Raw genomic sequence first — 519,149 nt, forward strand, 5'->3', positions numbered from 1 at the left:
AGTCTGCCTCCTCCAGAAGCCCCGGCCACACTGCGGGTTCCATGTCCACACGTGAATTTGAGGGGACATGAGCATTCAGTCCGTAACAGCGTTCTGAGAGCACAGAGGAAGAGCCCGTTGGGGGCACAGCACGGAGGGGGAAACTAAGGCTGTGGCCAGCACACCCGGGGAGGCCGCCTCAGGCAGGGGGTCTGCGCCTTGTGCACAGCACCCAAGCCCCCACGGCGCGGTCTCCCTGCAGACGGGAGGAGGGCAGTGCTGCCTCCTAAAGACTGGACCAGAGGACCGGGCTACGTGGCTAGCAAACTGCCAGGCACGTCAGGACTCCGTGGATATTTCAAGAAGAGCATCGACGTTATTGCAGTCCCACTGCCCCCTGGAGGATTCCCTTGTTCCTCAAATCTGCAGCCCTCCCCTGCTCCACCGTGCCAGCTTTGGGGTGGGGGGTTGGGGGGCTTTCCCTCCTGCTGGGATGTCCTGTTCCTTTTGCTGGGGTCTCCCCCTTGGGTGGCCGCAGCCTTCTCAGCGCCCTCCCTCATAGACGCATGCACACATTTATTTATTTTAAATATATTTTGATTTTTTTTACAGAGAGGAAAGGAGAGGGATAGAGAGCTAGAAACATCAATGAGAGAGAAACATCGACCAGCTGCCTCCTGCACACCCCCCACTGGGGATGTGCCCACAACCAAGGTACATGCCCCTGACTTGGCATTTAAAGCCGGGCTTTCTCCCTCTGTCAGGGGTGACCGTCCCGACCTTGCACATATTGCCCATGGTCCCCTCATTGCATTGCTCACCTGGTTGTGCCACGTGGCTGCTGCTCTTGCATACTCTCGGGTTTTGCACCCCAAACCTCAAGGCCATTTGTGCAGGTGCAGTCTCCCTAGTGAAGGCCCCGCCACTGCCCGTCCTTGTCTGGGCCGGACCCCCGCGCGGGCGGCTGCCCTCTCGCTCTGCTTGCTTGTAACGGCGCTCTCTGCGGATCAGGGCTGGCACTTTCGTTCCCGCCTGCTTGCTGTACTGTGCGACACATGGCCCTCCACTGGCCTTGGTAGCTGCTTTCTGAATAACCGAGGCGTGGCAATCGTCCGTGCTTTCATTTCAGACTGTTACCTTGCCCATTCTCTGCTGATGAGATTTTTTTTTTTGAATCCTGATTCTGCCATTTAGTATCACCGTTCTTTCTCAGCTTTATAATATACACCACTTTCACAAACCCATCTTTTGCAGCTTCAGTCACGTTATTAATGAAAACGTGGAACAGATGGGGCCAAAGGCAGCTCTGCGCTGGGACAGGAAGTGCTCCTCCAGGTCCTGGCCCGTCCGGTCATTAGCATCCCTCGGGTGGCTGCGCACTCACGACTGCACGAATGTCCAGGTCGAACCGCTCCATAGACCCAGGCTGACTTCACTCCAGGTCAGGGTCAATTCTTGCCATGGCCCACACATTCTGCCCACTCACTGCACTTTTCTAAGGACCTAATCTTACAAAATTGGGAATGAATGCAGGCTGGAATGATTTGTTCTTGGGAAGCCAGGCTGGGTTGCAGTAATTGCTGCTTCCCTTTGTTATTCACTCTAAAATGGTGCCCAGAGTTACACTGAGCTCGCCGGTCTACAACATCCTTAACTCCCTCCCTCCTCCGACAGGCCTGTCTCCAGTATTTCTTGCTGCCTACACGTTTTTCCATTAAAAACAGTGACTAATCAGTCTCAATGGCAAGTCTCAGAGTACTGTGGGACAGAGGACACATTTGTTAAGAGTTGCTAGTTTTTTCATTATAATATCTTAATTTGCTCTGAGTTTCCTCTCATGAATGTTCACTTTTAAAAACAATTTATATGCCCTGGCGGGGTAGTTCATTTGGTTAGAGCTGTGTCCCAATACTCCAACACTGTGGGTTCGATTCCCAGTCAAGGCAAGAATCAACTAATGAATGCATAAATAAGCAGAACAACAAATCAACGTCTCTCTCTCTCTAAAAAAAAAAAAAAGATCCATATAGATCCTTTGGGTCTAATATTGTGTAGCAAACAATAGGATGAGATACACAAAGCTCCTGGCTCCAGAGGACAGACAACTGGACAATGAAGATTCATGTTTTTGTTTTTCAATCTTTTAAAAAATTGCAATGTAATTGACAGATAACATTAGTTCCAGATGTAAAATGATTCAGCATTTGTATAAGAGGATGCGTCTTTCAGATTCACATTCCGAATAGGACCCACCCAGCCCCAGCCATTTTTTTCTTTAAAATTTACATCATCCCAGTTTTGGTCTCTTCCAGGCAGCAGTTTCATTCATGTTTAGGAGGATGTCACCAGCGACCTTACTTCAGAAAAGTCCAAACCTCCAAACATGGAATGCTCAATATTCAGAAGTAAAGTGACCAGGATAGAATTTTTTTGTTCCATTTTCCAAGTCCACAGATGTTACTTTTCCTGTGAAGTGTGGTTATGAGAATGTGTACACACAGGCACCATGCCTCAGTGATGAGCATTTGCGGGCAATAAGGACCCTTTGGTCCCTATGCCTTGGTGAGAAGAATTAGGAGTACAAGGGAATGCAGATGAATTCTTGAAATTACTTCAAAAGGTTTTGTTCCTCCCCTGCTCAAGATCGAGTACCCCCCTTTCCCCCCCAGTGGAGACAGCAGGCTTTTTCAGTCTCACCAACATCCTCACGCAAACATGAATTTTCATGGAAGTCAATAGAGGTGGGTCAGGCTTGGCCATGGTGCTCAGTGGCTGAGTGTTGACTTAGGAACCAGGAGGTCATGGTTCCATTCCAGGTCAGGGCATGTACCCGGGTTGAGGGCACGATCCCTAATGTGGGGCATGCAGGAGGCAGCCGGTCGACGATTCTCTCTCATCAGTGATGTTTCTAACACTTTCTCCCTCTCCCTTCCAATATCTGAAATCAATAAAAGTATGTTTGAAAAGAAACAGGTGAGTCCATTAACAATTTGGCGTTCACACCACCTCCCTCACACACTCTGGCCAAATTGCTCACCGTGGGGCCGCTGCTTTCTTTCCTGCAGGAGAGGGTGTGTTGTGGTGCTTGTTTTGAACTGTAAAGGGATTATTGCAGGTGATTAAAATAAGCAAATGAAGACATTCTGGAAAATGACTGAAATCCGTTGTATTTATTTCTTGCTAGAGTTTGTACATTTACATATATCATATACATACTTTAAATCCTTCACTAGTTCGCATGATTTCTATCACATAAAAACCATTTAAGTGCAATAAACTTTGTTGTTGTGAAACAAGTTAGCCCCAACTTATAAAAACACAGGAACAGCTCTATCCATGAACATTTACACAATAGAGAAATGTACTAATATATATATATATATATATATATCTCACGGCTTCTATACACCGCAGGGACTCACGCGTCTACACGGTTTAGTTTTACTTCAACAACAGTGAAATGTCATATTTATGTACAACCATTTTAATAAAAATAAAGCAATTGTAAAATGTAAACTTAATTTTTTAAAATATCCTTTAAACACTTTAACAATATCCACATACATTACTTGCTCCGTCCCCAGGGCGGCCACCCCAAAATGCCCTCATGTTCTGAGAGATGCGTTTCTCCCGCCCGCCAGGCAGGTGGCGACGGGGAACACGCTTCCAGGACGTGACTCGGTACCGTGAGCTCACCCGTCCGCCAATGTTGATGGTCTGGCCACTGACTACGAGTGGCTGCTACCTGTCACTGATCGCTTTCACAACCTGCAGGGACTGTGGCACCAGCACGGCGATGGGACTGAAATGGTGGGTGGAGAAAACTTTGAAGGTGAGGGAATGTTCCACACTGCCCGTCCCTGCCCACTAGCCTGAGCCACAGGGAGTGCAATCCCGTCAACAGGCTGGCAAGCTAAAAGCCTGCTTTCTATAGTACACACGCTAGTAAAGGTGACTTTTGGACTTTCTTAAAATGCTGCAGGATGCGGGACAAATTGTTAAAAAGCAGGATGTCTGGTCACCTTATTTAAAGACACAAACGGCCTCCCCTGCCCGGCCTGCAGCAGTCAAGGCCGACAGCATTGGTTCTCCACTTGCGTGATTCCTGTTCTAGAAACGGCTCCTGAAACGTGAGGTAGAAGGGAAGGCAGGGAGGCGTCTAGGCCCTCACCCCACAGCTCTCCCCTGGGACTGAGCAGCCGGCTAAGCAGTCAGCTTAGTGTGCTTTGACCCTTCCCCCAGAAATGAAATGTTTTGCATTTCCAGAAATCTGGGTGCCAAAGCCAAGATATCACCCATCCTTGGCTAGAGCTCAGTGTGCCAGCGTGTCGTGGCTTCAGCCATGTCACATTTGGTACCATTATTGTCACATGCCCCCCCCCCCCCCCCACCCCCAGTGCCCGGTCCCTCTCAGAGCGGATATCCTGCCTCAGCAGGGTCAGCCCGTTAGGACACTGGATTCCCAAAGCCGGGGAGAGCCATGTGGAACCCAGGGTGCACTTGCTGCCCAGGGGGAGCCCACGTGGAGTGCAAGGCCTGGTGCGTTCCTCTCTGCGGAAAGAATGCCCCCTCCGTGGGCCCCAGGCCAGGGGCCGGAGCCAGGAGCCTCAGACCTGCCATGCTGCTCTCCGCTCAACTCTGTGGCAGGGACTTCGTGTCTACAGACGGATCAAGGCAGGCTCGCAGGCAAATAGCAAGTGAAACTCCAAAGTTTTCTCCACCGATGAACGTGTTCAGGGATTGAAGTTAAGGTGCGTATGTTATAACACTATTTGTGAGAGCGAGCTCTCTGCCCTGCGGCGGGAAACACGGGCCAGTCCCTCCCCATGGGGCTGATGGAAAGTGCTTAGCGGTTCGGCAGGGCAGCGCAGAGGGGAGGCGGACAAGCACTTCGGTAAGTGCTTTGTGGCTTCTTTCTGGAATCCTCTCCGGAGCCAGCCGCAATGCCGCCTGGGAAACCAGCGCGCCAGGCCTCTGGAGCCACCCCAGGCTGCTGCGGGATGTGGAGAGCAGCTTCTTGGGAATGACCAGCGAGCCTCAGGGGGGTGGCCCGCCAGGAAGGATGTGACTCGGATCCCCTCATTTACTGGCTAAATGCAGCGCATCTCAGAGCCAGACACCCGGCCACAGACACTCCCCGGGCCCCTGGGGAACATCCTGGGATGCCATTCCCACCCCCTTGCCCGTCGCCTCTTTAGAGCCCTCTGGCCCGGGGTGTCTTAAGTATAACTTAAAACATTCACTGTGTGTACATGTGTGCAAGCGTACGTACACAGGTGAGAGGCCCCGATGTGGGGACCTTGCCCCCTACACACCGGACAGGACAGGAAACTGGTTCCCCATCTCTCAGAGCGGAGGACTGGCCGCACGCACGTCCACCCCCCAAGGGAAGGTGGCCGGCTCACGCTCTCCACCCCCAACTTTAATTTGGTCTAATTACTCTTGTTCCTATAGCTTAAAAAAAGTATGTTACTGGCATTAAACATCAATGTGCATACACGCTCTGCAGAGCGGATATTATTATCCACGCCAAAGGTTCCTTGGCTTCCTAACCTACATGGCTTTGTACTGAAAGTCCAAACATGTCAACTAATTAAGGCCCAAAATGAAGCTTTTTAAAAATTTTTTTTTTATTGTTGTGACTCCTTTAGTGTATGATTTCTGCAAAGCACTATAATTCTTAGAAGGAAACACACTCGCGCAGAACAAAGACCTGCCGATCAGTCAGAGCCAGGTCACCGCACATCAAGAACAGATCAGGACTATGGCAGGTTTGCAAAAATAATTCGAGACTAGAGTGAATTAAAAAAAAAAAAAAAGCTCAAGTTCTAACCACCAACACAGGGCTGCAGCCTGGAGCCGAAGGTCGGTCTCTCTCCACCCCAGACTCTGATTCAGGATCAGACACAAGAGCAAGAGGCCTCGACCACGCACTCACACACACTCAGATGCAGCTGGGCACACACCAAACATGCTGGCTGGGAAAACGGAATCTCTTCCTATGTACACGCTGCCAGAGAAGCAGCAGCTCCAACAACTAAGGCCGGTGGCTCTTCTTTGGGGAGAGGCAGAAAGAGACCGAAGTATAAAAATATTCAACTTTTAACCTGGTCCAGAGCCTGCCCTAGAATCCTTCTACCCGTGACACCAGATGCGAGGTGTGCAGCTGCGAGCCTGGACTACAGTACCCGGACCTGGGAAGCCCTGATACACGGCAGCGTGTGGACTATCGCTCTACAGGAGGGAGGAAGGATGCGGCCTGAGGAAGGGTCTGACCCACCACAGCACAGGCGCAGGCACCTGCATGAGGTGGTGGGTCCTTACTGAGCTCTCCTCAAAGCTCTATTTTCCGGGACTAATTACAACGATAAAGAACGCGTGCTTCAAAGCATCGCATTTTGTAAAAAGCCCCAAGCTGTCAGTTTGACATCCTGTTTAAGTGCTCTTAATACTGAAGTTGCTAAGACGGCTTATTTGTTTGTTTTGTTTTGTTTCTTCGCCCCTTTCTGTAATCTCAAATTATGATGAGCGACCCCCCTCGGTAGTGAACACAGGACATTGAAACAGTTTCACAAAGTTAGTTCTGAGTCTTTTTTTTTTTTTTTTTTTTTGCCCTGGTGATTCAAAGCTCAAAGATGAAATTTTCTAGCATAAAATCTTATTATTTCAAAAATTTAATCAAAATATCATTTGACTTTAAGTTGAATAAAACAGTACCACTATATATGTTCTCAATAATAGAATTAAATACTCAATCCTATGAGGTTTTTACTTGCTTTTCATATCGCACTGGTTATTAAGGACAAAAATAAATTGGATGTACATACACCATATACTGATATACATCTACACATGAATAACATATACATACATACATACAGCCATAAATACCCGCAAACACAACATTGGCAGGTGACAGGAAAGCATTTTCTTCGATGCCTGACATACTATCTACATGGATATGTTCCAAAAGCCTGCAATAGTACAGATACACACATACACATCACACAGGGCGAGCCAAAGAGACGGAAGGAAACCTATGGTATATACAATTACATAACTTGCAATATTTTCTTGCTGTTGCATTCAAGTCAACAAGCTGCCATGCAGATTCAAGTATTACCGACATTCTCCCTATGAAGACATTCTCCCCGCATGCACCGTCCTTGCAGCAGGCTGCCCGCTTGCGTTTGATACTCTAGGTGCAAAATGAGAATGGCAATGACTGTGGACTCCGGCCCTCCGGTAGGAGGGAGGCATGGACAGGGTAGCCGAGAGGAGAGGCAGTGACCGAGCACCTCTCTCTCACCTGCTGGGAGCATTTTGTGGTGAACGACTGATCTCTAAGGTCCTCGGGATGACTGGATGGCGAGATGCCAGAGGCTGGTGGGGAGGCGGATGGTGGCCTGCTGGGAGGAGGGACAGCCGGAGAGTTCTGGGGCAAGGTCGGCCCGAAGGCGCCTCTGCCTGCAGAGGGGGCTGATCTTCCTGTCGCAGTGACGTAGATGCTACTAAAACCCCGAATCACACTCTTCCTCACACCAGACTCTACTTTCACAAGCCCTAGGATGCCACCGTGGCTCCGACTTACACCTGGGAACAATTCTGCCACTGGAAGAGCGAAGGGACTGCTCGCTGCTGAGATGAAGGAAGGTGACTACCACCCACTGGACACTGGGCAGGGTCACCAGAGACACACAACGGAGATCTGCCAGTTAACTCCCTATGAATTCAGGCTTAAAAAGCTCAATTGACTGCAAGGAAAAATGCCAACGGAATTCAAATTGCAGAACAACTAACCAAATCCAAGGAAGTCTTCATCATATGACAATGGGGAGACTTCTGTAAGGCCCGTTTTCTCCCAGTTGTCTGACGTGGGATGAAGGCAGAGGAGAGGTGGCGCCTGCCACAGAAGGCCCCGCTTCGCCTAAGCACACCTCCCGGGCTCCTCTCACGACAGAGGAGCAGCGGGCGAGGGCCAGCAGGGAACCCCGTAACTCTGTGCTTCGGCCGCCAAGGACCTCCTTCCCTGCTGCTGGTCTCAGCTCCCCTCCAGCCTCAGGAGTCCTGCGGTGTGGCCACAGGTGAAATACAAACCCAAGAGACCAAGCCCGGCGAAGCCCCGGCAGCCAGCCAACCTTCCTCTCCCAGAATGAATCCCCGCACACCACTTTTCACCAGGAACAGTGCCCGCCTCGGAGAAGCACGGAGGGCCTGGGGCGGCCGCTCTCTGCCCGGGAACTCCAGTTGCACCGGGGGAATCTCCCACACGTTGGTCTTAATGAGATGAGTTAAACTGCGCACAAGTATTGCTCGGCTTACCTAGGCATTGCTAAGAGTTAATGATAGGATGCTTTTTTAAAAAGTGCACTTCACATAGTATCTATGGCCTGGCAATAAAACAAGGCCTCTGCCTGCAAGTAACTCAGTCGTGATTGCTAACAGGCAATTCCTGGCACCTCCCTGTAACAGTCAGCACGCGAGGCAGGAACCAGCCCTGAAACTCGCAGAGATTTAACCCACGGGCCACTGCTAGGCTCAAGGGTGCAGCGGCATGGCCACAGAGTCTTTTGATGACTATCAAGGTTTTCTAGGCTGAAAATCAATAGGAAGTGCATGTGTGTAAAGAGGAATAACGGTTTACCACGTGGAGAGGGACTCGGCTCCATGCTGTCACATGGGAGGGAAGAGCGGGCGGGGGAGGGGGCGTACCGTCGGAAGGAGAGGGGGAGGAGAGTTCCCCTGTACCGTGCATTAGGCAGTGGGCTTGGGTTAGCGGAGAAAGGAATGTCTTTGATTTCTTCTGACTAGATGCCATAGGAAAGAAATTATTGCAAAAGAAAACGTGGTTGGCTATGGTCACGGTTCTCACAATCTCGTCCAACCGGGGCCCGCTTCCTCCTACAGGATAAACTCCTGGCCTGCTACGAGCACTGCCAACAGACTGACACCTGAGAGGCCACAGGGAGGTGTTCGTGGCTCATCCCCTAAAGATGGACAACATCATGGCAGGGCAGGCTGCCCCTGGCTCACCGAATAGCCTTGCGGTTGTTTTTAAAGGTACACTATGCAAAGACAGCACACCGCAGCCTCAGAAGTGCCTTCTCATCCCACTGCTGTCAGCATGTGCAGAAGCCCCTGGAGACACATCAGTGACTCACACAACAGGAGCAACGCCCTGCTGTGCTAACCAGGATTCTGTTAGCAGAACTGTTCTGAACCCCAGGCTCAGCGGCAAGGTACCGTTCTGTTTATTAAATAGGACAAGTGGAACGAACACACAGGGACACTATGCACACAGACTCACGCACACTGTGGGCAGACACATCAAGCCAGCCAGGGAATTTTTTTTCTTTCTTTCTTTAGTTATCAAAGCTCAGAGACAATGTCATCTAGGTACCCGTCTCGCCTCGGCTCAGGATAAAGAACTAGGCAGAAAGCAAGCAGGCCGATCGTTCAGATTCTAGGAAGAAAGATGATTTCCTTGTGGGAATCTTGAACTCAGTCAGAAGCTACAGAAATGAATCAGGTCTATGAGCCATCTTGGTAACTGTCCTATTTGTTTCTTGGTTCTGAAACATAAATTGTCACTGCCTTTATCTACACAAGATAGAAGGTTAGAGTGAGTTTTCCGAAGGTGTGGCAAAGTACTTACCACAAAACAAGCTGCAATAACCTTAGCGAGGGGTCACTCTTTCCTGGGCACCATCAACTACGAACATATATATAGGCAGGAAGTAGATGTGAATAAATAATCCTATGATTAAATGCCACTAGAAACGGCCACGGTGTAAGAGCAGGCTTTCTCTGACTCCCTGGAGCCATCCTACGCATGCGGAGTCTCCGATTCTTTGGTCACAGTACCGTTAACTAATACACTGAGTAGAACTGGAGCAATTTTCTGTGGGAGGGAAAAAGAGCATTCAAAGTGACGCCTCCAGTTCCGAAATTGTGGAGATGACAGCTTTAAGAATCACAAAGTTTCAAAATCAGAAAGTTCTAACTCAATTTTCACTCCAATCTGTTCCTATACAAGAGAATGTTCTTTTTATCGCCCTGAATTCCACAGGGCCCGTCACAGAAACAAGCTTATGACTTCAAGGTCAATAGAACTATTTTGAGTAGACAGAAAGGATTTGAAATAAAGTCTATTCTTAGGAGAAAGTTCAGGAGGAGCAAAGGGAAGTGACCATCAAAGAGACTAAGATAAGAATAAACTAAATTACTCGGTATATGCAACCGGCAGATTCCTCACTTTTCCAACCACAGTCCATTCAGACTATGTATTCCTCTCAGGCTGACTTTAAAGACTCAGGATTCCGATGCTGGAAACCTGCAGCTCCCAGTTCCTCTCTGACTTGTTTTGCTTAAGACCCCGATGTTCTTACAACCAGGACACAACAGCTGCCTACACACGTTTAAACTCCTGGATGACAGAGTGATGACAACAGAGATGGTTCTGGATTCCTGGTCTAGACCTCGTGGGAGCAAGGTAACAGTTCCTGCAGCGTGCACACGTGCCTCCTGCTGCCGCTCCCGAAGTGATCATGGTCATGCTTCTTCAGAGAACAAAATGAACCTGGTGTCATCTCTCCTCAACCTTCAGTAGCAAACAGGTCCCACCTCCTCTTCCCTTGCTTGGCTGGAATGGATTCAACACTCCAGCTTTGTAAGTTCTCCAGTCCTGCGATCTCCATACCCCTCTCCCTGCTTCCGGCAGGGTCAGACCCCAAAGACAAGTGCTGAGGTGCCCGCACAGCTGCATCAGCATGGGCACCGGATTCCCGAACTGGAATTCTGAAGCCAAGTTCGGTGAGTGCTCGATGCCACCTGTGTGACTGGCAAGAATTCACATATGAAGGTTTATGTTAAGTCTGGCTGGAACTGACTAAACTAAGTTTGTCCAGTAAAGTGGTTCACAATGGGTTCAATTTTTTTCACCTTAAAAAAAAAAAAAAGTGTAACAGTTGGTTCGAGAATACATAAAACAACTGAGAGAGTGCAAACGAGAGAAAACCAGAGGAGAAATGATACACAGTTCAACCTGAAATCATGACCCCCTTCCCCTCACAACAAGGTGCATTAGTTATCAAGTGGCAAAAATCGTCAAAGCAAAGAAATCAAGAGCAAAGGGACAACCTGTACAGAAACGAACAAAAATATACAATAGAAAAGGTTACTAATGCACCATTTAGTCACAGACTATTGTTGTTGTTGTTTTTTTTAAATATATTCACGGATTTACCAGAAAGATCTTGAAAAAACTCTTATTTTGCTCCATGACCAGCCCCTTCCTGGCCGCAGATGGATTCTAAGTGACTTTTTGCTTAATGCTGGGTGTTTCGGGTCGGTGGTCTTTCCGCTCTGACACATTGCGCTTGACCTTGGCTGTGACCGGAGAGGAATCTGGGTTCAGCGAGGGGCTGGAATGCGACTTCTTCAGTCCTGGGGCCTCACTGCCGTTGCTGCCCAGGAGCTTCTTGCCTCCCTCTTTCAGAATGCCGATGTATGTTTCGTACCGGGTTTGCTGCAGGGGAAGTCAGAGGAGAACTGCTGTCAACACACTGTTCACAGACGCACGCGTGCAGCGCACCCAGGGCGTTAACTACCCGCAGCGCACGCCTGGCTGCTGAAGCCTTCACTGCCCTGGACGACGGCCCCAGGGGGACCGATGGATTCACTCGTTTAGATGAGAAACGAAGACAGAGCTTTAGTTCAAGTTTGTTCTGTATTCTGTAAGGATGTCGACTGGGAGTTACTGGCTATCAGCTGGAGGAATCATGCTTCCTGAACACTCAGCTACAAGAAGGTGTAAGTGGGAGGAGCTATGACTTCCTGATTTTGGGGGACCGGATGGCTCTGATGGCTCTGTGCTGCCTGTACCCACTTGAACTTCCCTCACATGACCTAGGTGTCGCTTGAACCAGGCTTGGCTATGGTCCCTGTAACTCTACAGACTCACCTGGAGGAGTCTGTCTATGGGGACTCAACTTTCCAGTCCCCTATGAGACCACAACACTTTCCAGAAGCTGCTCTGGGATTCCTGCCCAACTTCAAATCATTTTCTGATACTTTTCTCATTCTGAAAAACTTTTCCATCAATGATTTGCTGAGTACTCGCTACATTTTAAATAGTTCCCAATTCTTTTGTCGCTGGCGTATTTTTGTATGCATAACTGAAAAAAAATATAGCAGAGAATTTTCCCCCCCTCTAACTCTATTTGGTACTTTTATTTATTTATTTTTTAAAAAAATATATTTTATTGATTTTTTACAGAGAAGAAAGGAGAGGGATAGAGAATTAGAAATATCGATGAGAGAGAGACATCGATCAGCTGCCTCCTGCCCACCCCCTACTGGGGATATGCCCTTAACCAAGGTACATGCCCTTGACCAGAATCGAACCTGGGACCTTTCAGTCCGCAGGCCGACGCTCTATCCACTGAGCCAAATAGGTTTCGGCTCTATTTGGTACTTTTAAAAAAGTTTCTATCTGAGTCACTATTTAGAACTATTATCTATATTGCAAATTACAGAAGGATCTCAGATTCTTGACTTGATAGATTCTAGTTAAAATAAGTCGGAGGAGAAGAAAAGGCAAAGCAGAGAAAAGGTGGGAGGGGGCCAGAAAGCGAGCGGTGTGGCCGCTGCTGAGAGAATTAGGGTCAGGGAGACTGCAGTGGGCTCACGAAGGTCCCAGGGGCCGCATTTCTGAGTTACAATGGCCGACAGCGACAGAGGCTCTGAAACCCAGTAACACAGCTTTGCTTTTTACCATTTTCTGAAACCAAACCAAATGCCTCTTCAAAATCCTTTAGCAAAACCTATCGTTGAAAACCAGTCAGTGGATACTGGTTTCAGCCATGGTTTCCTGGATTACAGACCCATCTAAACATGTACATCTCTCTCACCCCCAAATACGGCCTCTGAGGAAAGAAATAGCTTTCATGAAGCCCTGATGAGCAACGGGAATATATTATAGATAGACGTAGAGGGAGATGCTTGATGAGTTCCCAAGTCGGTAATCTCTGGGGACATGTAATCTTCAGTGTACCACCATTCCCATGTTTCCAACAAATTCACCGCAGCCTGACCCTGGGAGGCAGCACTGAGGCTCATGAGCCACCGCTCAGCAAAGGCTTGTCCGTATCCCCCACGTCCACATGCACCTGACCCTGACTGTCCAGACGCCGTGCACGGTTAACCCAGCACTGCTGCCCCGAGTGAGGGGCAGGCTGCTATGATTAAGACTGGGCTCTCTCCGCATGGAAAGAAAAGTAGTTTATGCCATGCTTTTGAGGTTAACAAAACAGATATATGTGTTCTGAGTATCTCTTAGGTAGCAGTAAATAAAAACCAAATATTATTTTCCACGTTCAGCTTAAAAGCAGAGAAACTGGACCACTGCATATGTGCCATGTTGGATCTTCATTTGGACAGTAACTAGATGTCATTCATACTTGAAGCACAGCCTCTAAATTTAACCTTCTAGCAAAGCATTCATTACAGAGAGGAAAATCTGTCAATGGTTATTCATAGCTTAATTCCTTGGCGTGATCATTATTACATGTAATTTACGTGCAATGTACCAGGAGCACTGTAAATACTTCAGCACTAACCTAAGGTTCTAGGCTCCCTGGGTTGGAGAGTAGCAGCCTCATTAGTATTAACACAGAAAGGAACCTGCTGCTGACACTAACAAGAAAACAATAACATTAAAGTTTTGTATTCTTTTCTGACAATATTATGCATAACCGGAAGGTAGAAAGGTAAGAAGAAAACACCTGAATGTCTTAATAAATATAGTTTCCTGCCACAGAGAAATCACACTATGCAAGAATCAGCTCCGGATAAGATTAAAAATGCGATGGGTTATAAAAAGAGTCTGTGCGATGCTGTGGCGGTGAAAGGACTAGCTAGGGGCCAGGTGGCGGGGTTCGGGCACTGCGCTAACTAATGAGGACGGCATCGACTCGCTTTCCTAAATCGTTAGTCTTCATTATGGAGCCCTTTCAAGTGTGTGTTCTTCATTAGGAAGGGCACAGAGGGCTTGAGAATAAGACGTGCCTCAGGGACAGTTTGCTGCCTTTGGTTAGGTTATTAAAGATTCTGTCTTAGTCTCTTGCTGATTCGTTTTCAGATCAATTCTTAAAAATGTCAGAGCTCTATGCTCAGCACCTTCTTCTGGAATTCTCCAACAGTGTGCATAGATTTCTAACAGGATGACGCCCGATCCAATTCCACTATCAGAAAAACCCCCGAGGTGGGCTTTTACCAAATCCCAGTCCAGCAGCTGCACTCTGCAGATAAGTATCTGAATATTGTTTTTGTGATTTTGTCCTCTCAGCAAAACTCTCTGCCTTAATTTCCTTCTGAAGATTTGCTCTTTTCATGAGGCCTTCTGTGACCAAGAGCCAAAGACAACTCCAGTGTTTAATGGCTTCTCTATCAAGATAAAGTCTTTCTCCCCACTGTAACCTCCTTACACTTGTTGCTATATTAATTTATTAAGTTGGTCTTCAATTGTAAAAATACCTCTCAGGTACGTAGAAAAATATATCCTCGGACACTTGTAGCGTAGCTAACTAGGGAGGAATAAAAGATACCGCGACCAAGGCCAAGCAAGCTGCTGCTTAGGTTGAATGTTAATTGTCTGCTTAAAAAAAAAATCACACCTAATGATGCTATTTGAAAAGAAATTTAATCATATCCACACATAAATGTACATGCACCCGACTGAGCAGTTTCTTTTCTCTTGAGCCCTGCATACTATTTTTTATTTGATTTGATGGAATGCTATCTCCTTTTGACCTCTGCTACGAATACGACAGTAACCACCTGAATGAAAATAAAGCAGAGCTGCCACTTGTAACACAGTGCTGTCATCTGCATTCAGACCTCACAGCTCCCCAGTCCCATTCTGAATACATTTCTCCTGACATTTTCCTTTCTCTCCAGGGCAGGGGAAAGGCCATCTTAGAATGAAATGGGAAGAAATGAACAATGTCATGTACATAGTAAAACATCTCTTGCTCCTAGATCTCTGTGCTGAAAAACAAAGAAACAAAACAAAACAAAAAAAATAAAAATAAAAACAAGCAACCCCCCCCCACAAAAAACAAACAAATAAACAAACAAAAAAAACCCAAGAAGGAGCTCTTGAAGTAACTGCTTATTTAAATAAAGCCTGTGTTTGCATTCTATGGGGGATGATGGCAGAATTGATTTGCATAGACTTTCTCCTTGATTACTACCTGCGAACTTAGGAAAATAATTACATTCAAAACAGTTTCCTATAAATTCTTAACTAAAAAAAGTAAAGTTTCCCACCCCCCCCCATTTTCCCTCCTACTTCCATATCAGTCTTCAGCATGCAAAGGTAACCCACTGCCTAAATACAGCAAATACACACATTTTTGGTTCGCCTGCTTTGTATTTGTGGCTTTTTGGAAAACCTTAGGAAGTGTGGATTCAATGCCTTTGTTTCACTCTATCTTTTGGCTCTATTGCTCTCTAAATAAAATTTGTGACTTCAATTAAAAAAAAAACACCTTTAAATAAAAAAAAACTCACTTCTTATAATAATACAAACAGAAGATGTCAAAAAGCTGTGATCCAGACGAAAAGGACTGGGTTTGTAGGAAATGTTTTGAGAGCAGCGGTTCTCAACCTGTGGGTCGCGACCCTTTTGGGGGTCGAACGACCCTTTCACACGGGTCACCTAAGACACCCTGCATATCAGATATTTACATTACGATTCATAACAGTAGCAAAATTACAGTTATGAAGTAGCAATGAAAATAATTTTATGGTTGGGGGTCACCACAACATGAGGAACTGGATTGAAGGGTCACAGATTTAGAAAGGTTGAGAGCCACTGTTTGAGAGCATCAGTGTGTCCATTCTGTTGCCCCTGCCCCTGTCCCTATGGCACCCAATGTTTGCCAGAGGATAACTCAGGCCAATCCACCGCCCCAGAGAGAAAGCAGAGCTCAAAGGCCATGGATGGCCCTCCCCATCCCTGGTCCTGCTACTGCCCTCTGCAGGGTCCACCCGAGAACAGCACGTGGGCTGTTAAGGACAGTCTTCCTGATTCAAGAAGTAATTTTTAACACTGCTACCTCTCATTCTTTTCTTTGTTTCTCTAGCTCTCAAAATCCTTCCGATAAAGCCAGTCTGCTTCAGTACCCAGATATTTTTCTTTTAAAAAAGGAAACCTGAATTCTGAATTTAAAAGTCCACAAGCTCACTTAGGAAAGATACGCATTTTGTTTTCTGGGTGGAAACTTCAAGAAATGAATTGTCTAGTTCAGACCCACCAACTGGGGGCTCCGGTCACCCCAGTTCCCAAGGGCCCACCCAGTGGGAGGGTTTTGATAACAGCCTAGTATAAAACTATCTTTAAAAAAAATCACCGATTGGATTAATGGCATTAAAAAATTTGCTATTCAGTAAAATGGAGGGAAAAAAAAGTCCTTTGAAACACAGGGATATGACGTTAAGTTTCTATACACCCAGAGGGTATTTGAGTAGAGAAACAGTACTTATCTGACGAAAGGCTAACTTGAGCTCTTGTGGGATAAAAGTTGTCTCTCACCGAACTTTTCCTTAGGGACCTCATATCTAAAGCAAAATTTTAGTGCATTTTGACAACATTTTTATACAGGTCATGCTCCTCATATTTCAGTTTCTACTTTATGCTTCTGATTGCATGGGAATTCTCTAAAGTCCTACACACGTCCCTCAGAGGCACGTTCCCGAACTTCTTCCCGGCAGCCTGCCTGTCAGACTCACAGCTCCAGAAAGGTCAACGGCAGGCAGGAGGGACACCGGCAGTCTTTCGAGGGCATCTGTCAAGTAGGATTTCAGGAGGCTCTGAAGGACCTTTGCACTAAGCTGCCTTCCCCACGGATCTCCCAGGGCATTTCATCCCTAAGATGTACTAATTGCTTTTGAGTTTAAAGCACTTTTACACCTGCTGCATTCCCAATTCCAATGCCCCTTCCCGTAGGAGGTCCCATAAGCTAGCATCTTACCCTTTCTGTGTCCAATTGATCCTGTGTGGTAAAGGATCTTCCAACTGTGGAGTCAGGCCCTGAGCAGACTTCCCTCCCTACGGGCCTCCGGTGCCACATGTACAAATGATGGGACGTGGCCACACTCAGCTGTAAACTTTTTGGGATTCTCTAGGTTGGGAGAGCTACTTGGAAGCCAGCTATATGGAAGAGGACACATTACTGATCCCTGGAGGGAATGGTGAACCACGAGGTGAGGATAGGGCACTGAAAGGAAATAGCCCCGATTTACCTATTTTATTTACAATGCTGTCAAAGGCCAGAGCAAGTTGGGGATGCAAGCTACTATGAAAGCGCCCTGCACAGTTCCTAGTGTGTGTGATCAGTATTGTGTCTTTTTCCATGTGTCTTGCTCCCAAATTCATGACTCAAGGAGGAACATAAGTAAACATGTTGTCGAATGCTCCTGCAGAAAGTCTATATGACACAGGGGAATCAATTTCTAGTCTTCCAATGAATGCTCTGCTGGGCGTTCTTATAGCAGACATTGCTTGGCTTGCATAGGATGTTTTCTGGTCTAGTATTTTCAGAGAAAATATTTCTAAAAACATCTTAAGTTTTCATTGTGAGTCTACTCAGTAATTCTGAACTAAAATCTCTAAAGAACCTCAATAGTCTGCTCCCCTCAAAAAGTCTTCATCTCAGATCAGGTACTTAAGCAAACAAAGTTTTTAAAACTCTTAGATCAAAGCATACAGATTCTTTGAGAAAACAATAAGAAGAAATCTAATGTAGTTTAGAGAGAGAGGCATACTTTTGAAAACAACAACAAACAAACAAACAAAAACTCCAACACACCAAAAGGCTACCCCTTCTCATTGTTCCGATTCCAGTTAGTCTAGGAAAGCACTCAGCAGCAGCTGTCGGTAAGCTAACAGGCGGGCGGGTCATGTACCACATAGTCTAAGGGGCTGGGAAGGAGGCTACTTATGGTTACAGGGGAATGCCCTTGGTGAGGGAAATGTAGGTCCTCCTATCTCACAAGTTACTGAGAGGAAGAAGCTACGAGGTTACAGGTGAGCATGTCACTCACTCCAGGTTTGACTCCTCTTTAACTGTATTTCCACCCAGAAGTAATCATCAAAATATTAAACAGCTGGCACAGCATAGGTGCTGCTAAATCAGAGCACAAACCACTGTACAACCTTGTAAGTGCACAACACCGCCCTATCATATCCGCTCAGCTCCTATCCATTAAAACAAGCAGAGAACCTGCCCCCAGACCTCTTCACCGCTGACTGGCTGTTAAGCAGACTGTGTAGGCTGCACACAGGCCGGCTGATACAGCGCCCCCTAGCTTCATTGGTTGCAGAGCATGGGAAATGTGGCCAGTCTGCACTGAGACACACCATGAATGAAAAGTGTTCTCTACATTTGGACAATGTAGGAAAAAGTGAGTGTGAAATATCTTAATATCTTATACTGATTACATATTGAAATGATATTATTTTGGATGCACTGTATTAAATTTCAATGTCTTATATTACAATTAGTTTTACCAGTTTTCTTTAAGTTTTTTAATATATTTTATTGATTTTTTACAGAGAGGAAGAGAGAGGGATAAAGAGTTAGAAATATTGATGAGAGAGAATCATCGATCAGCTGCCTCTTGCACACCCCCTACTGGGGATGTGCCCACAACCAGGGTACATGCCCTTGACCTGAATGGAACCTGGGGCCTTTCAGTCCGCAGGCTCTATCCACTAAGCCAAACTGGTTTCAGAGGTTTTCTTTGTTTTTAAATGTAGCTGCAGGTACTAGAAAATTTAAAAGTATACATGTGGTTTGCATTGTATCTCTGTTGGGTAGTGTTGGCCTAGATCCCCTGACATCTCCCAAACTGAAATATTCTTTGTCTGTGTTTAACACCCTTAGCGTGAGGGGAGGTACTTTAATATTCTAATTGGTGTTAACATGTCACTCTCCTAAAAAATACATATATTGTTGGAAGGGACCTTCTAAGTTAGTTCACCCAATCCCATCTCAATTTGATACCCCCCAATTGAGGTCCAGAGAGGGCAAACACATCAAGGATAAGACGAAAAAGTCCTCCTAAGTCCCAGGTGAGTCATTTCCCGATTTTACTAATTTATTACTCAAGTATTTGCCCTTTGCCTGCAGACAATACCTTAACTCGAAGTGGTAACCCTCCTCAGAGCAGATATTCCAGGCATAAGGAGCGACTTAGGGACAGGGTCATTCCAAGTCACATGACTGGCTGTTTATTCTGCTTCTGGGGTATGGCCCTAGTTCTTTTCAAACATTTATTAAAAATGCGATTCAAAGGGTCCTACTGCTAAGCTTCTCCTCCTTTCAAAAGCACATGTCAGCATTTACAGATTAAAATTCAGAGCTTCTTAGACCTCTTTCATCACATCTTACCAAATGTAATTCCAAATAGCACTGCAAGAATTATGTCTCTATTACTAACTGGACTTGAGCGTGGACAACTGCTGATCTTAGGTCTCTAGCTTTTGACTCATAATTATACTACTTAGCATCCCACTAAAAGAATTTTTAAATATCCCCAAGAATTCTATTAACCTGAAATATCTTAGCTTCTCAGAGCCAGGCATTGAATAACTTTGTGATGTTTTTCCATAAAGGGGATGGCACTGGGTTCCTGGCTTAGACTCAGCTGCTAAGACCGAGTCTTGCTTCTAATCTTCTTTAAGTAAGTTAATGGAATTTTGCCCTTGCTTTCACCAAGGAGGAAGAGGGTAATAGCTTCTATCTCTGTGCTTTTATGATCAAAGCCACTTATAAATTAATAGCGACATCATTTTGTTTCCGAGGCGGATTTGCCTTGTGACAGCTGGCTTTGTATTGAGATAAGCCTTGGAGGGCTCCTGTGAGAGGAAAAGTGGTCCATGGCGTGAAAATCACTCATCTGATGTGGACAAATAACAAATGAGCAATCTGGGGAAGCAGGGCTAAGACCACAACCAGAGAATTTGTTAAAAAAAGAAATATATCAGACCACCCACCCACCCAGCAACAACCCACAATAAAACGGAGGTTTCACAACTAGCAGTGTATGTTATGTGCACTTCTAGAGATGAGCTGTTTTGAGTTTCCCTAATGATGCTGCACAGACGGTGCTCTTATTCTCGAGTATGTCAGTTTCAGAAGGATTCATGCCATTTTACATGCCACCAAAAATTAGAAATTCAGAAAAAGATGCCTTATGCCTCAAGAATGTCCTAGATTTTCTAGATGTAAAATATTCAGCTCTAAGACATTTACATGTTTCATTACAATGGACATTTGTTGTTCCTAAAATTGAGTTTCCTAGCCATGTGGTTGATGTAGGTCCTGTCTTAAGCCATAATAAGCATATACTACTCCAGGTCGCAATTCAGGAGTAGACACAGGTGAATTCTAGCCCTGTAGGCCAGGGGACATCTGAACCAGCAGGGGAGTGAACTCTACTTCCCTTGATAACAAAGCCATTGAAAACATCTTAAATATTACATCAAAAACATCCTGGAGTAAACACCATCTTCACTTTCTAAAGCTGAAGAAACATCTAGCCAAATCCCTGGACAAACTTCAGTGCTATCGCGAGAATTTCTTTAAAGGGGCCGTTTCTCTAAGGGCCCAGGCGTTTCCCAGAGATTTTGCCTCCCATATAAACTGTCCATCCAGCCCACTTCTGGATACATTTCCAAATGCACCAGAAGCATGGAGATCAATTCAAACATCTTCAAGTGAAATTGGAGAGGGATAAAGTAGAAATACATTTATATAATGAAATGAAGCAATTTTTATTTTTTATTTTTTGAAGTTGGGAAATGATGGTGTGTGTACTAGCAGTGTAGACTTGTGATGCCTAACAACTCCTTCAAAAGTGAGATTAGGTTCCAAGTGAACTCTTCCAAAAAAGTAATAGCCATCACTTGAGGGAATCAATTCAGTCAAAAACAAAAGAACCCCCTTCAGTAACAAGGAGGAGGCATGCATTTACATAATTGTAGCCTATTGTTGCTTTTTGACTCTTTACAAAAGGCCTAGTCTAAGAGAAGAAGCCTCCTGGTTCTCTAAAGATTTTTTGTATTCTTAAAAATAAAGCTTAAACCTACCTATTTACCATAATTTCTAATTTTTTTACTGACAGGGTTTATTAATTTATTATTTTTTTTTTTTTTTAGAATTTCTAAGGCATAGAAAAAGCTGTGACTTTGGCCACCACGAAGAACTGTTTGGGAAATAAACAACCGAAATGCAAAAAGTCAGGTGCAACTCCCCGTGTTATTACTAACAGCTTAATGTTCTAAAAAAAAGAAGAGCACTTTTCCCTATCAAGACGTGAAAACTATAAAAACGACTCTGAACCCCCAGGGTGGCCCTGACTGCAGGAATGGGTGAGAGCTCCTTCCTGCCTGGATCCTTCCTCGGTGACAGGGCCACAGACAGGTTAGAGCTCCCCTGCTGTCACTGCCCAGGAGGCTCCCCCTGAACCGCAGGCACTGCTGTCATCCTTCCTGCCCTCAGACCTGCTTTCAGGGGAGCTACTCAGCATGAGAGAACCACTTCAGGCAATGTTATCTGTTACACACAGTGATTCAGTTCCCATCCTCCATTCCACAGCATGCCCTGAGCACTCCCCCCATGCTCTGGAAGAAAATGGTTAGGGAAGGGAGTGGCTGCTCAGGGATGTGGCCTGTACAGCAGCGTGCTTACTGCCAAGCAAAGGGTCTCCACCAGCCAGCACACAGGCAGAATCTGGTGGCTGACATCATAGCAAAGGGGACCCCCACGAGATGCATGACTATTTTATATGAATGAAAAATAACAATGCCGTTTTACAAAGCAATTACTTTTACAAAAACCTTTCCAGGTAACATCTATAAAGTGAGGTACCCTCCCTCCCTCCTGGTACACAGGTTAGGCGCCCTGACAGACAAGCCAACGTGCCCAACACGAGCACAAGAGTCTGATTTAATGAGCCAAGGGCTCTGGAATGCAACACTTTGATGAAAGCAAGACTTGTCCCCACAAAGCGTGGTCTAAGTTCAGGTCAGGAGATGAAAATGCTGGCTCCTGCTGGGTTACCTGCTCAGAGAGCAGATTGCAGAGCAGGAAGTGCTTCCACAGTGGCAACCTTTCCATGGTCTGTGGCCGTCCCCACCTCCTGGGGCAGCTCTCAGCCTTGGTCAAGGGCACCAGGCAAGGTGAGGAGGGCTGGAAGCCAGGGATGGAGGTGTTGGAAAATTTAATTAGCATGTGTGAAACCAGGAGGGCCCCTGAGCTGAAAGACATTCTAGAGGTGTGAAGACTATGATTGCTTTTTGAGAACTCCTTTTCCCAGAAAGGAGCAAGCCCAGGGAAAGATGAGCTGCTTAGAATTTTGCTTATCTTTTTAGAAAATACTTGTTCAAGTGTTTTGTTGGTACGGCTTCCAACAGTGTGTGCGAATAAACTTTTACATTTACTGAAAGGACTTGCCGGCCATGAAGAAAACTAGCACACGGGTCCACGGTGACTCCAAGGGCACATTTTATAACTCAGGAGAAGACTTTTAATCTTCCACGAAATCCTGTTCAATTCAACATGCAAGCACAGAGCAAAGAGGTCCCTGCTCTCGAAAGGCTCACTGGCCTGGGCAGGGGAGGTACAGAACCCACTACAGATGTCAGTGAAATAAATAACTGGAACAGAGGTCAACTGTGGTGGGACTACGACAGAGTAATAAATCCACTTGCAAGCTGGGAGCAGGCTTTTCACAGGAGGGATGTGGCTGCATCTGAAAGATGAAGAGACTTTCTCAAACGGAGATGAGGGGAAGGGCGTTTGGGGCAGAAGGAAGTAGATGAACAAAGGCATAGGAGTGTGCTGGAGAGAGCGGGCAGAAATGTGACTGGTAGACATAGAGGCTGTTGAGGAAAGACCGGATGTTGTGGAAAGACAGAAGGAGCCCAAACCCTCTCAGATTAAGGACTGGGGCTTTGAAATCAATAAACAAGTGTTGGCAAGGATGTGGAGAAGAGGAAACCCTCGTGCACTGCTGGTGGGACTGTACATCAGGGCAGCCACTATGGAAAACAGTATGGAGGTTCCTCAAAAAATTAAAAATGGAACTACCATATGACTCAGCAATTCCCTCCTGGAGGGAATTTGAAGAAACAGAAAACACTAATTTGAAAAGGCATATGCATTCCCTATGTTCACTGCAGCGTTGCTTACAACAGCCAAGATGTGAAATAACCTAAGTGTCCATCAGTAGACAAGTGGATAAAGAAGATGTGGTACATTTAGATAGTGGAATATTACTACTCAGCCATAAAAAAGAAAAGAAGAAAAAAAAAGAATGAAAACTTGCCACTGTGACAACATGATGAACCTAGAGGGTATTATGCTAAGTGAAATAAATCAGAGAAAGACAAATACTGTATAATGGCACTTATATGTGGACTCTAAAAAAAAAAAAAAGCAAACAAAACAGAAACAAACTCATAAATACAAAGAACAAACTGATGGTTACCAGATGGGAGTGAGTCTAGGGAGTAGGCAGAAAAGGCAAAGGGATTAAGGAATATAAATTGCCAGTTATAAAAATAATCACAGGGATCTAAAGCACAGCATAGCAACTATCCTAATATATAAAGAGCCAGGGTCCGTCATGACCTAAACTAATGGACAGATGACCGAACACCAGGCTACGGTCCCGGCCAGCATGGAGGGCGTCAGTCGTGGGTCCCACCGCTCAGCGGTGGAAGGGAGATGTGGGCCCCAGCTGCCCATGGCGCAATGGTGGGAGGGAGCTGTGGGAACAAAGCCATGCTGCCATTGCACTGGCCTCTGGGTACCTACCCCTGCCCACAGGCTCCGGGGAACCAGAACCATGCTGCGATGGGACTGGACCCTGCCCAAGGGGTTGTGGATTATGAGAGCATGCAGGCTGGGCTGAGAGACTCCCCCCCCGCCCCCCCAGAGTGCGCGAATTTTCGTGCACCAGGCCTCTAGTAGTAAATAATATTGTAATAACTATGTATGATGCCAGATGGGTAGTAGACTTATTGTGGTGATCACTTTGTAATTTATGTCAATGTCTAACCACTATGTTGCACACCTGAGACTAATATAATACTGCTTGTCAACTGTAATTGGAAGATAAATTAAAAACAAAAAGGACTGAGACTATATTGAGAAGGCAAATGATAGGGGGAGATCTAGGAGAAAAATCTAGGGCAGCTGTTGACAGAGGAATGCCGTCATGTGGGTTGAGCCTCAGGAAAAAAACAAACCATGAGGTGTATATAGGACGAGCTGCAGAGACACAGGCACAGTGGCCAGGTTCAGGTGCGAAATGAATGACCTAGGACTTGAGCGGAGGATGCACACCAGCAAAGGCGAGGAAATGACACGTAAGATGCTGCCGATGCAGCTGGACCTGGTCCCGATTAGGTCTGGAGGACTGCAAGGGCCCGGACAAGGATGCTCAGGTGAGTCTAAGTTCTAAGACCAAGGAGGAAAAGGCTGGAAATGAAGATGAATGATGGGAAATAAAGTCAACTAGAACTACAGTGAAAATAGTAGCTAAAGATAGATTCAGCACACCCAACAGAAAAAAAAAATAGTGTGTGTGGGGGGAAGACATTGAATGTTGAAAAGTTGCAGCTGAAAGGAGAGCGAAAGGTTGATTCTGTACAACCTGGCACTGGTTAATTTGAGAGAAACTTTAGCCGCAGGTAACATTTACTGTATATACTGCTTTCAACTGGTTTTTAAATGTCCCACCCTCCAGAGTTTATGGATCCTCCCAATCTTTTTAATAACCACACTGCCTATAGCACATGGATATGCAGGGATGAGCCACATTGCCAGTCTCCGTCTGAAGGGCACCGAGTGGGGGAGGAAGAGCACTGGTGCTGCCTGATGGCAGGAGAGAGCTGACGCTTATGCCACCCTGTATCTCAGTTTCCCTACTGTGCTTTCTTTGGACTCAACTCTCTTGAAAGACACAGAGACATAGAGAGCAGCCGCCCACCCCAGCATGCCCATCTACTGCTGCTGCCTCTCCTCACAGCAGGCCCTTCCAACCAGACACAGACTGACAGTTATCCTTGATGTTTGTTTGATGCTTAAATAGAATCATAAACACAAGGAGCCATGAGACCTAGACCATGCCTGAGGCACACGTCCCAGTTACAGTCACTGTGAAAAACAACGCCTCGTGGGAAAATCATAAAACAGCTCAGGCACAGGCTTTTATTACACTCGGGGCCCACACACCTCAAACTCCAGGTAGTGATCTTTCAGCTTGTACTCATCTATCTCCTTGGCCTTCACCTTCTTGTCCGGGGGGTACGAGCGGTGCTCGGCCAGCTCGGTGGTAATCTGCTTCAGCTTGCTCTCATGTGACTTCAGCTGTTCCTCCTGCAGGAAATAGGAAGCCATTTAATGTCTGAACATAAATCAGTAAAGAAATCCCTTCTGATGAATGACTTTAATTCACTGATACCGTCCCGCGAGCCTCGGCTGTAGCATCTTACCGCCTCTCTCAAGCCAGAGGCCGGTTCCCAGGTACCTTTGCCAAAATGGCAACTGAGGCCGGCCTCTCTCCCCAGCCCCTGTCACAGGACAAAAGGCTTTCAGAGCCTTTATCGGAGTAACTGTCACAGAGCTGACACACTGCCTCCTGCGATACTCCAACACGCAAAGCACTGCCAAGCAGGTAGGCGCCTGACCCGAGGGCCACGCAGTGTGGCTTCTCCACTGCAGGCCACTCAGCAATGCTGCTGGTTTCTCCACCTGTCAGTGACCGCGGAACCTATCCGAAATAAGCAAAGCCACTACGAAATAACTCTCTGAGAGCTACCAGATATTCTAAAAAATGCCGCAATCTAAGCCTTTTCTCTCCAAAGTAGTACATGTTCTGATGTCCTTCAATTTTATTGATCCAAAATACTCAATTAAAATGTACCTATAGAATGGTTGCTGCCCGAACAATGCTATTGCAGGCATCATGTGACAATGCAACATGACTGATACTATGTCAAAGACTTTCCATTCTAGGGGGACCATTTATATCACTTTAGGAATAAGCTACCTAGCAAGAGACACTATCAAACCCTCTAGCAGCATTTAAAAAAATAAAACAAATAGATCGGAATTCTCCTGCATTCCTATAATTGCACGATTGCTTTGTTTACTATTCCACTTTCACATATAATGATCCAAATTCTTGTTGAGTATAAATTTCACATTACAGTAAGAAATGGATGAAAGCAAATGAAAGGGAGCTGATGAAACATAATTTCAAAATACAATATAAACATTTTATTCTAGATGAGTAGATTAAAAAGACTGCCAAAAAGGAATAATTATTGACACTAATTAAGATTATATGGCATCATTGTAAATTTAAAAAGATATTAAGAAATTATGAGTCATGTACAATATAATGCCTTCAGGATTTGTTATCATGCACCTTCTAAACGCCAAACAAGGGGAAAAAAAAATCCAAGTTAAAAACCATAAAAATAGAAGAGAACAATGAAGCATTTTAAAAAGCAAAAAATGTCCCGCTGATGTGGCTCAGTGGTTGAGGGTCAACCTATGAACCAGGAGGTCACGGTTTGATTCCTGGTCAGAGCACATGTGGGGTTTCAGGCTCAATCCCTAGAGGAGGGCATGCAGGAGGCAGCCAATCAATGATTCTCTCTCATCATTGATATTTCTATTTCTCTCTCCTCTCTGAAATAAAAATATATTAAAACATGCTACTTAATAATAGAGAAACATGTACACTGACCATATCTCAGCTACACCCACAGCCAATCAGAGTGAGTATGCAAATTAACATAACAAAGATGGAGGTTAATTTGCATACATACCTGGGTCCCGGGAACCTCCTCAGCACCCATGTCACTCTCAGCCAGCCATTGTAGGGACTGGGATGGGGGGCCCAAGCCTGCGATCAGAGGGGCTGGGGGGCCCCCTTCCCAAGCCTAAAGCCTGGTTGGGGAGGCTTTAGGCTTGGGCAGGGGCTGAATCTATGATTGGAGAGAAGGGGAAAAAAAAATCAATGGAAACATATCCTCAGGTGAGGATAAAAAGAAAAATAAAGAAAGGAATGTCATATCCTATGAAAGACATCTTGAAAATGCCTAAAGAAAGTTGTCATTTTTTCATGGTGAAGGGACTGGAGTTCGTGTTGTTGAAAACACCTTGGCGGCTGCAGTGACTGGCAGTGGCTGCAGCAGCGAGGAGATGGGGCTGGCACCTTCCCATGATCAGCCCATGGTCACCTCCCACAAAAAGAGTCCAGACTGCGGCTTAGACTAAGCCATCAGTAGGACATCTCCTGAAGGTTCCCAGTATGTGAGAGGGGGCAGGCTGGGCAGAGGGACACCTCCTCAGTGCACGAATTTAGTGCACTGGGCCCCTCGTAAAAAATAAAAAGCAGAGAACATGATTAGAAAATGAACAGTGGTGGCAGGAATAGCAGAGTGATTCAAAGATGATAAGACTTATTTTTAAATACCAACTAACCCAAACAAGACACCTAGATAAGTTCCAGAAAGAATGTGGGCGGGGGGGGGGGGCGCTATTTTGAGATATTACAAAGGGGTCTATATCTCCAACCCTGTCATTTGTACACTAATAATACAGAACACAAATGAAAAAATGTTTCAGGTAGCTTTTATTTACAACTTCTCATTCATCTTTCTCTTTCTTTCTCCAAAGAGAATACAGACTAGGTAATGGACTGAAGGTTGTGTTCCTCCAAGATTCATATGTTGAAGCCCAGTGTGGCTGTATCTGCAGATGGGGCTTCTGAGGAACTAATTCAGGTAGTTGAGGTCATAAGAGCAGGGCTCTGATGCAATAGAACTAGTGTCCGTGTAAGAACAGACACCACCAATAGCACACTCTCTGGGCCCAGGCACCAAAAAAGGCTACGCGAGGACACAGAACAAAGGGGCGACTGCAGCCCACAGGGAGCTCCCTCACCGCACCCTGTTGGCTCCTTGATGGGGGACTGTGACCAAAATTAAATTCTGTCATTTAAGTCTCCCTGTCTGTGGTACTTTGTTCTGGCAGCCAGAGATGACTAAAAAGGATGCAGTAAGAGCTATCTTATTTCAAAGTAATTTTCCTTAGTATATTTACTGTGACATATAAATTATTTAATAGAATTATTGGCAAAAGGTATTTGGTGACTAGACCATTTTGAAAAAGAAAAAAGTGAGTTATTTTTTGTTTAATAAAATGTCTCAGGTATAAAAAAGTCACATTGAATGACATATGAAGAACACTCACGTATCTAACACCCAGTTTAACAAATAAATTATAAAAATAATTGAAACGTCCTGTATTTATCTACTCACCTTATTCCTTTTCTATGCTAGTCTTATACCATAAAAATAGAGAATATGTTCTTTAGGTTTTTGTATTTAATAAGCTTCATTTTTTAACTTGTTTTTTTCATTGACATGTTTTTGAAATTTGTTCACATATAAGTTTTACTTCCACTGTAGGATTTCACTGAAGGATATTTAGATTGTTTTCCGGTTTCTGAGGCTATTATAAGTGACAGTACATTAAACATGTTGCCTAATAAATACAAGCAAGGATTTTCCTGTAATGTCATCACCAAGAGGTGGCACTTCTGGGGTTCAGAATATGCACATCTTCAAAATGACCCTAACCTGTGTTCCAAGTGTCCCCACCGGTTTCCATTTCCATAGGAAGTTTGAAAGTCCCACTGCTCTACATTCTTGCCAACATTTTATATGACACCTGCACAATTTTTGCTAATTTCCTGAGTATGAAATGATTAGCCATTTTAGCCTGAACTTGCATTTCTCTGATCACAGGGAGGAAGCGCACGGTTCCGTGTTTCCTGGGTTTCCTCTTCGGAGGATGGCTGGTGAAACATCAGACCCATGTTTCTATTGGGTCCAGATTTGTAAAGCAGAGTGATTTATCATTTATTTTAAGAAAATGAATTATTTACTTTTTTGGTTAATAAAATGATTAGAATCCAAATGCCAGCTTTCTTTTCAAATGAGATTTTATATAACTTGTTAAAAGAATTTACAAAATTCTCTGTGGTTTTTAATTTAGCCTCTGTGTAAATATTTTTTAATAAAATCTTTATTGTTGGAAGTTTTATATATGTCCTCACACACGCGGGCTGTACAAAGGTCCTTTCTCCGAATCCACTCAAGAACAGTGCTCCTCCAGATCTCACGCTCCTCCTCGCTACAGCACTTCATGCCTGTACCACATGCACACTGCAAACCAGTCTCTGATTTATGTGTGAATCTTATTTCCTTCAGGGAGTACAGCTCCTTAAAGGCAGGAAAGGTTACTTTTCTCAGATCCCTCTCTCAAATCCTCCAGTGTCTAGTCCACTGCTGGGCAGGGACAGAATATGCAGCACTGTTTTTGGCTTACAGATACTACCTGCCTAACATGAACACATGCCTTGGTAGCTGAGAATCCCGTTCCCTGCCTTAGCTACGTTGATAACGCCGGTGTACCTAAGATGGTACCAATGTGTAGGCCCTCAGTCCACAGTGGCTGAATAAACGGAGCATTTTTAAAAAGGGAAGGAAAAGGCAGGAGGGCTCACACTGTCGCCTCGGCTGGTTTAGAGCAGGCAGATGATTCAGAGGTAATGACATGCCTAGGAGTCTGCTAGGCAGTTTACCAGCCAAATCGCTAAGCACTGCAGCCCCTCAAACCCCCGCTGGATGGAATTTAGAATAAAGAACATTGGCCTCTGAGTCAGTTTGAAGGGGGCTATTGCAAAAGTACCAGCAGAAAGATTTTGTTTCATCGTTTCATGTTTAAAACAGTTTTAAAGACCTTAAACCAGAGGTGGGGAACCTTTTTTCTGCCAATGGCATTTATATATTTATGGCATCCCTCACGGGCCATACAAAATTATCAACTTAAAAATTAGCCTTTTGTATTTGGTCAAACGTTTAATTAACTCACCCCTAATGCCTTGGCAGAGCCAGACCAAATGACACCTAGGGCCTTATACTGCCCTCAGGCCCGATGTTCCTCACCCCTGCAGTTGAACAGGGTTTGGTGAGCTTTTGCATAATTTCAATATATTTAATTGTGTTATTGAATATTTAATATACATTATATACAGACCTCTGAGAAATGAATATCAAATCTATTTTGGAGAACTGAAGTCATGACCCAAGGCCATGACAGAGTTTGGGCTGCATCTTGTTGACATAGTGAGCCAGGGAAGGGTAAGTGACATAATACGAAACTTATTTTAGCCAGAACTGAGGAGAATGGTTTGGAGGGAAGCAAGATTAGAGAGAGAACTCAAGTGGCTACAGGACTAGCTGCCAGAGTTTTCCAGAGTGGGTGTGTTCATCCGAGGGAAAATGATCCTGGGGAAAGAATTTTAAAAATCTCCATTGAGACATGATTCAGTGCCATCCAGTTTACCCATTTAAAGTGCATCAGTCACTGCTTTTAGCATCTTTGCAGGGTTATGCAAATATCACCTCGATTTAATTTTATGGCACTTTAGTTTCCCTAAAAGAGGCTCTTTTTGAATGGAATCTCAGTATGTCTTTTGCAACCAGCTTCTTTTACTTGGCATAATGTTTTCGTGGTCCCTCCATATTGTAGGGTAGATCCCATTTTATTCATCCATTTATCAGCGGATGGCCATTCCCACCTTTGGCTGTTATGAATAATGCTGCCAGGAACGTTTGTGTACGAGTTTTGTGTGGGTGTATGTTTTTATTCTCTTGATTTCTAAGTGGGAGTGAAATTGCTGGGTCACATGCTAACTCTATGTTTAATCATTTGCAGAACTACCAAACTGTTTTCCAAAGTAGCTGCTTCATTTTACATCCCAACCAGCAATGCATGAGAGTTCTAATTTCTCCATATCCATGCCAACACATTATTTTCCTTTTGTAAATAAAAAGATTTAAAACACTCATAGCCACCCCTAATAAATGGTTTTGACTTCCACTTTATTTCCTTAATGACTAATGGGGTTGAGCATTTTTTTCATGCTGTACTGATAATAGGACATGCAATACATTTTATATAAAGAATTGAATATGTACTGTGGGATATCTGTCTACTCAAATACTTAGTACTGATAAGGTGAATGATTTAAAAAGTCGTAAGACCACTGATCTAGGTAAAAGATGACAAAGTCTGAATTAAGGGAAGTGGGTAGGCTCTGAGAGATCTGTGACTGAGAGTGTGAGATTGAATGGTCCGGGAAGAGGGTGTTCTGGCCAGTGAGGGACATGACTCCCAGAATGACTTCCTCTATTGAAATCCCACCCGTCTGCCTGTGAGAGCAGGACCTCAAGAGGCTGTGACCTCTGCTGACCTTGGAGCTGGACCCAGGCAATCAGAGGCTCCTCACCCCCTCTTCTGTGCCTGGAATGTGCTTTCCCCTTACCTTCCACACACTAGAAACCGACAGACATAGCCCTGCGAGAGTAGGTGTTGCTGAGACCATCTGCATGGCACACGCAATGGAGCCCAGCGAAGGTCTCTGTAGAAACTTTTAAGATTCTGGTGGGTAGGTGCAAAGACCTACTTATATCAACCCTGTGCACACTCAAGTCTGCAAATAAGTACTTGGTCCTGATAGGACTGACTGTAAACTACTTGGTCCTGATAGGGCTGTCCTGTCTGGAGTGTTACACCAGCAGGAGAAACGAGACTTACACTTCCAAACTGGGCCCTCCACCCACCCCAGGAGAAGTGCTCTGGCAGCGCTGCCACGGAAAACAGCAGAAGAAGGTGACCTTCCCACACAGCGCAGCTGCTCCGAAGAACCACCCTGCACTGACAATTGCCAGCTTTAATAATGAAGGCTAACATGTTCTGGATCGACGACAAGAATGAATGAAAGAAAAGCTCGCAGATGACAGGGTGATGAACAATGCACCTGTAAAAGCACCAAATAACCTTTTAATGTTATTTGAATGTTTAGTTTTTCCCTAATACTGTTTACCTTTTATCCAGCAGGGCACTCACAGTGCTGTGCGTGTATTTTGTACATTGAAAGCATCCTGGTGTGGTGGCATCTAGGGGAGTCACAGCCAGGCTGGGGCGAATGGAGAAAGGGAAGATGGCTAGGCTGAAGCAGTGGCTCTCTGTGGCAGGGGCTGGATGTTGACCCCCCAGGACATGTGGCAATGTCTGAAGATGTTTTGGATTTCACAGCTCCGGGGAGATACTGGCACCAGTGGGTAGAGGCTGGGATATTGCTAAACATCCCACAATTCACCCTGCAACAGAGAATCCCCCAGGCCAAACTGTCAGCAGAGCCGAGGCTGAGAATGCCGGGGCTGCAGGCGAGGACCCTGTGCGAGGCCCTGAAGGACTAGCTCAGGGGCGTCTGGACACATCCTGGAATTCACTGAAGGTGCAGGACGACTCCAGCAAAGGCCACTGCAGTGGAGGGAGGCCCAAAGGCCCGCATCGGGCTATATGTGACCCGCTTCTTCCCTCCTTCTAACCTGTCCTGGGTCACTGGGAGGCTTTACACATTGGTTTCTAAATTGCCCTTTTGCTCTCAAAAGTAAAACTTTTTTTTTTCCATTTAGTAAATAAACACGATGACATGGGTAAAAAAAATTAAAATGAAATAACAGAGCTAACGATAGAACCTGAAAACCATTCTAGAATGATCTCCGTGTTCTCCAGAGGGAAAACTGAGGCCCGAAAGGTTTGGTGATTTATGTGCAGGGAAGGCAAGCAACTTATTTTACAAAGTAATTAAATTCTTGAAAGGGCTTGGTTATCTTGTATGACGTAACACAGGAGGATACTGCTTTTTGGTTATTGCTTTTCTATTTAAAATCTTGAATTCATCATTGTGGTCACAGTACATAAGATTTATTTAAATTAGAGATTCTGTCTCGATAAAGGTGCTTGCCTACCTGGTCTCACGGTAAAAGCAGACAAGTAGATGAACACATTCATTTTCATGTACAAGTACTAAATGACTTACTAATATATAGCCCACACGGGACAATAGCACATTTTTCAAAGTAGAAAGTAAATAGAAATGCAGATTCTGTAGAAAGAACAAGGAAAAACTCGGATGTTGCTCTATGCTTATTAATGTTCCTCCTTCACTTCAGCTCCCCTTTTGCCATGATCTTTCATAGGAGTAATTGTGAGAAAGACCAATCTGTTGAAATACAACCATTGGGAAATCCCTAATGAAATTAATAGAACTCCACTTCTGAAGGTATTTTTCCCCTCTAGTGGTTCAATTGTCTTTCCTCTTCTGACCTTATGTAATGTGTTTTATTGTTTGTATTAAGTACAATTATGTGAACATTATGTTAAATATAAAAACAGAGTGAGGAACTGCATTTGCTTTAAGGGTCCAGATCTCATTTGGGTAGATGGAGAAATCTGTCAATATATTCTCTGGTCATCAATAAGAGGTAATGCCTTCCTTTTACTTTAAGAGTGTTTATTATCCTTGAAAATTAAATGCCATTCTGCTGTGTAAAGTGAGCTGGCTTCGTCCTTTCTATTCTTACCAGCTTTCTGGGCAGTCTATGCATTGCATCATGCTAGCAATGGCTTACATGGTGAGCAAGCATCCAATTCAAGTTAGTAATAATTGTGAATTTACAAAAACAAAAGAACCTTTCCTGAAACCATGTCTCCCCTCTTCTTGCTGCCAGTCTGTTTTTTTATAAACATAGGGTGAGACTTGGCCCTTCCTCCACTTCCTTACTGCCTTTCATTTCTTCTGCAAAGACCAACATGGCTTCTTCTCTCATCACTCCATTCTGCTGTCACCAACGGACCCAACGACCTCCCCACATCACAGGAGACATTTCTCTCCTATTTTTACTTGACTTTTCTTCTTCCTTTTCTTGGCACAACATTCTCCCTGTTTTGTTGTTGTTGTTGTTTTGTTTTCAACAAACAAAAACATTGCTGAGTGTCTGTCTGATCTGCTTCTGAGCACCAGGCACTACAACGTTTGGAGTTAGAAAGAGGAAAGGACCCAGGCAAGAAGCAACAGGAGGGAACCAGGAGGCACCGCGGTGCTGAAAGCCAGGTCAGACTCCACCCTCCCCAGCTGCTCAAGCTCAGGTGGTGGCCCTGAATCTTGCATTTCACCGAGCCTCAGGATGATCCATTCCGTACCCTGGGGAGCTCTCACCTACTTCCACTTCCATCCATCTCTTCTACAAGTAACTCAGTTACGTTCCCTCTGCATTACCGAAAGTGCCTTTAAAGTAGCCTTCTGCCCTGGCTGGGTGTTCAGTTGCTTAGAGTGTCATTCCAAATCCCAAGGTTGTGCGTGGGTCCCGGCCAGAGCACATGCAAGAATCAACCAATGAATGCATATATAAATAGAACCCCAAATGAATTTCTCTCTCTCTCCAAAATAAATATTTTTTAAAAGTGTAAAATTCCCTTTCTGCTTCTAGAAATTTCCTTCTCTAATAAATCTTTCCTATTGCAACAAGAATGATTTTTTAATCACATTGCTTTGCTGCTTTCACACTGTTATCCCGAGGATGCTGGGGAACTAGTGAAGCATCTGAATCCCTCACATGACCCATAAGACCTTCCATCACCTGGCCTTGCTTCCCTCCAGAAACATTTCCAGCCTTTTCTCAACACTCTGCGCTCAAACCACACGTGATGACTTAGGTGTGGTTCCCGTACCCCAGGGTTTTCTCCTCTGGGCCTTTCAGTCCTCCGCTGGACCAGTCTCTCTTCCCCACACACCTAACTGCTGCTCGTCCTTCCAGGTTCATAACAGACATCACAGGTCCCCCTGCACCGCCGAGGCCAGGAGAGATGCCCCTTTCTTGTACCCCACAGCACTCTGGACTTGGCCTTGCTGAACCTCCCCTCCAGCTGGGTGGCAATGACTTGCTCCTTTGTGTTTGCCAATCCAATCTCAGCATCTGGGCTCCATTTGCCTTTCTATTTCCAGAGACTAAAAGAGTCTCTGAAGTACAACAGACACAGGATACATTTTTATCTAATAAGTGTATCAAGGACAGTTACGATATCAAATGTGTAGAGGGGCCTGTTAATATCAAGACCTGGCTGATTAGAGCCGGATGGGTCCATTTCTATTGGTGCACCAGTAAGAGATTCACAGTAGACATCTAAGTCACTTCCCAAATCCCTGAGTAGGCAAGGACAATAGGGCGCTGCCGCAGGTTTGAAGCTAGAAAACCTGGAGTGCATACGATGTCCCTGCCGCAGAGTGTTAGGTAGGAGAGGGACATGGCATAATGGGGTCTTGAGAGACAGCAGGCTGACACAGGAGAGAAGCCACGTGAGGACATCTGGAAGGAGGTCGAGCACTTTGTCTCGAGGAGCCAGGCAAACCCACGCAGTGCACTTAGCTCTGCCTGAGGGGAGGGAGGCTGCCCGCTCAACTGTGAGCAGTATCCCCGGGAACATTTTTATATACTTAGCATCGAATACAGCTTGGGATATGAGAAAACCCCAATCCAAAAAACCGAGAGAATGTATAAAAGGCTTGTTTCTAAGCCAGGATGTCTAACATTAGCTAGTTAGTTAAAAGGAAAAAAAAAATGAGCTGATAGTACAAACAAACTGAAAAACCCAGGCCTGTCTGACTGAGTAGTAAACTAATATAAATTTCAGAAACTAATTCAAAGTATGTGACCTACTAACCTTGACTCAGTTGTGCCAGCTTCCTATCTGAAGTGTAAAACCCAGTATACTGTATTTTGACCCATTCCAGGGCAAGGTCTCACCGCTGCCCCCCACATGTGGAGCAATATTCACACACAAATATTCCCAAGGCCAAAGCCCTGCCAGAGTGACTTGCCTGAGACAGCTTGGTTATAGTGGCAGGCAGAAGTGGGCGGCTGAACTTCTTCTGAGACCCAATGGCTGCGGGGAACGGTGGTGCGGAGAACACAGCTGCGACACAGTTAATTTTGTTTATCCAGCCTTGCATTTCATCCGGGCTCCTAGGAGAAACAGACGTGCTGACGTCAGGGCATTTCTATACCTAAGGGCATCACACCTTGCCCATTTCTCATCACCGATTTAAAATGGCACATTTTAAATGGCAAAAAAGAAAAAGCATTTCTTCTGCTTGGTACGACTAAGCCCTGACAAAACTTCATTGGAGCTGAACATTTTCAACAGCAATCACCATAGTAACCAAGGGCCCTGGGACCTAAGACCATCGTAGTGTAAGGCTGTGATTACCCCTTAGGGATACAGAGGGGGAAAAGCAAAATCACTTGATAATAAATATTTGATAACCTGTTTTCTGTTTGATACTTAGGCTAGGTAAAAAAAAAAAATTATTAAAACTAACTCATCTTTTACAATCACCTATTTGACTTTAAAATCCAACTGAGGCCGTGGTTGGCAAACTGCGGCTCCCAAGCCACATGCGTCTCTTTGGCAGCTTGAGTGTGGCTCTTCCACCTGGGGGAATCTATTTTGAAGAAGTGGCGTTAGAAAAAGTTTAAGTTTAAAAAATTTGGCTCTCAAAAGAAATTTCAATTGTTGTACTGTTGATATTTGGCTCTGTTGACTAATGATTTTGCTGACCACTGAACTGAGGGATACACTGATGGAAGGGATATGAAGGGCTCCACCCATGTTGGAGGCAGTTTTGAGTTTTTAAAAAAGATATCTACAGCCCTAGGCTGTTTGATTAGTGGTAGACTGTTGGCCAGCGGACTGAAGGGTCTCAGGTTCGGTTCCAGTCAAGGATACATACCTCAGTTGTAGGCTTGATCCCTGGCCCCAGTTGGGGTGTGTTAAAGAGGCAACCAATCAATGGGTCTCTCTCTATCACACAGATGGTTCTCTCTCCCCCTCCCTCCCACTCTCTCTGAAAATAAATGGAAATAATATTCTCGGGTGAGGATTAACAACAAAAGATATCTACAAGTCACCATGTAACCCAGCCATTCGACTCCCAGCTACAATCCAAGAGAAATAAACATACAGAGACACAAAAAGGTTTATCTGTGAACATTCACGGCAGCAACCCTTACAAGATCCATAAGAAAAAAACAACAACAAAAAAACAAACAATAACCCAAATGTCCATCAATTAGTAAATAACTAAACAAAATCTGGCCTACATCCATACAGTAGACCACTACTCAGCAATAAAGTAATGAATTGCTGACACATGCCACATCACAGACTAACCCCAAAACTCTACGCCAAGTGAAAGAAGCCAGACATGAAAGACGGCATACTGTATGACATCACTTATAGGAAACGACCAGAAAAGGCGATACTAGAGAGACAGGAAAGAGATCAGTGGTGTCTGGGGGTGGGGGTGGGGTAAAATGGGAGGTGACTGTAAACTGAGCACTGGGATCTCTTTGGGGAGATGGAGGTGTTCCAAAACAGAACTATGGTGATGGCTGCACAAGTCTGTAAATTGGCTAAAAATCACTGAATTGTACAAATTAACTGTGAAATTAAATGGGTTGTATACATATATATATATGATGTTAAAAAAAAAACCTACATGAGAGGATGTAGATATTATCTGAGATTATCATTTGTCAACTTACATATCACCTATTTGCAGAGTCTAGAACTGACAGCAGTTAATAAATATCTGGGAACTCATACGTGATTGTGAAATAGTACAGATTATCCACCATGTGTATAATCAATAAACAGAAGGTGGCCAAAATGTCATTTCCTGTACCGATGACTTGGAGAGAAACCCCACTAACCTGAGACCACATGAGCATCATCTCCTCATTGCACTGTGCCCTCTAACCTGACTTTGCCGGCTCTTTATTTCAATTAACTAATTCTGGCATCAGTTCTTTCTGAAGGAACTGGGATCTCCTAGTTATTCTATCTGGTATTTTAGGTTGAAAATAATGTTGGGGAATAGAATAACTTGAAGGGCTTTTGTTACTAATAGCTGTAGTTGTACATGTGCCTCTGGATCCCTTTGTGGCGTTAGGCTGTCTTCATCCCACACTACAAAAGTCCTGTGTCACTTGGATGTCCTTGCAACTTCCTCCTCACCGGATGTCAGCAATTTTATACCTTTGCAGGTTTGACATTCACAAATCACTTGAGCACCTGTTCTTGTTCCTATTTCTTTTTTGGGTCTTACAATGTTTTGATCAACAAGTAGGCAGACACTCATGCTTACTATCTTTTTCTTAAAAGATATTTTTTATTTCAGAGAGGGAGAATGGGAGGGAGGGAAGGAAAGAGGGAGGGACAAAGACCTAGAGAGACAGAGAGAGAGAGAGAGAGGGAGGAAGAGAGAGAGAGAGAAAGAGAGAAAAACATCAATGATGAGAGAGAATCACTGATTTGCTCCTCCTGTGCCCTATTGGGAGTGGTGCCTGCCACCTGGGCATGGGCTCTGACCCGGAATCAAACTGTGACCTCCTGGTTCATAGGTCAATGCTCAACCACTGAGCTACACCAGCTGGGCTCATGCTCACTATCTTGATGTCAAATTTGAACCCGAATGCCAGAGGTGGTCCCTCGGCCATGCTGTGTTGAGTGATTCTGCAGTCACGTTCAGGCTGACAATGAACACTGCCTGCCATGAACACACGCCAGGCGAGCTCCTGTTACAATCACTCTGAAAATCCAGTTTCTCACCCCACACCCAGGATTCTCCATGTGGGATGGTCCACTTCTAACCAAAGGCTGGCATGGACCCCTCATTAAACTGGCAATCCATCCTACTTCCTTGCCCACAGTATGACTTCATCTTCTCCTACCTAGTTTAATCATAGAGTTGAGCTTAGGAGGGGAGAAAAGAGAGAGAATGAGTGGAAATCTACACTTATCATTGAACAGTTTCTATGTGCCAGACACTGTGTGAGGTACTTTGTACACCTGATCTCATCCAATTCTCACAAGAACTCTGCAAGATGTACATTGTCATCTACACTAGTGACAAGCTGAGGTCCCAAGAGGTGAAATTACATGGGAGGACAAAGAGCTAGGAAATGGTGATGGCAGCCAGGCTTGCTTCTCTCATTGTGTGACAGGCCTTGTACACTAAAACCCTTGTGTTTTATTCATGAGGATACGAAGTTCTAGAGATGGCAAGTGGCCCACTAAATGTCACAGAGCTACTTTGTAGCAAACAAAACACTTGAGCCCACGGTTTCTATTTCTTATTCTAGTTTTCTTAGGCGGCTGTCTCTCTAATGCAAACAATGGCTTTGACTCCAACTCAAAAAATTTCCCCTGCGGATCCTGATTCTCTTCCAGGTATGAAGTGGTGGTGTGCAAACTAAGAAACAAGAAGAAACCAAACCAGCAAAACTCACTGGGCTTGAAAGAGCAAGACCCGCCAGTCGGCAGTCTTCAGTTTGAACACATTGGGCTTCTTCTCGTAGTCCGTGGCCTTGGACGCCAGCGCGTGGTGCACACTCACTGCGTTTTTCAAGTCCTCTTCGGACAGAGACTTTTCCGGTTTATACTCATCCTGCAGGCGATACAAAAGAAACAAAGAGAAGACCATGCTCAGGGTTCCGCCTCTTTATAAAACACGGAAATACAAGGAAAATATCTGAAACATTCATGATGGTGTGTGAAAAAAGGAAAATGAATGGAAAGTGAATGAAAGGAAAAAGACAACTCTTTGCTACTTCATAAATGTCATAAAACATCCTGTTGTTTGAAAAGGATGCTCAGAATGAGAAAATACGCTTTGCCTAAGGGGCACTTTGTAAAAGCTGACATGGCATACTTAAGGTAAGCAGCTAAAGAAGGCCAAAGATAAAATATCACAGACGTTTTGGTGAAGTGAAGCTGGTTACACAGTTAGGATGATGTGGTTACAGGAATAAATGAACAAAAGCTTTCAGAGACTCATCAACAGAATCACACGGATGGTGAAAACCAGGCCATTGTTTTCCTTGCTCTAAAGACACTATGTGGGGATGGAGTGGGGAGGGGGAGGAGGTCAATGGGGAAAAAAAGGGGGCATCTGTAATACTGCAACAATAAAAACAGATTAAAAAATAAAGTTAAAAAGGGAGAGATTGTGTGAAAAAATAATAAGATACTCCGTTTTCCTGCTACTTTCTTTTGAGGCTAATATTATCAAAAGAAAAGTGAACAGTAAAATGAAATGATTTCTCCAGCTGTTCTCTGGAAGACAAGAGGAAAATCACTTTAATAATCAGGAGAAAGCTTAGTGCTATTATCATAAATTTGAAAAATGGGTAAAATGACATAAAAAGGAAGATGTCATGTACAGATGCAATTTTATCTTTGGGCATGATCTATAAATTAATAGAACTTAGAAAGGTTTCTTGCATGGCTTCCCTCCAAACATAAATTTGAAATCCCAACCAGTAGAATAATAAAAATTTAAAATAAATTAGATGCTATTATTATTATTATTATATCTAATAGTTTTTCTGGATGGAAGTGGTTGTAATTCTTATTTTATACTAGAGGCCAGATGCACGAAATTTGTGCAGGGGAGGAGAGGTTCCTCAGTCTGGCCTGTACCCTCTTGCAATCCGGAACCCCTCAGACATCCTTCTCACATCCGGGGCCTCTCACTTCAAACTGCCTGCCTGCTCCCTCCTAACTGCTTGCCTTCTTGGTCCTTTTTGCTTGGTTTCCAGCTCTTTAGTGCTGCCGTGGAGGTGAGAGAATCCTGCCACTGCCACTGCACTCACCAGTTGTGAAACTGGTTTCTGGCTGAGCAGTGCTCCAGTTGTGGAGTGCACTGACCACCAGGAGGCAGCTCCTGTATTGAGCGTCTGGCCCCTGGTGGTCAGTGCAAGTCATAGCAACTGGTCGTTTTGGTCTTTTGGTCATTCTGCTATAATGGTCACTGGGCTTTTATATATATAGTAGTTTTCCTGGGCCCATTAGAATTAGAAAAGGCCTCAAAACTACTGTAAATATAGTAAACATTGCAAACTGTTATATATGTTTTCTAATGTTTAAAGTCCTTTTTCCCCTCTTCCCATATTTTATCAGATATGATGCTAAGCTTGCACTTCTATAAAGAGCACACACATGTGCATGTACATACAAAGACACACACACACACACACACACACACACACACACTTGCACAGTTCACTTTCTAATTAGTAGTAAAAGCCTAAAGGAAGACATTAACTATTACCACAGAATAATTTTATAAATTTTCTGAAAAATTACAATTAGACTTTCCCATACCTTCTCCCCATTCCCTCCACAAATCAAGCAATAATTCAAATATACTATTATCATTGATTCAAATTGAGTCAGCAATAAACAGCAGGTGTTTATCCTTAATGACAAGCATGTCAAACTCAAAGGCTAACACAGACCAAACAAACAAGGTTTAAGTTTATGTGGGCCAGGAAAAACACAAAAGCTTCAATTTTCATAGCAGCATCAATTATTTCGATGGAGACATACTGCATACAAAGGGCTGAAATAAGTGAGTAATGATTAACATAACATAAGAGAACATTTAAAAAATTAATATATTTTTTGAACATTAACTTACCAGACACTGAATAATTGTACAAATTTTAATAAGCGTAACGCAAATAAACCTATTTTTCTTGTTCTCTGACAGTGAAATATTTCTTGTTGCACCCACCAAGTCAGTACAAGACTAATGAGGTGGCAACTGGCTGTGAAATATTCGCTGCTAGTATTAGTGGAGAGAAATGGTGTACCTGCGTGTAAGGGAAATGAATGCAACACGATTATAGTAATCAGTCATTAGCGAACATTATAGTTCGTTATTAATAATTTATGAATAACAGGATATTGTAAAAATTAAATTACAAAATTTTTATTAAAGCATTTCTTACATATTGTTAATTGGCTGGGCCGCAAAAATATTCGTTGTGAGCCGAAAGTTTGACATGCTTGCTTAATGATCACTGTCAGTGACAGTGCTAAGAGACAGGGATCATCCAAAATACACAGTGCATTTTCTCCTCTGTTCCCCTTTGGGACCACATCCAAATAAAAAGCTTCTGCACAGCAAAAGAAAGCACCAACAAAATGAAAAGGGAGCTCACTGTGTGGGAGAACATATTTGTCAATGATATATCTGATAGGCGATTAATTTCCAAAATATGTAAGGAACTCATACAATTTAACAAAAGGAAGACAAACCAATTAAAAAAAGGGCAAAGGATCTAAGTATACACTTCTCCAAAGTGGATATACAGAAGGCCAAGAAACATGAAAAAAATGCTCAAAGTCATTAATCATCAGAGAGATGCAAATGAAAACAACAATGAAATATTACCTCGCACCTGTCAGAGTGGCTACCATCAACAAATCAACAAATGACAAGTGCTGGGGAGGACATGGGGAAAAGGGTACACTGCTGGTGGGAATGCAGCCACTGTGGAAAATAGTATGGTTTTCTAAAATATTAAAAATGGAACTGCCGTTTGATCCAGTGATTCCACTTCTGGGAACATATCCTAAGAATCCTGAAATGCAAATCAGAAAGAATATATGCACTCTTATGTTCATAGCAGTGCAATTTACAATAGCTAAGATCTGGTAACAGCCTGAGAGCCCATCAGTAATGAGTAGATAAAAAAGCTGCGGTACATTTACAACATGGAATACTATGCAGCTCTATAAAAAAGAAGGATCTCTTCCCCTTTGAGACAGCAGTGACCTCCTAATTGCAAAACTCAATAGATTTTTTTTTTCCAGTTCTCATAGCACCCAAGGGAGTCAACAATATTCTTGAAATTCTTCCTTGGCTTCTTGTTACAATACCCTCTCTTGGACTCTCTCCTATCTCTTTGACCATGACTTTGCTATCTCCTCTTTAGCTTGTCCTTCACTGTTAGTTCTGCCATTGGCTTTCATCCCTTTTCATTCTATTAGTTCCCCATGGGATGATCACAGCCACTGTTATTTAAACTCCCACATGGTTACGATGTCTAACAAAGTGCTAGAGATGATTAAGAAACACAAGACCAATTGATAGCTATTACTACTGGATGCCTTACAGGCGTCTTCAAACTACGGCCCGCGGGCCACATGCGGCCCGCAGAGGAGTCTGATCTGGCCCGCCAGGTTTTTTGGGCAGTGAGCGCAGCCGAGGTGTTACAGTAGGAATTAGTAGTTCAAATAGTCCAGCCCTCCAGCTCTCTGAGGGACCGTGATCTGGCCCCCACTTTAAAAAGTTTGAGGACCCCTGCTTAGACCTTCGCACTTGGAGCACATTCTTTCTGCTGATCTTTTCATTTAAAACCAAGCTGACATTTTCAGACTTCTCAAAAAGTTCCAAATGTAACATTTATGATAGATAGCCTAAGTAAAAGCTGACTGACTTATCAAGTTGAAAGAATTGTACCACTGCTTTTGATTTCAAGGCCGTTTCCTAAAAAGGTTACACTGCCAGCTTACCTTACTGAAGAAGGAAAATATTACACAGGACAGAAAGGGAAGATCTATTTAATTAGGAGGAAACCAAAGTCAAAGAATTTTACATTTAACAAGTGTCTGCTTTTCTAGTTGATAGTAATATGATCTTATTTTAAAGACCAACAAAATAAATTGGAATTCTGAATTCCCTCATGAAAACAAAACTCCAAATCCATAAAAAATGAGCAAAACCCAGGGTAGATTGGAAACATTAGGGTTGGCAATTGTATAAAAAGAAAGGATTTCATTTTACAGAGTTCATTCTTACATCTTTATTTTTCAATGCTTGAAGTAGAAGACAGTGTTTAAATGATAAAACTGGGAAGGGAAAAATAGGGATAAATTATTGCAATCAAACCTAAGATTCTTGGCTGTGCAAACTAACTATGAAACACAGAGCAAGATAAATTCAATCAAGAAATTTTCAAGAAGAACATGCTCCATGACATCTAATTACCCTACATTCTCTCAAACAAATGAAAAGCATGCATCTCTCCCCCGTGTTCACCTCCAATCGACATCTTTTTATCTGGTATGATTCATCAGAGCATTCCACCACCCTAACAAGCACCAAATGTGAGTTCACAATGCTATTTATTTCAAATTCATTTGAAGCATGAAATAAAAAGCTTTCCCCCTGAAATGCTTGTTAATTAAACCTCTTGTGAAACGGAATCATAACACACCAACACAAAAATCCATCTACAGCGGCACAAGCAATTGGCCTCAGTCTGAAACATGTACTCTCAGGTGAATACAAAATCCGATTTGGAAAGTGACCACATTTCAATAGAAATTTGTCAACACCAACTAAGAACATGCTATAATTCCAATTTTCAAAGTATTGCTTACTTTATGTCATATTTAAATAGGTAAAGTTGCTATACCTAATTCAAATGATTTAAAACAAGTTGAAATGGTCTTGATTTGCACTGAGAGAATAGAGAGAGGGGAACTCAGAACACATTCTTGCTTGAAGCTGAGGCTACTTACAAAAATGCCAGCAGTTACAGTACACTGGATCCTAAACTGTCTATTAATTCCTGATTCTTAAAAAGGCATTAAAAGTATTTCCATCATTTGATTTTGTTAAAACACCTTTTAAAGTACTTCTGGTTTAAACTCATTCAGCTTCATTTTTCTTGGCGCTAGGGAGCCCAGAAAGTATTGTATTTCCACAAATCTGAACGCGAGCAGTCAGGCAGATCAAATGAGGGCATGCTTTGCCCATCACTTAATTATATACTCACAAATCATTTACTTACAGAATTTTAAACCTGAAAGGAGCCTAAAGGGTCATTTCATCAAATTTTCTCATATTAGGAAAGCAATTTTAGAGTCAGAAAAGTATGTCCTATATGGCTGTACTAAGGAAAATTAAGAGAGGATAAGTAAATTAAAAATCAAAGGATTCAAAATAATTATATTATTTGTTCAAGTAACAGGCATAGGGTGCCCCCTCCCCTGCTGTGATGAGGTGGGGGCATCAGCGGGGCTTCTGCATTGTGACCTTCCTGGTTCACACAGAGGGCGCCGCGCAGACAGCACACTCCAAGGACTTGACCTGCTTTCTCAGTGAGGCCCCGACTTCAGCGAGGCACAGGACATTTTCCAGGATAAGTCCGGTGATTGAACCAGAAAGTCATGATTTATCTGTTTAATGATTACGCATCCAAAGAGTTCGGGCTGATAACTGGAAGAGAGTTGCAGCTGATAGCTATCAGCAGCCCTTCAGAAAGATGACAGGATTCCTGACTCACTATCCAGTTAGTTATGTCTTAAAGTTTTAAGCAGAAGTCAAACCTCAGCATCCTCCCGTACTTCGTCCATGCTTCTGATGCAGAGGTCGGAGTTTATGGTGAAAGGCTACCCCGGCCGTCCTCTCGGCTGCAGGATCCCCTAGCCTTCTGTGAGAGGCTGCACTTGACACTGCCTGTCACCATGTAGATGTGCCTGTCCACCAGCCAGCCTACCACCACTCTGTTCAGAACCCTGTGAGACCAAATGAAGGTCTAATTCATGTTTCCCTCTGCAACGTTCCCATGACAGCTGTGGGTGTGAGATTTCCTGAAAGGGAGGGAGAAAGCCAGGGATGGAGAGCAAAGCCCTCGGAGATGGGTCCAGAAATCAAGCCTCCTTTCCTGTTTGCTGCAAACAGGAAAGAAGGCTTGATTTCTCACACCTGGAGAAGCCACAAAACACTGCATCATCCCATGTGGGGGCAAAACAATTCTTGAGGAATAAGCCAGTTTGTGCCTGCTAGGCCTCAGAACTGGAATTGTGGTTTTAATCTGAAACCTGCAGAGTAGAGCTCATAAGTCTTAAACCCCAGAGATAAGGTGTGTCTAAGATGCAATGTCTTCTTATAAATTTATAGTTTTTATAAATACGACTATGTCTAAATACCTTTTACATATGGTCACACTCTGCTGGAGTGGGCAACTCATCTATTTTATGACTAACTAGAGGCCCAGTGCACAAAATCATGTGGCCCTGCCCACGCAGTCCTGCCTACTCATGTGTGCCTTGCTGGTGACCCGGTCTTTGGTCATTATGGTGTCACGACCACTGGGCTTTTATTATATAGTTGACAACTTGGCCATGATCATTACTCTCCCAAGAGAACATGGCTTTGAAGCCGTTAACTGTCTTTCAAGCATTTTCCATTGCTGCAGAGAATGAGAGGGTCCACATGGCTTTTTAAGTGTGAAAAAGCACAGAGCCAGCAGTTTCACAAGAGGAAGAAAACATGCCCTGAGCAGGAAGGAAAGCCTTTTCTGACGGGGCCCAGGCCAGGGATCAGCCGGCGTCTTGCACTATGGATATTTGTCACATCAGCCCCAGAATGGCTGCCATCCTCCCAGTCTGGGGGGACCTTGAATCTCCAGTATCTTCATTCTGCCAGCCCAGTTCTGGATGTGGCAAAAACCAAACCAAACCAAACCAAACCCCTCTCTCAATCAGATTTAAAAAGGAAACCATATAGGCAGTTGGAACAAATCTCTCTTCCAACTAATCCAAGAAATGAAGAGATGATTTTGCATAAAAGACAGAGTCCCCAGAATACAGTGACAACAAAATAGATTTTTAGAGAACAAACTGATATTTTACTGTCAAAAGACATAATTACTCTTCAACCATTACACCAATCACCTGACAAAAGCTAACATAGCTCAGTTTTGTCATAAGCAGACCTATAACAAGAATACTATCATAAAGTTTATAATAAAATCGTTTCCAGAAAACTGGAGACTAGCAGGGTGACACAAAACCCACACCAGACACCCACAGAACTTTTCAAGCTAAGTGACAGCAAAGAATCAGCCAAGCATTTGGACAACAGATGACTCACTCTCTGTTGACAAGTAGATATGAAATGAATATCCAGTGTCAATGACAATGGGTCATCAGGACCAACAGGAATTTAATCATCACTTTATTATCAATTCATAGCAATTTCAAAATTGTAAAGTACATATGAACTGTATTATATTAAAATGATTCTATTAGGCTTCTCTGCCACAAACACTTAATCTATACATATAAAAGCCAAGTGACCATTTGACCAGTAGCTATGCATTGACCACTGGGGGCAGATGCTCAACACAGGCATTTAAATACAGAACAGACTGATGAACCTCAGAGAGAAGTGGGGAGTGGGGAAAGTGGGAAGAGATTAACCAAGATCTTACATGCATACTAGAGGCCTGCTGCACATGTACCGGTGGGATCCCTCGGCCTGGACTATGTCCTCTCGCAATCCAAGACCTCTCAGGGGATGTTGGACTGCTGGTTTCAGTCTGATCCCCGCAGGCCAGGACAAAGGACCCATCGGTGCACAAATCCGTGCACTGTGCCTCTAGTATTCCCATAAAAATAGTTATCAATGGGGTATAAATTTCTTAGGCGTGAGCCTGGGGGCTCAGGGAACTATAGGTATTAGGTCCAAGTAAGACTAGGAGTGCATTCTTACTTAGCTGGGGTACAGACAAAACCACTCTATAGTGTTCTACTGAAGAAGGTTCTAGAAACTGGAATCAATTATTCACCCAAATTTATTCAACTCACCATATGCTCTTTCCAGTTCTCACCAATACATTTGGTTTAAATCATGTCATTAACCATTCATCACATAAGGCTGTCTTCTCATCTACACTCCAAACCCAAGCTTGTTTTGGTTGATGCCATATTATTTCCTATATTGCTCCCAATGTGACCTTTTGTACATGGTTCTGACATTACTTTTGTGATACTCTGTAGATTTGCTGTTTGCTTGGAAGTCAAGGTAAATGTGACTAAGTAACATAGCAAGGGGGCCAGAAGGAGAAATGAGGCAATGCTGAGGAAGAGTGCGTGTAACCTGCAGAAGCAAGACAAGAGCTTGGATAGTGTCAGAAACTGTCCAGGGGAAAGGAAGAAACACATCTGTGACCCTCCAGATATGTTTCCACACACTTTTTAGAAAAAAATCATAATAGGAAAGAAAGGAGGTTCAGCCGAAATGAGATAGACCCTAAGGATCTGTCATTTGAAAAAGTCACATAATGGGGGGCAGCAGAAAGGAGGGAGCCGAGAGAAGATCCGAGAGGAAACTAGTCAAGCCTTTTGAAAGCAGTTGTCTGTGTTCTCTGTCTTTAACTCACACCCACCTGACTGCCATGCCTAGCATTTATTGCAGCTGCTTCACAATAATATCCTTGTTGCTGAAAGCAAGAGGCACTTTCCGATTATCTTACTTAAACTTTTTACAGCATGTAACATTCTATCATCTCTTGATATCTGTCATGTCTGTCTGCCCTCTCTTTCCCCCTCTCTTTTTGTCCTGGCTCTGGGCACTCACTGTTCAGGCTCCTTCACTGTCTGTTCCTCTCCTGCCACTGGCTCCTCCACCCCATATTCTACTCACTCCATAAACTGAGTGACATCATCTACTCCATGGCTGAAGTTACCAATGACTTTTTTGTGGATTCTCCATATCTATATTTCTAGACTCCCTCCTCAGGTTCAGATCTGATAACAGTTACTTACTGGACAGATCAATTTATTATTTCACAGACACCTCAAATTCAACAATGCAAACCCAACTCTCCACTTAGACTGTGTTCTCCCTTCCCGCTACCCCTACCAGAGTTCCAGCTGATCTGGTCTCACCCCCCATTAAAGACACGTTGGTAGCCTCACAATGCTCCAAGATAAAACCTCAACTTTTAAACACGGCCTTCTGAGCTCCTCACAGTCCGCTCAGGACGCCCTTCAGCCGCTGAGCTGGCAGCTCCCTGAATGTGCTGTGATGCCACTGTCAGGCACCCACACAGATTTCTCCTGCCTGGGTCCTCTGTACGACTCGCTTCGACCTGTCTTTCCAGTGTAGGTTTAGATATCATTTTCTTCATGGATTCTTCCATGATCTTCCCCGCTTCTCTGAGGCCCAGGTACGTGTCCTTCCCAATGTGTTTCCACAGCACCCTGCCCTCTTTGTAGCACACATCAAACTGCACTGAAATGTCTTTTATTTGTTGAAATCTTTAGGGACTATATCTCACTAACAATCCAATCTCAGGGTGTACATTTTGAAGAACTGGCAGAGTCCTAACCTAATATGCACATTCATTATTGATTTGCTTCCTGTTAGGGCCCTCCATCAGAACAGCAGTTTGTTGGTCAATGTTCAGCTAAGTCACTGTTAAGTCATGAAAAGGTGGGAATGGTAGTGAAACTTAAGTGTTCTAGCGAGACCTTTCCGAACAAATGCTAGGCCTATTATCTCTGTATCTCCACACCTGGCATAGGCTCTACCCATAGTATGCTGACTAAAGACGTTGCCAAACTGAATTAAGCTAGTCTTGGGCTAGAGCAGTGGTCAGCAAACTGCGGCTCTATTGACTAATGAGTTTGCCCACCACTGGGCTAGAGGAACAGTAGGCCCTTTCTCATTACCTCTTATGGGGAAGCATGAGACTTGGTTGGAAAGTTTGTGAGGAGGACATTCTGAGGAAAAGGAAGTATGCGGAAGGCTGCCTGCCCTGTTTATTGGAATTCCAACTTAGGGGAGTGTTGAAGGTGGTACCCCTAATTATTCCGTGACCTTTCCAAACAAGTCTGTGTACAAGCAGACTCCTGGGTGTGTACTGGAACCCTTATGCTTAATCTTTTCCATGTCCTTGCTTAAAGGACATTACAAACACATGTGCTTCTCAATATTATTTACACCGCTGATTGTATCTAAAAGACCAACTTTATCTCAAACTGCTGCTACAATAAAAGCCTAATGAGGCAGGCAATTGAGGCACCTGGTTCTTGTAGCAAGGCAGTCCCTTAGCCCTCTCTTTCACAGCAAACATTGTTGTGTCAGGTAATCCATTCATCCGTCACTCAGGTTTGCTGGTCAGCCCTGGCAAACCCTGACTCAAATAAGAGAGAACCGGTGAAAGTGGGGAAGGAGAGAAAGGTGACTACTTTTTTCTCAGCCATACTTGAATCCCAGAAATGTTACTACTGGCATCGAGAGCACAGAGGGGAGGGCAGTGTGCACTCCTAGGACATGCCTTACCCAGCAGGTTCTGTGGGAGGGGCTGCCTGGCCTGGGAGTATGATGCTGCCTGAATCCTTTGAATACTTGAGTGTCGGTGGGAGCAGCACACAACTCACAGGCAAGGAGTCTGAAATTCCTTGAGGGAATAACACTGTTCCTTTTGTAAAGTGGACACCACCTCTTTTGTCTTCATGATATACTAGTTATTTGAAATGTAATTTTCATGTTTCTAACACTTGCTATTCCCCATTCATCCTATAATCCAAATGTGAAAAGCTGTCTTGCCATTCTTCGATCTGCCATATTCGCTGTCTGCCTCTCTGGCTAAGTGCTTTGGATCACCGTCTGGCAAATGCCTGCTCAGCTCAAGATGTATTCATCTCTCAGGGAGGCATTCTCTGACCTGTGCAAGCTTAATTAGGGAGCCCTATTCAGTAAGACTTTTTCATTCCTCCATTAATTTATCTCATTGTGTGATGAATGTTCAATTTATCCATTTCTCCTCTTGTTTTGTGAGCTCTACATGCAGAGATTGAATTTTAGTAATCTCTGGAAGCCCATGTCAAGCATAGTACTTGACATGTAATGAACTCTGAATGGTTATGTGAGGAAATAAACTCCAAACTGTACAAACCCCAAATCACCTTGCAACACAGCATACATTGCATCCTATAGCTTACCGTGTGTGCAGCAGCTGCCATTGTGTGTTGATGGCAGACTCAGCAAGGTTAAAGAGTAGCCAGCAATGCAACATCAGGAGCCTTTGTAGGACACAACCTGCAGCAATCCTGAGCCTCCTACACACTCAACGGCTCAGAGCTAATTCAAAGGAGAAGTCTAAGTACCGTATTTTTCGGACCATAAGACGCACTTTTTTCCCCCCAGAAGTGGGGGGAAAAAGTCCCTGCGTCTTATGGTCCAAATATAGCCTACACATATACTTTAAAAAAAAAAGTTTTTTTACTTTCCCGGCTCTGTGTGGTCTCTGTGTGCTTGCCCGGCTCTAAAATGGTTCTAAATGCTGCTGTTTACTTTACAGGGTTGATTACATGTGTTTATGACTGTGATGTTGGGTTTTAATGCACATAAAATATTTTAGGACACTATTTGTTTCAGAATCATTTTTTCTTCATTTCCCTTCTCTGAAAACTGGTGCGTCTTATGGTCCGGAGCGTCTTATGGTCCGAAAAATACGGTACCTACGGCTACTGTGTCTGGTGAGTAGCTCAAGATCGCAACGGTCCATTGACAGCAGACAGCACCTGTGACCTTCACAAGTGCTTGGCATTTCCAGACGCATACATCTTCATATCTGTAGTGCCTTTTTGCTTTTTAAATCTTATAGACCAGGAAGAAACTAATTAAAAAATCAGACTAGATATATCCATTCAAGAACCCGGCCTGCTGTGATCAGGCTCTCACTGACTGATGAGCTAGTCTCTAGGATCTGTGTAAAGTTTCTGGGAACACATATTGATTGGTTACTATGATGAGATTTCAAGCACTTGTCACATTTTTTTCAAATTCTCCTTTTCCTTTTTTCTTAACAGGCATTAACAACAACAACAGCAGCAACAGCAGCAGCAACAACAATGGAGGAGACTGGGTCCCAAACAAGACTACCCTTTTCAGACTCATTCTCATCCTTATGGATCCTTTGTAGCAATGTTTACATTCTTAACAGATTCAAAAGGAAATAACAAGCTGGTAGATATTAGGCTATAGCTCTACTTTGCACTCTCCTACACCAGTGTATCATTTCCTTTGTGTCCTATGTCTCACTGTATAAGAGGAATTTCACCCAACTTTCCCCAGATCCACATTTGCCACACTCCAGAGCAGAGGTACCACAGCTATGGAGATGCAATCTGATTTTGGAGCTCTAATCCAAACTGATGCTGAAGCTTCAAGGTTTACAAAGTCTACTTTCTCTTGTCCTTATTTAATTCTTTCTCTTCTATATCTGCATGAGTCCAACTCAACTCCATTCACTTCCTGGGAGAGAGGACAATGAAATAGGAAAACGTGGTGACTTGGAAACAGCATCTCTCTTTACATCTCTTCTGTCAAATGTTGAATGCAAGAGTATTTGTCTCTCTTCCCAGGCTCACCCTGGGATGGAGTGAGTGGAAATCCTGTGACGAGGTATTCATTGAAATGGTTTTGCCAAGGGCAGCCATGTCCCTTATAGAGATTTTAGAGACAATGAAAAAGTAAGCCAAAAGTCCCCATAATGGGGTGTGCAGGAGGCAGCTGATTGATGTTTCTTTCTCTCTCCCTTCCTCTCTGTAAAAAAATCAATAAAATATACTCAAAAAAAAAAAAAAAAAGTAAGCCAAAAGAATAGGACCTATGCAGGGGAAACAGCTATGATATGTGAAAAATAATTACAAAGGGTTGTTCCCTACAGAAACAGAACTAGTTGAAAGGATTAATGCGGACCCAGCATGTACATACATGCTGTTCTGGAGGAGGCCAAAGCAGTTGACTTATAAACTGGCAGCTGTGTTGAATCCATAGGGAAATAAAGATACTACACGACAACTGACCACTAAAAGCATGGGTATCTCCTACTTTCAACAACTACCTGCATATTTCCCATTGTTTTGTCCCTCAAAGTGCAGTGTATAATCTCCAAAATAATTATTTCACTAGAAACAAAACAAAACCCTAAAAATAAATCTAAACATCAATTAAACCGTCTGTTGGATGCTTGTACAAAGTGGGTATCTTTTGGGTAACTTGTCCATCATTTTAGTTTTGATAAATAAATTAATTTTTACCTTTTGCAGGTAAAGAATTGTTCCCTTTAGTACAGCATAAAAGGTTTTCCATCCCCGCTTTCCTCTTGGAGCTAGAAAGGAAAAAAAAACAAAACAAACAGGAAAATTTTATTTGACAGAAATCAGTATTTTGGAAAGAGAACCTAAATGATCAACATGCTCCTGGTTTATTAGCTACCAGAACAAATAATGAGAAGTAAAACATTCTCGAGCTTTACCAGGTAACAGGCAGTATTCTAAAAATGTTTTCCATGAGTGATCGAATTTAGTCATCACAATAATCCGGAGAGGCAGGTACTAAGCCTCTTGCTTTTAGCAAAATTGAAGCACAGAGAAGGAATCTCTAATGATCACACCACAAGGACGAGGAAGCAGGAATCTGAACACAGAGGGCATGGCTCTCCAGTGTGCATACTAGCAGAGAGGACTTAAAAACTGGGACAGCAAAAGAGCACACTGGAAATACATATTAGTTCAAGAGAATGTTCAACGGGCTCATGTGCCACAGCCTTATGGTTTTGGTGAAGTTTCTAGGGAGCATAAGAAAAAAGCCTCAGAATATAAAAGGACTCCTGTTGGCATATTTCCCCACACACTCACCAACCAGATTATAGCTTTAATTATTATTAGTCCTACGCCAACCTGCAATACCTCTGCTGCAGGGTTTGCCGCTCTGTAACATAATTTCTTGTCTAAGTTTCTCTTTCAGGAGACTGTGAATGACCTGAGAGCAGGTATCCTTCATCTTTAGAATTCACAAAAGCTGGCATTCTCATAACATTTCTCCAAATGAAATTTTCTTTCAGAGACCTTTCTATTCCTTTTCCTTCTATTTTCCTGGACTACAAAGTCTGTAGAATTTTTCTATTGAGCTATATAATTCTCTCCCCCTTCCGCCCCCTCCCCCCCAGCTTGTCCCAAAGCAAAAGCACAGATTAGCAAAACGTTTATTTATTCTTAATTTTAATTTGGATAGACATGCCATTTTTCTAAACATGCCTATCCAAACAGGTAGGAAGGGCTACTTATCTTTATTCCTTTATCAACTATTTGGCTGCCTTTAGACTGTTTTTAACTTGGGTGCCTGATTAAATTAGGAGGTACATTATTTTTAAGATTTAAACCCTTTAAATCTCCTTTGACTGAAGACTCAAGAATTCTGAGGTTTGGAAAGTGGGTGAATATCCACCTACGGAACACGGTGCTCTTGCCAACACCATGCTGAGCTAGCCACCTGGAGGCAAAGGGACTCAAAACATCCGCTCTGCAGGTTTCCAGGGGAAATTAAAACATTTTGTCCCATCTGCTTTCCCTATGTAAGGGTTGAAAGTGTGTATTTGAAAATAAATTCTCATGAAATTACCATAACCTCCTTTATAAGGAAAAAACTACCATAAATAGAATCATATATCACAAATACTGGCTATTTTCAATGCATGTCAGTGCTGACATAGCGGACAGTGAAGTACAAGTGACCTTGGGCTGCGGGTGTTGCTGCAGAGCAGAGCCACAGCGTGGCAGAGGCAACTGACTAGAAAGCAGACCAGCTGGGACCTGGGCCTTGCCTTAAGCTTACCCTCTCAGCCACAACCCCTAACTGGGGAACTCTGACCGGTCCCTCAAACTCTTGGGACTTCAGCTGCTTAGACAATCCACATAACTTAAGGCAAAGCACTGGGGCTAATGCTGGAAAGGAATTTAGGAATATACCATTTTTGTTTCCTATAAGAGAAATATAGGACCTCTATTTTAAAGGCTTTCTCCAAAGCACTAAAACTAGTATAGTAGCATTCCTTCAGTTCTAAGACCTATAAGTCTACTTTTCTACTATCCAAGTAGAAATCTCCTCTCTATGAATCCATGCACATGTTCACAAAAATCTGTAACAGCTTTGTCATCCCCACACTAAAACTACTAGAAACAGATCCCAAAGATCTCTTCAACTGAAACATGATTTAAGACACTCAGGGGTGACCAATGCTAATGCAATGACCTTTAATCCTGTACTGCATTCCATCTCCCATAGAAATGTCAAACTTAATCTTGTTTTTGGATAATAATAATTTCGTTGTTTAAACTTAAAGCAAGCAACCAATCCTCCTAACAAGATAACTTAGAAGTGCTCAACAGGATATAGCCAGTGTGCCATAAAAGCACTGCTCTACATGACTTTACATGTATTCACCCCCTGAATCCACACCATAATTCTAAAAGTAAGGTACTATTACTACCTCTATTTTATAGATGAGATGGTGTGGGCATAAATAAGTGGAATTCAGGGAAGAAAGGGACCAGTAAGCATTCGAGCAGGCTGGGGAAGGCTTTCTGGGGACTGGTTCAATTGCCCTGATTTTAAAGCCACACTTACAGACACACAGGTATACACACACACACACACACACACACACACACACACTGCCTCTATGGCCTTTGCTCCCTTGGTGAGGCTCCTTGTGTTAAACACATGGGCTCAACACCAATGAATGAGGGGCATTGTTGCTCACAATGGTGACTGAAGAATGATAAAACTGATTGCATAGCACATATTAAGTATATACAATTGGGGAAAGAGTTGTTAACTGTAGTTACATAATGAACATAATGAGGGAGATTATTTATTAGAATCCCATTGTATCCTATTCAAAGGCTTTATTTATAAGGAGGTAGGAAGTTGGTAGGTAAATGTATTTTTAACAAATCTGGTTGTCTATTTTGAAAAGGTGTTAATGAGCTTAATCAAAAGATCCCATTTTACGCACTAGACCATGCTTTCATGGTCATTTCTAATATGAATACTCAAAGTCCAAAGATAATTGATTGTTTTATTTCTTCTTAAAAATACCAGAATCTTGAAATATTTTAATCATCTGCCTCCAACCTTAGATGATGGCATTTATTACTTTACTTAAGAAAAACAAAAATAAAAACTACTAAAAGGGACATCATTATTTTTCTATAAACTACCATTGTCTGTTTAGATTTACTCTCAATCTTTCTATTAGCTTTATTCATTACTGCTTTCTGTACCTGAGATGGATTTTTGTAGGCCATTTTCAAGTATTTCTTAAAAGCTATACTGAGACCCTTTTTTAGCGAGAATCTTTTGGTAGTATATATTTTCATACTTTTGTTCATATAAAATGTTTTTATTTCATTAAAAATTCTAGGTGGACAACTACTTTTTCTTATGACATTATTTTGCTATCTTTTGGCTCTCGTCATTGTTGGGATATCAATCTTGAGTGCAAATGTAATGTTTAAGTATAGTTTTCTTTTCATTTATCCCACTTGGTCTTTAGGTTTCCTCTGTATCATTTCCCAACACACTAGTCCTTACATCTTTGAATATTGTCTCTCCTCCATTGTGTCCATCATTGTAACCTCAGACACTCTAACATCTCACTCACTCCATGCTCTTTCATACTCTCTATCTTTTTGTCCCTTTGTACTACATAAAAGCTGTAATTATATCTCAGTCCTCCTCCTTGGGCCCCCAAATCCAGAGATGCCTTGAGGGTTTTAGTATCCCCAGAGTTAGCTTACTTCCCTAGATTTAAAAATGTTGTATTACTTTCAGATGTTTTATAATGGAAGAGTTTCAGAATGTGTAGGCCATCATGTTGCCAAAAACAGATTCTCTAGTTCTTTCTTCTTCCTCTTCTTTTTAAAAACAAAACATTTATTCACAAATTTGTAACCTAGTGAGAATTCATTTGGAGTAGGAGAGAGGAGAAATTAGGATAAGGAACACCAGTAAAAAGGTTATTACAATTTTCCAGATGAGAGAAAGAGGCCAAAATATGGATAGAGATGCACAATAAGAGAGGACAAAGAAATGGAAGGTCAGGGGAAGGCAGCAATGCTAACTGAGCACCTGTACAATGGTTTGGTACTCTGACACTGGGCTAGCTTTATAAATGTACCTTCTATTTGAGCCAAACAATTTTTCAGTTAGGGATTATGGCCTCTATTTCACATTAATGTCTGCATTATTAATTACATTTGCAGTTCTAAGAGGCAGAGTAAGCTACTGAGGAGGCTACCTACCTAAGAATTGCAAAGCTACTGTACAGGGCAATTCAGATGAGGAAACATAAGTTCGAAGGACACATTAAGAAGGGAAAACTTTCCAGGTGGCAATCCTTTGCGATGGTGGATGCAGGAAGCAGGGAAAGGAAGAAATGAGATGGGAGGGGAATGCAGGTCAGGTACATACTCTAATCTCGCAGAACTCCAGAGCCTTTAAAGGTCAACCTGCTCAAAGGTGTGGATCTCAGGCTGAGGCCCACTGCCTGTGTCTGCCCTCTCAGATCTCACCGCCCAGCATTTCTGCAGCGTAACAGCAGCAGCCAACAGTTACCAAGCACACACTGTGTAAGCTGCAAAAGCTGATGTGCATTAACTGAAGCCCACCCTTCCACGAGGAAGCCATTATTATAATTATAATAATTATTACAATAATTATAAGCTATTATTAATGTTATAGGTGTGGAATCGAAGACCCCACATAACCTGCAATACTTGGCTCCCCACAACACTGACCACTTTCACTTGGCAGTGTGGGGGTCCAGGGAAGGCTCCCCCCAAATATCCCACAATGGCTCATTGATTACTTTGATTTTAAATTACTTGATAAACAGTCAGTGCAAGAAGGGCACATTGATCCCTTCCTGCCTCTGTGAATGCAGAAATAAACCTCCCCTGTGAAGGTGTCCTTGCTCCAGCAGGGCTGGCGAGACACCCTCATCATCAGAGCTAAGAAATCCAGGCCAAAAAGCCTACACAAACCCTTGTCGCTCCTTTATTAATTTACTACACAAGCCCAAATGTGTAGAGTCCTTACTAATGAGCACCCACACCTAAGTATCATTGTCCTGTCATTTCTTCACAAATTTACTGTCCCTTGGTCTGAAAAGTATGAAAAGCTGGCTGGTACATCATTTCTGAGGGCATCATTTATGATCTGCAGTGCACATGTATTAAACTAATTTTTCTCTTGCTAATCTGGTCCTGTGTCAAGTAGTCCAGCCATAAGGATGCAAGAAGGGTAGAGGGGGAATTTTCCCCTCCCAGAGTAAGGAAAGACCAGTTAAACCAGACTCAGGCTACAATGTCTTGGTTAACTCTGAGATGTAAGGGTAAAATTCAAATTATTTAAGAGCTGATGTGGCATGGAAGCTGATCAGAAAAAAACACAGTCCAATCAGGATTAAAGGGATACTCATGGCAACAGTCTGTACAAATGAACCAGTACCCACTCCCTGCCTATCAGCCCCGGAGTGGGCTGTTTTTTACCCACTAAAGGTAAAAATAAGAAATAAAATAAGCAGGCTTCTGTGATTGTTATTTTATGTTACAAACACACAAACACACACACACACACACACACACACACACACACAGAATTTAATTTCTGCACAATAAAAAAATGCCCGTTGTTCCAAAGATGGGTGATATTGGAAATATTAAATCTTCAACATTAATTTTTAATCTAATTTTTATTATACATTTGAAGACATCTTTTTGGAACTATAGAGAAGAGTGGACAATATTTTGGCTTCAGTTATTATCACTGAACTTTGTAAAATAGTTAAATGCATAACTGGGAATGAAAACACAGGTTGTCAGCCTTCTTTTATAAAGAGAAAGGTATAAAATATTCCCAAGTAATGATACCTTCCAGAAATAAAAATTTTTAGAACTCTACCAAAAGGTATAAATTTTAAGCAAAAGTTTATCTGCATGCTGTACTCTCCCAACGTTAATTTCTTCTGAACTGAACTGTGAACAGCTTGTGTTTAAGATCTTCCTGTTCCAATTTTTATTTTATTCAAAGGGCACATAATTTATTCCTACATGAAAATCTCATCCTGTTTTGACCACTCCTCACTCTGGGTTGCCTAATTATCTACGTTTCCCTTTTCTTCACGTGTAGTAACAGAAAGACTTAATATGCATAGAAAGACAGAGCATTCACATTGCTTATTTTTCTTTTAATACACCAACCTTTCCTGTCTGTTGGATTGAAAAACATTCTTCCCCTGATGAAAATACCATTTCCCCCCTGAAGAGTAGAGAAGGTCAGTAAGCCATAACCACACTAATAAGAAAGAATTCTTGGGTCATGCATGGCCTGCCTACCAAAGCAGGCCCTCATAGGCCAGACAGCAAGGGAAATCAAAGATGTGATAGTTCTATGCAAAATACCTTCAACTTCTTCCTATTAATAAGGAGAGACATTTAAGATGTAATGCAATACCAAGAAGGGCTTTCCAAAATAAATCCAACACCTTGCTATATTGGAAACAAAGACATGCTCAGCAAAGCTCTTCTATGGTAGTACAACTGGGATACATCTATATTAGACCTGTCAAAGGCACAAGACATTTTTATTTTTTACTAGAGGCCCAGTGCATGGATTCATGCACTGGTTGGGTCCCTCAGCCTGGCCTGCAGAGATCAGGCTGAAACAGGCTCTCTGACATCCCCCGAGAGGTCCCAGATTATGAGAGGGCAGTTCTGGGGTGACACACCTAAGAACCGCAACTGCCAAGTCACTGTAATGAGTGTCTGCCCCTGGTGGTCATTGTGTGTCATAGCTACCAGTCAGATGGTTGTTTAGGCATATATATATACACATTATTCAAACCAGCTCTATGACCAGCTATACTTTTAATCCCATATTAATGATTAGTAAACTTGAAATATCTATAGGACTTGAGGTCAGGGAGTAAAAGAACTGAAATTCAAATCTAGGACTGTCCATGTACTGCATGCTCTCACCATAGATAACGCTCCATGAGAACTTTTAGATTGTTTGGTGAGTGTAGAATCATGAATATGGAACATGATGAACTAAATGATAAGTAGTGTCAAAGCAGAAAATTTAGGCAGTTTTTTTATCCCATGTGTAATAAATGGTCGGTCTTGAAGGAAGAGTATTGGACACAACACATCAAGTGTCACAAAGTTAAATGCCTATACAGGCTAGGATGATAATGCTTAACATGGAAGAGATACTGAAATAAACTATCAGCCATTCCCGGAGACTGGAGAGCGTACTCCTCTATCTAAGGAGCAATGCCCCTCAGTCTCACTGGATGACCACACTGGAAAATAAACCTAACCATCTGATTTTTCAGGAGAGGTTAAAAAAAAAACTTTTTTTTTAAATGCTGGTAATGAATTAAAATACTTGTTAAAAGACACTGTGGACCAAATAAGACCTGCCAGCAATGACTTGCCAAAAACATTTTTAAAGTTGCTCTACTTCCCTAGTGAAAATATCCAAAATTTGGGCAAAATTCTTTTTTTTTTTTAAATTTATTTTTAAAAATATATTTTTATTGATTTCAGAGAGAAAGAGAGAGGAAAAGAGAGCAACATTAATGATGAGAATCATTAATTGACTGCCTCCTGCAAAGAGAGCCCACAACCCTGGGCATGTGCCCTTGACTGGAATCGAACCTGGGACCCTTTGGTCTGTAGGCTGACACTCTATCCACTGAGCAAAACCAGCCAGGGTGGGCAGAATTCTTAAAGTATCTCTTTTAAGAGATAATCTACATTGGTAGGAAGCAAGCTCTTAAGTCTACATCACTGAGGCATTAGAAGGTACAACTCAGGCAGGGAGAGTTTGCCTTCTGTGGTTGGTTTGCAAAGGAGTTAGATAAATTAAAAGATGATAACCCTACAAAGCATTAAGTGCAGTTAAGGGTAATCCTTGCATATTTATCCCTAACTTTCTTTCATGAAATATCCTCAGGAGCCATCATAAAGCACTATTAAATCTTAATAGAGTAATTCTCATACTTTCAGATTACTGCTTGAAGTAATGAGTCCAAGCTGTGCACAACAGAAGTTACTGCGGGCGATGAGTCACACCACATTAAACAACTGATAGCATCATCCTAGGGTTATAGCAGAGTGGTAGAAATCAACTAGGACTATTACTCTCTTATTATTATAATAAATAGCACCTCTGAAAGTTAAGGCAATTGACACATTTTTGAAAAATCAGTTAGTCCTTGTAAGGTTTCTCTTTAAGACTGGGTGCTCTAATATGTAGTCAACCCTACTTTATGAAAGGAAAAACTGGGCAGCTTTAAAGGAGTCAGAAGTATAACCAATACCTATTATTTTTCCCAGAAAAAGATTTACTTCTTTTACGTGATAGGAATACATTTATATTGTTGATAGGGAACAGCACATGAAACAAAAGAGACTGGAAAATATCCTACCCCAGAGGACCCCTGGAGGGGAGCTATTCACTCTGGATGTGGTTCTATTTCTTTAAGAAGTGAAGACTTTTACCCCAAATGAACCTTTCTAGAATGGCACAGCATACCCTGGACAGGCAGCCAGGAGACTTGAATTTTATTCACACCCTGATGTCCATCCACTATTTCTCTGATTTTGAACAAGCCACCTAAAATCTCTGTTTATAAACATGCAAAATGAACATGCTATCATCTACCATAATCACTTTACAATGTTGTTAGATAAAGATATTAGGATACAGACTCTACACCTAAAGAGTCCCCAGACAGCAGGAGTCACATTAACGATCTAACTTAACACAACAGGATAAGTTGTAAAACCAAATGGTAGCATAGCACCGACCTAAGGAAAAGCACAATGAATTCTGAAAGAAAGGAAGAAGTCACTAATTCTAGTACTGAGTAAAATTGGGAAGCCAGAGATTTTAAATGAGGATTAAGTTTTCAGCAGGACTTTGAAGGAAAAAAAAGTGGGTTTCTTTTGACCTCCATCATCTCTACCATATATTTAGACTAAGACATTGAATTAAAATAGTAATTCTAATTATGGAAGTCTCACAACATGGCTAATTACCAGCACCTTTTATCAAGATTACTTCTGGACAGAAATGTCAGTATGTATTTTTTACTAGGTGTACCAGTTGATAATGTGGATTTCATAATCAAAGAAAACACAATTTCATTAGAAACATCAAAAGTGCTTTATTCAAAGTAATGTCCATCACTAGCTACACATTTCCCCCATCATTAGGTAATTTGTGGATGCTGACCCAATAGAACTTTTCTTGTTTTGAGGCAAACCATTCAGAGAACCAATTTTCCACTTCTTCATATGTTTTGAAGTGCTTCTCAGAAAGTACATGTGCTATCAATCAGAACAAGTGGTAATCTGAAGGAGCAAGTCTGGTGAATACGGTGGGTGGGTTAATACTTCCCAGGCAAGATCTTTCAATGTGTCTTTAACTGGTTTTGAAGTATGTGATGGTTTGTTATCATGAAGCAAAATTACTTTTTGCTTTGTCTTCTGGCACATTCTGGTCATTTACGATCAAAGTGTGATTCAAATTGATTATTTGTTGTCGGTAGAGATCAGTATTAATGGTTTCACCTGGTTTTAGAAGCTCATAATATACACACCCTTCTGATCCTACCAAACGCAGAGCATTATCTTCTTTCCAAAGTGATTTGGCCTTGCAGTCAATGTTGATGGTTGACCTGGGTCAACCCATGATTTTGTATATTTGGGATTCTCAAAATAAATCCACTTTTCATCGCCAGTCACAATTCAATGCAAAAAACCGTTGAAGCAACATTTTACTGATGACTTTTTGGTTTTCCATTTGTCTTTTGCTCAGTTGATGTGGCACCCATTTCCCTTCCTTTAAATCTTTCCCATTGCTTGTAAATGATCGGAAATTGTTTGCTGAGCAACATTTAATCTTTCTGCAAGTTGTTTTTGAATTTGACATGCATCTTCATCCAATAATGCTTGTAACGTTGTCTTCAAACATTTTCGGTTGACCTGGATGTTCTTTGTCTTACACATCAAAATCATTACTTTTAAAGCGTTTAACCCAGCATTCACAAGTATCTTAAGATGGAGCATGTTCACCATAAGCTTCCTGAAGTACATGATACCTTTTTCTTCAAAATAAAGTAATGAATTAAAACTTCCTGCAAATGCTCCTTTTTTTGGCACGAAATTCGACATTTTGAAGCATAAAAATATCTATGATGTTAACACCTTCAGAAAATTTGACATATGCCATTTAGAAGCTTGCTGTCAATACAACATAATAGCATACATATCAAATCACATATATTTCAACATATGTATAACTCAATCTGTTGGGGGAAAAAACCCTCATTATTAACCGGTACACCTAGTATAGAGAGCATCTGTTTTGAAATTCTGGTTTCACCTGAATGACCTTGGGCATGTCATTCAGCCTCCCCATGTTAACCTTTTTTTCTCTGTAAAATAGTATCTACTTCATAGGGTTACTCTGAAAATTAGATGAGCTAACATACACCTATCCTTAGAAGTGTATTCTTTTTAGGTTAAGGATACTGTCTACTAAAAAAAGAGCATCGAATTTTCATGCTAAGACACAAAGACTTATTTTTAAATTCCATTCATGCATTCTCATTTTTTTTTTCTATATTAAAGTCAATCTTTTGAGAAGAAACCCTCTCCCCCCTGACATTTATTGATGAATTTTTAACAGAAAGGAGGTACACCTTTCACCCTTAATTTAAGGGAGGGTGGAATGCAACATGCAACACATTTATTGTTTCTATTTTGTCCTGGGCCCTGCCTTAACATTGGAGAGGCCAAACGTGAATGTAAGCAATAAAAATAAATAATGGGAGAGGGGACAAAAGCTGACAGAGAACTTTTATAAAAACTTATAACTTATAAGCTACAAAAACATACAGACAACTGATTAACCAGGATCTTTCTCCACCCAGCTGGGAGAAGGTTCCCTGGCGGCCACCACTAGAGGCACAGGGAGAATGTAAATGTCCTGTGCTGAGGTGGGAAGGAGGGGCAGAACATAACGAGGACATAGCATCATAAGTTAAGGACACAGGAAGAAGTGTGAGGGCAGCAAGAAACACAATGACTCTGAGTATATAATCAATTTTCTGGAAACACAGAAGTACTAGTGTCACAAGAGCCTGTTTAGAATTTTGGCAAACGAACTGTACCTCCCATTCTCTCCAGCTAGATTATTCCTTCCCCAAACATCATCATGACCTGCCCTTTCCCTTTAATGAGGCCCCCCAGCCAAATGCTCCCTTGTCCTCCTGAATCACTCTGGGCAACAGGGCGCCGGCCCCCTCCCTTCGCTCTCTCCTGCATGAGTCACACCATCTGCAACATCACATACAGATTTCCCATTGCGCTCCCGCTGCACCAGAATGGAACCTCCAAAGATGTAATTTACTTGGTTTGTTTCTGTGTCCAGAGAGCAGATTAAAAACGTGAAAAAAAAAAAAAAAACAGCCCACAGATATCCTAAGTAGGTATGTAAATCATGTGACGCAGTAAATACTAAGATGTTTTCAAAAAGTGTTTCTCTATCATTTAGGTGAAGCACATTAGAAAACTCAGATCGCTTAAAGAGAAGAGAAAGCAAGATAAAGTTCTGGTACAGATTACTTCAACAAGATGATGTCGGATATGAAAAGAAGGAATTAATGAAAACCTGGGCTCGTAAGGAATATAGCCCAACAACTTAAGGTGGCTTTCCAAGAGTTATTAAAGAATGATTTTCTGTGGTGAGGGAATTCAAAATTCTAGAAAACAAACATGACTGCTCTGTCCATTTTCTTTTAAATTGAGGTATTTTTGATACGTAGTCTTATGTTAGTTTCAGGTGTAACAAAATAATTGGATATTTATACAATTTATCACAATTATATTGTGATATAATTCCCACAGTAAGTCATTAATATCTGTCACCATACTTGATTGCAATTTTTTTTTCTTTTAAGATCTACTCTCAGCAACGTTCAAATATGCAATACAGTATTACTGACTATAGTCACTGTACTTATAATTTAAAGAGAGATGTGGGAGAACTTGCTGTTTTTGAAAAACCATCTTAAAAAATTCAACACAGCAAAATGTTACTGGTGTTCTGTTAGGTTCATTGTATGTGAAAGGTATGAAACTCAACTCCAAGAAAATCAAGTAATTTATAGAGCTCATTATAAAATGTAGAGCAAAGTGCTAACATAAAATGTGAGGTTAAGTCACTACAGCCTAGCTGAGAAGCCCAGGTAACTGCTGAATCAGACATGTTAGCTTATCAAGTGACACCAAATCAGATTTCTTCAATTTCACAAGCACCTTAGGACCTAGGAGGTCAGTCAAAGGCACTGCTGAGCATGCATTCCCACAGAGAGCAATTCAAATAAGCCATCGTAACCAAGAAACAGCCCAGGGCCCATGGGCACCTTTAAAATAGGCTCCTGGGCGAAAGTTACTGCAGGTCAATAGAAATAATCTTGGTGGCAAAGCTTCTCCACACGGAAGCAGCATCTCCCCCGGAACCGCTGTCAGAGCACCACTCAGCACTGCTGCTCTGAGTTGTTCTGAGTCCATGTATTCTTCTAAATTCTCCCAATTGACTATGCCAGGGCTGCTTCTTCCTCAAACCCAGCCCACTGTACTAACTGCTGTGAACTTAGTTCTAGTTCCTGCTTTATTCTCCGCTCTGCCTGGCAGATGGAGAAGCCATGATCGGTTGTGGGTGTATGAGAGTGAGTCCTTATTGCAGAAGCCAGTGGCCATGTAGCCATCAGATAGAACAGTCTTCACATAGGCAGGCAGCTGGACACCGGCTGGTAAATACCTATCTTTCCCATAAAGCAGTATCAGGTGTCTATACCCACTGTTATTATCTGTGCAGTTGCACGCTTCCCCCAGTCTCTCTGTCATACATCATAGTGGTAACCTAAGCGCTCAGCTCCGTCTGAGCTCTCTTGCCTCTCCTGCACACATAGACACTACATTCTCTGTGCCTATCGGCTCTGCTTCTTTGAGCTCTCTTCTGCTCTGCCCAGCTCTCTCTGCTCTGTCCAGCTCTGCTCTCTCAGCTGCTGCTCTCTCTCACAGACTTCACACACACCATCCGACTAGCTGGTTAGTAACCTACTTTTACATTATTTACACAAAGAAGGCTTTGTGCCAGTAGTTACATCAATCACATTGGCTACTGAAGGGCACAATGTACTGTGCGAGTGCTGTGTCGCCTTGTAGTCGCTCATGGGATCTTGGTCTGGTTAGGATTCTCAGGCTCAGAGTCCTGAACATCCCGTTTAGGCACATGCCCAAAGCAGCCTTTGGCCATTCTGGTGTATTGATAACAAGGCCTCTGTGCTCTCATTGGCCTCGACTATCCGGGGACCTGGAGTGATTCCCACAACCGTGTTCCTCACTACAAGGCCGCTCAGCACAAGGGCTGGAAACAGACTACAGCCAGGACTGCACCTGACATTATGCCCTGCATGTTCAACTCTGCTTTTCCAGTTCAGATGGAACTTCTATTTATTTAGCATTCCAGGGAAGTCCTCATGCAAATTACCAAGTGCTGCCAAAACACGAACCCCTGTTTGTTAACTGTCCCACTCAGCCCCACCCCCAATTAAGATATGGTAAGAACAGTACCACACCCATAGATAAGCACATTTTTAAGAGATGAAAAATACCCTCCCATCCTGCCCTAAGTCTTTTTACTGATAATCATGCTATAATAAATGTTTGTTATATTTTTTCTATTTGTTCTTTATTTTGAAAAAAATTTTAGGCATAATTATATTTCATGAGGGCTTTAAAATATCCCATTGCATTAATGTCTATTTTAAATAAAATTTTAACAAAATATTGATTTCCCCTGATAACATCCTATATAATAAAAACGTAGTATGCAAATTATCCCCTCTACGAGTTCTTCTGGGAGTTCTACCAGAGGGCAGGCTGGCAGGGGAAAGGGAAGGAGGCCAGGGGAAGGGAGGGAGGCTCTGGCCAGTGGCAGTGGCAGGGGGAAGGGAGGGAGTACTCGGCTGGCAGCCAGCAGCCAGCAGCCAGCAGCCTCTAGTATGTTGTATTTGTCTAGTGTCAATGGCAAAAATGAATAAAAACCTAATGGAAAATAGCAGGAAAAACACAGAAAAAAAGTATAAAATCACCAGTCTCATCAACAAAGACAACCACGATTAACATTTTGGTATATAACCTCCCAATCATTTTACTATGTACATATCTGCCATACAATTGGGATATTGTCTCTTTTAAAAACACACAACTGAATTACTGCAAATAATGATAATGTGTTGCTTGCCCTACCATACTTTACTCAATGACTCTTTTAGTGGCCAGTAAGCAGTTTCCAAGATGATGACTACGATGAGATGATGATATTCTGTAGCTACAATAGCGATTAGGTTCTTTTTATGGGTCTCTGTATTAAACACCTTAACAGGCATCATTTGATCTTTCTCACCTTAAGGTTTTTGAGTACTGACTCCCTTGCTGGAATAATCTTGTCCACAATCTTTGTATCCAAATATTTTTATGGCCTTCCTTTTGTAATCCAGCTCTGCTCAGGTATAGTCTCTCCCTCCTTTTTCCCCATCAAGAGTGATGTACTGGCATGAAGCTGGTGCTCAAAAGTGTTTTCTAAAACGAACCAATGACCTATCTGATTTCAAAGCTCAAATTCTTAAGTCTATACAATCCAGTGGTAGATATTTTGTACATAAATTTCTATCATTGTCATTATTTCCTTTAGGAAACTAGTATTGTATTTTTAATTTCAAATCTTCATCAGATTACTGTAATAAAACATTATATTACGTTACATAATGATAACAAAGCCATCAAGATTATTTTCTTCTTTCTCCTAAATGTTAACTGAACCGAAATTGTAAACAAAATGAGTCACCAGTACAATAAGAATAATCAGATGCCCTGAAAACAGTGCATTCCTCTTTCAGAAGGAAACGCAACAAAAATTCTGGACACAGATGATTTTTTGGTGCTAAAAAACTGCAGTCTCTATTCCCCGGGTCCTGTCAAAGTAGTACTTCTGAGGAGAAAGGTGGGTGGCCTCATTTAACTACTGCAAGGAAGGGTGGATTTTAAGACATGAGTGAAGGGATTAGTCAAAGAACACATATGCACAACCCATGGACACAGACACACACCAGTATGGTGATGGCCACAGAGGGCAGGGGGGTTTGGACTGGGTATAAGTGGACAAAGGGGGAGAGAGGGAAGATAGGGACATCTGTAATAGTATCAATTATAAAAATGAAGTTAAAAAAAGAAAAAAAAGAAGAAGCCACAATAAGATACAGACTCAGAGCCTGTGAGAATATTATAGTCCTTGAATACAGCCACACTTCTTATTCTCAAACTAGTCTCTCCACTCTACCTTCCAGTATCTTAATTAATAAAATTCTCTTGAGAGGGGGTGGGGGGGGAGGAGAGGGTGTTTAAGATATGGAGAAACACAGAGGAAATATGCATTCTCTTTAGGATCAAGAACAAGGGTGTCTGTCTTAAACTAATATATTGTATGCCACCTATAACTGAAAATGCTAAAAGAAGAACAAGGGTGCCTGCTACTATCACCATTTGTATTTGACACTTAATTGGAGGGTTGCAAATTTCAATAAAAAGAAACAAATGGTAAAAGGCATAGGAGCTGACATCCTATCTAATAAAGAGGAAATATGCTAATTGACTGCCACGCCCTCACAAGATAGTGGTGCCCACAGCCACAAGATGTCTGCACCCAGTCTCCTCAGCCCTGCCTCATCCAGCCTCAGTCCCCCAGACTCCTCAGCCCCACTTCATCCAGCCTGTTCCTAAGTCTCCTCAGCCCCACCTCATCTAGCCTCAGTCCTCCAGTCCCCTCACCACCACAGGGGAAAGTAGTTGGGGGCAATTAGGCTGGCAAAGGAGGGAAGTTAGGGACAATCATGCCAGCAGGGGAGCAGTTAGGCATCAACCAGGCCAGCAGGGGAGTGGTTAAGGAGCTATCAGGCTGGTAGACAGAGTGGTTAGGGGCAATCAGGCAGGCAGGCAGGCCAATGGTTAGGAGCCAGCAGTCCCAGATTTAGAGGGATCCCAGATTGGAGATGGTGCAGGCTGGGCTGAGGGACCACCTGCCCTGCTGTGCATGAATTTCATGCACCAGGCCTCTTGTATGGCAATTAAAAGGTAACAAAAAAAGAAAAAGAAAAAAAGAAAAAGAAAAAAAAGACATGAACTATTAAAATAAAACTTAAAAATCTAAAGCTTATTCTTTTAGTCAAAATGTAGAATTGTGAAGATGTGTTGTCCACTGAAAACAGATAAAATGCCACCAAAACTAGCCCATCAAGGGGAACACCACTTGAGAACTCAAAGGGCTGCCTTCTTGGTGCTGCTCTGTGACCCTGTATCAGTAACTTAAACCGCTTCAGTATAGACCCGTTGCCACAGAACTCAAAGTGGAGAGGAGGGAGGACCTTAGTCTGGTTTTAAAATAACTGCTTTGCCTCCATTTAAAGAGTCTTCCTCTACCAGGATGAGACAACTGTCTTCTGGAGGGAAAAACAAACCTATTTCACTTTTATTATGTCTTAATTATAGTGTCACTGTTCCTAGTGTTACACAACAGCATGGAATTCTGCCTGTATTGCCATTAAAAACTATTTTCAGTATGTGTGACTCAGAACAACATCTACTCCCTCAAATTTGACAAGAGGGCCTAAATTTGTAAAATTTTCACTGACAGGCAAGTCTGTAAACCCCTATAAAATGAGTGAACCTTCCCAACCTTCTCAAGATGCTGCCCAACATGCCTTAGATCCAGATTGAAATATGAACTAGAGATTGAAATATGAACTAGATATGGCTGTCACATCTTCAAAAAGCAATAAACACTTCAATATTTTAAATTAGAAACAAATCCAAGGTGTGGTAAAAATCACTGAAGAATCTATACTGGAAATGTAAGGAGATGAAAATATGTCAAAATTAAAGTGATCTGTCCACACAATTAACTCTCTGATTCACTTCCTCTCAATCCCCCTACTCCCATTTTCCAAAAGAAAGCACTTTAATTTTTGAGCTATTTCTATGGGTAATTTCCATCATATCACTAAACAAGGTACTGTATTAATAGATTGTAAAATCTAGTGATTTTCTATTGCGAGACATGAGGATTTAGCAAGCTTAACCACTCCATTCCATGTTCCCCATAGCTGTATGGCTTTTTATTTGCATCTCTCTTGGTTACCTCAGCAGAGCATGCTAACAACATCTATTTCCTAGGTCAGGCAATCTATACTGTCTTTTTAAGATCAGCAGAATGGCACTCTCTCCCTGCTTTCCTTCATTTCTCCTCACCAGTTTTAACTCCCAATAATTAAATATTTCCCATTTCTAATTGTGAAAAACAACCAAAACTCTACTATTGTCATGAAATTTTAAAATATTATTAGATGATGATTACTAGCTTTCATTTTTTGGGCTTTGTTATTCCTGCACAAATTTCAGAAAAAATATCCTCAATTGTTTCTAAATTTCCCATGCAATCAGGCATCCTATTGTTTCTAGAAGTTTATTATGAAACATTGAGACAGCAAAAAATTATCAAGAGCAATAAAGCAGAAATGCATGTACTATAACATAATTAAAAAAAAAACCCTATCAGTACGTATGTTTGAACACTGGGTACTCCTCACTGAGTGCATGCTCCTCCCTGCCAGAGGTCACCGCCGTTCCACAGTGAAGGCATTCCGACTAAAAGCAGCGTTGCATGCTTTAGAATGTTAGGCATGCACATTCTTCTGCAAGTCGATTTTTTCATTCAGTATTATGCTTGTAAGATTCTTCCATGTAATTGGTTTTAACAATATACTACAATTCGTTAGCTATAACCAGATTTTAGTTTCACTAGATGCCCTGTTATTCTACAGCCTTGGATAAGACATTTAAGATCGATTTCTTCCTCAGTAAACTGGTGGTAATAATAATAACAACTCCTGTTTCATAGGGTGGTAATAAAATGAGTTAGTGTATGAAGTGCTAGGATAAAGCTCTAATATTGAGTAATCACTTAATTATAACTATTATTGTCATCATTCAGAACATTCATATTTTGAGTACCTTGTTTCCTGTCACTATTGATTTCCACAAGTATCTTACATCAGATTGGTGAAACTAAGAGCTTATATTGAATTGTATTTTTCATTCTATCTGACAAAAATCCAGAAGACACGTTTTGTTTGCCAAATTAGACTCTTCAGAATTTTCCCTTAATGTCAGGTCTAATGGGTTTGGTAGGCATGATTTTATGAGAGATAACTACGTTTGCTTTTAATAATAATTTGTCTCCTGGAGGTAGAAATTCTGAACTGAGCATATCTTCAAAAGGCTAAATAAATAAATAAAACAAAGCAAAGAAAACCTCCAAGGTTTTTAAAATTTTGATATGAGAAATTATGGGTGACATCTAACAAACTGAGACTAGAGTTAATTAAAATAATGAAAGATACTAAATCTTAAGTAAGACAAGTGGTTATTTAGAGATAAGTTAGTCAGGTTTTTAATTTCTCCACAGAGTTTTGACCCAAATCATCACTGATTGAAAACTTTTAGTAATATCTGTCATCAGAGAACCTGGCCATGATTACCTGTATGTACAAATGACAATAAGCTCTACCTATACCGAACATGACGAATCCCAATAAATGTCTATAAAATTAGCAGGATAAATATTCCCAAAAGGTTTCATTACACAGACTTCTCAAAATTTACTTGGAACCCATGGTCTACGAAATCTCCACAGTTTTTATTTTTTAATATATTGAATATAAAAGTACTATATTTCAGAGCACATTAGACATGAATAATATAAAATATATTTCAATTTCTTATAGTGACAACCTCTCAAAAGAGAGAGGCAGATGCATTTAGAAGCAGTTCAGGCATTCTGGTACACGGAGATAGACCAGTTCAACCATATAGGACTGAAAGTCCAAAAAACGGCTGGGGGAACAGGGAGAAGATTAGCAGGGAAGGAAACAAATCCCTTTCTGGTTGTCCAAGTACAAATCTAAAGAGTTTGTACTTGAAGCCTTAGAATTCCTTATCACTTTCACAGCTCAGTAAATATTCGGTCTCTTGAGGTCTAAGGCAATTAGAAAGAAATTTCCTAACAAAAGAGATCAGTAACCAGTTTAGTTCTACTTATGCCAATGAAAGATTAACGACTATAAGAACTATTCTCCAATGTAACATCCCAGATATGACAAAGAGAAAATAATTAGAAGAGAAGAACCTTAAAAGAGCTATTGTAAAGGTAACAAATATGCTCAAGGACATTAGGAAAAAGCAAAATAAGCCAGCCAGAGAAAGAAAAGTATCGCATGATTTCACAATGCTCCATCCCCGCAGTCATACAAATCGGAGTCCTGCCCCAGAATATGCTACATTGGAGAAGTGTGGGATGAAAAAGATTATTTCTTTTTCAATAATGGTGACAAAACCAAACACATGCTCTATAGTGCTGCTAATAGTCATGTAGCCAGCCATGTAAGAGAGCTCTGTTTCAAAGAATCAAGCTGATGTGCAAAATAATGTAGAGGCAGAAATGGTTCAAGGGTCCTAATGACAACACTTCATCTTCAGTTGTGTCCTGGCCTTTCCCCCCTAAGCTATTATATATTAAGAAAAAGCGCCCATAGATGAAAACATTGCAGCACTGCGTCTTTGTGTCTGCAGGTGGGGAGGGACACCGTAGAGGTACAGTCTGCTAATTTTAGCATCATTATCAGCTTTTCTTAGCTTGTTTAACTATATCAAATTGCTATTTCACTCTGCAAACATTATTCTAAACATGGAAACACTCCATTTCTCTCAAATCTCAAACACTATCAGGAGATATTTATGTCTCATAGTTCAGAGCCATCAGATGGGACTCCTTCAGTTTCCCAACTATGCCATGTTCGCCTACATTGCACCTGTCCATCTTCCTTAAAGGCCAATTCTTCCACATGTGCTTGGATCTCTTGATTCTCTCCCCTTCCCACTTTGCCTTTAGGATTTTATTTCATTGGTTATTCTTTGTGTTCAACCTTTCCGTTAACCAGCAGAAATATAAATGCCATGGAGAAGGGACCTTGTCCATCCTAATCACTACTATATTTTTTGATGCCTCGCACATAGGAGGTACCCAACATTATTTGTTGGAAGCAAGAATAAATGAACAAAAAGTAGTAAAAGGATAATTTGCAAGAAGTCTTCCACTTCTGAAGTTCTATAATTCTATCTGGAGAAGACCAGTGCCACAGTGGATTTCAGTCTTAGGTTTAGAGGTTTTATCAAACTTTAATAAAAATACTTTTCTAGATCAACATAATTTTCTTTCATCTTTGGCTTTAGTTCATATAAATTCAGTTTAAATTTTGAGCCTAAAGACAAAGTAAATGAAATAGAAAATGACAACAAATGATGCTTACTCTTCTTTCCATCCATATCCGCATGAATTTTCCGAGCCAAGAACCCACTTTTGTACACAGCGGCATTTGGGTCGTGAGGAATGTCCAAGAATGGGTTGGTAGTGCTCCCGACACGACTGATGGTCTTTGGGTGTGTTCCATTAGCCTTCTCCTCAGTACCTTCCGATGAAGACTTTTTTTTCTCTTCATCATCTCTAAAGGGAAAAAAAACACCAAGACTGAGCATCTACCAATATTTCAATGAACAAAGTTATTTAATAGAATAAGTGATTGTGTTTTCTTTTTTAAATATATTTTTATTGATTTCAGAGAGGAAGAGGGAGAGATAGAAATGCCAATGATGAGAGAAGATCATTTATTGGCTGCCTCCTGCATGCCCCACATTGGGGATTAAGCCCACAACCCAGGCATGTACCTTGACTGGGAATCAAACCCTGAACTCCTGGTTCATAGGTTGATGCTCAACCATGAAGCCATGCCGGCTGAGAAATGATTGTGTTTTCTAACGGTTTAGCATGTAATAACAGCTATAATTTACTAAGTGTCTCCTCTGTGCCAGATATTAATGATCATGACAATCTTATAAGACTGACATTAGTAGCTTATACTGAGATAAGGAAACAGACTCAGAATTGAAATAAATACCGAGGGTACAGATCTAGTAATTAATGGAAGAGATAGTGAGGATATAATTGTAAAACCTCTGAAGCCTCTGCTCTTTCCACCCACTACAGTGCCTTCATGTTTGTTTTCTTTCAATTGAGTAGAAGTTCTTTAGCAGAGATCGTGATGTTAATTTTTGGTTACCTGCATGTGGCAGCATAACACCAAGCATGTAGAATACAACATATAATTATAAATCCAATGAATAGCATTTATACCTGACAATAACCAGGTTAACCTCAACTAGCAAAACCCCAGGTAAAGCTACCAGTGGATTAGGATGGTGGCGCCATGCACAGTGAGTTGGCATTTAATACCATGTTTTCCCGAAAATAAGACATCCTCCGAAAATTAGACCTACTTACAGGTTTCCTTCTGAGTGAAATATAAGGCATCCCCCCAAAAATAAGGGCTCCCTAGGCTAAATATGAGAGATTTGGTCCACTGATTCTGAAAGAAATGGAGTCACAAGAAATTCACCAGGAAATTCAGGAATTGGATTGTTATGATGATGTTCCAGAAGATGATGACATGATTGTCACTGAATAAATGAGTAAATTCTTGATACTGTAGGATTCACAGTTTGTCTGATTTGTGTTGACAACTACCATACTACCGTATACAGGTAATAAATTTCCTTTATTTTCATTTAACAATAAATGTGTACCGTATTCTTCTTCATGGAAAAATAAGACATCCCCTGAAAATAAGACCTAGTGCATCTTTGGGAGCAAAAATTAATATAAGACACTGTCTTATTTTCAGGGAAACAGGGTAGCTACTATTTTCAGAACAGTCATGAAAGTGGGGGCACCCTATCAGCCATGCTTGAGATTGTAATCACTCTGTGTAAGGAGAAAATGGATGGCTACATTCACTTTCTACAGAGGAGGAAAGAGCAGAAGAAAGTTAATAAGCTCTGAGATACCGCCGGGAAACAGAGCACAGTAAGAGAGCATTTGTCTCAGCTCCCGTTTTAATTTTCTGAATTATCCTTGGTTTCACTGTTTGTTACACTTCTATTATTGAACCCTTTATTACAATTTCAACCAAAATAACCACCAATAAAATATGTTTAAAATAAATCACAAAATTAATAATCATCAGAAGTGTCTTATTTGGTGATTAGAGAAAAATAGCCTTTTTTTTTTTTTCCTCCACTGGTATTTGATAAATAATTGTGAGATATATAAAAATAACACTAGACTCTAAGACAACTATATTTTACTTTTAATTTTATATTGAGATAATTTTGGATTTACAAATATACTACATAGGGTTCCCATATGCCAATCATCCTGTTCCCCCAATGTTAACATTATATATATCTACAGTAAAAGTTTCAAAACAAAGAAATTAACATTAAAAAATGATGAATTAAACTTGACTTAATCAGATTTCACCAGGTTTTTTTTCATTAATATTTTTCTGTTCTAGGATCCTATCCATTATCCCCCAGTGTGTTCAGTTCTCACGTCTCCTCCAGCCAGGTCTTTCCTTGTTTGTCGTGACCACGACACTTTGAAGGGTACTGGTCAGTTATTTTGTAGAATATCCTCAATTTAGATTTGTTTGATGTTTTCTCATAATGAGATTGAGGATACATATTATTGGGAAGGATGACATAGGTAATGTACCTTCTCAATGCATCAGATGTTTCATTAACCATGATCACTTATTTAAGGTGGTATCCAGCACATTTCTATACTATCAAATTATTATTTTTCTTTATACATGATTTGGGGGAGATATTTTTACCATGAAGATATCTTTCTTTTTAAACTTTTGATCAGTAATTTTAGTGTTTATTAGTGAATCTTGTGTGTGTCAATTACTGTTGTGATAATGGAATGGTGATTTAATTTCCTTCATTTCTCCTACATTACTAATTGAAACTTTTCTGTAAGTATGGACAATAGATATATAAAATTTTCTTTGGTTATAATCAAACAGTATTATTATTTGTTGTTCAAAATTTTCTAGCTTTGGCATTGGGAGTTCTATCAAGTAGGCTAGTCACATTAAGGTTATTGAGAACTTAAATTGTGAATAATCTAGTCCTGGTTGGTGTGGCTCATCCAGTTGGAATAGGGTCCTTATACAGAAAGCTTGTGGGTTCAATTCCTGGTTGGGGCACATGGGTAGGTTGTGAAGACCCCCAGTCACAGAGTGTATGGGAGGCAACCAATGGTTGTTGTCTGTCTGTCTGTTTGTCTATCTCTCTCCCTCTCTCTCTCTCAAGTAAAATCAATGGACATACCCTCAGGTGAGAGTTTAAAATAGTAAAAAAATAAAAACTGCATAGTCCTAATTAAGATGTGTAGTAAGTGAAAAAGTATATACCAGATTTCAAGATTTAATTAAAAAAAATTTTCAGTATTTTTTAAATGATTACATATTGAAATGGTAGTATTTTTTATACTCTGGGTTAAATAAAACTACATACAAAATTAATTTTCCTGTTTCTTTTTACTTTTATAATGTAGCTCCTAAAATTTTTTAATTACATGTGTGGCATGCATTACATTTCTCTTAAAAAGGGTTGTTGCTAGAAATGCTTGTGTATTTATGACATTGGAATATTAAAACCCAAAGACAATAATTTATATATACTGTATATAAAAGGCTAATATGCTATGTGTCCTTCCTACCATCTGACTGGTCCCTATGACGCACAATGACCACCAGGGGGCAAATGCTCGATGCAGGAGCTGCCATAATGTGCATTGTCCGGCACCACAAACCTGGCACTGACAAACCAACACTCGGCTTCCCTCAAGTGGGACACAGGCCCCGCCACCAACCTGGAGTGACACCCCACCAAATCGCAGCCAAAGCTGGGGAGACCCCATGGCACAAAATGTGGCCTATAGCCCAGCCTAGCCCAGAAACGGTCGCTGTGGGCTTCAGGTAATGATGCCACATAGCATTGCCTGGCTTCCACTCCCTAGCAACTAGTCTCCTTGGAGTTTCTTCAGCCCAGGAACACAAGTTGCTTTATAGCCAAGTGGAAACTTTTTACACTGTAACCAAAAGTCTGTCAAGCATTTTTTCCGTGCCTCATCTCATTTGATCCTCACAGAAGTCCTGGAGTAGGTAGATAGGAGACTCGGTGGAATTCTATTTTATTTTCATTAGCCAGAAAATGAAGATTAAGAAAGCTTAGAAACTTGACCCAACTTAAAAGAAGTAATAGACCTTGAAAATGATTTCAGGTTTTCTCACTGCACAGTATATAGACAAACACTGCTACAGTTAAAATATTTTACCCTTTGTTCTCCCTGCGTAATCTACAATAATAATCTGCTTTCTTGTTGATATTTACTGCTGTGTTGCTGACAATTAATTGAAAGAGAAGTTGGGGTGCTTCACTGGGATGGAAAAAGTATAGCTAAATCAGAAAGCAAGTCTAATTAAGCAAATTTATTCTATATATACTAGAGGCCCAGTGCATGAAAATTCATGCACTGGAGGGGGGTCCCTCAGCCCAGCCTGCCCCCTCTCATAGTCTGGGAGCCCTCAGGAGCGGGAGGTGACCCGCAATCAGGAGAAGGTAACATCCCATCACATGGTTGCTGCTGCCACTGCTGGCAGAGCAAACCTCAGCTGGCCCTGATTACCTGAGCTTTGGGAAGTCCTGGGCGGCTGGGCAGCCACCATCTGAGGCTTGCTTATGCCTCAGGGCAGCTCTGGGTGGCTGGGAAGCTGACATCTGAGGCTTGCCCGTGCCTCGGGCTGACCCTGGGTGGCTGGGGGCCTGAGGGGATTGGGGGACTCTGGAGGCAGGCATGCGGAGTGGCCAGGCCTGCCTGGTGTCACATGCCTGCCGCCCTAGCGAGGCTGAGGGTACTGGGCACCACCATCTTATGGCTGTGGGTACCACCATCTTTGAGGGTAGGGCGATCAGTTAGCACACATGTGTCAAACACAAGGCCCGAGGGCCAAATCCGTCCCGCCAGGCTTTGCAATGTGGCCCGCACCCCGCTGTCATCACTGCACTCCGCTGCGTTTCCATCACAATGACAGTTTATGACTGTTCAGTAAACCATTCGGCCCGCGATTTAGGCTGGATTTTAGATTTTGGCCCCTTCTCTGATTGAGTTCGACACCCCTAAATTAGCATATCCCCTCCTTATTGGCTGTGGGCGACTGCCTGAGGGTCAATTAGCATATTCCCCTCTTTATTAGATAGGAAAAAAGGCTAAGTTGACTTGTGTATGCACAATACATATAAAGCTCTCACTGGTGCCTACCACATGCATATGTTTCAATCTGTCATTGTTGATTGTGAATTTGGTTGACCCTTCTATTATAGAGAAAGGACGAATAGCAATATTAAAATATTTCTTTTAATTGATTTTCTTTCAATGTGCATGGATTCGTGACCAGGCCACTAGTAGGATAATAACTGGAGAAATGTTCAACAGAGTACAACTCAGTAACACTCTGACATATAGTGAAAGTATTGACTCCTGCAAAGCAGATATTCTTGATATTGTGAAGGTTAATGAAATGACCTTGTCAGGCTCTGTGAGTAAAAATCTACCCTGGACAGAGATGCAGGTTTGCAACATCTGGTGATGGCTGTCTTTTGGGCTTAAATACACATCCATGTGTGATGGCTGGGACTTCCTGCATGGAAGTGATATCAGAAACAATACTGTGAGGAACTCCTCCTTCCCTGGTTGCAACCCCTGCCCTTCCCTTTTATTCCTGCCCTTCTCCCCGCAACTCCTCAGTCCCCAGAACTTTTGCCTGGCTCCATTTGAGACTTGAAAGTGGCAGAGAATGGGAACCAATCACGTTAAACCTGAATTTTCATTATTCTTGATTGCATCACTATGGGATTTTACTGTTTTTATAGACATCATGAATTCCATGGGGAGACTGTTTCTACTATATATAAAGTCAGATAAAAATTAATACAGCATACTGAAAAAATAATCCCATCGATGAAGATAACTCATTTCTATAAAAATCAGCCCCTTTACTAAGGCTTTCCTGTGTACCCTGCTCCACTGGGGCATTTTCAGAGTGACAATACAAAGCACAACAGAGACCAGCAGAGCTCTCTGTCTTGATTGTGAAAAGAATGACTCATCCACGAATATTCTGTACACTTGAAAAGATTCCTAGTAAAGTCTATTCTACAGAGATATCAGACATCTCACCACCTCACCGCCTACAAAATTCCCCCAAACATTCCTCACACGATTCTGCTCTCTTGGTGATCAAGTGTGTCATTCATTGGAGGGGTCCAAGTCCGCTCCACCACGATGTGGATCCCTTGGAGAATGACAAAGCTCTCATGCTGGCCGTGGGGAATCTTCCCATTTCTGTTCTTTCCAAAGGGCGGCTGTAAATCACGAACTTCCCACATTCTACCTTACTCATGACAGATGCATTTCACTGTCATACGAATCCATTGGAGTCTTACAAATCCATCGGAGTCTTACATTTCACTGTAATTCCATAAAGAATGGAAAGCAGCTGCTCCCGAAAGATACAAAAGCTGAGTATTGTTACAGTGACCCAGCCACTAAGCAGACCATGGAACGCCCCATCTTACAAGTCTCATTACAGTGGGGTTTCAGTCATAACTAAGTTGTTAAGCTAGCACCCTCCAAACTCAAACATTAAGTTAACTTGAAGGGCTGTTACGTGGAATTCAAATACTGAAAATAAATTGTTGGGCTTTTGTGTGGTTTGGGGGTGGGAAATGACAATTAAAAAGAAACATTTTCTAGAGTAGAGCTGAAATTTTACTCAACTTGCAAACTCATCACTAGGAACGTGGTATGAGAGTTGGGCAATCAAGATAAGTTCAAGTTCACCAGGCAGGAAAAGTGAAGAGGGCACTTCCAGCAGTCACACATTTATATATCTTTTTTTTTTTTGTATTGTAGCAAAATATGTAACATAAAAATCTATCATTTTAACCATTTTAAATACATAGCACAGTTCTATGGCATTAAGTACATTCACACTGCTGTGAAACCAAAACTACCATCTATCTCCAGAATTTTTATCATCCCAGACTGAAATTTTATAGCTATTAAATATCAACTTCTCATTCTCTCTTTCCTCAACTACTGCAATGACCATCCCACTCTGTCTCTAAAGATTTGACTATTCTAGGTACTCATATAAGGGAATCATACATTACCTGTGGCTGGCTCATTTCACTTAGCATAATGTCCCAAAGATTCATCCAGGTTGTTTGTTGATTTATTGATGCTAGCCATTCTGACAGGTGTAAGGTGATATCTCATTGTGGTTTTAATTTGCATTTCTCTACTGATTAGTGAAGTTGAGCATCTTTTTATATGTCTATTGACATATTCTTAAGCTCAGAGAGTCTCTTCTCAGATATGTCCAGTCTACTAATGAGCCCATCAAAAGCATTCTTCTCTTCTGTTACAGTGTTTTTGATCTCTAGCATTTTTTTTTATTCTGTCTTAGAATTTCCATTGCCAGCTAGCATCGCCCATCTGTTCTTTCATGCTGTCTACTGTATTCATTAGAGTCCTTGGCATATTAATCATAGCTGCTTTAAATTTCTGGTCTGATAATTCCAAATCCCTGTTATATAGGAGTCTAGTTCTGATGGTCGTCTCTCTTCAGACCATGCCTAGAATCCTTATAATTTCCTCTGGATAGAGACAATGTTCTGAGCAGAAGGATCTGTTATCAATAGACCTTTAGTAAGGTGGTAGTAAGGTGGGGGGAAGGAAAACATCCTATGTAACAAACCAGTGGGTCAGGCTTCTCTCTGCTTCTGTCATTCTGGTTTCTCAGTCCATATGCACGTCAGGTGGGCTGAGCTCAGCAGGCTTGGCAGTCACCCAGATCCCCACCTTATTCTCCATCTAACTTTCCCAGGGCACCTTACACTTTGGGCTATACAACAAATAAATATTTGACTTCATTTGATTCATACTCCTCTAGCCAGAATATTAAGAGTGGGGGTATGAGTCAGATACTACTAGTAAACTCCATCCTGAACCTCCAAACATTATAACCATGAAGACAATAACTTAATTTCCTAAACTTAAAACCACCCTAAAAAGGTAGATGCTACCATCTCAGTGAAAAACCAAGGCTCAGACAGGCGAACCTTACACAGGCAGGACCCATGTGAAGTGGTAGTTAACAGACCGCCTTGGGGTGTTCACAGCTACGCTGAATCACAAGCACAATGAAGCTTTATGGAATAACAGTAATGGGGTGATGGATTGTGGTGATTGTTACGCAAATCTGCAAAATGACCCAAAACTTTAAAATTGGATACTTATATGGGTGAATTTTATAATATGTAAATTAAACCTCAATAAGTCTGTTTTTTAAAAATGACCATAGTGGTTGAGTGTAGGAACAGAACATTAAATTGAATATTCCAAAACTGTGATCAGGTAGAATAAACATATCAAAAAATATGAAGAATAAATGTATTAAAAATGTGTTCACTTGTCATTGGGGTTTTTATATTACATCACATTATGCCACAAAGCACAATGAGTTTAAAATGGATTTTGCCTGGCTGGCATGGCTGAATGGCTAAGCGTTGACTTATGAACCAGGAGGTCATGGTTCGATTCCTAGTCAGGGCACATGCCACATGCCAGGTTGTGGGCTCCATCCCAAGCGGGGGGGAGGGGGAGCGGCGGTGGAGAGGAAGCAGCTGATCAGTGATTCTCTCTCATCACTAATGTTTCTATCTCTCTTCCTCTCTGAAATCAATTATATATATTTCTGTCTTTGATACTTACCAAAAATAAATTTAAAAGTTCTGTTGAAAACAGGAAATACATTTTATTTTCTGAAAATACCTTATTCTGACAAGAAGGCATTTTAACTGTAAGAAACAGGAATATGCTTTTATGAAAAATGCCAAGCTCCATCATTAGTGTTTGATGATGAACACTGTCAGATGCAAGTAAGAAACAGGCTAGTAGCCTGGCTCCTGAAATAAGGCTCTGACTGTATGAGGAATGACTGCAGCATACTTTACAAACCAAGAAAAACTTAACTGTAGATGCTAACAAGCTTTTTTAAAAAGTTGTTGTGAATACACTGGGGTCAAGCCTGATGTTACATGCTTCCAAAAGTCCTTCCAGTATTATTGGTATGAGGCGAAATTTTTCTCACCTCTGAAAATGTATGTATGTGTGTATATCACAATGCACACATACAAAATGCTCAATGAAATCCAAATAACTATTGTCTAAAACAGTGGTCACAGACAGCTGGTGGTCTGTGAGGTCTGATAGGTTGGCGACCACTGGTCTAAAATATTCAAGGTACTATATTAGCCATGCATGTGTTTTATGCTTCATTTAGTATTTATATTACGTTTTCTTCTTGTGTCATTCTCTAACAAAATGACTAAGATATAAAATTCTAAGTCATCAGCAAATTAGGAAACAAAGCCAGTTTTCTTACATCCCAGCCTCATAACGCACCGCACCTCAGTAATTCTAAAACTGCTCTGGGACAAGTAGACTACTAATATAACCGCATTCCATCTGCTCACCAACCTGTCTGCTCTGTATATTTGGAAGTTAAAGATAATAATAATTTTAAATTATATCACTTTCATCATTATCTTTGTGGATATTAAAACTATTATAACAACAAAATCCTTAAAAATTCTAAGTATCCATCTCAATCTCACTCTGATGCCACTCACAGAGAAAGCACACTTTCTTTTTTAAAACTTGCACTTTTAGAGCTAAGAATTGGATGGCAAATTCGTTCTCTCTTCCTGTATACCTGAGTTCAGCATACTTGAGATCGCCAAGAAAACTAGGTACTTAAGTGTGAGCTATGGTTCAGATTCTTAATAAAATGACATTTCATGGATATGTATGAGACAATCTCCCCTAATTCTAAACCCTTAAATCTTTTCTTCCTTTAAACACCAAAACCCAGGCGATTGATCCACATTCAATATCATTTTTAGCTAATGAATTTTTAAGTGATATCATTTCAAAATCTCCAAGTTAATGATAATTTTTCATAACTAGGGAATTTCTCTGTTTTTTTCTCTGTCGAATATTTAATGCATTTCACTGTACTTATAAACAGAACAATCAACTAATAATAATAAGAAACCACTTCTTTACACATCCACTACATATATTTAGATGTACCCTTACTTAATATCCATATAGATTGTCTCCTAAATTTGTGAATTCCATGCAATATTAACACTAGAATTTTACCAAGAGTCCAGCATGATGTAGTATGTTGTCCATGTTAGACATATGAGAATAATCTAATATAGAGAAACGATGGTGGGAATGTTAAATCTTATTATTATTTTTTAGTATTTCCATGAGGCACAATGCATATCTAGAAAATGCTTATTCAGAGATAAAGAGCACCTCAAAAACAGAACTGAGTTTAATTTATTCTTTAAAGTAAAATATCTTAATGTTTTATTATTTTTCTATGGTTAGTTCTCTTTCTACCAATAACTCCCCTAATGCCAATCCTCCTACCTCATTTCCCACACACTCAAATTTTTCTTTATATATTTACTATATCCATTGTATCTGCAAACACCGCCCAACTTTTAGCAATTTCTCATTGTCTCAGTAGTAATTATCAACCTACAAGTGGCTATTTGAAAGTTTAAAATGAGAATTACTTTCGGACTTCTTGAATTAAAATGCCACAAAAATGTCTTATCCCAAAATGACTTAAGTAAGAAAGTTTTCATTGATCTAAATCTGCTATTAAGAAACACTATCCTGCTGAAGCCGGTTTGGCTCAATGGTAGAGCGTCGGTCTGTGGACTGAAAGGTCCCAGGTTCAATTCCAGTCAAGGGCATATACATTGGTTGCGGGCACATCCCCGGTAGGGGGTGTGCAGGAGGCAGCTGTCGATGTTTCTCTCTCATCGACGTTTCTAGCTCTCTATCTCTCTCTCTTCCTCTCTGTAAAAAATCAATAAAATATATTTTTAAAAAAAGAAGAAAAGAAACACTATCCTGAATAACAATTTAATATATCTAAATTCAGTAGGGCATTAGGATAATAAAGCAATTTAACAGAATTAATCACTGTAAAAAATAAATTACCATGATTTATCTTTTTCTATAGAAATAAATATATTTTAAAAATAAGACAAAAAAGCATTCTTTTCTTTAGGATACAAGGTCAAATATAAAAGGTATAGATAGGGAATTTTAATTTTTCTTTCTGGAGGGCTCTGATGTTGGCAAAGAAAAAATCAGGGAGAATTAAAACCAAGAGGAAATGGTAAAGAAAACTTAAATGTAAAGCATATTACACTCATCAGCTAAAGTTGGCTCATATGACTCAATCCTAGTTAAAAGAAAAACTCTTGCTTGTTTTTCTTTTAACTAGGACTGAGTTTTTTTGTTTGTTTGTTTTTTGTTTTTTTAATCTAGGATTTTGAGATGGCCATTCTCTGTAAAGCAACACTTGAGACTACATTTTAATTGATATATATTATCACTTAAAATAAAATTAGAGTCAACAATGAGTTATATCCCAGGCGGCATAAACACAATAATGGTGAAGAGGGAGGAAATACTTGGAGAGCTCTCCCTGCTTCCTACAGTCAGCCAATAAATGGCAGCATTGGTCTCCTGAAAAAAACCAGCCATAACAAAATTTCCTGAACAAGAGGATAAAGAAATCAAACAATGAACTGTTGGCATTTAAAACCACACTTTTTAAAGCTCTGGGCTTTCAGAGCACGTGATCTGAAAGACAAAAGATCCCAAAGTGACACCATCTCACCTAATTAGCCAGGACAGTTTGATATGTGAGGGCAGACAGAAAACAATTTAATTTAGAAGCAAAGGTGATAAAGATTATAAACTGTTCTTGTAAAATGAGTTATAGGGTAATATAAAATAGCAAAGATTATTCCATGATGCAAAGTTATAAAAATACTTATTCAGAGATAAAGAGACTAACTGTGCATAATATAAGCAAAGCCTTAGCGACCCAAAAGTTGAGGGAAGCGGGCAAGAAGGAGGAGCCCAGAAGTACATTATTTAAAACTAGTGCTATTGTGTCTTAATTAAATGAGGCTGGATACATAAATTTTTAATATTAAAAAAAAAAACCACGGGGAGAAAGATTTCTTGCAATTCCTAAATACTAATGTACAATAACAGCAATAAATAAGAGAAGACAGCTAATTTTCCTAGTGAATAATACTGCACTTATTTCCCTTTCCTGTTAATTGTCATATTCCCTGAAGATCCCCATGTAGCTAAATTTAACAATTCTAACAATGCAAGCTCTTATAGTCACTGCCACTCACTTCACCCCATCCCATCCTAATCAGAGAGAAACTACTGCTTACCTTCCTCCCCTCATTTGCATTAAACTATATAACATTTTTAAGGCCAGGGAAAATGCCTTAATGCCTTACATACTTTTGTTCTCTCTGTATTTCCAGCATACTGACTAGTACAGAGTAGTTCAACAAATAGATGCTTTCTGAATAATGAATGACTGAGCAAAGGGCCTGGGGAAGAAATGAGGAAGCTGAGACCTTCCGCAAGGTGGTTTAGCTCACTGCGCTCTTCACTACGGTTCTTAAGTTTTCCTCTTTGTACAGTCCACCCCTTACCACCCACTCTCACACCATGTTCTCATTAGGCAGAGAAGCTGTCTTTTCATATCTGTATCTAGGGCACAGCACGGTCCAGGCGCAGAAGTAGCTGCTTAAAGACTGAAATGAACGAATGAATGAACCAACCTGCCTGGGAGAAGAATACTAGAAATTCTAAGAACATTTAATGAGATCAGAAATTTAATATATACACTGAGTGGACAGATTATTATGATCTCCAAATATATAATAAGAGGCTAATATGCAAATTGTCCCCTTGACCAGGAGTTCGACCAGCAGGCAGGCCGGCCAACAGCCCATGTCCCCTCCCCCTGGAAGGCTGGCCGAACCCCATCCATGCACAAATTCATGCACCAGGCTATACACACACACACACACACACACACACACACACACACACACCCACCCACACTGAGTGGCCAAATTATTATGTGTTCAGAGATCATAATAATCTGACCACTCATTGTAAAATTCTCTTAATTCACCCTGTATCAGAAGCTGGCATAGAGACGTTCAGACATGAACACTGCTTAGTCAAGACATTCCGAGTATGTGGTCAAAGAGAAGCAAGGCAACGTGGTGCTTCCACGGGACCCTGGGCACCTGCAGAACAAATCCTGACTCTGCCATGACACTAAGTTCTGAATGTTCGGGAATGCTTTACTTCATTTCCTTCATACATGAAATGAGAACACTGGACTGAAGTAGTACTTTTCAAAACAAAATTTAGTACAGATATCTTTAAGAAGATATATATATATATAATTGTTTTCAGAGAGGAAGGGAGAGGGAGAGAGATAGAAACATCAATGACGAGAGAGAATCAATGATCGGTTTCCTCCTGCAAGCTCCACTGGGGATTGAGCCTGCAACCAGGGCAGCCTGCAACCGGGCATATGCCTTGACCAGGAATCGAACCCTGACCTCCTGGTTCATAGGTAGATGCTCAACTGCTTAGCCATCCCAGTCGGGTAAGAGGAGAAACAGTAAGTGGAACTCCAAATACATATTTTAACAAGATAACAGTGGAGCTGCTTTGGTCCGTTGAAAGAGGCATGATGCTTGTGGGAGATAGAACTGAGTCCCTGTTCTCTTCCCCCTTCTCCCTCACACATCTCTTATGGAACCACCTGGCCATCTATCTCCTAGGACTCCATGGAACCCAGTTAGAGAACTAGTGAATTAAAAATCTCTGAGGTCCCACCAATTATAACATTCCACGATTTTATAATTCAATTTATTCTAAGGTTCTAAAATCAACATTAAGATACCTCCCATGCAAGTATCTATTAATCTATAAATTTTGTAGCAGGATCTTTGTAGCTGAACTGGAATTCAAACCCGAATCTATCTGGTTCTGAGGTCTGGGCTCCTGAACAGATGCTCTGTTGACTTTGCAAGAAGGCGATAGAAAAATCCAGTTCTATTCCCCACACATGGATCAAGCCTTCTTATACCAAATTGTCACAACACATAAATGTAAATAAGGCCTACTGTAACAAATTCAATATGGCAAAAATCTAGCTTTACAATACAGATTCTCAACCGTATATGTTTGTTTTTAAAAACAACTTTATAAAAAAAAATCCTTAAACTATTCTCTCCTCTAGTGTGAATTTGCTTATAATTATTTAATTTTTATTAATTTTCTTCAGTAGATATTCTGTATAGGTCAGGATATGCCTTTACTATTTCAGCTGAATTTTATATACATCATTTATGAAACTTTTCTAGGAAACCCACTTTATTAAAGAGAGATCACTCTGGATCTCAGACCATGAACTCTTATTAATATTACTAAGTTTTCCCTAAAATGATACATTGCTTTAAGTGAAGCTCATGATATCTATATACACATACAAACATATAAGCTATCACATATATACTAGAGTCTCAACTTATACTTTGAATCTACAATTCAAACAGTACCATATGACCTTACAATTAACGGAAACAGTTCAAGGGGGATTGATATTTTCCATTCTTTCTAGCATATTTCACGGGAGAGGCAGCCAGTTGCTAAGCTACTTTCCCCCAATGTGCATATGAAAGAATAAGAATTACCCCCCACATTATGATTTTGTAAACAAGTTCATTGCAGATTGCTATGTTAGATTGCATGATAGAAAAATATTTGTTCATGCTCAATATGAGTGAAAATAAAAAAACAAAATTCTCACATAGTTCTAATTAAAAATGTATTTGACCTAACTTCTTGACAACTTCACTAAAAATTTAGTAAAGAGACTTCAATAATTTTGTAAAGATTAAATTCTTAACCATTTCCAGGAAAGGGGGCGGGCAGCAGCTGGGTGCAGGTGGGCAAAGGGGGTGGAAATGGAAGATGTCTGTAACATTGTCAACAATAAAAAAATCGTTGACTGCTGCACTGATCAATGAAAATTTAACAAAAGTGGTACTGTTTGTCTACACAGAGGTGTAATTAATCCAGAACAGTATCTCCCAAAAGATGTCAGGAAACATTTCAAATTGTATTTCTCTCTTGGAGATCCACAATATATATTGTCATTGTATAAGCTTCTGGAAGTTCTACAGTTAAACATTTTTTTTTTTAGCTTATTTTAATCTATCATCGATCAAACTTATAAATCAGTATCCTGGTATAACCAATATCACAGGAAATAGGGGTGGAAAGCCTTGATCTATGATGATAGGACAGAGAGAATTAAAGTAAATGCCAAAATCATTTGTACTGGACTTTGGAATGTACATAATTTTATCAGATTTTCTTTTAGAATGCTAGTGTCTTTTAGAATAGAAGCATGCTGGGTACTAAGAAAAAGACAGGGGATACTTAAGGTTTTAAACAAAGTGAGCAAGACACTAGTGTAAAATGAGAACTGCACATGCATATTTAATCCTTTTCTAGGAACCCTCTAAGGCATAAAGGAAGACAATAAGGAAAGAGCAAGCAGCTCATTTACTAAAAGGCTGACAGCCAGCATACTTACACCGCCCATTCAAGCTTCTCATTCTTGATGGAGTTGTAGAGAGCCTGTAAAGACAGAAAACAAGATGGGGTTTTTCTTTTCATTCCATTCCATATTTTGAGTTCAGACAATGACCAAAGCCCTAAAACGCTTGAGGGACTCGGCCAGCAGTTCCCAATCCCCATGGCGGGCCGTCCTGTGCGGAGATGAGGAATGCGCAGGGTAAGAGGCATTTTGTGAGACAGAAACACACGCCACTGAACTGCATTTTCCCACAGTTAAATATTATACATTTAGATCCTATTTAAAAGAGGATATGATTAAATTTTTCTTATGGTCTTGTAGTTTTACTAGTTTAGGTATTGGAGTACTCATACCTTTTTCATTAATGAAATAAAATACAACTATTTCCACAACAATTTAATACATGGAAGGGGGACGAGAGCCAATTATAGAGAATCGTCTACACCAGTGACTGAAGCAGCTGCTATTTGCCTAACTCTGTGATTCTGCTTCCCAGCAGTGTGATGCTGGTGTGTGTGAGGTGGTGGATGGGGAGGCAGACGGCCGCTTTAGAGGCCGGGTAACAATGACAAAGGCAGCTCAGCCTGCCTCCCTAGGCCTCCTCGCTCTGGCATCACATCTATGCTCCTTGGAATCAAGCTGTTCCACTACGACAAGGATCCAAGGAAAGTCTACTCTTCCTCTTGATTCTCTTAACTTTGAGTAAGGTGCTATAAAGAAAACATGAACGCATCTCTAAGATATAAAACCTCCACAGCAAATTCTATGGAAGAAAAGGATAACTTGGGTGAGTAACAACATAGGAATGAAGTTGGAACATTTTCCTTCAAAGAAGGAGGAGGCCCTATTAGATGCAGCAAACACTTCATTTACTTTGAGATGAAAAAAGGGGGGGATCAGTGCCATTCAACCCTCATCTTTCAAAAGAGGAAGTGGGAGGTTCAGACAGTTTCTCAGGTAGCAGAGCGGGGGGAGAAACGCCTCATATTCCTATTGCTGCCTTTCACTCTGTCTTGTCCAAGGGAAGGGCAGTCTACATGTGTGTTAACAGAAGACTGCACACCGATAGTGAATCCTCTTTTCATTCAAAACTCTTCCAAGTTCAGCTCAAATATATTTAGGTTACAGACTTTATATTATTGAATATCCAAGACATGTATCCTTAGCCAGTCTCTTGGCAGACTCTGGAAATTGTTCAGTGTGGCTACAATAGTTAATTTAACTATTGAATAATTATGAGAGCTACTAAAAATCAGGATGCATTTCATCATTATCAGGACATGGTTAAACGTATCCTCAAGTGCGAAAATGATAAAACACCAAATTAGAATAAGGGGTAAGTCAAGGCACAAAGCCCATGCTGTAAATTGGACATTCTTTTGGAAAAACTCATATTTCCTGAAAAACTGCAACCACCTATGACATAGCTAATGTCCATGAGGCTGCACTTAGATAACTGTGGAGAGTAGATGCCTAACTCAAGACCCAAGAGACTCTCACTGCATAAATGCCTTTAATGGATTCTATTACTTATATGAGCCATTTTGAACCCACAAGTAACAATGGACTGAGAAGTTACAATTGAAAAGAGAGAACATTAAAGGTTCTTTATAAACTTTCATACTCAATACTACCCAGAGTAAAAAAAAAAAAAAAAAAAAAATCTACTTAATAAAAGAGTAACATGCTAATTGACTGTATCTATGCAATGCCCACCAGCCAATCAGGAGTATGCAAATTAACCCAACAAAGAGTGTAACCCTCCTGAACCACACAGTCTTCTCTATTTGTATGTGACTAATCCAGCACTAACAGGGAAAATTAAATAACAGCACAAATTACAGCTATGGGAGAGTCATCATCTCAAGCCTCCTTGAACTTTTTGATGTCTTCCCTAAAATGCATCTGCACTGGCATCTCCTTTCTTCCTTTCTGATGGTAAGGGAAGGAGTGTCACATCTCTGCAAGGCTAAGCCCTCACTCGTTCTGCTATCTTCCCTTTCTGCAGTAACATCTCTTTTACTGGCTCCTTCCTAACAGGCTTCAGACAGACACATCGCTCCCAACCCCACTTCTGCAATTCAGTCATCACCTTTGTTCCTCAGCCTCTCTTTGTAAGCCTAATTCCTGAGAGATGTTCCTGCAACTCTTATTTCTACTTAATCTCTTCAATTCAGACAATCTAGTTTTCATCCCTGTTGCTCTATTAAAATTGGTCACAATAGACTCATCAGCTTCCTTCAATGACCAATTCAACGCCACATTCAGTGTTTCTGTATCTTTTCAACTTTCAGCAGCACTGAATACTCTCAAATATTGCCTTCCTTATTTCCTGTGACACAGAGTCTCCTGAATGTCCTCCTCTCTCCTTGGATAATCCGACTCATTATTTCGGTCTCCCTCATCTTATCTCTTAAGTGTGAGTGAATTTATCGGTTATCTGCAGCCCACGTGAACCCTTGTGAAGTTCAGATCCACATGTCAGTTGCACTTGGGTGTTTCCAAAGTGTCACAAACTCAGTAAAGAGGAACTAGGGCATGAAGTCCTAATGGAGAAAGTGTACTCTCAATCTCAGCAAACTGTAGTGGTATAAAATATGTACCGTAGTTGTTTCAGTACAGAGACATGGCATATAGAGCACAAGGTAGTTCATGTTTATAGTAATATAAAAACCTCGTCAGAGTCCTCATATGGAGGCAGGTAGAGAGGCCTGAGCAGAGCAAGGACGGTGGGCCAGGTTCGAAAGGTCACCAGCAAGGAAAGCCCTGGTGCCTAACAATGGACAAAACTGAGAGAACAAGGATCTTGCCCCCAGAGTGACCTTTTCTCCCCTAGTGTATGGCTGGCCATGTAGTTTTGACCTTTTGACCTTACCTATCACTGGTTACGTGGATGGAACCCTGATAAAGTTAATGACCTTGAGACGGGAAGAGTATTTGGGCTAACGTAGTGTCTATATAAGAAGGCAGCAGAGGGAGATTTATGATGGAGAGAAGGCAATGTGAAAAATTAGAGATTAGACACAAGCCAAGGTATGCCAGCAACCACCAGGAGCTGGAACAGGCAGGGAATAGATTCTCTCCTAAATACCTTGATTTCACATGCCTGACCTCCGAAATTATAAATAAATTTTTGTTGTTTTAAGACACTAAGTTTGTGATAATTTTATTACAGCAGCCCTAGGAAAGAATACACCTGGGCATAAATGGAAGACAGATGTCTGAATGAAGAATGATCATACCCACAGGTAAAACGTAGTCTTTTACTATAGTGATCTCAACTAAAGGTCTGCAGGTACGCACCAGAATCAGCCAACAAAGTTTTAAAACTCTGATTAGTGAGCTCTATCCTGGATCTACTGAATCATCAGGGGAGGGAGGGAGGGAGGGAGGGAGGGAGGGAGGGAGGGAGGGAGGGAGGGAGGGAGAGACTGACTGAGATTTGTGGTTACACAATGCATAATGGTGAAAACTTTAGAGACCAAGTGTGGGCTGTCAATGACAGTGCTAAGCTTGAATAAACTGTATTTTATCAGAGGATAACACAGCTTCCAGTTCCCCTCAGTGAGACCGAATGCCCACAATGAGACTTTACCCAGCAAGAATTCTGACACCATCAACGCCCGGCTAGGGCTATATGTTATTTTCTAAACATATAATCTGAAGAACCAGATGAGGAACCTATACACCAATATTTCCAAACACCTACATGAGACTCTGATACAAACCTTGGTTAAAAGTCCCTGCTTTACACGCTTGCCAATTTTTTCTTTAACTGAAGTTCCTGCCACTCAACCAGGAGCTAGACAACAATCAAGTGCCTCCACGGAGACTCAACAGGACACAATGAGTCTTCAAATTCAAAGGAGAAAGCAAAGTAAATGGCTTAAATTACAGAGATCAAGGTATCTTGGTCTAAATTTACTTTTCAGTCTTTGTTCTTCACTTTTGATTGCTCCTCAAGAAGGTAAAATGCAATTTTGTTCAAGGCTTAGCACTGTCATTGACAGCCCACGCCTGGTTCTCTGAAGTTTTTCCCATTACCTGCATTGTATAACCGCAAGTCAGTCAGTTCTCTGCCTCTCTGCCCACCCCCCCCCTCTCTCTCCACATACACACACACACACACACACACACACACACACACACACACACACAAATTTTGCAGTCTATCAAATTCATGTATTTTAGTTCAATCATCCTAAACTCTAATGATTTCCCCCCCTCCTTGCTCCCTGAATTATCATGAAAATATAGAGCATAATGTAGCTTCCAGTTCTCAGCGAGACTGCCAGTGCCCCCAGGGAGAGTTTACCCTGCCAGCATTCTGATACCATCAACACCCGGCTATGGCTATCTTTTCCAAGTGCAACGCTGTTTCACGCAGACGTACAGATCAAGTACTTTCAAATACAGAATTAAATATGCATCACTCTGGGAGGTTATAAGAGAAAGACTGTTTGGAAATGATACTGGTTAAAAATTAATGATGAAACTAGTTATACAAATGAACTGCAAATTGGTTTAAAAAACTCAAAAATAGCTTATAGCAATGGGCCTCAACTTATATTTTCTTCTCTTTGCCTTAAAATAATATTGAAAAACTGCACTGCCCCCTCATTAAAAAAGGGTCCCCTAAAATCAATATTTATAATGGACTTTTCATCTGCCCCCTCTACCCCTAGTTTTATGGCCTGTGCAATATTGAAAAGGTTATGAGTGAGAGTTAAGCTTTTTAAAAAAATGCCATAAGGCAACTGTCAAACAGAAGTAAAAAAGGGTAAATAGCTTGAAGCTTTGACCACAAGAGTATTCACAGATCGATCAGTTTTAGGGAGAAGTACACAATATAGATAAGTTTCTGGAAACTGACTCCTTTTAAGTGACCTGTGTTCCCATATCCGAGGGACAGTTTTCACATACCCAAGTCTAAAGAGGGCACATTAATATATTCACAAGCAACCTCATAGACATTCAACTCTAGCTTTCCTTCAGGGACAGAACATACTCAGTATAAACAAACTTATTTGGAGTCTGTTTTTTCCCCCACATCCATAGTCAGATATACATATATATTTTTTTTTATGAAAACAGTCAAAATTGGTGTCCTGGGTAATTAACTCGGCCTGTGTTGTCAGGTAGTACAGACCCAGCCAGCCATGGCAGAAGCATCTAAGCGGGAAGTGTCTGGCTCCTGAATAGATGCGCCAACACAAATCCATAACAGACTCTCCAAAATTAATCAGAAAGCCCTTACCTTGTTGGAAGGGAATCTGAAGTGTAAGGAGCAGGTAGCATTCATCTCCTAATGAACATTCCCGAGGACATTCCACAGGCCAGAGTGGCATCTGGTGCAGGGGAACCCGCCCTGCCTTCAGGGGCCTCTGATGCCAGGACAGCAAAAGGTGCTGCTTCACCCAAGGGCGCATTAGTCACCAAGAGAATCGCCTCACCTTTTACCCCCTGCTTACAGTGTGCCAGATACTCTCACACACGGTGCCTAATATGTGACATGACATTACATGGATTTAGAGAAAATTAAATAGGAGAACAGACTGAATTTTAGAATTTGAAGGGGGGGAGCATTAAGACAAATTAATTCATTTTACCTAGACTTTATTTTCTAAATATGCAATATGAGAGGGTTACATAAGGCTATCTTCTTAGGCTTCCTTCCAGATCTTATGATTCTATAGGAAAAAGTTCTCAGAATTCCCCTGGTCAAATTCTGAAACCACTACTTTCCCTAATCCCTGCTCCCTTTCCTGTGTCCCTCATTAATTTTTTTGCTATGGCTACTGATTAGTAGGATCACTACCTGCACTTAAATCCCAGGAATGACTCATAAATTAATAAATAAATATTTTAAAGTTGCATATGAACAAGGAAAAAAAAAAAGGAAGAGAGTGAGGGAGGAGAGGGGAGAGAAATCGATTTGATTCTCTACGGGGGAGAAGAGGCAAAGGGACTGGCCTGATTGCCTGCTGGCAAATGCATCTTTGTGAGCTAAGACAGGAACCAACATGCCTTCATTATTACTGAAGAGAAAAGGGCAGCCAAAGATAATACTTAATGGGCACCCCAGCTCTGAAATGCACTAAACTCAACCTGAAAGAGAATACAGATGTATTTGTTACTTATATTGAGGCAACCCTCTAAATTTTCATTGGTTGTGCATATATACTCGTTTTATATAAGGTGTAGGCTGGTCAACAAGGTGTCACGCATATTTATACAGAGCACATGACTCCTAAAGCGACTTTCTATACCTTTCGAGATAGGCTTGATCCTAAGTTCAGAGCTAACCAAACTTATGATCACAGTGTACATGAACCAATGGCTATTGGTTTAATACATCATTGAGGTTTTATAATCTATCTGCTCCAACTGTCTACATGGGATATTTTGCTTAATTAATATTTATTGTATTATTCTAATGTATAATAACCACAACAAATATTTTATCATAACATACTGACATGTGAGGGGAAAGTATTTTTTATAACTGCTAGACAATAATAAGAATGCATTCTTTTATAATAGTATAATATGTATTACACTATAAGTATTTATACAAATAGTATCTTTTTATAACTAGTATAAGACTATAATTCATGTCTGTAACAAGAATAGTGTTAACAGTTGTAACACTTGTAACAGTCTAGTATAAATAAATTTCTTAAAACCATTCACTCTTTCATGCATCTACTCAGCGGACAAGAATTTATTGAGTTTCTACTCTCTGCCAGGCTATTAGGAACTGATGCAGGATATAGGCACTAAGAGTCCAGGGGTGAACAACACAGACAGATGAGACTTAGTAGGAGTGGAACAGACAATAAAGGATTAAGAGACAAGCAGATAAAGATGATTCTGTCATTTTCTGGGAGGCTACCAGATAATTATCATTATTATTATTTTTTAAAGCTACCTTTTTTAAAAAAAATTATATTTTTTATTGATATTTCACAGAGAGGAGGAAGGGAGAGAGATAGAGAGCTAGAAACATCGATGAGAAAGAAACATCGACCTGCTGCCTCTTGCACACCCCTTACCGGGGATGTGCCCGCAACCAATGTACATGCCCTTGACCGGAATCGAGCCTGGGACCTTTCAGTCCACAGACCGACGCTCTACCACTGAGCCAAACTGGCTTCGGCCGGATAATTATTATAAGGTAATTAAAATCAGGTAACTCAAAAGAGTGGCTTTAGACTGGATGGTCTAGGACAGTGGTCGTCAAACTCATTAGTCAACAGAGCCAAAAATCAAGAGTACGATTGAAATTTCTTTTGAGAGCCACATTTTTTAAAACTTAAACTATATAGGTTGGTACATTGTTATTAACTTAATTACGGTATGTGGTATTTTGTGGAAGAGCCACACTCAAGGGGCCAAAGAGCCACAGTTTGCCGACCACGGATCTAGGCTATTTAGGGCTCTAGTGACAAGGAGCAGCCACACACGATAAAGGGAAGAGCAATGAGCGCTCCTGGCATCACTGTGCCTAATGGGCCTGGGTTGTGGTGTGTCTTAAGGGCAAACAGGTAAGCCGGTCAGGCAGGGTTTTTTGACCAGAAAACAAGGGTTTGTCTGTGTGTGCTGGCCAACTACTGGCGGATTTCAAGCAGGAGAGTGACCTGTCCAATTCATGCTCTTGAAGGCCACCCTGGCTGCTGTGTGGAGAAAGGATCGGAAGGAAGAGGGGAAGTGGCAGCAAGACTGGCGGTGTCTGGGTGAGCGGTGAGGTGACCTGCACTAGGCGGCGGTGGTGGCAGATTTGGGGCATATCAGACTATCTTCCCAAATTATAAAAGAAGGGTGGCCCATTTTCACAAAAATCTCAAGCACAAATTAAAAATTGGGTAAGATGGTTTGAACAGTAGCACCAGAATATATTGCTTACTCATTAATATTTAAAGTCCTGTAAGCTAACTATGAGGTAGATACACTAGCTACTGTTAAAAAGAAAAGTAAGGTGCAAAACACTATGTTTGGCATGTTCCTTTGTGTGTGTGTGTGTGTGTGTGTGTGTGTGTGTGTGTGTTTTACTCACCCAGACATTTCTGTAGGAATCAGAACTCATTTACAGCAACTGGGAAACTGGGCTGGGAATGAGAATTTTCAATCTATCATCTCTGTACTGTTTGAATTTCCCCCCTTTTTATTGAATTTATTGGGGTGACACTGGTTAACAAAATTATACAGGTTTCAGGTGCACAATTCCACAGTACATCATGTACACTGCATTTTGTGTACTATTAGAGTGTTTAACACATCTCACATATATTACTTTCTCAACTAAAATTCTAGGTGATACTAGATTTTTAACTCTTTGCACATGCGGTCCATTCTTCTGCTTCTCTTTATTTCCCATAATGCCTCATAAATTGCTTGACCACAGCACGTGTTTTAAAAGAACATTGGCTGAGAAGACAAGGATCTCAGTGATAATTATCCTAATACCACAATTATGATGAGGGGCAGCAAAGGTAGAAAAAAGAACAATGGACTAGAAATCAGTATCAAACCTGCTTCTTCCATCAGCTGAGTGACTTTAGGCCACTAACACTAACCTTTGATTCCTTCATCTGTAAAGATGGTACAACACCACCTACGTTACAGAATCATGAAGATGGAATGAAAGCATCGATATGAAAATATATGTACTCTGTAAAACGAATGTAAATAAAAGGTACTATGTAGTTATATGCAGTCTACTCCTGTCCTCCTCAGACTCTACAGAACACTTGAATTTAAACACCCAGAAACCATCCATTCCATTCACCTCAGCCAATCAAGACCCTAAGCCAGACATAGGCTGGGTGTGGGGAGATTCACTGATTTTGGCAGTTTGGCATCACGGACAAAGAATGCCAACAACTAATATTTGCTGAATAGTTAACATGTGGTGTAATACATGTCCAGCCCTGTTTTTAGGGCTGTACATGTATTACATCACTTACTCTTCACCACAACCCATGGGGATCATTCCCATTTTACAGATGTAGAAAATGGCATGCAGAAAGGTTAAGAAGGGTGTTATTAAGTGGCAGATCTCAAAAAGGAACCAGGGCAGTTTGACTGCAAAGCCTTTACATTGTTTCCTTGACCTATTTTCCTTAAAAACACACACACAAAAACATACCACACCTTTCACCTCCTGTCTCCACTTCCTGGCACACAAGCTAGGCTCTGCTATTAAGTCTCCCTCCAGAAGTTAGAAGGACAAGAGTACACCATCTCTATAGAATAGAGGGGTATACTCTGTATACTTCAATTAGTATGGTATTCTCTCCAGGATCTTAGCATTTGGCACAAAACTCCACCCTGGATATCTGACTCCATCGTATAGCTTGAGCCCTGTCTGTTTTAGGAGACGCCAGGCTGGATGTCTGACAAGTGAAGGACCGCCCTCCACAGCTGACATTTACTGAGTCCTACTGCCTGCTGGGCTCGGGGCTGAGCACCTAGGCGTCTTTTTAAATTTAACCTTCTGCCACCTGTGAAGCATGATTTACTGCCCTCATCTCAGGGCTGGGGGAGAGGCAGACGGGTACTCGCTGCAGGTAGGAGGCTGCCAGATCAATGCAGGATGACGGATTCACGTGTGGAAAGAAGTGACCACAGTGACTCCATGGTGCTGACAAATTGCATCGACCTTGCTGGCTTGCCAAAAGAAGTTGTCGGTTGAGAAAGAACTTTTCAAGGACTGTACAAAATAGATGTGCTTTTCAAGGACTATATCAGAGGGGGGGAAAAAGTATCTTTCCCGGTGATGGCAAGAGATGTCCATGAGAAACCAATGACTTGTAAAAGATAAATTTCCCTCCCGTCACCATTCTTGGTAAACAACTACTGTACCCTGAAGGCTCTTTTTCCCTTATTTTAAAAACTCCTGCACCTAATCCCTGGGAGTGGGGGTTGGGGAGACACTTTTCTGGCTGTTTCAGAATCTGTGTTCCTGAGTTACAGCTCAGTCCCAAATAAATGCTTTTCTTGCCTCGCAGACCTGCCTTTTACTCTCGGTCAACAAATGTGCACCTCAGATAAACAACGAGTAACTTTTTTAAAGCATATGGTATGCCACCAAAGTTTTTAATATACATACTTATGCTAAAAATTATTTATTTATATGAAATCCAAATTTATCTGGGTGGTCTATATTTTTATTTGCTAAATCTAACAAAACTTACCCTGGTGACAGTTATAGTAAGTGGCAAAGTTGGCACTCAAACACAGAGCCCATGTTTTTATTCACTACTTTATACTTTCTTCTTTGCTTTTGTTTTTTAAAATATATTTTATTGATTTTTTACAGAGAGGAAGGGAGAGGGATAGAGAGTTAGAAACATTGATGAGAGAGAAGCATTAATCAGCTGCCTCCTGCAAACTCCCTACTGGGGATGTGCCCGCAACCAAGGTACATGTCCTTGACCAGAATCGAAACTGGGATCCTTCAGTCTGCAGGCTGATGCTCTATCCACTGAGCCAAACCAGTTAGGAATATACTTTCTTCTTTATCCTTCTCAAAAAGTGGACTTGCTATGACAATGTCAAATCCTCCTGGGAAGAGGATATGTACCCTAGATAAAGAGGTATTTTCAGTGACATATAGATGGAAGTATTGAACATTTATCATGCAAGAACGTTCACCTTTAAATCAATGTGGGTATTAAAAACTAGGCAGAGGTGGGAGGTGGAGGGAGACAATGGGGGAAAAAAGGGACTTCTATAATATTTTCAACAATAAGTAAAGATAAATTTAAAAAAATAAACCCGGACAGTGTGGCTCGGTGAATGTCAACACATGCATGAAGAGGTCACTGGTTCGATTCCCAGTTAGGACACATGCCTGGATTGTGGGCTCACTCTCCAGTAGGAGACATGCAGGAGGCAGCTGAGCAATGTTTTTCATTGATGTTTCTCTCTCTCTCCCTTCCTCTCTTTTTAAAAATCAAGACAAACATATTTAAGTAAAGTAACAAAAACCTAGTGTCCAAAACATGTGCGAATGTGATTTAATGTAGCAATCCTCACAGCTGAGAGTGTGGACAGAGTTGATGTAATTAAGGTATTAGTGAATCACCACCATCTTCCATATGAGTGAATATTAATTTCTAAGTACCCTTCTGCCATATAACTCTTTTCTTCACTCTTTTCTGTGAAGGCAAATGACTTTCAAATTCATTGCATTCATACTCATCTCTTGGTTTTGCTTTTAATTCTGGAATCCTGATCCTCTAGCACTGTAATTTACTTATCAAAAACTTGTCTGGCCCGACCAGTGTGGCTCAGTAGGTTAGAACATCTTCCCCTTGCACCAGAAGATGCCTTGGGTTCGATTCCTAGTTAGGGTATGTACCTGGGTTGCAGGTTCGAATCCTGGCCCCAGTAGGAGTGGGTAGGGGTAGGTGTGGGATGCAACCAACCTATGTTTCTCTCCCTCCCTCCCTCCCTCCCCTCCACTCTCCCTGAAATCAATGGAAAAAAATATCCTCGGTGAGGATAAAAATCACACCACAAACAAACAAACAACATCTTGTCTAGACTTGGACAGCTAAGCCTTGCTTTTGAAAAAAAATAAATAAATAACCAATATTTTCAAAGAAGATTCTGGATTGTACTTGCCATAATCTGCTGTTAGACGCTCTTGTTGGTGAACCTGACTTGTTAGGATGTGGCAGGCATGTGCCATAATAAAAGATTCCTCACAGTTTTACAACATAAGGAAAATATAAAATCAAAGTGACCTTGTAAATTACGTGCAGTATTTTTTAAATACTGGGGAAAATTGATCAATTATATTTAATGATCAGGGAGACAGGATGACAAACTGAATGTACACAGTTAGAATCTGTTTGCTGGGCAGCATGCGGAGCTCTTTTTATAGATGGCTGGTAGAAATGACCCCTGGGGGGTTTGACATTTCGAGAGACCTCCAGGCACCGCATTTGTTCTGTCATTTCCATGCATCAGGCAGAGCAATGAAGACAAACCAAATGGAAATAGATTTTATCTAAAGCAATCGATGCAGCCAAATTAAATAATCTAATCCAGTGGCTACCAGGCTTTTGGATGTCATAAAATGGAAAATTTTCCAAAGAGGCATTGGGTATGCACGTAGAATTGTTAGCTTTTCATTTTGCCAAGTGAGAAAATAAATTTAAGCAAAACAATTGCTAGCTACTATCACTATCATTCCATGAGAATAAGCAATGAAAATAATCTCGAATTAAAAGACTTCCCCAACAAAGGACCAGTCTGACCGTAACATTTTCACTAAAGCTGAAATGTAGAAGTGACTCGCAGCAGAGCACAGGCTAGTCCCATAACTACTAGAATACAGGGTTTTGAAAGGATGTAATTTTAAAAAAGATGTCTCTGTTATTTGGTATTTGCTAAACATAAAGTCAATAAAGATACACAAGTCAGTCTAGTCATTCCAGTTTCATATATACCTATGTATGCTATTTTCCTTGCTATTCATTTTTAATTTCTTATCAAGGCAATACATACATGACATTTTATAATAAAACATTACTAAAAGGCTCATAATGAACATAATAATCCCTTGATTTACCTCTGATTCTTGTTGCCTAGAGGTAACATTTTTCTAAATATATATATTTTTAAAGTTCTCACCAGAGAATACATTTTTTTAGCGATTTCTTGACAATGTTTGCACACTGTGTGGGAGCTCAGAAATGGCTGCTTTAGGACACCATCCCTGGGAGAATGTGTTCAACTAGAAAGGCATGGGTGTAGCACAGCAAAAATGCAGTCCTGACATGGGGAGTTATTTAAGAGACACTGAAACCAAGCACATACCACTGGCACTTTAATCAAGTGGAAACTATAATAGTGTGTGGTGAAGATCTGCTTTTAATTACATTCAAGGGTCAACAAGTGTCATCTTATCAGGAGCAGTTTGCTCAACATCCTAAAGAATCATTTGCATATCCTCTTTTTAAAAGGTATTAATTTACAAGAAAATGCTGGCAGGATCTGAGAAATTCAGAAACCCAATAACAAAAACCAGCAACATTTTGTTAACTTCATAATTTAAAAATAAAACCAAAGGTAGTGAAAAAACCAAAGCACTCTATTTTGGGGCAAGGCTGACTTAAGTCTTAAGAGGGTTAACAACTATAGATAATGATAGGTAAATAAGAATTTGAGCTAACTTCCACAAGGGGCCAGATCTCTATTTTAAAGACCTCTTTGGGGTAAAGATTATATGAAATCACGTGAATGTGTTCGTCTAGCAGAATCACACCCAAGGGGAAAGCATAACTTTGATTAAATTATGACATAATCAATCAGAGGGTCTATGGGAGGAGCTAGGTCTCATGGGAAGACCTCTAAGTCAGTGTGAGAACCTACAGGGAGAACACTGTTTACAACAGAGCTTTATGGTTGTTAACAGCCACTCCCCTTAACTTCCTCCTCCATCTGTGTCTGGTTCAGTGTGAGCACGTGGTTCACCATGTCTGCAAGCACCGGATTGCAATCTTTCCTTTTTCCTAAATAATCCCTTTGGTGATGGAATACCTAGTCCAATCTATTTTTCTAGTCAGCGACATCTTGGAACACAAGAAGTAACCCCAGGGGGAAGATAGTAGAATTAATAGAAGAAAATTAGAGTTCTAGAGATAATTGTTTTTATCTTTGCATCACCAGCTTTACTTTGTGAAGGACACCTCCTCCTGCTTCTCTCACATGCCAGGGTTATAACGAGCACAGAGAAGTTCTTGATGTTGGGACCCAATAGTTTAAGTCTACTGTCCTTCTGAAAGTATCCGGCTAACCAGTGAATTTATGAGGGTAACATATTTTGCTTCAATTTAAGAATAAAAAATGCATAAAGGACATTTGCAGGAAATTTTTCACATTAATACTATGGATTTCCCCCATATTAGATGGCATATCCATTTTTGAACAGGCAGATATAAATGATCCATTTGACCCGGATCTCCCGCCCAGACTCTAGACTTAGTCTAAAGAACAAAAGGGACCAAGGAAGGAAACAGCAATCTGCAAGCCTCTCATGGAAAACTTTGGGCTGCAAAAGGGCATGGTAATGATTTCTTAAGGTCCCTTTGTGTATGGATTGATTGGGGTGGGGGAGATGATTAATATTTATCTAACAATGCTAAAGAAATGACAGGCCAAGCCTGTGCAGGATGAAGACAGTCAAGTCAATGCTGCTGTTCAACACAAACTGCAACACGTTTGGCAACGTGATGAATGAGGCCTCCACCCGTTAACGTGTTTATGGTTAGCATCCAGAACAGGAAGAGGGTCATTCAAAATACACATACAGTTCACCTTCCCCAAATCTAGCTCAGTCCTTGGGTTTCTTACACAGAGGAAATAACCCCCACAAAATTTCTAAAATTAATATTGCTCAGAACAAAGATACCGTTTTGTCAACCCCTGCATTTTATGGATGAGTCTCAGGGAGCAGTGACTCATCTAGGTGCCCGCTGCCAATTAGTGAGCAAAACCCAGGCGAGATCACCAGGCCGCGGTTCCACAGTGTGGGAGCAAACAGCCCATGTTTTCATCTCGCAGCACCCAAAGGAGTATCAAGGGATTCACTCTGAGATTTCACTGTGGAAGAGCTTGATTTTTTTGAATAAGTTTACATAACTCATCCTGAATCCAGACGATAATCAATTAGAAAATTCGTGGTGTAATCTCTAGTCTGATACTATTTCTAAAAAATTTCCTCAAGAATTCAACCATACATATTAGGGTCACCTCAACAACATAAAGAAACAAAAGCAATAAGTTGAGATTTCCCCAATGCACAATGTATAATGTAGCTTGGCAAGAGACAGGAAAGGAAAAGGGAATATTATCAACATGAACTTTTGCTGATTTATGTTTCAAACCTACGGTTGACTTACTCAAATTAATAATTCATATTTGAGGAGAAATGCTGAAATGTTTGACAGAATTGAGGCTTAATCACCATCTTCTTATAATACACATACCAGATTCTGGAGTATTCACCTTTTAAGAAATTGATTCCAAAATGTTACTTCTGTCAAAGAGCAATCAGGGGACCTGGCAGCAGGAAGGTCTGCACTGCCCCCTGATGGTCAGGAGCCTCACTGGTAACTCTCCCAATATCAGACCCTTAAACTGATGAATAACTTACACCAAAGTCACACATGCATTCTCTACAAATGCATAAATATTTAATATGAACCACAAAGGACCAGAAAAGTCAATTTTCTGAATTTAAAATGAGAACAAGGAAAATTTTTAAGATATTTTGCTAAAATCAAAGGCAAGAGTATCAATCCTTTCAGAGGTCCTTCAACACTTGCTTCAAATGAAGAACAAAAAAAATTTAATAAATAAATCAGATAAAGAGTGAGGAGTACGATGAATCAAGATGCAAACAAATCATTAGCTTTTAATGAACAATAAAACAAAAATTAGCAATGCAAAAAAATGAAAACTTTCAAGGAATACAAAACATGTTCTGACTCCAACTCTGACAAGAGGCAACAATTATTATACCTATTCTAGAAGGAGCCAGCGTTCCAAAGAGACAACATTAAATCCTAGGAGCGTATCACAAGTTACTGGTCCCATCCCCTTCTTTGAGGGGGTGGGGGGCGAGGGGTAATTACTTCTAATCATTAGATTAGACATCATGCTTTTTGAATGAAGTGTCAGATAAACAAAAGTGTTATTTTCATGATTAGCAGGAATATCGATTTAAGTGCTAAAAAAGTACTACTAAGATGAGTGGGGATTCTGATAATTAACCTCTGGAGTAAAATGTGTACCCTGTGAACAGGAATATGTGATGATACACATCTATAACAGAATTCAGTTCATTGCCTTCAGAGTACAAGCCTATAGCGTTTTTCAGTTTACTTCATTTAGGGAACAAAAATGGCCAGTGACAGATTAAGTTCAATTTACCTAATTTCTAGTCTAATGGGTTTCTATTAGCTACCTCTGGTGTTCAATTTTAAAAGACTACATAACCCTATAAAAATACCTCTTGTGAGATATTGGGAACTTGGGTATATTCTTCAACACACATTCCAGAACTTAGAGACCACACATGCCTCAAAAGTATAATTTAAAAATAATTTGACTATAATCTCCAATGTACCATGTGATGACCAATTAACCACAATTCTACCAGGATTCTATCATCCTGTTCACTCCTGGCAATGTTTGCAATATTCCCAAAAAAAGAGGATACTGGCTTTCTCCTGCGTGATGCATACCAGGAAAGAGCCTGTTCTGTGTAACAGAGGAGATGGCAGGGACTTTTCATGTGGCATCCATGCTAGATTCCAACATTAAAGTGCACAGCCATGATTCTGGGTGAGTAACCTAACATGATGCTTAGATTTCTTTGGGATTGGTTATAGTGGGCGATGGTCTGTTAAATTCCCCAAAGCCTCTGACTGCATACTGTGGGGATTAAACCCTCTGCATAGAAGCCAATTTTAGAGGCATGTTGAGAACCATGTCTGCCTACATCTGATTATTTAACAATAGAATAAGCCACCCTTTTCCATCTCAGCGGGAGACACCGGTCACCACACCACTGGAGATCTCGGAACAGTTTCAGTAGCAACCAACACCTCCCCATGCAGGTCACAGGAATAGGGCTGTGAGGACACGTTTCCCCCTGAAGCGACAGCTTTTACAAAATACTAAGCAGGGAAGAGCTACAGCTGAAGACATTCCAGCTAGGAAGTCTGCTAATGATTGATGGAGTTGGATCCCACTGTGCCATAATCTAAAGGGGTGGACAGAAAGCCAACATGTTTCTTAAAGTCACACTGAGGTATTTTGTCCCCTTCTCCACCTCCCCCCCCAATATTCTGAGGGGCACATGTCATTCCCAAAGTCTTTTAATAATGTAAATGTCACAGCCGGGACCGGGAGGGTAAAAGCCATGTGTCACTCTCAGCGGGTCTCGATATAGAACCCCGAGAAGACTGAAATGACACTGAGCTCCACCCCCCGGAGGCTTTTTCTGTACATCACCCAACCTCTGAGTCTCCATCATAATCCTCTCCGTCTCCGCCAGAGCTCCGTGATCCTATGATGCTATTATTCCATTTTTAAACCTGTGGAGTGGGAGTGTTTCTGAGTACCCGGCTCACACAGATGGTGGTGGGAAGATGCTCAGGAATATGTTGCATGTAGTAAATGCCCATTTCACTACGTAATTACTTCCTTCACATTTCATATGGACAGACTAAAAAAAAAAAAAACACCCCACAAAACCCAGTGACTAACAGCAGCAGCTCAGCAGCAGCACACATACATGTAAGGAAGAACATGAAAGAAGAAACCCTTCCCAATTACATACACCTGAGGCTGAGGCTCTGACCAAGACAAGGATGGGGTGTAACAGGACCAGGTCACTGTACACCAGCTCCACATACTGGGGGGAGTGCAGGAAAGGAAGCAAGGGGAACTCCCTGAAACATAAAATCCTAGAGGATGTCTCTGTGTCCCCCATGCTCTAAAAATACATGGCACTGACAAATCATCTGACAACCTTTGAGAGACTAAAAGCAAGATCAATGTGCCACCCAACACTTTCCCACAACCATCTCATGCTGAGCACTGCTTCAGCCTTCCCTTCCACAAGCTGGCCCTACACAAAACGGACCCAGGCCACAGCAATCCATACATCTGGAGTTCCCATACCCCCTCCCTCCTCATCTCACTCACTATCTTAGAGCCATTTTATACACCTGACTTTCTCAGGCTGTCACTGAACATCAGACACTGGCAAGGACTGCACTGAATTCTGTCATCCGCACATGCAATTGCCCACATGGGGTAACATGCTATTTCTTTACCTTGGTCTCCTTAGCAGAAAAGTCTGAGGAGTTGGAAATTTTCATTGACTTTGACCGGTGGGACTGCCGCCGGATAGAATCCTCCCGGGAGTATTTCACGGAACCCGAGGTCCTCACCCGCACCTTGCTGGCGCTCTGAACACTGTTCACGCCAATCATTTCCAAGGCTGACTGGGGAAGGGGCTTGGAGAAATAAAAAGGCACTTTCCAAACGCTGCACGGCTCTGCTGCCGGAGGAGCTCTGCCGGTGGTGCCTGAGCAGCTCGGAGCGCTGCGATCGCGTTAGCCTAACGCACGCCAGGCTGCCTCCCCCAGCATCTCCAACTACCCCGCTTGCAGCCACTCTGATTGTTCCAGGCACAGCTCACGTCACTGGCTGCGAAGAGGGGAAAAAAAATGCAATCCCACCCCTGCTGCTGGGCTCTCTTACACACACACACACACACACACTCTCTCTCTCTCTCTCTCTCTCTCTCTCTCTCTCTCTCTCTCTCTCTCACACACACACACACACACACACATACACACACATATACATTCTTTCTCTCTCTCTCTCTCTCTCTCTCTCACTCACACACACACACACACACACACACACTCACACACACACACATTCTCTCTCTCACAAACAAGAACACACACACACACATATCTCTCTCTCACACATACACACACACATTCTCTCTCTCTCTCTCTCTCTCTCTCTCTCTCTCTCTCTCTCACACACACACACACACACACACACACACACACACACACACCATATTCACACACTGGAACAAATGGCAACTGGCCAGGCAAGCAATTCATTAACATTACAAATAGCAACACTATTTCTCTGGTGATACTGTGCAGCAAGCTCATTAATGTCAACAGCAAACAGAGATACCACCAATAAAAGTCTCAAGTAATCTGTTAGGCACCCTATGGGTGGGAGCAGCGATAAATTTCCAAAAGGAAAAGAAATACAGATGGACATCAAAAGGCTCCATCAATTCCAGGCTGGTAAATGGATAGCAGCCACAACGGCATCTTAATGACCATTTATCTTCCCCGCTCCCCGATCCAGGCCCTACATTGTTTCACAGTAATTCAGACTGGAGAGCTTGCCGAATTAAACGTTTCTTAGAACCTTAGACTACTACAGTCAGATATTTAAACAGGAATTATGTCAGCTGGTGGGAGAAGTCAAGAATAAAAATGTTCCCTGCCTCCCTGGATACTGAAAAGTGAAAAAGAGGACTGATGGTTAGCACGTGTTAGCTTTAAATCTGGCCGAGGGGGAGACCAATAAAGCTAACGCCGATCAATAAGGAGCAAGGAGCTTTCTCAAGGGCTGCACGTGCTGCCAAGGCACAAGACACGGTCACCTTCGGAGGGAGAATTACAAATTGGAGATTATTAGGACCCAGATGATTCAGCTTCTGACACGTGCAGTTAGCTTGGGGCGTGATGCTCAGGACAGCAATGCCTCTCCTAACATCCCTAGGGTAGCGAGGGTCAGCCAGGTAAAGGAGGGTGTAGTGACTGTATAAATAAAATGTTAATGTGTGCCAATCCCACCCCTCAAATCGGAACTTTTCTTTGATGACTCGGGTCCACAAGTTTTGTGAGCACGTGGCTGAGTCCTGAGCACTCTTTAAGGCAAGTGGGGCTGTCTCCCCGCTGTGGATGGGCCAGGCAAGGAGGCTTGGGGATTGGTTTTCTTTCACCCTCTTCTCACAGCTTCCCCCCACCCTTCTCTAGGCTTCTTCACTTTCCATCTCGTTTAAGCACTTGATGCTTCAATTCTGCAGTCAACAAAACAAAGACATCAACTAATTCCGGTAAAATTCGGTCTAAAATAATGAAAGAGAATAGGTTTTGGAAGATCTTGGGGATGTCATCTTCTTTAAGAGTCCACTGGGCTTAGAGTCTATGACATTATTTTAGCTATTCTGAGGTACACTTTCCTCTCTTGACAGGTAATTTGAAGCAACTGAGTAAATGCCCTTTAAAATAAACTTTAAAAATTACCCTGGTGACTTTATACTTTACAAAGCATTTAACATAAAGAATGGTGTAACTATAACATTACTGTAAAACTGACCATTTAGAATATGCACAGTTCTAACTTTAACATATGATGATCCTGTAGCCAAATAGCTCCATTTAACACAAGTAAGCCTGAGGTGAAATCCTTGAAGGAGCTAACAGCAGAGCCAGATAGAAACTTAAAGAGGATTATGCAAAAGACGTGAGAGAAGCCGCCTCCACGTGGCTATAAACACAGAGCACTGGTTTAAAAGAGACACATCTCGGGGTCCCTTGTCAGTCACCATAATGAGGAGCTAGAATATGTCTCCGATGAAATAAAAACCATGAGCTGGCATGTGCAGAATGGAATCTGACACACAGCTCAACTTCTGAAGAGTTTAGCAGAAATATGCTATCTCTACCCCAATACAACATTTCATTATAATGCTGATGAGATGCCATAGGAATTTATCTTATGTTTATATGAACTGGCCCATGGTAAAATTGGTTCGGTTATATATCATTTTGCTTAAAGTTACAAACCCTATATTGACAACTCTATGTTTGCTTTGCCCAAAGACTGCCCAATTGGCATTATCATTCGGTAATGTCATCCTATATAATAAAGAGGTAATAGGCAAATTGACCCTCATGCCCTCACGAAGATTGGCTGCGTGGGGCGACAAGGCCAGCAGGGGGGTTAGTGAGGGACAATCAAATGATTGAACAACAGGCTGTGTGGGGCAATCAGGCTGATGGGGGGAGGGAGGGCAGCTAGGGGTGACCAGGCTGGCAGAAGGGGGCAGTTGGGGGTGATCAGGCTGGCAGTGAGGGGGCAGTTGGGGGCGACCAGGCAGGCAGGCAGGCGAGCATTAGGAGCCAGCAGTCCAGGATTATGAGAGGGATGTCCCAGATTGGAGAGGGTGCAGGCTGAGCTGAGGTGATCCCCACACCCGACCCCGTGCACAAATTTCATGCACCAGGCCTCTAGTTACTAATAAAAAACTTCCACCCATTTAACCTGCTTTACAGAAGTAACCCACTCTCTCACTGTGATAGTATGGCAGTTTGGCAAGAGGGCAAGTGATGTAACAGTAACAGTCTCCACTTTGCAGAGGACAAGTCAGTTGAGGAGGCGAGGACAGATCGGCATTCAGATCCTCACTGTGAGCCACCCCACAAACCACACTGTCTTCCACATACAATGGCTGTTTGCATTGCCTTTTCCTTTTAAAACCAGAAATGAACCTTATTGCAAGTCAGGGAGATAAGAAGCCTTCCTCCACCCTCCTTCCCTATCTCTGTTCCAATCAAACTTGCACCTGGACAGAGCAAGCCCACAGCTGAACTGCCTCTAATCATCTAAGAACGAGCCACATGTGATGCCCCTACCTTATCCCAGTACGTCCTCACAGGAGGGGCAGGACCCCAGCCCTCGGGGCCTGTGCTGCTCTGGCATCTATCCCACTTTCCAATGGCATTCCCATCACTTTCCTTCGGCCAGGCCGGTTGCTTCATCCCAGGTTAGTACACTGGACTATAGCATCCACGCAATCCGCACGAGAAACACAAGCTCAGGTTCTTTCTGAAGCTTTCTGAATGACTCCCGTCCGCTGTCCTCCCACCTGGAGCTCTGGAGCTCCTCCCTGATCCTCCACATAGCTGGCTGCTCATCATTCGAGGCTCAGCTCAAAGGGTACCTTTTCTGAGGGACCTTCTCCAGCCACCCTTCCTTAAAGAGCCTGCACCATCCACCCATCCTTCTCCATCATCACTGCTACCACCCCATCTGTGCGGCATGCATTGCTGTTGCACTTCACCTGCATCTCCGAGCCTACAGCAGTATCTGGCAGGAGCAGGACCTCAAGGGCTATCTGCGGAATGAATACACTCCTCGGAGATAGTCAGCTTCCTTCCCTTCTCTACTGAATTTCATGCCATTAAACTGGAAAAAAAAATTCAACTGATTTTCCCCCCTGAAAAAATAAACAGTTCATACACAACAGAACAAGACAGTATGCAGTGAAATTTAAGTTTTCTTCCCATACCACCTCCCCAGTCTCTCTGCCCAGCAACAAGCATGGCTGCCAATTTCCTGTGCACCTGCCAGAGATAACCCAGCGATGTACCCTGTGTGAATGAGTGTGCTACTCCTTATGGGCAATAAAAGACATGGCTTCTTGGTTTCTTGCTACTTTCCCCTCATCTGCACACATAAAGCTACCTCACTCTCCTTAGTAGTTGCACGTAGTATTCCAGTGTGTAAATGCAACATGTTATCAGGGTCTTACTATTGGGTACCTAGTTTACAGTCTTTTGCTACTCTCACCAAGGATGCAGTGACTATGCCTTCAATGTATCACATCTTAAATAACATTTGGTTTTCCAATTGTTCTCTGAACAAGTCTTATTTTCCTCCTTTTATTTCACATGGCCCACAGTCGTGGTGTTAGGTACATATGGGTTTGCAACTAGATCTGAAATGAAAACAACCACCACCACACTTCAGAGGCCCGCTAGGTGGCCTGTCCGGCCCCTCCTGCTCGGAGATGGATGACTGTGCTGAGCTGCCCGTTAGCCTGTGCAGAGAGCCCACTTGCTGGGAGACACAGACAGGCCTCCTGGAGTGCAGCAGCTGTTTAAAAGTACAGAAATAACTGTCCGTGGAAACTTTAGCAGAAAATAAAGGTGACTTCCACATCACATAGAAATGGTAGGAGGATTTCATTACGTAAATTAATGAACTGGAAGGCATCACTTGCTGATGCTTTCTCTGACTGAGGACACAATTTAATCCATGAGCCCTAAAAGGCTTTTAAAAAGTGTCCCAGTGAAGAGAAAAACTCTCCAACCCTACCCATAGGCAGGGTCCGGAGAAATCAGCTCAATGTAATACATACATTGTGTGTGTGCCTTCAGGGGATTAGTGCTGGGGATATGTACAATACCCACAGGATGAGGCCTCTCGCTTCAGGCAGCTCAGGCTCAGTCGGGGGCTGGAGGTAGAAAGGACAGGGAATTCTGTCGCTGTAATTATAACAGTGATTGCCTTCAGGATACCAGTGAGCTGGAGACTTGCAGATGAGAAAGACAGGAGGATACCAATGGTATCCAGGCAGATGCTTCCTTCCTCTCAAAAAGAAAATGTCATGGAACCATTAAGCAGAAAACACATTTGAAGACTGGAGAGAAGCCAAGGTGGTAATGAATTCTAACTACCAATTGTCCAGAGGTATAATTAACACCTACATAGAAGGGATAGGGGAGGGGAGAGGTGGGAGGTGGGGAGAAAATCAGCTTCAGTTTATTTTCAAAACAGAATGGTGGAGGTAATATTCACTTAGCTTAAAAGGATTGCATGGCTGGCTCTCGTTCTTTAGTTCACACTGGTTTGAATGAAACAGGGGGAAGTGACAGAACCGCTGACCTGGAGGCCGGAGTCAGGCACTCACTGGGGCTTCCTGGCAATGGCTGTCCCATGGCCCAACGTCCCTTAGAAGTTGATGCTACTGTCACAAAGGCACTAATGAATGGGTTTCTGTCTGGATAGCTCTTTGGACTTAATCTCATCGGTCGAGTTAGAAGCGTCCTTAGAAATAATGGCTTAAATCTCTTCATTTTATAAATGAAGATTCCCCAGGACCTAGAAACATGATCTCATGACTAATAAGTGACAGAACTGACTTGTGTCCAGGTTTCCTAATTCCCAATAGAGGCTGTTCTCCCATGTTCTTTGCTTCTTGAAGATTAAACAGTCCACGGCCACACATCTTATCTGACTGCAATAGGTCTTGGAGTGGTTACCTTGAAATGAAAAATTCAATGTGAAGAGAATGACTCCCGAAGTGAAATGGAGGCCGGACACTCCTATAATAACTGCAGAAAGGAGAGTGAAACAATCCAGTCTACCCAGAGCTCAGGAACTGGTCTCAGGGTCCAGAAGAATGTGTGGCAGCTTCCTGACCCAGACATGGCAAGAGTGATGTATGCATCCTTTTGTTGTCTGGGTGCTATTGCTTCCCATATGACAACGTGATAGAAAAATTAGCCTCTTAGAAAACGATGTTGACTGTAGTCAGTAAGAGAACACAGAAACAACGAATGGCTTTAAGTATGAAAACCAGATAAATCAGCCCTGGCTGGGTAGCTCAGTTGGTTGGAACATCATCCTCATGCTTCAGGTTGCAGGTCTGATCCTCAACTGGGGCACATACAAGAGCCAACCAATGAATGTAAAAATAAATGGAACAACAGATCGATGTTTCTCTCTCTCCCCCCTCACTTCCCCCCTCTCTCTCTAAAACAAATCAATCAATAAAAAAAATAGAAAAATCAGATAAAAACTTACTGCCTGCTTTACTTCTCATGTCTTCTCCCAGGCTTTCCCAGTTGACACTTTTGTAGTCTGGGACTCGTGCTGATCCGCCGCAGATGCTGCCCAGACCCTAGGACTCCATCCTGATCCCCAGTGGTCCATCCACACGAGCCTCATGCAGGCTCCCTGGCTGACATCTGGGTGAAGGAGTCTGAACTGCAACCCTGCTGCCACGTGTCACCAATCTACCACTTTAACGGATTGGGCATGCCTCACGGACTATTTTCTGAAATTGGACTCAGATGACTTTTTCCAGATTAGACACTGGATCTGCTCTCTGGTCTCCTGATCCTCCGATCTCAGCCCAATGAGCACATTTCACAGCCCCTCATTGGACCCTTCCGTAAAGGCCCGATAATCCTCCTCTTTATCCATCTTAGCCTAACACAAAGTGAAAAGTTCTGTCTGGCAGTGAGGCTATGGGTTTCCTTGGTTCATAAATCATTATCCAAAATGTAAACAAAGCCTAATTTTAATGAACAATCACTGTCTCCAGTAATTGGCAGCTGGAAGTCAAAATCCCTATGACATGTTCTACCTATGAGGCTACGTCTCCTCACGCTTCCAGCCCTCAGTCCTGCCTGTACTATCACATGCTTTAGTGCCATCTGTTCCTCCAACATACAAAGCAACAGGATGGGGAAGAAATCTTTAAATAGAACCTTCTTACATTCAAAATTAAATAACATTCTTGAGGAGAAAAACACACCCTGGAAGCGTGAAATAGTCTCAAACTTGAGAAAACATCATTTTCCCTTCATAAACCAAAGCCAGTCATGTAAGATGTTTAGGCAAGGGTCATGTGTTAGATTGCTCTTTAGAAGTACAGGAAAATATCGAAGGAAGACTGCACCTGTGTGCGAGTGTTCATAAGACAATTCTTTATAACTGACACTATCACATTCAGCTCACACCTTTTCAAAATATCACATGGAAAAAAAACCACACAGAACCTTATCTTGAAACTATTAGTCTTTCTGAAGGGGTAGAAAAATCCATCATGAATACCTGAGACACTATAAATTCTCTCAGTGCTGCAAGAAGGTATTCTGCATTCTACCCCCAAATATATACAAAATGCAAACACAGAAATTGTATCATTCCAGAGGCTCAAAAGCTGTCCTTCCAATGAGTACACTAATAATTACAGATGGGATGATAAGTGCCAAGAAGGTATTCTGTTCCATAATTCAATAATCTCTTTACAATATTTAGTGTCAATTCAACAAGTGTTCCCTAAGTGCCTACGGCATGCAAGACACTGTGCCATGGTCAGAGATGGCTGCCACTGAGGAGCTTCACTCCAAAGAGAAATGATTATCCAGGGAAGAAACACTGCCAGTCAAAATACATGACTCTACCCACCATTACCCCATCCCCAAATGTGGCAGAGAGCATGCCACAGTTTGCTGTCTCACTTTCATTTATTAGAAAGTCATCTAAAACCACACAATTTCGTTTTCTATTTCTTTGTTTAGTTCACTTGGTAGTTTGCATCAGTCCTTAATAATTTCAAGTCATATGTAATGTCTCCAAAAAACGGTCACCATTGGTGCCACGTTCAAGTAATTGTAAGCTGCAGAGTGCAGAGGACAAAACACCTGTTCAATCCTGTTCACCCTTGTGATTTCCCTCATTTACTCTGCTAGGCACTAGAAATAGAATAAATAAACCAAACAGACTACTGTTCCCATTGAGCTTACATTGAGAGAGACCTTAATCAAATAATCATTAATTAGTAAATAATCAAATAATCCCACAGCAAGGGTGAAACTGGTCCTGTGTCCCTGCTATGAGCCGCAGCACAAGGTACTCAAGGTTTCCAGAAGGCTTCCCCGAGGAAAGGAAGACATGAAGCTGAGGTGGGACTGAAGAATGTACAGGAAAGAGAGGGAACAATAGTCTAAGCAACTGTAACACAACAGCAGTATCAGTGGCTCTACAGTTATAAAGAAGCTCCAAAACTTGTTAATTTGGGGACATTTTCTGTTTCAAAACTTATCCTTGGCTTTCATTCTCAAGAAGACAGTAAACCAAAGAGGTGGTACTACATGCATGCTATTTTATCTTCTTAATCTGCAAGGTCTCCCCAGAATTCCAATCAGAGAAAAGAAACAGAGAGCTAGAAACAATTTAAATCCCTTTAATATCAACACTGTGCCCTGGGGCTCCAGGTCATTTCTGGGGGTAGATGGTCCAGTTGGGAGTTTGGGCTGATACTCCTGAAAGGTTTAGAAAAATCCTGGAGCAAACTCAGGAGTCTAGTCTTCTGTGAAATAGCTAATGGCTATTCTCTACATGGGCATCGGATGATCAACTTCTCAAACTGAGCCAGACTTTTCAAAGTTTAAAGGATACAGGGCTGTTTCAAATACATTTCCTTCAACCAGCTGGTTACAGTACCGCTACTCCCAAAGGAGTCCTTAACAACACCTGAGGGATTGCTATGGCACCAGACCAACTGGAAATGTGCAACCTTCAAACAAAACAACAGATTTCTATTTAACACTTTCTGCCTCATCTAAATTTCAATGTGGCCAAGACCCTAACTGTGGCTTCTACAATATAAGGTTAATAGCAGTAAAGGGTTCACATCTTGGTTACATCACTGACTGGATGTATCAAGTGGGATAAGTTACTTAAATTAAAAAAATCTGAATGAAAAAGGGAGAAATCTGACTCAATGGACATTTGTGGATTTGGGCCTGCTCACAGGAACAATTTCATACTTTAGTGGAAACTCCCACTGTGTGCCAGAGGTTGAGGGATGAATAGGACATAGGATGGGCCCTGCCCTGTAGGCTAGGAGCAAACCCATGTGACCTAAGCATGGCCCCTTGATGCTCTCAAGAGAGTGGCATGAAGACACAGGCAGTGAAAGAGCATCTCTGTTGTAATAGTGGTGGCAGCTGAAGTCATGACCACATCTTTCCCATGGAAGCAACTTAGCATTTTCCTCTGCTGTCAGCCTTCCTTGGTTGGAACTCATTTTCCTCCTGTGATTCTCAAACAGCATCCCCATCCACCTCATGAGCTACCTAATTACCTTCCAATACATGTCTTTTACTCTTAAGTTATTGAGAGTCAGTTTCCTCCCTCCCTCCCTCCCTCCTTTCTGCCTTCCTTCCTTCCTAGAATCCTGGCCACTACAAATGACATTATGGGAGATGGAGAGGAAACACAGATGAAGCACTTAGCATAGCATCTGACATGTAAGTGCCATGTATGTGGTAACTGGGTAATAAAGCTAGACACAGATGCTCTGAAAGTCTTGTGAGTTTGAGATCTGCATATATTCCTGTCCGAGTTTTATGAGTCAAACAATAAAGTATGCAAAGCCAGAGCTTTACTTCAATAACAAAGATGAAGGAGATCCTGGTACCTATCAATGTCCAAGCCACTAAATAGCAAATATTCATCAATAAAACATTCCTATTCCTGTGCCATAAACACCTACCCACCACTCTCACCCACCCCAACCCTTGCCAGCTAACTCTGCTCATCTGTTCCTAACACTACTTGCTCCCCAAGTCTCTGGAGAAAACATTCAACAGAACTCTAATTAATTAATTAAAAAGTAAGGTGACTTCTCCAGATGAAAGCTTTCTTTACTTCTTATCTAGATAATTGAAATTGTTATTTAAAATAACCAAGACGTGGAAACAATCTAAGTGTCCATTAATTAAGAAATAGATAAAGAAGATGTGGTGCGTATATATAATGGAATATTACTCAGCAGTAAAAAAAAATAATGAAATCTTGCAATCTGTGACACCATAGATGGACCTAAAGAGTGTTATGCTAAATGAAATAAGTCAGACAGACAGAGACAAATGTCACATGGTTTCATATATATGTAAAATCTAAAAAACAAAATAAGCAAATAATACAGAAACTCATAGATACAGAGAATAAATTGATGGCTTGCCAGATGGGAGGGGATTGAGGAATGGATGAAAAAAGGGAAAGGGACTAAGGAACTATTTATATATAAATTGGCACATATAAAAAGTCCAAGAGGATGTAAAGTACAACATATTGAATATGGTCAATAATATTGTGGTAACTATATGATCACTTCCTAAATTATATAAATGTTTAGTCACTAAGTTATACACCTGAAACTAATATATAAGGCGAGCAAAAGTAGATTTACAGTTGTTCCTATGAAAAATAATACAATTAATAAATAATAATACAAGAATAAACTGATTTTTCAAAAGTGTAACCTACTTTTGCCCCACATATTGAATGTCAACTATCATTGAAAAAAAAAATTAAAAAATCATTCTGATAAACATAATGGTTTTCAAGATAGTGGTGATGATCATTCAAGGGATCTAGAGGCCAAGTAAGTGGTAGAAAATTATAGCATTCCCTAACTCTTAGATATTAAACACAATCCAATACACATTTTTATGCATGAGAAACCATCATGTGGAAACAGAGAAGCTAAGGCGAATCGCATGAAGAAGGGACCAGAGCGAGGCTGGGCAATTCTCCAGTTCTCTGGGGACTGAACTGAGAAGACGAATTTCTAGCAGAAGGAGAAAGCCTCTTTACAAAGAACAGCAGAAACAAAGGGCTGATGAGAGCTAACATTACAGTGATCGCGAGATCACAACAGGGGCTGATTAGGTGAAGGCTGACAATGCAAATTAAACCCTAATATCTCTTAGAGGAAGCTGCAGACACAAGTCATTGATACCTGGCAGCTCCAATGAGCCCCGCAGACAGGAAAGTGCAAGCATGAGGTATAAGAGTAACTGGCTGGTAGCATCTTTCACGTCTCCTGTCATAATATGTTATTAACAACTCTAGAAGGCACCAGATACTTTAGAAACATATAATTACTTCCATGTACTTTAGAAGACACCTGAAGGATTTCATGGAACTAGGAACAACTTCTTTCTATTCCCTCTTATGGGGCATTTTTATTATGTAATGATTTTTATACACAAAACAATACATATAATGTTTATGTGAGATACTAAACATAAAAAATAATCACCCTGCCCGAGCCAGTTTTGCTCAGTGGATAGAGCATCAGTCTGTTGACTGATGGGTCCCAAGTTCAATTCCAGTCAAGGGCACATGAAGGCTCAATGCCCAGTAGGGGGTGTACAGAAGGCAGCTAATCAATGATTCTCTCTCATCATTAATATTTCTATCTCCCCCTCTCCCTTCTGCTCTGAAATAAAAATAAAAATAAAATACATTAAAAAATAATTTCCCTTCAAACCGCCCATATTTGATGTAGAATATAACCATCATCATTAAATTTCCTGGGGTTCATCCCACTTGTTTTGCTCTTCCTTTGTACAATACAAACACTCTGGAAAACAATTTCCCATAATCTTATAAAGTTGAATTTGTCTTCTTTATGAGCTGGCAGTTCTTCCCCCAGGACTATCCTCTAGAAAAACTTACACATATGCTTCCAGAGATGAGTTTTAAAATGTCACTGTTTGTAACAGAAAACAGTTCAAATAGTCAAATTGATTCTGCTAACTTCAGACAACACACAGCATACTGTCCTATGATAAGGCAAGCTTTTTAATAGGAGGAGAGGAGAGGGGCATTCCTGCCTGGACCCTGCTGGGCTGCCCAGATGCCCCTTCAGCAAGGAGGGGCACAGCCAGCCTCTCCTGCCAGCTCCCTCTGTGCTGCCCTGAGCCGAGGAAAGCTGCCTGGCCAAGTTCACTGTTCCACGGGAGGGATCATCTGCACCTGATGATGCATCAATGGCTGCCTGGCTCCTCCACCCACAGCAGGACAGCTCTGAGAGCCACCTCTGGTTCAGAGCTCCACAGGGGTCAGCTGGGATCTGTGTTGATACTGCATCACCGTCCAGCTTCTTTTCCTCTCTCTTCCACAGTCTCCACCCCCCAACCCCGGTATGATCTGGAGACTAATCCCTAACCAACTGCCCATAAATTAATCTTTGATCCAGAGTAAGTTTCTCAGGAAGCTTTACATATGCCAGAAACTTCATTTACATTATTATTCCACTTAATTCTTTAATCTTCACAACAAACACTATTTATTAGATAGATATTATTCATCTCATTTTAGAGATGAGTTTCAGAGAAGTTGGCTATGTTGCCTAAAGTTGTTCAGCTAAAATAAGGACGTGAATTCAGTGTTGAATCTAGGATCCCAAAAGCTGTGCTCTTCCTATTACTTTGTGTGGCCTATTTTGCTAAGCAGCACTTTGCTTTGGTTATGTTAGTATACATCCCTCGGAGCAAAGAGAAGTGCATTTCTTTTAAAACATTACTTACCTCATGTACTGATGATCATTCCCTCCAGAATGATCAAGGTTTTACTGCATTATGATAACATAATATCACAATCACTCCTCAAGTAAAGACAAAGTTACTAGTTTGTGCATATAAGTTTAAACAAGACTATATTTAAGTATATTGAGCGAGTTCTAAGAAACCTGGGTCTACCACTTTTACTCATTTTGACAAGGATAAGGGAGAGGTGTTCAGACACAAATCATACTATCATTAATTTTGGGGACAAGTTTAGGGCAGTTCTATTCAATAGAAATATAATGAAAGTCACATATATAATTTAAAATTACAAAGAGTAAAAAAGAAAACAGGTGAAATTAACTTAAATAAACCTGATATATCTAAGCATTATCATTTTAACATATAATCAATATAAAAAATTGAAAGATATTTTGCATCCCTTTTTTCAGCACCAAGTCTTTGATATCTGGTATCTATCTTTCCTCACAGAGCATTTCAATTTCGACTAGCCACATATCAAGTGCTCAATTGCCATATGGGTCCAGTGGCTACCGTGTTGGATGACAGGTAGAGGGGGCAGAGTGATAAACAAAGGACTGATTACAGGATTTGAAAATTTCCAGTATTTCTACTATCCACTCCCTTTCTAGCCAACAATAAAAGTTCTTGACAAGAGATAGGACTCATCATAAAATAATGTTTTCTCAAATATGAAGCATGTCTCCTTGATAATCTATTTAACAAGAGCAGCTTATAGAACACTCTGAAGAAATATTTCTTTTACTTATAGTAACTGAGGTCCATGATGCACTAAAACATCATTTCTTCACTATCAGAACTAGACTTGGAAACATTCTGTCTTCTTAGCATATTCATATTATTTTTTAAAATGCCTTAAATTGAGTTCCAAGAAAGGAACAAGGTACCACCCTCCCTTTATCTTAAAATCCCCAGGTCTTAAGCTCTGTCTCTGATGACACGAATAACCTCTAGCAAAAGTCTCATTTTTTAAGGGGATCTGCCTTCCTTATCTATAAAGTATAAGTGTTGGATGAGATAATCTCTACAGTTTCTTCTAGAATTAATATACTATACTTTCTTAATGTTGAACAAACTGTCTTCTTAAAAGCAACCAAAAATTCATTTCTTTGCTGTATTGCCTTTTCTTGGCTTGTAAAGGGGGGAAAGCATGTGAAGATCCAAGAAGAAACAACACTAACGCCGGCTCATCAGGAAACGGATAAAAAGGTGACCTGGTGTGACACAGACCACCTTTCATCAATCCAAGTCCTCCTCTTCTCCATGGTACAGGGCTGTTGTGGGAATATCCCAGACTGTTTCTCAGCACCACGTGCAGCTGGACGCCTACCAGTGGAAGGTGAGGAGAAGGGACTTGTATCTCTTAGAGAACCAGGGTCCCTCCCACTCTTTCCCCCTTTACAAGCCAGATACATAAAAATGATGTCCCTGGGTATGATGAAGCCAAAATGGAAAGAGGCTGCTCTATTTCTGCACAAAAGGAAGCAACCTGCTCACCAGGAACATCTGCCGTGGACAACTGGATAAGCAATAAACAAACTGTGTTTGAGCCGTTATACTATAGCAATTTAGTTACTCAAATCGATACACCTATTTACAATTAAGAAAGAAGGTCCAACATTTGGTTCTTCTGTTTGCTTCCATGGTGATAATTCATTATGTGTGGTAAAAATTGCAGCTTTAAACATTTAGTGAGTTGACTACTCCCATAGTCACTTGGTCAATTACTCTAAATGAAGAGAGTTTCCTCAGAAAATTTTTGCTGGGATGTTTATAATTCCTAGAAAAGATTTCAGGCAGTGAGGACTACAGGGAAATATATAATAAGAAAAAATAAAAGGAATTGAAATGGTATAAAAGATAAGTTAGTCATAACAATCTTTTGACTGGCATACTGAGATACAGAATGGGTTTGTGGTAAAACAGAACAATGCAATATGTGAAGCTTTTAGTTATTTCCATTCTTTAAACCAAAGTTCATTACAGTTATTCCCAGTATTACACATTGCACATATTGCAACGAGGCCTTAAAAAGGAAAAATCAAGCTATAGCTTCTGCTCTTATTTCTTCCTTTCTTTACTAGGCCCATTGGAAATAGTTAACTTTTTGAACTTATTCCCAAATATAAAATCTTCACTACAGGCAGTTAATAAATAATAAAATTTTTGAAAACCTTTGACAGTGTGAGTCTTTTTCATTTGCAAAGGCATTTGATAGAATTTTTCTTTAGTCAAACCCTGCATCGGTTTTCAAGGCCAAGAATTATTTGAGAACAGGATAGTTCAACGAACTAGAAGAATTCACTTTAACTTCACTGAATACATTATGATATCTAAAATTGACAATCATCCTTTGGGCCTCTAATATTAATATTAAACATAAGGTACATTTTAAAAAGCCTAGAGAGAGAGAAAAACAATGATGGGGTGCACCCCGCCCCAACCAAGCCACACCAGCCAGGGCAACATAATGTACCTTTTAAAAACAAGAATGAGATGGTAATGCAGCAACTCTTCCTGTTTCCCTTTGAAAACAGATTTCTTAATTTAATCATTTAATTAGATATAATTTGAAAGGTACATAAAGTCCATTAATTTATTATATAAGTATGGCTACTTTGGCACTTTGGCGGCTCTTTTTTGGAGCAGGACTGCACCTTTCTTTCCCGTGTCCCCTTTCCCCTCCCCCCTCACCCGGGGGCCCATTTTCCTCTCTGTCCTAAGCTCCAAGGGCCCTTCTATGCCTCTGTAACTTGTTTACTGAGCCCATTTCTTCTACGATCACTTCCTCTACCTCTGTGACTTTAAATAAACTTTCTTCTCTTATAGTCTGAGTCTTGGCTCTGAATTCTTTCTTGTCAGAACTCAAGTACCAAGGTTGCTGAACCGAGGTCTGGCCTGACTCTACAGATCTAACACCTGGTGTTGTTTCACCTCAAATGTACTGATAAATGTTTCAGCACATATTTCTAAAAGATACCAGGACAGGCATCTGGCCTTCCTCTGGCTTCCTTACCATTCTGCCTCTCCCCAAGCCAGTTGGTTACCAAACCCTGTTGACTCCAGGTCCATCCCCTCTCAGGATTCTTCAATGACCACTTCTGCTGGCACTGCCTTATTTTCTCTCTCATCTACACCATGAAAACAGCGGATAAAGCCCTGCCTATCTGCAGATTCGACCAACGCCTTCCTCAGAATGGTCACATGCCCCTAGACAGATCCCAGGGAAGTGGAGGAGAGGAGAGTGACTCCTATCTGGCCACACGTAATCATGGTGGCAGAGTTCCCTGGGCCACTGATGGGTTATGCATGGAGCTGTCACACTGTCTGACCAATGAGACCTTTGTGGAAGCATGGTATAGGCTTCTAATAGTGATTTCTTTCAACGATAAAAGGACGTGTATAATTAAAAAAAGTATGAATACTAGTATAGGTTTTCATGAATGAGCCAAAAGAGGATATATATTTATATTAATAATAGGAAATACGATGTACTTTCTAGAGTATTGTTGTTTCTTTGGATCAAGTTTTTAAAGAAATAAAACACCATTTAAACAGTGTAAACATTGCCTAGAGGCTAATGATTGGGAAAATGAGACATTTTGGGGGGCTAGCAATCTGAATATGTGCCAGTAACCTAATGCACATTCTTGTTAGCCTACAGTCTAGTCACAGCTCCTTCTTTAATTATCTGGTCCTGCAAGACCTATTTACCTAAGTTCTAGAGGCCATAAACCATGAACAATACACAACCCCCAGACCGAGTTACCAGTGCTAGCGCCAGGCCAGGCCTTGAGATGTGGTCTCACTACCCCCATCCCAGCACATGGGGCTTTTTGCAAAGCCTGCAAAAGGTCCGGAAGCCCCATCCCATATTTGGGAGACAAAGAAATCAAAAGGATATAAAGGGAAAGCTTCCTCCATATTGGCTTGCTCGGGATTTGAAGAGGAACAGCCTCCCGAGTCCTGCACTAGTACATAAGGAACATCTGAGAATAAATTTTTTTTTCTGTACTCGTGCGTATTTTTCGGCCATCTGGAAAGTTGTATAACACTACTACAGCCCAACTCTGTCATCTTAAACCTTCCTGCTACGTTTCTAATAACGTGAAAACCATGTTTGAGAAAATCAACTATTTGCTTTGGAGCTAAGAATAAGCAGAAGCACAACCTGGTCATCGAGCAGGTCTCCTGTAGGCCTGCGGAGCAGAATGAAAACAGCTTCTAGGAAGCTATAGGAGAGGCTATAATTTTATTATTAAATATAGTTATCTGTTTATAAATTACCTGAACTCTGGGGAATGAAGACTTAAAGAAACTTCGTTTTATATAAGAATATTTAAAGGTTCATTTCCCCAACAACAAAGACAAACCATCAGGCCAGATACATAGAATGATTCAGAAAAGACAGTTTTCACTTGAAGAAAATGATGCCAAAAACAATTTTCCCAAGACCCCAAAACAAGGACAAAACAGGAACGGAAGCCAAGCTCTAGACCTCCTGACTTCAAAACCAGTGGATTTCACGACCTAACAGTTAAGATCAATCCACAGAATAGTGCACCCTCCTCCTTTCTGCCTTTTCTTCCTTTCCTTCTACGTAGTAGTAAAGACAGAGTAGAATAGAAAGGGTGCTAGACTGAGATTCAAAACACCTGAGTGGAGTTGAAGCAAAGCCATCCTCCCCAAGCTTGGAAGAGTCCCTTCATGCCTCCAGGCCTCAGTTTACTCATTGGTAAAGTACGATCACTGAGGTTCTTGCAGATTTAAAGATCTACAATATTATAAAATAACATTTATAGTATTTAAATACTGTACCTAGAAAGATTCTTTCAGTCATAGGAAATGATATATATATTCTGAGTGGATATAAATAATTTCAATAACAAAATAGTTTCATTTAGCTTGTGACAATTTTTAAATTTGTATATAGAAACTTATTTTAACAAGTCCGTGTGTGGAGACTGGACAACTTAAAACTCAGCATATAGCAAGAACCTTGCATACAGGAAGAAGCAGAATCATACTGATTATTAATAGAGTATAGCTGATCATTGACAGTACAGTCAAGTTAAACCAAATGTATGTAAGCTAATGATATTTGAAGTCCTTCACAGTATAAAGGAAAACAAAGTGGCTTCCTAATGGAGCACAACAAATAAATTGCAAGACGTTTAAAAGAATATACACATATTTGCAAGACGTTTAAAAGAATATACACACATATCTGTCAAGGTGAATTTTCTTCAAGGGCACTGAGTTTATTTCGTGTTTGGTTTTTAAGTGACATTTACTTTTACAATGCAATTATTTGCCCACTGCAAGAGCTTTACGACAGGATAGCCACCCGCTTTCCCAATGGTGTAAAAACTTACTTACAAAGTAGAAACTTATGGATAATATTTCATCTCAATTTTTTTCCATCTGACAAATAAAATCATGAAAATGTCTTTGGTGTGAAATACTGTGCTCACAGGACCATTTACAACGCTTGGCAAAAAATTATGTGAAAGAACTACAAATAAAAGCCCAAAACAAAATTCTTTAAGATCCCATTAGTTTTAACATTTTACTTGTCAACAGGATGTTCCCCAGCACCATGGGGTGATGGTAAATAATCTGCGTGAGTGATTTTTACCGATGTCAGGCCCTATGCTGATAACTCATCCCGCTGTAGAAGAAGGTGAAAATGACCAATTTGAAACCACAGTTCTTTCTCTGGGTGAAGATCATCTTAAAATAGATGGAAGGAACAGTTTGCAACCTTCTCCCCAGTAATGTCAAAACAGGACCTGCTCAGGTAAGTAATTTATACTGAGGCGACAGAGTCCAGAGGGGAGGGAAGATGTGCCGTTGACTTCAGGGGGAAACCTTGGGTACTAAGCTTCAGTTTTCAATTCTATAAAATAGGGGCATGTGACGTGTGAGTATATGTATGTAACTTGCTTACAGGGTATTCTCAGGGCTACAAGCTGGAAGCCACTTAGCGTGTCAGCCGGCTTGTAAAATATGTACATGCAAGTGGCACTCTTGACAAGAGGCCCTTCCTTCATTGTTGCCTGCACTGCTTGCCAGGGCCATTTCATACTCTCCTAAAATCAATCAATCAATCTCTCTCTCTCTCTCTCTCTCTCTCTCTCTCTCTCTCTCTCTCTCATTCTCACTTTCTCCTGACGCTGTCTTGAGTTTTGCACTTTTGTGAGGACTAGAACTATGAGAAATCCTAGGGGGAGAAACTCTTTGTATGTGCCAGTGTCAAGAACCGGATGAAGTGGCCTTTCGTTTTTGCTGCGACGACTACACTAAAAAGAAGGCAATGTCACCAGTAGGGCCTGAGCTTTCTCTCTGTTCTCCGGGTGTGAGGGGCAGGTGGTCTGTTCTCCTTGATGGATTTCTAGTTTGGGAACCACAGCAGAGATGGTTCTCATTTGTGCTCTGTGGCTGAGTAAGAGAGGAAAGCTCCCTGCCCCACCAGGACGGGCTTACCGGAGGGACAGTGAGTTCCTCTGGGCACCCAGTTTCAGGAGTCAGTTTAAAGAAAGTCAACTTTGCTTTCTTTCAATTATCCATTATCATGAGACTATTGGAACTCTGAAGGGGGGTGGGGGTGGGGGGTTTGATGGGGGGAGGCAAGCATTTATTTTTTCAAGGAACAGTTTAAAACAAACTTTAAGAATAAAAACAAACAATGTGCCACTTTTGTTGTGTAAATAATCCCCCACAGAAAACAGACTCCCACATAGAGAATTCCCTTGGAAGTGGAATTTTTAGTTAAAATAAATAACATGGAAATGACTTCCACAGAAGACTGAGTAATTATAGCACAATGGATGCTATTTCTAAAGGGCTGGTTGCTAATTTTCAGGGTTTATTTTTAAAAAAAATAATAAAGTAAAATGAGTTTGTTTCTAATGAGAATAAGTAACACCAAGCCTGAAAATTAGTAAGTAAGCCTGGCATTTGAAAAGTGCATGAATAGAGATGAATGCAACTGTACCTCAAAGCATTCATTTTCAGAATTTGGCTTGAAGTATATAGCAACAAATTTCACTTTAATCTAAATACTTTTAACCCTGAAAATACTGCAACATCACTGGTTTGTTCCTGAAATTGTGGTACTGATTTTAAAAAGCAGTTGATTCATCAAAAAGAAACCTCCTGGCAGGTAAGATATAAAACAAAGATGCCAAAAAGATGATAAAGCAAAAACAAAGGCAAAGCATAATGTACCTAAATATTGCTTCCAACTGAAAACAAATACATTTCTGTCTTCTCTTCTAACATGAACTTTACTGTCACTGAAATAAAGACCATTTGCTTTATTCCCAACATTTTTCTCTTATAAGACCGAAAATGAAGAATTTCCCTGTAAGGAGGAAAATCCAGAGGGCTTTTCTGAGAACACCAGTTCCCAGAGTGGAAAGAAAAGAGAAGTTTGATGCTTCCTGCTCTTTGAGCTTCCAGCCTAGTCCTGCCCAAGAACTGAGAGACCTCCTATCTAGTCCTTGCCTTCATTCTCTCCTCTCTTATATTCAGGATGTCTTTCCCTTGCTTAAGACTTAAAAACTAAAAGTTTAAAAAATAACATGCACACACTTAAAAGACAAGTTAGAAAAAAATATAGGAAGCGTACATAACATAGGAAGCGTACATAACAAGGGTAAAAAATCCCTAAAATACAAATTTTCAAGACCCATTAGAAAAAAGATGCAAGTCCCTGAGGGTAAGAGAGCGACCAAAGGACTTGTATGCACGTATATTAGCATAACCAATGGACACAGACACTGGGGCGGTGGGGGGTGGGGGGCTGCCAATGGGGGGAAAAGGAGACATATGTAAAACTTTAGTGGGGGGGGGGGGGAAAGATGACAGTCCCAGTTTTAAAATACTGGAAAAAAGTAATAAACAGGCATTTCAAAAGTGAAAAAATACTAGTATTCAATAAACATAAAGCTAACTAATACTAGAAAAAATGAGACAATGAGATACTATTCTCATATGTCAAACTGGTTCAGAAATAGTACACAATTTGTAATACAAATAAGAAGCACTAATAATTCCTCAGTAATTCCTAAGGAAAAAACTGAATTTTTTTTAAATGTTTAAACAGTGTATTAAAATAGCAAAAATTAAAAACAATCAAAATGTCTACTAATGGAGTTCTGATTAAAACTTATAGTATCCATAATAAAATACAGTTCAAGCATTAAAATTCTATTGAAATATGTTATGTAACGTTTTAGTATATAATATGAATTGAGGAAAAAGCAGACTTTGACCACTTAAATTTGTGTTCCTTTATAGCAGGGGAGGGGAAGATTTTTTTTCTGCCAACGGCCATTTGGATAAGTATATCATCATTCGCTTAATATAAATTTATGTTGCTATGTAAAAAACTCCCAGATTTATTGAATTTCAAGTCCCGCCTGCAGGTGCCTTGACAGGGCCAGAACCATGATTTTGTGGGCTTTCAATGGCCCGTGGGCTGGACATTCCCCATCCCTGATGTATAGTTATATCATTAAAATTCTAAAGAACACAACATACGCGGCTTGGATGACTCATCTTTGGGGATGGGTGTACTTGTGAATGAAAGTGAGTATTTATAAACAAAAAAGTAGAATATGGTTGTTGTATTATTGTGCACATGTGTATTTTATGTGTGGAGAAGGGGAATATTTGTGACCAAAATGACCCTACACTGCATAATTTTTCACAAATACCTCCTAAGCACTCTACCCCTAAGATTCCTTTTGGGACACCTTCCTACTCCATTAACATTGGCCCCGGCCATGTAACTTGCTTTGCCAACAGAATCTGCGGGGATATGATCCATGCCACATCCCAGTGGGAGCTTTAAGTGCACTGTGTGGCTGAGTACAGGCTCTCCTGCTCTTTCTATCACAAGAGTGGGCGTGTACACAAAGGGGCGGCTCCTTCTGGCTGGATCTACAAATGAGAAGAGTCTTGGAGCAGAGCTGAGCCAGGCCATGGCCACCCCAGAACCACCAATATGTAATCGGAGGGGAAATTAATTCCCGATTTTAGTCATTGAGATCTTGGGGTTGTTTTTCCCATAGCAAAGCTATTTAACCAATACATAATGTAATGCTATTCTGCAAAATGCTATTATGGAAAAATTGTTTTCTCTTGTTTTGCTTATCTGTATTTCCTAATTTTTGTATCACAATTATCTATTACATAGCCACACAATAGTTCAAAGAAACAGGGTAGATCAACGAACTATTATAAAAGGACTCACTTTAACTTCACTGAATGCGTTACAATGGCTAAAGAAATAGTCATTGCCAGCCATGTGTCAGTCAAAGAGGAACAGTGGAAGAGCCCAGGCAGTGCCCCTCATGCTCAGGCTGGGGGAGAAGAGCTCTTAGCTAATGGGCTTGGATATATTTTTGATCCAATTGACCATCTCCTGGCATGGAGATGGATAGAGAAGCTGCAACTAGGGAGCTTGGAGGTTTGCTGTCCACTGGCAAAGTCACCTCACTGGGAACAGTTACTACATCAAATTGCCTTAGCTCAATGACATTAAATATTTGGTTCTTCTAACTCCCTTTGTCCTGTGGCCACACCAGCTAAACAATCTTCTGAGTGCTATATGCTTTCTTAGCAGTTTTACCTATCAGGAAAGAATTTACTAATAAAATGAGTTCACGTAAAATGAATTTAAGTTAATAAATTGGTATTTAGATTTCGCTTTTAAGAGAGAGAGAAAAGAAAAAAAAAAAAGATGAAAACAACAACAACACACACACCTCAAAGCTCACTCTCTTAAACCTCTTTCTCACTCACAACAGCACTGCCAGTTATGTTGCTGTGCTCATGGGTCATGTGCGTGAGACTTTCCCTGCAGAGGACTATATGCTCCCTGATACCTTTTCCTATATTCTCACTGCATCAGGTGGGCAGCAGATCCTCAGAAAATATTTGTGGAACTCATTAATCTGGCAGTTTCAGGGCAGGGAAATTCAGAATTTATGGGCAGCAGCCCCACAGCAAACATATTTACTCCAGAGTCCTGGGCGCTTTTTTAATGAATTATCTCATACAAACAAAAGGCACAAGACATGAGATAGACACTATCATCACTCCCATGTTCCAGATGAGACAGCAAGGCTCAGACGTGTCATAACATTCCCAAGGGCAGAAGAGGTACAGCTGGGTCTTATGTGGACTGCATCTTGCTTATTTTAATTCATTTGTAATAATATAACTCACTGGAGATATCACATTGCTCCCTCAAAGAGTCCCCTGTGAGACTGGAAAGTTTGGGCTGGGAAGTAAAAGTCTCAAGGAGGCTTGAATAAAGACAGGTAGATACCAACCTGCCTTCTGTGGAGGGTGGTGACTGCCTGCAGCTTTTGTCTGGTTGAGTAGGATGAGAAAGTTTGGGGCTCGAGCTGAATTTCTAAGGACAACAGAGGACGGTTGGGGCTTTGCCTCTGATATTCACCTCAGTTCATGGCCCAGGTAACAACCAATCTTCCTGTTGCAATGACCATTCCGTAAGGAATATTCATTACAATCTTGGCAAAGGTGCCCAGCCTCACCCTGGAGGTAGGCAAAGTGAGAGAGAACCAAGACGTCACATCTTACTTACAGTTTAATGGACTCAGATTAGTCCTCAGACTTCCTCTTTCTTCCTCTTTTATACATAGGGCGATAAAAATATTTATAAAATTAGAGTAAGGCTCCTTTTCTCTACTTATGAAACAAGGATGATGATAATAGCAATTCCTCCCAGTTGCACTGTGAAGCCTGCATATGAGATTGTGGTGGAACATTCAGTTCAAGCCGACACGGGTGCCCACTGCTCTCACCTCACTTCCCACCTGTGAGAACACTGAGCAGCTGCAGGTGTCAGCTCCAGGCCCAGGGTTTGGGAAGATGAGATGGAAAGTCTCTCCATGGACTAAGTCCTAACTTAAAAACTACAATAGCAGTACTTCTGGGTAAAGCTGTGGATCAGACAGTTTCCTCTCCATGCTTTTCAAGGAGATTTTATTCTAATCTTTAGTAAGAGATAACATTTTCATCATGACCTAGTACATATAAGACACATGTATTTACATCTGAAACCTGAAACCAAAGTTTCAAAAAGTAATATTTCCCTTTCCTAAGTATACTACATTCTTTTCCATCCCATTTTAATAAAATAAATGCTTGCCCAGCTGGTGTGGATCAGTGGTTGAGAGTTGACCTACAAATTAGGAGGTGACTGTTCGATTCTCTGTCAGGGCATATACCCGGTTTGTGGGCTCAATCCCCAGTAGGGGTTGTACAGAAAGCAGCCAATCAATGATTCTCTCTCATCATTGATGTTTCTCTCTTTCTCCCGCCCCCTTCCTCTCTGAAATAAATGAAAATATATTTAAAAAAATAAAAAAATGCTACTAACATTGATCTAGATTAAGCAGATCTAAAAAAACAAATTTTAAGACACTTATTTTTTAAATTAATATATCTATGTATGTATTTGTTTATTGGCCATCCACAAATTCTAACACTTTAAGGAAAGACAATATTTTGCTATTCTTTGAATTACCTAATTTGGATTGTTCAAGAAAGGTAAATGTTCTTCTAGATACTCTAAATTATCCAGCTTGTAAATTAATAATTTTTAAATGAAATTTATTTCTAGAGACTAGAAACCTTTACACTTAGTCTCATATGCTAAATATAACAATTTTTTAAAAAGGAAAATCACTTGGAAGTAGGTGTGAATGATCTGCCTCAGTTATAATCTGTGGCAGGCATGGCCAATATAGGGCCCTGCTGCTCTACAGCCCAGGACAAATGCCATTTATTATTAATACTATTCTTCTACCGAACCCCATTGCAGCCTTCAGTTTCTATCTTAATTCTCTAGGCAGCCACCCAAAAGCTGGAGTTGGTACATAAGTTCATTCAACAAATATTGACTGAGACCTAGTATATGCCAGGCATTGTTCTGGGTATGAATAAGCACAGTGGAAAAATACAAAGCATCTACCCTCCTCAAGAACACAGATTTTAGTGAGGGAGACAGCAAGTGTATGAAAAGGAAGTACATTAATCACTCCAGGCTGTGTAAGTGCAATGAAGAAGATAAGTAGGGTAACGGACAGAGTGTACTGGCAGGGCTTGAGAAGGGCATGACACGAATATTGGTTAAGGTTATGATTGGAGAGAACAGCTTTTACTTAGCTAGTTTAAGACTGTGATTTACCAGATATTTGGGAAGGCAAGAGAAAAAGTCTATACTGTGTGTTCTGGGAAAACTCCCAAAGCTGTACTGCGGAAGTGACTGCTCCAGGAGCCGTGGTCCTGGCCACGAACGCCTTGAAGCCCCTCATCCTGCCTCTGGGTATGCACATAAGCTACAGACATCGGGACATCTCAATGGAAGCCACAGAAGAAAAAAAAAACTCCAGCGGAAACAGCAGCATTATCACCAGCAGACTGGCCTCCTCCTGGCCCATGTTCACATGGGCACCTGGTGTGTCTGATGGCCAAGCCTGAGTCACAACTGGAACCCTGCAGCAAGGGAAAGGGAAATGTAGTTTTGCCTCCAGGCACTGCACTGCTGTGGAAGAGATGTTTCCCTGAGAATGGAGTATTTGGGCCCCTGAACAACAAGGCAGAGCCAACTAAAGAAAGAATGTGCCTGATGTGTGAAACAAGAAAAGGGCTGACAGTGGGAATGAGGGTGGTGTCTTCACAGAACAGCAACAAGGCCTGCGTGGCCAAGGCTTGGGCAATAAGAGAAAAACTGGCAAGAGATGAGGTAGGGGTGCGGTGTCAGGAGCAGATTGTATAACCCCTTTAAGCAGGGGAGTAACATGATTTGATTAATCTTTATAATAGACCATTCTATTTCTATAAACTATTCTCCATGCCTCATATAAACAATGGCTTAAATACACACCTGGTTTTTAAATGGCTAATTTGATCTTGTATAGAAAGAGAATGTTATAAATCAGAAGGAAGTTCTATAAGGGAACATCTTTCCATTTCTATCTGTAACGGAAACTGTGTGTGTTAGATGATTACCTCCACCTTCTCCAGGACCAGGAAGTAGCCCCATGGTACTGACCCAACCTGGGCACACATTTCCTGCTGAACTCCAAAGAGATGTAGTTGATCAAGGATGCTCCTTCTAAAAATAATTTCAAACTTCTGAACTTAGAAAACCCTAGCTTCTTTAAATGTTAAAAAAAATATTGTTAGAAAAGAAAAATGAAAATTAGCCCGCAGCCCTGAAATCAGCCTTTTAAAAAGGAGTTCCAGTATTAAAGAAATTTGTTTTCTTCTCCAAAATGCAATTCAAAACCAAGACAATAGGATGAAATAAGTCACTGAAGGAAATTATGTTTCTCATTTCCCCCCTAAAGAGTACACATTTAAAGAACACACCTGTGTTCATTGCAGTGTTATTTACAATAGCCACGTGCCCATCAGTAGATGAGTGGTTAAGAAAGCTGTGGTGCCAAAACCGGTTTGGTTCAGTGGATAGAGCATCAGCCTGTGGACTGAAAGGTCCCAGGTTCGATTCTGGTCAAGGGCATGTACCTTGGTTTCGGGCACATCCCAGTAGGGGAGGGGGGTGCAAGAGGCAGCTGATCGATGATTCTTTCTCATCGATGTTTCTAACTCTCTGTCCCTCTCTCTTCCTCTCTGTAAAAAATCAATAAAATATATTAAAAAGAAAGCTGTGGTACCTTTACACAGTGGAATACTAAGCAGCTGTAAAAAAGAAGGAAATCCTACCCTTTGAGACAGCATGGGAGGGATCTGGAGAGCATTATGCTAAGTGGAATAAGCCAGTCAGAGAAAGATAAAGGCCATATGGTTTCACTCATATGTGGAATTTAATGAACAAACTGAACTAACAAGCAAGAGAGAAACAGACTCATAGATAGAGAGCAGGCTGACAGCTGTTGGGAGAAATGGTTGGGGGGCTGGGTGGGAGGTGTGAAGGGATTGAACAAAAGGAGAGAAAAAACTCATGGACACAGACAGCAGTTTGGTGATTGTTGGGGGGGACGTGGGTGGGATGAGGGGAGACTATAGGAGGGATAAATGGTGATGGAAAGAGACTTGGCTTGGGGCGGTGAACACACGATACAGCGCACAGATGATGTGTTGTGGAATTGTGCACCTGAATCTGCATAATTTTGTTAACTAGTGTCACCCCAATAAATTCAATAAAAAAGGGGGAGGAATGTTCCAGAAACAGAGTGAGAGGAAGTTGCCATGAGCGTGTCTTAGTTTGGCAATTGCAGCGCTTCTCCCCAGCAGCACCTATTACTGACTTGAGGTCTTGCATCATAACTGTGGTCTGAATATTTTAAGGTGCTCTTCATTTTACAACATGAATGTTTAAGCTTTTGAGTCTAACCATATTTTACTCCAATTTTAAAAGAAAACATGAAGCAAAACTGCAGTAAGAAAATCACTTTTAAATACATTTAATATATTATCTAGTTTATGTATTTGCATATTAGCTTACCTTTTCCTCCAAAGTGGCCCTAATACTGCCTTCAATGAATTCCTGTTGATAAACCACCATTATTTCCTTTGTTTTCTTGCTGGTTTTTTTTTCACACATAAATAACCCCTGAACCAACACTTTTTCCACTTCATAAAGTTTTGCTGCTCCAACTCCCCTATGTCCACTAAATTAGCCACGGTGTGGCCCATTAGTAAAGGAACACAGAAAATGTCCCTCAGGGTCAGACTGAATGCCAAGGATGACTCAGGATTTGTGAGTGCCAGCCTCCAGGAAATTACCCACGCTCGGGGCATCCCTTCCCACTTGGGTATCAGGGTTTAATAGACTTCTTTCAAGCATGTCTGGTAGGAAGCGGACTGTTTCACATCTGCTACAGGGAGTCCTGGGCACACCTTCCACTGGGATCTGGCTTTGCCGCCTCAGCCCGCCCGCTGCTGCTCCCACGCACGCACCCACCTCCATGCCTAAAAGAGCAGCCTCTCAAGGTCATGGTGTGACGGTCTTTTACCCTCATATTCTTTATGTTATTCATTCAACCATTTGTTCTTCCCTGTTCGTTTCTCCAGACTCACAGAGCAGTCTTTACCTGTTTTCCCACGTCACCCATTACAGCTCACATTACCTTCTCCCCATAAGAAATGGTCAAAGGAGATTTCTAGCTCTAGCTTACTATTGTATACATCAGCGGTCGCCAACGGGTGGTCCGCGGACCACTGGTGGTCTGTGAGGTCTGAAAGGTTGGCAACCGCAGGAATACATACTTTGTTTTTGTTAGGAAGCTGACAGAGGCAGGGATAATAAAGAGGTTCGATCATTTAGCTTCACCGATGAAAAGGAGTAGAAGGGGATATTGAAAAACATTATCTTTGGGCTACAGAAATACTGAAAGCATATTTGACACTTGAAAGATTTTCTATAATAAGTATTTAATTTTATAGTCAGAAAAATTGTTCACATAAAGACAATATGACCATCGCATGTATTCATGTCTTAGCTGTGTTCTTGGGCATTAGCTCTTCTAAGACCTGAAAAAGTCATATGTACAACTGGAAATAAAACTCTAAAAATGCACTTAGGAGATAAAATATGTGGTAAGAAAAGAAAGCAGGAAATGATGGTAGAAAAAAGTAGGAAGTCAGGGAAATTGTCCAAGTTAGAGATATAATGAGTTTGAAAGTAAAGAGGTTTGGTGCAAAAATAAATAACAAAACAAAACAACACCTAAACTAAAATGGGAAAAAACAGGTTTGAGAAAAGAGGAGGCAAGTGCAGAGTTGAGCACAGATGCCTGGACAATGTGCAAAAACAGACAGCACTGGGCTGTAGGCTCCACCCACTGCCCAGGCTAGGGCTGGCAGGCAGCTGGTGCAGAGTGCTTGTGAGAACCACAAATTAAGGAACGAGGTGATAACAGAGTTGTTCTGGATCAGGAGAATGGGGCTACAAGGAAAGAATAAAGAGATTGGATTTGGTGGCTGTGACTTCCGGTAGTCAAGCAACCTGCTTCCGAAGCCCTCTGTCCAATTCTAGCTGATAAACAAGTTTCCAGACAGCAACGTGGAAGAGAGATGAGTGGACTCCACTGAGACTGTCAAAATAACAAGTCCTCTGTGCAGTACAGATAAAGTTCCCTTAACCAGACTATAATGTGGCATTTACCAAAAGACAAAGCCCTTATCAAACTTTTAAAAGTCTGAAATCAAGTAACCGGCCTAAGGAATTACAAATCCAAGCATTTTCGTTACTCGGTGTTTTAGAGGACTCCAAGGAAAAGAACTTTCTCAAGCCAGTAAGCATTGTTGGCAGAAGCTGAGGACATCATCAAAGGCATCTACTCTGCTATGTGCTACCAGTCGTCTTGCTCTAAAAAATTCATCTCTGTATCCAACTGTAACAAAGTACTCACCTTAGAGTCTCATTTGAAGAAGACTTTAAAAGTCACTTAGTCCAAATATTGTTAGTTGAACCCTTTCTTTGTTCAATATCCAGATTAATCCCCAATCTTCTAGTATGCTTGAACATTTCAGGCCAAAGCAGCCACTCTTTGCTGAGGTAGCACATTTTACCTACGGACACTTATAACTCCGAGAAAGACTGATTTGTTGGTTCTAGGATGTTTTACTTTTATTACTAACTTTGCCAACACATACTATTTTATAGTCACGTGGTTTCATTTTAAACAAATAGCTCTTTAGAAATATAGCATCCAAATGTAGGCAGAACTCAGTATTTTATATTGCCAAAGATTTTTGAGGTAGTAAGGAAGAAAGCATTTTGTATACCACAGACTATATACTAACACATAGGATTAACACAAGTACAAATCATCTTTCTTCTCTTCATGGTGTTATAAGAATTATGTTTCTCTTACTGAAACACAGAAAAGTAAACGTGTATAAGTTGTCTTGTCCCTAATTCGCAGGCGGTCATGACTGTGCCATTCTGACCAACCCCATTAGGGACAACTGCCATACCCAATATGGCAGATCCCACATGCACAGAGAACACCTGTTATTCCCTGCCTAGAGGGGCATGCTGGAAAACTCAAAAAAAGTACAAAGCTCTAGTTTTGGATACAAAAACATCACCACATTTTGTTGGATTTGGAAGTAATGTACAAGGCAAATTCCTATCATTGCTACCTGCCAGAACCACCAGATGTTTACTGGATATTTCAGATTTTGGCACAACTGTATTCTATGAACACCCTTTGAATTGACAACATATTTTAATAAAACATCTGGAAAAACAGTGCAATTTTTTAGAAGTGAAGGCCAAGCAATGTATGAAACAAAACATAACACACACACACACACACACACACACACACATACACACCCATAAAAAATCCAAACTATCCATAGTCTCAAACTACCTGAAATTATGTGCGTTTATAGCAATTGACAACTGGCAAAAAGTAGGAAGAATTAGAAGCTTTTAATTGGAATAGAAATATAAAATGTTATGTGTAAACTGACACTCCCTTCTCTCAAAAAAGAAAGAAAAGTAAAAGACTCTTTAAGAAGTACATATTGAATGTGCCAGAAAATGTGAAAGAAAAATCCAGTCTTTAGTACAAAACCCTCCCCTCTCCCGACACCCCCACAGTGCTCTGCAGATGGTGTACCACCCAGAACACAGGGGTGCGATGCATCATGTCTTGTGCTTTAAATACACACGTAATTACAACCCACGTCTTCAAGAAAAGAAGGTTCAAAGGTTACTTTCAAACAGTTATTTATTAGTAGTAGTGGTTTTAATTTTTCACTTGATATCACTCTCCCCTAGAATTTGGGGAAATAAAGCTGAGACTTCACTGAAAAAGAAAGGATGAGAGAATATGCACATTAGGGGGTAAGCCTCATCAGCCAAGGTGAATGGAGATTAAGCCAGAACATCCTCCTGGCTTTCTTGGGGGAAGAAGCCTTGGCCCACTGTCTGTGCCCTGAGAGCAAAGCCCTTCTCGCACCCAGAGCCCTGAACCACATCATTGCCCCCTGATCAGCACCCCCACAGGGCACTCACTCACTCAGCAAACAAAACCATTTCAGATATGGGTTTTCCAAGTCATCTCACTGGTTTCCTTTTAAGGATCAATTATTTCTGAGTAAAATCTGCCAAAGTTCTAATAACGGCTCCCAAGGGGGTGGAGGAGGCAACCGTGCAGTCTGGCATAAGACTCATTTTGAGATGTGCCTACAGTTATCTGGATGAAATCAACAGTGCCCTCGGTTACTAGGACCAAGTACATAAGCCACCTGAGACCCAGGATTTATCCTGTAGTTATCCTTTATGTTCCTCTGAGGTTCTGCAGCATGGCTAGGACCATGAAAATTTCAGATGGTGAAAGACTGACATTTAGTGAGATGCTAATGCAATCTCTCATTTTACACATGAGGAGAGTGAGGCTGTGTGGGACGTGCCCAAGGCCACGGAGCAGTGCACCAGCCTGGCCTGCAGTCTCCTGACGGATGCTCTGGGAATCACTCCGTATAAACAGATGATCACACTGGGAAATGTATTAAACTGCAACCCAGCATTATCTGAACACAGAGCAGAAGGGAGTCATTTAATTATTACACTGTTTACCAAGTGATTCCTTAGGCAAAGATTCCTCACACTTCTTCCCCCAATAAAATCCAGCCCTTAGAGATTCGCAGTCTATATTTACTTAACCTCTTGATGTTCAAAATATGGTTGCAATCAAAAGACAGCTTTAAAAAGGCCTACAGGTCCATCAGTGTGCTGCACACATGCTGTGCCCCCTGCAGGGGCAACCCTTCCGAGCAGGTCAGAAATAGTCAAGCCATGTAACTTAAGAGTGTGATGACTGACAACATATTCTAAAATGAAAGCCTGTTTATCGTTATAATTTTTGAACTAGTGCAGACACAGAGTCTGTGATTTTTGAGGCTTTTAAAAAATAAAACAGTATAAATTATGTTTCAATTCCCCTTTCCCCCAACTGCAGTATTGAACTTAAATGTCTACTAGATCAGTGGGTGGCAGACCAAAGAAAATTTGAAATTTTTTAACTTTACTGCCCACAAGGATGGGGGAGTAATATGTCAGAGGGACGAAAATGTATGTGACAGAGGCAGAGAGAGTTCCCAAATTCGACAAGGAGCACAATGCTCCCTCCTTTAAAGAAGCAATGCACGCCCTTCCTTTGTTTGGCCTACTTTATAGAGCTGATAAACACAACAAAAGAGTTAAAGCAGAATCTAAAAAATGTACATGTTCTGATATGTTATCTCATTGCAGCTGATAATCCAGGATGTCTCTGACCTATAGGGCCTCAGCTGCTAAAAAAGTGATCTGCACTAAGAATAAACTCAATTTAAGACGGGAACAAGAAGGAAATCTCTCTCTCCCCATTTCCTCCCCCTTCATTCCCACTTCAAGGGAGTACAGATGTGAACAAATGTATCTAAATATAATCAGCAGAGAAAGACGTCAATCTCATTTCAAAAAGCCTGCCGCCAGCCAAGGAGGAGGAAGATGCAGCAGCAATGGTGGATGGGGCGAGGACAGCACACCCAGCACCTAGACCTCTCGGGGCCCAGGACACATTCCAGTGTCTCCAACCAGTGTCACACCTCTTCTGCGTCAGGTAGGCCATCTTCACTGCCACCCAGCACTGACACTGCGCTCCCTCCTGTCACCGAATCCCGCTCTTCTCTAACACCAGAATGTCCTTTCCTTCTCACTGCAGGCAACCTTTCCATCTGTCTAAATTCCACCTACCCAGAGAGCCATTCCAATTCCATCCTCCTCACAGAGCATCCTTGGAGGATCATGTAGCAAACAAGCTCTCATTTTCAGAGCTCTCCCATCACTATCTGAACCCCATCATTTGCACCAATTGCAGAATGTGTTCTGTATTTTGCTAGTTGTTGCATATACGTTACCAGTTTGGCTCCTCCATTTCAACTGCAATATTAAAGGCATATACCAGAAGTTATATTTTCAAAATGTTTCCCACAGCACTAGCATGCACGTGGACGCACAGGCGCTTGGGGGGAAATCCTGCTGCATTGAATTCAGTCAGACTCGGACCTCTCGGGAGCGACCCCCACCACTCCTTCCTCTGGCTATGCATGAACTCAGGTGCAGGAGGGAGGTACACATCTGTAAATGACACCAGGGTTCCAGCTCCTTTGAGAAGCTTAGACATGATCACCAACATTGCTGTTGCTGTTCGTCTTCAGAGAAAGCTGAGCGCCATAAGTAATGCTTAACATAACCTTGTCATGCAAATTCCTCAAATGCCTTTGTGCATAAATGAATGCAATTTCCCCTTCAGTTTTGGATTTCATCATGCAGTGTACTTTCTCATTTTATAGCCAGTCATTCAAAGGACAGCTCAGTTGGCTCCTTTAATGTTATCCAAATGAGTTCCACAGGCACTTCTCTACTGAGGATCTATTAAATGACTGGTGCTAAGCAACATCGCTGTAAGAAATACTAAAGACATATGACAGAGTTCCCTTTCTGTTTTATTGATTTTAAAATGTAAAAATCACACACAGACACACCTACACACACACACACACACACACACACACACGCACACACACGCGCACGCGCACACACACACGAACACACAGTTCTTAAGGAAAGGAAAAAAGCCCGTTCCTTCTGCATCTCCAACCCCATTCCTCCCAGTGCTGCACATACAGTAACAGCCCAGTGGCACCGCATTGTTTCTGACATAATGAAATTGGTAGGTATACACACTGCAAAGCACAGCAGCCCTTCGTAAATAAACAATCCTATAAAAGCCAGGTACATAAAAATAAATTAATATATTCTAAGAATATGTCCTTTTCTTCTGACAATTTACAGAAAAACCACTGAAAAACCACTGTCACTGAAAAACCACTCATTGATTTTAAGTCACCTCTCAGTCCCCTGAAGCAGAAATGAATCTGAGAGGCAAGTTCCGTGTCTGCACACTTCACAGCAGCTGAGGGAGCCTGCTATCACAGCCAGGTTAACACAACATAGGACCTTAAACATACACATATAAAGGAAGTTACACAGAAAAGTATCCTTTTGAAAGTTAATGACAATAGACATAAAAAGAATGAATGTACTAGAAAGAAGACAAAGACATGAGCCTAGGGTCTGGGTCACATATCAGCAGGTGAGGGTGGGAGCATCATGTGGATGGGAGATCCTGGCATCAGGACTGTACAGGGGCCATGCCTACTATCAAGGCCTACTCCAGGGGCCAGTTACAGGAAGAAAAATGAGGCAACAACATACCGAGTACCAAAACTAACAGCACTAATATGAAGGCTAGACATCTCTTTATAATTCTCTCTTGGGGAGATATAAAAGTGAGTGTGGGCATGTAATGGTTAATGTGAGAAAGGTAAATACTGCTTAACAAATGATTCTAGAACAAATGAGGATGTGAATAAATGGATGGAGGAATAAATTAATGCAGGAGTAAAATAATGAGTGAGGGGATAATGCAATCTCTAATTAGTAGCATGAGCTCTTCATACAAGGGGGTGTAGATGGACAAAGAACAATCCTAACCATTGGACAATCCTAACCATTAGACAAGAACACTGGAAGATCCGGAGTGGGCAGGTGCATGTGGGTAAAGTCACCAGTTTAGGGAGAAAAAGAAAACATGTAAAAAAGGTTATAAGACAGATAATGTGATCTCCCATGTACAATAGATCACCGAGTAAATCCTAATTTCCTTGTTCTTTTCTGCCAAAGAACCTTTCATTAAGCTTTCAGTGTAGAAAACATGTTCTATTTACTGGCTCCCAATCATGTTATTTCCTTTGTGATTCATGTCTGGAATAACCCACCCCACCCCATCCCTCCACAATCTTATCATTCCTTAAAGGTCTAACAACACAAGCCCCAAAAACTCTGTTTTTAAAAAAACATAGGGAACAGTCAGCTTTGAGAAGAGAAGCTATGAACAGATAAGGGACAGAAATGGTTAAATCTGAAGAAAGATGAAAACTGGTCTCTCAATGACATTGTCCTAAGACAGTGGTTGGCAAACTGCGGCTCGTGAGCCACATGCCCTTTGAGTTTTTAGCAAAGGCCAGCTTAGAAGTACCCCAATTAAGTTAATAACAATGTACCTACCTATATACCCTGTTTCCCCGAAAATAAGACAGTGTCTTATATTAATTTTTTCTCCCAAAGTTGCGCTAGGTCTTATTTTCAGGGGATGTCTTATCTTTCCATGCGCTAGATCTTATTTTTTGGAGGATGTCTTATTTTCGGGGAAACACGGTAGTTTAAGTTTAAAAAATGTGGCTCTCAAAAGAAATTTCAATCGTCGTACCTTTGATATTTGGCTCTGCTGACTAATGAGTTTGCCCACCACTGTCCTAAGAGGGTAAACATCCTTTATACTTCCTTCAAGGAGGCCAGCTTTTCACTTGAGGCCATGGGGTTGATACTCTTTTCTACCATCCCCTAACTTATGTCTCATGTCCTCCTTCTTTTGGTGCTTGAGCGTCTAGTGTACAGGTGACCCTTGAAAAATACTGGTTTGAACTACCGCACAGATCAAATCTGTGTTGTTTTAGGGTCAACTCTGCTATTGGGATCCTAGTATACAGAGGGCCAATGGTAGTTTTATGTGGATTTTCAACATCACAGGAGGTTGGTGCCCCAATCCTTGTGTTCAAGGGCCAGCTGTATGATTGCTTAGGATATATCCCAAAGAATAAAACAGCAGAGAGACAGAGAAAGTCTAAGATCCAGTGAGAGGGACTTTCTCTCACCTTATTTCTTTTAAGAATTCCTCCAGCAGTAACCCTGTATGGTGGGATGAATAATGTCTCCCAGGTTATTGCTTGAGAACACTGCCACGACTCCAAAGAAAATGTAATGCTTTGACACTGAGGTACTCCCCAAAGAAACAGGGTGGGGAAGGAAAGTAAAATCAGTGGTACCAGCAGCAATGACGCAGAGAGAAAGAAAAAGGAAGAAACGCCAAGCCGTAGCCAAGCGATGCAATGCAAGCCATTGCTTCATGTCCCACCCACTTCCACACCCACTTAGAGTGCTGTTCTCAGGGATGGAAAAAAACACACACACAAAAACAGCTTGACAGAGCAACCGAAGAACTGATGCCAAACCATCTTCAGCTCTGAGCCAAGACACTACCCTCACAGTTCATGGCGTTATTGAAAGACAGAAGACAAAGACAACAGAAGGAGCTGTGGGTCTCCCCTCTCTGGCCCACCACTTTCCTAAACCCTGAAAGGCACTGGTGTGAAATCTGTTTAAAAATCTTATGAATTACTGGCCTCTATTTCTTTCATGCTTTTGTTGGAGAGCAGCCAAGAATGGTATGGATGAGCTAGTGCGATATTGCCAAGTAATAAGCAGGCAGAGACATTAAGTGATGGGATTTTAATAAAATGACACCTTAGAATTTAAAGACAAATAAATGTGTGTGTTTTTGTTTCATATTTGGAAAAGGTAAAAAGCTGTTTTAAAGATCCACAGTAATTCCATGATTTTTTTTCTTATCTCTTTATTTTGATATCAGCTGTTATATAACTATTACAATCATTATATCAATCCTTAGATATGACAAGTTAAATAAACTACAGGATTTTCTGCTACATAGATCCAAAGCCCCATCCATTCCCATGACTTCAGTTATAGTTACCAACAGAAGTTTTCCAAACACTGACCTACGATTCCATCCTGAGCTGAGTGTCTGGTATGTAAACTCTGTGATGGCAAAGGTCTCATTTGTCTTGTGTACTTTTCTGACCCCAGAGCATGATAAAGAGAGGGAGCTTAATAAGCATCAAATCAATGAACCTAAGTCCGATGAAATCACAGATTCAAATTATGCAAATTCCTTAATTCTATCCCAAACTACTGCCCTGTCTTTCTCAGTGTTCCTACTGCTTTTCTGGGTTCTAAATTTATGGCTGTAATTTTATCTTCATCTTTCATCTCCTCTATAGGCACTTCACCATTAAGTAAATTTTCTTTAGAAACTATATTGCTGAGTTAAATAAGTCTCTTCCGTTCATCTTCACCCCTCAGCTACCACCCTGTGCCAAACAGGTATTATTAACCCCTATTTTGGCAATCTTGTCTAAGTTGGCCTTTTACTTTCAGTTTCTGCATACTAATTACAGACTAAAATCCTCCTTTGCTCACATGCTATATATACTTCTCATTACCCACCTACTCTCCAAAATAAAATTATGCTCTTAACGGAACCATTCAAAGTCTAACTTTGCAACATACCCTATCCATCAAGTTGGCCTCCTCAATGCCCTACCAGCTGGCTAAGCTAATTTCTACACTCACATTTAAACTCGTTTTTATGCATTAGACCATTGGAATGCAAATCCCTTGAGGGTGGGATTTTTCACTGTTCTATCTTCAGCACCTAGAATAACACTGAAACATATTAGACATCCAAAAATACTTTCGAGTGAATGAATGGTTATAAGCAAAAGAAAAGAGAAAGGAGGAAAGAAGGGAAGTAGGAGAGAGAGCGTGTCAAACTCCTTCCCCGAAGGAGCTTATCATTCAGGTCAACCCCCCATTTTCACTGATCACTTCTATCCTAGCTGGTTTCTCTCTTCATACAATTTAGCACTTAAACTCTCATTAACTAAGCATTCAATGAATAGTTGAGAGCCTGCCATGTGTCAAGCTCTGCATTAGGCACTGGTGATACACGAAGGAACATAACAGACAATGTCTTCTCCTTCTCCAAACTCACAGCCTAGTGTGGACATTAGGGCTAGTTAAAACCAGTGGCAATGACGCAGAGAGAAAGAAAAAGGAAGAAATGCCACGCTGTAGCCAGGCAGTGCAATGATGCGGAGAGAGGATAGTTAACTTGCACTTCAACCAGAGGGAGAACTTCTCAGAGGAAGAGGCATCTATGGGAAGACTTGAAGGATGAGCATGAGTTAGCTAGATAAAAAGCAGAGAGGAGTGTTTGAGGCAGAGGGAACTGCAGGGATGGAGACCTGGAAACAAGAGACAGTGGAAAAGTGTTTAGGAATGAAGGGCAGTTCAGTGGGTCTGGAGTTCAGAGTGTAAACGGGGCAGGAAAAGAGCTGAAGCTGCAGGGTTGGCAGGGGCCAGAGTTTGATGGGTCTTGAAATCACCTTTAGTTGCTCTTTTCCCACCAGAAGAAAGAAAAAAAGTATGAGCTTTCAAAATGAATGTATGAAAAGGAAGCTGGGAAGGGGCAACAGAAAGGGAGAGGCTTTATATGTCAATTCTACCTCTCAGTCGTAGGGGTGTCGAACTCAATCAGAGAAGGGGCCAAAATCTAAAATCCAGCCTAAATCGCGGGCCGAATGGTTTACTGAACAGTCTTAAACTGTCATTGTGATGGAAACGCAGCGGAGTGCAGTGATGACAGCGCGGTGCGGGCCACATTGCAAGGCCTGGAGGGACGGATTTGGCCCGCGGGCCTTGTGTTTGACACATGTGGCAGAGAATAAGTTCCTTATGGTCATATTTTTCTCTCTGCATCTCAAAATGCCTGTTCAAATGGTTGATATGAAACCTTGATTCTTCCTTCCCTCTTTCCCATCCAAGGCGGGAAGGAGATATAAATATTAAAATGTAATTTTAAACAAGGAGACTAACACATTTAAATGCAAGAGATATGAGTGAATGAATCTTAAGTGTCTAATATTTTTTTTCCTTAGACTTTAACTTCCTTGGCTAGTCAGTGGAGATTTCTGAACCTCAAAGTCCATAATTTATATAAATTCTCATAATTACACGCACTTTGCAAAAGCTTAAGCAATGAGCTAAAGAACCAGCTCAAACTGGCTTTGGTTTCATTTTAACTTTTGGTTCAAATTAATTGGTTCCTTTAATCCACAGCAGTTCTTAACATTGGTGCACAGTCAATACAGAGTTCTATCCCAATGTGATACCTTGTTTGGAACTTTCTTCCCCCAAATTATGTCAAGACCAGGGCTGAATCTAGACTCATACAGCACTCCTGAGACAAGGCACATTAGAAGTGTGCGACAAAGATAAAAGGTACAAGCAGGATGCAGAGCACCCAAGTTTTCAAAGTATAGATTAGAAAAGGTATGGATATTACCTGGGCGATTTATAGTATTTAGTGTTAACTATTAAGGAAAGCTGTCCCCCAAAAAACAAACAAACAACAACAAAAAGACAATAGAAAAGCTTCCCAGTATCCATATCATACATCACCTTTAAACATTATTCTTCCTCACAACAGCAAGAACTACTCTGGGTCATGGATGAAACCAGGGCACCATGAAAAACGATCGATGCCTTTCTGGGGGGAAATCCTTCATCCCCCGTCTCCAGTCTCCTACACAGGACAGAGAAATAACTCCCTTGCGAAACCTTCCCACTGAGGAGAGTACGAATGCATTTTCTTCTAGTAATGTCACTACAATGCATTAAATAATGTTTCTATCCAGCAAAAACAACTCTCATTATTTATGACAGTCAGTTTATTTCCTCTTTCATTAAAATAGCAAAGCCGGAATTCCATAGAGACTGGAAAAAAGGCATCATAAAGCAAAAAAGCTTCCCCTTTCCTAAAATAAGGACATCCCGAGGCGTACTAGCTCTTAACTGTCAAAAGCGAGAAATGCACTAAAGTATGGCTTTTTCTCGTTACAGGTAGTATGTGGTGCTTTTCCCAATGCATTGCTTCCTTTGCAATGTTCTTAATATGGAATGCTATTGTGGAACAGCTCTAAAGACAACATTCATTCCATCACCACAAGACAACCAAACAGGGACCTGCTATTGAGGATTGCAAGAACCAGTGGCATGACCACTTGGGCCACCATCATTCTCATCTGTTAATAAGTCTCTGTGGCTAATAAGTGGCAAATCCTCTCCCATATAAACGTGCACACCCACACCCACACAACACTTTATACACAAATTAAAAAGTTACCTAGCTTTGAGTTTTGTCATTGTGTGGAGGAAATGCAAAACCCCTCTCTCTGTGCATATTAATAAGACAGCTAGGGTTATATATGAACTACCGTGTTTCCCCGAAAATAAGACATCCTCCAAAAATAAGACCTAGCACATGGAAAGATAAGACATCCCCTGAAAATAAGACCTAGCACAACTTTGGGAGAAAAAATTAATATAAGACACTGTCTTATTTTCAGGGAAACAGGGTAGCAATCTGACCCTGAGCACAGCCCACCCTCAGCACTTTTGAGGGAAGAGAAAGAAGACACATTATAATACATCCACTGCTGTATTCACCGATCTCTCATCCATCCATCCGATAAGCACTTATCGATCATCCTGTGCGTCTGATATCATGCACTGCAGAATGTGTAGCAGCCTTTTTCACTTCCACTCATTAAACAGGATTGCCCGTACCCTCCCCAAGTTGTAACAACTACCGTAAATATCTCCAAATATTGTCCAGTGGAAACCACTGCCTTAGAGGTTCAGAGTATGAAGCCACCATTTATCTGAAATTTAAAATATAATTGAAAAACAATATATACATACTTGAAATACTCTTGAAAATACTGAAAAATAACACATAACTAGCCTATAATACCACTTTAAGATTGGAGAAATGGTGATAAGTAGAAACTCACACATATGTAGGTAAGGTTAAATATAGTATCTATTTTTAAATGAAATGAAGGAAGGAGAATTTTGTGCCTAAAAACCATTCCCCTCTGTCATCTCTCTTCCCAAGATCCTCCAAAAAACTCTCTTTATCAAAACAGTTGAGAACCATTGACTATGGACCTCATGGAATCAATGTTATTAAATCATCACTGGAAGTATGCGATATAGTGAACAAATCATTCAAATGGGCTAGATATGATTTTGTCAATTAAGAAAGGCAATTCATGCCCAGCAGGTGTGGCTCAGTGGTTGAGCATCGGAGGTCATGGTTTTATTCCCAGTCAGGGCACATGCCTGGGTTTCGGGCCCTGTCCCCAGTGTGAGGCATGTAGGAGGCAGATGATCAATGTTTCTCCCTCAACGATGTTTCTATCTCTCTCTCCCTCTCCCTTAAATTAATAAAAAAAAATATTTTTTAAAAAGGCAACTCATTTTAAAAGATACTCTAAATGCAGCCTTTTCCATCCATTTGTTATGTGAACTTCACTGCCCTGCAACAAACATGATCCCAGTCATTCTTTTTAATCAAATGCTTAGGAGAGTTTGAGAAAATAAACTGTGAGGCAGAAAGACAACAGGAAAAACAATAAATCTTTAATTAAGTACAAAAACCTGATAACAAAATGAGAAAAATAATACCTTGAGCTTCCAAAGGAAATTGCTTATAGAAGCTGATATAAAAACAAGCATTCATTCTACGCAGGAAATTAAAAGTTGTGCTTTTAAAAGTGGTTTCAGTTCCTTCTAAAAATTTAAAATAAAATAAAATCTTCTTAGTTTTCCTGGGAATACTTATAATTTGAACAGAAAATGCACATTGCACTGCCTGGATTTCCTTGGCATTGCTTTAATTTTAAATTCCAGATCCTTCTCTTTTGGTTTTTGTCCACCAATGAGTAAACATTCAGCTATTCACGGAGTTTGAGAGGTGAGTATGGTCTGGTCTAGTAGCAGGAAATACTCTTTAGATAAAATAAGACGTCTTTTTTTTTTTTTCTTCCCCTTTTCCTTTTGTGAGAATTTTTTTCTCTTTCATAAACAACTACAAGGAATTGGTGTCACACCTGGCCAGTGTTGCTCAGTGGTTGAGCACTGCCTATGAACCAGGTAGTCACAGTTCAGATTCCCAGTCTCAGATCCCCAGTGGGGGCCGTGAAGGAGGCAGCCAATCAATGATTCTGATCATTGATGTTTCTATATCTCTCCCCCTCTCCCTTTCTCTATGAAACCAATAAAATATATTTTAAAAAGAAATTGGTATCACTGTGTGCAGACACACGTCTGCTCCCAGCAAAGACAAATAAAAAGCAGGTAAGGAATAAAATGAGAACCAGCTGCTAACAAATGCATAACACATCTTACCACCACAACCCAAATTCTTATCAGTTAGCAGTTCCCTCAGCGAAATAGAATCATAGACTCACTTGATCAAACAATAACCAGACCTGAGAAATGGGAAGGTTTGGGAAATATAAAAATCCTGACTCAGTTATCTACTGCTCTGCAAAAAGCTACCCCAAAAGTCAGTGGCTTATCACATCTATTCTTTTATTTGCTTGCAATTCTGCAGAGGTGCCGTTTGCGACACAGCTCAGAGAGGAATGTTCCTCTCTGTCCACATGTGTGGGCCAGGCTCCCCTGGGGCTGGAGGATCCCAGGGCCGCACAGCGATGTGCGGGATGGTGCTGGCTGCAGATGGCAGAACTTGCACACTCCTACCACCAGCACGTGTCCCTCTCTCCAGCAGGATAGCCTGGGCTTCCTTCCTTACACGGTGGCTCAGAAATTGCCCCTTCTTAAAGTTTGTAATTGTCACAGCATCACTCCTGCCACATTCTGTCACACTAGGCCTGCCCAGACTTCAAGGGAGAAGAAGGGGAGTGCGCTCTTGATGGGTAGAATAGCTTGTGCATACAGGGGCGGGGGAAACTCCAGGTGACCATCTTTGCAAATCATCTTCCACTAGTCCCAAGGCTGGAAACCAGAATCACATAAAAAGAACCAAGAGGAAGGAAATAAAAGATGACCAGAATTAAGTGCCCTTTCTTGCCAATACACCCCCATTTCCTGCCCTTGACTCTTCAGCCAAAAAAAAAATGAACAGATGGAAGATGCAGTACAGAGTATATCTTTGTAGACAGCAACATTGATTACAAGCAACTAATTAGGATTCTTCAGACACACAAAGAGTACAGGAGAATGAGCCTGCAGAACCACCTCCGCGCCTCTTACTACCTTTGGCTAAATGCACATTTTACACAAAAAGATACAAGGGTTTGGTACCAGGTTTTAAAGAATGTATACATCGTTAGAAAAGAAAGACAACGTTCTTTTTAAAGAGTGAGCATTTCTACTTCTTACGGTCATGATTTTAAAGGGTCAATACTCCGAACACCTTTCTAAAAGAAATAAACATCAGAATAGGCACAGTTGAGAAATAAAGCAGATAAATGGAGGTAGTAACATTGCTATTCCTGTGGGCAGGCAGCTGCCTCCTTCCTGCACCAAAATGCATGCTGCAGAGCATCACCCCTTTGGAAATCTCCAAATCTGTGCACAGGAAACAGTGTTCTTACTCATGCGTGACCTTTGTCAAAAAATGGCTGGCAGACGGGTTTACGTACCATAGAGGAGACGTGGTGAGATTATCCTAAGTCCCAAGGAACGAGTCCAGTGGAGCCTGGACAAGGATTTCATTGGGTAAGAGGAGGTTTATAACTTTCAAAGACTATGGTCCATGTGACAGGGCCTCATTTTCATCGCCACATTCCTCTCCTAACACACAAAAAAGCAACGGTCTTTATTCCAGCTAAGTTTTAATACCATTCCATCTCAGGGACATCTGTAATTTAGTAGGAAAGCTATGAAACCTGCAAATCATTTAGGTCCCAAAATGAGGAAATTCAAGTCCAATTATGGGAAAATGAGAAAAAGATAAGAGAGCAGAAAAGCCTTTCAAATTAGTCTGTATAGAAGGCCAAGACGGATCACAGCAGATGAAGGAAATTAGAAAGCAATGCTTCTTTTTCTGCCTTTTAAATACAGACATCGAGGCTAAGCCAGCCCTTACTGAACAAAATTCTCCAAGTATTAAGGTGGGCGCCACATAGGGCATTGGGCTAAATAATTTCAGCTAGTTACTTATGGGCCTGGATCATTCTTCCTATATTGACAAACACTGATCCCCATGTGAAGGGCAAAGTAGAAAGATCATTAAACTTGGAAAAGAAGCAGATTTGAATCCTGGCCCTGACTCTTTATAAATTAATCTTTCAAAGCCCAAGTTTCTTCATCTATATAAAACATAGCTAAAAATACATTCAATCAATGAGTTGGACTTGAGGTTTTGATGAGGTAAGTAGTTTATAGACCTGAAAAATAGTATCCAATGAATGTAAACTGTGATCTTTTTTTAAAAGTATAATTTATTGATTTTTTTACAGAGAGGAAGGGAGAGGGATAGAAAGTTAGAAACATCGATGAGAGAAAAACATCGATCAGCTGCCTCCTGCACCCCGCGCCCCCCTCCCCCCCTTAATGGGGATGTACCCGCAACCAAGGTACATGTCCTCGACCGGAATTGAACCCTGGACATCCTTCAGTCCGCAGGCCGACGCTCTATCCATTGAGCCAAACCGGTCTTGACAAACTGTGATCTTTAATACAGATTAAGGCCCCCAAATAATTTAGACTCCCCAAGTCTTTTTCTTTTTAAATCATGGAAAAGTCACTAAATTTGTAGTCAGAAAATAAAGTTTCTAGGTCAGATTTTGCTACTTACTGGCTGGACAATCTTGGGTAAGTCTTTTCTCTTCCCAAGACCTAGGTTCTTCATTTGCTCAGCAAATCTAAATGAGTACCTAAGGGGGCTCTGGACACATCACTGAACAAGGAAAATCGAGTCCTTGCCTCATGGAGCTTCCCATGTCATGGAGAGACATGTAAGAAACAAATGCATAGTGCTGGGCAGTGCCAGCTATAAAATGAGGTGATTGGGTTCCACTATCGTTAGGCTCCTCCCACCTCCACTGTCTATGAACCTATGACTGTAATAGGAAAGTCAACAAAAAGAAAGGATGATCCCCACTGAGTCTTTAGAAGGTGTTAAATCATTCTTTCTAAAGCTAAGATCAAAAGCTTCTAAAGAACAGCAGCGTCCTTACAAAGCCTTTCTGTGCTATAAAAGCAACAGTCTTTATCTGAGATGAAAACTTAAAATTCTGCTGTTAAAGGGAAAATCAGATCTGCACATCAAAGACTATGATTTTCTTTATGCTCCTGAAACCGATGATTTAGAGGGTGATACTGGCACAGACACACAAATACACCCAAGCCTTAGCATACACAATTGCAATTGAGGGCTGAGATGCTCACAAGTCTAGTTCCGAAAAGTAGACTGAGCCGACACCTGGTATGCAAACTGAACATAAGCAGACCCAGTACCCTCTGGGCTGAGATTCACAGTGAATAGAAATGCTTTATTTGTAGCCTTTTTATACTTTATATTCTGTAATCAGTCATCCAAACAGATTCAGTTTTTCTGAAATGTTTCTATTCCCCATAGCATGGTTTTTATTGGCAAACTCAAATGTATACACCTTACACAGAAAGACTGAGCTTTCAGAATGAATCAGACAAGGACTAAGAAATAATATTCATAAAGAGAATCAATATAAATTTCACAGGCTGGTAAAACCGTGATATCACAAAGGATTATGGGATATCAACAAGGGTTCTTTAAATGATTTTTCAATGATAGAGTCAGAAACTTTCTGTTGGAGTCGATTGAAGAAACACTCATGTGAATAATAATATTATGTTTTAGGAAACTTATTTGGCAAATTGAAGACTGTCTAGCAGAATTCATTAAAAATCGACTCTAAAGAATAATAATAACATAATTAGCATATAAATTATTTTTATGGAAAGTAGCTTCTGGAATACTTGGGAGTTCATTAAAATACATGTAATTATTACAAACTTGGGCACATCTATATCTAGGATGCCTATTTAGGTACAAGCATAAACCTTATACTCTCCATATAACTTCTGTAGCCCCCCATCTTCCACACTTACAAACTAAGGGTAACTGACTTCACGAGTCACAATGCATAATTCTATGAAATATATCAAGGTTCAGCCAAAACCGGTTTGGCTCAGTGGTAGAGCGTCAGCCTGCGGACCGAAAGATCCCAGGTCCGGTTAGGGGCATGTACGTTGGTTGTGGGCACATCCCCGGTAGGGGGTGTGCAAGAGGCAGCTGGTCGGTGTTTCTCTCTCATCGACGTTTTTAGCTCTCTATCTCTCTCCCTTCCTCTCTGTAAAAAATCAATAAAATATATTTTTAAAAAATTATTACAAACTTGGGCACATCTATACCTAGGATGCCTATTTAGGTACAAGCATAAACCTTATACTCTCCATATAACTTCTTTAGACCCCCATCTTCCACACTTACAAACTAAGGATAACTGACTTCATGAGTCACAATGCATAATTCTATGAAATATATCAAGGTTCAGAACAGGCTTGTTCCATACTTTTAGATACTAGATGAATAAACAGAATCTAAATTTCTTTATTTTATGTATGTATGCATATGCACATATATGTATTACTATAGAATGAAGGAAAACCTATTGGCTTTATTCTTACTTAAAGGGCCGAAGATTGTTTGATTTGGAAACGCTATCTTAAATTGAGTGTTATAATCATTCTATCATTATTTTCGTAGAATTCTAAGAACTTGGGAATTGAAAAGTCTTTAGAAACCAATATTATTACATCACAGATGAGGAGACTGTTAAGATTCCTTATATTATTCACATTCCAGCGGTGCCACTTATTATGAAATCAGGGGCAAGGAACTGACCTGCTCTACTCCTTGACTTGTTTCTTCTTTTAATCTAAAACACTGAAAATAATAATAGTACCTATTTATAAGGTTACTGCAAGAACCAATTGTGTAATATATTTAAACACCAGAACCATATCTGGTACATACAAGAATTCAAAACTACTAGGAATTATACCATCTACTGTATTTATCAGTGGCTGTATCTGTAGGCCAGTGATTGTTAGCCATGTAAAAAAGGCTAATCTGCTAACTGTCCATCCGGGTAATGACGTTACATAGCAACGCCTGGCTTCTTCTCCCTAATGTCTAGCCTCCTTGCGTTTCTTCAACCCAGGAACACAATTTGCTTTATAGCCAGGTGCAAACATTTTACACTTTTACCAAATGTCTATGAAGCATTTTCCCATGCCTCATCTCATTTGATCCTCACAGAAGTCCTGGAATAGGTAGATAGGAAACTTGGTGGAATCCTATTTTCTTTTCATTAGCCAAAAAACGGAGATTTAGAAAGTTGAGAAACTTGACCCGACTGAAAAGAAGAAATGGTGAACCTTGAAAATGACTTCAGGTTTTCTCACTGCGAAGAATATAGTCAAACACCGCTACAGTTAAAGATTTTGCCCTTTGTTCTCCCTGCGTGATTTACAATAATCTGCTTCATGTTGATATTTACTGCTGTGTTACTAACAATTACCTGAAAGAGAAGTTGGGGTGTTTCACTGGGCTGGAAAAAAGTTTAGCTAAATCAGGAGGAGATCTAATTAAGCAAGTTTATTCTATATCTATAAAAGGCTAAGTTGACTCACGCATGCATGATACATATAAAGCTCTCGCTAGCACCAATTGCAGGAGTGTGTTTTGATCTGTCATTTCCGATCATGAATTTGGTTGACACTTCTATTGAGAAAGGGTGAGTAGCAATAATAAAATACTTCTTCTAATTAATTTTCTTTCAATATGCACGAATTCATGCACTGGGCCACTAGTTGTTAATAATTAACTATCAATATTTATTAAAACTAGTGACTTTTATTAGCTCTGTGCTCAGAGTTTGAGAAGAGGATGATCACCAAATCCCCTAGGCTCCCTCCTCTGATCATCAAGGGATTATGTTCACCTCTAGGAACACACTCCATGGAAATGATGGCAACCCAGATTTCCTGCAGTGCAGGACAAGCAGGGTGTTGGGATATGGAAATAATATTACATGAACAAGAGATAAAAAATTGGGAATATTCTGCCTTAAGAGCTAAATTTGTGAATCATAAAAGTAACTTTCAACTATAAGAAAGGTCATAAAATAAAAGAGGAATTAGATTTATATCTGTTTCTCCAAAGGCAGATCTGGCTGCTTATCAGAAAAAGGTTTTTAAGAATCTATAATTTCTTGATGGTTTAAGCATCCTTTTAACACGAATGTTAACATCATATCAAGACGCTACCTTTCAAATACTGAGGGCTGATTATGTGTGATTGGGCTAGATGACTGACATGAAACAAATCTCAGATTTGCAGAATATTAGAATTTGAAAGGGACTTCAGAGTCATCTGATCTGGTGGCTTAGTTGTCCATTAGAATCCCCTAGGCAGCTTGCAAAAACAACCCCAATCCCATACCAGACTGATTGAAATCACTGCTCTCTGGGGGTGGAGGCTGGCATTGTTTTGTTTGCTTTGTGCTATCTCTATAATTCTCCCAGATGATTCTTACAAGGAGCCACTGCATGAGAAACACTGGTTCAGTTCACAACTCAGGAAATTAGGGCTCATGTTAGAAAATGATGGAACTATTATTTGAATCCAGGTATTCATCTGTGTTATTTTTCATACGCTACATTATGATACATGTAAGACTATATATAAATCAGTCTTGCAGATATACATTTGAGGAGTAAAAAGGTGTGTACTTTTAAATCCACCCCAACCTCCTCCCCACCCGTTAGATTATTCTCTAGTCCATTATACTTTTTCTAGTTCTATAGCCATGATATCATTATTTAGTAAACACACACACACACACACACACACACACACACACACACAAAAAAAACAACAACGAATCTTATAAAATGGGGTTTCCTTTTACCTCTGTGACCCACTTGATTTTGATACCATTCCCATTGTTTGAATGTTTCCCTGCAGAAATCCTTGTCACAACACTAGAGGCCCGATACACAAAAATTCGTTCAATAGGCCTTCCTTCCCCAGGCTGCCAGCACCAGCTTCCCTCTGGCACCTGGAACCTGGGACCCGGGCTGCCAGCACCAGCTTTAGCTTACCTCTGGCACCCAGGACCTGGGATCCAGGCTTCTCTCTTCTAGCCACTGGCAGGCACCGAGGGCCTGGGCTGCTTCCCTCTGCCTCCAGCTTAATCAGAAAGGAAGTCCGGAATGATGTCTGGAAGATGTCTGTTCTAATTAGCATATTACACTTTTATTATAAATTATTATAGAAGATTGGTACTGGATCCTTCTATTTAATTTGTGACCAAGAGATAGTGTTTGTAAATTCTTTTCTCCTTACAGGTGAAAACTATTAAAACTATCTTGGCTTGACTTTTAAAGTCTTAATTGGCATGAGATTGAAGAAGGGCAATTGAGGGGGAATCAGAAAATCTGAATCCCTGACACAGGTCACTGGCACAGAACAGAAAACTCAGAGCTGCCGAAACCGGTTTGGCTCAGTGGACAGAGTGTCGGCCTGGAGACTGAAAGGTCCCAGGTTCGATTCTGGTCAAGGGCATTTACCTTGGTTGTGGGCACATCCCCAGTGGAGGGTGTGCAGGAGGCAGCCAATCGACGTTTCTCTCTCTCTCATCAATGTTTCTAACTCTCCATCCCTTTCCCTTCCTCTCTGTAAAAAAATCAATAAAATATATTAAAAAAAAGAAAAGAAAAGAAAACCCAGAGCTGAATGTTCACTCCATCCCTCTGTCTGCATCACAGACTGTTACTGACTTTCCAGAAACCAGCTTTGCATGACATTTCAGATCCCAGGCATCCTGGCAGGTGGGAAAGCTATGGCAGTGGGCCGGAGAATTCACTTTTCTCAGCGCTATTCTCTCTCTGCCTCTCCACACTAACTAGGGCCCAGAACCAGTCACAATCTCTCCCTGAGACCCATTTTCTTACTTGTCAAATGCCTGGAGTCAGCAGGATCTCCTCAAGGGTGACTTCCAACTCTAATGATCTATGGTTAGATAGCATCCACGCTGTCAAGATAACAGGGCCAGTCTATTATGTTTTACTGTATATAGTTGCTTTTTCTGGGGACCCTTTCCACCAAATGGTACAACTGAATCCATGTGGGAATCCAGATTATAAAGGGGGGTCTATCATACATATTGCATATTAAATCTTGAAAACTATAATAATTATTGAAAATGTAAACTCCATTATGAGTTAAAACCATAACAAGAGTAGGTGTGAATGCTCAACTGGCCCCTTATTCTCTTTGGGGACGTAGGCTAGTCCCCAGAACAATGGCCCCCGAGAGAGCTATAAATGTCCTACAGGTCCAAGGGCTTATGATACCTTTAGAGAACTGTTTTCCAGAAATGGTCTTCCTGGATTGCTAAAAAACCAACCACCCACCTCCCCTAAAAAGTATTCTATAAAAATTCCTCACCTTTTTTTTTTTTTTTCTGAAATAGAGTCTTTTAATATATTTTTAAGACAAAAACTACCCTAACAATGATGCTTTTCCCTTAGGTACCTAGGTACCACACAGAAGGCTCAGAACTCAGACTAAAGACTGGTTTTAACTAATAATTTAATAAGTTCAATGCTTAAAATAATTACTGTAGAAGGCATATATGGAAAACTAGGAAAAATTCAAATGGACGAAAATGTAGCATAAATATCATTAAGAAAATATTAAGCAACTCAAAAACTTACTTAGGTAGAAAACCATGTTCAGTTATAACTGATAAGAAGGAGACATATAATACTGCCAGAAGAACTAAAGGATTTAGGAAATATAAAACAATCCAGTCTTTGTGGAAGAAAGAAAACTGGGACATATAAGGAAATAAATGGATGTTCTTAATTATTAGCTACAGGCTTGGCGTTGAAACATCATGAGTATTTCATGAAACAAATGGGCTTAGAAAACATCCAATGTAAATATAGTGCATTTGTTTGAACTCTATGTTGACTCATAAAATGTTCTAAAATGTCTGTTTTATTACAGGGTTGGACATGAAAAAGAGGATTATATGCTTCAATTTATTTTTTTTAATTTCCATTTTTCATGTGTCTATAGATAAGAGATCCATTTTATAAATCCAGTGTCTATCACATTAATAAACATGGTTACAAGACTCTAATTTATGCTTTTTAATAGCAAAAATATAAAAAGCAAATATTTTTAAAGAAAATAAGAGATGAAATTAACATAGCTATTTTCAGAACATTGTTCTTTCAAAAAGAAATCTCAAGAGACCCCAAATAATGTAATGAAGTCTGGGATAATAGACTGCTTGGTAACTTTCTTCCTTATGAAAAAGCCCGAGCAGCAAAGGCGAAAAACATCAGGCCAACTGAAGGTAGTGGGGCCTGCACCTGCAGGAGGGCCGTCAGCCCCCCGGACAGCTGCCCTCCGTGGACTGCTCTGGACCAGCCCACATCCACACAGCGTGGCTCTGCTTCCCTGTCTTCTGCTCCCAGCTCTGACCAGGACTGGCCCGCAGACTGGATGCTGCCCAGGCTCTGCGCTGACCGCTCTGCTTGGTGACTCCCCCGGGTCACCCCACACTGCTCTGACCGGCGCTAGTCTTTGGTAACCTACTCACCGTCTCCTCAGAATCGGACGACCTCAGCTCTAGCCTTTTCCCCCCACTTCACTCCTCCTCCTCAATCCTGACAGTTTGCAGTGACCTTCTCAACACAAAGGCAGACATGCCTCGGCATTTCGTGTGTAAAATTCTCGAGGAGGCTCATCAGCAGGCCTTCAGACCAGTTCCTTAGGGCTCCTCTTAAAGCAGGGAGCGTCTGAGTGACTAAGTCTCAGCTCCTCCTTGAGCCTACCCTAGAGTTCCCGTGTCCTCAGCTACAGAGGCAGGGCTAGAGGACTAGAGAGCCTCTCAGATTGCTCTGGCACTGATAAAAATGCTCTTGCATTCCTGATCGCAGTGAGAGGCACCACCAGGCACCCGCATCCCAGGAGTTATCCGGAACTTCTCTCATTCATCCCAATCCAATGCACAAGTTACTCCCTCTATTCCTGCTGTTTGTCTGCTGTTCCTCCTGATGTTGCTTAAACCTCCCTTCAGCCTCCTCTGTGAAGACAGCCTTATCCCTCCCTCACCTCCTGATCGGTGGAGCCCTTCTGCCTCCGGCTCCTGGTTTCCCCTGAGCGGGAGTTAGTTGGAGTGCATCCTCGAGATCGGAGGGCTTCTCTTACCCTCCGGAGAGCGTCCTGGCACTCCGTCCACAATAAGTGAGGAATGAACAGAAGAGAGAAAACTGGTAAGGGTTTTCAGACCCAAGAATAAAAAGGGACTTACATGTTCTTTGTGTGTGTTTTTTAAATCTCAGACAACGAAACACTGAGCCAGAGGTAGATGAGAACAAAGGGGTGGGGAAAGGGCTCACAGGTACTACCGTGTTTCCCCGAAAATAAGACATCCTCTGAAAATAAGACCTACTTACAAGTTTCCTTCTGCGTGAAATATAAGGCATCCCCCCGAAAAATAAGGCCCCTCCTAGGCTAAACATGAGAGATTTGGTCCACTGATTCTGAAAGAAATGGAGTCACAAGAAATTTACCTGGAAATTCAGGAATTGGATTGTTATGATGATGTTCCAGAAGATGATGACATGATTGTCATTGAATAAATGAGTAAATTCTTGATACTGTAGGATTTACAGTTTGTCTGGTTTGTGTTGACAACTACCATACTACCGTACCGTATACAGGTAATAAATTTCCTTTATTTCCATTTAACAATAAATGTGTACCGTATTCTTCTTCATGGAAAAAAATAAGACATCCCCTGAAAATAAGACCTAGCGCATCTTTGGAAGCAAAAATTAATATAAGACACTGTCTTATTTTCGGGAAAACAGGGTAACTATGAGCCAGAGAATGTGCTAAAGATTTTGACATGTGTAATCTAATTCAACCCTTATGACAACTGTTCAAATGAAGTAATGCCCCCTCCCTTTTACAGCTGGAGTAAGGAGCCTTAGAAAGCTGTGTTAATTTGCCCAGTGCCATACAAAGCTGGGAGAGTGGCAGGGTCAGAACTCACTCCACAATGATGTGACTGCAAGAGGACTCGGCTCTTCCCTGAGTCTGTCAGTACCACGATCCCAGCGTCACAGCAGTGCGCACAAAGCAATGCCCACTACAGCTTTCCAACTTTATCTGATAGGAAAATCCTACAATTTGGAAAAAGTGGAATCCTCTACAAACACTGCAGCTGTGTTATTATTCATGTATCAACTCTATAATTATATGTTGGCACGAGGATATAAACCAATACCTTTAGGGATATAATATTCTACAATCCAATCTTGTGCTAAAATTATCTACCAGAATCAGTGGCACATTGCATTTTGGGAATGCCCTCTCTCATCTCCTTCCAGCCCTTCAGAGACTGCAATATAACAACATGGGCTTCAATGCATTGCATCTAATTTTATCATAAAGGAAAAATGCTCTGCCATCCTGTTACCACCAATGAAACTGTGACTGCTGCAAACAGGAGAAAAACACAGGAGGGGTCCCAAAGAAAAGTGGAACCTAAATGAAATGATTTTCAAATAGCAGGTCAATCAGTATTGCCTATTTAATTAAACAAACAAACAAAACAAAACACAGGATGAAAGACATGTACAAATATTACCAAAAGTTAAATGAGGAAAATAAGCTTTTAACATTTATACGTTTTTCCTTGGAAAGCTTTGGAGATTCGAATTTGAGAGGCCGCTCAGAGGGAGGATACAGAAAGGAAAAACAAATGCAAGAGAACAGAAGAGCATTTTACCTTTTATTCTAATTTCTTGGGATGGTCTGCTCATATCCCTGCAATATACTTATTTTTGACATGTCATCCTGTTTCCACCCTGTGATCTCCTTAGAAACTAAGGACAGCCCCAAACCATGAAGACAGGTGGGCTTTCAATCTGCCGCACAGACATGCTCACATCGGAGTGGGCAGGCCGGCATGAGAAAGGACTGCAGAGCGCCACAGGCAACAACCCTTTATAATCATAAAAAGTGAGGCCATGTCCAAAAACATGAATGTAAACACGTTCTATGTACAGTATTTATTTATTTATTTATTTTCATGGATATGCGGTACTTGGTGGCTTTTGTTAAGATACCAATGAATCCTGGGTCCCACTGTAACTCGGGTGGGTCTCCACCACCTGGGAGTCAAAAAGCAATTGATATCTATCCTATTTCTAATGATAGGAGGCCTGGATATGACATCATTTCAGTGCCCTATCCAGGGGTTTAATCATGCTAATGAAAATTACCAGAATTACTAATTTTTGATTACAGTCTACAATTTCGGCCTTTTGGTTCATTTCCCATGCAGACAAGAGCAGGTCACACCCATTCTCAACAATAATCTTTCATAGCCTAAAATTACAGGCCATTTTCATTTTCCAAATTAAGAACCACCTTCCTGGGGATTATAGATACAGACAAGTTTTGAGTTTTACGAGATGGCAGAGGACAAGTCATATGATCTTGGAGACTTGTATAGAAAGACTACCTAATTTCTTTAGCATTGGAGATAGTTTTTGTTTCTTAATAATTGCTATTTAATAATTGCTGACACCTTCTTTTAAAGCTGCTGTGTATACTTCTCTAACTGCATACTTTATGGAAGATAACATTCTAAATTTTAACTTGGTGGAAATTCCTTAACTTCCTGCTCTCCCCCTATCCAAACACCACTACCAAAATGCATTAATAACTAACCTTCAACATTCATACACGAGTTTTTTAAAAACAAAAAAATAGTATCTTTTGACACAATGTTATATTGGGTCCCTCGCCCCCCCATTTATTTCTAGAAAATAATAAAGTACTAATATTTTACAATATTATGTGCTAATTCTGATCCTGAGTACTTTATGTGGATTTTCACATTTAATCCTCACATTCATAAGTAGATTAATATTATTCTTATTCCCTAATTTACAGATGAGGCAAATGATGAACAGGGAGAAGAGGAATACTTGGCCCAAGGTCACAGAATTAGTTTTAAGTAGTGGAAATGGGATGAGAATCCAGGCAGCCTGAATGGAAGCATAATCTCACCACTTTCTCTTCACTATAACAAACATACCCATACAATACACTATGTAATCGCCCCTACCATGGCCCCCTGCTGGCCTGATCATCCCTACTTTGCCCCCCTTGCTGACCTGATCACCCTTGCTTTGCTCCCCTGCCAGCCAAATCGCACCTACCTTGCCCCCCTGTCAGCTTGATTGACCCTAACCACCTCTGCCTCAACCCCAAGCCAGCCCTCCCAGCGGCAGCCACCATCTGAGGCCTGCCTGAACCTCAGGCAACTGCTGCGGCTTTGTCAGGAAGGACATCCGGATGGTCATCTGGAAGATGTCCACCCTAATTAGCATAATAACCTTTTATTAGTATAGATAACAATCCCTGACTGATGGACTATTTTGCAATTTTTGCTACTGTGAATGATGCAGCCATTATTATCCTTGTGCACACATCTCTGTACATTTAAGCATCCAGCATCTTTTTTTCCTTCTGAAATAATTTTAGACTTATAAAAAAGTTGTATAAATAGTACAGAGTTACTGTATACTTTTCACCCAGCCTTCCGTTAATGTTAACATCTTACATAACCACACTATAATTACACAAACCAGGAAATTAACATTGGTATGGTATGATTACCTAAACTACAGACCTTATTTGAATTTCAACAGTTTTTCTATTACTGTTCTTTTCCTATTCCAGGTTCTTCCACCCCATTTAGCAGTTGTTTTCTTGGCCTCCTCCAATCTGTGACTGTTCCTCGTTTTTCATGACCTTGACACTCTGGAAGAGGCCTGGTCAGTGATTCTGTGGTATATCCTCAGTTTGAGTTCGTGTGTTTTCACATGCTTGCACTGAGGTTAAGAATCCGGGGAAGGATATCACAGGAGGGACGTCATGTCCTTCCTGATGCGTCATAACAGAGGCTTTATGACGTCCATCCACCCTATCTCTGGTGATGTTGACCTTGATCACTTGGTTGGGATGGTAGAAGATGGGTGTCTACACAGTAAATTTACTCTCTTTCCCTTTGTAATAAATATCGTGGGAGAGTCGCTTTGAGACTATGCAAAAATCCTGTTTCTCACCAACTTTCAGCCGCTAATTTTAGCACCCATCGATGGATCCTGTGTGCAGCAATCACTGTGGCATTTTCCTCACGGTGGTTTCCTGTTTCCCTCCTGGCTCTTACATTTATTCATTAAAATTCTTCTGCAAGAAGAATCTGTCCCTTCCTTACCATTTTTTACTTATTTAATGGATGTTTATTTTGATCTATGAGGTATCATCTAAATACTATCATTTTCTTCTTCAAACTATTCCAGTGTTAGCCATGAGGAGCTCCTCCCAGTTGGCCAGTTTGGCCTTTGGGCATGTTGCCCCCTTTTTGGAGCACTTCCTTAATTTTCTGGCACCACAAGTTCTAGCCTCCTCTTGTATTTTCCCCGCCCCAGGTCTAGAACCACACACTTTTCTCCAAGGAACCCTGGTTCATTTGATTGGTGAATGGTGGTTAGAAACCAAGGCCTGGATGGATGCTGGATTGGTCACTGCTACTGAGTGTCATTGCTTCTAGATCTTCCCTTACTTTGTTAGGAAATACCGTGTATGTACTGACCCAGAAATACATCCCCAGTTACCTTTCTGTATGTGTCTATACATTAAAAACTGTGAATTCACACTGGTAACTCCAGTTCCAATCTAACACTACAGGATTCACTTTACCTTTCCCCCTTTGCCTAAACTGTATCACCTGCATGTATTTGCTTATCTGTTTAATGCTAGTGCATAAATAATAGTTTCAGAATTGCTGGCTCATAGCCTCCTTTGCTCAGAGGAAATAATGTGAAGTTTAGAAAATCACATTTAGAAATAATGTGATTTTTTTAAGGTTAAAAAGGGTTTCTCAAAAAAATTTTTGACAAATAATTATCTACTCTTAATAATGATAATGTAAAAACACACCGGAAGTCAGAGTTTGGCCTTTTTATAAAAATACACCAATTACTGGAAATTATCCACACTGGATCTTTAATGATTACAAATAAGGAAAACATTAAGAACGTAAGAACCTGAAGAAATTACCTAAGAAAGTTTTTGAAGGTTTGGTTTCATGTATTTTTTATTCAATTTTGCACATAGGAAAAATATGCAACTGATATGGTGGACTGCCAGAAGCACTGTTAAACAGAAAAAATAAGTGAAAGCTACAGCAATCTGTTAGGGCTATAAGAAAACATACCTGTGTATATTAAAGTGGAGAAAGCAATGGTAAAGGCCGAAATCAGAACCAGTTTCCGGTATCTCTGGATATGAAAGCACAGAGCTTTAATAAACCATCGGAGATCCTGGTGGACGGTGACAGGATGGCGACTGCAACACGACGAAGAAAGCAGGGCTTCCCATGCAGGTGCTAACTAGCTGAATTAGCTACCGGATGAATTGCCATACACAGAACACAGAAAAGCAATTCCTAGAAAAAACTAGTTCTCCCCTCAAAGCTCGTAACAAGTGACACAGAAGAATGGGTTCCTTTGGCAAGCCTCTCTAATCGTCATGACCAACACCAGGCGTGGGTGTAAAGTGGGAAGAAAGAGAAAGAAAACACACTGGCAAGGGATAGGAAGAAAGGTGTAGAAAGAATGCTAAGTGTGCTCCAGAAGGTTAGAGAGAAACATGTGAATCACACAAGGAAAAGTGACATGTTTGATCTCTGGCTTTCTGCCACCTTACTTTCCCTTTTGAATTTTATTTCGCAGATCCAGCTTTGCCAACAAACACCAGCTAGCTGTGCTGGCTTCATTCTTTTAGCCCTCCTGGACACATCCTTTAGAAGGCTGCATAAGAATGGCCATGGGCAGTTACAGCCTTTGTATTTGAAAAAGGTTGGCAGGAGATATTCTAAGGCATATGCATGCCTTTCAAAATAAAAAAGGTATACACAAACTTTTTGAAAAGCTTACAAATAAGTAAAAAGAAAACAAAGAAGTATTTTTCCTTTATTTGGATTTTCTAAAAATCACACGCTGTAGTGTGTGTGTGTGTGTGTGTGTGTGTGTGTGTGTGTGTGTGTGTGTTTGGTGTGTGTGTGTTTTTGTTAATCCTTACCTAAAGATATTTTTCCATTGATCTTTTAGAGAGAGTGGAAAAGAGAGGGAAAGACAGAGAGAAACATAAATGTGAGAGAAACACATCGTTGGTTGCCTCCTGCACACCCCCCGACCAGGGCCTGGGCTGGGAGGGTGGGCTGCGGTGTTTTGATTGATGCCCAGGGCCAGGGCATCTCTGTGAAGAAGCTGAGATTGTCCCGGTGTCACCATCCACATAGAACAGGTACAAAGTTCACTAAGAATGGTCAGAGAGTTAAGAGCTGTGGGAAATACAAAAGAGGCGCTAGACGTCTTATGGAAAGCCACATTCCCTGGTTTTCATCGGTAGATTTGGAGTTTTGAAAAGTTTAGGAATATGGAAATACAACTTTTGAGACTTTAATATTATTTCTACCATTAAGTGTGTAACTCTTTGACATTCTTCATATTTTTCTCCTTTGATCTAAATAAAAACCAGCCCTTGACTTTATGCTACAGTGGCCTGAAGGGCTCTGTGTAACAGACAAGGAGAGCATCCGTGGAATAAAGGGCTATTCTAAGTGCAAAAACGTCACCTTTTCTTTCTCCACATGGGCACTTAAACTATTACTATGTATTCTGGCTCCAGAACATCCATCAGATAAGTAAACGCTACTGCTTCAAATGCGGTTTCTCAGATGTTCCCCAGTTGGAAGTCATTTATATTTAATCCGAGAGCCCTCGGTATTTTATATTGACCTCTCTTTTGTAGGCAGAACTCTAAAGATGCTGCCCCCACCTCCGGGATTCTCACCCCTAGTTAATCTAACACTCACCTAGGTGCTGCTGGGAAGGAAATCTAAAGATAAAATGAAGATAAATGCAGAAAGATTATTCTGTGAGTGGGCCCAGTATAAATGTACCCTTCAAAGCACAAGAAGAAGATAAAACTATCACTCAGGGATGCACCAAAAGAGAATAGCTGAGGATAGATGAGGAAGAAGGGAGTCAGAGAGAGATGAGAGATGAAGAGTGAGGACTTGACCCATTATTGCTGGATATGAAGACAGAGGGAGATGGCCTCCCAGCGGAGGAGCCTTAGCTAACAGCTGACAAGGAAATGGGACCTCAGTCCTACAACCACATGGAACTGAATTCTGCGAACAGCCTGAATGAGCTTGGCAGTGGATTCACCCTCAGAGCTTCCAGAAAGAAACATAAGCCTGCCTATACCGTGACTGTCATGTTTGAAACCTGGGGCAGAAAAAAATCCCAGCCAACCTCTGGCCTATAAATGGTGAGGAAATCAATCTGTGTTGTTTCTTGCCCCCAAGTTTGTGGTAATTCGTTACAACAGCAATAAAAAACTAATGCACTTTCTTTTGTACTTTATTCTATTTAATAGTTCAAATCTCAGAGGACATCAGAATCACCTGAGGAGCTTTTCAAAATGCACATGGGCCCCATCCCAGTTTTTGCTTATAGCTCTGTAAGTGACATTTCCCCCAACATTGAAAACTATGAGATGATTTGACTTCGAGTGGTGAGCAAACAATTCAACATACATATATGTATCATGTAATCTTAATGCCACTCTAATAAATTTAATAAAAAATAAAATAAAGGCCAGGTCTGGGCTCCTGGGGTATCAGGGCCAGTGATGGAAGATACATATTAGAATCACCTCCAAAAAGTTCCTACATGCCCATTTCCAGATAATAGCAATCCTCACATCCTCAGAGCAAACCACTGTTGACTTTCTCCTATGCTAGAACTTCATAAAACAAAATCCTCCTTGCAAATATTTGCATATAGTTTCTTCATTCTTGATGTTATGTGCAGGCACTCCATTCCTTTTTATTGAGTACTAGGGGCTCCTTGCAGGAAGATTCCTGCAATAGGACTTCCTGCTGTGGTCCCCACCAGCTTCCCTCTCTTCTCCCCACCACACCTCCCCCTCCCCCCACACCTCACTTGCTTGCTTCTCTGCAGCACTTGGCTTCTTTCTATGCTCTTTAATCTTCGCTCTGGCCTGGATATGCAAAATAATCGCCATCTTGGTTGGGTTAATTTGTATGCTCACCCTAATTGGCTGGTGGGCATGGCTTGTGGGTATAGCAAAGGTACGGTCAGTTTGCATATTTCTCTTTTATTAGAGAGGATTACATGGTCCGAATAGTTTATCCATTCATCTGCTGGTGAACATTTGGGCTATTTCCAGTTGGGGTATACTATAATAAAGCTGTAAGAAATACTCTTGTGACATATGCTTTCATTTTTCTTAAATTGCTGTGTTATAGGGTAAGTATATGTTTAATTTTATAAGAAAATTCAAGACCTTTCTCTGAAGTGTCTATACCATTTTAGCAGTTCCCATCTGAGTGAGAATGTCAGTCGCCTACTTTTTCTCCCCTCGCTGCAAATGATTTTATTGTGTAGCCAGAGAATGACTATACTACATTAAAAATTCCTTCAGGGCAGGATGCATGTGTTACTCATCTTTACATTCCCTAGTATATTTAGCACAATCTTTACCAAAACAGGAATTCATGAATCCTATCTAATTTCATCTTGATCCAGGCTTCTGATTTTTGCCATACATGGCAAATCTATTATGTATGCCTTCTATATCTAATCATAATTAGTACATAATTTTTAATAAATCATTTTATAATCTGTATAATCATGAATCCAACATTTGTTTTCCCTACCAAATTCTGAGCTGAGGGCATGGCCTGTGTCTGTCCTATCAAGGCCTGCACCCAGATCCAGCACTGATTCTGGCTGGCTCACAGCAGGGCCTAAGTGAATAACAATGTGCATTAGTGAAAGAAAAATCCTTTCCCCTAAAGGTTTTTTTATTTTTATTGAAATAACAAGGTACAAGTCTCCACTCTGCGAGAATTCTAGGTTTATAGCTCTCAAAACTTTGAGGAACACAGATACCTCCAAAAATCTGATTAAAGTTATAGATTCCTTCATTCTCTATCAAAAAAATTATATATACAATCACACACATTCACATTTCTATATACAACATCAAACTGTTCACATAAGCTCACAATGCCTATCCATGGGCAAAAATCATTGAACCTTGTTTTATATAAAACTACAATATTTCCCCTCACAAGTATTTATTGAATATCTGATTTGCCCTGGAATCATACTAAGTATAAGGGATACTGTGACCAACAAGACACAGTCACTGACCTTAAGAATAAGGGAAGGGAGGCAATCATGCACAGGTGACAAGTAATATCATTTAATCAAAATTCATATGTTTTCAAAATCCATAATTCTTTTCTTTCTTTCTGAATGCAAGCAATCAGGTATTTAATAAGGGATATGTCTATAAAAACAGGAGGAAAAGGGTTAATGATCAGGCAAATTATAAACTAGTTTCTGATTCTGTAAGGCTGTCAGTTGATATTTCTGGATGTAAGGCTCAAGGTTTCTTTTGCTGGAATGAAGGCAGGCAGTGACTATCTGACAGAGCCTCCCTGTCTGCTGTGTGAATGTCTCTGATGATGTCATCAGGTGCTTTGGTGAATTCTGCACGGCTGACACTGCATCACCACTGAGATGGACTAATAAGTATGAGCTGTTGTGGTGATTCTTCTGAAGTTTATGTTATGTCGTTTAGCTGCAATCTGCAATTGCAACGTTCTCAATAACTCCAAGTCAAAGGATGGGAGAAAAATGAAACATTAGTTCAGAGGGTTATAGACAAATACCTAAGGAAACTAGCATAATTCAGTTTATAGGTGAAAAATAAAATGTGAAAGACAATGATCTGAACTAGAGTTTAATATCCACGAATGTGTTTATAGACTCTATTTAAAAACAAATTATCTCCCTAAAATAGCCCTAATTTTTCTCAAAGATAATGAAATTAAGACTATTTACTGTATAAGCCTAGTTTCAACAAATTCGGTTTGATTATTTGCATAAACACAACAAGAATAGCAATTGATCATACAGAATTTCTTTTTTCTTTTTTTTTAAATATATTTTATTGATTTTTTACAGAGAGGAATAGAGTTAGAAACATCAATGAAAGAGAATCATCGATCAGCTGGCGCTTGCACACCCCCCACTGGGTATGTGCCCACAACCAAGGTACATGCCCTTGACTGGAATCGAACCTGGGACCTTTCAGTCCCCAGGCCAACGCTCTATCCACTGAGCCAAACCGGTTTCAGCCATACAGACTTTCTTAAATCTGTTTTGCTGGAACCTCATAAGAATATCCAGGCTGAAGTTTAATTAGCCACAAAATAGGTGAAGAAGTCAAGCCACATAGCTGCCATCAAGGCTCTGCATGTGACACCACAGATTTGGGTGAATCCTCAAGTTCTCAAGGTTAACTCAAAATGCCTTGAGGTTTTTCCTTTGCCATATCTCAGGAAAGCAACTTTCATTCCCTACCTGGAAAGAAGGTAACTAAGCCATGAACCATGTAAATAAGCAAGGTTCTAGGCAGATTTTCCAAGGGGCTTTTATCAGTTTCCAAAGTTAATCCTAATTCCTTAAAGCTTTCTGGTGACATCCACAGTTTATGCATGTCTCTCAAACATGATATGCCATTCAAAGTCTTGGCTAATAAAACCAGTTTCCAATTGTTATAAGTAGAAAAAATTCTCATTAAATTCATGCAAAAAATGATATTACCATGAAAATTCAGTAATATTCATTAAGAGTTTTCAAATTCTAGAGTGATAAGGTAGGGAGAAAAATATAAATGCTTCAGTATTGTTTACAGAGGTATACTTTACCAAACTGCTGAAAGAAAAGAAAAAACCCAAGTTGCCTTTTATCTAGAAAACAAATTTAAAAAAAATCAGCAATATTTTGAACAGTCATAAAAATAATAATTATCATCACTCAGTTCATTCAGTCCCATACAGTCAATTCTTTATCCAGATCACCTACCAGTATTTCCAGTTATTCTTTAGGTTTCTGTTAAATCTACATCCAGTTTAAAGGTGTGTCTGAAAATTTGTTCTCAGACAACTCTGCTTTAGAATAAGTCAGAGTCCTATCCATTAATCTTTAAGAGAAAACCCATTTGCAAATGCATCAGAATAAAACAATAACTGGAGGTAAATGATGGAACTTAAAATGGCATGGTTATATAGCTGATTATAGTACAACTGACAAAGAACTTTGCTTTTCAGTCTCAATCTGACTTTTTCTTTAAACCCTAGTTGTAGGCCTTCATTCAGCTAGGCTTCAGGTGGTTCTAAATGATGGTTGCTCTGTTGTTTAGTTGTAATTTTGATGTGGCTGTGGGAGGATGCAAGTACTGCATAGCTACCCATCACTCTTCAAAAATGTCCCTTTTGCCTAAATCTACAACATATGACTAGACTGACAACTGGGAATGCAAATAATAACTCTTCGAGGTTATATTTTGGGTGCACAGATTTACCTTTGATTTATGTTTCTGGAAGTGGAAAAAAAAGAGGAAAAGTAGAGTAATGATACATCTATGTTGCATTCTCAAAGAATAATTATTTCTAGAATTAGGCAACCTCCTAGTGAAATGACTTCTACCAGGAGTAAGCACTGAAATCCCTTTGCATTCTTCTTCATATGTCAGTGTTGAAATGAACATAGTTTTGTATTTGGGAAAGAATGTGAAGGTAGAATTCTCAACATGGAGTCTGGTGAGATGAGGAAGAACCACCACAGGAATGTGTCTACACTGACCATGAGGCACAGTTTAAGAGGAAGATTCATGTTCCTGCATCATCCTTGTGAGGTCTGGGAAGATGTGTTTCCCGGTATTTCTGAGAAAGCCACATCCCATATAATAAAAGGCTAATATGCAAGTTGTCCCCTCAACTGGGAATTCCACCAGGAGTTCAATTAGGGGGCAAGTCGGCCAATTGCCCGCAGCCCCTCCCCTGGGCCGGCCCCAACCCAGATCGGTCCCCCCACCCCGATCCAGCCGGACACCACCCATGCATGATTTTGTGCAAGGGGCCTCTAGTTATAGCATAAAACATATGCCACCACTTGTGGAAAGTTTGAGAGGTGGACAAATGTATAAAACCACCAAAAGAAATATAAAGCTCTAAAATAACAACAAAAAACATTGATAGGGAATAGAGTTCAAGACTGTTTGGGGTAGAGAGATGAATTATTCTATATTAGCAGATCTGCTGATTGAAGCTAATTTGTTTAAATGCCAAAAGCTTTATAAAATAGTTTTGTTGGCAATCTTTCCAAATCTATTTCACACTCCCTAGCTCCTTAATCAAACTAAGTAAACATAATGTAACATTTCTGATGACTCATTAAGTACTTCCATTACTCTGCCGCACACCAACACAGCCATTCTGAGAAGCTACTGACTACACAAATTTGCCTGTCCTTTGTCAAAACAACTCCAGCTGCTCGATTCAGTGACCCAGTGTTTTTTAAAGTTCCATTTTCCTTATATCTCATTATGAAATTACTTTGTGCTAACGTCCATAAAGCTGACAAAGAGCACTCCTCCAACTTCATTCTCCGAATTCATGACTAACTGGGAATGTAATTATTTCTTCAAAATAATTGATTTAAAATACTTAAAAAAATTAGTAACAACCTAAACGGTTCTTTTAATTAAATTTTCTTTAGAAAAATCAACTGGATGTGGCTATTGCCCTGTTAGTGAAGACCTGGCTCAGAGCAGTTCAGTGGCAGGTGCCTAGCCCAGGTCCAGTTTTCAGCACTTGCTTGCATATTGGTATTTGCCTGTGTCTTTATGGCCACTTGCTTAGGATACTCCAGGGGGAAAGATTGGGCCAAAATTTTAAGGAAAAAATTGTGGTTATTTTTTTTAAATAGGCCAAACTCTGAGATACCCATTTATTGTGGTTGTTCAGAGTTATTTTTATTTTTTTGTGTTTTCAACTTTTTCAGTCTTCTACTGACCTTTTACATAAGTGAAACATTACTAAAACCACAAAGCATCTCGTTTTCCTTTATAGATTTTTTGTAGTTGTGAATTTGTGTGTGTGTGTGTGTGTGTGTGTGTGTGTGTTGTTGTTGTTGTTGTTGTTGCTGTTGTTGTTTTTACTGCATAGATATATACAAATGCCTGTAAGTTAAAAGTTGTTTCTATGTAACCTTAATGGATAGGTAAACACCATGCTGAGGAAGGAACATCTGCTATGATAGCTCATTTGCCATTGGATTGTCGGCCGGTTAAAAGAAGTGCTTTGCTCCCGAAGAACTGTCCCCCACCCCACCTTCATGATATATCCTACCCAGAAGAAGGATGGTTTAAACTCACTATGTGACCCATGACATTCATGAATGTCACTAGTACATGTTCACGCTTGAGTGATAAGAGCAGCAACCTTGATGAAATATGTTACGACATTTACAAAACAGTTCAAACACGCGTTCTAACTTTTATGGATGCATCTGAATATAAAATTCTGTAGCATCAATTCATGATCCAATTAAAAATAGAACCTATCTAGGAATTCTTAGTATTCCATTACAGTACCCTTAGTGATTACTACCTCCCCATGTCAAACTTTTATTTGGTTAAAAATCTGGGGGAGATAAGAGATCAACCGAAGGACTTGTATACATGCATATAAGTACAACCAATGGACACAAAACTCTGGGGAGGGAGGGTATGTACGGGAGGGGGAGCATTGGTATATGTACAAAAATAATAATTAAAAAAAATTTTTAAAAAGAAAAAAAATCTGTACTCTTTAAGCAGCATCTGTTCTGTCAAAATGTTCTAATCGACTTATTTTTTATAGATTTTTTTTTAAACATATGAACATGATTTGTGGCTCTTCAGCTACTTCACGGTATTATCCTCATCATTACCACCATTTTCAAGGTTGGAACCATACCAAAGGGAGCGTCATTATTCTGGCCATGACGAGCACATCACTGGAAACAACAGCATGGGGCAAGTAGAAGCAGAAACACACCATGAATCTCTGATCACAACTCAGCTTGGTTTATTTCACAGAAAAAAAGCTATTTTCCAAATTTTAAGCCACAACCTTTAAAGCTTTTCTCTTACAAGGCGCTCCTGCTTATATCAGGACAAGAATCCAAGTCCTTTTCCTCCCTGGATACTGTTGCTACCAGGTTTCCATGACCTCCTCTGACAGAGCGCACCTACTCTAGGCAACAGTTGATGCTCTTTTTTTAGCTGCACTTAAATACCACCCATAAGTTCCTATTTTCAACTACATACTCCGAATATAACTCAGATCAAGTATTTTTCAGAATTCACTGAGGCTTTTCATTTATAAGAAGTTCAGACTTGTCCTGGTAAGGTAGCTCAGTCAGTCAGAGCATTGTCCTGATATGCCAAGGTTGTAGGTTCAATCCCAGGTCAGGGCACATAAGAATCAACCAATGAATGCATAAATAAGTGGAACAACAATTGATGTTTCTCTCTCTTTTTTTCTCTACCCCCCCCCCCTCTCAAATCAGTAAAATCTATAAAAATAAAAGCATAATATGCAAATAGACCAAACGGCTGAATAGCAGAACAACCATCCAGACAACCACGCTATCACACGCACGGGTTCCAGGTCAGCCAAGGAGGGGGCGATGCGATTGGTTGGGGACCCTGCCATCACCCCATGATTTCCCCGCAGAGGGAGGCCCAAGCCACCGACCGGTGGGGAGATCGATCTGGGGGGGCTCCACAATCGAAGGCCCCAGAGAGGCCCAGGCCACCAACTGGCAGGCTGTGGTGGGTGGACAGGGCCACCCTCTGCAGGGCGGTTCATCGTGGGCTCCTGGACTTCATGAGGGCACAGGCCAGGTTGAGGAACCCCCTCTGAGTGCACGAATTTTGTGCAGCGGACTCTAGTAATTGTATTAGTACTAAAAAGAATAAAAGTTCACACTGTTTTCAGACTGTGCCTCTTCTTCCTCCTATAATTCTTTAGGAGTAATCTTTTGAGAATGCTGCTACCACCAAGGTAATTTTCTTGGACTTAAATCTGAACTTTTACTATTAAACACACACTTCTTTGTCTAAACTAATATGTGAAATATAAAAGTTAAAGCTTTAAAGATATAAAAATATCTTGAGAGATGATTTGAATTTAAAAAGAAATGTGATGTTAAGAACGTTCCCAGTACTAAGATTGAAAAGATCCTTAGAGACCATGTATAGAGTTTTTGCAACTTCCTTCTTTCCCTTAGGATATTTTGCTTAAATGACATTGCATGAGTAAGTTTGAGTGCAACAGAAAAACAAAACAAGCTCTGGTCCAGGGAAGGGGTGGCCACTGGATACTGTGAACCACAAAAGCCTGAACTGAAAATTATGGGCCCACTCCAACATCTTATTTCACATGGGAACTAAGGCACCCCGAGGTGGAATTATCACCCTGAGGCACTATCACTAGTCACTAGCAGCATTAGGACAGCCTCAGAGCCCAGTCACAGACACTAGAGCAGTGCGAAGAAACAAGCCAACCGTGAGCTCACCTGCGTGCATTCTAGATGACACCATGCCAGTGGTTGAACACAATCACTGTGTTAATCTCCACAGTCACTCTTAGAGGGAGGTCTTATTGCCCATGTTATATATGAGAAAACAGAAACGTGAAGTGGCCGGCCAAGGTAAAATATTGGGGTTGTTTTCAGATCTGCCACTAACCACTTCTCACGGCCATGAAGCTGTCCATTACATTTGGCCTCACAAATCAAAAATTAACTCAGAAGGATCTATAGGGTTACCGTACTTTTTACTGCTCTTACATTCCACATAGTTTAGAATAGAGGTGGATAGAGAAAGGGACAGGGGGGCACCTGAGAAAATAATTTTGCAAATAAAACTTTAACACTAAGCCCAAAAGAATTCTATTGCTAATATATTTCCCTCAGTATGATCATCACTCACATCCAAGACACCATTCCTTTTCCCATGGACAACTGAAACCTTTTTTTTTTTTTTTACTGTTTTTTCTATTTCTAGTCCCACACCCTTCCAAGCAATTCTCCACAACATCCAGAGTAATAGGAATAATTTTTAAATAAATAGATTCATGTGATTTTCCAATTTTCAACTCTTGTGGGAAAAAAAACAACAACAAAAAAACTCCCATTGCCTTTTTCTCAATACACCATTGTCTTTAATGCAGCTACACAGTTTTCTCTCAGCTGTTGATCATGACATTCAGCACTTAGAAAGGCCTAGAGCAATAAAATTTTCATTATGCTAATCTAATTTTTTTAATACATTTTATTGATTTTTTACGGAGAGGAAGGGAGAAAGATAGAGAGCTAGAAACGTCAATGAGAGAGAATCATTGACCAGCTGCCTCTTGCACACCCCCCACCAGGGATGTGCCCGCAACCAATGTACATGCCCCTGACCGGAATGGAACCTGGGACCTTTCAGTCAGCAGACCTACGCTCTACTCCTGAGCCAAACCGGTTTCGGCATGCTAATCTAATTTTTAACTGATATATACCGTATTTTTCAGACCATAAGACGCACCGGACCATAAGACGCACCAGTTTTTAGAGAAGGGAAATGAAGAAAAAAAGATTCTGAAACAAATAGTGTCCTAAAATATTTTATGTGCATTAAAACCCAACATCACAGTCATAAACACAGGTAATCAACCCTGTAAAGTAAACAGCAGCATTTAGAACCATTTAGAACCATTATTAACAAATACAGTCAGCAAAAGACAAAATGTACTGTAAAACACAATAACGAGAGACTTCAGTAATAGATTAGAATAAAGTTGAAGATTTATGGTAAAGGTTCTGCTTGTTTTATGAGAACCCCAAGAACTCCTCATCGCTAGAGTCAGAATATTGCCTGTACCGTATGCAGAGACTTTCTGTGATTTAGCAATAACATTTACGGTACTGTGTAAAACACTTTCCAGCTTCTCACAAGGCTAAAAGCTGTCAGCAAAGTTCAGTGTTACCACTACAATGTGTAAACCCATAAATCATGCAGAGACTTTCTATGCTTTCTTTGCATAGTTTATGGATATCTACACATTGTAGTGGTGAGAGAAGAGGCTGGAGAGTGTTTTACATTATGGTAAATGTTACTGGTTTGGTATCACAGAAAGTCTCTGCATACAATATACCGGTATGAAGTTTGTTGCAGTACAAACATTTTGACAGTTACCGGTATAATAATAGTATGAAGAGAAATTCTGACGTAGCAGCGTTATCAATCAGGGCATCCAGCGGAGGGCGGAGTTTACTGGTGGGCGGAGATCTATAGTATGCCTACCCAGTAGTCAAGCACGGCAACAGAGGGCGGAGAGGAATGATTGGGGGAATAGACGCGGCATTCTTCCGGGCACGGAGTACGGGCCAGCAAGGGGTACAGGGCGCAGGGGTATTCAAACTTTTAAAAGTGGGGGCCAGATCACGGTCCCTCAGAGAGCTGGAGGGCCGGACTATATGAACTACTAATTCCTACTGTAACACCTCGACTGCGCTCACTGCCCAAAAAACCTGGCGGGCCGGATCAGACTCCTCTGTGGGCCGCATGTGGCCCGCGGGCCATAGTTTGAAGACGCCTGGTACAGGCAATGATTACGGTTTGGATTACGCAGTTACCGTACACCGCACCTGGGCTGACATGGAGATATGGCTGCAGCGAGGGCATGGAGGCTGACTACCATACATAGGAACTTCTCTACCACTCGGGGTTTACAGAGCGGGGCAGACACTCTGGGCACGGAGGAATGGACAGTGGCTGCAGCAAGCACACAGAGCCGGGCAAGCACACAGAGACCACACAGAGCCGGGCAAGTAAAAAAACTTTTTTTTAAAGTATATGTGTAGGCTATATTTGGACCATAAGACGCAGGGACTTTTTCCCCCCACTTCTGGGGGGGAAAAAGTGCGTCTTATGGTCCGAAAAATACGGTAAGTCTCTGGCTGAATGGAGAGAAAATGTCCCAATTTGCCTTTTATTTTATTTTTTAAGTTTTATTGAGACAATTGTAGACTCACAGCAAGTTTGTAAGAAATTATAAATTGCTTGCACCTTTTACCCAGTTTACTCCAACAATAACATTTGCAAAATTATAGTGCAATATCATGACCAAAATAATGATATTGATAAAACTTATTCTTGTTTGGATTTCCCATTATATTATACTAGTCCTCCCTAATAATATTGGAAGCAAAGATGAATGGAGAGAGAGCAAACACAAGAGGAGAATATTGTTTAAGGTCCTCCTTTTGGTGGGAAGAAAAGTAGGGTAATTGTCAGTGTTAAATGTCCAGTCTCCTCCCTGGCTGCAAGGGTCCAATCAGAATGGGAAATGGAACTGTTAGAGAGCGGGGCCCGCTTTGGTCTCTCCTTCTTAGAAGAATCACTACAGCTGTTGCTGTCACCATGTAAACAAGTCTTTTTTGGAGTTTGAGCTTATAAAAAATTTCTTATATCTCTAATACATTTAAAAAGACTAATGGTTATGAGCTTGCATAGTATAATGATATATTTCATACTTATGTTTCTTCCTTGTCCAACAAGACCCATTAATCTTTATTTAAAATGTGTTTTTCTTTGTTGATCTTTTGTGTCTATTTAAATGCTACCATCTTGGCTAATTTCTCCATTGTTTTCACAAATTATTTTGCCCTAAAAATAGCAAATGAAATATACTTCATTTAGAACAAAATATATAATGCTTTCAGCCAAGTACATATATTAAGCAATGAACGCAGGTAATTTATATACACTTAGAAATTTCTTTTAAAGAACCTTACCTAAATTCTGTCCTTTGGGGAAGCAAGGACAAACATATGCATTTGAGTAAGAACTTTTGTTGGGATTCTACCCAATAAACTATGTAACAATTTATTTATCATTCCATTAATAGAATGAAGCATGCAAATTTCACTAAGCTGGGCATACTGATTTACATTTTTTCAATTTATCTGCCACTCTCCCCTCCTACCCTGCACCCGAACACTCTCTTCACCGTTAACTACAGACTGAGAGTGAAAAAAAACTTTTGGTTTCCGTTGACTGCAAGCTAATTTCAAAGTTAATAAATTCCCAAGAAAAGGAGAGGCAAGCAATTTCTACCAAAAAATTAAATTTAGAAAGAATATTGCAAAGTCAAACATCTAATCATAAGCCTGAAAGGGTGGCATGTTACTGACTTGCCCAAGCAAGATTTATTTACTTGTTTTTTAATGATTTCTAGTGAGACTGCCTTTAAACTGGAATTATGCTTAAAGCTACTTGTGTACTTAGATTTAGGAGGAGGCATGTTTTAAAAACACTTTGCACATTGCATGCAGTTTGTTTTTTAGTTACATTAGAATCATTTTGAAAGACTTAGGTTTTTGTTTTGTTGTTTCTGTCCTCTCTATCATTAAGAGGATATAAATATTCTTAAATTAGAGATTATTCTAGCTATTTTTTTTATTCCCCTTGGCATCTACTGAATTCAACTGCTGCTGAGGGAAAAAAAGTAAAGACCTAACTACTGAGTAGAATAAAAATTTTAAGGAGAACATTATTTGAGCATGAAATGGTAGGTGGCAATAAGAAAACCAGAATAATAAACAATTAGGGTTTCCATGTTTCACTGCCAAAAGCCACATTCTCCTCAAAATGTAAAATTCTTGTGTAGCCTGTAATTAACCTTCAATCCTGTATGTCCCAATGCCATTTTTCATTGGCTCCTCTTATTTTATACTAGAGGCCTCGTGCACAGATTCATGAACAGGTGGGGTTCCTCAGCCTGGCCTGCAGGGATTGGGCTGAAACCAATCTCCCAAGGGGTGAGAGGGTGGTTCTCGGGTGATGCACACCGGAATTGGGCTTCCCTCTTCTCTGGTTCCAGGTGCATCACCCAAGAAATGCAGCTGCCAAGTCACCGCAGCTCAGCAGCTCCTGCACTGAGTGTCTGTCCCTGGTGGTCAGTGCACATCATAGCTACCAGTTGGACAGTCAAATGGTCAAACGGTCGCCGGTCACTTAAACACACACACACACACACACACACACACACACACACATATATAGTTTCTTCTCTCTTTCATGTAAGGTACCTATATAATGTTAAGACAGACTTTATAAAACAAATGCCTCTTGTGAAAGGATTCTTATGGCTCTTCTTTGGAACCAACTAGTCTTTAGGGGAAAAGGAAGCCTTTAGTAACAAGGATTAAAAATCTTACAACAAAGGGAGGAAATGCTCAAGGTCAAAGTCTCAGTTGGTTCATTTTCAAGAGCAAGAGAATGTGTGTTTAGGCTAAGCAGGGATGGGGGACAGAGTTCTTACCTGTTGACACTAATCACACTTGACCCTAGCAGGTGTAAAACACCTTAAGGTTCAAATACCTTCAGAAAGGGATGGAGTCCCTTTCCAGCACGCTTTGAGCTATGTGACGAATAAAATAATATTATACAAAAGTTTAATGATTAAAACAACTAGATGAGGTGAGAACTAATAAAATCTCCCATTTCACAGATGAGGAAATCAAGAGATAAAGTTTAAATGAATTTGCTCACATCCCTCAGTTAGAAAGAGATGGAAGCTGGGATTAGAACCCAATCAGAATAGCTTCCTAATCCATAATCACAATCATCCATCTTTTGGAAAATTCAGCCTCCAATCCAGAACTGGCCCACATTTTACATTCCCACCCCTCTATAGTCATGTCCTTAAGAGGCTTACTATTTATTAGAGAATCTTATAACCAAACATAGAACCTCCCCTTTGCCTTTCTTCTCTGCCTTGTCCCCAATGATGCTTGAAGGCAAACTACATCAAGTATTGGGATGGGCAGGCCTTATAGACCATGAGACAGGCCAGATGTTTTGGCATACTTTATTGAATGAGTTACTGTCTTGATGTGGTAAGATCACAGGGAGGAGACAGGAGGGAAGGGAAAAGAAAGATAGAAGAGTGAAATAAAACAAAAATGGTTTGAAGAAAACATTTTCTTGCTGAAATCTGCAGTAAAATCCAGATTCCTACTAAAATGAAAAACTCATCTTGGGTCAGTGTGTGGCTGGGCTTTGCTATGAAAGGAAATCAATATTTTACTTGACAACTTCCATGCTAACCACCACTGTCATTTTTCACTGCCATTTCACTGTCATCTTCTCACAGTACATAAAGAATAGTGTAACACACACTTTCTCCCCTGAGGTTTGTGAACATGATCTTGATTGTACAATGGCAACAAATCACCCGGCAAATTCTTGGCAGACTAAATCAACGAACATATGTTTACCCAAGGTGAACAGTAGCCACTGGACTGGATGGTAACTACATTTGCTTTCAGACAGCTCCATCCAACATGCTCTACAGCTGCGCAATAATTTACCCACAGTCGCACGCTACCATAAGGCGGTATACCACTAAAATCTAAAAGCTTCAACATGAAAAATGTTCCTGTCAATTTTCATTTCTGACATAATTGGGCAAAAGCCTTACAAATCCTCCCTCAGAAAGACTTCATTATTTGCCATGCTAATACAGCTAGACTGAAAACAGACTTGTTAACCTGTATCCACACTATAGCTTCAAAGAATGTGCAGAACATATTCATCATGTCACAATGCAACACCTTTTATTTCCCATTCAGGATTGTAGCTTCAGAAATGGCAGCATTTGCTTTGTTAAAAAACAGCTTTAAAAAATACCTTCTTAACAGATAGGTGATTGCCAGTGGCAGGGCTAGAGGAGTGGGGAGTCAAAGGTACAAACTTCCGGTTAGAAAACAAGTCATGGGATGTAATATCCAGCATGGCGAGTGCAGTTAATAATACCATATTGCATATTTAAAGGTTGCTGAGAGAGTATGTCTCAAAAGTTCGCACCACAGGAAAAAAAAATTCTGTAACTATGTATGGTGACGAATGTGTAACTACATTTATTGTGACCATTTTGCAATATATACCAATAGCGAATCGTTCAGTTGTCCACCTGAAACCCGTATAATGTTTGTAAGCCAATTATACCTCAATAAAAAATGCATTCCTTATATAGTAAGATGAAGCTACTTTCCTTCCTGGGTCTTTTTCATAATGTAATTTTTTAAAACGCCGCAACGAGTGGGGAGGGATGGGGGGTTGAGGACAAATATGTGATACCTTAATCAATAAAGTAATTAAAAAAAAAAACTGCAATGAAAGTCAGAAAAACTATCAATAACAATCTCACTGTACCATATTTTTATAACTTCTTTCAGTTCCCACAGTATGTATGTCTTGCAGAACTCTATTCTACACAGATTATATAGTTTAAAAGTCACATAAAACATAATGAAGGACATATTTTAACTGGTACATTTCCATATTACGTGTGATTCAAATGTGTCACCCTTCTTAGCAAATTCATTCAAAGAAACTGATTTCAAATTCATAAAAAAGAAATCTAACAAAGTTTTTTTAAAGGTTAGAAACAAACAGAGCTCTGTAAAAATCACGTTTTCAACATACATTATCTTATCCTGAACTTCTAAAATAGTCACATTCATGATCAATCACTGTGTTGTATTTGATCAAATGCACATTTCATTTATGCTTCTGTAGAATGATATGATTTACAAACTGTCTCCTTGAAAACAGTCTAGTGACACGAAAAATACTCTGACTGCTGCCAATGATAAAACTGAGTGTAAACAATTCAGGCATTCTACGATTGCTCAGACTTAATCTAATCTGTTTCCACAGACAACCTGAGTGCCTTTGGGACTAGGGGCTGAATACAGTCTGAACTGCTTCCAATATAGTCTGCACCTGCTTTTTGTTTCCATAGTGAATGTATCTTTGTGACCACTTTCAAATTCCGACAGTCTGCTTATAAATAAATCAAAAACTGCCCACCAACTATTTATATCACCAATTATTCCAAATCTAGTTATTATGTCTGTATTACTGATTACAATCAATAAGTACAATGTGGACTTTCAGGAGCTATTAATTGAAGGGTACTTTGCATCAAGGACAAGACCCAGTGGAAACATCAACAAAAAACTAAAAGCAAAAAAAACCCAACAACACACAAAACAAAACAAAATAACTATGTGATCCTTAGCCTATCTATTTTGGAGAGAAATATATGCATAAAAAATATAAACGTAAGTAAGCTTAAAAACCAGTAACTCAATGCTTACTTTCAGTAGATCCTTGGAGAAATCACCATCCTCATTGACCCCTTGGAGGTTTGCAATGAACTCTTGGCAAGACATCTTCTTTCCAATATTCTGGAATAGAGGCAAATAATACATCATAATGACATCTATGAAACTGAGATTCTAAAAAATGTGATTAAGTAATGCAAGATTGAGTTGTTGTTTCAAAGCATGAATACACACTTATACCTCAATATACTAGTATGTGTATATATCCATCCATATAAACAATAAAAATTTATATGCTTAAGAAAAGCAGATGGCTTTTATGCTTTTAACATTGTCATTAAAATAGCAAAATTATGCCAAACCTATGTTTTAACCTAAGGAAAACATAATACACGCTACATTTATATAAGTAATATATAATGTTGATTTTAATGAAAAGCATGAATAAAAATGACATTTCTGAGCTGAAATCTGATAGTTTTCCTTTTTATTTGTATTTCCTACATATTGTCAAGAACTGTGAAGGATCTGAGATTTTAGCTAACAAGTTAACAAGTTAGCCCATCACAATCTCATGAGTACTGGCAGAACGAGTAAGACTCCTTGGTGAGAGTCACACAAATTTATTACAATAGGAGTAGCCAGAATATCAGCATATTCTTGCTCCAGAGCAACTTGAGCAGGGCTGGCTGACACCTGCACACGTAGTGCATTGAGATAGGGGAAAGGATCCCTGAGCTTTGGGAACCCAAATCTTTGTAATGGGCAGTAAGTTTCTCCCTTTGCTCTGAAGCTATAAGCAAACCTATCCAATGGCTCTGGAGTCACTCTATCTTCCCCAGCTCTTCACTATAGAAATCATCTTGAAAAACAGACCAGAACAAAGGCAACCAAAGCTTCTGTTCACAAAATAAAAAGACCCCCATGTAGAACTGTCTCCAAACACATTTCCAAGGTGATTTAAGGATACGTTGTTGTTGTCTTTAAAAATCACATAATAAAATGTAATGAGAAAATCTAAACTACAAAAAAAACACACACAGGTAGGCTGGCAGAAGACTAATAAAAATGCTACGATGGAGAGCCACCTCCTATGCCAGCTCTAATCAGCTAGTAAAAGCTGCCAATTGTGGAGGATATGGAGGTTCTATCTGGACACCAAGCGAAACCTGTCTTGAGTGCAGGAGAGGGATGTAGAATACAAATGAGCAGCACAGGCATGGGCTCTTTGCCAAAATGTGGTCCAACTGAACCTGAGTATACCAACATAATAGCATCCCTGCACATAACATGCATACAAATAAAATGCATGCTCTGCAGGCAATTCTATTCATAAAAGACTAAGAGTCAGGTAGAAGATTAGTTTTCAAGTTGGGGCAGCACATTCCTTAAGTTAAAAGATTTTAAAAGGGAGGCAAAGCCATGATGGTTTGAAAGGGAGCACTGGTATGTACATAAAACTTTACCTTCAAAAGCCCCAAAAGCCCAAATCTGCCTGAGAACAGATATACCTGTGTGTCTTAAAAGCAATCACTTGCCTCTTCCTCTTTCACAATTGCTCTTCTAATTTATAAAACAATAATTTGTCCATACCATGCTATCTAATTAATTATAGTGAAAGTGCTAAAACACTGTAGTTTAAAACCTTGCCTCTTCCATCAGCAAAAAGGGCAGCTTCAGACTTCACATGAAAAATGGATGAATGTCTGAACTATGAGAACTGGCTTTGCCAATTAACTTACTTGGTAGCCTTTTCCCATAATTTGGTTAAATCTGCAGTTCTAAATTCTGATGAAAATTCATTCACAGCACAGAAAGGAATTTTAATAAAAATTACTATTTCAAAATATTATATTGGAAAAGACTGTTTCACAAATTATATTTAAAAAGACAATCTCAATTTTCCCAATCCTTAACAGGTGTTTTAGATCTAACAAGGTGCTTCATGGTAGATTGTCTAGGTCGCTTACATTTGCACATGAATTTCAGGATTGGCGAATCAATTTTTTTGGGGGGAGAAAGGCGAGCTTAAATTTTGATAGTGAATGTGTTGAATTTTAAGATCATTTTGAAGAGCGTGCACTTAAGTATTCCAATCCATGACCATGGGATAATTTTTTACTTGTATTTTTCAACAATGTTCTGTAGGTTACAATGTCAATATCCTGACCTAATTTTGTTAAACTTATTCTTAAGTATTTTGGTATTGCTGATGCTACTGTAAATGAAATTAATTTCATTTTCATATTGTCCATTGCTAGTACAAATCTTGTATATTTAACTTTAATTATACAGCCTTGATGAATTTGCTTTTTAGGTTCTGGTAGTGTTTTATTTTATTTTTTTCCTTTTATAAATTCCTTGGCTTTTCTATCTATAAAAATCAGGTCTTCTGCAAACAGAGATCATTTTACTTATTCCTTTCTAATTTTGATACTTTTTTTTTTTTCTGGTCTAATTACACTGGCTAAAATCTTCAATAATTATATCAAAGTGGCCAAGAGCAGACTTTGTTCCTAATCTGGGGAACAGTTTTCTATTTTTCACCATTAAGTATGTTAGTTTAGCTATCAGTTTTTCATACATGCTCATTTTCAGATTAAGGAAATGCCCTTTTATTCCTGGCTTATTGTGTTTTCTTTTTAAATCATAAAATGGTGTTGAATTTTGGCAAATCTTTATCTGTTTACTGAGATGGCCAGGTGGCTTTTCCCTTTTATTCCACTAACCCCATGGTCGGCAAACGGCTGCTCACGAGCCACATACGGCTCTTTGGCCCCCTGAGTGTGGCTCTTTCACAAAATACCACGGCCTGGGCAAGTGTATTCTGAAGAAGTGGTGTTAGAAAAATTTTAAGTTTAAAAAATTTGACTCTCAAAAGAAATTTCAGTCATTGTACTGTTGATATTTGGCTCTGTTGACAATGAGTTTGCTGACCACTGCACTAACCTATAATAATAAAAGTGCAATATGCCAGTTAGACTGGACGTCCTTCCAGACCACCTTCTGGACAAAGCTGCAGCAGCGGGGACCTCTAGGATGGTATATGAATGGCCTGGCACACGGATTTGTGCATATTGAAAGGCAAATAATCAAAAGAATATTGCTATTTTAATATTGCTATTTGCCCTTAGCGCCTGGGAGCTGAGCAGCGGCCTCCTCCCACTGGCCGCTGTCTGTGGGGCAATTGGTGGGGTGATCGGACCCCTGCCTTAGTCTAGTGCCACCTGCTCTGCCATCCCATCAAGGTCCTGCTCTCATTGCAGCCAATCAAGGATGGCAGTGCCTTCACTACCGCCCGCTGCCAGCACTGAGTAGCCAATGCCCCATGGTGGTCAATGCATGTTATAGCGAGCAAACTCCTGGTCTAGGGAACAATTTGTATATTAGGCTTTTATTATAGAGGATTAGATTAATTTTTATTTGTTGAACTATATTCTATCCCTTAATTAATCTCAAATGATTAAAATGTATAATTGTTTATATATGTTGCTATAGTAGGAAGGAATTTTTTTAAAAAGGATTTTATATCTATATTCACAAGAAATATTCATAAAGGATATTAGTTTTGTTACAGCTTTGATTTTTTCAAGATAATATTGTCCTCATAGAATGCTTTGGAGAGTGTTCCCTGCCACCTTTTTTTTCCCCCCTGAATATTCTGAGAAGCATTTATATTAAAATTTCTTTAAATGTTTGAGAGAATTCACAAGTGAAATCTTCTGGTCTTGTGGAGGCTTGGTATCTTTTAAATTAATATTTGTTTTGTGTCTATCTTGGAGGATATTCTATTTGTACCTGGAAAGAATACATATTCTGCTGTCATTGGGTGGGTATACTACAGATGTCTCTATCAGATCAAGCTGCTCTATAGTGTTACTACAGGCCCAGTGCACAAAACTCATGCACTCAGGGGGAGATCCTTCAGCCCGGCCTGCACCCTCTTGATGTCTGGGAGCTCTAAGGGGATGTCTGACTGCCAGCTTAGGCCCACTCCCCAGAATGGGCCAAAGCCAGCAGTTGGACATCCTTAGTGCTGCCACAGAGGAAGAGAGGTTCCCCCCACCACCGCTGTGTTCACCAGCCATGAGGCTGGCTTCTGGATGAATAGTGCTCTCCCTGTGGGAGTGCACTGACCACCAGGGGGCAGCTCCTGCATTGAGCGCCTGCCCCCTGGTGGTCAGTGCACATCATAGTGACCAGTTGTTCTGACGTTTGGTAGATTTGTGTATTAGCCTTTTATTATATAGGATTCAGATCTTCTAATATATTTCTTCGATATTCTGGTAGTTATTCTAAGCATAATTGAAAGTGAGGTACTGAAGTCTAAAACCATTATTGCTAAATTGTCTATTTCTCCCTTCAATTCACAAAAGCTCCAAAATGCCAATTCTAATGAACGCTAGGCTCTGGTTTGCATAGTCACTATATTGTTAGGCTCTTGGTTTGCAAGATCACTGTGGAGCTAAAGAGGGGAAAGGTAACAGAGCAAGTGAAAACAATACAAAGCTTAGAATTCTTAAGGAAATTAAGTTGTTTGGGTGTTTTTTCCCCCTTAAATTAACACTCTTTAAGATTGCTATAAGCCAGATAATGTTGATTTTTTGCCATGTTTTTTACAGCGTTTTCATTCTTTTCTGAAGGAGCAGCTTTTCAAAAGTAGTTACTTTGTCACTTGGAAACTCTCTTCCCTCACTGTGACCTTAAGATTCTAATGAAAGACTATTTTTTAATATTAATAGTTAATGTCCACATCAGAAATTCTTTTTATGTTTTAATCAAACTTACAAGAAAAAATTTAGGTGACAACTAGCGTAATAGCTATTCCAAAATTCTTTTAGAAGAATTAGCAATATGTTTAAACCCCACTGAGTCAAAAATGCTTTTTTAGGACACTATCAATGTCTATGGTAAGGTGTGACTAAAACTTTCATCATTTAATTATGAAGAACTGTTACTTTTTAACATTAAAAAAATGGTAAAATTCCCTAAGTTACTTTGGTATATAACATCATATTTTGTACTGTTACCCCAATAAATTCAATTTAAAAAACTGAAAATATATATAATGAAATGAGAAAATTAGCCCCTTGTTTTCAAAATGTGTATCTCATTGTTGTCCTTATCTAACTGGCTTGACTATAATAACTTTCATCTGTTTTTACCCTGATATTAAAGATATTTAATTTAAAAAGTAAAAATAATAAATTCAGATTTATTTTATTTGAAATTTATTTGGTCTTGCCTTTTGTATACTTTCATAGTCACCACACCATTATCTACATTAGCATAAATTTAACTCAATTGAACTTTGAAACAGCAATAGCAATTGGGTTGGGATTGGGGGGGGGGGGGGTGTGGATGGACGGATATGTAAATCCAGTCCAACAAACAGTCCTTATGGTAAGGAAGCATCAGTGCAATCACCCATTGCATGTGTCCCAACTTGTCTGACCACTGCAGGGAATAAAGATCACAGAAATGCATGACTTCCTACAGGTCAATGATGCCACACAACTTCTGGAATACTTTCCTAATTGAAGCTATTTACATCTGCCATTTATTACCCTCCTCTGACTCACTGGTAACTTTTCTAGGCAAGGTTCAGACACAAAAGAACAAAGAGTCAGATTAGTCCATCTTGTGTCTTACTGACATAGATGTTTTATTGCTCCCTAGGTTTGATACCATTTTTATCAGAGAGTAAAAGTAAGATGAAGTCTTTGTCATTAAGAAGCATTCCTTTTGATAGCTGGATTTTTTTCTGCTGGTTAAACCAAATAACATCAGTTATTATGGAATGCTTTTATTCAAACAAACACTGTCCAGTGAACAAAGCTAACTCACAGACTTTGTATTTCAGTGATTCATAGGTATCACAGAGAAGCTCACAGAGTCATGGTTCTATTCATTCTCTTACTAAACAGATTCATAACTTTGGCAAAAAGTAGGCCTGCTCTGAAATAAATGCTGGCCAGCTGCCTGCCAAGACAGTGCTTTCATAGTACTTTCTTATATTCTGAATTCCTTCCTATTAAAAGAATAAAGCATGGAGATTTGAAAAGGCCTTATGCATTGAGAGGCACAAAAATCATCCCTTCAAATCAATGCAACCTTTCTAATCAAATCTTAGATGCTTAATGAAAATGAATCTCTGGATCATTACCTTTAAAATCAGGAGGAATTTTAAATTAAACCTAAAAAGAAAACATATAAAATGGAAAATCCACAAAACAAATTTTATTTGAAATCCTAAAATACTAGGTAGGCCCAAGTCTTAAATATTTAGCCAACAAGGGACCATCTTTAATGAGAGAAGATATTAACTAAAATGCAAAAAAAATCCCTAGACTGGGAGTTTACAGCCCCAAATTTAAGACTATTCTCCAAAATAATTATATGCCATTATCAAACATATTTTCAATACAAAAGAAAGAGTTGTTTTCTCCATTGGTTTTCTATTAAAGATACATTAAATGTCTTTCAGAAAGTCTTTGAAGAATTTATCATTTCTGAAAAACTCAAGATGTTTTTTAGCACATTCCAATTTAGAATGTTAAGTAAAAGAATCATCCTAAACCATACCCTACCATGTTTGAGGGAAAATAGAAGGTTTCATGGACTAAGGGAAAGAGTCTGAAAGAGACAAATTACATAGATTTCTATATCACCAGATAGGACATCTTTTAGGTTTTATAGGTCATAAGGTTCCTGTTACAGCTACTCAACACTGTCATTTTAGTACGAAGATGTAAACAAACTGGTGTGACTGTGTTCCAATACAACTTCACTTGCTTGATTTTGCCTGTGGGTCCTACTTTACCAACCCCTGGTCTAAAAGAAAAAAACAGAAGGAAGGGCATTGTTAACTGAGGACAACATCATGAGCAAACATGCAAGTGGATTAGGCATCCTGATGTATTCTGTGCCTTAATTTCAGATTTCTCCTTTGCTAAAGTTAAGGCATTGTTTCCCAACCCCAGCAGTTCCCAATAATCAGTTCCCAATGTAAGTGCTAACAGTGAGAGCAAAGGGAGAAATTAAGAAGGAGAGTTTCATTCTGAACAGTGACCCAGAAAGCATACCAGCAACTGTCCAAAACCCAGCAAGTGTGACCAACTCTTTGTGTTGAGCCTGCCTTCCCTGGCAACTAAGGGAATGGAACCTCCTACAGGCTCCAGCCAAGACCTAACCTAAGCCCAGTCCTACGGGAGAGCTACTAGTAGGCCAGCTGTCACGTGCCCACTGGGAAAGCCTGCATTTGACCTAGAGGTTAAAGGATTAGGCAAAATAATCCCAAATTTCCCATTTTTAATAGTATAAAATCCAGGAGCTTTATGGAAAAGATGCCTTAGTAAAAGCTCTCATGATCCATTGGTAAAATCTGGCTTCTTCAGTCTCAGGATATTAAAATCACAGCAGGCATACTCTCCCACATGACAATTCCACCTCCTCCAACATGTCACAATAAATGGTAAAAAAAAAAAAAAGCATACTACCGATTTGGCAATTACTTGTATTCTGAAGCTCTGCTAAAATTCCTCTTCTCCCTTTGTTTTGCAGGCTTCTCTAGCAAACAAGTTTAACTGTGTTATGCTGCCCTCAGGTGTCCATTGCTTTAGAAGCACAATTAGCAGGGAAAGCAGGATCCGTTGTAAATTTCCAATCCCCTTCTTCATCCCTCCCTCCCCAAAACACTTGAAGAAAAGAAGGGAGAGCAAAACTGACTTAATAGAGTTTCACCTGCTTTCCTTAGCTCTTCCTACTAATGAGCTGTGCACATGTGCAAAACTTGAAATGGCCAGAAGGAGAAGGCATGCAGTGACTGAATAATGTATCAGTGAGATACTGGGAGGACCTAATGACCACCACTGACTCACTGATGCAAGCTATCAGTGTTGCAGTTTCCATTATGCATGAACCTATTTATTTATTTATTTATTTATTTATTTATTTATTTATTTATTTTTAAAGCAGAGCTACTGGGGAAAAAATAAAGAACAGATGAAGAAAGAAAAACAGAGCTACAGGGAGTACAGAGAGAGAAGAGAGAAAATGGAGAAAGAGAAGAATGAAGAAAGAGGAGAGAGAGGGAAGAGGAAAAGGGAGGTACATAGAGAGGGAGAAATGGAGAAATGGAGGGAGAGAAAAAGGCATTCATTTGGAGTCACGGAAGCCAAGAAAACCTGGCCGTACATGATGAAGTCCGACATGCTGAATGAGGATTCCTATAAAAATCTAGGGAGTTGCCAATTTGATAGTGAATTGTATTCTAAAGGTCATTTTTAAATTGAAAAATTTGAAACTGTAATGTTTTTCTATAGAAACATTTTCACACCTGAAGGTTAGAGTAAAATTGAACTGCATGTCTCATTAGAAACCCTTAGCAACTCTGAGATCTAGGCCTGATGCTTCAGTGAAATTTCAGTATCACCAGGAAGCTAGCTAGCTGGAGAGCGTGGGAGCCTGGAGGAAGCCACTGTGGCCAGGGAGTTCCCAATCAGGTGAAAGGAAAGACTGAGTACCACTGACGTGGAAAGAAGGCAGCACTGGCTCAATAGCAATTAAGACCAAGGCTGGAATCTACAACAGGATAAAGCCCACGCAGAAAAGAAATGACAACCGGGGGTGGGGGGGGGGGGGGAGAGAAACACATATGTAATATTTCTAATAATAAAGAATTTTAAAAAAGAAAGAAAGAAAGGAAATGAAGCCCAGGGATGGGATGGCTTTACCGGCAGAGGGTGTGGAGGGATCCAGAGAGACGGCTCTGCAGGAGGAAGGGAGACAGCAGGCAAAATGCACTTATGGCAGCTGCCAGTCACAATAATGACAATCACAGACAGATTTCCTGAGGATACTAACCACCTATCTACCTCATGCAGGTTTGTGGGACTTTTGAGGGTAGAACTATAAAGTAGCACAATATGAAAAGTAAAAGAATTAAAATCACTTAATACCAATTCTTCTAATACTCATTTTCCATTTCTGATAATAAACCAAATATTTTACCCATTACTAAAAAGTCTAGGTTCCTTAAGAGAGATAACCTAAGAATTAAAAACTCACAATTATCAATGCAGTTTACAGGTTGAATATAATCCATTTCTATGTTCTATCTGAAACTGAACTACACATATCTTTTAACATTGTTCTGGTGCAAAACCTACACTTTATTCCTTGACTCTTTCATCCTCCTACCAGTATTGTGTACTAGCCTTGGGTTTACTCCTTATCCAACCTATAACCCAAGACACAAAAAGAGCCAGTAAGGTCCAGCCTCCCTACATTAAACTCAGACCCCTAAGGATGCTAAAAGCGCTCTCTAAGTATCCCCAAGGCATAGTATCGGCAGGATGCCTGGCCTGAGGCAGAGAGAGCTACCACTCCAGAAAAACAACACTCCCACCCCCTTACATCCACCGCACAGGGTGGGCTGGCTTCTTGCCTCCGACCATGGCCTGACCTTGGGCAGCCACTGTCTGTGGACATCTTTTGACTTTTAGTTGTGAAATTGGCTAATGGACTATGCACCTCCCTACCCCACTCTTCATTTCAACTCAGTTCTGTACCTAAACCTTCTTGCCACCCCAGAGGCCATCCCTGGTGAGAAATGGCTGCCTATTGTCCTGCCTCTGCCACCTGTCTTCAGCCTCAGCAGTAATCCTGCCAGGAGGGCTGGATCGAGGTACAGAAGAGCCAGTTATTGTCAACAGAGTGAATGCATTTGAAGATTTATCCAGAAAAAGAAATGATTTGAATTTATTCCAACATGACAGGTGGTTCTATTCCTATCATTTCAAATAAAATACAGGCCTAAATGAAAAAAGGTTCAACTCTTTCCTTATTGACAGTTCAAACAAAATTCAATACAATTTGGTTCCATTATAGCAAGAGAAAAATAGACATGTACCTATATTTGCAAGTTTAATTTACATGTATATTTCACAGATGACGAGGCATTTTAAAAGAGATTACTTAGCAAATTAGGCACATGGTCACAATTATAAATTTAATTTAAGAAAATAAATAACGTGCAGACAGTAAAAGCAAATCAATACTATTGCTAACATAATGATAAATCTTTCATATTTTTCAAAAACAGGTACTGAAGGGAATTGCCATTTTTAGTTCCAATGAAACAATTATAACATCTGAGTGAATTGCTCCCCCAAATATTGCATATACTTCAGATTGGAGGTTTTCTACCCGATGTAGAGGTTTAATTATAACTCAATGTATAAATAAAATATCACTCCAGTGCTCTTTTACCACGGCACCTCAGTTACCTGCTAACATTTCTCCAGTTAAACCTGATAAATGGAGATAAGCCTAGCCAACACTACCCCAGGGGAGATCTGACTTCCAGGAGCATGTTCCATTTATTTCTGCCCCTAACTCAAATGGCACAGAACTTGGAATGGAACAGACACACTCTAAGTGTTTGTTGAATGAGAGAATAAATTAGAAAAAGAAAGATAGAAAGGCATTCAACATGTAATGCTGTTAGATTTATTATATGAATATTCATTCTATCATTTTATTAGTAAGAAAGTTAGCAGGAAGAACAAAAGACCCATACCAATGCATTTCCAATGCATCATTCCTTTGAGTGAATGAAACCCTCATGAAAGATTCACAAAGAACAGCCAAAAGACGTTCAATTCCCATGTTATGCCTCCCCCACTGAGAGCATGAAATCAAGCTTGGCTCAGCACTTCCAAGAGAGGACATGCTGTTGTATTCCCATTATGACACGATGTAAGGAAGAAAAGCAAAAATGGTTCATTAGTTCATTCCCCAAGAGAATATTCTGGCATCGGAGTAAGAAACAAGAGATGAGGGCCTAGCCAGTGCAGAGTAAGGAGAAGGTGGATAGGGACAGAAGTTAGAAATAATTCACTTTATATTTCAAATGATTCACTTTTATAGGGTCATGCTAATAAGTCAGACTGACACTATGACAATCAATCAGGCAACCATGATGCAAGAGAAGCTACATCCAGAATTATGGATAAAAACTTACCACCTAGAAGGCAAATTTATTTTTTAAAGGAATCCAGAGGAAGAAGAGAAGAGAAACACATTATCATATAGTTAGTTCTTATGAATACTACTATACATTCAACAGACTTGTAATAATAGGCATTGTAAATAAAGATTAAAGACTCTAATAAACAAAACCTAAATAATAGACAGTCTTAAGTATATAGAACACATTCATGAAAACAAAACTAAGAACTAATAATCACCAAAGACATGATTTTGAAGATACTATAGTGAGGTTTACTTGTATTTATAATTTTCTCCCTCATATATGTAATTCTGCCACTTCAGCCAATTGTTAATTATGCATGATTGGCACAACTTGAGATAATATTAAAATGTCCATTTAAGTAAACTGTCTCTTATATTGTAGTTGCAAAAAGAAGTGTGATGCCTCACTTAATCTCCTTTCAATTACTCACAAGTGGTCTAAAGACAAAACCAGAGCAAATCGAGATCTGTGGTTCTGAACCTGGGGTGCCATGGCTTGTTTGGACATCAAGCATCTGAGTTATCTGAATAAATAATAAACCTCACACCTTTATTTTACTTCTTCAAATTATTGCAATGAATAAGATACATGTTTATATGAAAGTATTATCAAAGTAATCTGCTTTTAATAGAAATAAATCCCCCCAAATTCATGGAAATTCTATTAGATCCTCAACCTTTAAATAAAAGGTTATTGAATTCTTTTTTTCCTCCATCAGCAGACACTAAATACACAATACTGACATGTAGATGAGATCTCAAAATATCCAAGATGAAAAAACTTCCCCCTTCTGGGATTAGTGTTACATGGGGACAGCCTTCTCAAAACTGTCTCCTTTGGCTGAAAGTAAGATTGAGAAATTGAGTGGGAGGAAAGGGAAGGGAAAGAGTTGCAGCTATTATATAGTGGGGAGAGGTAAAAGCACAGAACGCTTGCTTCTCTGTAAGACAGTTCACAACCATACACTTACATGGCCATGAAGATCTGTGTTAAGAAGCATCATCGCACAGGTGAGACAATGAACACCGTCTAAGGAAAGAGACAAGGACAGAAAGCATTAATTCACTATTTCCTAGACTCCTTTTGTCATTAACATAGCATATATTAAGACCACAATATATATGAAAGCATCATACTGTAACTAGACAAAATAATCACATTTGTTTGGGGAGACAGAAATCAGATAAGAATAAATCATTAAAAAGACCTCAGTGCACAATGTTGGACTCTACTGGATAAAGTGAATTATCCCTACCTCTCAGAAGGACAATTTGATAGTACCTATCTTTAAGCTTTGAAACAATGTCCTTTGACACAGCAAACTTACTTCTGGGCTTTACACTAAGGAAATAAAAATGTATACAACATACAAGGATATTAAAAAAAACACTGATTATAATAGGGAGCAAGTAAATATTACGGTACCCTTTTTTGGAAAACATAATTGTTATGTTTAAGTAATTTAAAATGTTGTCCAAGTATACATATTGAAGTGGAAAGATATTTCACAATAAATTAGTGTATGAAAAACACATTATATTGTATATAGTATAATTCCATTTAAATATAAATACATCTGAAATAATATATAAAATGATATTTAAAAGAGATTATTTCTAGAAAATAAAATGGCAATTTTTTAAATTTATATCTTCTCAATTTTAACAACAGATATAAAAATGAATATAAATAGTGTAGTGCTGTTCTTTTTATTAAAAAAAACAAAACACTTTCTGGGACGAAAGTGAATTGGGAAAGAAGCAAAAGTTAAAGAAAGCCACAATTTGAATCTTCCTCAGTTTACTGTTTGGGTATTACTCCTTTGGCTAACAATGTATAAGTAGGAATAGCTATCTTTTTTCTTGCCATTCTTTAAAGAAAAATATAGTTTGAATGGTCCAAGATACTATGAATCCGACAAAAGCAAAATACTAAAATAATCTGTGAAAATTTTAAATTTAAATATTCAGGGAGAAAAGTTGCCCAAGCCGGAAGAATTTCACACTTATATAGAAGCATTACTTTTCTTACTTTATATAAAAAAAAGGAAAAAGCACCGAGTTAAGCTTCTCATTTCCAAGTTTTCTTCTGCTCTCTCTGCAATTCTCAACCCAAGTATAGTAAGATAGCATATTTTTCCAGAGCATGCCTTTAAGTATAGTAGGATATTTCTGTTATTAAAGTCTCTAGGTTGATGCTTTTAAGTACCTAAAAGTATAGTTATCCCAGTCTCAGTTTATGATAAGAAATTCTAAATACATTTAAAACAAATTCCTGAAAGTATCTGTTACACTCAGTTGATAAATAAATATCCTATCAACAGGCAAGTGAATGCACAAATCCACCTTCCTATTACATTCTGGAATGTCATGTTAACATCTTGGGATTTGAAGAAGGTTCTAATAAAAACAACCCTTTCCTCTTAGATCTGGCATTCTCTGCTCAATGCTGACAGTGATAGAGACAGTGAATAAATTACCTAAATATAGTCAAAGAACGGAATAAAGAAAGAAATTTCCATTTCAGAGATAGGGATGTGACTTTATTTTTTTCCAAAACATGTTTTTCTTGATTTTGAGAAAGAGGAAGGGAGAGGAAGAGAGAGAAAACATGCAACCTGGACATGTGCCCTGACCAGGAATCAAACTGGTGACCTTTTGGTAATCAGGACAACACTCAACCAACTGAGCCACACCTGCCAGGTTAACGAGAGCCAGGATTTGCATCCTCCACAGCATCTTTACTATTTGGGTATTAGTTCTCTGGCTAACATAGACAGAAATAGTTATCTTCTTTCTTGCCATTCTTTAAACAAAATATTTAGGTTGAATGGTCCAAGATACTATGAATCAAACAAAATCAGGAATGTGACTTTAATAATCAGTTGTTTATTATATTCTGAAGGATTGGGGTGGGGCAAACAATTACTTTATTCAATATCAAATACACTTTCCTTTAGTTAACTGGTAATAGTGAAGCTGGGAGATAACTACCATTTCTACTGTATCTACTCTCAGCCATTTATTCCAGAATGTGTAACCCTATGGAGGACTCTCCAATGGCAAATAAATGCACTTGAGTTCAAGTCCTGAAAACTTTGCTATATTGTAGGAAATGAAATGGAGAAAGACCACTCTTCATAAGGTACACCAACAGCTAAAGTTGCTTTTTAAAAATAACACAATAAACATAAGCTAAAGTCAGTGGCCAGTGTTGTTTTGACTATTATCAAACAAAAGCACCAGACACACACTATAAACTCTAGTGAGATTTGTAAATATTTCCAAAACTAAGCACGCATGCACCTCATCAAGGAATTAGAGATTAGAAGCTGAGGAAGAGGAAATATGAAAACTGAAAACTGAGATTTCATTTATTACAATCCATTTTGCACATAAAATCTCAGTGACAAAGCATAAGCAATTTAAAAAATATTGTCACACTCTGAAACTGGAAAATAAGAGAAAAATAACTGAGTAAAGAATGTCATGCATCAATAAATATGCTTTTTAGAGAATATTTGATGCCATGAGAAAATGCTCACAATGAAAGAGAACACCAATAGGAAACAACTCCCTAGTGATTCAAATTTGACATCAAATAAATTTTGTATAAATAAACTAGAAAGAAGTAAATCTGACTGTTTATAATAGCTATCCTTAGAAAGAAATATTTAGATGACTTTCACTTCTTTTGTATAATTTTCCACAATCAAATATAACTTTTAAAATGAGGAAAACAATCCCATTATAAAAAAATAAATCCAAGCATTTCCATCAGATTACCTTGTGAAGAAATGGTATCCGGATTACAATAAAAATATCTATTGGAGAAGTGTATTAAAACTCTCTCTCGTTCTTGAGTTTCTCCCACAAGAGAAAATGCTTTAAAGAAATACCTAAAAAAGAGTTGGGGGAGAGGTAAATTTTAGAAAACGTTACACTCTTTATATTTGACAGTTAAAGTTAATTCATATAAGCATAAGAAATTACACACATTAAGATATGCTGCAGTTATTTTTTTTAAATCGCTTAATAAATGGCCATTCAGTAAAAATTCATACTGACATTTCATTTCTTTAAATGACACTGTAAAAGATGACAGGACAATAAGGTGGAGGCCAATACATCAAAAGAGCTTTGCAAAGGCAGGTAATTTCCTCATATGACTAGCGCAGCCCTTTAAAAGGATCAGTTGAGTAAAAAACCAAAGAATACTTAAGACTAAACACAAAACCATGTAGGCTATGTTTTAAAACTCGACATGGATCACAGGGTGTTTTTTTTGCCATTTTGTTCCATGACTATAATTGCCACTGACCCACTGTTAAAATTACAGTTATATTGTTGTGTGCATAATAGATTTCTGTTCACTTTACTTCGCCTATTATTGCCACATAAATAAATTGTTACATGAGGAGGAAATTGAAAAGTAAAACTCTATTTATTCCATAAGTTAGGAATAAATTAATTTGTGTATAAAACTTCTCTGAGCCCTAGCCAGTTTGGCTCAGTGGATAGAGCATTGGCCTGCAGAATGAAGGGTCCCAGGTTCAATTCTGGCCAAGGGCAGATGCCCAGGTTATGGGCTCAATCCCCAGTGGGGGGCACACAGGAGGCAGCCAATCAATGATTCTCTCTCATCAATCATTGATGTTTCTCTCTCTCTCTCTCCCTCTCCCTTCCTCTTGAAATCAATAAAAATATTTTTAAAAAACTTCTTTGAACAATAGAAAATATTTCCAAAACCACACACACAGCCCAAATCAGAGTCACTGAGAGTACTATCTATATATATAAAAGCCTAAGTGTCCATCCAACTGTCCAACCTGTAGCTATAACATGCACTGACCACCAGGAGGCAGAAGCTCAATGCAGGAGCTGCCATGAAGTACACTGGCCATTTAAAAAGAAACAGCACCATGCACCTGGCGCTGACAAACCAACATCCGGCTTTCCTCAAGTGGGACACAGGCTCTACCACTACTGCAGAGTGATTTGCCTCCACCAAATCGCAGCCAATGCTGCGAAGGCTCAAAGGCACAAAATGCAGCCCGCAGCCCACAGCCCAGCCCAGCCCAGCCCAGCCCAGCCCATAAACAGTGGCCATAGGCACAGGGTAAATGAAGTTACGTAGCAATACCCAGCTTCCTCTCCTAGTGACAAGCCTCCTTGGAGTTCAGTCAGGAACATGATTTGCTTTATAGCCAAGTGCAAACATTTTACACTTTAATCAAATGTTAGTGAAGCATTTTCCCGTGCCTCATCTCATTTGATCCTCACAGAAGTTCTGGAGTAGGTAGGTAGGAGACTCAATAGAATCCTATTTTCTTTTCATTAGCAAGATGCAAACAGAGATATTAAAATATTCTAATTAATCTCCTTTCAATGTGCCTGAATCCATGCATCAGGACACTAGCTACAGATAAATCCAGATGTCCCTCACTTGACAAAGTAGATGCATCCCCATGAGATGGGAAAGAAAAAAATCACCTAAAATGCTCTAAGAAATATTATTATTGAAAGAAATATACAATAAATCTTATTTCTATGATAAAAATGTTGTTCTTTATAGTCTGCTAATCTAAACTATACTGATAAAACTTAATTTTTTTCTAACTTTTAAAAAATAAACTACATAAAAAAGTAAAGCAAAAGCAAAACAAAAATATAGATCTCTCCTCCACCCTTACCTGTTTTCATTGCAAAACCAGTGAGTACCCTTGATTCATGCAAAGAGCCATAGGAGAAGTCTCTCTGTGTGTTATCATCCAAACAGCCCCACTTCGCCCCCCAGGTCTCAGTTTCCTGCTTTGTAAAGCTAGAAGGTTACACCCTTGATCTCAAAATTCCTCCAGGCTCTGACATGTTATAAACTTCTTACAAGTAGATGCTGACTGGGTTCTACCTCCAGCTGCTGTTATAGAAATTTATTGTACAATATGGTGTGGGAAAATGAGGGTCAGATTGTGTAATTCATCTTCATATGAACACATGAGCAAAAAGTGTTACTGCCTGACATACTTTTACAGATACTTTCTGCTGATTATGTTGATATTCATTTTTATTCCATTCATGAGTTAATTCCAAAGTACTGTCTTAAAAGATTAATTGGTATTGTAAACAAATGCTTAGGAAAAATACCTAAAATTCTACAGTCTATATGTAAACTGCAATTTTTAAAATTGATCTCATGAAGACCAAATTCCTACAGATTCCATTTCTTCTCGTGACTAATGCTGCCTCCATTCTTTACGATGTCACCTATCAGATGCCGAATGTGAGTTCATATAATTTCATAAAAACAATATATTTTTCTCATTTTCTGAAATATAATATTTATAATCGGAACTAAATTCACAAAGTAACTGTGGATTAAAAAAAACAAACATCAGTCTGGCCAGCATGACTCAGTAGTTGCACGTCAACGTATGAACTAGAAGGTTGTGGTTCGATTCCCTGTCAGGGCACATGCTCGGGTTGTGGGCTCGATCCCCAATGTGGGGAGCACAGGAAGCAGCCAATGAATAATTCTCTTTAATCATAAATGTTTCTAGCTCTCTCTCCACCTCTCTTCCTCTCTGAAATCAAATTTTTAAAAAAATCTAAACAAATAAAAATCAGATTTTAGCATCAGAACAATACTTTCTCTTCTTAGGAGAAATTCTTAGGAGGCAAAAAGAATAGGAATGTAATCTTACCTGAGAGACTGATCCAGCGTCATTCCTGTAAAATCAAAAAACTTCAGATATTCTTCTGCAACTAGTTTGCTAAATTCATTGCTATAAGAAAGCAAAATAGACTTGGTTATTAATATAAAAGCACACACATGTGTATACACACACACACACACACACACACACACACAGCCTTGGGACAGAACGTACTTCTTGCCTAGGTGCTTTGCGACATCCGACCTTTTGAATCTGTCTAGTTGATAAAGGCGTTTGGCCAACCTCTTGGCTGCTTCTACATTGCTGCTAGTACCATTACTGAGACTTTCTGAGGGCTCCTTTTCCAGAATTTCAGTGTTCCCCATTTCAGCATGAGCATCCAGCAGTGCTGTTTTCACCCCAGCATGGCTGCGAGAACTGAAAAGGAAGGGAAAAAAGAAGTCAAGATTTTTCTTGCATGGCAAAAAGGACAATACCTGAAAGAATTATCATGATATTGTGGAACCAACTAAATGAAATAAAAACCACAATTTTAAATGAGACTGTTTTATTCGTAACCATTTGTACACCATAAGTATCCATAGACACAAATGGTGGACCTTTTTTAACTAAATTCAAAATATCATGGCAGTTAACTAATTATTTATAAAATATTGTCAGTTACTATTTCAATGCACTAAAGTGATTGCTTACATCCTGGATAAGCAGTTCTCAAACCTTCTGGTCTCAGGAACTTCACATTTTTTAAAATATGGAGGATTCCAAAGACCTTTGATTATGTGAGTTATATCTATTGATATCAACTGTATTAGTAATTAAAATAGAAATTTTTCAAATATTAATTCATTTAAAAGTAAACCATTTAATGAAAATAAATAATATATTCTTATTAAAGATAACTATATTTTCCAAAACAACAAAGTTTAGAATTACTTTTCCATGCAACCGTAATTCACATTTTTTACACACTTCTTTAATGGCTGGCTTATTAGAAGACAGCTGCATCCTCACAGCCACTTCGACATTCAAGCTGTAATAACATTGATTTGGTGAAATAGATTTAAGAAAATCCAGCGTCAGAGAGATATTTAGTTAATTTTAATAATCCTTTTCAGATCATTGTAGATATTATTTTTGATATGACACCTAAATAAAACAGTAGTAAGTCCTTAAAGTTTAATTGCAATACAGAATCTAAACTAACAGCGAATGTTTTGTAGGAATATTAAAATCTATCTTACATTTTGAATGAATCTTTTACCAGAAATGATTCTGCAACATGCAATGGTCATTTGCAAAATATCTGTTGACATATTTCATTATGCAATATGAAGAAAAGTCATATTCATTAATGTCACCACTAATAATATCTTCAGGAAAGTCTAAGTATTGGGAAGTTGTCAGATTTTTGGTACAGAGATAAGTTTTCTAAACTTCTAATTTTTGATGGAAAGCTCACATTTTATCAATGGCAACAAAAACTGTCACTTGTTTTCCTTAAAGTGATAGACACAATCTTAATTTCCAAGAAAATGTCTGCCAGTAATGTGGTTTTCCAGTCAGACTTTGAGGGGAAAATGGCACTCCATGAAAAAAGGGAGTAGTTTATAGCTCACAACTCTAATTACGTCCAAGTGCTTTTCCTGGAGGGGACCATCAGGAGAAGTGCTTTATGCATATTTTCCATTTAATCCCATGAGAAATGAAAAAGGCATGTAGTCAAGGGTTGAAATATAATTAATGTGTACTGCTTTATCAAGGATATATTTAGGCTAAACTGATCTGTTTTTATTTCAAGTGCCTGGTAGTACAATGCAATACAGCAATTAGAATAGTTTGGTGCTACTCCCTGGGTTAGTGCTAAGACACCCCCTCCCACTGCTTTTGTACCATCAGTGCAAATATCAACACAGTAAAACAGGAAAATGATGCTGTGCTGTTATTACAAAAATAACTTTGATCTCACAAACCAACTGAAGGGTCTTGGTAAGCCCCACAGACCATACTGTGAAACTTCTGCTCTAGAAAGGAGTCTGTGGCTAGCTGTACAATGCTACATCAGGCAGACACAGAAACCAATGAACTGATATGCATATATGCATAACCCATGGACACAGACAACATGTGGTGAAAACCTGGGAAGGGGTGGGAGTGGAGTGGAATGAGTTAATAGGAAACAAGGAGACATCTGTAATACTTTCAATAAAGATAAATTTTAAAATATATATTTTATAAAAAACAACACAATGAAAGGAAATTATCCATCACTTTTTTCTGAGTAGTGAAAATAAATGGGTGATTTTCTTAAAAAAATAATAAAACCAATGAGAATACAGTAATTTCCAAATCTTCATTTTAACTTGTTAATAAAACAAAGCTATTTCATGATGAACTACTGTGAGCAAGTAGCCTTCCAACACATTTACAACAGATGCTAGACAGTCAGAATGTTTCTGTAGCGGACCAGACAGTATATATTTTGGACTTGCAGGCCACATAAGGCCCCTATCACACGTTTCTTTGTTTCTGTTGTTTGTTTGTTTTTACAACCTTTAAAAACTTAAGAGCCATTCCAGGCAAGGCTGAATGAGGTCAATAGGCTAGTTTGTGTGTCCTTGCCTTATCCCATACTTCTTTAACTTGGTCTAAATAGTAAGTAAAATAATAACCAATTATTATCTAAAACAGGACACTCTGAAGAAGGAACAGGGATAACCAGTCATTCAATATGCAATTGTAATTATTACAAGTAAAATAATGCTTAAAATAAGCATTAGAAATTCACTGTAAATTTACATCATGTAATAAATACAAAAATCACATTTGCAAAGATGAGTATTTTAAAAACTGCTCGGTCTCTATTTTGTCACCTATTCTATCTAAATTATAATTTCCCATTTTGCACTAATCCACTGACTACCTGTTAGCCTGGCAGCTTCACCACCACTGAAATGTAGTTGGGCTACTGCACCACCAGCTGACATACCAAGTAGCTCCTAGAGGCAAAGTCCCTGGCTTCCCCCACCCCTGCCAGACCTGAGGGAGTTAACTGTCCCCAGCAGCCCCTCCCCAAGCTCACTTTCCCAGCTCCTTGCTGTCCTGAAGAGGACTATCAGGAAAGGAAAAAAAGAAAGGTTATCCCACAATGTCTCTGAGACTCAATCAACTACAGGAAAATTCTGTTCTATGCACATGCCAATCACACCTTCCAGAAGAGACTTCGGAGAAGCTGGAAATACAAGGTGAGGGTTTATCAAACCCATGATCATGGTATTACTTCATTTTCTTAAAGTCAAAGTCAAATGTGAAAATGTAGTCAATTCCAGGACAACAGACACAAACTAGAGCTGATCCAGGAGAACCAGGATGCCTGGTAACCTCCTTAAACAAGTTTTCAGCAAAAAATACCTTCAAATGACAATAAATTGCTTCATCATGGTGAAACCTTCATGCAAATATATCTAAATATTTTTTTCATTCTAAACCTTCCTTTTTAGAGAATTGACATTACCCAACCAGACTGGTGAAAATTATCTTATCGGAAATTGAATATTTAATTATTACATATGGCAAATCAATAATAAACAAACTCATAGAAGAAATTTCTTTTAAAGAAAACTGTGTTTTCTCTCATAAGTGGTGAAATGTAAAATACTTATTCCAAGAACAATTTTAGTTCAAATCAAGTAATTTTTATAAATAAAAAAAAATATCCCTGGAATTGTGTTCCCATGCCTTCTCTTACTCTATAATTAGCTTTCATGTTGGAGGAAAATGTCAAAGAAAGGATTTTCTTCTCAGTTAAACTGGTACTACTGTTCACCTCTCAGGGAAAATTCATGGCATATACTTAATCACTCCAGGCAAACATGTAGTTTACACATCATTCTGCAAAGATTTTGTTTAAATACAAGATACTTATCCTAATGAGCATATTTTTTAAATGCAGTAGCAAAATTATTCCTATTGTTCATGTTTCTCATTCCTCACATTTGCCTTCTCTTTCTACCAGCTTTCCCAGTCCAGTCTATTTTCTCATCTTCCTCACATTCACCAGGAGGTAATATTAAAACTGGTAGGCATCAGATGTCTCTGGATTTTAGTAAAAAAAAAGAAAATTAAGAATAAAGTGAGGTTAAATACTCCCTTCCTGGATGGCTTCATTCTGTCCCATTTCACAATTCACCAGATTATGTGAATGAGAACAGAGATTGCTCCTTTTAAATCAGAATGTCTGTGAAAACATGGAAAGACAAACTCACCAGCAATAAGACAGACACCAAGAGAAGCTCATCATGGAGCCCAGGTTGCTCATGGGCCATACTTCCTCTGCTCAGCCCCGTCCCATCCAGGACCCATTCGTCCACAAGTCCAGCTCTGCTGCTGGTCCTCTAGGCATTCCAAAGAACTGGCTCCCTGTGAGGTCACATTACTATGACCTCACGTTCTCAGCAGAGTGCTTATTATTGGGGCTTTTGTAATGCTTTCAGAGCCTCCATACAAACAGGAGCCAGAACACAGGGGCCACTGTATAGGAAGAACATAAGCAACAATGGCAGCCCAGCCTTGTTCACATTGGATCAAGCAGAGTGGATGGTCCCTCTCCGAGAGAATGACATCCATGTTACAAGACACTGGCCATCTAGTCTGTTGACTATTAGATGCTTTCAATGGTTTGAATTTCCCCTTTTCTATAGTTCCATTTTTCTTCTTAATAATCTCATAAGGTGAAATCCCTACCAGTGACTTGAATGTAGAAAACATTTCCCAAAAGATTCTCCCTGTGTTCTACCAAATGCTTGTACCTCACACCTCCAAACAAACGTGGTAACGTTAAAAAAAAAAAAAAATCAGATCATTGAGTCTGACCACCAAGTCTTTCATGACCTTTATTTTTGTTTTTGTTTTTATCAAACTAGGATTACAATATTTTTCAAATAAAAATGATAAGACACCCACCTAGATCTGAATTTCAGATAAACAAAAAAAAAGTAATTTTCAGTTCAGTATATTTCAAATATTGTGTGGACATACTGAACACTAAAATATCATTCTTTGATTATCTAGAAATTCAGATTTAAGTGGACTATATCTCCTGAAATGTTTATTCTTATCGGCTTTATTTGAAGAATTCCAATAATGGTGCTCTCTGTGAATTGGTAGCGCTTTCCACAATCACGCTACCTCCCAGGTTTGTGTTTCTTGTTTTGTTGTTGTTGTTGTTTTGTGTTTTTTGTTTGTTTGTTTGTCTTGGTATTCTTTTTTCAGTTTAATTTTGCAAATTTATTTTATTCAACTTGGAAAATGAATACAAATCCCTGGGTATTTTTGTCAGGGGTGGAGGGGGTGGCAGGAAGAAGGGAATAGGAGTCCAGGCAAGGTACGAGCAACACAGTAGTTGTCTCATGCCCACATCCCTGACGGGGAGGGGGTGGAGGCTGGGCAGGGGGCTCAGGAGAAAGACCATGGTAAGGAGCACCAAGTTGTAGGTTGCCACCAAATTTTGTCCCAGGGAGACATGCAGGATTTGGAGCAACTGACTGCCAAGTTCATCCTGGAGCGAGAGCAGCAGGAAGGTCACCAGGATTATGCAAGGAACAGGAGGAAGGAGCTGGTGGCCAGCTGTGAGTGGGATTCTCAGGTAGCCTCTGGTTGTGGGTGGTGCTGTCCAGGAAGGAGGCCCAGGTGGAGCGCTGGATGAGACTGTCCCTAAAGTTCAAGGGGGTAGGCTGTGGTCCTCAAAACAGAGGTGATGCCCTTGCGCCCCAACACTCAGCCCTCAGCTCCCTCCTCAGACAGCTCAATGCATAGCGGTCCTGGACATCACAGTGTCAATGCAGGACTGAGGCTTCACGTATGCTTCTGCGCCAAACACTGTGTATTCGGCAGGTGCAGCACACAGGACTCTGAAGCGAAGTGCGGCTCCCGTGGAGTTACAGAGAGTCAGCATCTGCCGGGGTCCCCTGCGTTGTTCTCCCCTGAATACTAGATTTGGGGAAAGATGAGGACTGGAATGACAGGTCCCGAGGGAGGAGGGGCACCCCGGGACACCTGCCCCGGAGCCCCGGAGCCCCGGGACCCCCCCAGCTCCTGGTTCTGGGGTGCCCCGCGAAGCATGCAGGCTTTAGGCGGTGGGACATCTGATTCTGAGCTTGGGGATAGGGCCTGAAATCTAGCACCTCTGGTCACAACACCTGTCAATCAATTTGTGAGCAGAGGAGGCTGTACTTGCCCCTGAGGCCCTTTGGGCACTTCCGCCACACTTTCAGGTTTGTTTTGACTTGCTTCTGTGATTTAATTTCTATTCCTACTGGTGTTCTATAGTTTTATCAAGACCTTCTTTCTCTCACTTGACTAGGACCCACCAATTCTTCTCTGCATACAAAAGGAAGACCCTTTTCTCTGTCTGTTCAGCCTTTCCCGCCAGCCTGCATACTGTCACCACAGATGTGATCACATCTGTGATCACATGCCTCCTCTTTCAGATTTATCACCTTCCACTGTCCTCACACTTAGGCCACACAGAAATATTACCTGTGCTTTTATACCCCTTTCACATGTTCCCTTTGCCACTCTTGTTACCTCCACCCCCAAATTCTGGGCTACACAAAATTCTGCAAATTCTTCCTAATTCTATGCGAGTCCAGGTGAAATAACTACTTTTCTAAGAATCATACTCCAACTCCCCCTGCTGCATTTTTAGAGCACAAGATATATATTCAATACTTTTATTATAGCTCTGCCTTTAAAAAACCCTATCTCTTAGCTACCAAAACCTTGAATTTCGTTTTGTAACCACATCACAAGAGTATATTGAAGTTATTCAATATCTGTCAAAAAATGCAAGAACTGGGCAATGATCTGTCTCCATGTCCTCTGTGCTCTGCTATCAATGACATGCCGCACAACCTTCTAATTCATTATAACAAACCTGGGGAAAATTCTTGAGACCAACATCAGCAGAAGGCACTAACTATATTATCTTATTTCCCATTTATTTTTAATTTAAATTTTGAAAAAAATCTTAATTTAATTGTGGTACTAAAACTAGAATAAATAAACTAAGCTAAAGTGTCAAAGTTTTTCCTCCTGCATTTATAAAATATGGCCGGGGATATACATACAAAACAACATGCAAAACAACAACAAACATCCCCCTTGTTCAATATTATATATAGGGTGGAACAAAGGTAGGTTTACAATTGGGAATACACTAAATATAGCTTATTCTTATATTATTATTTGTTAATTATTGTATTATTTTCCAGATGAACAAATATAAACTTATGTTGGCCCCACCCTTTATAAGCATGGCAAAAGCAATTCAGAGGAATCCCCAAGAGTGGAAAGAAATGATGCCAACTGCAAGTGGGACAAAACAACCAAAAGGAGCAATATGACCCTGTTGTCATTCTTCAGGCAGAAGATACAGACACAGAGTATGAGACCAACAGACTTGAAAAAGCCAAGTTAAATGCACAGCTTTCGTGGCCAGAATGAAAGTCAAGAAGAGGTCTAAGTAACATCATATGAAAGAAACACTTAAAACCTTGAAGCATAAATTATCACTAAGAAAGGAAATCTTATTGGCTATCTTTATCTATGGCGTTCATTCCTCCGGCATTGCACAGATGTACATAATCCAATGTTGAAGGGCACATCAATGAGAAATGATTCAGAACAAGTACAACACCTCCAGTATTAGCATTCACCTGACAGCATCTAACATAAGTAACTATGTGCCAGCCACCAGACAGGTGTTTCCTAGGGATTGTCTCATTTGATCCTCAACCTTACGAAGCGGTAGATCCATTTCACAGATGGAAGCTGAGGCTCAGGGCTGGACATGGACAGTGGGACTCTGGTACTCAAGCCCTTTAAACCCTCTATTATATTCATTTTACTATTGCTAGTCATTCTCTGGTATGATTCAACAAATATTAAATTCCCTAGCATGTGCCAAGCAATGCTTTAGGTGTTTGGAATACTTCAGTAAACAAAACAAAAGGACAAAACAAAACAGATACTCACAAAACACACACACACACACACACACACACACACACCCTTCTATTGAGGGAGCTAAAAATAAACCACAGACATAATCAATGAGCATATGCTTGAACAAGGGTGGGGAACTTCCGGCCCACAAGTCATATAAGGCCTGTGAAGTCATTTGGTCTGGCCCTGCCAAGGCATTAGGAGTGAGTTAATTAAATATGTGACCAAATATAGCAGGGTAATTTTTAAGTTTATAATTTTATAAGGCCCATTAATGATGTTATAAATATCCAAAAGGCTCTTAGCAAAAAAAGGTCCCCACCCCTGTGCTAGAAGGTGATAAATGATATAGGGGGGAAAAACAGAGCAAAGAAAGAAGAGATCAGAGCTCCCATTTTGGGGTGAGTGACGTTTTTATATATGAAGTGGTCATGGGAGGACTGAAGAAATTGAAAGGCACAGTTTCTATCAACTTAGATGGGGAAGGTCAAAGTTGGCACAAGTTGAGAAAGAAGTTCCATTTAAATATGTTAACTTTGAGATGACAATTAGATATCCAAGTAGACAGCCTGATAGGAGGAAATGTGAACCTTCCAGACAAGACATGTGCCCACTCCAGGGAATTCCCACTCTGCTGGCCTGAAGTGGCCTCAGCACTTTTCATTTCAAGGTCCAAGATGATTCTGAGGTGACTCTGAGTCACCACTGCACGCCATGAGGAACCACTCTAGGCCTACCCTGGGGAAAAGGTAAGGAATCGAACTTGGATTTGGGGAAGATCACTTTTGCTTATATAATAGCATGGAGTAAAAAGAGACGAGAAATCACGTAGGAAAGTTCTCAAAATAGTCTGGTCAAGAGATAAGAAACTAAACTGAAAGTAAGTTCATGCAAATATAAAGAAAAAGCCTGCTCTTATAGATATTTAGAAAGTAAAATGAGAGAACATAATGGGTGATTTGGGATGTGTGTTGATAGTGTTCACAGAGAGGGCAGAGGCTAACTCTGACTTAGAAGCTGGGCAGATTGTGATGCCCCAACCAAGATAATGAATGCAAGAGGAAGAGAGGGGTGTGTAACTGTGTGTGTGTGTGTGTGTGTGTGTGTCCATACCCAGAGGAACAGGAGACAAAAAGAGAAAGGGCCATGAGTTTGGTCAGAAGACATGAGAAGTTTAGTGTGTCCACAGGATGTCCAAGCAAGCTGTCTGGTAGCCAGAGCAACAATCCCCTACCTGTGGGAACTCAGTACGGGAATAGTTGTCACCCCACATTGGGGTGGGATCCCCTGTGAGAGCTCTTGTGCCATATGACTATGGAATTCTGAAATGTGCCAACACAGAAATATCTGCCACTGTAGTCATCTGAACACAATTGCATTATAGCAGAATTAGGTGGTCTCCCACCATTTATTAGTGGACTTCTACTTGCAAGTGTTAAATTTGCCGAGTTACAATTATTAATTTAGAAGATGTTAAAAACAAGTTCTATCCAAGTAAACCGCCAAGGTTCAAACTTGGTTCCATCAGTCACCATTTGTGAGAGTTTGGGTAAGTTAATTCTTCTCTGTGAGTCTTAGTTTTCTCATCCTCAGTATGAAATGGAGATAACAGACCAAACTTCATGCTGTTGTGAAGATTAAGTAAGGCCGAAGCCGATTTGGCTCAGTGGATAGAGCGTCGACTTGCGCACTGAAGGGTCCCAGGTTTGATTCCGGTCAAGGGCATGTACCTTGGTTGTGGGCACATTCCCAACGGGTGCTGTGCAAGAGGCAGCTGATTGATGATTCTCTCTCATCGATGTTTCTAACTCTCTATCCCCTCTCTCTTCCTCTCTGTAAAATAATCTATATGTATCTATCTATCTATCTATCTATATACAAAGATTAAGTGAGAAGTTCCATGTAAATGCTCAGTACACTGTCAGCTCCCATCACTAGATCCATTTTCATCCCTACTCCTACCCCTACATCATTAAGATTCAAATTGCTTGGTTATTTGTATGACTACGTGAGATAATGAAATCTGACAATATTTTATTTAATGTAAACTGCTATTTGTATTGTATTCAAATGTTATCTTCCAGTATAAATTAATACTGACTTAAATTGCCCCAAATGAATCCATTTTTGACGCACAAAAATACATTTTCTCTAGAAGAGACTTCATCTTTCTTATAGTGATTTCAGGGCCTTTCCAAGAAAACCATAAACAATAACTAATGGTCAAAATTCCTAATAGCTATCTCTCTGTTTAGCACAGAGGCCAAAATCCAATCTTTGCCAATGAAGAATTTTAAGAAGTGTAATCCAGAGGTTCTGTCTCCTCAACCTACCTTTTAAAGCACCTTCATTTTGCTCAGCCGTGCATTCCTGATTCCAGAAGAGGGCACCAGCGTGCAGGCTGTGGCCCAGAAACTGACCAACCATACCAGTGAATGAAGTAGGCTGCTTTTGCCTTAGAAACACAGATTTCCAATTAATGAGCGAACTCTTCATTCCAGAGGTTCCTACTCCTCTGGAGGCATGAGTCATGTTTTTGCTTTTTGGGTTGGTTTTGGTTTTTGACACTGAATTGCAGCTTTTCTGAGCCAGCTCTCCTATGAAACTATAATATCTGCATATTACCAAGTCAACTTCAGTGCAGCCACATCATAAACAATTGAGTTGATTCCTTTGCAGAGCAGTTGTTACTGGATGTCCAGTTTGGGAATAAAGAAAAATAATAACGCAAAATCTTGTGCAGGTTCATGATCTGCACAGAAGCTTCTTTGTGCAGACCAGGATCCGTGAATCCCAATTCAGTGGGCAGAAAAGGGAGAATGAATCATTTGCATGGACTAACTTGTTTTCTGAAATGCTCTAAAAATGTCCATGGACACTCTAAGTTTTTATCTTCCATGGAAACAGCCTCTGGCTATGTTACTTCACTGCCTTGATGCAGCATTAAAAATTTCATATCACTCTCCACCCTAGCAAAAGGAAATCAAGCAAAGGCAGCTGCATAGTATTTCCTTGTAAATTAAGGAGTAGACAGCCTGAAATTGACCATGTCTTTTAATGGCGGTGATTGATACACTGCGCACAATACTGGAGACAGGGCGGTCTGGATTTAGACCACGCATTCAGTCTGCATCTTACCCAGAAAAACACTTGCTTATCCAGGCCAAGATATCCCTTCCTGCTTCTCCACATTCAAATGAACTAATTTATAGAAATTAATTTAAAGGGAGGTGTTAACATTATCAATAAAGAAATACATCACAAACTTAAACTTAAGAAGAATATTTACCACACCATAGAGTGAGATCAAAGCTATCCCTCCAAAGAAAATTTATAAAAAAGAAATGTCAAATTGTTACAAGTCAGAATCGCCTGGACTAGTTCCTCTGCTTTTTCTCTAAAATCGTTACCAATTAAAAAGAGAAACACAAAGAGCACAAATAATACTCAGCTATACTTCCTATATATCAAGAAAACTAATGACAATGGCTGTTTGCGAATAATGCTTATCTCATTATTCCCTAGTACATCCCTCCATAGAGGCCCATGCAGTGATACAATCATTAAAGAAGAGTCCATTCAAAAGCAATAAATTCCCAAACAGCCATCTGAAAACCCAATATATGCTTCATTATTACAGTTATAATTATCAAAATTTTTTTTCTAGTTTCTCTTTTCTCATATGCAATTATCTGAAACTTAAAAAAATAATTAGTTTTCTATCACTGATTGGTTACATAGTAAGGAAAAGTTCTAATTGAAAAATAATGGTTTTAAAGTGTCACATTCTGCCCTATCACACCCTGAGGGAAAAGAATGATCAATTTCAATTTTAAAAATGTGAAGTACTGATCTACTTTCAACTAGATCTTAAACCATCTTCTAGTTATTTCTATTAATGGATGTTCCACACATTTTGGAACACAATGAATAATTTTATGGAGAAATTTCTCTGTGGGCCACATGTTTACTGGGTTGGATTAGTATTAGTATACCATATATTCACTGGCCGCCAGAAGCTGGGCAGCAAAAGTAGGAAGAAGGCGGGATTTCATTAAGAATTGGCTTGTGAGGGAATATACAAACGCGGACCAACCTAAAGAGCAATAGGTACGCCACAAATTATATGACCCTTACATGTGACTGCAATTTTAATATTGTACACAGTTTGCTATATAGCTTCCCATCAAGCACTGTCCTGTCAATCTCTATGTCCTGCTGAGCACACAGCGTAACATGCCAGTCAGATGGGACAGCTCTTGACCACCTGGCAGGCAGTGGCCAAAGAGTCTGAACTATTGAGAGGGTTTTTTTTTGTGTGTTTTTTCCAGTCAATCCCTGCTAGAGGTCTCAATGTAGAACGAATTTCTGTTTAATGTAATTTACAACATTAGGGATAAGCAAGTAAAAATTAGCATAAACATAAGTATCCTATCCCTAAACAAAACATTGTAATCACCCAACAATATACTTATTATCAGAATTTCACTTGATCAAATACCAGCCCTTGCATATCGAGGTATTAAATACTATTATCTACCCAGACGATATGAGACTGGTTCCGCTCTCCTCTGTTGTCTCTTCCTTTTCTAACTCTTCCATCTTCTGAAGAACAAGAGGTTTTAGGAGTACTCTGTGGTTACTGTCCACTTTTTACCATCTCTATCAGTGCTCTCTGCCCTCTCTCCAAATTCTTACAAATACCTCTTTTTCCCTGTTTGGTAGTACGGCTCGGTTTCACTGTGGTGCACTCAGAGCTGCACATCTGCCAGAGGGACCCTCTCCTGCAGCCACGCTCACTCCATGGCAATGCAATCTCACCTTGCAAATACCGTCTGCAGTCTGCACGCTCCAGGCAGTTCTTCCTACAGCGGCTGTCAGCATATCCTCCCCATCCTGCGCTGCCCTGAGGTGCTAACTGCAACTGTACTGAAAGCCGCTGTCATCTGATATGGGAGGGTTTCTCAGATTCACTTTAACAAATTTTGTGTGCAATTTTAAAGAGAAAGAATTAACTCTCTGACGGAGTACAGGAAGATCAGTAAAAAGAAGTCAGGAGGATCATCCCCTAAGGAAATAAAATCCTACCTCTGAGGTCTCGTCTTCTTACAAGTACCCAGCTCATCTGGGGACAGATCAAAGGGGCCATCCTCATCTGGAGCTACGGGCATAACCACTCTTTATCGCCTATGATGAGTTAGTTAGCAGGAACATCCATACACATTTTGGCCTTGACAAATTTTATAAACGCATCTACAACAACCCTGTGATATTTTATAAAGGAGATAACACACCTGAGGACATTAAGTAATTTCACATGGCGACAATGCCAGCAAATAGCAAAGCTGGGATTAGAGTTGGAGCCGACAGTTTTACTTGCAGAGTTCAAGCTCATAACCAACACACTGTGTAGCCTTCCTTCTGTGCTCTCTACTCCAGGTTACTCTTCAGGGATAAGGTTGGTATCGAGGAATAAAAATGTCTACTTTTTAAAAGACATCCAGATGACTAATCAAACAGGCTTAATATAATTATATAATTAAGTATACACAAATAAATTTTCATAGATTCTTTCTGCAATTACTTCTTAAAGCACCTACTATGCACCGGACATACTTCTAGGTCCTGGGTGTATAGCAATGGCCATGCAGCCCTGACCTTGTGCAGTTTTACTTTCTAAAAGAGGAGACAGTACACCTTTACCTTCCACAAGTACTTGCTGAATATCTGTTATGAGTCACATATTGTCCTAGGTAAATATTAGATGTTCAGTACATGGAACAGAGAAAGGCCTTGCCTTCGTAGAGCTAACATTTGGACAGTGATAGTGGTAAGAGCCTCAGCCCGATGAAGGAACAGGAAGGTTGGGGTTGCTATTTTATTCATGGCACCAAATACACTAACCCCATATATACCTCTTCTTTCTTCTAAAAAGTACATGTCAGATGACTAAGTTCAGATGTTAATAAGTCTAGAGAACAAGAATATTTGCTTGCCCACCTTTTCCAAGATCCTGGCACACTTAACTCCTATCCTAGCATATAAATGCACTCAAAAGTGATGAATCAACCCAGTCAATCAGCTCTATAGAATTGTTATTTAAGCTTTATTCTTTAATTTTATTTCGGAAATGTAAAATAAGTAATACCTCTCTGGTCTTATAAAGCAGCACGAAAAGGAGGGAGGGGAGAGGAAGAAAGGGCAATGAAAAGAAAACACAAACCAAGCCAATAGCTAGTAAATCACCCAAGAAGCTAAAAAAGAAAAACCCACCAATCTGGGACCTCCACTCAGAGGATACACTCCTTCCTTCGGAGTCTGTAGAAAACAGATTTCACTTTGCTGCCATTCTTAAAATTCATTTTCCAATTTCTCCTTCAACTATAATCAACTCATCTAAGACAGTCTTACTTTCACAATCTGAATTCCTATCTGGAATTAGAGCTAATAAAACCTAAACATACTTTAAGTCAATCTCCTCATTCCTATTAAAAGATCTTTACCCCAACACTTAAAATAAAAAGAAGTACAAGTCAAATAGCTATAATAGCAAAGGTGTGACTTCTCCACACACACACCCTTATCCACCAGAGGTGTTAAAAGTCCTGTCCTCCTGGCTTTGTGGTCCTACTTCATGGCATTCTCAAGTCCACAATTTGCTGCAATGCCACCAGCTCCCCAAGAGATGACTTTTCTGCACCTTGTCACAGTGTTGTCACATGCTAGTCACTTCATAGCAACCAAAATACTTACGGAAATAACTCCCATTAATACCATTTAAAACTTGCCAAAGTTTGGGAAAACTCATTATTATAAACTAGAGGCCCGGTGCATAAAATTCGTGCAAGGTTAAGCCTCTCTCACCCAACTGCTGGAACCGGCTTCTCTCCAGCTACTGGCACCTCGGCTTCCCTCCAGCTGATGGCACTTGGGACCTGGGCTTCTCCCAGCTGCTGGCAGCCAGCCCCATCCTTCTCCTCCCCCCCATCCCCACCCCACCCCCGCCCCCCGTGCCTTAGCCTGACACTGCCCGTGTCCACTGCCACCTTTCCTCTCCCCGCTCGATTGATTACCCTGCCGGCTGGTGGCCTGGGCCTCCCTCTGCAAGGGATTGTGGGGCAATGGCGCCCCCCCCCCCCAAAAAAAAAAATTGCATCGCACTCGCCTTGGCTGGCCTGGTGCCAAGTGTGTGTCATAGCATGGTAGTCTGGAAGGTCATTCTTCTGTTTGGTCATTTGGTCGATTTGCATATTATGCTTTTATTATTATAGATGAGGACACCACTACTTGCTCTCTCCCCTTACAGTTACAGGTAATGCTTTATACTAAATCACACACACACACACTCACAAATGTCTCCTAATACTTGGGATAAGCCCTGAAAAACACTCTAAACTTAATGGAAGAAAAAAGTGAGGCTCAGAAAGACTGATTTTCCAAAGACACAAAGCTATGTAGATACAAAGCTAGAACTAAACTACATCTGTCTTCAATCCTAGAGGGCTTTACATAATAAACAACCCATTGCATTAATAGAGAACATAAATAAAACTGAAAGGTAAAAACTGCTAAGAAAAAAAAAGTATGGGTTAGGAGACAAAAAGATCTAGGCCTAGAGAATAGTGGCGCCCTCCTAGCAGGGGGTTCACCTCACTGTTCCTGTTCTTATCACTGGCTGATCAAGTCTCCAGTCACTTCCACTGCATCTCTCACCACGCAGCCCCATTGCTCAGGCTATTGCTCCCTCGGCCTCACGTGTCCTTCCTTCTTTCCTGCACATGGAAATCCACTCTCTCCTCCAGGCTCATGTCCAACGCCTCTCCACAGCCTACAAACGCCTCTCCACAGCCTACTCAAACACACGGCTGACTTCACTTGCAGCCCCAGAGCACTTCTGTCTCGCCTCTAACGGGATACTTCTTTAGTTCTGTCTGGAAATAAAATAATGCATGTGAGATGAATGAAAGGATGCTCTCAAGTTTGAGAGAAGTTTTTATCATAATTTTAAAACAAGTCTTTAAAAGACTAGCATCTCATAAAACCTGATGGGCAAAAAGCACACCATTTTTTTCCCCTCAAGAAAGCTCTAGAGTAGGGGTGTCGAACTCAATCAGAGAAGGGGCCAAAATCTAAAATCCAGCCTAAATCGCGGGCCGAATGGTTTACTGAACAGTCATAAACTGTCATTGTGATGGAAACGCAGCGGAGTGCAGTGATGACAGCGCGGTGCGGGCCACATTGCAAGGCCTGGCGGGACGGATTTGGCCCGCGGGCCTTGTGTTTGACACATGTGCTCTAGAGACACCAAACATTAGTACTTTTTTATTGATGAATGAGCCCTCTGGACCCTCTGAATCCCAGATTCTACAAGTGGTAAAGATTTAAAAAAAAAAAAAAAGTGTTCAAGTTCTGCTTGGTCTCCCTGATTATAAACTCCAATATCTAAAACATACATTTTGGGCACTACCCAGTTTGCCTCAGTGGATAGAGCATCAGCCTGTGGACTAAAGAGTCCCAGGATCGATTCCAGTCAAGGGCACATACTCAGGTTGCTGTCTCAATCCCCAGTAGGGGGTGTGCAGGAGGCAGCCGATCAATAATATTCTCTCAATATTGATGTTTTCTATCTCTCTCCTTCTCCCTCTCTGAAATCAATAAAAACATATTTTAAAAAAATAAAACATCCATGTTGGGTGAATCTAGCCTTACAGCTCCTGGGCATTTCTTTTAGCTATTTCCCAGGAAGACACAGACAATGCATACTAAAGCTCATTTAAAAAAAATAACAATAAAAATTATCTTCTGTGTCAATACCAGAGAAATAGTTATTTAATAAAAATCTAAGTAGCTTTGGCCATTATAGCATCAGCTAATTTCTTTTGGTGGTTTTTGAGCCAGCTTCAAAAAGAAATCAGTTCTCAACTATAGTTGAGAAAGGAAATAGAAGACTACAGCATAACCCAAACTATAGCCTTGCAGAAGTTGCAGTTGTCTTTGGAGGTAACGACTCCCACTGATTACAGGCCTGCAGATATGTTTCCTGGTTCCTTACAGACTAGATTCATTCAATCTGAGCCATCCCTGAAGCCAGAGCATGTATACTCGGGGAGAGCTAGTACCATGTGCATGTATGGAAAACACCTGCAGAAGCCACATACTAGGGAGGCAGATACTGCAGGTGACGGTACTGTAATGGGCAGAGAACACTGAACTGGGGGAGAAGCAAAACAACTCACTGGTTAAAAGCAAGGACTCAAGACCCAGACCTTGGTTCACATCCTGGCTCTGACATGTGCTAGCTGTCAACTTACTTTTTTGTGCCTCCGTTTCCTCATCTGTAAAACAGGTAAAATTATTACCTATAGCAAGTATATACTATAGTGCAACCATTACCAATAGTCTGGCCCTGAAGCTAAAATGCTGCATGACCTTAGGAAAGTCACTTAACATCTCAGTTCCCCATCTGTAAAGTGGAATCTCCAGAATTGGTCTGCACATACACACAGCACCACCCCAACTCAATCCGCTGAAGCCACCCTGTTTGCCACTAACTGCCCTCCCCTGAAGGCCTGGGTCCCTTTCATTGCCCTTCCCTGCAGACCCAGTCGTCCCCAACTTCCCTCCTCTGCTGGTCTGGTCACCCCCAATTGCCCTCCCTTGCATGCCTGGTCCCTCCCAACTGCCATCCCCTGCTGGCCATCTTGTGGTGGCCATCTTGTGGTGGCCATCTTGTGTCCACATAGAGGCAGACCACATGGGGGCAGCCATCTTGTGTGTTGGAGTGATGATATTATTCTTTTATTAGATAGGATAGAGGCTGGTGCATGGGTGGTGGCCAGCTGCTTTGCCCTGAAGGGTGTCCCAGATCAGGGTGGGGGTTTCCTTGGGGTGTGGGGTGGCCAGGGCGAGGGGCCTGTGGTGGTTTGCAGGCTGGCCATTCCCCGCCAATGAAAGAGCAACTAATACTACTTTTTCGTACAAGCTCCTGTTTTTTTGTTTTGTTTTGTTTTGTTTTCTCCTACTGCCTTTTTCACTCTAGCTTTTAAAAGTGGTGTTTATTGTAGGTGGGGTTCCTGAACTTTAAGAGACAGCCTTCCATTTTGCACCAGTGGCTGCACTGTTGCAACCCAAAGAGCAAGAAATTAAAGGGCAAAGCATAAAGAAAAGGGTTATGTTTTCCTTCGTGCCCGAGGGCGCAGAGTTCATCCACGTAGAAAATGACCCTTCAGATCCCCTAAGACTCTTGGCTCAACTCCAGTGGCAGATTCAGGTTAAAGTCAATGTTTCTGGCACAGGCACACATGTTCCTGCCCCTGTCAGCAATGCAGCTGCCCTCTTGCTAGCTACTATTTTTGCTAATCAAGGCATCTCCCTGCAGTCTCTCCCTCATGCTCACTGATAAACATGCCTAACTCTCCTCCATTCCCCTTTCAGTCATCAGTTTAGGAAACCTTTATTGACTATGTATACGTCAGACAGAAAGGTCAATAAGATGCATATACTCTCTGGCAGTGTGCAGTCTGAGTTTACAGGCGAATAGCTGTGCAGTGCCAGCACGGCCAAGGAGGGGTGGTGAAGGATTGAAGAAAAGACAAACAAGGGAATACAGCTGGGGCCTGGTGGCTCTCCCGTGCCTGGATGAGGACACAAAAGACCCAGCCTGCAAGCCGATGCTTTATTTTATAGTCTGATTAAAACAAGGGTAGATTAACATGTATACAAATGTTCTTATTTTGGCAACACTTGCTGTACCTCCCACAGCCCATTAGCTACTTAGGAAGGAATTAGGGAGGCTACAAGGCCAGGCTTAATTATGCTAGGAGAGCTCTGCCCTCCAGGCTGGGACTTGTCCGTGCCCCTGCCACGGGTCAGCCCAAGGCTTGACCCTAGAGCAGCTCCCTACAAATAGCTATAACAATTTTTAAAAGACAGTTTTAAAAAGCATTATAAGAATATTACTTTAAAGGAAATACAGGGAACATTAGAAGTATGTGAAGGACACACACCTAATCTACGGAAATCAGCCCTCCTAGAGAAAGTTGGGCTGGGGCTCAATGTTAAGAATGGGAAGTTCAGGCCGGGACCGGTTTGGCTCAATGGATAGAGCGTCGGCTTGGGGACTGAAGGGTCCCAGGTTCGATTCCGGTCAAGGGCATGTACCTTGGTTGCGGGCATATCCCCAGTAGGGGGTGTGCAAGAGGCAGCTGATCGATGACTCTCTCTCATCGATGTTTCTCTCTATCCCTTTCTCTTCCTCTCTGTACAAAATCAATAAAATATATTTAAAAAAAAAAAAAAAGAATGGGAAGTTCAACATGGCTGAAGTTTAGGGATGGAGGTGGGAGGCATGCAGAACACAGAGCAGGCAATCAAGTGGCTACATTATGAAGGCTCCTGGTGACATTGCCTTGAAAGCACTTCCTACTCCATTTGTTTAAGGTCCATTTCTCAATTTCCCATAACAATAGATCACTATCAATTACCAGAAAATCACAAGACTAAATCCATGACATGATACAATATCAAGTATGATACAGTATGTTCATGGAACAGATCACATGTGCATTTTTATAGGAACTTCTAAAGGCAATGATTTGACCAGATAGTATAATAAGTGAAATGTTCAGTTTCTAAGACAAGCCTGAAATTACACATTTAGCCAGTGGAGAAAATATTTTCAGTCAAGAATAGTTTCCCCACTAGTTTTGTTTACTAAATGTTCCCAAAGCTTTCTGGCTATCTGATCAGGATAATTATCCCTAATAAAATACATCAGTATAAGATATGACCTATATTTTATTACAATTATCTTCATCCTAAAAGATCTACCACAATAAAATGAGAAGAAATAGATAGAAGAAACTAGAAATAAAATAATTACTTGCAGATGTTGTAACTGCCTCTATGTAAAGCCTAAAAGTATAAAGTTAAGAAAGCTATTAGCCAGTTGCAAACTAAAAATATAAGAACAGCAGCTTTAATAAACCATGAGGGACACTTAGAAAATATAATTGTGGAAAAATTCTACTTATAATCGTATAAAATTTATAAAGTAGATAGGAGTAAACTTTTAAAAAGCATAGAACTAAAATTTTAAAAACTACAAAATTTTGCTGTAAGAAATTAGTACTAAATAAACACTATGCTTCTGGAATGAATATGGCAAATACATTATTTCTCTCTCAAATTCCCCTAAAATTTATCGTAATTCCAGGGGCACATAAAAATAAAACCATAAAGAACTAGAAAAAAATACAGCTGTATGTAAGATTTCCTCACAGAGAAGCTATTTCTAAATTTAATATTAGCAGAAATCCTGGTTTCATTAACAGATTTGATTACATGGTAAAAAAAACATCGAGCAAAATTAAAATGATAAATGAACAGAAAAACACCCATGAGACAAAAGACAACACTAGCCTTCGTATGTGAAGGACTTCTGTGTACCCACACAAGAAAGAGGACTACACTAAATAAAAAAATGGGCAAAAGACACTGTCCTGAGCATTTAGTCACTGTGTCTTTCCTAGAGAGATGCTCCATCCTCAGCCCCGGACAGAGCTGGCGCAGCTGCCTCAGTCCCCAACCTGAGCCCAGCCAGGAGTGACCACCTGATGAAGCCAATTGATTGCTCACTCCTAGACATCTGGGACAGAGACACCCATGGCACAAAGGAAGTGACATTGCAAGCCAAATACGGGTGGGATAAATAGTTATGGAAGAGCAGAGAGACCTCGTGAAAAAGGAAGAAAAGGGAAATTCCGTTTGGAAAAAAAAGCAGGAGAGTGAAGATGATGGAGGAAAACAGACCCTCCAGGTCCAGTCTCTGGGAGGCCTGGCTGCCCTCTGCATTAGGTTGTTGGATATAAACCAGAGTGCCTGTGATATCCTTCCAATAAAACCAGCTCATGTCGTTTTCAGTCCTCTGCAACTGGAGCCCCAGTCCAAAATAAACATGAGCAAGCAAGTCACAAAGGATAAAAAGATCAGAATTAAACATGTGGGGGGGGGGGCGGGAAATGCTCATATATATGTTATCAAAGCAGTACAAGTTAAGGCAATCGGAGAGCATTTTCCAGCCATCAAATGTGCAATATAAAAAGGCACTGAGGCCCTAGGCTCAGTGGATAGAGCAGCGTTTTTCAACCGCTGTTAGTGTGCCGCGAGATGTTGCCTGGTGTGCCGTAGGTGCAGACAAGACAAGAATTTTATAATTTTTTACTATTTTGTTTACTTAATATTTCATAATAAAGTAATTATAAAATACTTTCTTTGTGTTTATTTGATTCCTATTCAAGAGAATTACTTTATATATAGTCAATATAGGCACAGAGTTAAATTTTTTAACATTTTCTAATGGTGGTGTGCCTCGTGATTTTTTTCATGAAACAAGTGTGCCTTTGCCCAAAAAAGGTTGAAAAACACTGGGATAGAGCATCTGTGTGGACTGAATGGTCCCGGGGTTCGATTCCAGGCAAGGGCACATGCCCAGGATGCAGGCTAAAACGTCAGTGTAGTGCATGCAGGAGGCAGCTGATCAATGATTCTCTCTCACGAGACAGTGATGTTTCTATCTCTCTCTCCCTTCCTCTCTGGAATCAATAAAAATATATATTTTTTAAAAGGCACTGAGATAAGCTCTGACCCATGTGGCTCCGTTGGTTGAGCATTGTTCCATGCATCGAAAGGTCACTAGTTGGATTCCTGGCTGGGGCATATGACCAGGTTTCAGTTTGATCCCTAGTCAGGAGGGGTAGGAAGGCAACCAATTGATGTTTCTCTCTCACATGATTGATGTTTCTTTCACACACTGATGGCTCTCTCTCTCTTTCTCTCTTTAATACAAATATTTTTAAAGGCAAATAATGAGGTATGTGAAGAGATACAGGTACTCATATTGGAGAGGAGAGTAAACTGATAAATTTCCTAGCTTCAATGAGTCTGAAAAATGTGTATATCCTAATTGCCAGCAATTATACTTTAAAGCATTTATTTTAAGAAAATCATAAATATATAAAATTATTAAAGAACACTTACTGCAGTTCTATTTATTTATAACATAAAAGAGAAACTCAATTACTTAAATCAGTGTTTATCAAACCTCATTCATCTATCACTTTCATGATTTCTGCATACCCCTGCACCACATGTACTGATTTCCTCAATGTTATTCTTTAAATCAGCTCCTGCATTAATTTAACCTACTTTCCCAGTAAGTTTTTACTGACCCAGTAAGTTTTTACTGAGTGCCTATTAAGTGCCAGAAACTCTTCTAGGTGCTGGAGACTTAACAATGACTAAAAAAGACAGAAATCCCTGCCCTGGTGGGACTTAGAGTTTAGTGGGAGACAAATAATAAGTAAAATGCATAGCACTTTAATGACATGGTGAGGGAGCAAAAATAAAGCAGGCAACGAGAATATGAAGCTTTACAGGGAAAGGAGTCCGAAGGCTAGAGAAGGCAGTCGGTAAATGCTCCCTGAACAGGAGCCTTTAAAGAGATGAAGTGGGGAGCTGGCCGTGGGCCTGTACGGAGACAAGCTTCCAGGAACAGGAAAGAGCAAGGGCAAAGGACCAAGGCGGAAGCTGGCCAGGTGTGTTCAAAGAAAGGCAGAGAGGCCAATGGATCTAGCGCAGAGTGAGCAAGAAGAGTGGGAGGAGATGAGGCCATAGAGGGATGGGGTGTACACGGGGCAGATCGTGCAGGGACCTGCGGGTGATGTAAGACTCCGGCTTTTGCTCTGAGATGGAGAGTGAACACAGATGGAGGAAAGACTGAAGTGGGACACTGGGTAAAAGGCTATTAAAACGATGGTGACTTGGATCATTTGGACAATGGTGGCATCAGGAGTGATGGGAGGGTTGAAATACGAAGACATTTTGAAGGTAGAGCTGTCCAGATTGCTGATGTGCTGGACTCTGAAGTCATATAATGAATCACATAATGAGTGAGGTGTGAAGAGGTCCTGAGGACCCACAGCATCTGAAGGTGTCCCAGAGCGATTGTAGCCATGAATAACTAGGTTGGTTGCACTAGTTATTATTTTATAAAGCACACTAGAGTATATAGCTATTAACTAAACATGCTTAGCCATGGATTTCCTACAATTATCTCATATACCACCAATTATTTCCTTTATCTTGCAACAGACTTTGGGAAGCACTCATTTAAATACATTCTGAGTATATGCACACTCAAATACATACACATGTTGGCAATTCATATACCAAAATGGCAACAGTACTAATTTTTTGGAGGCGGAATAACAGTAGATAATTTTCTTTGTACTTCTCAAATTGTCATCAATGAATATATACTTCACTTTTTTTTTTAATTTTTTAAAATATATTTTATTGATTTTTTACAGAGAGGAAGGGAGAAAGATAGAGAGCTGGAAACATCGATGAGAGAGAAACATCGACCAGGTGCCTCTTGCACACCCCCCACCGGAGATGTGCCCACAACCAACGTACATGCTGACCAAAATCAAACCTGGGACCTTTCAGTCCGCAGACCGACGCTCTACCACTGAGCCAAACCGGTTTCGGCTATACTTCACTTTTTAATATACATGCAAGTCTTGCTCAAATCACATTCTCTATTTCTGGTTTCATATTATGAAAAGGCTTTTAACTACACATTCAGAAGGAGAGAACAAAACTAAGATGGAGACCTACTGGCAGGGGTAGGAAATGCTCTAACTAAAAAAAGAATCCCAGATAGCAGTGACACCGATGGGATATACGAATAATCATAAAAACTCAGTGGATGGGGTACCACAGAGAAAAAAGATCCAGATCCATAGAGTAGAACACAGAGACAAATGTGAGACAGTCTTGAACCAGCCACAAGCAAGCTCTTGGGCCCTCCCTGGACCAGAGGCCAGCAATTCCCTGAGACTTTACTGCTTTGTGGTGAACACGCTTTCTTGTCACATGCGAATATCTTGCCACTGTATTTTAATAAACGCTCAGATGCTTCCCTGTCAATGTCACCTGCGCCATTACCCAGGTAAAATACACATCCGTATGCATACATGGAGCAAGAGGCAGTTCAATGCTGGTAAACGTCAGGTGGGCCCTGAGGAAATGGATTATGTCCCCTCTCCGCCCTGATGGCAGTTTTTATAGGAAACTAGGATTAAATGGAAAGTTTTTAAGTCAAACCACTTAGGTTGTCAGGATGTCCCTGTTCCTGATGCTTCATTACTAACTAACAAAGACCTCAGTGTGCAGGGTAAATGAGAGGAAAGACTAAATTCTAAAAGCACTCTGGTCAGCTCTGAGGTTTTCCAGTAATTGTCTACCTTGCTCAAGGCCTACGATGACCCTTCTAACTCTGACGAGATCAACAGCTTTTTATCTTCAAGAGATCATGCTGTCCATCAGGCAGACAGCTACTGGGCCAGGAGCAGCACTCTGGGAATGAAAAGACAGTGGACTGCACTAAAAGCCTACTGTATAGACCCAGCTCTCCCGGCTCTCTAATAAAGAGCATAATTATGAATGGTTTGAAGTTGTCTCATTTATCAAATGAATCATATGGCTTAACTATTTAATCATGTAATGCCATCTGACAAAGCTCACACCTGAGTTCAACTTGCAGCCCTGACCAGGGCTTTTAGTTCCTAAAACAATCTTCTGCCAGTAATAGATTTTGCATTTTGATTTCATGTCAAGCTAAGGTTTCGTGATATGACCAAGACTCACTAAGTATGAAAAAGTACCAGAAGGTCAGCATGGTCTTACCACTGGATAAGTGGCAGAACATGGGTTTCTTGGAAAAGAAACAGTCTGACTCTCCCTTCCTCATCTCTTCTCCTCTCCAAAAGCTTATTAGTGAGTCATTATTCATTATTAAATGTGTCCTGTCCCCTTTAAAAAAAAATGGAGCTGAGGAAACTTTAAGTACGTGCAAGCCAAAATTCAATGTTTTTGAAATAATAATGTTCCATAAAACAGATGCAAGCCTTCAGTTGCTGACAACCTATTTCAGTTAACTGCGCTTCAAAAATGTTTTGTTAACTATGCCTTGTTTATTTCTCAGTAATCTCAATGGGCCTCTGAATACTCTAAATGAATGACCTGAAGGAAATGGGCTTCCCATACAAACAGACGTGGCAGACAGCTCAAAACCAATGTTAAACAAACAGAAGGGAGAGGTCCTTGAAAAGGAACTAAATCTCAAAACACCACTTCCGGTGCAGCTTTCTCACAAATAGTCAGGCTGCTGCTCATTTAACCAGAAGGAAGAACCACAAAAGTGTGTGTGTGTGTGTGTGTGTGTGTGTGTGTGTGTGTGAGAGAGAGAGAGAGAGAGAGAGAGAGAGAGAGAGAGAGAGAGAGAGAGAGAGGAGAACACAAAAGTGTGCCAGTGTGAAAGAAAGAAAGAAAGAAAGAAAGAAGAAGAAAGGAAAGGAAGAAGGAAGAAAGAAGAAAGAAGAAAGAAGAAAGGAAGAAAGAAGAAAGGAAGAAGAAAGAAAGAAAGAAAGAAAGAAGAAAGAAAGAAAGAAAGAAAGAAAGTGCCAGTGTTCTAACGTGAGGGAAGATCATTGAAAGCGTTCTGATTGGTTAGTTCATCGCTCTGGCATTATTTTATCAGAGCATAGACAGAAAAGAAATCACTAATCTAAACATTTTCTCCACAGAACTTTTAGGCACAAATCGAACTGTACTTTTCAAGGAAAATATTTTCTTAAGCATGAGAGAGGAAAAAGACGACAAACAGCAGAGCAAAGCTTTCCTTTGAAAAGATTCCTTGTCAAGAGGCAAATTCCCCTGGCCACTCTAGCAACACTCCCTCCACCAAAGCACCCTGGGCGTGCTTTTCCTCACACAGCCCTGGTCCTTAAGGTGGAGCAAACAGCAGTGGCCAACCACGGCAGAGGCCTACTTTGAGGAGGAACCAGGATTACTCACCGGGAGAAGAACAAGTTTTCTAGGAAGGGACTGCAGCTCTCAGACTTCTAGGACACACCACACACCCCAGGTATCACCCTGTGAGTCAACGCCACACTGAGCTCAGAGTGGCCTCACGTTAGCCTCCAAGTGTCTGAGCACGCAAAGCCAGGCTCCAGCTTGGCTGTGGCTCGCGCAGGACACAGGGATGACACCACTGGCTCCACACAGTATCTTCCTGCCTCCCACACAGCCTACGGCAGTGGACTGACAGATGTGGCAGTCACTTAGCAATGCTCTGTGGTTATCGCACCCACATTATTCACAGCGACAGACAAAGCAGTGCCATCCTTCCATAAAACTCCCCTCTCCGCCCACCTCCTGCTAAACTCCAAGGTATTACACGGAGGCACAAAATACTGGCTGGTGCTTAGTAGAAAGCAGTCAGCAGAGGGGTCTTTAAGGATCCCTCTGTTCTCTGAATTAAACAAAATTACTCTGCAATATTTCAAAGAAATGAAAATTTCTTCTGCTTGAGACTGCCCCATCACATCATGCTACGCAGCTAAGCCTGGTGCCCCCAATCTCCCCTGGGGAATAGGCGAGGGGCTGGTGTTGGAGGACAGAACTAAGCCAGAATGTCTCAAAACACTTGTGACAAATATGCAGGCCTCCAGAAATGACCTGGGGGTGGCATTTGCTAAGGCTGAGTGAGCTAAACGGTGGGCCCAGGCTGAGGTAAGCACTTCAGTGGGACCCAAAAGGTCTCCACTTCACTTCTCTCCACTGCGATTCACAGTATTCAGACAAAAATGAGGGTTAATATATATTAAGCACTTTCAATGTTCCGGGCACTGTTCTGAGATCTTTATGGACATTAGCACATTTAATCTTCATATAGTATGTCCACTTGACAGATGGGGAAATTGAGGCATGAGGAAGCAGTATGGCAGAGCTGGGATGCATCCCTAGGAAGTCTGCCTTCAGACACCACACTGAGTCCTGCTTATCCACCTCCCTGGGAGAGGTCCGTGGTGCCAGTGGGGCGTGGCAGATCACAGACAGTGAGCAGACATGGCAGGCATGGCAAAGGCATTCTGGAACAGCAGGATGTCTGAGAAAGTCAAGAGAGTTGAATTATTGTTTCAGTTTCATCAACCGTGAGACTTGAGAAAAGTTACACCTCACTTCCTTGGCCTCAGTATATTCATTCATCTGCATAACTCCTGTGCCTGTGCGTGTAGGGGGAACAAGGTGAATTCTCTTCTAAAATTCTATAAAACTGTCCTATGCTTATTTATTAAAGTATTCTGTGCTATTTTAATGGTACTAAACACAAAAACCTAAGTAGGGAATAGAAGGCAAGAGAAGTCTCCTGATTTCTGTTGGATAAAAGTCAAGTTTACAATCTAAAATGCCTGGTGAACCGGACCAGCAGTGACAACTCGTGCCTAAGGTGGTGCCCACACTAATCGGAGGGCTCAGTAGACTCCCACGGTTTGCTAACATGTGTGCCTGTGTCTAGGTATGCTCGTGTGCGGCACGGAAAAGGAGAAATACGTCAGGTATCCTCAGTGAGGACAAGCCACTGAAGCAGCGCCATGGGCGCCAGGGATGCTGGGGAAGAGCTCAGTGTCACCCCACTCAGACTTCAGACAAAGCAGCTCCACTTCCAACCATCTGACAAAACCGAGTTCTTTGTAATACTTTCTTTTTAAAATGTTTGTCTATTCAAACACACACACACACACACACACACACACACACACACACACGTTCTAAAACCCACCAGCACAGAGGAATCGCACTTACTTTCCTGCAGAGAAAGGGCTCCCCGGATCCCATGTGGAAACGGCGAGAGGAAGTGCAAGCATTGTTCAAAGAGGAAGGGTGCTGGTGTGTGGGTGGGCTCTTCTGGGTTGCACCCAGCCAGCTGGTATCAACCAGTCATCCTGGGTGACTCAACTATGGTGAAGACGGCGAAAGTTATTTGGGGTTTTCAAGAAACCCTTGTCTGCTGCTAACAGGACTGAACCACTCTCAGGAAGTCTCTGAAGGGGCAGGGTAGGAAGCGGTTTCTATACCGACCCGCATCACCTAGAGAGAGAGACACCCTGTCTGCCTTAAGATGTGAGGATAACAGAATGAGTTTAGAAGCATAAACTAATAAAGGGTACCTGGTCTCTCCCTTTGTTTAATGAGAACCTACTCTATTTGTAAGCAGAATACTCAAGACCAATGGAGGCCTAGAGAAGGTAGAGCTGGGGGGTGGGGGGGAAACACACACAAAAACGCATCTACTAGCCATAGGAGTAGAAAGATGGCATTAGATGGACTTCCACCTCCTATTTTAGCAGGTATTTCATCAAAATGTCTTAGAATCCCAGGAAGGGAAGTAGCTTCCACTGGACACACAAGGAGACTTGAGTCTGCTGACCGAGGACCACACCAACCAGCATTTAGCCCACAACCAGAGCTCCTTGGACCAAACCACAGCTACTCTGAAATGTCACTGTAAATTCCCATAAGCCCAGAGCGGCTCAAGACCACATGGCTCCAAAGGGTACCGGCCCTTTATAACCCTCCATGGTGCAGAGACTGCTTAGAGGTAGTTCAGTTTTGACATAAAAATGTTCCCACCAGAGGCTTAAGTGGAAACAACTTCTTTCGGTTCTCCTTCACAGCACTCCGGATGTTCGGTTCAGTTTTAAGGTGAGTTAGAGCTCACCAATATTGTATGGTCTTACTAATATTCAATCAATGAGAGCTCTTCGGCCAAGGTTTTAGACATAAATAGGTATCAGAGGTGAGTGCTCTGACTGCAGAAAGCCTGGCATCCTATTCAGGTGCAGAAAGAAAGGAACTTCCCCTGACCTCCCCTTTTGCCATAACACAGGGACCAGGAATGGATTTTTCTTAGGCAGAGACCTGTACATTTTTCTACACTCTAACTTTTGTAAGGAGATAGTTGATTTCCATATTATTTTTTCCACTCACAGTACACCACTCTAGAAGACTGTGTCTCTGCTGTGGTTGTTAATAAAAAATTAAAATAGAATCATCAGAAGGACCATAGGGACCCATTACTAAGAGTTGTTACAGACAGACCAGCCAGAATAAGGAATCGGAATCATCATGACTAAAAATATCAGCACGAGGTCTGACATTATTGGAATTTCTCTCCTCTCCACCCCCACTTTGTGCAATAAAGTAGTAAGAGAGGCCACAGGTCTTCATTCTCCCTGGAAAGATACCTATAAAGAACTCTGTGTCCTGGGTGTGTGGTTCCTTCTGCTCTTCTAATAATAGCTTTCAGATACAACTTCAGTCCTCATCTAGCAATGTCCGGAGGGCACCAAAAATGGCACAGAGAACAGAGGAGAAGTTTGAAAAGATGTGAGTATAGAATACTATCCCTTGAAGCTAATCTGAACTTAATGCTCAATGGAAATAGGAATGTGTGGCGAAATAGGCGGATCCAAGTATATGGAACTCCCCAATAACGATGATGGCAACAAAGACAGTGACAACAGCTGGCATTCCCTGTGCACTTACTAGTTCCAGGCACTGTGTTATCACTCCATAAGCATCATCTCAACTGATGTCGGTACACCTATGGGAAGTAGATGTTACTGGGACCATGTTAGAAGGACAGAAGGGAGGATTTTGCCCAAAGTAATACTGCCAAGAAATAGTCAGGTTGGGCTATGAAGACAAATCCCCTGGTGAAGAACCATGTTCCTAACCCTACACACCGTCCTACCCATGCACAGAGTTCTGGTCCCCAAAGAGGCCCATCAATCAGTGTGATCTGATTACAAATTGTAACATGATTATGAGGAGACATGCATTATTAATCTCTACATCACATCAGTTATCCATAATTATCTAAGAGCTCTATCTCCCCAGAAATAAACTAGAACAGTTTTGATAATCATTCTTTTAAAATGAAGATACCATAGAAAGTTCCCCCTTAATTCCCCTGATAACTCTAAAAAAGGTGGAATTCTCTATAAGTAGCCCTCTTCCTTCTTCTTTTTCATGCACATATAAATAATTTGAGGTAGACACATATAACTTCCATCAGAAACTTGAAAATTCTATTAATGACTCTAAAGGAATAACACATTTCCTCTCTCTAATTCAAGGCCTTATATGCAAACAACTTAAAGTATACTTTATCTTGGCTAAATATAATAATGATCCTCTTCCTTCAACCATATTTATATCGGGTCTAGTAATAATTAATGTCGTTTTTTTACATTCGTTTAAAATCTTGCTTGGCGTTGACTTGTATTGACATAACCTTCAAACACGTGGTATCTACAGAACGTGTGAAGTGCAATTAACAAGTTTTGCTTGAAAAAGTTTGTGTTTGGTTTGGTTTTTGTTGCAAAACTAGGGCTAAGAAGATGGCGGATGAAGAGCATATTCGGCACTGCATGCTTTACGAGTTCCAATTAGGAAGAAAAGCAAGTGAGGCTGCAAAAAACATCTGTAGTGCTCTTGGTCAAGATGCAGTTAGCGCCAGAAAATGCCAGCATTGGTTTGAGAAATTTCGCGAGGGAAATTTTTCGTTACGATGACAAGAGTGGTCGAGGCCGTGTGTCCAATTTTGATCAAGAAGCTCTTCAAGCTCTTTTGGTGCAAAATCCTCAAATTACCCAACAAGAGCTTGCTTGCGACAACTTTAAATTGTTCACAAAAAACAATTTCCAATCAATTGCGTGCACTTGGCAAAGTCCAAAAGTTTGGAAAATGGGTTCCTCATGAGTTGACCGACAACAACCGTAATCAAAGAGTCACAATTTGCAGTTTGCTCCTCTCTCGTCAAAACCGTTTGCTGTTTTTAGAGCAAATTGTTACCGGAGATGAAAAATGGTGCTGTATGTTAATTTGAAAAGGCGGCCTCAATGGTTGGACAAAAATGAGGCTCCGCAGCCCATGCTAAAACCTGACTTGCATGCGAAAAAAGTGATGTTGTGTGTTGGGTGGAATTTTAAAGGAATTCTTCATTATGAACTTTTACCATCTAACCAAACCATTACAAGTGCAGTGTATAGTGCCCAATTGGAAAGGTTAGCCCAAGCTTTAAGAGAAAAAGAACCCGCACTGATTAATCGGAAGGGTGTAATTCTTCACCACGATAACGCACAACCGCATACTGCAAGAATCACTGCTGAAAAACTGCGCCAGTTGGAATGGGAAGTTCTCCCTCAACCTGCATATTCTCCTGATATTGCCCCTTCCGATTACCATTTGTTTCGTTCTTTGCAAAACTTTCTTCTTGGAAAAAAATTTAATAATGAAGAATGCCTCAAAAATGCATTGACCGAATTTTTTGCATCAAAATCACAAGAATTTTACAACAGAGGGATTAAAATGCTTCCTGAGCATTGGGCACAGGTAGTAGAAAACAACGGCAACTATATTGTTGATTAAATTTTGTTGTATTGTTTAAATAAATTCGATTTAAAAAAAGTATTAGAAAACGACATTAATTATTACTAGACCTAATAGTTCTAACTGTTCTGTACTCTTAAACCCAAACCACCACTGAGATTGGATCACTTCCACTAAAAAGACACTCTAAAGCTAGAAAATCGAAATAGGACACACAGGATATTTGTAATTTCAACCACAACCCCTATTCCCCCTTAAAAAGGATGGGCTGTCTTTTCATGGATTTATTACCAGAAAAGTTAGAAGCACAAAAACAATAACTTATAAGGATACTGTTCACTAGCAGGGCTCTTTTGCAACACAAGATTTTAATCAGGAGAAAAACAGCAAATTCCAGAACCATCTAGTCTGCATAGCATTTATGTTGCTTATAAAGAAAATGACGTCATTACAGGGTTGGGATGAGAAACAACTGTTCCACACAAACTGGTTACAATGACCAGTTCTTTCCAAATCAGTGGGAAAAGCTTTGCATTCAAATCTAGGAGTGTACATGGCTCGCAACATGTCATATGAGTTCACAAACTGGCCTAGATTTTTTTTTGTAATAATTTTTTTTAATATATTTTATTGATTTTTTTACAGAGAGGAAGAGAGAAGGATAGCCAGAAACATCAATGAGAGAGAATCATCGATCAGCTGCCTCCTGCACACCCCCTACTGGGGATATGCCTGCAACCACATGCCCTTGACCGGAATCGAACCCAGGGCCCTTCAGTCCACAGGCCGACGCTCTATCCATTGAGCCAAACCGGTTTCGGCTGCCCTAGATTTTTAAAAATATTGTTATCCTATCCTATATACCGTATTTTTCGGACCATAAGACGCACTTTTTTCCCCCCAGAAGTGGGGGGGAAAAGTCCCTGCGTCTTATGGTCCAAATATAGCCTACACATATACTTTAAAAAAAAAAGTTTTTTTACTTGACCGGCTGTGTGGTCTCTGTGTGCTTGCCCGGCTCTAAAATGGTTCTAAATGCTGCTGTTTACTTTACAGGGTTGATTACATGTGTTTATGACTGTGATGTTGGGTTTTAATGCACATAAAATATTTTAGGACACTATTTGTTTCAGAATCTTTTTTTCTTCATTTCCCTTCTCTAAAAACTGGTGCGTCTTATGGTCCGGAGCGTCTTATGGTCCGAAAAATACGGTAATAAAGAGGGAATATGCTATATAACACGCCCTCACAAGATGGCGGCCACCAGTTCGCTCAGCCTCGAGGGGGGGAGGGGAGGGCGGTGGCGGTGGCATTAGTGGCTTTGCATGCATGCCACCAGAGTCCCCCAGTCCCCTCCAATTGGAAACGGTACAGGATGGCTGAGGGACATCCTCGCCCTCCCCCCATGCACGAATTTCATGCACTGGGCCACTGTTTTAAATGGAATACAGTTTTAACTTGAAGGTAAGTTTGTTCTGAGGGGAGAAAAATCATGAGATAAAAATATGACATTTCATAGGTTAAAATATTTCCTCAGAAGTAAACAACATATTTTACTACTACCACTCTGATGTGAGATTATATCACCCATAGAAGCTTGGCCACATCTGCACAGACACTGCCTTGCAGAGGGCGGGGACAAAGAGGCTACCACAGCAGCAGTGAGCCGCGGAGCCGTGCAATCTCCAAGTCCTTTGGCAGCTGCACCACCACACTGACTGATCCTGTTTGTGCCCCCGAGTTAGTGATATCGCAAAGTGGCAACTCTTTCTTCATTCATCACTCCCAGGGGAACAGGACAGGGTTTTAGGAGACAGGTAGCTCCAACAGAGAGTTCTTGGACCTAACACATCCACGCCCAGTCACACAGGAGGTAGGGCTGCTTGAGCCCTCTGCCTCTCTCCTCCCCTCCCTGCTGCCCACAGGTGAGGTTTCCCAGAGCCTATAACTACAGCAATTCTGATATGGCAGGAGAGAGAAACTCAAATAACTCAGACTATCACTGAGTCTAAGAATTCAATACGGAAACTACTGTCAGTAAACTAAGCATATAGAGATGAAATTCTTTATATATCCCTGTTGACCAACATGCAAGATAACTAAATGCAAGTGGAACTATCACTGCATTTATATCCTTCATGTAGGTCAGTGGGATGAGCCTAAACAAAGCCTTCTCCAGCCCCAGTAGAATAGATCCTTCTCTGAGATGGGGTGTATCTTAAACTCAAGGCAATTTGCCAACTGTAAAGTTACCCTGTGCTACGGAAAGAAGCATAGAAAAAGATTTTCAGACCCGCTCCGTACCAGAAAGTATTCTCAATAAACCATTCAATGCATGTGCTGGGGGACTCTGGTGCATGCATGCAGAGTGACTAATGTCACCACCCCCTGTCCCCTACCCCCCAGGGCTGAGGGGACTGCCGCCACCATCTTTGTAAGGGTGTGATGGTCAATTAGCATATTCCCTCTTTATTATATAGAATAAGAAAACAATATTTTTAATATAAAACCATTAAACAAAATAGCCAAGGTGAATAATTCCCTGGTGAGTCCCTGATGGTCCCTGCTAATCCTCCCCTCAAGGTTCAAAAGCACCATCAGGTCCTCCAACCCGAATGCCAACAGACATATCACACAGGCTATTAGGCTGGGGAACCACGGACATCCTTGAGGCTAACGCTGAAGAGACCAAAACTAAAGAAACAGAGAGGGAGATGGATAGAAAAGTTTCCACATCTCCCAGGAGAGAGACATGCTCCTGGTGAAGGTGCAGCCTCTGGTGAAGGTGCAGCCAGCTCAAAAGTTCTACCGCCACCACGGGAAAAATTCAGCCCCTGAAGTTTGTGGGAGGTTGTGCCTTAGACTGCTGGCGCCTGGATAAACAAATACCAAAATCAGTGCAGAGACCACAGGAACAACCAATTTTAAGATGTTTGGAGGTAACCTGGACTTGGGCTGCACAAAAATGAGAGGACAGCGTCTGCCTTCAAGGACACTACAGAATCTACCAGGCATCAGCAGTACCGGCTGCTCTGATCCCTCCTCTGCCCTCACTGGCTCTCCTTTCTCATGGTCTTGCCAACGAAGAGGAAAATCACAGGTTCCCGGTGTGTTGGCCCTGGAAAACACCCTAAATATTGCCTAGCCCAAATCCATATTTTAAAGAGAAGATCAGCCCTAGCTGATTTGGCTCAGTGTACAGAGCATCGGCCTGCAGACCAAAGGGTCCTGGGTTTGATTCTGGCCAGGGGTATGTACCTTGGTTGCAGGCTCCTCCCTGGCCTGGGCCCTGTTTGGGCTCATGCAGGAGGCAACCGATGGATGTGTTTCTCTCACATTGATGTTTCTTTCTGTCTTTCCCTCTTTCTTCCACTCTCCCCAAAAATCAATGGAAAAATATCCTCGAGATTAACCAAAAAATAATAATAAAAATAAAGATAAGATCCGCTCAGAATTTGGTTAGCGACATGCCCAGTTTCAAGGAGTTAGTGTACTATACCCCAGATTGCCAACTCCATACTTCTTCCACTCCAAATGGAGAGAAGTGTTCTCTTGCACACAACACAGGGCCTACAACATCCTTACACTGGACAACTAAGAGGCAAGTGGGAATCACGTGGACTTTCACCTCCTACATCCTGGTTTCATTTCAGCTGCTGTGGCTCCCACTTCTGCTTTGAAGTGAGAAACAAGAAGCCTCTGAAAAGGGATGGAGGAGATGCAGCCCTCAGTCACTTCAGCCAAGAAGAGAATGATAATCTCCTATGTCCCTGAGCTCACCTTCCTAGAAGAGGTGCATTCTGGGTTTCAATGTAAGTATTTCTTATTGGTCAATTCTGAGAAAGAGTAGCCAGTGCAGGCTGCTTCCACGGGAGAACAATACAAAGAGTGAAGCAGTGAAGCCCCCGAGAAAGACAGCGGAAGAATGGAAATGGTCCCTCCCTGTGCGTGCTCTCCGTCTCATCACCGGGCAGGCTACTGGCACTGCTGCCCAGTGTTGGTGCTATTCTGCCTGCTCCAAGTCCACAGGCTCATCGCTGGTTTTCAGGCTGTTCTTGTACAGAAGATCCTAAATGGTCACAAGGCTCTAATCTAAGGAGCCAGAAGGAGTATGATTTCACAGAGTCAGGTAATGGATTTTTGGAATTGGAAATATACGTTGCAAGTTATTTAATCTCATTTCCAGATGAGTGAATGGAGGCTTCAGAGAGAAGCTAAACATTTAGATACAGACAACTGGAGCCCAAGCCCCGGACTCCCAACTCCCACCATCACACGCTTCCTGCAAGACCCTGGTCTCACCAGCTCACCCTGAACTACTGCAGACATCCACCTCCGCAGGAGGCTCCGGGGGCACGCTGGGCTCATCAGAGTCACACTGGCCTGAGATGTGCAATGGCTACAACATCATGGCTTCTAGTCCCAGCCCATCAGTGGCTCCTGAGGCTCCCCGAGACAAAATGTGGACTGGAAAACACAATGATGGGAGGTGCCGGGGGAGGGGGGGGTGATTAAATATTCAGGGAAAGGAAAAGATCCATAACAACTTGAATATCTCTGAAGATGGGGCAGGAAAGGCAGGGAGAGATAAGCAAGAAGGGAGAAAACGTGCCATCAAGAAAACAAGTGGAAAGAACGGCTTCAGAGCACAAAAAGAAGAGCTTGTTTTAAGGGGGGGAGGGAGGGGAACACCCCTAAATCCTGTTACTTCCTTTAATGACAATTTCTCTACAAGTTCTTTTAGGCCTATCTAATTCCATTTTTAGCCAAGTTGGTGTACAGTTCCAGCAGACTGCTGTCTTCAGATATATTTTCTTAGAACTGAGTGCAACACAAGATAAATAGTACTTCTACACTAGCCAGCCATGGGTGGATTTTGATACTTAACATACACTGGGTGGGGCAACTCCACCCTTGGCCCACAGCCTGGCTTCAGCAATGGATCTCTCAGCCTCTTGCCAGTGATGGCCTCATGGCTGCGGGGCTGAGACCTCCCAAGAAGACCTGGGTGCCACAGGAAGAGATGCTGCTGGCTCAGGAGATGGCCGTCTCCCACTCAGGCAGCCAAGTGAAGGGCCATGGAACTGAGAAGCAGCACGGAGCAGCGCTGACATTTCAATTACTTTACTGACTGAGTTCTCTGTCATCTCTCGATGTTTTTGGAAATAGCCTTTTGTGTGTGAGTCCAGTGGCTGTTTTGTTCAACCTAAAGTTCCCAATAAAATACTTTAGTAAGCCGAAACTGGTTTGGCTCAGTGGATAGAGCGTTGGGCTACGGAATGAAAGGTCCCGGGTTCGATTCCAGTCAAGGGCATGTACCTTAGTTGCGGGTACATCCCCAGTAGGGGGTGTGCAAGAGGCAGCTGATCGATGATTCTCTCTCATCTATGTTTCTAACTCTCTATCCCTCTTTCTCCTTCTCTGTAAAAAAAAAAAAAAAAAAAAAAAAAAATCAATAAAATATATTTTAAAAAAATACTTTATTAAAATTTCTCTCTCTCTCCTCCCCTCTCTTTCTTTCTCTCTCTCTCTCTGTTACTCTCACAGATGGGGTTGTGAAATCCATATTGCTTATCAACTGGGGAGCCCCAGAATGACCAGTAACTTTACCAGGACCCTACATAGAAAGTGAGGCCTTCCGATTAGGCAGTTTACTACTACATTAAAAATCATCGATCAGCTGCCTCTTGCACACCCCCTACTGGGGATGTACCCGCAACTAAGGACATTCTGTGACTGTTTCACATAGATACTTTTCGTCCCCTCATTTTTAAGCAGGATAAAATGCTCTGCTATGTGATTTCCACTGTGAATTCAAAGTCATAGCCAAGGATGGGACATACCAGCTTCCAAAGTCAAGATGCCAGAAAATGCAGTCAATTCACAACTTAGATTTACTCTTCATTACCTTCCAAACCAGCCAGCCATATCCCCACCTCCAATTCTGAATGGGCACTTATATACCTGGCATTTTAACAGGTGTTGATGTACTTGATTCACAGTTTATGCAAGGTACATATCTAAGACCTAGCCCTTTGGAATTAGCAAGAATCTCCACTTACACTGCTATTGGAAGAATCTACAACTGAGATAACCCCTACAACACACGATCATACACTTGGGCTATACAGCCAATCCCACACAAATCTGCATTCCTCTTACCAACCATTGCCTTTGACGTCACAAGTCCTGCAATTCTTTTTTTTTTTTAATATATTTTTTGATTTTTTACAGAGAGGAAGACAGAGGGTTAGAGAGTTAGAAACATAGATGAGAGAGAATCATCAATCAGCTGCCTCTTGCACACCCCCTACTGGGGATGTGCCTGCAACCAAGGTACATGCCCTTGACCGGAATTGAACCTGGGACCTTTCAGTCCACAGACCGCCATTCTATCCACTGAGCCAAACCAGTTTCGGCAGTCCTGCAATTCTTTAGGTGAATTATTTCAACGAGAAGGACATCTTCCTTGTCTTTAACAGCTGACCCAACTGATGAGTCCGCCAAGGTACTCACTACACACAAGTTCTAGGAGCCAGACACTGTCTCCCACCATTGGGCCAGTCCTGAGCCTTCTGATTTTCATGCTGCAGAGATTGTTTTTAACCGTCTTTTTGTTTATCTTTTAGCAGCAAATACGGAAGAAATACAAATGTTTCCCTATTATTCTGTCACCTAGAAGCACAGTCACCTGAGAAAGACTGAGGAAAACGTCTACTCAAGACAGATGTGCTCCTGTAATTCAAAGATTTAGATAAAGAACCTGAGAAACCAGGATGGATGACTAGCACCGAGAATCAAACCACAGCACAGCAAACGTCTCCCACACGGCCTGGCAAGAGGCTCCGCCCTGTCCTGAAGGGATTCCAGTCTTGGCTAAAAAAATATTCCTTCTCCATTTCTTCTCAGGATGGCACCTCCATTTCAGCGGCCAGCTGCCACGCCATCCTTTCCTTCCCCTTTCAGGTACTCACAGCTCCCGTTAACAGAGCTGAGACATGAAGCTCTCATCAGAGAGTGATTACTCGTAGATGACTACAAAACAAGGCAATGTCAAAGTCAGGAGGTTATAGGCAGGACAATTTGATACTCACCCTAACATCCTGCCACCCTTAAAAGGTTTTCATTACACTTAAGTCTCATAAGTCAACACCGAGCCCTTGACTGGATGCTGAGCCTCATTACTCACTCGTCTTATTTTATGAAGATAACTGTCCTAAGTTGTTTAAAAGGGGGGAGGAGAAATTGGTCAGTAAGATGATGGATATAGCAAGGTAGAAGGAAGACAGAAAAAGAAAGACAGTCGCCATCTCCACCCAACATGCAAAAAGGCCTGTTAGTCCAGCCCTTGCTTGTACAGATGAGGAAACTGAGGAACCCCAGCAGCAGAGCTGGGCAAATGGGGAGGCACAGGGCTTCGGTCTCAGTGCTTCCCCTGCTGAAAGGCAGAGCCTCAATAAAGGACCAGCTGAGTCAACAAAAGGGCGTGGAGAACATTCTGAGCATGGAAATTATATTGCTCTCCTCCCTTCAAATCCAGGCTGTAGGCATGTTGGGGGCACTCAACAGCAGAGGGGCCAAATGACCTTCGTGGAGAAATGGGATAAAGTTCAATGACACCACATACCAGGCAGCTACACACTTCCTCCTCCTCCTCCAAAGCACAAATATTTCAATATTTCTAAACTAGTTCAGGGGAATGAGCCAGTTCTTTAAGAAAAACATATTTTAAAAGCCCTTAGAGAACTTTGCAGTCTATTTAACACTGTCATGTACGTTATATATATTATCATTAAACTTACTGGAGTAACATTGGTCAAAAACATGTAAATTACAAATTGCAGGTGTACAACTTTATAACGTAACAGCTGTATACTCTATTATATGCTCACAACCCAAAGTCCGTTATTCTCCTTCCGTCACCTTGTATTTGATCCTCTTTTGACTCCCTCCTCCCCCTTCCCCATTCTGCTGTCAATGAGTTTCGTTTTTTGTTTATTCACTTTATTTTACCCTCACAATGGTCCCGTTTCCCAAGTAAAGAAACTGAGGACTGAAGAAGCAGGCTCACAGCTGGTAAACAGCAAGGCTGTGAGTTGAACCCGCATCTTCCAACCCCCTATCCAGTGCACCTCCTTCTACACCTCCTCCGCCCAGTGTTATTAGTGACCAAAAGCCAAACACAACAGCAGGCCAGGCTGACTGAACCACACCCTCAGGCCAGCAAAACAATGACTAAAATCCTCGCTGGAACCCAACCCAGGCTCTACCTCCCCAGAACTCCAGGACTGAGTGTTTTCTGAGCTGGTTCAGCCCCAAGAGTCTGAGAGAAGCCCTGTGCCTCACACTCCTGATCACATGAACCAAACAGTGTGGCTAGAGCTGGACCAACCAGTCAAGCACATTGGGCTAGCGGTGACACACCCAGCTGTGCAGACAGATCCCTTCAAGGGAGCTCCCCGCCTTCCACACACTGTGCTGTGGAACTGGAGAGAGATCAAGCTGCATGGGCGACAGCACTCTCCATACCAATCTGTCCTCTGTGCCAGGGAGGTAGTTTCCAGTTGGTTCCCAATGAGCTGCCCAGACCTCACCTCGCACAGATACACTGGAAACCGTCAGCAGCTTCCTTCTAGGAAGTGACACCAAACGAACTCCTATCTGAATTGTTACCATTGGCATATACTCCTGTCACGGTTCAAATTAAACTTAAAAGCTGTAAGGATTATAGACTGTACTGGGAAGTCATGGAGGCAAACAGAGAAACTGACCCTACATGCAGTCCAGTGATAACACATGCGAATTATGTAAATTACAAGCTTTAGAAGCACTGATCAGACATGAGACTTTTATAAAACAAAACAAGGAGAGACTTACAAATTACAACAACAGAAGAAATGGAGCAATTTTGGGAGAAGCAAAAAGTTTGCTAGCATTTAGTACTTACTCTGTGCCAGGCATTTTCACATATTTTACCCGCTCAATAACCATGGGGAAAAAGATGCTGTCCACAAGTTACAGTCCAGGAAATAGGAACTCAGCAGTTAGTTAGCACAGCTGCTAACTCCTGGGACACAGAGATAGAAAGTGCCGCCCTGGAAACACAGATAACCCCACCGAGAGCAGCCACCGCTGTGTGGCGGAGGGCACCCAGCGCCAGCAGATGGAAAGATCACAGGTCCTGACAACCATGTCACTCTTACTCCCAGCACGGGTCACATGCCACCGATGAGGTACAAGTGTTGCAATGCCATTCTCCATATTCAAAGATAATGAAACCAACACATTATTGACAGGGCAGGACAGGAGCCTAATGATGTTCCCACTAAGTGTCGATGGATTTGCACTAACCGACCCACTTTTCCCTCCCAGCCCTCCTTGCCACCAAAGGCCAAGTTCAAGAGGTGACGGATGGCTAGGAAGAGGGGCCCCCTGTGGGGTACGAGGCACTATAAAGGTGCCACCTGGCACCCTGCCACATGCTTACAGCATAGCCACAACTCTAACTCCTCCTCAGGTGTCTGCGTTAATTAGAAAGAACAATCTTATATAATAAAGATGTAATATGCAAATGGTCATGGCAGCAAGCTGTGAGGGGGTGGGGGGCAGGGGTACAGAGGAAGCTACAGGAAGGCAGGGCAGTGGACAGAGAGCTACTGGAGGGTAACAGCGAGCTACTGGCTACAAGTGGGTGTGGAGAGCTACAGGAGGGGGCAGGGCAGCAAGCTATAAGGAGGGGAGGGAGGAGAGAGGCAGCAGGGACAGAGGGAGCTATAGGAGGGTGGGGCAATGGGTGGAGAGCTACTGGAGCGTGGCAGTGAGCTACTGGCACACGGATTCATGCACAGGGCTACTACCGTGTTTCCCCCGAAAATAAGACATCCTCCAAAAATAAGACCTATTTACAGGTTTCCTTCTGAGTGAAATATAAGGCATCCCCCCGAAAATAAGGCCTATCTCCAGACTCTTGATATTTCAATAAACAAGCCATTCAAAGACAATTTGTGCATGGAAATTAATGACTACATTGAAAATAGAATGGAGAGAAATCAGCGTGGAAACTTTGTGAAACCTAAACTGCAAGAAGTTGTGACTTGGGTGAAGAATTCATGGGAGAAATCACTGACAGTTGCATTGCAAATGCACTGCGAGCAGGCTACCTTGACAAGAAGTACTCATTTAAAGACAGTGCTATTGCTAAGCATGAGAGATTTGTTTAGCAATTGATTCTGAAAGAAATGGAGTCACAAGAAATTCACCAGGAATTGGATTGTTATGATGATGTTCCAGAAGATGATGACATGATTGTCATTGAATAAATGAGTAAATTCTTGATACTGTAGGATTCACAGTTTGTCTGGTTTATGTTGACAACTACCGTACTACCATACTGTATACAGGTAATAAATTTCCTTTATTTCCATTTAACAATAAATGTGTACCGTATTCTTCTTCATGGAAAAATAAGACATCCCCTGAAAATAAGACCTAGCGCATCTTTGGGAGCAAAAATTAATATAAGACACTGTCTTATTTTCGGGGAAACAGGGTAGTTTTAACATAATAGTAGCCAAGGTTATTAATGTTAATCTAGCTTTTATTAATGCAGGAGAAACTTTGCTAAATACTTCCCATGCATTGCACCTCAATTAATCCTCACACCACAGACCCCTCATATTAGCATCTCTACTTTACACGTGAAGAAACCAATCAAGAGGTAGCTTACCAGAGGTCAAACAGTAAGAAGTAGAGGTAAACTTAAACCAATGGGCCTACAATGCCGAGGTCCAGGCTCAAAACCACTATGCATTGTGCCTCTCACAAAATATGTTTCACATCCTTTTTTTCAAGCTCTCTCTTTGTCCTTTATTATTAAAGCTATGAAACAAAATATCCACTTAGAAAAGAGGTAAAAACTTTATATTGATGGGACACCTATGACAAATGATGTAAAATACTGGACATACACAGGAAGAGATCAACCAAAGAACTGGTATGCATATATACATAACCCATGGACACAGACAAACAGGATGTGAAGGCCTGGGGCTGGGGTGGGGACGGCTATATGAGGTCAATAGGAGGAAAAAGGGGACATAAGTAATACTTTCAACAATAAAGATTTTCAAAAATAAAATACTGGAAATATGAACTTAAAAATCTATAGACAAGGCAAAAAATACCAACTTAACCAATACATACCCACAAACACACCGGCTATAATCAGCTGATTGGCCTGTATGTTCAAGCACTGGGGTTCTCACAGGCTCTGGGGTGTTCACAAATCCTTTAACACTAAGCATCTCAAGAACGGACATAGCCGTAGCCAGTTTGCTCAGTGGTTACAGCATTGGCCTGGATCCCTAGCCCTGGTCAGGACGCCCACCAGGACGTGTGCAGGAGGCAACCAATCCAATCGATGTATCCTTCTCAAATTGATGTTTCTCTCTGTGAGTCTCTCCCCCTCCCTCCCACTCTCTCTAAAAAGCAAGAGAAACAGATATCCTCGGGTGAGGATGAACAAAGAAAGGGCTGGAGGTAATGTCAGTGCACTTGGCCAGAGCTCCTTTTTTACCATCGCTGAGGTTACACCCTGCACTTGTCTATCCCTGCGGAGCATGAGCACAGAGAGAGACCCTCCCAGAGATAAACTGTGCAGCTGCAATTCCCTCAACTCCAGAAAAAACACACCAACAGCAACAACCCCTGTGACTTTTTTCTTTAGATGACTGGCTAGCCTTTGAAGTTTCAAACCAAATGCCGAATTCTAAGACAAATCATGTTCTATCCCAACAACACAGTCCCTTGAGCAGCGGTACACAGAAACAAGAATGACGGCCTTGTGCCCTCGGCAGAATGGACCCCACTGAATGGCCAACTCAAATTGGTGACCTTCCAATGCCTGAATGAAGTTCCAGTTTCACAAAAGCTATCTCAAAGCGAACAGTCTGGGAGCACCAGGCTACGTCCCACCGCCAGTCTATGCTGGGAGACGTCTCATCTGGACTAATCATCAGAACCCCCTGACAAATACACCCTTTTCATTTCTGCCACCTAATCTAGGAGAAATAACCTCTAAGAACGATCATTCTCCTAAGTTTCCAAGACTTTCTTACAAAAACAAGAAAGTTTTTCATTTGAAATAAAGCAGCTTAACATAGAGGCGTTTAACAAGTGCAGGGTGTAACTACCATCGTATATATTAGCCAGAAGCCAGGACCAAACAAAGAAAACAAGCGGAATTCCCGTTACCTCCATCGGCAAACTGTCTGCCCATAATTCTGTCACAGATGCAAACGGCATTCTCCTGGTCCATCTGCTCAGCAAGCCTTCATCGTCTGCAAGGGCCCTTTGAATGGACTTCCCCAGCTGCTTCTGTGGTGCGTGTACACGGCTGCACACAGACTCCTCAGTGACATGCTCCCAGAATGCCACGATAGCCCTCGGGGGCTGAGGGGCACGAACTTGAAAAAGTTGAAGGACTTCCCCCTCTGCCCAGCCTCCCCTCCCAACAGGCAGCTTCCCTCCAAGAGCTCTGCTTCAAAAGTCCAGACCCAGTGAGGTCACACATGACCTCACAAACCTCCAGTTAACTCTTTGCAAGCCGGGCAGCAGGCTGACAACGGGGAGAAAGTTCCACCGGCTTAGTGTACAGGGAGCTGTTGCTGCTTCTGGGAAAAAGACAAGGTTGTCCAACACCATTTAAAAAAGCAAGTCAACTCTGCATTTCCTTTTGTGGCATGAAGGTTGTTGAAGTACTATTTTTAAGGACCACACATTCCTGGCCCTAGAGGAATGACTGAAATAGGCAACAAAATTGATCTAATTCGTTAATGATAGACAGTTCAGCTGTGTTAGATTCACACTTAATCTTTTCTGTGATTTGTTTTCCAACTTCCAGTTTTGTGCCTGCCTCTCTGCTATTGTTGATGTGAAAACAGTCATGTGTCCTGTCGTTCAAATCCTGGTGTCAGACAACCAGAAGTGGGCAACACTCCCAGCTGTCGCACCAGCAGCAACTGCCACAGCCCATCTGGGAGCTGGGAGCTGGGAGCTGGGCAATCTGATCCACAGGTCGGCCACCAGGCCTCACCAATGGATAGCAGAGTCCGCACCATGCCCTGACGGGGAAAGGAGCCAGTTTCACTTCATTTTCTTTCCCAGGCATTTTCTTTGGGCTCCTGCTGCTATTTTTGTTTGGGCTATGAGAATTATAAGGATCAGGAGATAAAATAACTAAAAATTACTGTATAGACAGCTGTAGATAAAAATCACACACTCTCAAAGAAAATGCAATATGCGCTTTCAACAATGTCTTGGTTCACCGGGAAAATGATAACTTACAGTCTAGCAATTTTATCCCTAAATATATACCTAGCCTAGAGAAACCCTCCCATGTGTGCACAAGATGCCACGAATGCCAGGCCATGCCATTTGAGATAACAAAAATACAAGACAGTCAAAATGTTCATCAACAGGAGAGTTATAGTGTATATTCATGTAAGGAATTCTAAACAGCAATTCAGAAATTGGGGTTTATGAATCAGTAAGAATGAGTTTGAAATACTGAGCAAAAACAAGCCAGTTACGAAAGGAAACAAGAAGATAGCATCCACGTGAAGTTCACAAGTGTATGAAAGAATGCTGTATATTGTTTGTGGATTCACACCTATAAACGCCCACTGGCAATAGTTGCCTTCAGGGAAAGGACGAGAGGAATGGAACCAGAGAGGCATCCACAGGAGTCTGCTATTCACCCCTGATGTTGTATTTCTGAAACTGGCCGGTAAGGCCACGGGTCTCTGTTGCTTTCTACGCGTCCGGTATGCCTGAAATGTGTCAGAAGCTATAAAGTGGCAACAGCGCCCTGGCTACCTTTCTGAGAACAGCTGCATGTGCTCAGTCCAGCAGATTAACAGAACGGGAGGCAGAGGTGCATTATCCCCTCAGCTCCCAACTTCAAACCCCACCCAAGCAGCTGTTACTCTCTCTGTCTCAGTTTGGTTCCATTGGGAAGTCATTCCGCCCAGCTCCCCTACAGCCATTTACAATGTCCACTCCTCCTTCAGAGCCCACTGCGGAAAGCACGCTAAGTGGCCCCAGCCCGGAGCCCTCCTGTCTGGCTCTCTGGATCCCGCACCAGAGTGATTTGTGAGGTCATCTGATCTGCCTCCTCCCTGGGAGACACCCAGTACCTAGCATAATGCAGCTGCTAATTAAGTTCTTCATTCAACAAGACTGAGTATATGTACTGGACCCTGTAATCGGGTCTCAGTCTCAAGACTAAAGACTTGAGTAGTTCACTGCCTCACAGGACAGGCCCATGCCTGACTAAGTATATAATATCATATAATGGATCTTAAAATAATCGTTAAAGGAATGCTGAGTGTGAATAATGACCTTTTATGATTGTTTCACAATAATAATTATTCAATGTCTCTTATTTTCACTATACTGAAGACAATATATTACCACTCTGGACTAGGAAATGTCAGCTTTCTAGTGTTGGGGAGCTGCTAAGTAGAGTAATTATAACCACAATAAAACTACCATTAAATATCCTCACCTTGAAGAAACCCAAGGCTCTTAGAATTATTTTTGCAGAAATACCACATCCTAAGTCAATCTGACCACAGTCCATTTATACCAGGTGAGTCTGAAAAGTTTTGAAGACAAGAGTTCAAGCAGTGCTATCACTGATAATAAGTTATTATCCTCTTCCCCAGATAAGAACATTGAGGGTTAGAGATTTAATTCACCAAAAGCTGAACCAAAGCAGTCTGACTTAAGAAACCACACTCCTCACTAGAAAAAATGATAGCGGTTCTTCGCAGAAAAATGGATCAAGACCTGTATTTGTAGAGTAGGAATAGAGACCCTATGATCACCAGACCAAAGATGACCTGAGAAACCATTCTGAGACTCACAGCCAGGGCCCCTCAGCTCGCTTGTATAGAAACCTCTCAGGAGATTTCTCCCTGCCACCAGCACAGAGGCCTGGGACAGGCCTGCTCGCCCGAAGGAAGAAATGTCAGCTTTGTATTCTGCATCTAAACAGTTCCCAGTGCTTCTCAAACTTTAAAGTGCTTCTAAGTCACCTGGGATTTTGTTAAAACACACATTTGAGAGAGTAGTCAGGGGTGAGGTCCCTTACACATTTCTAACAAACTCCAGGATGAGGGGTTGGTAACCTAGGCTAATATAAGATTCACCTGTTTAAAGCTATCACTGTACAGGTGACTCTCCGGTGATAAAGTTCAGGGAACCGGAATTTCAAAAAGCTCCCCACACAACTCTAATGTGCAGTCAAGTTCTAAAACTTTAGTACTTTAGATGTGGCCCACGGACCACTGTGCTTCTAGACTGGTGCTTCTCAAACTTCACTGTATTTAAACAGCCTGGGTATCTTCTTAAAAATGCAGATTCTAATTCAGTCGGTCAGGGTGGGGCCTGAGATTTTGCTCTCCTACAAGCTCCCAGGTCCAGGCTGCTGGGGATCAAAACGGTAATTAGAAAGATTGAAAATTTCAGATTAGTGTGTGTGGGCTTTCCTCTAATAATTCCAGGTTTGGAGACCAGCAGATATCTGGGCATCAAGGCTCAAGCACAGACATATGAAGTAGCATATGAGGTGTGGGGATTATGAAGTCAAACTATTTACCTAACATTAGTTTAGATGAAGTTTAATATTACTCCTCATTTGCATTCAGAGAAAGATTACATTCAACTTAACCTTGCACCATGGTCATTCCGGTACTGAATAGTAAGGCTCAATTAGGGGCTTGAGCCAACTTAATATTATAGAAAGCATATATGATCCATCGGGGAAAAAGAAAAGCAAGATTAAAACACAGGAAATGTACCCATTTGGGGTTTTAATAAACTAATATTCCTATGTAAAATGCCTTAAAAAACTATTTATTTAGAGAAGGTCTTCTTTTTTCTCCCTCAAACCATACTCAATGGACAACTTTCTCATCCAGTGTTGCAAATCTTGTGTTAAGTGACCTCTGCTGAGAGGAAATGTTATTGCTTTCTTTGAAAATTAAATAATACACTGATATATGAATAAAATGATTGCTGTATCACCAGTTCAAATATTAACTGCCAGCCCCGTTTTTATGTAAAGCTACGATTCTCCTTGTAATAGCACATAGCGCCAATGTCCTTTACCACTTAAGGTCTTTTAGTAGATTCCTTAATAAAAGATCATCCACTGAACCAGCACTCACAGGCCCCTTCACACCAACACCCACCAATATCCTGGGCATTACTATGTTTGTTTTAAGGCTTAAACTATAGAAGTTTGTGGAAAACCCTATTTCCAATTCAGGAACATTTCCTGATGTCATCCCCAGTTTATAGGAGAGCCACCCAACAAACAGAAAGAACCAAAACCACCAGAGCCAGGACCAGGCCTGCCTGAGAGGAACCAGAAAGCAAAGACCGGAGCACTTAGTTTCCACACTGTTCTCCATGACAACCAAGCCACGGTCAGAGAAGGGAGGCAAGCGCAGAAGAGCTGCCAGGAAACTCACCAGAGAGAGCACATCTTCTCCAGAGGAAACGGGAGAGATGCAACAGACCACTCCTACCTCTCCAGGAGCTCACTGGTACCCACAGCTGCAAGCGTCACCTCTAAGTGGACTCCCAGTCTCTCCAGATGAGCTGCAAGCTCACACTCTCACTCGCATTTGCAAGTGAAGGACTCTCTGCTTTCCTCAAATTTAACTGTTCTAACTGCCCCACTCCAGGGTGCTCTCCTGCAAACTCTGCTGTTCTCACGGACTCCTGAGCTCCTTACTGGATCCAGGCTTGAAATCTCACAATCCTTTTGACTCAGTTTGCATGTCCTGTGTTCAAACATCCACCAAATCCTTCTGGTTTTTCATCTTTACCAGGCTTTTCCTTATGTTTTTTATATTCCTGTTGTTCAGACTATGGTGAAACTTATGAATATCAACAAACCAGAACTTAGCAAATTCTTACAACAAAACTGTAGATTGGATGGTAGCTTATCTCCACTTTTCCAAAAGAAATTAGAGATTCCTTGAAATGAAGCAACTTATCTCAAACCAGGCAGCCAGTAAAGAGGACGACTTGACCTCCTGTTATTTGTATTTATGCTGCCTTCTTGCAACGCACTGTACTCTTATGGTAAAAAGTGATATTTCAGGAAATCCAGATTGGCTTGGAATTTGCTGGTAGCTCAGAGGGTGCTACAAGTCTTGAATACATAGTGGAGTGGCAAGATGATTGCTCTCAGGTGCTACTGTTGTTGGTATTATTATTCATTTTCACTTATTTCTCTCCTACTATGTACCAGGCCTTGTTAAGCTACTTGATCTTCTTTTCTTGATTTTTCCCCCCCACATGATTATAATCTCATCTTTTTCATCCTTCAATACCAGATAGGTTACACTAGGAAAGGATTGTAATTTACTCAAGATCACACACCTAATAAGTAACTGAGGCAGCACTGGAACCTGGATGACTGGCTCTGAAACCTAGTAGAGCACCCACCCTGTTACTGAGCAAGAAATCCTTTATGGTTAAACAAACCAAAACATCACCATTACAACTGCTTCGGGAAGCAAGAAAGAGAAAAATGAGAACCTATTTTCTACAGAACAAATGTGAAAGAATGAAACTGAAAAGACCGGAGAGCCACAGCCACCAATGCTGAATCCTGCGGGAGAGAGCCTCCTGCTCTGAATGAGAGGAGCCGGAGCTGGGAGCCGGGAGCTCCGTGATCAGCCAGCTCTCCAAAGGCAGTTTTACAAGATCAAAATCTGTTCCTCTGCCACCCGCTTCTTAACTAGACCACGTGATGTTAGTATTTACAAAATGCCTGCAGGTTTTAAATTGGGGATGTAAAAATTATAGAAATCATACATCAACAAATGTCTGTATTCATCTTGTCTCATGTGACTTTTTTCCCAGGCAGAAAGACACTAACGAGAGAGACTAGCTGAGGAAGAAAGAGGATCCTTCTAAATGCCAGCATTCCACTTGAGAAGGGGGAAAAACAAGAGGAAGGCGCCAAACCACAACTATCAAATTCAGAGTGGACCAAATTCAGAGCGGAGCGCTCTCCTCAGGCATATCAGTGGCACACAGATGTAATCCACCTCCTCTGCTGCACTGGTCTCCTGAGCATTCGGTATCCTCAGCCATATCCGAGAGAAAAGCTGGGAGGCTGAGACGTAAAATGTATCTATGACACTAAAAAGGTCAGTTTAAAAGGAGGTTTTATATATCTCAGAGAACCAAAAGAGAAGCTTCTGCCAGAGCACTTTATTTGCTACCTCTCTTTTCCTGTCTGTCCGAACCTAAGCTCCACAGTCATGGGCAATATTCCGCTGTCACAATGACAACATCTGTGCCTGACAGCCTCCGGGTCAGAACTTACTGATTGAAGTTGCAGTCATCAGCTGGTGGGCCGACGAGAGAGGAGCACCCAGACACAAAGGAACCCACTGGAACATGTATTACTGTAAGTCTTTAATTATCCTTTCTAATTTTGGAGCCATGTGACTGGACTTCACACAGCACCGCTGACCCACCAGCCTGAGTGCTCTGTAGCTGGACCACAAAGGGAGGGGATGCGACTCTCCGCTCCTTCATTAAAATATTGTGTTACATTCACAGGGCGAGCTACTTCCTGGTGGACATGTGGTTCTCTGGCTCACACTCGGTGCTCAGAGCACCTGAGAGAATTTAATTCTTCCTGTCTAGATTTACTCCAGGATCTTAAAAGACGTTTTCACTTTATGAAGAGTGAACTTGGTGGTATCACAAAGTTATATAATCCTTTAAAAGACAGTGAGCACACGGACTCTTTAAACATTTCTGATATGAGAATATTGCAGATTTGAATATTTCCTTCTGTGACTTGAGTGGAGAGAGTAATCAGGAAGAACATCCCCCTCTAGCTTTTAGCCAGCAAAGCAAGGCCACTCCCAGACTGGAAGGTACTTCCTGAGGGGGAACTAGATGTGCTCAACATCCTTATCACCTTTCCAAACACTCTACCTTTCTTTAAAGCAGCAGCAATGGAGAACAGTGTCTCCTGAGTTCAAGGGAAATCAAATACTACCACTGAAATCATTTTCAGCGATTAACGGCACTTACTGAAACAGAACAGGGTTAAAAAAATAAATACATAAGCAATGCCAAACAAATGTCTTTTCAAGTCCTGGGTATGCCCCTTACTATCTATATGTCTTTGAGCAAGTTGCTCAACTGTTCTGTGCCTCAGTTTCCTGTCTGGAAAATGAAGACATTAATAGTTCCTTTCTCCCAGCTTATAATGAGAATTAAGCACCATGTATTTACTAAATTAGGGGTGTCGAACTCAATCAGAGAAGGGGCCAAAATCTAAAATCCAGCCTAAATCTCGGGCCGAATGGTTTACTGAATAGTCATAAACTGTCATTGTGATGGAAACGCAGTGGAGTGCAGTGATGACAGCGTGGTGCGGGCCACATTGCAAGGCCTGGCGGGAAGGATTTGGCCCGCGGGCCTTGTGTTTGACACATGTGTACTAAATAAATAAAACCTATGGGATGCATATGATATAAAACTGTGTTTAGAGACTTACCTAAAGTATTTTATAATATTTTCTATGGCTGTCAACTAACATTAAAATCAATACCTCAACAGGGATGGGCTTAATTTTCTTGGATCATGTCAAGCTGGAATGACAGAAGCATCACAGAAGGGAGATGGGTATCATCCCCTTTCCTGTTCTCCTTCTTCAGAGTTTACTTTATCCTATTCAGTCAGGTCTCCTCCCCCACCCAGCCCTGCCCAGTCCAGGGCCAAGAAAACAGGAGGGGCTGGCGAATAGATATGGAATGCTAGGCATGTGTCCTTGTTTTGTTTATTATTTTTCTTGGGTAGATGTCACGTTTATTGATACACAGTTAAAATCTGTTTTCCTTGAATCCTATCCCTGTAGCTCTGAGTCTTGGCTGAGGGAAGTCAGTCCTGTTCACTACTGTACAGTCAGCATTTTAGTCCAGATTCCCTTCGTAGGTTCAATACCTCCGTGTCTGCCTCCTTACCTCTGCAGAAGAATGCTTCAATGCAGAAGACATTTTTAAAAGCCGGCTCATTGATTGCTTTAAAATTTATGGAGACATGTTTATTAACGATTTGGTAAATGTTTTCTCCAACTGAAACACACCACCAACAACAAAAAGCGGCTCTGTAATCACCAGCTCAGACTTTTGGCTCTATAAACATAAAGCACTGAGAGAAATTAGATCAAATGAAAGGATAAAGATGAGACCAGGCAGCTAAAATAGTGAATATCCCTGGTCTAGGAGGCAGGCCATTTGAATTCTGGTACAGAATCTATCACCAGGTAAATCCATCCCACCAAACTGGTCCTCAGATTCTTGGCTGTAAAACAAGGCTATCTAAGGCCCCACTTCAAAAGCTGGAAAATGTCATAATCCTTCTACCTACATTACAATTCTTCTGGTGCAGCAACTTCTCCAAGGCACCAAGAGGCAGAGAGGGTTAAAAAAAAACAACTACATGCAAGTTATCACAGTTTCTTTAAAATTCTTAAATCATTGAGACTGCCCTATCTTTTTGAACCCTGAATACAGATATATACATGAGGAAAGGTGCCCAGAGCTGGGTGAGAAGTTCGGCTGACCCTCTCTAAGATGCTTCTCATTCAGTCTTATCGTTGGGCAAGATCTCATGGTCCAACAATGCGCGTGACGCAGCTGAAACCTTACCTCGAGGAGGCTGAAGTACACCACTGTCTCAACCTGAGGTGCTAAAATACTCTAACCTACCCCCACACCTCCTTAACCAACTCTGCCCTGCTAATGATGGCACTTAAGCTGGCCCCAAGGATGATGGCTTCCTAATCCAAGAGAGCAGACCACACTTTAGATACACTTTTCACCCCAGTCCTTCCTGTTCTGCCTCTGAGATTTTTATTTACTTACCCTCCCTGTGGCTTCTGTAAGAAAGTCTACTGGCTTAAGACACTCAGCTCCCCAACCTATCTGGGTCTGTAAGAAAAGTAACTTTCACTTGTCCCAGAGAGTGGGATTGGAATTTCAATGAAAATTTCTGCATCGCCTGTGCTATATAGCGTTGTATCACAATTGTCAGTAGCACCTTCCACTCAGGGATGCCCCATCTCAGAGATACAGGAAGTCTAAATGTGGGCTTATCAGCATCCAGTTGAGTCACACATTTACTCAAATTCTTGTTTTATATCAGGTACTCTGCTGGGTACTTTATTTTTACAATATTTTTTATTAATTTTTATAGATAGATAGATAGATAGATAGATAGGGAGAATAAGAGAGAGAGAAACATTGCTGTGAGAGAAACATCAATCAGTTGCCTCCTGCACGCCTCCCTCCCCCACTGAGAACTGAGCCTGTAACCCGGGCATGTGCCCTGACCAGGAATCAAAATGGCCATCTTTTGGAGCACGGGATAACACTCAACCAACTGAGCCACACCAACCGGGGCTCTGCTGAGTATTTGAATCTCAATTAGCTCTTTAAATTTCACAGTCACACAGAGCACTGGGGATCAATAACCCTATTTTGCAAATACATAAAGCAGGTGTCAGAGAGAAGTGGCTTGCCCAAGTAATTCAGACCAACATTTTCTGCTTTTGAAACCTGTGTTCTTTTCATTATCTCACTGTGACCCAAAAAGACAACCAACATCTGTGGTCCATTTCACATGGAAACGCACAGCTACATGTTATAATGTCCCAGTCTTGAATGTGCTCATCCAACAAACTATAAACCATAAACAAACTGGTGATAGAAAATGTTTAATATAAGATGAATCGCTCATAAAAAGAAGTTCCTTGAAAAACTGTACTATGAATACTGACATTTAATAAAAGCACTGAGCTTTAAAACAATTTATCCCTATTTAACCTCTCTGCCACTTCCACCAACACACACTAACACACTTGAATTTAGGAAAACTATGTCCAAACTAAGTCCATAAAATCTTTGGGAAGTTTAGCATGCTCTGCCCACCAATGGAGATGATAAAGAACAAGTAAACAGCCTGAGGATGATGAGCAAGAGGAAATGAAGTGCTAGGTAACCCTTAAATAAGGATCACTAAATGACAGGTATGGCACACAGAACCCACATAATATCATCTTATCCCCCAGGTAGGCAAATCTTAACATAGAGAGAGTATGTATAGTCTTGACCGAAGTATCAGCTCTCTCCAGAACCCACACAATCAGATCCTTGCCCTGCCGGCCCAGCAATAAAGACCTTCCAGAGCAAAGGGCTGCAAGAGACTTTGGTGACCATCTAATCCACACCTTCAGCTTTCCATTAAGGAATCTCTGGCTGAATCAAACAACCTGCCCAACTCATCAATCGATGTCAGTGTCAGAATGAGAGCCGAGACCTATCCGTGTCCTTTACCAGCACCAGGCTCTGCCTCTAAAGCTGTGTCATCAGAGCTAACATCTACTCCTCCTGCTCAGGGGTGTGGCCGCTGTGTACACGGTTATCCAATAAATGAGGGACCGCAGCTTGCCCATTTGGCAAACCACTAAGGGGTGCTCTACCTGCCCCTCACACCCAAATTATGTCTTACTCACATCATTCATTTATAACCACAGACCAAATGCTTTTCAAATATATCCCACTCTGATTTCCCAAAGAGAAAACGATACAAAAACCACCAGCATGAAAACAGAGATGGGACTAGTACCTTCCCCAGAAGGCAATCTCCGGGGCGCCCTTCGTGTAGATGGATTCCCCAGCGCCGCTGAGCCCGTTGGTGATCTCGCTGGAAGGGCCCATCACGATCCTGCCGTCTGCGGAGACGCTCAGGATGTCTTGCTGTCCCCCCACCGACGTCCTCTCCAGGAACTGGCCGCCTTCCTTAATGCGCTGCTGTATCATGGGGGTGAGGGGCATCTCGAAGCTGAAGTAGCTATCGGGCTCCGAGTATAATGTCTCCAGGGACTCAGCACTGTAATATAAGGAAGTGTTGTCCAAGATGGTTTCAAACTGGGAACTGTACACATCCGTGGAGTCCTCCGTGTACCCGGGCCCAAGGATGTCATCCTCTCCTCCCGCAAAGTGCTCCTCGTGGTCAAGAAGCCTGCAGAGAAACGAGAACGAAGAATTTCCATATCAGGTGAACTTTTCTGTTTTGATTTTTGCCTCCTTCAACCATATAAAAAAATAACATTTTGTAGAGCTAACACTTGTATTCACTGGGCTTATGTCTGAATATATATAGGAAAGAAGATACCATAGAAACAAGTTCAGGTTGAAAAACACAGCCTGCATGTGCTACACTACCCTCAAAATAATTTAACATAGGTTCAAACTAGTTTCCTAGTATGTGAACACATTCATCCAATGAATACTTCAATGAAGTATTTCCATTTTAGCCAACTAAACTCCACATATTCAAATAATTAACAGCTACTGTCATGCTTAATTTTAACAGAAGCAAGTAAATATGTTGTGTACACTTAATGGAGTAAAAATACACTAAGCTTTCATCAGTCTATTAATAGTTTCTGATTTAAAGGCCAAGCACCCACAAGCAGATGACTACATTAGAATCCGAGGGCTGCCCCCTGCTGACAACAAGACAGCACTGCAGAAAGATTCCAAGTCCAAAATTAGACAGTGAATGACCTTAAAAAAAAAAAGCCCACAGACATGTTCACCACAAGGCTAACCAAAACAGTGAAAACCTAGAAAAAACTTGTAAGTTAATATACAGGGGTGTGGGGCATTAATTAATATGTATCAGGTTCTTCAAATATTAAAAATGAACATTAGGATAACTAGGTAAAAAACTCAGTTAAGCACATGAGGTCAAGAATTAGAAAAACCTGGAGCTGGATTCTGGGTGTGCTGAGTGCTAGCTATGTCACCTAGCAACTTAACTTACCCTCTCTGAGCCTCAGATTCCTATAAGTAGAAACAAAATAAAAATAGGAATAAAAATACCTCTTAAGTAATCTACATTCCTCCTAGATATTGCCAGGATTCACCTTCAACAATTGTCTTGGCTGCTTTTAAATGGCTAAAGGCCTACCACGTACCAAGAAGGTTTCTGTCTCTCAAGGCTTCTCACTGTACTTGGAATAAATTAAAAGTTCCCATGATAAAGCTCCTGATTCCTACTGCTCTCCCCAGCTCCTTATGCTCCAGCCGCACTGGTGGAGTGTCGTCTTCAAACTTGTCATAAGGCCCTTGCTTCACACAACTCCAGGCAATCCAGCAGCCTTCTCTGCCCTGTGGGCCCCTCTCCCTGGACTCTTCTCCCTCCATTCTCTGCCTGGCTAACTCTCAGTCATTCCTCGAGGCTCAGCCTAATGGTCATCTCCAAAGAAGGGCCTTGCTCAAGGGCCTTGCTCACCTCCAAAGGAGGGCCTTGCTCAAGTCACCAAATGAATTAGCCTCTCCTGTATCCAAATGATTCTCTCTAGTGTGTTTCCCTCCTTTACAGAACCTAGCACCATTTGTGGTTCTACAATTATTAATGTGTTTATGTGGTCAATGTTTATCTTCAGCAGAAAACTACATGAGGGCAGTGACCATGGGCTGTGTCTATTTTTTGTTTTGGTATTTTTTTTTGCTCATCCTCACCGGAGGATGTTTTTCCATTGATTTTTAGAGAGAGTGGAAAAGAGAGGGAGAGACACAGAGAGAGAAACCTCAATGTAAGAGAGACATATCGATTGGTTGTCTCTGCATGCACTCTCCGAGCAGGGCCAAGGATTAAGCCTACAACCAAGATATGTGCCCTTGATTGGAATCAAACCCAGGATCCTTCAGTCCATAAGCAACTCTCTATTTATTGAGCCAAACCAGACAGGGTGGCGGTGTCTATTTTAAACATTCCTTTATGCCCAGCATCTAGCATTGTCAAGGACATGGAAGACAATCAAAAAAATATTTGTGGGAGAAAAGGAAGGAGGAAAGGAAAAAAAAAAATAATCTGCACAACAGCAAAAGTACATATCCCATGGAAATGTAATTGCTGAGTCATGTGCCACCTATCAAGGCTGCTTCTGAGGGAAGTCTGGATATTTTATGTGTTGAGGGGGTGGGACAGGGGGAGTGGAGAGGAGGAGCCCTGATAGCCATTTCAAAGGAGCCTCACTCTCCTTGTACTTATAATTAATTACAGAGGAAGACATTTTCCTATCCTAACCAACCAAAAAAAGTCCTTCAGCTTTGACACTGATGCTCTCCCATAAGAACAACAAAATGTGGCATCATGAAGACAGGGCAGAAAAGGTGGTGCAAATCTGAAATGGTGCCTCAGGTGACTGCTGAAAGGAGCTCTATATGGCCAGACAACGCACACAGGAAATGGAGAAAGACGAGGCATGTCTCCCATGGACCCAGGCTCTAAGCTGGTGTGGATGTGATGTCAGAAATGAATGGAAAGATCAGGAAATACCATATGATACTGAGTTTACTTAATAGGGACATAATCAAAACATGCTCTTCCTGTGAGAAGGGATTCTCATGTGAATGCCACAGAACAACTGAATTATACAGTCGTATTTCTGGCCTCCTGACTTCCTGACCTCCTCTCTAAACCTCAAACACTGAGCCAACCCCTCACTCAGAACCTCTGTGTTCATATATGTGTGTAGGCTGAATGCAGGCACTGGTGTTGCACCCAGAAAATATGCCTCAGTTAGGATACAATGACTACAGGATATGTCAAAAAGAGTCCAAATCCTTTTTTAATACTAAAGACTAGAGTCCCAGTGCATGGATTCATGCACTGGTGGGGTCCCCTGGCCTGGCCTGGCCTACGCCCTCTTGTAATCTGAGACCACTCGGGGGATGTTGGACTTCCAGTTTCCATCTGATCCCTGCAGGCCAGACTGAGGGACCCCATCAGTACATGAATCTGTGCACCAGACTGTACTATGCATATAAGATCTTTGGTTAATCTCTTCCCACCCTCCCTTCTTCCCCCTTCTCTCTGAGATTCATCAGTCTGCCCCATGTTTCCATGCCTGTGCACTGAGCGTCTGCCCCCTGGTGGTCAGTGTACATCATAGTTACTGGTAGAACAGTCACTTACACTTTTACATATATAGATAATTGTGGGGTGTTGTAGTTACCCTGATGTTGTGAAACTTGAAGCCTGTCAAATATAACAAAATGTCAGAAGTGGATTCACATAGTTTAGCATTCACAGTCTCTCCATCATTCTGCTTTTTCTGGTTTATGCCTAATGGACAACTTGATAACAAGATCACCTGAATATCTAGAAGGAACCTAGCTTACAGTAACTTCTCTTCTGTTGTTTGATAAAAAGGACCCAGAAAATTATGAGCTGAGTTCTCAAAGCCAAGCAATGATAAGTCTCACCAACTATAGGTATCAGGCAGCACAGACGGTAGGACTATGGGAACTCACCTGTCTTTGTCTCTCTCCAGTTCAGGCTTCTCCTCAAGATGGTCTTTGTTTTCCTTCAGGAAGACTTCATCCTCTCCACTCTCAATAAGAGGTGCGGAGGGAAATGTCCCCGAGCTGGTGGCAGGCCTCTCTGAGGCACCTCTCCAGGTGTCGCCCCCAGCACGCTCAGTGAGACCAACGGAATTACACAAACCAGCAGAAGAGATGAGGTGGCTTGGCACTTTGGAAAACCCCTTATTTTCGGGAGAGGTAGTCCTTTCCAAGGATGTCACAAAATCCGCAGGCTGCCGGGTCTCTCTTTTCTTCCCTCCTGTCCACAATATTTCCACCTCTTCAAATTCCACGTGTTTGACCCGGCCAGGCCGTCCCGTGGAGCTGCCTCGATCACATCCCCCTGCGTGCTCTCTCTGCAGGTCAGACCTCCCCTCTCTCAGGAAGCCAGTGCTGCCCGCAGAGCTGTGGGCTGCTGCTGGGCCCCTCAGGGAGGACCCAGGACAAGCTGGCTCCTGCTCTCGGAGACCCCCTTTCCTCCCATTGGCAGTTACCCGGGAAAGCTCCCCCTGAGCTTCTCCACTTAACAGCGCCGTCAGGTCCTCCTGGGCGCGCAAAAGAACACCTTCGGCTGTCGTCACTTCCACTGAAAGAGGTATATCTGGTGGTTTTTCCTGGCCGGCAGGGAACAGGTTGTTGGCTGTCTGTGTTTGATGACCGGCAGCGTCCAGCTCTTTGTCCACCTGCTGAACCGAGAGACTAGAAACGGCATCTTTGTCCAGTACCTTTGTAGCCTGTAACGTTCCAGAAGCTATCCTGGCTTCTGTAGCTTTCAGAGCTGAGATCAAAGAGTCTATGGGTTGTAAACTTTGTTCCTTGAGGTGACTTTGAGAGGAGGGCTCCGCAACAGCTTTTGGTCCTTCTGTAATACTGTTGGGCCCAGGGTGGTGGCCGGCATGAGGCTGGACCCCCGGCTGCCCCTGCGGGCAGCATGGCAGAGACTCTGCATCAAACTCGAGAGAAGTTCTTAGGCCTTCTCCACCGTCCTCCATGGCCCCATATTCTGGAAACTCATTGGTGACGTTCGGTGGGAGTAACGTGCTTCCTCCATGATCACCTATGAAGAGAGCAGAATGGGCATGTGACTGGCTTTGAACAACAGGTTCAATGTGTGTGAATAAATATCCACACCTATCAGGCACATAGTGATCTTTGATTCTTTCACTGTCTCCTTCCCCCTTAACACCTCTCGTAACCTTGCCAGTGGTCGCTGCCACTTACCACACAGGTTTTGGCAGAGAAGGAGACAATCTAATGACACGGGCCATACCTAAACCTACCTGGGATGAAATCCCACACATGCAGCTCAGTTGCTGCATGTGCAAAAAGAGATTAAAACAAGGATACGGATCAGTTTCCAAATACTGCTCATGAAACACCAACTAAAATATTTATATTGGACATAGCAACAATAGCCTTATGATCCAGCCAACAATATTTGTGCGGCACAAGCTCCGAGATAGAGCCTCAGAAAAAAAAAGATGTGAGCTATTTAAAGTCAGTAAATATTTTGTGAGCAGGAAGCCTCCCTGTTTGATTTGTGGGGGGTGGGGAAGGGAATGCTTTCAGAACATCCCTGAGAAATAGGAGTGAAGTCAAAATTGAATAGGAAACTTGATATGTGGAGAAAAATTTCCAGAATCCCAAATGCATAAAATTTAAATGGTATCTTATGCAGAATCCCAATATATGAAGCAGTGAAAACAATAATTGTTATGTATTTAAAATATTAGATCAAATTTACATTTTCTTATTCAAATGGCAGTCAGTGAGAACAAGGAAGATATTCTCATGAACAAAAAATTCAATTGGGGGTGGGGGAGTTATGAATAACAGTTACAGTCATATCAGCCCCAGTTTCCAGTTTCTTCTGAACTTCATTTTGGCTTCTTTATATCAAGAAAACCCTCATCTATACTAGATGTGTATATACTTACATTGACAAAGTTTTGAAAGAGGACATCTACTGTTTTGTGTTTTTTAAATGTATTTTTACTGATTTCAGAGAGAAAAGGAGAGTGATAGAGAGTTAGAAACATCAATGATGAGAGCGAATCATTGATCAATTGCCTCTTGCACGCTCCACACTGGGGATCAAGCCCGCAACTCAGTCAAACGCCCTGATTGGGAATCGAACCGAGACCTCCTACTTCATGGGTCAGTGCTCAATCACTGAGCAACGCCTGTCAGGCACTGTTGTTGTTTTTTTAAAGCACTGATAACTGCACGTGTCCTATCGAATGAAGTATTTGACAAATGTCTGGTACTACACATTGAAATAACATGAAAGACTTGATTCCAAGACATGCACAAAATGAGGTAACTTGAAAACATGAATTAATATGTTATTCAGCTGCTATTCAAATTATGCAAAATTTTACGATCAGTAATACATCTAAGTGTGCAAACTGTTTCATATTCCATGTTTTAAATAATTTGAAATATATTTTTAAAATTTAATTTGCATCAAACGTTGATGGAATCCAAGAAACACTGCTCTGTGATGGCAGGATTTAAAATACCTTCATGAAGCAAAACTAAGACGATGCAACTGCTGCAATGTGAAGAGGAAGCGACTTTTCAAACCCTTATTTTGAAAAGGACAGTGAAAAATAATAAAGGCCCCTCATCCTAGAATGGTATACTGACATACTTAGTTTTTCATTAAAGAATGACACAGAACTTCCAATTTGTCCCCCTTTTATGATTCAGTGGTTTTTAATATACTCCTAACATTGAGCAGCCATCACCACTAATTCCAGAACATTTTTTCACTGCCATTCTCCCCAGTAATACACGTATTCATTAGCTGCCACTCCCCATTGCCCTCTCTCCTCAGACCAACCTACTTTCTGTCTCTGTTGAGTTGCATATTCAGAACATTTCATGTAAATGGAATCATCCAATATAGCACTTTATGTTTGTCTTTTTTCACTGATGCAATGTTTTCAAGATTTATTCGCACTGTAGCATGTATTAGAACTTCATTCCCTGTTATTGCCAAATAATATTCCATTGTATAGATAATATATACCAGTCTCTATAGTCATTCAGCAGCTGATGAATATTTATGTTGTTCCAATTTTTGGATTATGAATAATGAACATTTGTATACAAGTTTTTACAGCTACATTTATTTTCAATACTCTTGGGCAGTGGTCGGCAAACTCATTAATCAAAAGAGTGGCAAACCGTGGCTCGCGAGCCGCAGTTTGCTAACCACTGCTCTTGGTTATATACCTAAGAGTGAAATTTCTGGGTTATGCCTAATGTTTTGAGATACGGACAGTCTTCCAAAGCAACTATACCATTTTATATTCCTACCAGCAACATCTGAGGGGTCTATCTTTTTTATTATAGTCATCCCAGGGGGTCCAAAATGGTATGTCACTGTGGTTTTGTTTGCATTTATTTCCCTAGTGACTACATTTATAAACTGGTTATTGTGTATGGAACTTATATCCTGCAATCTTGCTGAATATATTAGTTCTCAGCTTGTTTGTAGATTCCTTAAGACATAGTTTTTCTTCCTGTCTCTACATGATCAGATTATTTTCACCTTTCAAGTACTAATTAAACTTCCTCTCCTTCAGTAAGCCTTATCATTATCACCTCTCCTCCTTACAAATGTCCAGAGAATTCTAGCTGTATATATCATATAGCACATATGTTTGAAATAAACATGATGTTAGCTCATATTTTAAAGCTTCAAATGGCTACTACAATGTTTTACCTATCATGAAGTGTTTTAACAAAACTGTCCACAGTGACCACTGAAGCCATCTGTGAATCTAACACTGAAATGTACTGTCGTGAAATCCAGTCAACAAAGAGAAGAAAAACTAGAGTTTTTTCTTACAGTTCACACTAATATCTATAAAACAATCACTAAAATAAAAACTAGCCCAAAGAAGAGTGAGCACACAAAAAAAAAAAAAAAAAAAAATCAAGAAAAAGGGCTTCCAAGAAATTAATTTACTGAATATCATTTCATTTACCTTAGTCAAGTCATTTAGCCTCTCAGAACATTTCCTTTCCCCATTTTTAAAAAATGATTCTTTATTGTTGAAAGTATTACATGTGTCCACCTTTTTCCCCCATTGATCCCCTCCAGCCTGCCCAAGCTCCCTCCCAGGCCTTCAGCACCCTATTGTCCATGTCCATGGGTTATACATATATGGTCTCTGGTTGATTACCTCCCCGCCACCCACCCTCCCTCGCCTTCCCTCAGATTCTGCACTCTGTTCTACGCTTCCATGTCTCTGGATCCACTCTGTTCATCAGTTTATTTTGTTACTTAGGTTCCACATATGAATGTGAACCTACGATAGTTATCTTTCTCTGACTGACTTATTTCACTTAGCATGATATTCTCCAGGTCCCTCCACTCTATCTCAAAAGATAAGAGATTCTTTTTTTACTGCTGCATAGTATTCCATGGTATGAATGTACCACAGCTTTTTTATCCACTCATCTATTTTTTGCCCATTTTTAATGATCTTCATTAAAATGTATCTTATAATGGAGACAGCAAATGCATAAATTGTGGGCAAATGCTTGTGATGTCTTTATCTTTTGGAGAGTACATTTATTAAAGCTGGGGAGAACAAAACAAGAAAGGGCTTAGTGAGGAGAGAAGCAGCAACAGAGAAAGCCTAGGTGATGCTGCTGTCAGCTCAGTGGAGAGTCAGAAAAAAGGAAGCCTTGGGGACAGGTTCAGGGCTCAGTCTGGGTCAAGACTAGATGCCACTGCCCATTGCTCCCCTGGTTGCAAGTCTCATGGGGACCCTTAGAACTTGGGGGAGAAAAAGCACACCTGAGAAAGAAAGGGGGAAGAAAGGTGTGAGTGTGCCCCCAGGAGAGAGAGAGAGCTTGTGATGTCTTGATATAACAACTTGGCAACTGGTCAAAGGAAGGAGATGAAAGGGAGAAGGACAAAGGCAGAGCCCTGGGTGACAAACAGCCTGCTTTCCCATTCTAACCAATCCTCCTGCTCTAAGTCCACAGTTCTAGTTAGTACTATTAGAACACGTTTTACTTACTGCTTACCTAAACAAAGACTGGCACAGGCAGGGAAAATGAGTGTTCGGGAGGCTAGCTGACTTGATTAAGGTACATGAAATGATATCCAATAAAGTACCCCATGAAAGTTAGGTCAGGACTACATTCCTAGTCGTTAGTTTCTTAGGAATAAGTTCCTGGGGAAAACTAAGAGGCCTCTGAGTTCTCAGACTTTCATTTCTAAGAGCAGCAATGTTACCAAACACGATAAAGAATGGGAAGGAAAAAAAAATCTTCCAGTTGTAGCTTCTGTGTAGAAATAGCCTTAAACCTCATGAGACAACATCAGATCCTTCCCTCCGAATAAGGCGCCCTTTGTTAGAATGCAAGAGCAGTTTATTTTTGCTGTTTGTGTTTCTTGTCACCTCTTGAACTGTCTTTAACAGCAAACTAACCTTCATAAAATTTTAATCCTGACCTTTTTACTTAGAATTTCTGATTCATTCTTTTATGTTTAAAACTCAGGACTATTTAGGATGTTTTAAATACACACAAATTCCTCTTCTCTTACTTTATGGTTTTCTTTCTGCTCCCTTTTAAAACAGGGTCATACTTTCCATTAAATGTCGGTCATTTCCAAAATCCATTCACTCAACTCAGCAAACGTTGATGAATTGCCTGCCTCGTACTGAACGTAGGGGATTCACAGAGAAATGTTGCCAAGGCATGAAAAGTCTGCTTAGCTCGCCCTGCAGCAGATGAAGGGTGTGCCAGGGAGAAATACAGGCACAAGCAGACACAGGAGTAACACAGGCTGCTGGCAATGGTGCAGGTGCGATGGTGAGTGCCTGAGCCAGGACAAGGCAGATCGATGGTGCAAAGGTGCAAGGGCTGCCCCTTCTCCCTCTCCACTCAGTTTCCACACCGTGATCACCTCCTGCCTCTGTCCCAGAACCTCTCTAATTTCAACACGTATCCACAAAGCCACTGCTCAGCCTGTGCCAAGGACTGATACCTAACGTGTTAATGCTTTGCTTTGCTTTCTGTCAGTCTGCATCTATTACTAATGTAAGAACCCAGCTGAAACTGAAATAGCTGTTACTCCTCCAGAAAGTCTTACTAAATTAGTCCTGCCCAAATTTGGTCTGATATATGTGACAAAGGGATTTGCTAAGTATGAAACAAGGAACTTTAGTGCTTACCTAAATATAACTGCACACTAGTAGAATCTGAATTAATAGGAATTCATAGCTTTACTGCATTTATTTTTCCCCTTTAAGGATAGAAAATGTAGTATAAAATGTCTAGGAGGAAAAGGGGAGAGAGAAGAGCTTTCTACACTCATGAGAAATATATATATACTCTTCAGGATATCTATTTATATTCCTTCAGGAGTCATCCTTTTTTACCAGGAATCTTATCCACAGCTTTCTGTATTTGGTCATATTCCCAACAAATGATTTCCTGTTGTTTAGTGAAAATGCTTTTTTTCTATGAATAACTAAATCCACTTACTTAAAATTTTTCTTTTTGTTTAATATACTGAGAAAGAAATGGTATACTTTTGAACATTAAGAAGATACAATTTCAGGCCCGGCTGGCGTGGCTCGGTGGTTGAGTGTTGATCTATAAACCAGGAGGTTACGATTTGATTCCTGGTCAGGGCACATGCCCGGTTGCAGGCTTGGTCCCCAGTAGGGGGTGTGCGCAGGAGGCAGCCAATTAATGATTCTCTCTCATCATTGAAGTTCCTCTCTCTTTCTCTCCCTCCTCTCTGAAATCAATAAAGATATATATTGTATTTTTAAAAAGTTACAATTTCGGGAGTGCTTAGGTTGTGTATTACATAGTTGTCCATGGCTGGAACATGAGGACAGAATCATAATAAAATAAAATGAAATAGAAAAAAAAGATTTCTTCAATATCAAACTAAAAAGCTAATGAACAGCAAAGAAAATTATCAATAAAATAAAAGGCAACATACTGAATGAAAAAGAAATCTGTAAATTCTGTATCTGATAGGGAGTTAATATCTAAAATATGTAAAGAACTCATACAATTCAATATTAAGAAAAGCAAACAATCTGGTTAAAAATGGGCAGAAGTTCTGAAGAGACACTTTTCCAAAGCAGACATACAGATGGGCAACAAATACAACTGACCCTTGAACAATAAAGGTTTGAACTATATGGTCCATCTATATGCAATAAAAAATACTGTAAATGTGCTCTCCCTTCTTTATGGTTTTCTTAATAACATTTTCTTTCCTCTAGCTTACTTTATTGTAAGATAGAGTATATAATACTTGCAACATAATGCATTAATTGATGTGTTAGTTATCGGTAAGGTTTCTGATCAACAGTAGGCTATTAGTAGTTACGTTTTGGGGGAGTCAAAAACTATACGCAGATTTCGATTGTGCAGGGGTTCAGTGCCTCTAACACCCCCCTCCTCCCACTGTTCAAGGATCAACTATACAAGAAAAAAAAAATGTTGGCCGAAACTGGTTTGGCTCAGTGGTAGAGCGTCGGTCTGCAGACTGAAGGGTCCCGGGTTCAATTCCGGCCATTGCAGGCACATTCCCGGTGGGGGGGGTGCAGGAGGCGGCTGGTCAGTGTTTCTCTCTCATCGACGTTTCAATCTCTCTATCTCTCTCCCTTCCTCTCTGTAAAAAATCAATAAAATATTTTTTTTTTAGAAAAGTGCTCAAAGAAATAACCAATGTTGGCGAGGATGGAGAAAAGGGAACTCTTATATACTGCAATGGAAATGTAAATTAGTGCAGTTATTCTCTCCCTTTTCTCTCTCTAAAATAAATTTTAAAAAGAAAATGTAGTATTGATACAGAATAGAATATTATTTAACCATAAAAAGAAAACCTTACCAATTGTGAGAACCTTGAGGCCATTATGCTAAGTGAAATAAGTCAGAAAAAGACAAATACCATATATGCTCTCAATGTGGAATGATAAAAAAAAAATAAAAGAAAATCAAAACAAGCTCATAGAACAGACTGGTGGTTGTCACAGGCTGCGGGTGGGGATGGGCAAATGGGAAAAGAGTGTCAAAAGGTACAAATTTCCAGATATGAAGTAAATTAAGTCATGGGGAGACAATGTTCAGCATGGTGGCTATCTATCTATATATATAAAAGCCAAGCGACCAGAATGACAGAATGACCAAATGACCAGTAGCTATGATGTACACTGTGGTGCTCAACCTCGCACATCCCCTCCACCGCCTGCCAGTCTAGCCCCTATTGGCCCCCATCAGGGCAGGCCAGCCAGACCCCACACATGCATGAATTTGTGCACCAAGCCTCTAGTAGTTAATAATACCATATTGCATATTTGAAAGTTGCTGAGAGCAGATCTTAAAAGTTCTCATCACAAGAAACAAAATTTTAACTCTATATAGTGACAGATGTTAATTAGACTTATTGTGGTGATCATTTCACAATATAGACAAATATTGAACCATTATGTTGTACATCTGACACTAATATAATGTTGTATGTCAATTATACCTCAATTTTGGAGAAAAAAATGTTCGAATCATGGAGAAATTAACTTGCCCTATAATGTAAGCTTCAGAAAGACTGGGCCTCTTCAAAGAATAATTCCAGTAAATGGAATGGGTTTTCTTCCACTCTGGCTAGCAAACTCCTGAAAAGAAAATGGTTGGAGAAAGTAATAATCCTAATAACAAAAATACATGGCAAGTATTCTGCACACTTGGTCACCGGAAGCTGAAATGCAAAGCAAGTAAAAAAGTTTAGCATGAGAGATTCTGAGCAATGGAATGTAGGTTTCCCAAGGGAATATGACTGACATGTCTATGCCTAGAGCCTTCAAGAGAACCACAATTATGAATTTGCTATATACACATTCCCTAGAAATTGGGGCCCATTGTCTTTAAACAAAAGTGTTGTTGTGCTTTTTGTTGTTTTGTTTTGTTTTGTTTTGTTTTGTTCCCACTATAATATAAACTTAAAAAGCAAGATCTTTGTCTTCTATCTTCACCATTATATCCCCAGAACCCAGAACAACAATACCTAGCAAAATGGATATATTTGTTAAATCAATGAATAAATAAAGAATATCCTATCATCAACCAGCAAAACAGTACATATTGGTGCCACCAAGTTCTGTCACCTACTCCCAAGTATAGGCTTGAACAGAATGCTAGAGACTTGGGGGGGTCTTTCTGAACTTTAGAGCTAGTGCTTCTTTCATGTGCTTAGCCAGCCTTTATTGGGGACCAAATATGTGTTAAGAACTGGAAAACAGATCAACAAGGTCAGCATGGCTCTTGCCATGAGGGAGCTTGCAGGCCAGCAACTCCACCTGTACTACGACAGACAGGTTCAGGCGGTGGTAAAGTTATAGGGAGACAACCTTGACCACAGTTCTATAATTCAACATGATCTTACATGAGCTATTACCATTAAGCATAAATTTTTTCAATTGATCATCTTAGTCTCTGGCTGTGCTATACAAGATGGTAGCCATCACCACAGATGGCTGTGAAATTTTAAATTAATTAAAATGAAAGAAAATTGAAAATCCAGTGCTCAACACCATATGTAGCTAGTAGCTATCATATTGCATCACACAGATATGCAACTTTTTTCCACGATCACAGAACATTCTATTTGAAAGCACTGCCCTGGAGCTTTCCTACTCTAAAGTGTGGCCTTGGGGCAATAGCACAGGTATCACCCAGGAGTTTGTGAAAGTGCAGATTCAGGTACTACCCCAGACCTTTCTCATCAGACTCTGTATTTCTAAAAAGAGGCCTAGGTAATTTATATACACATTCAAGCATGAGAAGCACTTCCCCAGAGATCTAAAACAATATCTGGAAGTTGGTCTGACTACGTTGAAATGACTACGTTTTTATTCTAAAAGATAATCTCAAGAGTTCCTACCTCCTAACTGAAAGGTCCAACTATTTAAATCAAAGAGACATCAACTAAAGAAAGCAGAGTCTCTCATTCCTATCAAGAGAAAGGCTTGCTCACTCTGGTCTGGTTTGCCTTCCAAACACTGGGAGATCCTTCTCAAGAGGGGAAGAGATGGCCCCTGGTGTGATATCACCCCTTCTTTATTTTACAGCTCACAGTTAATCTCCCTCACAATGAATGGCCCCTGACTCTACACTTCTGCATAAATGCAGTAATGCCCTGGGTGCTCTCAGCTCCCTAATAACTATCAGTCAGCAAACTAATTCATTAAAACTTACACAATCAGTTAGGATGATAAAAGAACTATAAATTCTTCAGTTATTTTAACACTGGAAAATCTGCAAAAACATGCTTGAGTTCTCTTAACTTGTCAAGAAGGAATTCAATCCCATATAGACAGAAGGATGACCGCTGTCACCTTTAGCCTGAAATTTCATAAAATTAATCAAAATATGGAACAGAAAGGCCCAATTTACAAAGCTAATATAAAAAGTAAGCTATGTAGAACTAAAAATTCTCAGATGCAGTTTAACCTATAAGTTTCTATCATCTTTAACTCTGAATTATTACATAATGGCCAATGTTTTTATGTCTAATAATCAAGAACCCCATCCAGTAACACAGTGATATATGGTTCAGGTTTGCAATGCAATAGACAAAGTTGTATTCAAACACACACAAAGGAAAATAATTTATTCCATTTTTCTAAGCAACTGGGAATATAGTTAGTATGATAAAAGTAACAGAAGGGTGGCCCACTTTGGGCCCCTTTCTTGCTTCCCTGTTGCAGCAGGAAGTCTGTCTATCCCCCAATCAACTCTGTTTAAAAAAAAAAAAAAAAAAAAAAACAAAACAGAAAATGAGTGGAATAATGAGAATGTACTAAATGAGTAACCTAAGAACATTATATTTTGGTACATGATCTTTACCCTACTAAAGGTCAAATTTTGGAGGCTACAGTATGTAGTCAAGGATACTAGCTATTATCTGGCCACTAATAACTCTCCAAAAGCACAGATATTTAAGGCATTTATACGCAGAGGGGGGAAACAGGAGAAGGCCTGCCAACCACTGCACAAGCTATTAGCATGTGCACACTGACTGTTCCTTTAACTAGACACTCTTTCCCGAGTGAGTCATGGCTAGAGCTGTGCTTACCTACCTCAAAATAAATTTCACATACTAATGATTCAGAACCCATTTTTCTCACTCAATTCTAGTCCCTGGGGAAGTGATAGTAGCTTACATTTCAGTCAAGTTCAGAGGCAGCTCTGGAGGCTGAGGAGCAGCCCCACACACAGCATGGAGAAGGTAAAATCAGTGAGAAGGGACTAGTCCCTGGTTTTAAACCGCAGTCTCTGCAATGTGCACTGCTCCTCATCATCTAGTATAAACATGAAGCTGTTAGAGCTGAATTTGAGGCTGTCTTTAAAATCATTGGGGTTTAAAAAATATTTTTACTGATTTAAGAGAGGAATGGAGAGGGGAAAAGAGATAGAAACATCAATGATGAGAATCATTGACAGGCTGCCTTCAGCATTCCTCCCACTGGGGTTCGAGCACACAACCTGTACATGTGCCCTGTGCATGTGCCCTGACTGGGAATCGAACCGCCACCCCCTGGTTCACAGGTCTATGCTCAGCCACAGAGCCACGGCAGCTGGGCAAAATCATTGGTTTTTAAAGCTGGTTTCCTTTTTTTTCAATCAGTTGTTTTCCCCCCCCACTTTTTTCTGTCATCCACCTTTCAAAATGTTTGTTTCTTCTTATCTCTACACCTGTACTTCTCTTTCCAGCTCTATTGCTTCTGATCAGAGTTGCTCCTCTGATTTTATCCATTTTCTACGACTTCTTCCTATTTTGGAATCCACACTTTGAAAAATCCAATTTATTTTTTTCTAGCTTTATTGAGATATAATTGACATACAACATATAATCGACATATCTGTGTAAGTTTAAGGTGTGCAATGTGTTCATTTTATACTTAGAGATTGCAAAATGATTACCGCTACAGTTTTAGCTAACATCTCCATTACGTTACATAATTACCATTGTGTGTGTGTGTGTGTGTGTGTGTGTGTGTGTGTGTGATGGGAACATTTAAAATTAACTCTCTCAGCAGCTAGGAAGGATATAGTAAAATATTACTCATTATAAGCACTCTGCTGAACATTAGATCCCTAGAACGTGAACTCATCTTATAATTGGAAGTCTGTAGCCTTTAATCAACACCAACATGTCCCTATTTGCTTCACTCCCAACCCCTGGTAACCACCATTCTCCCTGAAAAACCCAATTTTAAAACTTCTCTGCTTCACTGACACTTTGTTTTCATTTTATTTTAAAATGTAGACCTTTAAATAACTCCACAATCTTGTTTATAAGTAGGCTTTCCTGCTACAGTTAACATGGACATAGTAGTAATAACATAAATTCTCATATAAAATTTTATATTTTAAAAAATAAAATTGATGTTTCAAACTACAATCTTTTAAAAATCATGAACGCCAAACAGCTGGAGTTCCTAGCACTGATGCTCACTACAGCTGTGGACTTCTCCCAACTGCTGTGTGTCAAGGCAAACGGGGGCAACAGTAAACAACTGCCTCGCTCCGCCTCCGGCCTGTAATAAGCCTCAGCTGATGCATATTCGCATGCATGTTCACATGTTCAGCAAGACACCCACAGTTTTGCAAAGGATTCAGGCTCTAACGTGACATGAGCAGTAATCCCAAGTATATCTGAAAATGCAAATCTTACAGAAAGTTTATAAAGTCAAGTTCCCTGGTGAGAGAGAAATAAATCTTGGATTACTCTAAAAGTCACCCTTTCAATAGACAGGAAACACATGTCCCATATGGGCACCGAGGAGTTAAAATACTTATCACAAACTTCCAGCAGAAAGGTCCTCAGGCCACAGGCTCAAAGGCATGTTTGGTGCTACCCTTCAGCTACATCCCTGGGGCATGCAGGTGGAAAAGCCTTTGAGCTCTTTAAGAGAAACTCCTCCCCTCGTCCCATCGAGTGAGCGCCACAATCTCATGTTTTTTGTAAAACTATGGAGGTAGCCCATTTTCCTCTTTCAATCTATATAATATCAAAATCAGGGTGCAGAAATAGTATGATAGAACTCCGTGTCACCAGGAAAGCTGATGGGGGGGGTGGGGGGGAGGCACAAAAACTAATGAAAGGAAATATATAAAATTACAGGTAAGAGTAATATTCTGCTTTCTATTTAAAAAATAAAAATTTTGGAAAATCCAATGCCCGGTGCTAAAATAAACGTTCCAGGTTAAGGCGAGGAGAGGTCCTGGGAAGAAGCACTCCGAGGGCTGATGGCATCTTCCTGGGGACTGGGGAGTTAAAAGCACCGTTGGCGTGGGCGCCCAGAATAAATGCAGTATGCTCTTCTCTACGACAGGATTCAGCAAAATCTGGTGTAGCCCCAGGAGTCCCCCACTGGGACGGTCAAAAGACAGGACTAGTAAGCAAAAGCAGTCAATAATACAGACGGATCATTTCACAGCAGCATTTTACAAGAGATCGATAGATTAAAAAGAGAGATTTGCCTGCATAGACCTACAAACAGAGGTTACTCACAGAGATTACTGTAGCTCCAGCAGTTACCCATTGATCATAGAAAATGCCCAGTTCATCAGCTTAACGCTTGAGAAAAGTTAGCTAGGAAAAGCAGCCAGCTAATGCAAAATCTGCTGTTCTAGTCAACTGGAAGCAAATTAGTTTCAGGTTTCCTGGCAGCCCCGCTCGCCCTGCACTGCACAGGGTGATGTCAATGGAAGCACTCCGAGCACGGAGCCCGGAGAGGAGCTGCGCCTCAGCCCCTCTCACAAAGGCTGGGCAGCCCGGGCTCCGGCTCGCTCGCCCTCCTCTGCCTCGGCCGCTCTCTACCTTGGTAGCTTACCGAGGACAACCACCGTAGGGCTTTGCTATATTTCTGAAAACTACTTCCAAGGAGATAATTGAGATGACGGGAGGGAGCTTTAATGTAACCATTTCCCCAGTGCAGCGGCGGGAGCCCCAGCGAGGGCTCCGGGAGGATTGTACCATCCTCGGTGACATCAGAGGTGGGGCTGTCATCGCAGTATTATGCAGCATTTTCTGCGATGCGAGAATGACACAGGGAAAGGAGACAGATGGCCTCCTTTGAAAAGGATTTAACTCTCGGGTTATTTAAGCAGAAAAGGCAAAAGTGAATGTGACGCTGGAAAAGCTGCTGTCGGAGGGGAAACAGCCCGCTTGGCCGGTCCTTATCTCGCTGCTAAATGATGCTGCCATCTAAAGTCACTTTATCGATGATTACATTACCGTTCCTGTTATTAGATTAATATTTAATGGGTGACTGCTGTTACTGGGAAGAATGTGTCATGAAGAGATTCACGGTCATTAACGTCTACTTTGAAATAGGATGGCATAAACTTTTACATCGCTAATAGTGCGGTGGATATATGCAACACAATCTCAATACAATCTCAACACAATCTCAATAAAAATACTTGTAAAAACTAATGGTTTCGTAGATGAGAAAAGTGAGGTAAAAAAATAGCCCAAGATTAGTAGCAAAATGTAATACTGGTCCTTAATCTGGGTAGTAGTGGTTAATACAAACATTAGAAATAACTCACCTTCTATAACCTAGATATTCTAGCCAGTATAAAAAGTAGAGGCCAACAACACAAAACAGTTGATGTTTACTTTCATTTATTCCATATTACATTTACCAAGTGCTTAAGAGGTGCTAGAAAATATATTGTTTAATTTAAAATGCACATTTCTGATAAGTAATATAATCAGAATGAAAAGTATTTGTATTAGGTCTAGTAATAATTAATGTCGTTTTCTAATACTTTTTAAATCGAATTTATTTAAACAATACAACAAAATTTAATCAACAATATAGTTGCCGTTGTTTTCTACTACTTGTGCCCAACGCTCAGGAAGCATTTTAATCCCTCTGTTGTAAAATTCTTGTGATTTTGATGCAAAAAATTCGGTCAATGCATTTTTGAGGCATTCTTCATTATTAAATTTTTTTCCAAGAAGAAAGTTTTGCAAAGAACGAAACAAATGGTAATCGGAAGGGGCAATATCAGGAGAATATGCAGGTTGAGGGAGAACTGCCCATTCCAACTGGCGCAGTTTTTCAGCAGTGATTCTTGCAGTATGCGGTCGTGCGTTATCGTGGTGAAGAATTATGCCCTTCCGATTAATCAGCGCGGGTTCTTTTTCTCTTAAAGCTTGGGCTAACCTTTCCAATTGGGCACTATACACTGCACTTGTAATGGTTTGGTTAGATGGTAAAACTTCATAATGAAGAATTCCTTTAAAATTCCACCAAACACACAGCATCACTTTTTTCGCATGCAAGTCAGGTTTTGGTGTGGGCTGCGGAGCCTCATTTTTGTCCAACCATTGAGGCCACCTTTTCAAATTAACATACAGCACCCATTGTTCATCTCCGGTAACAATTTGCTCTAAAAACAGCAAACGGTTTTGACGAGAGAGGAGCAAACTGCAAATTGTGACTCTTTGATTACAGTTGTTGTCGGTCAACTCATGACTTTTGGACTTTGCCAAGTGCACGCAATTGATTGGAAATTGTTTTTTGTGAACAATTTAAAGTTGTTGCAAGCTCTTGTTGGGTAATTTGAGGATTTTGCACCAAAAGAGCTTGAAGAGCTTCTTGATCAAAATTGGACACACGGCCTCGACCACTCTTGTCATCTAACGAAAAATTTCCCTCGCGAAATTTCTCAAACCAACGCTGGCATTTTCTGGCGCTAACTGCATCTTGACCAAGAGCACTACAGATGTTTTTTGCAGCCTCACTTGCTTTTCTTCCTAATTGGAACTCGTAAAGCATGCAGTGCCGAATATGCTCTTCATCCGCCATCTTCTTAGCCCTAGTTTTGCAACAAAAACCAAACCAAACACAAACTTTTTCAAGCAAAACTTGTTAATTGCACTTCACACGTTATGTAGATACCACGTGTTTGAAGGTTATGTCAATACAAGCCAACGCCAAGCAAGATTTTAAACGAATGTTTAAAAACGACATTAATTATTACTAGATCCAATATAATGATTACTAATTAAGCAATTTTATGGTATTAACTTGCTATTTCTACCTGAGGCCCTCTGAATTGGCATCATAATTAGCCCATTTTATAGGTAAGGCCACTAAATCAATCACAAGAGATATATGACTTGTCTGAGATCACATGGCTAAAACTGGCACAGGCAGGCTTCAAACACAAGCCAAGTCCACGCTCTGGGCACTAAGCTATATTGCCTTTTTGGGCTTTCTTGTCAAGTAAAGAATTCTAAAGGAGCATAACTTTCAGGTCTTAGAACCATAGCAGCCAAAAATAGTCACCTGCGAGAGAGACAGGCCCAGAGAGAAGGGGATAAAGTAGGAAGCGCACCTGGAGAAAGCACAGCAGGGCTGTGGAAATAACACCCGGGGACAGAAGCTGAGTGAGTGCTCACTGCTCGTGTGACCCAGGGCCAATGGCTTAATATCTTTCAGCTTATTTCCTTATTTCTGAGCTACAGATTTTTAAGTTATAAAAATGCAGCAGAAGCACACAATCTAGGCTGGTAATCTGGGCTATATCACTTTCCAATGATGTCACTGTATGCAAGTTATTTAACCTCTGATGAGCTCAATTTCCTCAACTGGAAAAATGAAGATAACTAGGGGAGTGTTATAAGGGTTAAATGAACGATGCATATAAATACATAAAGCACTCAGATAGCAACTAGTATATAACAAAAGCTCAGTAATAATAACATTACTGTTAATATAATCATCCTTACTTTTAGTATTATTGTTACTACCAATATTTAGTATTATTTTTAAACTAAAACTGCCACCTTCCTTCCCGTTCAAAAACCTCTTCAAGTGTGGACTGGAAAAGCAGACAGGACAAGCTCCGTTGGCCTCAGACAATCCCTTACCAATCCATGGTCATCAGTTCCCTATGAGGTGAAGCTGCAGTTGTCGGCATGCCCAAAGGAGCTGGTAACAAGGCGGAAAACAAGGGCTTAGAATGGGCCCTTCGGCCACTCCCAAGCTCTCTCTTCCTCTGCCTGGAACCTGGGCGAGGTTAGAGCTGAAGCAGCCGTCCTTAACTGGAGGCATCGCATTAGCAGGGAGACAAAACAGAAAGAGTCCCCACCCCAACCACAGACCTCCTACCCCCCTATCTTCTCCTGCTGAAGAGAAACAAACAGTTCAAGTATTTAACTCAAGTTTTCTATTATATGCAACTCTTCGTGATCTTGATACATAGATATAAAGACCAACATTTCTCTATTATTCCAAAGGCTAATCTTACAGAAGAGCTATTTAGCACAACTTTTCTGTCAAATCCTCTGTGCCTGCATCCTATCCAATGACAAGTCAAAGTCAATGGATGGCCCCAGGGGAAACAAGAAAAGGCAAAATACAATGCTTCCCAATACTTAGTGGCTATGCTATCTTATTACAAATGAAACGAAGAAGGATGGAATGGGCGATAGGATAGCGTGTATAAAGCTCCTCCCTCCATCTGACTTTCAATCTCTACATGGATTCCTATTCCCAACCTGCATGCTATTAAGCTAATGTTAAAAGGAGGGGGGAAAAACAACCTCAAATACATGAGTCAGGTAGCTTAATAAAATTAGGGTTATATTGGCTATGGAACTAAGATGGTTTCCTAACTGCAACTGCTGGTGACCATGAGTGAATAAGTATGTCTTGACTACATAAATGTCTCATTTCCAAATGTCTAGAATGTCACATTAGGCTTGAGTTAACACTGTCTTTGAATGACACCCTAAAACACCATTTCAAAAAGTGAATCTGGAAAATAAACTTGTTACATGTTTTCTCATCTCTCATGAGCTCTACCTCTGAAGACTATGCACACAGAAACACGTCCTGAGTCCATAAATGGGTTAGCAGTCCCGCCCTGAAGTTCTCCATTAGTTTGTTTCATTTCTGAAATGTGATCTAATAAAGCTGCCACTATCCTTAAAGGATAGATAATATTCAGAGAGAAAAACTATTTTAAAAATTCACAAACCAATATGCTGTTTACTTTTCTGTAAAATACAATAAATTGCTTTTCTAGAATTATCACTGACAGATTGAACTGGAGGAAGGGGGAAGAAGCCAGATTTGTAAAATGTACTTTTCATTAAAATTTAAATAAATATTTCATGAATATATTATATGCACCAAATGCAACCAATATTTTTCAATAAGGAAAGTATGAAATTTAAATTATGTATAAAACATTTTGGGTGTTAACATAGAGTCTGTATGGGCTGTATCTTCTTATATTCCGGGTTGATGCTCTGGTACTTGGGGCCTGATCTCAGAGAAGCAGCCCCTCCCAGGATTAGCTATTTCTTGGGCCAGCTAAGGACTCCCCTGAGCATGCACTGGTGATATACACACCAACCAATCTAGGACCACACCCCGCCATCTCTGTCATCAATCGCTCTCACAGTAAGGTAATATTCCAGGGCTCTCAATCACCCCGGGGATGGGTCCTGGACAACTAGGAGCCCCTGTAGACCAGAACCCATGAAATTATTCAAACTATTCATTCCTAAACTTGCTCTGATATCTCCTTTGTCTTACCCATTCCTTCCCACAAAAACGCCATTGAAGGCTGGGCCTTCTGCCCTACACCCAGTGGCCTTACAGGTGGGCCATGCCTCCTGCCTCCAGGGTTCTGTGGGTATAAACTTCTTCCTTCGTGACAATTACATCTGTATCTGTGGGTCTTACCATACCTGATTAAAACAAATCACAGGTACAAATTTCACAGTTTTAAGAGAAATTACTATTCATTAGGAACAAAATTTCAAATCAGTAATGTATTTCTAGACTTTAGCGTCACTAGCACTGTCCCTTTAGTTTAGAAATGACAAGCTGCAGGTAATTCATTGTTATTTGACTTACCCATATTTTCCGGCATATAAGACGACACTGTGTTCTAGTAAAAAGCCTGCTCAGATTGGCCAGAGTCAGAGAGGCGATCTATTAAAAAAAGAACGGGTGTTGCCTCGGAAGTGGGGGGTAGTCTTATACAGCAAATATAGGCCTAAACCTATGTTTTAACTGTAAAAATTAGGGGGTCGTCTTATATGCTGGAAAATATGGTAATGTGTTATTTTTCAAAAAAGTCAAGAAAGTAATACAAACGGGCAAGCAAACTAACTGTTACTCAATTTAGCATGATATTTTAGACTTGAAAAAATGTTAAATATATACCTTTTGGGGATGTAGGTCAAATAATCGAACAGCTTATAATATTTTCTTTATTATGTTAATCTTATACATACATAAAATCACATACTGCATAAAGCAATACTAATTGCTTGCTTTTATTCATTTACATTTTAGGGAGTTTCCCAAGCTCTTCACATGCAATTTGTTATTAGCATCTTTGCTACCACTGGAGTCTCATTTTCAGTTCTATTGCAAGTTCAGTTGGACTTAAGTTGAGATACAGCAATTTTTAACCTTCATGCTGCTGTAACTGGAAATTCTATCTTCACCCACAGGATCTGTCCACTCAGGTTATCTGCACAATATGACCACTTACTGTATGACCTCTAAAAGTCATCTTTCAAAGACGGTTGACTGCAACGCTAAGATCACTTACAATTCTAGGATCATTTCCCCAGGAATAATGACTAAGTGTGTGCGAAATCTTTTCTCTCTCCCCTTTCTAATCCATCTTAGTAATCTCTAGAAGCATCCCAACTAGCATCATCTGTGGTTATTTCAAGCTAATGTATTTTCTCCAAAAAGTTCTTTGTTATTCAAAATAATCAGCACATCCCTAATACAAAATCAGTAAGAACTTGAACATGCGACCACTCCCCCTTTTCTGATGACTTTTTAAGGAAACCATCCTTAACCTTTTTTGTGGGTAGAGAGGTTATTACCTCCTTTTCACACATGAAGAACAGAGAGTTTAAACCACCAGGCCAATGCACAATTAAAAGAGTAAGTAAGAAACATCCCTCAGACCCAGGTTTAAAAAAAAGAAAGAAGATGGAAGTAATTGGCAGCCCAAATGTGAGTAATACAGAAGAACATAAGGAAACAAACAAAACCAGTATTTCACTGAGCTGTACTTACCCATAGTTTTGAGAACTTAAACTTTTTCCCCTTATTAATTATTTATAGTAACTTGTTTACAAGAGTACTTATTCTTATTAATATGAACTACGTAAACATTATTTTTAACAAATACACAAAATGTGATTTAGTAATATAATTTAGTTACCATTGAATAGTCTGGTTATTTCCAATATTATTCTAGGTAGATTCTTATATTGACAACTAGCTCATTAGAATTATGCAGGATGTAATCACAATAGAAGCCCCACTGAGCCAAATGAAACCTGTAATTTGCATCAGTTTTATTCAGGGCTCAAGCCCAATGTCACTCAGATACCAGGAAGCACAATGTCAAACTACAAGGTCGTTTGAGATGCCATACAAGCCTCAGGTTGCATGTAATGGGCAACGAAATGTTACAGTCAGTGGGGAACTGTTTTCCTCATCTGTGGGACCCAGGATAAAACCAGAACCCATGGGTACCGGCACAGCACAGGAGTTGAAGGAAAGCAGTCTTGGGCTAAGGGGGTGAGCTGAGGGGACCTTCTCCATACCGAAAGGTAAAACTTGAAAGCAAATGCTAGGAAGAACGGAATCTTCCTCAAAGTAGAAAGCCCATCAGAATCAAATGGCATGTCAGTGGGCAACTGAAGTTGGCCCAAGAGGCCCAGAAGCTGCACTCATCGGACGACTCCTGGCTAGACTTTAAATCAGGATTATTCCTCTCTATTCTATAAACCCTTTTATGTATTTGCTGTCCCTTCTTATTTTATTTTGTTTGGAAGAGATTCTGTTCAAAAGCTCTCATCGTGCACCAAGGGCGCCAGAGAAAAGCGCAATGACCCACCTCTCCGGGGGTCCCTGAGGGCATCAGGGCCAGGGGCAGGGAGGCAGGGCCAGAGCCGCCCTAGACCCGGCCCCACAGCACAGCATGAGGAGGACAAAAAGTTTCCTTTGGAAGCTCCCTCTCCCACTGGCTCCTGTGACTATACCTTGTCCGTGTTGTGTGTCCCTCTTCCGCCATTCAGCTGTTTCCTGGGCCTGTGGCACTGCTTTGCCCTTTAATTATAAGCAGCACCAAGTATTGATTAGTTCCCAGCCCACTGCTCTTCTCACTTAGCATTCTCTGCCTTCTAAAATGCACGCTTGGAAGAACTACCTGTCAGCCCACAGACAGGCTGGTAGGTGGCAAACATATTCTAAATGAGTTAGTGCTTAAAATGCTGCTTGGCTTACAGGAAACATCTGCTAAGAACCACCTGATATCACTAGTCCTCCTGGGAATCAGCCTTCACTGCATTACCCACCATGTGTTTTGGGCACGTAATTTTGCCTCTCTGAGCCTAAGCTTTCACCTATTACTTTTAAAATCTCATTAAAAGTCACCTTTTTTCCAGTCTTTAGTACTCACTAAAATAAAAACCTGCAATTAATTTTGATTCATGACGAAAACAATTAATAGCTGCAGGCAAACAAGAGGTTTAGCTCACAGGGTTGTTATACTATTAAAGTTGGAAAGGGCCTGTGAAAAAGTCCCTGAAATCTACAGGATGGTATGTGAAAGTGAGGCTCTACACCACATGTGTCAAACACAAGGCCCGCAGGCCAAATTCGTCCCGCCAGGCCTTGCAATGTGGCCCGCACCGCGCTGTCATCACTGCACTCCGCTGCGTTTCCATCACAATGACAGTTTATGACTGTTCAGTAAACCATTCGGCCCGCGATTTAGGCTGGATTTTAGATTTTGGCCCCTTCTCTGATTGAGTTCGACACCCCTACTCTACACTGACAACTCCAGGTATCCAGACCTGACATCCCCGATTCCAGTCCACCTCACACTTCTGTTGAGTGGGACGTATCCAGGAGGTGGAAACGACAATAAATGAAAAGAAAAGATGTCGATGATATAAATCAGGAGGGAAAACTAGATAACTAGACCAGTTTGCATCCTTTTAATTAAATACAAGAGTGAGAAAGCCAAACACACACAAGAAAATCTTACCAAGTCCAGTTAAAGGTCGCAAGGCCATATTCCTATCTGTCTTGACAAAAGGACCCCTCGATTTATGATTATGACAACTTTCAATAATGACAACATCTGAGAAACTTACGATAATGACAACATAATAAGAAAAAGTAAATAGTAAACCACACCTAGAAGCAGCTCACATACAATGTAGCTAGCTGCACTGGAGCGAGGTCTCAGGAGTCTAGAAAGATGTGTGTCTCGTGCTAAGACTGGAATGGAAGGATCCGAGTTTTCTATGATGGGCTAACTGGAGCCTCTATGACAAGGGTGGGGAACGTCTGGCCCGTGGGTCATATAAGGCCCACAAAACCATTTGGTCTGGCCTTGCAAGGAATTAGGGGTGAGTTCATTAAATATTTGACCAAATATAGCAGGCTACATTTTAAGTTGATAATTCTGTATGGCCCAAGAATGATGTTATAAATATCCAAATGGCCCTTGGCAGAAACAAAGGTTCCCCACCCCTGATCTATGCTTAAGAGAGTCGCTGGATACTCTGCCCCACACTTCTCTCATAGACAGGGATCAAGTCACCGCCAGCAATACCCCGTGAATTACTACCCCTTATTTCACCACGCGGGCCCACTGCCCTCGCCCTGGGAAAGGCACTGCCAGGGGACGAGAGCGTGCACCGAGAACACAGACGCTCTTTCCTGGGATCCTGTCTGAGGCCTGAGCACCTAAGGGCCTCTCTGGACTGTGCCTACCATCCCTGAAAGTTGAGTCTGCCCTGAAAAGCAGAGAAAAGGCAGAATCAGCACTTTCTAACTATCTGACAGATGTCTCGTGTTACACATTCAACATGTCAAACCCACAGCACTTCACTTTGCTGAAAACCAGCTCCTGGGAGAGAATTCCCATTTCATCAACTTCTTTCATCAATTCCAAGATGCATCACCTTCTCCTGTCATGTGAATGCCAAGTTTTAGGGTCTTCCTAATTCACCACACCTTTAGTCTCCAGGGATTACTGTTCTCTTAAAGTCACGCACCTCTCCCTTCATGTGTATTTTTATTTCTCTCTCTTCTGTAGAGCACTCATGTTTTAACATCTTCATAAAACAAACTGTTACATACAAATTAGAAGTCAAAGATCATAAAACAGTGTCACCCCAATAAGTTTAATTTCAAAAAAGCTAGGCTTATAGTTAAGAGCCACTGAGTGGGAGGGGAGAAGAGAAATATCACCAGAGCCTTACAGATTTGAGAGCACTGTTAGTGAGGGAAGCTCAGAGGCCCTCCGTGTGTGACAAGCACGGGTTTTCTATGGGCCACGTTACTGCTAAAGCTCAAACATCAGAAGTAGCAGCTTCATATCCTAAAACAACAACTCAAGCTAAGAACAATCAGCATGAGCAACTAATTGTAAAATCTCTCCTTAAAACTCAAATTTGGAAATAAAAAATATTAAGTTCCTGAGCTAAATACTAGTGGACTAACACACTGTGACTACAACAGCAGATAAATGACAAGCATAATATACATGATACATTTTTGTGGAATTTTAATTTCTTTTCATTGTGTCTTTTTTTATGACTTGTTGAGTTAAATGCATTGCTAAAGAGAATGTAATGTTTATGTCTTTTGTACTCAGCATGAGAATGACAGCAAGATGTCACACAAATCTAAATTTTAAAACTCAACATAAATTGGTTAAAATCAAGCTATCTGCAGAATTAACTCACCCTGAATATAGTAAGTACATTGATAAATGTGGAATTTCAAAAACAGCCAAATTCCAATCCAGGTACTAGGAGTAATCTTGGTCTGATTTAGAGAGGAAAACCTGTAAATAAATGAGTGCCTTTCAGAGTGACTGGTTCAAGGTCCAGTGGGGACCCCTAAGGAAAGAGGTAGCCAATCCAATGGAGAGGGATGAAGTATAGTTTCTCAGGACACACGCTTCAAGTTGCAACTTTCTGAACTGATAGCCAAGGCCTCCCATGTTCCCACCTTAACTCACTTCTCCACTGTCCTCCACAGCACCTCATCATCTTCTCCTAAAAAGGAATATTCTCCCCATCTTTTCCATGCATTCAAATACCCCTATTCCTTCAAGGCACAGCACACCAGGGCATTCCTTTAAGAAGCCTCTGATTGTTCCCACCCTACTTCCCCCGTGCCGTGCCCTCGCCTCCACCTTATATAAGATGATGAGCACAGAGCACAGACTCCCCTGCTGCTCCTGATTGCAACAGTCTGTCTCCTTAGGAGAGAGGATGTGTGTCCATGCAGGACCCTTAACAGGGAATCAGTCATCTGCTCATGACATTTGTACCAATTATCTGGCACTTAATTACACATCATCTTCTGTTTAATGGCTCCTGGTAGGAATGTTGTCTTGCTGTAACTTCATTAGCTTCTTATAAGCAGTCATTAGCAGTATTGGGTACCCAGCAAATACTTATAAATAAATATTTGTAGAATTAAATAAACCAGTGGTTGGCAAACTCATTAGTCAGCAGAGCCAAATATCAACAGTACAATTTCTTTTTCATTTTTTTATTAAGGTATTATATGTGCACATATCTTACCATTGTCGTCGTCGTAGTCGTTCCCCCCCCCCCCCCAGCCGCCACCCAATACATGCCTTCCCTCCCCAGAGTTTTGCGTTCATTGGCTATGCTTATATGCATGCATACAAGTCCTTCGGTTGATCTATTATCTCCCCCATATCTCCCTACCTCCCCGCTGTAATTTGACAGTCTGTTGTTGCTTTACTGTCTCTGTATCTATCGTTTTGTTCATCAGTTTATAATGTTCCTTATTATCCATAAATGAGTGAGATCATGTGGTGTTTTTCTTTCATTGACTGGCTTATTTCACTCAGTAACAGTACAACAATTGATATTTCTTTTGAGAGTCCAATTTTTTAAACTTAAACTTCTTCCACCACTTCTTCAAAATAGACTCGCCCAGACCGTGGTATTTGTGGAAGAGCCACACTCAAGGGGCCAAAGAGCTGCATATGGCTCGAGAGCCGAAGTTTGCTGACCACGGTATTAAACAAAAGAAACTTATTTCCTGACCCTCTTTTTAAATTTTTCCTAATAGTTTTATGACTGTGTGTTGTTGTTTTTAATTAAATGTATTGGGGTGACACTGGTTGATAAGATTATATAAGTTTCAAGTGTACATTTCTGACACAAGATCTGTGCCCACCACCCAAAGTCAAATCATCTCCCATCATCATATATTTGACACCCCTGTACCCTCTTTTTTAAATATACTAGTTAGATGTAAGAACCAAAACTAGACAAAACTTAGTGCCTAGTTCCCCAATAAATTCTGGGGAACCTGCCACCACAAAAAGAATCTCTCATGGTTTTTCCTTTAAATGAAAAATTAAACGAGGTCTCAATCTTCTTTTTTTAATTATATTCATTTTAACTAGGGCTAACTCAAAGTTCACTGCGCCAGCTGCTCCAAGGGCAGCCAAAGGATTGCTAAGTATTTTGGACAGTTAACTCTCGATCATTCAAAAGGTAAGCGCTCTAGATTACTTTCCCAGGGGCAGCTGGGTTTTGCGTTGACCCATCCGGACTCAGTAGCCTGGGCCCTGTTATGTTAACAACAGAAACATCTTGTAAAAAAGTTTGCGAAGTTCCTGATGTACTAACATAAGTTATCTGTACCTTAAGAATTGACCCTGGCCTCATTAACACCACCATCTTACCAAGTGAATGGACAGGGACTGGGTACTTTAATATGCAAACAGATAGACACAACCAGGGCACAGGATTGTGGGAAAGGCACAGTTAACAGTTACAGACTAAAGGGTGTTTGGGTCTTGCTCTCTGTTACTTTGTGTCCTGCTAAGGAATCTTCTCTGATTCTACATGTTAAGACAATTTATGTTTCAGTATTTTGATGTATGCTTTCACTACTATCATATTCCTAGCGTTATAATTTCCCCCTGCTGGGATATGAAGGGTTGGGTGGATGGAAGTTAGACTGTAGGGGAAAAGGACAGGCTGGGTGCTCCAATTAAAAGGATAAGAACTTGGACCTCTCAGAATCCTGAGCCACAGAGGACTGCCCCTCGTGGGCAGACCCCTTTAACTGATGGCCCTGTCTTCATACCCTAATGCCACCAAGGAAAGGGAGATGAACTGACCCAGTGGTGGGCAAACTCATTAGTCAACAGAGCCAAATATCAACAGTACGACGATTGCAATTTCTTTTGAGAGCCAAATTTTTTTCATTTAAACTTCTTCTAACGCCACTTCTTCAAAATAGATTTGCCCAGGCAGTGATATTTTGTGGAAGAGCCACACTCAAGGGGCCACAGAGCCACACGTGGTTTGCGAGCCACGGTTTGCCAACCACTGGACTAACCAATCTGACACCTTCGGACACACTCTCTTCCTTTCCAAAGGAAAGCTCAAGGAGCTGTTGTGCTGCATCGACAACCCTCAGAAACGCGCTAGACGGGACCTAGGAATCATATGGATGAGTTTAAATTTCTTTTTGAATAGACACACCATGCTTTCGCATGATTTCAGACATGCATGATGTCTGACCCAGAAGTCCAAATATAAAGCACAGAAGCGGGGGGCCTTTTGGTCGGAAGTGTTTTGCCATGGACTCATGCCACCATCTCCTCTTCCCCAATGCTCTGGGAGACACAAAGTGAAAGACGAAAGAATCGAAGCCATAAAAATTAAACAGTTTATTCACTATCATACTACCCATTAAGGACAAAGTCAGAATTGCAGCCCACTTCCCAGTGACCTTAGGAGACTGGCAAATGAATAACAAAGCAGGACCTCACTGGGATTCTTTGTGAGACTGTAGGTGGGAAGATTTGGGCTCTGACATGCCAGCTCTGTGTCTTACATGCAATGTGACCTGAGGTTAAGTAATTTAAACCTCAGAGAGTCTCCTCTAGGAAATAAGGAGGTGGGGAGTGGGGGGGGGGGGGAGGAGGGAGAATAGTATTGGAGAATTCTCCTGAGATTTAAAGAATAACTAATATAAGCATTTCCCAGCAGAATACTTGTTACATAAGTGTGTAACAATACTCACTTCTCCTTGCATGATCTGAGAGAATATGGAATCTTTATCCTTGCTTTGCAAGTAGCATTTTAATTATTTTACAATTCACATCTCAAGGATACAGAGAGACAGACACAGAGGAGCAGATATAAGGATACGCACACATAAACATATATATATATATATATGTGTGTGTGTATATCATTAGTCAATATTACAATTAAACAGAGAACTCAAGATTAAACCAACAAATTAAGAAAAATAGCCTACTCAGTTTGTCAGTATACCCCATAATATTTTTTCAGTTTTTTTCATTTTTTAAAATAATATTTTTTTAGCCAAAACCAGTTTGGCTCAGTGGATAGAGTGTCGGTCTGTGGACTGAAAGGTCCTAGGTTCGATTCTGGTCAAGGGCACGTTCAGAGGTAGTGGGCACATCCCTGGCAGGGGGTGTGCAGGAGGCAGCTGGTCAATGTTTCTCTCTCATTGACGTTTCTAGCTCTCTATCCCTCTTCCTTCCTCTCTGTGGAAAATCAATAAAATGGAAGGGAGAGGGAGAGAGAGATAGAAACATCAATGGCAAGAGAGAATCATTTGATCAGCTGCCTCCTGCACACCCCCTATTGGGGATCAAGCCTGCAATCTTATTGCCCCGTTCGGAAATCGAGCTGTGACTTCCTAGTTCATAGGTCAACGATCAAGCACTGAGCCACACCGGTCAGGCTGTACCATGATTTAAGAGCAAAACAACTGCAGCAACTAAAAAGCTATCAGTTAAGAGGCAGCCAATTTAGGACCTTCCACATTAGTCTTTCAGTGATTGTACCTCTAATAATACTGATTTCTTCAGAAGTTTTTGCAAAATTTATAAATGGGAAAAAATGTCCCAGACTGGGTTTCATGTACTATTTTAATGCATCCTGTATTCAAGAATTACTACTATAAGGGGCCCATCAGAATGGCCCTCTAAGAATATCACTAGTTAACATTTCTATTTCAAAAATTTAAGTGTTTTGCCATGAAAATTCCAAATCGTTAATTTCATAACATCATGAGATTAATACACAACAGATTTAGTCATATTTTTATACCACTGGAATTTTTTATAAACTTCCAGATTAGATTAAGTGAAAGAACAAAAGCATATTAACTGACCTCTAAAACAAATTTGAAGGCAGGAAAAGCAAGCAGTACTTACCATTTGAGAAATGCTACTAAAGTGTTATATAATACTCTGCCCACCAGAGGGCAGTATTGTTTAACTATTAACAGTAATGTAGACCTGGAGAGTAAAATTTTGTACTCTTAAAAAATACACACACACAAATAGAAATCTGCCATTAGGTTAAAATATCTGCAATTAGGTTAAAATGTCATAAAATATGGCCCACTTTCCCAAATCATTTTGTGCCTGTGAACGTATCAGACATGCCCCAGGTGGAATAGGTTATCTTCACAGGAAGAAAGATTCCACGTGTCCAGTGTCACCTGACCAAGGCTGCTGTGAACAACCCTCAGCCTCCCTCACGGCCTGATGGTAAAGCTCAAAGAAGGCAGTGAGCAAGGGCAGTTGGGACCCTAATTTTTCAGCACTTATCTTAAAGTGGCTCCAATGATGTTTAGGGCATATAAATACCTACTCCACTGTGTCTGCAAAAACATCTCACTTAGCAGTTAATATATCCCAAATTTTGTTTTATTTTTTTCTTGGTTAATCCTCACTTGAGGATATTTCTCCCACTGATTATTAGAGAATGGGAAAGAGGAAGGGGAGGGAAGGACAGAGGGAGAGAAGAAACAAGGTATGAAAGAGACACAGGGATTGGGGACCTCCTATGTGAGCCCTGACCGGCGCTGGGGAATGAACCTACAACCCAGGTACATGCCCCTGACTGGGAATCAAATCTGTGACCCTTCGGTGCTGGGGCCAACGTTCCAACCAGAGCCACACTAGCCAGGGCAATATATCCCACATCATAGCTTCAACAATTGAGTCACTCTCCTGTCACAGTGACAAAAGCCCCAAATGCCGGGGTGACGGGCGCGGGATGTGCAGATTCCACCCCCAGACATCACTTAGGGAAACAGCAGCCAGCTACCCTGATTTCAGTCATATGATCATCCTTAGGTTTAATCTAAGCAACTTTATCCAAACATACATACACCTGACATATAAAGAAAGATACATGCACACAATATATAGAGATACACACACACACACACACCTCTTTTATTACATTCAATTACTTCCTAATTGCCAGGCGCTTCGGGCTTTATCTTACTGGATTCATCTATTCTAAGGCATGTCTCTACAATTATACCCTTCTTATTAAAATCTTCTCTCTTGTTTCCCAAATATCTTTCTATTCCAGTTTTCCTCCTGCCTCTCCGCTGAGCCTGGATTTCTTTCAGTCACTACTCTTTCGGCCTGCCCTTTAATATTTTTCTCCTTGAGGGAGGGAGGGGCATTAAAAAAATAATAAATATATATATCAATATATATATTTTTTTAATTAATTTTTTTTTTCTCCTTCACGATGCCATCTTCAGTCCTTTTCACTTTGCACATGCTTCCTACCCCACAGCTCCTCCTTCCAGCAGGCACCTTGTGGAAAGGCATCTCCATCCTCCCAGCTGCTCCAGGCAGAAACCACCACCCTCAGGCCCCCTTTCCTTCCTGCCACATCCACTCGCATCTCAGGCTCTGCAGGGTCTGCTCCCTGTCCCCGCCTCAGCCCCATCCTCAGCACCAGGCACTTGCATTCCTCTCGGCAGTAACAGGTGGTTTGGCCGTGCTGCCCGCTCCTCCTCCTCCCGCAGGGCTCACTCCCGATCTCCAGCGGAGCAAGCGGCACCCGGAATAAAGAGGGCATTTCCCGCACGTCCCTTGCAGCTAACTGTGGCCATGGCACCACGTCATCAATGAGCTGTAACTGAACGTGCTCTGCACTAATTCCTGCTAAATAGCCTTAAATTACCAGAGCATAAGCCCCTTTGCTCTTCGTAACCTCCTCTCCCTCCTTCCTGTTCTTAGGAGGAAGGGATTTGTTGATGTTTTGTTATCCTCACCTGAGGGTATTTTTTTAAGAGAGAGAGTGGAAGAGACAGAGAGAGAGAGAAACATTGATGTGAAACACATCGATTGGTTTGCCTCAAGCAAGTGCCCAACTGGGCCAGGGATCAAGCCTGCCACCAAGGTACATGCTGTGCCTTTGACCGGAAATTGAACCCAAGACTCTTCAGTCCTCGGGCTGACACGCTAATCACTGAGCAAACCGGCCATGGCTTTCCTGCTCTCAGGGATTCGGCTGGAGCTCAGGCAAGCACAAGAAGAGATGAAAAATGTTCAAAGGCAGGCAGACCAACCGGCCCAAAGGAGCCAGGAGCACCAGCCCTGGCGCCACCGCCAAGCTCGGAATCGTCTGGATTCCTTTCAGGGAAGAGAAGAGCAAACTTTTATTTTGTTTAAGTCACTGACGTGTGTGTGTGTGTGAGTGTGTGTGTGTGTGTGTGTGTGTGTGTACACCTTCCTAACAAGGCACAGTGCCTCCACTCTCACCTTTCCTTAACGGTAACCCAATCTCTACCCTGTTTCCAGACTGATTTCCTAAATCCCAAATGCAAAGCCAATTAGTCATTTTTATTTATTTATTTTTTTAATTATATTTCACTGATTTTTCACAGAGAGGAAGGGAGAGGGGATAGAGAGCTACAATAGAAACATCGATGAGAGAGAATCATCGACCTGCTGCCTCCTGCACACCCCCTACCAGAGATTTTCCCCGCAACCAATGTACATGCCCTTGAGTGGAATCGAACCTGGGACCTTTCAGTCCACAGACCGACGCTCTATCCACTGAGCCAAACCGGTTTCAGCCGTTATTTTTTTTTTAAATCAGTAAAATGCATGGCACATAGGTCTGCACCCTGGTCCTTGCCTGGCTTGAGCCTTCTCCCTGGCTCCTGCCCGTTGACACCAGCTGCTCAGGACAGTGTTACTCACAGCACCACGTCCACACCTGTCTCTTCCCGGCACTCGGCACCTCACCCTTAAAAACACTGCTTGGCAATCGCTCCTCTAGGAAGCCCCCTCCTGTGGAACGTGGGTGCCTTCCATCGCCTCCCGAAGCTCCCCATCCTCACCCCATCGCAGGCAACGCACTGCGTCGTGATCATCGCTTCACTTGTCCGTTTCCCCAACCAGACTCCAGCCAGACTGCACGCTCTATCTCTCCATCTCCAGCCTGGCAGCTACTGACCTTCCTGGCTCCTGAGAAGGTAAACACCCTCAGGAGTGCCTTCGCTTGTACTGGAGGCGGTTTCTGGCATCTGATAGCTGACACAGTGAAAACCCAAGCTCTTGATTCTTTGCCCAGGCCTGTCCCCAGCTGTATTCCAATAACATCCCTTCGGGGAATGTTCATGATGTTAATAACATGTGGGCTCGCAGCCACCCAGACAACTTCCAGTCCCAGGAACCAGTCAGACTCCCTCCCCTTCCCGTACCCCACTCCCATCCCGCTGCGCATCCTCAACCTCAGCTCAGGGTCCCACCATCCCTCCTTAGGACCCGGTGCCAGCACACACCTGGGGAGGACTCCCTACTCCCCCAACACTTTTAATAACCCCCTAAAACCTGGCTGAACATGTCCTTACACTCACCAGTCTCTAAAGTCCCCTTTCTAAAACTAGGTTTTGCCTCTCAAAATGTTTTAGAGGCAAACATTTTGTCTCTTTCTTCATGGTTTTCAGACTACCTCACCTGGATCTATACCTTCATTGGAAACGTGCTCGGCTTCCTAGGACATAACCACTCAGAGTTCACGTTCATGTACCAGGAGCAGGAGGAGCTCCTGGACATCAGGTTCTCGGAGTGTTGGCTCTACCATTTCCAACCAGTCAGCCCTCTCCGGGAAGCAAACCCAACCGAACAAGGTTCTGAATCTCCACTGTGCCCCGGGAACCCCTTTGCGTTGCCTTGCCCACCCCCAGAAGGAGCCTGGCCTCTCCTTGCTCTGGGTCTCGGTCGGACCCTCGGCTGCTGCACCCACCCTGAGGCACAGGCTGACTACTCACCATGCGGTTCAGGAACCACCGAGCGAATCACATGGGAGCTCAGTACAGTAGGTTTTGGGGTCACTCACAAAGTCAGAATAACTGCAGCGAGGTTCAAGAACCTGATAGTTTTTTCAGCTTTACTGAGGTGTAACTGACAAATAAAATTGTAAAAGGTAATGATTTGATATACACATATACATTGTGAAAGGAAGAATCCAAATATTAAATGAGTGCCGAAACCGGTTTGGCTCAGTGGATAGAGCATCAGCCTGCGGACTGAAGGGTCCCAGGTTCGATTCCAGCCAAGGGCATGTACCTTGGTTGCGGGCACATCCCCAGTGGGGGTGTGCAAGAGGCAGCTGATCGATGATTCTCTCTCATCGATGTTTCTGACTCTCTATCCCTCTCTCTTCCTCTCTGTAAAAAATCAATAAAAAATTTTTAAATAAAATAAATAAATAAATAAATAAATAAATAAATAAGCGAGCATCCCTGGCCTGTGTCAGTACAAGCACTGCTAGGAGTTGACAGGACAGGAGCCACCAGAATCCCCAGACACCGGCCCCTGCAGCCTGAAGCACAACCTCCATCCACTGAGTGTGCAGCACAGGTATCCTTTCCTCAGGATGCCATGAATGAGAGGCTCACAGAGCTCCTAGAATTTCCTAGCAGTGTTTCCCAAACTTCTGACATATGTGTACCCCTTCTATAATTTTCATAACGCTGAGTACCCCTCATACTCATGAGAACGTAGAATTAGGTGTAGCTAAGCACGGTGCAGTGCATATCCCCGCCAAACTCTTCCCGTACCCCTGGGGGTACGCGTACCACACTTTGGGAAACACTGTAGGATTGCTCAATCAGGAGGGCTCACAGCATCATTTTCAAATCTTCCCCAGATCAACCTAATGTGTTTAAAATATCAGTCTTCAGCTTTGTAAGAGCCAAAATACCTTTTTAGAACTAATATTTTGCAACACCTCCTTTATTATTCTGAAGCGAACTTCATAAGAGCATAACCTGCCTAAATACAAAATTCAACACCATCAATATAATGATTTATTAAACATGATACTTCAGTGGTTTACTAAGTGTAATACAAAAAAGTAAAAGGAAAATGATTTTCGTTGTTAAATGCTCAGGTCAGTCACATACTTGCTTGTCCCTCAACACAGAGCCACCTGAGAGCCAGGCTCAGTGTAGACTGGCACAGGAGTGTTGGTTGAGTTGACTCAGTAGCAGGAGAACTGCCTTGTATTATCTGGAAATGGTGAACAATTTTAAGTAAATTTCCAAACACGACTAAGTACAGTAGTCCCACCTTATCAGCGGTATCACCTTTCATGGTTTTAGTTACTCTCAGACAATCATTATCTGAAAATATTAAATGGAAAATTCCAGAAATAAGCAATTCAAACGTTTTAAATGTGCACCACTCCGAGCAGCATGATGAAAGCTGACTCTGTCCTGCTCCATTCTGCCTGGACGGGGATTCATTTCTTACCCAGCACGCCCATGCCCTGTACGCTACCTCTCAATTAGTCCCATCAACTGTCCAGGGATCACATTAAAATTTATTTTACGATGTTTCATTCACCTACTTAACCATCTCACAGCATCACAAGGCGATAAAAGGTGAGTCCGCGCGGTAAGATATTTTGAGAAAGACCACATTCATATAACTTTCAATACAACATACAGTTACAATGTTCTATGTTCTTATTAGTGATTGTTGTTCATCTCCTTTCGTGCTAATTTATAAATGAAGGTGTCATAGGTATGCATGCATAGGAAAAGAGCCGTGTGGATAGGGTCCGGTACTACCTGCAGTCTCAGGCATCCTCTAGGGGTCAAGGGATGAATCCCCATGAATAAGTGGGGGCAACTATAAAATCTTCCCTTGATGTACATAGCAGGTATAGCCCTGGAAAATTCACTGATATTTAAAACCATGCAAAAAAATAATAAATAAATAAGTTTATATAGCCCAATTCCAGGTCATTAGGAACATGTGTTTCCTTACTGAATGTCCAACTGGACATTCAAAGGTGAGGAGCACATGAAATAATCCTTGATAGCACCCTCCATGCTCTACAAGATGCGTGGCAGCCCTGGCCTTACCCACTGAAGGCCAGTAGCCAACCCTCACCCCCAATTATTGTGACAAAAAATCCCACATATCTAAACCACTGCTTTAAAACAACCATTCAATGCCGCCCCATCCCCACCCCCACCAAAGCAATCAGCATAGAGGCTGCAATAGTACTTTAACCCTGTGCAACCTTACATTACAACAACCCAGAATCTCTGCCTGATCCCCATACAAAATTTTCCAAAGCAAATATCTTCATGAATGTGAGCATAACCGAAACTGCTGGTGAAATCCCACATGGATGCACAACCATCACAGACGTGAGACACCTTCTTCATAGATTCCTAAAAAACTAATGCATGCTATTTATTTTACAATGAACTCACATTTTCCTAATGGCATTACAGTTCGGGTTCAGAGATGTCCTCTCACTCATATGTCTGCTGTTCAATTAGCCGTGGTTCCTAAGCACTTCAGCGCTGAATGTCAGTAGTTCAAAGAATTCCATAATGAGTCCTTTCAGTAGTAAGATGGTTTATAAATAGCTCAAGTAATTACCTTTTAAATACAGTTCTTACGCCCCTGTGTCCATTGTAATCATCACCTGGGGAGCTGCTTAAAAGCTAAGAGATAGCCGAAACCTGTTTGGCTCAAAGGTCCCAGGTTCGATTCCGGTCAAGGGCATGTACATTGGTTGCAGGCACATCCCCAGTAGGGGTGTGCAGGAGGCAGTTGGTCTATGTTTCTCTCTCATCGATGTTTCTAGCTCTCTACCCTTCTCCCTTCCTCTCTGTAAAAAAATCAATAAAATATATTAATAAAAAAATAAATAAATAATAAAAAGCTGAGAGATGCCTGGGTCCCCTGTCCCAAGATTGTTACTGCATACAGAAGATGGGGCCCAAGAATCTTTATTCCTTTTCAAAGGTCTACAAATACTTCTCTTGCTGGAAGGGATAGTTCCAGTTTTGTGGCTCCTGTACATTATACCATCTGGATGCTCTTATTAAGACCAAGAAGAACAATGGTTAGGTGCCTCAAAGCCTTGGAAAAGGCCTGGGCATTCATTAGCTCCATGCTATACCCATCTCTGGGTGCTCTTCAGGGTTGAGAGCAGGACTGTGAGGATCATGACTGGAAACCAGACGAGCATAGCTACTGTGACCTGAAGGCTGAGCCCAGTAGCCAGGGGCCTGCAGCCTGGGGAGGTGACATAATGTGAAGTCCGAGACAACACAGGAGGGCTGCGGACTGGCCACTGGGATGCCTGATAATGCTCACTCCGCGCTGCAGTCTCGGGTTTTTCAACAGAAGCTTGAAATCAGGGATTTTACATGAAATCTCCCCATTCTGAAAAGTTAGCTCAACTTTTTCACAAAACATGGGCAACGCTAAAAAAAGAAAATGTGAAAGGTGACAGTATGTGACCTTTGCTGTACAAAATAAAAGGGAAAAGGTACCTCCTGTCTAAAAATAAAAGGAAACTTAAGCTGAGGCAGCTGATTTAAGGAACAATGAAGGAAGACACGGCTGAAAGCTTACTTTGTAAAGCAGTTTGTACGCCTGACAATAAAACATTTTATTCAGGGACCCAAATTTATTCTAAAACATCCTAACAGCACCCAAAGAGTTATGTAAGTCGAGAAAAGACTAGCTCTGCAACATAAACACACAAAGAGGAAAATCTTAAAAAATTAATCCTTACTGATTGCCTGGGAATCGTTAAAAAGGAAACCTTAAAGTACATGAAAAAAACTTGAACCACAATTACACTGGCGCTGCCAGTTCCTGAAGATAAAAACTCTCTATTCTAACACAGAGGCGCTGATCTGGTTCCACTCTCAAAAAAGTCAAACCCTGCTCCTCAGCTTTTCGATAGCTCCTTTAAAAAAAAGCCAAAAAGTACAATAATGCTGGTTCAAAAAATAATGAATCTCCTGGCAAAAGTACACTGTTCTGAATCGACAGTAGGAATAAGCTGTGCAGCATGCCCTCCAGGCTGGTTTTTGCAACACGCCTTAGCTATCTCAGGATATGAAATGCCAGGCAGTCCCGATGAGGCAGCTCAGTGGGCACACATGCGGGCCACGGTGGGCTATGGTGAAAGCACTGCCTCCTTACAGCCAAAGAGCAAGTTCACAGTCCCCTCCTGGCCCAGTCGGCCAAATCAAAACAGACCACTAACACTGCTGCCCACCCCGCAGGGTCGGAATAAAGTAGTGGCACATGCTAGAGCGTGGATGAAAACAATATCAGAAGTGGAAAAAGCTAGTCACAAAAGAACACATACTATATGATTTCATTTATATGAAATGTCCAGAACAGGCAAATCCACAGGGACAAATACACAAAAGCTTGGCTGGTGAAGGGAGAGGATAAGAGTGACCACTAGTGAGCGCAGTCTTTTCTTCTTGAGGTGATAAAATGCTCTAACGCTAAGTGCGGTGACAGACCCACAACTCTGTGAACAGACTAAAAGCCACTAAGTTTTACACTTTAAATGGTTTAGGTGTTTGGTATATAAATTTTATCTCAATAAAGCCACTCAAAAACTATCTCACTTCTGATTATATATCTAAGGGAAATAAAATCAGGATATCAAAATGGCATCCACATCTTAGTGCCCATTGCAGCATTATTCACCACAGCCATGACATGAACTGAGCCAAAGTATTCATCAACAGATGAATGAGTAAAGATGCGCTGGGTGCTCTGTGTGTGTGTAATTGAATATTCTTCATCCGCAAGGAAATAGAAAATCCTGCCATTTGCAACAGCATGGATGGACCTTGAGGACATTATGCTAAGATAAGTGAAACAGAGAAAGACAAATACCAGATGATCTCACTCATATGTGGAATCTAAGAAAGACAAATTGCTAGAAACAGAGTACATTAGTGGTTACCAGGGGTGGGGATGGGGGAATGGGGAGATGTTGGTCCCAAGGCATAGACTTCAGTTACAAGATGAATACGGTCTGGTGATATAAAGTACAGCATGCTGACCATAGTTAACGATTCTTACTGTATTATATACTTGAAATTCGCTAAGAGAGTAGATTTTTAAATGTGCTCAGGACAAAAAAAGGCAACCATGTGAGGTGATGGGTAGGCTAACTAACCTTAATGCAGTATTCATTTTATAACATATTGAATCAGTACACCATATGCCTTAAATTTATACAGTGTTATTTGTCACTTATAATAAAGCTGAAGAGAAAAATAATTACTCAGGCTTCTGGGTCACTATGGCAGAGGGACACAAGTTTTCCTCCTCTCTTCTAGGTCCTACTAAAATGGCAACAACAAACATCAAAAGAAAATAAACTCATCACTGTGCTGACAAGAAGAGAAGCATTATGAAGCTCCAGACTTAATGAGTTTGTCATACTAAAAGGGATGGCACTATAACCACGGACAACATAAAGCAGAAGCACAACTCAGACAGCCTCAGTCACCCTAACCGTGGAGACGCAGAGAAGCTAAAAGCTGAGAGTTGGCAGGTATCCATTCGTGGAATGGGAAGAAGAACAGATGTCAATTGTAATTAACGGGAGAATTATAAAGAATTATCTACAGAGCAGAGTCCTACATTGGCTGCCTCCCCTCTCCTTCCCCCACACAGAGGCTTGCTGGCATCAGGCACTTAGCCTGGGCATAATACAATAGGCAGCCACCCACCTGCCCCTGTGCCAGTCCACACAGCACACCCGGCCTCACCGAGAGTCTGCTCAGCCCTCCTCTATGCAGGGAAGAGGCCTGCTGGGGACACACACTCCGCACATACAGAGAAACAAACCCCAGCTGTCTGTATCTGAAAACTGAATTTTTCATTCATGCATATGAATGGAAAAACAAACTCCCACAGACATTTGAGGAAAAACAGTGGCTTTCAAGAGAAGTCCCAAGACTTAATGCAATAGAACCGACCATGGATGAAGCAAAAATTCCAGAAACAGAAGGTATTCCTAGAAAACAAATTCTAATTAATTCTTTGGAGAGATTCAAGATTATAATCTATAATAATAAAAGCGTAATATGGCCGAACAGCAGAACGACTGTCCAGAGGACCACTCTATGCCACGACCTCTATGACGCACACTGGCACCAGGCCAGCCACGGTGAGTGTGATGCAATTGGTTGGGGGCAGGATGGCACCACTGCCCCATGATTGCCCACAGAAGAAGGCCCAGGCCACCGGCTGGCAGGGTTGTGCTGGCACGATGATCAACTGAAGGGGAGGAGGCATGGTGGCCAACTTGGGCAGTGCCAGGACAAGGCGGGTGCAGGTGGAAGGCGGGGCCAGCTGCCAGCAGCCAGGAAGAAAGCCAGGGTGCCGGCAGCTGGGGGAAGGAGGCCTACCCTTGCGTGAATTTAGTGCATCGGGCCTCTAGTGATTCCATAAAAGAAAAGTCTGTGATGAAAACTGAGTGATCAGAGAATGGAAAAGAGCTCTTGAAATTGTAAATATAATTATCAAAATATAAATTTTACTAGAAAAAAGGTGAAAAATTAAGAGGCATCTAAGATTAGTCTAATCCAGGAGTACCAATATCCATTTAGGAGGAATTTCAGAAGTAAAAACCATAAAAGAGCAGGGGGGAGGGGAGAGGAGGCAGGGTTGAGGTGGGGATAAAAAAGTAATAGAACAAATGTTTCCAGATGTCACACCTCCTGACATGTCAGAGGGCTGGTAGGAGCACCTTTCAAGGGTCCAGACAGAAGGAGCAGATCCACACACAAAGGAGCAAGCCTCAGTCCAATGGACGCCTACAGAGAGCAAAATGGTGCTTCCGGTTCTGAAGGGAAATGAGCTGAACCTAGATTTCAATGAAAAGAACAATAACGCATCAAAACAAAATAGTCATATTCAGACATTGAAAGTTTTAAGAATGCTATCCATCTCAGAATCTCTCCGAAAGTATTCCTAAAGGATATACTCCAGAAAAAAAGAAAAAGACTCCAAGAATGTGGTATGGAATCCAAGAAGCAGTACATCTAATCGAGAATGTTGGAAAGAATTTTGTCAAAGTCGTAGGAGAACAGCTGCATAAGAGCCTAGAAAACTTAGGGCACGATTCAGAACAAGGTGTCAGAAGTTACTAAGAAGAAAGTCTTCAGGATGAAAATGAATGGCCAGCTACAAATAATACACCTGGTGATGAAGTGAAGCCCGAACGACCAGCAGTACACTGTCAGGATGAAAATGAATGGCCAGCTACAAATAATACACCTGGTGATAAAGTGAAGCCCGAACGACCAGCAGTACACTGTCAGAAAGCCTGCCCTCCCCTTGCTCCTCCTCCTCTCTGCTCTGGGGGCTGTGCCATTCCTGGAACAGCAGAGGTTAAGGACATGCTTCTTCACTTCAGGTCCAACTAGACTACTTGGATGCTGTATTCTGTACATGTTGGTGCATATATATATATATATATATATATATATATATTTTTTTTTTTTTTTTTTTTTTTTTCCCATCAACCTGAAGAGAAAGCACGAAAAGATTTTGTTACAGCTCCGGGCCAGAATGTGAAAGCAAAGGTAAGACGGATGGAGGGAGGCTTAGCGTGGGGCAGGAAAGCTGGAGGCGCGTACAGAGCCAATACAGTCTCCGTTTGCAGGAGAAAGTCCTGAGGTGACTCTTAGAACCAAGAGCTTCAGGAACAGTTTCAAATATTCATGTTAAAAACCATAAATATAACGAAGAGAAATTAAAATACAGCTTTTGGAATGGGGGAGTAGACAGAATACGTGAGCCAAATTCCCCCTCTGTCATATTACAGAATAGATGCTTTTTTAACAGAAAATAAATACAGATATAAGTATATTATCTATGGGGCAACTACCAAAACAGCTTTAGAAACAAAGTAAAAAAATAAATAAATAAAGAGTATAAGAAAAATGCAATAAGCAAAAGTCACTGCCACTGGGAAGGCTCATGAGGTTGAGAGATAAAGTGTGTGCCCCAGAGAGACAGGATGGGAAGTGGTGAAGCAGGTGACTCTCGCTTTTAGCCATGCACACTTTTAGTCAAACTTACATTTTTCAGGTTATACACAAGTATTATTTTGGTAATAACAACTTCAAATTTGTATTTAAAATAAAAAAACAAATGCTTACTAAAGGCTAATCCGTCCCTTTCCCCCATTACGTTGGGCACAGGTTAATAATTACTCAGCACGGACCAGTTGTGGGAGGTGGGCGCTGAAGCATCGCAGAGGGAAGTCTGAACTGGCACAATCTATCTGTTAGGCAATTGGTTAAACAGGGATTTTAGTTTTGTTCAGTGCTCTATCCCAAAGACCTAGAACAATGCCCAGCACAGCTCAACCCCTCATATGTTTACTGAATAATGAAGAAATGTGTGTGCACTTTTGGGTGTGAAACACACCAATAAAAATCAGAAATAAACATTACCAAAATGAGAACATATTGCTTGGAGCTACAGATGCTATTTTTCCTTTTCCTTTTTCTACAGATAGCATCTGATAAGCAGTGAGAGGGTTGGGGGGTAGGGGGGGAGAGAAAGCAGGAAGTTTTGGTCCCTACCAAATATAAACTCAATAATGTACTTACCCCAACCATTATTTTTAATTTCACTATCTGTATTTTCCATTTTCTGTACATTATATTTGGTTTTTGTTCAAATAGACATGTCTCTACTTCCTATTTTCCTCTTTAATCACAATGGTTTCTTTTCCCTCTTTTATCTTTTAAACAAACCAATTTTACCATTTCAGAATATTCTATTATCTTTAGTCCTTGGTTCTGTTTCTCTACTTATATATGCTGACACTTCCTTTCATGGAATGTCCTTCCTTTTTATCATTTATACCATTTTATTGTGAGCTCACAGATTTTAGGGACTACTGACTTATTTATTCATAGAGGAGCCCTCTGTATCCTGGGCTGGGAAAGGGTCCCTTTTACAGGGTGGTTTTGCATTGACGTTGGCAATAACTCAAAGGCTTTTACCAGTCCAACACCAGTTGTGTATCACTTTTTAGTTTCAAGTGAAGATACACTTGGACCTCCACCCCACCTGTGCTCCAGGCTTGGGTTTCAATTCTACCTGAGTGACCCTCCCCACCCTCGCCCCCCAATTCTATAAAACCAGGCTGTCAAACCCCAGCCCCATCTCCTTCTCCCCTGGCCTCCAACATTTAAACCATATGCCCTCAGGCACATTCTTTAATATCCCAGAAGTCCATTTCCTTTATCTTTAAAAAGTATAAATCAATAGAGAACATGAGAGTGAGATTTTGTAAACTTCCCACTGTTCACATAAGAAGTTACTTGGTTCTTCTCCTTAGCATCCATAGGCCTGTCACTTCCTCACACACTTGGGTAAGTCACCTGTTCCCTCTACAAGCTGAGGGAGGGACAGAGGCTCTCTCAAGCATTTCTTTCTTCTGGACTTTGATCAAAAGAGAGAGAGCGACTGACCCTGGCCTCCTGATGCTTCCTTAGGAACACTTCAAAGAGTGCACCTTCCCACAGTGAAGCCGCCCATGTATTCTACCTGAACAGTTCAGAAAGCCATGCTGGCCACCTGAGTGCAGCAATCAGACAGGAAAGGTGTGGTCAGAGGAAGTCCGGTAGACATACCTCTTCACACACAGGATTTTTTAAAAAGTGGGTTAAGTAAGTGGATTTGAACTATCTTAGTGCTCCAGAAACAGCTTACTGGAGAAATGGAAATGCTGACAGTGACTTTGAATGCATCTCCAGTGATACTCAGGTGGCATCCCTGAGATCAGTGAGGAAATTGGCCTCATGATCCCCAGTTAGTCCCAAGGAAAGTGACAGCCTTAGACTTTGCCACTGAGCAGAGACTTCACCTGGGGTGCAGGTGGGAGTTCCAGGGAAAACAAGTCAAGATTACTATTTGCAAGCTGTTGCTTATTGCAGGAATCTTCAACCAGCCACCACAGCTTAGAGTGTTGGATGGAGTATGGGAGAACATGTGAACAGCAGGAAGAATCCTGTGGCTGAGAATTAAAATCTGAATTCTCACTATCTGTTCATCATCAATACAGTGCAAGAAAGAGGGGCCATGCTTCTCTGGCGTCTCTGTTCTCTGCTGCTCTCTGGGGGTGCAGCTTTCAGGAGCTTCCCCGGGGTTAGCACAGTGGTTGGCAATGGCTGAGAGGCTTCGGGCTGAGTGTGACATCATTGTGCCGTGACTTAATGAGGAGGTGACCAGCCGCCCGTGGTAGGTTCACCTCTTCCATTCCAGTCAGCTCTTAGAACGTTCGTGGAACTGCAAGGAAAAGGAGGGACTGTGGGAGCCTCACCTGGGCTAACCATAGGCCTGCATTCGTCAGGGGATAGGTGAGCACTAAGATAGTTCAAATCCACTTACTTAACCCACTTTTTAAAAAATCCTGTGTGTGAAGAGGTATGTCTATCAATCAAATTCAAACAGAAGCACTATTCTATTCTCTCTACTGCCTTTCCTGATAGTCTTCAAGTGTGAGCAGTGTTTTGTTGACAGATGAATGGTCTATATAAGTAAACTTCAAGTGTATTTTTTAAAAGATAAAAATGTGCCATCATTTTTTTTTTTTTGTGAAGATAGCAAAAGACTTTCCAAAGTCAATAAAAACTTGCATCTTTTATCCTCCTACTAGAGGCCAAGTGCATGAAATTTGTGCATTGGGGCAGGGGGGAAAGGGGGAATGGTGTTCCTCAACCCGGCCCACACTCTCTCCAATCTGGGACCTTGGGACCTTGGGACCCCTGGGGGGGGGGGGGGGGGGGGTGTTGATCAATCCATCTTGAGTTATCTATCTAAACCAGTTCTTGGCACTTCCTTTTTGCATAACTGAATAAAATGCAACTCCTTTTCCCTGCTTTCGAAGGCCCTGCAAGATTCTGCCCCTATCTCTCTCTTTTTTTTTTTTTTAATCCTCACTCAAGGATGTTTTTTCCATTGATTTTTAGAGAGAGTTGAAGGGAGGGATGAGGGGGAAAAGACAGAGAAACATCCATGTGAGAGAGACACATCAATTGGTTGCCTCCTATAGCACCCCGAAAGGGGCTGGGGATGGAATTTGCAACTCAGGTAGTGCCCTTGACCGGGAATCAAACCCTACACCCTTCACTCTAACCAACAAGCCAAACTGGCCAGGGCTGCCCCTTTCTTAAAGGTTATCTTTCTAAACTTATCTCTCATGATATGCTTTACAAACCAATCAGGCTAGTTTCCTCCCTGTTCCTCAAACAATTTATGTTTCTGCAACCACACCCTTCCTCCAGCCGGTCCCAGACTCTATTTATCAGGATCCTAGTTATTAAGAACCAATTCAACTTTCCCCTCCTCCAGGAAGTCCTCAGGAGCACAACTGACAGTGAGCCTTCCCTTCCTTCAGTCACCTCAGACACAGTTCCCTTAGCAACCAAAGAATAAGCTAAAGTGCAAGAACTGCATCTTCTACTTCGCACCCTCACAGTGCCCAGCACATAATTGCTCATTAAATATATTTGTTCAATAAATGCATGCATATATTCGCACCTGCAGAATCACATCACAAAAAGCAAACAATACCAACCATTTTTACCAGGACAAATAAGGAACAGGGGGTTTAAAGTGTCATTTTGATTTGCCTCAGGTACACAGAGAAAACTACTCAAAACCTATGAGTAAAGAAGAACCAAACTCCACCCACCAGTAAGAAGAGGATATGCAGGTATTTACATATCAATGTAAAAATCATGTTTTATCCAAGTCAAAACAAGCTTAATCAGCACAAAATCACCATGTCGCATTCCAAGTTAAGGCTAAATCAAGAAGGAGTATTGGAGTGAGTCTAATCAGTACTTCCTGTCTGAGAAATAGGGAATAGATACTAAGTGCCCCAAACAGAAAGCCCAGAACAATTAGGGATTTATGGTACATGATAAATAGCAAATTGAGACCTGTAATAAAAGCTGAATGATTTTTTTTAAATTAACTTAGCTGTTTTAAACTTTCTTAACAGTTCCCAACTAATGGAATATCTAATAGGCATTCGTTATAAAGGAAAAGGGATTATTAAATGGCTGTGTATACACTGCATTCTTGATTTACCCAAATATTATGGGTCCACTGTATAATCCCACCGAACATATATCAAATGTACAAGTATTTGACTTTTTCAACTGAACAACAGCTACATTAGCTCACATTCCTTGTCCCCTCAAAACAGAAATCAGTCTCAGGTCTGTCCTTCTGAACGTCAACTTCAAAGGTCAGGGATATGATGATAATAGCAACAGCCAACACTTTTACAGCAGTTACCACATGCAGAGTGTGGTTCTGAGAGCCTTACATAAGTCAATCTACTTAATCCTCAAAAGAATTCTGAGACACACTTCACTATAATCTTCTTTTCCAAGTAGAAAAACTAAGTTATACATTAGATAACTTACTCAAGGTCACACATCTCATAAGCTTCAAGGCCAGTTTCAAATTCCAGAAGTCTAGCACCAGAGCCCAGGCTCCTAACCCCTCGCAATATCCCTTCCCTAATTCCCGAGACATGCTAACACTGCCTCAGATATAGAATTCAGAAATGCAGGATGTGACCCTTGCAGTCTTTTCTAGGTGATTTCAATTAGGTGCTTGAAGCATTCCCAGCTCCTGAGATTTTTTACCCTCTAATTTAATCAGTGACCTGAAAGAGGAGGGGAGGGAAACACTTACTAGTATCTGGAGTTTTCTCTTCAGATTTGCCAAATAAAAATTCATATTTGGCCTTGGCAACACTCTGGGAATGTGCTGATGCATTGTTAACCCAAACAAACGTCTCTGCCTGCAAAATCAGAAAACAAAGGCGTAATTAAAATACATCCTAAAGCAAACGGACACACACACACACACACACACACACACACAAAAGTTGGTTAAGCAATGACTTGCTACAGTGCTACAGCCATCAAACATGAAACATGAAAACATACCCTGCCAAAAATCAGAATGCAAGAGGATGACTGACTGCAAGATTACAACTATGTAAGAAAAGATAAACACATGAACCTGGATGAGGAAATAAAAAAGTATGAAAAGTTTGGCTTGATTGGAAGGCAGAATTAGGGTAGAATTTTTTAAAATTAGGTTTACACTAGTTTTTTTTCGATAAGATACCTGTGTTTTATTTTTAGACACATCATTACCCACAACCCAGAGCAGAAACATTTCTGCTTTGTGTGGGATCTGCTAAAGTATGCCAACAAAAAGGAGTCTTTCCCCAAAAGACACCATATTTTTTATTTCATCCAGAAGCCCATACAAGGCATAGAAGTGCCGGGCATCCCATTCACTCCTACTGTCCTACATTTGAGCATCTGCCCGGTGTCCTCTGGCATTCTTAAAAGTTCCTTATTTGAAAGAAAAATTACACAGGTGACTGTGAAAGAAGTTCACGCCTTGATTGTGAATTCCTACAGCCTTCTTCCTCGTTGCTTTAGACAAATGACACAAAGCAGAAGGCCTCTCTTCTCTGGCGTAGGATTAATTATAAATAAATAATAAAGTAGAAATTTCAACATATAAAGAAAGTTGGCCTCGTCAAACCAGGGATTCATTACTCTGGTTCTCTCCGGTCCAGACGTGACCCACACTGGTTCCTGCCCTCTCTTAACTCAATCAGACACCGTTCCCGTCTGTGCAGCAGGTGACCATTCACCTTAGGAGAGGGGGGTATGAAGAGCTTTATCAGCACCCAGCCAACTACTTCAAAGAGGGAAACTGAGGACATCTGTTATATCCTTTGTAACAGAAATGATGCGACAGTAGTGAGAAGGCCCATGATGGGGCTGTGATGAACTCCTCACCCTACAGCAGGCTCAGTGGGCAGGCCTCTCTTTGTTCTTGTACACCAATATCAAAGAGCCAGCTTGTGCAATTTTGAGATTGGCAATTTCTTAAAATAGCTCTGTAATCACTTAATGTTCATAATGTGTAAAATTCATTTTTGGGGGGAGAGGAAGGTGCACTCCTTTTAGAGATACATGCTTGATAATCACGGGTCTTTAATTACCCTTTCCCCAATAGAGAAGAAATATTAAAATTTTTGTATTTAGGGAACTTCAAGCTGGTAAAAAGGGGAACTTTTTTTTTTAGTGCCCTACTTTGGGAAGGTCCTCTAAGGAGCTAATGCCCTCAGAATCTGGAAAGATGTGAGGCAGAAAAGGACTGAAACATCCATCTAAGCAGCCAATCCATGATTCTCTCTTCTCTCTCATCATTGATGTTTCTCTCTCTCTCTCTCTCTCTCTCTCTCTCTCTCTCTCTCTCTCTCTCTCTCTGTCTCTCTCTCTCTCTCTCCCCCTTCCTCTTTGAAATCAATAAAAATATTGAAACAAAAAGGAAAACTGAAAAAATATATATATTGAAACAATAATAGCTCACTCACTCAAATCTAACACTTGATTTCAACATTCACACTCCACGCCCTGTCCAACCCCATCTGCTCCTGTTACTCAGCAGAAGCCAGGCCCGTAGAAACAGGGCACCACACATGCAAACTTGAGCACAGGCAGGGACTAGCAACTCAGTGCAACTCAGTGCCAAAGCTACGAAAGGCAATGGTTAGTGTTACAGGGCTGAAACGTGTCTCCAAAAATTCCTCTATCGAAGCCCTAAACCCGGTGTCTTCAATGTGATTCAATCTGGAGGCAGATCTATAGGGTCATTTGGATGAGCCCTAATCCAATATGACTGGTGTCCTCATAAAAAGGGATGAGGACACAGACACCCAGAAGGAAGAGCAGATGAAGAAAGAAGGAGAAGGCGGCCATCTGCAAGCCAAGGAGAGAGGCTGCAGAAAGCACAAACCCTGCTGACAGCTTGATCGTGGACTTCTAGGCTCAAGTGTGTGGAAGTTACTTTTGCTCTGGCTAAGCTACCCAGTCTGTGGTACTTTATTAATGCGGTCTAGTCAAGTGACACGGTCAAGAAAGCTAAATGAATAGGAAATGAATGGGAAGTTGTTTAAGATGACAAGTAATTTAAATCCCGGTAAAAGGGAATACAGAACCCATCCAAGTCACACCACAAAGGGGAGGTGGGGAGAGGAGTGACTGACACAAGTAGGACAGGTGAAAAGGAATGGTTATGTTAGATCCTAGATCCCTTCCTCTACTTCATTAGGCAATGGCACCTCCCACCCAGGCACAAGAATAAAGCTTTATTCACTGGGGAGATTTTCCAGAGAACACCTGGCCTGGGGACACCAGGCCCAGCTGATACAAGGGTGCCTCAGGGGATGGGGGGTTCATTTGCTGGCTGAGATGCAGCCTATGGGATGCACCCTGCACTTGACCCTGCGGGCAGGAGATCTGAAGAGCTTCCTCTGCAGAATGCAACCAGCCCAAGAAGACACAAATGATTAAATCAGGGGCCACTAACAAATGCCTACCCGGATCCTCCTACAGGAAGCTTAGAACTTCCAACTGGCTGTTTAGACCTCACATTACATTCCTTAACTTTCATGACTGCAGTGTGTTTGGAAAATTACAGGCCAATCACTTAGAATATTCTTCAACTTCGGTCTGTCTTTACATTCCCTCATGATTAAATTCAGATTATGCATCTTTTACAGGGCTACCACAAAAATGATGGTGTTCTCTTTGCATCCTGTTAGAGGCCCCGGACTTTAATTTGTCCCACTACTGATCACAGTCACTTTGATGTGCCAGGCTTCTCCACTGCCAACTTAAACTTTTCCTCTTTGTCATTAATTAGATGCTGTGGAAAGACACTTAGAAACTGGAAATATCCTGCTCCTCATTGGACTTTCAAGTTATAAGTTTATTTTATCAATATGGTCTGAATTTACTATTTTATCCAATGCGTTGTAATCCACTACTCTATTGTTAATTTCAATGTCTGAAATGCCTAGTTTTGGCCCATGGAAGCTCTTTCTAGCTGGCTTCGGTGTCTTTTTCATAGTTCTCATTATTCTCTGAACACTTTACTTTCTGGGACAGTAGGATGTTCCCGGCTTCTTCTCTTTGGAATCAGCCTTTTTTTAAAAAATAAATATATAATATAATATAATATAATATAATATAATATAATATAATATAATATAATAAAAACTTGGTCCATTTTAGTGAAAAATATCATTTGGGATTTAGATACAAGAACTAGACACTGGGTGGTCATGTATGTTCATTACTATTTGGGTGGGAGCAGGGAGGTGGGGAGTAAGGGAATACCTGTTCCTAGACCAGCTCAAGGGATAGAGATACAGAATTTAAACACACACTGGTGCACCCACACTTGCTGTGGGCCAAGTAAGGGCCTCCCATGATGTCCACACCCTAATCCCTAGGACCTGTGAATGTTGTTTTATATGGCAAAGACTTTGAAGATGTGATTTCATTTCTTGATATGAGATTATCCTGGATTACCTGGGGACCAAGATTTGAGACACACAAAAAGAGGAAAGCAGACTGAGGGAAAAAGATGCCATGCTATTAGATGGAGAAAGGGGCCTAGCACCAGGGAACGCAGCTCTAGAGGCTGGAAATGGGAAAGAAAGGATTCTCCCCTAGAGCCTCCGGAGGAACCACTGCCTTGCTGGCACCCTGACTTTAGCCCCCGACACTCATTCGGACCGCTGGCCTCCAGAACTCAAAGGGAATCAATTCTGTTGTTTTAAGCCACCAAGTTTGTGGTACTTTTGTTATAGCAGCCACAGGAAACTAATATAGTCACACAGAGAAATTTACATACGTGTGTGTGTGTGTGTAATATATACACTTTTATATCAATGTTCACTTCTACATCTATCTAATAAAAATACCAGGAGATCACATGCATATTTTTCTAAAGTTAGCTTCTGTTACTTTCAAATATAAATGTGTGGGGGGGTTTGGATTTTTTTTTATTTTTTAAATGAATGTTTTTAATGAAGTAACCATTTGATGAGTAGTTTCTATTCCACCTATATTGTTTCTTGTTATTGCAGTTCATCCAAATACACTTTGCTCTTCCACTATAATTAAATTTTTATTGCTGAAAAACAAAACATTAATTCCTTTAGGCTATAAAGAAATTCATATCCTGTCATGTGCAGCATTTTCCCCTTTAAAAATATATTTGACATATGCCTGCATATAAACAAGCAGAAATAACATGGGTATTTGAGAAGAAGAGGTTGGCCTGTTTAATGTAAAGCTCTCTACAACCAGCCCCGACTCCCCTGATAGGCTAACTGGATAGATGGTCTAAAGCCAAGTGCAATTGGGACAGAGAGCATCTCAAGAGTACACAGAGTCCAAAAACAGCCAGGAGACAAATAAGGTAACAGAAAGGCCAAATCTTTGACTTTTAAAGGTTAGAAACAGCATGAAAACCCAAGGGCAGAGCAGGAAATGGGGCTTCCAGGCCAAGGAAAAGACAGCAGGACACAGACAGACTCAGGACTCGTTCCTCCATACTCACTATCCAGCCCTGCTGCCAGCCTGTTCCAACTGTGTGAGCACAGAGACAAGAGCTGAATGCATAGCCCTTTTAAAAACCCCTGGAGGTCCATGTCATCTTCCCACCAGCTGCTGTCTGTTCACTCAGCCCATTTCCTAAAAGCATACTCCCCTGGGATGGGCAAGTGGGGTTCTGCTGCTCCTCCAGGCTGGGAGCTGGGAAGCCAGCCCAAGGAGGGGAGTGTGGCAGGGGGCTCCAAAGTAGAGACAGAGTCACCAGCTGCTTCCCATTGCCAGGCCCGTGAAGTCAGAGGGAAGAATATAAAAGGAAGCCCCTGGCTGACTCCAGGACCCTTCCCTTGGTAGTCTGCATCCTGGAGACATGTTATTGTCTTTGGACCCAGAGAGAAAACTCTATCTCCTTCTAGGAACTGTGCCTGCCCAGGGCCAGGCTCTGAATCCAAAATACATTTGGACTTATTATAAATAGTGATAGCAGCTTCATTTTTTTTTTTTGAGTTTGATGTAGAAAGTTAGGGGCTTGGAAACTAGACAATAAACATTCCTTTGTAACAAACATAAGACAAAAGGATCGAGTTTCTATCTCAGCTCCTTCATTAAGGCATCAAGTCACTAAACTGTTGGAGAGCTTCTTACTAAGAATTTAAAAGAAAATAACCAACCAAATAGTGTTAGTTCACCGTCTATCTTCTGTCTTTCCCACCATTTGACAATTAGTAATGACAGGTGGGTAGGCCCTTCCACCCAGAGATGAAGGTGTGAGTTTAGTCTGTCTTATCTCCTTCCCACTACCTACCTTTTCGCCTTCCTGGGCTTTGGTAATGTCTAAAACACATAAAAAGTCTCTTGGCTCTCACTCAGGAGGCTGGCACTTACCACGTATAGGACACACTGGGGATTTAAGTAAGGTGACACGGGAAGACTGAATTGCCACAGAGAATTTTAAAAGTCAGCCCCACTCAATAAATAAATAAATAAATAAATAAATAAATAAATAAATAAAGTAAGTCAGCCCAGTATAACCAGGATCCCTCTGAGGAAATCAACCAGGTTTTAAATCAGTGACATTCCCAAGTACCCCTCTATGGATTCAAGAAAAGGAGGAAGCAGGAGAAACCAAGATGGCAGCATAGGTAAACACCTGAAATTGCTGCCTCGTACAACCACTTCTAAACTACAACTAAAAGACAAAACAGACATCATCCAGAACCACAGGAAGACTGGCTGAGTGGAAATTCTACAACTAGAAGGAAAGAGAAAAGCACACTGAGACTCAGAGGAGGTGTGGAGAGGGCTGGCAACCGAGTACACAGCTGGCCTTTTCAATCCACAGGGAGACACAAGCTCCCACTTGTGTCTGAACTCCAGGGTAAGTCTCTGAGCAACAATGCTCCACTGAAGCAAGTCTTGCCCCATAAGGGAGTCTCCAGTACAGAATTTCTCCCATTGTAGACACAGCTGATCCTCACAGCCAGTTGGCCTGGAGGTCAATTACTCCCAGTAATAGCAACAACAATCAAGGCTTAACTAAAACAAGACTGTGCACTCAACCCACAGGGGTGCACCAAGAGTGTCTACCTTGGGTAACTAGGGAGGCTGAGCCACTTAGCACATAAAGCCACTCTATCAACACAGGGAAGCAGCCAAAATGTGGAGACAAAGAAACAGGTCACAAATGAAAGATAAAGGAAAGCAAACTACAGGATATAGAGTTCAAAACCATAGTTATAATGCTTTTCAAGAACTTTCTAGAAACCACCGATAAATTTAACAAGACCCTTGAGGATATGAAAAAGGACCAACTAGAAATTAAACATACACTGACTGAAATAAAAATAATATACAGAGATCCAACAGCAGACTAGAGGATCGCAAGAATCAAGTCAAAGATTTGAAATACAATATAAAGAAGCAAAAACACTCAGCCGGAAAAGCAAAAGGCAAAAAGATCCAAAAATATGAAGATAGTGTAAGGAGCCTCTGGAACAAATTCAAGCATACCAATATCTGAACTATGGGGGTGCCAAAAGAAGAGAGAGTACAAGATACTGAAAAGCTATTTGAAGAAATAATGACAGAAAACTTCCCCCACCTGGTGATAGAAATAGACTTACAAGTCCAGAAAGCACACAGAACCCAAACAAAAGGAATCCAAAGAGGACCACACCAAAATACATCATAATTAAAATGCCAAGAGCAAAAGACAAAGAGAGAATATTAAAAGCAGCAAGAGAAAAAGAGTTACCTACCTACAAGGATGTACCTATATGACTGTCAGCTGATTTCTCAACAGAAACTATGCAAGCCAGAAGGGAATAGCAAGAAATATTCAAAGTGATAAAGAGCAAGAACCTACAACCAAGATTACTCTATCCAGCAAAGCTATCATTCAGAATTGAAGGTTAAATAAAGAGCTTCACAGATAAGAAAAAGCTAAAGGATTTCATCACCATCAAACCATTATTATATGAAATGCTGAAAGGTTTTCTTTAAGAAGAGGAAGAAGAAGAAAAAGGTAAAGATAAAAATTATAAACAACAAATACATACCTATCAACAAGTAAACCTAAAAATCAGTAAATAAAAAATCTGATGAGCAGAATAAACTGGTAAATATAACCGAATCAGGGGTATAGAAAGGAAGTGGACTGGCAATCCTCAGAGAAAAAGGAGTGTGGGGAGTGCGGGAAGAGACTGGACAAAAATCATGGACCTATAGATGAGGACAGTGCATGGCAGGGGGTGTAAAGGCAGAAAGTGGGGTGGGAACCAGGTGGAGGGGAGCTATGGGGGGAAAAGAACAACTGTTATAATCTGAACAATAAAGATTTATTTTAAAAAATAAATAATCTAACTAAAAGAAAAGAAAGGAAACCCAAAATAAGCAATGATTTTGGAGAACAGAAAAAAAGAAAAGGAGGAAGGTTAGGCCCTAAGAAAACAAATACCAAGCAAAACAGAGAAGATAGAGTCATGGTAAGTGTTCATAAATATTTTTGCTGAGTCCTTATAAACTCAGCAACCTCAAAAAAAGCTGTTAACCTTGGGAGAAATACCTCAAAAAAATTACATACACCAAGTATCAGCCTGATTCACCGAAGCTAAGCTTTGGCATCGTTAGTTATTTCAAAGGCTCCAGTAACAACTTCTGAAACAAAATTAAATCTACTCTAATTTTTTTTTTTTTAAAGCCAAGTCATTTAGCATTTTGACAAGAAGAAAAAATAGGTGTTACATGTGAAGTCAACGTGGGCATCATGAGAGGTACATTTATACCCCTTAACTTGGAAGTCAGCTCTGAGTGGCTATGCGTTTTAGTGAAACAGTAGTACTCAGGCCTGGATCTCACAAATAAGACATGCTAAAGGCTGTTAACAATTAAGATAAGAAAATCAGCCTTAATTTTATTCTTCCTCAAGGATGTATGTGAGTCATTAAATCAATTAACCCAACATTCTTTTCTGCTTGTGAAGTATTTATCCAACCTACGTGTAGGGAGAAAAAAAAAATACCTCTGGACAAACACAAACATTCCGAAAGTCATAAAATCCAAGCTGTAATTTAAGTTAAAATAGCACAGGAAATATTAGGAATAATGTAATCATTGTACTCATTTCTATAGGAAAATATATAGTCCACCTAAACCTTATCAAAGCAAAATATCTCCAAGCACGTGCCCCTTTGAAAAACAAATGATCATGAGTTTGGTATCACAATGAAAATCAGAAGAGTCTGGTCACAACCCCCTACCAAACTTCCTCCTCCCCTCCCCCGACTCCCTAAGCCCAATAGGGAAGCTTCTGGTTTTGCCCAGAGGATATAAATCCTCACCAGACAACACCAAGCACTTCAGCCCTGGCAGTTAACAGATGCCATTATGAAGAAATAAGCATGAGCTTTTACAAGACACAAACTATTCCCTTATAAGCCAAAATAAGTCCACTTCTTGAAAATAAATGCTTACATAAGCATGTTAAAAGGAAGTCATTCTCTGAGGACTTCTAGGTCCCTCATCGGGAACCTCAGGTTGTCTGTGGTGCCTCACAGTTCTCAACCTCATCCACAGAAGCAGGTGATCTAAGAGGTGTCTTATTCAGACTCATACTTGAGAACGATAACATAGGAGTGAAACACTCTGGAGCAGCATCCCTGCTGGTCCAGACACAACCTGCAACAGAGCATCCAGGATGCTTGTGGATAGATAAACTAAACTGCTGAGCGAGGCCCACTGAGTCTAATTCTAGAAGTGGTGTGAGAGAACCTGGATTTTTACCTAACTCCTCTAGCTGATCCATAGGCATGCTGAAGCTTGAGAGCTACTATTCTGGAGCTCTGTGTGAGATACAACTGACTCCTCAAAAAGCTGACAGCAAGGAACAAAGCCCATCCTTTAGGCCACCTCCACCACCCCTACAACACAAACTACGACAAAATACCCCAGAAAATTAAACATCAATCTATTATTTGTGAAAGAAGCTTTAGCAAGCTAGGTATACACAGAAACTTCTAGAATCTGATAAAAGGCATTATCAAACAATCCCACAGTACGCATCTTACTTAGTGGTGAAACTCTCCTACACGTCCTATAAGCAAACAATACAAAGGAGTTTAGTGGTAACTCTCAATCCCTTTTGGGAAGATAACCTCTAAAACATCCTACCTATAATTTCAGGGTATTTCATGACATCATACACTCAGAACTTCCAAAGCCAGAAGTTTCCAAGAATTCCAAATGAAGAAGCCTTGAAGAAAGTGTGTTGTTTTTTCAAGTGTAAAACAGGAATCCTGTATTCAATAGTAAAGGTTTTTTAAAATTGTATAAAACAGGAACACTGTATTCTATAGTAATGGTTTTTAAATTTGTGTAAAACAGGAATACTGTATTCTATAGTACTATCAGATTCATGGTACTAAAATAAAACTGTATACACTCAAAACACATGAATGGGTCCTCAGCCTACAAAATAAAGCCCACACTCTGCAGCCCCAACAGTCTGGCTCCAATCTCCTTTTCTTGCGTTTACTTCCCATTCTTTCACTGAACTAGCCAACAGCATTCCTCTCCTCCGTGTTTAATGCCTCTGACTCCACCAACCTTGTCCTCCACCCTCTTCTCCAAGCTCACTTGCAAGCAAGAGAGAAATGGGAGTCAAGACATCATCTTTGTTACTGATAGAGCTGCTCAGAAAAAAACGGTCATAGATGGATGACAAGAATGGACAGACTTCCCCAGCCAGTCACAGGCCCAGCTGGACAACACCAGGCCACCCTGGCAGGGCCTGACTCTGAAGAGAGAGGCCCAGCAGGCGCTGGGAAGAGGGTCTTCATTCTCTTTCCCCAGTTCACCAATCAGATAGGTCATTCCTCTATCCATGGCGATCCCTGTGAGTGGAAACAAGAGGCCCGACAAATGTAGGCTGCCTCACTGACACTGTTTTTTGTGTGTTTTTTTCAAGGCAAAGTACAAGTCCCACCCTGACCTAAAACCATCCCATCCCAAACACCATTTATCACATTATCCTTTCCTTGGAATTCCCAGCACCTGATGCCTGTGCTACTCTTCTGAACCAACATTTACAATAGTATCTCTTATACATACTGATGAGTATGTATCAAGATAAAATAGACAATAAGTCTCCTGATAACAGGACTCGATTTATCTCTGAATTTTCATCATTTAGATGCATGCCCTGAATAAAGATAATATTCAATTATCCATTGATTTTGAGAAATTATTAATGTCAGAATGTGGAGTGTAGTCTCTGATAGGTAAGAAGGAATCCTAATTAAAGGGGAAATACAATATGATCAAGAGGTGTTTTCTGAACATTAACAGTCAACAGCATGTCGGGTTAGAATAAAAGATACAAAGAAGACACAGGACAGAAGTTAAAAGAGAAGAAGCAGGAGAGAGAACTATAGTTATTAGGTGTATTTGCAAAAGAGTTCTTTGAAAAATATAATAAAGAAGAAATCATTAAAAAAAAATGGAAAGCTGTCCAACAAAGACAACTGAATAAAAATAAATGACAACCGATTAGGAAATACATGAGGGTTGCCATGGGTCACTAGGTGATAATAAACCGATGTTTCCAAGATATTGCTAACATAACAGGGCAGTAATAAATGCGAGATAGTAAGTCATTTTTTTACTACTCTTTCTTTGTATAACCCACAGATCCCAATTAGATGGATCCTTATTACAGGTCCAAATCTACCTGAAAAGAATAATGAAGATGACTCCAGGAACTGAAAATGAGACTTCTGGAGGGAGCAAAAAAGCTTAGGATAAATATATTTTTTTTAAAGAAAATTTTCCTGAAGGATCATCATACTCTTGAAGACAAGAAGTTAAAGAGAATATCACAGACATTTTACATCTCCACCGAAAAATGGAGAAATTCGGCAACAGAGAAATTTTAGCTAAATATGAAGGAGAAACTCTCTAAACACAGCAATGTAAATGGAACAATAGTAGAAAAAAAAATATTACCTTTTTAAATTAGTTAACTCATTACTTGGAGTCCATACAGTTGTCAACACAATGGGATAGCAATACATAAACCAGAAAAAGGTTATATTTTGAGCAATCTAAAGACTAAAGAAGACAAAGACAACAACAAAAAAGCCATCAAAATTAAATATATACATAGGTTTTTATAGATAAAGTCGTTGAAAGAAGTCTTTAAACTTGCCATCAAGATAATTTATTTGTCCTAAGACAAATAGCATGATAAATCAGCTATCTAACAAAAATATCCTAGTCAAGAGTGGATATGCTTCCTTCAGTGCTCGGAGCTCTCTGCCTCAAGCCCATAACATCACTTGCATTCTGGATAAAACCATGTAAAATCTACAACACTTTCATTTTGCAGAAATCTTATATTAGTCTCAAAATGAAATAGGTCAACTAGGATTCTTAAAACGATGCCTCGCCTATCAAAAATGTCCTTAAAATTTTTATCCAACATTAAAAAACTTAGAAATCTATAGGTTGCCTTAAAGTTAGAAATATGTGACAATATATGGAAAGGGATTGAGTGGGGGGAGAATAATGTCATTTGGGGGCAAATTGACTAATCACATTGCTAATGCATCTCCAGTGAGATGTCTGGTTTTTTTAACTGGGTTTTTAGATGAGTCTTAAGTTGAGAATGGAATAACTTTGGAGTTATTCCAGTTATTGCAGTGGGTGACTGAAGAATTGGTTAGCATATTTTTTTCTTAATGTTACTTATGATTATGAACTATGAGCCAGGCACTGTGCTGAGAACTTTATATACTGCATCATCTTTTTCTTTACAAGCACCTGAGGTCTAGGTTCTGTTGTCACTCCGAGCTGGAAGACAAGGAGACACAGTGGAGCCAAGATTGGCCATAATTTTTGGAAGATTCTGTTTAGACACCATATGTATTCCCATACATTACAAACCAAAGAACTTAACCCTCTTAATTTCTGCTTCTAAAACAAAAAGTTTCCTTTAGAACTTTCCTCATGTGCATAACAGGTTCTCTAAGGTTTCTGTGTTATAGATTCCATTTTCTGAATTTAAGGTTTTTCCTTCTTTTATCCACACATAACTAGCAATAACTAAAATTCAAAGCATCAAGACAAATTCAGTTATCCTTTTTCAAAATTACTCAGAAGGGCAGTTTGAAACCATCCAAACATTTAAAAATTAAAACCAATGATTAGTAGTTCCTTACATTATCTTGTCCAGGACTTAATGTTATATAACACAGCTGAAAGAATAGGAGGTGAAAGAAAATAAAGGAACAGTAACAATGTTTCAGGTATAAACAATTTATTTACAGTACTCCAGATTTACTGATAGACCAAATTTTAAGACTTTGCTTACAGCTAAAATAAAGAGGCCACATTCTTAAAACATGAAGCAAATATGTCACTGGAAAAAGTAGAGGGTATCAAGCTGGCCATCAGATGGGTCCATTCATCCTAGGCATTCCTACTTGCTTGCTTCCTCTCTATGAATGTTAGAACCTGCTTCACATAATTTAGCCCAAATAAGGAGGCCTACTTCAGGTATGGAGAAAATAAGTTATAAAAAATATGGAATTTATTTTAGCACTTTCTCAAAAAACAAAAAATAATACTTCATTAAGAAAACAGCACATGTATGCATAGTTTCTACCTATATGTGCCTACAGGCAAAATAGCTTAATTAAAATAGGTTCTAAGAAATAATTCTTTAATTCTAATTAATAACTCTTGTTGCACTGCACAAAACTTATGCTTTCTTCCTTAAAACCTGAGGCACATTTTTTACTGCAAGGACTGTTTTGCCTCAGAACTAATTCATAGTGCAGGCATTGATTTTCTCCTTACAGTGATACCTCCTGAGCAATCAAGGACCCTTAACTTCTCTGTGGCAAGGTCTCCCTTGATCTCCAAAGCAGCGAAATGTCGAGTGGCTAGAACTGGCTGTTTTTCCCCACAGAGGCACAAAAGACTCCTGTGTTCTACCATCTTCTCAACCCAGCGCCAGTGGTCTCCGTTTTACATCCAAGCCACCACCCCTTTCACATATTTTGAAATTCAAAGAGAACATAATATTATAAACAAAGTGACACAGACTTCTTCACTGGGCTACAGGACAGACCTATTAGTATAACTAATGTTGCTTTTAGGTCAGACTTTTTTGCTTTTATAACCCTAAAATATTTTCCTAAATCCCAGCCCAAAAGTGTTTAAAACAAACCACTAAAAAACAATCTGCATGGCCAACTTATTCTTCATTGAAGCTCAGCTCACAAAAAAAGATTCATTCATGTTACAAAGCTATTTTTAAATGTGCCTAACTCATGGCTTAGAATCCACTAACAAGTACACATTATACTTCAGTGGAATTTTCAAAGTTTAAAATTATATTTCTCCCAGCTCACTTCCACCTCCCCCAATTCTGACATCCTGAATATCAACATTATTTTAAACTTTGCTGTTTTCTATTAACAGTAGCTTCATTCATTGGCCATTCAGATAAGCCTTTCTGGGCGCTCTGGCATCTGACTTTTCAATTCAGTCATAGCAGTCAAGTTTTGGCTACCTCAAGATGTAGGAGCACATCCTGCCAAAGCCCAAAGGAAGTTTCTCCAACTGAAATGGACAGAGACCTACCATGGACAGGAGGCTCTGCACTTCAAGAACCAGCATCCCTTCCTGGCCATTGACACAAGGGCAGTGGGCTTTACTGCCAGGCTTTGTTCTCGCTCACCCCATCACCCCTCCTTGGCACATCCCCTGGGGAACATGCACATCAAGTGGCCAGAAGGACAATTTACTACGCAGGAGGGCACAACTGTGCTCTAAAAAATTACAGCCTCCTATTATTTCCAGACTTGAGGCTACAAAATGCAGTAAGGGGTCTATAGGAAAAGTGTCCAACCCAACAAATGGACCAAGAATTCTGGTCAATTTGCAGGATTCTTGAGATGGATGGCAAGTTAAAACATCTGAAGCCAACAGGCCGACTCTTCATTTTGACATATGGATACTAACACACCTACTAAAGAGGCCTCAAGCTTTCATAAGGCACTTTATTGTTTAAAGCAACACATATGTGAGCAAAATAAATGGAAGCTTCATAGCAGAGTAAAAGGCATGCCCGGGTGAAACTGCACGTCATATAACACTTGGTGTTTTCCATGCCCGTTTCTCCCAGTGAGTTTAAGGCATATTAGTAGCATGATCTCATTAATCCTCACAAAACCTGATGAGGGAAGTAGGCAGCAAGTATTTTAATCTCCCTTTTTAAAATGAAAAAAGAAAATAAGTGCTATGCCACTTTTCCCAGGAGTGCAGCCGGCACACAGTCCCACAGTCAGGGAAACAGCTGACTGCACAGAGTAGAATGGAGCACTCTGGGCTGTTTTAAAGGAAGTACTTCTCACTGAGATAAGATGGACTTCATTAAGCAGCTGTATATTATGTATTTCCCAAAGGGACTGCCACTCCACTTCCCCCAAAGCTGTTAAACTCTATACTACACTCTCAAACAGAGTAGTTTGTGTGTGTGTGTGTGTGTGTGTGTGTGTGTGTGTTGTTGTTGTGTGTGTGTTGTTGTTGTTGTTCTTGTTGTTGTTGCTGCTGCTGCTTCTGCTGCTGCTACTGTTGATTCTTACCCAAGGATATTTTTTTCTTGATTTTTAGAGGGAAAGGGGAAAGGTAGAGGAGATAAAGAAAGAGAAATATGGATGAGAGACACATCAATGGTTGCCTCCTGCAAGAGCCCTGACCAGGACCAGGGATAGAGCCTGCAAACTAGGTACATGCCTTTGACTGGAATGGAACCCAGGACCCTTCAGTCTGCAGGCCGACATTCTATCCACTGAGCCAAAATGGCTAGGGCAAAAAAAAGTAGTTTTTTTTAAAGGTCCAACTCCCCAGATGTCTTAACTTCCTGTCATGCCCTCCAACTGTGCCTCTCAAACAGGAGTATCCTCAACTCCTCAGGGTTACTCAGTGATGTGCCAAGGGGTATACCCAGTCTCAGAATCAATGGGCATACTTCTTCGAGCTCTATTTGAATAGATTCTTTAAAATAAAATAAATGATTTTTAAAATGAGTATATATTTTTAAATGGAATGCAAAATTGGCATGAAGTTTTTAAATGAGTAAAAAAGAAGTAAGGCCACCTTAGCATGCTGCTTCAGGGAATGTCTGCCCTCAAGCAGTGAAGGGGCAGAGGGACATTACTGGTAATTTTTGTTTTAGCTGGTTCAGAGAAAACTCTGAAAAACAAAATGAAGACATTTAAGAGAAAAAAATTATTCCAATCTTCTTCCCTGACCCAACCAACCTATTCCAGGCAGATGGGAATACATCTTTTCAGAAAGGCTTCTCTTTGGCTTTTTTCCCACACAGGCTGTAAAACTTAGAGTTGGATTCTACTTCAGACGTTCTACAAAAGCGTCCTAAGATTACCCGTGTAAATGATACATCCATGAGAAACCTAGGCGACATCCAAAGCCACTCACTGTGTTCATTGAACTACCTTCAGAGTGTGTGACACCACAGGTTCGCCCTGCTCAAGTCCTTCAGTAAAGCCACCTTCCTCCTTTGACTCCTTGTGTACTCTTTGCCTTTTCAACTGGAAAATTAGAAAATAAAGGAAAGGCAAACGACCACACTGTCACATGATCTAGTTAGTAACCAAAGACGACGGCACATAAAAGTAACTGCATGTCATCAGGAAAACCAACGGACTGGGCAAACACAGGCTTCTTCCAAATGCGTAGGCTTAGGATTAGATATCGAGGGATCATTCAGATATTCCCGGAAGTATGAGGGGAACTGCTTGAGGTATTCAAGTTCAACCAGAGGCTAGTGAAAGATCTAAACCTAAACCACCAGAACGAAACGGGTAGCCCACTGAGGAGCCAGCTGAGCAACTATGACCATGGGAGACGTTCGTTTCTGCCCCTCGGAATAGCTCTAGATTTATGAAAGAACCAGGATGCAGAAATGCATGCCCACGTTCCTATGGTTCCTGAAATTGCCAGAGAAGAAAAATCTTTTTTTTAATCCTCATCCCAGGATAAGTTCATTGATTTTGAGAGAGATGTCAGAAAAATATCCATCAGTTGCCTCCCGTATGTGCCCGACTGGGAATTGAACAGCAACTTTTTGGTGTGCTGGACAATGCTCCAGCTAACTGACTCAGGTTAGGCAGACACAGTATGTGTTTACTCACAAGGTTTTGGATAGCCCACCATCAGCAGGAGGGTTGTAGACTGAGGCTCAGGCTGGGACCACGTGGGACAAAGCACAGCCAAAGCCCTACCAGGAAGAGCCTACCTGCTGGAGTCACTGCCTCTCTGCAGTGGGCAGTCATCTGCATTCACTTAGGCTATGGACCCTTGACACTGTCAGCAGGATACTGATCTGTTCACCCCCAAGTCTTCATAGGCAGGAGGAGCTAAGAACCACCTCCTGAGATGAGAACTCAAGAGGCCATGGATAACACGCCCAATCTGCTGACCTAAGAAGTATCAGGGGAGGTCTGCCTGCACAGGGAGGCTGACACAGGCTTCCCCTCTGCCTTTGATTTCCTCAAAAAAGAAAGGGACCAGGCACAAAAGAGATAAATGTCTGCCACAGGAGGATCTGGAAAAAATGATTTGTAGGTTACCTTCCAGTTCTAATATACTAAAGAAGAGTTCAGATAAAGATTTAATGCTTATCATACTAAACAGAGAAGGTATGAATCTTACTGATTCAAGTCACAGGAAATGAATAGCCTATGTCCTCAATCTATTTTAATCAAGGACAATCTGATGGAAGCTACTCATTAAAACAAACCAAATACAGTATCTCTCTGCCAATTTATCAATTTACAGATTCATTTATGTATTTAACTGCCTTGTGAAAACAAGATGGAATTGATTTCCCCCATTGATACTTAGTAAAATATTGTTATAGTGTTTAGAGCAAATAGCTGGAGAGGTGAAGGGAGGCTCTGAGAAACTCATGTGCAGGAAGAGCATGCATTTCCTGCTACTCTATAGAGAAACAGGTGTGATCAAAGATAGAAGCTACAGAGTCAGATTTTGACTCAACATACCTAATCCTCTGAAGACTTGAAGGAATCCAAAAATGGAGTAAGCTCCCCACCAACATTAAGTACAGGAGCAGACGAGGCAGCCACTTTAGGAACAGAGTACAATGTGTTTGTGTGCCCCCATGTGTAGGAACCCTAACCCGAATGTGATGGTACCCTGGAAGTGCCTGTGGAAGAGGATGAGGCCATGAGGGTGGAACCCTCATGTGTGGGATGAGTGTCCTACAACAAGAAGCCAGACAGCTGGGTAGCTCCCTTTCCACCAGGAAGAGGCACCTCACTAGAACCCAGCAATGCCAACCCCTGATCCTGGACTTCCAATCTCCTGACAGATGAGAAAGAAATGTTTCCTGTTTAAGCCTACCAGTGTATGGTAATTCATTATAGCAGCCCAAATTAACTAAAACACACAGCATGAAAGCTGTCAGCATTGAATAAGTGGGTGGGCTGGTTGGTCCAAACTTTTCCTAGCCAACTAGGGTCCTTAAAAAAGTGATTTCTTTGCTCACTTTGGCAGCACATTAAAATACATATATATATATATATATATATTTCTGCCGAGACCGGTTTGGCTCAATGGATAGAGCGTCGGCTTGGGGACTGAAGGGACCCGGGTTCGATTCCAGTCAAGGGCATGTACCTTGGTTGCGGGCATATCCCCAGCAGGGGGTGTGCAAGAGGCAGCTGATCGATGACTCTCTCTCATCGATGTTTCTAACTCTCTATCCCTCTCTCTTCCTCTCTGTAAAAAATCAATAAAATATATTAAAAAAAAAAAAAATATATATATATATATATATATATATATTTCTATAACCTGGAAAAAAACGAGCTGAAAATAACAAGATAAAAAATTAAATTGGACTAAAATAATAGACCAGCTATAGGATGGTCCAGATGTGAACATGAATGTTGGGTGTTTGTTCAGCAGACCTCCTAACACAATCTTTGAGGTTAGTGTGCAGTCCCCAGACTGCTCAGACCACCTGGGAGTCCTGAGTGCATCTTGGGATTTCCCATTTTAAAAAGAACAATGGTGCCCTTGGTGGTGGCTCACTGGTTAGAGTGCCCTGAAGGGTTTTGGGTTCACTTCCCGGTCAAGGGCACATACCTGAGTTGCTACGGACCTGCTGTTACATCAAGCAGGTCCTGCAGTCTTGATTACAGTTGGGTACTTCCTTGCTTTTCACTGGAGGAAAGGGTGGACCACAGTGCTAATTGCAAACAGCTCCAAGAGAAAGAAAAGCTCGCAGTCTTCCTCCTTGACCACAAAGAGCAGTTAGTTACCATGCCCTGTTGCCATGGCAATGGGGGACTAGAGAGCGAAGCATTCCAACTCCAGAGTAGGAAGAGAAACCCTCTAGTGAGGAGAGGACAAAAGGTGACTAGAGGTTCAGTCCCTGGGAGAGTTGAAGCCCGCTGGGCCACAGGCAGGAAGGAAAGCTTTCCTAAGTGGCAAGAGCCAGGAGTGTGGGGAAGGGGAAGAGGCCAGAGCTATTAGGGAAAAGGTATTTGCCTAATGAAATTGAAAGCACACCACGTTCCTGAAGTACTCTATATCAGATTAAATATATTCTAAAAATATCATATTTTTGCTCAAAATGTACCTTAAGAGTTCAACCAGTTAACAACCACCTAGTGTAACTGTCTTCCTAAGGCATGGCCCAGGAGTGAAGGCTACAGGATTGAGGGGAAGAAACACATGCTATAAAGGTCAGGCAGAACAGGGTTCATATCCTGTTTCTCCCATTTACCACCAAGAGACCTTGGATAATTAATATCCTGGCCCTTTGCTCTTTATCTGCAAGATTAAAACACCAAGGTTAAAGAGATAACAGGTATAAGGCTGACTTATCATTGTATAATAAGTTAATAAATATTCATTCCCTGGCCATAAACAGATTAGTATCTTTAACAGGGATAATAACACTATCGACATCATAGGGATATTTTACAGATAAAAAAAAAAAAACTTAACACTGTGTAGCATATAGTTTAAATAGTAACAGCACTAACTATCTTACTATGCAGGAGGCCCTTCCATTGAAACTTTATACATACAGTACCTGATTTTATCATTTAATAATTGTATTCGTATGAGAATATAATTTCTGCATTGCTTAGAATTGCAAATACACATAAACAACCAAACTGTGCATCGCAGTGAACTGGATAACTAAACAGCGTACCCAAGGATGTCTCTGTGACTGTCTCAGAGCATGAGAGAGCTCTGTGCATGGTGGTGAAGAGGTCCAGGTTATTTCTTTTAAAGATGTAGAAAAATGCGTATGATCCTTTTTTGTATCATCAGAGATGGATGGATGGTGAATGAATAAATGGATGGATGGTTGGATGGATGCTAAAACTGACACACAAAAAAGCATTTTTTATTTGTTTATTTTTAAAGTTTCATAGTAGTTAAGAAATAGTAGTTAAGAGGTAGAAGACAGTAAAAGGGGGATAAATGGTGGTGGAAAGAGACTTGGGGTGATGAACACACAATATAATATACAGAAGATGGATTATAGGATTGTACACCTGAAACCTATGATTTAATTAACCAATGTCCCCTCAATAAATTCAATTGAAAAAGTTATAATGGTTATACCTTACCATTTCCTGCTACTCAGCAAAATGTAAAATGTCACATTCTTATGTTCACCTTTGTAAGTTTTGAGATTTTTTTTTTTCTGAAAAGGATACCAAACTACTATGTTTTCTTTAATAATCCTAGGTAAATATTTTGGTGTTATCTAGAATGGAATCTGGATGATCCTTTCAGTTTTATTTGGAAGTTCAGTACTTACAGACTATCAATTATGAGGTCATCAACAGTAATGCAACAGATAGGTAAATTTTCTGGAGTTGATTCAGTGGTAGCCAAACGCTGTTTTTCTCTCTCTCTCTAAATATCAATAAAAATGTCTAAAACTTTATTTTAAAAGAGAAAGAGAAATTATAAAAAGAAATGAATTCTGAGTGACAGATATGGTCAATACTATGACCACTGTGAAGATTTCAGTTTCATGCATATGTTAAGATTCATCAAATAGTATAAATGAAATATGTTCTTCACTAATATGTATTCCTTACCAGAAATTCTTATAGAACTTTGTAGAATGTCTCCTGAGTTACTGAAATTGTTATGGAAAATTTTCACAATTGAACCTTGCAAATTGCATATTATACAAGGACATGGGCATTCTTTTTTCACACAAGCATTAGCTAGCCTTTCACCTGGTCAGAGAAGACAGGTGCTGAGTGGCACTTGCAAGGCAGATGGTGGAGTTTGCAAGAGGTCAGATTAAAATGGTGTGAGGCAAACAGGAAAGGTGAGTTTGAGTTCAACAAAACATTTCATGCAAATCCTGAATCCATTATATCCTAAAGGTGTCAAGCCTGTAGAGTGCAGTTAGGACCCTCACTTCCCTGTCTAAATTTAGACAAACTTTTTTTTTAATTGCCTTTTTGTGCCTCACTTTCCCCACCTGTGCAATGGAGTGCTTACATTACTAAATTAAATAATTAACAGGAATGTAAATAAGTGGTCAGAGCCATCGTGTCTCTCCTCAATTTTAAGCGAGTGCATGATTACTAACTTTTGAAAAGTTGGCTGTTCATCTGCAATTGAGATTTCATTTCCATAGAGGGAGGCATACCATTTAGCAGTGTTTAGTCACTTTTCCTTGAGATGCCCTAAGAATGAATGTAAAAACAGGTCTGTGGGGAAAGTTTACCTGCATATGACTAGAAAGTATGATCCATACTACTTAGTGCCTTTATTATAAGCCTAGTAAGTAACCTAATACATTGAAAGTAAAAACTAAATTTAGGTTCCAGCCGAAACCGGTTTGGCTCAGTGGTAGAGCGTCGGTCTGCAGACTGAAAGGTCCCGGGTTCGATTCCGGTCAGGGGCATGTACCTTGGTTGCGGGCACATCCCCAGTAGGGGGTGTGCAAGAGGCAGCTGGTTGATGTTTCTCTCTCATCAACGTTTCTAGCTCTCTATCTCTCTCCTTTCCTCTCTGTAAAAAATCAATAAAAATATATATTTTTAAAAAAAAAAAATAAATAAATAAATAAATAAATAAATAAATTTAGGTTCCAATAAGCCTATGATCCTTAATTTGATTAATTACATGCTTCTTAATGAAGTGATTGATCACTTGCAAGCATCTGTACATATGTATTATACATACACATACATACTGTAATTCAAATGATCAAGTAGAAACCCTTAGGGGTCAAGTTTATTAAAGGATCAAGGAGACAACCATATTTTTGGAATTAGCATACCTATTTAATTCCAAACATTAACTTACACTTTTTTCTACTTAGTTTTATTGGGACTGAATCAGTTTGATTTTCTTGAAGTTTTTTTTTTTTTCTTGCAACATCGAAGATTTAAAATTTTTAAGACAACTTCCTCCCAATACCTATTATGTAAGATCTTTACATAAAAGTGTTTCTGTGCCATTAAGTTACCATTATTTGATGTGTCTAGTTTCCAAATCCATTTTGAAATTTAATACTTACTAATAACTGGCATGTTTTATCTTATTGGGCATGTAGGCTCACCTGTCATATCACCGCAGGCAAGATAAAATCCTGACAGCCCGTTAAGCCCATGTGCAGCCAGGCAGCGTGGGTCAGATAACCCTGTGGCTGTTAACACAAGCAAATTGGCATTTGACTAAACCTTGAATGTATGACCACTTGTCTTAAATGAATTTCTCACAGCAGTGTGGGGGAGGCAAGACTTACGGGTCAATTTTGACTTACTTGCCACTTGATTTTTAAAAACCAGAGACTCAGGGAAAGTACTAAACCAAAATCTCTATTTGACTTTCTGTTTTCCATAGTTTTTATTTTGCTTTTCATAACTTTATTTTCTTTTATTAATATGCTTTTATAAGCGGATATGGCAGTAACAGTTTGGTCATTGTACAAATTACTTAATGTTTCTCTTACCACGGCCTTTTGTTTCACAAGTTTCTGCAGTCTGAATTACATTTTTTTTTAACCAACTTAACCTTAAATGCTATTGAACTGCTTTAAATTTATATAAGCAAAGCATTGTGATGTGCAGAGAAAATGAAAAATGTGTTTTCACAGGATCTACACTGTGAACTAAGCTAAGCCTACTTTTTTATGACTTCGTTGTGATGTGTTGGTGACAAATACATAAGTATTTTCATAAAATGACAAGCAAGATACCTGTCAAGTTGCCTGTTCACTGACCAAATAAAAATAAAACACTGGTTCTTTGCAAAGACATGACCAGTGGTGTCCTATTCAATCTGCTCCTCCAGACCAGTGTGGCGAAAGAGGTGGAAACGGAAGCAGGAAAGCCCTGCCCCCAAACTCCAAAATAAGATGCACCCGCCTCTGTGTTACCAGAGAAATAAAACTGAAACAGATGAACACCAGACAAATAAATCTCTAATTCTAAAAAGGAGGAAATCCCCAAGTGTGAAACCTGTCTTCATCCATCAGACAAATCAAGTAGCGCAGCATTTCTAGGCCATTACCCTTGGGTCAACCTGGCACTTACAAAATGGCTTAACTAATTAGTCTAATCATCGCTTCTGTTCCACATGGTTGTAACTGCCTAATTACCCAACTCAAAAATGTTCACCCAAGCCCCTCCACAACTCTATTTCCTTAAACAATTTTCCCACAATATTCAGTGACACCACCGCATGTTAAAAACAAGGGCTGATATGGGGGTATGGAAGAGAAACCTAAGGTTCTGGGACATGTTTTCCCTAGAAACTTTTAAGGAAAAGAAGTAAAACTTCTGATAGTCCTAAAGAAGTATGCAAATAAGAGTAGAGAAAATATTTTTGGTCTCTGAAATGCTCTTAATCATCGGTATAAAAATCGATAGCAAATGGAGAAATAGCAGAACAAAGAGCATGTGTTTGCCCCAGAAGGTGACGATTTGGACTGGAGCCTGGCCTCAAAATCGACTGCAAGCTGGGGTCAGGCAAACCACAGGACTGCGGCCACATTCTACATAAACACAGGCTGCACAGTAAGGGGCCCTTGGGTTCCGTAAGCAATTTCTTTTGTCAAACTACCTCCGTTCAAATTTCCTCCTGATTTCAGATTTCTCTTGCGTGGAATAAAAAGCATGCAAGAGACAGCAATGCCATGAATAAAGCAAATCAAAGCAGTGGACTAGTTTGAATAAGTAGCATTGGTGAGAGCCTCCAGAGACGGAGTGAGGCACAGTGCTTACATGCTAGAAGCACTTTCGGCAAAGGGGTTTAGTTTGCCCTAAACCGAACTGTTGCTGGGCCACTGGACTGGTTTCTTCTGCTTTAGGCCTCTTTTTGCAGGTCCTGCAGAAGGAGCTTTTGGTAAAGGAGTAAAAAAAGAGACACAAAGGAACTGAGAATCTAAGCAGCATCAAAAGTATAGACACCATCCAAAGACGGCATAGCTTCTTATCTATGTTTTGTTTTACTTTTAATATGTAGAACACCACCAAATGTGGAAGGAAAACAGTATTTGGGGGCAAAAAAAAAATTGCCTGGAAGAACAAGAATAGGATAGATGATTTAATAAGAATATTAATAAAAAAAAATAACACTTTGTAGGGATTAGAAAATGTTATAGCTCTAGCAATAAATTATCAGGGGTAGATTTCTTTAGCTCTGAAGTCTTATCCGTTTTCTATAAAGTGCAGTTCATAGTACCTTTTGGTCTTTGCAAAAAAACAAAATAATTTCTATCATGTTGAACAAATTTAAAGCCAACAACAAGAAGTATCCTAACAAATAGGATTTTGTTCTATTCCGTGAAGCTTCCTATTGAGGGCCACCTGGGAATGGGTTTAAGATCAACTCACCCACCTGATATTTGTCCAACCAAGAGCTTATTACACGCCTGTCCAGTGCTGTGCTAGAAACCACGGTAAAGAAAGAGCAGATGATATCTAATCCTTGTTCTCAAGAATTTCTAATCCAAGTGGAAGGAACTAAGTAACACACACAAAAGTCCAAGAATACTAAATCTCATCCATTTGAATCAAGCCAGAAATCTGTCACTCTTCCTTTCTTTACATCCATCCATGAGCAGGTTCCGTTGAGCTACATAAAATGTGGGCCATTTATCTTTCCACCTGTCTGTTTCACACGGCCACCTTTCCTGTCCAAGAAACCGTCATCTCTCACCTCCAAGCACCTCCTGATTGATCGCCCTGCTTCCCTTCTGCAGTGCGAACAATGGGATGGAGAGTGGTCCTTTTCAAAGGCTCCCTTAGCCTCATCATGAATTCCTGTTTTCACAGGATACGACCCAAGCACCTTACTGTAACTGGGGGTCCTAGCTCGCCTGGCTTCTGCTTACCTTTCCAGTTCCTTCCCTCCTTTCCCCATCTCCACCACCCCAGCTCCTCTTTTCTCACTTGGTGAGATCCCTGGTCTTCTTTAGATGCTAAGCTCTTGGCAGTCCCTGGCCTCTGTGCTTGCTATTCCTCTCTCTGGCATATGTTTCTGCTGGCCAGCTCCCTCTCATCTGCCATGGACATCTGCTGCTTCTGCCTGCCCGGCACACTGATAAATGAACACCTTGTTTGTTCTTTAAGTCATCTCTCTCCTATTCCTACTCCATTTAGTTAGGCTTAAAGTGACAACTTCCCCTTATCCCCACCCAGGGCCATGCAATGTAGGCATGTGACTTGGGCTTTCTATGCCCTTGGCCACAGGGATAGATACATAAATCAAGCCAGGCCTATCATGGTTAAGCTCAGGGAGGGTTTGCTGGAAATACAGGCATAACATGGGGCCAGATGAAGGGTAATGGTACTACATAACAAGCAGGCCTAAGCCAGGGGAGCAGGCCTAAGCCAGGGGAGTGGGCCTAAGCTACAGTCAGACATCCTTAGCACTGCTGAGGAGACGGAAAATGCTCCAGTCACCACCACTGCACTCGCATTGAGCGTCTGCGGCCTCTCCCTCCCGCACCCCCTCCACCCCCGCCATGGTCAATGCCCATCATAGAGACTGGTTGTTCCTGGTCATTCTGCCATTAGGGTCAATTTGCATATTACCTTTTTATTGTATATAATAGGATGCCATATCAATAAATTTAATTAAAAAAAAACATTACAGAGTTGAATTTGTCCTTAGAATCATAAGGTGCAGTTTTTACTCTCTGGGAGGACAAAGATGCTGGATAACATAGTGTATACATAAATACACACACACACACACACACACACACACGTACACTAATGCTTTCCAGTGAACCAGTTCCCTAGGAAAATGTGACCTGCAGGCCAGACCTCCTCTGCCTGCTTTAATCAATAGCCAAACCTCCAGAATTGATCCTAAACCTGATAATACAGAATGTGAAGGAGAGTTCTAGAATTTGCCAAATTGTGACACTACAAAAACAACTAATGATATTAAAAAGGATTAATTCATTCACATTCAGAGTTCTTTCACAGTTAAGCCAGATGTATTATTTTAAGCATTGTTTCATGGTCAGAACTTTTAAACAAAGGCATTTAAGAAATTTAGTCTAAACTAAAAATAAATTCAGGCTCTGAGTTAGTACCTCAAATCTATCAGTCAAACAACTTTTATCCATTCTTAAAATTTTTTACTAAAGAGTCATTATAATAACTATGCTTTCATTAAATGTTTACAATATACCAGGCACAATATGCCAAATAATTTAACATAGGAAATCGTTTAACGTTCAAAAAGGCCTCAGGAAACAGGTTTTACCCCATTTTCCCAATGAGGAAACTGAAGCTCAGAGAATAAATGAATGCATTTGTTCAAAATCAGCTCACCATTGGTAGTGGGACTCGGACCCAGGTATGTCAGGTTCCAATGTAAAGGAAGGATTTCTTCCAAACTGGTTTATGGTAGAATTTTTTCAAGTGTTTTATACTTGCTCTATTGTTAACTTACTTATGTAATTAACAAGGATCAAACCTCTCATGGCACTAATTCCAGTCCTGTGTCAGTCGGTCAAAAGGTGCATCACTAAATCAAGGCAGAATACACATGGCCTAGACGCCCAAGGAATTCTTCTAAATTATTAATGATACTACGGAAAGGAAGGGGGAGGGGAAGGGAGGGGAAGGAAGGGGAGGGGAGGGGAGGGGAGGGGAGGGGAGGGGAGGGGAAGGGAGGGGAGAAGAAAAGCAAATCTCATCTTCTGCTCAAAAAAAAAAAAAGAAGAAGAATATATAATAGCTTCCCAACTCTGAGTAAAAGCCAACAACTCCACAATTGTGCTTGGAAAGCATTTGGCACATAGGAGGCCCTCAACAAATATTTGTTGAATGCATAATATATTATCAGAGCCACTATATCCTCTGCTTTAATGTGAAGATGCTTATGTTTTCAGGGAAATAAAACACTGTGGCATTAAATAAACTGAAGAAACAGAAGCTTGTCTTTAGGAAAATCACTGAGCTCCAAGCTCAGATGTGATTTTTTTTAAAAGGACTCAAGTGTGCCCCAATTAGAACAAAATGAACTAAGACTGCTTCATAATGTTAGCTCTGGAGAATATGAAAAACTGCTGCACGTGGTTTAGTCTGTTTCTCCTACACATTAATAATTGTAATATTTTTAAAAAAGCAGTGGAGCTGAGGTGGATACCTGAGTATTTGTGGAACTGGGTCTTTATTTTCTCTAACTTGACAGTTTCATTTGCAAAATGAGGTTAGACTACAAGATTTCTAAGATCCTTTTTAGCTCTGACATTCTAGTATTATATCACAATTTTCAACTTAATGTACAAAAGAACTGAGATAATAGCTGATACCGGTTTGGCTCAATGGATAGAATGTCGGCTTGGGAACTGAAGGGTCCTGGTTTCGATTCCGGTCAAGGGCATGTACCTTGGTTGCAGGCACATCCCCAGTAGGGGGTGTGCAAGAGGCAGCAGATCGATGGTTCTCTCTCATCGATGTTTCTAACTCTCTCTCTCCCTTCCTCTCTGTACAAAATCAATAAAATATATATTTAAAAAAAAAAAAGAACTGAGATAATAATGACCTACATTACAAAAACAAATGTGATTTTAGAACTCAATTTATGACAAAACACCCCAAGAACGGTAACAAAATTCACCTGATGGCCAATTACTATAATCCAAATCTTCCAAATGCAAGCATTTAATCTTAAGTATCTAAGTATAGACCTAGTCTCTGTCCAAATACATTTAAAAAGAAAGTTGGTTAACTTTTTCAAACAACTCGGTGAGAAAGTACTTTCTTATTTTAAAGTAAAAATCTGCAATTCTGCAAATTTCTCTTCTTCATTCTTTGGAGAAAGACAGAATAAATGTAATCCTTTACCACAGTCAGGTTTTTCTTCAGATCATATTTCTTATTCCAAATAGTTAAAGACAACTCTTCCATCCACTAAGTCTTTCCTTGGGTTAAAGATTAGTTTCTAGAATCTCTCATGACATCACATGATTTTCTTACCACTCAGCTACCTAACTATTCTTTGATTATGAATATCTCACTTAAAAAGTGACATCCAGAATCAAATATAATAATTCTCACAGAATGTAACTGTTTCAGAAAATAGTAGCACTGCTTTTGGCATTACATAAAACCAACCTTACAGTATCATTTTAACAGTTAAATAAGATAATGAGTACAAAGTCTTAACACAATACTAAGTATATAGTACACAATAAATGATTTTTGTTGATGTGTTTGCTGTTAACAACAAGTTGTAATAATACAATATGCCCAATGCACAAAGATTCTCACAAGAATAGGCCTTCCTTCCCCTGGCTGTCGGCACCGCCTTCGCTGGGGCCTGGAGCAGCCTTTCCATCTTCCCACGCCGCCCAGATGCCCAGAGTGGCTGGGGCGGTGTGGAACACCTGCATTGTCACCATGGCTACGACTAAAGCATCCCACTCCCCTCACCCCAGGCCACTCAGTGCCTGCATATGCAAATTACCCCTCCATCTTTGTTAGGTTAATTTGCATACTCACTCCTGATTGGCTGGTGGGTGTCATGAATGTACAGTCAATTTGTATCTTTCTCTTTTATTAGTGTAGATTTCATTAGTATTAGTGCCTTATCTCCCCAATCAAGCTGTAAGCTCTAGTTCACCATTACACTGAAGGATTCACCTTAGGGGTAATTAGCTGTTTTTTCCTTAAGTTAGAGTTGGGCAGAGAAATAAAATATTGGGCTCAATTTAAATTGAAGATCCATCAAAAATCAGGATAAAGCCAATTCTGAAATTAAAGCAAATTAATGGCAAACAGAATGTGACTTATTTAAGAAATTAATTTATACTCAAGTTTCCAGGATACACAAGCAATCTATACTCTTTACCCCTTAATCATATAGTTTAAAGCTGCATGGCTGAGATATACTGAGGGAATCCATTTAGCACAGACTTGAAGAAATTAAGCTCTGGAATCAATGTCTAGAGTTCAAATCCAAGACCCCCAGTTGACCCACTGTGTGACCTGGAGCAAAATACTAAACCTCTCTGGTCTCTCTGGTTCTCCATCTGTAAAATGTGAGTTATGACAGTACTTACTTAACTAATTGGAGTGTGTGGAAATCAAATGAAAATAGATGTGAAGTGTACCTGGGATAGTGTTTCTCACCTTTCAAAACTTAGTGAATTTACAGTTATAAGTACTAGCCAGTAGTTATCTACAGAGCAAATCATCCTAAATGATTTTGCTAAAACACTATTTGAAAGTCTCAGCCACTGTTCATTTATATAGACCTTCACCTCTGATAGCCATTGCTAAAAATCAATCAGCACTTATTATGTGTTTTACATATTTAGAATCATCTGTTTTCCATACTTACCCATTTGTTTTTAGGGTAGGTTTTTTTAAATTAATATAAAAATTATATACTAATTTTAATATTTATCTAACCTCTAAATGCTATCTCTAAAGCACATAGTGTGTTTATCGTCACAGGCAATGATGAAATAAAAGTACAAACAAACTGTGCTTATTAGACCTCCAACTGCTCTGCATGTGGATCTGCACTCTCCAATACAGCAGCCACTGGGGGTCCTCGGGCCCCTGAACTATGGCAGATGTGCTGTGACTATAAAATAAATGCCAGTTTCTAGGACTCAGTATGAAAAAAAAATACAAGTGATCTCATTAACAATCTTTATACCAATTACATACTGACATGACAATATCTTGGATATATTGGGCTATAAAATTATTTAAATTAATTTCACCTATTGCTTTTTACTTTTTTTAAAGTAGCTACTAAAAAATGGAAAACCATATATAAAACTCACATATTTCTATTAGCACTAAATAGAAATAACCCTAAAAAATGTGCCTCATGAAAATTATATTCAGGATAAGAGATGTGATCTAAATTATAGCAGAAACTAAATGAAGGACTTAAATGGTTTTCAGAGTTTATATATGCAAAGTGGATTCATCAATTGAAACAAACGTACCACACTCATGGGGGATGCTGATAATGAAGGAGGCTATGAATGGGTGGGGGAAGGGGATAAGGGAGAAATCTCTGTACCTTCTTCTCAATTTTGCTGTGAACCTAAAACTGCTCTTAAAAAAATACAATCTTTAAAAGAAAGAAGTCATCCGTTATGGTAAGTGTGTGGATGGAGTGCAACCCAGGCTCATGCATATTGGTGCAGAACTAGGGACTGCCTTAGTTGAAAAAGATTAACAGAATCTGTCCGTACAAAAAAAAAAATCATTTTTTAAAAGCAAGGGTGGGGAATATCTAGACTGAGAGTCATATAAGGCCCACAAAATTGTTTGATCTGGCCCTGCCAAAGCATTAGGGGTGACTTAATTAAATGTTTGACCCAAAAATAGCAGGCTAATTTTGAAGTTTATCATTTTGTATGGCCTACGAATGATGTTATAAATATCAAAGTCACTGCTGATGTAAAGCCTCATACATAAGAAAACATTTTAATTTTTGATGGAGATAGGAAGATAAAACTTTGTTGAAAATACAGATTGCATTAACAAAAATTAGGGTTTACTAGTTTAATCACTACCTCAATTATTTTAGCTGTTTTAAACAAAACCAAAGTTCTTCTGAATGGGAATTATGTTATATGAAGGATCATTCCTTTCCTCCTCTTTACTATTGGCAAACATTGGTCCTGAACGTTGGTCCTGAACCTCTTTTTTTCCATCTACACTCACTCCTTTGTGAATTTCATCCAGTCTTTGTATTCTGACAACTCACATATGTTTATCTCCTCTGAAATCCAGATTACTAATATATAACACTGACCACTGGATATCTCCAAAACTGAGCTCATGATATCACCCCCTCCCCAATCAGCTTTTCCCTAGAGGTGTTAGTTAATGCATTTCCATCCTTCACACTGCACAGGCCATAACTCACATCTCACATTCAGTCTATCAGGAAACCTTTCCCACGTTTCCTTCATAATGTACCACTATGGTCCAAGCCGTCACATTGCTCACTTAGCTCACTACAACAGCCTCCTACCTATTAGTTTCCCAATTTTTTGCCCTTGTTTAGTCTCATGAGACACAGTAATAATGTGTTCTCTTAAAACATAAGCAATGTCATGTCACATCTTTATTTAGAACTCTCCACCAGCTGCTCTGCTCACTCGATATACAAGCCAAAGCCCTTTCAATAGCCTACAAGACCAGAGGCCTACAGCGGTGGGTGTCTGCTCTCCTCCCTGCTCACCGTATTCCATCACCCTGGCCATGCAGTTCCTGGAAGGCGGAAGCCTGCCTCAGCCTCAGGAATTTGCACTTGCTGTGCCCTCTTCCGGAAGCACTCTTCCCCGCACGGCCACATGACCTCCCTTCCCCTCCTTCAGGCCTTTCATCCCAGGTCACCTCAGTGAGGTCATCCTTAACCATTGTCTGTAAGTGCAATTCCCCCCATTTCTAACATCCCTCCTTTCCCCTCTGCTTTATTTCCCCCCACAGTACTTCATATACACAAACACACATACATACACAGAGTCTGTCTCACCTTGCAAGAGTAAGATTGTGTGTGTGTGTGTGTGTCCATTTTGTTAACCACTATGTATTCCCGGCACTTAAAATAATGCCTGGCACATTGAGGTACTCAATAAGTATATGTTTAATAAACATGTGAATAGATGAGAGAGAACAGCAACACAGAACTGTATGTGATCTGTGATATGATATCGTGCCGTGTTTTTAAAGGGTTATATTTTACCAAGGCACTTTGGATGCACACACATATTCAGATATTGCATACAAAAACAAAGCGGCCCACAGCTGATAATAAAATTAACATCATACAAAACCTGAATAATTATAAAGTAATGTCTCTACATTGAGAGATGCTCTAAAATAACTCCAAGGTACCAGGATGTCTCTCAAAATCTTGGATCTTGCTTCACCAGAGCACATCAAAAAGGTGGCCTCAAGCACTGGCTTCAGCAGCACACAAACTAAAACTGGAACAATAGAGATTAGCATGACCCCTGCACAAGATGACACACATACTGGCGAAGTATTCCATATTTAAAAAAACAAAAAACAAAAAACTCATACACAAAAGAAAGGAAAAATGGTCTGAATATATCCACCCTACCTAAAGCAGAGAAAGTCACCAGGTCAATATTATGGACTTTGATTTCTGAAAACGACAGAGAAATTATGACACAAAGTACAGAGTACTTAATGTTTTAATGATGTATAAAATCTAGGTGTGACCTACTTTCAGTGAACCTCTGGACTCAAGTGTGACAGAAGAAAACATGGAGTTGTTAGACTATAATAATGCATTCACTCAATGAATAGACATATTTTCATAAAGCACATTTTAAAAGAACTTAACATTATCCTCCAGGTAAAAGGAAAGCCAAGTGATTTCAAAAAACAAATGAAAAATAAATTATTCAGGAGGGAAGTAACTCTGTACACAAACAGTCGTGATAGAAGGCAGACAATAGGCAAATGTAATTTAAAACAAAAATGGAAAGTGTCCTCATTTCTCTACTTCATAATATTAATTCTCACATGCTATTATCAGGTTTGCTTTTGTTTCTGAAGTTATACATACAGTAGAAGCTCTTTCCCAACCTCCAATTAGCCGATCCAAGAGGCACAGTCATCCTGTAAATCATCCCAGCTGATGCCCATTATTGCTCCGTGATCACAGCCAGGAATCAAGACACTGGCAAACTCATGGACTTCTGTTCCTACCACTGAGCTGACAGTTACCAAGAATTGGTGTTTGCTCCCAAACTGACTTGTGCCGGTTGTCTGCTACTGAAATTATGTAATTTCATTACATATTATATAAAATAATTATATGTAGATATAACGAGAAAGAGTCGTTTCTGTGAAAGCTAAGCGGAATGATTGAGAAACAAGATGTTAAATGGCCATCAGATAATTCTACCAACAATGGTTTATTTTTAAATTGTGTTTACTAAATAGTGGCAAAATACAAATAAGTTATTTGTCACATATAGATCCATGATGCAAACATCCCTATGTACATCAAGAAATTATCATTATCCTTTTAACTTCCCTGTGAACCTTCTTGATATACAATTTCACAGATTAAAATATTGTTTTACTGAATCACAGGTATATTTATTTTAGCAGTGCTTCTGGAAATTTGGCTTTAATTACTCTGAGCCTATTTAGTTCTTTAAAATATGTAAATTGTTTTATATATAAATAAAATAAAAATATATTTCAAGTAAATATATCTTTAGTTAAGCTCCAGATTTAGAATATTGTACTGTGTTTCATTTGACTTTTTCCCCCAAAAAAGGACCCATTAACACAAGAGACAATCAACTGACATTCAAACAACACAAGGAAGGTAGGAAGAAATGAATCAAGAATGAAAAAAATAAGATAAAATCAAAGGAATGAATAAAACAGTTCTCTAAAACCGTTACATCACATCAGGTAAACAAGGCCCAAGCCTTTATCTGCTCTATCAGATATCTCTGCCAGAAACTCACAGTAACACATTAGTCTTATCTTTTGTGCCTGAGGTTGTCATTTGCGAGAAAGCTCTGATGAAAGACCCACACCTGGAGCTCTACAAGCAGCCCAGGAGCACTATCTGTAAAGTGGAGAGAATTTCACTTTCCCAAAACAGTACAGGCAACAAACCCACAGTGAAGTCAACAGCAAAAAATGATTAGGCCAGGAATCCTACTGAGTGAAAATTCCACCCCACTGCAAGACAAGACTAACCGTTAGAGCGCCTCCCGTCTGTCCATGCATTCTCAGAAGGGTTCCTGGGCTTAGCTACTAAACAGCCTGAGATGTTTAACTCACTCACTGAACATTTATTGCGCCAAAGCACCACACAAAACACAAGAATTTTCTTCTTGTCTTCCACACTGCATACCCACAGGCTATCAAAGTATAGGGAACAAGAATGATCAGTTTTACCATTTAATAACTGTCTGACTTTAATAATAGAAATAATCCCCTTCCATCCAGGTAAGCATAGCCTACCACCCAGGTCACACTTACTGTTCACTTACTTACTAGTTGAGAGTTTCCTTACTACAGACACTGTTCTAACCCCTTCACAACCATTAAGCTTTAGTGAGGTATCCCACTGGGTAAAGAGGTAGTTCAACAGCGACATTAAAATACCTTACCCAAGGCGGCGAAGGTGGCAGAGCCAGGATGCCACTCAGGCTGTCAGAGTCAAGGCACATTCTAACCACTACACTGCACTGCTGTTCCTTGGTGACAATAGTATCCTCTAAGACAGGGGTGGGGAACCTTTTTCCTGCCAAGGGCCATTTGATCAATTGATGGCCATACAAAATTATCAACTATAAAATTAGACTGCTATATTTGGTCAAACATTTAATTAACTCACCCCTAATGCCTTGGCAGGGCCAGACCAAACGATTTCTCAGGCTGCCAAACGTTTCCCACCCCTCCTTCAAGAGGACAGGCACCTGAGTCTCCCTCCCATTACAACGAGCTGGCCCAACCTCACATTTATCAAATTCTTTAGGAGACCATAAAAAACAACCCAAAACAAGAAGGTGTAGGGTTATATTAAAATGCCATCTATTTTGTTTTCCATGCCTTCTTCTCCCCATAAGCTTTCATGGAGATGTCTGTGGCTATGGCAGGCCTCCAAGGATTCAATAATGATAAAAACAAAACAAAAACCATGAACAGGGAGGAAAAGAAGAGGGGGGAATACTTTCAAGAGTGTGCTGGCAACCTTAGGACTTGAAAATGTCTGTGAATCTGGTTTAAAATATTTTTATTTTACTTTTCCATTACAGTTTACTTTCAATAATATTTTTGTTTTGGTTTCAGGTGTACAGCATAGTAGTTAGATATTTATATAACTTAGGAAGTGATCCCCCTGGTAAGTCTAATACTCAATTGGCACCACATAGTTTCTATGCTATACTTTATATTCCCATGACTATCTTGTAACTACAAGTGTGTACTTCTTAATCCCTTCACCTCTTTCTCCCTGAACACGCCCGATCTCGTCTGGCTTAAATTTCTGTGGTAGAACCATCTCTACTACATGAGGGGAGGGGAAGAGCGTTTGGGTTGCCTTGGATCAAGATCAGTGGCTGCTGTAAGCAAAGTAGCCAGACTGGCTGAGTAGGCTCTTTGTAATCACCCTCAGTGAGGGATGTTTGTCACCTGGAAATCACTCCCACTGAAGAGGCCTCATTAAGTTCTAGGGGCAACCACTAAAAGGTCATTATTATCACCGGTTTAGATCAGTTTCTCAGGTGATCTCCATCACTGGGGGTGATTATGAAAAGTGCCACCGCACAACTACTGAACCTGAACCTGAACCTAAAGGTGGCCCTAGAAATCTAAAACCAGCTGATCCTTGAGATAGACAAGTTTGGGAAATACTATTTAGACCATAAATGATGGGACCTAAAAAGATCACGAGGTGTCTTCTAGGTGGGTGTCCTCTCCCTTTTAAACAGTTCTAATTCAGGAGGAATGCACTATTTTCAATGCATAAAAGTGTGAAAAGAGAGGACTTCCAAAGTTTCCTTTCACTACACATACTAGCAAAGGTCTCAAATCCTCTGAGCTCTACAATCCTCCCAGGTAGCTTAGCTTAGGCAAAGGTTAAATCCATCCTTTTTTCCCAACCTAAAACAAAAGGAATGATATTCATTACACAAACCATCTTACAAATCATTTTGTCAACTGACTTCAGCAAATATGTGAGGCCCTGTAAGTGTGTTAAGCCCTCTTGTGTTAAGACAAAGAAACTCACTTCAAAGGATAGGAACATGAATGTGAAAAGACAACCCATAAAAGTTTACCTAACAATAAACTTGTATACAGAATACATAAGGAACTTTTACAATTCAATAATAAAAAGACAAATAACCCAATTTAAAGACAACCTAATTTTTAAAAAGGTCAAAGGATCTGAAAAGATGTTTGTTCAAATAAGATATTCAAATGATGCCAAAACCAGTTTGGCTCAGTGCATAGAGCGTCAGCCTGCGGACTGAAAGGTCCCGGGTTCGATTCCGGTCAAGGGCATGTACTTTAGTTGCGGGCACATCCCCAGAAGGGGGTGTGCAAGAGGCAGCTGATCGATGATTCTCTCTCATCGATGTTTCTAACTCTCTATCCCTCTCTCTTCCTCTCTGTAAAAAATCAATAAAATATATTTTAAAAAAAGATATTCAAATGGCCAACAAGCATAGCTCAACATCACTGGGGAAATGCAAGACCACAATAAGGTATCACTTCATACCCACTGAGGTGGCTAAAATCAAAAAGAGAGAAAATAGTAAGTGTTGATGATGATGTGGAGAAATAAGAACTCATACATTGCTAATAGGAATGTAAAATACTCAGCCCCAAGAAAGTTTGGCAATTCCTCCAAGTGTTAAACATAGAGCTACAATATGACCCCACTATTTTACTCTTCAATATGTGCCCAAGAGAAATGAAAGCATATATCCCACAAAAACCTGTACATGAATGCTCACAGCAACATTATTTCTAATGGCCAAAAAGTGGGAACAACCCATCATCTACTGAATTAGTAAATACAATAAAATGTGGCCTTTCTATTCTATTGAATACTAGTCAGCAATAAAAAGGAATGAAATACTAATACATGCTACAACATGGATGAGTATTGAAACATACTAAATGAAAGAAGCCAGTCACAAAAGGCCACATATTGTATGATTCCATTTATATGATAAATGCAGAATAGGCACATCCATAGAGATAGAAAGTAGGTTAGGGGTTACCTGGTTAAGAGGATGGAACAATAGTGGGATTAGAAAGTGACAGCTTATGTGTACAGTTTGTTCCGAGGTGATGAATGTACTCTAAAGTTGACTATGAGGAGGAATGCACAATTCTCTAAAAAAATCACTGAATGTATACTCCAAGTGGATGAGTTGTGTGGTATGTAAATTTTATCTCAATAAAGCTGATTTAAAAAAGAATGACAACCCCCCCCCCCCCCCCGCCAAAAAAAAAAAAAAGAAAATCCCATTTAACCTCCATGAGCCTCAATTTCATCTTCTGAAAACAAGGACACCAACTGTCTTACAACTTTGTAAAGAAGATATAAGAAGATATAAATTCACATACACACAGTGCTTAACACAGTGTGTCTGGTACATAATAAATACTGAATTCATGTTATTCCTCAGCTCTTCCTATTCCCACATTTTGGCATTGTGTCTTCACCACAAGTTACAACACTCAAAACTGGAGTGTATTCCAACAAAGGCCTACTACTAAGTATGAGAATTCTTTCATGTTTTCACACATGCTAAACTCAAGGCTACTCCTAAATGTCTGACCCTGGAGAAACTCCAGAGTCTGCATCTGTGGCTGTCTATCTCAAAGATTTGTCACTAAAAAGTATTTGGAGATAGGCTCTTAGATCGTCATCCCGACACCAAGGTTATGGGTTCAATCCCTGACATAAGAATCAACCAGTGGAATAACAAATTGATGTTTCTACCCCTTTTCCTCTCTCTCTAAAATCATTTTTTTTAAACATTATTAAGTATTTGGAGATAAAGAATAAGATTTCTTTTCTCCATTCCTCATCTTAGTGTATCCTCTATTCCCAACCGTGGTGAAAAGCACCTTTAAAACATGTATTTTTAAAACCAGGCACACTCCTTGCCAATATTTATGCTATTCAGGCACCTTTCCCAGTGAGCTTCATCTACACTGAAAACCTATTGGGCCTCCAAGACAGCTTTGCAGGGATCCCAGGAAAGACCTTAGCCCTTAGCTATCAAGCACTACCCACCTGGATATTATATTCTCTGTGACTCTATCCAGATTCAAAGGGGCTTGAATCTATAGAACTATCCATAAGTCGCAACAAGAAAGGTGGACTACAACATTTTCGCCATCTCTGTAAGTTCTCAAACAATTCATAGCCATCTCTTGAACTGATATAATAGTTGGTTCTCAGACACTGAAGTTTTTCCATTTAATCAAAAGCTGTTCTTCCATCTTGCTGAGTATTGTCAACTGTATACTATCCGTTTCACAATCCATTTTCTTTTTTCAGGAGATGTCCTACTTTCGAATACATTTTCTTTTCCTATTCACTTTCCATGATTTTACTTCCACTTTATTTCCATTAAAATCCCATGCCTCCATACACTCTCGCTGCTTTTGTAAATATCAGACATGATGAGATAAATGTGTGCCAATCTCAAATCTTAGTAAAGTCCAGTTGGTAAACACACCATAAGCAACCAGATGGTCAAGTAGAAATTGACTGCCCAGGACAATCAATGACATGTATGAAAGCATTTTTTCTCTAGAGCTGTGCTGTCCAGTAGATTGGCCACTGACCATGTGAAGCTATTTGAATTCCTCAAAATTAAATAAAATTTAAAATCCAGTTCTTAACTCTCCCTAACCCACTAAATGTGCTCTCAAGTAGCTACCTGACCCTACTGGCTATCATACTGGACAGCACAGAGCATGAGGTTCCATGGAACAAGACTGACTACAGTAACTTCATATAAAAGTTCTTAGACATAGTAGTTTTACTATTCACAGATCATGAGGTTTATCTCTCAGAAGTATGATCCAAGTGCCTCTGAATGTTCTTGGCAGATTTTCTTAGTGGTTAGTGTCCAGGTTTTTGGAGCTTAACCCAGAGCCTAGCACATGGTAAGTACTTAATATTTGCTGAACGAGTGCATGAAGAGCATATTAATGTCTGTGTTGCAGTTTCTGCTCTGATTTACTTACAGATATTAGCTAGTGAAAAGTGATGGGATTTTTTTTCTTATATGGGAGAAGTAAGCCTCAGCAGGTGGAGTAGGAAGCTCATGGATCCTTCAGCCCCAAGAAATGAAGCTAAAAAAAAAAATATTTAAACATCTGCCACAAAGAAACTCATATTCAAATGCAAAGTTCCAGAACCAAAGAAACATCTTGCTGCTTCTTCCAACACCCACTACTGGTAGTTGTTAGAGCCATGAAGGGAATGTGGATGGAAGAGCACAGAGCCTGCAGCCATTTCTCAGTGTTTTCCCAGTATAACTTGTGCTGGAGAATGATTTGATCACACAAAAGCAGCAATCATCTCTTGCACTGTCTGTGCTGCTCACTCTGACACCTCGGTCTCCACTTGCCTTGGTGTCCTATGACTCAATCCAAACTGCGCCTATCAAATAACTTCTTGGAAAATAACTGTTGTTGAAAACTGAAATTCGCCGAAACCGGTTTGGCTCAATGGATAGAGCGTCGGCTTGGGGACTGAAGGGTCCCGAGTTCGATTCCGGTCAAGGGCATGTACCTTGGTTGCGGGCATATCTCCAGTAGGGGGTGTGCAAGAGGCAGCTGATCGATGACTCTCTCTCATCGATGCTTCTAACTCTCTCTCTCCCTTCCTCTCTGTACAAAATCAATAAAATATATTAATATAAAAAAAAGAAAACTGAAATTCAAAAAAGCATGTCAATTTTCATATACAGAGAAAAGCAGTCCAATGGGCCCTTCACCAATAATCTCCTGAAGCCCAACAAAAGAAGCTACATCTGCTTCTATTGAAATATTTCTATACCCCGCTCCTTGTTCACAGACCAAACAGCCATGGGAAGAACCAAGCTGCTCCACTTCCACTAGTATAATTCACGTTTCCTTAGCAAAAGTCTGGGGACAGAAGGCAAGAGAAGCAGGGCACAGCTGCTGCCTGATCTTCTTTTGATTGCCTCCCCTCCCCCCACTCATTCCCTATTCTCCTCCCGATTGTTTCAGACTCCTTTTCACAAAGACTAAAGTCCCAGCTCACTGGGTGAGGAAGGGGGGAGAGCAAGGAAAGGCAGCCTTCTCCGGGTCAACAATTACAGTTGTAGGAAAGTGAAGATCACTTCTAGGAGGTGATGTAACTGGAAGTTAAAGTAGTTTAGCCTTACATTCTATTTTAAATTGTTCATCTGTTTGCCGAAACCGGTTTGGCTCAGTGGATAGAGCGTCGGCCTGTGGACTGAAAGGTCCCGGGTTCGATTCCAGTCAAGGGCATGCACATTGGTTGCGGGCACATCCCCAGTAGGGGGTGTGCAAGAGGCAGCTGGTCGATGTTTCTCTCTCATTGACATTTCTAACTGTCTTTCCCTCTCAATTCCTCTCTATGTAAAATCAATAAAATATATAAAAAAATAAATTAAAAAAATAAATAAATTGTTCATCTGTTTTATTCTGAATTCAAATTAATTATTTATAATTGTTTGGAAGTCCTTACATGTGGTCCTACATTGATCCCTGTAGAAAATTATACAAGTTCTATCTCTTGAGCCAAAGAGCAATATTTGTCCCACTATTTGAGCTAACAGATATAAAAAAAATGATTGTTGATGGATTAGTCATTCAATTTCAGATTCCAAGACCCACAGAATCTAAATATTAGAATCAAAAAGCTCAGTTTCTGCAACACACAATGCTAACTTGGAGAGCATAAACACGGAATGGTGGTTAAGGACACTGGACTGCCCGAGTTTCCACTGGGCTCTGCCACTTACCGTCTATGTCATTTAACCTCTCTGGACTTCAGAACAGAGAGTACAGTACTGACCTCATGGGGTTGTCATGGGGAATAGAGGGAGGTAATCTGTGTTAAAGCAAATAAGATCTCAATAAAGATTAGGTGTGCTGGTAACAGTGCATCATACCTGAAAACTTTACTTAAACATGCTCCACACATTAGGATTTAAGATTAAACTTAAAGGAAAATGCCTCCCAGACAACCCACATGAAAATACTATGTATAAAAAAGTGTCCCACGCTTAGGTCAAAATGTTGACCTTCCCACTAAATCCCAAACTCCAGTCATGAGCTTTTTAAAATATCCATGAACATGGCCCAGCTGGCATGGCTCGGTGTGGTTCAAAATCAACCTATGAACCCTGAGGTAATAGTTTGATTCCCAGTCAGGGCACATGCCTGGCTGGGTTGCAGCTGGATCCCCAGTATGGGGCGTGCAGGAGGCAGCCAATCAAGGAGTCTCTCTCCTTGTTGATGTTTCTGTCTCTCTTTCACTTCCCTTTCCTCTCTGAAATCAAGGAAAAAATAATTTTTTAATGAAAATAAATAAATAATAAAATACCCATGAACATGTACAAATTATTCATCTCAGTGATTTGTAGCCAGAGAAAAGGAGTTTAAAACTAAATGGTTGCCGAAACTGGTTTGGCTCAGTGGATAGAGCATCCGTCTGCGGACTGAAGGGTCCCGGTTTCGATTCCGGTCAAGAGCATATGTATTGGTTGCGGGTACATCCTCGATGGGGGAGGTGCGGGGGGGCAACTGGTCGATGTGTCTCTCTCATCGATGTTTCTGACTCTCTATCCCTCTCCCTTCCTCTCTGTGAAAAATCAATAAAATATATATATATATTTTTTTTAAAAACTAGATGATTGTTCACAGTTAAGCAGGCCCCGGGTCTCATGTGAAGATGGGGGAGAGGAGCTGGTGACTCCCTCACACCATAGATGCCTCCCCAGAGAGAAAATGCTTCACCCCCTCTGTGCCCTGGAGTGTCAACAAAGTCCCTGCCCGCTTGGCACCAATGGGCCCCAGGTTGTTGACCTTCTGGGCCCAGTGAAAAACAAAGACTGCAGGCTCATGTGCTATTTTTATATAAATAAGATAATACAAGCAAAGATTAGTTATTAATTATCTGAGTCACTCTTTAGTTTTGAACAAGGCATGCAAATTTTTTTAATGTGGATTTAGGCATAACGTGTTCACTGCATGCTGCGAATTATCCTTTTTCGCCACTGTAACCTGCAACAGTGGTTGGCATTGCCACTTGTCATTGCAACTAACACCAGTCAATTTGGAGAGGGTGGAAAATGTCCTTGGAAGATGATCTTAGAACTCAGAAACACAGGAAAAGTACAAAGGCATACACTCAAAAAGAATGCCACCGCTGAAGTTCTCTCCAGCAAATCTCTGAGCCTGCCTACAGTAACGTACCCAACACAAGCTGTTGAGACGTGGACACTCTGAAAAAATGCTCTGGACAATTTCATCTGGATCCTATTCTCCCCTAAAATAAGGTTGGGTTGGCTTGACTGTAAAAGAACTCAGGAAGAAGTGAGAGGTAGTATTCAGGGTGACACCACCTCCACTCGTGCACAGCAAAGGGAAGCCAAGGTCAGCTCTGCCTGCCCCAGCCTGCAGGGGAAACCCAGAATGAGAAGAACCCTCAAAGGCGCAGGGATTAGACTGGACCCCAGCCTTCTGTGAGCCTGATTCGCATCCTCAGGTCAACTCACATCCTCACATTCTGAGCCCGATTTTGATCGCCTCCTGATGATCACCGAATAACTTTTCACAAACTGCTCACACCTCCATCGTGTCTGAATTCGTTTCTAAAACTTAGGAAGGATCACATTCCATTACGCACCTCCTAATCCAGCCCAAGCCCAGAGAAATGCTCTTTTCGTAATTGCCCGATGACAACATCACCTCGGGTAAACCTCAAACAAGCCAGTCTGGAGGCCAAAGCGCACACACACAGTAATGTTCACACGGTTTTTGCTCCAGCACTTCTTAACCGGGACGGACTAGGATCAGCCCCTTGCCACACACACTGGGGTCTTAGTGTGTGAATAATGTGTGACAAATGATTCCAGAGTTTCTGAAGGAAAAATAAACCGCCTCTAAAAGTAGTGATGCCCTGGATGTATTTTATTTTTAATGCAAATGCCAGGCTAAATCACATGCACATATTTTCAATCAGCGTTAGCGAACAAATATATCAACATTTTAGAGAGCAAATAGAGCCGTTCATGGAAAGTAACTCCAAATTTTCCTTTTTCAATGAGCTGATTTTCTGTCTTCTCTCATTTTTATTTCCAGATCCCCAAGACTGACTATCCTATAAGGATTCCCAAGGTATTCCGTGTTTTTAATGGCTAGTATTTAAGCTAAATGGAACCTCTGGAGTACAATATTCCTTGTAAAGCATGTCTTATTATTTGGTCACAAATAAAGCGAACAGCACCAACAAAAATTTCTTAAAGCCAACAGACACTCAGATGTTCATTTTTTAAAAACATTCAACTGTGGAATCACACCTTCAAATAAGGTTATTTTAGCTTTGCAGCTTTAATCACTTTCCCACATTCAATGGCCAAAAAAAGAGTGCTGATCTGTTCCCAGAACATACAAAACTGAGAGATACTCAGAATGTGAAGTAAGAATGCATCCCTGAGTAAGTAATGCTATACATGTTTAGGCATGAAACCTTAAAGAGCTAGATCCAGATGGTCTGAGAGCTCATCTACCCAATTCCCTCATCTTGTCGAGGAGAACCTTTTAGCTGCAGAGGTTCGATGATGTGCCCAGGAGACTGGCAAAAACTTACCCAGTCAGTGACCAAACCTAGTCGATTCCAATAATTACAGGGCTATTGTTGTTCCCTGTGATTAAGTCCCTAGTCCAAGTGCTTTCCATGGTATCACTCTGCTCCTTTGAGCACAAAAAAAAAGGATACCTTTGTGAAATATTTACCAAACCAGACAAAAAAATCATACAGGGTAGGGCAAAAGTAGGTTTACAGTTGTTCATCCAGAAAATAATGCAGTCATCGATAAGCGATAATACAATAAGCTGTTTTGCATATTCACAACTGTAAACCTACTTTGGCCCCACACTCTCTATGTAAAACATGATTTGTTGGATGGAGGATGTAAGAAAGTTGTAGAAGGACATGCATCCAACCACTAAAAATTGGTTGGGAAGGTGTACGTTTATTTTGCAGTTCTGCTGATTCTGCTGAGTATGTTGCATTTTTTAAGTGCCAAAGAGGAATTCACTGACTTTTTAAAATACCTCTAGATTTGTAAAAAAAAAAAAAAAAAAAAAAAAAAAAAAAAAAAAAAAAAAAAAAAAAAAAAAAAAAAAAAAAAAAAAAAAAAAAACTCTCAGAAAAGAAAGGATGATAAAGTATCTCTCGGAAGAGGAAAGAAAAGTGCATGTCCTCTTTTTCAGCAGGGAACATCCTCCCCCCGACTCCCCAAAAGCCAGCCAAACCCTCTCCTTCAAGATGCAGCTCCACTGCCAGCTCCTCGCTGAGGACTTCCAAGTCCTCAGGCCAGAACCTCCGCTTCCCGGCTTCCTCCATCCTAACCTTTGCAGAAAGTCTTTCCTCCTAGAGAGCGCGCTCCTGGACAGGAGGCGGCCGTCCTGTCCCGCTCACCTGGCCGTGGGGCTGTGCAAAGTCCTTTGCACGTTATTATATTCAATGACGGTTAATGAGCTAAAGCTGATTTGTTCCCAGAATCCCGCTTAAGAGTAATTTTCCAGATCTCCCTCTTCCCCCACACCAACACCTGGACCGGCTCGATGGTTATTCCGGAGTGGAAATCCTGGATCCCGCTGTGTCTGGAAAAATGAAATGGTCCTGGCCATTAGATCCTCTGACTCCTTACAGGGGGTTGAACACCCTTAACATCCAGGGGGACGGTAAAAGGAAACATGTATGATGTAGGTCGCCGGCAACATGCTAAAGCCACGTCCTCCGCACGGTCGAATTTTCCTTCTTTCAATCTCATAACATCACTCACTGGCCAGCCCTCACGTCTAGCTGGAAACAACGGGTAACGTTACATGCATGCGGGGGAAAAGAATAAAACGTCTCGGAAAGCTACCGGGGATAGCAGACCGAACAGTCCTCTCCCGTTCTCGCCCAACGCAAGTTTATGGATTTTTTTTTTTCTTCTTCCTTCCAGAGAAACGGGATCGTCCCTTCCTACACGAGCAAAACGGGCACAGCGGGTCCCCCTCGCCGCTCTCCTGCTGCAGAACCTCAGGACTTTCTGCCAAGTCCCGGCTTCCAAAGCGGGGGGCGGCACCGCACCCCTCAGCCCGAGCGCCGGGAAGTTACCCCTGCCCGGCTTCTCACACACAAAGAGAGGGAGCGAGGGAGCCAAAGGGAACGCGCTCCCAGACCCCGACCTTCAGGCACCGACACGAGTGGCCCCGGGACCCCGGACACTGACGGAGCAGCGACAAAGCCGCCCGAGCCCGACCCCACCGGCCCGCGAGCGCCGCGCCCCCGCGCGCCCCGGCCCGCCGGACCCTCACCGCGGCTCCTCTGCCTTCCATCTTCCATCGCCCGCGCCGGGCCCGCCGCCGCGCCGGGGAGGGAGCCTCAGGGCGCGACTGCGGGCGGGCGGGCGGCGCGCTGCGGTCGGGCTCCCGGGACTGCCGACGGGCGCGGGCGCGGAGCCCGGCGGCGAGAGCGGCGCGCACCCTAGCGGAGGCTGCCGAGGCCCCGGCCGCGTCTCCGCGAAGGCGGCGGGGGGCGGGGCCGGAGGAGGGGAGGGGCGGAGCCGGCGTGGGGGCGGGGCCGGTGCATTAGGGGAGGGCGGAGCCAGTGGGGCGGGGCCGCCGCGGGGGGGCGGGGCTGGAGCGGACCTGGAGGAGTGGGGAAGCCTAATGGGGAGAATGGGGTAATGGGGCGGAGGAGATGGTACCCCGGGGTTGGGAACGGGGGGGCGGAGTCGGGTAGGAAGCAGAGGGGCGGAGAGGGTAGGAAGGGTTGGGGCCGAGCCGAGGGGGAGGAGCGTCAGGAAGGTGAGCGGGTGGAGGGGGGCGGTGCCCGGGGAGGCCGGAGATCCGAGGGGTTGGAGGGGAAGGAAGGGGTGGGAGAGGGCGGGGCCCTGGAGTAGGAGGGGGCGGGAGGGACCCCTGCGGGAGGAGGGGGGAAGGAAGGGAGGACGGGGGGCCAGGGGGCGGCTCCCCGGGAAGAGGGGGAGGGGCAGGGAGGCCGGGCGTCCCCCTGACGCCTGGGCAACGGCGCTCCCCGTGCGCCCGGCGGAAAGCTGCCTGTTGCTTTGTCTTCAGCAGTTTTCCCACCGAGGAAAGTGAGAGGCTCCTCCGAGGGTGTCTCCTCTGAGGAAAGGCCAGTGAGGGAGGCCGCCTTCCCGCGTGGCGGGGCCGGCGCCCAGGACTCCCTGCGGGTCCGGGCCGCGAGGGGGGCAGCCTCCTGGGTCCGCGGGGCGCTTAGCCTCTTTGGGGAGCCCCACGGGCGACCCCTAAAAGGTCCATTCCCCCTGGAGGCGGGGCCCGCCCGAGAGGACTGCGCCCACATCCACCCTGCAGTCTGGTCCAGAGAAGTTCTCTCTTCCCCTGGGTTTGGGGGGGGGGGGGGGGGGGGGGGGTGTAGGCAGGGTGGGGAAGGCGCCCTCCTCTGGCGAAGGGTTCGAACACCTAAAAACCACCCCTGTAAGGTCATTGCAACCAAGGAGCGCTTCACCTTCCAGTTCACCCTTGGCCACATCTCAGTGCCTGGAGGTCGAACCCCAAGAGACCGGTTGCGTGGTGCTTATGGTATGTTTGTGTTACAGCTTTAATGTCACGAAGACTAGACTTACTTTTTGTGACAGCGAAAGATGCCCAAATAAAGGGAAGTGACCGACATGGCCAAGCTTTGAGTTGGAGATGGAGAGTAAGTTCCTTGATGATCCGAGGAACCAGCCCACCAGGACCGAATACAGCGAGTCTCCAAGATGGGCTTTGACGGTTTACATCTACCAGGCAGCCAGTGGCATCTACCAGAGGAAGTAGGATGAGGGTGGGAATGAATTTATGCAAATTCATTCCAGCTTCTGAAAAAATGGTATAAGTCCACGCACTCCCTGCTAGAGCAGCAGTTTGGTCAGATGTGTAGGTTTTAAAGCACTCCAGTCACGTGGGTATATTTCTCCTTTATAAATCCTACCTTCTTTGAACCTTGGGGGGAGTCTCACGATTTTGTTGACAAGGAATCAGGAGTAAGAACACGTAGTCAAATAGTTCCTACCTGGGACCTGACCACTAGCCTGGTGGCCTTTGACTGGAAAAGTAACCAACGTCTCCTAAAGGATTTTAAGCTGAATCTAAAATTATGCCAACTATTCCCTCAGATAACTATTCATATAGGAGGCAGAGTGCACCTAGATGTATATGAGTTTACTAGTTAAGGGACCTGGGAATAGATATTGTAATTTGAACCTCTTGTTTCCTCGATTATAAAATGAGGCTAATTGATAACGTGCAGAATTGTGATTAGCATGACACATTATGTACAGCTCCGGGTCTATAGTGAAGGTTCAATAAAGGGGCATTTCAAAAATTAAGCAAGTAGTAGAATACATTTCTCATTTTCATCACAAAGGAAATGTATTTTGTGTATAATTATTGTTGGGCTTTTTAAAATATTGAAAATAAAGTATGAATCCCCATTTCTGCTAATCTAGCTCCCAGAGATCCCATGTACCCAGCTCAAATGATCACAATAGTGCTCAAATTCAGCGTCAGAATACACAAAGGTCCACCTTGGCAAAAGGAAGGAGGTACACAGGCCAGCTGAACAACAGCCTGTAAAAGAGGCATGGGCTGGTCTGTATTTGTTCAGTACTATATTCCTTCCCACATTCTACCCCTGAGCCTAGTGTTGTGTTGGGGAAAGAAAAACTATAAAGTAGGCAAGATGTCAGGTGCTGGAGGTCGAAAGAATTGAAATGGAAGTTAAAATTCCCTCATGCATTACTCATGCATACAGTTAATCCTCCCATTCCTGAAAACCAGTTGAAAATAACAGATTGTGGAATAATTTATTTATTTATGCAAAACTGAATATTTATTTAGAATGGAGATCTTTTCAAATACAAATTCATAAAAGTTGACACATCACACATCACCAACTCCAGAAAAATCACACCTCTTTATTGACTGCCTTCAAAATATTTTTGTTAATTAATCTCCTCAAATATCTCTTTAACACTTTCCCCCAGTGTGTTTTGGCTGTACATTTTTGGTCACTCCTTTGGAACAGTTTTTCTTAAACAGTTGAGATATAATTCACATACCACACATCTCACCAATCTGAAGGGAACAATTCAATGGTTTTTGTGCAATCATCACCACATTAGTTTTAGTTAGACAACTTTTATCATCCCCCCAAAAGACCCTATACTCTCAGCAGTCACTCCTGTTTTCCCTCGACCCTCTCAGCCCCTGGCAACCACTAATCTACTTCTGTCTTTATGGATTTGTCTATTCTGCTCATTTCATATAAATGGAATCACACACTCTGTAGTCTTTTTGTGCTGGTTTCTTTCCCTTACCATAGTGTTTTCAATACTCCATATGCAGCTTGTATCAAAACCTTATTCCTTTTTATTGCCCAACAATATTCCATGGCATGGATAGGTCACATTTTATTGATCTGTCCATCAGAGTTCTTTCCATCTTTTAACTCTTCTGAGTAATGATGCTATAAATATTTTTGTACAAGTTTTTGCATGGATGTTATATTTCCATTTCTCTTAGGTATATAGCTGCAGTAGCATTTGCAGGCCATAAGTAATTCTATTTAACTTTTTGCCAAACTGTTCACAGTGACTACATCATGTAATATTCCCATCAACAATAGGTTCCAATTTTTCTACCTGCTAACCAACACATTATTGTCTACTAGAGGCCTGGTGCAGAAAATTCATGTACAAGTTTCCCTCAGGCCTGGTGCAGAAAATTCATGCACAGGTTTCCCTCAGGCCTGGTGCAGAAAATTCATGCACAGGTTTTCCTCTCACAATCCAGGACCACTGGCTCCTAACTGCTCACCTGCCTGCCTTATCACCCCTGACTGCCCCCCCACTGCTGGCCTAGTCACCCCCAACTGCCTCCCCACCCCCACCAGCCTGGTCGCTCCTTACTGCCCCCCCCACTGGCCTGGTTGCTCCCAACTGCCCTCCCCCCTTGACCTGATCACCCCTTACTAACTCCCTTGTTGGGCTGGTTGCTCCCAACTTCCCCCTCCTCCCACCAGCTTGGTCGCCTCCTCACTGCCAACCTCTGCCGGCCAGGTTGCTCATCACTCCCCCCCTCACCCTCCAGCCTGGGCACCCCCAACTGCCCCCCCCTTCTGGCCTGGTCGCCCCACACAGCCTGTTTAGTCATCCATTTGGTTGTGATGGTCACTTAGCCTTTTATATATATATAGATAGATAGATAGATAGTTAGATAGATAGATAGATAGATAGATAGATAGATAGATAGATACCAACAGCATACAGTTAATATACTAAGTAGAGAACATTAAATCTTGTTGTATACTTAGTTTCTAGAACTCCTGGTGTATAGTAAATACTCAATAAATATTAGTGTATTAAAAATTGCCATTATTTAAGGTAGAAATATTCAAGTTAAATATACTAAAAATTTGTAGTTCATTTATACAATAATCTAAAATCACACTGAACTTGAATTTTACTAGCCCGAAGTATAACTAAGAGGATATGTCTAAGAAAAAATTCACCTTGACATCTCACTCTGCTGAATACTGATTGAATGCTGGATGGTAAGATGATTGGGAAACAAGCAACAAAGAAAAAAATGTGGTTAGTGTGCTTAGGTGCCTGACAAATATTTATTGAACATTTACTATGTGCTTGGTATAGTTTACTGACTAGCATAAACAAAACATCCCCGTTATCATGGAGCTTAGAGTCTAATGAGTTTGGGGATACAGAAAATAAGCAAAAATAAATTAATATATATGATATTTTATGGTAATAAGTGTTTTAAAGAAAAAGGATAAGGAATAAAGAGTGTGGCATGGGTGGGAGTAGATGGTTGTAAAGGGTATTCAGAGAAGACTACACTAAGAAGGTGAAATTTGAGTAAAGACCTAAAGGAGGTGAGAGAGGCAAACCATGCAGATACATGAGGAACTTGAAGTGCAAAGGCCTTGAGGGCTTGCCTGGTGGGTTCTGGTCACATCAAAGAGGTCAGTGTGCCAGGACTGAGTGAGAGAAATGGTAGTAAGAGATGTGATGTGTGGGGTCTTGTAGATCATCGCAAGGATCTTGGCTCTTAACTGACTTTGGAAGATTTTGAGCAGAAGAGTGATATGATCTGATTTATGTTTTACCACGATCACCCTGTATGATGTGCCAGAAGCAGGGAAGTGAATTAGGAGGCTAATGCAATAGACCAAGCAGAAGATGATGGTGGCTGAGGCCGGGTGCTAGCAATGGAAGTGGTAAAAAGTGTTCAGATTTTGGTCATATTTTGAAGACTGAGGGACCAGGCTTTGCTGATGGAAGGATGGAGGGTATAAGAGAAAAAGAGTTAAGAAAGGCAGTAAGGGTTTGGGGGTAAAAATACTAGAAGATGGAGTTGCATTAACTGATATGGGAAAGCAATGGAAGGAGCAGGACTGAGTTGGGAGATGAGGCCCTCAGATTTGCATGACCTCAATTAGAGGTGCATTTTAAATATCCAGTTGAAGTGTTAAGTAAACAGTTGGGTATATGAGATCATAATTCAGGGAAGAGGCCAGTGCTGAAGTTATAAATTTAGGAGTCAGAGTAAAGATGGTATTTATACCAATGAAATTAAATGAGATCACTAAAGGAGTGATGGAAAAGAGATCAGAGGAGAGGTTAAGGCAACACTAAGAAGTTAGGGAGTAACCTAGGAATATATCCCAAGAAGCTAGAAACACCAATCAGAAAGGATATATGCACCCCTATGTTCATAGCAGCACAATTTACAATAGCTAGGATTTGGAAACAGCCTAGGTGCCCATCAGCAGATGATTGGATCCAAAAACTATGGTACATCTACACAATGGAATATTATGCTGTCATAAAAAAGAAGGAATTCTCATCATTTGCAGCAACCTGGATGGAATTGGAGTACATCATGCTGAGTGAAACAAGCCAGTCAATGAAAGAGAAACACTACATGACCTCACTTATTTATGGATGATAAAAAACATTATAAACTGAAGAACTAAAAGATAGATATAGAGACAGTAAAGCAACAAGCAGACTGTCATATTGCATCGGGGAGGGGAGGGAGATCTGGGGGAGATAATAGATCAACCAAAGGACTTACATACATGCATATAAGTACAACCAATGGACACAAAACTCTGGGGAGGGAGGGCATGTATGGGAGGGGGTGGGCAATGGTATATGTACAAAGATAATAATTTAATGTAAAAATTTAAAAAAATAAAGCTTTCAAAAAAAAAAAGAAGAAGAAGAAGAAGAAGTTAGGGAGTAAGAACCAGCAGAGGAGACTAAAAAGGATCAGCCAGTGAAGTAGGAGGAAAACAAATAGGTGTTCTTTAGGGGACTATTTTCAGGTTATTCCTACATGTAACTTTTTCCTCTCTAACAATTTCAACGGGCACTTTCTCCGTACTGTGCTCTCCCTACATCCTGCAATCATCACTTCTCTTTTTATCCATATATTAATACTAGAGGCCCGGTGCATGAAATTCATGCACAAGTAGGATCCCTAGACCTGACTGGCAATCGGGGCTGATCTGTCAGGAGACCAGAATGTCAATTGGGGGCCCCTGCAGGCATTTGCCTTGATTGGCCTGGGGCCTGCGGGTGGGGAGACAGCTCCTGCATTAAGCATCTTCTCCCTGATTATCAGTTTGTGTCATAGCAATTGGTTGTTCCACTGGTCATTCCAATCTTCAGTAGATTTGCATATTAGGTTTTTATTATATAGGATTCTATTATTTTGAAGAAGAATGGAAAATAGTGTGGTATGCCTGCAACTCTAGCAATTTCTCACTTTGTCTCAACCTATATTTTTATGCCTGACCTGATTATTAATATCTGTTCACAATTGTTTTGGCAAAAATAATTACTTCTTCTAGAAAAACCTAAAAGGATATTTAATTAATATATGTTTCAAGGATGATAAAAATGAACTCTTTATTAATTAATTTATAATTAGTTTATTTTTGAGTTACAAAAGAAAGTAACAACTACCAAACATAGCATCTTCAATTTTAACAAGAAAAAAATTGAATGAAATCAATATACGTATTAGATCCATGATGTTGAATAAATCTCAGTCCTGGTGTAACCCATACTGTCTTTTTGATCTCTCTATTAAGGGAGAGAAAGTTTTCCCTGGTATTATATGACAATTAGACAGGCCCAGAGCTGTTCAGCTCACTCATAGGCCCTCCATGCACAGTGTCAATTCAGTAATTAAACTAGCCAGTACAAACTTGACCTAGTATTAAATCTTCCTGCTTAACTGGCAATGTGCAGTGGTAAAGAAGATGAGTAATGTCTCTCTTAAAGCCCTAGGTACCTCCTCTTCCTGCTGAGTCTCTCCAGCCCACCCTATTGCCATGGTCGGCAAACTGTGGCTCACAAGACACATGGGGCTCTTTGGCCCCTTGAGTGTGGCTCTTCCACTAAATACCACGGCCTGGGCAAGTCTATTTTGAAGAAGTGGCATTAGAAGAAGTTGAAGTTTTAAAAATGTGGCTCTCAAAAGAAATTTCAATCATTGTACTGATGATATTTGGCTCTGTTGACTAACGAGTTTGCCGACCACTGCCCTATTGGATAAACCCCAGAAGGTAGAAGATAGTCCAACTCTCTGGCACACGCCCACATCTAGACCACAAGAAACACTTGCTAATCCCCTGCCTCAGGCACTCTGAAAGTGCAGGCTAATCCCAGCCATGTAGCAAGGCCTCTTCCCCTCCCCCAAAGCACTGATCAGCTCTCACAAGCGGTTTCCTGGGAAGGAACATCTCCATGAGCTTGCTGGGGCAGGAGTGAGGCCACTATCCTCAGTGTTTTCCAGCTACGGGAACAGTTTAAAATTTCTCTAGGGGTCACTTTAAGTTCCTTCACTAGGCTTAGGGTTGGAAAGTAAATTGAAAACCTCCTCTTCCCCCTAGTGGACAATAGAGCCAGGCAACAGCTCTCATCACCGTCCCCTCCACTCTCCTCATTTTTTATAGCTTTGATCTGACTGTGGTGTGGGATCCAAGACTGTGGCACAGGGAGGGTCTCAGGACCATTTCCTTAAAAATCTGCACATGGGATCTATCTCCCATTCACTGGGATATCTGTGGCAATGACACATTAGTAGAACCTGAGACAGAAGGAGCCCCACACCACCATCCTCTTAGACTTCTTAGCTTCAGTCATAGCATTTGTTTTCTCACTACAGAGACATGCGTACATACAGTATATTTACATGGACATTTCATTACATGCATTATCTAATGTACCTCTAGATATAGACTTAATCACCTCCAATTTAGATTTATGTGCTTGGAGGTGATGATTCTGAATGTTTGGTACCCTTGGGGACAGATATTACTATATATATATATATATATATATATATATATATATATATATATATATCCCAGTCCACCACAACCACATATTGAGACACTTCTTATTACCTATTCCTTATACTTGCCCTGTCCAGTTCAACGACTTCTAACCACATATAGCCATTTAAATTTAAATTTAAATGAATTAAAATAAAATTAAATAAAAAGTTTTGTTTCCCAGTCTTACTAGCCACATTTGAAGTGTTGCTAATGACTCCCATATTTAAACACTGCAGATAATGGACATTTTTATCACCAGAGCATTCTATTGGACAGTACTACCTCACATGAGATTTGGCACATAGGAGGCACTGTAATAATGACAAATGAAAGTTTGGTGCAAAGATTCCATATGATCGCACCAGTTTATTTTTCTGAGAATATGAAGCTTTTCAGTACAGGACTATGTACTGACAACCACACTATACACAAAAACCAAATCTTTACATAGGGTACCTAGATAGCTACAGATCCTTTCTTTCTTTCTTTCTTCCTTCCTTCCTTCCTTCCTTCCTTCCTTCCTTCCTTCCTTCCTTCCTTCCTTTTCTTTCTTTTTTTTTATTTTTATTTTTATTTTTTATTAATGCTCACTGAGGATATTTTTTCATTGATTTTTAGAAAGAGTGGAAGTTAAGAGGAAGAGACAGAGAGACACATGGATTGATTCGATTGGTTGCCTCCTGCACACACCTCGACCAGGGCAGGGAACCTGCAACCAAGGTACGTGCCCATGACAGGAGTAGAACCCGGGTCATTTCAGTCCTCAGGCTGACACTCTATCCACTGAGCCAAACAGGCTAGTGTGCTACAGATGAAAACCTTGAAAACCTATCTGCATTCTCCTACTGCGCCAGAACATGCTTTACCAAAATAAATACTGAAAATATTTGGGAAAAAGTCCCTATTTCCCTCAACAAACAAGTTGAGTACTATTCAGCGCATGAAAAGGAATTGTTTCAAAAGCAGTATTGAAGGGGGATTCCATATAAAAACATTTCTTTGCTGAAATAAGCATTTCACTTTAACTATTTTTTGAGAGTAGAAATGACCTATGGAAATGACCAAGGACTGGGTGTGTTTGAATTGTAAATTTACCCTGGCATCTCTCCAAAAGGACATTATAGCACTGGCACAGCTGCTCTGCAGTGAGTGATGAGGGGAGCAAGGAAAGAACCCGTGGGCTGCCTGAATGTTGACCAGGAGTCTGGAGACAAAGTCCCAGCTTGCTTACTGTCTAACCATGAAATGGGATCTGCTTGTCCTGAGGCTTTTATTTTCTTTTTGATGAATGGGAAAGATTGGCCTTCCCACTTGCAAAATGCTAGCATTCGTGATTTTAAAAACTTTCCATTAAAAGCAATCTTTATTTTCACAATCCTCACAGTTTTTCTGGTATGTCTTCAGTGACAGTGGCAACTCCCTGAATCTCTCAATGTTCTGAATTGGGACCCCAAGAAACGCAGACTAGACAGCACTCTCCAGACGACAACGACCCACCTAATTAATTTATTTACTTTTTTTCCCTCTAGCACAGGGTGTATTCAGTCATGCATGCATCCAGTGAACATTTGCTGAGCACAGAGGAATTACATGTCGCTTAAGAATTTCTTTGATTTCAGTGGTTCTACAGGCAGCAATGTTGGTAAAACTGTCAACAAAGTAGGTAGGAGGACTTAGAATATAACTCTCACCACAAAAATGCATGTATTATAAACTCTTACACTTGAAAATTTTAAAAAATATATATATATTTTATTGATTTTTTTACAGAGAGGAAGAGAGAGGGATAGAGAGTTAGAAACATTGATGAGAGAGAATCATTGATCAGCTGCTTCTTGCACACACCCCCATGGGGATGTGCCCGCAACCAAAGTACATGCCCATGACCTGAATCAAACCTGGGACCTTTCAGTCCGCAGGCCAACACTCTATCCACTGAGCCAAGCCGGATTCTGCTACACTTGAAAATTTCTGTAAATTTTTTTATGAAAGGAGAGAGATCGATAAGTTCTCCTCCCACTTCCAACTACACTCATTCCAAACATAATTGCTGAATTACCTGCAAAAGGTGGCAAGTTCCAAGGGCTGAATTCTGACAGAGTGACTCTTTTTGAGTCACTTCCCTTCTAAGTTCTGGGAGCCCAGGTATTTTGGTCTATTAATTCATATATAGGTTCCTTAAGGACCCTGGAGAAAAAAAAATTTTTTTCTTCTAAATCAATTTTATTAAGGCATAATTTACACACTATAAAATTCACCAATTTTAAATGTTGTAACATTGTGATTTATAATAAGAAGTGTATATTTGGTCTTTGCCCAATTCTTGGCATAGAGCTCTTAAATTCTTGAGATTTCCTAATAGATGAGAGCATAAAATTGTCTCTTGTTATGTTAATGCGGTGGCTTTTGGACAGCATCCGAGGAGAATGGGGGCTGGCTGCCAGGAGAACCCATATCATGTTTAAAGGGTTGGAAGTTTCGGTCTCACCCCCTGGACCTGCAGGAAGGAGAGAGGGGCTGGAGGCCAATGATTTAATCAACTGTCCCTGTGTAATGACACCTCCATAAAAACCAGAAAGGACAGAGAGCTTTGGCTGGGGAGCAAGTGAAGATTCAGAGAGACTGGCACTCAGAGAGGGCCTGGACGCTCCTTGCCCTTTCCCCATACCTGGACTATGCATCTCTTCCATCTGGCTGAACCTGAGCTAATCCTTTTTATAATAAACTAATAATCTAGTAAGTAAGCTATTTCTTGGAGTTCTGTGAGCTGCTTCAGAAATTAATTAAGCCTGAGGAGAGGACTGTGGGAAACCCTAGTTCACAGCCTGTCAGTCAAAAGTCTACATGACAACCTGGCCTACTTCACTTGAGATTTTTTTTTTTTTCCTGAAGTTCTTAGAATATAACATTCACCAACACACATGCTGTGAAGTAACCAAAAAATAAACTTCTATTGTGTTAAGCTACTGACATTCATGGGTTTTTCTATTAGAGGGAGAACATTACTTCATTGACTAATATCTATCCCAAACCACATATAATCAAGTACCAATACGAAGCATGTTATTCTGAAAGCTGTAAGACAACCCTGTTGTTCAAAAGTATGTGAATCATGTATCCTTATTATCACTTATCAGTTTAGTCACATTTGCCACACCACTTTTTGGAGAAAAATCACAGTAGGGAACAGAGTAGTCATATAACAAAAGTGAAGTCATTCTTTTATCTACTCTACTGAATTGACCTTTGTTTTCTGACACAATGAAGTCAAGAACAATCTGAAAATGTACTAAACACATATGTAGGTGAGGGTATTCCTCTCTTCCCCAACAAATGGACTGAAAAGCTTTCCCATAAGGAGATTTAGAATGACAATTTATAGTAACAATTATATTACCCACATCGTAATACAAGGGTGCTACTTGTGAGGAAAGTGGGTGACATTCTGATGATAGCTTTGTTTCTGTCTGCTAACCAAATAGGGGTGAAAAAATAAAATTGTGAGCAAAAGACTCAGCTTTGTAGACAGACTCCAAGGTATGTTAGAGATTATCAAACTCAATCTCTTTATTTTATAGATAAAAAAACCCTGTTGTAGACTCTTGACACAAGGTGCAAGATAATTGAATAAAGTCATCATAATATTTTACTTTAATGATTTCCTAATTGGACATATCCCATGGTCTGCTCTATTTTGGAGAAATGGCCACCTTCCTAGAGGAGTTCCTCCTGCCATCCAGCATGGTTTGGGCATGGGATACTCAGGTCACTGGACACCTGGAGGGAGGGGACCAACAAAGGATGCCAACCTGAGGCCAAAGTTTATCTGGTCATTTTACTCCAATTACTGTATTTGTGAAATGAGTTACAAATTAAAATACTTTTACCCTTCATTAAAGACATTCATATTTGTGGAACAATTTTTATTTTATTTATTTATTTATTTTAAATATATTTTTATTGATTTTTTTTTACAGAGAGGAAGACAGAGGGATAGAGAGTTAGAAACATCGATAAGAGAGAATCATTGATCAGCTGCCTCTTGCACACCCCCTACTGGGGATATGCCTGCAACCAAGGTACATGCCCTTGACCAGAATTGAACCCGGGACCTTTCATTCTGCTCTATTCACTGAGCCAAACCAGTTTTGGCAAACAATTTTTATTTTTAAAAAATCAACATTTAATCCTCTTACACTACCACCAAACACACACACACACACACACACACACACTCTTAAAAATGAGATGTGGTTTATCCCTTTTGTTTATATGTTAAGTATAATATTTAGAAACAAAATTAAAAGCAAATTAATTTTGTAATTTAACCAATATTAATCTGATACTGATTTTTTTTCAGGTAAGAAAATATTTTCATGAAAGTATCAGTAATTTGTAGTGGATGGACATTCAACATGAATGTCAAAGTGTAGAACTTGTCTCTCCTTTTGCTGTGAATAGACGTTGAATATGCCCATATTTTGCTAAAGGATGTTAGAAACTGTTCACGCTAAGAAGGAAGTCTACTTTAAAGCTCTAAAATTTGTCATTTGGTGAAAATGGCATATAGATGTCAAATACACAAAAGCAAATAGTGACATATCTTCAAATTTATTTTGTTAACTTCAAAATATTTAATAGAGACACACAATCTTCATATTTTTGGATATAAGACTGTTTTCTCCTTTAATTTTTTTTTTCTTCTTCGTGGTTTACTATGGAAAGTGCCCATTCCGGACATACTAGTTTATGCTGCCTATGCTGTTATAGTGCTTCTAGTAAATGATTGATTTTAATGGCTATCTGTAAAAGGACATTTTTCTTTTCTGTTCTGCTGCCTATTTTTGTCTTGAAAACCCTTAATTTTTATTCTCTTTAAAGAGCATTATTTCTGTTGCAGTTGAAGGATCTCTGTAGACGTAAGGCTTAAAGGTAAAAATAGGGACAGATTTTAAACCTCTCTTCTTTCTTTCTCCAGTCCGTGCTCTTCTTGGCCTTCTGTTTCGCTTCCCCCCTTGTTCTGTTTACATCCAGCCCTTTACCCTCCTCACCTAGGTTACCTCCTTAAGAGTCATTTTCTCATTTCCTTTTCCCTTGGCTCCCTCTCAGCCTTCTTCAAGGTTCTTAGTCAGTTCCCTGTTATTCTCAGCCTATTGTCATAGTGACAGCCACACTCCCGGGAGAAGCTGGCTCGTGAACAGTTGGGAGAGACCTGACACCAAGTCCCACAGAAAAAGCCTGTCAGCGTGTGAATTTCAGCAGCTCTGCGCAGACATTTAGCAAGTAGGCCAAAACTGTCTCCATACAGTGTTGTTAGAGAGAAAGAAATCAAAATGAGAAAAGCCTTTCTTTTTCTCATGAGAAGAAAGTCCACATTATTGAAAACCTAGATTGGCCCTGCCAGCATTGACCCATGAACCAGGAGGTCCTAGTTCAATTCCTGGTCAGGGCATATGCCCGGGTTGTGGGCTTGATCCTCATTTTGGGGCTTGCAGGAGGCAGCTGATCAATAATTCTCTCTCATCACTGATGTTTCTATCTCTCTTTACCTCACTCCCTCTCTGAAATAAATCCTATATAATAAAGAGATAATATTCAAATTGACCATCACTCCAACACCCAAGATGACCGCCCCCATGTGGTCAAAGATGGTTGCACCAATGTGAACACAAGATGGCTACAACAAAATAACCAGCAGGGGAGGGCAGTTGTGGGCAATCAGGCCAGCAGGGAGAGCAGTTGACCAGGCCTGCAAGGGAGGGTAGTTGGAGGCGGCCAGATCTGCAGGGAAGGGCAGATGGGGACTACCAGGCCTGCAAGGGAGGGTAGTTGAGGGGGACTAGGTCTGCAGGGTAGGGCAGATGTGGGTGACCAGGCCTGCAGGGGAGGGCAGTTGGGGGGAAACAGGCCAACAGGAGAGGGCAGTTGGGGGGGAACAGGCCAGCAGGGGAGGGCAAGTTGGGGATAACCAGGTCAGCAGGGGAGAACAGATAGGGGCAACCAGGATGGCAGAGTGATCAGGCCAGCAGGGAGGGTAGTTAGGGGCAACCAGGCCTTCAGAGAAGGGCAGTTGTGGGGACCAGGCCTGCAGGTGAGGGCAGATGGTGGTAACCAGGACAGCAGGGGAGAGCAGATAGGGGCAACCAGGCTGTCAGTGGTGACCAGGCCAGCACGAGAAGGCAGTTAGGGGCAACCAGGCCAGCCATGGAGGGCAGTTAGGGGCAATCAGGCCTACAGGAGAGCAGTTAGGCATTGATCAGGTTGGTAGGGGAGTGGTTAGGGGGTGATCAGGCTGGCAGGCAGAAGCAATTAGGGGCAATCAGGCAGAGAGGCAAGTGAGTGGTTGGGAGCCAGAAGTCCTGAATTGTGAGAGGGATGTCCAACTGCCCATTTAGGCCTGATCCTACTAGGATCCCAGATTGGAGAGGGTGCAGGCTAGGCTGAGGGACACACATCTCGGTGCATGAATTTCATTCACTGGACCTCTAGTAAAAATATATTAAAAAGAAAGAAAGAAACCCTAGACTGTTTTATTGCCTGCTCACTGATAGAGGAGGTAAGTGACAATGTAAAGATAGAGGTAAATATTTAGGGAAATTCGACTATAGACAGAGAACTTTCTGGATATTAAGGGAATAATTTGTAATTTTAGAACATGGTGAGCCACAGACTTAGGGAAACTAATTGGAATAAAAATCTTCATTTGAAAAGGATCTAAGGAGTCTCAGACAAAAACCTAGCAGAGACTGGATAGTCAAATTTAGTGAGTGTTTTTTCCAGAGTTAAGGGCAAAAAAACCCTCAAAAATAACAGTTCGCTCCATATATTCACATTTAACCAATAATACGATGTCATGAACATAGGTCCCCCAAATGTTATATTAATATCAAGATTTCAGTGTAGAAACTGTTGAAGGATAAAAATAAAAGTCCTTCCTCCTTTGCTCCCCACCCCCTAAAAAAAGTTCATAGAATCGTGTAGACCTGGAAATCATCTATTCCAACCTCTCCACCAAAGCAGGAAGCCCTTCTACAGTATTTTTAATAAGTGATCATCCAGTTTCTGCTTCATTACTTCCGGTGACAGAGCAGTGAGTCATTACCTCACAAGGCAGCCCATTCGATTTTTAACAACCTTTTAAAGGAAAAGCTTCCACTACGAAAGAACCAACAGTCACGCACTATTTCCCAAGCAGGAGGCGTAGGCCTGAGCGCTTTCTCAGGGCATTACTTTGGTAATCCCCTCATGACCCCACGTAACAGGCTTAGCACAGGAAGCTGGACCTACGGAAGGGACAGGGCCTGAGTTTAGGCCACATCTGTTTGACTCCAGATCATCCCCCATAACCAAAAAACTCAAAAATAACAGATTGCTCCATAAGGCCTCAGATCAAACTTCTCCTTGTAACTTTCAATGTTTTCTCTAGTCTGGACCCCAGAGGACCCCAGAAGACAAACCACTCCAATTCCTCTTCCATTCCAGAAACCCTTCAGACACTTGAAGATGGTGTGTCACCTCCCCACCCTTCCCCACAATTCTTCTCCTCACTTCATTCAAAGGCAAGTTTTAGGAGCCTCTTTCATTGTGATGGCTCTCTTCTCAAGAAGGTACCCAGGAACAAACACAATAGATAAGATGCAAACAGTAATAATTACAGATGAAATTTTCTTTTTTGACTATCAGGTCTAGTAAAGGTGTTATTGCTTATATATATATTTATGTATACTTATAATTCTTTTCATTACTAACATGGTAATTATTATTCTAAACACATTAAAGTGCTACATAATGATAATTTATTGCACAAACTGAATTATGTTTCAGGAACTAAGAACAAATTTGATGGATGCAAACAATTCTGTGTCTATTTACTACCATGGCAACCAATTAAAAGAGGTTTATTTAATTAATTGATTGTTGGTAAAGCAGTATGAAAAGGAAAACTGCTATTTATAGATGCACAGTGTTTGATACTACTGCTAATATTATTATCCTAAATGTAAAGTGTTTATGGCCAAAACAGACAAATTCATTTTTTTCACTAATGGTAATAATTTCATTGTTGAATTAGGAAGAGAATTTTTAAAAGCATATTGCCTTTAAAAAAACAAATTGTCTAAGTTTCCTTTTATGTTTCTCTTGGCCAAATCTTCACCGACTCACATTATATACTCAGAAAAGAAAATTAATACAAATAATAATAAAGTTTCCTAGTAAAAAAAAAAAAAAAAAAAAAGAGTAGCTCCTGATGATCAAATACCACCAAGCCTTTTAGTTTCCTAAAGCAGAACAAACATATGGAGATTGCCAGGAGTGCAGACCTGGAGGAATTACTGCACCATCTATCAGGAACTGTACAGAAATGGCACAAGGGGTTGCTTGGAGGAAACCTTAGATTCCCCCAAATCTTGTCAACCTCCTGTAACTCCTCCAGGGCTTCATAATCAAAGTGAAAACAGCTGCTCCCATTTGGATGCAGCTTCATGACAAACTCCCCAGCCTTCCCCTCCAAACAGATGGGCCCAAGTCCACCCTAGGTTGAAATTCAGGAGCTGTCTCTGCTCCCTTCCTATCTGCCTCCAGCCATGGCCTCTTGAGTCTGCAGGACGATCTTGTAGCTGAGCTTCTACCAAGGAATTAAGAAATGGGAAAGCCTCCCAGAGGCCCTCTCATCCAGCTCCCTGCATCCTAACAAGTACAGTATTTTACAGATGAGGAAACACAAAGTTCAGAGTTAGCTAAATTCATAGAGAACTGGGCTGGGCTGGGCTGGGCTGGACTCTGTCTGAATGTGGTGGGGTTATATGGCTGGGGTTGGAAGTCTTATCCACGTGTAGACTGACAATACCTTTGGCTAGCCTCTCTTAGACCAGATCTAGAAACTGCTGGCTGGGTCCATTTAAATGGGTTAAACAGACTATCTCATTGCCAGTAACTGAATGTCCTTTCTTACAGGATGGGGATGAGTGAATGCTCAGGGCCTGGTTCCTCTTTAGGTAGCAGCTCACCTCAATAGCTGCCTACGGCCAGAACAAACCAATGGTGTGAAGAAGGCTGAATATGATTTCAATGTTTCCCTTCCTCTGAATACCCTGGGCTTTCATGCTGTAAGTCTCTAGGACTGACAATTTTAGCAAATGTTAGCAAAGTCTTATGCTCTTTAACTTCCCCTGTGCTCCATTCTTTTAGTTTTAGGAAAGAGAAGATGGAGTTTGAGATAGGAGCTCAAAATAGATTATGGAGAGATATGGATATTTTGATAAGAGAAACTATTAGAATTTACCTATACTTGTAGTCTACCAAAGCACCTGTGTGACTACCAAAGCACCCTATGGATGAGGCATTACCAGTGTCTCAATTCCAAGGTTATGTGTTTGTGGTTTAAAAGAATCCTTTACCCATAAGCCTAAGGAAATTGCTACTTTCAATCAAGGAGTGATTTAAAGTAGCAAATTTCAAGGCCTACAGCAAATCTTGGGAGAACTTTCTGTGCTCAAGAATCTAACCTGAGGAAGAAAGGTCTGGCTTAGAAGAGACCAAATGGGATGCTGTATGAATACAATGTATATACAGCTGCCTGTTGGAGACGCTGTGGAGGACATTCAGATGTCCCAGGGTCAGATGGCATTCCGATGCCTTCCTGTCCTGAGATTCCAGAGAGATTGTGTTGAGTCAATGGCTTTCTGGTGACATGCTGAAGGACTCTATCCTTGACCAAACTAAAGCACTTCAGAATGTTGGTGCTACCAGTCAACCTGTGGCACTGTAAGAAAGAGGGCCCCAAACGCTCTCAACAAGCTGAGGCTATGGGTCTAACAAGGTGACCTTGGGATAGTTTCTCTTTATCAAAATATCCATCTCTCTTCATAATCCATTTTGTGCTCCTATCTCAAACGCCATCTTCTCTTTCCTAAAACTAAATCCTATGCCTAAGTTTGTGATCCATTTGTTCTTTCTTTATAGGATTTTGTTCACTCAACAGAAGTCTTCCCTTGACACTGTTAATCCTCCGAATTTGTATCTTATCTTTTTCTATTTTTATATTCAAAAGTTTTACCAAGAGAAATGACATCTAAATGTACCGAGAAGTTCCTATGTGTCAGGCATTGGGCTAACAACTTAAGTAGAGTATTTCACTTATTTCTCAAAACACTTTCATGTGATGGTTATAAATTCTATTCCTATTTTTTTCTTTCTTTTTTTTTTTTCTATTCCTATTTAATACATGAAGCAATAAGACTTAGAGAAGTAAAAAATCTTACCCAAGGACATGCAATAAATGCTGAAACCTTGATCCAAATCCTGGCATTTTAACTCCAGAGTTCTTAAAGCATTAAGCACCTCAATTCCAGCAATCTGACACTGCTGGAACTGCCTCTCCTGATAGTCTTCACACACACACACACACACACACACACACCCTCCTTAGTTGACCTTCTTTCTTCCTTGACTTCATGAGACCATGTGGATCCTTTTTTCTATGCAAACTTCTTCCATATGCAAAGGTTGTGGCCTTTGCCTGCCACCCCCTCTCCCTTTTTTCCCTCTTCTCTTGTACTTAATCATCACCCAAGAATATGATTTTGGGAGAGAGGAGCATTGATGTGAAAGAGAAACATCTATCAGTTGCCTCCCATAAGCACTCAACTAGGGATCAAACCTACAATCTAGCTGTGTTTCCTTACCAGAAATCAAATCCACAACATTTTGTTGTGCGTGATGATACTCCAACCAACTGAGTAACCTGGCCAGGTCTCACTTTTCTTATTTTTTATTTTATTTATTTATTTTTTTGCTTTTTATTTATCCTGGGCAATTTCATCCTTTCTCATAGTTTGTTACAAAATCTGTGCAGGTACCCGAGCTCATTTCTGAGTTGTTCTTCTAACAGTGCATGACATCTAAATCTAAATTTCCCAGTGATATTTCAACTCAGCATGTCCAAATCTGAATTTATCATCTTTTCTTTACCATATTATCTATATTATCTATACCTCAACCTCATCTCCTTTTGCTGACTTAAATTGTGGCAGGAAGTTAGACAGACATGAGCAGAGCAAAGACGATGGGCCAAGTATAGAAGGTCACCAGGGTGGAAAGCCCCAGGTGCCTAGCAAAGGACAATTGTAGGGTAGGACCTTGTTCCCAAGCTGACCTTTCTTCTCCTAGCATATCACTGATCATGGTTGGACCCCCTGACATTTTGTCCCTAGACATAGCATTTGGACCTCAGTTGTATTTCAGTTCCAGGTCCAAAAAAGCAGCAAAACCAGATAAGCAATGCCACCGCTGACCTCAGGACCAGCTGCTTTTGATAACGACCCACTGCCCTAGTGCAGTGTTTCCCAAACTTCTCTCATGATGAGAATCACCTGGTGGAATTGTTAAACTACAGATTCCTGAATCCCAACTAAGAAGTGCTAAACTAGAATTTTGGGGAACATATAGGTAAAATTGTAAACTTAACTTAGTGTTCTGTCCTAGTGCAAACCAATCATTCAGTAGAGACCAAGACCCTAAAAGGACACACCTGGAAAGCTGCTGAATATTCTATTGAGATTTTCCCCTGAAACCTCCTCTACAATCTCTACCCTTAAAAACCTTTAGGACCCACTTTCCTTTCCCTCCCTGGAGCAGGAATGCACCTTTCCCTCTTCCTCCCCCATCTCCCAAGTGCATTACCTTTACCTTTCTCACTGCCAAGCTCCTAGGGACCTTCCTTTGCCTCTATAACTTGTTTCTTCAGCCCATTTCCTTATGAATCACTTCTTCCACCTTTGTGATTTTATAAATAAACTAGTGTCCTGGTGCACGGATTCATGCACATTGAAAGGAAATTAATTAGAAGAAATATTTTAATACTGTTATTCACCCTTTCTCTATAATAGAAGTGTCAACCAAATTCATGATCGACAATGACAGATTGAAACACACCCATGTGGTTGGCACCAGCGATAACTTTATATGTATCATGCATGCACAAGTCAACTTAGCCTTTTATAGATATAGAATAAACTTGCTTAATTAGACCTACTTTCTGATTTAGCTAAACTTTTTCCAGCCCAGTGAATCAACCCAACTTCTCTTTCAGGTAATTGTCAGCAACTATCAACATGAAACAGATTATTATTGTGGATCATCCAGGGAGAACAAAGGGTAAAATATTGAACTGTAGCAGTGTTTGACTATATTCTGTGCAATGAAAAAACCTGAAGCCATTTTCAAAGTCTACCATTTCTTACTTCTTTTTAGTTGGGTCAAGTTTTTAAGCTATCTAAATCTCTGTTTTCCTGCTAATGAAAAGAAAATAGGATTCTACTGAGTCTCCTATCTACCTACTCCATGATTTCTGTGAGGATCAAATGAGATGAGGCACAGGAAAATGCTTCACAGACATTTGGTTAAAATGTAAAATGTTTGCACCTGGCTATAGAGTCATGTTCCTGGACTGAAGAAACTTGAAGGGGGCTAGTCAATAAGGAGAAGAAGCCAGGCCTTGCTACGTGATGTTATTACCCAGTGCACATAGCGACTGTTACCAGGCTAGGCTGGGCTATGGGCCACTTTTTGTGCTATGGGGTCTTGGTAGCATTGGCTGCTATTTGGTGGGGTGTGGCAGGGCCTATGTCCCACTTGGGGGAATCCAAGTGTCAGTTTGTCAGTGCCAGGTCTGTGGTGCCATTTATTTTTAATGGCAGCTCCTGCATTGAGCGTCTTGCCCCCTTGGTAGTCAGTGTATGTCATAGCTACTGGTCAGATGGTTGGACTGACACTTAGCCTTTTATATATATAGATGTTCTCTTATTGTTTGAGTCTTGGCTCTGAATTCTTTCCTAGCCAGAATTTAAGTACTGAGGTTGCTGAACCCAGGTCCTGTCTGACCCCACCAGTCTAACACCTGGTGCTATTCTCACTGCCCACAGCAAAATAAGATGATGTGATATCATGGAAAGAACATAAGCCAGGGAAATAAGAAAGCATGGATCCTAGTCCTTAACATACTGTCTGTATAATCTTGAGGTCATCATTCAATCCTATCTCCAAAGTAAGGGGGTGGACTAAAAGATATTAGATGACTTCCAAATCTATATTCCTAAACTCTTGACATTCCACTTCCATCATTCTTTCAGTTACTCAGGGGTGGAATATCAGAATCATCTTTCACTCCACATAAATTCAGTCTTGAAATGGAAAGGACATATTTCTAATAATTGGTTTATTCATCTATCAACATATGTGTAAACTATCTACTATGTGACAACACTAGAAAACATAGTAGAGAATGAAAGAGACAAAGTTCTTATCTGGTGGAGCTTACATTCTAGTGGGGGAGGTTGACAATAAACTTCTGCACAAAGAAATGTATTAAATAATAGAAAGGAGCAAAGAGAGCTATAAAATAAAATTAAGCAGATCAAAGGTTTGTGAGTGACCTGGTGGAGAGATCTATTTTAGTTAGGGTACACTGAGGCGGTGATATTTGAGCACAGATCTGACTGAATGAGGGAATATGCCACACAAATTGCTTGGGAAGAGCCTTTCAAGTACAGGAAGCAGCATGCAGAGATCATGAAGTAGAACCAGCAAGAAGACCACATGGTCAGTCAGTGTGGAGACCTTAAGGAGAGAGGCAGGAGATGCAGGCAGGAAGCTGGGTCATTGAACCTCAAGGCCATGGTAGGAGTTTAGATTTAAATTTTCAGTGTGGCAGGAATACCTTAAAGAACTTTAAGTTTAAGAATAACTGGGCCTGCTAAGTCAGTGTGGCTCAGTGATTGAGTGTTGGTCTATGAACCAGAAGATCACAGTTCGATTCCTAGTCAGGGCACATGCCCAGGTTGTGGGTTCAATCGCTTGTGTGGGATGTGCAGGAGGTAGCCAATCAATGGTTCTCTCTTATTATTGATGTTTCTATCTCTTTCCCTCTCCTTTCCTCTCTGAAATCAATAAAAATATATTTTTAAAAATGAAATAAAGAAAGCTATAAAGTTTTATGGAAATCTAAGTTACTATCTTTATTTAAGTGAATTTTGTTGCAGAAGTGCAATCAAATATTTTCTAGTGTGCTATGTCACTGCAAAGCTGTAATTGTTGGAAAGGCTGCACTCTTGACCTTACAGGGCCATGCACACAAAGACAGCTAGAAGCTAGAAGTCAATATGGGCCAGATATACATGCTGGACTATATGGCCAGACAGCTTTCATATAGATGAGACTAGAGCAAGAGTATGTCCCAAAGTGCTCCAAAGCAACCAGTACTCCTCTCTGTTTTGATCTTGTCAGCGAAAACCTTCTCCATTTTCTCTTTCCTCATTAAAAAGAAACCAAAAAACCTTGATTGCTGATAATGTTTCAAAATTGTGCCTTTCCTATGTGGTTGTATAGAGAGTTAAAAAGAATAAAGGAACGGATTTGAAGAAGGAAGACAAGACAAAAGAGACAATCAAAACTGCATTTTGTTTTAAATTCTCTGTTGGGTTCTTTAGCGTGCGTTTTTGTAACGCGAAGCTTTATATGAAGTCCATCATCAAAGAAAACTTTAAGGGAAAAAGAGAGTTTCTCTTTTCATTAAAATTGTTTTATTTCATGTGTATGTGTTTATATGGGAACAAAACACAACTGATGAGAAACAGCTGGATGAACATGTGGTTTCAAAAATGTTACATAACAAAAGAGAAGAAAAAGATTCAGATTCCCACATTGCACCTAACATATGGTATTTCATCCCTGTAGGCTTCTGGTGTGTGGTATATGTGTGTGTTTTAAAGGATATCACATTCCACAGTGATTTCTCAGGTGACCCAGCTCCCAGGATTACATTCTGCAAAGTATTTCCCTCCCATATGCTTAGTGAAACGTGGAGAGAAGCTATCATATAAGTCCTCAGCATGATCTCCAAGCAAACCCAGGCACATATTTAAAAGCAAAATGTCAAGCATGATAAATCTGGGTCTATAATATATAAAGAGAAAAGCATATGTAACAGCAGAACATCAGTGATTGAAACATCAAAAACCTTCAATTCTATGTCGCCAGCACAGGTGTCTATAAAGTTGACCAGGTCTAGACACCAACGGAACTTCTACAGTTTTTAAAAAAAAAAAAAAAAAAAAAAAAAAAAAAAAGTCTGAGGCTTAAACAAGAAGCACCCCATGAAAGTGCTTTTCTCATGGGTTTTCTAAAACTCAAAATAAGTGAATTCATGAGAGCTAAGAGCTGAAAAGAGTATCATAAATCCACATGATGCTCTTGAGCACAGGCTTGGGCATTTTAGTTTTATGCATAATGTTGGAGTTCGCTGCCAAGGGTTCAATTTCTCTCTCTTTTTTAATTGAATTAAATGCCTATGAAAGAATCATACTTCCTAAAAGGGAAGCACACAACTTTGCAAGAATAATTGCTCTCATCTCCACTTAAATACAACCTCCATCTTGGTAAGAGTGAATAAAGGAATGTTCTACCAGTGAGTTGGCCAATAATGCACATAGGAGGGAGTTGCTCACAAAAAGATATGGTCCGTAGCTGGTCCTACCTCCTCTCCCCCCAAACCTGGTTTTCACCCACGAACTACTCTGACCTTACAGAAACAAAAACCTCTATTAAAAAACAAATGGGTAGAAGAGAAAAAATAGAAAAGAGTCAAGATCCAAGACTTGAAGCATATTAACCAGAAGGTCAAGTCTATGTTCAGCGTCAGACCACATATTTTTGTCAAATAGTATAGGTTGGCAAATAGTAAAAGAATGTAAATGAATATCTGGTATTTAAGCAAAATAACTGTGGTAAGAATTCATATGTGTGGAATCATGATATGTAAACAAGATTTCAAAAACCGTTTTCGTGGTAGTTCAGGGTCAAAAACCTTTCCATGTACTAAAATAGTCAACCAAACAGAGCTCACAAACAACCCTCTCATCTGTAAGTGCTTTCAAGGGGCAGAGGCACCAGACAGTCTGTGCAGTGGCTGATGTCCCTGGGGACTTGACAAATCCAAGCTGGGAGAGAAATGGGATCCAACCTATAACTTTTAAAAATATATATATATTTTTATTGATATTTTACAGAGAGGAAGGGAGAGAGATAGAGAGCTAGAAACGTCGATGAGAGAGAAACATCAACCAGCTGCCTCCTGCACACCCCCCACTGGGGATGTGCCCACAACCAATGTACATGCCCTTGACTGGAATCGAACCTGGGACCCCTCAGTCTGCAGACCGACGCTCTACCACTGGGCCAAACCGGTTTCGGCCCAACCTATAACTTTTGTAGGCTACTTTTTAGTTCGCAGCTGAGGGTAAAATGCCATGAGCACATATTGTGATAAATCTCAAATACTCTCACAGGCATTAAGCATATTACCATTTTTCTGCAGGACCTGAGTGTTTTTTACTTTCTGCTCTACTTGCTGCTGGGCAGGTTCCCAGCATGGCCATGGGAGCAGCTGCCTCTGGGAATCTGGGTTAGGGACTGTATTCAGCCCCTGCATTTGAGACCAGGTATGAATTTGTGCTGCATTGATGATCTCTAAAAGCCTGCTTTTCATTCATGGTTCTCAGTGTGGTTCCTTCTTGTCAATATCTAACACTTTCATTGACTGCTCCTTATCCAAGCCATCATTATTACATCATAATTAAGTTATTCTTCTAGTCTCCTAGCTGCTTTCCTGCCCCTTTCAAATGTTTACAAATGCCAGCCTAGGACCCCACTCATTGCATTTTCTTCCTGTGAGTCAGGTTGGTGTAATGCAAAGATCCTGGGCTTTGGAGCATCATATGGAATTCAAATCTAGGCTTCATCCTTAATTAGTATAAACAAGTTACTCCATCCTTAAACCCATTTACTAATCTGTAAATGTGTTAATCCCCACATGGTTGTTGAATAGGTTAAATAGGATTATATCAATTATATCCCAGAAAGCATCTATCACAGTACCCAGCTTATAGCGGACAGTAAAAGAATGTAAATGAATATCTGGTCTTTTTCACTATATTTACTGTTTTTAGCAACTTATTCCATAGATTTTAATCTAGTCACCAAGACCTTTAATACCCAGGTCTTGGTTTTTAGGAGTTTGCAGTCTAGCGAAGACAGGACAAAAATAATTACAATAAAACTTAAAAAGTACTATGAGGTTGAAAGAATTATAAAAGCACGATGAGAACCTTGCTCTGTGGTGTACCATAAAGCTTCACAAAAGGGATTCTTCAAGAATAGATAGTATTTTGGTAGAGAGATGGGAAGGCTATGTAAAAAAATGTGAAGGCTTAGGTGCGTGAGCGTGAGCGAGAGCGAGAGCAAGAGCGGAGATTTTTTAAAGATGTTAATGTTCAAATTACGAAATCCTTGAATATCACTATAAGAGGTTTGGATCTTATTCTTACAGGTAATAAGGAAAACATCTTAAGCAGAGGATGACATGAAACTAGAGGATTCACAGTTCCATGGGGAAAGCTGCCAAATGGACCTACCGTATTTTTCGGACCATAAGACGCTCCGGACCATAAGACGCACCAGTTTTTAGAGAAGGGAAATGAAGAAAAAAAGATTCTGAAACAAATAGTGTCCTAAAATATTTTATGTGCATTAAAACCCAACATCACAGTCATAAACACATGTAATCAACCCTATAAAGTAAACAGCAGCATTTAGAACCATTTTAGAGCCGGGCAAGCACACAGAGACCACACAGAGCCGGACAAGTAAAAAAACTTTTTTTTTTAAAGTATATGTGTAGGTTATATTTGGACCATAAGACGCAGGGACTTCCCCCTCCCCCCCCACTTCTGGGGGGAAAAAAGTGCGTCTTATGGTCCGAAAAATACGGTAGTTATTTCTTTTATTTTAAGTACTATATAAAAAGTGTTAAGGGAATTGAGCCTGAGAGTAACCAAACATCACTGACCATGGCCAAGCATCATTCCTGGGAAAATAATAAGCATTTCTAGCCGCAACCCAGAGCTCTTGAAGTTAATTTTTTTTAAATATATTTTATTGATTTTGTACAGAGAGGAAGGGAGAGAGAGAGAGAGAGTTAGAAACATTGATGAGAGAGAGTCATCAATCAGCTGCCTCTTGCACACCCCCTACTGGGGATATGCCCGCAACCAAGGTACATGCCCTTGACCGGAATCGAACCCGGGACCTTTCAGTCCCCAAGCCGACCAACCCAGAGCTCTTGAAATAGCAGTTGCCCGGTAGCTGTTTTCTGGGACCGATTCTACAAAGATCACCCAAGTGATTAGAAAACTCTCTGCTCCTGCAGAGCTGAAGTCTTTTTATAGAACGAGAGAAAGCTAATAAGGAACTCTTAAAAAAGGAAGGAAGCAAAAATATCTAGCCATCTGTTTCAGCCCCAAATCAGGTAGTGCTGGGAGGGTTGAGAGGAAGCTATTAACAATCACTGGGGACCTTCCAGGTGTCAGCATCATGATAGATGCTTTTTTTCATTATCTCATTCAATAACCTGTCAGGTGGGTGTTTTTATCCCCAGTTGAACTCAGAGTTTGCATCAGTCTAATCTTTGCTAGATTCTCAAATATTTCCCTTTACATCTTCTTTTTGGCCATGATCATCACCCCTTATGCTCTGTCTTTAGTAGATGGTTACCAGGAACCACTGACACCAATTTTAAGTTTAGTTTGTGGAACCAAACTTTTCCTGGAATTGTCCAACAGGTGACAAGAGAATGTTGGATAGAACAAGAATGAATTAACTACATTTTACACTCTCAGACCTGATGGGGATCCTGGTTTATCTACCATTTTAGTGTTGACCTATTTCCTTTCTTGGGTTATCTCGAATTCATTTAACAAATATGAGCTAAGTTCCCAGCACCGTGCATCTGACTCAGGTCGGACTTAACAAAGGCCATGCCTACTCCTTCTCTCTCAGTCCTGGCACTGCACCCTTATCATTTCCTGCTGCCTCTTGAAATGCCCAAGTGGAAATTTGCCTTGAATTTCCAAGGCTAGCTAAACTTCTTTTTTCTCCCAAGTTTGATGCAATGTTGGATCACTCAAACAAAAACTCCAGATCCTAATCCTTATAGTAAGATCTGATGAGGTTTTGTTAAAACTGACAAAAGAAGTTTCAAAGAAATACTGTTGACACTGCTGAACAGCATTTAACACTGAAGTATAGTATCATTCAAGTCTTGGCAAGTGACATGGCTGGTGAGTCCTGTAATAGAAGAAACTTAGGTGTGAGCCTCAGGTGAACACTTGTCTTTGATCAAGTGTGGTCTCTACTCAACTTCAGCTCACACAGTACCTGGAGAGTTAAGGGTTAACTCTTATAGCTGGCAGCTCTGGGACCAACAGCTGCCAGCAATTACATTTGTAGGCATATCCCCTGCAACCCCCCCCCCTACCTCCTTGGGGCTTACAGCCAGCAGGCCTCTTATTCCTGTGTATGTGGGAACATAAATCTGTTTGCAGGAAGCAGGAACTAAGCTAGGTGCTTGAGCAGATGAAATACTTTAAGAGCCTCAGCAGAGAAATGCAGTGCCACTCAGCTGTTTATTTGCGAATGACAAAATGCACTGCTGGTCTGCAAGCCTGGAGGTCTCTAACTCCGCAGTTGTTGGCACTCTGGGACAGCCCTCATGTGCCTCTATGTGGCCCCCAGGCTACAGCAGTATGAGTGCATCGTGCAGATTACACCACGAGCAAGGGATTCAGAACCATGTATGTGGAGGGGCCATAGGATGCTCATTAATCATAAAGAGAAAAAAGAAAAAATCTCTGGTGCCAGATGGTAAAATCCTGCCCTTAGAGATTCCTGCCCTAAGATGAGCATCACCCTTCCTGCAGCCTTCTTCCTGGGATGCACACCTCTGGGATTTAGGAGTGTGTGGGGGACAGGTAATTGGAAGAAAGGACAAAGATGAGGAAGATGGGGAGTGTTGGAGGGAGGAGAGAAGGAAACACAACCATTGCTTCCCCCACACAACTACACTGTTGAGCCCAAAGGGCAAGGAACACATTTTCTACTCACTGCTGTTCTCCCACATCTTGCATAATACCTGGCCTAAGGTAGACATTCAGCAGGGGCGTGTTGTATGGTGTAAATTAATAGGGAGGGAAACAGCCCTTTCTTTTCTAAGAATGAGAACCCGTTAAAACAAGGGTCCCGCCGAGACTGGTTTGGCTCAATGGATAGAGCGTCCGCTTGGGGACTGAAAGGTCCCGAGTTCGATTCCGGTCAAGGGCATGTACCTTGGTTGAGGGCATATCCCCAGTAGGGGGTGTGCAAGAGGCAGCTGATTGATGACTCTCTCTCATCGATGTTTCTAACTCTCTATCTCTCTCCCTTCCTCTCTGTTCAAAATCAATAAAATATATTTAAAAAACAAACAAAAAAAAAAAACAAGGGTCCCACCAAAACCGGTTTGGCTCAGTGGATAGAGCATCGGCCTGTTGCCTGAAAGGTCCTGGGTTCGATTCCAGTCAAGGGCATGTACCTTGGTTGCAGGCACATCCCCAGTAGGGGGTGTGCAGGAGGCAGCTGATTGATGATTCTATCTCATCCATGTTTCTAACTCTCTGTCCCTCTCTCTTCCTCTCTGTAAAAAATCAATAAAATATAAAATTTAAAAAAAGGGTCCCAAGGTGCCCCTGCTCCAGGCAGAAGCTGGCTTCCACCCTCTCTTAGGAATGGACTGTGCCCTGAAGTTTCTGCTGTCAGATGACATCTCGTCACAATATGGTTTAGTTCATGAGTGTCTTATAGTTAGACTTTTTTTTTTTTTTTTTTTGTGAAGCATCATGCAAATTGCCTTTTATCCTTGGTTATGCAGAAGCTCCACTGACTGACCTGCCAGCATCCTTGGCTTGCCCAAACCTAGAAACAAGCAGTATGTGCACATCCACAGACTTCAAAGAACAGGGATACAGCTTCTAGTTCATTCTCCTGAAGCATGACCCAGCCAGGGTGAGACCAGGCTTCATGGCCCCCCTCTGGGGCTGAAATTAACCAAAATGCCAGTTGAGTCTAATGGGACAATGGAGCCAACCTCTTTGGCTCTTCAAAGAGAAGTGGCCCCACCCTCTCCTACAGGCTACAAAGTCTTGGCAGACCTTTCTCCATGGAGCCAAGTGCAGCTAGAGACATTTTTTATGGGATCTATTTATGAGGGCAGGGTGCATTTTGTCTCCCCATTCAGAGCCCACACCTTTGAAAGTCAGATTCCTGAGAAATGGTTTACTGCCCTCAGCATGATAAAAATTATTTAACTTCCAAAGATATATGGGTAAGATGGTGAAAGGTGCTCAGCTGCTGACTTAATATTTTATGTCCTTCAAGGAATTTAAGTGCCAAAGTGCTGGCTTATATATCTTTGTAAGAGAAACGAGAGAGAATAAACAGGGGAAACTCCAAATGATCAACATGGCCCATAAACAGCAGACCTGTGAAATGTGAACTGGAAGATGAAGAGATGTATTTTACTTAAAAACCAATGAGCGACTTCATTTACAAACCAGAGAAAACTGTCACTACTAGAGTCAGCTTTATTCCATGTGAGCAGGGAAGCAAGGAAACTTGGGTTTTTCTCATTCTACATAGATGTGGTAGAGCTACATTAGGTTGTGTATGAGTTTGCTAGGCTGCCCTAACAGCATACCACAGACTTAAATAACAGAAATCTATCTTTTCACAGTTCCAGAGGCCAGAAATCCAAAATCAAGGTGTCAGTGAGTTTGGTTTTTTTTGAAGCCTCTTTTATTTTCCTCCTCCTCCTCCTCCTCCTCCTCCTCCTCCTCCTCCTCCTCCTCCTCCTCCTCCTCCTCCTCCTCCTTCTTCTTCTTCTTCTTCTTCTTCTTCTTCTTCTTCTTCTTCTTCTTCTTCTTCTTCTTCTTCTTCTTCCCAGAATGTCTCACAAAACAGCAGAATATACCTCTCAAGACAGGAAGCAAAAGAGGCCTCTCTTCCTTAGTTTACAGATGGCTACCTTCTTGGTCTCGCATAGTCTGTGTGTTGTCTATATCCTAATCTCTTCTTATAAAGACACCAGTCATCTTGGATTAGGGTCCATCCATATGACCTCACTTTACCCTAATCACCTCTTTGCAGGCCCTGCTCCAAATACAGTCACATTAAAAGGTCTTGGGGTTATGACTTCAACGTATGAATTTGGACACAGTTCAGCCCATAATGGTCTCCAAAGGAGATGATACTCTTTAAGAAGAGAGAGGAGAGTATCTCCCATCAGTTAGTCCTCCACAAGCAGGAGGTCAGGAATCCCTTAAACCTAAGTCATATGTGTGGATTAACTTCCTGTGCTTCCAAGACTTCCCTGTGCCTCTAACGTCTGAAAGAGGAAGAGGATGAAAATAGCTTTATTTTCTCCTTTAATTAAAAGGTGAAAACCTAGGTATCTTCTCTCCTTGGCTCCTAGGGCTGGGACAGCAGAGCAGCCTGGCAACCTCCTGAGTCTGAAGCCAGGTTCTGCATTTGAATGCCATCCTTGCCACTTGTTAGCTTAACCTCTTACTTGACTAACCTATTAATGAAAAAAAAAAAAAATCACAAGTGAAGGAGTAGAACAATTAAAATTCTTAGTTCTAGCCAGTAACTAAAAAAAAGTTGAGTCTTGCCGGGACTGGTTTGGCTCAGTGGAGAGAGCGTAGGCCTGCTGACTAAAAGGTCCCGGGTTCGATTCCGGGCAAGGGCATGTACCTTGGTTGCGGGCACATCCCCAGTAGGGGGTGTGCAGGAGGCAGCTGATTGATGACTCATGGATGTTTCTAACTCTCTATCCCTCTCTCTTCCTCTCAGTGAAAAATCAATAAAATATATTTAAAAAAAAAAAAAAAAAAAAAGTTGAGTCTTGGAGAAGCCAGGATTTTGAAAACATTACACTTCTGTTCAAACATGCCAGCCAATTCGTGATGAAGATTGCAATAATTCTTAGATCAAGAGCTCGTTAATTACTTATGATGTAGGTTAAAGAGGCCATGTCAGCCTTTCTATGTGAGTCTTCGAGGTCTGCAATTTGCAAATTAGAAAAAAAAAAGTTATAATTTAAGTGCCTCCATCAATCCTGGGCCTGTGAGGTGTGCCTGAATGAGGTCCTTGAACTAGCCACAAAAACACAATGACCTCTGTAGTCTAAACCCATTACCCACATGCTTTCTGTCAGACAAATAATGGCTCTGAGGTTTAGAAAAAATGAAAAAGATATAGAATTTTAAAAATGGGCTGAAAACCCTCTGTGGGCCAGGACCTAGTCATATATTTTCTGCCCACTGTCTGTGTCCAGAGAATGAAACCAAGCCTCGGAGAGACAAGAGTTTATCCAAGGTCATTTGGTTCATAAGATTTAGAGATAGAACCCATGACTCCCAATTCCAAGTCCATCGTTCTTTCAATTTCATCAGAGTTGACCCCAAAACCCTCCCCACTGTTTCCTTCACAGTTCAGCTAGAGTGCTCATTTATACATATATCCAATCATGTCCTACCTTTGCTTAAAGATCTTCAACAGTTCTATGGATCTTCAAGTAAACATACAGCTTCTTATCCTGGCCTGTAAAACACCTCTATCCCTCCTCACACCCATTGGTGTCTCTCCACATTACACGCATGCACTCCAGCTTTCTATGGCACCTCCATCCTAATACACATGCACACAATCCTTTCCTCCTGACAGAAAGAATGGGAGAACATAAGGTCCTCAGAGGAGAGAATACAGGGACAGAGTCAGAGAAAGGCAAGTTTCTTATAAAATGAGGAGATGAAATAGGATATAAAGAGATTTATAATGATACTAATGGCATGGTGCACAAAATTTGTGCACGAGGGGGTGGGTTCCCTCAGCCCAGTCTGCACCTTCTCCAGTCCGGGACCCCTTGGGGGATGTTGGACTGCTGGTTTTAGGCTTGTGGGATCGGGCCTAAACCAGCAGTCAGACATCCCTCTTGCTATCTGGGACTGCTGGATCCTAACCACTCATCTGCCTACATGCCTGATCACCCCTAATTGCCTTCCCCTGCTGGCCTGATCTATCCCCCAAATTCCCTCTCCTGCTGGCCAATTTGGTTCTGATTGGTCAGTTTCTATGCCAGTCAGCATCAACAGCTTCACCTCCTAGGCAGCCATTGGCTCCTCACAGTTCACTCAGATTTGGTTCTGATTGGCCGGTTTCAGTGCCAGTCAGTGTCTCTGATCAGAAAGGCGGGGTTGATCAGCAGCCCAGACAAAGGCCTAGAGAGAAACAGAGGTGTGGTTGCTGGCAAAGCCCAGAGAGAAAGAGAGAGGCAACAGCTGATCAACAGCTGCCATGGAGGCTGCAGATTAGACCCTGCCTCTCTCCTCAGGCCTCTCTTCAGGCCTCTCTCCAGGCCTGATCTGAAGCCCTCTTAGCAATCAGTGCTGGGTCGCCGAACTGGCACTGACTGCAAGACTGACTTTCAGAATTCGATCAAGCCTTTGGTCAGTCATTACGGACCCTGGGTTTTTATATATTAGTATGGTAAACATGCAAAGCACAATTAAGAATATAACCCATGATGAGCCTATGCTACTAGTAAGCACCTCAGACTAAAGATCATCTTGGCTTATTCTAGCCTAAGTCTACTACGTGCCTCGAGCTGGAGCTGGCAAGTTGGTGTTTGCTCACCGATGTACCTCGGGTCACCTGGCTTGTGGGCTCACGTTGTCCTAGGCTCAAGGGGAAGTACTCATCATTCTAGTGGTGAGCACAAATATATGATAGACATCAGGGAGTCAAACTTGTATAGTTAAAAATGCTTCCTGATACAAGAATTAGCCTGCTCAATCAAGGTGACTCAGACAGTCTGGCATCTATTCAAAGAAAACACACACACACACACACACACACACACACTCACATACCAAGGACAACAGCATGGGGAAATGAAGTCTTAGAACATGCATTGCTACTCTTAAGGTCACAAATGTTGAGTTTGTTGAAATCTCTAGAAAATAATAAAATGAATGGGGTCCCTCCAATTAGAAAAGCTCTAGAAGCACTCAGGGTGCTGGATTCTGGATGACAACTGCATTAAAGACCTTCTTTTTTGTTTGTTTTGTTAATCCTCACCCAAGAATATTTTTTCCCCATTAATTTTTTTTTTAAGAGCGAGTGGAAGAGAGGGAGCAGGTAGAGTGGAGGTTGGGGTGGAGAGAGAAACATCAATGTGAGAAGGACACATTGATTGGTTGCCTCCTACACCTCTGAGTCACACCGGCTGGGCTCTTTTGTTTTGTTTTTGTTAATCCTTACACGGGGGTATTTTTTCCCATTAATTTTTAAAGGAAGAGAGGATGGGGGAAAGAGAGCACAAGAGAGAAACATGGGTGCAAGAGACACATTGATTGGCTGAGCTCCCAACTGGGACCAGAGATTGAACCTTGAACCCAGGTATATGCCCTTGACTGGGAATTGAACCTGTGACCCTTTGGTGCTCAGGCCAACACTCTAACCACTGAGCAACATCAGCCAGGATTGCTTCAGATTTTTCTAAGAGCAATTATACTTTACAGAAACACCAAGGCCTTCAGTTGGGCCTAGTTTAACTAATGCAACAGCCTAAGAGGCAATTCATAACTAACAACACTTCTACTTCATTAATGACTTATAGAGTTTTTAATTTACATCACTCATCCTGGGGTGTAAAGACTAAGTTATGTATTTCAATCTCAAAATAGCCAGAAGTGGCAAAAGGTTCAGAAAGGTTAAGTGTGGATGATGCTCGGGAGAAAGGGCAATGACGAAGCAAAACTACACAATTAGGACCAGTATGTTGAAATCCTAGACCCAATGGAATCTATATCCCTTTCTGTGACCTGTGGCCACAGAGATTTAATCTTCTTTTCCTGTATTCAGATTACATTAAACATGACTAGAGAGCCATTCCACTAAACAAAGGAGGAAACAGAATTCAATATCATTCAACTTCAGTCTCCATGCAGATGCAGAAGGCAAAAGAACACATTCCTTCTCAAGTTCATCTGCTCTTCTGGTAAAAATGCTGCCATCCAACTTTAAAGACACATCCCACTGAAAGGTATTACCTTTAAAATCTATGTTTCTTGGTCTGATTTTTCTCCTCCAAGTTAAATGCTATACCCCTTCCGCCACCTCCCCCTTGCTGTTCTTTGAATTTGAATCTCATTGAAATGTGATCATTTATAGCAACTTTCTCATGGAATAACTTCCTTCCCTTTCATCTTTTTCAAATACAAACAGACAAAAGATGATTTCAATGCAAAATCTAACACTCAGAAGTCACAAAAGAAACCTGTTATGGCCCTCTGGGCAGTTTGTTAGTGTGCCTGCTTTATAAATAAAGAAAGTTGACCCTCTTATACTCTAATTACTCAGGTCTGTCAGAATCTGGATGCTCGAATATTTGTGTTAAATCTTAAAATGTGTCTTGGAACTGTTCCTCTCAGCAGAAGAGAAGCAAGCCAGCTTTTTGACTCACTGTATAATGACAAGGTTAAGAAAAGGCTCTTGATGGAAAGATTGGACAGATTCCACCTATGCAATCTCATAGCACAGAAAAAATGCATGGGCAAACCAAGATATGGCTAAGTGAAGTCCATGTTAGCAAGGCAGTTGCTATCATTTTCAAATTTCAACAGACAGCAAACATTCCATTCAGACTCCAAAATACATACTGTGTCTGTACACTTTTTCCATTAGCAGTCTGGCTTTCTCACTAGCTGTTTCAAATCCCTTCCCTGGTTTTCTAGTTTTCATATTCTGAAGCTATGTGAACATTGATATCTATCTAGTACAAATACACCTGAATATCCCTTGCTTAACCCCTTCCTCGGTTACACAGATTAAAAACTAATGAACAACAACAACAACAAACACACACACACACACACACACACACACACAAAAAAAAAAAAAAAAAACCCACCAAAAAAACAAATATAAAAATGTAATGAAGGATTTAGCATGTCAATATTCACAGAAAGCAGTGGGTAGAAGCTTGTTTTTCTCCCCAGATCCCATCTAATCCCCCAGGCTATTGGTGCTGACGTGGGCTTGCTCTTCATGAAGACAATATAAGCTCTTAGACAAGGCTAGGATCTTTCATCTTGCTGCCACCAAATCCACATGCCAGACTGCCCCTGCACCTACTCTCTTGCTAGCTTTTGATGAGCTCCTGGAACCATTTCATCTCTCTTCTTCACAAACAGTGTCTACTTGTTTTTACCAAGACTCTGAATCACCAATACCCATTCGACTGCATTGCTTTCACTGGCATACAAACATATTTTACTGTGTCTTTATTCATCTTCCATTCACTTCCTCAAGTATCTTCTCTTTCAAGGCCAAATCCTTCAAATGGTATATGCATACTGCTCTTTGTTGACTCTTTAATCCACTAGAATTTGGCTTCACTCCCATCTTTCTACTAAGATTTCTCTTTTCAAGATCTCTACATTGCCTCATCTCAGCGGTGTTAGCCACAATGAACCCTTCCAGTTTCTATGACTCCAAAAATTGCCTTCCACTCTGCTGACCCCTTCCATGTTCCTTTGCTAGACCCAGGACTCAGATTGAACTGGTCTGTGCCAATTTGGCTATCCCAGTAGCTAAAATATTGAAATACTTCACACCAATGTAAACAGCTACTGTCCTGAGCACTCCTGCCCTGGTTCCCTGCTGCCTTGGCCTCTCCTCTGGCCTGATAAACATTTGCTTAAACTAGCATGGCAGGGGGCTTCTCCAGGAACTTGTTTTAGGATTGCCGCTAGCATCTGCTCTGATTGGCTAAGATCTGTGCCCAGTCCGTGTGATGCCTCTGCCCAATGCCTTGTTCCCAAACTTAAATTTTTTATCCCTGAGTAATTACATCCTTTCCCTGAGTAATCTCATCTATGTCTCTTGATTTAAAAATCCCTAACATACGGGTGATTCCTAAATTTTTATCTTCAGCTCAATCCTCTTCTCAGAGTTAAGTATTTTCCCTGACATTTCCTATCTGATGGACTCCAAGACATCTCAGATTTTACACTGAGCTCTAATTCACCTCTTGGGGCCCCCATATCAGCTGATTTGAAGGTAGACTTTGCCACAGCACAGTTACTCAGAATTCTTCCTTTCCTGCTGGAAACCGACCATTGTCTCACTAATAGAAAGATGTAGAAGGCTGGCAACTTTGAAGCTCTGAAAGGTCAAAGCCAACCACTTCCTATCTAATTGAGACAATGATAACTGAGACAACTTCCCCATCAAATAATCATGTAAATCCTAACTGATATGATAGTCCCACCTATTACCTGCCTAAGGGCTATGGGTATATGCCATAGTCTCAGTAAAAGGGATAGCAAGGCCAGAGCCTAGTGGCAGTTCTCCCACTAGCATTGGCCTAACGCGTGCCAAATTACCATATTTTTCGGACCATAAGACGCACTTTCCCCCCCCCCCCAGAAGTGGGGGGGGGGGGGGGGAAAGTCCCTGCGTCTTATGGTCCAAATATAGCCTACACATATACTTTTAAAAAAAGTTTTTTTACTTGCCTGGCTCTGTGTGGTCTCTGTGTGCTTGCCCGGCTCTAAAATGGTTCTAAATGCTGCTGTTTACTTTACAGGGTTGATTACATGTGTTTATGACTGTGATGTTGGGTTTTAATGCACATAAAATATTTTAGGGCACTATTTGTTTCAGAATCTTTTTTTCTTCATTTCCCTTCTCTAAAAACTGGTGCGTCTTATGGTCCGGAGCGTCTTATGGTCCGAAAAATACGGTAACATTTTTTCCAGTCTCTTTCATTTGTGTGTGGCCTTCTCCAGAACCCGAACCCTGAACCATGCGGGACATGAAAGGGGCTCCCACACTTTACCCTCATTCAAGTCTTCAGTTTGCTTCCAACTTCTGTCAATTCTACTCCCCAAATGTATTTCAAGTCTATTTTCCTAGCATCTCTCTCCTGAACCAATGAATAGCCCCAAACTCTGTTTCCTACTTTGGTTCTTGCCCATATCCAGTCTGTTTTCCTCGCAGTGGTCAGAGTGATCTAAAAATACATGGAGTGGCCAGATTACTATGATCTCTGAACGCATGATAATCTGGCCACTCAGTGTACTTATGTATAAGGGAAAGCTTGCAAATTTTGATATGTTGAGGGCCAGGAGGTAGTGGCCCCCAGCCTCTGGCTAGTAAGACCTCTGCTTTTTCCTAACTAACCACAATACAGTTCTTATACATGGAAAAAACTTATTTTAAAATCCCAACTCTGTGGCCAGACTACCATACCTGCTTTGCTCCCAGAATGTCCCCAGCACCTACTATAGGCCCTAGAACATCATAGGCACCAAAAATGCATCAGGTGCATGAATAAAGACTGAGTGACTGGAATAATTCTTTCAGCTACAGGCACAGAGGATCTTCTAACGATGGGGTCAGAAGCCACCGGTTCCTGAGCTGAAGCTGAGAAACTGGGCCCATGTGGCGCTCCTCTCCCCTCCTGTGAGAAAGCCCTGGAGTTGCTCTTCTTTCCCTAAGTCTGGCACCTAGTGTTCTGGGATCTACCTTGTGCAAGTTGCCAGAGAGAGGTATAAAGAGGGATAAAGCACAGGCCTATCTTTGAGGAGCTCACAGCCTACTGGTCGAGGCAGCCATGTAGGTACACAGAGTCACCACAATCCAGAACGGTATATAAGTCACTGCGATGATGGGCCATCTACCATCTGTCAGAGTAAGTAACTGCCAACAATTGGGCGTGGAGGCTCCCAGCAGAGTGAGGACACTCTAGTCTTGGCAGTTGGCTTAAGCCTCCTCATGTAGAACACACCAATTAAGGGGACTATTTGGCTTCCATCAGATCTCAGTGGGATTCATTAGAAGAAAATCTTGTAGACTGTTTCATCCCAGAACATGTATTTGGGTAACCCAGAATAGTGATTTAATTGGAGGATTAAAAGCTCATTGAAGTAGAAAAAAAAATACATTAAAAACAACTTCTGTTCTATGAAAGACACTGTTAATAAAATAAAACGAACTGACCATGTGGCTCCATGGTTGAAAGTTGGCCGATGAATCAAGAGGTCACCAGTTTGATTCCATTCAGGACACATGCCCAGGTTGCAGGCTCAATTTCCAGTAGGAGGCGTGCAGGAAGCAGCTGATCAAGGATGTTTGTCTCTCATTGTGTTGTGTTTCTATCTCTCAGTCTCTCTCCTTTCCTCTCTCTCTAAAAATCAATAAAAAATATATTTTAAAAATGTAAAGAAGAAAATGAAGAGACAACCTATAGACTGATAAAATATTTACAAGCCACATATCAAACAAAGGACTTGTATTCAGAGTAGATAAAGAATATGCAGAACTGCATAAAAAGGAAGAAAATACAAAAAATGGGCAAAGAAAAAAAAGTGACTAAAGGACTTGAACAAGTACTTCATTAATGAGGATAGCTGTTAGAGAGTTGCAAACTAAAACCATGAGGAGAAACTACTGTACACATATTAGAATGGCAAATATAAAAACAATGAAAATATCAAATCCTGGCAAGAGTGAGATGAAACACAATCTCTCATACATTGCTGGTGGGAGTGCAGAATGGTAGAGCCATTCTGGAAAAACAGTTTGGCAGTTTTTAGAATAAAAGTAAGCATACATCTATCGTATGACTCAGCAATCTTCCTCTTGAGTATTTTCCCTAGAGAAATGGAAATTTACAAACACACAAGAGCTATATGTGAATGTCCACAGCAGCTATATTCATAATCATCAACACTTTGAAACAACCCAAATGTCTTTCAAAGAGTAGATGAATAAAAAGAAACTATGGAACACCCATACAGTGGAATACTCGTCAATAAATGGGACAAACTGCTGATACATGCAATAACTTGGTTTTATCTAAAAATCATTGGGATTTTCTGGGTGAAAGAAGCAAGTCTCAAAAGGTCACATACTTTATGATATCATTTTTATGACATTCCTGAAGATATAAAACTATTGTATTGAAGAACAGATCAGTGGTTTCCAAGGAACATGGATGGGGGAAACGGGGGAGGGTAGGTATAACTATAAAGGGATAGCATAATGAGTTTATTGGGATGATGTAAAAATTATATTTCCTTATTATGGTGGTGGTTGGTTGTACAAATTTATATATAAACTAGAGGCCCGGTGCATGAAAATTCATGCACTGAGGGATTGTGGAGGCGGGGGAGAGGAAGGGCTCTCAGCCCATCTATGTCCTCTCGCAGTCTGGGACCCCTCAGGGGATGTTCATCTGCCAACTATGCCTGATTCCCCTGGGCCTAAGCTGTCATTCAGGCATCCCTCTGGCAGGCCAGGAACCCTCGGGGGATGTCTGACTGACAGTTTAGGTCTGCTCCCCATGAGCATAAGCCACAGTTGGACAGCCTTAGCACTGTCCAGGAGGTGGGAGAGGCTTCCGCCACCATTGCTGCTGCACTCACACCCATCAGCCCAGCTTGTGGCTGAGCGCAGCTCCCTGTATGGAAGCGCACTGACTATCCAAGGGGCAGCTTCTGCATTGAGCATCTGCCCCCTGGTGGTCAGTGTGCATCATAGTGACCAGTCGTTCCACCGTTAGGGTCAATTTGCATATTATCTTTTTATTATATAGGATTTATGTATATGTATGTATTAAATTCATAGAATTACAAAACACACAAAAGTCAATTTTACTTTAATGATAATTTTTTAAAGTGCCATCTACTCTACCAGGTTGGCTCAACTGAAATACCAATAGTATACCTTCCCTTTCCCTGAGTAGCAGTGATCAAACACATTGTATAAAAGCCCACTGAAGTTTGGAGATGTTTCTGGAATTTAGAGAACCATGCGAGTTCCTTATCTAAATATTTTTTATGGTGAACAGTTCATCAGTAATTAGGCCAGTGGGTGAGAGGGGACCATTGTGTGGAGCACACCTAGAAGAAGACAATTGCCATCTCAGTTCTCCTTGGCTTTGGAGATCAAGGCAAACACCCAGCTGGTTTCTGTTACTAACGTGAGACTAACTGAGGGATGGGAGCCAATAGCTTGTCCTTGTGGTCACTCTGCAAAGCAGAGTTGCCCAGCCTGAAGGGATACAGCATGTACTGTTGGCAAAAGCCACAGGGAAGTTTGACTATCCTCCAGTGATCTTTGGGGCTGGTTAGCTGTATTGGAGTGCAATGCTGTCCATAAAAATTCTGTATGCCACCTACACTGAAATCTCCATTTTAGCAGAGACCATGAAAAACAGAATGACCAAAGTCTAAGTCATGGGCACTTCCCTCCACCCAAATAGCTCCAGCTGTGACTGAGTCTGACTGCATGATCACACTAGGAACCAGACCAGGGAATGGCACCCCATTAGAGACCAACAGAGGAGCAAAGGTATCCCGGCTTTCTGATTCAGCAGACTGCCTTCGTGCTCTGGGAAGATAGCTCCCTACTTCCCAGACCTATTGCTGCTTCTATGGAGGGTGCAGCTCCAAGGAAAAAATGGGGAGATAGTGAGGTCAGGAAAGCAGGGCATGCCAAGCTCTCCAACTAGCTATTCCCAACAGCAGCAGCAGCAGCAGCAGCTCCTGAACAACACCTAGCCCAAGCTCCTAGAGCAGGCCCAAACCATGAGAGATTGAAGCTTTTAGAAAAATCTAAGACTTAAACCAGTATCAGATGGGACTGAGATATTATTTTATTTTATGAGATCGAATAGATCCCTCCTCTTCCTCCTGTCCCCGTACCTAGGTAGGGAAAATATGAGAGGTAGTTTACTGCCAGTTATTGTAAAAAGAACAAACATTTTCTATGTGTGTAAAGTGATGAGTTGAGACCTTCAATAACTCTTACAATAGGAAGAAGAAAGGCTAGGGAATATATTATGGGGATAGCATAAGGAGAGAGATGGGAAAGAAACAACACTTCAGAGAAAGGTCAAGTCTCGGAGTCCCCTTCAGCTGCTGTGTTTAGCTTCCTGCCCAGGGTACTTGCAGGGGGCTGACTTCTGTCTCCTACATCCATGGGACCTTCTGGTTTGCTCTGTGCCCAGTGCATCCCAAGCAATTGCAATGAGAACCGCTGGATTAGCAAGTCTGCCGTCCAATCTGTGCTTGAGATGCAAGCAAGGGCAGCCCTGAATGTCACTGACACATGAAATGACAGACTTTATTTATACTGTGTTATGGCATTTAGAGGGCCCTAGAACATCAGGTTTTGTTAAGATGAGGTTTCTTTTCTTCCATATTTGTGTACAATGCCAGCTGAAGGGAGTGAATGCATTTTGAAGTTTGGGGATTTAAGTAGTATATGGTTTCAGGTGACTAGAGGAAAATTTAAAATACCCACACTTTTAAAATTTAATCAAGTTTTCAAGAAGCAGCTTTAAGACTACCTATGTAGAGATTTTGCTATCAATACTTACTTGTCAATATATAGATATCAATAGCTTCACTTTGAGGATTATTGATTTCCTTATATCTAAAGTCACAGAGATCTATAAATTTTATACATATTTCAACACTAACATTAATATGTCAATAGATCTTGTTAGTATGAATTATGCTTCCATTATGAAGCCCAACTGATAAGTGTTTCACTATGTTATATCTATTTTTCATTGATAGGAGAGTTTTTCTTTTCGATTCCCTCAATTATAAAATTAACTAAAGAAGAAATGAGGGAAATGAAAGATGATACATAGAAACAATCAGTCATGCCAGGGCAGGAGGCTTAAGAATGGCAAGCAGCTCAGAAGGTGCCTGTCCCTGGTTATCTAGATCTCTTCCTTGGCAAGGTAACAACAGCCCCTTGTTGAAGGCTCCTGGATTATACCTATTCTGTCCCTTTCTTTGTTCCTTTTCAACCAACAAAACACAGTAGGTCACATTCATTAGCCCAGGTTTCCTTCATAACCTGGCATACTGGGTGCCAGCCTCCATCAGTGGCATCTGATCATGTCTCATTTATCCTCAACCCCTTCCATTTTCCTATAACAGCACAAGGTTTCTTAAAAAGAACTAAGTTTCTTAAAAAGAACATAGTTGGCAGTCCTTAGAAGTAAACACACACACACACACACACACACACTCTCTCTCTCTCTCTCTCTCTCTCTCTCTCTCTCTCTCTCTCTCTCTCTCTCTCTCTCTTTCTTACAGAACAAACAAGCAAAAGAGAGAAAATAATCTAGATGGTCAAGATCCTAACTGTTAGAGAATAATTTGGGAAATAAGGAAAGTACATGGTTAATGATTTAATCATTGGTGGCAAGACAGAATTAACAAAATGACTCAGCTGACAAGTATGTTAGATTACAAACACTGTGCCTGAATCAGTAGATAGGTATTGCTATTTTGCTTGTCTTCTGGTGAATTTGTGAAGTTATTCAGTCAAAGACATCCCTTCCCAGACATTACACACATGGCTAACCCAGTTTAGAATGCCCCCCTTCTTACATCGTATTGTCTACTCTTCTCCCTTCCATCGTCTCCCTCAACTGCTGACAACTCTCCTCTAATCATCCTGGGTAGAATTCTCCACATCTAATTATATTTGCTTGTGTAAATGCCTAACTTGCCCTTTAAGAGCCTTCCCAAGGGACCTGTAAACTCCTGCAGGACATTCACCATTTCTGACATTTCTCTCATTTCTTTCATTGCACCTCCCATACTCAGGGCACACATGAATTCCATCAATTATATAAATATTCAATCTTGTATCTCTATAAGTGGGCAATTGAAAAAAAATGCTATTTATTATAGACTCAGAAGACTCCTTGAATTATGGAGTTGGTGTCAGTTAATTGAACTTACAGTCATACACTGACCCTCACTCACTTTAGTGTTCCTCTTGCTCTGTTGGAAGTTGGGAGAGAAAGGTGAGTAAAACGTGGTCTGTAAGCTCAGGATGCTTACAGCCAATGGGTGATCATAGGTCCACTCCCCATTGTGTAGATGAGTAAACCGAGGCTTAGAAAAGCAAAGTTATGCAGTGACAAGCAGCAGCCTACCACTGTTTCTCCAGCTTCAGTCCACATCATCTGCCCAGTTTTTGTTGCATATAATGTCAGTTCCTAACATTTTCTACCTAAATGGTTAAAAAGGAACCTTTAGAATTATAAATTATAAATAAATGGCAAACTGATGTCATTTTCTGTAAGTATATACAAATATTCACTTTTTTACTTTTTGCACACCAATGTAAATATACTTAGCACTACTGACTGTACAATTAGAAATGGTTACGATAATACATTTTACATCATTATACAACTATTCTTTGAAATACATAATTTTTAAATAAAAATTTTAAAAGTTGTGTTACTTCCTGAAGTCCACTTTTTTGGAAGGTATTACCTCAAAATCCATATTGACTAATCAGATAGATTAATGTGTATTTCACATAGATGTTAGTTATATACATACGTTATATCCCACATTTGAAAAATGAAATTTTTGGTGAAGTATCTATTTGATTAAATATGTCTTGCTCCAAATGAAAAAAATAAAAAACAAACCAAAACTCTGAAAAATTCAGAACCATTCAAAATTAGTCAAGAACAAAGTCTATTAGCCATGAAAAGTAAATCTGCTAAAAGGTAGTCAGCAAAAAACAAAGAAATCAGTTAGAAGGCATGTGTGAGACAGTAAGACTTGAAGAATTCAGAATTCGTTTTAAAAAGAGAGGAAAAACAGCACTAATTTCTCTCTAGCGGTTTATTTAAAATTTGCTAAAATTGGGATTGGCAATTCTACTGACTTGAAATATTTTCCTTTCTCTGTAGGTAAAATAGTATAGTCTGAATACAAAAAAATATGTCTTTATTAACCTAAATATTTTATAAATTGATCATTCTAGCTAGCTAATTTTAATTGAGTTTGTCAAAGATTAACAAGAAAATGTTTTAATTTTAACTGTCATTACTAAAACTAACTTTTGAAAAAATGAAGAAATAACTTTTTGGCTTTCTGATTTACTTACACAATCCCACTGATTCTTCCCACATTTCAGCAGGATAGGTATTATTATCTGAATATTTATTATTATTATTATTATTATTATTATTATTATTATTATCTGAATGAACTGAGTTATCAAGAATTAAATAACTTGCCTGAAGACAAATAGTGAATATAATAAGGACTTTCAGCCAGGTGCATCTGAATTCCAGGTTTAAGCTCTTAATCCCAAGTGTAGTAGAAATGAAGTGCATAAGCTCCCGAGGTGCACAGATAGCATGACAGTCCTTAGTCTTAAAATATAATGTGACATTTCCCCTAAACTTGAAATACAACACAAACATAAATTCAAGTTAATTAAAAACTCCAGATAGCCAAAACCAGTTTGGCTCGGTGGTAGAGCGTCGGTCTGCGGACTAAAAGGTCCCAGGTTCGATTCCGGTCAAGGGCATGTACATTGGTTGCGGGTACATTCCCGGTAGGGGGTGTGCAAGAGGCAGCTGGTCGATGTTTCTCTCTCATCGATGTTTCTGGCTCTCTAGCCCTCTCTTCCTCTCTGTAAAAAAATCAATAAAAATATATATATTTAAAAAAAATAAAATAAAAAAGTAAAAACTCCAGATAGCTGAATTCTAGTTCATTAAGCCTGAATAGCATGTAATTCCCAATTATAAAAGGATGCTTTTGTTGTACATCTAGGTAAAGTAATGTTACACATGGGCATGCTTAAATTGCTTCTTTTGAAGTTAAGGTGGAACGCTTCTAATAATACTGAAAGAGCCGGGACCGGTTTGGCTCAGTGGATAGAGCGTGGGCCTGCGGACTGAAAGGTCTCGGGTTCGATTCCGGTCAAGGGCATGTACCTTGGTTGCAAGCACATCCCCAGTAGGGCGTGTGCAAGAGGCAGCTGATCGATGATTCTCTCTCATCGATGTTTCTAACTCTCTATCCCTCTCTCTTCCTCTCTGTGAAAAATCAATAAAATATATTTAAAATAATAATAATAATAATACTGAAAGAATCTAAATGCTGCCCAACTCCTAAATGTTGTCATCCCTAGCCAAGACATGTTCAGATTGGGTCCCTAGGGCCTAGCCTCCTGCGATCAGGGCAATCTTCTGCCTGTTGGTCAGTCCCCAGGCCGAATGCCACCTCCACCACTGGGCTGTCAGGATGTTGGGATCACCAGCTCATCCTCAGCTGCTCAGGGGCTCAGGCCTGCCAGAAAGCAGATGCTGACAACTTCACTTCCATGCGCATGTGCTGGGCCGGCCGCTGATAGAACGTGCTTCCTGCTTGGGGCCGCTCACGTGGGTGCTGCCACCATTGCCACTGCCACTGCTGCTGTTGCTGGAGCTTGAGGCACTGATGGAAGCTGTGGGGTGCTCCTGCGACCTACCTTCCCCAGTGTGAGCGGCCCTGAGCAGGCAGGGTGTTCCATCAGCAGCTGGCCCAGTACATGCACATGGAGGTGAAATCACTGGCACCTGCTTTCCCGCAGACCTGAGCCCCTAAGTAGCCCGGGATGAGCTGGCAATCACAACAGCCTCACAGCCAGCCCGGTCCTCCTGCCACCCACTCTGATTCCCCTGTTCATATTGCTGATCCATCGGAGCCTGTGGGCCGGGAGTCAGCCATTCAGCCTGCTCACCAGTCCCCAGTCCCACCCCACTCCACCCCACTTATAGGGGGGGTGGGGGTAGTGAGGGACCAGGAAGTGCTCAATGCACCTTTTGGCGAGGGGTCGTTTGGTCATCACGGTTGTCATGGACACTGGATATATATTGATTTCAGAGAAGAAGAGAGAGGGAGCGAGAGATAAAAATCTTCAATAATGATAGAGAATCATTGATCAGCTGCCTCCTGCACACCCCTCATGGGGATTTAGCCCACAGCCTGGATGTGCCCTGATGAGGAATTGAACTGTAATCTTTTGGTTCATAGGTTGATGTTTCACCACTGAGCCATACCTGCTGGGAACTCATCATACTTTTAATTATTTATTCAATGTCTATCTTCTCAGCTAGATTATACACACTTCAAGAACAGGTCTTTCTTTTATCCTCCTATGTAATAAAAGAGTAATATGCAAATTGACCATCCCTCCAACACATAAGATGGCTGCCACTATGTGGTCAAAGATAGCTTCCCCATGTGGACACAAGATAGCTACCACAAGATGGCCAGCAGGGGAGGGCATTTTGAAGGCACCAGGCCTGCAAGGGAGGGCAGTTAGGCGTGACCAGGCCATCAGAGGAAAGAAATTGGGGGCAACCAGGCCTGCAGGGAAGGGCAGTTGGGGGGGACCCAGGCCTGCAGGGAAGAGCAGTTGGGGGGACCGGGCCTATAGGGGAGGGTAGTTAGGGGTGACCAGGCTTGCAGAGGAGGCAAACAGGCTGGCAGGGGAGCAATTAGGCATCAATCAGGCTGGCATGGGAGTGGTTGGGGGTGGTCAGTCTGGCAGGCAGAAGCAGTTAGGTGCAATCAGGAAGGCAGGCAGGCGAGCAGTTGGGAGCCAGCAGTCCTGGATTCTGAGAGGGATGTTCGACTGTCCATTTAGGTCCAATCCTACTGGCCTGATTCTTGGAAATCCCTCCAGGGGTCCCAGATTGGAGAGGGTGCAGGCTGGGCTGAGGGACACCCCCACCCCCGTGTATGAATTTCATGCACTAGGCTTCTAGTTTATTTATAATATTAAATATCACTAGTGTTTAGCACTGAGCCTAAAAATGAATATTTATTAAATTAGTGAAAGTTGACTGCTAAATCTATAAGACTGATGAGTTCTTTGGACATACATTCAATTATCATTTTTCAAAATGGGTCAATTTCCAGGAGCTATGACTTGAGAGAAATTGGTATTGTGCTATGCCTTAGTTTGTTCTATAATTCAGAGGAAAACCTAATAACCATAATGACAGTAATGCTTACCTAAGGTTTTCTTACTCTCTTGTGCTTTACAGTGTATTCATAACTCTTATTTCATCTCAGAGGCTCAGAAAATATGAGAGTTGGAAGAAACTCTAGAGTCATCTCATCGAAAGCTTCATTTCAGAGATATGGTACAGTTGTCATACCTCCCACAGAGAGGACACGAGAAAAGCCTGAGAACTCTGACCATGTGATCTATGGGCTTCAAAGTATGAACTGTCACTTTCCGGGGCATAAGTCAAATAGCTTGTGAAAGGACAGGAAATCCCACACAAATGGACAAATAGTACAGTTCAAAGAATTACAGTCTGATGGGACAGAGTCTTCCATAGAGTTTCACGAGCCCCACAAGGCGAGGGACTCAAGGCTCAGGATGGGTGCTGTTGTCTTATGACTGAAGTGACCCACAGCAGGGCCAGGCAAAAACAGGCAGGGGCTGTTCCCCAGAGACCCACAGCAGTGCCTCTGCATGACTCTGGTCCCACACTGGAGCCAACTGGGTGACTGAGGGCTTATCAAACACAGCCCCCTGTTTTCTGGCCAGCGCGGAGAAACATTCCTGGCATCTGCCTGTGCTTTCTGTCCTTTGTGCTGACTGAGCACCTCTCTCTCTCTCTCTCTTTCTCTCTCTCTCTCTCTCTCTCTCTCTCTCTCTCTCTCTCTCTCTCTCTCTCTCTCTCTCTCTCTCTCTCTCTCTCTTTAGCTTTCCAACATGGAACAGCTGGAGTCTGAAGGAAAGTCCCCACATCAGTTAGGCACATAGAAAATGCTATGGATGATGTAGAAGAGAATAGTTCAATTAAGTTCATCCCTTCATGTTTCAGGCCCACATTTTAGAACTGTCCAGTCTTCTCATTTTGACTCCTCTGCAGCCTGCATAGGGACCGTACCTGCCAGAGCCCCCACAGCATCTGAGCACAGTGGGTGGCCCAGTGGGGTACTTAGTAATAGCAGAGTTGATGGGAGAGGGAGGCTGAGGTTAAGGACTTTCCTTTAAACAGAGTTGGACTCAGATAGTCTTGAATTCTCAGTTTAATCTCCCTTCTTGATATCAAGGGGGGCTGGGACAAAGATGGGCAAAGTGCCTGGTGCAGTGACATACAGAGCATCTGGAGTTGGGTTCGATACGATTGTGAGAACAATGTGTTTAGTTCTGGGCACCTCTGTTTTCTCCTCAAGGGATGGTCTGGATAGCTGAGTGTTCCAGGAAGCCCTTCCCACTATCTCTGGATGCCCTTGGAGTCCCCTCACCCAAAGCCTTGTTAGAATTCATAATTCTATAGAGATACTTAAGTTTCCATCACATTCAGCCCACAGTTCTGCTGGGGACTATGCATACCCCGAGTTAATGCCAAGCTAACACAGAGCCAGCTGTTTAAAACTATCTAAACTCAACAGGAGGATAGTCACCCCACATCATAATTTTATTTACTTTCAGCGGCTCAAATGCAAATGTCATTAACTCTTTACAACAGTTCAAAGAATTGCACAGGGGAGCTTTTCAGTGTAATGTGAATGATAAATCTACATGCTGTAGGATCTACTGGCCTATAAAAACAGGGTGAAGCAGTTTCCACAGGGCTTAGTTTGCTTGAACTAACTTAAGAACAAAGCTTCATTCTTTCTACGGGGGGAGGGAAAGGAAAGGGAATAGGAGATTTGGAAGAGGGGCCAGCCAACCAGACTCAACAGAAATGCTTGGGCAGAAGCTGTAATTCTGCAAAATTCAACAAATTATGTGCAAGTCTATGCAGATATGGATCCCACCTTCCAGTAAAAGAGAACAAAGTGAAAATAAAGGTTGGTAGTATATCTCCCCCTTTCAAAAAAAGAAAAAGAAAAAAAGATGACACGGAAACTGAATGAACCAAGCAAACTTGAATCCAGGCACCCAATATGCAAATTGTCCCATTGACCAGGAGTTCAACAAGCAGGCAGGCTGGCCAACTGCCCATGTCCCCTCCCTTTCTTTGGCCAGGCTGGCCAGACCCTACCAATGCACAAATTCATGCACTGGCCCATATATATTTGCTGAGTGGCCAGATTATTATTCGTCCAGAGATCATAATAATCTGGCCACTCAGTGTAGTTTATCAATACATTTTTTTGTAAAATCAAATTTTCTCTAATTCCTTTACTTAGGCTAGGCAGACCTGATCTTGCTGTTTTATTCATAGATTGTAGTGTAATAATTAGAAACCTCTCCACATTTATTAACATGAACTTGAAGCCTTTCTCCTGATTTTTTTTCAGCGTCTCTCCCTTTAAGCTAAACCCTTTACTGTGCCTTGGGGAGGCTATGTGTCAAGAATGCAAGGTCCCACCCTAGCCAGTTGGACTCTGTGGATAAAGCTTTGGCCTGTGGACTGAAGGGTCCCAGCTTGGACTCTGGTCAAGGGCTCATTCTCATGTTGCAGGCTCGATCCCCAGTAGGGGGTGTGCAGGAAGCAGCTGATCAATGATTCTCTCTCATCACTGATGTTTTTCTCTCTCTCTAACTCTCCCTTCCTCTCTGAAATCAATAAAAATATATTATATATATAAAAAAGAGCACAAGTTCCCTCTAGTTAGAAGACACTGAATATACTACAGGTGTCCAGGGTGAGGAGAATGTTGGCTTGAGCCTAGAAAGTGGTAGAAAGTGAATCCTGGAGGCTGCTCAGAGGCAGTGCCCTGGAGGGAGTTTCAAGCAGCAGAGTGGCAGAAATGAAGGGAAGGGCAGATATGCTTGTGAAATGGCTTTCAGTCAGCCAGGATTTTCCAGGCTTCCATATTCCTGCCTCCCACGTTCGAACTTGTCCTAGGACCCTGGAGCATATGTCTTTACTCTTCCTACTACAGAGAGCCTTCTTCTGTTTTCCTGCAGATTTCTAAGCTTTAATCGTTTTATTTTCTTCAAGGTCCCACAGTTCTGCACTGTAGTGGATGATGAATTCATGGAAAATTCAGATATTCGGCATACACTGATATAACACAGTACATAAGATTAAACAAAGAAAATAAGAACTTTTGTCTTAGTATTTGGAGATGGAGGGGTTAAGAAAACATCACCTCTACTCAGGCACAGAGAAGAGAGAGAAGACCCTTGACCTCCTCTCCTGCACTCCTAACTTGAATATTTCTCAGGTGTTACTCTTCCCGAAGCACACAAGGCGTCCAGACGCCAGATCCAATGGAGCAAAAATTAATATAAGACACTATCTTATTTTTGGGAAAACAGGGTAGATACGGTGCTATTGACAGGTGCTGAAGGAATAGGTGAATTCAGGAATTCACGGGTGCTCTCATATCATGGAAATTTCTTGACCCTTGGCTCAACTTTAGTGGACAGAGAACCCTGAGAATATCTGAGACTGAGTTTCTTGCTCGTCCAGCAGGATGGGAGACTGGGGCTAGAATTTAATGTGATTTTGTTACAAGTAATAAAATGGTTCTTTCTCTGAGAGTGTTGATGGCTTTTGATACCTGCTGCATAGTTCATGAAAAACTTATTTCATTCTTTTCCCTGTTCTTAATAAGTAGGAACCCATTTTTTTGCATAAGGCAAAGACTCTCCCACCTGCAGCACAGGCCAGGCAATCCTGCAAAGGGAGGGAAGTTAATGTTATAAATTCTTTGGCAGGTCTGTATGAGAAGAGGCCTAAGATGAACAGTCATGACTGGGAGGGAAAGAGGCAGAAAAGCCAATCTATACATTGCTATTACTGAATTCAAGGGATTCATCCCTTGGAGCACTCAATTCAAGAATGAGATATGGCTGTTGTGAGGTAGTTTTCTTTACTTGCAGCAAGTAAAGCAGACAGCGGATTCACATGCAAAGTTCTTCTACTGGAAGGAAGGCTTAGCAGTTGTTCATTTCATTACTAGAGGCCCAGTGCATAACGTGTGCACTGGGGATGGGGGGCGGGGTTCCTCAGCGTGGGCTGTGCCCTCTTGCAGTCCAGGATCCCTTGAGGGATGTTCGTCTGTGAGAGTGGACCGAAGCTCACAGTTGGACATCCCTCAAGGGTCCTTAGTGCCGCTGCAGAGGCAGGAGAGGCTCCCACCACTGTTGCTGTAATCACCAACCATGAGCCCAGCTTCTGGCTGAGTGGTGGTGCTCCCCTGTGGGAGCACACTGACCACAAGGAGGTAGCTCCTGCATTGAGCATCTGCCCCCTAGTGGTCAGTGGGCATCATAGTGACCATTCGTTCTGCTATTCAGTCAATTTGCATATTAGAGTTTTATTATATAGAATCTAATTAATTACATGTTGATTTCTTCTTTGCAGTTTGTCTACACTTATCCAGTTGGGTTCCTATCAAGTCCATCTTGTTTACAGCTGTGTCTGCAAAATACTGTGCTACATTTTAACATTCAGCAAGGATAGCATTTGCTAAGAACTGCCCAGACCCTGAGACATCTTGTCCTACCTAACATCACTACTGTGGTGAACTGATGTATTATTAGAGTTACTAAACCTCATTTTTGTTCAGAGGTCACACTCTACTTGCTCCCAACCTGGATCACCTGCTTTGATTTACTGCCTATAAAGCAGAATTCTTCCGGTGCTACGGCAAGGTTTCAATCCTTGCACAAGGAGCCTCATTCAAAAAAACATCCTGAGCCCAGCCTCTGTTCCCCACCTCCCCGCACACTCTGACCAGGAAATAGCTTCAGATTCACTGACTTTGATCAAGCCTCCAGGAACCAGTCCTGTGTTTCTGCTGTCTCTTAGCAACGCCTCACAGTGTGGCTTTATTCAATTGCCATCATCGCCCGCCACCTGAGAAAGGAAATCTCAGGATAAGGGGAAATCTTCTAGGTCTAGTGAGAATGCTACTCCCTAATGCACAGACCTGGCAATCTACGTAGAGATTTTCTGGGCCTGATTTCAAATCCTCCAAAGTTGTGTTAAACAATGCTCTCTATTTTTGTTAAAATGTATGACTTTTTATGGTATTTTACTCTTTCTAATAAATGTAATTTACTTTTTAAAATTTATTTTTTTATACTTTTGAATAAAAGGTATATATATATATATATATATATATATATATTATAATTAAGCTAGAATCTTAATTTTCAGTTTGGAAAACACTCGCTCTATGTATATATGATCACATAGTTGTTATGTTCCTTTATTTATTTATTTTTAAATATATTTTACTGATTTTTTACAGAGAGGAAGGGAGAGGGATATAGAGTTAGAAACATCGATGAGAGAGAAACATCGTTCAGCTGCCTCCTGAAACCCCCGACTGGGGATGTGCCCGCAACCAAGGTACATACCCTTGACCGGAATTGAACCCGGGACCCTTGAGTACTCAGGCTGGCGCTCTATCCACTGAGTCAAATCAGTTTTGGCTGTTATGTTCCTTTATAATGAAGTATATAATTCACTCCTGAACTCAAGAAAAACCCCAAACTGAAAACCTTTTTTACATTCTATTAAGCCATCAGGATTTCTTTCCTTTACTCACATGATCTCTGAAGCCCATCCCATTACAAATCTCTCCCTAACAAAATGGAACAGAGATGGTGACTTCTCACATTAGAGTGAGCAGATAGTAACTTGCACAACTTTCCTATTCAGCTATCAATGAAGTTTTTCTATTTAATTTCTAAACATAGTAGGCCTACACTGATTATTACACAAAGTAGTAAACCTTGTCCTTATTCTGCTGATGTTTCTTAAATATGTCTAAAAGTGCATCTTTGCCTAAATGTTTGCCTGCCTTAGATTTCAAGCTTATAGAAAGCAGGGAATGGATCTTCCATCTACTTTGTACTTGATAAAGGACCTACAGAAACATTTAATAAATTATTTTAATGATGCTTAAAGTAACTTACAGAGTCAATAGTATAATTCCTGAAACTACTTCTAATCGGATTTATGTAATGCTTTTTTTCTGCCAAAGGGCTTCAGAGGCCACAAACAACAAGACAATGCAATAAATGAGTAGAAAGCAGCCAGCCATAAGTGGTTCACAAACAGCATAAAAAGGCAGTGGACAGGCAATTTGCAGAGAACTATAAGAAAAAGTTCACTTACTAAAACAGACTAAGGATGAGAGAAAGGATTTTGCCACTAGCTCTTTTTAATAGCATGAAAAGTAGGAATGATTTATTAAAGTTGAAAAACATTTATTTTGTAGGTTGTTTAAGCAAGGAGTAAGCTGGCTCATTAGGAGAATAGTTATCACTGTTAGGGGGACATTACTCACAGGAACTATTCACAGAGTAGATCTAGAAAACCAGGCCAACAAGTTCAGCCAAAGAGAAATTTTACTCTAATTCCTTGACCACAGGCCCACCCAAGAACTCCCCGAACATTAGTCTAAGCCACAAGAGAAATACATTTTCATAAAACACCACTATTTATAACCCCCATAATAGCTTGAAATTTTATTCTGCTTTGGGTTGTTGCCAACAGTGCCAAACCACCCCTTGCTTGACAAGTGACCAGCCTGGACAGCCTCACAGTTCAATGGCTTCCAAATGTGAAACGGAGGAACTAAGGAGTGTGAGGAAAGAACTGAAGGAATTAGTGAAAAAGAAAGTCATTTGGAGCGGCGTTGCCATAGGTGATCTCAAAGATAAGAAATGCTTATGGAGCACCTATCATATGTAATGCATTTTGGTTTTGTTGTCATTGTTTTTTTTTAAATATGTTTTATTGATTTTTTTACAGAGAAGAAGAGAGAGGGATAGAAAGTTAGAAACATCAATGAGAGAGAAACACCTATCAGCTGTCTCTTGCACACCCCCTACTGGGGATGTGCCCGCAACCAAGGTACATTCCCCTGACTGGAATCGAACCTGGGACCCCCCGAACCTGGGACCCTTCAGTCCACAGGCTGACGCTCTATTCACTGAGCCAAACCGGTTTCAGCTGTTGTCATTGTTTTTTATGTTGAGAGTACGTTTATTAAATCTGAGGACCGGGCAACAAGGGAGGGCTTAGTTAGGAGAGAAGAAGCAACAGGAGAGAGTCTAGGTGGGGCTGCTATGGCTCACTGGAAAGTCGGAGGAAAGGGGCCTTGAAGTCAGGTTCAGGGGGATAGCACAGGATGAGCTGCTGGGGCCCATTGCTCCCCTGGTTGCAAGTCTCATGGGGGCCCTTAGAGTTTAGGTGATGGGCACCTGTGAGGAAGAAAGGTGTGAGCGTGCTCCTGAGAGGGAAAACGTGTTGTAATGCATTTTGTAATGATAAACAATGAAGTTTTTCTATTTAATTTCTAAACATACACTGCAACAAATTATATTTTGAGATTATAAATAACGAAAGGATATTCTCTATTATCTATCATTAGAATAAAGGTTCATTTGGGGTTAAATACTTGAGTAACTGGAATTTTCTCTTTCCTTCACCTGTCTTAATCCTGTATGAGTTTACCATACCCGTATTTTCCGGCATATAAGACGATCCCCTAATTTTACAGTTAAAACATAGGTTTAGGCCTATATTCGCTGTATAAGACTACACTGTGTTCTAGTAAAAAGCCTGCTCAGATTGGCCAGAGTCAGAGAGGCGGTCTATTAAAAAAAGAACTGAAGTTGCCTCAGAAGTAGGGGGTAGTCTTATACAGCGAATATAGGCCTAAACCTATGTTTTAACTGTAAAATTAGGGGGTCGTCTTATACGCCGGAAAATACGGTACTTGTAGTTCAGAACTGAAGAACTTCAGGGGGAAAATTAGAGCTCCCTGTTGTCCATAGGGTTTAAATGGTGTGCCTCAAGGGTTTTTTCAACAAGATTAGGAAGTGGGAGGAAGGGATAGTAAATCCTTTAATCTGCAGGATAAAGTGTAGGGAGGTCACTTCATAAATGCATCCGCTCTTCCCTTAATTTCTGTTTCTCTAGAGCTTAAAACTCTCCAAAGGCTCCCCACTGTACTTAGAATAAAATCCACACTCCTTATCTGAGAACGAGGCCCTCTGTGATCTGTCCCAAATGATGGCCCTGACTTTTCCAATAATTTATGCTGATAATCCCACAGGTACCTGGGACTCTTCTGCTAACTCCTTCCAGGAACCTTCCCCTCCCTGATCATGGATGGCTGTTGCCTGCCATTCAAGTGTCATTCACCTTCTCCATGAGGCCTTCTCTCATTACATAAATTATTCATGTCATCTCATCACTCCTTCTTGTTTTGTTTTGTTTTGTTTTTTTTCTTCCAAGCACTTGCCACAATCTGAAGTTTGATGTACCTGTTTTATTTACTTGTTTATCATTTCCGGCTCCTAGCAGAATGTATGAGCAAGGACTTCGTCTGTCCTACTCGCTGCTGTTTCCCCGGTGCCCAGGACAGTGTCTGCCACACAGCTGGTGGCTGAGAAACATCTCTGGACTGAATGAACCCCGAAGTCATTTGTTCAGCAACACTTTTCATCTGAATGTGACCAATAGTCATAGTCAAAAGCATCATCTCTGAACACACAAAGTCAGAAGCTAAAACAATCCACAGTAAAACTCATGAGGTTTTATGCTAGATGAGCCTTTTTTACTTTTACTTTACATAATTAACAAGTTTGCCTTACAATTTAAACAAATTTGTTGTCTAGTCTCCTGGCCTATGGTAGATTAAAAGAAGTACATTAGAGGTAAACATGCTAATAGCAGCAAGAAAGGAGAGGCCAACAAGGAGAAAACTAAAAATTACTAAAAAAGGAAAAGGAAGTCAGAGAGCTGCGAATTTGGGGGCTTATTAAATATAGAAGCAAATAGTGTTACAGATCTAAAGTTGCCAGCAAACAGTATCGCTATTATAGTGACTACTTACATTATCAAGAAAATCATATATGTCTAAGGAAACAGAAAAATAGCAAATGTTAACTATTCTTTAGGAAAGGTTTTATCCACTATGTTATTTTTAATTCTTATTTTAAAGGGCAAGCAAAATTCCATTTTTTAAAAAAGAATTAATTCCTGTGGAACATATTAAAGGAACTCCTTTCCTTCCTCCCTTTCTTCCTTCTTACCTTCCTTTCATCCCTTCCTCTCTCTCCTTCCCTCCCTGCATCCCTCCTTTCTTCCCTCCCTCCCTCTTCTCACAATCAGAACTGTGTAGCTAACTAATCATGTCACTTTAAGCTTGAGGAGCTAGAAAGTACATGGCTTACTTTGACTTGGAAACACACCAGCTCTGAAGGCCTTTATGGCATGTTCTTTGGGGTTCTTCTCCTGGTCTTTTCTTCACCTCAACCCTGATTTGTAATTTCTTAGAACTTACTCTTTATCACTGCTGTAGTAACCTTCACTATTATTTTAAGTTTTTAGTTGTGCTATAGCTGTGTGGTACTTGAACTCCTTTATGGAAAAAGATTGAACGTATATAGACAAACTCTCCTGAAATCTCGCTGCTTATGGCATGGGATAAACAGGGTGACATTTTAAATGTTACTTTATCAGACCATCAGATTGGCCAGTAACGAAGAGTAACCCAAGCTCCTGGCAGATAAAATGGGATTTTCAAATGATAAATGCTTGAATTATGCCTGGGAGCATAATCTGGATCTGGTAATTGAAAGGTTAATTAAAAAAAAAAAAAATCACACATCCTGAAAATTGAAAGTTAAATTCTAAAAAGTTAACATTCACTAAATATAATCACAGGAAATATGCACAACACAAAGGGCAGCCAAAAAAAAGGAGCCACAGCTGCTGAGCCTGAAAGAAGAAAAGTGGCTTCCTAAAAATGCAGGCCCGTCCTGCACTAGCCCAGCAGTGCTAACCACACAGAGCCACCATTCTTTCTTTTGCCCACATTTCGTTCTTTGTTGATATGGTTTCGTTCAAGGAATTGGTATAAACCAGTTTGAGAAACGTGGCTTATCTTTACTTTTTTTTTTTTTCCTAACCTCCAATACTGGGTCAAAAGTTCCAGTGCATTGCTATAAAGTTGAAAAGATCACATGCAGAGTCCAAGATGGCAATCTGCTTACTAAAGCACCCTGCTTTCAACAGAGGACTCACATTTGTGTAAGGCTTGTAGGATTTATAGTCTTTAAAAATCTACTAGGAAAATAATATTTGAAAGAGAAAATTTACCATATTATAACCCATAGCAGATTCTGGGAGCAAATCTATTTATAGACCATATAGGCAATATTTTGATTCTACTATATTGCTTAGTTTAGGGATGCTCCTTTTAGAAATCTCCCCAAGCCGAAACCAGTTTGGCTCAATGGATAGAGCGTCAGCCTTTGAACTGAAAGGTCCCGGGTTCGATTCCGGTTAAGGGAATGTACATTGGTTGCGGGCACATCCCCAGTAGGAGGTGTGCAAGAGGGAGCTGACAGATGATTCTCTCTCATCAATGTTTCTAACTCTCTATCCCTCTCTCTTCCTCTCTGTAAAAAAATCAATAAAATATATATTTTTTTTTTAAAGAAAAAGAAAGAAAGAAATCTCTCCAAAGACTATTAAAAACTGGCTTCCCTAAAATCTGAAAGGACTCAGACAGGACATTTAGACAAAACAAGTATAGTTGACACCTCTCTGAAAACATTTTTGGTCATTTATTGGGTTGGCTGCCCATACTTCCTAACCTCCTCACCATGTCTTATCAATTTCTAGAAACTGTTCCTTTCTAAGATTTACATGTTTACAACCACCTCTGGTTCTCAGGAAATCTAATGGAACCATGTGAGCTGGCCCCACCATGGATTGGGTGGGCACCCAACTCCCATTGGACCACAGAGCCTCTTCTCAGGGGAACTGGGAAGTGTGCCTCAGGAATGCCAGTCTTAGTTGAATTGTCTCTAAAGAGTGGAGATATAAATTTGGAAATTGCGAGTGGCCATATTCCTGCCTCTGGAGTAGGGACTGGAGGAAGCAGATGTGCACACAGAGAAGGAATGAAGACAGCTGAGAGGGGCAGAGGGCGATAGAGACCAGAGATGAAAAGAGAAAGCTGAGTGTTCTGGAGCCCTCGTTCCAATTGGTCCTGAGGACCATTTGCATCGCTGTCCTGGAGTTCTACAAAACCTTACGTTTACACACCTGTGTTCTCCTTCTAACGAATCCCCTTTATTTGGGGTTAAGTAGACTTGAGGGTTTCTATTACATATAACCAAGGTTTCTAACTAAATGTACAAATGATGGAAGACACGTTTGTTCAAGGGTGCAAAACTTCAAAGTTAAACTGAGGCAATCTGTTGGAACTGACTCAAACTAGCTGAGTGAGGTTTTAATTCCTGAGTGGAATTGATTTTCAATATTCCCTTTGCTGAATAATTGATTCATGAGACTAAAGACAATTCATTTCCTTTTAATATTGGTGAATAATAAAACACAATTTCTTTTTGCATAGCTATACAAAACTCAATTTAGTCTTTCTATCCAAATCTCTCAGACAAAACCCAATACTTGACTAATGCTACCAAGATTTTGTAAAAAAAAAAAAAAAAAAAATTAACACTCGAAATTAGAAAATTGAATATATATTGACATAAAATGTTTTCAAATATAGTCTAGTTCTCTATCCTCATACTGGAGGAGGATCTAATTTTCTGAATAAAGAAGTTTCCCATCAGCAGTGACTTCAAACTCTGATGCACTTCTGAAAATCTGTCATTAAAAGCCATAGTTTCAGTTGAGTTTTCACAAATATAGGCACAAATGGATTAGCAGGAATTTAGAATCCTGGAGCCAGGAGGGAGGAATCCACAGTTTAATCTTTTCACACCCCAGGTGAGGAATTAAGATCCAGAATAAAGGGGCTTGCCCTTACTTAGCTAACTTGAATCAAAGGAAGGGCTCAAAGTCCTAAGTCCAAGCTCCCACTCCAATTGCTTTTCTATATGGCACAGACACACAACTTAAAGTGGCCCATGTGCTTGCTCTCTGCTCTCTTCCCTTCAAGAATGCTGAGCTGCATGTATTTCCATGAGGGCAGCACCTATGCAGGGATCCAGAAGACTTCTGCGTGTGACTATCCAAGGGAATGGTAAGGAGAGAAAAAGAGAGAGAGAACATTGTCATGGGAACACCAAGGCCAATCACAGGATGAAAAAGAACTGAAACGCATCGGCTATCTCAGGCTTCATTTACTCAAGTGGAAAATCAAAACATCTGGGTTAAAATCAACGCAGTGTAAAAATAAAGATAAGCTTTGCAATTTAAAAATTCTAAATTGCTCTCCAAGAAGGATTGATATAAAGACAGAATTATCTAGAATACCATTTTATGAGCAGAACAGTTTCAAAACTTATGACAGACCTGAAAAGTCCAACAGTCTTGGTTATATAATTGAGTGTTTACTCTAAATAAGATAAATGACCTCTTCCTGGGGGTTAAATATACTTGGGATCAGACTTTAACTCCAGAATGGAATTTAATTCAACTGGAATCTGGTCAAAGGAGGAGGTATCAATCATTAGCAGACAGACAGACTGCATTTCTGGCCCTAAAATCCAGTGGTGGTGATTTTGTGTTATTGATCTAAGAAGGTACTGCTCTTTCATATCATTGAATGTTAATCGCCTTTTCAAAGGTTCATTCGTTCATTTATTCAACTTATTGTTAAATGCCTGCTATGTGCCAGGCACTGAGCTAACCACTCTAGCTCCCCACTGAAGTCCAAGATCTGTCTGAGTGATTCAGCCCGTTGTACAGAGTGGGGCAAAAGTAGGTCTACAGTTGTTTGTATGGAAAATAATACAATAATTAATAAGTAATAATACAACCTACTTTTGCTCAATCCTGTATGTAGCTTCCTCATAGTGAAGTCACTTGGAAAAATAATTAATCTTTAGAAACAACCTAAGGTAGATAAGTTAAATTGATACTTTTATTTTATTAAACAGTTTTAAAAAATATTTTTTATTGATTTCATAAAGGAAGGGAGAGGGAGAGATAGAAACATCAAAGATGAGAGAGAATATTGACTGGTTGCCTCCTGCACACCCCCCAATGGGGACTGAGCCCACAACTCTGGGCATATGCTCTGACCTGGAATTCAACTGTAACTTCCTGGTTCCTAGGTTGACACTGAGCCACACCAGCCGGGCTCATTAAACAGTTTTATTTCCTTCCTGGATTCATAGACTCATAACTCATCATAGAATGACAGAACTGGAAAGACCTCAGAGAACAAACAAGAGAGCCTGGCTTTGCTCATTGAGTTGCCAAAGGCCACTTTGCTAGTTAGTGGGCAGGAGCAGATTTAATTGTTATCTCTTCAATCCCAGTGCCCATGACCTTAACTCTAAATTAAAACTTTGTGTGAAAGTTTTAACAGGCTGATATTTTATACAGACTTATATTTCAGATGTTGGATTTATTTTAAGGCAAAAGAATCCAAGACACAGAGTTAAAAGTGTTTTCTCTAGTCTGTTAGGGCCTGTTTTTAAGCAAACAGACCTACATTGCATTTCTTTTCATTACCTTAAGGCAGGGATTTTCCACTGGTGAGCTGCCAGAGGCACACTGGTGTGTCGAAAGAATTTTTAAAACATGCAACACCTGAGTATTTATTCAGGGACACTGACCTCTTGTCCCTTCAATTATTAAATAAAAAAAAAAATGACATCAGCCAATATAACAGTAGTTGTCCAGTGTGGATGAATCAAAATTATACCTATGTTTTTGTCAGATAGGCAAAAAATATACTTTTTACTGTGCAGCAGAATTTTAGTAATTAGTTTATGTGCGCCATGAGATGATAAAGGTTGAACATCGCTGCCTTAAGGAATAATGTACCCATCCCTGTCTCCTTCACACTCCAAATCGCTCATGGACACTGTCTGCCTTGCTCACTCTAACTCTATCTTCTAAACTCTGAACACTCCCAGACAACCAGTGATGAAAACTCAAAAAGTTCATTGTGTTTCAGGTGAGAGAGGAAGAGAAAGGGGAAGACAAAAACAGAGAAGTAAAATTTCTTGGCAATTTAAAACTACATGTGAAAATGTTGTGGGGTTTGTAAAAATGGCATTTGAGAGGGAATTTAAAAAATATTTTTACTGCATTTTCTAATGCCATCTACATTATTTCAAAACATAAAATATGTAAGAGATGTTATTATTTACATACCAAAACATATTGTTATTATTTCAAAACATAAACTATGTTAAGAGATGAAGACTAGTACAGGAAAAGTTGTAAACATCTCAAAATGATTGAAGAGAAAGCTTTTTCTTCCCTTCCTAGTTGCATCTGTTTTCTGTGTCTTCATATGGGCTTCTTATCTTTAGTCCCAAACTCAAATCACATATTGGCAGTTCCTGGTGTTCCCACTGGGAGGCAGCAGGATGTGGGGGCCAAGAAATCATGAGGGCAGGGACTGGCCCGGGACTATGGAACATTTTCTGGTTCGCAGACTCACCACAGAAATGTTGCAACCGCAGGAGGCATCGCCAGAGCTGGAACTCCGCATCCCCAAGCCCAGGCTCTCATGGCTCCTAGCGCTCTTTCACACAAGGCCAGGTGGTTAGACCTGAACTCCTGAGGGTCCTTCTCCCAGCTTCTCCACCAGAGAAAGTCAGAGTGCAGTAGAGACCTCCAGGCCCAGGAAATGGTGGGAATTTCACCCTCTCCGAAGACAGTGAGAGAGGAGGTAGGAGAACTCGGTCTTGAGCTGACATGGGTTGGTCTCGGGTCTCAGCAAGTTCCTGACCATCCTAAGCATCTGTCCCTTCATTCGTGAAATGGGGATAGCACTGTATATCCTCACAGTTTTGAGGTTTGGGCACCTTGTGTAGGAGCGCTATAGTTGTTTTTTTACCAAAGCCCAGTCATGGTATAAATTAAAAACCAAGTGATTTAATCCACTGCAGTCCCTCATTATGATATTTGGAAGGATGTAAGTCGACAATTTTCACTTAGGAGCCCATCTGTCTCCAAAGTGAGAATACACACTTGGCCATTTGGAGCATTGTGGAGAAGAGAATTTATACTTAAGATCCAGATTTTCCTGCTAGGAAAGCATCAATGCTATGATACAAATGTAGGAACAGATTTTGCTTCCAACATTTCAATTTAATAAATCTAATTGATCACATTTCTTCCTGAGTCTATCAAGTGAAAGGTCATACGATGGCTAGTTAAGGGCCTCCACATTTATAGTGACAAAAAGACTTTTTTTATGAACCTTCTGCCACTTTCCTGTGACTCACAAAGCTACATTCCAAAACAGGAGAGGACTAGGTAATTCTCACACATTAATCTATCAAATCCAGAGGACACCGTTATCTGTTCAGAATTGGGCAGATGGAAAGGCTATTTCTGCTGATTTTACTACATTCCCAGGTACCCAGGACCAGGCAGGGGTCACCTGGTTAATAGTAGCCACGGGCATTTAGAGAACGTGTGGTTCTGAAGGTACTAGTTTCCCAGCTCCCTCCTTTCCAGGAAGAGCAATCACAACATCTGACCAGCAAGGTTAAGAATAAGTTTTGGCCGAAACCGCTTTGGCTCAGTGGATAGAGTGTCAGCCTGTGGACTGAAAGGTCCCAGGTTTGATTCCGGTCAAGGGCATGTACATTGGTTGTGGGCACATCCCCAATAGGGGGTGTGCAAGAGGCAGCTGATCCATGATTCTCTCTCATCGATGTTTCTAACTGTCTATCCCTCTCCCTTCCTCTCTGTGAAAAAGCAATAAAATATACTTAAAAAAAAAAAAAAGAAGAGTAAGTTTTGGTAGCCTGACTTCCTCACCAGACCCACCCTACATTTACACCTTTAACTCCATGGCTTCCCTGGTCCTTCTAATGGCTTCCCATCGTGTCCCACTGACTCTCTTCTCTTCTCTCCCTTAGACAGGGCTGCTGAAGTTTCCTTTCAATTGCTCAACACTTGATCTCCATAGCAAATCTCCATGGCAACTGTGAGGCAGGCTTTCCAGATGGAAAAACAGAGAGCTCTCGTGGGTTGCTCAAGGTTAGACTTGAACTTGGGGTTTCTAAGTTTTTAGCAAGGAATCTTGCAATTATTTATTTATTTATTGTTAGTCCTTACCTGAGGATATTTTTCCATTGATTTTTTTTTTTTTTTTTTTTTTTTTTTAGAGAGAGTGGAAGGGAGGGGGAGAGACACAGAGACAGAAACTTCGATGTGAGAGAGACACATTGATTGGTTGCCTCCCACACAACTAGGTCCAGGGATTAAGCCTGCAACCGAGGTATGTACCTGAATCTAAGACCCTTTAGTCTGAGGGCCGATGCTCCATCCATTGAGATAAACAAGCTAGGGCACAATCCTTACTTTAGATGTCTGGGGGCCTATTAGATTTCTGCAGATAAGACAGAAGTCTACCCACTTGAACCAACTCCCCAAACACCTCTCCCTATGGAAATGGCAACAGCTCTGAGGCTCTGGCTTCTATTTGGATGGCAGGAAAGGACAGTAGGGGAAGATGCTGTTTTCAAGTCATCAGAGCAGCTTTAAAGTACACAAACAACTACCACGTGACCTCGCAGACAGGGACTGGTCTCTGACGCATGGGTATGCCATTCCTCCTCGATCTCTGTAGGAAATGAGAAGACACAAGCTCTGGGGTGGAATGTTAACTATTTCTTAAGGGAGCAGGCTAGCATCTCTCTTCTTCCAAGAATTCCTTTCTGAAGAGAACTCGGGCTCATTCTTTCTCTCTGATTCTTATCCATGGCTATTTGGCTCCCTGTTTGAAGGAGAGAGAGGAAGAAGGGGGGTATGGAAAAGCAAGCAGGAGCGAGCCACGGAATCCAGGTGAAACTGCATCATTGCCAAGCCCCAGGAAGGTCTCTTCTATGGTGTGAATTCTCGCCATTTCTCCTGCGACTTCCCTGGGAGTCCCCTCCACACCGACTTCCACATCCTCCAGCTAGAGTCCCCCCACCTCTGCCTCACCCCACCAACCCCAGCCCACACACACTCTTCCTCACTCTCACCCCCATCTCCTCGAGATGTACAAAGTATACAAAGATGTCTGTGCTACTGGGAAAGAGAAAAGAAAAGCGTCATTTGTGTGTGTGTGTGTGTGTGTGTGTCCACCTATTCTGGGAGCAACACACCTGAGCTGGGCGGAGAAGGCAGGCTGGGCTCAGGCACCAGCATGATGAGGAGGTTGAGTCAGAGAATCAGACGCTGATAACAAAGAGTAGGCATGGTCATGATCACAGGCAGAGCCCAAGGAGCTGAAGGGACCCTGGAGACCACACAGCATTACCCTTTCCCTTCCAGAGGAAAATGGAAGGTAGGAGGCTCATGTCCAGGGCTCCCATCCATGGATGGGGGATGGGAGTGGTGATGGGGGGTTAAGCTTGGGAAGTGGAAGTGTGCCTTAGAAGGGCGAGGATGTGCCTGAGTTCTGTAAACCTCCACAAAACCTCTCCTAATTCTCCAGTGGCCTTTCTGGCCTTGCATTTCTGGACGGAGGGGAGGGTTTTTTTGCAGAGCCATTCTCAGTTTCCTTATCTGAAAGCGGGGATGGGAGCCTCTGTTTCTCAGGGTAGTTACGAGGCTAGGTGGATGTAAGGAAACACCTGGCACGATGGCTGGCACAGACGAGGGCTCAGTAAACGTCTGGGCAGCTCCTCTGTCTTTCCGTCTGGTCTTCCCGGACAGAGTAGGCATTGCTCTGCCTGGATTTTCTTCTATCGTTGGCAGAAACCTTGGGAAACAGTTATTCATTCTGTTTGCAAACAAAATGTTGCTAGTGTCTGGGAAGGTGTGGGAGCACCGAGGAGGAGCCGGGCCCTGGAGCACCGTGGCCGGCCGTATGGATGTAGCCCATCGGGAGTGGAGGGAGACTCAGGGTGCAAAACTGGAAGCCCTGTGGGCACTTCTGTCCTCCCTGCTCATTCCCTCTTCCCGTGGGAACAGCTGGGGCCTGGGGAAGTCAGCCACACACGCTTTCTTACCTTGAGAGGCAGAGCGGTAGGGGGGGCCGGGTAGCTCTTGCTGGTCTGGATTGGCGGACGGTATCGGTAGAGCATCGCCCTCCTTGCCGGCACCGTGGTACCCGTGTCCTCTTGACAGCTCCTCGGGGGGACCTGGCCGGTGGCCGTCCCTCGCCTCAGCTCGCCCCTCTCGCCTCTGCCAGCAGCGTGGGCCAGGGCGGCCTGTGGAACTGAGTATCCCAGAGCGTTCCAAGACTGAGGCTCTGCGCCCCACAGTTCCTGGGGGCAAGGAAGGGCTGGCCAAGGCTCCCAGCCCATAGAGGGATCGCTGCTTCCATCGCTCATGATGACATCTGGGCTAGGCAGTCCGCATGGCAGGGGCTGGGGCCCGCCAAGTTTCCTGGCGGCAGGGGCCAGGGAACGCCCGCAACGGGGGGATCCGCCAAGGCCACCCCTCCTTACGTCCAGATCCTGGGGCTTTTCCTCTCCCTCCTTCTCCTGCTTCCGAGCAGAGCAACTGAAAGCAGCTGGCTGCTCTGTCCCACGGCCCTCCTTCTGCAGCAGCCCAGAGGGAGGAGCAGCCGAGCCCCGCGTGCGCCTGAGGTCCCGGCCTGCCAAGGCGCCGGTCCTGGGACTTGGGAGAATGTGTCCCTCCTCCGGGCCCCCTGGGGCTGCGGTCCAGGCTGCGGCTGCTGGAGACAGGGCGGGGAGCGTTCTGCCAGGGGCGGCCTGCAGCTGGATGAAGAGGAAGGAAGTTTTCATCTGCTGCTGCTTGGGCCGCTCAGCCATTTCCTCCAAGGGGGTAGGGCTTGTCCTCGCCGGGGTCGCCTTTCAGACCTCAGCGCCCAGGGATGCGAACGCCAGCAGCTGTGGGCAGACGTGACCCGGCGGCCCCATGGTTTCACCAACAGCAACAGCCTGAGGATATAAATGATACGTGTCTTCAGCACCGAGGGGGGATCTTCAAGAAGCAAGGGGTCAGGGATGATCCTAGGATGCCATGGGCCTGGACTCTGCCCTCACTTCCTAAAATCACAAAAACAGGCAGATTGGTGGAGAAGGACTTGGGACGGAGGGGTGGGCAGGGATGGCCACGGTCACATGGGGTTCCTTTTTCTTCACTGTTCCCCTCCCCATATTTGAAATGAAATACAAATGCTATTTGTTTCCCTGTTTAATCCTAAACTGTACACTAGTCACACCTGTCGGGTATCTGGCTTGTGAGGCACTTGTGATTTATAAATGAACCTCCAGTTCACTTCAAAGTGTACTGTTAATCTACCTTGCCCGCACTGATAACACAGTTGTAAACAGATTTTATGATTTCATGAACTTCCACTCTAAATCCTGTGGTTAGTTAGGAATTCCCAAGGGCTAGTCCACAGACCAACATCAAAATGCTAGGCATCACACACACATGGAAAATAAGTTTTAGAAAAGAGACAAAAATGAAAAAGAGGGGGGGGGGGGGGAAGAAGGAAAGATAAAAAAGAAAAAAAAAGAAAAAAATCCAGATAACAGATCAGGGGTTTATCTAGGAGGGCTTTCTGCTTGTGTTTAACAATACTTGAGCCTTCTTATTGTGTTTAAAAATACTTTTGCCTTCTTAACTTGTGAGGACAATAGCCAGTCACCTGGAAGCTCACCGAGAATTCACACTGGGTGGCTCTAGAGACTCCCGCTCTCTCACAACGGGAAAGAAGCTTTTGGGTCCTCTGACCTTATTCCTAGGGACAGAAGAGGACGAGGGGTGAGAAAGCTTTCTTGAAGAAAAAAAAAATCAATTTGAACTTGACTAGAAGGGAACCAGGAAATTGTCGTCTGAGATAAACTGAGAGAAAGCTGGCCGCTCTGCACACAGGAGCCAGGGCCGTCTCTCTCCCCAATACGGGGCCATTGTCTCACTTTGGCAGCACCCGAAAGTAATAGAGGGCTCAGCCCTGGCTGACCCCGGCTGGCCAGGGTGCCTTTGAGGAAATTCTCAGGATGGGTGATGGGAGCCCTGTGTTTTTTCCATTTTGAACATCTTTACACAGATTCTCACCCAAGGTTATGGCAGCTTTGCCCACATTTCCAGACAGGTGACATCTTTCCAGATGTGTCCAGAGCTGTCTGGACCAGGCTTGAGCCCTAGGACCCCTTATCAAGATCTGTTGTCAGAGTTGGAGAATGTAATTCTCCCATGAGTGGCAGGCAATTCCAGAGAACAAGTGTTAGAGGCCCGTGCCCCAGGCAGTTCCAATGGCGAGTCCATTCAGAGTTTTAAGTCAAAGCAGTCAGTCTGCTCCTCAAAACTCCTTCATTCTCTCAGGGGAAGTCCACAGCAGTCTGTCCCTGGCAATTAAATCGGGAGTCTTCTGAAGTCATTGCTCCCAATTTGGTTGTGACCTGTGGTGTCTCACAGCCTGTTAGAAAGAAAAGAAGGCAGCAGCAATAGCCTCTCCTGCTACTGGATGTGTCTAATGCCTTCTAGACTCAAGAAAGAATGAGAGCCCTTTCCGGTTTGGCTCAGTGGATAGAGCATCAGCCTGCGGACTGAGGGGTCCTAGAATTGATTCTAGTCAAGGACATGTACCTCAGTTGCAGGCACATCCCCAGTAGGAGGTGTGCAGGAGGCAACTAGCTGATTGATGTTTCTCTCTCATGGATGTTTCTAACTCTCTATCCCTCTTCTTTCCTCTCTGTAAAAAAACAATAAAATATATTTTTTTTAAAAAAGAAAGAAAGAATGAGAGACAAGGCAGAGGCAGGGGTGCGGTATGGGGTTGGGGAGAGCTTGGCAGAAATGAAAACTGAAATAGTAAGAGGGGGAATGTCCAGGGCATGGACATGGGGACTAAACTGAAGGCTATGACCCAGGAAAGCCAGAGAAATGTCAAGAATAAGCATCTCACAAGTAAAAATCCCAATGTTATCTGGTCTCATTAGAGTCTACATCTCCCCTTTCTTGTTGCGTAAGGGATCACATCATACCTTTGATGGGACAGAACTTATGTTTAAAGCTGACCCTGGCGACCGGTTCTTGATTCTGGATCATTCTGCCCTTGCAGGAATTAGGGAATAGAGCAAGAGATTAAACTCCCAATAAGGGACTAAGACTCACAGTGATTTACCTCTGAAGCCTTTGTTCAGGGCCATTACAGGGCCATTGATCCTCCTACAGGTAAAATCAGTATGTGTTTAATAATTGTCCGAGTTAAGACCTGACAAAAACCTCTTTCCCTTCTATTTAAACAGTGCCTCACTGTGCAGGTCGGTGGATCATACACAGTTTTCTAAACTCACTGCTGCATTAGTCATATTTTTATTGTGTTATCGTCTGTCCCTGGCAATTAAATTGGGAGACTTCTGGAGTCATTGTGCCCAAGTTGGTTGAGACCTGTGGTGCCTCTCATCCTGATAGGAAGATATATGTTAAAAAATTACCCTTGCCGAAACCGGTTTGGCTCAGTGGATAGAGCGTTGGTATGCGGATTGAAGGGTCCTAGGTTCGATTCCGATCAAGGGCATGTACATTGGTTGCGGGCACATACCCAGTAGGGGGTGTGCATGAGGCAGTTGGTCGATGTTTCTCTCTCATCAGTGTCTCCAGCTCTCTATCCTTCTCCCTTCCTCTCTGTAGAAAATCAATAAAATATATATTTTTCTAAAATTACCCTTATGTCGTTCTGAGTTTACAGTTGAGCCACATGTCCTATGATTGGGAGAAGAGTTGTAACACCGAAATATTTTGAATGGCTTTTGAGACTGTCTACTGGTAAAGCCTTTTGAAAACGTCTTTCTTTCCTTTTTCTTCCTTTCACCATAAAGAACAATATATGATTGGCATCTGAATAAATGTTATTAGAAAGTGCTAGAAAGAGAAGTATTACCGAGAGTCAGGGTCTGGCAAAGATGTCCGAGACATGGTGGGATCCAGACAAGATCCAGAAGGCGGCAGCATGTGTGTGGGTGGGGAAGACAGAGAGGAAGGGCTCCAACAAGAGTCTGAGTGAGGCTTTGCCTGGTGAGCCTGGGAGCACATTTGATCTGAGGGAACCACATGGGGGGCAGTGGGAGAAAATCCCAGCCACTGGCTGTGGAGTTGATCATTATGTTGGAGACACCGGAGTCATAAGCATGGCAGACGTGGGCTCTTAAAAGGCCAGTGTAGCAGCTGTTAGTTAAATGGTTTGCACGGATGAGTGGGCACTGGAAGGAGTCAGTGGGGGTGAGCTGGGAGAGAGGACTGGGTGGTGCTAAGAAGATGGAGGGCAGCACGTCAGAGCCCCTTTCAGTTACAACTGAAAAAGCTCCAGTGCTGGCGTTGCCTCTTATTAGTCATCTTGTTAGTCATCTTGGGCAAGTTGTTTTATCTCTGGGCCTTGGTTTCTTTATCGTTATGGCCTCCTGAGTTCTAAACTGGAAAGCAAATGGAAAGGGTGTGGTACATGGGGGCAGTAGATAAAATTACAGCCGTTACCAAATTTCATAGAAACAGGCCATTTTCTCTGATGACTTATGAAATGTGCACTTAGAAATAATTCCTATTCTGCTAATCAAGCTTTTTGAAGGCTGCTTCCAGTAACCCCACAGCACTATGAGGATGGCTTCACTGAGGAACAATCTGGAGCAATTAGAGATTAAGTGAAGGAGGTACAGTCTCCTGCTCTGGCTTGGGCTTCAACCACAAACCTCAGACCTCACTCCTCACATCTCAAGTCTCTCTCTGCCCCTCCCCTCAATCTCCTCTGTGAAGTGGAACCTGCTCCCTGCCTGGCACCCCCTACACACACACACACACACACACACACACACACACACACACACACCTTCCAACTGCCCAGCACTTTCTTCATAGAAAGGGCTTTAGAAAGCATGAATGACCATTAGGGCATGACACAAGACAGCACTTAAATCCCTCATGCTCTGGTTCAAGAACTTTTTCCATTTGCTTCAAAAGCAGTCAGCCTGTGTGATCAGATGCCAGGGTAGGCACATCCCAACCAAAAGTACAAAGAATGGCTCAAAATACACCATGTGTGTGAGGGGTCAGGGTGGCAGGCAGCAAAGAAAATAGAAACGAAGGACTTTCTAATTAGTATATGTTTCAAATGTTCCCATCTGGTTCTCCCATAAATAATCATCATCACAGGGGGACTCTCTGACACAGTGTCATCTCCTGAAACATGAGCTGGGCTTGCTTTTTGGGAAGAGGCAAAAAAATAAAAAATAAAATAAAATAAAAAAATGACCATAGGGGAATGAGTTTGGAGAACGTAAGAATTAAAGGTACCATGTACCCCTGGTACTTGAAGACAATTTTTTTTTTCACCTCTCCACATCTAAAGTTTTTATCTATAAAATAGAAGATAAATTTGCCCCTAAATATATGCATTGGGAAGCAGTGTGGCATCATGTCAAGAGCATGACTTGGGAGCCTGAAAGACCTGGGTCTGTACCCACTTAATTGCTATGTTGCTTTGGGAAACTAGTTTAGGTTCTACAGACTTCAATGTCCATGTCTTTGAAGCAGAGAGTCTAATATTTACCTCATTCTGAGGATTAGAAGTAATACACAAAAGATGCCAATGACAGTGTCAGGCATTCAGTAGCTCTCATCATCTCCATCATCAAGCTCACAATCACACAAATCTCCTTATAGTAATGGAGGAAACTGAGCTACTATTGTAAAGGTGTGTTCCTAACCAGAGGCTAGAGTGTCCTGGAAAACCTTAAAACCTTATTTGAAGTGGCATGAGTAGCAAGGCTCAGATAGGGGAGAGTCCAAGAATACTGCCATTTTGGACAAAGTGTTCCCCCCAAGATTCATACGTTGAAGTCTAGTCCCAGTGTGATAGTATTTGGAGGAGGGGCGTTTGGAAGGTAATCTGGTCATGGGGATGAAGCCCCTGTGGTAGGATTAGTGTCCTCATAAGAAGAGGACAGAGAAGAGTTCACTCCCTTTCTGCCATGTGAGGGCACCAAGAAGTCAGCACTGTGCAACCAGGAAGAGGGCTCTCCTTACAAACCAAACTGGCCAGCACCTGGATCTTGCATTTCTCAGCCTTCAGGACTGTGAGAAACAAGTTTCCATTGTTGATAAGGCACTCGGTTTATGGTCTTTTGTGACAGCCGCCCAAGCTAAGACGGAAAGTGCCACCAAGAATTGGAGCGCTGCTCTATCAATTACCTAAAGTGTGGAAGCAGCTTTGAAACTGGGTCATGAGTAGAGGCTGGGAAACTTTAAAGTGCATGCTGGGAGAAGTGGAGATTTTCATAAAAGACTTTTAAAAAGCAATTCTGGTGAGAGCTCAGAAAGGAAAGGAGAGTGTGCTTCCATCTTCTTAGAGAAAATACAAACAACCGTGTACAGAATGTTGGTAGAAATATGGACAGTAAAGGCCATTCTGATGAGGCCTCAGATAGAAATAAGGAATGTGTATTGGACAATGGAGAAAAAGAAATCCTTGTTATAAAAGTGGCAGAGAACTTGGCTGAACTGTGTCTATGTTCTAGAATTCTAAGGAAGGTAGGATGTGGCCAGTGATGAAACTGAATATTTAGCTGAGGATATGTCTAAGCAGTGTTGAAGGAGTAGCTTAGTTCCTTCTGACTTTATATAGTAAAATGTGAGAAGAGAGAAATGGCTTGAAAATGGAATTATTAATAAAACATGAAGTAGAACTTAAAACTTTGGAAAATTCGAGAGTTAAAGATGGCTGCCCAGGTAGACACCTAGCCGCAGCCGCACACAACAAATTCAATAGAATACAACTAAAATATAAAATGGACATTACCCAGAACTACAGGAAAGTCGACTGACTGGAAATTCTACAATGAGAAGCAAGGAGAAAACCAGAAGGAAGCGCGGAGGAGCTGTAAAAGCCCAAGGTATGGAGACACGTGGCGCATGTGGAGAGGGTGGAGCCGGAGAGGAGGGTGCCTGAGTGCCTGGCTGGCGTTCCCTAGCGGGAAGGAGATAAACACTCCGACTGTGCTGGGCCCCAGACTGGACTGCTCTGAACCCCAGTTCTAGGCCAGACCCCGGGGACCCAGGCTCATCCAGAGGGAGCTGGGCTGTAAGGTGGAACCCCGGGGGAGCAGCGAAAGGAGGTCCCGGTGGCGCGCACATTGCACGCAGAGAAGGGACGGTTGGCTGTGCCGCGGGATTGCCCTGGCGGGAAGGAGACAGGGGCTCCAGACTGCTCTGAACGCCACCTCCAACTCCACTTCCAAGTGAACTGAACCCCAATACTGGGCTCATTGGGGGGAAACCTAGACTGTTTGGTAACAGGCAAAAATCGAGGGCACCTTTCTCTCAGAGGTGTTCGCAGCAAGTACTGAAGGACCCCGAGACGCAGGAGCCGCATAGGGCAGGGCTGACGGAAGCCAAGGCTGTAGGCTCCACCCTGAAACTCCACCCCATCTGTAGCTGCGAAATGTGACAACGAAATAGATCACAAACTAAAGAAATGGAGGACAAAAAGCGACTGGATATAGAGTTCACATCTACGCTTATAAGGTTTTTCAAGAATTTCCTAGAAAAGATGGATAAGACCTATGAGGATATGAAAAGAGATCAACTAGAATTAATAAGGGATCAACAAGAAATGATTAGGGATCAACAAGAAATAAAGAATACATTGTCTGAAATAAAAAATATTATACAGAGTCCTAAAAACAGAATGGAAGATTGCAAGAATCAAGTCAAAGATTTGGAACATAAAGAGCCAGAAGACACTTCTCCACAGAAGCTAGAAGGCAAGAGAATCCAGAAAATTGAAGATAATGTAAGAAACCTCTGGGACAACTTCAAGCGAACCAACATCAGAATTATGGGGTCCCAGAAGATGAGAGAGAGCAAGATATCGAAAACATACTGAAAGAAATAGTGACAGAAAACTTCCCCCACCTGGTGAAAGAATTAGACTTACAAGTCCAGGAAGCGCACAGAACTCCAAACAAAAGGAATCCAAAGAGGACCACACCAAGACAAATCATAATTAAAATTCCAAGAGCAAAAGACAAAGATAGAATATTAAAAGCAGCAAGAGCAAAGCAGGTAGTTACCTATAAAGGAGCACCTATACGATTGTCAGCGGATTTCTCAACAGAAACCATTTAGGCCAGACGGGAATGGCAAGAAATATTCAAGGTGATGAATAGTAAGAACCTACAGCCAAAGATAATCTATCCAGCAAAGCTATCACTCAGAATTGAAGGTCAGATAAAAAGCTTCACTAATAAAAAAAAGCTAAAGGAGTTCATCAACACCAAACTAGAATTATATGAATGCTGAAGGGGGTTCTTTCAGAAAAGAAAGTAAATAAAGATAAAAATTATGAACAACAAATACGTAACTATCAACAAGTGAATCTAAAAACCAAGGAAATTAAAAAAAAATCTGATGAACAATATTAACTGTTGAATATAATAGAATCAGAGGTATGGAAGGGGAGTGAACTGACGATTCTTGGGGAAAAGGGGAGAGGGGGATGTGGGAAGAGACTGAACATAAACTGTGCACCTATGGATGAGGACAATGGGGAGTGGGGAAAGGGCAGAGGGTGGGGTGGGAACCTGGTGGAGGAGAGCAATGGTGGTGGTCGGGGGGAGGAACATTTGTAATAATATGAACAATAAAAATTTATTTAAAAAAAACTTTGGAAAATCCTCATATTGTGAAAATGAGAAAGCATGCTTGGAAGAGAATAGTTAGGGTGTAGTTAGGGGACAATTTGATAAGGAGGGTAATATGGGTGTGACCGCCAGGTAAGAAACATCATAAATATTTTGCTTTTGAAGATCAAGCTAAGAGGAGAGTAGGGGAGAAGGGCCAATTTAGCAAACATTTACTTACTCATGGGTGAGTCCCTGCAATAGAAAGAATTTTTCATGGCACACATCACAATGAATGACAGAGTTATTTGCTTGCTTAGCAGCTTGAAGTCTGTTTCCCCTCACACAAAGGCAGATACTATGAGATTTGTTGTCCACTCTAAACTTAGTCCCTTGCCCAGACCGGTTTGGCTCAGTGAATAGAGCATCGGCCTGCGTATTGAAAGGTCCCAGGTTCAATTCTGGTCAAGGGCATGTACGTTGGTTGCGGGCACATCCCCAGTGGGGGATGTGCAGGAGGCAGCTGATCGATGATTCTCTCTCATCGATGTTTCTCCCATCCAAGTACTAACCAGGCCCGACCCTGCTTAGCTTCTGAGATCAGACGAGATCGGGCGCGTTCAGGGTGGTATGGCCGTAGACTCATTGATGTTTCTAACTCTCTATCCCTCTCTCTTCCTCTCTGTAAAAAATCAATAATATATATATATATATATATATATATATATATATATATATATATATATATTTTTTTTTTTTAATTTTTTTTATTTTAAAAAGAAGGAAATCCTGCAATGGCAGAAAAAAGCCCTTATTTATCATGAAAGTCCACATCAAGTAGAAGAGTGAGGGGCAGAGGGCAGAACTCAACACTTAAAAGTATAACTGTTTGAAAACAGAATGCTTTCCATTAGGGCTGTGCAGAAAAATGGCTGTTTGTTGCTTTAACACACATATGCAACAGGACTCTTCCAGCTGAGCATCACCTCTTGCCCTGCCAGTCAGGGTGGCCTTTTCAGTGAGAAGAAAAAAGATTCTTTCAAATGACGCAACCTGAAAGAGGCTCATTAGAGTGCCATAGACCCCAAAGTTCTGCCCTTATAGATGAACTTCTCTGGGTAAATCATTGTCTTGAGGGTGAGGATGGATTCTCTTTTAAAGCACTAATTACTCTGGGCGGAGCAAGCCCACCACACCCCGGGTAGTTTTCTTAGGCTGCTTCTACACAGACTGTCCAGGAGGTGAGAGTGGGGTGGAGGAGGAGAGAACTGGCCATAAACAGGCTGAGGACAAGCATCCCAAGTGAATTCCATACAAGTCAAGGATGGGGGACAGCTAACAAGGTCCTGTAGCAATGCAGGTTTATGGGGCCCAGTTTGAGAATTTTTTCAAGTCCTCTCTACTTTTAAACTATGGTAAATGATGTAAAAAAAGATGGTAAGATTTGTTTATTCTTTTCTAAGTCCTTGTTATTACAAACATTTGCTTCTAAAGGACATGTATGCTAGCAGGTGTTACACACGGGACTGTGCTTTTGGTTTGTTTTGCATTTAGCAATAGAAGGGGAAAAACAATGAATATTCTTTAAAAAAAAATCCAGCCAAGCAGAAAATTGAGAAAAGCAGCAGCTGTTAAGGAGAGTCGTGTGCACCGGGCACAAATCAGTTTTCTTCCACCTTCACTCTCCTTCCTTCTGGGTCAGCAGAGGCCTGTCTGAGAGGCAGACACCATGGTGCTGGCAGTGACGATGTGAGACAGACGGGAGGGAGAAGTAGTTAGTTGTTTGAGAAGAAACATTTCCTATGCTTTATCTTACATCTAAAAAATACATTTAAAATTTTTAAAAATTAAAAAAGAAAAGGAAGGGAACAAATAGTTCAAGTGAAAGAAACTTGACAGGATACTACCAATAGATATTCACAGTATGACCAAGTCATTTTATGCCAGTAGGAGCAATGTATTTTAATTAAAAAAATATATATATATATATTTTATTGATTTTTTACAGAGAGGAAGGGAAAGGGATAGAGAGCTAGAAACATCGATGAGAGTGAAACATCGACCAGCTGCCTCCTGCACACTCCCCACCGGGGATGTGCCTACAACCAATGTACATGCCTCTGACTGGAATCAAACCTGGGACCTTTCAGTCTGCAGACCGAAGCTTAATCCACTGAGCCAAACCGGTTTCGGCAGGAACAATGTATTAATGGCACATGTCTGTTGTTTGTGGGCCTCATGGACTAGTACCACCCTCTGGGAGGCATTTAGATGCAGCATTGCCCCAGGGAAAGGCCCTCACATGGGCATCAGGAGACTTCTAGCCAGATCCCTCCCTCTGACCTGCTTTCTGATCCCGAACAGCAGCCTCTGTTCTCTGATAATTCTTTCTCTTCTTACACTAAAACGCTGCCATCCACCTTCAGAAGGAGCAATGACATCCCAGGGCGGCAGACGGGGAGGGCATCTGGAGGTGTAGACATGTTAAAGGGTGGAGTGGAAGGCCGGCTTCTGCCTTGGCCTTCCTCCTTTCTGTGGAGGAGGAGGAGGTGAGTTCACCCACTGCAGGAGAAGCAGGCGCTCACGTGAAGAGGTCTGGAGGGGTGTCTGGGCGAGAAGGCGGAGATGAGAAGAAGCTGGCAAAGCCATGGTAACGCTGACAAGCATAGACATGTACTAAACCTGTCAAGCTCCTCGAGGGGGGTGGCAGCATTTCCCGGTATGTGGAGCTGGCAAATGGAAATCCTGCAACAGTAAGGGTACGAGAGAGTGGGCTCAGAAAGACCTTTGGTCAAAGGGGAAGACATGCTGCAGAGTACATTGCCTTATTGGAGATTCATTAGCACGTGAATGGCTCTGAGAAGTCCTGCTGTAAAGAAATAGGAGTAACTATGTATTTGATCTTGAACTTGTTGGGCATTAGAAACTTTAAAAATTATGTTCGTTGCTCTGGTCTGTGTGGGTCGGTGGTTAGAGTGTTGGCCCATGCACTGAAGAGTCCCGGGTTCAATTCCCGGTAAAGGACACATACCTGGGTGTAGGTTCTATCCCCAGCACAGTTGGAACATGTGCAGGAGGCAACCGATTGCTGTGCTTCTCTCACATCAATGTTGTTTTTTTCTCTCTCTCTTTCTCGCTCTCGCTCTCCCCCTTTCTCTCTCCCTTCCTTTCACTTTCTCTTAAAAAAATCAATGGAGCCGAAAACGGTTTGGCTCAGTGGATAGAGCATTGGCCTGTGGACTGAAAGGTCCCAGGTTCGATTTTGGTCAAGGGCATGTACATTGGTTGCGGGCACATCCCCATTGGGGGGTGTGCAAGAGGCAGCTGGTCGATGTATCTCTCTCATCGACGTTTCTAACTCTCTATCCCTTTCAATTCCTCTCTGTGTAAAATTAATAAAATATGTATTTTTTAAAATCAATAGAAAAAATATCCTTAGGTTAGGATTAAGTATATGTATTTGTTAAAATTTCACTGAACATAAAATACAAGCTTCCTAAAAGGTATATAATGCCCTAAAGGGTTGAGCTCCTGCCATTGCCTGCCTCAAACCTTATGTTTAGCATTCTTGAGCCCAATCACCTGGGCTCATCTCTGCCCACCTTGCACCGCCGCAGTCTGCACGCCCCAGCCTGTCCTGCAGTCTGCATGCCTCATGCTCACTGAAAGCATAAATGCTCGCTTTGCTCACCAATGCTCTCCCTCCTCCTTGACTAATTTCTGCCCGTCTTTTAAGATTTGTGTTAGCATCATCCAGGAGGCTCAGCCAGCATGTCTCAGGGCTTGAGCATTGACCTATGAACCAGGAGGACATAGGTTCAATTCCCGGTCAGGGTATATGCCTGGGTTGTGGGTTTGATTCCCAGTAGAGGATGTTCAGGAGGCAGCTGATCAATGATTCTCTCTCATCATTGATGTTTCTATATCTCTCTCCCTCATATCCTTCCTCTCTGAAATCAATAAAGATATATATATATATATATATATATATATATATATATATATATATATATATATATATTTTTTTTTTTTTTTTTTTTTTAAGAATCATTCAGAAGGACATGCTTATCAGGGACATTTTGTAACCTTGAGTGGAATCATCTATTCAGAAAAATAACTCACTGATACATAGCAATATCCATCCTGTAGGTTGCCTTTTTCATATTATCTCATTGAGTCCTTGCTTCTATTCTGCAAGGGAGACTCTATCATTACCATCATTTTATAGGTGAGAAAATGAGGATCACAAACCCCATGTGACTTGCCCAAGATCACCTGGTTAGGAAACAGCAGAGGCAGGGCGTTCTCACTCCAAACCCCAGGCCTGCCCATGTAGTGTGTATGTGAGTGATCAGGAAGAGAAAGACACAAAGCATTGAATTAATCCCTAGGCAGTTTTAGGGCCAGAATGGTTTATCTTGGAAAGACAGTATAGTGAAAAGGAAGGAAACAAGTACAAACTGCTGGTTATAAAATAAGCCATGGGATTATAACATACAGCATAGGCCAGTCAGTGATATTATGGTAACTATGTATGGTGTCAGGTAGACTTATGTGTGATCACTTTGTAAGGCATATAAATATCTAAATGCTATGTTGTACAACTGAAACTAATATTATATTGTATGTCAACTGTAATTTTAAAAATAAATTTAAAGGTCAGTTTTCTGTTTTGATTTCAGTTTGTATTTAACACTATTTTATACTAGAGGCCCGGTGCATGAAATTTGTGCCTGCACCCTCTTGAATCTGGGACACCTTGAGAGATGTCTGACTGCCCATTTAGGCCTGATCCCTCTCACAATCCAGGACTGCTGGCTCCCAACCACTCGCCTGCCTCTGCCTGATTGCCCCTAACTGCTTCTGCCTGCCAGGCCAATCACCCCCCGACTCAGTGGTTCTCAACCTTTCTAATGCTGTGATCCTTTAATACAGTTCCTCATGTTGTGGTGACCCCAACCATAATATTATTTTCATTGCTACTTCATAACTGTAATTTTGCTACTGTTAATGAATCATAATGTAAATATCTGTGTTTTCTGATGGTCTTATGCGACCCTGCTAGCGGTTCTCAATCTGTGGGTTGTGACCCTTTTCACAGGTTGAGAACCACTGCTGTAGAGCCTGAAAACAGTAAGTGACAGAGAGGGGGCAGGAATTCAGGCTTCCGGGAGACTGGCATCATTGCCGTAATTTCCTGTTGGTGTGGCTCAGTAGTTGAGCATTGAACTATGAACCAAGAGGTCAAGGTTTGATTCCCAGTTAGGGCACATGTCCAGGTTTCTGGCTCAATCTCCAATAGGGGGCATGCAAGATCAATGATTCTCTTTCATCATTGATGTTTCTATCTCCCTTTCCTTCCTCTCTGATATCAGTAAAAATATATTAATTTAAAAAAAAAGATAATTTCCTGCCTGGCAAGCGTCGCTCAGTGGTTGAGCATCAACCTATGAACCAGGAGGTCACAGGTTCTATTCCCAGTCAGGGCATGCCCAGGTTGTGGGCTTGATCCCCAGAAGGGGGCATGCAGGAGGCAATCGATCCAGGGTTCTCTCTTATCATAGGTGTTTCTATCTCTTCCTCTCCTTCCTCTCTGAAATCAACAGTAATAATAATAAAAAAGATAATTTCCTGATATGAACACTACAATAGTAACAGTATAAAAACTGGAGTGGATAGGACCTGGGAGATGATGTGCAAAATTAAAGCAGTTGTAGAGTTGGGCTGGACTTATGAGTAATATACTCTGATTTTTCTTCAATATTTAATTTACTACTTTTATGTTACATTTTCAATAGTGATGCTTAAGAAAATCTCAACTTTATAATAAGGCAACAACTGATAGCATTTGTTGAATTGCTGTTAAAAAGAATTAGAGGTTAAAAAAAAAAATGTCTTTGTCACTGCTCCTAGAAGACAAGAAGAACATTCTTTAGGTCAGAGCAGCACCAGAGAACCGCCCACATGGGAGGCATTCCATCTAGGAAGCAAAAGGCCACTTGGGTATTAGCTGGGGACTCCATGGGTTGAAGGCCACAGTTATGGGTGCCTTTTGTGACTTTGTTAGTGAAAATACAGTTGAGTAGGAAGCAGAAGAAAGTAAGGAGCTGGGCTGGAGAAAAAGAGAGGGAGGCCAAGTTGCATATGATATTAGCTTCACAGCATTATCTTCAAACACTACTATTGCCATGGCTCCCGCCCAACTCTAATCAGCTGTCACCCTGACGTCTCCAGCTGACAGTTCCTCAGCAAATTCTGACCAAGGCAGATGCTATCTCAGGACGTTCAGAGCCATCAGTGTAAGGATGTGAGTTAGACTTGCTGCCATAGGCTGCAAGGCCCCGGGGGCCCAAGGCATCATCATGTCCCCCAAGTCAGTGCCTTCCCGAGTCCTGAATGTAGGAGAATGTTAGTAAAAGGCAAGTCTGACCACATTAATTTCTGCTCTTAGAAGGTGGGGTAGTGGTCACCGTTAGTGTGTGGGTAGTGCCTGGAAGGGAGCAAGAATGAATTTCTGGTTCTCTTTATTGATCTGGGTGCTACTTGGGTATATGTTGTTTGTGAAAATCCATTGAGCTATTGTACACTATTATTCTGTATGTACATTATAATTCAATAAAAAGTCAAAGGGAAAGAAGAAAGGAAGGGAGGTAGGGAAAGAGAATGGAGGAAAGAAAGAAGGAAGAAAGGGAGGACAGTAAAGCCAGATTGAGGAGTTTGAAGCTGGTTCAATAGGCAATTAATTGTGTGCTTCTCTACATCATTTAGACATGGTATGACATGATAATAGCATTAGTATAGGAGGATTAGATTGCAGAGAGCAGTATAAAAATGGTGAGCTGAGGCAAGAATAAGAATAAAGAGTTACAGTAGCCTCAGTCTGGGTGGTGATGACTTAGGTTAGATCGGTATCCACAGTGGTGATATGTAAGAGGGTAGCAGGATCATTAGCTACAACAGGAGCCAGTTTCAAGGTGAGCTATTACATAAATGAAGCAATATGCGGCACATGCTGTTGGTTGCTTTACAATATTGCACAATATTTCAACTTGCTTTGTTTACAAAGGAATCATAATTCTTGCAGGACCTGAGACAGCTCACTTAAATGTGCTAAACTCCACCAGGAGCTCCACAGCTCCAGGCCTGATAAGCCTCTCTTCCCAGGTATACACCATTTGTCAGGAGGTACCGAGTGAGGACCTCCAAGGGACTCATGGTGAATAGCATGGGCCTTGTTTTTGTTTTGTTTTGTTTGGGTTTGTTTTTTAATACATGATGATAGATAAAACTACTAACCTTTTAGGACCTATTCAAAAGATTAATTTAATAGCCGAATATTTTGGATTGAAGAGAATATTGTCTTCCAAAATATATAATTAAGATATTAAAGACTGAATCAAAGCTTGTCCTTCAGGAAATAATATGAAGAACATGTAAGCACAGGGTCCTTAGAAGAATTTAGATTTATGCAAATCGTCAATTTTCCATAACCCAAAATTAACAGCCTCAGAATGACACAAATTTGTTGAAATGTAATGCAAACTAAACATTTCCGTGCATCTTTCTAGAATTCAACAGAATCTTGACATCTAATTCCACATTATGCATCTCATTTAACTTCTCCGTGATGAACTAACAGGCAGAAATAGATGAGTCGCTGACACATTGGCTTTTTGCAACTCCCAGAAGAAAAACAAAAATTGCCAGAGATGAGGGAGGAGTTCATCTGGTTCACTAGTTATGCATAAATCCATAATTATGGACACAAGTAATTTGTATGTATTGTACTAACTGAATTATTATTAGTTAGCTAATGTCATTCATTCCATTCCTCAAAGCCTTAGAGAATTTTAGTTATAAACTGGTTCTCTGCTCATTAGCATTGACCTCTATGGTTTGTTTATGTGGATTGTTTTTGGCCTCCTGCCCCCAAGTTAACACCCCTTTGTTTCATAATCCATATTGTCATTGTGCCCTCTTGACCCAGAAGAGAGGCAAATGAATGGAAGTATTCATGCCAACTGTACAGCTTCTGTGAACAGGCAAGAGCCTACTCACTTGGCTCTGATGTCTTTGGAAACAAAGAGGAAAGAGAAGAACTGAGCAGGTATTCCGGCCTTCATGAACTCATCATTAAGCATTCTAGCAGGTTAGTGATTACACTGTGCATGGCACTTGGGATTCAAATTGTGACTCCTCCCCAGCAAAGAATGGCAGGTGATTCTTAGCATGAATTCATTGTATTTCACTGGTTTTCTGCAAGTACTAGAAATTATTTTCACTAGTTGATGGCTTTCTTTTTTGCTTATGATACATAGTAGAATAAATGTGGAAGGAAAGTCAAAGTAAGAGCTATTTTTTCCCCAGAAGAATTACAAATTGCTCAGGGTTTGGATCCCAGCTCTATTTCCTAAACTTCCACTGTCCATATGTGGTCACTAATAATCATTTGTAGCTGTTGAATACTTGAAATGTGGATAGTGCAAATTGAGATTTTGAAAACTTGGTGTGAAAAAAAGAATGTGAACTAACTCATGTTTAATTTTTATATTGATTACATATCAGAAAGTTAATGTTTTGAATATATTTGCTTAAGTAATATATTAATCCCACTTGCTTCTTTTTACTTCTTTACATGTGGCTATGAGAAAATCTTGCATGACAAGTGTAGCTCACATTATGTCTATCGGACAGCACTGGTCTGCATAGATACAGTGAATCCTTTCTGAACAGCCCTGAGGCTCCCAGCCAAGACTCCTTCTTCATAGCTTCCCTTCACTGAGGACCAAGAAGATGGCATTTTCATTCCTAAAGTGACAGCTCTGCCGGTTCAAACTTGGCTCACAGCCAAAACAATGGCCTTGTATCACATGGACTACATTTGCTATGTTTTCGAACACCCAACATAAGGGTTTTCAGAATGTATAACTTTTAATCCTATTTAACTTGGATTGGGGACAGAGGGTTCAGTGGGGGGAAAGGGAGCAGATTGAAGAACAGGCAGGGGTACCTCACTAATTTAAATTCACTAGGAAATAAAAAATGCTTTTAAAAAACTATCTGATCATCTTGGACTGCTTAGACAAGTGATGCACATAATTTAGGCAAAGGTGAATGAGAGAGTGAAAGATTCCTCAAAGTAATTACCTGGATACTCACAGGCTCACCAAATCCAGAGATTACAAAATTCTTCTCTTGGGACCACAACTAACAAGGATCTATGACTTTGATGGAAAGTCAGATCACCTCTAATGAGACACACTGACGGGGCAGAGCCAGGGTCACACACAGGGTGAGTGTTGCTGCTGTCTTTTGCTCCAGCTCTAGTGTGAAGGATCAAGGTGAGACAGAGGACAAAGAAGACACTGATTTTTCGCCAACAACCCAGAAAGGATTTGCCTTTGTGCAGGAAGAAGAAGAAATATTCTCTTAAACTTAAGTACGGATTCATAGTCTTATATCCACGATTAAAAAAAAAAACACACATCTCTGAAAACCAACAAATTTTCAGAATTAATTTGAAGGCAAAGCTGACCTGATTGATGTGAGGCTATTTTTGGTCTTTATCCCACTTAGTCTGATGCTCATACATTAAACTACGGACATGCTGGTATGTTTGGTTATGAGAGGTGTCACATCATATGCAACATAACTGAAATAGTTTACTTTCACGACATCCAAAGTATTTGGGACTTTTGAAACACCTCTAATCCCATGAATTTTAGGCAATGAGCATACTTATGGGGTATCACAGCTCATAGGCAAGGGAGTAACAGCTTCAGCTACTCAGGATTTCTCCTAACTCAGCCAATTTCCTAAAAGAAATCTCCCTCCCCATCCCGTGCTCTCTCTAGTTCCTCATTCACACAATCCTGCCTTAACTTGAAGGTAATTTAGTGGATGATTTAGTGGTTGCCGGGTATGCTTTAGACACACTATGATAATTTGCATGCTGTCTCTCTATGAGGTGGGCCCATCTTTAATGATAAGCCTGCATGAAAGTATAATAATTAAATTCACCTTCTCTAAACTTACTAAAGCAGTAAAAGGTTATATAAGATCCTTTTAGTATAACTACAAAACAAAAAGAATACCATAAGTTCTGAGAAGAGAGTACATGAGTAAAGGTGTTGTATTCTTTTTTTTTTTTTTTTTTTTTTTTTTTTTTTTTTTAGTGTATGTGCTGCCAAAGCGAGCACATGGTGTTGTATTCTTAAGATTATATGTTATTTTTGAGAAATTATGCAGCATTCTACTCTATTGAGAGAGCTTGATTGTCCTCCAATTTCTTTATTAAGAATCATAGTTTTGATTCATTTTCATAAAATATTTCAAGATTTGGGTAGGAATTGACAACTAGAATATAAATAGATCTGATTTACCTTAACTAGGGGGGAAAAAAATCCTACTCTGTTTCTTTAACTCTTTTAATTACCTGGCTTTGGTGAAAGCGTCTATGGTTTCTTTCTTGGAAGTGTTCCTTAGCGACTACTCATGCAACACTCCAGATGGATGCTGTGTATTTGTTACTGTTTACTGCTCTTTTGGACCTACATTTCGTTTTGCAAGAGGATAGAACGTGAGAAAAATAATCAAACAGATGTATACTTTTCTTGTCTTAAAAAAACTCTTCATATCTCTCTCCTGGGGAGAGATTTAAATATGTAACTCTTTATATAGTTTACCACATGCAGTGATTTTAGTCAAATGTCTGTCCAATTACTACTTGTTTGCTTTGAGTACTATAAATTCACAACTCTGGTACAGTCAGCCTACATAACATACCTTTCAAACCTTGTACACTACACAGAATTCCTACAAGCCAAGTTATCTGGAACCTCCTCATCCCTACTGCCTGCATGGGGCCATGTTAGTCATGACTTGAGAATCCAAAAAATTACACCTTTATATATTATTGATTCATTAACATAGATTTATAATTGTTTTTATGCCTTTGTCTTTTACATTTTGTAGAATATAAGACTTGGAACTATGAACACACACACACACCAACAACAACAAAGAAAAAAATGAAAATTCAGACAAGGTTACTTACTGATCAGGGCCCTTCCTCAACCTCAGATCCCCTAAGAAAGTCACACCTGAAGACTGTTTCACTTATAGCAGCCTGCTTCCCCTTACCCGGCAGTTGAGACCCACATGTGTGTTCCTTTTCTGAAAGTGCCTCTATCTTGACACCTTGTCTGTTTTCCCCTTGACACTAGCCCACGGAGGCAGAGTGTCAAGGCACGGCTCCCCCTGTATCTATGGCTCTTACTCCAGCTGCAAATCAGGGTGTAGCTTCAAGGAAAGGGTCCTCAGACCGTTTCCTCTCAGGACTTACATCATCTCACACCATCAGATGTGTTTCTGGGTAATGAGCTGTGTAATTGCCTCCTTTAAAAAAATATGTCTTTCGCCATTAAACTCAATTCTCATACCTTTGTGTTCTTCTTTTGGGAATGAATTTAACTGGGTGTGGTTTCACTGGGTCACCTATCCTAAACTCCACAGATGACCAGAGAAAAGGCACTCTCTGCATAAGTAAGTTATTTCCCACGATGTATGAGACCTGTGTACTTTTATGGTGATGTTGGTGTTTGGGTTTTATTCTTGTTTCCTTTCTAATAGTTTTATTTCTGGTTGAGTTTATAAGAACATCTGAAAGTTCTGTCCTCACTCAGACCTTGGTAAGTAGGCCTATCTATACCTTCTTGTGAGTTTTCATGTGCCCACCAGCATTGTGTTCACTCAGCTTGAACAATTGCATGTTCAAACGTTGAGCACCACAGTGGCTGCCCTGGGAGTGCAGTGACCTGAGAACTGAGCAAACCTTTGCTTACCTGAGAAGCTCTCTCAGTCTGGCAACAAGAATTCTCCACACATTCCTCTTCAATGGAAATCTACAGACCAGTCTCCTCTATCCATTTGTTTACTTTCTGGATCATAAAGTTAACCTAAAGCTCCAAATAATAATTTTTTAAGAACACCAGTATTTATTTATTTTGCAATGTTTACTTGGGATGTAATTCGTATAACATTTTTTCACCATTTTAAACTGGTGTTTTAGTATATCCACTGGTTTTCAGTATACTCACAATATTGTGCAACTGTCACCAATATATAATTCCAGAATATTCAAATCACTCCAAAAAGAACTTCTGTACCTGTTAGCAGTGACTTTCCCCACCTCCTACAAGCACTAACCTACTTCTCTCTGTATAGATTTGTCTATTCTGGATATTTCATATAAATGGAGTCATCTAACATATACTAGAGGTCCAGCGCATGATTAAATCATGTGTGTGTAGGGTCCCCTAGGCCTAACCTGCCATCAGGGCCATGTCCACCTCCCCAAAAAGCCTCAAATGCTCCGTGGATGCTGCCAATGGCCCGAGATGTTCTTCAGACACTGCTGGCTCCTCACGATGCTCCAGAAGTCTTGCCCGCTGTGGCCTCTGTGGGACCCAGAAGTTCTGTGCATGGCAGCTGACGCGGGACCCATGCACCTCCTGGTGAGTCCAGTAGTTAGTTGTGATGTCATGACTGCATCACAACCACAGGCCTTTTATGATATAAATGGCCTTTGTGCTTGGCTTTTTTCATTTGGCATAATGTTTTTTAAGGCTCGTCCATATTTATTCCTTTACGTAGTTGGATAATATTCCATTGTATGGCTATACCATATATTGTTGATCGGCTTATCAGTTGATGAACATTTGTGTTGTTTCCACTATGGGTTAGTTTGAAATATTGTGCTATAAACATTTGCAGACAAGTTTTTGTGTGAACGTATGGTTTTAGTTCTCTTAGAAATACACCTATTATAGAAGTGAAATTGCTGAGTCACATGGTAATTGAACAAAGGCAAAATTATTTTCCATAGCTGCACTTTTTATAATACCAGCAGAAGTGTATGGGAGTCCCAATTTTTCCACACTTGTTATTACCTCTCTTTTTAATTATATCCTTCCTAGTGGATGTGAAGTATATCTCATTGTGGTTTTGATTTGCATTTTCCTAGTGGTTATTATGTTGAGCATCTTTTTATGTGCTGGCATTTATTTTGTTTATCATTTTTTAAGAAATGTCTATTTTGATCCTTTGTTCATTTTTAAAAATTGGATTATTCGTCTTTTTATTATTGAGTTGAAAATTTATTTTTTTATTCTAGACACTAGACTCTTATCAGATATGTTATTTGCAAATATTTTCTCCTCTTCTGTTCAGTTTTTTATTGTGTCTTTCGATGCACAAAAGGTTTAACTTTTGATGAGGTTAAATTTGTATACACACACACACACACACACACACACACACATACACTAGAGGCCTGGTGCACGCATTCCTGCACAGGTGGGGTCCCTCAGCCAGGTCAGCAATCAGGGCGATAGGGGTGGTCTTGCCCAGTCCCAATCAGGACAGGCTGGGGGGTGGAGAGGGGGGAGGAGGGGAAGGGAAAACAGGAGGTTGGCCAGGCTGCAGGAGGTTGGCTGTGGAAATGCACTGACCACCAGGGGGCAGCTCCTGCACTGAGCATCTGCCCCCTGATGGTCAGTGCATGTCATAGCTACTGGCCGGTCATCTGGTAATAACAGTCGCTTAGGCTTTTATATAGAGAGATTTGGTTGCTTATGCTTAGAGAACTCTTCTTTAGAAATTAAATGTATGTGGAGCCCTACTATATACAAAGTGTACCAGTTAATAATAGCAGATTTTGCAATAAAAGAAGACACGGTGATTTCAAGAGAAACATCAAAAGTGCTTTATTCAAAATAATGTCCTTCACTAGCTACACATTTCCCCCTTTTGCAGGCAATTTGTAGAGACTATCCCAATAGAACTTTTCTTGTTTTGAGGAAAACCGTCCAGAGACCTAATTTTCTACTTTTTTGTATGTTTTGAAGTGCTGCTCAGAAAGTGTGTGTGCCATTAATTGGAACAAGTGGTAATCTGAAGGAGCAAGGCCTGGTGAATACGGAGGGTAAGTTAATACTTCCCAGGCAAGTTCTTTTAATGAGTCTTTAACTGATTTTGAAGTGTGTGATAATGCGTTATCATGAAACAAAATTACTTTGCTTTGTCTTCTGGCACATTCTGGTCGTTTCACGAACAAAGCGTGGTTCAAATTGATTATTTGTTGTCGGTAGAGATCAGTATTAATGATTCTGGTTTTAGAAGCTCATAATATACACACCCTCCTGATCCCACCAAATGCAGACCATTGTCTTTTTTTCCCGAAGCAATTTGGCCTTGCAGTCTATGTTGATGGTTGACCTGGATCAACCTATGATTTTGTGCATTTGGGATTCTCGAAATAAATCTATTTTTCACTGCCAGTCACAATTTGATGCAAAAAAGACTCTCTTTTGTGCCATTGAAGCAACATTTTACTGATGACTTTTTTGTTTTCCATTAGTCTTTCGTTCAGTTGATGTGGCTCTCATTTTCCTTCCTTAAAATGTTTTCCATTGCTTGTAAAAGATCAGAAATTGTTTGCTGAGCAACGTTTAATCTTTCTGCAAGTTTTATTTGAGTTTCACAATCATCTTCATCCAATAATGCTTGTCATAGTTGGTCTTCAAACTTTTTTGGTTGACCAGGACGTCTTTGTCTTTCACATTGAAATCGTCACTTTTAAAGCATTTGAACCAGCGTTCACAAGTATCTTGAGATGGAGCATGTTCACCATAGCTTCCCGAAGTATATGATAATTTTTTCTTCAAAATAAAGTAATGAATTAAAACTTCTCACAAATGCTATTTTTTTGGCATGAAATTCAATATATTTTAAGTGTAAAAATATCTATGATGTTAACACCTTTAGCAAATTTGACATACGAAGTTTTGAAGCTTGCTGTCAATACAACAAAATAGCATACACATCAAATCGCATATATATCAACGTATGTGGAACTCCATTTATTGAAAAAAATCCACATTACTAACTGGCACACCTAGTAAAATGGACAAAAAGTGAAGGGGCTCTGGTGGAGTAAAACTGGGAATTTCATATCTCTTATGACAAGAGGAAGCCTCCCAGCTCCTCAAGCTTCTATGGCCTCTGATGAGGTTAAGAAAGCCTTGATGGCTGATGTCTAAATATCAGTTATTCATTCATAATCTTTCCTAGTGCCCTACATAAAACACTATTTATGCTACCATTCTCAAGATTGGGAAAGAAAATAAGTCAGTGAATATGGGAGAGTGTTTTGTGAATTAAAGGGGCAGACAAAATGAAAATCAGAGATCATAGACATTGAGTAATATAATATTAAAGGTTATCTAGTCTAATGCCATATTATATAGATCTAGAAACTGAGGTCTTGAAGTACAATTTTCATCATGCTGTCTCTTGAAGATCACTAGGGATCCTTAAGGCTCTTTCTGGGAGTCTGGGAGATTAAACTATTTTCACAATTATTGTAAGGCATTATTTTCATTTTTGCTGTTGTTACTCCTCGCTTGAGGATATTTTAGAGAGAGAGGAAGGGAGAGGGAGAGAGAGGGAAACATCCATATGAGAGAGACACACCTATTGGTTGCTTCCCACCCATACCTGGACCAGGGCCAGGAATGGAACCTCGAAAGGAGGTTAATACCCTTAACCAGAATCAAACCCATGACCCTTTAGTTTAATGCTCTCTCCACTGAGGCAAACTGGCCAAGGCTATCTGCCTTTTTTTACACTTATTCTCTCACAAGTATACAATAGCTTTTCATGATGTTATTATTCTAATTGAATAAGGAATGTGTGCTTGTATATTCTCATGCTTTATAACTTTCTCAGATTTAATTTATAACATAGATCTAACATACATACATCTATCTTATCTACCTACCTACTTACTTACCTATCTATCCAACTACCTTTCTACCCCAGTGTTCTAGTTGATTCAGGAAAGGTTGGGTAAAATGTTGTTGGAAAATAGGATAGTCGCATGGTCTCAAAGAATCACTCTACAAATTACTAATTACAAAAGAAAAAATGTTCCTTTGTATGGAGACTTCTAATGGTCACCACCTTAATCAAGTTATCAAAACTAGCATCACTAACAATGCAGGATCCTGACATTATGTGCCTCCTGGTATAATGCAATAAGAAGCACACATTATCTACATAGTGTTATTACAAATATTTTCTAGTAACCTCAATTTGATTTTGAGGAAATAATCAGGAGAAATCAGTGTTATGGAACATTTTGAAAGCAAACAAACTAACTGGAACGGTTTAAGAAAGTTAATGCCATGGAAAACAAAACAAGTAAGAACTGACCCAAACAGATATATCAAGTAAATGGGATGGGAATGGGGAAATAAGGACAATTATGTGAGACCATAATCAATAAAAAATTTTAAAAAAGAGTTTTGTAGACTCTAGAGCAGCATTCAAACTTCTACTTGAGCTAGCAGATAGCTTTAGTTTCTGTGTATACCATTGGCTCACACAATATTTTAACATCTTTTCTTGCTTGCTAACCTTTTTAAAAGAGAGATTTCATATGAAAACCTGAATTTCTATCTCCTCTTATCTGTTCTGAACTGACATTCCTGGGAACAAAACTATCAGGACCATCTACCTGCCATGGAGACCAGGAGACAGCTGAGGCTGACCATTGGGCCTGCCTCTTGTTTTTATTACACTGGGATTTTTCTAGTAATAGAATGAAGAGAAAAGTGAAGCATTTCTTAGATTCATGTCTTTGGCAAAAGTTAGAAAATGAAAACTAGACAGAGAGGATCACACACAGCTCATTAAAAAACAATGGGAAGTATGTTTCTTTGCAGAAGCTAAGAATGTGCTCACATGTTTCATATGCAGATAGGGCATATCTGTATTCAAAGCATGTCCTAAGATGCCTTTATTGAAAAATAAAAAGCCAGCTTGAATATTGTGATGCTTGCTCTAATCTATTATACAATGCTAGCAAGTATTTTGTCGGCATCCACTCAGCTATTATTTGTTCCCCCTCTTCTCTTCTACTTAGCAGAATATGAATTGCTTTATGGTCATTGATTCCTCTGCAAACTGGAAGCACTTTATCATAAGATTTTGCTGTATTGCCTAATACATTTTGAGTGTCTACAACCTCAGTATGAATTGCTTATTTTAAATCTCCCCATATTTCCAGCCTTAGATTCAGATTCACATTAGGGAATATGAATTTAAGAAACAAAAAGACAGGCCATAGCTTAGTATATTCACCATCTGATATAAGATGTAAGAATGAACTCATAACATGAGATCGATGATAAAGTCCAGAAGCCAGCCAGTTTGAATTTCATCCTAGAAGATAATGTTATTGGATTTTAGTACCTTCCTTGCAGGTCTTACATTATAATTTTATTTACTGGCATTTAAAACATTTCCAAATCCCCAGAAGAGAGCCTCAGTTACCTTTGGGCCGTCCTTTTGCTTCATCTTGCACATCAACTTAGCTACTATATTTCACAAATTCTACTCTCAAATGTCCTAGACTCTGCGTCGTTTTTCCAATCTCATTGTCAAATATCATTGCAATAATTTTTAAATATTTCTCCCTGTCTTTCCCCACCCATTGTATTATTTATATTGTCTACATATTTACATTTTACACACACACACACACACACACACACACACACACACACACACACGGCATAGCCACCTCTCTTGTTCCTGTGGTATTCTATTTCTTGATGAGGTTCAGAGTTCTTAATCTTACCATGGCACTTTCAAGAGCTGGGCCTTTGTGTAACCCTTTAACCTCAACTTTGATTATTTTATACCCCATTCGGACTCTCATGAATTTCACAAATATTTATTGAATGTCTATAATATTTCGAGTGTTATTCTGGGTTCTGAGGACACAGCAGTGAACAAAACAGACAAACATCTCTACCCTCTGGAGCTTGTATTTTGGGAATGGGATGTAGGTAGCAGACAATAACCTAAATATGTAGAATGTAGAGTGTGTGTGATAGCTATATGTGGTATGAGAAAAACTAAAAAGAAGAGGATGAGGTCTAAGAGGAAAGATTGTAATTTTATGTGGGGGATTAGGAAGATCTGCTGAGAAGGGTTATTGAGTAAAAACTGGAGGGGGGCAGAGCAAGTATGTATGAGGGAGACTGGAGGAAGAGCTAAGGTCCTTTGGGTGAAGAAGAATGGGCCGAAGGGTGCATAGAGGGGAGGGAAAGCATCAAGTCATTGAGGTCCTTGGTTAGCCAGACTGAGGGTTTTAGCTTTTATGCAGAATGAAATGGGGGCCACTGGGAAGTTTTGAGCTGGAGAATCACAAAGTCTATCTCACCATATAAACAGATTACTCTGTCTGCTATGCTGAGAACAGGCTGAAGTGGGACATTCCTGTGATAGATGATGTTGGCTTGGGCCAGCGTGGAAACAACAGAGCTGGAGAGAACTATCAGGTTCTGGATCCTTTCAGTGGAGTCAAAAGATTTGTTAATGCTCTGGATTGGGGTATAGAAACGATTCACTAGTGATTCCCAGGCATTTGGCTTGAGCAACTGAAGGATGGGTTTGCCATGAAGTAAGAAGAGAAAGGCCTGATGATGAAGGCTGTGTGTGTGTGTGTGTGTGTGTGTGTGTGTGTGTGTCTGTGTAGGAATAAGAAGCCCAATTTGGAGTGTATTTAGTTTAAGATGCTTACTAACAAGCCAAGTGGACATGGTGACTAGGCAGAGGCAGTTGGAGATATATGTCCTCCATACAACAAAGCAGGAATGTTCTTGTCTTTCCCTCAAAACCTCATTTTTTTTTTTTTTGGGGGGGGGGGTTGTATGCTGTTTGAACTTGCTTACATGTACTTTGTTCTTGGCCTCCATTTTACCACTGATTGAACTGCATTGTATTTATTATTTTAGCTTTTCTGTGTTTCCCCCCTCCCCCACTATACTGTCCTACTATTCATCCTCAGCATAATGTCTGATACAAAATAATAAAAAGTTCATTGAATAATTGAAATCTGTGGGGCCATAATCTTCTATATTTAGTTGTTAAATTTCTTGACAGATGCTGCTTTTTTCTCTCCAACAAAAAGAGCTGTTTGGCACATATTGTTTTAATCAATGTGAATTAAATTCTATTTTTGTTGATGTGCTTTTTTTTCATATTCCCTTGGGCGTGCAATTTATCAAGCGTGAGTAATATCTGGCACACAGTCTCTAATAGCTTCCTTTTATTATTAGATCAATGGTAGTCTGAGTTATTGAGAAAGGAAATATCTAGAAAGACAATGCCCAATTCCTTGAAAATGGTGCTAAAGGGAAGACATGGCAGTATAAAACCATTAACCATGAAATTGCTTTGGGGCACTTGAATCCTCCTTTATGGAAACTTGGAATCATTCTTAAAGTACATTTTCAGCCAGTGGATGCATTTCATGTGTCTTTATTTAAGTGTTTGGCATATTTTACAAGACACATTAAGAAAAAACACCTCATTTTAACAAACACTTTTCCTTCACACTGCTCTACCTTTCCCAGCCCACCGATCCCTCTTGGCAGCCTAAACCAGTGAATAGCTATTTTTCCTATTTTTTCATACACTTGTCTAAGCACTAATATACATTTATATTTATATTTATATTTATATTTATGTTTATATTTATATTTATATTTATATTTATGTCTATCCTCTAAATAGGATCCTACTGCACAGTTCTTCATATCACATTATCTTCTTTCAGTAAAAATATTTTAATCATTTTAAACAATATCAAGTGTGCTAATACAGTTCAATATACTTTTTTCTTGTCAACAGCTCCATAACATTCCACTGTATAGATGGGCCATAATGTAATTAAAAATATCTTACTGTTGGGCATTGAGTGTTAGATGTTTAATATTGCAACAAAAAATTCTGCAATGAACAACTTTACCTATATATAAATATATATTATAGATACATAAGCATCAAGTTCCTGTAATATATCAATACATATATGGGTATATACACTTAGTGGCCAGATTATTATGATCTCTGAATGCATAATAATCTGGCCACTCAGTGTATATCCTATTTAATAAAAGGCTAATATGCAAATTGTCCTCTCAACTAGGAGTTTGACCAGCAGGCAGGCCAGCCAACCACCCATGTCCCTGCCCTCTGGTCAGGCTGGCCTGACCCGCACCCATGCACAAATTCATGCGCTGGGCCTCTAATATATATGTACTGAGTGGCAAGATTATTATGCATTCAGAGATCATAATAGTCTGGCCACTCAGTATATGTGTGTGTGTGTATATATATATATATATGTGCACAAAGTTGTTCATACATATATGAACATTTTTTGCAGGATGCTTTTCAAAAGCACATTTGCTGTTATAATTTTTGACATAGAATTGACAACTCTGAGAAATCCAGCGAGATAGACACCCTGGTGTCCACAAACACATGCTGTACAAAATTTAATCAAGACCCAGATTTTCATTATGGAAGCCTCATTAACCAAGCCACCTACACTCATTTTCGAGATTGCTGGCTGGCCGGAAAGCCAGCAGCAGATGTTGACCTTGCAAAGGTTAACTTAATGGAGTTGAATTTGATTCAGATTCAATCACTGCTTCCACGGCTGTTCTGGGGGCCAAGTAGTAGACCGTAGAGGTGATGTCATGGTGTTCCATTGCCTGGTTGCTGCTCAAGCATGACTCACACCTATGCCCTGAAAGACTCCATTGTCATTTCACTCCTGGGTGGAGCGGGGATTGGACTCACTCACTGACTCAGTCAACCAGCACACCCTCAACTATGCGATGGAACTGCCATGCGGGAACATTAACTCCTTCACACCCTCCTCTCCAGCAAGTCGGTATAGGTACATGGAGCCCCAATCCAGAATGGGTTTTGCTGGGTAGAATATAGCTTATTCTTGGGGTCCTCCATCCCTCCTCCCTCCTCCCTCCTCCCCTACCCCCACTCCTACTACCCAGTTCCCTAATGTCACTTTAAATTCAAAAGGGTCATTTAAGTTTAATTCAACAAGCATGGCATGAGTAATATTGTGACTAAATATTTCAGTTACATCTATGTGCTCAATTATAGCTGTATAATTTATCTGTAAATAAATCATTCCAGGGCAAGTGCAGCTTGAGCCTCAGTCCTTCCTGACAGGGAGATGGTGGTTCCCCAGCCGGAATGAGCAGGCTTCGTGTTGTGGTTGGGTTCCTGACCCTCTGCTAAAGCTCTACGCTTTCCTCGTTGCTTCCAGAGTTACTTCTTTGCAGGCTCTGTTGTTGACATGGTTATGAACGTTACAAGACAAATTCCCTTTGCCAATTCATGATCTTTTACTTCATTCCTTTACTTTCTCCTTCCTTTCAAGAAATGCTGCTGCTTCCCCCAAAATATTCCCTTTTCTCCTCGTCTTTCTTGGGGTGTCAGCATCTGCATTAAGTCACTGTCTTTGTCTATGTTTGTTCAGATCTTTCTATCTCTGCAGAATTTTGGGGGGGAACTAGCTCTTTTTGTAATGACAGAGGCTATTCTCTGCCAATTAGGAAACCTCGTTCATGGGTTAGGAAAGACTGGCTTCAGGAACAGTCATGAGGAAGACAGCTCCCTCCCCAACACACACACACACACACACACACACACACACACACACACACACACACATTTCTGCATCATAAAACCACTTGAAACGGGCAGAAAGTTCCCCTCATCATCTTCCCTCTTTTTTTTTTAAATAACAAGAGGGACTCATTACGGAGGTAGAGAAATCAGAATTAAAGGAGGGGGGAGAGGAGAAAGGACCCAACTGGGCTGACTCCACAGACTGAGATGGAGAGCAGCAGCACGTGGAGGGCTGGGGGAGCCTTTTTAAAAATAATAATAATAATAATATATCTTCATTGTTCAGATTATTACAGGTGTTCCTCTTTCCCCCCTCTTCCCTCTTTACCCTGCCCTGCATCCTCAGGCTGTCCTGAGGTTTGGGGTGTCAGCAGATGGGAGGGATGACGCAGACATGATTGAGCAGAAGCGGTGAAGCAGAAAGGAGGTATGTTTGTTCCATTATCTGGGTAGAATGTTGTTACAGGTGGGACTGGGACAAGAAGGCTATTCTGTTCCCTTGGTGAGGTGCTTATTCCGAGCCACATTTCCCAGTTTTAGCTTCTTCTCCGAAATCCTTCCCAATTGGTGAGTTAGAAGCAAAATGTGCCATCTGCAGGCACCATTTTTTATTCTACCCTCATCTCTTCATTCCATGCTTTGATGCGCAGCTTGTCAAGGAGACGTAGTGGCACAGACATGCTGTCTCTCAGCACTCGCTGGCTTTTTTTTTTTTTTTTTTTTTTTAAGATTTTATTGATTTTTTACAGAGAGGAAGGGAGAGGGATAGAGAGTTAGAAATATCGATGATGAGAGAAACATTGACCAGCTGCCTCCTGTACAACCCCTACCAGGGATGTGCCCACAACCAATGTGCATGCCCTTGACTGGAATCGAACCTGGGACCTTTCAGTCCACAGACCGATGCTCTATCCACTGAGCCAAACCAGTTTCGGCAGCACTCGCTGACTCTTACTCTCACACCGAAGCTCAGTGCAGGGGAAGATCTTAAGAGGAGACCTGGACTGTGGCAGTGAGTCTGCCATGTTCCAGCTGGATGGCATGAGGAGGTGCTTTAACCTCCTTGCTCTCCTGGCATAAATGACTGAAGGCAGCAGGCTGGCTTGAGCCTCTCAAGGTGCCTTCTATTTCTAATGCCTATGAACCAAGCACTTAGTTTAATTTGTTACTGCCCTCATCCTCCCAAGAAAAAAAGGGAAGTACCAATAAGTGGTCACTCAAGTCCCACGAGGAAAAGATTACACTAATGGAAAAGCTGCTGCAAATTAGACCAGATGACCCCCAACCCTGGCATTTCTTAAGTATATCACTTTTATAATACTTAGAAACGATGGCATGACAGAAGGGGTGTGGGATCATGTAACAGGTACCTTCAAAAACATAATATTGAAGAAGAAAGGAAGTTGAAAAATATGTATAATATAATAGCATGAGGTAAAATGTAAAGTATGCAAAGCATAACTAGGTATTGTTTTGATAACCTACATGTGTAGGAAGTATAAAAATGGCATCCAGAAAAGTACATACCAGATTCTTGATAGTAGTTGTCTCTGAGGAAGGAAGGTAAGGAGATGGATCTGTGGAGAGAGACAGGAGGACTTCAACATTATTCATAATATTTTATTTTTTTGTGAAAAATGTCATTAAAAGTTGTTAATGTTTGTTAATTATGGCTATTGGATGCAATGAGTGCTGTGCTGGAGCTGGAGTGGGTCATGTGCACCTCTCCCCGATTTCCCATGCTGTCACCATGATAGCTTGAAATTGATAGTGAAAGTGTTTACACCACAGAAGCAGCAAGTGCTACAAATCAGAGCCTTTTCTTTCCCCTCTGAAGGGTATGTTGTTCACACTGACCAGCACACCAATAGGTACAATGCATCTATTAAATTGATCTTTGCACTTTTTAATGCTTTGTGTATGATATAACACTTTCCTAAAGAATAACTAATTTCTATAAAGATAATTAGCAAAGATTTTGAAGAATATTTTTAATTTTTGACTCAGGAATTATATCATTAAGATTTATCCCAAAGGAGGGAGCAATATATGCAAAGATTTACTATGATGATGATCCTATGATGATGGAAGAATTGCAGACCATCCAAAAATTTAGCAGTGATAGAATAGATGAAATAAATTTGATTATAGTGATATAAAGCTATCTAGCCATAAAACATTACATATTTGAGGAAAATGTAATGACATGGAAATGAATTAGTGATAGAGTTTTAAGTGGAAAAGCTGGTTTAAACAGTGCATATCCTATCCTATCTAATAAGAGTAATATGCAAATTGACCATCACTCCAACACACAAGATGACTGCCCCCATGTGGACACAAGATGGCTGCCACAAGATGAACAGCAGGGGAGGGCAGTTGGGAGGAACCAGGCTTGCAAGGGAGGGCAGTTGGTGACCAGGCCAGCAGAGGAGGGAAATTGGGGTTGACTAGGCCTATAAGGAAGGGCAGTTGTGGGGGACCCAGGCCTGTAGGAGAGGGCAGTTGCGGGGGACCAGGCCTGCATGGGAGGGCAGTTAGGGATGACTAGGCCTGCAGGGGAGAGAAGTAAGGGGCAGTCAGGCTGGCAAGGGAGCAGTTAGGCATCAATCAGGCTGGCAGGGGAGTGGTTAGGGGCAATCAGGAAGGCAGGCAGGGGAGCAGTTGGAAGCCAGCAGTCCTGGATTGTGAGAGGGATGTCTGACAGCTCATTTAGGCCTGATCCTACTAGGTTCTCCTAAGACCAAATCAGAATTACAACTAAATTATAAGACAACCAACCTGGAAAACCAACTGAAGACTAGCTGAGCAAAAGTCTTATAACTAAGAATATATGTAGAAGAAGCCATGCCAAGACTGGTAGGAAGGGTGGAGACATTAAAAGTGCTGATCGCAGCCAAAACCGTTTGGCTCAGTGGTAGAGCGTCGGTCTGTGGACTGAAAGGTCCCAGGTTTGATTCTGGTCAAGGGCACGTACATTGGTTGCGGGCACATCCCCGGTAGGGGGTGTGCAAGAGGCAGCTGGTCGATGTTTCTCTCATCGATGTTTCTAGCTCTCTCTCTCTCCCTTCTGGTGCTTGGGTTCCTGCCCAGATGTCTTGTTCCTTTAGATAACTGTTCCATTTTATTCCATTTGCTCAAATAAAATGCTATGAGTTTTCCATATACAGTGCTATGGCTAAGAATGAAGCAGACACATCAAACCCAAAAGAAAAACCAACACATTTGTGTTTTTCTATGTTGAATGCAAGCTTTGGAAATGGGGAATTTCCTCCCTAATGTTTCCGTGAAAGCATCTCTGCCTGCAAACTCCAGCTTGTACATTTATAATAAGAGAAATCTGAATGTACCTTTACTAAAACAGACCACAAGTACACTGAAACGACTCAAAAACCGTGGTGAAATTAGACAAGCATTTTTGACAGTCTAAATTTTAACTTTTACTTTAAGTACACTTTTATGGAATCAAAACAATAGGAAAATACATCCTACAATTTCTTTCAGTGAATTGGAGGACAATTCCTAGGTCTCTAGAAGGTTTTGGTGCAATCAATGGCAGCAATGGCTGTGAGGAGACTGACATCCGGCATCACCGACAAACTCCAGTGGGCACATTGGATGTGCCTGGTTCTACTCCTGGCACAGGCTTTCTTGAGGCTTGGGCCAAGTCCCTTCCTGCCGCTGGACTTCATTTCCTCATCCTCAAAATGAGTAGGTCCCTAGGGGATCTCTAGGCCTTTCCCAGGTGTTTTTTGTTTGTTTGTTTGTTTGTTTGTTTTAAATAGTGAATGGAAGGCAAGTGGAAAGACAGGGGAACATGGAAACACCTGTGTGAGAGAGACACATCAGTTGGTTGCCTTCTGCGTGGGCTGGCGATCAAGCCTGCACCCGAGGTGCATGCCCTTTACTGGAATCCAACCCGAGACCCTTCAGTCCGAGCACCGATGTGCTATCTATCCACTGAGCCAAACCAGCTAAGGTGCTGTTACTTTATTTGATTCTACTTTTTTTTTCCCCCCCATGAAACTTTTAGATTCACAAATGGACTGTTGAGTCTTTTAGGATTTAGTTTTTTTCCTCCTAATAACATATGTTTTGATCCAAGTCCACTGGAGCTAATTTTATTCATCTTCCTAAAGATGAATGTGCCTTTCTTCTTAAACAGATGAAGGCGGTGTTGATGCTGGAGGGGGAACTGTGGCACCCTATGCAGCCTTTGTCTCAGAGCAATGGTCTGTCCCTGGTTGGTTGCACGTGATGGCAGATCATTCAGTTAAAAAAAATTATGATCCCGTGAGAAGCGAAAGCCTGACTTCCCACCAGGAGGAGAATCACTATTATTCCAGCAGAGCCAACCACTGCCTGGCCTCTTCCTTCCCAGACAGCTTCACTGGCAGATTCAAAGGCAGCATTGAGTTTGGAGGCAGTTAGCAGTATTTGTAGTTTGCCTTCAAGCATAATTTTGCTAAATATAAAGCTCAGAGGCAATCGCAACTAATGTAATTCTGTAAAAAGTATGAAACGCCAGGAAGGAGTGCTGTGAGATTACAGAGGAAAAAGGGAGAACCAGCAAGAAAAGTAAGGTGATTTTTTTAAGAAGAATTTTTAAAAAAGAAATGTAACAGCATGTAAAGTCTGAATGGTGAAAGGTATTCAATTAGCAGTAGAATATAATAGAAAAGCAAGAAGTAAACATAAAAGAAGAAGGAAGAGCTGGTTTGGAGAAGTGGCAATAAACAATAGAAAGTGAAAAGTTACTAGTCTGAATGAAGAACTAGTACTCCAGAAACACAAAGGTTTCAGATGTGGGTTTTTATGTTAAAAATAATTCGTAAGTGCTATTATTCTACTCATCAGTATAGTTGACTTATGTCTATAATACTATGCTGCTTCTCATCTTGGGGGTTATTTAACCCATGCCTATATTGTCACGGCTATTTAAATATGTTGTTAATATACTCTTAAATGGCAGATAGATAAAGAAACAAATGAATAGCCATTAGGAAATATGTACGTATAAATTAATTAGCAGAAGATTCTGATAACTGAGGTGAAATGAAAGACAATGCTTTCACTTTTCTTCAAAATAATACTCTTTGGGTTCATTCAAAAAGAGCATGCAAATTAAATGTAAACAAATTCTTATGGATCACAGATTAGCTACTTGCTTTTATAGCTATAAAATACTTTTCAAATGATAGTCAGTTACACCTTGACTCTTATAGCATTACAACCAGAAATATCTTACAAATAAATACAACCAGCATTAAGAACAGAAGGGTAAAAAGAGGAACAGAAATAAGTCCAATGAGAGGCGTACTCTCCCCATTGTGCAGATGGGAAAACTGATGTGAGGAGCGGTGAACTTAATCGTGCAGAGATGAGCAGCAATTGGGAGCTGGGAGTAGACACCACTCCACCTGTGCTCCTATCAGTTATCCACAAGGAACATTTTAATTGTATTCCTTTAATCTATTGTAGAATAGATCTTGCTGGTGTTTCATTTGTGATGTTTGCAGCTGTCATCAAAAGGGAGAAAGCTGTGCAGCTTTCCTTGCAGACCTGTTTGCTAATCTTGCTGTTTAAACTACCTCTTGTCTCTAGCTGGTACTCAGAACCTCTGACGTCTCCTGAGGTCTTAGCTATCACTTCGTTTGGTCCATTTCAAACACACCACTGAATGCCTGGGCTTGGCACACCATCCCTCTAGCGGGACGTACAAAGGACAGGGGGCTGGAGAGAGAACAGAGCAGATTTTCTGCTTAATTACTAGCTCGTGCTCTCTCTCTCTCTCTCTCTCTCTCTCTCTCTCTCTCTCTCTCTCTCTCTCTCTCTCTCTCTCTCTCTGTGTGTTTTCTATCAGGAATGAAGTACTAGTACGTGTGTTATAAGCAGGTGATAAGAAGGTTCCACTCTCCCTGTTGCTTGAAGCAAGCTCTGTCTGGAGATGGTGTGGGTTCAGACTATATCTTCAAGTTTTCATTTCATCTGATTAGAAACAGCTGGACAATCAGAACAACTGCGTAGCCCCTCCCATGATGAGAGGGAAAGAATGTTTAGTGATATAACCACAAGTTACCATCCTGGCTTGAGTCAGAGAAATAACTTGCATCAGTTCAATGACAAGCCCAAAATTTCAGTCCTTCCAGTATTTATTTTTATGTCTGCTCAAATTACCATTGCCCTGTGCTGCTAACTCCTATCACAGTGCTAATTATTGTAAGGAACATCCTTTTTGCCTTTACAAAGAGGTTTTTTTGTTTTGTTTTTTTTAGTATTCATTTCAATATAATATTCTTAACACCAAAAGTGATTATTTTCACCATTCAGTCAAGGACAGAGGGGAGAGAAGTTTCTCTAAATAGATGGAGGATTAAGATTTTTTTTTTAATTCTTTATTGTTTAAAGTATTACCTAAGTCTCCTTTTTTCCCCATTGACCTCTCCCCAGCCACTCCCACCTCCCAGCACTAGCCCTCACCCCCCTAGTGTCTGTGGCCATTGGTTATGCATATAAGGACTTTGATGTAGACCCAGCCCTAAGAAACACAAGCTGGGAACAAGGGGTGGGGGAGAGCAGAACCTGGTTCTGTCCCTGATGACCCAGCCTCTGTCCTCACCTCTGTGAGTGGGCCTGCCCCCCCTTCCACCTGAGGGCAGGCTCCATCCCTTCCCTGGAGACCCTCTCCCCAAACAGTGTCCAAACTCTGTCCTCAGATCCTTGGCCAAGTCTACTACTTGTTTCACAGAGAAGTTGAGAGAATTCCTTGCTAATCTTTTCTGTTCTTTACTTGAATAATGGAAAACTTAAACCAAAACTATGTCACCCTCACAGAGCTATTGTCAGAACAAGCAGGAAACCTTCCATATTGTGTTTTAAATAAAACAGGTTGCCTTTGAATGACGGAAACATATAATACTTAGTTTTAAAATATTAAAACACAGGAAATAAAGGAGGTAAAAGAGAGAATAGGTAATCCATAATCTCACTACAAACAACCACTATTAATATACCGATATGTTTTCCCCCAGCATAAAGTATTCTGTTCTTCCTCTTTTCCTACTCTCTCTGTTCCTTTCCATCCCCCCTCACCCAGAGGTTGCCTAGTTTATTTTCCTTCATGACAGCACAGAGAAGTGAAAAGGAAAACAGGTACAACGGTATCCACACTCCTGAAAAGCTGTTGGGGTGGATCACTCACTGTGGCTGTGGGTCCTCACACATCATGTCCCCCCAGCCCTCACTAGACCTAGAACTTTCATTGGCTTACTTCTTAGCTGTCCACAACTATCTCAACAGGGGTTGGCTAGCACTCATCTGTTAACAGGGATGGGATGAAGAGAAGAAGCATGTGGACAGGGCACTGAAGGGCCATTTTTCCATGGCTAGTTGGCCCTGGCTGAACTACCAGTTATAGGTACTATACCCAGCCCCCCCTCTGTTCTGTCCAATGGCTCTTACATTGCCCTATCTACACAGTTTTAAAAATTGTTTTTCTATTGGCATGGCAGAGACTCACCGAACACGACTGCTTATAACAATCCCAGCTCTTCTACAGCTAGTCCAGGCTGTGTGAGTAATTCTCTTCCTTGTCCCAAATGGTGTTACGACAAGATGGAATATTGAGGGATTACGTGTTGCAAAACCCCCGCTGGCCCACATGGAACGTGTCATGTGGAAGACAGAAATAAATGTGTTTAAAGACTTTAAAGTTTGGGGGTTTTTTTTGTTTGTTTGTTTTGTGTGTGTGTGTGTGTGTGTGTGTGTGTGTTTTTTAACTATTACAGCACAATCTAGCATTTTCTAACCAATACAATTGGAGAGGCTCTCTCGGTTGGTCAGCATGTCCAGACCTAATCAGAGATGCAGGGCTGATTAGCAGCCTCTGTGGCTGCTGGCTAGGCCTAGAGAGAAAGAGAGGCAAAGGCTGATCAACAGCAGCCACAGAGGCTGCGGATCAGACCCTGCTTCTCTCTCTGGGCCTCTCTCCAGTTCCCATCCACAGCCCCCTCCGCAGTCAGTGCTGGGTTACTACATCTGCAGTGGTGGTAGTCATAGCTGGGTCGCCATGGTGACCCAGTACTGATTGCAGGACTGACTTCCAGTTTTTGGTCATCTGTTCAATTGTTAGGGACCCTGGCTCTTAATATATATAGATTGTGAAATAGTTGACTAGACAAACATGAAAGCAAACATAGTAACAGTTGCGGATATATTGCAGTAATCAACAACTTCAGTACTATTGGGGCAGCTTTTTACCTGAAGAGATCAGGGAGCCAGTTGTGTTTTTCATATACCCTATATAACTATTAATATTTTAAAAGAATGTTTGCAGCCCTTTGCATTCACCTTTCCTATGTTGGTATATAACTGACCATTTCTTTTACTTTATTGAGTAAAGTCACAGATAAATGGTTTTCAATAGGCAAAACAAAACAAAACATTAAAAATCATGGCCCAGTCAGTGTGGCTCACTCATTTGGTTGAGCATTTTCCCATAGAGATTTACAGTCAAGGCACATGCCCAGTAGGGGGTGAGCTAGAGACAGCCAATTAATGTTTTTATCTCTCTCCCCCTCTCCCTTCCTATCTCTCTAAAATCAATAAAAACATACTTTTAAAAAGTTAAAAAGTATGGTTACAGTTTTCTGTTATAAGAATAAGGCACAATAATCACCAATTGATAAAGCATTTATCATATCCCGTGGAGCATCTTATATAATAAAAGGCTAATATGCAAAGTGACCAAACAATGGAACGACCAGTCACTATGATGCACACTGACCACCAGGGGGCAGACGCTCAATACAGGAGGGCCCTCCTCCCCGCCCCATCCAGTGCACAAATTTTGTGCACCAGGCCTCTAGTTTATAATAATGAAGATAGTATTTGTTTTCTATTGTATTTATATGATTGTCTAACTTATATGGTATATATTTTCCAGTTATTTTGATTAATATTTTGTAAACTATTTTAGATAAGCAAGTCTTTTTTTTTTTAATTTTCACTCAAAAATGAATCAAATTCAGGAATCAGTTCAATGATTCTCATGAAAGTTTTATTATTCAAAGAAAGCCACTCTTCATTGCAACATCAGAAGAACAAATTTTTCATTAGAAAACAACTTTTTTTAGCAATCAAAATACTACTTTATTTATTTGTCTTTGAGATATAGTACATTTTTATTTGATGCATATGTGATCCAAGTAAACACAGCCTTCTAGTGCTTTGTAGAATCTTTATGGCTTTTGAAGATTCTCAACTTATCCATTCAGTCTAAACACTGATCTGATACAAGAAATGATTGTCTCTGAGAACATTTTACCAGCAAAATGACACATGTGGTCTTGGAATAGGCCAATCAGAATCTCATGACAGTTTTGATCACTTAAATTTTTTCCAGAAGATCTATTTTCAAAACATCATTTTATGTGTGTGTACCTGTAGGGTTTTCTGTAAATATTATTGGGATGATAACTTTTTTTTTTTGGGGGGGGGGAGAAAATAAATAAAAATAACTATATTTTCATTAAATTGTATCAAATAAAACCAATGTTCATTATAACAAGCCATAAAGAGAGGCCATGTATTTATCAAAGACAGTGAATTCATCAAAATGAAGCTGTTGTTGGCCTTTATGTAGTGTCTGACTGTACAAATTGTGTTATACTTTGTTCTTATTTTAATCCTTTTTTTGCTTTTTGCTTTCTCCTTTAACAGGTAAGAGTGACCTGACCTTCATTATCTTTTAAGATTCTTCTATGTAACTTTTATTATCTGTATTTTCTTGGCTTTATTAACTCATTATATCTTTATTTTCATGAATGGTAAGCATCAAAGTTTTGAATTTTTGTTTTTGTTTTTAAGTTTCTATGGTACTATGTAGGAGAGTTTTTGATATTTTAAACTCTGCCAGTCTTTCTTTCGGCTTGCAATTTGGCTTCCACTAGGCTACTTCTTTCTTCTTGTGTATGAATTTTAGCATGAATAATACATTTGAAGAAATATTTGAAATTAAGGCATACACTAGAGCAGTGGTCGGCAAACTGCAGCTTGAGAGCCACATGAGACTCTTTGGCCCCTTGAGAGAGTTTGTTCCACAAAATACCACGTGTGGGCACACACGTACAGTGCAATTGAAACTTCATGGCCCATGAGCAGAAGTTGGTTTTCAGCTCTCAAAAGAAATTCCAATCATTGTACTGTTGATATTTGGCTCTGTTGACTAATGAATTTGCCGACCACTGTGCTAGAGCAATTCAAATGCTGCATTGTCTATCGAGTTGCACTGCTGTTTAATCAAATCACTCTTCTGCTGTATACATTAATTTACTGATGACTGAGTTCAGGAGTTTTGTCCCTGGATCACCAGTGTCAGTGACTGCTGTTTCTTCTGGAACTGCCAGACTTTGTCAGGACAGGACATATTCAGATGCTCCTCACTTGGTGCAGTATATTAAGATGCAAAAAGCACCTAACCTCACACACACACTTCACTCTAGGTAGTACTAGTATAGGTTTTCACTTTGCAAGCCAACGAAACCTGATTTACTCATTCCACTGATTTCCATCAACAAAGAAAAACATTGTGCAGGAATTTTACACACTAGACTGTTGAGTCTGTTCCTAAGAGAACAGCACTTTTATTCTGACCAGGTGCTACTGAAAATAGAATCCTCTACTGGAAGTATTCCACAGGCCAGTTTCTGTCTCCACCTGTGTAAGTCTTAGCTTCCCCTGCACTATTGGGCTGCCCCAGTGTGAGTGACACAGAACATGTCACTATCACTTCTGGTCCTGTCCCATCTCATCACAGCAGCCAAGTCAGTGTGAGGGCATGAGAGCCCCACACTGAGACAACTCACAGCCACTAAACCCTGTCAAGAAAGTGACTGGGAACCCCATAAATATATCACACTACCCAACTAAAATGTATCCCCAACTCAACTTCCCCTGAGATAGAGCCTCAAAACTCCACGAGCACTCAATATACTCAACATGAGAGAAAGAAGGACAGAGGCAAAGGGAGAGTGGACAGAGACAAAAGTCTACTGACAGTGCTTAAAATGTTTTCTCCTCCCCCTCTCTTTTTTCCGAGGAGTATTTTACAAGAACATCTGACCATGTGGACAGATTTCTAAGGCACCTCCAGGGGTCTTAGAAGAGGTCCATTCGAGGGAGGGGGCTTGAAGTTATGAGCTTTACTAGCTTCACAAGAAGCCAGCCTCTACTCTTAAGACAAGACAAGGCCCTGGGTACCTCAGTTATCTGCCATGCCAAGATACATTCAATGCCCACCTACTGTGTTCTTTGTCCAGATATGGTCATATTTTGTCTTCTTTATAATCAAGAGCATTAATAGAGTGGAGAAGCCCTATGATCAAGTCCTTCAGCATTCTCAATTTCTCCCAGGTGGTGTGTTGGGTCTTAATGCAAATAGGAATCTTTCTGTTTTCTTTAATGATGACCCAGGCTGCCTCAACTGAGTTTCCTAATTCTGGTCTTCACTATGAATTGTGGTAGAAATTATCATTGAATGAGTAAAAAATATGAAAAGTGAAACACAATTTTTTTTAAAGACAAAATTCAAAGAACCTACATGAACTTTGTATGTTAACAAGGAGAGAAAAAAAAAAAGTGCTCAAGTATCTGATGCTATTGGTCATAATGTCGATAACTTAGAAATGATTCTGGGAAGAACATCAAACATCAGAGCAGATGATGTAATGTAAGCCCAAAAGGATTTGTAATCCAGTTCTGACATTTGGGAAGGGATATGATAGCTGCTTTCCAATAATTGCTGTGTATATTTACAAGGAAAGGGATGGAGAACTTAGCTTGACGCAAAGCAGCCTAAATTAAATCAAATTAACTTAAATATAATTAGGGCCAAATGTTGTGAAATTCCATTAGGTTATAGAAATATCCCAGAGGAGATGCAAGTAACACCATTACTCAGAACTGGAGGAAAATATCACTGAATGTTATGAGTAACTGCTCTGTGTTTCTTCCAGGGACTAAGGGGATGTCCAGACACATGTTTACTATTTCTCTTTTCCACATGCCATGATTCTGCAGTAACTACATCTTTGTTTTCCAAATTCTGAGAACAGATTTATTCCTTTATATAATAAACATAAAACTTGAAACATAAAACCTGTTACCTAAAGAGTCCAATTACTTAAAGCCCTAATTAAAATGTGGCAATCTCATACAACAGTTGAATTTTCCACACAAGCCAATTAATTTTGATGCTACCCAGTAAAGAATGTCAAACTAAAAGAAAGAGATGAGAGCAGGGATGACAAATTCATTTTATCTCGCAAGCCCACCCTAATTCATTAGCAGTGTTTGCGTGAAGCTCTAGGTTGAGAACGGTTTTGGGAAAACAATATGCTCCATTAGTGATGTCTGCCATGGCATAGGAAAAGCTAGCAACAGCTTGTCTGCCAATTGCAAAACTCCCTTAGACCATGACTAGAGGTCAGGACATCCCCAGCAGTATGGATATCCTGTCCCAGGGTTCAGGATCTGAGACTCTCTGCTCCTCCCTCGAAGGCTTCCACCAGAAGCAAAGAAACCAGGAATCCATATTTTCGGTGCCATAACTTATGCTCCAGAAGTCATGTGTGTGGATGGAGCTATAACCCCTACAGGGCAAGTTCTTAGAAGCTTCTTTTGCACAACTGTATCATTTTAATTATGAGGATCCTGTGGCCAGAGAAGCTATATCACCATAGGACATAAGACAAGTTAGAGGCAGAGTTGGGACTGGAGTCCGAGATCCCTGGCTCGCAGACCTGTGACCTGAAGATCTGTGAAAACAGAAAGTCCCTCTCCTGCTCCCACCCCGTGGCACTGGCCCCAGGTCCTGGGAGCCAGACCAGATTCGTCTGAAAGCTGTGTAAGTACTTGCAACCTCTGGGCTGTTGGCAGCTGCATGCACAGGTCCTGTTCCTGATGCATTTTGGTGTCACAGGATTGACTCTTGTTCCTCTGGATCCAGCGGCTCACGGGGCACTTTAATTGAGGAGATAGCAATAATGGTGGCTTCTAACAAGCCCAGTCAAAGCTCAGGTTGGAATATAGTATCCTTTGGTATAAGGAACAGTTAGTAAGCAACAAAATTGGATATTCTTGACCTGCATCTAGAGAGCCCAGAGCAAGCCCCAGCATTCCTTTCCAGCCTGTACGTGACGAGAGCCAGCTGAAGGCAGGTGTGAGTCAGACTTGGTGTCAGGCTCTACCTCAGGCTGACCTTCAACCCCCTGTGCAGGAGAGGCCTGGGGTCAGAGAGGAGAAGCTTTTCCTGCCTCGCCATGGGCGTTCTCGCTCTGCAGAGGATGATCTGATTCATTCCACCTGAGTCCCTGTCACATGTGCTTTCCTTTCTTCCTATCAAGGGACCCAAGGATGCCTGATGGCATGACGACCACCACCTTCCTTCTCCCAAAGCTTGGCAAGACACAGATCAAACAGCTAGATATTTCATGTCCTCAGATAGCTGAGTGCCTCCTCTCTCCGTTCCAGGATGGCGAACATTTCATGACATGCTCTTCTGAGCTGTCTTCTTTGTTTTCCTTACTCTTTAGGTTTGACCATTTTACTTACTATTGAGGCCACAGTCACACGAGATGATCAGCAGGGGACCAAGTGGAAACAGTTCCTCTCCTCCTGTGAGGACTTACATGATTCCTGGTGCAGGGCTCTGCACATTTGTTTTCTTTACACACAAAGTGGCTTTGGCTTGACCACAAGGCTGGTAGTGCTCTGGTAGGAACTGGGGTTGCACTGAATGCATATGAACCCCACATGGCAACACCGCACTCCTTAGCCTCCTATTCTCAAAGTTCCTGTGCAGACTGTGGCCACTCCTCCAAATGCCTGTGGATTTGCAGACACTTAAGTCTCTGTGAAGGGAGGTGCATGTTTCTGCCTCATTATCTCATATCTAAAAAGGAAATATGCAACTTCTCTTGTAAGCAATTAGCATAGTGTCTGGCACAGGTAAGTGCTAGGTATCATTAACTATTAATATAACTCTTTTTTCTTCGTTTTTTAAATAATATATTTTATTGACAGAGAGGAAGGGAGAGGGACAGAGAGACAGAAACATCAATCAGCTGCCTCCTGTACACCTTCCACTGGGAATGTGCCTGCAACCAAGAATCGAAGCCCTTGACCAGAATCGAACCTGGGACCCTTCAGTCCTCAGGCCGATGCTCTATCCACTGAGCCAAACTAGTCAGGGATAATATAACTCCTATAATTCTGTTTATTTTCTTTCATACACCTTCAATCCCCTCAGTGTGGCAATCTCTCTGCTATGGGTCTTTGGGAGTCTGAATAATCTTTGCTGATTCCTTTAATCTAGCACACCCCTCCCCCCTGTATATAATCCATCAATTGAACCTTTTGGGGAAAATGCTGTTTCCTCCTATGGCCCTGATACAGTAGTATTCATCTTTTTCTCCATTTAAAAAATGTTTACTATGGAAATATTAGAAAATAAAGAATACATAAAGAAGAAAATAAAAACCAACCAGAATCCTGACAAAAGCAGTTATAAATTACTGATTTATTACTGTAAATTTCCTATTGGTATATGTGAGGAGTGGAGCATTAGATAGTTTGTTGTTGTGTCCCATTTATTAAAATATTCTTCAGTTATAATTTTATCTTAATCCTCACCCAGGGATATGTTTTTATTGATTTTCAGAGAGAGAGAAAAACACTGATGTGAAAGAGAAACATTAATTAGTTGCCTCTCGTGTTATGTCCCACCAGGGATCGAATCCACAACCTTTTGGGACAACACTCCAACCAAATGAGCCACTCAACCAGGGGTTCAATTATCATTTTTAATGGTTTTCTATAATTCTGTGGTATTTATCTTTTTTGTGGCAATTGGATTATAAATTATTTTTTCACCCGATAGAAACTCATAGAAGTCAATTTATTGTGTCATTCAACTAACTTAGTACCTTGCACATTAATGTTACTCAGTCATAGACACATCATGCACCCCAGCCTGTAAAAGATGCAAACAGTTACGGAGATAAATAAAATATAGCAAGAGAAAGGACATGTTAAACATATGAGACTAATAGAGAAAATGAGCATAATAAAATAAGATGAAGTCAAGAGTGAGGTTAGAACCTAATAATGCATGCCAAGAATCTTACAGTGTTATTAGAAGTTGGCCACAAACTTGGCTCTAAGTTTTCTAACAGTCTATTCAGAGAGGAAAAATAGTAGTTACTCAATTCAGAGTTTCCATCAAAGAAAAACAACCCAGTTATTCAGGGAGCGATACTGCCAGAAAGGCATGATGTGGTCTTTGACACGATTTTTACAGTGAAGGCAGTGAGGGGTTTCACAAAGCTGTTTCTTATAAAAACTACCTATAGAAGCTAAAGATATCATGCCAAACTACAATCCAGGAAAAGCAATTCTACAAAGAACCTGATGAGATACATTGCTGGTAGATAACTCTTGGTCTGGGGTAATGCAGGAGTGGAGTTAGAGGATTTGGATAAAAGGATGGATTGCAAATTCTTCTGGAAAATCTCCATGCTAGATCTCTCTAATCTATATTAAGTTCTAATCTATATTAAGTTCAGGTCCCAGCAACATGGTCATTTGAAATAAAATAGACTCTACTCCCTTCTACAAAAACATAAACTAAGAAGTGGTAGGCTTACAGGCTGCCTCTGGTGGCCCAGAGAGACATCCAACCTGAATATAGGTCCATGAGGGTGAGGTTTTCATACTCCAAGAAGAGCATTTTGATAAGGTCTTAGGCCCCTGCGAAGTTGGGAGCTGAAACTGGGAAATGCTTATACAGCTAAGTCTCTGGAAAGAAGTTCTAGAAAAACTCTACTACTAGTTTTTTTCTGGAAAGGGTTCAGATTTTAAAATAAAAATCAAATAAATGGGGGGAAGTCCTCCTTTGAGAAATGAAATCCCAATTCTGAGCCAAATACAAGTATACAGTCTCAATTTATGGGATCATAATTGCACACTTAACACAAAAATGGTTTCCAGGCCAGCAAAACCCATCAAACACTTGGCAAAAGAAGTCTGTAGGGACACTTCCCTCCCAAGGCTCATGGGACACCCACAGAAGCAAACAACTTCAGTTGAAGATGAGCTCATGGTAAAAATTTACAAACCACAAAAGAAAATGAGTCACCATAAGGGAAAGTCAGCAAATATAAATAAACAGGAGAATATCTGCTCTCCACCAAATTGAAATATTAGAAAGAGTGTATATAATAACTATATTTAAATAATTAAAAAGTTAAAAGACATAATAGCAACCATATGAAAGATCAGGACACTATCTTTAAAAAGGAGACGCTAAATAGAACTAAAAATGAAATGTATAGTTACTAAAGGTAAGAACTGAAAATATGAGTTAAATGATAAATTAGATATAATAAAAGAGAAGGAAGATCTAAGGAAGTGTCCCCAGAATTCAGAGATAGAACAATTCTATGATATTAAATGACAGCGAGTTTAATATCATATACAACTTGACACGTACATGGCATTTACTTGGGCAGGCACTGTCCTATGTTGTTTATAAGTATCATCTTACTTAATCTTCATAACAATCCTGTTTTTCCGATGAGTTAGCTGAGGTACAAAGAGTTTGATTTACTTTGTAACGTTGAAGTTAGTGAGGGGTAGAGCTGGGACCCACACTTCCTGACTAGAGTACAGTGCTCCTCAGAGATTTGCCAGCTTCTGTTAACCCCTTATGGCTGCATCATGCCCACCAGCATATAATAATGTTCTTATATTTCCCAACATTAAAAAACTAGAGGCCTGGTGCACAAAATCTGTGTATGGGAGTTGGGGTGGGGAGGGCTCCCTCAGTCTGCCCTGCACCCTCTTGCAGTCTAGGAGCCCTCAGGGAATGTCTGACTGCCTGCTTAGGCCCACTCCCTATGGTCAGACATCCTTAGCGCTGCTGTGGAGGCAGGAGAGGCTCCCACCACCACTGCTGTGCTCACCAACTGTGAAGCCTTCTCAGGGTTTCTGGCTGAGTGGCTCTCCCCCTGGTGGTCAGGGTGCATCATAGCAACTGGTCATTCCACTGTTTGGTTGATTTGCATATTAGCCTTTTATTATATAGGATATCCTTTCTTGACCTGATATTCTTTGTCAGTTACCAAACCTATTGCTTTGCTCTTTCTCACACCAAAATCTATTGTATAAAAGATTTCTACAAAGGCTCTTGACTTGCTTACCTACTACTTTCCCTCCAATCCACTCCATCTATTTCCCTCTTTTAAAAAAAATATATTTTATTGATTTTGTACAGAGAGGAAGGGAGAGAGATAGAGAGCCAGAAACATCGATGAGAGAGAGTCATTGATCAGCTGCCTCTTGCACACCCCCTACTGGGGATATGCCCGCAACCAAGGTACATGCCCTTGACCGGAATCGAACCCGGGACCCTTCAGTCCCCAAGCCGATGCTCTATCCATTGAGCCAAACCGGTCCCGGCTATTTCCTATTTTGTACAACACTCACTATCTCAGAACACCTCTCTGAGCTTCATATATGTGCCTGCCTATGTGATATCCCAAATTTATCTTACCTAAAACTCAATGCTTGAGTCCCCTGTCTTTCTTGTTTTTATTATAAAAATGTAAAAGATATATGAAAGTCAGATACGTATTAATGACAAAGAGTAAATGTTACATTTCTGGCATAAATAACCTTAACCAAGTAAAGTTAATCACCAATAATGGGACAAACATGCATGGTGTGACTCGTGATATGATACGATACACTGAGAACACAACTTCTATGACATTCCTGCCAAAACTGTATAATCTGAATGTAATCATAAGGAAACATTGGACAAACTTAAATCGAGGGACATTTTACAAAATAAATGGCCTGTGTGTTTTTTGAAAGTGAGGTCATGAAAGATGAGGAAAGACTTAGGAACTGCTCCAGGTTCAAGGAGACTAAAGAGATCAAACAACCACTCATTGCAATCTGGATTGGATTCTGGAGCAGAAAGAAAATTACTTTTCTTTAGAGATAAGGATATTAGGGAGACATTGGGTGACATTTGACTGGGATATGTAGATTAGAGAACAGGACTATATCCGTGTTCATTTCCTGAATTTGATCATTATACTATAGATATGAAAGAGAATGAATTTGTTTGTAAGAAATATCTACTCATAGAGGTAAAGGACATCATGTCTGCAACATTCCCAATTGTTCAGTAGAGAGACAATACACACATGCGTCCATATATGTACATAGACAGAAAAGCATAAGGCAGAGGGGTGTTTTCAACAATTGAGGGATCTGAGTAAAGGGTATATAGGAATTTTCTTTGCAAATTTTCTGTATGTGAATTTTAAAATAAAACATTTGGTGCATTCACATAAACACATACCCAAATTGAGCAACCAGTGTAACAAAGTCCCATGCATCTACTATCTAGCTTCAATTATCCACCCATGATTAATCTCATTCCATATTTAACTATACCTACATGCTCTCATTGGGTATACAGCTGAGGTCCTCTAACATTTCTTACAAGCACTATTTCATTTCAGCCTCACAGAAATCCCCCCAAAAAAAGGATAGAGGTTATCCTCTCTACTAGGCAGATGAGGCAGCTGAGACTGAGAGAGGTTAGGAAACTTGCCTACGTCCACACAGTTCGTTAGTGACAGTTTTAGAAATTAAGACTCAAATGACTTTCTGGCTTGAGTTCATTGTTCACTTCACCACATAGCATTATTCTAAAGTCATAAGGGTCTTTCTGAGCCTGTGCCACCATCTTCACCCAAACAGCCCAAGATCTCTGAGGTCTGGAGGTCTCTAAAGTTGCAAGGACATCCCACACCTTCGAATCCCCAGCAGCCCAAGCTCCCTCTGGGTGAAGACTCCCCTGTCCCTGTGCCTGTCCCTGTGCCTTTCCAGCGAAGCCGTCATCATTCTCTCTGTGCTCCAGCATCCCCCTGCCCAGGCCTTTATGTCACAGTCAGCTGTGTACAGTGGTGCCTTGCATAAAGAACGCCTCGCACAGCGAACGCTGCACACAACGAACTTCATTTCATGATTCATACAACGAACTTCGTTTCACACAACGAAGTTGCCCGAGCTTCCACAACCGCTTTGCCCGAGCTTCCACGATCGCTGCCGATGTATTGCATCCTTCCGCGCAGGCACTGCAGGCAGTCGTTAGTCACTGCGCTTAACTTAAGCACGTATCGCGGCAATCGTTCTTCATTACGAATTAAATCACGCACGTATCACGGCAGTTGTCCTTTTAAGTTAAACTCAATATTTTTTTATATAATTTTTTTTAAAAATTATGTTTTTAGATGTATCTAAATAAAAATAATAACAAAAAATTTATCTTTTTTTATGTCATCTTAGCATATTTTATGCTACAGAACGAATTATTTTTTTTAACATGTATTGTTATGGGAAAACACGTTTCACATAACGAACTTTTCGCATAACAAACTTGCTCCTGGAACGAATTAAGTTCGTTGTGTGAGGCACCACTGTATATCTGTCTTTCCAGCTGAAATGTGAGTCTTGATGGAGAGTCTATTTGTGTATTAGGGTCCCGGCCCCTCAAATCAGTAACATTGGAACTATTTACAAAGGGTTTAGGAAAATGAATGAAATGCTACAGGATCCCCGTCTCCTTCTCTCACTCCCGCACCACCTCTGATCTGACCAATGACTGACACTTTTCTGGAGTCAGAGAGAGCCACAGGAACAGAAGTGCTGGCAGTCTGAGCAAGTCCAGCCCACCCTAACCAGAAGCAGGGAAGTCAAGGGAGCCGTGCGTGGAGGGCAGACTTCCAGGGCACAGAGCAGGGAGGAGAGGGCAGAAAGTGGGACGGATGCAGAACGCTCTCACATCTTTGTATCCCCAGCACTTCACAGAGTGCCCAGCGGTAGTCAGTGCACAGAAATCTTTGTAATTGACTTGCTGAGACTTAGATATTCCTCGTTGATACACCTTAGAAATACACAAAACATTGCTATAGCATATTTAGCACAGCTTTAAACCGGAGAAATATAAATAAAAACTTTAAGTGCTATGTTGTCATGATGAACTCTGATCTCTAAACCAAAACATAAAACTAATTGCTCCACTTAACAATGTCACTAGCCCTTGCCGAAACTGGTTTGGTTCAGTGGTAGAGCGTCGGTCTGCGGACTGAAAGGTCCCAGGTTCAATTCTGGTCAGGGGCATGTACATTGGTTGCGGGCACATCCCCAGTGGGGGGTGTGCAAAAGGCAGCTGGTAGATGTTTCTTTCTCATTGGCGTTTCTAGCTTTCTATCTCTCTCCCTTCCTCTCTGAAAAAAAAAATAAACAATGTCACAGCCCAAGTACATGGTATTGTATGATTAAAAAGTTATCATTCTTTCCTACTAAATGGATTGAGATGAGGATCTGGTATACACCCCGATATTAGAAAATATATTTTTTGTTCCACTTTTCTTGCCCAAATGCAGAAGCTCCTCTGGCTATGCAGTAATTAAAACGCCATGAGACTTAGAACAGAAAGGCCAATGCCGCAGCTAATGATAAACACATAAATGTATCAGTTCAACCACCTTTGAAGAAGCCGGGAAGCTGGCCCGGGAACTCCGCGGTGCCTGCCAAAGTTCCGAGCAGGCACGGCTGCTCCACCAGGTTTCCGAAGTGGCCAGAGTCACTGCTTTTTATAAACATCTGTGTGGTGATTTCTGCCACATCAAGTCCTTACTTCAAAGGCCACACAGCACTCATTTCTCTAATTGACCTACTTAGCAAAATGCCCTGCAGTGTTGACATCATATACCCAAATTCCTTGAGCATCTATAATGAATACACTGAGACTTCGGCTTCAATAACGGACTCACCGGTGACCACTTAATTTGCAGGAAATTAATAGCTTAAGCTAGTGGTCGGCAAACTGCGGCTCGAGAGCCACATGCAGCTCTTCGGCCCCTTGAGTGTGGCTCTTCCACAAAATGGCCTGGGATCCTCTATTTTGAAGAAGTGGTGTTAGAAGTTTAAGTTAAAAAAATTTGGCTCTCAAAAGAAATTTCAATCGTTGTACTGTTGACATTTGGCCCTGTTGACTAATGAGTTTGCCGACCACTGGCTTAGCCATAATCACACAGGTCACTTGGTTCAGCGTTTACGTCTAGGTGTAACCACTGGTAGTATGTCTATGCCTTCCTTTTCTAAAACATGTTCCGATTTTATCAATAAATTATATGATCACCTCAGTTTAAACTTCAAGACTTTTTAGTATATAGAAGAAAACACTTCTCAAGTAGGCCCCTTAGTAACATGAAAATCTCAATATCTGTGCTATTATTTGTCAGTTCATTGCCAACATTGGATTAGTTAGTTCCCTGTGGCTGCTGTAACAAATCACCACACACTTGGTGGCTTAACACAGAAGAAATCTATTTGCTCACAGTTTAGAGGCTGGAAGTCCAAAATCAAGGGGCAAGTCAATGTGTACTCCTCCTCAGGCTCCCGGGGAAAACCTTCTGGCTTCTGTTGGCTGTTGCCATTCCTTGGTGCTCCCTGGCCTATAGCCACATCACCCCAATCTCTGCCCCTTCTTCTCAGAGCCTGCTCCTCTTCTGTCTGTGAAATCAGCCTCTGTTTTACCTTCATAAGGATACTTGTCTTTGGATTTAGGTCCTGCCAGTATAATACAAGATGATCTCTTTATCTCAAAATTCTTACCTTAATTACAACTACAAAGACTTTTTTATTTGTTTGTTTGTTGTTTTCAAATAAGGTCACAGGCCCAGGCTCCAGGAATTAGCACATGGACAGATCTTTTTGAGGACCACCATTCAACCTACTACACATACTGAGGTTAAGCTTACATTTTCCAACTGCATTTCTGAAAGCATAGAATTTCTGCCTTACATTTTCAAAGAGTCCATTGAGTCACGTATACTTGACATAGTTATATCCCAGAAGTCCCCATTATAAATCAAAATCCAACTGCGACAGCCTCCCTGACCCCTGGCCTGAGAACTCTGCTTTCTATAATCCTGTTCACAGCAGTTTAATTCAGTTCCTTAGAGAGCCCATCAACGGGACTAGGACAAAGGGATTGATGCACCTGTCTAGGTCACAAAATGTAAGGGGATGTCAAAAACCGGAGTCATCAAAATAAGCATATTGATGACTCAGGTTTCTGGTACCCCCTTGAAGTGTGTTCCCGAGATGAGTGCCTCTCATGCCTCACTCTAGACTTTACATCCTCTGTTGCATTCCTTTGCAAAACAGGCATCATAGCTCCTGGGCTTGTGGCATTCTCTAATAATGAGAAATAAAACATACTTTCCTTTCCACTCTCAATATTTCTCAGTATCTTAAATCTGCATCTTCAGTAAATAAAACTAGAATGAAAATGTTTCAAAGGATTAAGCTCTTCTCATCTCTTTCCTGCTCCCATACCACTGGTCTACCCCGCAGTCTCTTCCCATCCCAGAGACCAGAGAAAAAACAATAGACCTTTTCATTTTTCTTTTCAGAGTGGCCATCAAACCAGGGAACACCAGAATTTTATCTGGATTGAAAAGTTACATTTAGCCCTAGCTGGCTTTGCTCAATGGATAGAGCGTCAGCCTGCGGACTGAAGGGTCCCAGGTTCGATTCCAGTCAAGGGCACATGCCTGGATTGTGGGCTCGATCCCCAGTGGGGGGTGTGCAGGAGGCAGCCAATCAATGATTCTCTCTTATCATTGATGTTTCTATCTCTCTCTCTCCTTCTTCCTTCCTCTCTGAAATCAATAAAGAAATATATATTTTTAAATAGTTACATTTAAATAAATTAATAATTAGCTATTGAGTGTCTTTAAATTTCCCTACCCCTCTAAGAAAAAGTACTGAAGATCTCATGCTGACCTTATTTTTCTTTCTATTGAAAAACATGTGCCAATACATATGTATTACCATCATTCTATCTCATTCTAACAAGTCATAGTCAGAGTTATGACTATCACAGGTCCCATTTAAAAAGGCTGGCATGACAGGAATCATCTTCCAAATTAAGCCAGCAGGTCCCCGAGTCCTCACCTGAAGCCAATTCTCAAAATATTTCTTCTATAGAATCCCAGCCTATTCTGACATTGCCCCCCCTCACCTTTGAGAACTTTCAAGATTTATGGAATCTTTTCCCAAAGAGTCTTGGTCTGAATCTCTCTGCCTAAATCAGAGCCCCCTTTCCACAAAAGTGTAAGTAATGGCCTTCCATCGTGGGGAGTGTGTGACATGGACCTAAATAGTCCCTGAGGGGACCCCGCACAGCTCTACCATGAGTCTCAGGAGGGACATTCTGTTCCTCAGGGTTTGCTCAGCTTCATTTTCAGAACAGGATAGGACGTCATTGCTCATCTCCTTCCTGAACAATTACTTCTTCAAAGTCACTGTTGAGGCATGATATGAGCCAGAACAAGGTCATAAATTATGTGGAGACAAGTTGAACCTGTTATGAGATATTTATGTGGTTCCAGGAGGAACGCTTAAGGAGAGAATTTCTTGCCTTGCCTTTTCAGCCTCAGGCCCAAATATCTGAGTATGGTGGCTATTCACTCCTCAAGAATAGCTGATTAGTAGAGTGAATCCATGTTATTTTCTTTCAAGTTGATTTGTTTACTAGCATTTAGTTTTAGCAGCCTCAAAGGACATTGTTTTTAAATCACTGTAAAACTATAGCCCCGACAGATTGCAAAGAAACATAAGTTAGCCTTGGTTAAGCTTAAGAAATGTCGTCATAATGCTGCTAAATAAGTCATTGTTTGAGGACAATCATAAAAATACACTCACTATCATTCACTTTCTGCATCATTAAACTAGTAGGACAGACGACAAGCAATCAATAAATTGGTGCCTAAGCATAACAAGACAACGGCAGAATAGGTGGAAATTACACTCACCTCCTCCAAACCGGAACAATCAACCTGAATAACCAACTGACGGCTAAGACGTTATAAATCGAAGATTTACAGAAGTCACATTGACTAAAAGGAAGGGCAGTAATACAAAAAGGGCTGGCCCTGTACCCGCATGCTGTGGTTGAAAATTGGGAGGGATATTTCAGCTGCCAAGGTTCCTTCTGTGGAGCTCTGTGTCTGAGCCCAATGCCAGGCTCCAAACCCCAGAGAACCAGAACCAGTAAGAGGGCCCCACTGGCATCTGGCTATGAAAATCAGCAGAGAGTTTGTTGAAAAACCAGAGGAGACTTCAGTGTGAAACTGAAAAAAGAAAAAGAAAAAAAAAATAATAATAATAATAATAAAGAAAAAATGGGTGTAGGGGAGAAAGGGGGTTTTGAATAATTGGTATATGACTTTACAGTGATTTTATATTAGAAGAGAAAGATGGTGGTGAAAAGGAGAATTAGAAAGTAGGACCAGAGTTCAAAAGTGAGGAGAAGGAAAGACACAAAGGCTACAATTCTGTCTTTTCCTGGCGGCATCTGTTACCTTTGCTTTCTATTCTCTCTTGGAAAGTGAAAGGAAGCAATCAGCTGAGGTGAGTCAAGGAAAGAACATGCTTGACAACATAACCCCATGGAATAGTGCTGATTTGTTGCCCCGACTTTTCTCTAAGATTACTTTGTTCACATAGACGCAGGTCTGAACAACAGGGATCGCACAGTTCTGTTAGACTCAGGACACCAAATGCTAAAACAAAACAAGATATTTAGGCACTTCGGCTGCTGTATGTGCTTAAGGTTCAACCGGTTTCAGTATTCTTCACCCATCTCTGCACAGCAAGTGCCAGTCCTGCATGGGCCAGGGCTCCCCACCCCCGCCCCCCGCTCCACCCTCACCACGAGTCTATGAGGCTCTGGGGGCTGGACATCCATAGCCACACCTAGCTGCAGTATGAAGGCGCTGTCTTTGCTCACTTTTTTTTACAGTGTTTGTGCTTGAGACAGCACCTCGACCTCTTATCTCTTTTGACATATGAGCTTTTTAAAAAATTGAAATATCATGAGGAGAATGTAAAAGAGAAGACTAGTGCTCTATAGGTGCTTCAAAGGTGATAAACACCTCAAGCTTAAAAAAAAAAAAAAATGGAGGGAGTTCTTAGGTGTGGCTCAGTGGTTGAGCATCACCCTTCACATCAGAAGGTCACAGTTCCATTCCTGGTCAGGGCACATGCCCAGGTTGTAGGCTCAATCCCCAGCAGAGGGCATGCAGGAGGCAGCTGAACAGTGATTCTCTCTCATCATTGATGTTTCTAATCTCTCGCCTCTCCCTTACTCTCAGTAATCAATAGAAAGAGAGAGAGAGAGAGAGAGAGAGAGAGAGAGAGAGAGAGAGAGAGAGAGAGAGAGAGAGAGAGAGAGGGAGGAAGGAAGGAAGGAAGGAAGGAAGGAAGGAAGGAAGGAAGGAAGGAAGGAAGGAAGGAAGGAAGGAAGGAAGAAAGGAAGGAAAGAAGGATCAAAACCATGCAAAACATGTTCTGAGGTACTCTTGCATCATTTCTTTGAATAACGACACAGGGACTCTGAGTTGTGTTTGAATTTCAAAGGTAAACTTTCCAGAGAAAGACACTGAGTGACCTATGACTTGGCTGTAGGAGCATGTCCTGATTCGATCCTGTCAGTGGGGTGGATGACAGATAACTAAGTATTGTGATGTCAAGTAGACCAACCGGATTGAAGATGCAACTGGACTGCATCTTCAATTGGATTGGATAGGTTCTGCATATAGTAAACGGATCCCGCCTCAACACTATTCATCTGATACCAAATCTTATGGTCCATTTGCAAAAGCAAAACCAGAGCGAGGCAACCCCTCCCAGAACTTCACTGAGAAAAAGATGATCTGGCTTCTTCATCTCAGGTAATTTTATGCATTGTGCTTCACATTTGAGGTCATAGGAGACAGTAGGTTTTTTAATACATAATTTTTTGACAATGTGTTCTTCACCAAAAATTTCCACATTAATTTCCCATTTTCTCTTCCATATGCAAAGAGAGAAAGTAGAAACTGATTTAGGTTCGCTGCATAGTGACCACGCTGTAATATTATATTATAACAGAGCAGCAGTTCTCAAAGTGCAGTCTCTGTACTGGCAGCATCGCATCACCTAGGAATATGCTGGGAATGCAAGTTCTCAGGCTTTCTCAGAATCACTGAATCTAAAACGCCTCAGCAATCTGCATGTAACAAACCCTCCCACCGATTCTGATGCCAGGCAAAGTTCTTCTTTTTAAAAAAATATATTTTATTGTTTTTTGTTTTGTTTTGTTTTTTGTTTTTACAGCGAGGAAGGGAGAGGGATAAAGAGCCAAAAACTTAAATGAGAGAGAAACATCACATTGTTCAGCTGCCTCCTTCACACCCCCTATTGGGGATGTGCCCGCAACCAAGATACACACCCTTGACCAGAATGGAACCTGGGACCCTTCAGTCCGCAGGCAAGGCCATCACTCTATCCACTGAGCCAAACTAGTTAGGGAAGCGAGGCAAAGTTCTTAAACTGATTACAGGGATCCATTATTATAAGTCGGCGAAAGGAAACCACTGAAGAGCACATTTCTTGGTCTGTCCTCCCATCTGCTATTGAGCAAGATGGGTGATTGTGAAATTGCTATGTTCTCTGATATCTAAAACATAAATCCTAGACTAACTCCGCGGAAAAGGGAGTTCTGAAAGGAAAGCTTCCTCGCTGTTTGCCATTCGACCTTGGAAGAAACATTAGATCAGGAAAAGAACCTGGCAGCTGACGTTGCAGATTATTGTAAGGATGGCTGCTGTTGCGTAATTTCAGATTCTGGGTGGCATCTGATTAGACGCAGCAACTTAAACTCCCAGAGTAATTAGTGAGCAATGTGACTTGAAAAAGAACTGTGATGCAAAGCTAAACACAAAGGAGTAGACAACCTTGAGTTTGGATGTAAGTGGAAGACTGAAGGAAAGGAGAAACAATATATAATATCATTAGCATGATCAACTCCTTCCCTCCCGCGTCACTTCCATCTTAAATTAACACTGTTTTATCCCTGTGTAAACCCTTGAAACTATCTAGAATATACAAAAGTAGAAAATAGAGTTAAAAAGAAGGGTCTTCTGATAAGTCTTGGCAGCCTAAAAGAGGGACTAAATAAATGCTTCTTAGAAAAGTATTAAGAGTGTGTTCACATTCCTCTAAAAATTTAATCTAAAAGAAGGAAAACCAAGGGATCATTTGAGCCTGATAAGATCAGTATCTTTACTTCCTCCAGAAAACAAAACAAAACAAATCCAAAATAGGGCTTTCAGTGACTGTTGGAAGTCAACTTTACTAAGGCATGAAAGAATGCAACATGAAATGAATTTTTGAGTCTAAAACTCGGCTACCTGTCTGGGTGACCAGGTTTCTTTCTTTCCTGATACTGCGGGGGCAGAAAGGGCCTTTGGAGATCCCAGAGCTTCTGGGACAGGTTCTCTGCTGTCCTCCCTCAGGGTCACGAGATGTACACAAGTCTTCCATATTATTATTGTATATGTCAGCCTACTTTGCTACTTTTCAAGAACTTCCCCCCCCCTTTCAGCTTAGCATTTGCGCAACTTCTGTCATTTGTGTCTTCTGTTCTTGAAAAGAACCTTGAAAGTGCAATTTTTCCAGGGTTACTCATGGTTTCCAGCAAAATAGTACCAGGAGCAAAAAGGAAGGAAGGGCAGAAAAGAAAAAACAAAGTGGAAGAGGAAGGACAATTTAAAGTGAGAAGTGGGTAAGTAACTGCAGTCTTTACACATGAATGTGAAGCATAAATGGATGACTCAGCTTTGGAGAAGCCATTGAGGGAAGATACCCAGAAACTAGCGGAAGGCTCCCCTGGGTGAGTCCCCGGATGTTTCCCCACGCTGTAGTAAAGAGGTTTTAGGCAGCTTGTAATAAGAACTGCTGTTTTCTAAGTAAAAGATACAGCACTTGTGTCTCAAAAATAGCTTATTCAATGACTCTTCACTTGGAATGAAATGCACAGCCACATCTTCTACTGAGAATCGGGACTCACGGGGCTCATAGACTAAATGTAGCAGAATGTCGTGCCTATATACAATCTGAGTTCTTCAAAAGGGCCCAGAGGCAAGAACAGCTCCAAGGTTTTACAGATCCTCATAAAACCCTCTTTTGTTCTGCTCCTTTTCAATAGCCAGCACATGACACAGAGAACGACCAAGGCCTTTGTCACCAAAAGTCACTTCCTTCCTTTATTGGAGCCCGGCAATGAGGGAAACAAAAATGTCAACTTCTGGACTTGGATGCAGATATTTTGAAGTGTTCTTATTTCTAGAATACCCTCGGGAAGAAGTGAAAATGGCAACCATGGGAGAATCCGTGCCTAGAAGTGTCACTAGAGAGAACACAATAGGAGCCATTGCCAAGTCCATCTCCTCAGCCCCAGTTAACAGTGAAGCCAGGGAAGAACTATAGGTGACATTTAAGGGTGAAGTTAGGTGGAGAGGGAGGAAAAGAGAGCGGCTTCAGAGAGGCCAGGGAGGAGTTTTCAGAATGGAGGTTCACTAAGATGACCACTCAGGGTAATACAGGGAGGGATTGAGCAAAAAAGAAGATGATAGATAGATAGATAGATAGATAGATAGATAGATAGATAGATAGATAGATGATAGGGCTCAAGGACATGGACAATAATGTGGTGGTTGCAAGGGTGGGAGTGGAGGTGGAAAAGGGCATAGAGAAGGTAAATGGTGATGGAAAAAATGAAATAAAATAAGATAACTGCCACTCAAAAGGACACTGGATTTGAGGTCATGGATGACCTTTGCTATGTCTATTTCAGTCACATGGTGAGGACAGGAGCCAGGCTTCAAGGGAATGAGAAGTACATGGGAGAAGAGAAATCAGTGATTGTACAATAGAAAACATTACCAAGAAATTTGACAGTGAAACAAAGGAGAGGGAAAGGGAAATAACTGGATGGAACAGTGTGACATTAGGGAAGGAAAGCTCTTGATGCATTTATAGGCAAAGACAAAGAAATAAGTAGAAGAGAGAAATAGAGTAGGAAAACTAATTAAATAAATCCACAGAGATGGTTTCAAAAAGGAAAGGAGAGGGAGAATTCTAGTTTATTCAGAAACATCAATGATGAGAGAGAATCATTGATCGGTGGCCTCCTGCATGTCCCTTCTGGGGACTGAACCTGCAACACACTCATGTGCCCTGACCAGGAATCTAACTATGACCTCCTGGTTCATAGGTCGACACTCAATCACTGAGCAACACTGGGTGGAAAATTTTATTTATCTCTAAATTTATTTATGTATTAAGATAATTTTATATTTATCTCTAATCATTAAAGTCTCTACCTCATGAGGTAGTTGCAAAAATTATGATTAATGTAAATTAATTACATAATGTAAAACACTTAGGAAAGCGCCTATAAGTAAAAAAATTTTTTAAAAATGTTAGCTGCTATTATCATTTCAGGATTAAGAAAATATTGATTATCTATTCAATAGTTGGCCTGTATTTTCTGCCTAAGAAATAAATAAGGTTTTGTGTGTGTGTGTTTTTCAAGACATCACTTGAAAGTCAAATTTTTGAAGATATTAAACTCTCTATTTAAAAGTGAGCAGGAATTGTGGTTAATCAAAAATTCCCTATTAAAACTTCAGACATATATGTACATATGGAATAGAACAAGCTGCAAGGCTAAACACAAGATGTAAACTATAGAGGAAGTTTATGTTGCTATTATTCCCTAAACAGATCTCTCAAACTGTAATTTATCAGCTTCTGCTGATGCTTCATCCAACAAAATACTGTTGAGGTCATATAATTCATGAATTTTCCTGAAATATGACTCCAGGAAAATTGTGTGAGTCATAGTCTGCTCTTTTAGAACTATTGCAAAATAAGAAATTTTGCAAAAATTATAAAATATTGCAGCATTTTATCATACTATGCTAGATTATATAGTCTTCAGGATATGAAGAGTGAGGATAACATTTCATAAATGGGGATTGTATAGTGTAAAAGAACATGTTCCAAACTATAAGCTATTTCCAGGGGCATATATAGAAAGAAACCAAACAGAAGCCCAAGTATGTGGTCTGTCACTTTAATGGTGGAGAATTATATATATATATTTTCCAATGAAGGTCTACTGACTATACTCAGCATTGAAAAAATAAATAAGTAAAGAGTTCATATAAATTCAAAGCAATTCAATTTTTGAGAGAATAATATTAAATAATTTAATCACTTTTCTAATTAAGAAAAGATGATGTAGAACCTTAGCCTAAAAACAGCAATAAACTGAATTATATTCAGAAAGGCAGAGAGAAGAAAGGAGACAGAAGGGGGAGGACCAGGAAAAGAGAAGGAAAAGAAAAGAGAAGAAGTATAGGAACAAAAATTTCTCATAAAAACGAAGAGTAAAACTTTGGGAAAGTTGTAACAGAGACAAAGTTATACAGGAGAACAATGGAAAGAATTCCTTATACATTAATGAAAAAGAAAAAGATTTTGCTAGATATTACAACGTGCCCCTCTGTGGAAATTTTATCCCTTTGCATACAGACTAGCATTATATAAAAGTGCCGGTTTCCCAATGCCTTCTCTAGAGAATATATTGTCTAAACTTTGGGATGTTTGCCTATCTGATACATGAGACGTGCGTTCTTGGTGTGGTTTGCTTTTTAAATTCTTATTTAAGTACTAGAGGCCTGGGGTGCATGAAATTCATGCATTTGGGAGGGTCCCCTTAGCCCAGCCTGCACCCTCTCCAATCTGGACCCCCTTGGGGGATGTCTGATTGCCGGTTTAGGCCCAATCCTAGGCCTAAACCAGCAGTCAGACATCCCTCTCACAATCCGGGACCACTGACTCCTAACTGCTCACCTGCCTGCCTGCCTGATTGCCCTTAACTGCCCCCCTTGCTGGCCTCTTCATCCCCAACTGTCTCTCCCTCCCTCTCCCCTTCCTGCCGGCCTAGTTGCCCTCAACTGCCCCCCTGCTGGCCTGGTTGCCCCTTACTGCTGTCCTGATAGCCCCCAATTGCCCCTCTTGCTGGCCTGGTTGCCAGTCACTGTTCTCTCACTCCCCCACCCCCCATGGCCTGGTCACCTGCAACTGCCTCCTCTGTGTGCCTGGTCACCCCACACAGCCTGCTGTTCAGTCACTTGGTCATCCCTCACTAACCCCCGTGCCGGCCTGGTCACCCCATGTAGTCTGTTGGGTCGTCCGTTTGGTTGCAATGGTCACTTAGGCTTTCATTATTATAGATAATATACCATATTTTCCAGCGTATAAGACGACTTTTGAAATGAAAAAAAGTCAACTGAAAATTGGGGGCAAAAGACCAAAATTGCACAAAAATTACCTGCAGATCTTGACGGCAAAGTATGTCTTTTCTTTGAAGTGGGGGGTAGTCTTATACAGCGAATATAGGTCTAAACCTATTTTTTTTTAATCTAAATATATTTTATTGATTTTGTACAGAGAGGAAGGGAGAGAGATAGAGAGTTAGAAACATCGATGAGAGAGAGTCATCGATCAGCTGCCTCTTGCACACCCCCCACTGGGGATATGCTCGCAACCAAGGTACATGCCCTTGACCAGAATCGAACCTGGGACCCTTCAGTCCCCAAGCCGACGCTCTATCCATTGAGTCAAACCGGTTCCAGCTAAACCTATGTTTTAACTGTAAAATTAGGGCGTCGTCTTATACGCCAGAAAATACGGTACATATAGAGAGTGCATATATCATAACACAGACAGTGAATTTCACAAACTGAAAATACCCATGTGACCAGCACACTGATGAAGAAAGAGAAAACTCCTAGCATTCCAGAAGCCCCCTGTGTCCTCATAGTGAATTTTGATTTACATTTCTCTGACTTGGAGAAGCTTCTTTTCATAGGTTTAAGAGCCATTGCATTTTTGTGATTTTCTATTCAACTATTTTTCCATTTTTCTACTGAATAAACTGCAGTATGATTTATAGGAGAGCCACAAGGTTTTTAGGAGAATTGTACTAGTAGAAACAGCATCAACTGGGTCAGGAAAGGATAAAAACATAAAATAAAAAGAACTTTAGACCCCAAAACTTCTACAGGCAGAAAGCAGAATTGGCTACATTTTATTCAAAGGGAGAAATGAATAGCTCAGAGGAGAGAATCAAGAACTGTAGAGAATCATTCCCAGAGTAGTAGGCCTGAGCCCTAATCAATAACCTGGCAATAGTGCCTGATGGGTTTTTGGAATTGCTGTGTTCTTCCTATTCTCCTCCATCCCCACCCCTTTAGAATCAGAGCTTCTACAGCAGTTATTCTATGCTGTCCCACTATTGTAGGTTGTATATGTAGAGACCACATAGGTTGTCTCTTTACTTTTCAAGTCTTTAGACTGAGAGGAATGTTACTCAAGGAGCTGCATATAAAAAAACTATACTTACGAGGCCCCAGATGTACCTATACTTGATTTAGATGACTTGATCTTAAAACTTAAGCCTAAGCCTTTTGCCTTAATGCATGATATTTTGGAGTCTTACAAGAGGGGGTGAACACATTTTGCTATGGTGGGGATGCGAGAATATTGCAGCCAGAGAGCAAACTGTAGAATGTTGTATTTCTAAAAATGGACAAATTCCTGATTCTACATACTCTTTCTCTCAATCTCTTGCTCTCTCTTTTTAATCCTCACCCAAGGATATGTTTATTGATTTTAGGGAGAGGGGAAGGGAGAGATGAGAGAGAAACAAAATATTGATGTGGTAAACACTGATCAGTTGCCTCTCACATGTGCTCTGACCAGGGATGCAACTTGCAACCCAGGTATGTGCCCTGACTAGTAATCAAACCCACAATCTTTGGGTATATAGGATGATACTCCAACCAACTTAGCTACACTGGCCAGGGCCCTATACACTCTCTTGAAAATGTTTTAATTCTCCCATCAAGTGATAGAGTCTGTGTCTCCTTCCCTAGAACTTGATTTGATGACTGTCTCAACTGAATATGGCAGTAGTGACACAAATGACTTCCAAGGCAAGGTCATTATAAGGAATATAATTTCCTTCTCTCTCTCTCTCTCACTCTCTTAAGAAGTCTGAGACTGCTGTGCTATACAGAAGCACAAACCAGTCATGAGGAGATATCACCTGCAGAGAGAGAGGCCTGGCTGGTCCCCAGCTGGTCCCCAGCACCCTACTGATCCCACAGCAGCCACCATCAGACTGCTCCACATGAGACGCTGTGAGCCAGAGCTACTCAGATGAGCCACTTCCAAACTCCTGACCCACAAAAATGATGAGAAGTACTACATAAAACATTATTTTAAGACATTAAGTTTTGGGTTTATTTGTTATACAGTACTAGATAACTCAAATAGATATTGATCCTTGTTCACAAAATAAGATCATTCCAATTCTATATTGAATTTAAACTTAAAAAGAAAGTCAGGAGTGATGTGAAAACCAGCTCAAGTTTTAGAAATTCATTCTGAAATGTAAGAGATGTTGGTTAATTTCATACATATCATCTGTAATTTTAGTCATTGGAGTGCCTTACACTCAATAAAACCTAATGCCTGAATTTTGTAGCCAACATTTATTTAATTGATATGAGATTTTAATTGTTTCCATAAAAATAAGCCAGGTTTTAATAAAATTTGGTCAGCACAAATTAGGATAATAAATAATAAGAACAATGCCCCTCCCCCAAAGCAAACATATGCTAGGAATAGAGTTGGAAATACTGTTCTCAGATCTTCAACAGTTACAAACTTTGCTCTGAATGGAAATTTTAAAAGAAGCCAGTTGATAGAAAGTATTCTCTGAGTCAAAATACCCCTTTTAAGCATAACTGGACAATCAAATTTATCTTTAAAAAAGTTGGGAAAAAATAAACTGATGAAGGGAGTGGATCCAGAGACATGGAAGCATGGAACAGAGTGCGAGATCTCGGAGGGAAGGTGAGGAGAGTGGGTGACAGGAGGTAATCAACCAAAGACCTTGTATGCATAACCCAGGGACACAGACAATAGGGTGGTGAAGGCCAGGCTGGCAGGGTAAGGTGGGGTGGCTTGAGGGGAAGGACATGAGGTAGGCTGGAGGAAGTCAATGGGGGGAGGGAGAGAAGGAGACATATGTAATATTTTCAACAATAAAGAAATACTAAAAAATAAAGAAAGTTGGGACTTGATAGTTTTGAAAATGCTAATTTCATCATTTGATATTGCCAAAGGCCAAAACATAGCCACTGCAATAATTTCATTCTATCACATTAAAAAAATAGCACCAAACTTTTGTCTTTACTAATGTAATAAGCAACAATAAAAAATATTGGTTTCTATCATTTTGATACAAAAGAAATATCTCTGCTGACTTGTGAGCATGGGAATGGCAGTAAATTATTGAGGCAACAGGTGTCACTGATACTGTAATTTGATAAAAAAAAATAGTGTTTGATTAACTTTTTAAATGGTTAATGTGGTTTTCTTCTGAAAGCTACTGGAGTCTCTGCACATTTCATCATATTCAATGTGTGCTTCCTCTTTCTCATTAGTAGTTTTTATTATTAATTTTAACAGGAGATTGGAATAGGACTTGTTTTGTTTCAGTTGTTCCCCCAAAGACTGAAAAAAATAGGTTCCAGCTACTGCCAACTTTCAAAGACCACCTATATAAGGCGTGTAAGAGCTGAAAACTGCTTTTACAAAGCTTAACCCATCACCCGACTCAAGCTGTAAAAAGAATGGAAGAATGGATGTGAAGAGGAAGAGAGATTTCTTCGGATCAAGTTGTGGTATCCTGTGCTTCCTCCAGCGCCCTCACCTGTCACCAGGGAGGAGGCAGAGAGGCTTTTCCCCAAACATAACCCAAGTGGGAGCAGAGCCGCAGCACAACCACTTGGATAGCTTGGCTCATGCATAAAGGGGGTCTGCAATGTGCTGCTAGATGAGTCCGAGGCAGAGCTGCATTAGGAGGACACCGCCCTCCACCAATGAGTTCCCGGACACAGGTGCACATCTCTCCCCGTGGCCAGTGGGGCAGCCCGGAGATGAGAGTCAGACAGGGTCATTTACAAAAGGGGATGTTTCCCCAAGGCCTTCTGAGGGAGTAGGAGTTGGGGGAGAAGGGAGGGTAAGCTTACCTCACCACAGCAGAATGAAACGGAATAGAAGCCTTGGTCACAGGGACTGAGCATTAGAAGTTGATAATGACCAGGCAGGCAAGTCAAGCTCCACCTCAAAGGGACCCAGAGGGGTTCTTTAAAAGCTCATGAAAGCTCTCTCATCCCCCAGAAAATGAATCAGCTGAGGGAATCTGCCACATTCAGAGAGCACTCACAACATATTAGTGTGGAGCTGGATTTCAAGAGCTTCTACCTACCTTATCTCTCTTCCTGGGCAGGTCAGACTAGCTGTCTGCAGGTGGTGGTCCACATAGAAATCAGGAGAGTGAGGTGGGAACAGAGGGCAGAATGACATTAATGATGCCTTTTTATTTCTGCATTCCTCTTGCTTTGACATCTGAGACCTTGCTGATCCTGGAGACACTGACCCACCCACAACTAGATAGTAATTCCCTTTCATTTGCAAACCAACCAATCCAAAGCCCAGACCTCATCATCCCCCTCTCCCCTCATCACCCAGGACCAAGTACCAGAAATCTGGAGACAGAGCCTGCTCAATTTATTCAAATCAACTTACCTGCCTTGCCCATCCCCATGGAAACCGCAACAAGGGCACTTGACTAACTTTCCTCTCCCTTCCTCTACCTCAAACCTACCCTGGTGCTTTCCCACGGGCCAAGCCACACCTCTTCTAGGAAACTCTGAATAAACTCCTCTCCCTTCACCACAGTCATTTCTCCATCTGCATGTCCCACTATCCCAGAGTAAAACAAAATTTGGCTCTCTGTAAACCAGAAGCACCCCATGGCAGGCTTCCCTGCATCAACCAGGCCTCGGGGAGGGAGGGAGAAGCCTCTCTTTTGAATGAGGCTTGGCAATTGATTATTTCACCAGATTGAACGTTTAAATACAGACTTGACTCAACTTGTAACTAACAGCGACAGAGGATGCTTTGTCCTCAAGGACTAAGATGGCCTGGGAAATCTATGGGATCCACCTGAGAGTCTACAACCTTCTGGGAAGAAACTGAGTTTGCTACAGAAGATGTCTTGAGGTAACCTTTAGTCTAAAATATAAGATTTTAGCCAGAGTTGGCCTAGCCACAGTATCTGGAGAACAGTGTGCCCGGTCTTTAGGCCACCAGCTCATGTCCAGCTCAGCCAGCACATTGATGTGCACTGTTTGGGAGCTGAATTAACTCAGAATCATTTGTCGTGATTCCTTCCTTTCCACCTGCCCTATTCTGCTTTTAACTCATTACCATCTTTACTTCTAGCTTCTAGCTTTCTTTCTTGTCTTGATCCTCAGGTCCATATACCTCTCTTCCTAACTATGACTTTGATGCTCTTGTATTCTGATTCTCCACAAGAGTCTTCAGCTCAGCCCTTCTGAACCAAATGCAGAGCCACCTCAGTAAGCCTCAGTTTCTCTTGTGGCCTAGTCTCTACTACTGCTTGGGCAAGACTAACTAGTTAAAGTCATATGCCATTTAATGATGGAGACATGTTTTGAGAAATGCATTGTTGGCTGCTTTCATCCTAGTGTGGACATCACAGAGTGCACGTACACATACACAAACCTAGATGGCAGAGCCTACTCCACCCTTAGGCTATATGGCATAGCCTATTGCTCCACGCTACAAACCTGCACAGCATGCTATTGTACTAAATACTGTATGCAATTGTTACACGAAGGCAAGTTTTTGTGTATTTCAACATATCTAAACATAGGAAATGTACAGCAAAAATACACTATAAAAGATAAGAAAAGCGCACCATATCTATAGGGCATACAGTATAAATAGAACGTGCAGGATCGGCAGTTGCTCTGGGTGAGTCACTGAGTGAATGGTGAATATATATGAAGGCGTAGGACATTGGTGTTCACTGCTATAGACTCTGTAAACAAGTAGGCTACACTAACTTAGAACACAACACTAGATTAAGTCAAGCACCAGAGAAATTATGCAATCAAGAGACATAAATATAAGATGTATGAGGATGCTGCTGGCATAACAGCGTACTGTTTTACAGAAAACGCTTTTGTGTAAGTAGAAAGAATTCACTCTAAAATATTAAGAGAAAGTGTAGTAAATACATAAGTCAGTAGCATAGTTGTTTATTGTCATTAGAAAGTGTGGTACATAATTGTATTGCTATACTCTTATACGACATGTGAGCAGTGAGTGGCACTAGGATGTTATGATGGCTATGATGGCACAGGCAATGGGGATTTTTCAGCTCCATTAGAATCTTATGGGGCCACTATCCTATATGTGATCCATCATTAACCAAAACATCATGAGGTGGCATTGACTATACAGCGTTCTTACATTTCACTGGCTGAACTGTATCTGTTTACAAAGAGCAGGAAGCTTTTTTTTCTCCTCTCTCTCTTTCTCTTCCCATGCACAGCAATTCTGCATAAAATTGTAAGGGATTTTTAGGACCACTGAAGGATGAACCATCTAGAATCCCATAGATCCCTTTAGGGTTTCTCTAACTTGATCAGGATCCCTTTCTGAAAACTTCATTTCCTCCTTTTCAAAGACAGAGAGCATCCATAAAAGTGACAGGTGGCTCCTTTTCTTCCCTCATCTCTGAAAAGTGAAATTCCAGGATAGGGGTGGGGAGAGGGTGGGGTTAGGGAGTCACATCTTATGATTGAAAGAGGTCTTCCTGAGAAACTCATCTTTTCAGTTCACATCACAAAAGTATATCCCAGCATGTCCTCCCCTCCCCCAACACTGTCCCTGACATCTCACTCCTATGCTTATATCATGCTCATTTATCTAATTGATGACATCTCACTCCTATGCTTATATCTGCTCATTTATCTAATTGAGATTATGCAATTAGGCTGAAATTTAGTCTACTTTTACAGTTTCTGACACTATGAGACTTAATCACTGTTATTGATTAATTATTATACTTACTCTTCTTAGAAACAGATAGCATAGCACAAGTGGCATTCTTTCTTACAATTTTCTTATTATTTATAAACTATGCATTCTGTGTAGTCATCATTTGTCTTTAAAGGGAATTCTGACATTTCCTGTGGTTGGGAACTGATTTGCATGGCAATTGGTTGTGTGGTATTTCTGCTTAGCAAGTTTCTCTCTGACATTGAATAAACTGCAATGATTTCACATGTGGGTATTTCCCCACTTGCATGATGAGGGCAAAGTACCATATAAAGGCCACCTTAGTGGGTCTGATTACAAAAATAAAGGCAATTTCTATGGATAAGCAGAAAGTAAAATGTTGTCTTTCTACCTCTTTTTTTTTAAGTTTAAATGTCCAGCTTTTCTTTGTAAATATATGAAATATTATTCTAATATTGTTATTGTTCACAGGTTTCCTTTATAATATATTTGTCATCAACTCAATGCTTTAGTTGTATATTAAATAAAGGGCAGAAAGCAATATTTTCTTTAAAATGGAACTATATCTCCTTAAATCAGGATAGAGTTGGGTTTTCCAATAAACTCATCCCTCAATTATATTTATGAAAATTCTATACATCCAACCAGTCAATATTTCAAAATATATTAAAAGAAAAGCATAAATAGATCCTCAAATACCAAGCCACTGTCTAGATTAGGGGCGTCGAACTCAATCAGAGAAGGGGCCAAAATCTAAAATCCAGCCTAAATCGCGGGCCGAATGGTTTACTGAACAGTCATAAACTGTCATTGTGATGGAAACGCAGCGGAGTGCAGTGATGACAGCGCAGTGTGGGCCACATTGCAAGGCCTGGCAGGACGGATTTGGCCCGCGGGCCTTGTGTTTGACACATGTGGTCTAGATCCTCAAATACCAAGCCACTGACCATTTGATTTTATGCTAGAGTAGATTTACATGGTAAAACAAGAATATTTTTCTTAACCCAACAAGATACCCCGAATCATTTCTCCTATCACATGAGAATTCTTATTTTTACATGGTCATGGTTATATTATAGAAAGAATAGTATTTTTTAGGACCAAACATTTCTCCTTAAATATATTCTTGTTAGAGTTTTTCTTCAGATATAAGTTCCAAAGGTCAGCAGTGACTTACCAGGCTTGCATCTGAACTGCTCAAGTTCTTGGAGAGGTTCCTCTTTGCTTTGAGGTTGTGTCTGAAACTTGAAATATAAAATGCATTCTATTAAGCTGCCTGGTGTTAATGGCTGTGTTTATCCCAGAACACTCCACAACAGAGAGAAAATCCCAATCTTTTCTTTCTGTAAAACCTTCAAATTATTTTCATTTTCTTCTACACTTCAGAGAGACCACACAATCTTGAGTCGTGTAAAATGTACATGTATCAAGCAACTTAGGAATCATTCATTGCAAACTTATGTAAAAGTTTCTTCAAACAGTTGTAGCTAACCCCAGGAGCTCTCTGCTTGTATTTGTCACGAAAGAGTGTGTGTTTTTTTCCAATGTGAAATGATCTAAGTGCAGCAAGGGATACCTTTACAGCTGACAGTGAAAGGGAGAGTGATTCTACAGCAAGCCGAGAGGAATCAGACCCTTTGGCTCTGATCATTAATCCAAAGCTTGCTACCGGAAGTGCACTGGTTAGCTCAAGTTAGAGAAACAGTGGCCTCTTATGGAGTCCCAGATGCACACACATGGTGCCAGAGCTTGTAGTCTATTCTGACTCTCATTCAGCCAAAATGCAGGATGAGAGGGCTACAAGAGAAAAGCCATGCTAGGCCCAATTATTTCATTTTTATAATTCACATAGAAAAGCTCCCATTCTGCCTTAACCAGCTTGACTCAGTGGATAAAACGTCGGCCTGCAGACTGAAGGGTCCCAGGTTCAATTCTGGTCAAGGGCATGTACCTTGGTTGTGAGCACATCCCCAGTAGGAAGTGTGCAGGAGGCAGCTGATCAATGTTTCTCTTTCATCAGTGTTTCTATCACTATATCCCTCTCCCTTCCTCTCTGTAAAAAAATCAATAAAAATATATATTTTTAAAAAGCTCCCATTTGTTATTATTTCTTACCCCTTCTTCCCAGCAGTGTTTACCTTCCTCCTCCAGACATTGTAAAGATGCAAACATACTCTAATGAAGTTCAACTTTTAAAATATTAGTATCAACCTGTAAATTTTGGGTTTCCTAATGTTTCTGTCATTTTCCATGGGAATATCTTTTTTTTTTTAAAGTATATTTTATTGATTTTTTTACAGAGAGGAAGGGAGAGAGATAGAGAGCTAGAAACGTCGATGAGAGAGAAACATCGACCAGCTGCCTCTTGCACACCCCATACTGGGGATATGCCAAGGTACATGCCCTTGACCGGAATCAAACCTGGGACCTTTCAGTCCACAGACTGACGCTCTACCACTGAGCCAAACCGGTTTCGGCTCCATGGGAATATCTTAAGCAAACAATCTTACCGTGTTTCCTTTGACATCCTAAGATATTGAAAAATATCTTACAACTGGGAAAAATCTTCTATCTCTATACAGAGTAATTTTGCCCACTTGGCATATACAATATATGCAAGAATCACATACATTGGGGGGTGGGGAGAGATAGTGAGAAAGTCATTGGTTTTTTTTTTGTTTGTTTGTTTGTTTGTTTGTTTTTTATGCCATTTTTACCAATGTAAGCACAGCCAAGAAAACTAGCACATGTGGGTCTATCTAATAACAAGCTGATTTTAAAGGGAACCAGACGGAGAGACTGCCCCCTGACACCATTCAGATTTGTTATTTACTGGGGTTTGGGAACTCTGTATTTAGAGAACTCTGAACCTTTGCCGGGCAGTCCCTAGTGTTTCACCTGTGATACAGTGGAGTGACTTCCAAAACAGACAGTGGTGGTAAACATGAGCAAGGCCAATGAATTTACTCTGGGAGAAGAAAAAATATTTGAAGAGAGTTCCCTGAACTTTGAGCTGCATGTATTTGGTGGAAAACAACACACAGGTAAAAGTGAAACAAATGCAATGATAAACCAAAAGGAGGGCTCCATCAGTCAGAAACTTATCTATTAACAATAAACCCCATGGTGTTTAATTTAAGTGATAGCACAAGGTCATGTGAAATGACATATTTAGCAGGAAATGTGGAGTCAGAGCATTTTACCACTCCATATTGCCTCAAATAAGAAACTCTGGCACAAAGTCAGGAATTATCATGGATCAATATCAAGATTCTAAGATACATTATTCTGTTAGTTTTCAATTATTATTTTCTTCAAGGGCACACTGTGGTCTTATTTCCTATAAATACTCTATTTGGTTATCTATACATTCATTTAAAAAATTCTCAACATGTAAATGCTTCAATAATGTCACCACATGATCAATTTCCATTATTCCCGAATACACATTCATTGAAAACATTTTGCAATCCTACCGGCAAGCCAAGAGGAATTGTGGTAAAGGTTTCTTTGAGGTTAGCAAACCCAATGAAATACATTGTACAGCGAAGCATTGTTTGCAATTGTGACATAACTGCATTCTTATCTACTTCCTGTATTTATCTGAGCTGTAAATAGCTTCCAAAGATCCTTCCAGAGTGCCTTCCAGAGAGGCATTCTGATTTCCTTTCTGTGGAGGCGTATACTGCTGCTCTGTTCATGCAGTATTCTACTTTCTTCAGCTCTATTCCCTTCCTCCTATGAGTGCCCTCTTTCCCTCTCTGCCTTTCTCCTCTGAGAGTCCTCTCTCCCTCTCTGCCAGGTCTCAGAGTCTATTTCACTCCACTTGTATTTTCTTAGTCAGATAGAGAAAGAGAAGGATGCTAGCTCTTTACCCATTATTTAGTACTATTTTGTTTGGAAACAGTTTCAAGGGCCAAGAACACATCTAAAGATTTTAAATAGTTGGTTCTATTTCTTTTTTCCCTAAATATTTTTTCTCATTGTGAAAATAATTTTAAAAATTGGAAATTCTAGAAAAACACAAAGTATAAACGTGATACTACAAATCAGTCACATACCATTAGCCAGAGATAATCACTTTTAACATTTTTCCAGTCCCTTTTTCAATCCATATGCTTATTTTAAATATTCACATAGCACTGTGTCCTGTTTTCTCCACCTACCTTTATATTTTGAATATTTAAGCCTCAATGTCCTTTAAATGTGATTTTAATTTCTACAAAATTTTCATAACTTATTCACTCCTTCCCCCCATAGTAGAGCATTTAGATACTTATCAATGTTCCATATTTTAAATAATGTTACTTAGGCTATGTTTCTAGACATTTTAAAATTGCCTCTCTTCATTAAAACAACATGCATACGTAACAAGCCTCAATCACCTATAAGGTAAGGGTTGCCATCACATTTTCTTCACACGTAGAGAGATTCTACGACTTATATAAGGCCACATAACTAGTTCCGGTCATGTGCCCCACAATGACATTTCGGTCAATGATGGCCCGCACATAGGAAGTTGGTCCCATAAGATTATAATGTAGCTGAAAAACTCCCATCTCAAAGAGATGCGTAGCTGTCGTAAAGTCATGTCATAACTCATAACATCCTCAGTGCAATAGTCACATGTTACCCATGATGCTGGTGCAAACAAACTTACTGTGCTGCCAGTCGTGCAAAAGCACAGCACATATAAATGCAGAGGTGGCCTACGCCATCTAGGTTTCTGCAAGGGCACTCTATGATGTGTTCCCACAATGATGAAATCGCCTAATGCAAATTTTTCAGACTGTATCCCCATCCTTATGCAGAGTATGACTGTATTTGAAATTTGGAATTCTTTGATTTTTTTTTTTTCCTTTCTCCATCTCTCATGCTTAATCAAACACTGAGACTATCTATTTGAATTGCCTTTTGGAAAAAAAACATTTATTTCTGTTTTATGCTATTGCCACCCATTCCGGGCCCTTGCTGGTAGCCTCACCCTGAAGCCACCTAGATGGCCTTCCTGCCTCTGCACCCTCCTGGTTGGATTTCTTCCTGGCACCACTATCAGATGGACCTTTTTTTATGCCCCTGTCCTGTTTAAAAACATCACTAACTTCTGAGTGAAACCTAGATGAAATATAAACACTTTGCCTGGCTCTCAAAGCCCCATTTTCCCCCTCCCACCTTACCTCATCCACTCCCCTTTCTGTCTGCTCGCTATCCTATTCCTGGCTTCCTGACTTCTTCTTATAATATTTACCCCATTCAAAATACTCTTCTCTTTCACTTCATTTGTTTAAATTTTACTCAGTCTGGTAAGGCCCAATTCAAGTCTCATTTACTCCATGAAATAGAGTGAGCTTCCCATTGCATTTGAAGTTGGCCAACTTGAGTTCAAAACTCTGTTTTTCTGCTTTTTCTGGGGGAGTTGGGGAGAAATAGTTAACTCCTCTAGCCTATTTCTACATATGCATTTAGAATTGTCCTATATCAACCTCCCAAGATCCCACAAAGGATTAAACGAATATTATATCGTTTTGGTAAAGCTGCTAAATGCTACAGAAAATATTTTCTACACTCTCCCTATCTATACCACATAATGTAGCACTGAATTATGTTCTGTCCTATCATACTCTCTCATTGTTTCATGTATGTTGGTCATTTTTCCTTAGCTTAGCTGTAACATCTCTGAGTAGAAATGCTATCTTATATTACTTCTACAATTCCCAGAACCTAACATTGCACCTTGCCCCACTAATTACTGGTCCAGTCTAGATGAGTTCTAGCTGATAAGGTCTGGGTTTGGGTCACATTGGAATTTAGAAACTAATGGAAGAGTCTAATGTGTGTCTTTTGGAGCAGGAATGTCTTATACTTGTGGAAGTTTGGGATCAAGATTAGCTTACACCTTTTCAAAATCTGTGAAAATGTACCCTCAATTTGGATCTTGCCTCTGAGAGATATTCACTGTATTTTCATAGTAACACTTATTAGGTCCACTTACTGAAATCAGAGAACAGAAGCAAGATGTTCTGTAGTCATCCAGGAATAATACCCAGACCTTTGGATATCTTTATCAGAAAGGTCAGGTTACCTAATCATTATATGTCATTAAAGATAATCTGCTAATCTTTTCTTCTAAATTACTCAATCTGAAATTCTTTTCTGTTTTGTTTATCTAGTTACTAGAGACCCAAAGAACACCTCCCCCCTAATAGGTATACCTTTAAAAAAGCGAGTTCTAAGGTTAAGGTTAGGGTTAGTGACAAAAAAAATAAAAAAAAATAAGGTTAAGGCTAGAGTTAGGGTACATGGTACATTTAGGTTCTGAGTTAGGATTTCAATTAGGTTTTTAGTTAATGTCAGAGTTAAAGTTCAGCTTAAAATTAGGTATAGATTTGGGTGTTTAGACGTAGATTTATAGTAGAATTAGGATTAGTGTTAGATTTAGGTTTAGGTTAGATTTCTGGGCACAAAGGACAATTTTATAAAAGAATTATAAATTTTTAAAATATATTCTTGAAAATTCCACTTTGCAAAGTAAAAGATGACAGGTCTTTCATATTTTTTCCAACTTCCCAGGACCAGTAAAGCACTGTTGGAAAAGAACCTTCATTTTACAGCATCCAAGATTAAAGTGACACTTTCAATATTGATGTGAACATCCTAAAGTTTAATTTGTAGATTATTTTTACTTTGTGCTACTTTCTTCCCTTTCCTGATATACCCAACCCTCAAACTAAAAGCTGACAACATTGAAGAAAAACACCATGATCTGGGATTCACTTACATTTTACCTGAGAATCAACACGATAGACTTTGGAAGCACTAATCTTTTGTCAAGCACCATAAACAGAAAACACAATCTGTTTTAATAGGATCAAATTATTAGATATCGCTCATATCTGTATTTCAAGCCCACACCTCTTTCTCAAACTACAAACTTGAATTTCTAATGAATGAATGATGTCTGCCCATTTCACTTGAATGTCAACAGGTCCAAGAGTGAACTCACTGTCTTCAATGAAGTTCCCTTCTATCTAATGGTAACATAATTTACCAGGTGCTCCAAAACAAAAACCTTCACTCAGCTCATTTTTCCCCTCACCTCCCACTGTCTCATCCTTTTGTCAAAGTTCTATCAAATCTCCTCCAAACCACACCTCTGTCTTCAATTAGGCCCTTATGATCTCTTGCCTAAAACATTGCAGCAACCTCTTAAGTAACTTTCAAATCATTTTCCTACTTTCAAGTTCTTCCTTATCCAATATGAACCCCTCCATTGTCACCAAACTGTGACATCTTGGTCGTGTCATCCACCCACTGAAAATCTTTCCTAAGTTCCCTTCTAGAGCCTCTTCTGTGAAAACTTTCTCACTCCTCCTTCCCCTAGAATTTTCCAGTTCTTCCCTTGCATCCCACCATACCTTGTACAATTATGGCTGTACTTACCACACTTTATTACACTTGTCTCCCTGGAGTAGATGGCAAACTTCTAGATGTTGAGACTATCTCATTCATTCCCCTACCATCGGTGCACTGAACAGTGCCTGACACAAAATTTTGTTGAAAAACAAAAAAAAGGTTATGTACAGGACTAAGTGACATTCACAGATCCCTCTTTATATATTAGTACATCCAGTCCCAAAATAAAACTTATGCTGTGTAAGGTTTCCTTAAAAAGCACACCCTGCTTCTTAACAGGAAGTTTCAGATTAATAAACAGCTGACAGAACAAACTAAATAGCATCCAATGAATCACCAGTTGACCATTCATTGCAGCTAACTAGATACAGGGAGGGAGTCAAGATAGACACAAACATCATTCTTCACTGTTGGAATGAATATGTTGCAAGATGCTTGAAAGCTCAGTATCAGAGCATTGCATATTTCCCTACACTGTGGTGAAATTTCAGGCACAGAAAAAGGCCATAACGGAAATGAATTTGGGAGGCTATATGAATACAGGAACTGGCTTAATACTAAACTAGTGGCCACAGAATGTCCACCACACCCTACTTTGTCCACGCGTGTAACATACAATAGAACTTTGCACATAGTGTATTCTCAGTTTTTCGTTGTTATTCATGAGAATATGATAAAAATACAATATATGGGTTTTTGGTAATCATTGTATTACAACAGAATTCAGCAGTGGGTGGGGGAATCACATTTTTTAAGGTCAAAGCACTCAGCTGCCTATCTGCATTATAGAGCTAAAGGCCTAAGAGCCATAGCCATGGTCACAGGCTGCCTGTACCAGTCACCAGCACTTACAGCTTTTGCTCTCAGGAAAAAATGCTAGGCCCCAGCACACTGGAAAGGTTAGATCCTATTGAGAACTCCCAATGACAGCTTTCACCTGGAACGGTGCACATGGTCAGAGGAAGCAGAAGGGGGTGAGTGGTGGGGACAGTGGGATCATGGCCAGACCATACAAAAACAGAACTCTGCCCCACAATCTGCAACAGCCAGTCCCAGCCAGCCAAAAGGTAATCAACAAATGCAAGCTTTCTGCCACGCACCATGCTTCCATGGAATTGGAAGGAGGCATTTTCCAGCTCAGAATCAACCAATAGACTTTCCAAATCCATCACACAGGATGCTCGCCTCCAGGTCACCAGGCCAACAGCCTTGGGGGGGGGGGGCGGGGAGAGGCCTATCTGGCACCTTCTTCTATGTTTCCCAACGCACTTTCCCATTCGCTGCCTGTCTTGGAGTCTCTGTCCAACACAAGAGATGTTGGCTGACCCCTGTGCCATAGTAAGTTCTCAGTAAATAGCCTCTGCTTCTTCTCATTTGGGTGATCTTCGTGGATTTTCACCCTGGGTGTCTTTGAAACATTCTGAGAGCCTGCTGTGTGTGATATCGAAGGAGGATTCTGCATTGCAGGGATGGGGCTGGGGAGGTGGGATCTGGAATTGGAAGGGGGCACTTTCTAGTTCCATGGGAATAGCTGGGGGTGCAGGTAAAAGACACAAGGTGATTCCTCTGGCCGTGGTCTGGGAGCCACTGTAGAAAAGGGGAAGGAGATGACATGGGCCCAGGAGAGGGCCAGAGGTGACTGGAGCAGGGAGAGGGGTGTACTGCAGGTGGCGGCAGCGGTGGTGATCTGGAAGACAACTGGCTGTGCAGGAAGGAGGCCTTGCAGGGAGTGTGGGACCCCAGCAGCAGGTGCGTACTGTTCCCATGGTGAGACCCCACCATCCAAGCCCACCACCATCTTGGAGCTGGAATGCCGGCTGGTCATCGTAGAGGTGGTCATGCATCTGCCGATGGATGACAGCTTCAACAACTGGAGCAAGAGGAGTGGCTCTGTGGCCAGGAGAATCTCATCCACAGTCTCTAGTTAAGGAGATCCCCACAGTGGACCTCATGATAAGCAATGTGGTGAGATCCCCAGGGCAGTGGTTGGCAAATTGCAGCTCGAGAGCCTCGGTTTGCAGCTCTGTTGACTAATGAGTTTGCCAACCACTGACCTAGACTCTCGATTCCAATAATTATAGGCTGTTGTTGCTCTTTGTGATAAAGCTCCTAGGGCCATCTGCTCCAGTGTAGGAGCTGTGGATCTTCTGACGTCACCTGAAAATGGATAACAGCGCCCTCACTGGGCAGTCAGAGATGGTGAAGAAATGCGCTGACCAGTGCCCCCATCTGTCTTTCTGGGTCCTAGGTGACGGATGACTACATTGGCCTTAACTGGCAAGTGGGCCTCATTGTGTCTTTGCTGACTTCTGAAACTGAGAGCGAGGACTGTGTAAAGAAAACAGATTCTCATAGGACCAGAGAGGACAAAACAGCCTGAACATAAAAGCAAAATGCGGCTCAGACATTGCTAACGCCAAAGACTAGTGGATTCTATAAGACGCAGTTATCCTAACGAAGGCAAGTGCGGTTTGCGAAAGGCTACCCTCACTTGTGTTCTTGATGACAAACTCTTTATATTTATATATTCATCAGTCATTGGTTCAGGGATGATCCCAATTCTTCCCACATTTAGACCCAACCATAAAGATCAATTATGCTCCAGCACCCAGAGAAAGCCCTCGGGCTTGCTGTTTGAAGCAACTGAAAATCCAGATAGTGAATGCCATCAAACGGCTGGTTAATCACCTTGAGGGATGAAACTGCGTGCTGGGTGCACTGTGGTACAGCATATGGAACAAGTCAGGTGTATCAGGCGTTTCGCGGCAGTGGCAGCTACATCAGCCTTAATGAGAGGGACTCCATGCTCTTGGTCGGCATGTCCTTCCTCTGTGCAATGCTCTCTGTAATGATGGCTATTCCTTTAATGGGCCACATTCACTGTTATGTATTTAGTCATAACAACTTTTACAATGTTTTGTGTTTGAAGTTATTTTCCCTTTGCTTTATGTATAATACGTATTTGCAGCTTCTCACTTTCCCTCTTCACATACCTTTCTTACTCATCTTTTTTTCACAGACCAGCTGCTGGGTCTGTTCATCTCTACTGCTAGTTTTCTTCTCCCATCTCATTCATTTCTGTCCTCACTTTTGTTTCCTTTTCTGGAGTTTATTTGTGTTTGATCCATTACTCTTTTTCCAAACTCTTCAGTTGGACAGTTAGCTTGTAGTTTTTAACCTTTTCTAGGTCCTGTTAAACATTTAAGACTATGATTTTACCAAAAGTACTTTTTCAGCTTTTCCACACATTTTAACATATAGTGTTTTTGTTATCCTTTCATTATAACCACTTATTAATTTTCTTTATTTTCTCTTAAACCCAGGCTAACAGTAAATTTCCAAACATAATTCTTAAGTGATAACTTTGCTCTGAATTTTTAATTTTACTGAATAAGCCACAATTTCTACTTCAACAAGTTCCAAGTTGCAAGTTCTCAGAGACACTTCCTACCCTGATCCTCGGCTGCCACAGCAGCATTTCCTCATTCTCTTCCTGTGTGGGCTCAGCCCTCCCAGCCTGGCTCATGGGAGGGACTCACTCGCACCTCTGCAGGCCGTGGGGCAAACACTTCATGTCCTGGGTCCCCAGGCCACGTGGCATCAAGCAAAGCCACCCTGGATGTCAGCACCCCTTTCATTCTTAGCACCTGAACACTTCCCTTCCCCTCCCCCTTCTTCTTCCTCTTCCTCCTTCTCCTGTTTTTAAAATATTCTTATTGATTTCAGAGAGGAAGGGAGAGGGAAAGGGAGAGAGAGAGAGAGAAACAACAATTATGAAAGAGAATCACTGATCAGCTGCCTCCTGCACACCCCACAGTGGGGATGGAGCCTACAACCCAGGTGGGTATGTGTCCTGACCGGGAATTGAACCGTGACCTTCTGATCCATAGGTCCATGCTCAACCACTGAGCCATGCCTGCAGGCCTCCCTTCCTCTCCTGCAAGCTCAGTCCTGTTTTGAAAGGGTCATTTACAATGCAGTGTTATAGAGTTTGAAATACCGTGTTTCCCTGAAAATAAGTCATCCTCCAAAAATAAGACCTACTTACAGGTTTCCTTCTGAGTGAAATATAAGGCATCCCCTCAAAAATAACGCGCCCCCCCCCCCAGGCTAAACATGAGAGATTCTGAAAGAAATGGAGTCACAAGAAATTTACCAGGAAATTCAGGAATTGGATTATTATGATGATGTTCCAGAAGATGATGACATGATTGTCATTGAATGAGTAAATTCTTGATACTGTAGGATTCACAGTTTGTCTGGTTTGTGTTGACAACTACCGTACTACCGTACCGTATACAGGTAATAAATTTCCTTTATTTTCATTTAACAATAAATGTGTACTGTATTCTTCTTCATGGAAAAATAAGATATCCCCTGAAAATAAGACCTAGTGCATCTTTGGGAGGAAAAATTAATATAAGACACTGTCTTATTTTCGGGGAAACAGGGTAGGAGGATTTTGAGGTGGTCTTGGCTTCTGTGTTGCTTATAACTGGCACAAATTCAGACAATACGGTTGGATACAAAATGAAAGCCTCTAGAGCAGTGGTTCTCAACATTCCTAATTCCATGACCCTTTCATACAGTTCCTCATGTTGTAGTGACCCCCAACCATAAAATTATTTTTGTCACTACTGCATAACTGTAATTTTGCTACTGTTATGAATCATAATGTAAATATCTGTGTTTTCTGATGGTCTTAGGCGACCCTGCTAGCGGTTCTCAACCTGTGGGTCATGACCCACAGGTTGAGAACTGCTGCTGTAGGGGCTGCGGTTCTCACCACATGAGATTAGTAAACTCATGTTTTCCTCTGACTTCTTGGTTAACCTGTCCTTTTTCGGTTTCTGCATTTTTTTTTTTTTTTCGTGGAAGTAGATTGTTGTTAATAATGTATAACTTTTCTGTAATTAAAAGAAAAAAAATAAGAGGATTCATACTACGTTTAAGATCCTTTAAGCATTAAAAAAAATCCCTATATGCTTATCTATATAAACAATCCTGATAATATAAAAATTATGTTTGGAAATTTACTGTTAACCTGGGTGTAAGAGGTAGTTTCCAAACCTCCTATGCACCTGGGAACTTTTGTTAAAAATTCTGTCCATGGGTTTTGTAAAAAAGATCCCTGAAGAATTCCAATGTGTAGCCAGTGGCCTACAGGGCAAAGCTCTGGCTTGGGGAAGTAGCCTCACCAGCAGCACCAGGGCCTGCACAAGGGCACTGCTTCTATCACTAAAACTGTTGGGCAGGTGGACTGTGAAGTCCCCGGGCTGACCTTGGACAAGATCCTTCCTCTCCCTGGGCCTCAGCTGCTGCTTCTGTGAAATAAAGGTTTGGATTTTCTTCAACATGGACATCCTACTTGTTCATAATCCAGCTGCACTTCTCCCTTTTACCAAAACCCGTCCTTCACGGTAGAACATCCCTTTGTCCAGAGCTGGTCCTCTGTACAATCCTGAGTGACCTTTGTCTTCCAAACGCTGTGCTACAGAAATGTGGTTCCCTGAGCCACCCTGAACCCTTCCTCTGGCCTGAGAGGAAAAGATTTGGTTGTCACACTTATTCCAAGGGTTGGTCTGTCCTTCCTAGGGATGTTTGTATTTTCAAAGAGGTCCTTAAGCATGGGCAATGTAAAATTAAATACTTGCTCTGCTAGCATATAGGATACTGAAAGATTGGGGGTGTTGCTTCTCTTTATTTCAGATGTACCTCTTAAATGACCACCCATATTCCCTGTAGATAATGAAAATCCTACTTGTCTATTAACCTTGCATCATTAATTAATTCACTCTACTTTGAATGAGTCACAGTCCCCGCACTCAGTATGTTTAAAGCAGGTTACGCTAGGCTATGATGTTCTGCAGGTTATGGGTATTAAATACATTTTCACTTACAATGAGTTATTCTGGATGTAACCCTATCAAAAGTCGAGGAGCATCTGTACTCTCCTTCTGCTGTGAGCAGATTTTAGTATTCCTTTGAGGAGTCTCTGAGTCCCAAACCATTAAATAACTAGTGACCTGGATGAATACTGTTTTAAGACTCATTTGTGCCGAAACCGGTTTGGCTCAATGAATAGAGCGTCGGCTTGGGGACTGAAGGGACCCGGGTTCGATTCCGGTCAAGGGCATGTACCTTGGTTGTGGGCATATCCCCAGTGGGGGGGTGTGCAAGAGGCAGCTGATTGATGACTCTCTCTCATCGATGTTTCTAGCTCTCTATCTCTCTCCCTTCCTCTCTGTATAAAATCAATAAAATATATATTTTTAAAAAGACTCATTTGCTATTTCTTAGACTAGAAAATGAAAAAGACTCCATTTCCAAATACTGACCAGCCCTAAGGAAAGGGCCAAGGTAATACTGTTTAACGTCAGCACTATAACTGACTATGGAGGAAGGTGAGGATCTCAGCAGTGATGTCTCTCCATTCAGCAGGGTCCCACTGTTTTTTGTTTTTGTTTTTGTTTTTCCCAAGGGGAGGTGGGTAGGAGGGGGTTTGGGCACCGGATGAGAAGTAAAGCCTGGAGTTTAAGAAATGAGTCCATCTCTGCAAATTGGCCCATTTTACTGATGAGCAAACTGATTCAGAAAAATTAAAGCTCACTAGATGTGACCTTTTCTTCCCAGTATACAACAGTCACTGTAGGGTTAAGACTAATCCAATGGCCCTTGAAGTGTTATGCTAGATGCTAGGAGTATGCATTAAAATCATTAATGGAACTTAAGGAAACACATGTGCCCAGCCCCATCCAGACTGTTTGTTTCAAATGCTAAGGGTGATTCTGATGAGTACCTTTGATTATGAACCATTGCACTATCATACGCTTTATTTATACTTAAGTTTTTTGCTTACTTAGTTTATTTATTTGTTTCCCCCTTTAAGTCAGTCCAATTTTAGTTAACACAGTATATTTGAAGGCAACATTTTGGTGCTTCACAGGGATTATTCTCAAAGCTTACTTTGGCCAATTTACCCTTTCTTTCTTCAGGATGTCCCACACAGCCTCTATTGATTGCCTCATCTGTAAAAAGATCACATGACCATGCTGTTGGATTTCAGGATGACATCCTGGGCATGCAACTTTGTCCTCATACAAACCCAGCAACTAAGGTTTCTCTTTGAACTATACACTACAGGATATGCACCTGGTCCCCAAGCCAGCCCCGTCCAGAGCCTCTGTAAGCCTACAGCGCCGCCTGCTGGGAGAACTTTTTATTTCATGCAATTTTAGTAAATTGCAGTTATCCCGAATTAAAAAAAAAAAATACAAAAGCGGTCATCCAATTCCATTCGGATAGGCCAGTCTCTAAAGGGAAATTCCACCAAAAGGAGAGAAGGATGACTGGGGTGGAGAGAGGGCGGTAGGAAGGAAGGAACGTGTATTACTGCACTTCAGTTGGACAGTCACTATGTTAGCTATCCTACACATGCCATCTCGGAAGCTAGTGCACAGCCAGACAGCTTTGTGAGATGCCCAGGAGTAGCAGAACCAATATTATACAGAAATTATACGCCCATTAAACAAAAACAGGAAAGCAAGATATGAAAACCCATGGACCTGCTCCATAATCAACAAATACTACATTTTATGTCAATAAGAGGTACTAAGCCCATCAAAATAGCCCTCTGCTCAATAAGTCTTACTTTAAATAGCTACAAGGAAGTTAGACAACCCTAGGAACTAGCTAGAAGCAAAATGATGGGCTCTGACAGGTTATCAGGAGGGAAAAAGAAAGACACTATTTCAAGAGGAGTCATTCGGCATAGATGAAAACAGCTATTTTTGCACCTCGGAAAATTTTAATCTTGGGATAAGCCAGAAACATATTTTTTTAAATAAAGCACAAGTGAAGATTCTGGGGTTTGAATCTGGGTTTTTCAGTTCTGTGGCTGTCAATAGACCCTGCAGCCCCTAGTGTGGGGTGCCATCATGGCTGCCATTTCATCACAGCAGGGATGTTTTTTGTGTTTTTGTGTTTTTTTAATATATTTTATTGATTTTTCTTACAGAGAGGAAGGGAGAGAGATAGCTAGAAACGTCAAAGAGAGAGAAACATCGACCAGCTGCCTCTTACACACCCCTTACCGGGGATGTGCCCGAAACCAATGTACGTGCCCTTGACCGGAATCAAACCTGGGACCTTTCAGTCCACAGACTGATGCTCTACCACTGAGCCAAACTGGTTTCGGCAGGGATGTTTTTTTGACAAGGAGGCTGCTGTGTCTAGGCTTTGAGTATAGGATTGTAAAACCTGGCTTTGAAAAGCTTTACTTCCTCATTGCCCATCTAGTAAAGTCCTTGTGCTGTATATTTTTTTCCATAGCATCAATTTCCTGAGTGCAACAGTTAACAACATTACTGCTAAAACAAGTCCCATAATGCTGTTGAGAACAGAGTGGATTGGGGAGGGGGAGATGTCAGAACAGAGTGGATTGGGGAGGAGGGTGGAATTTTGACCCTTCAATGTACACCAGGAAAGTCGAAAGTCTTTTGAGGGCTATTTCAAATTTCTACTGAGACTGAGATTTCTGTGAAGCCCCCAGATGTTTTGAAAGAAGGAGAGAAGTGGAGAGTTCTTACAGTCAAAAAGTACCTTCTTAAGAAGAATCAGTCTTGCCTTGTTAGGATCTGGATTGGTTTGAGATGGTAATCTTCCAGATGTCAGGTGGCCTGGATAATGGTTGTTAGATGGTCTGGACACAAGAACATTCTTTCTTAAGTTCTTCAGAGGATTATCTATAGGTGTTCTCTCTCTCTCTCTCTCTCTCTCTCTCTTTCTCTCTCTCTCTCTCTCTCTCTCTCTCTCTCTCTCTCTCTCTCTCTCTCTCTCTCTTTCTCTCCTCCCCTTGGCATTGATGCATAACTGAAATTCAGAAGTTCAAGTCCTCAGGCTAGCTAACATAAAATAAAATCTATTTCTCATGTTTCTGCCCATTCTGATTTAAGTAATTTTGTTAGTTTGGTTTTGGTGAATCCATAGCCTGTGGTGAATCCATTTTGTTTCCTCACCACTTCCTCTGGTTGCTTCGAAAGATGTGGGAGTGAGGGCAGGCACTATCCAAAAGGCCAGGAGGGCCTGATACCTGGAGGCAGGTATGCAGGAGCAAACTGCAGAGGAACCCTCTGTGACAGCCTCCAGGTGCCCTGCGACCAGTCCCCTGGTTTGGCATCTGAGGGATGAACCGGATGGTAAGGACATATGGGAGACTCACAGCAATGCCAAGGTCCACCCTGTTTCCAAAACAGTCGTCTGCTTCTCTGAAGTCAAAGGTCAGGGGAACTCCTTAGCACGGCCATCCTAGGCATGCCCGGAAGTCCGCTGAACCCTCACAGAGGCCCAGTGCCAAAACCGATCATTGTCACTAATAGAGAAATGTGAAAAGGGAATCCGGAAGGCTGGTCAACCTTAATTGCTCTGGATGGTCGGAGCTAATCACTCATTGTTTAGTTGAGACATTGGTAGTTAAAGCAGCCTCCACCTGTTAATCATATGTAAATTTTTGCTGATTATTATTGGAATGTCCTGCCTAAAGGATATGGGTGTATCTCATAATCTTAATAAAAAGAGAAACCAAGCCAGAGCAGGGGTAGTCCTCCCCTTAGAGGTGGACTCTCTCCTCACCCCCCACTTCCCAAATTAATTATTTTCTAGTCTCTTCATTTTGTGTGTGGCCTTTTCCAGGACCCGAACCCTGAACAGGAACCCTGAACCACTCGGGATGTGAAAGGGGCTCCCACAGCCCAGTTCCTCCTCCACAGGTTCATAGGGCCTGATTCAAATGACCTTCCCCTCTCTCCATCAGGGTGCAGAGCGGGAGCCCCTAGCTCCAGGAAGAGAGTCTGCAGGCTTGGGGCAGTCCACATTCACACAGGCCTAAGGGTCCCAAGGTCCGGGCAAATGTAGTGACAGACTGGACCATAGAGGGGAATTTATGGGGTACACACTTCACTGCCTAAGTCCAAAACAGAGCAGTGAATTCCCCTGATGCCAGATGAATGTAGCATAAATACACACCACATATGTATATATACAGTTGACCCTTGTCGAAGATCACAGATAACTTGTTCCCTAAAATGTATCTGTCCCTCAGTATCTGCAGAGGGTTGGTTCCGGAACCCCTGTGAACACCAACATCCTCAGATGCTTGAGTACTCTATAAATTGGTATAATTCAATGCATACAGTTGCATCTGCAGACTCCCATCTACCAATCGAAAACAGAGCAGGTATTTATTGAAAAAAAAATCTGCTTATAAGTGGACCAAGTTCAAAGCTGTGCTGTTCAAAGATCAACTCTGCATGGACATAAATGTGCAATAACAAATACAGCAATAGATATACTTCTTCATTACCACACTGCGTTTAATATCTTTTCTCCCCTGGTTAATTTACAGATTAAGTGCCTACTTTCTGGAGCTGGCAGGGTGCTATGAAGCTCTCGGCCTCCTATATCCTTATATCAATGGTGGCTTTGGAAGCTGTACAATCCTTTGGAAAGCAATTTGGCAATGTGTATAAAGAATTGTATCGATATTAAAACCATTTGGCCATCATCCTACCTCTGGGAGTGTATCCTAAGGAAATAATCCAAACTATAAGGAAAACCATATGCTCATAGATGTTCCCTGCAGTACTTATAGTGAAAAACTGGAAGCAATTAAAGTGCTAACGAATAGAGAATGATGATGGCACCCCATAGAAGGAATATTATGCAGATATTAAAATTACCGCACAGGAAATAGCAATGAGCACAATGCAAGGCTCTATTGTTACAAGTAGGGAAAAAGTTTAGAAGCAGATGTTTAAAAAATTACACTGTATGACTTAAGAGAGTAGATGACTTTCACCTTACTAAATGTCCTGTAAGTTTCCTCTACTGTACTATACTATAAGAAAAGTAAAATTTTAGAGTGGAACCGAGTTAGAAAAGTGTGCTTTGTTCTTTGTCATTCAACTAACCACAACCACACGAAAGGCAAGCTGTATTGGCCAGTCAGGCGTCACTATTCTCTTGTTAGCTGTTGTTTTTTCCTTAATGGCAAACACGGGGTCAAAGAAGAAAACACATTTTGAATGTCTTGGAAACCAAACTTATTAAAAAGGCCATTCTATCATGTTCCTGATTTCTATTTGAGGTACCAGGAAACTCCGTTTTGACAGAGCAGGCCAGGCCGCACACCCACTCCTACCAAGTCCGTCACAGAGCTGCGCTGCCTCCGGGGCTGCGGTGGATTCGGGCTAGGGCAGGGTTCAGGAGACCGGTCTCCTGGGATCTGGGCTTCCTTGTTCACTGGAGCCATGGGAAGGACTCAAAGAAGAATCACAAAGGGATAAAGGCCCGTTTTTCATCTCACTGCAATTTCCTCATCAAAAACATCACACTGAACTGTGTGTATTTCCAGAAGCCATCTCAAATTCCTACAAGAATAAGATGATTATGCACAAAAAAAAATCTAGATTTAAAAATAAGAATTTACTCTATGCCAGCACTATCAAAAACATTGTGGTGGGGGCTGGGTGGCAGGACCCTTAAGCAAGGTGCGTGTCTTCACAGGGGCCTGACATCGGGTACAGAAGATGGGGGGGGGGGGGGGGGGGAGGGAGGAGGCTGTATAAGAATGGGGACATGAGCCCTAACCAGTTTGGCTAAGTGGATAGAACATCGGTCTGTGGACTTAAGGGTCCCAGGTTCGATTCCGGTCAAGGGCATGTACCTTGTTTGTGGGCACATCCCCAGTGGGGGGTGTGCAGGAAGCAGCTGATGGATGTTTCTCTCTCATCGATGTTTCTAACTGTCTATCCTTTTCCCTTCCTCTCTGTAAAAAATCAATTATATATATATATATATATATATATATATATATATATATATATATATATAAGAATGGGGACATGACAGTAAACCCAGAGTTGAACAAATGAAGATCAAAGTTCTACTAGGTAAAGAAGATGAAAACTGTAAGGGAAGAGAAGGGATAGAGAACTGTAGGGCTGAGAGAGATACTAACATAATACTTGCTGAATCCAGTTTGGCTCAGTGGATAGAGCGTTGGCCTGCAAACTGAAAGGTCCCAGGTTCGATTCCGGTCAGGGGCCTGTACCTTGGTTGCGGGCACATCCCCAGTGAGGGGTGTGCAGGAGGCAGCTGATCGATGTTTCTAACTCTCTGTCCCTCTTCTTTCCTCTCTGTAAAAAAAAATCAATAAAATATATATTTAAAAAAAGAAGACATTCTTACGAGGGCAGGCTACCTATGGACTGTAGAACATGGGAGATATAAGAGTACCATTATAAAATAAATGGAGTTTGGGTTTGGCTTCATGTTCCTGCTTTCTATTTGAGGAACCATGAAACTCCATTTTGATCGAGTGCAAACACGTCCTTTTTCATTTTGCTGTGTCAGAAATTTCAATCACGTCTCAGAGCACCGCGCAGCACTCAGGTTGTCATTTCTGTGACAGAGGCAGGTGATGGATGGGTGCGGCTGCCTCAGGTCTGCCGTGTGCTGAGTTCTGTGGCCGCCCTGCCAGCCTGTGAGCCCATCAATCTTGGCCCTGGCTGGCACATCGGCCTCTGTTTCAGGTTGCCGAATATGGCTTTTGTCCCGGCCAAAAGATTACTTGAAAGCTTAAACAGTCACTAAAATTATTCTGTTGTTTTATGGCTTGAATGATGAACTAAGACATCACTCCTGAAGGATGTGGCCTGGGTTTTTATTACCATGCAGATAAGATACAATGACTTCATTCTGCTGTCCAATTTAAAAGCCCTGCTCTCTTTCCCAAGACTGAAAAACTAGGACAGGGACATCAGCGAATTTTCTGAAGACCATGTGGGAATTTCTGCATCGCTCAATCAACACCCTCTGGGCATCAACTTGGTGCAAGGAACTGTGCTGGACAAGGCAAGTTAAATTTGTTATTTCTGTATAACAGAAGCACAGCTTTCAGAAGGCTCAGATTGAACACCCTAGAGAGATTGGACAGAACGTCAAGTAAAAACAAGAGTTCAGTAACAATGAAAGTCACTAACACAGATTGATTGCAAGGCTCACATGATTTCCCACCCAACTCCCACTGTGTATGCTGCCCAGTTCTCCCTTTCCCTCCTTCTTGCCCCATCATTCTGGCCACCACCCTGTTCCCCGAGTATGTCAGGGCCCTCCCACCTGAAGGCAGACAGGCCCTCTTCCACCCTAGATGCTCTTTCAGATGTCTATATGATTTCTCCTTCATATTCTTTAGGCTTTTACCCACATTTCATGCTCTGAGGATGGCCTTCCCAGGCATCCTATCTACATTTGCATGCACTTTCCTTATATTTCCATTCCCTGCTTTATTTTTGTTCTCAGCACTTACTATGACCTAACATAATATAGAAGCCTGGTGCACAAAATTCGTGTACTCAGGGAGGGGTCCCTCAGCCCTGCACCCTGGGAGTGCAGAGTGGGAGCCCTTGGGGGATGTCCGACTGATGGCTTAGGTCTGCTCACCCTGGGCTTAAGCCAGCAGTCGGACATTCTTAGTGCTGCTGCAGAGGTGGAAGAGGCAACTGCCACTGCTGCTGTGCTCGCCAACTGTGAGTCTGGCTTCTGGCTGAGTGGTGCTCCCCCTGTGGGAGCATACTGACCACCAGGGGTCAGCCCCTGCATTGAGAATCTGCCCCCTGGTGGCCAGTGCCCATCATAGTGACTGGCTGTTCTGCTGTTTGGTTGATTGGCATATTAGCCTTTTATTATATAGGTAGGTGTCTTTATTTAGATTGCTTATTATCCTTCTCCCCCACTGAAATGTAAGCTCTGTGAGGGCGGGAAATTTTGTCTGTTTTATTACTGCTATACCCCCAGAACCTAGAACACGTCCAACACGTGCCAGGTATTCCTAAACATTTATCAAATAGTCATCAAATGAGTGAGCACATGGCCCTTGTGTTCCCTGCTCTATGCTACATGCCTTACATGTCAATACTGAAAGCCCCTCAGCAGCTCCAGGAGGCAGATGTTACTTGTAGGATCCGAAGTGCTTGTCCTTAAGCCCATGGCAATGAGGAGTCCTCCCCAAGGCTTCCCAGGGCATATGACATTCACTCTGGTCTAAGGCCTTTGGCTCAGAAACACTTGACCAAGTTCCCAAACTGCTAATGGAGTAATTTACAGTGAGAGGGAAAACTGCCCCCGACCAGCCATCAACACCACACATGGTGAAAGCCTTAACTCTGTAGCCATACCCACATGGGAACCAAACCACCCACCATAGCTACATCCCTCCCGCATCTGCCTTCACATTAGGACTGCCCACCCGGAGTCCCACCTGAAGCTCCCACCCTCTCGGCCAGGTTGAATCTCCCTCTGCCTGGAGGGCACCTGGTGGAGAGCTGATCCCTTTCCTTTGCCCCTTTGGGGCAGCCTGAATCCCCAGATCCTCGCCTCCTGCTTCCAGTCGGGTGCCCATGGGAGACCCAGCAAGACAACTGAAGGTCCGGAAGAGAATGAGCCAGGGTCATTTCCTGGAATTGCCCACTGACGCCCTTCAGTTTGACAGTGGCTCTTAGGTCCAGGATGGCATTCCTGCCTCGGGCCTTCCACCCCCAGGTGGTGATAGCTTCCCTCTGAGCAGTCTCCAGATGCTTCACCATCTCTTGTCAGTTCACTTAGCCCTATCCACCCCTTTATAAATAGTCTGCTAATTAAATTACCTTCAATTAACCCTCCAAGTGTGCCATGTTTTCTCCCAGGACCCAGATGGATGCTCATGGTCAAGGTTTCACTTGTCTGAACCTCAGGTTAATCAACTGAGCAATTCTTCTACCAGTTAACGGGAGCTTTTCCAGATCAGCACCGTCCGGTAGAGCTTTCTGTGATGCTGGAAATACCCAAAATTTACACGGTCCAACCTAATAGCCACTAGCCACATTGTCTGATGAGCACTTGAAGTGTGACTAGTAGGGAATTAACTTTAATTTCATTTTAATTAACTTAAATTTAAATAGCCATATGTGACCACCACATTGAACATTACAGGTTTAGTCACTAGTCTATAACAACTGGTCTGGTAGTTATTTGTCCTTCAAATGACATATCTGTGTCTCATACTTTATGGTAGCAATCTTTCTAACCTCCAGGTTTTGGGTGGAAAATTCACCATAGCCCCCAGAACTTACAACAATACTATCTAAAGAGGTTAGACAACTTGCCAAAGTGGGTTGTGCATTAGTAGTTATGAGAGGGAACCCTGGACTTCTTATAGCCTGGGGGAAGTATAAGTGTGGATTGTCTCATAGGGCTCCTGTCTCTGCTCTGTTTCTGTTGGGAAGATGGGAAGAAAATTTCCCCCTTTACCTGTACAGAAAAAAAAAATCAGCAAATATATACTAATAAAAGGGTAATATGCTAATTAGACTGGGAGACCTTCCAAGAGACTTTCCATACATCCTTTCTGGACAAAGCCATGGTCGCAGGGCTGAAGCAGAGGTGGTTAGGGGTGGTTAGGCCAGGAGGGGAGGGCAGTTGGGGGCAAGCAGGCTGGCAGGTGGAGATGGGGCAGTTGAGGGCTGGCAATGGGGGGGCAGTTGGAGGTGAAAAGACTGGCAAGGGGGGTAGTTGGGGGCAAGCAGGTTGGCGGGGGGGGGGGTAGTTGGGGGTGAGCAGGCCAGCAGGAGAGTGGTTAGGGGCAATCAGGCAGGCAGGCAGGTGAGCCGTTAGGAGCCAGCAGTCCCAGATTGTGAAAGAGATGTCTGACTACCGGTTTAGGCCCGATCCCTATGGGACATCCCCCAAGGGGTCCCAGATGAAGAAGGTGCAGGCCAGGCTGAAGGACATCTCCCCCATGCATGAATTTCATGCACCGGGCCACTAGTCCTATATAATAAAAGCCTAATATGTTAAGTGTCCAGTCATCTGGTGGGCCGTTCAACAAATCAAAGCATAATATGCTAATGATATGCTAAGGCCTCTCAACTGCTCGCTATGATGTGCACTGACCACTAGGGGATAGACACTCCAAGCAGTAGGTTAGCTTGCTGCTGGGATCCAGCAAATTGGGACTGAGCAAGACAGGCCACACACTCCCTGGAGCCCTCCTCTGGTCCCTCCCCAGCTGGCCAACCTCCTATGTCCCTCACCAGCCCAATCATGCATTGGTGGGGTCCCTTAGCCTGGCCTGCACCCTCTCACAATCCAAGACCCTTTGGGGAATGTCAGCAAGCCAGTTTCAGTGTGATCCAGTTCAATGCTGGAACTGCCCCCTGGTGGTCAGCAGAAGCCAAGCTAATGGCTAGAGAGTGCAGTGGCAGTGGCAGGAGCCTCTCCTGCTTCCACAGTAGTGCTAAGGAGGCAGGGGGAGCAGGCCTAACCCATCAGTTGGACATCCTCCGAGCGCTCTCAGACTGTGAGAGGGTGCAGGCTAGGCCGAGCACGCCTCCACCCCCTACTCCGAGTGCACGAATCTCATGCACTTGGCCTCTAGTAAATGATAATATAACAGCAGAGAATATGTTCAGAAAGGAGGAGTGACTGAATGGCTGAGTTGGGGAGAGGGACTGGACAGCACAGGCTAGCCTCCCTTTGCCTGTGGGAAGCACTCGTTCTGCTCTTTCCTCTATCGGGAAATCACATGAAGCAGGACGCCTGATGAAAGGCCTGGCCTGACCCAGTGAGCATGTGTGTCCAACTCTGGAGCTCAGTGTCAGAAAGCCTCCTTCATAGCAGATATAAACTGCCCTGCACTTACCAGTAATTAAGGAGTCACTGAGGTCTCCCATCTGTCTTACTCTTGTCTTTTTTCCTAAGTGGTTCAGAATTTGGAAAAGAAAGAGCGGTGTTATTACTGAGATGCTGCAAACACTCCAATTTAAGAGTCTGGTAAATGTATTGCGATGGTGATAACCATCTAATGTGGCAGGAAGAGCTGGCAAAGGAAGAGCATAGCCCCAAGAGGAGCTCTGTGAGAGAAAGTGTGCACAGGAAATGCAGGAGCAGGAAGACAAGGCAGGACTCAGCATCACCATGTGTCTGAATCCAACACTGTTTCGATGCTTATTTTATCGATTAGGCATGTAACTCCACAAAGGAAAGCACAGTTTGGTTCATTGTTGAATCATCAACACTTAGCTTTTGCCTGGTACATAGTAGTTGCTCAATAAATACTTTTTGAATGAATAAATAAAACACAATTGCCAGTGGTAGAGTCAGAGACTTCTTTTACACTAAGGCCAAGGGAATTCGATTACCCAAGGAGGAACTGCTAAGTCATGGCAATACCGAGGCTCCCAGGCTCCAATATTCTTTCCATGACAACATGTTGTCTTCCTCTCCTCCAAGCTGCCTCCCAACTCCAGGCTCTTGATGTATGATCTCATCTTTGACTTAATTTACTTTAATGCTCTTTAATCTCTGACTTTAACATATACCCTAGGTGGCCAGATTATTATGATCTCTGAATGCATAATAATATGGCCACTCAGTGTATATCCTATAGAATAAAAGGCTAATATGCAAATTGTTCCCTCAACCAGGAGTTGTTCCCTCAAATTGTTCCCTCAAACAGGCTAGCCAGTTGGCCATGTCCCCTACCCTGGCCAGGCTGATTGGACCCCACCCATGCATGAACTCATGCACTGAGCCTCTAATATATGTGTGTGTGTGTGTGTGTGTGTGTGTGTGTGTGTTTATTAAGCATAATAATCTGGCCACTCAGTGTATATAAATATTTTTTGGTTAGTCCTCAACCTTGGATATTTTCTCCATTAATTTCCAAAGAAAATGGAAGAGAGAGGGAGAGACACACAGAGAAAAACATCGATGTGAGAGAGACACACTGACCAGTTGCCTCCTGCATGTGTCCCGACTGGGGCCAGGGATCTAGCCTGCAACTGAAGTACATGCCCTTCAGTCCAAGTGTGGATACTCTATCCACTAAGACAGTGGTCAGCAAACTCATTAGTCAACAGAGCCAAATATCAACAGTACAACGATTGAAATTTCTTTTGAGAGCTGAAAACCGACTTCTGCGCATGGGCCACGAAGTTTTAATCACACTGTACGTGCTCATCCGCACGTGTTATTTTGTGGAAGAGCCACACTCAAGGGGCCTAAGAGCCGCATGTAGGTCACGAGCTGCAGTTTGCCGACCACTATACTAAGCCAAATCGGCTAGGGCTGACTTTAATTTTTTGGACTAGTCAAGCAAAGCAACTCCTCTCCCCTAAACACGACATGTTTCCTCTTGTCTCCGATCCTCTGTGATGCTCTTCTCACTATCCGAAATGGGCAGTGCCTCACCAAACCAGGTTCCTTTTAAATCCCCATTCAATTACACCTCCTCACCTCTGGGAACTCCTTCCTGATCATCCTTACCTTGCTTTAATTATAGCATTAGAGCACTTATTTTACCTTTGGTATAAACATTCTTGTGAGCTATGGTTGTGTAAGTAGAACTTTAGGTCGAACTGAAAGATATTAGGATGGGCACTCAGCTCTCATGGATAGGAATAGACTGTCCTCTTTATAAAACTAATAAAATAAAATTAGATAAGATGAAAATCCCAATTTATTTATTTTAATTCTGCTGTGAGAAAAGCTAGTATATTTATTTACGGAATTTAATTTCTTCAGAAATTCACATTATTCTTTGACTTTTAAAAAAGATACCTTTTTATAAAAAATACTCCATTATATTCACTAAGATGGGCCATTAGATTCTAACTTTAAAACAGAAATTAAAAGGAAGACTTGCAGTCACTTGGGGAGTATAGGGAAATATTTTCAAATGTAATTCAGAAGTTTTGTTGGTCATTTAAGGTTCAGTTTTTAGTACATAATGATAATTTAGTACCTGTATATTTTCTGTTCAATTTTGCAATAATATTTATTAGGTATTGTACGTACTGTGTCCCCAGTTGTCTTTTCTTTCTTTCTTTCTTTCTTTCTTTCTTTCTTTCTTTCTTTCTTTCTTTCTTTCTTTCTTTTTTCAGAGAGGAAAGGAGAGGGAGAGAGAAAAACATCAATGATGAGAGAAAATCATTGATCAGCTGCCTCCTGCATACTCCCTACTGGGGATCAAGCCCATAACCAGGGCATGTGCCCCTGCCTGAAATTGAACCTGGACCCTTCTATCTGCAGGCCAATGCTCTATCCACTAAGCCAAACTGGTAAGGGCCTCAGTTGTCTTGATGTTTCCTTAAGGAGTTTAAAATCTAGAACAGATACAAAACTTATATATATGAAACAATTAAATAAGAGCTTAAGGGAGTGGTCAGCAAACCATGGCTTGCAAGCCACATGCAGCTCTTTGGCCCCTTGAGTGTGGCTCTTCCACAAAATACAACAGCCTGGGCGAGTCCATTTTGAAGAAGCGGCATTAGAAGAAGTTTAAGTTTAAGAAATTTGGCTCTCAAAAGAAATTTCAATCGTACTGTTGATATTTGGCAACGAGTTTGCCGATCACTGACCTAAGGCAAAAGAGATTTACGTCCCATGGAGATTAGGAAGCAGATGATTATATAAAAGCTTATGATTCTCAGAGACTAGTTTCCCTTTCAAAAGCATTACACTGGTTGGCCATTCAACAATCAAAACTACAAAGCACACTTAATGAGGCAAGACGTTACGCAGTGACTCTGACAACCGACATGCTTCATTGATCATATCTTTGGTGTGGGGCATGTAGTTTCATTTTTAATTTTTTTAAGAAATCCTCATAATTTTCGTTAATCGGCAAGTCTTTTATTCCCTTGCCTTTTCATTTTTTAAATTTATTTTTCAATCACAGCTGACATACAATATTATATTAGTATTAGGTGTTCAACATAGTGATTAGACATTCACAATCCTTACAAAGTGATCACCTTGGTAAGTCCAGCACCTACCTGGCACCATACATTCCAATACTATTGTCTGTATTCCCTATGCTGTACTTTACATCCCCAATAACTATTTTTGTAACTGGCCATTTGTAATTCTTAATCCCTTTTCCCCTTTTTGTCCATCACCCAAATCCTTCCCATCTGGCAGCCATCAGTTTGTTCTCTGTATCTATAAGTTTGTTGGCTTATTTTGTTTTTTAGATTCCACATATAAGTGAAATCATAGGGTACTTGTCTTTCTCTGCCTGACTTATTTCATTTAGCATAATGCTCTGTTGTTGCAAATGGTAAGATTGAATTCTTATGGTTGAATAATATTCCATGGTGTGTGTGTGTATGTGTGTGTGTGTGTGTGTGTGTATGTGTGTGTGTATATATATATATATATATATTATATTTTCTTTATCCATTTACCTATTGATGGGCACCTAGGTTGCCTCTTTATCTTAGCTATGGTAAATAATGTGGCAATCACACCGGGGAATTGTGCAATTGTTTTGTAAGGCTATCCAAGTGTTGGAAATCCATATATCTTTTCAAATTTGTGTTTTGGATTTCTTTTGAATAAATACCCCAGGAGTAGAATTGCTAAGTCATATGGTAGTTTCATTTTTAATTTTTTTGGAAATCCTTATAGTGGTTGTACTAAATTACAATCCCAACAATAGTGTATGAGGGTTCCCTTTTCTCCACATCCTTGCCAACACTCGTTGTTCACTGAAATTTTTATAACAACCATTATCACAGCTGTGAGGTGATAGCTCATGATGATTTTGATTTGTAAATTAATTATACCTTTAAATTATTTAAATTTAAAAAATACTTTTCAAGCCATATTTCACAACCACTTCAATAAGACCATTATTCAAGGAAGTTATAAAAGTACAGAGATGCCTTAAAAAATTATTTCCCTGTATAAAGTCAGTTGAAAAGCCAGTTCGACAGCTTCACTTCCAGGCAGGCAAACTGGCTCAGAAGGTGTGAGCTCCAGCCAGGTGCTCATGTCATGAGTGACTCATGGTCTGCTTGCTGTTTCATGGCACGGAAGGCGGGCACCGCTGATAGATTAGCATCTGTGGATGCTGAGCATACTTTGGGATTGCAACTCGCTTAACACAAACTGAAGAGGAATGTGAAATGTGACAAAGAAGATTCCCAGTGTACTTTTCACTCCAGGATGGCAAAATGTGTAATGATTAAGGAAACAGACTTGGGAGTCCAATGGCCTGGGTGTTATCCACTCTTTAGCTAGTAAGGCATGTATGCCTGGTACACAGTAAACAGTCCATGTAAGCTATTTTTTTCACTGAAGGCTATTTGAATTATTGCTTCAAGGAGACGTCACTCCACACTGGGCAGTAGTATCTGGTCCCCTTTCCTCAGTACTATATCCCATTGTAGAAATCAGCTAGAACAGTGGTCAGCAAACTGCGGCTCTCGAGCCACATGAGGCTCTTTGGCTCTTTGAGTGTGGCTCTTCCACAAAATACCTGGGTGAGTCTATTTTGAAGAAGTGATGTTAGAAGAAGTTTAAGTTTAAAAAATTGGGCTCTCAAAAGAAATTTCAATCATTGTACTGTTGATATTTGGCTCTGTTGACTAATGAGTTTGACGACCACTGAACTAGAGAAAAGAAAAGGTGGGAAATGACAAAGTCCATGTGACTATTTGCTACTTCCTCTGTATGTTACCATAGATGTTCAGTCAGAGGGATGGCTGCATAGAGTGAGGGGCATGCCTGGATCCTGGTGCATCTGTGTCCTCTGCACAGCCCCCAGGGAGCCTGCACCTCTGATTGACTGTCTATAACCACACAACTCTCAAGGTAGATAGCCTCCAGGATGCAGGTAACCAACTACAGTTATTTAGTCAGGTTTTTTTGTTTTGTTTTATTTCTGTTTTTTCCATTTCAAAGTAGATGGTAAGCAGAGGACAAAACTAGAGCCAGGCAAGGAGAAAAAGGGGGTCATAGGAGCCATAGTGATATGAGTCTCTTAGATGAGGAAAGATGCTACTTCATCAGTGTTATGAGTACTTAAATCAAGCCTGTGACATTTCTGTGGCCAATGGGCCTTTTAGGAACATTTAAAGTTTGAGTGATCTTTTTGCCCACCTAATCCTGGTCTCCTATTACAGGAACCTAGTAGGAAGCTACCTGAAATCTTTGCTACATCAATCTGAAGAAACTTTGACTATCTTGCTTTTCTACACACTCCTGTACCTACTACTGTGCAGAGAACATACTAAAATTAAGGGAGTCTACAATATTTTGCATATACTTTTCACAACTAGATCAGATCCTGGAAACTTGTAACTAAGAATAATTCAATTACTTCAGTTTCACATGGGTGCCCATCATTTATACCGCTCCCTTAGGGAATGTTGGAGGACAAGCTGGGGAATGTGCAATTGTTTTGGACGGCTATCCAAGTGCTGGAAATCCACCAAGCATTTTATTTGCCAAAGCCTCATATGTCACCAGCCTCTCACTAACGACCATTGTGTGATGGGACTTGGATCTGATGTCCTTTGAGCTTTGGAAGATGGCAAAGTAGTTTTGAGATTCATCTAGATGCATGATGGTGAGAAACACCAAAAGGACCTTTATATCCTCTTAGACCAGTGGTCGGCAAACTGCGGCTCTTGAGCCACATGTGCCTCTTTGGCCCCTTGAGTGTGGCTCTTCCACAAAATACCACAGGCTGGTGTGCATGTACAATGCGATTAAAACGTTGTGGCACATGCGCAGAAGTCGGTTTTCAGCTCTCAAAAAGAAATTTCAGTCGTTGTACTGTTGATATTTGGCTCTGTTGACTAATGAGTTTGCCAACCACTGTCCTAGACCCTTGTTCTTAGTGAGGCTCCAACAAACTGTTATTTGACACATGAATGAGAGTGGCCAGTTAAGCATGAGCTACACAGCTCATAGATATAAATAACCCACAAATTCTTTCAAGTTACCTTAGTAAAAGCCAATTAATTATATGCTTGCAATTCAACATAAATTTTGTTTCCCAAAATCTTTATATTACTGAGATGTAATACATGTTTGTCATATTCCTTATACATGTATTATAATATTTACAAGCTGTAGCCTGTAAAAGGGGACAGTTTATTAAGTAAAGAGTAAAAGTCTTTTTACCTGGCACATTTGCCCTGAGAGTGCAGATTCTACCAATAGAGGGATTTCATGTAGGGACCCATACCAAATTGGATGTTTAATGAGAATTAAGAACTTTAGAGTTGTTAGAATGAGGAGAATCGTGGACATAGGAACCCCAACACTGAGAGAGAAAGTGTAAGGTGAATAGCCCATAAAGGGCAGATTAGAGGGGTAAGGAAAGCCAGGAGAGTGGGCATTCACAGACAATAAAGGAGTAGCAAGTTTCAAGAAGGAGAAGACATCTCCAAGGACAAAGGCAGCAGCAAGGCACTGTGAGTGAAGTATTAATATGTATTCATTGGATTTGATAAGTTGATGGACATTCACTTGATATAATAAGAGCAGTTTCAGTGACATAAATAAGAGCAGGGTTGTGAGCATTGAGGACTAAGCCAGAGAGTGATAGCCATAGGTTTGGGGTGAACAGTGGATGAAGAAATGGAAATGATTAACTTACTTTATTATTTCAAGAAGATAGCTTGAGAAGCAGGAGAAAGCAAATTAAGGGAATCTATGAAAAGATTTTTAGGGTGGACGATTCTTGAATATATTCATTGACTGATGAAAATTATCAAAAGAGAGAAAAACTCAGAATATAGAAAGAAGAGGCTATAATAGATAGAGAACATGGAAGAAGCAGGAAGTAGTAGAGTCAAGTACAGAAATAATGACAATGACTTTCAAAGGAAGAAGCAGTGTTTGGGAGAAAGAAGGCATGAATGGGTACAGAGGTAGATAAATTTTTAGGTAGGGGGATGAGAAACTGCCAGAGATTTATAAGAGATGTTTACTATGTGTGTAGTTGCCAAGTGTCTTTTGATCATGTTATGAATTTTCCACATATGAATCCTGCCTCCACAAGGTAGAAACCAGACCACATGCTACTGGCATTTCTGTGGCAAAGGAAAGAGCATGTGATCTAGCTCCCACCAACTCAGATGTTTCTGCATGAGATATTGACTTACAAGGAGCAATGTGAGGAGGTGGTCCATGCAGACTCCATATTTTGGCAAGTGAAGTCAAATGTAATAGGAACAGAGACTCTGACATCCGGTTCTGAGCATCATCAGTGCCTGGTGCAAGCTAAAGTTTGGATTCTGGTAGTGTTGTTTCTTATTACAGCCCCATGGCATGATTGGAGCCAGGTAGCTTCTAAGCTGGCTCTCTGGTCCTTCTGGGAGATTGTCTGAACTACAGAATAACTTTTAACAAACATGGCATTTAATCAGTAGATTGGGTTCTGTTGTTTGCAACAAAGAACCTTGACTAATACACCCAGCATGTCTAAAAGCATCAATTTTCTCAAGAGAGGAGGAAAGATCATTTGCTGAAATTGAGAGCTAAGGACTTGAAGAGTGTGATAATGGCTTAGAGGAGTTGGTGAAAACACCTGGAGAAGAAGCTGATAGCAGAGGAACTGATGGGAAGCCTGAGGATCCAGATGAAGTTAGGGCCATGACTCACAGTAGCCCTTATTTCATTATTGTGTAATTTTCCTTCTCCAGCAAATAGGGGAGAGAGTAAGGGAATTAAACATGGTGATAAGAAATCAATCAACAAGGATAAGCGTGGGGAGAGAATACGGAAAGGGAAGAAGGTAGCTGATAAACCAAGGAAATTAAGGGAATTAAGAGAACCAAAGTTCATTTGAATTAAAAGAGCAGAACAGAGTGAGTTTATGAGATTACTGGGAGAATAGTAGGTTGTAGCCAGAAGTTGCAAGGTTTACATATTTAGAGACAGAGAAGAGCCAGGTTATAGACAGATAACAATATTTGAGTAGAGAGAAAAGCTTTGTCAGGTTTCAAGGTCCTATGAGTGAGGGATAGGTGACATGGAGGAAAGGAATGAAATGGTGTTACTTCATGTGACGGTCTAAAACTGTGGAATTGTAACCATGCCTTAACACTTTAACGTGACTAATTCAGCAATCAACGTTATGTATTCTGTATTTTCTCAAGATTCATAATCAACCCTGTGTTTTCTTAAAGCGTATAAATTAATCCTATACTTTCAAGCTCTCATTACTACTTAGAGCAGTCTGTTCTGGGGGAGAGGAGCAGTGGCACCAGCCATAAATCTGCAACTGAGCTCCATGAATCCACAGATGCCCTTTTGAAGAAAGATAACATCAGAACCAAGGAAGTGAGCTTGAGAAGGAGCTTTCCAATTCCCTCTAGTCCCCCCTCCCAAAAGAAACTGCATGTCCACACCACCCCTAGGAATTTTCCTCCGTCCAACTTCCCTCCAATTCCCTATAAGAATTGCTGGCTCGACAAGAGATGTTAATATGGGTTTGTTTGTTTGTTTGTTTGTTTGTTTGTTTGTGGACAGGAGTTCCCTCATCTTCTCAAGTCACTGACAACTTAAGTAAACCACTTTCCTTCTCACTAGTAGCTGTCTCACTAGTTTGGTGTTTGTGACAGCAGGCAGTGTGAGAATGAGCTTTAATACTAGAAACATAATAGACTAGAAACAGTAGTGGTGGGTGAACATATTTACTAATAAAAAGGAGACACAGCCAGAACTAAGGATTGCAAAACTGAAAAGTTGACCTAAGTGGAGCTATTTTAAAATGGAGTCGGATCAGCTGTTCCAGAGGAAGTGCTTGTATGGCCTGCTCCCTGAACCTTTGGAATATTTGAACTGGGCAAAATAACCTTTGGACTTGGCCAATGCACCAGCGTAGCAATGTCTTACAAACAATTGTCAGTAAAACAAACAAGCAGAAAGACATTCTGACCATAGAGACTGTTGACTATGGACACTCCTTCTGAAGATAGAATCAGTAATCAGCCTTGTGTAGCTAAAGAATAATTCAACTTGTTAGCACTAATAGGAATTTATTTCTCCTATTCAGGTTATCGTTTTCCTTTCCTTTCTGATAAAACCCCTTGCCTTTACCCTGTAATTGGGACACAACTTGGGTTTCTGCCTGAATCTGTGCCCCTGAATTGCAATTCTGTGATCTCAAACAAATACCAGTTGCCTTTCATGTTGGCTTTTTATTTTTAGGTTAACAAAGCCCACTGTTGCAATAAGTAAAGACATGGAACAGGAAAATGTGAAGGTAGTGATAAATTTCTGATTGTCCTTCATTTAATAAATATTATCAGAAGAGATGGGATGTACGGTGAGTAATAATTGATTTCAAAGATCCTAATTTTGTCCAAGGTATTTCTAGGACCAGCACTATCTAAGACATGCCTGTGACCACATGAACACCTTCAGACATTTGAAGATGTTCCCACATACCTTCACTCCTTCTTTGTTCAGACTAACCATTCCCAATTCCTTTAACTATCCTTCACTTGTTCTTTTTTCTCTAGAAAAAATGCACTTGGTTGTGATTGATGTCATCTTCAAACATGGCACTCAGAATCAAACAAAATTTTGACTGAGAGAGAATATGATAGAACTCTGTCAGCTTTCCTTCCTACAGACTGAAATTGCTTCACGCACTCTCCATCCCCACTCCTACTCCCCCTAAAAAGACCCTGATTTTATTTCCTGTGATGTCCCCCTTCCTCTCTCCATTCTCTTCAAATGCACTTATGCCTGAACAATAATTTGCTCACTGATGACAAATGAGAACAGCATGAATGATGATGATGATGATGAAGTTCAGAACAATTGATAGGTGACAGAAATTGCATAAATGCTCATGAGATAGATCATGAATATTTAGTTTTTGTTTGGCTTGCTTATATATTTAACTTGAACTTTATATATAAAACAAGGAATGTGTGACTTGCTCAGGGGCCTGTAATCCTAATGCCCAAGTTACTTCCTGGTTTAAATCATGCCAGGCAAGCTGAGAACACTATTCTGGCTTCCATGAGATGCCTAACTTATCTCCACATAATAACTTACGGACTGGAAAACTCTGATTCATACACAAAACACAACAGAAAGATATATTCAAAATCCTGCTCCTGTTCAGCACTCTATTGTTTGAGAAATTATACTCTTAGGCTCAATGAAAAATAAAATCATTGAAAATATACTTTGAATTCTATTACAAGTTGAAGTTTGTTTGATGTGGAATCATCACCTCTTTTCTAAAAAACAACCCAAGTTATCATATATCAGACCTTAATCTCACAGGATACCAGTTAAAACAAAGCAAGTCCACATTAATAATAAACAAGAAGGAACACAGTTTTGGGAATGTAAGGTTCAGTGCTGTAAGATCTAGCTTGGGGCCATTACTCTTTAGTGTCTATTAGTTCATGTCAAACAGTGAAAAGAAAATCAATGAGAAATTATAAAGTATGTGGGGGTCATTTATAGCCTTGAAAAGTAAAAAAATATATATATTAAATAAGTTAATTATAAACATTAAACATCACATAAAGTATTTGTTGAGAAACCCTCAAATGTATAGTTTAAAATATATCCACAGGGGATGGAGCAAGAGATGGTTTGTGCAAAGATCATTAGATTGAGATCTGAATTCTAGTCTTTAATGCTTAGTTAGTGTGGGCAAGTCCTTGTCCCTCTTGGAAGGAAGGAAAGGGGAAAGGGAGAAGGAAGGAAGAAAGGATGGAAGGAAGGAAGGATCCTTTTAAGAAGTACCACAGTGAATTATTCTAATTTTTGAGTTGTCCAGACACTCTACATCAGACATCTGCAGAAACAAGCCATCCCAAGACACAAGAGAATAAATTCCTATATAACTCTGAGCTTCCCTTGGCACACCGTTCATAATCCAGAGAGTTCTGTATTTGACTGTGTGGTAGTTTGTTACACTAAACGTTCCCAGTGATTCACACTTTCCAGTATCCATGCCAATGTGTTGTCCCTCCTACTGTTATTGGAAAGGAGACCTGGCTCTGAGTGGATGTGCCAGGTAGTGTGTAAGTTCTCGACTTCATGCAGGAAAGATTTCACAGTATGAGTCCAAATGGTTTTGAGAGTTTGTTTATTAAAGTGAAACAAGGGAGGGCCTAGGATAGAAGAAGCAACAGGAGAGAACTGAGGCAGGACTGCTGTGGTTCACTGGGGAGTCAGAGAAAAGGAAGCCCTGGAGACAGGTTCAGGGGCTTAGCCCAGGACAAGCTGCCACTGCCCATTGCTTCCCTGGTTGCAAGTCTCAAGGGAACCCTTCCAGTTTAGGAGATGCAGACCTGTGGGGAAGGTGCTGGCCTGCTCCTGGGAGGGATTGTGTGCACTGGTCCTTTGTTTTGAGAGTTTTTAGGCAGGGAGTTTAGGGGAGGTCTCAATAGAATATTCATCAGCTTTTCCAGGTGTGCCCTTTTAGGGCTTGTTTGGAGGTTCCAGCAGGGGAGCGCAGCTATTCCTATACCCTTGACTGAAGACCAGTCCTCTCCTCTGGGGGGAAGGTCATACTCTTCGACCGAGCATGCAGCTTTGGGAGGGACGCACATGGATCGGTGAGGGAGGAAGGGGACACCCGCATAGCCAGGCAGATCAGCCGAATCAACCCTGGCGATCAATGGGGTGACAGATGTCGCAGCCAGATTGCCCCGCATCTAGGTGTGCCCTTTTAGGATCATGGTCTCTGCTGATTGGTCAGCACCAGGGCAAGGGATCATTAGTCACTGCAGCTGGTTCTGGCTTCATACACCTGATTTTGCTGCTTTTCTAGCCCTGGAGCTAAAATACAATTGAGACCTAGATCTTATCTCTAGGGAGGTAACCTTCTACATCTGGCTGTAAATTGCTTGGCCAGTTTGCTTAGCTATCTGTCTCAGTTTCCCCATTCCATTTGCCAAGGAATTTTCCTATTCTTACTATCCTGGCTCACTATTTTGACTCTTGACTTGGCACATGAGGTGAAGCACATTGGACTTGTCCTCTTGAAATGCTTCTGCTGCCTGTGAAGAAATTGGTCTGGAATCCTTGAGAGTAAAAGGCCACATGCAGGGAGAAGCCCAGCTGTTCCAGCCTTTCCAGGTTCCAGTTAATGTCAAAAATAGGGAAAAGAGTTTCACAGGAGTGAGCCCAGACAAGACCAGCAGAATGACCATCCAGCCAACCCACAGAACCATCCATGAGAAATATTAAAGTGTTCTTGTTTAATATCTCTAAGTTTTTGGGGTGTTTGTTATGTAGAAAAATAGAACTGATATAAGCTAGAAAGATCAGACTAGAGGACTAAACATTTCTAATTAAGAAAATATTCCTGGAACTAAGCTGGCGGCATAGGTAAACACTGGTACTTGCTGCCTCCCACAACCACATCAAAATTACAAATAAAATACAGAGCAACCATCATTCAGAAATTCCTGAAATCTGGCTGAATGCAAGTCCTAGTAACTAGAGAAGTAAAGAAGAAAGCACATTGAGACTGATAGGAAGAGTAGAGATTCAGAATGGTCTGTTCCAACACCCACGTGTGGCTTTTTTTTTTTTTTTTAAATAGGGAGGGATATGAGAACCAAGGGGTCCTAGCCCCACACCAGAACCCCAGCCAAGGGTTCTAGAATTGGGAAAAGAAGTCCCTGTAACTTTGGGCTGTAAAAATCAGTGGGGATTGTGGCAGAATGACATAGAGACTGCTAGAGACCCAGGCAGTTCCTCTTAAAGGGCTGACACATGAACTTAATTAGATTTGCTCCCTCTAGGCTCTAGTACTGGGGTAGCATCTTGAGGAGATCCAGAACATATGGAGGAACTGGATTATCTGGCATTGGGGAGGAACTCGGGGGCAGCTTTCTCCTAGATGGAGGTGCTCGCAGGGGTCATTGTTCCTGTGCTGGGACCTCCCCCTTTGCAGAGCTGACTGGCAGCAATACCTGAGTTTCTATCAGCCTGGCTCACACTGTTTGCCCTGTCCTGGTGAGTCCCTGAGACCCTGCCCCATCCAATTTGCAGCCCCATCCAAGCTGTTTGCAGTGGCTTTTCCATATGAATGGTCTATCCTGGCTTAGACTTCAAACTTTTCTAAAATCTCTTGGACAAGCAGCAGCTGGTGTCAGTGTACCCCACATCTATCAATAAGAAGCCTAAGACTTGGCACTAGCACCAGCCGGTCTTGCTTCACAGCTGGGCACTTCCATATCCAACACAAGTAGTAGCTATCTGCAGATCTCTCTGTAGCTCCTGCAGGGTGGCTGCAGGCAGTGGCTGATTTTGCACTTCTCAGAAGGCCCAGAGCCAGTAAACCTGTTGGAGAGCTTCAGACCATACCAGATTACAACCCTACACATCTGCAAGTGACATACTCAAGGAGCAGACTCAGTGAGCACCAAACTCCCACTGAAGCAAGTCCTGTTCCATTGGGGTATCTCTTGCATGGCAGTTCTTCCATTGTAGTTGAAGCTGGTCCTCACAGCCAATTGGCCTGGAGGCCAATTCCTTCTTGTGGCACCAACAGCAATCAAGGCTCAATTACAAGATTGTGCACACAGCCCACACAGGGGTGCACCTAGAGTACCCAGATCAAGTGACTAGGAAGGCTGAACCACTGGGCCCTCCAGGACACCTACTACACAAGGCCACTCTACCAATTCCAAGAGACGTATCAGCTCTACCTAATACATAGGCACAAACACAAGGAAGCAGCCAAATTATGGAGACACAGAAACATGTCACAAATGAAAGATTAGAAGAAATATCCAGAAAAAGAACTAAATTAAATGGAAACAAGCAAATTACTAGATACAGAGTTCAAAACCATGGTTAAAAAGTTGCTCAAGGATCCTAGTGAAAGCTTCAAGATTCTTAGGAAACTTTCAAGGATCTTACTGAGAATTTCAAGAACCTTAGTGAGAACATAAAATAAAATAAAAAACTTGAAAAAGAACAAGTCAGAAATTCAGCATACACTAACTTAAATAAAGAGTAATGTCCAGGGATTCAAGAGTAGAGTACAGGATTCCAAGAATCAAATCAATGATTTAGAATATGAGGGAGAAAAAAACACCCAATCAGAAGTGCAAAAAGAATCCAAAAATATGAAGATAGTGTAAGGAGCCTCTGGGACAACTTTAAGCGAACCAACATTCACATTATAGGGTTGCAAAAAGGAGAATAGAGAGAACAAGATATTGAAAATCTATTTGAAGAAATAATGACAAAAAACTTTCCCTACCTGGTGAAAGAAATAGACTTATAAGTCCAGGAAGTTCATAAGTTCCAAACAAGTGGAACCCAAAGAGGTCCACACCAAGACTCATCATAATTAAAATGCCAAGAGTTAAAGACAAAGATGAAATCTTAAAATCAGCAAGAGAAAAGCAGATAGTTATCTACAAGGAAGTATCCAAATGATTGTCAGATGATTTCTCAACAGAAACTTTGCAGGCCAAAAGAGAGTGGCAAGAAATATTTAAAGTGAGGAACTGCAACCAAGATTACTCTACCCATCAAAACTATCATTTAGAATTGTAGGTCAGATAAAGAACCTCACAGACAAGAAGAAGCTAACAGAGCTCATCACCACCAAACCAGTATTACATGAAATGTTGAAGGGTATTCTTTAAGAGGAAGAAGAAGAAGGGGAAAAACAAATCAAAATATGAACAATAAAATGGCAATAAATATATACCTAGCAACAACTGAATCTAAAAATCAAAATAAATGAACAAGGAATCTAATGAATAAAATAGAATAAAAGGCATGAAAATATGGAACAGACTGACAAATCTCAGAGAAAGAGGGGAGGGGGTTTCGGGAAGAGATTAACCAAATAACTTGTATGCAATGTGCATTATCTATGGACACAGACAAAAGGGTGGTGAAAGCCTGGGGTGGGGTAGAAACCAGGTGCTTGGGGGAGGGGTATTGGGGGAAAAAAGGAGGAACATCTATAATACTTTCAATTATAATTTTTTCTAAAGGAAAATGTTCCTAAAATCCTAGAGCCTTAAAATCCTACTATGTGTCCAGCTTCACTGACAACCCCAACTGCCTCAGTGTCTGACTCTTGAATTTCCACCATCTCCTTACCAATAAGCTAGAGGAGGAAGGAGGGAATATGAGATACATTCTATTGTAATCATTGGTGCTTGCCATGTAAGTCAGTGTAATATATCTTCTCCTAAAAGCTCTCAGCTTTGTCTCTGTGGCCTTTGTAGTATTTATATATTTTTTACCCCTTTATTAAAATGATTACAATTGTTTTTAGGTATGAAGTTTCCCCCTTTTAGATATTATACTTATTGCCGTCAGGACTGTTTATTTTCGTTACCCTTTCCCCCAGCAATAACAGGCATTTCCTGCAGGTTTGGTAATCAAGCAGAAGCAACCATTCATTTTCCTTTCACTTTAGCAATGGAAACCACACCTGTAGATTTTAAACATGTTATTTGAATAGAAAGAGAAGGAAAAGCAGAGATAGAAAGGAGAGTAACATGTGACTTCCCTTCTTAACTCAAATATACCAGAAGTAGCTCCCTCAATTCTGTCTATATTTTTTGCCCTACCAACAAAATATTGTACAATAAAAATATGTAACTCTTACAAATCCTATGAGGAACTTAATATAACAGAATTCTATTCCAACTACAATATCTGTTAAGTTGGATCAAGATGAAAATTTAAAAAACTAATATTCTCTCGAGCACAGTGAAAGCCATCAAGGGAACACTACAATCTTTTCCTTAATTGGTGTATCATATATCCATCTTCGTGCAGTTAGTCGTTCATTAGC

At 41.3% G+C, this 519,149-nt stretch overlaps 1 protein-coding gene, 1 long non-coding RNA gene and 2 pseudogenes across 10 annotated transcripts; 1 reads left to right on the forward strand and 3 right to left on the reverse strand.

Moving 5' to 3' along the window:
- Positions 1–6,474: 6,474 nt before the first annotated feature.
- On the reverse strand, positions 6,475–411,763 carry PSD3 (pleckstrin and Sec7 domain containing 3). Of its 9 annotated transcripts, none has more exons than XM_045588820.1 (16): positions 410,915–411,763; positions 301,260–301,368; positions 256,233–257,340; positions 252,532–252,927; positions 198,709–198,912; positions 198,523–198,603; positions 195,608–195,645; positions 192,793–192,851; positions 180,818–180,907; positions 88,307–88,350; positions 73,052–73,245; positions 52,746–52,816; positions 39,338–39,495; positions 35,866–36,010; positions 25,290–25,433; positions 6,475–11,506 (listed from the first exon to the last, which is right to left on the reverse strand). In XM_045588820.1, the coding sequence occupies exons 1-16, from the start codon at positions 411,680–411,682 to the stop codon at positions 11,291–11,293; spliced, it is 3,825 nt and encodes a 1,274-aa protein (XP_045444776.1). In that variant the 5' UTR covers positions 411,683–411,763; the 3' UTR covers positions 6,475–11,290. The 9 variants fall into 9 exon arrangements, with proteins under 9 accessions (XP_045444776.1, XP_036313347.1, XP_045444778.1 ...); XM_036457454.2 differs by having other exon boundaries at positions 195,608–195,720; positions 410,915–411,743; XM_045588822.1 differs by lacking the exon at positions 410,915–411,763 and adding an exon at positions 346,168–346,374 and having other exon boundaries at positions 195,608–195,720.
- On the reverse strand, positions 203,760–205,338 carry LOC118728544 (annotated as a pseudogene).
- LOC118731005 lies at positions 333,003–333,103 on the forward strand (annotated as a pseudogene).
- Positions 411,764–412,422: 659 nt separating the features above from the next.
- LOC123653277 lies at positions 412,423–486,650 on the reverse strand. The gene is made up of 4 exons (XR_006742988.1): positions 486,527–486,650; positions 480,264–480,330; positions 442,601–442,650; positions 412,423–412,620 (listed from the first exon to the last, which is right to left on the reverse strand). It is a non-coding gene; the product is annotated as an uncharacterized LOC123653277 (long non-coding RNA).
- Positions 486,651–519,149: the final 32,499 nt, after the last annotated feature.

This window comes from Pipistrellus kuhlii, unplaced genomic scaffold (assembly GCF_014108245.1).
Source record: "Pipistrellus kuhlii isolate mPipKuh1 unplaced genomic scaffold, mPipKuh1.p scaffold_m20_p_3, whole genome shotgun sequence".
Taxonomy (NCBI): domain Eukaryota; kingdom Metazoa; phylum Chordata; class Mammalia; order Chiroptera; family Vespertilionidae; genus Pipistrellus; species Pipistrellus kuhlii.

Excerpts from the sequence above, each read along its gene's own strand:
- PSD3 (XM_036457454.2), bottom strand. The coding sequence starts at position 411,682 with ATGGCTGAGCGGCCCAAGCAGCAGCAGATGAAAACTTCCTTCCTCTTC. Across the intron at positions 192,852-195,607 it reads GGATACCATTTCTTCACAAG|ACGGTGTTCATTGTCTCACC; the intron begins GTAATCTGATGG and ends CTCTTTCCTTAG. Across the intron at positions 52,817-73,051 it reads GGATATGGATGGAAAGAAGA|CTCCAAGAGGAAAGCGGGGA; the intron begins GTAAGCATCATT and ends TTTCCTTTCTAG.